Source organism: Pezoporus occidentalis, unplaced genomic scaffold, assembly GCF_034315485.1.
Source record: "Pezoporus occidentalis ecotype Australia unplaced genomic scaffold, CSIRO_AGI_Poc_V1 ctg54, whole genome shotgun sequence".
Taxonomy (NCBI): Eukaryota; Metazoa; Chordata; class Aves; order Psittaciformes; family Psittacidae; genus Pezoporus; species Pezoporus occidentalis.
In genome coordinates, this window is record NW_026915877.1 from 3123220 (window position 1) to 3699935 (window position 576716).

A 576716-nucleotide genomic window follows, 5' to 3' on the forward strand; every position below is an offset into this window, starting at 1 on the left:
ACCATTTCCTATTAAGCAGTACCTACACAGACAATGGGCTTCATATGTCTCTAACAAACCTCAAAGCAACTCTGAGTATTTTGTAATGATTTCTTGTGCTTCATTAGCAAAAGGTTTAAACTGAGCAAATTCCGAAGGACATGAATGCTGCATTTCTGTTAATTAGTTTCCAGAGGAAAATGTTGTCATTAACTATCTACAGTGATCCTCTCATTAACTATCTGATAAAGGTAACTCAAGTATCTCATAAAATAACGGATTAAATGGCAAGAGGGAGTGAAGTGTATCATGAGAATAGTTGAACCTGTAGCAAAATGAACACAATTATTTACCAAATGAAAGTGTAATGACTTTCTTGATTTTGATCTTAAAACTTTTAGGAAATTGACATCTTGAAGATGTTTACCTGGTCTAGTGGCAGGTGTCTGTTCCCATGGCAGGGGGCATTGAATGATCTTTAAGGTCCCTTCCAACCCACTTTTAGAAGACCAAATGTAGCTGGTTTGCAATCAGGTCAGAACCAGAAGACTTTTCAGCAGTGTGTGCAAGTACAAGCTAGGCCAGGTCAAAGAGAGACCATTCTCACCCTGGGGAAGGGGATGAAGAACAAGCAGACAGCCAAGAAGGAGCAGTGGGGACGGCTCAGTGTGATGTCTCCCTCCAAATAGCTATTGACCCATGGTGGGATCAGCAGCAAGCCCAGCAGAGGATGAGGCACACTGGCTGTTCTGCTGTTCCCCACCATCCTGCTGGCCTAAGCTGCTGCCTCTGCTTAGATCTTGTTTTCCAGAAAGGAGCAATGAATACTAACTGAAGGAGCTGAAAACAGAGCCTCTTGATTCAGGCACTCACTCTTTGGGGGTGTGTTTGGCAGGAGCAGTCACAGGGAAGTGTAAATACCAACGCCTGTTGCAGGCATGTGAGTGAGTGAGTGATGGTGTGAGTTTAACCTCTGGTGCTTGCGGGCATGCAGTGGTGAAGCCCTGCTGGGGTACTTGTTATAAAGCTGGGATCATAGAATATATAAATGATGCTCCCAAACCAGCCAGCTCTAGGAGGACAGGCATGGAAGCAGCATATCCCTCAGTTCACACCATCACACATGTAGTAACTCCATGTTACCATGACCTCTCAGTCATCCTGCTGTAGTAAAGAGTCAGCCAGGCCACTTGGCTGCTCTTCTCACTTGCTGAAAACTTACCACCAGTGGAAGAAACAATGCTTTTCATGCTCCCTTCCTTCAGCCTGGTGCTGTTCCCAATTAGAGGGAAAGCAGATTCTATCACTACATTTCAGTGATCAGTATGAATCCCCCCTAGTCCAGCTGTTGGGGCATTCAGGTGATCTGAATAGGCAATGCTCAGAGTCTTCCCAAAAAGTGATTAATAACGTGTGTTACGGAGCTGTACCTAATTATATGCCCTTTAACTACCAGGCCAACAGAGTTGTTCTTAAGGGGTTTTTAATGATCCTTAAGGAAAGAGATTTCTTCTTGACAATTTCCATGAATTAGGGGCCTCCTAAATCAAAGAGGTTTATTTCAACTTTGCTTTTCAAAAAAAGAAACCCAAACAAACCCAGGTGAAGCACGGCTCCTGATGCGAAGCTTGCACTCTCTTCTACTTGTTTCTGGAACCAAAGAATAAGGAAGACATCTTGAAGTTTACATTTCTCAGATAAAGGAAAGTTACAAAACAGGTTTCTTTTCAAACCTCTGACTTTACCACTACAGAAAGGCATCGAGGCCTGGTCTTTTCAGGTAAATAACATGAATTTAGAGTTTTCTTGTCTGTCATGCTCAGAAATAGCTGCTTTCAACTGAAGCTGCACAGCATCTTTTTTATTTGCAATTTGAATGAACTCTTACTTAAGCCCTGGAGACAATTGCATCTATTCAATTTTTCAGAGAATTTAGGAGCATGGGAGGGTTAAATATTTTCTACAGCATCTTCTAAGCAGCAGGTTATAAGCACAGTCTGATCTCCAAAGCAAACCTAGTGAAATTTATTCCTGCTCCCCACCACGTTAGCTGGGACTCTTGACATGGTTACCTCTCATATGCCTACGTCAGGACTTACTGGATTTGAAAAGCCCATAATAATTGAATCACCATTCCACAAAGGCTGGCGTCCTTGGAAATGTATTTCTCCCTTCAGTCCAACAGGCCTGCTTTTCCCAACTGCTCACAGCTCCAGCTCCCACTACCAGGAGGACCATTTGCTCCATCACTGAAGGAAAATCTTTTCTTGACCTGCACATTTGGCTTGCTAAGAAACCCACCGAGCAGCACAGTGAGCATTACTTACTCTTTATTTAGTTCTTTAATGCTAAAACAGAGAACCTAGTTTGGGGCTATAAAACTATGCTTAAAAACAAAACCCCTATCCCCAAAATAGTGGTGTAAGGGCTCTGCCTGTGGGAAAGCCTCAGCCAGTGCTGTTAAGCTGAGTATTCATAATCCTTAGCAGATTTTAAGCTCCATCAGACCATATTTGACTTTTTGCTCCCCATGTTCTGATTGGAATATCATCCCACAGTAGCAATCGTCTCCTGATTTCCCACCTCTGTTTGCTCAAAGTTCATTTTCATCCATTTATTCTTGTTCTGAACAGTTGTTCAGCTATTCACTCTTGGTATGTAATCGCTGGTACCTCTGCAATCGTATCCCTCCTCAGCTTTCACTCTGTTAGCGCCAGCAAACCACACCCTCCTCATCTCTTTCCATATGATAGTTTCTCCAATCACTTGGTTATTTTGTCAGCCGTTTGTTGCCAAATTAAGTAATCAGTTATACCGGCTATTTTAGAAGCAATCTCAGCAGTGCACTGTAGGATAACTGAGAGCTGGGCTTGTTCAGCCTGGAGAAGAGAAGGCTCCTGGGAGACCTTAGAGCAGGCCTCCAGTACCTAAAGGGGCCAACAGGAAAGCTGGAGAGGGCTGACTCTACCACATCACCGCCTCTTCTCGCTCTGTCATCCAGTGCTTTATGAGTAGGAGCTTATCTTCATCACTTCTGTAAAGCAGCAATTTCTCCTTGTGTTTTGTTGTTTTCCTAGTTGCTTGTTCTGATTAGTCTGACTCTGAAGAAAACTTGCTCCCTGGCAAGGAGGCTCCCAGCAAAAGCCTAAGGGTCAAGTCATCTCCTTGAAGCAGACACTTGCAGGGAAGAATCAGATGACCCAGTGTCGTCTTCCCTTCTTCCACTTCTCCTCTTCATTTGCTTGCTAATTAACAGGTACCCTTCATAATAGGAAGGTCCTAATCATCTTCAGTTACAGGGTTTTATAAATTATAGGACAAAAGTAATGGGGGCTGTAGGGATGCTGGGGAGGGACTCTTCATTAGGGACTGTAGTGACAGGACAAGGGGTAATGGGTTAAAACTTAAACAGGGGAAATTTAGATTGGATATAAGAAGTTCTTTACTGTAAGGGTGGTGAAGCACTGGAATGGGTTGCCCAAGGAAGTTGTGAATGCTCCATTCCCGGTGGTGTTCAAGGCCAGGTTGGACAGAGCCTTGGGTGACATGGTTTAGTGTGAGGTGTCCCTGCCCATGGCAGGGGGGTTGGAACTAGATGATCTTAAGGTCCTTTCCAACCCTAACTATTCTATGATTCTATGATTCTTTGTCCTAAGACAGTAGGACTTATAAATCCATAGGAGTTTTTTTGGTCAATAAAGACACAAAATTGCAAAATGATATTTTTTTTTTCATCTTCCGATGTATAAATGTTGCAATTCTGAATATACCATTAAAAATAATGCCTAAATCTTTATTTTAATTTCCAGAGGACTTTACATCTGGCAGCAACTTGCAATACATTGCAGAATATTCTGGAAAATATGCAAGTCTGTCAAGCCTTCATCTTCATTCTACTAGGATGTGATTTAGCAAAAATATTCTGTAACAGATTGAGTTATGTTTTCTTCTAGCACAGTAATTGGCTTCATGTTTCATAATGTGAACCACTACAAATGATGTGTCTCTCATGTATCCAGAGGTATCTCACATTTATATCCCAATAAGCTTACAATATTGAAGAAATATGTCGGGTGTCAGGCTTTGCGTGACAGCTGCAGCTCTTTCAATCATTATTATTAAAGAATATTTGCACAAGTTGCCATCTCTGTCATTTTGGAAATTTTCTTTTGCAGTTTTGCAGCACAGTTTGCCTCCCTTGATCTCTGCACACACCATGAAGACTCCACTGATAGAGCTCAGCAAATGTCACTTGTTTGACTGCATATTTCTCATCAGTTCAGCTGTAAATTAGAATAGGCAGAAGTTTCACAGAAAATTAAAGTCTTTGTTTTAAGAAAGTTAACTGTTGCTGTAGCTGTGCTCTCTTTTGCTTTTATTTCAAACAAATACACGTTCACTCTGTGTGTTGGAATCGATGAGTGAGAATATATATTGGGAAGTGGTGTGGGCTTGAAGTGGGATTTGCTTTGATATTTCTGTGCAAATCCATGTGATAGCTCACTGACTCATAGCTTAAAATAGGTAGTGATATCAGCCACAGAATTCTTCACAGATTTCAATTTTTTTATCTTTCTTGCTTAGCTAGCTGCTCTTCCAAAAAACCCAGGTCATTATTCAAATCTGTGCTCAGTTTAAAACTCCAGATAGCATCACTCTTACTCATTGATGAATCACACCGGAGCAAATTTTGGTCCTACTGAACAAACTGTGTGTTGCCTTAGTCATAACTTTGTTTGGAAAATCACATGCCAGGCTTAAATTAAGCATTTGCTTAAAGCAGATACTTTTTGAATATATTCTGGAAAGTTTGCATGTAGGATTTATACTGATTTATATACGTAAGATTTATATTGAAAACTTCTCAAAGCAAAACAAGAGAAGAAACTTTTCTGTCCAAAATACAGGCCTAGTCTTTACCCCTGAAATACACCAGTTCAGCTTGTATCGATTGGAAATGAGTTCCAACTGTTAAGCATAAGAATATTAACCTATTCCTTTAAAATACAACCAACTGCCAAAAAACATGAGTTGCGAGTAAAAATGACCTATTCTAGGCTGTCTTGCACTGAGCAAATTCAAAGTCTTCCCTTTACTGTTCTTTGCCAGATATATTAATCTGCACTGTAAATACATTGTTTAGCAGCATAGTGAGGCTAGGGGCTGCCTTGCTGAGCTGCAGCGCAAGAGCAAAGGCATCAAAGCGGTGGTAAGACTGCAAAGCCTGGGGCTACAGAAAGGAGAGAGCAATTCTTGGGCAAGTTCTTCCATACCCAACAAAAGTCAACTTCAGGAGCAAAACAGAGAGAGGTAATGTTGTGCGTTAAAATATGAGCAGATGTTGTCAGCAGCGTACCTAAACAGACTGCTGGATGAACCTGAAATTAAACTTGTTTTGTCAAGTCTGTTTCTAAATTAATGTTAAATATTGGCTTTTGCAAGTGTTTGGTAAATAGGAAAAACCCACCCTGGGGAGAGGAGCACCTCAGGGAGAGGAGCATTCTTAGTATCCCCATATCCTCTGGTCCGTTACTGTTGACAGCAAATTGATATTTCTTGATTTCTCCTTTATATTGCTTGACCCTATCCTCATGCCAATATCAGATTTGCACTGAATCTTTGAAATGATCATGAAATGTTTCTGTACATTAACAGGGCCATTCTGCCCAGCCCTGTGTGGATAACAGGAATTTACCTGAAATTGTAATCTAAAAAATCAACACAAAATAGGCGACATAAAGAAAACCATTTCCAAAAACACTTAGAACAGAGCACTTGTGAAATTTGACTAAAAAGAAGGGCAGGAACTGAGGTGGTGATTATAAATCAGATTATAAACCACATGGCAGATGGAAATGGGGTTTGGTTGGATCCATCCATATCTCCAGCTCCTACATGCCTTGTTCAGAAACATTAAAGCAGGAATGAACTTCGAAAGTGTATTTACTAACAGACTGAATGTTTGGTTAAAGGAGGAAAAAGAATCATAGAATTTAATATATTCGAAGCATATCCTGAATGATGATGTGACCATGGGTATAGGGCAAATGCAGAAATGAGACTGGCAGACTACAGCTCTGTAAACCACAGCATGATCCACTGGAAAAAAATATAATCAGATCTGCTGATGCTATAGCAGACAACAGCTCCACTCTCATTCTGAGCTGGAGAAAAGCAAAAGCTTTCATGGGGCTGGTTAAGCATGACCGAGCCTCTATCCACAGTGAAATGAAGACCTGAGGAGCTGTTCACCAGGAAATTAATAACCCCAGCAATGTGCCAAGGCCCCCAGTTATCGGTTGTGGTTGATTTGTCATATGGAGAATCTTTTCCCTTTCTAGTTGGTAACAGAGCAGAAAAAAAAAACCGTGTCATTGAAGGGATACCAGCAGGAAAGGAAAGCCATGTATATGGAATCATAACTTCACAATTGAGAATAATTTCATATATCCCAGGTGACACAAGGTCACTGTTTTCTTACTAATCTTCTGAGTTGGTCATCTAGATATGTGAAATTAGAGTGAAACTCATGAGTCTGAAACTCACCATCACATAAAAAATTACAGGTAAATAAGGCAACTTGTACAAATCTTACTGCAGGACTGGGAGAGCCCCATTCTTCCCCCCTGAAAACTGGGTGTTCATTGAACCCCTGAGTGCCAGGAGACTGGAGAGCTGAGCATGTGATGCTGCTGCTATGAGTGTTGCTTCAGCCTGGGTTCTTGCCACACATTAACCACAGATACTAGTGAAGCAAAGACAGAAAATATAAAGCTTAAAACAGGAGTAAAAAAATCCCTTAGTGGCTGTTTCTTTGAGGAGAAACTACGCTGCTTCAGCAGCGCTGGTGGTATAGTACTTTTATGCAACTAGTGTGTAACCAAAGGGTAAGACCGATGTCCTATTTTGGGTCAAACTCAGCTCTATTTTTATCACCCTTTAGAACAGCTACAGACCTGCAGGTACAGACAGCGTAGGTTTTCCTGATCAGTCACACAATCAGAAAGCAGCCCTCCCAGATGGGCAGATCAGAGTTCTACAACCAGCTACAACTCGGACTCCTGGAGGACTCCAGGAAAAGACAATCATCTTGAGCTGAACAAAGTACATGCATCTTGGATATGGATAGGCAAGAATATGTATTTCAATAACACTAAATTTTCTCAGCCACACCTGACAGTGGGCTGAGTGCCTGAAAGAAAGAGAATTAGCTAAAAATTAGAGGAAGCTTTAGAATCCTTCAAACCCAAAACAATAATTAATCTTCCTCTCTTCCTGCTTCAAATCTGTCATATCAAATGAAAAAAAAAGAAATTAAATATTACTTGCTTGTCTGGGTTTTTATGTATATTTTCCATTTCTCTTTCAATAGATATGCTGTTGTACGCATCTGTTCTAAAGTGATGCTTCCCATTAAAAATCTAATAAGGTCTAGGAAAGCCTTTTCTTAAAAGCAGATAATAAGAAAACTCTCTTTATGCTCATTTATCCATATTATCCATGTTTGGGGAGTAAAAACTAACATTTTACAGAAATATCATGAAGGTTGATAGCACATCTGTGTGAAAAGATTTTCTAATGTATTTTTCACTTTCCCAAAGAAATTCAGGAAACTCAGGGTCTAAATTATAATTTGGTGATTTGGTGATTCTTATTGATTTCATGTTACTAAATTTCTGCTTTGAGAACCTATGAAAAATACATTGCTAAGGTCCTGGGCCATCTTTTGCCGCTTTGAAATTAGGTGTGTCCGTGATAAAAGGAAGAACTGTAGAAACTGTTTGACACATCAGGAGCCTCAGTTCCCAGTCCCTGGAGATCAGCATGACTGAGAATTCAACTTTAGTCACTTCTGAAAATAATGTCATTTATTGGTACAGGAAGGCCACAGTTGTAAGATGGTTGGGTTTGATTTTTAAGAGATTGGGGGGCTGGACAAAGAGAGGAAGCTTCAGCCTTCAATGTAAAACTAATATGTATTTTGTCTTTAAAACAATATCTTTACTCCCATTTTTTTTCAAGTTTCATGGTTAGGATTTAATATAATATTTCCACTTATCAGCATAGAATACAGGCAAACTTTGAGAGCCCAGGCAGCTAATTTTCCTTCTCCATTGCAATGCATTTTAGGATCACAGACTAATTGAGGTTGGAAGTGACTTCTGGAGCTCATCAGGTCTGAGCCCTACTTAGAGCAGGGCCATGCTGGAAGTTAGGTTAAGTTGCTCTAGGCTTTGCTCAATAGTTTAAAGTATCTCCAGGGAAAAAGATGATCCAGTTTCTCTGGGATGTGTCAGTGTTCAATCAAATTTAACCAAACTCACAGTGAATTTCTTTTTCCTTATGCCTAATCAGTTTCCCTTGCTGCTTGTAACTGTTCCTTCATCCTTTCATGGTGGACCTCCAGGAAGAACCTGGTTCTGCTCAGCCGTTAGATCCCTCCTTAGCCTTCTCTCCCCATGCAGAGCAAATCCAGATTTTCCTGATATTCTTCCACCTTAGGTGCTCCATCTCCAGACCATCTTGGAAGCCTTCTGGACACAGGTCCTCTATGTCAAAATACTCCACATGGAGTATCACAGTGCAAAGGACAGGGGAGGAATCACTTTCATACTTAGTTTGCACTCAAATACATACACTCAGTCTTTTAAATTAACTCCAGCTTGTCATCACAAGCTCCACTTTGACCCACATGATGTCTGCATGATGATTTTGAACCAGAAATGATATTTTCCATGTCCTGTTTTTCTAAAAGAGGAGCTGTAGAGGAGCTGGCATAGCTATTGGTGGGCCCATGCAGAAGCACAGCACCTATTCCTAGCAGGGCACAAGGTGGCTGAGCACAGCTGAGGGATTATGCCTCAAATAACATTGCAGCTATTTGAGCTCCTGGAAGCTAGGCACTAGCTGCATGTCATCCCGCCCCACTGAACCAGTGTCACTGGGAACAGCTCTTTCATCTGGAGCTTAGTTGTGACCTAGAGTATCTTACTGTATTTCAATATTTAGCTTTGCGTCTAATAGGTAAAGGGGAGATATGTAGGCAGTTGGCGTCTAAGCCTTGCAGGTGATGAGTTAAGGCTGCTGGACTGACTGGAACATTTCTAGAAACACACTGCTCCTCCTTCCACATTAAAATGATTTTCCTGGGACATAGTGCACGGCTTGAAGAGTTGTGCATCTGACCTCTTCAACCATTCAATATTCTCTCTTATAAGGTTTATAAATACAAAGGTTCCTGCCATGGTTAATTTCTTCAGAGGAAGAGATCCACCAGAAAGGCCACCTTAGAGCAACAAGAGGTACTATGAGGTTCTCTGGTAAGGCACAATTTAGAACTAACACATCCCAGAACTGCTGGCTATTGAGATGATGGGGACAATGCAGCACAGATCAAATATGTTGACAGATGGGTTAATTTCAGTAATTACCACCACAACCTGAGAATAAATCTTCTCCCCGCACCGTGATGAACCTCAGTATCAAACTGTTGTTCCTGTTTCCTCCCCATATACAGCACTCCCTCTCTACTTCTTTTGTCAACAGCAATTTAGAATAACCACTTTGCTTAACTTTCCAAATGATTTTTTCCTGAGTTTGCCATGTCGTATTAGATTTTGCTGAAAGTGGGAAAATGTTGGTAATATTCTCAGAAACTTAGGAGGCTGCATATTGCAATATGCCTGAAGCTTTAAACAAAGAAATTGTTATTGGGCTAAATCCATGCATGGCAATAATATACTTTTTCCTGCTAGAACCACCATATAAAAGTTTACTGGCTCAATGTTGAATATAACAGCAAATCGATAACTGTTTTCTGTTGCTTTACCATTTGCTGTGGGTCAGTGGCAGATAATACTTTGTGTGTATTTGAACTTTTGAGTACAAGCTGTTCATTGAGTTCTCCGAGTAAGCAACATCTCAGAAGAATGGGTACATGAACTACAAAGAAATCAGTCTTTATATCTCCTGTGGCAGCTACTGTAACAGAATACTGACTGATAGTTAAGGAGAGAGGAGAAGGTATCTCTGGCGTCATTATAGTTTGCTTTTAAGGAAAACTTTTATCTGTCATTCTTTTTGATCAAAGAAAGAGTAGCCCGTGTTGCATTATAATTTCACTGAGAGGTAAAACCTTGGTAATTTACAAACGCATCTGAATAATCCACACAGTGGATTATTATGGATCATTTTCCTCTGAAGGGTAAACCTGTGACATCAGGGAAAGCTCACAAAAAAAAATTGTGTGTTTAAAATCAAGACAGAACTGTGCAAAGAAGCTCACAGAACCAGCGAATACTTGGTGGGGGAAATGGGAACGGATTAATGGGACTCCTTGAAAGTATAACTATTGCACTGGCATATTTTTCAGCTGAAGATTTACACTACAACTCTGATGAAATTTTCTGTTTATATAATGGCAGTGTTTTCCACTCCTTTACTTCTCCTTTGTTTTTAGAATGATTAATTAGTGACACTGTTCAGGTACTTGCAGAAACATTACCAACCCCAGTCATTCTTCTGTCTGACAAGATTTTTCTACACCTGGAGTACCCATAAGCACTTGGTGTCCCAATTTTTAATCACATAGGTATTATTCAGGATTTCAGGGCTGGAAATTCCCATCACACTTGCGAAATTCCCTGATCCTTCTATGAAGAAGCGTGGGATGTACGGCACAAATATTACTAAAGCCTTCAAAGCCTCAGTAGCAAGGAGTAAAGCTTGCCAGAAGTCTGTCTTGAATTGAGTCACTGTGCCTCACCGTGGGGTAACCTAGATAGAAAGTGAAATGGTTGCAATTGGTTTTGTAGCACAGTTTAACAATGCTACACAGGCTCTTCAGAAATTGTCCACGTGGTTTGTTTACCTCTTCCGTTCTCTTGTTTCAAGCTGTTCCAGCTGCTTTTGCTCCTCCATGCACTGGTGCTCTGGTAAATCCTGCCGCTTCCCCGATGACCTGTGCTTGCTGGAAGCTGCATGTTTGCAGCATGCCCTGCAATGTCTTCTGCCCAGGAGCCAGCCTGGATGACCCTGGGTGGCTATGTGGGCAAGTCTGAGCCTCCTTGGTTATCTGATTCACTGAGGAGGAGGCAGTCTTATTGCATGTCTATAGAGTGAAATTTTTATTGAAAGTATTTATGACAAAAGTATTTTTTTCTCAGGCTTTCCCATTCTTATTTGGCCTCACAGCTTCATTGTATTTCCACAATACTACCTTGAGTTACCCATAATTTGCATTTGCAAGCTTCAAAGGTTTACATGTGAAAGCTCAAACTGGAAGGCACAATTTTCCCTCATTTTCACCAGTGTCCTCTTACTCCATCTGCTCTATCCCATGCCCATAATTCAGTTCCCACTTTTAACTCTTTTCTATCTTTTTTCTTAGTGAAGTTCAAAGAAATGTTGTGAACAGGTACTGCTCTGTACACAAACCAGAGTCTGGGGTGCAGGGAGGAGGCTCTACACATCCAGCTTCAGGTTCAGCCTTAAGGGAATACATGTTAGACACAGCTGTGTGAAAATATCCTCTCAAGATCAATTTGAAGTGAAACAAAAGCTCTCAGAGGCATGAATGGCATTAATCATACAGTGAGAGTGCCTGTGAGTCTGTATATGAAAAAAACTTTCCTCGATTACTCAGCTTTCTCCCACCATTGACCTCACGCTTATGCCAAACTGGCCTTTTCTCAGCTCTGCATTGCACCCAAGCCATAGTGTCTCTGCACCATGCCCATGGTGCATAGAGTCCACGCCTTGCCATCACACAGCAACCCAGCCCAGCACTCAGTAACTGGTGCATGTAGGAGCCAGGGGCCACCTCCAGCTCCTCACCTGCATCCTCCCAGATCACACTGGTGAAATACATCATGTGGAGGTGACAGCAAGAAAGGGCTGATTGACCACACATGAACATCTACAACTGGTAGTTCACTTGCCTTTTCTAATAAAATGCTCCTCTCTTCTCCCTCTCTGCTCCCACCTCTCCCATCATTTGGGTCCAAATTCCTGAAGCGAGGCTTTCCAGGACCTGGCAATGGGTATGAGGTATTGAGGTCCACCTCAAATACAAGCACACTGCTCCTTCCAAATAGAGTTTAACTATGCATCAAAAGCACCAGAGTGAAGAAGCTGAATGTGCTAATAGGCAGACTTCTCCACTCTTTTCAGGGAGCAATGCTGAATCATTAGTCACTTAAGAATAAATTGCTCAGCAGAGCATAGCTTGCAACATTGTTCCTGAGGAAGCAATAGCTGGTATAAACATGTGGCTTTTCTAGAAGAAGATCTCCTAAAGTGTTTATCTAATTATCATGCCATGATTGTATATGCAGCATATTTCCATGAATGGTGATCAATAGGAATCTGGAAGAGAAAATACTCTCTCAGATTTGCTATGACTGGTGTCTGCATTATAAAGGTGTCCTTCTTTATATTATTTTCTTAAAAAAAAACCCAACAACTCTATGGCAAGGAAGTAAAGAAATCTGAAGCTTGAATACATTTTAAAATCTGTATGTTAATTGTATAGCTTACGACAGAAGACAAAGTTTTCTTTCATTATTAGGAACTTGTGCATTGAGAGTGTACTGCAAACAGTGTCACCGCTATTCATTGCCAACATAATGCTTTCATTTTCCTTTTGTCCTTTCTTGCAATCAAGCTAATATTTTTGCTTCTTCATGCACAGCAATGTTGAAAGACTTGTTTTTCTGTGATTGCTTTCAGTCTCATTTTCCAAAAAGACAGGGAAGTAGAGAACACACAACCATATTACTCTGGTACAAGTAATAATAAACTTCCCTCTGAAGAGCATCACAATCGAGTAAAAGTAGTCTTTCGTCACAGGGAAATGCCTCTAGACTACAATTGTCAACAGCAATCTGGGGCAGGGGAATTGCTGTGAGGAGCAAGACCTAGGTTATTTCTGGACAGCAGCTGTCACTGGGGAGAGTGGATGAGCAGGAAATAGTTCTCACAAAGCACTGTTTAAAGGGTGATGTGCTACCCTTTCATTGCCCAAGCCTGAATAGATAGCACAAGTGGCCTGCACTACCAGGGACTCTGATGAGATCCAGTTTAGTAGTAACCAATAGGGCAATGCCATGCAGAGGTCATCAGAGCAAGAGGAGGAGCAGCAGCCACAGGCATCTTACTGCTCTAGAGGTGGGGTAGCTACCTCTTCTACCACAGCTAGAGACAGAACCTAGAGAAGCAATGAGATTTTCTTTTTTAAGAGGATATGGAAAGACTTAAAAGAGTTTGAGAAGGGAAAAAAGACAGCTCGGATGCTGTGCGTGCTAAATGTCTGGCATACATTCAGATAAAGGAAAGCAAACTGTACTAGAGAAGGTAGAGTTCTGCTGGTATAAGGCCATTTACAGCAGAGACTTTCTGCCTGGACACCTTGAGAAGCCTCGGACTGTGCCCATGCCTGAATTCACGAAATCCAGAGGGTCACCCATCTGAACCTTGGTTCAGCCAGGCACCCTGACATCAGGCTCCCACTCAAGATATCCTGCCATGATGGAAAAAGCAGCGCACTTCATCAACAAAAGTATATTTCTGCAGGAAGACACTTTGCTGCCAGCTGTACCATGGTTCCTATTTTCACTGTACTAAGCCCTGAAATATGCCCTTCCCACACCAGCAAGGACTGCTATTCCAGATCACGCCAAAACCAATGGTATCAACCTCAGAACTAGGTGGGCAAGGAAAATGTTGCCATTATTAATGAGTAAGACAAATTGTTGTATCAGGGCCACTAATCCAGAAAACAGCAATTATCATTATTTCTTGCCTTTAGGTAAGCATGTGGCTTTTAGAATATTTATAAGAAGTTGTGCTCTGTTTATTTCCCAATTTCTTATTTTTACAGTTGCCTGCAAATTTATTTTTAGAAAGCAGACCCACTTCTACCCTTGTGCTGAAATTCAGCAGAATTATGAAGCAGAATTATGAAGAGGAAAAGGAGCATCTTTTACTGCTGGGGCAGAGTTTTTCACAGAGTTCACTTTAGGGAAACTCCTTCACTCTGGCTTCCAAACTCCAAATAAAAATTGTAACAGTTTTTAATGTTCCATGATTCTTACTTCATTGGTACTTCAAGTGGCAGGATGGGGTTCATTTTTTAACACAAGCTTGGGATCTCTCAGCTCCTCAAAACACACTGATTTAAAAAAAAAAAAAAATAAATCTTGTATTTGCCTCCTGAGGTGTGAAACTTTGGGATAAATTTGTATACATTTATAAACTTGGCTTTCAGGATTCTCTCCGCTAGATTTTTCTCAATGACAGTTGAGTAAATCTCTCTTTAAGGCCTACTGTTAATTTTTCAAAACTCAATCACATAAATACAATCCTAACTGTGTACCAACTTTAACAGTAGTTTTCTAGTTCTGGCGTAACCGTTCTTTTTCTCTTTACTGGTCACTGGGTTGTAAAGTCACCTTTTTCCCCGGTGGCAAAACAAACAAATGTGCAACATTTACATGAGTCATGCGTCAGCAGTGCAAGCTGCAGCACTCTTCAGAATGGCCATGAAGGGACTAGCCTGTGCCATGCTGAGCATCATCTGGTTTTGTTTAGTGCAAAGGGTGTTTTTTTTTTTTTTGTTGAGGGGGATGGAAAATAACAAAGGGTGTTTGTTTTTCTTAAGAGATATAATAAAAATCTATGCTGAGATTTGGTGGAGCTCGATGACCTTACAGGTCTTTTCCAACCTAGTTGATTCTATGATTCTACGATTTCCTCCTATACTGAAGGGGTTTGGTATTTACACTCTTTGGCATTACCCCCTTCTTCATCTGTTCATTTGCATATATTTGAAGAAATGGTGTAGAAGCAGCTGTAGCTCTGAAGCCCCTGGCCAGTCTGCCAAACCCACATGTGAGTAACCGAAGCAGCTGCCTTAACATGATCTCACCTCACACTTCAACTGCACCATCCACGAAATCACACCATGCAACGTTGATGATGCTGCATAGGATGTCCTGTCAAGCCTTGCTTGTCAAACACCAGAAGAGCCACCAGTTCTCTGCATGCTGACCATTTTCAACATGAAGTGATGTCAGATGGGCTCAAAATGCTTTGAGCATGGTGGTCAGTGGGTTTATCTCTTAAGACAAGGTGATTTCTTTAATCCATGTGTCATATATAAGCCATGAACATCCTTACTATTAAATGCCCTTTGGTGAAAAAGTGTTGCTGTTATAGAACACTGCTTTGTTTTGAAATGCATCATTTTTACTTCATATTCTATACTTCTCAAAACCCCAGATTTCTGTCTCTGAGCTGTGCTCATAAAGGTGGTTAACAGCTTTACTTCACTTCTACATATGCTCAGTTTAAATACTGTGAGATAAATATAGACATGAAGGCATGTCTGCATCAATGAGGAACAAATTTCAGCCTACAAAGGTACAACTTCATGTCTTTACAAGTGCCTGCAAATGACCTCTCTGAAAATGAAAGCTGTTGGCAACCTCGGTGATTGGTATCTGTTGGGCAAACTGGTTGTTCTAGGAAGTAGAAGGAAGTAGTGTGTCATATAAACGTGCAGGTTTATGGAATGAAATTCTAAAACAAATATGTCTGATTTCATAATTGCTTTGTTGTTAACTTACTTGTTGAATTGTATCATAAAAAAGCGCAGTGACAGTCAATAGTAGATTTATCTTTGGACTAAGAATCCAAGATTTTATACAAAAGGCAACAGCTGCACCAGGTTCCTTTAAAAGAGCTGATGACCCCTCCGGTGCTGTGCTAACCTTCAGACATAAAGCACATTTTCCTTTCATTTTAAAACCTGTTCCTTGACATGGATATTTTTGGTATAAAACTCTTAAATCAGGAGCTTCCTGCTGCTTCCCAGCTCAAGCATTTTTCATCATTTTACCTTCCTGCTATAATCTGGAGAAGGAACTATTTTCATAGCTGCCTTTTTATTTAGTTCTATACAGTGTCCACTGCTGTTGGGCTCAAGATTTTAACTCTATTTTCAACTTATTTTTCAACTATTTTCATTTAGCTTTAAATCTTGCAGGAAGCTATTTCATACTAGATTTCAGGTTTCAGCTGATAGGTTTTGGTGACCTTAAAGAGGAAAATGTGCAGGCTGCCAGTCCCCCAAACACTTCGAATAATTTGAAATAGAAATGGTTTGGAACAGCTGACACATTGAACTTTGAATATTACCAGCTAAGCATGCTTACTAGCTACTTTGATCAAGCTCTTTTTCCTGACAAAACTCCCTTTGAAATGAATAGGACAGAGGTTCCTTTCACTTCAATGGGAGTTCTCAGACATGGGGAGAAAGGACGACTTCATAACCTTTAAAAAGACTCCCCTAGTCCATTCATATATCTCCGGGAAAGCTCAGCACTTTTCCTTGTGCTGAAGTTGCTAAGCCAGCCTTCTGGCTACTTTTAGGCTCCCTTCTAGTGAAGCTTTGCTTAAACACAAGATCAAAACACTCTATAATGGGGCTGCTGCTACCGAGGCAGGAATCCTGAATGCACAAGGGCTCTATCAAGTGACATCGGAAGTATTTGTTAGCATAGATTTGCCAGCATCACTTTGCTAATCACATCTTCTAACCTCACACAGTGCTTCTCTGGCACGTTGCAGAAGACAAGTCTCCTACACATTCATGTCTTGATGAGAATTTTTGTGTATTTGCACTCATTAGCACTAAAATTCTAGTTATCTTTTAACATCACATAATTGATTATGGTTTCAAACACCCCACAAGTCTGAACAACACCATGACTTTTCAGAGGCCATTAACCACTTCTAGAATCTCTGCTCCTATACCATCCATGCTTTTAATTTTTTAGCACTTCTACTTATAACAACACCCAAAATAAAGAATTATTACATGCCCATGTCACAGTAATGTACACTGAGATTTCTTGATATAATCTTCTACAAGGGATGATTCTGCTTGGTGTAAGACTAATGCAGTGAGATGTATATTATTAGCGAAAAAATATAAAAACAGAAGAAACTTGCAAAAAGCCTACCAGAAATAATGACTGGTTTAGGCAGCTATTGTGAGAACAAGCATTCCTTGGTTTAAATGTCACTGTAGAGAAGCAGAACCAAAACCAAGGTTGGTAAAGCACCCAAGCCTATGGAACTCTTAAACTTTCACTGATAGATGTGTTCAAATGAAATTTGGGTATTTTTGGTCTATCCAGTATGCAAGTGTTCAATTCCATTATCTTCTATAGAAAATACAAAGACAAGTCAGAATTCAACCAATGAACAAGTAATTTCATCTGAGACATTGGTTGAGATTTGTGCATCAGAATTATTTTATCTATAGGTCAGGTACAGCTCACATTTTTTTTAGAGCTGAATGTCTTCAGAAAACCTGTAATATTTTACAAGATGAAGAGACCAGATTATGTACTCAAAAGATGTATGGTTCTGGCTTAAAGCTAAGCTAGTGTAAGTTGAAACTTTAGTTCTGTCCACATTCGGCTCTGTGCAACAGCTTTTTTGAGTACAGGGCATTGCTGAAAAAAAACTGCATTGCCTGTAGAAATAAAATAATGGGATGGGTTTAGGACTAAGAGCCACCTTGAGGGTAAATACGTTGCTTTTTTTGTTTTTTTAAAAGCAGTGAAAAAGACCAGCATATGCACACAAAGGGCAAAGGTTATTAGTATCTATTCAGTTCTGCTAACTGAAAAGCAAAAAACATCTTATGGCAGTGTGTAAAATGCCTCTTTCTTGCTAGAAGGGAAGCAGAGAGAGGAAAGTCTTTCTCGTTTTATAACAACTTGAGGAAGTATTTCAGGAGGAACTGCCTGTTCCAAGCAGCTAACCTAACCTTTTCACATGCATGATATCTGTAAAGCAGGGCTGTAACACCATCTGTGTAATGATGCTTAAATGGAAAATTCAAGAAACATGAGCTGAAAATGCATTTTATTTACTGGAAGCGCAACTCATGCCACTCATATGCTGTTTGTCAACAGCTGTAGGGGAGGCTCACACTTGGGTGCAATTTTAGATATCTGTGCTAAGATGTGAAGGTAGATGCTGGTAGAACTATAAATTCTAAGCTAGAAACTATATGACTTTTAAATATTTGCATGTTAACTCTAATCCAAATCAGGAATTGTTTATTTTTACAAATAAAAATATTCTAAGGGAATTGAGATAAGTGCAGTCTATTAGTTTTGTTCTCTGTTCCTTTTATTTTTTAAGCTTAATTTTTTCCTATGCTTCTTACTGAACATTAACCTGATGCTTTGATAGGAGTTGCTAATGTAATTCCAGATATCTTTTGCAAGCTGATTTGGGCCCATGGCTCATGAATGTGATGTTATGGCTGCTTTTATTTTTTCACCCTCCTGTGCCTTACTGCACTTGTTTCATCTTCCTTATCTCTCTGACACAATTCTTTGTTCTTCATTTTGTAAATCCTGTGTTATGAACTGTAGTTGTATTTACTGTATAAAACTATATAAATAACATGCAGCAGGTAACTAAAAATGGACAGCAATGGAGGGGCTGAACCTATTTGGTCAAGCTTTTGGGGTTGTTTTTGGGTCTTCCCCCCCCCCCCCCTTAAAAAAATATTAGATAGAATTGGCACTGTGTTTCAGATGGTAACATCGTCAAGTTTTGCCTGCCTAATGGTTCCAGTTTGTTTCAGAGACAGAAGTTTGCATTGACAACTCTAAAAGCTCTAAGGTGGAGATGAGAAAAAGCAGTTGGCCTCATCTCAGAGTGTCAAAATAATATGGAAGTGATGATGTAATTGAAGTACTAAAGGTCTTTGGTGAAGGGCTTCCCAGTCAATACATTGAAGAGTGGGAAACTGTGATTGTTAGACGATTACAGCTTTGTCCACACACAGAACCTGGGATGATACTTGCCAAATCTGGTGCGTCGAACGTTGCGTCCTCTGAAAGTGGGCTGAACTGATCAGGAGTGGGACACTTCCATAGCAGAGGAGCATCAACGTGCATAAATCACGCAGCTATCCCCGAGTAACTCCAGACCTGTGGCCAAGTCTGTAATACAAACTTCTGCGCATGAGAAGCACCTTATTTTAATGTACATGGAACTTAACCCCTCTTCGAGGCTCAGTCCGTGCGGAGAGCCACACAGGACATCACTCCTCGCGGGCGGGGGGACACAACTTGACAGGTATGAGTTTGTTCCTGAAGTGTTGGCTTGCATCAGTAACTGAGGTTTAATTCTCCTGATGGGTTTTTATCGCTAAAACTTTTTCAGTTCAAAATAGCTAACGATGCGGGCGCTGAAGAGAGGAGCCTGCGGCCGGAGAGCCGGCTCCAGCCCAGCAGAGGAGCCCGCCCTTCCCGCCTCGCCACGGGGTTACTCTCGGCGTCTGTCACCGGCTCCGGGACGGCCGGCAGCAACCAGCAGCGGCCGGCAGCGGCGGAGCCCACCGCTTGCAGCTACCGTCCACCCCGGCACCGCTTTCTCCAGCCAGAAGCTCCTCCCGCCTCACCCTCCCAGTGCTCCGCCAGCAGCGGGGAGCGACAGGGAGACGGCGGGTCCTCACGCAGGCCTTCCCTACCCCGGCCGGACCCGGCCCGCCTCAGACAACCGCGTCCACACCACCCTCCTCAGCCTCCCGCCCTCAGCTGCGCGCGCACCGCGACTGCTCCTCCACCTCCTCCCTCCAGGCCTCTCCCCCCTCTTCCCCCCCCCCCGAGCTCTCGCGTTGGCTGCCGGGATCGCTGGCCGCTTTGCTTAATGTCCGCCATGTTTGCCATGGCGCAGGGAGCGGATCGAGCGAGCCCGGCGCGGATCTAGGGCTGCGGGGCGTGCGCTGTGAGCTACGGGCGGCCCCGCGGAGAGCTGTTCCGGGGCGGCGGGACCCTCCATGGTGGTGCGGGCCGGGTGCGGGAGTGGCTGGGAGGCGGCGGCGAGGCCGCACTGAAGGCCCCCCCGCCCGCCCGGCCCCGGGGTGTTATTGTGAGGGGGAGACAATGAGCAAACTCTCCTTCCGAGCCCGGGCGCTAGACGCCGCCAAACCGCTGCCCATCTACCGCGGCAAGGACATGCCCGACCTCAACGACTGCGTCTCCATCAACCGGGCTGTGCCGCAGATGCCCACGGGGATGGAGAAAGAGGAGGAATCGGTAAGGGAGCGCGCAGGGGGGGCACCATTGTTTATCAGACACCCCCCTCCCCTCACGGGAAATAGGCCATTGGCATTCGCCAAGCGCACTACGCACGCTCCCCACCGCAGCGCTGCACGGTCCTGACGGGGCCCTGCGCAAAGAGCGCAGCGTAAACTGCTGTCCGACGCCGTAAGCGGGCCCTGCTCCGCCATCTTCTTTGCGTCCCGACTCGCGAGTGTTTTGATTAGTGGGGGGAGGCCTTTACGCTAGCGTAAGGAGGAGGAAGGCGCAAGATGCATCTCTGAATGAGCGAGCGAGTGCTGCGGCCGCAGTTGGCGTAGCGTGCCTTTGCTGCCGCCGCTTCCCTTATGCGTGGGGAGCGAAGCGGGAGTGGAGCAGAGCGGGGCGGACCGGCGGGAGGGCGCGGGCTTGCGGCTGCCGCTTGGCTCGAAGTGCTGGCTCGCTTGCCGTAGCGGCCTTGCGGCGGCTCTGGGAACGGAAAGCGGAGGAAGCGGGAACGGGACGGCTTGCCTCTCCCTGAGGCAGAGCGTTGCAGAGTGCCCCGCCGGTGCACTGCCGGCAAGCTGGGCGCTGAGAGGCTCTTGGGGACGCTGCAGCGACAAGCGGCTTTTTGCCTCTTCTGTACCTGCTGAAAGCAGAGGACGGTCGTGGACTGCACTTTGCACTTGTACACTGGCATGGCAGGGGGCTGGAGTGGACAGCGAGCAGCTGTGGCTTGTAGAGCTGCTGCAGGAGTAATTCTCGATAGTTGTAACGAGTGAGCGCCCTGCTCGTACTTTTTCAGAAGAGGTGCTTTGTGCTGCCCGGTGTACATACCGTGTCAAATGCATCATGTGGATGTGTTGCACTGTTAAGACTTTTAAGCGTTTAAATTTTTTCTAAATAAACTAGCAAGTGTTAAAAATAGATATGTGTTTTTTTTATTCTTTTAGTGTTGGGGTAAAAAGGGGGGAAAAACTGTTGTCCACTTAAAGATAAGTGTTTGGGGCTCTTGTTGAGGGGTACGAGAGCACTGCTTTGAAAATGCTTGCCCACCGTTCTTGTGTTTTTTTTTGAAGGTACTGCTTTGTATTACTGATCTTTAAGCATTGACTCTTACTCTCTTTAGAATTGTATAAGGCTTAGGTACAGGCTGGTGTCTAATGTGTCTGTACTTGTATGTAGAGCCGATAGTAAATGCACCCTCAAGAATTTCTTCAATGAATCCGTGTCTCCGCCTCAGCCAAGCCTCTAGGCATGTGGATTGGCTTTTCAGATGTTACAGCTGTCAAAAGAGGCTCCGTGCTTTCCTGATTGGTTTTTCTCACTTGACTGTGGATATTAAAGGCACCCCCTGTCTTACTGTTGTTGGGGTTTGTTAGTTTTTATTTTCTCCATTGTTTTACAGTGTGTAATACACTGTCCTTAAAGCTTCTAGTACTTCCCGAAAAGTAAATTTCTGTTAGAATCTGGGAGTGTATCTGAAAGAAACAAGTGTGGTATTAATGAAGCAGTCTTGGAAAGTAATTTGATTTTCAAAGTCTACCTTGCAGTCCTGTGCTTGCATTTAATGTTTATAAAATATGCTTTATTTTTCACAGTTTTGTGTTAATTTTATAAATCATGTTTTAAATAAACTTTTTAATGGAAAATTGCTGTAAGAGTTCAAGATGCCTGTGGACCGCTTAAATGAATGTGAAGATCAGGTTTATATTTCAATAAAAATGCTTTAGTGCTGTATGAAAATGTTGCTTTTCTGTAAGATTATGGTTTATTTTCTCTGTGCTGAGATTTGGCTATATTTGGTTCATTATGCACTAGTCTCAAACTGAAATGGTCATTGAAGTGGTTTATATGCGTAGTGCTAGATACATCAGCCGGACAAGGCTATAAACTTCCTGTTAATAGTACTGCCATGGAGTGACAGTTTCATTCATGGGATAGCCCTTTTCCCAGTGTGGCGCAAATAATTATTTAATGTAGATTTCTGTGGCGGTGTGTAAAGCCCTTCTAGGAAAAGCTGTGTGGAGAACAGTAGTTACATAGTTGAGAAATATTTAAACAGCTTTTATTCATAGTAGTTTCTGTGATCGATGTGTTGTATTTTGAAAGGTACTTTTGAGGGGAGAGAGAGATCCACGTACTGTTTTTTGACATCTCCATCACTTGAATGTGTCAAGGCCTCTTTTTATCAGAGGCTTTTGCCAGGGGTGAATCTTTGTGGAAGGTGTTTGAACCATCAGGGTAGCTCATGATTTACGTGTGCTGTACAGACACAAAGCTTGTGTTGCTCTGGCCCCAGTGTGCTGCCTGCCTTCCTGTATGCAACCTAGGTGAAATCAGGAAAGTCTTGTAAGTACACTGTACTACTGTATCATGAGGTCGGAAATCATCTTCCAGAGGGCTGACTTTCACTGAGAATTAAGTATTTACAGGTTTACAGGATGTAAAATGGCTAAAATTGACATAGCTGGTCTGTTCTTTACAAGCTAGTCTCGCTAGTACAGGCATGTGATTTACTTTGTTCATGTTTGGTGTTTTGTGTAAACAGAAATTCAGATTTTGGTCCGTTCAGTTTTAATGTGGGTTTTTGTGTGTGGGTGGTTTGTGGCTTTTTTTTTTTCCCTAACTAGTAGTATTGTTTGTAACTATAAAGGCTTAAAGCCTGTGAGGCCTTAATGATTATCACTCATTTCTACAACTATTATCAAAGTTATTTGGACCAAGTATTAAAGTGTCATACAGTCACTGCAGTCCCAAAATGGACAACCATACACACTGCTAGTCATCCCACTAAAAGTATACTACCCAGTTCATTTGTACGAGCATCTTTATTTGACTTTTCTTTTGGTTTGATCTTGATGAATATTCTGGAACAATTTCTGTTTAAGTATCTTGGAGATTTATATCCACTCGTAGCATTTTACAGTTCAGCAACTCATTTCTCTCACTCGAAGATTCCAGCTGTGAAAGAATTAGGCTTCTGGCCTGTAGCATGTTTATGTTAGCAAGTGTTTGTAATTTACTCTAAATTAAACCTGAGGAAGAAAACTCTGTGGGTTTGTTTTTTGTTTTTAAACTCATGTGAGAGAGTGGTTAATATTAAGCAAAAGCAGGAGGATGACCATGAGCTGCAAAAACTGAGCAGGGACATCTTGTATTATTGTGGTTTTTTTGTTTTTGTTTTTTGTTTTTTCCTGTGATGAGTAAGAGTTGTATTTCATAATATGAATGAATTCTTTTGGCTGGAAGGGGAAGAGTTGCAGAATAGATAAGCCCTGTTTTTGTTTCTTACCACACAACTGCATGTTTTTTTATTTGAATGCTTATTAATGGAGATGGGAGAAAAATCAGGCTTAATAATGAGGCAAACTGAGGCTGAAGGCTTTTGGAAGTAAATTGACTCAAGTTGTTAGTGAGCTAAAAGCACGTGATAATTGATTATACTGAGATTGCCTAGTCGAAGCTGTTTGAACATTCATTTCAAAATTCTTGTTTGTTCATTTACAGTTAAGTTTGACATCACATGGCAAGGGTAAGGTTATAGAGGAGAAAGTGCACAAATAGCAAGCTAAGAACATGGTTTAACCTTATTAAAATGCTGATGGAGTGTGAATGAAAAGTTACTTTCATTCTCAGTCCTTGAATAATGACCTCAGATGATCTTTCACTGATCGTTAAGTAGTGTTCAGTTTGAGCATTTTGACAGATGGGAAGTAGTTGACTTGAAGAAATTTACTTTTTTCTTGCTTTTTCTTCTGTTCATACTCCATCTCTTGGTTTCAGTTCCTGTTGTAATGCTGGAAACTTGAAGTGCTTGTCATCTGGCTTGAAGGCATCCTGGAGCTAGTGATGCTTCTGAAGCAGCATATTTGTTCTTTCAAAGCAGGAAGCTTTGCACAAGTCATAGTGTTTTGTTTGGATATTTTTGCTGATACAGTGTAACATAATATTTTTGATGATACAGTGAATTGGGGGAGTTCAGGCAGGAGGACTTTGAAATATGTACATAACACACATGAGATTAATTTAATGGCAACAATTTTTAAATAAAAGTTTGATATAACCTGGCCCTACATTCACCTTTCCTTGTACACATTCTTATGCATAGACATTTTTGTATGTGTGATTTCTGTTTATAACATCAAATAATAGTAACTTAATCTTTTTGGAGGGTCTTCATCCTGCATGTATGAGCTTAAACATGTTGGTGCTGGCTGGGGACTTCAGGGGTACTCTGCTTTTGTCCCTTCTGCCTAGTGTTCAAATGGCACACATTTTACAGAGCTTGCATTGTTTTGTTCATCTCATTAACCAATGGTATCACTTACTTTTATAAAGGGATTCATGGAGTTGTTCACATAGTAGAGCTGATGATCAGCATAAAGACATATAGTCTTGTTTGATACATACTCTGTATATTGGAATTGAGTTTTGTGCATCTGTGCCACCTGCTTGCTTTCTGCAACAAAGAGTTTGGAGTCTGCTTGAATCTCCCCTCTCTGCTCCAGAGACACTTTCACGTCATTATTGGGAAGCATGCATGTTTTAAAGCTGGTTTTGTACATGGAAATGTTAACAGATAGGAAAAAAATATATTCATGCTATGAAATGCATTTTTAATCCTAAATTAGTAATTATTTATACTAAATAGTAATTATTACCGCAAGATAGCTTAAAGCATTTAGTTTGAATTTTGTGATGATGATGGTATTTTAGAGACTAAGTTTTGTTCTCAGTTGTGCTGTTGACATCCATGACTTCTAGGTACATGCTTAAATAAAGGTAGTCAGTTATTACAGACTCGTACAGAAAGGGTGAGATTGGAAGGGATCCTGGAGGTCATCTTGGACAGCCCCTGCTCAGGCACGGCAGCCTGAGCCTGTTGCCCAGAACTGTGTCCAGATGGCTTTTGAGTATCAACAGGGTGGAAACTATCAAATATGTGAGCACTTAAGGTACTGATCACGAGTACCTACCTGCTACTGACTGGTGCACTCAGGTTTTAAAGCCATAAATATACATAAATGACTCCCCATGTGGTCAGAACCTAATCTAGCTTGAAATTTGTGTGTTCGATGTGCCTTCATAATCTGTGGTTGAAGCCTCTAAGTTGCTTTCAAATGAGGGACTGTGTAGAAGAAAGAAGCAGCAGGGCATCATTGTGTAAAATAGAAGGTCTGCAGAGAATAACTTTATTCAAACCATGCAGATACTAAAACAAAAATTCATCAAAAAAGACTTTATGGAAATCCAAGTAAGAAACTACAAAGATTGTATTTCCATGCAAAACTAAGTGAAATCAAGACAGGAGACTCTCCTTAGGAAAGAAATGTTGATTTGATTACAGTGGACTGGGTTATGTGTTGGGGAAAGATAACTCTCAGTAGAAGTTTATTTCTTGGTTTGAGTTCAGCATCTGTCTTTATTTACTTATTTTGGGTATGTTTGGAAACTGCTGTGTGTAGTCTTTATTTGTCAGATATTAAACCTCAGTTCTGTTTGAGACCTCTTACCCTGTCTTCAGGTCCTGTGTTTTTCTCCCTCCCTTGGAGAGCCATTGCTTCATGCAGTGACATTCCTCACAAGTGCATATCTGAAGTCCCATTCCCAGGCATTATTTCAGCTGTGATCCTCTCTCCTTCCTGTGCTTTCACTGGCTGTGTTTTTTGTTTGTTTGGTTGGTTTGTTTTGTTTTGTTTTTTGTTTTTTTGTGGCTACATGAAAGTTCCTTCCAGTCCACTGATGGTACTTTGTAATGTCCCTTTTGAGAATGATGTATCAGACTTAACACCAAATAGATTGGATTGTGTTAGCTTGATGCTCCAGTGGGGATGAAAATAAGCTGCAGATAAGTGAGGACCTCGTCTCAATGCTAGAGTAGTTGAGCATAGTTAACTGATGAGCTCTTAAACTGGGTAGCTGTTTGTATTTATGTGGCTGAAGTTAAGCAATACAATCTGTTTTATGTCTCAAACTCGGGATCAGTTTATAAGGGTTTAACACATTAACACCTGTCAGCTAACCTGTGGCAACTGCTTGTGAATATAAGCTTAGCCTGTGCAAACACAAAGTAATTTATTTTGAAGCATGCTTTTAAGGTACATCTGACCCACAGTAAGTGTGGCCTGCAGCTTGTAGGGGTGGTCTGCTCTTTGGAGTACTGAGGCCCATCTGAGTCACTAATGGGGGGTGAAAGCCCACCATGGAAAGGTGAGCATCCTGCTGTTTGATGAGAAATGGTAGGAGCATGTGGGGATAGAAGGTTTGGGAATGGGGAAGTATGAGCCTACTATGCTTTTGGTGTCATCCTGAGGTTAGATGGGTTCAGCCCTATCTTAACACCACAGTCTTAATTTAGATAAGGTTGCATTTTTCTGCGGCTAGTAGTCTGCCTGCCTGGGGTCAGTCAACATTGGTCTATGGAATCTGTCCTAACTTGTTTGGGTGCCAGAGTTCATAGCAAAGAACAATGATATCTGTGTGGACGATAATTGAGTGTCACACCTCTATTCATTATGCAGGAACTTTCCCTTACAGGTACCTTTCCTCAGGATAAGGTGCAATTCCATGACAAAAGCTTAGGAGAATGTTTTGAAATTTGCTTCTCTGGTCTGCCGCTTAGCTCTGGAACATCTCAGTTGTAGGTAGCATTTTCTCCTTTTTCTCCAATTTAAGAAAAACTCAGAAAGAAAGGCCCCAGGCAGCTTTAGTTGTATTTTGAATTACATTGTTCCAGATTTCATATTGTTCCTGCTTGGCAAAATTTAGCACTAGTCAGCTTTGTGCAGTTTCTGTGCTGATTGAGATCAGTTGAGATGTCCTGTTTGAATAATTTAGATCAACATACATTAAATTAGCTTATATTGATCAGGGTTTTAATTACTTTTTATAAGAAAGACCATTTTGATTGGTGGTAGACATTCAAAAGGTTTTGTAAATTATTTTGCCAACAAAGCTAATAAACTTTGCCTTATTTATACTTATTTGAAGTTATGCGCCTTAGCATATTTATCATTCAAGCTGTTCAGCTTTTAAAAAGATAAATAACACATTTAATATCTGCAAACATAAATCACAGTTAAACCTTAGGTGTCCCAAAAGCCACTGGTAGTGAAGATCAGTTGTAGAACTGAAATTTCTCTAACGAGAAGAACTGAATTATTGTGTATGAAAAGGAGTAAGGAGTAGAGAAGAGAATTCTATGCAACTGTAATGTCAATATAGACTCATAATTTTGCATTTAATGATGACTAGTTCTGGTTCAAAGGAATGGAACTATTTTGGAATATACTATTTGAAGGTTTTTATTTTAATCTGTGTTGTAAATTCCTATTAATATGTAATAATCACTGTATAGTGCGACTGAAAGTCTTGGCTTAAAATACTGTCCCTGTTCATAACAGAAGTGCTCTGAATATAGGGGAGCAGAAGTTTGCAGGACCTCCCCCCCCAAGTTCTTATTTTTCCTAATTTACTTTGAAATTTTAATTATGATTAGTTCATTTACGCCAATAAAATGCCTAATCCCTTAAAGTAAAAGGGGAGATTACCACACTGGATTCTTCTTGTTTGGTTGTTTGGCTTTTTCCTGAAAAAAAAAAAAACCAAAAAAAACAAAACAAAACCACCATAAAAAAAAAACACAAACAAAACCACCCCCCCCAAAACAAAAAACCCCAAAAGACAAAAAAACCAGCAAACCCCCCCAACAACAAAAACAAAACAGCAACAACAACAAAAAAAAAAGCCCACAGAAAAACAACCCAGTGCTTATTTCTTCAGAAATAAGAACAATGAACTGCCTGAGGTAAGAATTTTGGACTTTATTAGATACAAATATGCCTTTGGTTTGTTGTTACTTTAAATGCACACTTCATAGTGGAAGGAGCTGATGCCAGAGTTGTATCCCCTCAAGTAAGTTACTTAGCAAAGAAAAATGCCATTCCCTGTTGGTAAATACGTGAGATAAAACTGGTTTGCTTTTGCCTGAGAGACTTATTTCTCTGGTCTCTGAAGTTTCTTTGCTTCAGTAGAATTTTCCTGTGTAAGGTATTTTCTCATGTTTGTGTCCTCTTCACTTGCAACAGTTTAGAGCTTACCCAGCTTACCTTGCAAGGCTGATCTCCAGTTTGTTAAATGTCATTTTTTCACCAGTTTTCCTATTGCATCATGTCCCCTCTGACACACAAGTACTTCATGTATCAGCTCTTAGCCAATGTATTTATAAATGCTTCCTCCTCCCTTTTCCCTAGTTGTTTGCTGTTGCTTATGTTTTAATTTATAATTTGGTTTTCTTAGCTTTCTGCCATTTTTATGGCTGTAACTCATACTTTGTATGTGTTTGACCAGTTTGAGTTATGTAACAAAACCTATTTTGAAGCATCCTGGTAATGTCCGATTTCTGTGTTCTAAATTCAGATATAAACAAAATACTGGATGTCTTGTAGTGGTATCCAGTGACTACTAAGTAAGACAGAGACATGCTGTTATTACAGAAAGTTAAAAAGCAGTAATACCTGTTTCTTGAGTTAAAGGTATTTGGCTTAAAAGGGAGTTTTGTAGTTAGTTTTTCATAATTCCTATCAATTGCTGCATGTGTACTTGTGTGTTATTTTTTTTTTTTTTAACCTTTTTATAAGTTGTCCTAACTTTAGAACTGATCTCTGGTATCTCTCTTTCAACATGATGGATCTCCAGGTTTCAGTACTTTGATGAGGACACTTATTTTAAAAACCCTGTAAAATACAAATTCCCTTGTATTGGCTTATGTACCAAAATCCATAAGAACTTTGGATCTTAATCCTGGAAAGAAAATGTTACATGTAGTGCATTGAGAGAGGGATAAGTGCTGTAAGCAACTTGTTCTTGAATGTTAAAGGTACACCTGAAACTTTCCAGGAAATTGCACTGCTGACGAAGATGAAATTAAGGGGCTCATTTGATGCCCAAACTCTTGGTAATGTCACTGCAGCACTAAGGCAATAAGTTCTACTTTGACTGCAGAAACTTAACTTAAATGCACACCTTTCATTGAAATATCCATACATGTTCAACACCTCTTGATCTTTCACGGTTGTACCCAGCGTTTGGCCTTCTGACAGGTACCAGCAAAACAGGACCCCACCGAACTTGCGTGGTGTGAGTGAGGACTGATGTTTTGCAAGAACAGGTCTTCAGTATTAAAGAAACACAATTTTGTTGTCAGCAATCTTGGAGCAAGTAGCCTCAGGCCTTGTAACGGCATGAGGCCAGCGAGTAGCTTCAGGTGAGGTTTCTGTGCTCGGGCCAGAAGCAGTGTCTTACAAAGTTGTTGGATAATACAAGTCTCTAATTGTGGGAAGAAGTGAAGCAGCAGCTGCTGCTACACTGGGAGACAGCTCCTGTAGAGTTGGTTGGAGGATTTCCACAGTCTTCCCTCCTGGTCACTCTTCCTCCCTTCTGCAAGGAGCACAGTTTGGTGACTTGTGGTCACGCAAAGGTTTTGATGAATGGAGCCAGGAATCAAACTGAGTTCGGACTTTGTCTATAATATTTAATAAAGGGGAAAACTAGTTGTTGTGGAATCTCAGCATTTTAAGATACATTGTGGGGTTAACTACATGAAAAATAAGAGGGAATATTTATGTATGTAGGTGTTTACTTTTCCATCCCAGTTTGTCTGACCTGGGACAGTCAGGTTATGCTAATTGAAGCAGACTGTAAAAAAAAAAAAAAGGAACTTCTCAGATGAAATTTGTTGACAGTCATTTCTGTGTCAGACTGCATTTGTTACGTGGTGAATGATACCAGTGAATTACAAGGAGCTAGAGGAAGCTAGTGCTTTCTGTGATTCGTGAGAAGATGTTACAATATTTGTAACAGTTTTTTCTCTTAAGGTCATGGAAAGGTATCTTGAGGAAAACCAGGTCCTGCTTTCAGGAAATTTTGATTTCTCGAAGTACCCTATACAGCCTTTCTGAAAGGAATTTTTAATAAATCCAGTTAATTTGTTGTTGTAACAGTAATTCTTTTTAAAATAATTCATATTCATGAAGACTGAAAACTTGTATAATTAAATGTAGCTTTAAAATATAGTGCTGTGGTTTGTGTGTTTTTTAAGAAATCTAAGCAGTTACAGGTTTGCATCAATGATATTTACAGAAATCGTGAACAATCATTTCTAGTAGTGACAGATTGCCGATGTTCTTGATAACATTCAGTATGACTGGCCCATTCAGTAGGATAATACTTGGGATATCTCACAGTTGTTCCATGTCCATTGCTACACAGTGATGTTGTTACAATGACTGAAATTGCATTGTGTGGTTTTTTGGCATTGAACTTATTTTTGTTTGGCGAGTGCTTTGGTTGTGTGGGGGGGTTCTTTTTGGTTTAGTTTTTTTGTTTTGTTTGTGTTGGGTTTTGGTGTTTTTTTTCTTGGTTTGTGTTGGTTTTTGTTTTTTTGTTTGTTTGTTTGTTTCTTGTTTGTTTGGGGGTTCTTTTGTGCTGTGAGATTAACTTAAACCCCGCAGAAATGATTGTGACACGCTCTGGTCATCTCCCTTCCCCTATACCTCCATCAGTGTCTCATGGGCTGATTTCCACTCTTATTTCCTAACTTGCCTGTAGGTGTTTTGTAGTGCTTAAGTTGGCTTTAGTTCAGACTGCCAGAGAGGAAATGAAGGCTTTTTTTTTTTTTTTTTATTTTTATAAACTGGGTTTGTCTTCATTTAGGTACATGGCTCCAATGTAGACCTGTTCTGTATCTAGGTGCGAAGTGTCATCCAGGGATGGTGGCCTCAGGTGTGTGTTGCTAGTGGCCCTCCTGTTGTATTGTTTCAGCCTGTATCAGCATTCTTGAGGTGATATTTAGGTGACTTGGTTATGATCAGATGATTTGTGTATGAAGTATTCAGAGTAGCTTGTCTTTGGCTTTTAGATGGTTGTAGCCATCTGAAAGAAAACAGGTTAGGAATGTCATCTTGGAGAAACACACTATGGTCAAATGTGAAACTGAGAAGTGGTTCCATGAGCCCTTTCCACTTGTAAGGAGGGCCTTACACTATACTTTCCCCTGTCTCTGGTGGGTGTTCTTGAGCTTCCTTCCACTGAGTGTCAAACCCTGTGGGGAAACTGAGAGGAGTTTTTGTCCCATGGAGCAGGGGTACTGTAGAGCTTTGGGTGTGTTGGTTTGGACACTGTGCATCAATTTTTGTTGTTGGCCCCACTCCCTGCTTCACAAGTAGTATATCCTTTTAAGAGGACACTGTCTCAAGGGTGAAAATTGCTGTGGTATGCAGACAAGTTTCCTTGTCCAGCCTGCAGAAAGGACAGCAGGTCTGTAAACAGGTCTGCAGGTAGGCATCTTCTTTCTTCACAACCCCCCTCTCCCCGTTAAGTCCTTCAGCTACTTAGATCCACTTACAGTTATGGTAATTTCAAGGCAAGAAATCAGTCCTGCGTCAGGTAATTGGTCATAATTTTGTTTATACTAAGTTGACAAGTCCATAGATCTCTTTTTGAAAGAAAACAAACAAAAAAGCTTTGGTATTGAGTTACAAATGCCTCATCACCTTGGTCCTTCTTGATAGAAAATTCCAAACCCTTTCTGCACTGAGGAGGATAAATATTCATTGGCTGTGTTTTTTTCTGGCAGTTAAGTATTGAAAGGGGTAACCAAAGAAGAAGACCAAAGAGGGTGCTTGAGTCTGTGCTTTTTATCTTGGAAATCTTGTAAAAGAAAAAAAAAAAAGTCGCTGTGTGTGTGTGTGCAAAGAGAGAGAGTAGATAGGGCTGTGGCTTTAGAAGGGGGAGAGGCCTTTTATCAAAGTAGCTTTTGAACTTCTATCACCGAGTGTTGTTGACTGTTACTGGCTGAGGTTGAGGCTTTGCAAGATGAATCTGTGCATTTCAGAATAAAGTTCTCTATTTTTTGTTTCCGAAGCTCCATATGAAAGATAAAAATTTCAATTTGTATTTCCAAAATTAAATTTAATGTTAAGAAAGTAGCATCTCTAGATTTTTAAGTTTTCCTTATTTTCTTTGCTTTAATTCTGTTCCTGATTGCAGGTAGTTTGGAAGGCAGACTTCAGGTTGGTCTAGAAGTACCTTATTTTGAGGTAAAGCTGTTAATAAATTCACTTTTCTCTTATACATATAGTGGAGGGCTGTGCAGTTAAAGTTACCTTGATCACAAAGTTGATTTTAACAGATAAGCTGTGGTATATATGTTTTTCTCCCATAGCTGCTGGTAACATCTGTCAAGATACTTCTTTCGTTAAAGTCTACATTGTTGCCGGTAGCTAATGTAATTATGTGACCTGAAGCTCTGTTGTGAAAGGGCTGGCAAAGAGGAAATTTTTTTCTTAAAACAGCATCACAGTAAACTTCAGTATGTTTCACTACTCTCTGCTTCAGAGGGTAAATACACATATTAGCCAGTTGATAAAAATGGTGAAGTAACCTTTTTAGAGTTGTAGCATTGCATGATGGTACACTTTTTAAGGAATGAACAGATAGGTTTAGTCATAAAGGTTCATCTTCTAGGGTGTCTGTATTCAATATGGAAATGCTCATTATGGTTTCATAATTATGACAGATCAGCTTTTCAGTGTGAAGATGGTATTCATCTGTAGGCATCTCCAACCACGCTCATCCAAAATACTAGCACATTTATTTAAAGTGTGATAAACTCAGTTTCAGAGAGAGTACTGTGGGGGATGACACTGTAGGATCCAAGTGCTCTGTTTTGCAGCAGTGGAATGAAAAGGAGTGTATTGACGATTATAGGTGTGATGGATAGGTAAAAATTATGTTCAGTATTGCTCACTGTTTCTGTTAAAGCTGAACAAAAATAAGTCGACAGGTAATAAGCCCCTTAAGGTTATTACTGTTGTTTTTAGGTAAGGAAGAAACTCCCATATAGGAATATTAGAAAGACCATGAAAACTATGGTATTTCAGGGATGGAAGGAGATAGCAGTGAAGGTACCTTGCTCTGAATTGGATTTTGATCCTGATTTTGAATGTGTGCAACTAAGTCTGAGTATTTTCAGGTACCAGTCTGGTAAGATTTCCTGGTTTTCCCCGCTGAGGAAAGAGTAAAGCAAGGATTGCAGTGTCTCAGTATGGGTTCAGTGGTATGATCTGAAGTTTCATTCTGGAATAAAGCTGATACTCTCTCTGTCAGCCCTGTTGTGAATGGCTGTCAAGTCCTTTGCATTGGAGCTTTGCAGGTGGTGGGTGTGGTGTGAAGCTTGGGGTGCTGCAGTGTACTCCCCTGTACCATTCCATGTGGAACAAGGGGATTCATCCTGGCAGGACAGGCTGTCTGCACCAAGGAAAATATGGTGAATTAAGTAAAGCTCAGTGAACTGAGCAATTTGCTGTAAACTGTTGTCAGTATGGTTATTGTGCAGTGAAGGCACCTGAATGGCTTAAGTGCATCTAGAGAGATGAATCTTTCACTTTGAGAACAATTTTGTTTTAATATGTAAATATCCTAAAGCAGCAGTATTACATATACTAAGCATTTAGGTACTTCCGTTCTACTGTCAGTTGAAGAAATAGTCCAATCTAAGCTATATTTGTTTGGAATTTTTTAGTAGTAGAAAGGTTTGGATGTGATTTTTAAGGAATTAGTGGGTAATAACTCTTTGTCAGGTACTCCCTTTTATTCCCATGCAGTGTGTTCTGTTTGCTGTCATTATTGTTTCTTCTAACATTCAGTTATTTTGTATGAGATCTTTTGATCTCCCCTACTGCAGAGTGAAGTACAAGTTAAAATACCATGTATGGGTTTCAAAACCATTAGAAAAAGCAAAACATACACTAAAAGCTGTGTTGGTATACCAGTTACCTAATCAGTCCTTAAAAATGCTTTTTCAGGTTTAATCAAGCTTTTTGATTAGGCTAGCTTTCTTATAAAAGTCTTCAGAGTTTGTTTAAACAGAACTGTTTCCGGAGTGAAATTTTGTATTTTCCTTAACTTTATGTTTAGCAGAAAGATTCTCCCACTCCACACCCCATTTTAAAAATGACATAGCTTAGCTATCTCTTCTGAAGCTCTACTGTTTGAGTGACAGTACTATTAAGACTTTTCTGTTTGAAAGCTGTGTTGTGCTTGAAGGCTTTTTATAGTAAGGTGAGTAGTAACACCTATTGTCAGTTTTCCTTGGGAACTCTTTGTATGCTAACAGTGTTTAAAAAAAAAAACCTGAGAGCCAAAATTACTCGTCTGCACTGTTTAATGGGCTGTGGAGTCAAAAGATGTTCTGTATTTTGGGTGCTCTGTGACCTTCTTCACTGCTTTTCCTGAAGGTTAACCCTTATGAACCCATTCATTACTTAAGCCACTGCAGACTCCTCTGTAAGTTGCTCACCCCCATTTCAGAAGAGCATCTGGGTTTGTTTTATGTTGGGGGTGTGGTGGGGAACTATAAGTTGATCAGTTTCAGCTGACTGGCTTTGTAAGGAATGCATCCACGGCAAATTTGTCAGTGATCCCACATTAAGAGGAGTGGTTGGCTTGCCAGCAGCGTCTGTCTTGTGATGCCGAGAAACTTTAGGACTGGCCCAGGTGAAACTCTGAGTTAGTTGAGTTAGAACTGCACAGATGGTGTACCTGGGGCAGAATCATAATGCTGTGCATCGATAGGGGCCAGGAGCTGCCTGGATGAGGAGCAGCACTGATGGGAAGGATGGACCAAGTGTAGGCTGGGCTATGTTAAGGGGAATGTGGATAAGTTCTGATGCTTCTCCACTTGCCAGTGATGAAGCTGCTATTGGAATGCGCCTTCCTATTACTCTGTTTTCCCTAAATTTCTCAAAGATGCTGAGAAACTTGATTTGTCAGTGGGCTGCCAGAATGGCTAAAAGATTAGACTGTAGCTACTGAGAGGAGGGTGTGAGGGAACTGGTATTGTTACCTCTGGGGGGGGAAAAGTGGGTTAGTACGTCACTGAAAACAGGTTATGTGGAGGGGCTGTGGAAACAGAAGGGTTTCAAAGAAGTCATGGCTGACCTGTCTTGTGTTGGAGGTAAGAGTCTTCAGGTGGCAGTTGGACAGGTAACCTCTGCAAGTCCTTCCTACCAGCATTTCTGTGGTACTGTCGTGTTAACTGTTAGGAGAACTCTAGAGACATCAGTTGAAAGCAGTACAGTAAGGAAACAAATTTTCTGAAGTTGAATTGCATACTCAGCACTGTGAAGCTCTTCAAGACACATTTTAATGGTGGGGTGACAGATTTACTCAGTAGGTGGTAACTCAAGCAGGCTACACCAGGTATTTGTGTGCATGCTTCTCTTAATTCTGGTAGCATTCACCTGAGAGCCTGAAAGTTTGATTTTAATGTTGCTTTATCTGCCGTAGGAGAATCCCAAAGCTGCTCTTGCAATCAGTGTTTAGTTATATTCTAATTTTGCAGAAGTTGCATTATTTGCATTTGTGCAACATCTTAATATTTAGGAGAGTGTAATTTACTAAATATAATTTTCATATTTTTAAAAATTTGCATTCATTCACTGCCCTTTTTTAAATAATAATCTGTAGAGTTGAAGAGGAAGAAACCCTGTTTTTAAGAGAATTTACCGAGTTCGTAGCACAGAATTTCTGTGTGCAGGAGATTCTGTGTCTGCCAGATTGTATTGAAGTTGCAATATCCAAGTGGTGGCTGTTTCTTGTGGTGTTGATGTTTCTTTTTTTTGTGAGGCCTCATAGTCATAGAATCATAGAATCGTTAGAGTTGGAAAGGACCTTAAGATCATCTAGTTCCAACCCCCCTGCCGTGGGCAAGGACACCTTACGCTACTGGTATTAATCATGGAGGGGGATAACCCCCAGAACTGAAGAAGGAGATAGAGTAGCAAAGTCTTTTTTTTTTTTTTTTTTATGATCAGAACAAATAACCCTTTCCAGCAGTTCAGTGTGTGGGAATGACAGGAGGATAGCTGGAAGCCCCTGAAATAGGCAGGGGAAGGTTGTATAGATCTGTGACAGAGCTGAGCTTCAGTTTCAAATTGATGTTCTGCTGTGTTGTCCTCCGTACCCTCAAATACTGGAAGACAGAGGAAAGAACACTACAGTGGTGGAAAACAGTGAAAGGATAACGAAACTTTGAGGCATCTGGTTCACTAGACACTAGTAGTTAATCTGGGAGACTACAGTTTGCTTATTTCATATTCAGCTTACTTGGATGGAGAGCTCATGACTTAACTCTCCCAAGTCATCAGTGGCTGTAGTGATTTAAGATCTTGTCCTGGTGAAAACTGCCACTCTTCCTCTTTACTGGGCATATGCAAGGCACCACGTGAGAACTTAGACATTTTGAGTTAGCACGAGACATTTTTTAAATGGTTTACAAGAGCAAACTGCACTGGAGGGTCTGAAGAGTATGTATATGCTTTATAGCTGTCAGCATCTGGCTCAAGGTGGGAGGTGGCAAGGGGGTAGCATTCAAAATCACCCCATCCAGCAGTCTGCCGGACAGGCTTCTTTGGTTGCTGATCATATCGGGTGGTAGGCAGACTGCACTGGAAGGATGCACAGACAGTAGTGTGAATTGGAATACTGCAGTTGTACTTGGTGTCCTTCCAAAAGTTTAACATGAGTATTCATGAAGAATCTTTAAAAGTTACAGTTTAGTACTGATTTGCAGCAGTAGATGGGTTTCACTGGGTTAACTAAGAAAATTCTGTGTGAAGAAATCTTGTGAGCTAATACATTTATTGTGATCTTTATTTCACTTGAAATGATTCTGTAGAATTTGTGACTCCTGTCCTGAAAGAATAAAATGAAGTGTCCCGTTTAGGGAGTCTGTGCTTTTCAAGTGTTACTCTGTGAGGACTGCTTTTTCTGTTGCTCTTAACTAGCTGAACTTCTAAAGAAAGCAACCCAGTTAAAATTGCTGGGTAGACAAGGATGATTAAGTTAGCTATTCTTCCGATTTGAATCTGTTGCTTATAATACTTTAAAGGGCTTACTACCATCTGTTCAATTATCTTGCATAAATTTTCTCTATGACATGTTTTAATGGGCTTGGCTTATACCAGCCCTTGTTTTCTACTAAGGTGTGCTTTGAATGTTTGACTTTTTCCCAGTCTGGTAGAAGGTGTAGGCTGTTTTGTGAACAAAGGGTTCTGTTTATTGTCCTGCCTTATGTTCACTGGAGCTCTAAGATTCAGAGAGTTGCAGAATGGTGTGGGTTGGAAGAGACCTTGAAGACAGTCTACTCCCAACCCCGCTGTGCTGGGCAGGGACACCTTCCACTAGACCAGGTTGATCAAAGCCCCGTCCAGCCTGGCCTTGAACACTGCCAGGGATGGGGCAGCCACAGCTTCTCTGGGCAATCTGTGCCAGTGCCTCATAGCTCTCAGTGAAGAACTTCTTCCTAATATCTAATCTCAGTCTCCCCTCCGTTAGTTTAAAGACATTCCCCCCTTGTCCTGTCCAGGGGATCTAGAAAAAGCCCCTTGGACAGGAAAGCCCCTCTTCAGCTTTCTTGTTGGCCCCTTTTGGTGCTGAAAGGCTGCTCTTAAGGTTCAGTTAGGAGCCCTGTGGTGTACTAGATGTTTGAGACCATGTCTTGCCCTGTCACCAGCCTGAAATCAAGCATCCTGCTGTCTGCTAAATTAGCAGTAAAACCTCAACTGCTTTGTCTGTGTCTCCTCTAGAATATAAGGAAAACAGTAGGAGAAAAGGGTGATTGTCTTTTTATGTGCTTCTGTATACTGATACCTAAATAAACTCTTTAAATTTTCCTCTTGCAGGAACATCATTTGCAACGGGCTATCTCAGCACAACAAGTTTTCAGAGAAAAGAAAGAGAGCATGGTTATCCCAGTCCCTGAAGCGGAGAGCAATGTCAACTATTACAATCGTTTGTATAAAGGAGAGTTTAAGCAACCAAAGCAGTTCATTCATATTCAACGTAAGTAAACAAATACTGATTTTGTTGCCCCTTCCCTCCCTTCTCTTCTCCCCCCCCCCCCCCCTTTATTTGAGTAATCCTGAAAGAATCTTGAGGCCAAAGTTGGTACAATATTTAGATAGTGGAAAGACTCAAAAATTAAAGGGAGATTTAGACATGTGAATTCCAGTTTTTCTTCTTATGGAAGAATTTAAGATTGGAGGGAAATGTGAGGTTTTTCTCGCCACATTTGCTGATACTGTTTATCTGTGTGTAGTAGCTGGCAAGCCTTAATCCTGCCTTTTGGTCATCCAGTAGTATTGATCAAACCTTTTTTTTTTTTTTTTCTTTACTAATTCTGAGAAGGAGTAACTGAACTAGCCTAGCTACCTCCTAGTTGCTTCTGTTAGCCCAGGGCCAGGAAGAGGGGTTGTAATGCTTGCTGAGTGCATCTGAAATGCTTGTTAATTCGAAAGATCTATATAAATGGAGATTAAAAACGTTCAAGAATTTTGGTAGTGAAATCAGCCTTTGTTTTACTGATCTTAAGAGTTCTTAAAGGTCAGTTTCCACTGTGTGAACAGGGGAGTTCGAGCTGTTCCCTGTAGCATGGATATATTCTGGGCAGTGGGTAACAGTTATCTTTATCTGCCTTTTGCCAAAACTGTAGAATTCCCATTCTGTAAGGAACTCTGATCTTATTTTAATGATAAAGTGAAATATTCTTTGCATCAGTTTAGCTTCCTGTGTCTTAAGAGATCTAATTAATTAATCTAAAGTTGTAGGTAATTATAGTGGTCTCTGGATTAATTTTAACACTTTTCTTGGTTGGTGGTCTGTTAACAAGTGACACACATTTATAGTTCAGTCATTCCTTGGCATACAGATCATGGTTGTTCTTTGCAGCATGTTATTCTAGGGGTTTATTTTGTGACTTGGACTTCTCCCAGGAGTTACCTTCATAGCAAAACCTTAGATACATTGATCACAGTGAGTTGTCAGTCCTTACGATAAAACACAGATTCAGTTCTGGGTCTCTGCAGGTAAAACTTGTCATCAGCTCATGGCTATGGTTTTTAGTTGTGTTGAACACAACACAGGATTGACGGGGGTCTGCTAAAGCACTTTAGAGTGGAATGTGGTCCTCTTGCCAGGAAGAGTGTGTTGATAATCTGTTCCTCACACACTTTTTTCAGCTGCCTCAACAAGAGGCTGTTGATATGCATGTGTGTGTCTTCTGCTTATAGACAATTGAAATTGAAGTTAGGCAAAGATTCTTAAGCCCAAACCCAGCTGTATATTGAAGATCCTTGCATCATTCTCGCCAACATGGTGAAGTCTCTTTAGCATGTATTTACAAAATAAGAGGTTTTTGGAAATAATGTGCTGAAGACCCTCTGGCACAGTAGAGGCCATACTGGCAATGTGAGAAATGAGCTAAAAGAAATTGAAGTATTTCTCTCCTTAATAGAATAAACAAACATGCAAGCAAGGCAGGTTGAATTAACTGAAACGAAGCTGCTGAATGAGGAATGTGTTTTATTCTTTTTTTTTTTGTTGTTGGACACTGCCAGAGACATTGTTAATAAACATGTCTAAAAGTGTTAAATGTATTATGCCAAAATGTTCTTTGTCTTGTTGAGACTCACAGTCTTTCTGGACAGAATTACAGAAGGTATTTGAGCTGAAGATAAACATTAGATACTGCTTCAAGATAATTTTCCCACATATTCTAGTTGGAGTAGGTGTGATACAAGGCAGCTTTTATGCTACATAAACTGCTTGGAAGATCTGTTTTAATGCTGAAAGCGCAAAGAGCAACAATACTTGCTTTGGCCCCAGAAGTTATGTAAATTGATAGATGCCAAGAGGCCACATACTGTAATCTGTACTTTACTAGTGATTATTTCTGGCAAGTTATGTCTTGCTGTTCATCTGGTAGCCAAAAGTTTAAGTATTTTTAATTTTACCATTATAATTCTTTTATTTGGACCAGTGGTTCCGTGCTAAGAAAATGTAATTTCTTTGAGGTGTAGATTTCATGAATGAACATGGTTCCAGGTATTAGTTGACCCAGGTAGCACCTACTCTGGTGATTTTTGACATGACAAAACAAAAGCCTGGAATTATTTTAATTATTCCAGTATGTTTAATATTTTTCTAAGAATTGTAGTGTTAGTAACATGGAGATGCATTGTAAGTTATTAATGTGCAGCAAGGAGAATAATTTAGTACACTTGTACCTATGCTGGAATTATAGCTAAGTGGATATAAGCAAATTAGCATCCCTTACAGAAACACAATGGAGTAAAATATATATATGCACACAATAAAATATTTTACCTATGTGTGTATATAAAATTTAATGATACAAAACTAATGCTTTATCATAAGTAATGGAGTCAGATTGTTCAAGTATTGGTCAAAGAATCAAATAATCTTCATTAAGCTGTGTGGGATGAACTCTAGTTGCTCTTTAAATCCGAAAAAAAACCCACAATGAAACAACCACTAACCACCCCCCACCCAGAAAAAAAAACCCAGCCCCACGAGAGAAGTGTGCACATTTCACATAACTGAGTTGGCCATTTTTTATTCATTGTGTGTTCCATGGTTTCAGAGGATGCTGTGGCAGGGTCTATTTTGGCTGTGGGTTTGCAGCCTGGATATGTAAAGTGGGTATTTGCGTGGCACCTCCCCTGCTGAGGTATTTTGGTGCAGGTGGGGGTGGGTGTTGGAAGCTTTGTTCCAGTCAGGTGCTGCAGGCTTGCTGTGAAGGTGATTTCTGCTGCTTTCTTACTGCTTTGGATATTGTTGCTCTGATGTGGTTCTTCATTTGCTCTTGATCAGCGCAGATGTACCTGCCACCATTGCTGCCCACTCCTTTCTTACTGCCAGTGCCTTTCTAATGGCAGTTGTGCTCATGGGTGAACTAACACTGAGAAGTGATGTGTAAGAAAGCTTATTTTTCATGTTTTGGTTAGGTGAACCTCCATATTGATCAGTTTTCTGTCTTGGCTCATTGGACAATGGCTGGTTTTGGCGCGAGCAAAGTGGTAGGAACATGGCTTGCTGGGGAGGGAAGCTAGTGGAACTGCTTGTTTCAATGGTAGCTCACGCCTATGTCAGTGTAAAATGACTGTGGAACCACAGCCCTAATCTAGTTGGCAAAATAAAATTTGTTGATTTGGTTAAGTTTAATGGAATTTAATGCAACTTAACTTAAAAACAGTTAAGTTAGTATAAACTCAGCTCCTATTGGAGCTCAAGTAAACCAAAGCAAGTATCTGACAGGTACTGCTGTCAGGAGTGGTTAGAGTGGCAGAGGATGTAAATAAACTAGGATGTTGGTTGACTTGCTAATTGCTGTTGCAAAGCCAGTTCTGTTTATGTAAGGTCAGCTTCACTGGTAGGATCACTGGAGCCCTGTCCAGCTCTGTAAAAACAAGCAGTGTGGCGAAAAGCAACTGCTTTGGAGTAAGAAAACTAGATTCATTGGTCAACCAGAGGAATCTCTCAGAAATTACCAGAAGAAAGGGATATAGAAGATCCCAGACTGGTTGTGCTTAATACACAAACTAGTTGCAGATCATCTGAAATACAGTGCTTTCTGGGTCTGAGTTTCGTTCATCGCTAGTTCTTGCAGGTGTGAAGGAGCAGTTGCATCTGTTGCTATGGAAGGGGCAGAAATGGGTTAGTGATGGATGGCTACATCACACAGCACATAAATCACTTGTGTCTTGTGATGGCTTTTGAAACCAGCAAGCTGCCATAATAGTGGCCAACTCCAGGATGAAAAATGCTTTTTTTTCTGAAACTGGTACAGTTCACTCAGTGCTTGGGAAAACAAGAAAACTGGTTGGATTGTCACATGAAAGTCTGTTTCAAAGAGTAGTGATGGACAACATTCAGGGAAGGAGGATGCTTCATGCATGTCCCAGAGCTGTAGCGAGCCAGTTTGGGATTGACTAACTCCTTATGATTGCATGCAACATTTAAAGGAAAAGGGATAGTCTTGTATTTACTGAGGGTCATACACCTCTGCAGGCTGCTGAGGCTTTGTGGCCTTCCTGCCTGCACCAAAGCAAGAGGTGGAATGCAAGTATTGCTTCCATTGCTTTAGTGGCATTAACCTGTGGCCTGCATGTAAACCTCTGTTCTTTGAAAGCGGAACTGTGTTGCTAGGTACAGGTCATGACAAATAGCATGAGAACCACTGCCAGCAAAAGAAAAGCATTGCTGGAAGGTATGAGAGCAGGGTATGTGACAGAGTCTACTGCTGTTCTCACAGTGCCAGTGTCAAATAAGACTGGATTTAATTGTTGTAACTTGGTCCTGGCAAGTACATGTTGGATACCTTTAATCTTGTCATTTTGATTGTCAAAATAAAATCAGAGAATCATTTAGGTTGGAAAAGACCTTTAAGATCAAGTCCAATTGTTAATCCAGCTCTGCCAACTCCCACCAGTAAACACTGTCCTTAAGTGCCATATCTGCATGGCTTTTAAATCCCTCCAGGGATGGTTGAAAACACCACTTCCCTGGGCAACCTGCTCTACAAAAAATACTTTTGCAGGGTTGAAATTCAGGATGCAGTTTCTGGTTTTGTTTTTGGTGCTTTTTTTATGATTACAGTTTTGTCAATTTCCCAGTTTTTCAGCACTTCATTTGTTATTCCTGAAGTCTCAAAATGACTGCTAAGAAAGCTGATGTTTTATCAGCAAGTAATTTAAATTTGCAAGTAATAAACTGCATGAAGTTAGGTGGACATGACATGTTACTTAGCCAGTGGTTCACAGGGGCGGATGAACTGCTCCTGATGCTGACTGGGTACTCTGCAAAATGGCTGAACTGGCCAGCAGCAAGATGTGAGAGGGAGGGACACTCCAACTTCTAGCTGACCTGCACTGTAGGAGTGATGGAGATATCAACAGTGCAGTAATCTGCCTTCACTGTTTGGGGTGGAGATCTTGCTTTCTTATTAGTAATATTCATAATGGGTTTCTGAGGATCTTTGGTCTTTGCAGTTGCTTGTTGATGGAATGGTTGGGGTTTTCTGTTCTTGCTTAGTGTCTCCTGCTGGTCTCATCTCACTTGAGCCTGAATGATTTTGTTCTGAAAGGCGGTTCAGGAAGCTGCATGGTTGAAGAACTTTCAGTGACTCTTCTTCCCTCACTGTGGAAATGAAGGCAAGCACACTGGCACTGCTTACAGTTTGCAGGTGAACAGCATCACATCATCTGTCATAGGGATCCTGCTGCTCACTCATAACTGATTTAGAAAAATTGACTTGGAACATTTTGTTTGCAGGGGATTACTGAATTATCTACTGACAGGTTGACGTTTTTGTGGTGTAAGCAACACCTGTCTGAGGGTAAAAAAGCTGTGCTGGACTTTAATGGATTTCTGTGCATTCTAATGTCATCTGTGAGAACATGGTTGAGCACCTCGTTGTTCGAGTAGGGAGACCTGCTTTGTTCCCAAAATAACAGGAACATCTGGGTTAGAAAATTTTGGCCACCTATCTTGACCAGAGTTGTTTGAATGTGATTTCACAGTGTACATTAGGACTATAGTAGTGTTGTTGGCTCTGGGGCTGCTCTTGGGGTGTGAGAAGCTTTTGCAATTTGCATTAATGAAGTTAAGGACTGTGAGGGTTACAGCTCAGGTGGGAGAGTTCACCCCATTTCCATATACAGCTGATGGAATGCGATGCTGGTGCCAACACTGTGCTCCCAGGTGATTTGGCTGGGACCATGCAGGACAAGTTGGAGCAAAGCTTACAGGATGTGAATATTCTATGTAGCAGACTGGTTTCATAGAGGCCAGCACTGATACATACCAGTTGGTCTTGGCTGGTCACTCTATTCTGCATGTTGAACAGGACTGTATGGCAGCCACCCCAGGTGCTGCAAGAGTCTTTCCTCTCAGGTGTGTAGTCCTGGCTGGTGATGCTTTTAATGCAGCTTTACAGAACTATGAATTTTTTAAAAGTTCAATAGATGGCTGCTAAAGGGAGAACTGTGGGTCACGTGGCCAATGACCCAATAACGTGTGTTAAATAAAATGGCCATGCAACTGGTATTACTGAATTAGTATTATTAATAATTCCACTTAATACATATTTTCAGCCCATTATTAGTAATTTCTTCTTGAAATAACTTTTTATAGTATATTTACTCTTGTTTGTGTTAGGCCAGAGAAGGTTTCTGACCAGGTGGTGGTGTCGGTGTTAGTGATGTTAGTACAGTCAAGCAGTGTCTCCTTGGAGAGGTAGCATTTCGCAGCTGAAAATTTGAAGAAACTCCTTAGTAGCACTTCTCAGCTGTATTTGACCAAGTTACCACACACAGCCCAAATAGACTAAATGCTGGCAGTGGCTTGGCTAATTTATTGCATTGGAATACAGAAGAGTGGTCTTGGGCTAGCCTGAAATACAGCAAGAGTATGTTGCTCACTGCCTGTTTGTTAGTTAACTGGTCAAACCATGGGAAAGAAAATACTATAATTTGCTTTAAAGATACCTTTTAGATGTTTTCTTTTGCTCCTGTTTTTTCCTGGTCTTCCAAGTTTTTCTTTTGCACTCCTCTCAAAGCACCCTGGGAAGCACAGTAGCAGAGGTTTTCTTTAAGTTAGTGCTCAGATACAGCCATGAATTAAGAGAGTAAAGATGAGGTAGTGCTATTTGTCTAGTAAGAATATATTTCAACGAGACTTCACTGCTGTTAATACACTAGCTTGTCGATTGCATTGAGTATTGTTGTTGGTGTTTCACCCCTTCAAGGTTTTACTAGGTACAATTAGCATTTCATAGAATCATAGAATCACAGAATGGTTTGGGTTGAAAGGAACCTTAAAGACTATCCAGTCCCAACCCCCCACTGCCATGGGCAGGGTCACCTCCCATTAGACCAGGTTGCTCCAAGCCCCATCCATCCTGGCCTTGAACATTTCCAGGGATGGGGCAGCCACAGCTTCTCTGGGCAACCTGTGCCAGGGCCTCACCACCCTCACAGTGAAGAACTTCCTAATATCTGATCTAAATCTCTCCTCTGTTAAAGCCATTCGCCCTTGTCCTGTTACTAATTCTTGTATGCAACTTGCTCATACTTGTAAATTTAGTTTCTGCTATGTTATCTAAATAACTTCATTCTGCTTTTAGTAGGGTTATAAACTTCAGCTAGGGAAAGTATGGAATTGACTATTGAAGATGAGTAGCACAATGTGCAACAAAGACACTAGCTTTGCTGTGAACTCGGGAACTTACTATTTGGAGTCTATGGAGGAATATTCAGTGTCTACACCTAGAGTTAAGTTGGTTTTGGAGAGAAAGTAACAATTCCCGTCAGATCTAGCGTTTTTACAGTTTGTTGCACAGTTACATGAAGGGGAATAAAAGGGAAAAAAGTTTAGTCGTGTTATGAGACTCCACGCTTGTTGAACTGTCTAAAACCGGGCAGCTGAAATTATATTGGCACTGCTGTGTATGTGCTTTTTCTCCCAAGTCTGAGATTTGAATGAAAATTAATCTTAATTGTTAAGAGTCTTATCATGATATTCGGAAGGAGATGTGTTATAACAGTATTAGGAAGTGGTTTTGCTAGTTTTGCAAAGATGTATTCAAGTTTCTATGCCTCTAGTAATTTTTTCCCTGTCACCCCTTCAAGCCACTTAAAATGAAATGAAACCTCTTTGATTGCCCTCATTCAAAGTCAGAGACAAGCAGCTTTTAAGTACTGTCTTGCAGCTGTTACGCTGGGAAACATCATTATAAAGAAAGAAGTGGCATGGCATTAATGTGCCTTTCTGAAATCTTATCGATTGTTTTTGATTTCTGATTGTGAGATGCACGCTTCTGTATTTCCACAGTATGTCATTTACGAAGCATTTCAGTGTGGTTTGTGCATGTGTATTTTTGTTTCAGCTTTTAATCTGGACAATGAGCAGCCAGATTATGATATGGACTCGGAGGATGAAACCTTACTGAACAGACTAAATCGGAAGATGGAAATCAAGCCGCTGCAGTTTGAAATAATGGTTGACAGACTCGAAAAAGCCAGTTCTAGTCAGGTATTGTCCTGTGTTAAGAAATCACTGAGGTTTTCTGACTTTTGAATTTTCTGGTGGGGTGGTTCTGGGTAGGGTGTTTTGTTTGTTTTTCAGTTTGTTTTTATTTCCTGCTAACAGGATAAGTGGTTTGTGCAAGTGTGCAGTTTTACGGAAATCACATTGCTGTCTCCTATTGTCAGTATAAGCAATTTATTAAAAACAGGCAGGGAGGGAGCTTTTGGGAATGACTGAGGGGGAGCTGTTTTTAAATTTTAATTCCTGATCACAGTGTGTTAAAGAGGACAACTTCCAGCATCTCGTTTTACCTGTATTTGTATGGAAGAAGCTTGTGATCAGTAGGTGTATAGATTTGGCTAGAATCTGAATTCTTTGTTTCACTTGGTACTAGCGGACATTGACTTCATTTGATGTTTGAAGGTTATAAATATAGACGCATAGACAGTAAAGCAACGTCTTTATTAAGACCAGGCCCTTGTAGGAGAAACTGCACAGATGAAACTAAGCTATATTCCAGTTGAGACTCAGAGACTGGTTTCCTTGCTTTAGAAGCGAGTATGAGCTTTTTACCAGAAGGGTGCCAGTATTTTAAGTCAGTTCCTGAGGTGCTGCAGGACGTCAGTGTCTGGAGAAGGGTCTTAAAGCCAAAAACATAACTCAAAAATGACATCTGAAGGATCGGTTTCTGAAAGGCAAGTTTGAAATAGGCAGAGTTATTTCTCAGTGAGATGGATGTTTTGTGGGAGTGAAAAATCCATTGCAGGATCCATAGCTCTGCCTCATTTAGTTGAATGCTATTTGTTAAGAGGCCAAAATGTACTCTTTATGCTTTGGAGTGACTTCAACAACAATTAGGTCTTATGCTAATAAGGTGGGATGTGAAGAAAAAAATTGCACAGTACCTTGGATGATGATACTTACTGAACATGTGGTACCCAGATCTCTTTAGAGCTTTGATGTAGATACCCCTGTTTTGGCTTTCAGTTAGAGTGGTTCTGGTTATTGCTTTTCAAGATCAATTTGCATTATTCTTCTGCTGGCTTCATCTTTCATTCCTTTAGTAATGAAGTCAAATTTAAGAACTGAAAGATGTTTTCCTAAAATAAGAATATGGATGTCTCTCTGTAGGCAGGTGCCTCTGTCTCTTTCACCTGAATGTAAGTAACACTGAATCATTACCAAGGTGAAGAGAATTTTGAACCAGGAAGTACTTATTTAAGGAAGTCCATGATAGAAAATACATGAAGTATAGTAATTGATTCTTACAGGCTCCCACCCCCGCCCCGAGGGTGAAGTGTGTAAGGAGAAATCCCTCTTGGTAAATTAAATGTCTTTGGGACTTCCTGTGTAGTATTTTCAGACCAATGTAAGGGATTGCTGTATGTGTGTTCAAGATGATTGTCATGCTTTTGGGCTACAGAAAATTTTTCGTAAAGTATCTCTGTCCTGAGCTCTGCTAGGAATAGTAAGATAAAAAAAACTCTTGCAGGTTATTGGAGGCTAGGAGAGAAAGAAGTTTGGCTGTCTGGCAGCTTCCTTCCCCACATGGCCTTTATAGTGCTCTTGAATCCCACTTGGGGCTACTACAGAATTCATTTACAGCTGACATGACTTACATCCGTAATATAGTAGTATGCTGGTGGGAATGCTTTCCTTGCCAAGGGGAAGGTTCCAGACATTCCTCAGGCATTTTGATAACCAGATTTAAGCAAAGAATATAGTGACTGCATCTGTGTTACTGGTGGTACTTGCAAAAACACAAGCAAGCAGGGTCACTTTAACTTGTATTTAAGGCAGAGTCCATTTTGGGTGGTTTGTTGGTGTTTTTTTGTTTTGGGGTTGTTTTTTTTTCTTTTTTTTAAAGAAATAATGTAAAAAAGGAAACAAAGGACAAACAAGATTCAAATAATTTTTAAGTAATATTCACAGTGATTGATGTTTAAGTTGTATTTTAGCTAAACACAGTCGTACCAACTTGCATATACAGATTAGGGTATGCTGGTCAGTACGTGTGTTTGGCTAACCAGGCTAATACCCATTCTAGGTAGAATGGGTGCAAAATTGTTTTAATGCTGCATACATTCCTAATCACAGAGGGATTGGTGACTTTTTTTCCTCTTTCTTCTAAAACCAGTGTTTTTTTCTAATTGTGCTGTAGATTACAAGTGTGTTCTCCTGTTCTGGCTGGAACGAACACTTGCATAGTAGCAGTGGCTACACTTGGGATATTCTAATTTTTCTGAAATTTATTGTTTCTTTTTCTGTTTATCCTAGCATAGGGGCAAGATTTAACGTAGTTTGACATATTGCAAAATTGCAAACTTCAGTTGCTCAGTTTATACGTTTCAAATTACGGGAAGATAAACCAGAAGTTGACAGCACTAAGTCATGCTAGAGATACTGTCTATTATTCAGTAATTATTCAGTTTGATTTCCATATAGAAAGTGGAATGCAAAAAGGAAAATAAAGTTATAAAATTCCCTGTGTTTAACTACCTCCTACTGAAATGACTTTCCTAAGAAGTTATTGTCTTTGTTTCTGGGTTGTAATTAATAGGGATAAACCTTTTCTACCACAAAGTAAACATTTGGAGGGGGTGGGAGGGGGGAAATGAAGAAAATAGTTTACTTCAGAATATATTATATCTACAGTAAAACATCTTCTGGGGGAACCAACATTAAACTGCAAAGAATCCTGCATCTCTAATGGCTAATCAATAAGAAACTTCTTTTTAGGGAAAAAAATAGTCAAAGTGATTCCCAAATCATGATCAGCAGGCTGTAGTACGTTATTTATATCCTGTGCTTGTAATTATTTGATTTAATGAAAAATTGATGGAGTTCTAGGCTATGGTATGAAAGCTTCTGAGATGATGGTGGTTAAGAAAAGTCGGGAACTGTATGTTTAACCTAGGAAGACGAGCTGGTGCCTTAAGAACTTCAATTTACACACTTTTTCCTCCCTTTACTGTCTTATACTAGAAAAGGATTAAGTTTATTTATGAAGTGTGTAAGAGATGTGAGTGTAGAGTGACTTTCTCCCTGCACTGCTCCCCATCCCCATCTCAATTGCACCTTTTGAATTTTCTTTTAGCTTGTAACACTTCAGGAAGCTAAATTGCTGCTAAACGAGGATGACTACCTTATTAAGGCTGTATATGACTACTGGGTAAGAAAGCGTAAGAATTGCCGAGGGCCATCTCTCATCCCCCAAATCAAACAAGAGAAGAGGGATGGCTCCACCAACAATGACCCTTATGTTGCCTTCCGGAGGAGAACTGAGAAGATGCAGACAAGAAAGGTAACTCTTTAAGCTTTACTGTTTTAACTTTGTCACTTCAAATCCTGCCGTGATAGGAATCATTTTGATTTCTGTCCAGCGTCGTACAGGATCTGTCCTGTGGTATCCAGTTACAGATCTGATTATCTCTATTAATGGTTGCAATATTGGATGTCCTAGCTAAACTTCAAACCCCCTGGATGGTGCAATCAATGTGTTCATCAGTTCTTCAGAGACAGTTTATAGTCTTGCTTTTTGTAGAAAGCCGAAACTCAAAGGGCGTTTTTTAGGGACTGGCGCACACACTAGTTGTGGGACTTGCTAGGTTACTTACTCTTCCTTTTCTGTGGAAGAGGCGAAAGTGATCTTCCATTTGCCATGGAGAAAACAGTTCCATTCTTGTATTTGTAGGATGATTTGATTTGAACTAGGAAGTATGTAATTAGTCAGCATTTTACATCAACTTTGTACATGTATGTAAACAACCTGTGTGCAGAATCAAGGTGAAAGAAGTGTTCTAGGAACCAAGTCTTGTAATTCTTTGGCTGACAGAACTTCCACTGGGTTGATACAGAATCTGAGCAAAGCATGGGGGGGGGAATGGATGAAAACTTCTTTTTCAGCTTGCTCTTAGAAGTTGAGTTTTGTTTGCTTTTTCTGGCTTTGCTTACCAAGTAGGTCTTGCTTTAAGCAGAGCTGCTTCTGAGTGTACTTGTATGATGGTCTCACTTGCAGCAGCATTATGTAACTTTTTTTGCTATTTATGCTTCACAGGCTTTGCTTTTGACTTAATATTTGTTTAATCTTTCAATAGAATCGAAAGAATGATGAAGCATCTTATGAGAAGATGTTGAAATTAAGAAGAGAGTTTAGTAGAGCCATAACAATTCTGGAGATGATTAAGAGAAGAGAGAAAACAAAACGCGAGCTATTGCATTTAACATTAGAAGTTGTTGAGAAAAGGTAAAATGGAAAATTTTATCTGTAAGAAGTCATTTATAACTCCAAGGTTCTAATTTTCATCAAATAATGTTTGAAACACCTCTTGTAATTATGGATGCTAGTCTTCTGCACACATGCACGGCTGAAGGCTTACATTTTGCCATAAACTTCAGAAGTTAAACCAGAAGGGGTTTATGCAGACTGTTTGCCTGTTTTATGTCTTTCAAATATTTCCCAGTGGAAATGCAGTATATTTTTAATTGTATTTTTTGAGGTACCATTTGGGTGATTATGGAGGTGAAATCCTCAATGAAGTGAAGCTTAACAGACCTGAAAAAGAGATGAGCACAACTACATCCACTCTTCATAATGGAAATCACCACAAAGTTCAAGAATGTAAAGTTAAGGTAAGCTTTCTGTTGCTGCAAGTCTTCTGTTATCTGTTTCATCATTATTTTGGATGTACACAGCAGATGTTTGCACTGGAAAACTGAGTATTAGGCTGCCATACATGAAGGTAGGAGACCAGGACACTGCTATGCTTACTTCCAGTTTAACGTTTGCTGCCTTTCCCACCAGAGTTTTAAAAGGATTGGCTGGCACTGCTCTTTAATGCTTTAAACAGCAGCAGCATTATAGTAGTTAGTCTTCATTTTCTTTCTTGGTTCTGGCTCTTCGTTGTAAGATGATGTAAACATGCATGTGTTCAGTGGTCATCAGGACCTCCATGAGATTGCGAAGTGCAGTGAATTATTTTTCCTTCTGCCTTCAGAGGGAGTCTAGAGCTGAATTTTTCTGATAGCATTGTCTGTGAGTGCTGGCTGGCCCTCAGTGAAAAAAGTCATGAAAATACATGAAAATAATGAAAATGCAACTGTTGCATCTGAAAAAAGTTGCAGGCAACTAATGTTTTTTTAAAAAAAAACACTTCCTGGAATCTGTAGTAGTTTGTTATTACTGGGCTCTTTCTGCTTCTCAGTAATCCTGAGTAGGCGTTTTCATATCTGCCACCACTTGGCCTTCAGTGTTAGGTCAGCAGAAAGGTCAGCATAGAAAGGTGGAAGAGAGTGAGCAAATGTGGTTAATGTTTTTAAAATGACTACTAAAGAATAAGGTTTGGGATGGTTTTCTTGCAGTTAATGCAGGCAGTAATTGCAAAATTAACTGTTTCCAATCTTAGCATAATTTTAGTATTACAAATGGTTGTTCTGCTTCTCTTGTTTCTACTTCTTCATATCGTGTTTCCTTTAACTGTTCTTTAAGCTATAAGTTTCTTTTGTCCTCCTTAGGAGTTATCTTTGCTTTAAAACATAAATACTAGATGGTAAGGTACTTAAAACAAACAAACCCCTGAAACAAATCAAAACCAGAAGTCAAAGTTAGCCATTTTAATGTCACTATCACAGTTAAGCTTACTGAGCTGAGTACAGAACAGAAAAAGGGTAAGACCTGATGTTATACTGTTAATGTGACAGGAAAAAAAAATGCACCCTACTGTGAATGAAAACATATTTTTGAGGGAATAATCTGAAATGCCAGTTATAAAATGCTTGGATGTGAGGCTGGAGTGTTGAAGACCGTCAAAAGTTTGTATTTAGCAGCCACGACACCTAGTGGGCATGGAATTGAATACAAATCCCTCGCCTTGGTTCTCGTGCAGCAGTAGTGTTACACCTTGTGTTTCTCATCTGCGATGGTGAAGCTGAGCTCCATTACTGGAGTTTCACTCAGACAGTTGTTAAGTGGTAATATGGGGTAAAGTTGAACACTTTTTCAAAACTGCACTGGCTTTTACTTGTAATTGAGAATTTTGCATGAGAAGTAATCTTCCATTTAATTTAAAAGTTTAATAGTATTTACATTCAAGTGAATGGTTTAATATTGATGGAGTTGCTTACTAGAGAGCGTTTGTGTTAGCAAAATCTGACATAGCAAAACCAAATAACATCTCAAAAGATGTACAAACTATCTGAGAAATGTGGAACAGATTAGATTGTTTCTTCTGAATGTATCTGAGTGGTTCAGAAAATTGAAAGTGCTTGCCACAGAAAACTGAGATTTTTGTAAAATAATTGGAATAGGACTTCCAATTGCAATATCCTGAGTGTACTGCAAAGCAAGAAACCTCTTCGGCAGTCATATGGCTTGAAAGCTGTTAAGTTGTGTATTAATAAAAATAACTAAAGATGATCAGAGGTAAAGTTCTAGGTTTTTTAATGTTTTGAGTGAATTTTGCATTATGTGTCTGAAATAATGTTGCAGGTACTGTTTGTTGAGAGGGTTTGGAAGCTAAGCAGTCACATCTTAAAGTAATTAACACTGCCTCTTCTCATGCCTTAATTTTTTTAATTTTTTGTTTTCAACAAACAGCATCCTCATCACTCATCTCTAAAGGAGGAGGTGTCAGATGTTGTACGTCAAAAGAAGAAGTATCTAAAGAAACCTAAAATAGAGTGTGTAGTAACTCCACAACAGCCCTCTGCTGAGCCCTTGCCTGTTATCAACAAGAGTGACATTAAACAGTATGATTTTCACAGTTCAGATGAAGATGAGTTCCCACAGGTAATATAATACTCTTACATAATCTCAGTGTACAAAAGGTAGACAGTTCAGTTTGGCCAGTCTAGCCTGAAATAGAGAATAACTCTGTTGGACAGTGGAGTTTGTTTTCAAGCTATGCTTCAGAGAAGCTTGCATACCCTTACCTATATAAGGGTAGCAGTTTATATAATATGAACTTGTATAAGAAATAAAAAACCTAAACATAAACATGGCAATTGGAAGAATGTCTTTGCTTTCTGGCCTAGGTACCCTCACCAGTATCAGAAACGGAAGAAGAAAATGATCCTGATGGACCTTGTGCTTTCAGGAGAAGAGCAGGATGCCAGTATTATGCTGTAAGACTGCTGTGGGATTAGTGTGGTGGTTTGTGTTGGGTTGGGGGTGGGGGATGGTATTTTGTTTGTTGGTGGGAGTGTTTTGGTGGTGTGGTTTTGTGGTTTTTTTTTTGTTTGTTTTTAGTTTTGTCATGGGTTTTTTGTTTTTGTTGGTTTTTTTTTTTGTTTTTATTTTAGATTGGCACAGTGCTAATGTAATAGCTCTTCTGTTCCCACATTTACCACCAGAGCTTTGATTGTTAGGTGAATCCAAAGACAGTCTTTTTTAGTCTTCATGAAGATTATTCTTGCTGTACTGTTCCTCCATGATTATCTGAAGGGATATCAAAGGCCTTCAGCCAGTGTTAAGAAGGGAGAGATTTTTTTGTGCCCCTCAGCCTTCCTAGCATGTCCGTCCTTCCCAGCTTCTAGAGTTTGTTAGATTTAGGTACTAGTTGTCCCAGTACTTGGGCCAGCTGAAAGGTCATGCCAGGGCATTGAGTAGTCTGCTGTTGAAGCAAAAGGCTTTAATCCGTTTTTTTCATATACTTAAGTAAAAATTTTCTTTTGAAATTGTTGCAAAGGGTAGATATAGTGAAAAACATCAGGCTGCCATTGCAAGAATGTGCAGAGGACAGATTTTAGATGTCCTGTCATCATCTCAGGACAGAGTCACAGAATGGTCAAGGTTGGAAGTGACTGCTAGAGTTCTAGTCCAACCTTCCTGCTGAAGCAGGGGAGCCACTGACAGTGAAGGGGTTTGTTTTTTGTTTTTACCAAGCACGTGCTTACGGGTGGGGAGCTTTAGGCTGCAGAGGACCAAGAAAGGCGACAAAATGCTATAATGATTCTGGCTTTTCTTTGCTTGCATCCCATGGGAAGTATGAAATTACATGACAGACTGATCATGTATTGTGTAACCTTTAAAGCCAGAGAAGTCACTTAATCACTGGATGGGCTGTTTCAGAAGCCCAAATATCCCCCAGAATACCAAAATTATAGCATGGGCATCTTGCAGAAGTTGTCCTGAAGTTCTTTGTGCAGGTCAGATGTGTGCAACTGTTCCTGCTTCGCATTGTCCTGGTATGTTGTCTGTGGTATTCTAGAAGCGACTAAAACTTGATCCTTCCAAGAATATGTCATTATTTTTAACTACTCCTCTTCTTTTAGAGTTGTATTAGTGGGTTATTTAAGACAGTACTTGTCTGTTTGCCTCTCATTTTTTGTGTGGCCTCTTAACTTCCTTGTTCTTTCAGTTTGGTTGGATTTCTTTTTTTTTTTTCCTGTTGATTGCTAATCTCGTAACCGTTTCTGCCTAGCTCCAGAGCGTTACCTGAGGCTTGCTTAGAATATATCCATCCCCCCCCCTTTTTTTCTTAGTTAACTCCTGTGAGTTAACTCCTTTGCAAAAGAAGTTGAGACAACTGAAAACTTGTATTTTCATTCTTTTCTGTTATTTCTCAGTTGCTGTTTAGAAGGAGGCTAACAGCCTTAATGTTAGCCTATTAGGTTTGTGTTTTTTTTTTTTTTTAACTGAAGCCATCTGAATTTTGGTTAACTCTTAACATAAATTCATTGAATCTACAGCGCTACTGGTGCTGTAGGTTTAACCTGATCACAAAGATAGTTAAAGAATATTTATTAACTTGTCATAGAAGACGTTTCAGACAGTAGACAGCATTTCTGCCTGTAAAGATTACACAGTTTTGAGTTCACAGTAATAACAAAGGTATTAATGGAGTAATAAAAATGCCCTAAGGTAAGCTGATACAGAAAATACACTGTCAGGATCCAGTAACTGAATCATAGAATAGTTAGGGTTGGAAAGGACCTTAAGATCATCTAGTTCCAACCCCTCTGCCATGGGCAGGGACACCTCACACATAGGTATTGGAACCAGGGCCATTCAGATCAGTGTCTGTTCTCCTGGACAGTGTGTGTTTTATGGCTAAAACTAAACTGCAAAATCAGGAACCCCTTTTGAAGTTACCTACACTTAGGTTGCAAGTTGTCTGAGTTGGGAATTGTTGCTTTGCTTTGTATACGTGGTGATTCAGCAGGGCCTTTGATAAATGAACGGGTCTGTTTGGTATTTTCTATTACAGTAAGTACTAAAAGTTAGTCCTCTTATAGTGTGATACTTGCACTGGAGCTGTGCGTACAGTAATCAAGTAAGGAGGATTTTCTGCTTTGTGAGTTCACTTTTTTTTTTAATTGTCCAAGTTGTTTTATATCTAAGCATATTAATTGTTGGTTCTGTAGGCATTTTCTGTACTGTAGCCTGTGCATGATAATCACTCGGTAGTGAAAATGAAAATTTCCTTTTTTCTTTACAGCCTCGTTTGGACCAAACTAATTCTTCATATGAAAACTCAGAATTGGCAGAATTGGACAAACTGAGGTTCAGGCATTGCCTTACAACCCTTACAATTCCAAGAAGATGTATAGGATTTGCAAGGAGACGAATTGGCAGGGGTGGAAGGTACAGTTACAGTATTTGTACTCTACATGCCTCTTCAGAGGACAAAAGCATTAGAGAGAGATAAACTAACATCTTTTTTCATCCTCTTTAATCAGGGTTATAATGGACCGAATATCCACAGAACATGATCCTGTCTTGAGACAGATTGACCCGGAAATGCTGAACAGTTTTTCAAGCTCTTCCCAGACGTTAGACTTTTCTTCTAACTTTTCACGGACCAATGCTTCCAATAAACATTGTGAAAACAGACTGTCCCTTTCTGAAATACTAAGCAATATCAGATCATGTCGACTGCAGTGTTTTCAGCCAAGGCTACTAAATCTACAGGACAGTGATAACGAAGAATGTACCTCAAGGAAAACAGGGCAGACTGTGAACAATAAAAGAGTCTCTGCAGCATCTGTAGCTTTATTGAACACCAGCAAGAATGGCATATCAGGTAGGCAAGGATTTGAATTCTTCTGGAACTGAAAATACTGAATTCCAGTGTTTTCACTTGTGACTGGACTGATAGTATCTTCAGGAGTGATGTGTACCTAAACCAGAGACACAAGCTAATTATTTTGTATTTCTTAGGATATACAGAAGCTTTTCACAAACAGTTCTCAGTAGAATCTTGATAAAGTGCTAGACTTAAACGTGCATTACTCAAAGGAGGGATTCTGCTCATATTTAAGAATTGCTTAAGTGTATGTGATTGATTCTTAAAGACTTTAATTGGTCTAACCTTTTCAAGGAGAAAAGAATGCTCTTTCTAAATGAAAAAGAAAAGCAGTGTGTTTTTCTTGTCAGTTTTGCCTTTTGACTTTGCCAGACCATCTGCTGAACAGGCATGAAAAAGTCTGGAAATGGCTCTTTCTGTTGGTATCTGTCATAGTAAAAATTTTGAAACTGAAGCATCCAGTGATGCATCTTCTCTGTTGATTTTTCAGAAAATCATCAGCCACTGTTTAAGCGTGATAGGAGATTGCCTTTTTGCTTCAATGTTGTCTCTTAACTCTCATAGCTAGTGCAGCATCTCTTACTGTTCAGCTTTATGATCCTATAGCTCTGGATGAGCAAGACATATAACATAAATTGTCCAAACAGTTTTACATTCAAAAAAGAAGTGTCTTGTAGTATTTTCACAAGAATGTAAAATATATGCAGTACTTCTTATCTTTGTTAGCGATTTTGGGTATAGAAGCTCTAAACCTGGAATAAAAGCCACCAAAAGAAAAAAACTGCATTAAGCTTATATTAGCAGCTTTTGCATCACTTGCTTCATGTACTATAAATTGTGATTGCTTAAGTTTTAACATTGTCACTTCTTTGTCATCATAAAAGAATGTACAGTTCTTTAAAAGGCTGAACAATTGGACATATGCCAAGAAAGGTATTACCAAGGATAAGAAGCATTTGAGTATTTTCCTACTCTGTGTGTATACAGGACTAAGTATTGTAAAACAGGATAATTGGGTAATAGGCTGATTATGAATCCCATAATTACCTTTATACGGATGTGGAGCAGTTTGTCTCTTTTAAAGTCAGTTGCAGAATTGGGTATTTAATTTTCAATAACATACCTTTAGAACTCATGTGTTAAATTTCTTGAAGACAAAAGCAGATTTCTCTATGTTACGGTTTTAAAAGACTGAGCATTAGCTTATCAAGTAACAGCAGTGTAGTACTGACACAGTGGAGTAAATACTCAGTGCTTAATAGTTTTATAACTCTTCAGTATAGTCACTGTAAATTTATATTGTTCTCTCATGAAAAGATCTGCACAAGAGTATTTTTCCGCTGTAAGAAGCAAACAGGCATAATGTGCTGTGGTCATGTTTTGTATATTTTTTTTTTCTGTAAGGAACTTGAAGGTCTGGAGAGTTGCACGTGTAGCTGAAGGGGCAGTTTTGTGTGATGGGATTATTGATAAGCATCAAGAGATTTCTTGTTAAAGCAATTGCAGAAAATAGGAATGCTGTTTGTCACAGTTAAGGATGTGAAACGTGGACTGTAAGCTGTAAAGAACGATGGAGAATTTGCTGGTAGCTCTTTATATAACAAGAGCAAGTAAGATTTCCATTTGCATGAGTAAATTGTGATGACACCAAGGTAAGGAAAGGTCTTAAAAAGACACAGGTGAAGTCGATTAGATTTTTTTTTCTGTAAAATTTTTTGTAATTATCATGTCAGTTACTTATGGGATTATCCAGATGACAAACTTCTGAGACTTTGAATTCTGCTGCAGTGAGATTTTTGTGTTTCTCTGAGGGTGGAGTCTGCCTTAAAAAACTTGGAGAATATTTTGGGATGGAAGCTGGATATATCTGATTTTAATAGTATAATAGTGTGTGAAAAAAATAAATGAAAGAAAAAGGTTGGTTTTTTTTCTAAATACCCAAACCTGGCTTTAGTGTAAATGAAGACTGCAGCAGCAGCAAAGAATTCAGTAGCTGTAGGAAAGATGGCACACCATAAAAAGACAAAAATGAGAACAGCATTTAAAGAAAACAAAAATGAAAACAGCATTTAAGCAGTGTCTTCAGGGAAGGGGTGGCCTGTGTTTTGGCAGGGAACTGTGTATACATAAGAAAGTAAGCCCTTCGTGATTCAGGTTAATGCCATCAGCAGGAATTAAACCTGAATTGTTGGTGCTACATGTCAAATTAATGATAGATCTGACACGTCTACAGTGGACTAACACTCGTGCCCCAGGGTTTTGCGCTATTAGGGAAAGAGAAAGAATAGAGTAAAATGCATTTTAATGATGGAGGAACTATAGAGAAATATCTAAAAAAAAAAAATGCCTCAAAACAAGTGACAGATCTTAGACCCTTTGTGAAGGAATAGTAATTAGCTTCTGTTACATCATTCTAGAAATCATCTGAAGAATACATTCAGATGAGAACAGAGATAACTCAGTAGTTGAAGTATGTTACACAGGGAAATAAGTGGTTATGGAAGATCTTTTTCTTTACAAACTCAACAAAACAGATCCTGTAATTCTGCTAAAGGATGAGATACAGTAGACAGCAGAGTTCTTAACCAAATAACTGAGACAGCAAGAGACACTGCTGTTAGATTTTCTTGTTAGTAAATATTGAGTAAACGTTAAAAGGGCTGGTCCAAGGCTGGCTGTACATTAAATTGAGCCACAGGTACTATCACTGCATTTATTAATGTAATTCTGTTTGCAAGGTGATTGTTGAAATCAGTTGACTTTATAGCATAAAGCTGCTTCTAGAGGAAATAATGACAGTAGTGATGCTGATTGCTTTTGTTTTTTCTTTTAGTTCAGAGAAGTCTTGGAGTTGCTTGCTTTGTTTTTTGGTGCACTAGAATATTTAAACTTACCTCTGATTTATATTTTTTGCTTCTATTAAAAAGTAGCTATTTCTCTGGTATTTCCTCAAATGCTGGACATTGTACAGAGAGACTGATTTTAAAAATGTGTGACTAGTCTTGTCTTGAAAGTGCCTAATGAGTGCATGAATAAAGAACCACTGTTTCAAGCTAAATTATACTCTTGCTCATGTTATAAGAACTGCAAGTGGGAAGACTGAACTTGAGGAACATTTAAGAGACAAGGTCACTGAAACAGTTGAATCCCTCTGATCAGTTGTGTAAACTTTTTGTAATCTTACACACTCTATCTGGAAAAGTAAATTTATGTTTTTGCCAGAGATCCCTCCAGGTGAATTCTGTTTAATCTAAAATGAGATGAGCTGATACAACTGATCATCAGGAGAGACTGAGGAAGGAGGATACCAGGAATTTGTAGAAGGTACTATTTATGACAGCTGAGTAAGACTTAAGCTGCCTGCTGAATTCCTGTAGTGCAACTCAGCTGATTTTTGGGTCTGAAGTAAGAAGTAGTCTTTACACAAAATCTTCAGCAGTTTTCAGTCTAGTCAGGACATTGTATTTGGCTTTCAGTCCACTTCAGCTGCCAGTTCCAATGACTTGCTCAAATAGTTACCTGTTCAGTTACCATGTCCCTAGCTACAAAAGACAACTGCAGATGATGGCACTCTTAGTTGAAGAATTCTGCTTATGGAACAAGCTTTTGCCTTTTGGAGGCTATTTTTTCCAGAATTGTGTATCATGTAGAAGTAATTAATGAAATACCCCTTTTGGGGCAGCCTGAAGGATGATCTCTGATTAAAACCTTCAGATTCTAAGATAAGTGACATAATATTCCAAATCAAAGCTGTCAAGGAGAGGGGCCTGCAAGACTTGATTTCACATTGGTGTTCAGTTTTGATTTGTTTCTTTGGTTTTGTTTGGGTGTTTTCTGGGAGGTATTTTTTTTTTTTGGTGAGGGTTTTTTTTTGTGTATGTGTGTGGTGGGTTTTTTGTTGTTTTTTTTGTTGTTGTTGTTGGGTTTGGTTTTTTTTTTTTTATCCTGTTGTAGTATTTCAGTTAAGTCAGGCTAGATAAAACAGAAAATCCTGATACTGAGCAGTGGAAGCTAAAATTCTGGTGAATAGAACCTTTTGTAAGAAGTATAGAACACTTGAACTTAACTATGACCTTAAAGGCTACTGTGGGACATAGTAGAAGCTATCTGTTCCTTTTTCCTGTAGGGACCTGTCAGTTGTTTAATTTGGCAGAAGCAAATGATACTAAAAGTGCTGATGAACATCTGCTGTTTAACAAGGCTAACAGCTGAGTTCAGCCTGATCACTGAATAAATACCTGGTAATAGGCAGCGAACTGAGTGGAATTTAAACATGTACAAGCAGAGTAGGAGATAATTACATCACTAGGGTAGTCTTCCCTGTACCTTGTAATGGTGTTTCATGAGTTTGTGGTCTGTGTCAAATGGCGAAAGAAGGGACATTGAAAACACAGAGTTGATACATAGGCTAAATTGGATGATCCTCTGAAGTAGAGACAGCTTTTTATATTGTCTTTACAGTCCACAGAAGAATGCAGCTTTGAATCTAGATGAATACCCTGTACAATTCTATGATTCTATTGCAGATAAATAATAGTTACTGTAGTTACTTACGGCTAAATGCAGTTCAGGTATTTCTTTGTGCTGTATAAGCTTGTTCTAAAACATACTTCTTTTTATAAAACAAAAGACATATTCTGGAATTTACTATCTCAGAACTTAAAAATAGACATATATATGTAATGTTCCATAATGCTGTTCTTGGCTCTGTTGCCTTTAGTAACACAACATGTTTTGGGAGACTGTTTTGAGGGAACTTAGCAGTTTTATCTGACTGAATTTTGAGTTAATGCTTTGTCGCAATAGGTAAGAATCTTTAAGGACAACAAAGTAAAGCTAAATGTGAAATAAACTTGATTTTAGAATATGCTGGAAATGACAGTATCCCTAGAATCTAATAACAGTAACTGTGTAAGTCAAGCCAGCTGGGGTTAAACCATGACAAAGTCATATTTTTAAGTGCCCTCCTCATGTTGCTGAAACCTGTTTTAATAATGTAGAAGTAGAGAACAAGTTTTAGTACTAGTTTCTAAACAGTCATAATCTTAATTCTGGTATTTATTCAGTATGGAATCTCAGGACAGTCACAGGTGTTACAACTAGTAAATGAAAGAGAGAACCCTGAAAGATACTGTATTGCAAAATACACTTTGTATTTTAATGTTAGCTGAATATCTCTTGATAATATGATATTCCTGCAATATCCAGGTGTTTGAGATGAATGACAACTCGGTATTTGGAAAATATCATTCAGAATAAATGGGTGAAATGCAGTTAATGAGAACCTTTGAAAAGTGAGTTCTCTTCCTTTTAGGAGAACTTAGTTCTTAGGTTAGCATCAACTGCACAAAACTCAGGGTTTTATCATGAAACATTTGACAGTATTTACAGTTTATCAAGTGTTCAGTTCTTTGAGGAGAGAATATTGAGAATAGCTTTTCTGACTTAACCATTCCTTTCACTTGTTGCAAGTATGATGCTGCTGGGGTTGCATTAACCTGGTTCTCCTAAGTAAACAAGCTTATTAGGTCACTCCATATAAAAAAAAAAGGGCAGAGAAAATCCTGTTCAGGTAAAAATTAAGCATTTCCTTCAGGAGGAAAACATGTGAAATAGGAAGGTCAAACTGGATTTGCTAAACAAACAAGAGCTTTGATATTTCCAAACATTTACTGAAGGTTAGACCTGGAGGTTAGCTTTGTTATTGTATATTAGTTTATAGCCCTCTCAGGAGGGTTGGTATGGAAATGTATACAGACTATTTAAATGTATAAATTTGGTTGTGCCATTGAAGCAGGTGTTCCCCAATGCCAGGTGTATGGTTACTTTATAGAGCCCATTCTGATGTCGGAGAACAGGACAATAATAGGACTGTAGGAAGGGGAGTTGTACAGCAATAAATTCCCAGCTCAGCCCAGTGTACTTCTTCCTCAGCTAAGGTTTCTAGGACATGCTTGTTTTCTGAAAGCCAGGATAAAAATTTCTTTAAAATTTTGCCTAAAGCAAATGGAGAGAAAACCACCAAAGCCAGAAACTGCTTAAAAGCAATGAAAGCTATGAATTCTTTTGTTATAAATTGATTCAATGCTAAAAGAACACAACAAACAAATTAGCTTGACCTCTTCTTTATGTAAGAATATCTGAAGATCTTTGCAAGCATCTAACACAGTGTGTGTTATTGTCAAGCACTTGTTATCCAACATGGATGCAGTCTCGCATTTTAGATGTATTTGCTTTGTGCAGGCCTGTTTAACACTGATTTCGCTTTCTTTTCTGTAGTAACAGGGGGTATCACAGAGGAACAATTTCAGACACATCAACAGCAATTAGTTCAAATGCAGAGGCAACAACTTGCTCAGCTTCAGCAGAAACAGCAATCTCAGCATTCCTCACAACAGACACATCCAAAAGCACAGGTAATGCACCTTGAATAGTGTCACACGCTAATATCTTCTTTTTTGCTGTCTTTTTCATCTCTCCTACAAGCTAAATATACCATCTCAGTAAATTTTGGAATGAATGTTAGAAGGCTTTGAGTCAAGGTGCTTTTCCAGTTTGCCCAGAAGGCAGCTTATATTGTAGCTAGTGAAAATACCTTGCTTTCACTTTTTGATTTGGAATGAGATATTTTACATTTCACCATCAAAACCTGTTTTGTTGTTTTTTTTTAAGTTATATATCATGGCAGTGTTATTAAAAGTTGAGTAAGAGACTTCATATTTTAATGTGTTAGTGGTGTCCACAGAGTCAGTCAGTGTAGAAATAGTGCTATTTCTGCAGTTTCTACTATTTTCACTAATTTAGTCCTCCTTTGTGTAAGTGCTCCAAAGAGACTTTTTTACTAAAGCTACTTCATGAGGTAATGTATTCTGTTACAAACAGATGTTGAGTACTAAAAATTGGTAGCTTATGAGAGGAAAAATGGAGTTTTGCTTATTTAGTTGGATTCCTTCCCCTCCCCACTGCCAGTGTTACTACTTCTGTCTTCTAAAAGAATCACATTTTTTCCTCTGTAGTGCCTTGCAAGGGAAGAAGATCTCTTTTTCTGTCAAACTTAGTTTTCTATTAGTTTCTTACTAAGAAAATATAAAAGCTGTTGCTCTTGTCTGTTAATAGGAAAGCTTATTTTGAGCATACTGTATCTAATTGCCAGTCCTGTTTGTCCTTCCCCTCAGTGTTTTCTACTTTGATTAACTGGGGATTCTGTATTGGCAGTTGCTCATTACAGTTTTTGTAAGTATAAAGACACTATACCAGAACATTTAAACAAAAGGAATTAATTCTGGATTTTTAAGACACTTTGTCTGTGCAGAGTCATTTGCATAGTTAATAGAAATTCAGATTCAGATTGTTTCAGCCATTGCAGAGCATCTTCCCAGTACTTACCATTATTTTAGAGAAACTGGACTAATAGGAGATGTGGTGGCAGTTATGCTGTGATACAAGTTACTCTGTGAGAATGAATGTAACATAAATATTGAAAATTCTTTAGACTTGCAGTTGTATTTGCTGCCTAGAGACAGAAGAGAGAAGGAAACTTAAGACTTGGTAATTTTCGTAGAGGAGGCATGGCAAACACAGACTCCTAGAATGGTTTGGGTTGAAAGGGACCTTCAAGTTCATCTAATTCCAACCTCCCTGCCACGGGCAGGTACACCTTCCACTAGACCATGTTGCTCAAAGCCCTGTCCAACTCGGCCTTTAACATTTCCAGGGATGGGGCAGCCACAGCCTCCCTGGGCAGCCTGTGCTAGTACCTCACCACCCTCACAGGGAAGAACTTCTTCCATAAATCTAATCTAAATCTTCTCTCTCTTAATTTAAAGCCATCCCCGCCTTGTCCTGTCTCACTTGTAAAAAGTCCCTCTCCAGCTTTCTTGTCAACCCATTTAGGTTCTGGAAGCTCTGAGGTCTCCTCAGAGCCTTCTCTTCTCCAGGCTGAGCAACACATTACAAAAGTGATCTGTCATGCCAAGAGCTGCATTTGCCATTGACTGGCTGAATCAGGCTGGACTTACTCAGCATTCATTTGGACACTAATTTTCAACTTCTCATCAGACTTGTGATATGGAAATATTTAACGTTACCGTGAATTACAGAATCACAGACTGGTTTGCGTTGAAAGGAACCTTAAAGGTTCTAACACCCTGCCATGGGGTTACATTTAGAAGATGACACTAGATTACGTGTAGAAGATTTATTTATTTATTAGCTCCTAATTGTGCACTATAGCAATCCTAACAGAGTGTTTAATTTTTTTTTTGGATAATTATAATGAAATATTTTTTTAATTCCCACAGAGCTCCAGCACCTCTGACTGTATGTCAAAAACACTTGATTCAGCCAGTGCCCACTTTGCTGCATCTGCAGTGGTTAGTGCACCTGCTCCTGGTCGCAGTGAGGTAACGAAGGAACAAAACACCAGCCACAACAATATTAATGGTGTTGTCCAGCCTTCAGGTGATGATTTCTTAAAACTCATGGTCTATTGTGAGATAAGAATGTGTCAAGTGATCTTATTTCTGATTTCTAAAATACTATTTAATAAAATAATCAGCTATATTAATCGTGACACTTTTAAATGCTGTTGTGCAGTGGCATATAGGTTAGTGTGGCAATAAACCTACCAAATGCTCTTTTACATTGGAAGAGCATTGTTTCTGTCTTATTTTGTAGTTTATCTTTTAATAATCTGTTATTATCAAAAGTGTGACAGTATCTTAAAGAATGTATGAGTGTGTAATTAAAAAAATCAATTGCTTAAAACATTAAGTACTTTAAGAAGGAAATAGAAAAGTTGCTACTTTATTTGGTCATTATCTCGCTTGTGTATTCAGACAAAACATACTAATCAACTACTACTGTCAACTGTCTTAAAATTACTGTAAGTTTCAGGTTTCATTGCATTTAGGATTCCTCCCAAGTTCAGGCAGAAGTGTAGATGTTGGTGTTCACTGCCTCCCCCGCCTCTTTCTGAACCTCCATTACCAGAAGGCAGTAATGCTAGTCACGCTGCTGCCACAGCCATGTTGCTGAGACGCAAATGTTATTTGGCATTTGACTGCCATAAAAAATAAATGGCTTTTAGAGAAATTTGTTGTTTTAACAGCTAATGGTGTAATTAGCTTTACAGACCTTCTGTCAGGCTGGGTTAATGATAATATGAAATGAATAGAGGGTAAAAAACCCACAACTGAATAAAATCAATACACTGGAAGAGTTCCAGGAAAGAAAAAGACATCTGTGTATAATTCTGTAAGATCATATCTGAGAGGATAATACTTTGAGGGGTGTAAGAAGAGGTATGTAGTAATGTGCTGTGCAGATACATGGTACACAGCTTTATGATTGTTGAAAACCATTGCAAATATTTTACAAATGAAAGTAGACTTCTGTTACTGTTCTAAAGCTGTAAATGACGATGTAAAGTAGCTATTCCTATTTAGGGATAGGAAGACTTGCAAATGAGGAAATGTTAGCTGAAAGAAGATTCTTCTTTTTCAGGAATGAGAATCTAGGGAAAATGTATGTAGTTTCCCTATAATGAAAATCAGAACCGTGACTAGCTAGAATAGCAAGGTGCAATTTGAGAACCTCTGGTTTGAATATATGCTGTGAAACCTGAGGTTTCTCACAGCTCAGGAGTGCAAACGGGCACTACAGCATAATCTAAAGGAGTCTACTTTGCCTAGTCTTAGACCCCTACTTTTGCTGACTTGAGAGAGACTGGTCCCCCCCTGAACCTCTTCATATTGCCAGCAGGACAAGGTAGGAGGTGAGGGGGTCATTCAAAACATCAGAATTTGGCTTCACTGTCAGTCTCTGAGGTTGCCTGACTAAGGTATTCCCCATTCACCTTACTTTTATGGGGCATGCTGCCCCTTTATGATTCCTGGAAAGAGGTGTACAAAGTTGAGCAATATAAAGGTTCTTTGTAATACAGTGACTTCTTCACTTGCTGATGTTCTTGTGAAAAATAGTATTTCTAGTGTTAACTAGAAATATTTCTGAAGTTTTACATTTTCTGTATCTTCAAAAAACAGATTCTTGCACAATTCCAGTGGCATATATACTTAAAGCATATAATCCTTGAGGTTAATGTTTGGCTTAGAATCTGACAAATGGCATATTTGTAATTAACACTGTTTGTTTCATAACAGGAACTTCTAGAACGTTGTACTCCACCAACATGGCTTTATCATCCAGCCCAGGGATTTCAGCTGTACAGCTTGTAAGGACAGTTGGCCACACCACCACAAACCACTTAATTCCAGCATTGTGCACAAGCAGCCCTCAAACACTTCCCATGAACAATTCTTGCCTGACAAACGCAGTGCACCTCAACAATGTCAGTGTTGTTTCTCCAGTCAATGTGCATATCAATACAAGGACTTCAGCACCATCGCCAACAGCCTTAAAACTTGCCACAGTTGCTGCCAGTATAGACAGAGTGCCAAAGGTAACTCCTAGCAGTGCCATCAGCAGTATAGCACGGTAAGTGTTTGGCAGACTGGAGCAGTTGTAAGTTACATTTGTGCTGTGTAAATGTCTCCAAGGATGTCTCTGCAGTGCAGCACCAAGAGGAATTGTTTACACCTCTGAGAGATTCCTCAGTATAGCTTCAACCTCAAAAACATCCACCTGCTGGTATCGTCATTGTAGCTGTGACAAACCACAAGAGAATTTTGCAGATAAACACCCAAATAATTTGCACTGATTTTAGGTACCAGTAGTTTTGGTGAACTTCCACTGCATTTAAAATGGCTTCATTTTTAACAGTTTCCATTTGTCCCTTCGCATGCAGCACTTTCAGGTAGTGTCTGTTAAGCTCTATGTGTGTTCTCTTTGTAACTGTGTATCCATATTGTAAGGTGCAGCTGACATGCACCTACTTTATACATACATGTGGGTATATGGGTTACATAATTAAGTAAACAGTAAACCACGTATGTGCCAGCCTACGTCTTATGCATATAGATAGATATTTATTCTCATTGAACAGCAGCACTGTTATTTCAGAATGCTTAGAGGGTATTTCACAGGAGTGGCAGGAGCCTGCAGTTGGCTAAGTTTTTTCTGAAAACTACAATGTTGGGGCTTTGTTTTCAGTCTGTGCTGGATTGTACGATGGGTTTTTTCAAAACGTCACATTTGTTTATGAATAAGAAAAGAGAAAATCAGATATTAGCGAATGTGGTTTCCTGACTACTTCATAATGCGTCTGGAGAGGTTAAAAAGAGCTTTTTGAGATGCAAAATTGAAGGTATAATTTAGTTGCTGCATATATCAAGATAAAGGTATTTTTTAAACTAACAGTTGTGCCTTAAAGCATACTTGTATATCATTAATGTGTTTAATTTTTATTTCCCCCTAGTCAGAGGGGTATTTCGAGTCATGGCGGCAAATGTCATGAAAAATACCACCTTAGCCAAATAAGTTTTAAGCTCCTCTACAGAGAATGATAATAAATTGGAAAAACATTTAAGATTTCGTGCAGTTAGTACTAAAGCAGAATTTAGCAGAATTTAGTGTGTGGGGAGGAAATTTATGTCAGAACAATGCTTTGCTCACTGACAGAATAACTGGTATTGAGTCATCATGGTATATCTTGAGTTTGCTCCTTCAGGAAACTTTTTAGTACTCCTGTCTATAATTTAGGATGGTAATTCACAGTTAAATGCAATAATCTTGCAGAGGGTCTGCACTGTCAGTGGAGTAAAAGTTAATGTAGTTCTTACATGCCAGTATTTAGTTTTAAATTATCTGTTCCTAGAGTTTGTGTTAAGGCTTCTCCCTGATCCAGGTAACAGCTGTCTAAAAACAGATCGCACCTGTCAAATTATTAAAACTTGCTTAAGGAAACCCTTGTGTTCTATATGTAACTATTAAATATTTCTTTTATTGCAGAGAGAACCATGAACCAGAACGACTGGGTCTAAATGGCATTGCAGAGACAACAGTAGCCATGGAAGTGACATAACCTCAAACCAGGGTCACAGCCTGGGCTCACGGTGTAGTCATTTATATTCCAACTGAATGCAAAACACAGTGCTCTGTGGATCACAGAGAATTAAATGGACCTAAATGGACTATCAGTATATCGTGTATTAAGTCGATATATAATGTAAATTTTGTAAAATTGGGAAAATCACTACCTTGTAAAATAGTTTATTTGTATCATCAATATTATTTCTGTTACTTGAATAGTAGATATTCATCATCATGCTTTTGCACTTGAATTTGCAACTGAATGGATTAAAAAATAATTCTTTAATGGGATCATGAGCATGAAATGGGATCCTGCATCACTTGTTTTAACTATTTATTTTGCCATGTTTACATTTTGTATCTTGTACAAATAAATCCAACTTTGTGTCTAAAAAAAAGTTAAAGATTCATAGCTAGGAAACAAAATTCTTGTAATTTTTTTCTAAAGAAAATGTAAAGTTTTCACTTGGTTCATTTTGTTTCACAATTTGACTAGATGGACTTTTTGGTAAATACTCTAGTGGCATTTCACTGTCAAATATGAAGTTCAAGGCAAAATAGTATTTTCTATTACTGTGCAGGGGAAAGGGATGGATCGATACATGCAAATTTAACGTAGTAACTCACTTTTCCATATATTTTGAATGTATATTTCTATTTATAATACCAGTTTATAAAAAATAATTACACAGGAAAAAAAACTGACTAGGAAAATTATGCATCTAGCACATGTAAAATTGTGCAGATACAAGAAAATTTTCAACTGATTACATTTTATCTGAAGACTGCATATTTTAACCGGCTTTAAAACTGTAACACACCACATAAAGGATATTTTACCAGGTATGTATTGCATTATATATCATTGCAATAATTAATTATTGGATGTCTAGATATCGAGCCATCCCAGGTGGTGGGGGGGAGGGAGGGTTGTGGCAAGATTGTCTTTTCAATTTTGGAGAGTTTTCCTGTGGCTACAAGGCAAGTAACGGGTTGGAAAAAGTCTGACTTGTAAGCGTTGGACACCTTCGTAGTGTAGTGTTTTAGTGACTTTTTTTATACGGTTCTTGTAAATTAGATACGTGTAGTGGTGTTTCAGAATGTTTGTTTATGCACTAGTTCAGACAACTTTCCCTGTTACTTGTTCTTGATAAGTGAAAACTGCAGGGAAATAAAAATACATATCAAAACATGGGCATGTTGCATATGTGTTTATTTCACAATGTGCAAGCAACTGCAGTGAATTTTGGAGGCTGTTCATGGCCTTCTGATGATTTTGATCAAAGCTTGTGCACATTTCTTCCCCAAAGTTGCAGTTTATATGATTGTTACCTGTGCTTACAGTATACAACAGGCGAGGAATGGTCCAGTAGTTGGGAAGTGAGACCTGTGAAAAATCAGGATCAGACAGTTTCTTGTTCTGCCACAGAAACTTCTGGTATTATTTTGGGCAGATCATTTGAATTTTCTGTTGTTTGGGTCTCCACCTGTAATTTGGATAATGTTTCTGCATTTCTTAAAATCAAAGAATCACTGAGGTTAGAAGAAACATCATGACATTGTCTAGCCAAGCACCCTAAAGAAGGTCAACGAATGATTTGCACATCTGTCATGCAGGCAGTGTATTTTTCCTCCTGGCTTTTTATATAATGAGTTATATTTAATCTGAGCTGTCCTTAAACACGTTTTGTCTTACGTTCTGTAAGTTAAAAGTTCTGACAGTTAAAAACTTATAGAATTTTAAATACTGGGAGCTTGTCAGAAACTTGGATGTCTAAAATTAACTACTTTTTGCTTATCTGATGCTTTCTAGTCAGTATGATGTCTGCAAGGAGAGCTAATGATAGATTATATTTGTAAAGAACAGTCAAAGGAACCTGTGACGTACCAGTCCGACTCCCCTAGAAATCATTTTGTACAGGTGCATGACCTTCTCATATATGTCCAAGGCTTTCTTGGTTCATTTCTGGAATGACTATGACCTACGTAGTACGAAGTATTAACCTTTTTTGAGCGCAGAATTGTTGCAAAACAGTCTGAAAAAGAAGCTACTTTCCTTGATATATAAAAATAACTTTGCTCTCTAACATAGCCCAAAAACCCTTTTGAGATTTACTGAAAACAGGAAGTCATTTCTTCTGCAGAGTGGAAGTTGTGCACTTAGCATATGACAGCTGCTGAGCTCTGTACTACAGACTCCTCTCCCTACAAATGCAGATCACTTTCAGGATAAATTGGACTGAAAATGTCTCTAAGACTGCACTGTATCTGTGACTTGCTATAGACTAATCCTCACATAATTACTTAAAAAGTCTTTAACTGGAGCTTTTAACTTGCAGTGGATTCTGGAAAAATGTGAGATGGCGAAAGGATTTTGTAAATTCCCAAAGCTGTAATGGTAAGTGTGACATACATTGAGCGAGTTAAATTTAAAGGATTAGTATTGATGTAACTTTCTGTGAAGTAGAACTATAATGGTCATCCTAAGAATTGCTAGCAATTAATTGTGTGCCTCAGGTGCAAGAAAAGGAGACTGATGAAGATTTCTATGGACTTCTATTCATTTTATAAAAAGAGAAAATTGAGTATTGTTAGAAAGTCTGGTACTTTCTCCTGACACTGGTATACAGCAGGGAGCACCAATGACTTGAGTTATTCTTGTGTGCTGTTTTAAAAGTGTGTTGAGAATACAATGTTCTTTTTTAATTCCCCCATTTGAACATCATGCATATCTGCAACATGATTTCAGTACTGATTTCTGTTTATTACATATTAGGCAATGTTGTTCGGGTAAGATTTTGAATGTAGTTTACCTACAGCGATTTATATTGGACTTCAAGTGTAACATGCAGAGTTTTCCCTTAATGTCAGATGCTAGAAAAATTTAATAAGGTTTATCTAATTTATTTAATCTGTAGATTGACTGAAGTTTTGGGGTGTGCTTAATTGTAGGCATTTTGTTTCTAATTCTGCTGTAGGGCTTTTCCTCACTTTTCCAGACATCTAACATCATATTCTGTTTACAGAGATGTCCCTTCCTTTAATCCTCTACACTAGACTGCATGTACAGGTTTTCCCCTCCTACCAACAAGCTGACAGTGACTGCAGCCCTTTTGTGGTTTTCCTGATTTTTGAAACTCCTTTTCCTCCTGTGAAAGTTCATTTTCCTGTACTATCTCTGGCTCCTTTGTAGAGAATAACAGACATGTTTCCTATTTCCTTATTACAGTAATTGTGGTTTTTGAAGCAGAATTCTCAGTGCAGCTTTCCAGGAGGTGAATGATTTATCCTGAAGTGGACCTAGTATCATGCTCACGGCTCAGCCTTACTCTCCACTTCTAATACCATTCAGGATGAACTGCTCAGACCTTCAGCATAGGAATTTCTACCAGGACACACTGTCTGCAAACAGGAAAGCTCTGAAGGCAGCAGCAAACTAAACACTTTAAAGACAGGATTGTCATCTCAACAGATTTTCAGATTTCAGAGAAACGGCTTTCAAATCTCACTTCTCTATTTCTTCTACTTTTAGGTTGTGCGATACTCAGGATAGAGAATAGCCTTCATAAATAAAAGCATGTCTTGAGTAAACTGTTACTGGGGAAAGAAGAAAAAAGGACAGACATCTCTCTAAGGGGGAGATGAAATGTTTCCTGCATAGCAGCAGATCCAGGCAATATGAAGTGGGGTAGCTGTCAAGATCCAACCGTTTACATTTGAATGAAGGCATGTGAAAGAGTATTTTTTTTTTTTCCTGATCTAACCAGCTAATCATCTGGGAAACATTAGTTAGAGGCAATTGCTCTCTGAGGCAGCGCAACCCTGGGTTTGTTTAATCTTCCAGGAATTCCATCCAGACCATTCAGCATGGGGGGGTGGTGGGATGCTGGCCTGTGGAGCCCTGCTCAGGAGCCACTTGTACCTGGGAAGCTTCCTAAGGCAGAAGGAGATTTCTCAGGGAAAGAGCAACCAATTTGAGGGTAAGGGCAGTGTTGAAGCAAGGGGGATGGCAGGGATTGGGGTGGGGTCGGGAATGATACAGGGAGCAGATCCATAGTAAGAGCGTTTGTTGTACTTCCCAGCACATTTTAACCCCAACTGTGTTATCTGGAGTTTTTCATTCTGGGAGCCTGCTGCTTGTTTTTAACAGAGGTAATGTTTTGGGTGTCCTGCTGCATCACTCCAGCCTATGTAGAAATAAAGCAGCCCTCTAGGTATTTGCAGAGTGCCTAAATGCGTTTAATGGCAGCATTTCTCTTGTAGGCCAGTGATAATGTGTGAGAATAGCATTATGTATGAAATGGGAGTATATTTGGGTAACTTTTTTTACAAAATTTTACTTAAATGGCCAGAAAGGGAATGTAAAGATGTACTTCTGAGAGAATGCAGTACACGTCAATTCTATTTGGTAAGGAAGTCCACTGGCTAAGAATGAGTTTGAAGCAAGCTGCAATTGTTACCCATACATTATCCTGTCTTTTTAAGCACCTAGCTTGCCAAGTAATTGTGTCTTGTCCTCCTGCCAGGGAATAGAGCTCTCTTAAAGGAGTGACTTCAGGGCGTTTCCAGATTACTTTTGTTAACTGTGGGAGGTAGCTGCATCTTCAGTGACTGTATAAGGGAAACTTAGGAGTAGCCATGTCCTACTTGCAGACACCCAACAGCAATGCCTGACCAAGGTGATGTGGAGTTCTTGCATGTCCCAAAACTGGTTTGATTGTATGCTATCCTTCTGCAGTTACTGTCAGTACTCAAAATGACATTCCCTGAAGTGAGAATGTTTGCATCTGAAGCACCTTTCTGTTCTACAGGAGGAAAAGGGGAGTTTCAAGTTAAGCAAGTCATGGACAGCACAGAGCAGTTGTTTCCAAGTCACGCAGTATATCTCGAAATGAAATCTGTATGCTTTGAACTTTTTTTTAATGGTGTAATCTCAAAAAATTAATGAAGAGCACCCATGCAAGTCACATTTGGTAGAAATTTAACTCTGTGGAATCAGTCTGTAGTGCCACCCAGTAACTACAGTTTAAAGAACAAAAATAAATTACTGTAGTTGGCATAGGACAAAATTCTGAAAACTAAAAGGGAACAACAGTGAGGCAACTGAACCATTTCCTGAATGTGGGCTATGTTCACTCCTCAGTGGCTTTGTCCATTCCTTTCTCTGAATATTGGCATCATCTTCCCATTCTTGGTCTGTACATAGTAGTGTTGAAAGTGGTGGTCCCTGTATCAACTGTGAAAATGCCGTACTGCAACCCAGCACTCCTCCAAAGGCTCTGGGTGGGTGCATGTGCTTGCAAGCATGAAGAAACATGATGGCCCAAAATCTCTGCAGAAAATCTGGGAGATGCCTTGCACCCTATGGGTGTTCCAGGATAGCCTTTCCCCTGTACCCCAATTACACTGCTTTTTTTTTTTTTTTAATCATAACTCCCCTCAAGTTACGATTGTTTCTGTGATTAAGAATGGGAAAATCTCTTTAGTCCAGTCTGGCTTCAGTCCATTACACACTGATTTAAGCCTAATACAAATGTAATTACACAGGGAGGATAATGTAGAAAGATCAATTAGAGATCAAGGGGCAAATTAAGGAGGGAGGCAATTAATTAAGGCTATACTACAGCAGATATGTAAGAAAATTTGGAAAGAACAGATGCATCCGCCTAAATTTTTTTTTTTTTTTTTTTTTTGTCTGACAGGAGTACATAAGCACTCTGTAAAGTTCTGACAGGTGAAATGAAAACACTCTGACCACAGCACCATGCATATCCTATACTGGCAAGATCTTACCTATTCAGGAATGTCTGTAAAAATGAACTAGTACTGTGCCTATCAGCTGCTGAACTCTCCTGAAGATAGCAGAGAGAAGTTAGTGGGGCAGAAGGTGATCAACTGACCAAGGCCAGGCACAACTGGTAGTTACACTTTCAGAACCCCAGTAGTGGTCCAGATTGAGTTTGGATGGAGATGCAAAGCCCTTCTTCCAGAAGCTGTGGGGAGCCCCATATGCTCTGATGTCACCCCTGGGGACAGCTGGTGGCAGCTAGCTGTAGATTGATGTCAGCCTGGTGCTCACTTTCCCACCATTGCTGGCAATGCTTCGCTGACTCTTCCTGAGTTAATGGTATTTCACGGAACGCTGCCCTGGGGAAAAACTGATGCTTAAAATAACATCATCTTCATCTTCCTGGTGATGATCAGACTAGAGTAGTCATCGTGGTTTTAAATCAACAGCAGTGTAAGTGACACCAGAAGATGGCATCATCTGCCTGTGATGCTGTTTTAACTGCGGTGGCGGATTTGACAGTAGACATGTTCTCCCTCACAATGCACTTTGGTGTGGAGGCTTTGTGTTTTGGGGTTATGTATTTTTTCGTGGGTTTGGGCTTTTTAGTTCTGTCGTTTGGGATTTTTATGATTGCTCTATAACTTCCTATAATAAAAGATGACATATTTTTTCCCAAGTAAGAACACTTTTGTTTGGGTTATTTATTGAGTAACCCAGGTGAAAGGATTGTGACTTGGAAAAATGGTTTGAGTATTGAAGAATCAACTAAAACATTTTGCTGTTTTATACGAAGTGGTAACAATCTATTCGGTTTTGGCAAATCCATTTTTATAGGTGGGTTAACACAGTATATATGACTATGTATAATGTGAATAATTTACATGAAGATAGATATTTTTGTGTGTACTTGACATACTTTATGTATGTACTTCAAGCATATATTGAAGTCTTTCGCAAATCAGAAACAATGGCTGCTTATAAACTCCACTAGTGTAGCCCAAATGTTGTCTGATGGAATATCTTCTGACTGGCAGTACTTGATTTCCAAACCTGACCTTTCTGTGGAAGCATGACAGAGGAATCCCTGTGGTGCCCCCACCACCAAAGAAATCATTCCCTGTCTGATCAAAGGAAATTAATTACCATGGATATTTAAAATTGCTTTTTATCATGTTGATTCCAACCCTTTTGGTATCTCCTGGAAGAAATCCTTTATGTCCCTTTTACCTGCAGACGTGTATCAGCACTGATGACACAAGTATATCAGATTTCATCTCGAAGGCCATTGCTGAGACACCAGGATTAATGGAACCTATGTTAAAGCCACTCTCCCCTGCTGATAAATTATGACCCTGGCAGGTGCATTCTGTTTAATGCACAGAGCTGTTAAAGACAGCAGAAATTCAGCCCTTCTTGTTCTTTTTTTCTCCTGAACCTCGTTCCCAAAGCCAAAACTCACTCCTTGAACCAAGCAGCAATAAAAGGAAGCAATGTTCTTTTGGCTCTGGGGACTGGAAATTGCTTTTTCACTTCCCAAATGCCCAGGCACCCAGTTCTTGATTTCTGTGGGGCCACCTTTCTGTTGGCATCCTCATTCCACTGTTGTTCATAACATGCTCTATCACACAGCCCCCTTTGTTTTTTTTCCTGCAGCCTGAACAGCTTGGCTATATTGGCAGCTCATCTACAGGGAAATGGAAACTCATCATTCTCTTATGACTGCCCCCCTTCACCCTAGTCTTCGAGGAAAGGATTTGTTATTCGTTTTGGAGACCTCCGACACCTGGGGCTGTTCAGTGAACTGTCCCAGCTGACACTGGCTCAGCTTAACAATTTCTTCAGGAAACATCAGAACTTGCTGTCAAATCATATCTAATGTGCCAGGGTGATGTAAGTCATGCACTTAGCTGGAGAACCTGCTGGAAAAGTGGGAAAATGAGATGACATCAAGATTTGCTTTGTTTTACTTTTGGGAAAACTCTCTTGCATTCTGGTGCACTGTAGCTCACTAAACCCAAGAGAACTACAGCTATAGTGGCGTTTCTTGTAAGTACATGATCTGAGAAAAGCATAGTTTCAGAAATGAAGGAAATTAATAATGCTTAAGATCACAGCGGCAAAGTATGACTGCTTTTCTATACCTTGATAGTTCATGTTTTATAGGAAGTAGTATTCCAACACGCTGTAAATCATATCTTCCATCATGCATTCTGAACAGCCTGGAAGAAGCTTGCAAGCTCAAGAAGGTTTTGATCCCTCCTGAATCTGGCTGAAAACTAATGTTCCTAATAGGCTACTTAACCCAGTAATCTGGTAATAAGTAGTAAAAATAGCAGCTTTGTGACAATATGGTATTGTCTACAGTACAGACAATGTATTACTGTTTGTGACAACTGCTAAGAAAAGACATCTCTGCAGTGCATTCTTACTGATTGCCAATTATACCTACTCTAATAGGAGAAAAGAGTTTGCCTATCTTGCTCCAAAAGGAGCTCTTGGTAATGGAGAAAAATCAGCACCAATTAATTGAAATGGTTGTCTTTTATGACTAAGCCCCTGCTTGTCCTGACTACCTAATCGGATATTCAGGGTAAAAGCTTGAAACATAAGAGAAATAAAAGGGCTAGATAATTGGTAATCCCTGGGAATAAATCACATGACATAATAATGTTTTATCACATGCTGCACATTGCTAACTCTCCCTGATGAAATTGCTTTTAAGAAGGGCATGAAGAGCCTTTGTAGCCTGCTCTTCTTGCATCCATTGCAGGTACTGAGGACAAGTGCTCAACTGCTGTAGCTAGAAGAAAGGGAAATCTCTGTAGAAACATTAAAGAACTGGCCACTGTAATCTTAATTGCATGACCGAGGCTCATTTAATGAAACTGGTACTCCAGAGGAAATGGGTTTCTGGAGTTGCTGAAGTCCAGGGAATGCCTGCAGCTTTCCAGAAAACATCAACAGTTACTGGGTTCATCTTTAAGTGGTGTAGATTCTTGCAGGGAGAAAGTGATGGAGGAGGGGGAGAAGACATTAGACTATCTCAACTTTAATGTAGTGAAATTCATTAGCCTTGGCAGAGGAGGGTGAGTTGCAGGTATTTTTAGCAGGTAGGGAAGAAACGATGTCAGAGAGTGGAGGAGGAGGAGAGCACCCCAATGTGTGGGAACTGGATGCAGACACTGTTTTTTCCAGATGCTGATTCATTGCCTGCATCGTGACAAATTGCTTGTAAATTTAATGAGGGCAAAGCGCCACCCAGCTATTGCTTCTGCTTTTCCTCACAGAAAATAAGGGTAATATAATGACAGCCCGGGACTAGATATTCTTTAACCTAGTTATAAATCGGGCCGGTGTCTCCACCCAGACAGCAGCAGCAGCTGGAGGCCTAACCCAAAGCAGAGGACTTACCCTTAAAACTGGAGCAAATACAGACAACTGGAAAGGAGATAGATGCCTGTGCCCTGCTGTGCGTTTTTGTTTGTGACACCCCCAGAGTCGAGCATGAGCGTAGTCCCTGCCTCAGATTAGAGAGCCATAACCTGCAGCTGATTACTGCAAGCTACCACGGACGAAGGGCTAACCTGGCTCCTGCGGTCGGGGCTCTGTGCGCTCCTCGCTCGCTCGCTCCCTCCCTCCTTAGCGGCTGCGCGGTGGGGCGCCGCTGAGGGGAGCAGTTAGGGACCGTTAGAGTCCTTGGCGGCCGCCACCTGCAGCGCGGACTACGCCTCCCGTCAGGCCTCGCGGGCGCTGCGGTGCGGCTGCGGAGCAGCCCGGGGGGCGCTGAGGCGGGCGCTGAGGCGGGCGAGCGCTCCTCGCAGCCCGGCTCCGCGCAGCCGCGCCCGGGCAGGGGGGCGAGCCGGGGACCGCGGCCGCTGCCGGCGCTGAGCGGCTGCTCGACCCGCCCAGTCCCGCCCCTCCCGCCCCGCCTGCTCGGCGGCAGCAGGGCGTCTGCGGCACCTGCCCGGCGGAGCGTTCGCTCCCTGCGGCCGGCGCCCGCCCCGCCGAGATGGCGGATCCCGCCGAGTGCAGCATCAAGGTGATGTGCCGGTTCCGGCCCCTCAACGAGGCGGAGATCCTCCGGGGGGACAAATTCATCCCCAAATTCAAGGGCGACGAGACGGTTGTTATCGGGGTGAGTCTGCCGCATCCTTCCCCAGCCTGCGCGGTGCCGAGCATCCACCCTCCTCCCCGTAGCCCCGGAGTGAGCATCCTTCCTGAAGGTCCCGCCGCCCGCAGGAGCCCCGCTCACCCACCGCCCCCCTCCCTCTGCCGGTGGGCCCCGCGCCCATTGTTCCCGCGGCAGCGGAGCGAGGAAGGGGTGGCGGTGCTCCCCGGGGTTCTGCCCCCCTGTTCCCTCCCCGACACCGCGGTCGGGGGGTTTGGGCTCCCCCGGGGTGGCCGGTCGGGCTCCGGGAGGGGTGGGGGTGCGCGGGGGCCGCCGCTGCCGGCGCTGATGTCATGCCGGTGACTGGGCATGCTCGCCGAGCTCCGCGGGGGCGGCCGCCCGCGCCTCCGCCGCGCCCCTGCGGCAGCCGCTTGGGGAAAGTTTCACGGGGCTGCGGCGGGATCCCCTGCGCCAGGGCCGAGCAGCACCCTCCGACCCGCGGACAAAGCCGGTCCCGGAGCGCCGGGCACCTCCGTAGGGCCGGGGATGCGCCGTGCTGGCCTCGAGCGGGCGGGATGCGCCGGTGCTGGCTGGTCTCTGCAGAACAGCGGGGTTACGGTGTATCTTTAGGCGCGGTGACCCGCGCGAGTTGAAGTTTTTCCTTTTCGTTTACAAACAAACATTAAACATCAGTTCGGTGCCCTCTTGCAGCAGCCGCCCCACGCCGCCTTTTCCCCAGCGCTTTACACGGGTAGGCTGCTCGCAACAGCCAAGGCTTTAAAATGAACAAAGCGTGCGAGTGCCAGGGCCTTACGCGGCTCGGGATGCAGCTTCTCTGCCGAGCGGTTAACATGGCGCAGGGAAAGCGCCTTCACTTGTCCTTCCTGCAGCTGAAGCCTTCCAAAGCGGGTGTCTCTTTATGGGTTCAGGAATTAGCCGGTGCTGGATTTGGTGGGTCTACATAGGCAGTACCGTATTCTCGAACTTGAGCTATATTTTCTGTCTAACCAGCCCCTCTCTTTAGTCCTTTATTTTATATATTGGTCTACTGGGGTTAAACCAATACTATGATCCATACTGTAGTATGATAAAGAGATCCTACAATTAACTGTTATTCCAAAGAATGAGCAAAATGCTTGTATGATTTGTTAAGGTTTGTATTAAAACACTGGCTTGATTAGAAACTTTTTTCTTGGAAGTTGCAAAACAGTTGCAGAGAAATTGGTCAGTTCTGGACATGAACTTGTTTTTCTTAATTTGTTTTTATTAAATGTTTTTTCCTCTGGCCATATTAGTTTTCTTTATTGGAAGGTTAAAGTCATAGCACCTACCACAGTTTGCTAACAGCAGAATAATCAAATTGGTTGTCAGTCTCGGTCAGCAGTGCAGGGCTGTCTTTGGTCAACAAATATTTGGAACTAAATCCTAACTGTAGCACAGTCATATGGATGTTTAAGAAACAAATGTCAGCAGTTCCCCTTCCTCCCTTAAATAAATAAACACTCAGATACATTAAAAGTAGGTTAAAATAAATTTACTGTAAATCCCTTAACAACATAATCTTTTAAGGAGAAGTAGAATTTAGAACCATTTCCTGCCTAAGTGAGTGTGCAAGTAGGTAATGTGTCTTTGTCTATAAAGTATCTGTTGTCTGGGAAAACAGTAACTATAATGCTTTGAAAAAGGTATTTTTTGTCTTGCAGTCAGAAGAGAATTCCTGTAGTAAAAGTAAAAAGGAAATGTAACAGCAACTGTCAATTTCTACCATGGAAGTTTAAAAACATAGTTAGAAACAAGAAAAAAGCATGTAGTTATTTATATAAAAATATAGAAATATTTCTATGTGTATTCAGTAGCATAATTTTTAGGGGTTGTAATCTTGAAAATCTATTCAAAAGCTTGGAGTATGCCTTTCTTTTCCCTTCACAGGGCAAAATATAGATCTTTTTTGGGTACACATTTTAGTAATCTTAATGAGCGCAATAAATCCTCAGATACAGCTGCTTTCTTTCAAAGACAAGCCATGCAGCTGGGGTTCCGTGGGGATATTTGTGGTTTTGTAAGTGTAAATGAGCATGAAAATCTTACCATATTTTTCAAGCTTTGGCATAACTTGACCTACAGTGGATGCCACTGCAGTATGTCAGTAGAAAGTGGTACTGGTTGTTATTGTTTACTATTTTAGGGTGGCTGCTCAGCTCCAACAAATAACAATCCAACATCCAATAAATAGTGCTTGGCAGGGGTAAGGAATTCCAATTCTGGTGGAAGAATGTAGAGTAGACTTCCTTCTAGAAAAGCAGGAATTTAATCTTCAAAAGCTCTTGAAAACATTATCTGAAGCAAAAAGCACCTAACACCTTTTTTGTTGTTTTCCTATAACATTTGAAAAACACTGCAATGCAGTTTTTATTTTTGTTCTATAATATATTGGAATGAAAGGGGTTCTGTTAAAATTTAAGAAACCCCCCTCCCAGGGGAATTTTGTCATCCCATAAGAAAAAATAAGATAAATCATTTAAAGAAAATGTCTAGTTTTCTCTGACTAGTAAGTCTGAATAAATTTGTTTTTCTTTCCCAGCAAAAGTGCTTTCTTTCTGAATCATTTCCATTATACTTTCCTAGGGCCTTGAGCAGATTTTTCCACAAAAATTAAATAACATGACTTGATGATATTTCTTGAAAACAAACAGCAATGAAGGAAGTTCGACAACTTAGGCTTGAGTTTCCCAGAAATCTTTCACGCCCTGTATAAAGCTATATTTCTGTGATGCCTGTGTTGTGTGGTTTGGAGCTTTTCGTCAGGGAAGTCCTAGGGCAATGTCCGAGCTCTGTTCAAACCAGTTGACATTTGACCCAGTGTCTTATGTTCTGGCTTCTTCCATCCATCTTCATGAGCTTTGCACATGCAACACAGTGAAGTACGGAAGATTAAAATGTCTTACCTTAAGTTTTCCTTTCTTTGAAACAGAGAAAAACCACTGTATTTTGAATCTACTTTAAGATTTAGAATATAAAACCTTTTAGATGGATCTCATCTGCAGGAAGAGGCAGCACTGGTAAATCCACTGCTTTCTTTTGTGGTTAGCTGCCAGACAGTCTCAACAGACTGCAGCTTCATTTTATGTTTCTCCTCTGCAACCTCAAGGTGACTCCCTGATTGATTGTGTTCTCTGACATACCTAAAAAATAAAAATGTATTTTTCTAGCTGGCTTGGTTCTTATGGTCTTGTAGGAGAGAATGGAGCTGCTTGCTGTAGTGAGCAACTGAGGCAGTCTTCTGGCATGTGGCTTTGTCGTGTTTATTCCTGTTCCTCTGAGTGCTTTTATTCCTGAGCATCTGCAAAGGAAGGATGCAGAGAGGCTCAGCACCTGGTGGGATGCTCCCCATGAGCATACTTTTCTGGTTTATGTTTGTGGGAGAGAGGGCTTCCAGACCTTTCCCCCATCCCTGTTGTAAAATATTTAGGAGTTTAATTGTGAAGGAGATAGCATTTTCACTTCCTTTTCCTGTTATGTTTAGAGTGACCAATTCTCTTTTAGTGCTGATCTGAAACTGATTTTTAAGTTAAATATCTCCTGTTTAGAAAGGAGAACTTCAAAAGCAAATCTTTCTAGCCAGCTTGTAAACCTCATGTTAATATTGCCAGAAAGGGGATAAAAGACTCTTCACTCTGGTTGTCAGCCGCTTTTTGGGCTGCAGGATGAGGGCGCGTGTAAAGCCCAGCTTAGCAGGAGCTGCTGAGTGCTGCAATTCTCTGCTGTGTGCTCTGTGTCAGGCAGGCAGTGCAAAGTATTCCTCAGCCCCACGCTGCTTGTGCTGGGGGTCTTTAGCGAACCCCTCTACCAGCTCTCCTGGCAAACTACACCCAAGGAAACCAGAGGAGAGCCATAGAGTAAGTGGGAGGGTCTCTGCAGGGTTCTGCTTGTCTCTCATGGGGGGGGGAAATTTTGTTGTTTCATCTGTGAAACATTCCACATACCAATCTATTGTGCCTAAAACCAGACAAAATCATCACCTGATACTCTGCTACTCAGCAGTGGTCACTGCTGTTTTGCAGTGTCATATTCCATGAAATAAAACAAAATATGATGGATGGTTCTTTTGCAGTGAGTGGAGCGGAATCTGATCAGAGTTGTGTTGGTTTCTTGTTTGGTGGTTTGTTTTTTTTGTTGTTTTTTTTTTTTTGGAACGTCATATGGAGAGTTTCTCACTTATTTCTATCCCTACAATATTTGGATACCTGTAACCTTTTATTTCACATATGCCAATGAAGTCAGCAGTTTGTACTAATGAAAATAAGGCATGTTCTTAAGTCCGTCCTGTACAGAGATCTCTCTATGCTGTTAAGCAGTTGTCACTCTGTGGTTAAGACAGACCTAAACCCCTCTTCCAGGATAGTAGATAAATGACTAATTTAAAAAAACCCCAACAGCCTACCCTGTGCTGCGTGGCTTTTTTCATGGGTTGGTACACTGTGCTTCTAACAAAAGCCCAGCATCCATCACTACCTCAAAATGCACAACATTTCTGGTTATGAAAGATTTGTTCACGACCTATTTATGAACACCTTTTATAAAAAGCTCATACTGGTTTGACATAGAATGTGAAATGAGATGGGACTTCTGTCTTGGTGTAAAACATGTCTGTGGATATGTAGCATGACATTTTCCTAGCAGAACACTTAATGTGGAATGCTAATGCTTGCTTTGTCTCCTAGCATCTTTGGTTTGTTTTCCAGCTCTGCTCAACATTCTTTTCCAGTGAGGCCTGAACAAGTTTTCTGTGAAAGATTTTATGAAGGACTGTTATGAGATACAGGTAGCTGGCATAGTTAAGCATGACATTTCTATGGAATCGGTGGTATCTGAAGACAACAAGCGCTGGCAAATATCTCTGTGGGGGCTGTTTCTATCAAAAGTGTCACTAATTCTCCTATATCCTAAGCTTTCTCCATACCCTGGCATAAGCCATGAATGTGTCTAACCTGCTGCGTTTTCCTGTTTTGTGGATGAGATGAACCACTCTCTGCTGTGCTCATTCCCTTGTGGCTTTGGGCTATGTTGCTTTCAGGTCAGACTATGACCAGAGAAGCAGCAGCAGACTGGCAGATCTGGCATGCGCCTTTTTTTTAGGTGATTTCTCTTAGTAGCTTAAGCCAGGAGGTGTCTTGAGAAGAAGTGGGAGCCTGTAGATCATAGCACGTTGCTGTTCATTTGGGAAAGAAAAAATAAAAGATGATTCCACTGGGTGTAGATGGCTTTTCTGTGCCTTGCAGAATAAAACTATTTCATTTAGTGAAGAACTGATGTGGTAGCCAGTCAGGGAGCTGCTCATATGCTTGATATTTAAGGAGAGTAGGTGTTTTCCTACAGCATACTGCTTTGCTTCATGCTTATTTTCAGGAGCTTGTGTAGAAGGTTAAAATCATGGGACCAGCCCAGTAATTTTTTGGTTCTGTTTTTACAGTGTGATTGCTAAAGAATGAAGCTGCTTTGGTTTTAATTATCAAGAAGTACAATACATTTTTTTCCTGACACCGATACTCCAGTACATCACTGAAGCAAATGTAAGTCAGTGGAAAAGATCTGTCTTCACAAGAGCTTGCAAAATAGTCTCTGAGCTTCTCCAAACCTCAAAGATTCTCCTTCTTCACCACCAGCCTTTGCATCTGTCTAGTCCCATAACCCAGCCTGGGTTGGTTTGGGATGGGGAGGTAGCTTTCCTAAGGAAACACTTGGGTTTGCATGGGGATTTGACTCATGCAAAGCTTTTAAACACGGAATATCCACACACGCATGGTGTGCTGGTGTTCAGAGAGTAGTGAGTGGCCTGCGTGAGCAGCGCCCTCATGTCTGCCAAAGCCCTGCAGTGGGTGATGCTTTGGGGCTTCCCTGAAGCTGCAGCACAGGTATCAGGATGAGCAGCAGCCGACTTGGGTCCCAAGACTGTTGGCACCAAACCAGTTTTCTAAGATGCTTCTGAGACAGGGATCCTTCCCTTTCAGTTAAGGTTCAAAGCAAAATCCTTGGCTTCTTAAATGCTGCTTGGCACGTTCTTGCTAGATTTAAGCAGAGATAGTAACATCTCTGGGGACAGTGTGGTTTGGGGGTCTTCTGTTTGTTTCTTCTCAGAATCCTCTGCTGTTTCCCTTCTGGAACGTATATTCTTTCAAGCTTGTCTGTAAGTGCTGAATTTGAAGAAAATTATTCAACACTGATCAATGCATGCTTCTTGGATGAAGTTGTGCTTGCACATGCTTTTCGGCACCTGTTTATTGTTGATAGTGTTAGACGATTTACTCAAAATGCAAAATGTATTATGTTTTTCACCATTGCAATTTGCCTTTTGTGTTTTCTCAGTGTTGAAGGCTTTTTTTATCTTTCTAATCCCATTTGGATATATTTCTCTAAAAATATCTTCGTCCTGCATACCTATTACTTCAAAACCATGGATTCCTACTTAAAGCTTCAAAACTTGAGAGATAGATGCTATATTTCAACATGGTAGACTGTTAAACCACTGGAAAATGTAGTCTTCTGCCACCATCAATGCTGCTTTTTTTCCTCTCATAGCTCCTGCAGGGTGTCTTTGGTATAGACCAGAAGGCTTAGACTGTTTGGTGTCCGTACTAGCTTACCTTGCTTCAGCTTGTTGCAGCCTTTGTTTCCTTCCCCTGATATGCAGTAGTTAGTCACTGGTGTTTGGATTTGTTTTTGCAAATGGCTGTTCAGTCTGGTACAGTCACATCAGTTTTTAGGGATGTCTGGGAGTACTTTTTTTTCCTGCATCATTAGAGAGGATTTCTCCTGAAGCTTCCTTCCCTAAATGAAGGCTTAACGTGTAGTGAGGAAGCTGTTAGGGAGTGATGTGTACTTAAATCTCCACATATTGTTTCAGTGTTTCAAACTGTTCCAGAAGAATAAAAGCTGTTACAGAAGGTAAAATAAAGGATGAGATGCCACTTATAAGTCTTTAATATTAACATGCTTTTCTCTGTAGTAGTTTTTTGAGGAGTGGGGTGCAGAGGGGATGCTTCTGTAAAAACAGGTACTTACTAGGAGAGATTACTTGTTTCTTCTTGGCATATTTAACCAGACTGCTCATGCTCTTGTATTATCTTTCATGTCCTGCCTGTTATCATTAAAATTACTTGCCTTAGGATTTGTTTTCTTCCAAATTTAATTGTTCTGAAATGTCTTATCTGTCTCAGGCACTAACATACATTTCTAACTCTATAAGCAGCATATCAAAGCAAGGTGCAAACCTGCATATCTCACAACCTTCTTAAAGGTGGGCTTTTCCTTCCACTGAGGACAATATTAAATATCTTGTGTCATCAGTATTTGTCAGCTCTTCTGTTTGAAGATTTCAGCGTGCATAACCTGAGCTGTGTTGTAATACCATATGTGTAGGGGAAAAGGGGAGTTGTGGACATGTGCTGAAAAGGGAGGAGTGGCATAGAAGAAACAAAAGGGGTGATCTGTTCTCTGCTTGTTGGTTATAAACACACATAATCCAGTTTCCACCTGTTAGCTTCTATGGCTTGGGACAGGCTGGTTGCTGATATCCCTTGTTAAATTCTGGTTGGTTTAGTTGAACACAGAAGTATATTTGGAATTTGGCATGAATGTTTTAATGAAAATATCTCTTCTACACAAAGGGATTTATTTGTGGTTTGCTGTGTTGTTTTTGTTTGTATTTTTTTTTCTTAACATAGACAACATCCAAAACACAGAATATTTTGTGTCTGTTTTTATTGGATTCCTTTGAGCTTGACATGTTTTGTCTTACTGTAGCCCAACAAGACCAAAGACAGTTACCCTTTGACTACCTTCAAACTCTTTATCCTTCCACTCTTTTGTTTGCTTTTGTGTTGCTGCAGCCTTTTAAAACTCAGAGATTGTGCCAAGGTAAGACTCATTCTGAGAAGTTACTTATCAAGATACTCAGATGACTTAAAAAAACCTGTATCTGTGTGGGAATGAGTCTTGGTTCAGAGTCTGCTCTCAGTTCTCTGTATTGTTGAGAACCAGGATGCTGCAGGGTGCGGCAGCAGAGCTCTGCTTTGGCAGCAGGCAGAAAAATGAAGGGACATTGAATTCAAGTCATTTGAGACAATAGGCTGGGTGTGCAGTAAGGGGTGAGCTGTGCTTCAGCTGACACTGCAGGTGTAGAACCAGAAAAGTGATTTAAAGTTGCTCAGTAGTTGCTTGACACTTCTGACTTGATTGCAGTGTTGCCAGTGTTTGTTTTTCCTGCTCCGTTGGAAATGTACATGTTGGATAATGGTACTTGTCTGTTTGATGGCTTTGTGAACTAGAAAAATAGCTTTATTCAGTTTCGTTGGATTTTGGTGTGTGAAAACTAACAAACCCAACACAACTGCAAAAAAACCCCAAACCCTTTACCTCAAAATATCCAAAATAGAATCCCTCAGAATCTTAAAGATGTGGAGTCACAGGCATGGTATTTCTGATGGATTCCTGGTTTTATTCTCTTACTGGAAAAAAGCTGAGCTATGTCTATATATATATATATATATATATATATATATATGTGGCCTGTTTGATTCTTGAGTTTTTATGGGATGTCCTGGAAGTGCATGTGATTGTTATCAGATTTACATAATAATATCTATAATTGGTCCCATGACAGCTTCAGAAAATGTGTATTTTCAAATTACGTGGTAGTCTAATTGAAATCAAGAATGTTGGATTTTTTCCTCATGAGAAATGAGTATTCAGTGATAAGAACTTAAATATTTAATAGTAGTCCTCTTAGATATCTTTGCTAAAAGAGATGCATTTTTTCATTACTTCATTCTCTGCTAAAAAAAATCGTACCATGATATCTACTTATAATGATGGATAGGACATGCTCTTGATTAGTGTAGGAGACTCTTATGGGTCAAGGAGCACTAGGATTCTGGAAAAACTGTTTGTTTTGAAGCTGTTGTTAAACATGTTGTGTGAGGGGGATGAGACACTGAAACTCACATTTTCTTATGTGTCAAATGTACCAAATGCTTGCAGTAACTTTCACTGTACCCGTGTACCAAATTTACTTAGGTGTTGTTGCTGTGACACTGTCTTCTCTGTTTAACTGTCCTTGTGGCAGCCTGTGAGGTAAAGAGCACCTTTTATTTTGAGGGTGGGAATGTTGACTTTTAAAGTCACATTGGGAACCTAGAGGGAAGTTGAGTCTCTGATACCCAAGTGTCATTCTGACTGCTAAATTATTCTCCCATTTAGCAGAGGATGTGCAGGAGACTGTTATCTGAATTGGGGTAACTGGGTTAGTGAATATTTTTAGCAAAGCTGTTAAGAGAAGTCAGATTTTCCTGCAGTTCTAATCTCTTTCCTTGACTGTATAGTTCTCCTGAACTGTTTGAATCTCTGTATTTAGGCCAACAGTGAGATGTGCATAATGCAGCAACTTTTCACAGAGCTTTGAGATTTTTATATTGTTCATTTAGTAGTAATCTGTTCCAAAAATCTATTAAGGACAGTAATCTGGCCTTTTTTTTTTTTTAATCCATTGCTCTGTAGTACAACAGCTGAGCAGCTGTACTTGCAGACTCTAGAGCCCGGTGAGGGAAGCACAGAATGCAGTTGGAGGATGTATATATTTATGTATGTATCTGTATGTACTTTGGACCAGCTCATATCACGCAGTGATGTTCCATCAAGAAGTGCTTGTGGTTACTTCAGCTGGAGCAGGCACAGCAAGTGTGTGCACCTTGCCTTGCTGATGTCTTGATCAATGTTGTGTGCCTTTTAAAAATGCAACTACTTCTGTGACCCTGGGAAGCCATGCTACTCCTCGGTTTTACTGCTGATGCTCTTAGTAGCTGTTTCAGTTACACTGCAGACGCAGTTGCCTGCACCCATGCAGCTCTGTCTTCTCCAGCTGCAGCAGTTAATTCCTCTTTAGCAGCCCAACACTGATTTTTGTCACTGTATAAATCATACAAATGCCACTACCGAAGAATTGCTACCCCCATGTCATATTCATCCTCTTCTACTCAGTGGGAGATGCTGCTATCATTTGATAAACACATTGTCTTGATTATTTTTCACTTTATGGTATCTTTTACAGTTCAGCTTCAGAGCAGAGTAGTTAAAAAATGCAAACAAATCTCAAAGCAAAGTTAATTTTGCTATACAGAAGCACATGTTTCTTTATACTTAAGAAAAACATTTGCTTGTATTGGTAATAGAAGAATTTGTCTGTCTATTGCTTGCTTCATGTGCAGACCAGATTTTCTGAGTATTATAAAATAACCTTAGCCATAAACTTCAAACAAAACTGTTGCCAGTATAAACAATTTATTTTAATTGTACCATATGTGATCATTAAGCTGTGAAGCGCTGTGTAAGAGTTGCCTTCCCTCTTCCTGTGTGGGAGGAAGGTAGGACTCTGCTGCTAAGAGCTGAAGGAAAATGGAAGCACCTATGGTGGTTTCATACCTGGTGTGTTGTGTGAGCCAGTGGCATAGCTGGGAAAAAGAATGAGAAACACTGTATTTCAGTGTCTGGCTTGAGAAACACCTGGCTCACCTGCAGAACTGCTCCCCTTGGGGGAAAAAAATATGCTGACATGAGTCAGTGCTGTCTCCATCATCTAATCACGATCTTTGAAGGGCTGCTTATCTGAGATGGCTACAAATGACTGTAAGGGCAGGGAGTGCAGAACTGGCTGCCTCTGTTGGATCAGTGAGAACCACTGCCTTCAGCAGCCCTCCAGGCTGTTTGTCCTTTGGAGCTGCTGCAGGGGGAAGCCAGCGCCGGCGCTGCCTGCAGTGCTTTTACAAGGCTGGCTATGTGCAGAGCTAGCAGAGATGCTTATAGATGCAGTTGTTTTCTAGAAGACCCCTGAACTGTTGTCCTGTTTTTAAAATATTTTTTTTTAAATTCACTTTGTCAGAAATGGTCAATAGTATATCACTGCTATGTTCTGTGATACATACATATGATACTTCAGCAAAGGCAGTACTATATGAATGTCTAATTTTAACTGAGCTGAGTACATTGCTCTTCTGGCTTGATGCAACTCTCAATCTGTTGAGATAGTTTAACCTTAACAGAGCTTGCATTTGGGTTGTTTTGAGTGCAGACTTTGTGCTGGAATTGAACAAACCTGGATTTTACTTGCAAGTGACCTTAGGCTCATCAGCCTCTTGGTCCTCTGTTTATACAATGGAAGTACTCTGTTTTTGTCTCACCTATTACTGGGTTTGGTGGTTTAAATTTCAGGTTTTTTTTAATTTTACATTAAATTTTACATTACCATTTACATTTAATTTTACATTAATTTTATATTACCATGTACTATGGTAGCTACCAGTACATACTTCATTTCATCTTGAGAAAGTCGTTTGGGACTCTCTAAAATGCAGCAAGCCTGAAAGCTGAAGCAGCTACAGTCTTGCTGGTAGATGTGGGAATTCAGAGCAGTTATTCTGTCCTGGAGAAGAGGTACCTTCTGTCTTTAGCATTTGGGAAGCATTGCTGCGTATCTCTCCCACTTTTCTAAAGAGCCATTGGTAACTGTATTTCTTCTGCATGCAATGGCTGAAATATGTGAATGCAGTTGTAGCAGGCATGCAAGGACAAACCCTGGAGCTCTGCTGCTGCTTTGGCTTGTGAGCAGCAGCAGCAGGAGCTCCTGCTGGAAGTCATGTAGGGGTAGCAGTGGCAGTGCTGTCCTGCTGGTACAGCTCTGATCCTATGCTGTTTGTTTTTTTTTCCATAATGGAAGTGGAGCACTGCTAATAAAGATGCCTTGTTGCCCTGGAAGCATGCAGTAGGCAGCGTTCAGCCTCTAGGTAAACTGCTGCGAAGGGATAGAGGGCAGCTCCTCTTTGTTGCCAGCATGCTCTTGGTGTGTCTGGGAGAAGTTACCCCTCCTCTTGAGGGGATATGGGGCAGAAGGACCAGGTGGAGAGGAGACTGTTCATGTACCAGTTATCCCCAGTGCTGAGCTGGTTTGTGTAACAAGAACTGCTTACTTTTTAATTTTGGTTGTTATAATTATTGAAACCTGCCATTTGGGAGTTGCATGGGCTTCAGAGACTTTGGGATCTAAGAGTTGTAAATTTGATAAATATCAAATACGGGGAAGACAAGAGACCTCTGTGGCTTCAGGACTATGGGGTCAGGATTTTGGCTTTGTTTTTTGTTTGGGGTTTTTTTTGGAAATAGTGGCAATTGATGAGGGCGGCTGGAGGTTGAAGTCTGTCAGCAGAATGGCTTGTGACTTACGAGGAAGAACAACGGCTTATGCTGATGGAAATAAAAGGTCTTAATAGTTATTTGCTCCCTCCTTGTCCTCGTTATTTTCTGCTAGTTGTCACTCCTGTATCTTGTGGGTCTTGGTTGTTTCTTCTAGAGAGAAATAGGAATGGGTCATGATTTACAGACAAGACAGGTACTGTGTTTTTATTACTGCCATTTTATAGGTCATGGTCCTTTCTTTGTCTTCCTTGTTACAGTGGGTCAAGAAACAGCACAAGGGCTTTGACACACGTGTAGAAGCATTTAGCAGGATTACTTTTTGTGCCTTCTAAACCTGTAAGGAGTGTGGCAGGCCAGACTGTACCCTGCTTTGAAGATTTGGGAAATGCAGGGGGGATATATCAGGATTTCTGTATCTGATAATAGAATTACTTCAGATAATTCCAGTCAGTGTTTTGGGTTTCTGGGTAATTTAGCAGAAAGTGGGGCTGGTCTGCTGATCTCATTGCTGTGCTGGAAGAAGAGATGTGCTGTATATGTAAGCTGTAATGCATTTCTAGCTATAGGGCGGACACAGGAAGGCGTTATGAGCCAGAAAATCTTTTTTGCGCTTACAGAAACAAAAATTAACAAAGAGGGTCCAAGCAGTGCGTTACAAAAAGAAATTCTGCAGCCCTCTGTTCTTAGAAAGTTCACAGGAGGGTAGTTGGATGTGTATTCCTGTGTGTGTTTTAACCAACTCAGTAATACCACCTTTACACGTATTATTTGTATAAATTGTTGCCTGTATTCTGTGTAGTAACGCAGTCAGAACCACTTTGCCAGCTCTGGGAAAGTACGGCTTGTCATCACGAATTTCTCAGTATGGGTTAAGTTGGAATAGGCATTCTTCCTACCAAATGCAAAGCCATTTGGAGCCTCTTCCTCTTGAATTTTGAATGAATTTTAAACAAGTCTGAATTTCTTGAAAATTGATTTAACTTAATCCTTCACTGATAAATTATCTTAAGTGCAAAAAAGGAACTAATTCTTGTTTGAAAGGTGATGCAATATTGTATTTTTTTTTTTCCTCTCTACTTGTCTGATAACCTAATGTGAATTTTATGAACTAGAGGTACAGATAAGAATGCCCGTACTGGAAGAGGATTGTTGAGTACTACCAAATCAAGCACTGCAGTATCATGACCCTACTCCCACAGATGTATGGGTTTTACAAATAGCATCGGGGTCTCTGTTTAATGGTTTCCAAGTTAAGCTTTCCTAGCCCCCACTACATCAGAGACAGAATCCTTACCTTTTTAATGTTATTAAAAACTATTATTTTTTGTATAGTTACCTGGTTCCAAATGCTTTAGCTTGAAGAAAAAATGGACGACTGATGCAAAATTGTGAGGTTTGGACATACCATGTAAAACTGAAAGTTCTGCTTCCTCCCCCTTCAGGTATTGAGATATGTAAGGAAATCAGTGCAACAAGCTGAGAAGCAGAAGCCTGTTGGTTGCAAGGTTATGGATGAGACTGAGCAGGTTCCTCTTTATACTGAGGCTACGGATGGCAGGAACTGGTGTTCTTGCGGACTAGAGCTGAGTATTCAAGCACCCAGGCTTGGGCTTGCCCAGTGCTGTGTGGCTTTGGTCCTTGCAGATGGGAGTTGCCTCCTCTCTCCTCCCCCCCTACCTCTCTGAAACTGGGTGAAATAGCAGGGAGAGAAGAACCTGGGCAAACTGAGATAAGAATCAGAAGAAAAGATAAAAGAACTCAATGGAAGTGTTACAAGAGTGAAAGGAGGTCAGTGATACAGTGGGACTCAAACGCTCTGTGAAATGTTATAGTTCCTGTGGAAAATTACTCTCGCTCTATGTTCTTATTAAATAGGCCTTTAGTTGTGCATTTTATGTCTGAAGCACTGGCCTCACAGTAATGGGGCTGCCCCAGGTGCCGCAGAATCTGTAGTATCAGAACAAAGAGAAATGGCGGATGTGCAGAAGCTCATCAAAATGGCCGCACGCGTGCATGGGGCCTCTATTATGTGAATGCTGTTCTCCATCCATGTTTGAAGAGGTTTGTTGCCAGGAGCAACTTGTCTGCATTACTCAGTGACAGGGTAATTGCTCTGCCTGCCTCGACATCTGAGCTCCCGTGAAGGCTCTTCCATGCTCAAATTGTAGCTGTTACTATAGTCATTGAGATGCACAGATGAATATTTCCAATATACTACGTGAGTCTAGGCTACGAGCTGTCAAGCTACAAAATAGAATATAATGCTGGGACAGCTGTGCATCAAATACCTGTGTAGATAAAACCAGGTACAGCACTGCAATGTTTGCTGCCCTTTCAGTTCTTGAGTATCACTTTCCAATGGAAAAGGTAGAGGGAAGTACAGAAGTAGTGGTGCTGTCATTCTTCCTTAATTCTCTGATGGGTTTTTAGTGCATACAGTTTTAATTACATTGCATGAAAGGAGGCTGGTGCAGTGGTAATCTTTGTTATATTGTAGGCTTTTCAAATCCTGCTACACCTGCAGGTCAGTAAACATTCAAGCTCCCAGCACTACTGGCACTTATATCTCAGTTTGTAAAGGAGGAAGCAGGTCTAAGCTGTTCTTGCTAGTCTCCTAGTGAATCAGGAAGACACTCAACCAGCAAGGTATCAATGGGTGAGTGTTATTTCCTGATCCCTGGGAGTACAGTTACTCCATTAGATTATGGATGCTGGTATCATCCCCTCACCTGTCTTGGACATTACTAGGCTGGGCTTTTGAACTCTTGGAATCTATCAGTTCTTGAGAGGAGAAGAAAATAATCTACATGTACCAGTGTTGCTTTTGGTCCTTCAGTTAGCTATAATGGCATAAGATCGGTTCAGGTCTGTTCGGTGGAGCATGTCTCTGGTGGAGAGCCACATTCCCATGCCACCATGCAGCAGGCATTTTGGTTCTTCTTAGGTCAGTGTAAAGAGATTCAGTTTGGGGAGCAGAGATTTACACAGAATTGCTGCATACACTGGCTGTTGGGGTCTGAGCTCGCTGCTGTGGTGATTGCCAGGACAGTTTTGAGATCCTCCAGGAACTCCTCCTTTAGGATTAAGTCGTACAATAAATTAGCGGCTGTGGATGAATAATCCCTGGGAGGCTGAATATAGCCCAGCTGCAAATGTGACAGTCTATGCTTGTGAAATGCTTTCTCTTCAGAACAAATACCATAGAATGTGGGCGGTGAGGTGCAAGCATCTCACTTGTTTGTTGGTTTGTGGTTTTTTTGCTAATATATATCTGGGCTGATGAGATACTCCATGGCCAGTGGTGTGGTTTGTTTTCTGATCCCCTTCAACCCTTGGTTTTGCAGAGCATGCTGAAAAGAAAGCTGCTCTATGGACCAGTAATGCCCTCTCATTTCATTTTGACCTCTCCTGACCCGAGGTGGATTTGAATCTACAACTGACAGTGCTCAGTATCCCATTACTAATCTCCTGAGCCACCCAGTTGCCCCATAAATCTGTAAGTGATATGTTTAACAAAGTGAAGATTTACACAACACTGCCACAGCAGAATTAAGATGTCTTGAACTGGGGGCTAGTTTATGTTGCACTTCTCTTCTGTAGGTGGAACTGAAGGCTGGCATCTTACCTGGGACTAAAACTTCATCTTAGAACATCTTCCTTCACCAAAACTGCTTTGTTTCTTGTTTTGAAATATCTGCACAGGCTTTTTTTGTTTTTTGTTAGCTCACTAGAAATACTGCCGATAAGCAGAGATGGTGCCTCATGCATAACTGATTCCCACAGCTCCCCACCCATGAGGAGACATTGTCTGACTCCTCTTCTGTTATTGCTTGAGGATAGGTTTTACTGCATTATTTTCCTGGCTGTGAATTTTTTATTAAAAGATCATAGTGTTCTTTATGAAAAAAGCAGTAGTTTAAAACCAAGTTTGAAGTACTGCATTTTTACAAAATAGACAAGTAATACGTTGTTCTCTTTTTGTTCTTAACTGCTACTAAAATCACAAGACCTCTAGTTACAGGAGTCTCAGGCTTCTGTAATTATGAAATCCTTCTTTCAGATATTTCAAATATTCAGAGAATATTTTCCCATCCTTTCTAAACTGTTAGCCTGAATGGTTTTATATACAAAAGAAATGATGAAATTCTCTTATCCTGTTGATAGAAGGGAGTAGGGTAGGTCAGCTGAAATGCTGGAACATGGTAAAACCGGAGAAATTTTGGATAATTTTGAGTCTGGCTTACCTTCAGAGCTCTTTTTCTTCTAGAGAGGTGGGAGCTATCAAAAGCAGCTTATACAAGGACCCTGTGCATTGGTTGTGGCTTAGAATATTATGTAGTAAATATTCTCACAAGATTACTGTTTACTGAAGAACCTCTCTTGTCTGGAGGATCTTTATCTGAAAAGCAAGTGACAGCATTTTAAAGTTTAATTTAATTAAGCTTGTCTGTGCTTTGCTGAAGTAAAATGAGTAGATTATGAAGGTAGCTTTGAATAGGCCTGAAAAGTTCTATTAAATTAGAGTATATTAAATTAAACCAGTACTTATTTCTTACATGTAATACAGTGGAACAAGCTACCTGAAAGCAAGAGGGGGTGGTGCTGGGAATGATGTTTTCCTGTTTCTCTTAGGACTGTTAGGGTAGCCTATGTCTGATTCTTCTCTCTGATGGTTTCATACCTTTGATAAATTGAAGAGGTCTGCAGAACTTAAAATCACTTATCTACTAAAAACTTAGTTTTGTGAGAAAACATGGAAGAAGCAATTTTGCAAAAGAAAAACAAATGTGAAAAAAAAATCTTAATTTCTTAAAGTGGAGTGAAGGACCCAGGAAAGGGTCTTAGGCTAGTGCTATACAGAGTACCAAACGACATTAGTTTTTTCCATGATCATTAACATAGCTTAATCTTTTCAGATTAAATTTAACTGCAGGAGGATAACACTGCTCTCCAAATTCCCAGGTTTGTGCTGTTGCATAAGCAGTTAAGTAATCGAGACCCAAATCTACAAGCTGCCACATGGCGTGCAGGGCGCTGGTGGGCTGGAAGGATGTGTGGAAGGAGTACCAAAGGATGCGCAGACTAAGCGCTGCCACTTACGCAGCATTCACATGCAGTGCTTGGTACCGCCAAGTGTTCAGTCACTGACCAGGCATTGCCCCTGCCGAGGCTGCCTGCACCCATCTGCCTGCAGAGCAGTGAGGATGATGGGTTGGAGGAGGCTATGTCCTGGGGCCTTTCTACCTCCCTGTCCTGTTACTGAGCCATGCGACACAGGGGAGTCCTGGAAGAGGAAAAGTGAGTTTGTTTCCCTCAAGTAAGAAGAGGTCCTGTTTTCCATGGTGCTGGTGGGTGCTCCCAGCTGGGCTGCAGCCTCTAGCAGTGATTTGAGCACCTGAGCCTGATGTGCACCAGGATGCTGCTTCTCCAGCTTTTTGTCCCATCCTTCTTCCTGATTCGAGGAGTCTGTCAGCCTGCAGTAAGCTGAATGGCTGAGCTGGGGGTTGGGAGACAGTCTGCACTGCTTTTTATTTTTGTGACTAGCTTTATATGGATAACATCCCATCTGACAGGCTGAGAAGTGCCAGTGAGGGGTTGGAGCTTTTGCTTGGTCCGTGAGACATTGGGTCCATCTCATTCTCCAGACAGTGATTAGCTTGCACTAATGCAAGTAAATAACAATGGACAGGTGTGACTCTGAGTATTGCTTTGTCAGAAGTATAAAAATATGTCGCTAATGAGTATTATTTAATAGTTGGCTTTGTATTGGGAGATCTTTATACTTAAAATTCATATAAAGTTCCTTAAAGAGTATATTTGCCAGGTCATGCATCTAGGTGAAAAAGCTTTAAAATTATTTCTAAGGTTTGGTTTCCTAAATTGCAGATCTGTGCCAAAATAAAACAGTGCTTTCTGAACAGGATTTGTTGCAAGGAATTAAAGGTTCCTTCTCTGGGGAGTGAAAGCTAAAAGTGGATCACTGGCCATGAGCCAGATTCCATCGGCTCCACAAAAATATTCATAAGGTGGATCAATAATTAAGCCCACTATGCAAAAGTAATGTTGTGTTCTACTCAAATTGCTCTGCAGTGCCTGTTCATACATGACTGCATTTTTTAATTTATTCTCCAACTGAGTTTTAGGGGTATTACCAAGATTTAAGAATTTCTTTTGGACAACTTGTTTTGACTGCTTATTCTGAATAAATTTCCTGATTTTTTTTAATCCTGAATTCTCATCTATTAGGTGACATGCTACTGCCCCAATGTTTTTGAAGGACAAACTAGCTTAGAAAATTGATAGGATGGCAGTAGCATTTACTTGAACAGCATGAGTGAATAAAGGGAAAATGTCATAATTAAATTTAACTGTTTTGCTAGCATGCAGTTATTTTCTCCGTCTTGAATCGTGTTTTCAATTCTCACTAGATATAGATGGTTTCAGGAGAATGGGATAGATCTTGTTTATTTCTTGTGCTTTACCAGCAAAATAATAACCTTGTTGTTGCAGAATCTCTGTAACTTGGGGGGAAAAGAAGTTGTTCTAACAAGGTCTGTCTAATTCCAGGGGGAATTTTCAGGGCCAGCTATTTATACCACTTGCAAATAGAGCAAGTTTGATGCAGCATTCAGTAAATTTGGCCTCTAAATTTTCAAAGGAACCAAAGACTTTAATTTTTACTCCTATAGGCTAGAGGGAAGAAATGTATTTTATGCCACCTTCTAAGGAAGGAACTCAGTGCTGCGTGAGGTATATGCCTTGACTGAAAAATTGAATTGCTGCTGGTAACAGTTTGCTTTCTGCTCTATGAAAAAATCTGTCTTTCAGGCCTGCAATTATGTATCTTTTACTTATAAAACGTTTTCCTACAAGAGCACTTATGGTAGTGAAAACTAGCTGGGAAATAATTTCACGTTAATTAAGCTCCTGTGTATCACACAATTCAATTGCCTATATACTAGCAGTGGCATCTTGTATGATATGTTAAACCCACTTGTGAATCATTCATTCCAACTGCATCAATAAAACTCCTTGACTTGAATAGAGACCTAGAATAATAATGACAGAGTTTCGGCAGAGTCATGGTTTACCGAACAGTTCATCTCATAAACTGAGCCATGTGATTTGGCACTGTGATTTTCATCAGGAAGACCAAAAGTCTTCCTGAGCTATTGGCTGATGATTGCATGACTGATGCACCCCTTTTACAGAGCAAAGGGGATGCCTTTATTTGACCAGGTTGTGGAGAAAAAAACATTCCTGCCTTCTGAGGGGACAGAGGACTAAGATTAATGAGGGGGAACGTGAGTACACGATCTATCTGCCCGTTTCAGCTGAGTGCCCTAACTGTTGGCTGCTAGGAAGTGCTGAATCCATCAGCCTGTCAGAGGCTGAGCCTCTTTCCAGATCTCATCACACATAGGTCAGCTGGCAGCACGGACACTTGGATCTTGTGGGGAATGACTGGGCAAGCAGCCTGCTTACATGGATGGTGCTTTTGACTCTTCATCCCATGTTTGTTGCCTGCCAGATGACCTGCATTCCTCCCTTTCCTTGCCTTTGTCCTCCTCTAATCATCCCCCAACTCCCGTGCAATCCTGAAATGTTCTTTCTGTGTGAATCCCATTATATATACTGTACACCTAAGCACTCTGACAGGGATCCTGAGAGTCATCTTGACAGCTTTCACACCTGCACCATGGGGCAGATGCTCTCCAGGGAAAGCCTTGGCAGGAGCCCTGTCAGGGTGCCTCTTCCTAGAGTCTGCCATATGGGTCCCCTGTCTGCCTCTGCGCTTCTGTGCTCCTTGAGACATGTAGAGGTGAGCTTTGGATGGACTGATGGATGTTTTTCTCTCTTTTAAAAACTAAAGTGTGACCTCTCCTTGAGTTTCTTTCGAAACGATGTCCCCCTCAAGAATTTACTCGCATAATATTTTCCAGGCAAGTATGAATGAACTTTGCTTCCACCATCAGCAGAGCTTGTGTGTTGGGTGTCAGAACCGCACTAGGCATATTCACGACCACCAGTTATGAACTTGCACACAGCTGTCTGCTCAAGCAGAGCAAACTTGCATCTGCCCTGTGAGAAATCTGGATGATATCTCTGATTCTAGGGCTATAATTCATTTTCTGATAAATTTCAAGGCTGTATTTCAAGACTATAATTCCTTATCAGACTCTTGTCTCCTTACAGACCCCCTAAAACAAAGAAACTCATCATTCTGTATGCTCTCTTCTTCCTTTCTACTTTAGCAGTTACATATCTACATGCTAGCTGTTGGAAATTCTGTTTTAAGCTATCTTATCTTGCCCCTGGGTTTTATAAGGCACTTTGGGAATGGACCTTGGACTGTGGATTCTGCCTCAGAGTTCAGCTGCCTGAAAGTCAGGTGTCATCTTGCTTAGCATCATAACATGCAGATGTACTGTTGGAGTCAACCTTGAATGTCTGCCTGAAGATCACAGGGAATTAATCATGAAATTGCATTAAGGCTCCTAATTCTTAGCATGCAGCTTTAAGCACTGAGCACTTCTCATTTCCAGTCTGTGGGGAATTTAGGAGACTTAAGGTTTATTTTTTTATATTTTTAAACAGGAAATGTATTTGGTTATCTTTAATTGAGCCTACATTAGCTTCTAGTGATAGTACTGCTCTTTGGTATTGCTTGTAAAATGACAGTTTTGGTAGCACGTGCATGGTTAAGATTCTTTTTGTGCTTCTCAGATCCTCAGTGGTTTTGTTTTGTTGGTTTTTTTTTTAAATGCCAAACCTGTAAACTCAGTAAGAAACTAAACACTAAGCTGGTAAAATAATAATTGGCAATACATATGAATAGCATTCTTTGTGCTATCAAAGGGCCAGAACAGAATCTATCTTGCTGTCAATACAACTTCAGCAGCAATTGTGTGGGTGGATTGGAGCACTTATCTTAGCCGTTATGCAGCATTGGCATAAGTTAATGGAACAGATTGTCAGGGGGACTGTAGGAAGTAATCACATAGGAAGGAAGATGTGATTTATGTATGAGAGAGAATGCACTTCATGTAATGAGAAAGTTGGAAAATAATATATGGAGGAGGTATACAGATAAACAGCATCAACTCAGAAAAAAACACTTAATTTTTATCTGCTTATTGCTTTCTTGAGTAAGGTCTAATAAGGCTGAAATCTTTCTGATTTTGGTTTTTAATTCAAGCTGAGTTACATCTAAAAAAAAACCCCAACCAGTTGTTATTTCTGAAGATGACAATAGGGGTAAAAGTACTGCTTGGGATAATAATAAAAATAAGGTGATGTTCATGCTTGTTCACCCTCTCTGTTTTGAAGCAAGCCCTTTGGATCTGCCAGCATGTTGCATTTGGAGGATGGGTGTGGCTTTTGTTACCTTTGAGGAAAGTCTGGCAAAAATATAAGAGCTTACAACAATGACACTCTACAGAAGAAATCCAAACCTGTAGTTTGCTGCAGAGAAAAATCTTCTGCCTTAACAGTATCTTGGCAACTGAATTGCCACAGCTTTCCTTCGTGCTGGACACCTTAGAATCATAGAATAGTTAGGGTTGGAAAGGACCTTAAGATCATCCAGCCCCACCCTCCCTGCCATGGGCAGGGACACCTCATGCTAGACAATGTCGTTGAAGGCTCTGTCCATTCTGGCCTTGAACACTGCCAAGGATGGAGCATTTACAACTTCTTTGGGCAACCCATTCCAGTGCCTCACCACCTTTACAGTAAAGAACTTCTTCTTTATGTCCAATCTAAACTTCCCCTCTTTAAATTTTAACCCGTTACCCCTTGTCCTATCACTAAAGTCCCTTGATGGAGAGTTGCTCTCCTTAGCATCCCTATAGGCCCCCTTCAGGTGCTGGAAGGTTGCTCTGAGGTCTCCATGCAGCCTTCTCTTCTCCAGGCTGAACAGCCCTAACTTTCTCAGCCTGTCTTCATACAGGAGGTGCTCCAGCCCCCCAGTCATCCTCTGGACTTGTTCCAACAGTTCCATGTCCTTTTGATGTTGAGGACACCAGAACTGCACACAATACTCCAAGTGAGGTCTCACAAGAGCAGAGTAGAGGGGCAGGATCACCTCCTTTTGGTCATGCTCCTTTTGATGCAGCCCAGGATACGGTTGCCTTTCTGGGCTGCAAGCGCACACTGAAGCTGGCTCATGTTCATTTTCTCATCGACCAACACCCCCAAGTCCTTCTCCGCAGGGCTGCTCTGAATCTCTTCTCTGCCCAACCTGTAGCTGTGCCTGGGATTGCTCCAACCCAGGTGTAGGACCTTGCACTTGTAATGGTTAAACTTCATGAGGTTGGCATCAGCCCACCTCACAAGCATGTCAAGGTCTCTCTGGATGGCATTCCTTCCCTCCAGCGTATCAGCTGGACCACACAGCTTGGTGTCATCAGCAAACTTGCTGAGGGTGCACTCAATCCCACTGTCCATGTCACCAACAAACATGTTGAACAGAATTAGTCCCGACACCACTCGTTACTGGTCTTCAGCTGGACATTGAGCCATTAACCACAACTCTTCGTTTGCAGCCATCCAGCCGGTTCTTTCTCCACCAAGTGGTCCATCCATCAAATTGATGTCCCTCCAATTTAGAGATAAGGATGTCATGTGGGACAGTATCAAACACTTTGCACAAGCCCAGGTAGATGACATCAGCTGCTCTACGCCTGTCCATCAGTTCTGTAGCCCCATCATAGAAGGCCACCAAATTGGTGAGGCAGGATTTCCCCTTAGTGAAGCCATGCTGGCTGTCACCAAGCACCTTGTTGATTTTCATGTGCCTTAGCATGCCTTCCTGGAGAACCTGCTCCAAGATTTTGCCAGGCACAGAAGTGAGACTGACTGGTCTGTAGTTCCCTGGATCATCCATTTTCCCCTTCTTGAAAATGGGGGTTATATTTCCCTTTTTCCAGTTGTTTGGAACTTCCCCCAACTGCCATGATTTCTCAAATATAATGGACAGTGGCTTAGCAACTTCATTCGCCAGCTCCTTCAGGACCTGTGGATGCATTTCATCAGTTCTCATGGACTTGTGCACATTTAGGTTCTTAAGATGATCTCAGACCTGATCCTCTCCTACAGTCCCTGCATTTGCCTTTGAAGACTTGAGCAGCGTAGCTAGAGAACTTGCTTGCTAAGACTGAGGCAAAAGGTAACTGAGAACCTCAAAGACTCTTCTTCCTGTCTGAGGTGTTGTGGTCTTCTCTAGCCCCTGTAAGCTGAGGGCGAGCTCTTGTGGGACACATGCAGGTTGGGTCTGTGGGTTGCCCAGCTGGTAAATCAAAGGGGTGAGGAGCAACTCAGTGGGAGAGGTGGTGAAGGTTACAGCTTGCCACCAGGACCCTGGAGATGGTGGTGAGAACTCTAAGGAGATCTGGTGGGACAGAAGAGTCAGAAAGCTGAGCAAGGTGAATAGGGTGACATGGGTGATGCCTAACATTTTTCCAACATCAGAGACCCAAGCAGGTGAACAGAGAGAGAAGGAAGAGGATGACGAGTCTAAGGAGCAGGGAATGCAGCTGGTGGGGAGAAGGGGGTAAAACAGGATTGAGAGGATTTAGGGCAGAGGAGAAACAGTGGTAGAGCAAAAGAAGTATGCATTAGCAAACTGAGGGTAGAAGAGGGTCTGTGCCCACTCATACTCTCCTTTGCAGAAAAGATCATGAGCCTTGAGTTGTCTTTTGTCTAAGATCAATGCCGAGATGAAGTACCAAAAATCTCTCCCAAAACCCCTAAGTGCTTCTTGGGTAATGGAGTGCTGTCATTTCATGCAGTTGATGACAGGTGCTTTGTGATCCTTCGCATTTATTTATTTTCTTTGGATATCAGTGATGAGTGTTCCAGTCTTTTAGCTTCCCAGAACAAAAATCTGGAGGAGATTGGACCTACGTAGCAAATGTGTGAATTGCTGTTTAACATTTGTAGCTTTTCAGTCTGACAGATAAATAACAGTTGCAGCCAGTGCTTATTTCAGCTGTGTGAAGCACAATTATAATGGGATTTTTTTTTTTGTGGCTTTCTGAGGTGATAGTTGTTGAGAGCTCAGTAGAGCCGGATTGATTGCACCAAGGCAATGTTTGCTCAAGTGCCGTTTGCCACTATAGGATGGTGTACTGGCATCTCTGCCACTCTCTCACACTGCTTAGCCAGTAAGTCTCAACTCGGGCATGAAGGAAATAAATGGGGTAAGTGGATGGCAAAGGTTGAGTGTCTGTATGTTTTGGTCTCTTGCATTAGGGCTTGTCTGGTGCTTCAAATAAGCAAAATGAGTGTAAGAGGTAAAAGGTCCATGTGAGAAATTGCTCCAGAATAGTTATAGTAACTGTCCATGGAAAGCTGTGGAGAGAGAGTTTGGGGTAGGTGCCATCTGGGTGCTCCCAGCAGTCCAACCATTCTCCTGGGGGCTGAAGCTGCTGCAGGTGAAAACTGGGGCCTGAGCTGCATTGGTCATATCTGTCCGAGTCACCACTTTGAGCTTGTGTCTTACCAAGCAAGGTGCTTGGGTGATCCAGTGGCACCTCATGCCAGCATAGGACCATGGCTTATTTACTGAATGATTTATAAATTGCTTTCATATCCTTGAGATTGGAAATTCTGGGACGAAACAAGAGCACACATTGCAGGCAAACACCTTTCTGTCTCGTTTCCCTGTGGCTGTTAAGTATCCAAGTTTAAGGAGCAGGCAAGTGTAAGCTTATGATCTGCTTGAAGTAAAATCACAAAATGTGACAAAAATGGTTAATTGAGCACAGCATTTGAACAGCTGACAGCAAATGACAGGAATGGTACATCGGCGCACAAGAACAAGACTCCTACTTTGAGTATCCATCCACCTTGCAGTTAGCTTTGAAGCCTTTGTCATGTTCTCAGAGCAGGTGTCACATCTTAGAAAGGATATATTACAGGCTTTGATGGAAAATAAGAAACATGTTACACTTCCTCTTAGTTAACTTTAAATAAAGGAATTGTATTTTAAATGTACATATTTTGCTTGGGTTTGAGTTGTAAGGAGCTGAACTGCTGTCTTAAGAGTTGATTTGCCTTTTGAGTGTCATGCAAGCCTATTTTTAGGGTTGGTAATATGTGTTTCTCTTGTAACCTATTATACTTGCTACAGAGGAATCAAAATTTTATGGAAGTGTATGGGTGGGTTGTGCTACAACATATAGACATATGATAAGTGTCAGTTGTGGTGCCCCCTGGGAATTAAGGCAGCTCAGTGTCTGCGGTGAGATGGTGGCAGTTCACAGTCTGGAAATGGCTCCAGTCCCATTCAAAACATCAGTTTTGAGCTCTTTTCACATGGTATCTTGCTGTTTGTTGGTGTTAAGGATAAAAACTGTGACCATTTCTGAATAAAATACAAGCTTAGGGTAAAGCAGCAGTGACTGGGATGCCTGTTTTGGGTCTCACCTATGCTATTACCAATGCACATTTGCATGTTGAGCATAGGAATCAAACCAGTCTATTTCTGCTGAAGGAACACATAGTGTGCTGGAACTGTGCTTGGGATGTGCTGGACCACCCCAGCCTCAGCAGAAGGGAACCGTCAGGACTTGCAAACTTCTGATTCTCTCAGATCTGATTGCCGTTTCTCACACCACAGCTTTCACTAGCTTGCTCCAATGAACAGCAGATCTTTTGCAAATATTTACATGGCTATTCTCCCTTAACTCCTAGGAGAGGGAGAAAATGGCTTTCAGTTACTGATAGTTCAGCTTATTGCTTCCTGCAGCTGTAGCCACTGACCCAAATGTGAACACACAGAAAACATATGCTGCATTTTATTTGTCAACTGTAGAAAAGATGGGTTTGGAGAGCATGAGATGTCACTTCTGTTTAGCCAACAAAATATTGTCTCCATTGCACTGAATGGCGTCCTTTGTAGTAAGTGCTGCATTTCAGGATGCCTGTCATATTTTATCTATAAACTGTTTTACATGTTCTTTATCTTACAGTGTTTCTGTCTTGTTTGCAGCAAGGGAAACCATATGTCTTTGATAGAGTGTTACCTCCTAATACAACCCAGGAGCAAGTTTATAATGCCTGTGCCAAGCAGATTGTTAAAGGTAGGTGTTGTCTTTGTTTATTCCTGCTTGTGGGGAGGGAAAAAGATAAGATGTCTCCCTGTGTCCCCTCAAGCTATTTAAAGACTGGATAATAGATGTTTAGATGTCTCTATGGGAGTTTAATAACTAGTAATTCCAAGTGTTTCCGTTTTTAAGGACGTGTCTGTGTAAAAAAGAAAAAAAAAGCCACAAAACAAACAAAAGAAAAAGGGCTTAAGGAATTGCAGTAGTTGTTCCTGATTTTCTCCTTCTGTGTGACTGTTATTCCACCCTAATACTTGCTTTTTGTGATACATGATAAGCAACAGAAAGCATGTTCTTAATGCAGTGTGAGACTATGGGATGAGTGTGGAATAGCTGTGTCTTTGAATGGTAGACGGACCATTAAAGGAGAACTTAAAAGGCCCTGGTTTTGTAGCTGCTTTGCAGGCAGGTAGCTTGCATTTAAAAATGAAATTAGAACAGAAGTGAGTACTGGATGGCACCCTATTTGTTTAAAATAAAACCTTTATAAACTGTTGAAACTTGAAGATTTTAACTTGAGAATCAAGCATTTTGGGTGCATTTTAATTGTGTTTCATACTTCCCCCACCTGCCATACTTCTCCCACATCCCAAATCACCCTCAGACCTCCCACTTGGTTCTGATGCTGGATCGTCCATCCATGATGGTATTACAGCTGCTACAGAATCTCAGGGGTTACGAGTAGCACCTGGTTTAATAAACCAGTTATTCCCTGGTTTTGTGTGGTGTCCCTGCACCCTCCAAAATTTGGTCCTCAGCTTTTCTTTTTAAATCGAAGTATGTAGGCAATGCAAATGGTGTCAGAGCTGGTCAGAGTTGTGCTTGTATAGCAGCACAAGGCTGCACATTTAACACTGGAACTTATGTGTTATAAGAGATTCGGGGTTGCTCAGAGGTGCAGGAGCTACTGATGCAGTGTTGAAGGACTTGCTAGTGTTTCAGGCATGGAGTTGGATCTGCTGTGAGTGAGCTTGTGTTGGCCAGTGGGGAGAAGTCCCTGGGGTGAGCAATGCTACTGCGAATCCTGGGTTCTGTTCTGGAGGAATATTGGTTGACTTGCTCAGACAGCCTGGAGCAAACCAACATGCATGTAGTCTAGATGACTGGGGGGAGGACCAGAAGCTAAATTATTTCATGTTGGAGAGAGGAAGTGAGTCATAAGACTTCAGTTGCCTCCTCTCAGAGGGGAGCCTAATTATGGCAATTCTGACTTCAGACGGGTAAGGCTTTAATAAAATCTGGAGGGATTGGAGATGTAGAGCTTAGAAGTCATTAGTTTGGGTTGCTGACACACCACTCAACTTTTGGAAGTTTGGGGAACTGTTTCAGTACTATGTTGTGTGTGTGAACAGAAGCAGCGCACTGCTGTTTCGAGACTTGTGGAGTCTATTTATATCCCCTGTGGCAGCTGGTTTCCTCTGAAAATGGGGAGAGAAATAAAATCCTGTTTGAGAGGAAATTGGAAGACCTAGATGAATGACTAAGCCTTCTTCATTAGCCGGTTAGAAAGGCAAATACATTCCAAAGTCCTACTTAAAAATAGAGTTAAAACATACTTTTGCATGTCTGTTAACTTGGACCTTCTAGATGACTTGAAAGGCAAGTTTGTTGAGGGGGAGGGTGTAGAAGAAAGGTAAGGAGAAAGAGAAATGCGGGGGGGGGGAGGAAGAGAAGCAGAGAAAGTGAGGACAGTGATGGGGCAAGAAAGAGTGCAAAACAGGGAGGCGAGGAGGGAGAGCACACTGTTACTGGAATGATGTTCTGGAGCTCTAGGCTTACATTTCCTTAGGTTTAATTTCCAGTTTAAAGCCTAATAAATTGAAGACTGTGAAATGGATAGGACTTTTTCTGATAGACTGGAACAATGTAATTTACTACATGGAAATATGAGTTAAGTGCATTACACTGTTCAAGTCTTTGAGACTTTTTTAGATAGCTTTTCAAGGTTACCATTTGTTACCAGATTTCATTATACTTCCATGAAATGGCTGATGGTTTCATTGTGATTAACGTTATCACAGAAAATGCCAGCTGGCCTAGCAGTCTCTAGAACAATGGTTATAACTATATTTACAATGAGAATTACCTAAATGAGTTTTTTCATCACTAAAGAAGAAATGGGATTAGGTTTAAGTAAACAACTCAATGACTAAGTCGAAGTGTTTCATGTTCCGTACGTGAGAAACGGGAATGTTTTTTAGAGGAGGAGAAGCAATATGTGTGTTACAGCAATTTGAATCAGAGTGGGTGCTGGGATGGTGTTCATTCAAGGTACCCCTAAGGGCAGAAGTACTGGTAGTGGAAGTGTGTGGGAAATCATCACTGGTGCATTTGACCACAGCTTGGGAACTTATGTTTACATTTCTTTTAACCAAACTAAGAAATATCGCTAAATCTGAAAGGGAACAATAGTGTGTGATTGCCACCATTTTTGCTGTGTTTCCAATTGCTCTCTATTGCCAGAAAACAGCTTTATCTTCTTAATCTACACAGATGGATGTCTGCATCAGGATTTTGCATTCTTCGTACATTTACAGTGAGTGAGAATATGTAATGGCCCAAGCTGTGAGCATGTTAGTGTGTGTGTGAACATCTGCACATTAGTGTTCTCCATGAGGAGGAGAAAATTGCTTTAATGATATTTTAGGTGGTGAGCTTGCTTTCACTGCGTAGCTTATCGACTTTCTATTCTGGTTACAAATACAGGCCTCAAATGCTGAGTTGCAGAACCTGGAAAGCTTAGAGATGGAAAAGATAAGTATAGAGCTAAAAATTTGGCTTTAGAAATGAGGCTGAAAGGGCTTCCATAGAGCCATTTGTCTTCTTGCCATTAAGACTCCTGAACTGGTCAATGGTCCATCTTCAAGGTCTCCAGCCCACAGCTCCCCTTGGCCATTTTTTGCAGAGCTCTGCTGAGTGCTCCCATGCTGCTGGAAGGACTTTCTAGGTCCCTAACATGAGTAAGTCTGTGTTGTACCCTTACACAATAGCTGCCGTTCTAGGCTATTGCTACCTGTTCTGTCCATACTCAGCATGAAAAAGGCCATCTGGCCGCAGCTGAATGGCTGAGTTGAGTAGCTGTTTTATATGGGAAGGGTAAATCAAACTGATAATCATTATAGAAAGAATTAGATGAGGAATTAAGAAAAGCACTTTGACTCTTTTTCGTTTGTTAAGTTATGTAAAAATCCCAGCTGATCTTTATTCAGTCACTTTGTTCACCTGTTGTTTCCCCTCCTGTTCCCGCACTCTTTAAGTTTTGCGCAGGCTGTTTCTATCTGGGACTGTCTTCTCTCTTTCTTCAACTGACAGATGGTATATTAACTATCTTAATGTGGAAAGCCTTCCAACAAAAATAACTTCTTCTACTACTGAGACCATTGGCGTTTTTTAATTGCAGCTGATGCAAAAGGCCAAAAGGCTATTTTTTTTTTTTTTTGTGAAACAAAGTATTTTTTGCTATTTGGGAAGGTAAATTGCTTACCTATGCTTCCTCAAGCAGAATGTATCTTAATATACATTGATGCAAATTCTGAGCAATTTTCTTACATAACAGTTGATTAATTAGGTTCTTTTCCCCCTAGGCTGTGTACCAGTATAGAGCTGATGCTGTACCTTGAATTCACCTGGGCATAATAAGCCTTTTTTTTTTTTTTTTTTTTTTTTTACTTCAAACTTCTTTTTTTTTTTATTTTTTTAATTTTCTAAGTTAACCGGATTTGTCAAAAAGAGGACATAGTAGAAGCAAACTCTTAGATTCTGTTCAAATGTCCTGGGAATTTAAACGCATTTGGATGCCAAGTGGTATTTTAGAAACAAGCAAGAGTTGCATACGTTGGCTCAAGGATTTCTGAGCCCCACCACCCCCCCACCTCTTCTGCCCCGGGATGATTATTTTTTTTGATGCCTAAACACCTTTGAAACTAGTTCTTTGCTTCTTCCAGACACTGTAGCTCATTTAGCTGATTTCCATCTGAAGAAGAAAATGAACCTTCCTTATTTTCTAACTTACAGCAAGATTTTAGTTTAGAATAAAAAAATTCAAACACAAATACTTTCCTTCCTTCTGGCTGACAGAGATGGAGGCTTCCATACACAATAGATATGGCGTACTTACAACTGGATGTAGCCTCAAAAGTTAAATATGACTGTTTCCCTGTTGTGCTTATACATGTGTGTGTTTAAAAGGAAAAGTTAAGTAAATTTTATATTTAAATATTATTTTTATATTTATATTTAAGCTTTATATTTAAAAAGTTTCAAATACAGTTTCATTAAATAATGCCTTGCCTATAGGCTATTTGGAAGTTTAGTATTAATCTGATTAATTTTTTTAAAGGAAATAAAATTTTTGTATTTATACAAAAGATACAACTTTTCTCTCCTGTGAGCTGTGGCCACTGTTTTTACACTGCAAATCCTTGGTTGCATCTCTGCCTCTACCTCCTTGGTCCAGTGCTTCATATTTCTGCTGGTTTGCCTGATTTAGACCCATCAGTGCAAGCTGAGTGGAACTCCTAGCAGAATTCGTTTTAAGGTTTTAATGTTCACCAGTCTTCAGGAATTTGCTAAGCAGCTATTTTTGCCTCATTAATACTTTAATTTCTCCCAAAGCCAATGCTTAAAATATATTGAGGATTTATTGGGGAAAAAAGTCACTCAAATTGCACCTGTAAAAGTTCAAGTGAATGGGCTTTGAACGTAGTGCAGAGGGGGAGTGAGGCTTGCCACCTGCTTTCTCCTGAGTTCAAGCTACCTTTATTGTAGCACTTCCACTCAAATTCATTCTGTGGTGAACTGAAAATGAATGAGATGTTCCCTTCAGGAAAGAGCTGGTGAGGGAATGTTTTGAAAGAACCAGTAACATGGTCCTATTTAGAAGGTGAAGTAATGGGTTGAAGGCATGAACTCAAGATAGCACTGCATCTGTGCCTGGACATCTGTTTTTTTATCTATGCAATTGTTATTTATAATTACTTACTTTAAGCATTGTTTCTCTAAAGCAAGAATAAGCAGAGTATCTATTTTTGTAAACAGATGAGGATGCTAAATTTATACAAAATGTTAATACCAGAATGACAGTAATTAGAATCTCTTTGTCATTTTCCTAGATTTCAAGATTCGAAAAATTTACCCAGCAATACTTTGTGGAGGTCTATACAGCCTCTGGCTTGTCTGTTCTCTTCAGCTCTCCAAAACAGTTCTGACACAAGTTAAATAGCTACACTGTGTGTTTAATTAGAATATATATTTTTAAGATGTCTTCATTCCCATTTCATCCTTACTCAGTATTGCTGTATAGGAAGTGTTGGGTCTGTGTAGCAGTTGTCTTTGAAAAACATCTCCTTCCTTCTCTTTTTATCAATTTCTTTTCTTTGAAATAACCGTTCTATGTTTTTTCTCTGATTTTTTTTCATGTTTGTTTCTTCTTCATTCTTTTTATATTTTTCTAATGTATCATATTTAAGTATTCTTTCTCTCTGGACCAGCTACACACAGACATATGGAAATACAAATAAGGAGTTTATATGTGTTTGTGTTTATGTAAATGCAACATATATGGCATATGTAATATTATATAATATAGTCATGTGTATATATTTCCTATAAATACACACACGCAAACTTCTTTTTTTCTCCTGCTAGCCTGTATTAGTACAGATATAGAGGGGTGAGCAACAGAATAAATATTTCAGAAGGAAGGTGGGCATCCCTAAGCGAGCATCCTGGCCAGCATCATTCTTGCTGCATTTGGGAACCAGGTGGATCATTCACAAGAGTCTGGTGTGAGCTGTGTGGGGTTTTTAGATTGGAGGTTTCCTTCATTTTTTTTATGAGCAACTATCGTAAATATTACTCTATTTTTTATTCTTACATGAAAGCTGCATCAGTAGGTGCCCTTACTTAAGACTTCAAATTCACTTGCCTGGAGCAAGTCCCACCCAGTAATCCGTTCAGCTGCAATGAATGGACATGGGACTGTGCCTAAGAACCAGCTGGTTTACAGCCCACATGGATTTCTAAAAGCTATTGTAGACATTAACCACTGCAAATTTAAAAGTGGATTTTTTTATATATATTAATGCAATATAAATTTATTCATTCTCCCTTGAGAGAAGTATATTTCAATAAAGCCAGTTCTGCTTATATGACTTTCTTCTTGCTTTCCTCTTACGCTTTACAGACAAGCTTGAAAATCAATGGGGCCATGAACTGTTGAGGGTGATATAGTAGTAACAATGCACAGTATGAGTTTAATTTTCTGTGTGGTGCATTTGAAATGCAGGCAGTTTTCTGTTTCCCATGTTACACAGGTATATCAGAAAATGTCTAGTGTCCAGAGCTTTGTTTTTTCCCCTCAGGGAAATGGGATGTCAATAATTCTGCAATTCTTTAATTTAGATTTTATTATGAATTTTTTTTTCTTAAAGGTTGTGTCATATTTTTCTTTTTGTTTATTGCACAAACTATTTTCTAATTGAGCATCAACATTGTGGAAGACTTGAAATTATGATAATCAAGCTTTAAGATGGCAATATGAGTTTTAATTGTTTTTCTTCTTGCAGATGTTCTTGAAGGGTACAATGGCACAATCTTTGCTTATGGGCAGACATCATCAGGAAAAACACATACTATGGAGGTACAGTGGCAAAATTAATTCAGTTTGGTAGAAGCAGTAGAGTTATATGTACCAATTACTTGAACAAGCCAGCTATCTGGTGCACTCAGCTGTAAGTAAAAAGAGATCTGGGTATGTTTAGATTCTGTTGCTTTTTAAGCTGTAGTATTTCTTTCAACATGGAGGGTTTATTTTCAGGAGACGTCTACAGATATCTAGCCAGACTAAGAAGTGGTGAGTGAAAAATATCAAGTATTTTCTCCGTATTTGTTTTAACAGTTTAGCGATGTGTGTATTTTACAGGATTTGAGTGAGATTTGTTAATCCACAAATGAAAACAGTGATAAGGGTCTGTAGAGTTCCCTTGCATGCAGGATTACGAAAATTCCTGCCTTGGTTATAGGTTTTCTCATTTGCACTCCCCTTCTGGGAATATCACTCTCACATGCTACAGCACGGATGAATTTGAGAATTGTTGCTTTGGAGGAGAAAAATGCCAAATTGTACCAAATTCCAGTGGCTGAAGTCCCAAGTCTGTTCATATTTCTGCTATATGAGGTGTGTCAGTTTCTGCTGCGTTTATTTATTACTTTTTTTTAACTGTTCAATTAGAAGACATTTACATATTTTAGGCCTTTGCTAGAAAAGGAGGATCATTCAAGCATTTAATCCTCACATAGGATTGTTCTATCACAATGCTGTACAAGCTTGGAGCATTTCAGTTCAACTGTGAACATTAAATGGGAGGTCTTAAAACAAAGTTTTGCTAAATAAAAGGAAAAAGTTAGTTTTCATTCATTTAACAGCATCAGATGGTTTTGCTACATGATTAACACAGGTGACCTACCTAACCTGAAGGCTGAGTAAAGCAATATTCCTATGAGCCAAAAAGCCCTGGTGAATTTGCTGTTCAGTTGCCACAGTTGCTCCTTTCCTGGAGGATGCAATAACTGGTATCTCACATCTAATTAAGTCTGTCCTTGTGAGGAAGGGGGAAATCACTAGCTCAGACCTCACAGATGGCACAATGGCTGAGTAATCCACCAGCTCTGAATGTAATTAAATCAAAATGTCTGCAGGGCTTGAGCTGGTGCTTCCACATGGCATGGGGAAAGATCTCTTAAAGCCAATTTATATTCAGAATTACAAGCTGTGATAAAGAAAATGACTGTAGAAAAATGGCTGGTTTACTTCTTTAATAAAGAAAAAGCTGTCATTTTAAAGTGGAACCAAACCTATATTCAGTTTTAATCCCCCTTTTAACCTAACATCCTCTTGTAAAGTTGCTAAAGTATGTTGTGGAAGGAAAAAATAGTCTGAAGTTGAAGAAATAGTAAATCCTCTTGATAAAGCTGTTATGGAGGATTTTTGGTGAACTACTTCATAGTATATTAATCTTAAACAGGACATGGTAGTGTAATATAGCCACGATAAGCTCTCTGACAGAGATAGGTTCTTCTCCTGTGCTAGAAAAAGCATTTATCAACCTGTATAGCAAGATAGATACCTTCTTAAAAATTGCATATTTTTGCTCATAAAATTATATTGATGGGCTTTGACATTATAGTAATTTTCAATACTGAATCCTTATAGATTGTAGTTATTGTGTCAACATCCCGAAATAAAACTGCACTGTCTCAAACGATGCATTTCAGTAGCTACTGCCTGCTATGTTTAAATGTAGAAAGTAAAGTTATTATTTAAATGAGAGGCTTTAATGAGCAGAGAACTCTCCATCTGGGTGCTTTGGGTTAGTTTACAAACTGCAGTATCAGCGTAGCAGCAACAGCACATGTCTAAAACTTGTTCTGAGGTTACAGCTAACTCCATGAGAGTGGCTTTTGGTGTTTTGATGGGTTTTTTTGATGAGTTTTTGGTTGTTGTTGTTGTGGGTGGTTTTTTGGTTTTGTTTTTGGTGTTTTTTTTTTGTTCGGGTGTTTTTTTTTAATTTTATTATTATTTAATTTTTTTATTCCAGCTCTCCTGTGAATATCCTACTTTTACCCTTTTACCTTTCTCTTCCCTTCCAGTTTATGGTCTCCATAAATTATAGTAAGACCTGCTTCAATCGTCTTTTAGTAAAAATCCATTTATAATAAAGTAAAAAATGAGTATTTTTCAATGCATGACAGACTGTCGGTGTTTCAGCCTTTTAAAGATCTTAACTCTTCTTGAAGTGTTGAATGTGATCTTGTTTCACTGTAGTTTCTGCTGACTTAAATAGCGAGAAGCCTGGAGCCCAAGAAGCTGTAGATGCAGTGATTGAGTTATACTTAATCATGTTTTACAGATTGATTTCGCTTCTGAGCTGGAGAAAGCTACGTAAAAGAAATCATAATTGTTACAGGGCTTGTTGGGGTTGGAAGAATGTTTAATCAGATGCTTTTGTCAGTTGTCTCTTCCCCACACTTAGTAAGGGATATGTTTACCTGGTGCAGTGATCCCAAAGCTGATGCACCTCTGTGCAGACAGAAGTTTCTGCAGCAAATCTTTGAATTCAAATCATCCCTTGGCTGAGATAATGATGCAGCTTGGTCAAAGCAACTCCAGAAAAGGGGATGCTGCCTAGCTCTAGCGTTTTTGGCTCTATAGCTGCCTTTGCCGCTTTAGGAATCATGCATTTTGCAGTACTTCATAGTGTAGACGTACCTTTGGTTGGATTTATGTGCGCTGAAGAAGTATCAACTAATCTCTGTTTTTTCCTAGTTTAGGAAAAACTCCTTTTTCCCTCTTTGGGAAAACCCTCTCCATGCAGTAATACAGGATAGTCAGTTGGTTTCAGTGAGCTTTTCAAGGACTTCTTCAGGGAGAAGAAATGGATAGTGTGAAAACTGTATCGCAGTCTCTGTTCAATAACTGCACTGTGTGACAGAACCAAGTAGTGAGCTGGCAAGGTAAAACAATGTTGGGATGTGTGCTTGTGCAAAGTTTTCCCCTCCATCAGGGATTTAGTTTATTCATTCACCCTTTTTTTTCATTCTTGTGAAATAAAATGATGTATCATATGACAAGGACTTTTTTAGTTTTTGAGAAGCATAATAAGATGTTGAATATGGTATAGCACTTAATGCTTTTGCTGCAGAAGGCAGTATTATTAGCATAATATAGATGAAATATGCATGGTTTAGATAAGCTGAGTGCTGGTTTTTAGGGAAGGCAGTCAGCAGCGATGTAACTGATTTATCTATATTCCCATGCCTCCCCCCCCCCGATATTTAGGTATTTTCAGGGCAGAAACCTAGTAACTACTTTAAATGCAGGCTTTGAGACAGAGAGAGAGATTTTGTCAGTTGTGTGAAATTTTCTTTATCCTAGGCTGATGCTTAGAAGTTGTCATTTCACCAGCTTTAGCAAAAAGGAAGCCATGTGTAGGAAGATTATATTTGAGTATACTAATGAAGGTTGAGAAACTTGCAAAACATCAATCTGAGCCACTAGTCATTCACAGACATGCTTAATACTGAAAAACATATGTACACTTGTATGATTTTCTTGCTATTTTGCTAAAAAAAAAAAAATCTGGTGTTTAATAATTTTTAGCAAATACAGATTAAATCTGACTTCCCATGATTTGGAATTGTATGGTTACCCACTATATTTAAAAGAAAATAAAATTCCTTACCACTGTATGGAGTGACATGCTTTGTGCTGATATGGGCAGTATTATTTGGACAAAGATATATTCAAAAGGTGTATTACAGTTTCTAGATGCTGTGTTCTGATGGATTCTTACAACTACTGAGTTGTTATTGCATATTTCAGCAGTTTCATAAAACATTTGGAATTAACAGTGAAGTGTATCCTGTAGTCAGAAAAGGTTTTTATTTCAAGTCTATTTTTCTATTCAGTTTTCAAGTGGTGTTAGTTTTCCTGCATGTGTCTGTCAAAAAGAGAAATGCAAAAAGGAGCCACACACCAGGGAAATTGTTAGTTTTAGTTAATATTCAGTTCTTGAAAGAAAGGGGGAAGGTAGTTGTACAAATTAACATGGAGAACAGTAGCATTCGTAAGGCACAGCTCCCTGGCAATAGGCCCAGCAAGCTCAAATCGGAATATATTACTCTAAGCCTCAAATCCCTGCAACCCAGATTTCCCTTTAGTATTCTAGCATAGTAGTGAAAGAGAAACAAAATGTTTTAAAACTTCTTGTTTCTGACATGTTTCCAAATAGCTGATTTAACTGGGAGAACTGGGCTGTTATTTGTACATTTGTGTTTATTCATCTGTCTTTGGTTGGAGAGTGGCAGTGTAAATAGCAGCAGGACAGGACGCTTAGCAAATGGCAGGAGCTGACAAAACGAATAGGTGCTTCGTTGGGTGAAGAGTGCTAAGACTTTGAGTTCTTCTGCCACCTTTTCTGTGCACTTACAGCAAGTGAATCCTCTGCACAAGAGCAGGAGGTATGTTCATAGGGACCTGCTGGAGGAAAGTGTGTTTGGACAAGGCTTTCTCCTCTCTTGTGCCTGAGTAAGACATGGTTTTCCAAGACATGGTTTGATTTTGTGTCTGCAGGGAAAGCTGCACGACCCTCAGCTCATGGGAATTATTCCAAGAATTGCACATGACATCTTTGATCACATCTACTCCATGGATGAAAACCTGGAGTTTCATATAAAGGTAAATGCAGAATGACGTGTTATGTAATGGGTTGGACAGAAGAGAGTGGAGCTGGATGGGAAATCTGCATTTATACTGTAACATTGTGCTTCAGAATTTTTCCTTTCTTCCTTTTATAACTCAAAAAAGCATTATGTTACTAAGGATATTTACTAGAAGTAACCTAGTACAGTTACTAGCCTTTGATGGAAGTTTTTCTTGAGTGTGTTTTCAGCTCAAGTTCGCTAGTCTGTTGACTGTCTTGTCTCTCACCACAGTTGATAGGCTAATCAACATGGTAAGAAAACACCTCAGCTTCCTCAAAGACTGTACTTAAGCCCCATTACTTATGACCATAAATACCACTGATCTCCATGACATTTGTGAGAATACTGACATGCTGTCCTGTATAGTGTGTGGGTTTGGAATGGAGGAAAGATGGCTTTGGGCAATTTGCAGAAAGATGTTTAGAAGTAATTTTTTTTCTCAGAAGCCTGTGTATGAATTCGTTAAGATGGTGGTCTTAGTCTCAATTTGGACAGCTACTGTGTTTTTCCATGTCCCTATCTTGATCCCAGCCATATGATCTCTCAAATTTCTTGAGTGACCTTTAATTCCCACTGTTCATCCAGTCTCCTGGAGAGCTTTCAGCCATGGCAGGAGGCATTGGTCCATCTGGCAGAGTTGGGGTCAGGTACATCTTGTTTCCTGGCAGACATCAGTAAAATTACCCAGTGAAAAATGAGTACTCCTCTGTCATCCCACCCCCAAAATGCATACACTATACCTAAATGGCTTCAGTACAGTTAAGTGGCTGAGCACAGGTAGAGTGTGAAAACGCTGTCCCTTCTCCTGCTGTGACCAGGTGATGCTCTCTGAGAATGAAGCTCTTCTCCTCTGTCTCTCTTGTGCTGAACAAGTTAGAGAGGAGTGGATTTTTAGTGCTGCTTGCATTAAAGACTTGAAGCACTTCTGGGGGGATATATGTGTGTGTATGTATTTTTATAATCAGAGAACCTCTGATAGCCACTGATCTTCCAGAAGGACTAGGTCATTTTGTATTGAGAACATTCTTAGCAGTGCCTGTTTGTGGGCATGCTCATGAAGTACACACAGAAGAATGTATGAATTACAAATAAACCATCTGAATATTTTAATAGATCTTAGATTTTAAAATATTGAGCTCCTTAAGAAGAGACACCTCTGAATTTTTATAGAAATGTCTTCCATAGGAATGACACTGATTTCTCTTTGTAATCTGTAAAGTTGTCCTGTGGGTGTTGCTATTCTACATGATAGCACTTGGATACCAACAGATGGGGACCCCCTTGTACAAGATGTAGTAAATTCCTGTCCTGGCAGATGATTATCATTTTATAAATCATGTTCTACCAGCAGTGAATTGTTTCAGTGGTTTTCTTACCATAGTTGACATTTATGAATATCTTAACAGAAAGGCTGCCTAAATAACAGTGAATGAGTGAGTGATTATACAAGGAGCTGTCATTGAGAGAAATGCATGTTCTGTCAGTGGGAGCAAGAATTTAACTAAACTGTCATACTCTTTTAATAACTGAGCCAGTGTTGAAAATTAACATCATTTTTTTCTTCATTTCCCTGCTTTAGTAGAGGCACATTTAAAACAGGGAGGTGTGTTGGTCCTCAGCAGTGTGTTAATAGGATAATATAAAGCATGTGAATTAAGTCTGGGAGACCAGGACTGTTAAAATGAGCTGATCCAGAGGATGGCTTTAAATGGGACACAGGTGAAGTAAAATGCATAAAAGCAAAATATATCTCTATTTAATAGCAGTAGTCACATAGGAAGATCAATTCATTGGTATAAAACCCCACATGATTTATTTTTCACATGAGAGAAAAAGATAATTTACTAAATAGCTAGAATTTACTGATACCTAGAGTTTAGCTATCTAGTATTCTAGCTAAATAATCCCTGGGTAAAGCTTATTTAGGGTCTGGCTAGGTACCATGCCCCTAACACATTTGTGTTTGCTACTGGGTTGAATACCCTTTTGTTAAGAAAGTCATTCATTCATTCATTCTCTCTCTCTTTTTTTTTTTTTTTAGGACAATTGTCTGTTTCTCTGTTACAGAAAATCTCATTTTCAGTTTCTTGTTTGGGACTTTATTCAAGACAGAACTTTTATTTATGCTTCATTTTAAATTGAATTTGCTATATATTGCTTATATTGCTTAGGCTTATATAACTTGTATGTTAAACCACCGAAGGCGCTGCCTCCTTTTGTGCTGCTGAATATCAGTATACCTCCTACAGTTGTCAAACTTGACCCTTCTCGTGGTGCAGCTATCCTGGTATGACAGTAGCCAAATTGATTTGATTCTGTTCAACACTTTTGTCAATTTTGCTGTGTTAAAAACAAAAAAGAAGATAAGATTTGTCTGAAGTTGTTTTTTTCCTATACATTCCTGATGAATCACTGGTAAAAGGGAGAAAGATCAGTGGCTTTTAAATCATGCAAAATACACAGATGTTCACATGGAAGATGCGATTCAAACTATGTGGGAAGTGGGCTTTATTTTTAGTTTGGTGCTTTTTATTTTGGCAGATAAGGAAATATAGGTACAAAGATGTATAAATCTAATGTTTCTTAATTAGGTTTCGTACTTTGAGATATATTTGGACAAAATAAGGGACCTACTTGATGGTAAGTGTTGCATTTCTTGTGTGATTAAGTGTTTTTGGGCTTGGTGTAGTGCTTTGAATCAGGGCTTAAGGAGAAACAGCTATTTTCTTTGACAGTAGCTGTATGGGTTTGTAAAAAAGAATTTAGCAGTTAAAGTCATCTGATCTCTAACTCTTGTGCGCCTACCTCTGCAGTGCTGCATAGCTTGGTTATAAAAGGGTGCAGAGAATTTTACAGACTTTAAGGCAGGTCTGAGCCTCACTGACAATATATGTTCTCAAAGTCAAGCTGTAATAATGTATATAGTGTTCCATTGTTTTTTGTTGTGTTTTGATTGTTTCCTCCTCCCCACCCCCGTTAACTCTGGATACATTCAGTTCAACGTATTCCTTGCTTTGCTTCTGTTAGGTAGAATTTATTGGGAGTGATCTGTATTTTTTACAATTTGTGTCTCTGTGTATGTGCACTGTATGTTAGTGAAAGTGTGAATTGCATGTGTGAATCAGTCCGAAGACAGAAATATGTGCTAATTGTAACACAAAACCAAGAACAAGTATTTGAGCTGTTTTGAATTCCTGCGAGTTCTTCTGTCTCTTTTGAAATTCTTACTGCTTTGGCAAAATCCAAGTTGGTCTGTGTTCATTTTACTGATCCACGCAATAAAGAAAAGTTTTTGAGGAGTAAAGTTAGCTTTAAAGAAACAGGTACAAGGGGAACAGAACAAGAAACAAGTTTAATGTAAGAGAAATATTGGTAGTTCATAAGGAGTGGGAAGCAACTGCAGTTCTCACAAAATTGATATGTTCACAATATTTGTCTGTCAGTTCTATAGTTGACACATTATTACCTGTGGAGTATTCTTAATGATTGCCATCTTTTTTTTCTAGTGTCAAAGACAAACCTCGCTGTACATGAAGATAAAAACAGAGTCCCATATGTTAAGGTACAGGGAAAATTTGATGTTCAGTTTTTCATTATTTCTCGCATACTCATTTATTTACACATTTCCATTTGTATCCCAGTGTGTTTGCTGAAATGATTCAACTTGTTTGGAGTCGTGAATGTTCAAATAGTATCGGTCCCTGGATTTAAATAGTTTCTGGAAATATTAACAGGCTTGAATCATGTTTGCTTTATTTTCCTAACTTTAAACGTTTACATTTTGATAGTATGGTGTTAAATTTTAAGGATTCATATTCCCATTTCATGGCAGATATGAAAGAGAACATTTTGAAGGATTTTGTTCTTGAATTTTTTTGCGTATGTGCTATAATCTCACAATATTTTAGAACGGATTTGTTGGGTTAGGAATTTGTTTTATAACTTCCTGGGCCCTCACTTAAATATAATGTAATGAGCATATATGAGACTTAATAATACACATAAAATATTGTTCTGTTTATTCTCATCCTCAGGAGGGGAAAAAAAAAAAAGATAAAATAATTCCTGCAGTAATATTGCATTAAGGCAGAGAGCAAGGACTGTGCATCTTGTCTTGTAGTTTGAGAGAGAGAAACTAATTTGGGTATGTAATCTAACCCAAATTAGTAGTGGGAATATATGCTGTATCAAGTCTTTAATCTGGTGAAAGAAAATTTTCTCCCAATTTACCCTGAAAGTCATACAAAGGCATCTTTTGTCCACTGCCTTGCTAATGATCATGTTGGATGTTGATGGTTCTTCTAGTTATTTTGTTCATCGGTGCTAAATATCCTTCCTGATGGCATTTGGAGTGCTAGTGCTATTCCTAAAGCTCTCTGGTTTCAACTTGCATTTTTCTAGGGTTGTACAGAAAGATTTGTATCGAGTCCTGAAGAAGTTTTGGATGTCATTGATGAAGGGAAAGCTAACCGTCATGTAGCCGTTACAAGTAAGTATTCTGTGAAGGCTTTTCTGGCTTACAGTGTGGGTGATTGTAGCTTCCTAGTGATGTATTGATTCTTCACATTCACAAAGTATGTGAAAGATGTAATGATGCACAAATTATAACGCTTTAAAATGAATAGTGTGTACGTTTTTTCACTGCTTCACTGCATACAGAAACAGTTACTGACTTTCAGCTTTGAGAACTCCTGAATTTAATACATGGCATTATATAGTATTTTTATATAAAGTGTCAAATATATATTGTTACACAGTATAGATATCTTGAAATTATGTCTAACTGAAATTACATAGATACTCTCTTCTTTGTGCTACAAGTCTAGAACTCAAAATAATTCACTGCTCAAACAGCAGGCAAAGACTGCAGAGCAGTTGTCAGACTCTGCCTATCTCTTGCAAGTTATCTCGGTGAAGCAATGACTTGGACTGAGTTCCCATGATGGCAAAGCAAGCAAATCTTCCTGAATTAGAAAACGTAATTGCTTCAGCCTGTGCCAGATTTGTTGACATTGTGTTGCATGCACCCTACTAGCATTATGGTAATAAAAAGGATGGGTATCTTTGGCCTGTTCCCAGTTTATTCTGTAAGATGTCTTTGATCCAAGCAGTCACATTGGCAGGACCACAGCTTGTAACTCTGATCTTTGGGGTGGCGTATTCGTATATTTTTTTACTACATAAATTGATTTTTTTATGGCACACAGAGTAACTTCTTTCTCTTCCATGTCTCTACCTTCTCATTTTGTTAAATACTATATTGCCTTAGCTATCCCATGCCTTTCTCATCATAGTAATAGAAATGAATTATCTTTTTTTTTTTGAAGTAATGTTTCCTTCCATTGTTTCTGCTATTCTCTTTAAGAAAAAATATCCAAATACAGCTTTTGCTGTGGTACCACCTGTTGCATTCAGTGCACACAGAAAAGTTCTGATAGAAGCTGACACAGAATGAATTTTACCTAGACTGAAATCCAAGGAGCAAATTTGGAAGCATTATTGAAAAACCTGAGTTTGGAAGTGGAGAAGAAAAAGGGAGTTCGAAGAACTACAAACATTGCTACAAATGCGAATGGGTGAAAGGTGGTAGTGGGGTTTCTGGTAACAGAAAATAGAGAAAATGGATGAGAAATGGTTTACTGATTCTTAGTGCTTTCTTTTTGCTACTTTATGAAACTTCAAGCATAACATGGTTGCAATCAAACTTACAACAAGCTGAAGCTGACACTAACTGCTTGTGTTTTACCTGTGGCCTGGGTGAAGGATTTTTAACTACTTAAGTAATAAATATCACTCTGAAAAAAATAACTTTTGCTAAATGTTGTGAGATCTCACACAATTGGACTGAGATGTGCCCAGCAATTATTTTTACTTCTCTTTAAATTCTCTTGCTCAGCTCAAAATTATTCGTCTGTCCAGGATGCTGGGCATAACATACTCATTGTAGTTCTATGTCTAAATAGTGTCTGTTATATCACATAATTTTTTTGTGTAAGCTGTCTATGAAGAAGCATAAAAGGACAGAACCTATATTTCTTACTGTATCTGTGAAATGTTTTTTTATTATTCACAGAATCCTAGAATGGTTTAGGTTGGAAGGGACCTCAAAGCTCACCCAGTTCCAACCCCCTGCCGTGGGCAGGGACACCTTCTACTAGACCAGGTTGCTCCAAGCCCTATCCAGCCTGGCCTTAAACACTACTTATGCTATGAATTTTTACTATTTCTGGTCAAATATTATTGCTTCAAGGGAACAAAAAAATCTTCAAAAAAGAAAGGAGAAAAAAAAACAAACAAAACCAAACCAGCTTTTTTCCCAAGATTGTCATTTAGCATGAAGCTGGTTCATCTGGTCATGTTGGGAGAAAGCAGGAGGTCATTCTGTAGTCAGTGAGTGAGCTTTATTTGCAGCTCTTGGCATGGACACTTCTGTCACTACAGCGGTCTGGGTTCTCCAGTGAGTGGTCTTGTACTTTTGAATTTGCTAGCCATAGGCAAGCTCTGATGAAATAGAATTTCTTTGTCATTTAAACAAAACCTTTCAAATATGATTGCAGATATGAATGAACACAGCTCTAGGAGCCACAGTATCTTCCTTATTAATATTAAACAAGAGAATGTGGAAACTGAGAAAAAACTCAGTGGAAAGCTCTACCTGGTAGACTTGGCTGGAAGTGAGAAGGTAATCTTCCCTTTTACCTTAACTGCTGAATGATCCTAGTGGGATCACTAAACTGGTAATGTGAATGTGTGTCAGTGCCAACTAAGCTAGGTTTTACAGAAGCCTTACCTGAGGTTATCATTAGTATGTCAATCTTTTTGTTTCTTCCATGTGGGGTGGAGAAAAGGAGCAGATCAGAACTATTGGTATGACATGCAAAACCCAAAAGCTGTAATATATCTGTGTTTATAATGAAGTGGCTTGAACCAGAGTATTTTTATATAGTTTACACTTAGTTATGGGTATTTGTAGAAAGTAGTGTAATGCTTATGGAACTTCTCAAATGAGACAGCTATTTTAATTTGCTTATATTCAGACATGTCCTGTTTCTAGGTTTTCTGTAATTGTTTCTCATATTGGATCAGTGAAGTAACAGCAGTTAATGCAGTTACACAGCTGAAGTCTATTTGAAGCTCACTGAATGACTCTTTTGATACAGAAAATACAGAAAAATACTAACCAGAAAAGAACTTGTATCTGTTTGCCAAAAGAGTAATGGTCTAGAACAGTACTGCAGTGCAAAAAATGTCATTGTTTCCAGGTTCTCATTCTGACATCTTCTGGAGTGTTAAAAATGGTTTCATTGTAAATGAAATAAATCATAAACCTCACCATTTTGCAGCACTATGGATTTCTTTATTCAAGCTGTATTACAGAATAGTTTGGGTTGGAAGGGACCTTCAAAGGTCATTCAGTCCACCCCCCTGCAATAAGCATTGACATTTTCAACTAGATCAGGTTGCCCAGAACCACATCCAGCCTGGCCTTGAGTGTCTCCAGGGATGGTGCATCCACCACTTCTCTGGGCAACCTGTGCCAGCATTTTACCACCCTCACTGTAAAAAACCCTGAGTCAACCCATGTCAAAATAATTACTCATGGTGAAGCAATGTCTTTCATTGTGGTGGCAGATTTCTATTTCTTTCCAAAAATGAGAAGTAAAATAAAAGTATTTGTTTGATAGACCACACAACTTTTAGGTTTGATCACTGCACACACTATTTGATAACCTGTTGGTACAATGTGGAAGCCATCCATCAGAGTAATTAATCATGTTAATTTCTATTATTGCATATACTACTAAATGTAAAATTAATAACTTTGTGGTGGTTAGAAAGTGTGGTGTTTCGAAAATGAGTGGGTAGTCAGGCTTTACTCTTCTCCGAAAACTATGCTTTTGTGGTTCTTTTTTTTTTTTTGGACATTGTACAGAAAACCTGAAATGAGGTTTCCTTGGTAGATTGTCTTCTTAAAAAATGCAGTTATGTTTCTTTTAATGTCAAGTGGCATTTTTAGAGGAAAGTACAGATTCTGTAGTTTTAATACAGAGAAAAATATATGGCTTTATTATATGTTTTCGTGCACTTCCCCACCCTACCCACCCCCCCAGAAAAAGAGAGACAGGAAAGATGATAAAAATGTGTTGCTGTCTAAAAGAGTGCTGGTCTTAGGCCACCGAACTTCTCAACTGGGCCACCTTGGGATCCAGTTTGTGGACCAGTAAACCTTGCCTTCAGGATGAGCAAGATCATGCTTTTTCTACCCTCATATTCTCGGTCCATGCAAGCAAAATACAAAGCCAAGATGCTTACTGTGCCAGTAAGTGTGTGCTGAGAATATTCCTGTGCCGTTCAGACTTGGAAGTAGTCCCCAGGTGTCCTCAGGTGAGCACAGCCTTACCAGCTTTTCCCTTCACAAAGTAAGGATCAACTTGCTCTTACGCTGGAATAAAAGGGAAGTATTACTACAGGCTTCTACTAACAGAAAAGTGCATAAAAAATTCTCCTTCTTCACGCTGAGGTTAAGCTTGCTTTGTTTTAATTCCAAGGGTATCTTTAACTGTTACACTTTATGCACTGAAGCCGTACTTGTACAGATGCTCACTGATAGCTGAGCCTGACTATTGCGTGTTCTCTTTGGTAGGTCAGCAAAACTGGAGCAGAGGGTGCTGTTCTTGATGAAGCTAAAAATATCAATAAGTCTTTGTCTGCTTTAGGCAATGTGATATCTGCCTTGGCAGAAGGAACTGTAAGTAATCCTGTTTTGTGTTGTTGAAGAATGGCTTTTTATTTATCTGTTTCTTTGCCATGCGCATAAAAAAATAAGCTAACATTTCAATTGAGGAAGAAGAAAATATTAGCTTTCCAAGTACAAACCAGTGACACTTTTGCTATTCTGCTAAAGATAAGAAACTCATTTTCTTGAATTTCACTTGAGTGGTTATCCGATCTTAGCACAGTCAAAACAATTACTCTTCAGGATTGTATACTTCAAGTCCATTAAACCTGTCATTGTTGACTCATGTTCTCTCTCATTACGATATCATTATTTTAAAACATTGTTCTTGTCTCTTACTTATATTTGATTAGAAAACCCATGTTCCATACCGAGACAGCAAAATGACCCGAATACTTCAGGATTCCCTTGGTGGCAACTGCAGAACTACTATTGTTATATGCTGTTCTCCTTCTGTGTTCAATGAAGCAGAAACAAAGTCAACCCTGATGTTTGGGCAGCGGTGAGTCCTACTAGGCATTAGGCCGCATGACACTTGTGTGGGCTCTTCCACATGTTCCAAGCCAGCCAAGGGGAGTGAAATGAGTAGGCAGTTTAAAATAGGGAGGTTATGTTTCTGGAGCTGTTACAAAGTAGTACTGTAGAATTTGAGAAAACTGTCTCTTCATTCCCTGTGGTACAAGATAAATATTAATGTTGGCCTGCAGCTGCACTACTTCTAAGCTCTGGTAATCTTTCTTGCAGAAAATACAAAGTGTTATCATAGTTCTTTGAGATTTTATGGGGAAGATAATGGTATTAGGCAGTTTTCTGTTGGCTAACTCAGTGGAAAATGTTCAGGTTTGCTTTATCTGATACTGCTCTTGATGCTTTTAAGAGGTGTATTCTCCTTGAATGGCATTTCAGGGATTATTGTTATGACTGTAAAAAAACATCTTTTACTGGTAAGAAAAATGAAGACTGGGCTCTGTGTGATGTTCACAACTTTGATACATGTCCATGATAGTTCATGGACATTTTTGTATTAGAAGGATCTTAACAGTTTAGGACAAGGCCTCAGATAAAAGCAAGGACAGAGTAAGTATGGAAAGAAAGAAAATTTCTCTTCCGTATGTGTTTGCAATAGCCATATGAAATAAATATATTCCATTTGGAAAAGTTTGCAAAAATACTGATATTTATTTATATTTTATAATAGTATATATTTTAAATTTTAATGTATTGATTGTATATAATATATACATTATATAATAGATAATTTTAATATTTTTTTTTATTTTGCAAAATATTTGGAAAGTTTGCAAAAATAAATCAGGCTCATTACACAGTTACTGCTTTTGTTGTAATTGAGGAGAACTCTGATACCTTGGAAAATTACTCATTTCAGTTTATAATAGCAGAAAAAAATTCTAGCAAATTATGATTGTTTGAAATAGCATTTATTTAACAGTTTGTACAATGCAGTGAATTACTCTGAAAATGGGTTGTTTTTCCACCAGGCATAATTTTTTGCATTGAACCCCACACTGTTAAGAAGCATTTTATATTGGAAAGTAAGATCACAAATAAAGAATTTATCTGACAATCTTCTATTAATTCATTGCCCTACTTTTATCCTTTAATGTGAGCTTTCCTTAGATTTTCATGAGGGAAGATGATCTCTTTATCATGTTCATGCAAGAGTACATAGAAATGGCAGGACAATAGCTGCCTTTGGCTGCAATGCCTCTTAATGGCAAGTTGTGGATTAGTATGGGTTAGGGCTGGAGAACAGTTCTGCAACATGCTCTCCATCTGGCATTGCCAGAGCCAGTGTATTAACTGGTCCTTGTCATCTGCTGCTGGGATTTGTGAAAGGTGTGCTGCAAGCAAGGTAACTGCAAAAAGCTTGAAATTCTGTGATCTCTGCTTCCTCTACAGTGTTTCCTTTGTTTACTGCAGAACTGTAAGCTATTCACTTAAAAAGCAGCATGCAGGAAAAACTCCCCAAAGGGAAGTTTGCAGGTCACTGCAGTAAGGTTTTATGAAAAAGGAATTTAAAAGGAGGAAGTGGTCATTAACATAATCAGGTTAAAGGTTGCTATGCAGTTTTAATTCAGCATTCTATGCTGAACATGAATTTAAGTTATTAAAGATGTAAGCTTTTACTGAAATCTCATATGTGTCACAGAAATTTTGAGAAAATGCAAATATTAAGATGCAGGAATTAAACAAAGAGTGATAACAATTCTGAAGTATGAGTTGCACTGTTTTTGTTGATCGTAGAAGTTCAAATGTCTTAATAGTCTAAACCTCATTTTAAACCTCCCCATGTACAATTTTCTAACTGCAGGTGATGTCAGGTAAATGTGAATCTTGCACCTCTGTAGACCTAAAGAGCAGTCACAAAGGTCCTGCTGATTCATTCTGGATAGGGATCCAGGGCAGTAATGCAGCAACAGGAACAATTAATTTTAAGTAGATGAGTAGGTACTGTGTTAGTTCTCAGTCTTCTTGCTGTTATGCTGAACTATCTGTAGGGTCTAGTTTGAAGTAAAAAGTAATGTAAGCAGTAAAATAGAATAGTTCACATTAAGATGATTAAAAGGTAATGTAGCTTTTTAAAAAATATTTTATTTTAAAATCTAAATTAGAAGTGTTTTGTTTTGCTCTGTAGTGCTCCAGGATCTCTGGAAGTTGTATGCTTGAGTACTTGAAGCAGTATGTGGAGGGGAAGTCCAGTTTCCATGTTATTTCAGCTTACATTTCTCTCAGTTTCTTTTCTCTTTTCAGTAATAAGTAAAACTTATCTTCCTGTTTGGGGCAAAATAATTTTCAGACTGATTCTGCACACCTGGCTAGCAGAGATTGGAGTGATGTGACATGACTAACACTTTTCTACGGAGAGAAACATTTTTGAGATGTTCCTTACTGACTACAATGTCAGCTGAAGAACTAGGAAAACAACTAAATACTTTGAGACAGTGCTTGGTTGGGGTTTATTGTGGGGTTTTTCTTTGTTTAAAAGCTATAGAATTGGGCTAAAACAGGAGTTCTTTGTGGACAGCATTTAATTGTAGGAAAGGAAACACAAGTAGGAGGACAGGTGATGCACTAGACTGCAGAGCAATGCACATACTATACATACACAGGGTTATTTGTCATGTTTTGGATAGGAATATTGCTGTCTATGGGAAGTGGTTCTTTTACATGCTCTTTGGTTGTGGTGTTTCATTTTTCTGATGTGACAGTATTAAGGACCTGAATAACATTAAAGGGAAGGTACATGAGTCACGGGTGATTACTGGGTCTTCCATTTTCCCTAGCAAAAAAAGAATTATGTCACCATTAAAATAAGTGTCAGGAGTAAAATTCATCTTCACAGGCCCACTTGTACTAATCAACATGTGCATGTACTCCTCTGTTACAAGTGAGTCAGTTTCTTTTCTTTCTGCTCCATCTTTTCTTGTGGTTTTATATTATTTTTAATTGTAGTTGCTAGTAAGTACTTTATCCAACAAAGGATAATGTAGTTGATAAACTTTATGGTGTGGCATTTTCCCCCCTACCCCCAGTTAAATGAGTGGAAACTTGAGCCATGCTTTTGGCAGGGACAGTATGTAAAAGCTAACTGTTATCTTTAAAGTAGAGAGTTATTTTAAAATATTTCTAAGGTTATAAAACTCCTGCTTGCTGCATAGTGCAAATCAGTGGAGTGCAGTATGGGGCACAAATACAGGAGTGTTTTCTTGCTGACAAAACAAACTTTCAGGACTTTTAGTGATTGGCCACATTTAAAGGATGCTTTACAATCAGTAAATGGAGCTGTGAACAGCATAATTAAGTGCACATGCTTGCCCCAGAGGAGAGTTAGCCAGTGCATCCATAGCCCATTCCCAGGTGTAGTTTCTTACACTGGTGTTTCAGCCTATGCTTTACAAACTAGTGGGAGGTTTGTCTGTTACTCCTTTACTTAGCCTGTATTTTATTCAATAACGTGGGAGTCATTTGGAGGGACTCAGAGCAGTGAAGGGCAAAGATACAAAGTTTTCTTAATCCATACCAATTTGTTTGGTTTTTCTTTTTAAATGTAGATTTCCTAGAGTAGGTTCTGCACTTTTTTTTTTTCTTCCTGCTTGCTTTGCATTTCTGATATTATCGTTTAGTTTCAGTTGAAGCTAAGCAGTAATAAAGTAGTGGTGGTCATGGTTAGAACGGTTTAAATTTTGTGTTATTTTTGCCTAGAGAGGCAGTAACTCGTGAACCAGTCTGCAGTGGCACATGCACAAGTTTAGGCTTCCTCCCCAGTGATAACTTTCCTCAGCCCAGTAACTGAGTTACCTGGTGGTGACAGCAGTTCTCCTCCTTCCACCCCCGAAAATGTGTTTTAAAGCACTGCTTAGCTTTCAAGAATTATGAGTTTCTGTATCTCTGCTTTACTGTGTTGACATCCCTCATGTTGTGGTGCTGAAAATGTGGCTGAGTTTTGTTGGTGGAGTTCAAGGGGTGGTTGTTAAGAGATGGGATGAGACTGTGGATGGACATTGATACAGCATACTGTACTGTGGGTCTCACTTCAGAAGAAGCTGCAAGGTGGTAGCTTACCTAGCAGAACAGTAATGACAGGATTTGGTTTTGTCCTTGATCCAAGAACTGTTTCCAGAGTGTCCCTTTTTGGAGGAAAAAGTCTAAGCCACTCTAAGTCAGTGGCTGCTGGATTTTGATACAGAGAAATTTCTGTCGAGGCTTCCAGGAGTAATGGTACTGAGGGTTTGGGAAAAAATGGAATTGTGGCACTGCAGTTCAGGAAACTGAAAACGTTTAGTAGTTTCCCTTTGTGTTTCAGAAAAATTTCTGAATCCTTACTGTTCTATTAAGTTAAATGTTGCAGAGCAACTGACAACTTGTTTTGTTGTACAGAGCTAAGACGATCAAGAACACAGTCTCTGTGAATCTGGAGCTGACTGCAGAGGAGTGGAAGAAAAAGTATGAGAAGGAAAAAGACAAAAACAAGAGTTTAAAGAATGTTATTCAGCATCTAGAGCTGGAGCTGAACAGGTGGAGAAATGGTAGGTACCAGAATATGGGAATGGGTATATATATTTGCATTTTTAAGTTACATACGTTAAAATCTTGCCCTAAGTCACAAGTGTCATACTAAGTTCACCATTCAGAGTTGTTGCTCACACTTCATAGTAACTGAAAGGTGTAGAAGCAAATACCAAATAAACAAGGAGAAGCCATTTAGAGAAGGTATCATTTTAAATGCCAAAACTAGCATGATATCAGATGTACAGAATCCAGGAAGACATCAATAATTTTTAATGATGTTAGTAATATTAATAAAGAAAAGGTAAAATGCCATTATGTTTAGTTTTCTTTTAAAGAAACTCTGTTCCTTAGGTATGAGAATCAGTTCTGCTATGCTTTTAAGGTAGCTAGATCTTGGTTTTTTTTTATAATTGAGTTTAACATTAGAATAATTAGTACAACAATTAGGAGAGTGATCTGGTTAGAAGAATCACATTTGCCTTTTCCTGTGGCTTTTAAGTGAAATTTATGTTGCGAACAGCCAATTCTCTTTTTAGAAACATAGACTGTTCAGGGTGGGTTGTGAGATGAAGTATATAGTGTGATAGAGGAAGAAGATTTTTCTGCATGTATAAAAAATTGAATAATTTTTATTTAATCTGAAATTCTGACAAATAATTTTAGCAAACCATTCTTACTTTTATTTATTATTCCACACATTACAAAATAGAAAAAAGAAAGTCTAAACCAACAGCAACCGGCCCGCGCAAAAACTACCCTGCATCCCCCTTGTACCCTGCAAGCTCAATAAACCCTCAGCAGTGAAATACTGCTGCTTTGGAGTCATTTTTATTTTTTTAATTTCTTGTCATCCAGGCTCTTGTGTGTTGATGTGTCAATAGCATGTAACTCTTGCAAAAGTGAAGTATCTAAAGCAAGAACAGATCTATGATTTAATTATTAGTTACAATTTGTTTTGTACAGTCAAGTCTGGTTTTGAACATCCTGAGTGAAATCACTGAGAAAACCTGACCTTTATGGGTGCAAAAATTGCTTCCTCCTTCAGCAAACTGTGGTGTTTACTTGCCTTTCAGATGAGATTGTTACCTAATGATTACACTCTGTGTCTTTCTCTGGAGACTTCAGCACTGGGAATATTTCCCTTATCAGCATAGTGCAATTGCTATGGAGACGGTCAGTCTGCTCTTGGTGTTGAGGAGTGCTGGGGATTTGTAACCCACTCATGTTCTGTGTGTTTCATTCTGTGTTTGCTAAATGTGATGACTTTAATTTTCTTCCTGTTCTAGAAACAGGGTGGTTTGGTCTTTGGTTTTTTGGTTTTGTTGTGTTATTTTTATTTTTTATTTTTTTTTAGAAAGCCCTGTACAGATCCTTTCTATATGCTATCTAAATGAGACTTACAACACGCTGTTTCTATTGTTTTGTTTAAATATACACACTTCCTCATCCCCTCTGTCTGTCCTGCTTTTCTCACTGGCATTACCCAGCCAATGCATTCAATGCATTCAAAATACTATTGATTTCCTGCCTGACCTTCTGCAGTAGTGTCATTTGGAAAGCTACTCTGTCAAAGGAGGCTCTTTACAAATGAAAGTGTCACAGGAATTGCATCTTGAGTATGAATTGCAGGACAGATGTATAAATATTCTACTGGTATAGTTTAGTCTATAAATATAGAAAATAATATGCAAAAAAAAAAATTGTAGCAGAAAACATGTTCTCACAGGAGCAGGATTTCAGAGCCTCATATCCAAATGCACAATTTGGTCTGTGTTTTACACATAGGAGGTTATTCTTATCCAAAGAATAAAAATCTAAACGTTACTTTTCGGAGGCTACTGATGGATTCTCTGCAGCCCGAGGAGTGATGCCATGTATGCAAGGTCCCATGATCTGACTAAGCCCACCTTTCCTAGTCTGCTCCAGTGAAATGCAACAATAAAAAATCAGTTTACATTTTTCTCATTAATAATAAGATATATGATCAAGCCACTAGCAGTAGGGCAAAATTGTTTAAGTTCTTCTATAGAGGTTTTGGTGTTTGATTTCAAATTACTCTTTTTCATGCTTTATGCTTGAAAAAAATACCTTTTTCGGTAGTTGGTTGTGCTCTTTCATGCCCTGTTTTGTTTTAGTTTGGGGCTTGAATGAGTCTGCTTTTCTGGTTTTTGATATATTTGTCCTGTGTACTTGTTTCCCTGCCAGGAAGATAAATAGTGCCTACTCTGTTTTGGCAAGAGGAATGGTTAGTAAAGATTTATGGGACTAAAATACTGTAGCCCTCAATAGAAAAGGAAAAAAACCTGTTTGTACAGAAGGGTTGGATGTAACCTTCCCACACCTCGAGCAATGCATGCAGCATTCAGTGGCTTGCAGAGTCTCTTACCGGACTCTAATGACAGTAGATTCAATTTCTGACATGAGTGCCCAGCCTGTCCTTCTTCACTGAACTGAAGCAGGCTCATAATTGCAATGCGCCAATGTTACCAAAGAAAATATTCCTCAAAGAAAATGAATTTGAAAGAAAATGTGTAGAGAGAACATCCTGTCCGGTATGCAGAGGCAACATCTGGAAATTGGTGTATGCACTTTAATTTTAGATTTGACAAGGCAATAGGTGGGTATCATTTTAAATGCATCTCTCTTCCTTGTTGTCCTGGTGCTCTAGCAGTTCATGATGGGGGAGGGATAGTTGATAAGGCAGTTGGAAATCTGGAGAGGAAGAGGCATTTAATTGCCAGTAAACTTTAGGCTGAGAGTCAGAATTTTTTCCTCCTTATTTACACTTCTGTTTATAGGTGAGATTAGCCTCATGGATTGAGGGCTTGAGTGAAAGGGGAGCCAGGAGTTCGGTGTTAGGCAGCCATTCAAAAGTGTCGCTGCATTTTGCATAATGTATTTCTGTCTGCGGAGATCGTCTTTCTAAGGAGTATGGACTTCTTTCCACAGCTACTTTTGCCTATGATTGGTATGCATGGCAGTTGCCCTGCCTCACACAGCGGGATACAATCCTTCTTGGCTTTGCTGAGTCCCTCTCAGCAACTGTGCAGGACCATCCTAGGATGTCCACAGTTTTGGGCAACCCTCTCTTTTGAATTGTAATGACCATGGATTGTGTGCCCTCAGGAGAAGCTGTGCCTGAAGATGAACAGATCAGTGCAAAGGACCAGAAAAACCTGGAGCCGTGTGATAACACCCCCATTATTGACAACATCACACCAGTTGTTGCTAGCATCTCAACAGAGGAGAAGCAGAAATACGATGATGAGATTGCCAGTCTCTACAGACAGCTGGATGATAAGGTGTGAATATTTGGTTTGACTCCATTCACTGTGTGTAAATGGAAGACTTGCCCAAACTGGGTGGGTGTATCTCTGTATTTCTTGAACACCACAACGTGGAAAGTGTCCCAGAGCTCAGAACACTGTCATTGCATAAAACTGGATTTTGTTCTCTCATGTCAGCTATCTGCCTATGTTCACTCTGCAGATAGATTTGGGATATTCTTCATAAAATCGAGCCAAGTTTGCTTTTAATTTTTAAGGGCTCAGTACAGGCTTTTCAGTGCTCCTTTTCCTCAGCAATTTTTGTGAAATCCCTCAGCAAACTGTAGTGTCACCTTGAAGGCACAGGAGAAAGAAAAAAGGGCAGACTGTCTCTTACGTGTTTATTATGTGTTACAATTTTAATGAAAATATGTAACTATCCCTTGTGTGTCTTTTGTTCTTATTGTTCTAGCTGTGAACAATGCCTGGAGTGCAAGTGGCTTATTTATTTATTTATTTATTCAGCTTGAAATACATCATTGGCACTTAAAGCTATCGGCAGTATGCTTACTGAGTGTTTGCCATTAATAGCTTTCTCCTGTGTGACAATAAGGGGGAGAAAGGCATACTAAAACCATTACCCATCATGGATACAAACAGTGTAAAAGGCTATCTAGCAAAAATTTTCAGTGTAGCTTTAACCATATGAACTCAAAACTTGATTTTAACTTTCAGTTGTAATTAGCAAGAAGATATCAGAAAGAAAAGCCCACTGTTTCCTTATATGTTAATATTAAAGTTTAGCTGTTTCTGAATACCAAGGCAGTGAGTGAACAGTTGTGTTTAAGCCTTAACTCTGACATGCATGAGGTTTCTCTGCACAGTCCAGTGGCCCACAGCAGTATGTTGATGTCATTCTAAATACCAGTTAAACTCTTCAAGAAGTGACAGCTTTTCTGTGGTGGTGAATACATTGCTGGTAGCTGTCTCTAGCTTTTATGTATTGATTAAAAAAGAAGTCAGTCATTCTTTCACTTTACCTTATCAAAAGTAGCAAAGCCCACTGAATTGTTCTTGAGGGAACTGGTAGCAGCTTTGAATTTTACCCTGGAAAACATGGGAAGCATAATTTGGTGCATTAGTGCAGTACTATAGGAAATGAGGTATTTGATCCCCCAAACAAAACCAAAATACTGCTATTTATAACTTGCTATAGTGCAGACCAGTCTTATATTGAATCTGGGTCTATTTTAATATTAGCAAGTGACTCAATATATTCTACTTAATAGCTGTATTTGGTCTTTTTTTGCATAAAATGCTGCTGTGATTTTTTTAGGAGGGTGCCTCTCCCAGCTGCCTGAGCCACTTCAGTTGGAGTATTTGCTATCAGAATAGATCTGTTAGAATGCTTGTCAGTGAAACACAAAATAAAAATTGACTGTGATAAGATAAAAAGCAACCATTTATCTTTGGTAAGTTCCTTTAGAGAAGGATATCCATTACAAGAACAGAGATGGACTTGGTCAGAGGCTGTGCTTGGTGTGCCTCCTCTGGTGTTTTGGAGGAAGGACTTGTACGGAAGAGTCCATCATCATTTCTTGTCTGTATTTAAGATCAGTTCCTACCCATGAGGATGCTGTCTTAAGGAAGTTGAAATGCCAGTAGAATTGGATGCCTGGCTATGTATTACCTGTCAGTATTTCCCTCAAGGGGTTGGTGGGAGTAGGAAAATGCATATTCTGCAGTTGAGTGCTCCAAGTTCTGTGTGGTGTTTTGAGTGTTAATGCAGTACATGAATGCATTTCAGAGCTAGCTGTAAGTTGCAGTCTGTCCCCAATGATCTCTCTTTAGCTAAAATATGGGGATAGGGTAAGTGGGAGAGAGACTGTATATGTATTTGTACGTCTATATGTATTTACATCTATAAAATATCATGTATGTTGTCAAAGTTATAAGGTCCAACTCTGATCACTTCAGTATCTTGTTTATCATGAGGGACACTTCTGCTTAGGTATGTAGTAGAGACAACTGCATGCATGCATTGCTTTTACTTTGTATCTCTGTGTATGTATATTTTTCTCCTCTCATACCACCGGAACGTGCAGAAGGTTTGCTATGGTATTATTGCTCCTTCTTTTCTAGAAAGGAGAAATAGAAGTGACCAAACAAGAACTGTGAAAAGAAACTAAAAATCTCCAACCCTCTTTCATTGCAGGATGATGAAATCAACCAGCAGAGCCAGTTGGCTGAAAAGCTAAAGCAACAAATGTTGGATCAAGAGGAGGTAAAAACCTTTAAAAACCACCACCAAACAAAAAGGCCCTTACATTTTTCTTATGAGACCGTTGCACTATTCTGACCAAGAAATATAATCCTGGTGTGAGAGTTCACCCATCAGTAGTGTTCCAAAACTTTGGTCTCTCTTTGCACAAAACATTGCCTTGATTCTTTAGGAGAGTGCCTATCGTAGCTCCTTGAGCCACTTCAGCTGGAGTACAGCATTATGCTGGCTGCTTTTTTGGGGTGTGAAACCTCTCTTGTAATTGAAGAGAATTATTCTGTCCGTGTATCAATCCTTATCAAAACCCTCAAGAAAGTTTCCAGGTTTAGCTCCTTAAGAGGGAGAGAACAACATATAAAAATGTCTGTTACTCATCAGTCATGACTTACCTGCCACCTTTGAGGACTTGTCCTCACTGCAGGAGTTTTAGTCCATGATTAAATTCTTCATTCACTTGCCATAACTTTCTTTTGATTGTGCTACCCATATCATGGCTATACACATGTAACAGAATTTTATGCATTCTCAGCAGCGTTATTTTCTGACATGTTATTTACACCGTCTCACTTCTACCATCTTTTTACATCAATGTTCTTCTCATCTAAAGCTTATTTTCCCCTCACAGTTTTTCTTGTGTCTTTTTTTTTTTTTGTCTTAATTTTTGGGTGATGTGCGTTCCTTTATTTGTGTTAGATATTTGGAAGCGTGCTGTACACCGGTTTATTCCTCACGTTCTGTGTTCCATACTCAGTATTACATCTGGAAGATGACTAATGTTTTTGGAGGCCTCTAATCCTTGCTTTATAGACCATTTTCCCCCCTTTTTTGCATATATTCTAATCTAGCTTTGCTGACTTACTGAAGTCTCTGCAGCTGATGTTGCACAGCTTGTACAGAAGGTTCATCCAAGAAGCATGTCCGTCTCTTACCTTTGACAGCTAATGTGACATTTTTGTTTTTTTTTTTCTTTAAAGGAATTCAATTAATTTTTCAAGGTTTGTCTTCCACGAGTAAGCACTGTGGGAGCGATGTACCTGTTCTCTCTTAGAGCCGTGATTAGCTCCATTATACAGTAGCTGCAGAGCAGCTGCCTCACTCTGCTTCCCCCTAATTAACTAGAGTACTTTTCATGCTTGATTAAGCCAGCAGGTTAATTATAAATCTAGAGGACTACTGCAGATGGCATTGTGTTGATTCTTGTGTCTTTAGTACCTTTTCATTGGCTGCTTCTTAGGGTGTGTGCTTTGGGGGGGATTCTGAATCTTCCACCCTTACATCTTGCATGCTGTGAACAGATCAACAAAGTGCTGCAGCCATCTCCCTCCCTTTCCTTAGAACTGATTGGTATAATGTGTTATTAATAGCCTTTTAAAATCTTGGTATATTTTTCCACATTATATCAACAAGAATCTTCTGGGGAGCTGTGTTTATGCTCTAGGTGATACATAACACTTGCCTTTACTTGAAGTCGCAGTAATATTCACACAGTAAATTTCTTAAGTAAATGTAAATAATAGTTCCATCTGTGTTTAGTAGAAAGATTATTTTAAGCTATTTTGTTGTTTAAATATTTACATGCCATCTGGCTTTGGCAATTCAGTGGGTTTTTCCATAATGTGAGTGCACTTCTGAGGCTGCAGCATTACCAGTGAGATAAATTTCCCTTACATCTGAATCCTCTCTTCACCACTTTGGGCACATGCCAGTGTCTGAAGCTGCCTGGTTGGTTTCCTATTTTCCATTAGCACTCTGAGCCAAAAAAAAAAAAAAGCGATGTCTTCTCTGACATTCCCTTTTAGGTGGTCTGTTTTAGAGAGACACTTCTGTTTTGATTGGGTTCTCACACTCAATTTCTTCACGATCTGGGAGGCAGTGAGCAGTGGTGGGACAGGTCAGGAGGAGTCCACCCAGCACAATTTAGTGCAGGTTGTGTTCTACTGTCCAAGAAAGCTGCAATACAGTAATGTTATACTAATATGTACAGAGGAAGGCTTGGAAATAAGCGAGTTCTGTGAATGAATGTCCAAACTTTGCTGTTAGGATGAGCATGAATGCCTTCTTGTTTCTCATGCACCAGTTTTATATTATTTTTCTACACTTTACGTTTTTAAGCAATGTTAAGTGCCAATTTTGTTACTAATCTTGAAAGTACAGTATCAGCAGTAAATGTTGGGTAGCACCTTTTATTTATTTTCACATCATTCTGCAGTACATGGCTGCAGTTGAGTCTGGCTTTGTGCTAATAACCTGAGAGCTTAATTTTCAAGATTTTAACATCTGAATGAAGATAGAGTGGTGCAAGAGCAAGGGGGAGGACCATGCAACTGATTCCTTACAATCAGCACTGTTACTGAAACTTCAGCATCTCTTTCCATAGGATGCAAATAGTAAATTTAATACATTTTACAAATTGGAAATACTAGCATAGGTAATATTGTGCCTCAGCAAATACGAGCAGTTTATCTGTCTTCAGCATCAGGCTTCAGATGATAACTAAGAAAAAACATCATAGGTTTGCTTATCAAAATATTTCTGTAATGCCACAAGATCTTTGAGGCTGCCTCAGAGAGCCCTTTACTTGGTTCAGTTCAAAGTTACGAGTCTCTGTTTAAACATTTTACTTTGGTACTTTTTAGTCCTAGCTGCAGCATTGGATTGAGGGCAAAAAAAATTATTTGGAGCTGTGATTCTGTTTAAAACAAGTTTCTCTACCTCAGTCTCTTGTCCAAATAGCATTTGATTAAGATTTTTCTTTTTATTGAAGTTCAGAGCCTTTTTTGCTTCCTTCAAATACATTTATGCCAAAACCGATGCTATTTCTGGTAGAGTGGCAGGATTTCTTCTCCTGTGCTTTTTCTTTCTTGCACACATGCTTGTGTGCTCACACTTTGTCTGGTTTTGCCCTTTTCAGTGTTGTCTTTTGAATGAGTTTCTGTGTGACTTAATGCTTCTGTGATATCTGGTTTCCAGCTTTTGGCCTCCACTAGGAGAGATTATGAGAAGATTCAAGAGGAGCTGACCCGTCTTCAGATAGAGAATGAAGCAGCAAAAGATGAAGTAAAAGAGGTCCTTCAAGCCCTGGAAGAATTAGCTGTCAATTATGACCAGAAATCCCAAGAAGTGGAGGATAAAACAAGGGCCAATGAGCAACTGGCTGATGAGCTGGCACAGAAGAGTGTAAGAGCAAGCAGTTTATAGCGCTGGTTCCCTTCTCACCCCCTAACTCTGCACCTCCCCTAAAGATTTCCATAGGGGTTCCCAGAAAATTGCTAGCCTTTGCTGTTTCAGGAATCTTTCAGATACCGCTGCCAAGCATGTTGTTATGTAGTTTAAAAATTGGAAGTATCAGGGAAGCTGTTAAAAGATCCATTATTTGCAGAGGCTGACCTCTTTCTTACTTAAAAAATAAAATTAAGGTAATTCAGAAGATACTTTATGGGAGCTGATGGCAGATTCAGATTGTGTCTCTCTTGCAACCTCTCTATTTTGCACACCATAGAGGTAACTGAACTGAATGTGAGAACTGGCCATTCTGTGTTTAGGGTATTTAAAAACTGTATTATGCCAAGAAAGATGTGAAAATCTGCTTTATGCAAATTGCAGCATTTTGTGTTTTTCTGGACTCTGTGCTGCAGAGCAGGGATTTTATATTGAGTCAGGGGATCTCGGGGAGTGAATCAGGAAAAAAGTCAGCTTTTTTCAGCTGATTTATACTGAACTTAAGGAAAAAATCTGAGAAAAATCAAGGTTTGCTTACTAGCTTAATACATCCATGTTCCTTAATTCATTATGCATGCTGAGTAGCAGGTCTGTTTTCATGGAAAGCTTCATTACCCACTTCAGTAAAACAGATTACTATGAAATCCATTTGAAAAAAATCAAATTTTATATCCTTCTATACCTGTTTCTCTGTGATTAACCTTCTTTGACATGTATTATGCAAGTAAGATTCTTACCGGATTTACTACATTTAATAGATCTAAAGTAGCCTTGTTAGCAAGTGAGTTGCAAAAGTGGATTATGGCAAGGTAGAATTGTACGTGACAGTACATGGAGCTAGTAGGCACATTCAGGAAAGTACAAGACATCATGCTGTTACCTGGTTATCACACAAAAACTGATGCCCAGTGTGCTGGGGTGAATCTAATTTTTTCTCTTAAACTGTTTCAGAGTGCCCTGACAGCGACCCAGAGGGAATTGGGACAGTTGCAGGAGCTCAGTAACCATCAGAAGAAAAGAGCTACAGAAATCTTGAACTTGCTGCTTAAGGACCTGGGAGAGATTGGAGGTATCATTGGTACTAACGATGTTAAAACAGTAAGTTGGCCATCTTTATTGCTTGCCCCACCCACCTCCTGCAATATGAAAATACTTGATGTGGAATACATGTGATACATGTTATTCTCCCAGGACATTGCTGTTAAATCATGGCTAGAACCAGAGTAAAATACTGAAGAGGTCTTTGTCTGGGTCAGAGATGGTCAGTCAGTGTCTGTGCACACAGTTGGCACTCTTATTCCCAGCTTCATGGTTGGGGTCAGACTAATGCAGCCTATCCGTGTGTTTATGCATTTATTAATGGAGGGATCTGAGTTCCCCACAAGACTACACACATAGCCTTATTCCTTCGTTAGCTGGCATGACCCAGTATTCCCAGAATCTGAAGAATCTTTGTTGGTGAGATTTGGCTTTTTGGCTGGCTATCTTTGTTTGAAGCTTGTCCTAAAACTGTTGTGTAGCTGAAGGTGAACAGTTCCCAAAGCCAGAGGTCTGTACTGACAGTTGTTCAGGGCACCTGAATCAAAACAGCAGCGCAGAAATTATGGTTTCTGCATTCTGGTGTTTACAACCTTTCAGCACTTTATCAAAGAGCCCACACTTCCGTGTGTGTTTCTGAGCAGAAGATGCTTTAAAATTACTGATTTCCAGCACTGGTAAATTTGTGCTAGATACCCCATAAATAATTGCATGACAGTAAGACCAGCTTAACTTTTGTATATTGACTAATGACCTTTACAGAGGAAAAGCTGCAGAGGATCCTTTTCCTCTGAAGTAAGGAGGTAAGAACAGGATTGAAGGTGGCTGAAGTGACAGAAACCTTGGCATCTGAACATGCCAGGAGATGGAGCAAATTTTGTCCAGTTTCACTTTGAAATTTGCTTTCTCTCTGGCTCCTGGGTTTACAGATACAGTAGAGGAGGTGGCTACTCTGTCACACTGCTCCTGTTGCATATGAGCAAAATGCTGAGTCTCACAGAAGATACTTGTGTGGTCATTGCTAAATGGCACATCCCTGATGGAAATATTCATAGCCAGGAAAATGTTCTGGGTGATGTTAATGCCATCTTATCTCTCCATTTAAAACCATCTGAAAAAGAGCAATTGCTAAAACTGGATTAAGAAATTAATTTTCACCATGTATGTAAATTCTTTGCAATGTACTTCCTTCCCCTGCTTTTAGTTCACAGTTTTTGAGCAATGAACTTTCCCGAATATTCAAACCTAAAATAGAGTATGTGTGGCTGGAGTGTTTTGAGTTGACTCTGGGAGTTGTTGATATCCTGCTAAAGCCCCCTTAAATCAACAGATGCCCCAGCCTGCACTTGCTGCAGAGGACATTATCCCTTTCATCTGATGAGGTTATGCAGACACCAGGACCAGGAGACCAGACTTCGCTAGATGCTACAGCAACCTCTGGTGGCCATTGTAGTAGGAACTGTAAGAGTAGCGATCTTTGAAACTGGAGGCAGCGGCTGTTTGATACAAATTTTTATAGTAACTAAGATGTCAGCACTTTATAGGACAGCTGTCAGTGTAAATAAGGCCAGATTGAGAAGCTTTTAGAAGAATAATTTCAAATTGTTGGCAATTAGCATGTTCTCAAAGTGTGTCTAATTTCAGACCAGACTGAGAGTTTTGGAAGCAATTGCATTTTTTAGGCTCTTGGGAGAAGATAGAGCACGTGTTACCTTCCCCTTGGCAGTGCTTGGAAAAAGGCAAAAAGCAAATGAAGTTGCCAGCCATATGTTTGCTCAAGAAGAACCTTCACAGCTTGTCAGTGGGTTACATGAATTAAGTAGTTGAAGAAAAATTGTTAAGAGAAAGACATACAAATAAAAGGCACCATATTAAAACCAGGGAAGGAAATGATGTATAAATAGAGTGATACTCATATTTAGAGATGAGAGCGATTACTTTTCTCTTGCCAGGTGAGATTTCCAGACCCATGTCTGTCTTACAGCTCCTTACTGAAGAAGCACAGTCCTTCAAGAGGAAAGTTCTTTAAGGAGTACTTTGAAAATGTTTGTCATCTTTTAGCAGTTCGAAAAAAGAAAAATTTCCTGTGCTGGTGACATGAGAAGGTTTCTCCAAAATAAGCTCTTGCCATGATGGTGAGCTTGATTGCTTCAGATGTTGAACCACTAAATGATGAAGCATGCTGTGAGCATGAGCCTTAATTTCTCACTTTTGAGGCTTATCGATGCCAATTGTAAGAAACAGTGATTTAACTTGTTTAAAGGTGACCTGAAGGTCCATGGGTACTCCTTGAGGGCTGCTGTGCTTTCACAGAAGCTACCTAGCTGTAGACAAGAGTTTCACAGCAGGAAGACTGCTTTGGGCTGACTTACCTCTAAGAATCAGACGTTCAAGACTGCAATCTTCTCTGTGTTTAGTTAGCAGATGTGAATGGCGTGATTGAGGAGGAGTTCACCATGGCACGGCTTTACATCAGCAAGATGAAGTCTGAGGTGAAATCTCTGGTGAACCGCAGCAAGCAGTTGGAGAGTGCCCAGATAGACTCCAACAGGAAGATGAATGCCAGCGAGAGGGAGCTTGCAGCTTGCCAGCTGCTCATTTCACAAGTATGTTTGCTCCTTCCTTATCCCTTTGCAGCAAAGTTTGATGACTTTCTCAGCCTTCTTCCTCAAGAAATATGTGCCAAGAGTAAGAAATGAGACTTCAAGGAGCAGAGTGGTATTTCTCTTGTCTGTTTTGTTGGGCTTTTCTGTCTTCTCCTGTTCCACCCCCACAATGTTTTTCAGTACATTCTGTGGCAAGATCATGTTCTGCTGTAGATCTCAAAATGTGTTCTATGGCATAATACTGAAAATCCATCTTGAGTGATTTCCTCAGCATGAATTTGTATCTTATACCTTCACTAAAAAACAGCCTGAGAAAGGAAGCAGTGATTGTTTGGTCCACTTTCAAATCATTTGGAGAGCCCTCTGTATCTGTCTGTTAGCATGCTACCAAAATAACTAGGTAGCAATACATTCACATGGTAGGAGAGCTTTACAGGGGATCGCAGTTACAGTGCATGCTTTCTGCAGCCTCCTGCATGCAAAGGGGCTAGCTGTTTTGACATGCTCAGTTGCTTTGAAGTGGACGTGTGAAGGGGAGAACACAGTACAGTTTATTGTATTTCATTTACTACCAGTTAGTCTGAATAAACCTGGAGCAAGGATAGCTTCTGGTCCTGCAGCAGAATGTCTTTATTAAGTTCTACCTAATAAAACTGTAGCTGGAAGCATGCTTCTTAGTATAAAGGGAGGCTAGAGCCCTGAGGGTGTTGGCTGTCCAAAAATGTTAAGTAAAAAATATACTTTTCATCCTGTCTTAAAGTAGACTCTGGGCTGGCGTGGCCACTGAAAGAAGTCATCCTGCCAAAATGTGCTGCGCACTTTCCTTGGGAACTTGCATTGGTAACACAGATTAAGGCTTGACTTGCAAATCAGCTGTTTACATGCTTCTGTTGGCAGGAAAGGAGCAGGAACACAGAGCTGGGAATAAAGGTCTCAGCAGCAGGCAGTGGGACAGCCTCTTTCAGCCCTGGTGCTGGCTTAAACTGACCTGGCGAAGGAATGAATGGAAGGCAGCCCAGGTGCCTCTGTAGGGTTTGTGTTTGTGTCCTTACACTATAGTCACTTGAATCATAGAGAACTTCAGAGCTTGTCACAGGCATGACCTAACTGTTGTCCTCAGTACCTATTTACAGACAGGAGACTGGAGGTTTAGGATTTGAGAGATGATTATTCAAGTACTGCATGTTCACATGATGAGGAAACCAGGCAGAAATACTCTTAGGCCTGTGATCATCTTGTCTTGGCATTTTGGAGGTTCTGCATCTAAGTGCATATTGAGGCCTGTCTGTTTAAAACTGAGAAGAAGCCAGGTGGTGTTATGCTCAGAATCTTTTTAATGGGCAAATGCACATTATCTATAAAGCCACAAAGGAAAGAAAAGGTGTAAAAGAAAGGAAAAGAAATGAAATAAAAGCTGTGAGACAGCTTGGGAAGAGCTTAGAGAGATCAAACTTGGCAAGCCTCAGTCCTGAGGCCTTGCAAACTCAGTCCAAAGCTGGTGGCTTGTTACTGCCAATGGCAATGCCATATCACAGGATTACACAGATATGGTGTTCAGCGGATCCATAAAATGGTGCATCACCACTGTGTGCCATACCAACAGCCTCTATTCTGGGGACAGAACATTTGGAGCCAAGCTGGGAGTTGGACAGATTTCTTTTCAAATTTAGGAATCTATTAGAGGATCTCCTGCCCAAAGCATGCAAATCAGGAATGCACCTTTCCCTTCCTAGAGACCTTGATGCCAGGAGGCTCTGAATGAACTATTTTAGTTCCTGCTAGGGATAGCTCCTCTCTAAGTCAGATCTTCACAGTAGCACCAAACCAGAGGTCTCAACTCCTCTCTGCCAAAGTGAATGACATCTGCTTAAGTGGCCTTATTAATAGGATGTAATAATTCACTTGAATTTAGCCCCAAATTAGAAAATTTTATTTTAATTTTTTGAGTTTTCACTATGTTCTCCACTGTTTGCTATTTAAACATGAGGCCTTCTAGTTCAGAAGGATGTTAGGAAGAAACAAATCGTCATGATGGCTGGGGCAGGTCAGTCTGAGCTTCTGCAGGTCGAAGCATCCAGAGGCCACTTCAAAAGCCTGGTGTTTAGCTCGTTTTAGTGAACTACTGCTGTGTGTTTGACACCTAGTCATGAGCTTCCCATGATGTTTGCCCTGATGTTTTGGAATTACTACCTGTGCTATTTGGTATATGTCTTGGGCTACTGAATATGACCTTTAAAAACACAGTCTCTTTTGGTTCTGTTAGCTCTTTCTCAGATCTTTTGCTGTGTTTTCTCCTAGTCATCAGCTCTGCATATGGAGAGCTTTCTCTTTTTCCTCTCTGACATAGGACAGTACCTTAATTCCTTGGTAACAAACTGTGGTATTTGCATCTCATTGCTATTCCCTTTGTCTTTAAAGCATGAAGCAAAGATCAAGTCCCTTACAGACTACATGCAAAATATGGAGCAGAAGAGAAGGCAACTGGAAGAGTCACAGGACTCTCTCAATGAAGAGCTTGCCAAGTTGCGTGCTCAAGGTACAACATTTGGTCTTGTGGTTATCATTTCTTTTATATCTTAGAAAATTCAGTATTGTCTAAGGTATCATATGTGCAGTAGTTCTACGACATTTTATTGTCTATTTAGTATTTTGTGATGAAGACAAAATTGTGATTCAGAATATCTAACATATTGCACTTCCTTGTAGTAAATTACACTTCAGATAAAACCAGAATTATCCCTTTCGGCCTAGCCCATTCACAAAATACAGAAAACTTAATTTCTCAAAAGAATCAAAAACTCAATAACAAGAGCTTCACCTCTAATGGTGTGAGAAATTTAAAAACAAAACCAAAAAACCCAAAACATAACTAAATACTTTAGTCAGACAACACCAATCATTCTTGCTAAGTCTCTGTTCTCTAAAATTCTTGGTTATACATCTGATTTCAGTTGACCCTCTGGCAAATGGCCTTCCCTGTTCAAAAGCAAGCTGCTTCACTTAGGGCCAAGTAAAAGATCTGTCTTTCCTAGCTCCTGTGTAGGATCCAGCTGACTTCTTTTTAAGAACTGTTTTTTCCCTTCTGATTTAATGTGGAAAATGTGTATAAAAAGCAGTTCTTGTGGCATTGCTAAGGTCCTGGTTTATGTAAAATTACAATGTGACCTTGTAGCCTTAACGTTATTCTGGATTTCTGCAGGAGGGATCTTCTCTGACTCCAGGAGCAGCAGGTGGTGATAAGACTTTCTTTTTAACATCTCCTACATTTTTAGAATAGATTTTTTATTCCATGTCCTGATCTTCCTACTGCACTCATAAGAAATGACCTGGTTCTAGAGGCACCATTTCCCAGCAGAAAGTGAAAAGGGCAAGGGAGATTGCAATAAGTATGCTTATAAGGAAGCAAGAGTAGGTTGGAAAGGTTTTGGGTGGATTGAAAAAAATGTGTCTTGTTAGTAAAGGAGAAGGGGATTTGGGCAATATGGTCACAGCTTGGGTACCGCAAACCATGACTGTGACCCTCTAAAGCTGTCTGTCCTCATTCCCCTGCCAAAAGAGGAACTCTTTACTTTGTGGTTTTTTTTTTTAATGGCTCAACGTAGCATGTCCTGGAACTGTGCAGTTAATTCTTAACTGTTTTTGACTTTAAACAGAAAAGATGCATGAAGTCAGTTTCAAGGATAAGGAGAAAGAGCATCTGACCCGTCTTCAGGATGCAGAGGAGATGAAGGTAGTATGGCATGCTACAATTTTAGAGGGCATTTCTCAGTGAGATCCTTCATTAAGCTGGTAATTAGGGTGTAATTTTGTCTTCCTGTGCCCTTTGCGTGCTTTTAGAAAACGCTTCCAGCTTCTGTCAGAACTGACAGTCTCAGTTAGAAAACTTGACCTTACTTAACTGAGCGATCTTCACAATGTCAAATCAGAACTTGCTAGTGTTGAGGTTGTTGACCACATGATGGAAAAAAGTAAGTCGTAGTCTGAACATCCTGGGAGGTGAGTGCATCAGTTTTTAAGCTGAGCCAGTTCCAAAGGGTAGAGAGGTTCAGTGTACTGTGTTTGCTGAATTGGAGATGCTTGGACTCCTTAGATCACACGAACAAAGAACCAAATTATAATACCCAGTATATTGTATATATAGTTGAGAACAGTTCTGTTATATAGGATTGGAAAATTATATTGATTCACCTCCATGTTACTCTAATTTTTTGCCAGTGGAAGTCTGCTGAAAGTCAATTTGATAAGTGGCAAATCAGGATACTGGGCTTGATATAATTCATGTACTAAAAAAAAAGAGGCCACTTTCCTAAAAAAATTGGCAAGAATTCTAACTATCTCCTAGAAATAATAATGAAATATAAACCTGTTTTCTGGTATTTTCTTCTTCCTTTGGAATGCAATGAAATGTTAATCAGTAATGTGTGAGTTGTGTTTCTAATGGAGTTCCAAACTGAAAGAAAAATACAGTTTTGCAAGGATAGTGATAGAAGTTTGTCAGCTGCCTGTAGAACTTTCACCTCAATTATAAGAAGTTAAAGTTAGTAAGAGTTGCACAGTTATTCCTTACAGTTGGAGAAAAAAATGCAAATCTTTTATTAGCAATCTAAAGAGATGCATTGAATTTTTCTTACTACTTGAGATATATTTAGTCATAGAATTTGAATAACAGGGCTGTGGATAAACAATTATCAGAGTGAGAAGGGAATGAGTTTTACTTCTATCACAGGTATAGCTGTACATATATTTACTTGCTGAATAAACTCATAAAATAGAGGAGTGGTAAAAACTGTCATTCTTGGCACTTGACATAAGACCCTGGCCCGCACAAGAAAATGAGTAGAAATTGGTGGGCATCTGTTGCTAAAAACTGTTTGAATTAAATGTTTGGATGAGGAGATGTACAGTTTTAAGATGTATCAGGCAGATTCCTGAATTAATCTCATTTGATAAGCCTCACTCAAATCCAGAAAGATAGGTTGATTCAGCTGACATGGAAGGTTAGCTGTGATACTTGATTTCTGTTTTATGTATGTCTCTGGGTTTTGTACTCTGCAGAAGGCACTGGAGCAGCAGATGGAGAGTCACAGGGAAGCCCACCAGAAGCAGCTGTCCAGGCTGAGGGATGAAATTGAGGAGAAGCAGAAAATAATAGATGAAATCAGAGAGTATGTTCACTTGCTCTATTGCTTTTTCTTTTGCTGTCCTGTTCTGTGATACTGTAGGGATGTTTTGGGGTTGTTTTTTTTATTAGTTTTAACTGATGTCTGTATATTTCAGTGTCTTACAGAAAGAAGTGTTTTCATTCATTCAACCAACAACTCTCTGATTATTTTGCATTATTTTAATAACAGTAGTGCCTGGTTTTTTATTATGGAGCTTTAACAAGTCCATAAAATTGTGGAGAGAAAAACAGAATAATGTAGGTAAGAGAAGCTTTGAAGAGAACAGGCTTTAAAATATAAAGGTTTTGAGGGGATCTTATAAGAAAAAGTCCTGCCACAGGCTTTGAGAGTCTGAGTGACCCAAATATATATCATTTTCACACTCTAAATATTTCTTCCTCACACAGCAATGTAACTCTGTTATTCAGATACTCCAGCATTTGAAAAATTGTGTTCTTTGCTCCTGTACTTTTTTTTTTTTTTGTCAGTGTTCATAAAATCTAGGCAATCTTAATGCGTAGTGTTCCTTTCATCATATTTATTATGTGGCCAAAGACTAATAATAAGGAAATGAGAAACATGAGGAAGCAGGACAGAAAAATGGCAAGAACAGTTTACATCCTTTATGATAAAGGAAGCAAGCCACTGAATCTAATTCTCCAATATTTTTAAATATTGTTCTTCAGATTCTTTATGCCTAATTTCTTTCGTTTTTTTTTCCTTCCTCTGTCTAAACCCATTTTTTAAATGTAGATTTACCATGCTTGTTTATGAGGTTCAGGACTGAGCTGTACTGACCTTTTCTTTTGTGTTCTAGTATGAATCAGAAGCTTCAATTGGAACAAGAGAAACTGAGTGCTGATTATGATAAATTAAAAACTGAGGACCAGGAAAGGGAAATGAAACTGGAAAAGCTCATGTAAGTCAACAGTTTTCTCATCTGGTGTCCTTGTCAATATATCTCTTAATGTGTCTACGGGAGATGTGCTGGAAAGAGGCATTTGTGTTGAAATATTCACACTGAAATGATCATTTCAGTAACAAAGCCAAGATGCAGTGCTAATAAATGGTTACCAACTACTCCACATTTTTTTCTCATAGGCTTTTCAGTAGTGGGCTCAATACTTGCCAAAAAAACTTTTTTAGAAATCTTATTTTATGAAATATCTTATCAGTCCCTCATTCCTTAATGCACAGAAAAAACAGGCAAGAAAGAAGTTGCAAAATGAGTTTTTGGAATTTTTTTTTTTTTTAGTAATAAATAGATGCTAGAGTAAAAACCGTTTCTGGAAATGAGAGAGAAAAATTTCATGCGTGGACACAAAAAATGGAGATGGTGGCTCAGCCATTCTGTGTGAGAAAGCTGCATATTTGGGACAGTCAGAAGCATAATTACAGATGCAAATGGATGTACAGTTTGCTTTCATCTGCAGATGTTCTACTCAAACTGAGTGTTGATTGATTCTTTTCTGTTTATACAACTTCAACATTTTTTATTTGTATTCAATGTTGTGATCTTTCTAGACTGCTTAATGATAAAAGGGAACAAGCAAGAGAAGATCTTAAGGGGCTGGAGGAAACAGTGGTATGTCTTAATTACACTTTATTGAGCTTTTTGCCCCCTAAGTCTTCATCACTGGTGTGTTAAGGGAGGTGATTCTGTCCCTCTACTGTGATCTGGTGAGACCCCACCTGGAGCCTTCAGTACAGGAAAGATACAGGCATGTTGGAAAGGGTCCAGAGGAGGGCCACAAAAATGATCAGAGGGATGGAGCACCTGACCTATGAGGGAAGGCTGAGAGAGTTGGGGATGTTCATTTATTTAAATTTATTTAAATTCCAGTCTGTGAGTGGATAAGCATAAAATGGGAAAATTAAGGTTGCTCTTAGCAACTTTGAAAAGACAGTTCCATTCAGTATGGCTTTGGTGCAATATGGGGTTGGGGTGCGTGAACTGCCTATCCACATAATTTCCTTCCCTGCACATGGATTAAGTGCTTCCCTCCTGCTGGGAGTAGGGGTAGGGTTTACACTTCGTGTGTCATACCCCCAAACTGGAGTAAGGTGATTATGTTGCTGAGCCTGAGAAGTTGGTGCATATAAAAAAAGAAACTTGGAAAGCCTGGGTTTTTGCCATAAACTTAAAAAGCACTTAAACATCTTAAGTGCACTTAAACATCCTAAGTGCCTGTGAGTAAGCATTCAGAGCAGGCTAATGCATTTGCTAGATAATGAATCCAGAGCTCTTTTACCTGCTGTTGACTCAAATCTGAGGAGAATTTTTACACCAGACTATCTACTAGCTACTATAACTACATCTTAAAAAGGTTTATGCCTTTTATTTTGGTTACTGTTATTTTGGTTCCAGGCAAGAGAACTTCAGACTCTTCACAACCTTCGCAAACTGTTCGTCCAAGATCTTACCACGCGCGTTAAAAAAGTAAGACTATATATACTCTTTTAAACCCAAGTCTTACCTTTTTTGTAGTATTCTTGTGATGTGCTGGAAGCTTTTAGTGCATGTTGTTACAAAAAAGGACACTGTCTTTTTCAATAATAGTGAGTAATAAGATAAAAATTGTTGTGATGTTTATTAGCTTTTATTTGGTCCTAACTTGTTAAGGAGAAGTCCTGGTCGTTAAGCGAAATGAACCAAGCCAATTCAGCTCAGTTACAAAGTTCTCAAAGCTGATATTAATGGGTACCAGAAATCATTCAATGTAACTTGTACTAACACTACCCTGAATGCTGTGGCTCTTTCCTTCTGTACGCTTGTGATTAGTCAGGCTCTTCCTGGCAAAATTATTATTTAGCAGAAATTAATGTATTTTTAACTTTTGGGGAAGTGTGAAGCTGCATAAATAGACAAAGGCTTCACAAGCTTTTCAGTCCTTTAGAGTAGCTTTGGGGAAGAGTTTTTATACTTTTTTTTAAGGTTGAAAACCCTTATTACATAAAAACGTCTTCCCAGAGAGACAAAAGAAAGAGGGAAAATGGGGTTTCTCCACTAAAATCTATGATTTTCCTATTCAGGATCCCCCAGTAATTGTTCAGTAAGAAGAGTGTATTTTTTGTGTAGTGGGGAATGTGGCTCTTAAATATTAAATGAGCAGGTAAAATAAATTCTCTTTAATTTGGGGCGTTGGAGGGCTTTTCTGCCTTTGGGAACTTAAAGTCACAGAAGACTTGAGCTTCCTCTTGGTTTCTTCCTGTGCAGAGTGTTGAACTCGATAGCGATGATGGGGGTGGAAGTGCTGCGCAGAAGCAGAAAATTTCCTTTCTTGAGAACAACCTGGAACAGCTTACAAAGGTTCACAAACAGGTAGGGGCTCTGCATCATTCCTTCTCTCTCTCCTTCCCTCCCACCATCCTTCCGTCCCCCCCAAAATACACTTTTTTTTCTGTTTAAAGGGGTAGTTTTTGAAGGTACATGTGCTGGTTGAGGAAATGTCACCTACAGTTCTCAACTAAAATTCTTGGAATTAGAAGTTGGTGTGAGAGTGTTCTTCCCACTGCTTGTACTTCTTATGAACGTGTTAAATAAACATTTTTTTTTTTCTGTGAAAATAGGCTCTAGCAGTTTTGGCAGGATTAATTGTCACCACGTTGGTGTAATGCATAAACAACAGAATAACGTGCTTGTTATTACCTTGTGTGCTGGTTTCTAGATGAATTGTGTATCCACAGTTTTGACTTCTGGTCTAAAGCTGCTTAGAGGCACTCTTGGAGGTGACTTCAGGGAAGTCAACCAGCAAAGTATGAGAGCAAAGAAACAGAGGTTTTCTGTGCATCTTAACGGCTAGTGCCACCCCAGAATGCTGAGGTTGGTGGTCTATTTCTGGGCAAGTCTATTTCTGTCTCCTCCCTCTTTCACATGTTGTTCCCGTTTCCTTTGAATACAGCTGTTTGGAGAGATGAGGGCAATGGAGAGCCCTTTAACCTACATACCCGCCATGCAAATGTGGGTTGGAGGGAATGTGTAGTAGGCAAGTGTTTTGGGTATACACCAAAGAAAGAGCCTTCCCTCTGCTTACCAGCAGTCTGCATATATTAATAGTGTGTATATGTGTGTGTACATATATATGTATATCTCGGTAGCACCTTGTTAGATACAACTGGATTATTTCATCCAATAAGTATGCTTCCACCTTCCTCTTAGGTGTTAGTATTTTTGAACTGTCTCCCAATGTTTGGGTGCAGAGCACCAAATAGTAAAGATTATTTTGATTTCCTCTTTTAATAGTGACAAAACATTCTCCAGAGCAGTTTTCTCAAACTGTTATTAGTGACACACAGTGCTCTCCATGATTTGCTTTATTTATTTCTGGGGAAGTGCTAAAAAAGCAAGCAGTGCAGGACCATGACAAGTGTCCGCTAAGGTTCAGTATTTTGAAATTCCCAGGGAACAGATGGTTTAAAGACCTAGTTTCTAAATATGGAAACTGGGACATCTTAGGAGTGTTTTTCCTTTTACTGTTCTGCCTTTTTTGCACTCAGTTCACACATCTGCTGGGTTTTCAGATACGGGTTTTTATAGTTCTCAGCAGTGTATATTTACTCAAAACTAACTAGGAGTCTTCATCTTGTAATAAATGTAGAGGGAAAAGTGACATTGGACTTGACCTGAATGTGATATCATCTTGCTGTTATTTCATATTATAACCATTCTGTAGAACAAGGGTTCAACACTTGCAGAAAAAACACATTGTGACAATTTATTATTTATTTTTTTTAGCTTAGCTTGTGTTGTCCTTCTGGCACTGAGCCCAGACTAGCAGGTGTAAAACATTTTGATTTGTCAAACAATGTGTGAGTGTTAGTACATGCTGTTGCTTTACCATATTATTAGTGTGGTAGTTAAACCACGTTTTTCCCTTCACTCCAGACAAGTGAGAATCACTCCTTTGGAGCAGTTTTCTGTTGACTTCTGGTAGTGGTATAATCTGTTCAGTAGAAAATGTATTAGATTTTCTAACTGCATTGGGGGCTTATTTATAAAAAGGAAATAAATACCAGTTCTCGCTTGGCTGTTGTTGCATGTAAAGTGAGATCTTACTCTGATAATTGATAGACATTGCTGAGGTTCGTATTTAATTGAGGAAGTCCATTAATTCAAAGTTGCATATAATCACATTTATAGCTCCAGGCCTTAAAGTCATTTCTTAGCAATGTCTGAGGCATCAAACTTCCCGATTTTCTCATATACTTGAACAGGGAACAAGTAGGTAAGAATGCCATAGCCACTGGAGACAATTTTTCATGATACCCAGTGTTGTCTGTAAGACCTATGTAAGAGTTACTGGTTTGAAATAATGAGGCGGTCAAGTATTTGTGAAATGCTGGACACTTCCACGTTCTGAAGAAATACAGACTTTCTGCTGCAGTTGCTCTTAAAGTCTAGGAAAGCAGCTGTGGTAGTAGAGTGCTCTGCAGTAGCAGAGTTTATCCTGGAGCCCTCACCCTCTGAGATCAGATCTGTGAAATTCTGTTGAATGGAGTAAACTCATTTATTCTTTTATCTTTCTGGAAAATTTAATATCGTACCTCAGCTGGACAAGTGAACTGCATGGTTAAAGATAAATCTTGCTTTGACATAAGCTCGTCACAGTTGTTTCTGGAAGAAACCTGTTTTATTTGCAGGGTACAAGGTGTGAAGAGGAATCTGTGTTTTCTGTCTCTCCTTGTAAGGCAGCCTTTCTCATAGGATAGTTTTGAAACTTCTCTTCTTGCAGTTGGTACGTGATAATGCAGATCTTCGTTGTGAGCTTCCTAAGCTGGAAAAACGACTTAGAGCTACGGCAGAGAGAGTTAAGGCCCTGGAGAGTGCACTGAAGGAGGCCAAGGAGAATGCCATGCGAGACCGCAAGCGGTACCAGCAGGAGGTAGATCGCATTAAGGAAGCTGTGAGAGCCAAAAACATGGCACGGAGAGCACACTCTGCTCAAATTGGTAAGGACATCGAGCTAAAGAGTTAGTGGTTGCTCACATACTTCATGGTTGGTCTGTTTGCTCATGTTGAAATAGAAAGAGCTTTGAAAGCAGCAGTCCAGGGCACACCACAGTCTGCTTCTCCTCTGTTGCACAGGAATCTTCAAAGACTTCACTTTTTAATAGAATCTGCCCCACCTAAGGTTTAAAGCGCCTCTGCTATTTAACTCAGTAAATAAATGGCATAATGGGTCTTATGTGCCCTTCTAGTGACCTGAAAACTTGTCTCTTTAAATTAGTCTCTTACTTTCTTCTTCCTCCCCCACATACTCTCCTTCTGCTTTCATTCTTTCCTTGCCTTTTGGGACCTTGTCCCTTCCTCTCTTTTCCCTGGTTACTCCTCCTTGTGATTTAATTTAGTTCTTGAAGAGTCAAATAACTTCCTATCTAATTCAGATACTCGATACATCTTTGTATCTTTGTGGTACAATCTGAATTCATGCATACAATTAAATGGTACTTAAAATTGGCAGTTTTTTAAGTGATATCTTAGAATTGCTGAAGTAGAAGGATAATGGTTTGGATAGTTTAAGACTACTGTCTTAAAACCTGAAATAGAATTAGGCAGCACACAGTATTTCCTGCTGTATGCTGGAAACCTACTGACAGCTTTTTCTCAACGTCTTCTGGAACAATATAAATAGTCAAATTGAACATAGAAGGTACCTCACTGACCACCAAGTGGGTCCTCACTTCCCTCTGCTGTACAGACAGTTCGTAATCTTTGCAGAGACAAGGGCATGCATGGGAAGGCTAAATGGCCCTGTCACAAGCAGAAAATGGTTGTATTTCTTATTGGCCAAGGTAAGGGAATGCTGTGTTCCACAGAGTTAAATTACAGACTACTCTGCCAAGCACAGCTCCTTGTTTGGACACAATGGGGATTGTACTAGAGGAGAGGTAGAAAACTTTGTATTACAGCTAAATGTCTTGTTTGGTTTCCTACTTTTTACTCTGCAGCCAAGCCCATCCGCCCTGGTCATTACCCGGCATCTTCTCCAACGGCTGTCCATGCCATCCGCGGGGGAGGAATGTCAAACCCCACCTACTATCACAACACCAAATAGACAAGAAGTAAGACCGCAGTAACTTACTCATCTGTTCTTTCCCTGATCACCAAGTTTTCTTATATTTCAGTCTTGCTTTTAGAAGACCCACAATATTTTTTTCTAGTTGTAGTAGGAGTTGTTTGCTGATAGTTTAACTGTGAAAATTAGTAATCTTAGTAAGGAGTGCCTTGTTAGAATATTTTGCATGCTGCTGATGAGAGTTTTTATTTTAATGATTTATCACTTAAAATGTTTCTTAGAAAATGCTCTGGTAATGTGTACTGAAATTCACACATAGAGGCATGAAACTCATGTAGTAAAAATAGAGTTCCAGAGGTTCCTTTTGCCAGTATAATTTTCTGCTTTCTGCAACATGAATACGTTTCCATGTTGGGATATTTCAGCCTGGGACAGGGGTAGAGCTGCCATGAGTGGCAGCCTCACAGAGCTCTCCAAATTTAAGTGTCACAATTTGGCAGACTTAACTTTTGTTTCTTTTGCTTTGCACTCTTATTCAGCTCTCTTCAGAAAAAAAGAAAAAAATATTTTACTTTAATTGCAAGGGCTTGAAGGTTTCTCCTAAGCAAATATCTCATCCTGGAAAGATAAGCAGCATATTCCTGTGAGACTGCTTCATGTACCCTCCACATTCCATTTACTTCTTTAAATGCTGCTTACTTGTGAGGTGTTTTACATCTCTGTTATTTTAGATGGTAACTTTATGTTGCAGACCTACTGAAAGTTGGATGGTAATGAGTGGCTGTGAAAAGCAGCCAGTGGACTCCTAAATTGTCCCAAGTTTGGGGTCTTTTTCCTCCTTGAGTATTAATTCTGTTTTATGACTCTCTTCAGATAGTATGTGGTTTCCTTTAGGCACTTAGCATTCCTGAGTGTTTTTTTCCTTTTTGTTTTGGTTTTTTTTTTTTTTGAGAAAGTTTCATGTCATGCATGCATGCAAACCATCCATCACATCACACTCAAGCTGTTATTGTGTTGTGCAGATTGTTTCTGTTCATTGTGTTTTCCATGAGCCCTGTAGCTGCAAGCAACATATTTTTACTGTGGGTGAATTAGGGCAAATCTTTGCTGAGTGTGTTTGTGCATTAGTTCATTCTGAGCTGAAATTGGCTTTTCCGTCTCACAAATGACATAGCCTTTGCCTGTCTACTTCACTGCATTCCCACCTCTGTGAAAGAGCAAAGGGAAAAGAGTGTTTTACAGAGGCATGTAAAATATTTCCAAACATGTAGCAGCTGCTCCGTGGGGAAAAAAACTGCTACCTGCCTAAACTGGGTGGGCCATACACCATCTACTGTGAAATTAAATGTCAGACTCAAACAGGCCCCACATTAGGTATAGGTATATGTCAAGTGAACAAGTGTAGATTAATAAGAGGTATTTTAACAAATAAAGACACTTAAAACTAGATGAATGTATAAAAAGATAGGACTTTGGAAGTCAATAATAAGTAATCAGAAGGCATAGAATGTTTCTCAAATGTTTTAGATGCTGAGGTTTAGATTTGAGGGCAGTCAAGGATGAGCAGATTCAGGCCATGCTTGGAACATGTTGCAGAGAAGTTCATGGGCAATCGGAGTAGCAGAAAAATAAGATGGAAGGTCTTGGAAGAAACTGAGTAAACTTACACATTTCTGATTTCTGAAAAAGATTAGAAAAGAGAATCTGAAAATTAAACGGAATCCCTGCAGGTTGAAATGAAGCCATTTAAAAAGTGTGTATGTGTGGGTTTTCAAATTAATTGACAGTAGTGCTTCCCTATGGCTTTCATAGGTCTAGTTTCCTTATTGCTCAAGATTCGGTCTAATGCCCGGCTTTATTAGCTATTACATATTATATGCAAGGCAATAATTTTAAATGTTATAGGAGTTGGACTCGATGACCCTTACAGGTCCTTCCAAGTCAAGATATTCTGTGATTCTATTCTGTGATCACTACTCCTGAGAACCATGTTTTAGACTTCATAATTGGTTTTCCAACTCTGTCAAGTTCTAGATTTTTTATTTTTTTTACCTAGAAAGATCTCTTGAAGATGTAATAAACTAAGGCTGGGCAGTGAGGGTAGTCCTCATCAGTTTTGGTCCTTCAGTTAAGAAGATTATTGGCAAATTGCAAATATTTGGCTGCCAAATGTTTTGGGGAATATCAGAGTACTCTGAAATCTGAGCTCATTGGATGAAAGCCCAGGGGACTGAGTGTTAGTAATGGCACTACTTGTGCAGAGAAAATTTTACATAGATTATTTCCATAATGTCGCTGAGCCATTTCTATGCTCTGTAGAACTACATTGTGCTTTTGAATGGTGCAGTCTTACACAGCTAGAATTAGGTCACAACTTACTTTTATATTCCTTTAACAACAGTGAAATAAAGGTGGAGTTTCTATTGAAATATTTGCTGTCAAGTAACTTCTCTGTTTCTGGAATGAGAACTTTATGCCAGGATGAGATAAAATTTATCTTACATTCATTCAATATTCACATAACACAGATAATAGACACTGCTGTTAGACTGATCAGTGATTATGATTTATTAACTCATATCTGGTAAAATTTCTTCTGCAGAGCTGGCCAGAGCTGTGAGACTAATCAGGACAAAGTTCAGACTTCACCCAGTTTGGGCCACATTGCCCAGCTGCAGTGTGCATGATATAAGGAGATGATTTCTACCCCAGAAAACATAGTATTTGGTGAATAACAGCAGCAGATAGCATAGAAATGTGGGTGTTAATAAATTGTAGCTCTGAATTGCAAATTGCTGGTAGCTGGCTTAAAGAGGAGACTTAAGCCAAAGAGCATCTGCAGATCTTTACAAGATAATTCCTTACCCTGTCTACATTGCAGAGGTTATTGAAAATGTGCATGTATGTTATATCAAATTATACAGTGTCTTTTTATGATATTAGTATAATAGATATAAAATATTTTAATATATTTCTGTAAACATACACTTTTATATATATGTGTGTGTACACAAGGAAAGCACCTCTCAGTTGGGAGACATATAGAACAATATTTTGCATTTGTATTTTTTCATTCCTTCATTTTATCATAAGTTTTCAAATTCAACTGCAGTTACTTTCTTTACTTGTTTTATAAGAGAAGCACACATCTGCTTTTCAGCACAGCCAAGTGGCAACCAGTGGAGGGAAAAACTCCATTAAAAGAACAGAGAGATAAGAGCAAAAAAAAAGTTAGACCTTTAGATAGTGTTTATGCAGGACATAACACTGTGCTACAGGAGACAATTCACGTTTCTGTGAAGGGTAGGTATAGGTGAGTTGCCGTGTTGCGTATCTGCTTTCTAGTCTCAAAATCCACTAATCATCATTACCTTTCTTTCTTTCAACAGGTGAATTCCACTTAGCATGTTAAGGACTGTCATTAAGTCACTAGTTTCTTTTTCTCCCCTCTTCAATCAAATCCATGTCCTGTTCATCCTGCGCTTCCTACAACCATCTGCACTGCACTGGTCGCAGGTATTTTGAGCTTCATAGGATCCACACGTGTACAGAAGTGTCCAGCTCAACTCTTCTACAGATACTTGTACAATGTATTTAACATAACCATCTAAGTAATGATAGGAAGTCTGCCACTCAGAATCTCTCACTGACTGCGTTTGACCCCTTGGCGCTTGTTAGGTTGGGGCTTCTACACTCAGATAGATGCTTTTTCAAAGTCTTCTGTTGCATCAGTAAATCCTGACTTTTGGCATCAAAGAATTAACTATTCAAAGACAAAGTGCCATCAAAGGCAGGTGATTGTGCTGTCATGACTGATTTACTGTATAATATACATATTATTTTATATTTTTAGGGGATGAAAATGTGCTGCTATATGATTTAATTTTACCGCTTACATTTTCAGAAGTAAATTTCCCCAAAGAACCATTTGTAATATCCTGATAAAATCCTTGGACTGTATAAAATAACCTTTATTGCAGTACCTGGTAAAGATCAAATGGGATGCAGAGAAATCTGTTAGTATAGATCTAGGTTTTGAAGTTTGGTAGTTACATGAGTATATCTGTGTGACCTATCTTGTAATTAAGATCAGATCTGCTTGTAGTTCTCCCTACAGTGGTGGGGTTTCCTGGAGTGTAATGGCTAGCCATGTGTTTGTAAGCATTGTTCTCTATGAAATTTTGAAGGCTTTCAGAATGCTGTGGAAATCTTGTCTTGGAAAAGTAGACAAGCATCCCTCCACCCCCCTTTCCCCTTCCCACATGCCTTCAGCAAGCCCTGATCTGTTCACACCAGAATTCAGATACTGATGAGTGAATGGTCCCCCACCAGAACAGATGCTACCTTAAAGAAACAAAAAAATATAAATGTCCCACAAACCCCAGATCCTACCTTAAAAAAATTAGAGAGAGATTCCAAAAGGAGGCAAGAGTTTTATGCTTGAACTGTCCTTTGCAAACAAAATTTTGGAATATTTTTGTTAGGAAGTGAAGAGCAGACTTCAGGAGGAAAAGAATGTCCTTCTAAGTTACCATATGCAAGTCACCCTACTAATGGTACTCTCATTCTCCCAAAGATGAGGATGAGACTGCTTGCCTTTTGTGGACCTCTTTCATGCCAGTAAAGATTCTCCATCTTCTCAGCAAGGGGGCACTGGAATCGTTCTGGGAAGGTTCCACTGGCAGGCAGAAGCTCCTTCTCCTCCTCCCTGCCTACCACTTCTGTGCCACAAACACCTGTCCTGGTTCATATGTGGGTAGTATGCACCATTACGTCCTAACAAAGTGTGGAGTCTAGGAAGGTCATGGCTGAGCATAGCCCTCTAGTCTTTATTTGCAGAGGTTTGCTCTTACTTATTTTTTTTTAAATTTCTGAATGTGTTTGTTAGTAGACATAGAACTTAGTTAATGTAGAGCCTTTTGAAAGATTGTGAATTGACTTGAGGTATTTTTTTTCTACTGAAATTATTTAGGTTGTTGCAAAGTAAGTTAGACTTAATTTAACATTTTTTTTAATGTTGCACTATTTTGAGGAGCGTTTTGCTAAAAATATTTAATGAAGTTGCAAACTTGCATGTATTTAATTTATTTTGTATTTTCCAAAGTTTTATATTTTCTTTCTTTACGTGCATGTGCACTGCCAGAAAATGAACTGTGAACTTGCCGTATGCAATCTTCAATAAAATCACTAATTCAGAACTACTCTGTACTATCTTATCAGCTATTCAGCGCTGAAATTTCTACTATGAACTAACAATCCTCTTGTTTCGCTTCTAAAACGGTTGTCTGGAAGAAGATACCAAACTGAATTGCTGTCAAAGATTTTGTACTGTAGTAAGACTTTTGTTCTATCTTGAATTCAAAGTTTGATACGGAAGTATATTGTAGATGCAGCATTAGCTTAAAAAAAAATGCATTAAACTCTCTGCCACCATCACTGTTAGTTATGCACGGCAGTTTAGACAGCTTTCTTCAGCTTGAGTAATAAGTTAGCTTTGACATCTCTTAATTGTGCTAGTGCTGATCAGCCAGTCAGTTCATCTAGCTAAAATGATGTAAGTTTCTCCAAGTTAACTTTTACATCAAGACTGTAGGAGGACTTTCTATAACTGAAATGCTGAGAGGATGCCTTAGGCTAAAGTTCTCAAAACGACATACGGAAGATACTTACTTGATTGGAAATGATTAGTTGTCAATTGAACTTCCTCTGCTTATGTATAGATTCTTGGTTTGTAAGCCTATTTTAATTAGGCAACTTAAGTTTGTATTGCGTATTGTATATTCAACTTTTGTACCATTTTTAAGTCTTACACATTTTATATAGAGAAATGAAAACCACATCTCTGCAGAGAACAAAACCTGTGTCTTGCTATTTCCACTACTTGATGCTCTCTGACTTTCTTTGCTATTTGAATGTTGTGTTAAATTTTCTAAGGTTAATTTTAAAGTTGTGTTTGTATAGTGCAAATCAAGTTTCACATCTAATATGTCATGCATGGGATACATTTTGGTGGAAATACCGTACACAAATGGAAAACATAACTCAGATGGAACTAAAGTGCATATTGTTCTTTTTGCTAGTAATTAAATGTGTTTCCTGCTCACTTGAGCTTCTCTTAATGATATGTTCAAATATCTTGTGTTTATGTTCAAATATCTTGTGTTTGTCCTTGAGTTCACATTTCATTAACTTGCTTTCTCTAAAACAAGGAACGTTTTAAACCTGGAAAGATCTTGGCTGATGCATTTTTAAATTTGGACTTAGCAAGGGTGAGAGCGGATTATCCTGAGTATATTGCAAATTAAAAAATAAGTCACAGTAAAACTATACAATAGTTTCTGCTTACAGAACCTTAAGAATAACTTTTATATTTCATATTATAAAGCCTAATGGACAAATATACACATTTGCCTGAAATATTTATAAGTAAGGCTTAGAAATAAAATATTGTAAGCTGAACATTGTGTTATTTGAATAAATGGTGATGGAGGTCCAAAAGGAAAGAAAAGGCCTGATCAGATTTCCATTACTGGAGGAGAAAGACCTTGTGTAAACAAGAATGAAGTTCATGTCAATTGGAAATGGAAGGGGAAAAAAAAAACACAAATTGGCAGGATAATCTTAATCTACCCTTGCGTTGATTTCCATCTTCACTGTGCCTGTTTGAACTGTAAAGTGCACTGGACAACACCCGCTGTGCAGGATGGGACACTGATCCACCCATTCCTCTCTGGCTCTCACAATATTGTCCATTGAAACACTTTTTGTTGTGGGAGAACCACGGGGGTTGAGGCATTCTGTAAATTATACCTGTCTAGTTTGTAAAGTGTGTAATGTGTACTGCAGATGTGTATTCTCTGGGCTCTATGTATCTTTACAGTAGTGTTCAATTTAGGAAAAAAATAAATTGTGGACACGTTTTGCTGGTAACAAGGGGAAATTTTTTGCCATTGCATCAAACGATGCTGAAATATATTAAACTCTTGATAGCAAACCCAAACCCTCTTCCCCCATCCCATGGAGATAAGTCTTTTATCTTCATTCTAAAATTCTATCTCAGATGGATGGATACACTGGCAGACTGCATGATGTATCATTCGAAAACTGCTACAGTGGATAATAAAGCTGAACTAAACTTTGCAGTGTGCGTGTTGTGTGACACGTTACGTACAGCATCTCTGGTACGTACGGGCACTCTGCGTGTGTTTGTGACATGTAGGAGTGACCCGTTCACTGGAACTGTGCTTGAGGGTGTGCTGGAGCCCATATCCAAGACCACTTTCTGGATTTTAGCTTTTCCTCTAAGTCTGTAGCAAGTAATTAGAAGACTTGGATGACTCACTGGGAAATGAACAAAGGATTATTTTTATTTTTTTTTTTTATAAATCCATTTTCACTGCTACCTCTCCATAGAAATATGCCTTCTTCCTACTCTTCTTCAGCCTGGAGGATGACGGGGAGATTCTTCCACTTACCGTCTGCATGCATTTCTATTTTATAGGGATGTTACACTCACTTTATATACAGGGTAAGGGAGTAAAAGTTCCTGTGTCCTTGCTGCCTCCACCAGGTCATACGCAGGAACTTTATGAACAACTTATTTTCAGTAATTATTATGCTGAGTGTTTCTCAATTCTGTTGTTAACTCTTCTACTCAGGAATGCAAATTTCTGGCACTCCAGAATTTCTGTAGAAATGAATTGGTTTTTGCTGCTGAGTAGATTTCTGATGAGGATTATGTGGGTTTGCACTGTTACTTAAGGTGTACTCACGCTGCTTTCAGCTGGGGCCTGCTTGGCACCCAGAAGCACAGGAAGCCCCTTGCAGCCAGGCTCCGTCAGTGCTCTTGCTGGAGATGGGTGGCCAATGGTCAGTGGGGCAAGTGCAGGTCTCCAGAACCTAGGTAAAACGTCACTGAGCAGCTAAGAATTTAGATGCACTAACTTACATAGATACACTAGTATAATCATGCTGATAAATATAGTATGTTTACTAGGACAGGCCACTGTCAGAGCAGGCTTAGAAGTTAAGTCTTAAAATTTGGAGTCTACTCCAAATCAGAATGAACTTTTGATTGCTCTACTTTTGGTGCAGAGAAGGCACTTCTTAATGCTCTCTGAGCAGCTACTGTCTGCAGGATGAAGAACTTTGGCTCTAGCAGGAAGAGGCTTTCAAATTTGGATGGTTTATATTAGGGAGAGCAGGGAGTGCCGAATATTCCCTGCTAGTCCTGCAGAGGAGGGCAAACGCTGCATGGTGCTGTACTACAGACCTTCTTCCATGCATCAAAAAGATGCACTCTTTAAGATCTCTTAGATAAAGCTTGTGCCTGGAGGACAAACTCAATTGTAGAGTGGACTGTTTGCAAGCATAACCCTACAATTTCATTTTCAGAATATAGGATTGCAGGAGTTAATTAACTCATTATCAAAGCAACACAAATTATTGTATCCGTTTCCAAGATTCAGCTTACACAAGAGTACAGTGGAAAACAACGGAGAGGGGTTCTCATCCACAGAAAAAATACTTGGTGCAAATCATAGAATACTAGAATGGTTCAGGTTGGAAGGGACCTTAAGGGCCATCTGGTTCCAGCCCCCTGCCACAGGCAGGGACACCTTTCACTACACTGGGTCACTCAAAGCCCCGTCCAACCTGGCCTTGAACACTTCCAGGGATGGGGCAGCCACAAAATGCGCAAATCTATCGCTACTGATGAAAATACTTCTTAGCTAAAACTTAAATACTTAAAATTTATCTTTTGGCAGAGCTGAACTCAATGGTGACTATTTATCCTAAAATGAGGACCTTCAATAGTTTTGGCTTAACATAGCGGTCATGCTTCAGCTTATGCTTTCTGTGCTTCTGATACCCAACTCAAACTGGTGTCAGGCCAGGGGCAGAGGCATTCATTCCTGTGGGTGCCTGAAGGCCAAGGAGGTATCCGCCAAGTCCCAGCAGGTAAGGGAGGTTTCAGGAGCTGCTGTCTGTCAGGTCTATCCCCTTGGATAATGCTGGCAGCGCACCTCCCTCCTGCAGGTTCCAGGATCGTCCAAGCCCCTTGACAAGCTTTGCATTCGCTTGAAAACACCACTTTGTAGGTGACAATCTCAGTGCAGTCGCCTAATACCTGAAGCACTCTGAACGTGGCTCACAGCGGGGAACGCGCAGACCGAGTACCTGAGCTGACTGTACGCCTCGCTTGAAACCTGCCTTAAAGCCGAGCGCCCATCGGCTTCGCTACCTGCTTTGCCATATGGCTTACAGGCGGAGGGGTCGCTGAGGCCCGGCCTTGCCCCGCGCCCGGACCCTCCGCCCCTTCAGCCTTCGGGGCCCGGAGCCTCTTCAGCGGCAGGCGAGACCGCCGCTTCGCCCTCTGTCGCCGGGCGCGGCCGCTGGCCCTGGGGCATCGCCGTAGTTCTGCGGGCAGCCAACCCGCCCGGCAGGGCTGCGCGGCGCCGCCGGGGGGCGGGCATGGGGGTGTCCGAGCCTCTCGCTCCCCGCCCTGGCCCCACCTCCGCCGGGCAGCCAGCACCGCCCGTCTCCTGCGGAGCCAGGGGCGCCGCTGCCGGTGTCCCACACCGGCTGCCGTGTCACGACGAGCCCGGGGTCCCCCGGCTCTGAGGGTGAGTTACCCCGGCCCGGGCAGAGGGAGTCCCTGCTAGGCGAGGAGGGGAAGGGGCCCAGGGCCCAGGGGGCTGAGAGGCGGGAAGGGTGGGCGGGCCGGCCCCTTGCCGCGGGTCGGCTCCTTGCCGCGGGTCCACTCGGCCCGGTGTCTTCCTCGCCGGGTGGGCGCCGATCCCGGCCGTTAGCCGGGGGCAGGAGACTCGGTGTAAGCCTCCTGGTTCTGGGCGGCAGATGCAGTGAAACTTGCGGGGAAGAGCGAGGCTGTGAGAAGCGGAGGGTGCTCAGCGTCAAGTGCCTCAGATCCAAAATATAGAGTGTGTTTTACAGGTATGTCGTAAAATTGCAGTTATTACAACATTGTTCTTCGTGATTATATAGCTGGAAAAAGAAACAGCTCCCCCTGATTCACAGTATGTCAGCAAACTTTTTGCTCTTTAAAAAGTGCATTAGGCTTCTCTGTAGAAAATAACAAAATACTAAAATACGTTATGAAGCAAATACAAGTAAGTAAATGATACAAGTAAGTAAAATGCATGTGAAAATGCATCAGCAGGTGCTGGTCCCATGCTGGCAGGTTGTAGGAGTGCATCCCTTTGCCTGGCGTTCCTCCTGAGAACGACCGTGGGTTTCTTGTGTGTTTCCTGTATGCGACTATATATTCATACGTTGAGCTAGGCTGTGAGGTTCCCGGAACAGTGTTTGGCAGTGTTTATGTGGTACTGAGGGCTTGGTTCTTGTGAGGCCTATGGGTGCTCTGGTAATACAGTTAATGAAAACAGTCCCAGGGTTGATGAGTGTATAGGGTTCGTGCAGATAGAACTGGTTTGCAAGACTCAGCTGGTTGATTCCTAAGGGCAATCTCAGGAAAATAGGTTCTTATGATTTCCCGTCTGTCAGAGGGTAATGCGGGTAGAGCCTGGAACCGCAGATGCAGAGATCAGAGCAATTGCAGGGAGCCATGTACTGCACCTCTTTCATAAATACAGTACTGGTAATCCCAGATGCTCAGATAATGAGTCAAGTTTCCCTCCCTCAATAAACATGTTTTTGTTTAAAATAATAAAATATTTAATGCTGAGATTTCTGTTTCTCAGTTTGGTTTTGGATAGTTAAGTCTAAAGTTTTTAGGCTTCCTCTATGAATTTCCCTATTGCAGCACCCCATTCTGCCTTTCCTTGGATGAGTTTTTAAGAAAAGGACAAAAACGTAAAGGTTTACAGTGGCAAAGAGTCAAGTCCTCCCTTGCATTTGAGGACATATACACCAGCTTGGAGAAAGAGAATTCAAAGCTGAAAGGGTACGTCCTCATTCTGGTGCAGCTGCCTTGCCTTGGCAGTGCCAGTTGGACCCCACCAAGTATGGCCAGGCCATGTACCAGCAGTACAGTCCTGCAGGTGAATTCCAGAGGTAATTGCGGATGGAAGTTTTATAGCAGGGATGAAAGGAGTTGTCCTGTTCGTTACAGCGGGCACGTCTTGGTGATTCATCAATCTCTGCATGGTAATACTTTTGCTCTTCTAGTCAATCCACAATTAACTTCGCTACCATTGTTGCTGATGAGAGCTTTGCCCTCTGCTCATCATGCATTACTTGCTTTAAGTCAATTAGCATTTCCCAGTTTGGTAATTGCAGCATTCTGTTCACAGCCAGCCACATCCTCTCAGTGACATGCCTTCCAGAGCAGGCAATCTTAGGACTTTTTGCCTTAGCCTGGTTTTGTTAGAGCTGTATCTCCAATGCTTGACATTCAGGATTCTGGTTATGTGATGTTAACTGTCAGGAGTCAGTAAATCCTGTAATCAGCTTATATGGGATGGATCCCATGTGTTGATCCTCGAAACACTTCTGATGAGTTCCATCCTCTAGCTGGCACCAGGTGCTGGATGCTTTATCTGGCAGAAAGAAGAGGAGGAGTATAGCCAAAGAGAGAGTAGATATGGTTTCTTTGGCAGGGAGGCGTGCAGTTGGCAAGTACTAGGTGCTGCAGGGGCAAGAATCTGTGTTACAACGATGGGCACCTTTTCCTGCACCCTTGGGAGCTCTGAGGAAGAGACACCTGTACCTTGCTAACTTATATGCTGATTCATGCCACACAGTTTACCACAATCTTTTCTTGCTTTATTTTCTATTTGACCAAACTTGGGAGATAAAGATGTCATCATCCAGCTTTACTCAGCACTTGTCAGGCCACACCTTGAATACTTGTTGAGTTTTGGTCTCCGCTATACACAAAAGATGTGGACAGGCTGGAGAGGGTCCAGAGAAGGGCCACAAAGTTGATCCGAGGGCTGGGAAGCTGTGTGAGGAAAGGCTGAGAGATCTGGACTTGTTCAGCCTGGAGGAAAAAAGGCTCAGGGGAGACCTTATCACCATGTTCCAGGATTTAAAGGGTGGCTACAAAGAAGATGGAGACTCCCTTTTCACAAGGAGTCACATGGAAAAGATACAGGGTAATGGGTACAAGTTACTCCTGCAGAGATTCTGACTGGCCACAACAGGGAAGTTTTTCACCGTGAGAACAATCAGCCATTAGAATAATCTCCTCAGGGAGGTGATGGATTCTCCAGCACTGGACGCATAAGATTCGGCTGGACATGGTACTAGGCCATCTACACGTCATGCTTGGCCTAGAAAGGTTGGGCCATAGGGAATGTTTCCTTTTACCCTGTTGATGCAAGCTGTGTCAGTTTTGTTGGAGAGCCCCATCTGAAACTGGGAGTTGCAAACTTGGGTTTCAGACCAGAAGTCACTCGAACTGTTGGGCGAGCTACAGCGAGTCCCACCCCTCCCTGCCAGACACCTTCAGTGCAGACAGCAGGTACGGCACGCGGCAGCAGAAGTGAGGGAAGGAGAATTGAGTATTAAGGGAGGGTGCTTAATGCCTCTCCAGGAGAACAAGGTAGTTGAAGGGTGAGGAATTTTCCAGAGCTGTTATTTCTCAGTCCAAATGGGCCCTACACTGCACCCAAAAAACCAAACAAGAGAAACCCAAAACACCTCTCCTCTACCTTACTGTCTTTCTAGAGGGGTCATTTAGAACAAAAGTTCTCCATCTGGAAACAGATTCTGGTGCATGAATTCTGATACAGATTCTCCTTTTTTTTTTTTTTTTTTCCCCCCCAAGTCTAAATTCCTCAATATTTTCTTCCCTTTCTTCATGTCTAGGGTTCTGGATATTGTGAACTCAGAGGAAAGGAATGCTTCGGTTATTCACGTGCGTGACTCAAAGGACTTCTGGATGAGGTGCATATCTAACAGTTCAGAAGTGGTGGAAAGGTATATACAATAGTGCCACACCAATAAACTTCAGAAGGAATTTCAGATTACAGACTTCCTTAAGGATTGAGTTATACTGTATGATGCATGTGTTGCTGGCAGTTATTTTTCCATTAATTGCTGTGAGAATCTTTTAGTCTAAGTAAGAGGCTTCATCTTCTAGCCTTTGCATGTGCTTTCAGCAGGCATTTGATTACTGGGCTGGTTATTCTGAGTGCCAAATGCTGAAAGGAAGGTTCAGTATAACTGTTTGCATTTGTTGTTTTTCTTGCTCAGAACCTAGTGCCCGTGAGAAGCCAGAACACAAGGCACAAGCTACAGTCAGTTTCTGTGGTTCTGCTCTATCTATGCCAACAAAGCTAGATTGGGGTTTCTTGCCTGAAGCTTGAGGCTTTTTGATGTACCCAGTTTGAACTACAGGCTTTGGCGAGGTACCAAATGAGGGTAAAATGGCATTCATGTGGTCTAGATTTAGCTTTGATATTTAAACAAATCTGAACTGTTGTGTGAAACCTGCTTGAAATAAAATTACAATATCACTTTACAGATCTAGAAATGGGACGGTAAAGGGTTAGAACATGAGACTTAGTGAAAAGATCTAGGCTCTAGCTATATTCTGACTTGCTGAATGGTTCTAGACAAGTCCGTCTTTTTTCTACCTATTTCTTGTCTTGTTACTGGTAATAATGATGACTTTTCTTTTTCCAGGGGTTGCTGTGAAAATTGATCAGTTTGTAAAGAATTCTCGGTGCAAACAGCACTGCAGTGATAGCATTATTAAGGGTGTGGGTTTCACTCCAAGGAATTAAAGTACATTGAGCTTTCCCATGTTCCAGTCTAACCATGTACTGCAGTACATATGGGACGTGGAATTCTCTCCTATTAAGGATGGCAGTAGGTCAGGTGGGGTGGTGGGAATGTCTGGGATGAAGGTGTCTACTTGGAAGTTTCTGTAAAGCCTATAGCATGACTAGAAAAAGTTATTTTCAGGGTCAGGTCATCCAGCTTTAAATTGCTAGAGCATTTAAAAAATCCTGTGAACTCTATTTCCTTTTCTGTTTCTTCTCACAGTCCATAAAATGGTTTAATAACAAATCCCATCTCTCAAGAGTGTGGCGGGAAACAGCTGTCTGCCTGTTTGAAATGTTGAGATTAAAAAACCCCACATTGTACTGTTTGTTAATCAGTGAGTTATGTAAGTCACTCAGGTGTGGACTGGGACCTCACTAACAGTCACAAAAGTTATTCTGAGGTTTATACATGTGTCATGCAGACGGCTGGTTGAAACCCATCCTGACCTCAGTGCTCCTGATGAGAATTGTGGACTTTTAGGTCTAATGGCAAGGCTGTGCTTTGTAAATGTTTCCTACACCCTTGCAATCTAAATATGCCAGTTTGTCCAAGACCTGTTTAAACTGACATAGCTTGTTTGAACCGCACTGACTTGCAGATCAATCAAATCGTCACCTCTGTGGTGACCATCTGAGCTGGGGAAGGAGGAGATTGCTGCTCCTGCTGGGAAGGCTGAATGGGGCTTGGGGGTGTTTTCACTGACAGCTCTCAAGCCAGGGGAAGGTCCACTGTGTCCTGCAGAATGTATCTGGCTAGCTTCATGGAAAGAAGTCGTCATCCTTCGTTTTTTAAAATAGGAGTACATGCTGATAAGCAAAATGAGCAGAGTGGCTTGCAGTAAGTATTAAAAAAGTCATGTGTACAAATAGATTGAACTTCCTACTCAAAATTTTGAAACACAATTGGTGTCACACTCCTAATTTGTTTTGCTCATAAATTAGTGTCTGTGAAAAACATTTTCTTTCTTATGTTAAAGTGGCCTTGTGTCTCTATAAAGAAATGTGTCTACCTTCCCCGTAGCCTAAGAAGGCTACACAAGTATTTCCAAATGATAGAGAAGCTAAGACTGAATCCTTAGGTCTGTCTTGGTTTATGTAGATTAAAAACTAATACCACTTATAGGAGCAATACTTGGTTTGTATCTATGTATTTGCACTAGATTTAAATGCAGGATATTGTAATTTCTGACTGTTATTTAAATGGAAATGTGGCAAACAAAAAAAATCCCTCCATAAAATACTATCTTTAGCAGTTTCTAGGCCCTTGGTATAATAATCATCCCTCCCAAAATTGCTCCATAAAATCTTGTGGCATACTTGTAGATTATCGCTTATTTATATCTTAAATACAATGTCATGTTCAAGGTCTGGACTGCAGAACGCATTTCGGAGTTTGAAAGAACAGGTTGCCATACTAGACTGGCTCATAATCTTGGATCTGCAAAGTTGCCTCTGGCAGTGATGAATAACTTATGCTTCAGGGAAGACTTATATCCTCTATTATGCACCTACCCAATTGGGCAATGTCAAAAACAGAAAGATGTGCGTAAGATTATCTTTCTGACCCCTGCAGATCATGCCCTGAAGTGTGGTGATTACCCTTCTGAGAGTCTAAACACGCATAAGTGCAGATGGTAGCAGTTACAGTCATCTAATCCTTTTTTTGAAAAATGCTGCCCCAGCTTTGTCTTGATGTGAATAAACCTGTTGTGGCAAATTGCACTAATTCAGAGCTCAACTTAATACACAGAAATGGAGCTAAAAGCTTATGAAGTAGAGAGAAATACAGGCATACGTACCTTATATGGCTAACGTTGTAAGCATTAGGCGTATCCTCTCAGTGCTTAAACCCTTTGTTACAGGTACTGTTAGACTTAAACTTCATTTCAGGCCAAATATGAAGAGTTTTGGTGCCTACGTAAGGAAAACATGTTAGATGTGAGCTCAAAGAGCTGATATTCCTTCTTTCAACTGGTAACTAAGAAAATCCATTTTGGGTGTAGTTTCTCATGGCCATGTTTCCTTTAGCTCATGGCTTTGCGGCTGCAGAACATCAGGTGGGTGTTCAGGTCCTGACACTGTTCTCTGTCTGGGGTTCTCATTTTTCCTTGAAGTCCAGTCTCCATCTGTTGTGCCTGGGTCAAGTAATGTAACATTTTCCTTAGACCCTTCATTACAGTTGTTTCTGTAGTTCCCAGCTCTCTGTAGTTGCAGAACTGTAGGATAATCTTCTGGTGTTTCATCCAGGAGTGGTGGGACAGAGAACACTGTCAGTTGCTTGATCTCAGCTATCCAGGGTAATGTGAATATATAAAATATATATATATAAATATATAAAGGGGGAGTGTCACGAGGATGGAGCCAGGCTCTACTCAGTGGCAAACAATGATAGGACAAGGGGTAATGGGTACAAACTGGAACACAAGAGGTTCCACTTAAACTTGAGAAGAAACTTCTTCTCAGTGAGGGTGACAGAACACTGGAACAGGCTGCCCAGGGAGGTTGTGGAGTCTCCTTCCCTGGAGACATTCAAAACCCGCCTGGACACATTCCTGTGTAACATTATCTAGGTGTTCCTGCTCCGGCAGGGGGATTGGACTAGATGATCTTTTGAGGTCCCTTCCAATCTCTAGCATACTGTGGTACTGTGATACTGTGATGTGGCTGCAACAAAATTTGAGTCTGCTCAAATGGCAAGTCCCGTATCCTTACTTTAAGCCTACAGGTCAAACATTTAAATAGAACCCGAGATTACTGTGGTTCTTCCTTCTTTTGGGGGTGTTCAAGAACAGTCTGGTTTTCGGACACTAGTACACTGGGATTATAGAATAAATGGTGAATTTTCAGCTATAGCTGAAGACATGACTCTTAGTCTCTGTTTAGTACATGTCTGTTTAACATTCCACTTGTAGGCACAGGTTCAAGGTGATGGTATCTGATATGCCTTACAAAGTTTGTAGAATCAAATTAAAGGATGTTTATATAAACATACTATTTTCAAGTTATAAAGAAAGCAACAGCAGAGATTACAGAAGTCAGTAAAGCAGTTTGTCCAAACAAGCTAGACGTGAGAGATACTGGCACAGCAGCTGTTCCTCTGGGATATCAGTTATTAAAACACCATGTGGTTGTAAGGGCTGGGGAATCTCCCTGCGCACAGTTTATTCTGGGTGCTAATTTCAGTTTTGGGCTGCATTCTGTTCCTCTTAATGGTTTTCTTTTTAAGAATACTACAACATTGCCTGATATCCATGAGATAAGGGAAAGATTACTGCAGTTTCAGGAAAGCCTTCCTGTGGTGGTGGTTATTGGTGGTTTGTTTTTTTGAACAGTCCTTTTTCCATTGGGATCTTCTATCCAAGAAGCTGGACACTCTGCCCACTTCATGCCCACCATCTCCCACGTCATCTAAGCCTATCATCTCACTGAAAACTTGCTTCTGTTGTCATTTCTAACAGGTGATAACACGTGCTTAGGCCAGTAGAGCACCTCACTGAGGCTACAGTAATGAGTACTAGTCACTGAGCAGCTACATTCTGATAATTATCATTTTGTTTAATGTCTGGCTGCTGGATTTTACTTGTTCTGGGGTGTTTGGTTTTTGTGTGTTTTTTGGTGTTTTTTTTTTTTTTAGATTTTTTGCTTTTTAATAAGGAATTTTATTTGATCAGATGCCATGAAATCAATGCTCTGTGCCTCAATAATTATGTTCCAGATCAAATTATATTTATTTACCAAAATATTGCTTTAAATATGTGTGAATTATTATCAAAACATAAATTAAACTAAGTATAATTATATTCATTGAGGTATATGCTATAGTTTTACAGGAGTTATTGTTACATAGTAGAACAGGATTTGAAAATTCTCAGTTGTTACAACAAAGCTGAAAAGGATAATGAATTGTTAGGCTTAAAAACAGTATCACTGTTAAGTTCAGAAGGACTTGCTTACCTCCTTCTTTGTAAGATTTCAGAATTGGCTGTTTGGCTTCATTGGTATTAGAGGAAGAAGGTAGAAATATGTCACTGGCTCCTACCCTTGGAGGATGGTTGACCAAAGCGAATGAGGAGCTGTAAATTGTGTCAATACAGTAAAAAAACCCCAAACACGCCTGTTCAGTGGATGTGCTGTTTACATTGTTTCACTAGTTCTTCCCTTTCAGCCTACTCACATCCAGTAATGTTACAGTTTCTGCACTTTCTGGGTACCCAACCTTTTGCTTAGTGCTACTAAATTACTGCTACTACTACTAAACTTTTTGTTTAGTACCTTTAGTTTAAATACCTGAGTAGTCTGACCTGCCTCTGCTACCAACAGCCCTGTGCCAGCGACGTTTGTGGGAGAGAGGGTGTGTATGCATACCTAAAGCTGTTTTGTGGTTCCCACCTGCCCTTGGTCTGTTGATTCAGTACAGTTCTTTTGCAAGCTGGTTTGTTGAAATGATCCAGATTCAAAGCAATCCTATTCAGAACCAAAACTTCCCACCTTTCCTTTCCCTCCCTGACATAAATCTCATATTTGGAGAGATTACCAGATGTATGAGATTATGGCTAAAAAGAATTTACACTGGCAGAAATTTATGTCTAACGTGGAAAAACTTAAAATAGGGGGTTTTACCTATTAATGAGGTACAGAAGAGCTGCAGATTTACAGCTAATGTGCACAGACTCGAAAATATCTCCTCTGTGAAGAAACAAAATTAAGTTAATAATTACAGTATAATTAGACAAGAAGAAAGATTTGTCAAGTGAGGTAGAATTTCTACTTCACTAGTTACAGGAAATGAGATATTTGGTGTGCAGAACAGATTCATACCTTTTCTGCCAGAATTATGTGTAGGACTGAGAGTATCATTCGAACTGTACACTGTAATACAGGTACTGGAAGATACTCAAGAATGAGAAGTTTTTGTTTGAACCAGCCTGCTAATTTAACTAGCATCTGCATGGCTTTTTTCCCTTTTAGAGACAGATATTAAGGCTATCACTGTCTACCTCAAGTGCCTCCAGGCACCATGAACTCTGTGCTAAATCAAACTGGAATTCAGGGCATCTGGTCTTCAGGCTCAAAACATTTATCTTTTTTCCTCACTTGAAACTGAAAATAACCAGCTTTTTGAAAGAATTGGATAGTAGGATTTTGGGCTAATAAACACTTCCTAAGACTACTATACTATCTTAATCTCTGGATATGTAGTGTATATACTCAAGACTGCGTCATCTTTATGAGGACTTGTCATTGAAGTGTATCTAATGTGAAGCATAATGAAGTGGAATACTTCTCAGAAACAGAACATCTGTTTATACATAGATATTTAATTTGTGTCATCCCAGCTATCTTCCTTGTGTCCAAGTTAACGAGTTATGATCATGTTATTATGGAATCAGAATGGTTTGGTTTGGAAAGGACATTAAAGATCACCTTGTTCCAACCCCCCTGCCACTGGCTGGGACACCTTCCACTAGACCAGGTTGCCCCATCCAGTCTGGCCTTGAACACTGCCGGGGATGGGACAGCCACAGCTTCTGTGGGCAACCTGTGCCAGTGCCTCACCCTCACAGGGAATAATTTCTTCCTAATATCTGGTATAAATCTCCCCTCTGTCAGTTTAAAGCCATTCCCCTTTGTTCTATCCCTCCATGTCCTTGTGAAAAAAAAACCTCTCCAGCTTTCTTGTTGGCCCCTTAAGGTACTGGAAGCTGCTCTAAGGTTTCCCTGGAGCCTTCTCTTCTCCAGATTGAACAAGCCCAGCCTGTCTCCACAGCAGAGGTGCTTCAGGCCTTGGAGCATCTCCATGGCACCCTCTGGACTCACTCTGGACTCACTCAACAGGTCCATGTCCTTCTTACGCTGAGGGCCCCAGAGCTGGACACAGCACTGCAGGAAAGGTCTCACAAAAGCGGAGCAGAGGAGAAAAATTCCCTCCCTTGACTAAAATGGTCCTTTTTGTTCTGTCATGGTTTGGGCAGTAGCATTTCACCATGATGTATTCCTTAGTGATACTTGTCAACTGTAATCATTACAAAAAGTAGCAGGGCCACTTTCAGTTGATTTTAAGGGTTGTTCCAGTCTAAACACTGGAAAATGTCATTGGACACATGAATTTATTTATGAACAGTCTTTGTATTCTGCTGTCATGCTAGAGTAAGTACAATTAGAGATAGATCCTGGAATTTTGAAGGCTGAGTGAATGCATTGTGTGCAGTCCTGATAGTCACAGAGATGCACATAGGACGATTTTAGGCAGTACAGAAAGAGAAGGAAATATTTAATTCCTTTACTTTGGGCAGCCTTGCATTATTGCTGGGGACAGCTCAGATTTAAGCATTTATAAATGATTGAGTGAAAATGGTTTTAGGCTTGACTTCAAGGTCTGGTGGTCTTGGGAAGGATGCACTCAGAGTCTGGTTTGGTTGCTTATCAGTGAAATAGTCATATGGTTATTATAAACTATGAAACTGGGCAGTTGGTGCCTGTAGTTCAAACTGATGCACAACTGTGAGATCATGGTGGTTCCTCTGGCTGGTGGCCAGAGCAGAGTACAAAGACTTGTTCAAAGTAAGAATCAGGATATTGCTGGCCTTCTCTGGATGTGTACTCAAGAAAATAAGTAGTGCTGACAGAGTTGTTGTACTGGCGTAGTATTTCCAGATTGTTTTTTTTTTCTGATTTTATTGTGTTAATATTCTACCTGGGTATGTTTATTTGTGGAATTCTGTGTACGCTTGAAGACTTTTGATGTTTTAAAACATAGATCAGTTAATTTTCTATCCGTTTCTGGTGTTTGGGGGTTTTGAACAATATTCCCATCTTCTTTAATATTGTCAAGAATGTGGCATTGCTTCTGTGACAATGAGAAAGTCTAATTTGTCTTACTCTTCTTGCTGAGGACTTAATTTATTCTCTGTGGATGTAAACCATATTTTTTCCTCTGGTTATACCCAGAGGTGGAAGGTAAACATTTATTATTTACTTCTGTATGTGGCTTTGTGTGTTCCGAGTGTAGTTTGACTACCGTAGTGAAGTAATTATGTGGTTAATTCTTTTAAGAAGAATGTGTAATTGAAAAAGAAATCTTTGCTTGCATACTTAGTTGCCAAAATAAAGGGAATTGAAATCTGCTCTGAACTGTCAGAATGTACTTTTAACTAGTTAAATCCATGTTTACAACCTTGCCTGTGGTTAACCGCCACTAGATAAGATCATGGACTGTCTTATTGTGAGTGCTAACATGTAACAGACTGATAATACAGTTCACATTTAAATTCCTTTCCTTTATGTTTTATTTTTTTTAATTGTCTTTGGCTTTCAGAGTAGCTTTATGTGCTGTGAGGAATGTTATCAGTTTAGTAAGTGGCTGTTTCTCAGAATAATCCACTGCAGCTGGAAAGGTAATGATTTGCCTTCTGCAGTACTTGACTACAATGTTTTCCTGCAGTGCTTCCATAGAAGAGACTTCAGTGGTTAAGACTGCTCTGGTAATGTGCTGAATTGCATGTCTGGACATGCACAATATATGAAATTTGAAACTTGGAAGTATGTACACTTTTAAGTCAATAAAACTAAAAGCAGTCACAGTGCATCTCTTTAACTGTTGTTCCTGCTTCTTAGTTATCACAGAAAAGCAAAGAGAATTTATTTCAAGTACTAGCTTAATCTGGGCCTTGTCCCAGCTACTCATATGAATCTCCTTCAATTTTCACTAAAGTTTATCAGGTAAAGTGATCTTTGAGATAGAGCATTTGGGGAATGTGTAGGGCCATCATATGTTAGTAGTACTAGTTATTTTACCAGAGTAATCACAGTGTGTACATGTATGTGTGTGTGTTCGTATATAAAAAAAAAATGTATAAAACTTACACATACATATAATATGAAATCTGTTAAGAAATGCATGAACAGCATTCAGTCAAATCAGCTAGGCAGGTGAGTAGGTTGTCCTCTACCTGACTGTAGCCTGCTGCAGAATTGTTCTGCAGAACATATCTGAAAAACAATAATCTTTGCAGCTAAGTTTCTAGGTAATCTTTTGTGGAGTATATTTCTTAAGTATTTCCATTTGAAACTGTCTGTTTAAATGAAGTATTTTGTTATGAACACCATGAGCATTTGATTGTTCCCCAAAACAGAGGTAGTGATAGGAATTTTGTGGTTTGTGGCAAGTATCTTTCATTTTCATCTGTCTACTTGATTATAGCTTTTTTTATCTCTTCTTGTACTTTGCCATGCCAGAAACTTTGGTTGGGATTGCGTGTAAGCTTTACAATTCTTTGGTCAGTCCCAGCACTACTGCTCCTTCGGCTGAAGTGAACGATATATGTTACATGGAGTGCCTTACAGTTCTGTAACTTCTGTTAGCAGTATTATTGATGAGTAATTTGAATGTCAACACTGTGGTTGGAGTAGGATGTGGGCATTGGGGAAAGACAAGCTTTCTGCACTGGAGGGAGTATTTTGCATGTGATGATTATGGAACAGCTCACAGTCCAACTGTTTCTACTCCATCTGGAAATAAAGTACTGTGTGATGGGCATAACAGTATGATTGTCTTTATTTTTAAAGATGTCCGCTGAATTTTGCCCGTTGGAAATCAGAGGTTTACACCTGCAGAGAACTTACATGCTTATAGCTTCCGCTTTGCTAGACGGAGGATGTTCAACTTTTCTGGCACTTAGACACAGCCTGGTTTAAGCTTTATTTATTAATATGAGATAAAGCAGTCCAATCTGTATTTCAGATTACTTTAAAAATGGCTGTTGGTGAGATTTGATTTTCTAGAATGCCTTTTCCTTGGTGGCTTCTGTCTCTGTGTCTTATTCATGTTACCTTTTGTTTGTCTCCATAATGGACTTTGTGCCAAAGTGCACGTGCTGCAGAAAGTCTTTGTGACACTCTGTGGGATTTGGCATTCTGCTATGAAGATTACCGATGGGTGATGCCTGGATAATTCCCAGTGCATGCTGTTCCCACGGGCAACCTGGAAATGGGTGTGGTTGACTTGAGTAGTAGCAACAAAGGTATGAAGCTAAGATTGCCTTCTGGAATGGCAGCGCATCAAAGGGCTAGGAAAATCTATAAAATGAGCAATAAAGTCACTTTGAAAGTTTCAGGTTTACTCATTTTACTACTGCAGGAAGATGCTTGTAACGCATTGGTTTATATTGTGAATATAGTACATATTCTTTGAGAAAGTAGATAAGGGGAAATCCTGCCAGAACTCTACTAATAACTGTGCTCCAATGAATGGGTTATTTTTTTTCTGGGAGAGTCTTAAACCCTGCTTATTCAGTTATCTTTAGCTGAATTCTTTCTGTATAAAGAATGAAGTAGTTAATCAACTTCTAAGTCTGCTTGGAAGGGGCTTAATTGTTAATAACTATCACCAACACTCAGAAGTGTCTGAACTAATTTGGTGAAATGCATTTTCCCTGCAGCAAGTGCTGTGTGTTTTCAATAGACTGTTATAACAGCTGTATCGATTACAGCTTTGCCATGTGGCTAAATCCATTAAAACCCTGATAAGGTTTTCAAAAATAGCCCTTAAAATGATATTGAAATTAAGGAAATGCTGTGTTGGAACCCTAACTTAAGTGTTCAGTTCTCTTACTAACATAAGAGAATTCACGGTAGCTGTCAAGGGCCTGTGTTCTTCCTGTGGGAAGATGCCTGGAGGTATGCAAAAGAGGGAGGCTAGGGAAATACAGGTTTTTAAACCGTGACTCTCTTGGAAGTAGGGAGCTTTATTCTGGTTTACTGCAGGTGTTTATCTTCACTAAAAAATCAGATGTTTTATGTGCCAAAGTCATTGGGTAAAGAGTTGATAACTGAAACAAAGATTGGAATGGGTAAAGAGTTGATAACTGAAACAAAGACTGGAATGCAGATCTTCCTCCTCCCAGGTGATCATCTGCTCTGTGTGTATGTAGTCTTTCTGTCTGCAGGATGGACCTTTGATGTTCTTGCAAGGTGTATCAGTTTCAACAAGAGAGATCAAGAGCTTCCTGCTATAAATGAGCAGATTGACTGTTGATAGGATACTTTCTTGGAGAAAGGGTGGTCTGAATCCTAGCACGAATTAATCCAGATCTCCCACATCTGAGGCAAGCATGCCACTTAACTTCTGTTAAATGGAGCTACGGAGTGAGGCAAAACAGCTCTACCTCCAACTACTTCCTCTGCTCACTCCTGACAAGTGAAGGAATCTGGTGTGAGTGCCATCTGTATCAAACCCCTCAGATAAAACCCTCAAGAAGGGCTTGTGAATACAAGTGTAAGACTAAGCTGCAAGATAGGGTGGTAAGCTGCTCAGGCCTGCCAAAATAGGGTGTGCCTGAAAACAAAATTTCGTGTGATTAGGGAATGGAAAACTTTGAGGTGCCTGGGGAATCCTGGTAGCATCTGAGGGGGTGAATGTGAAGATTGCAGTTTCTCATTCATGTCTAACTGATTTTTAACTTTTTTTTTAACATAAATTCTTTATGTGGTTTAAAACTGAGGTGCTTGAAAAAACTGCTCTTTAAGCTCTGCCAAAAAAACCCCAAATCACATCAGTCTGTCTCATCCGAATCAGCTCAGCTGTCTAAAGTACAACTGCAGAAATAATTTCTGATGGTGGATTTATGTGTATGAATGCCATGTAGTTCATGGCTAGTATCAGTTCTAACACAGGAACGGTTTGACTAGAGTTTGGTTTAGTTTTTCTTCCAGTCTCTGTTGGTGAAGACTTAAAGGATTAGCAGGTTGTACTTGGAAGCGTTTTCACATCCTGAGTATCAATGAATCACCCAAATCTCTCTCTCTGCCCAATGACCTGTCAGTACAGTGACCAGTGGTTTACAAACCTAGAATTTTATCTTCTATTTTAATGGGAAAGCCTGAGGCTGTGAATATGTATCACACAATACAATGCTCAATAGTGTACCAGACACAGTGAAAATTCACTGTGCCTGTAGCTATATTAGTATATTAAATAACAGGGTTATTAATCTTTCCTCACCTCAGAAACTTGTAGTCCATGTGTTAATGTGTTTTTGTACGAACTTTAATTGCTCAGACTTGTAACAACTCAAAACTTAAGATCCTGTTTCCCACTGCAACTTGAGTCTTGAGAAATCAGTTTTATTTAAAAGCAGAAAAATATTGTGTTGGTTATGTTACATTTTCAGTGGCATATGGAGGTTCATGTGTGGTTGCTCGGAAGGTTAGTTTTTAAGGACAGGTATTAGGTAGCAGAAAACAGATACAGAAAGAAAGCAGAAAACAGTTGCAGTTAGGAATCTCCAAAGCCTGCTGTTCCCCACATCTGTGTCTCTCATGTGATAATGGTGTTAATCATATAATGAATGTCAAAGTCTCCCTATTGAAATGGACAGTTTATTTGGGTTCTGTGTTCTTTCTCCATAGTGGTAGATGTGTCCTTGGAGTTTCCTTCCTTTCTTTGATAATAATGATAATAAAATGAGCATTATTCTATGAGAAGAAATTACTGTTTTCTGTAAAACCAGTGGAGTGTTTTGACATCACCCCATGCAGTAATACTAGTGAGCTGATGAAGACATGCACCAGTGCTGGTCCCAGCAGCAGCAAAGCAGCCACAGCCCAGCTGCCTCTTCTAGAGACAGCTTGCCAGGCACTCTATGGCAGCACGCTTCCAGCCCATGCAACCTTCCCTTGAACTCATTTGAAAGAGTTTTAGAACTTAGAATACATGTGAGGGTGGTGAGGCCCTGGCACAGGGTGCCCAGAGAAGCTGTGGCTGCCCCATTCCTGGCAGTGTTCAAAGCCAGGTTGGATGGGGCTTTTAGCAACCTGGTCTAGGGGAAGGTGTCCCTGCCTGTGGCAGTGGGGTTTGGAGCCAGAGAATCTTTAAGGTATCTTCTAACCCAGACCGTTCTAGGATTTTATGATATCTCTGCTATAGCTCTACTAGATCTGGAATCACACTGTGGACTAATCTAGCTTATTTTTTTATTGCTCTGATCGAGCCAAGCATCTAATTGTATGCATAAATTTGTTGAAGTCAATGACAAAGCCTGTGGCAGAGGGCTTTGCTGGTCTGGGATCTGAGTAATGTTGTCTAAAGAATATCCATGGAAAATTACACTTTAGATGTTTCGATTGATCAGCATTTGTTTCTATAACATACACCAGCACCAGCCCTGAAGGTAAGATATTTTATAGGTGAGCTGAGATGAAGACTCAGATTAGGGTGGTGGTTTTCCAAAAGTAAATAGCAGCCAGGAGTGATGTGGGAAGAGAATTGCAGAGTTATGGCTTCCTGCACTTATCTTGAAGCATGTCAGCACCATATTCACTGTCTTAAAGAAATTACCACAATAAAACACCTTAATATTTATCTTAATGTAACAAAGAAATGTGTTTCTTAAAATAAAATCTGATTAGACCTGTGGAAGAAATAATAGGTTCTACATTAGCTTCAAATGAAGATAAAGTGTACCTTTTATTACATGGTTTTGGCTTTCATACTGTATAAGCTCAAAGTAGCAATGCTTATTTTCAAGAGTTAAAAAAAAAAATAAGTTTAGAAATTTTTTAAAAGGTTTTGACATTCAATCTGTCATTATTGTCTTCTCAAGAATGCATGCAGTATTTGGGGGAAAAAAAAGGCAAAAGGAGAGAGTTTTGTTGAATGACATTGATCTTCTTTGGAGTTCTTGTTTGATTTTCTGATCATTAAGCTCCTCACATGGAAAGAGAGTTGAAAAGGCTGAGAACTATGACTTTAGATGTAGCTTTTAGGCACGTCACCAGGTCTAGTAGTAATACAGTACAAATTGGACTTGACTTTTTTAACAGGAAGGATCAGTGTTTGAAAGTCATGCTTTTCTTTTGTGCTTCTATTCACTTTAATATGCAACACCCAGTATGGCTTCAGAAGATTTATTGAACAGATTTTTTACAAGGTTTAATCGTAATCTTTGCAAATTAGTGTTAGTTCTTCTAGCCTTTACTAACAACATTTTTGTGGCTCAGTGCATAGTGTTAAAAATGGCACAGGACAGGAATACATTAAAAAAAAAAAGAATAGAAATTTGTACTTGAAAAATAAACTGGTGGATATAAGCCCAAGTTTTCATATTGAGTGACAAAACCAAAAGACCTTAGTACTGCAGGGGTAGAGAGGAGGTGATAGAAGAAACAGTGTAGGAGATGTAGTTAATATAGAATCATCATCAAAAAATCATCATAAAATGGTTTGGGTTGGAACAGACCTTAAAGCTCAGCCAGTTCCAGCCCCCTGTGACAGGCAGGGACACCTTCCACTACACCAGGTTGCTCAAAGCCCCGTCCAAGCTGGCCTTGAACACTGCCAGGGATGGGGCAGCCACAGCTTCTCTGGGCAACCTGTGCCAGTGTCTCACCACCCTCACAGGGAAGAGCTTCTTCCTAGTATCTAACCCCAATATACCCTGTGTCAGTTTAAATCCATTCCCCCTTGTCCTGTCCCTGCAAGCACTTGTCAAAAGCCCCTCTCTAGCTTTCTTGTCACTCCCTTCAGGCACTGGAAGCTGCCCTAAGGTCTCCCTGGAGCCTTCTCTTCTCCAGGCTGAACAAGCCCAGCTCTCTCAGCGTGTCTCCACAGCAGAGGTGCTCCAGCTGTGTGATATACTTTGTATAAGTGTAAGGGCACAGCTGTGCAGTTCAAATAACTAAAATTTAAATGCTGTTTGTAATGCAGACCTAAGAAATCCATTACCAGAAACACCACTGGATAATATGGCGGGGGGGGGGGGGGGGGGGGGGAGGGCTCTTCATTTACTTTTATCTGCTAGTATGTCAGAAACAGTGCAAGGCTAAATGGCATCAGGATAGGAGAGCAGCTGATGTAGGCTAGGACACTGGCACCGCCCAGTGCTTCTTTGTGGTGGTTTTTGGAAGTTTCTGTGCCGTATTTGGCAGGGTTTGTTGCCTCTCAGCCACATGGCCTGTTAACAGGGTATAGTTATTCATTTATATGGTGCCTATGGTATTGAAAATATTTTGCAATAAAAGAACAAACTGTCTAGTGGGAGGGATTTTAGGGTTTTTTCTTTATTTGATGTTATGCTGAGCTTACTTAGAAATATTTAGAATACTTGGCTCTTACACAGCTATCCTTTTCTTTCTTCTCTTCCCCCTCTTTTTAGTACTGTTTTCTGGTACATATTTATACCCATCCCAGAAGAAACCTCAGTGCCTTTTTGTGTAAGCTTTAATACCTTGTTTTCTGCAGTTGAATGTCTGATAGTATTCTGCCTACTACTGAACTGCTGCACTGATGAAAGCTGCTAGTTGTTACCAAGTTCCCTGTGACCTTCACAGGCCTCTTACAAGGCTATATTGGAAGTATCTTGCATGGTTGTTGGGTTACTATTCATGAATCCTCTCAGTATTCCATGTTTTAATTTGTATTATGGGCATAGAAGTGAATTGGGACAATTAAAGTATTTTAAATATCTGCCTGCTTGTCTTTTTGTGGGGAAAAAAAAACAAAACAAAACCCAAATAACCAAAGCAACAACCTTTTTGTTTGGAAAAGCTAGCAAAACTTTCCCAGAAATTAAATTCTGTTTTTATTTTGTTGTAACACAGTGTCTAGAGCCAGACAACATGTTTGTAGTGAAACTCATTTTAGAGCAAACTAGGGACCAGGAGGTTTCACTGGAGCTTGCCAAGGGTGAATGGGCCGCAGCAAGTGTCTGAATGGAGACTGTGAAATTAGAAGAGGCATCTGAGATTGAGCTGAAGCCTCCTTTGTAAACTAACATACACTGACTGCAAGACTTCAGAATGTGTTTGAAATAGAATTGTAGCCTCTTCTGACAGAAGCTAACAGAAGCTAAGCAACCTGTGGCAGTCCCTCACCACCCTCACAAGTGAAGAGCTTCTTCCTGGTATCTAATCTCCCCTGTGTCAGTTTAAAGCCATTCCCCCTTATCCTATCCCTACTTGTCCTTGTAAAAAGTCCCTCTCCAGCTTTCTTGTTCCTCCTTCAGGTACTGGAAGCTGCTCTAAGGTCTCCCTGGAGCCTTCTCTTCTCCAGGCTGAACCAGCCCAGCTCTCTCAGCCTGCCTCCATAGGAGGGGTGCTCCAGCCCTGGGAGCATCTTCATGGCCTCCTCTGGACTTGCTCCAACAGGTCCACGTCTTTCTTATATTGGGTCTCCAGAGCTGGACACACCACTGCAGGTGGGGTCTCATGGAGCAGAGTAGAAGTGGGAATCGTACCCCTCGACCTGCTGATCAGGCTGTTGGTGATGCAGCCTGTTTCTGTACACCCAGTACAAACAAGACACTGACAAAGTGCAGCAAGTCCAGCAAGTCCAGCAGAGGTGTCCAGGATGACCAGGGGGTTGGAGCACAGGAGAGGCTGAGACCCCTGGGTTTGTTCAGCCAGGAGCAGAGCAGGCTGCAGGGGGTGTTACAGCATCTATTCCCTAAGCTGGAATCACTAAATTATTAATGCTTGCATTGACAGTGAAACTCTGGAGAAAAACTCAGTGATCTGGGAAACATATCCAAGTGACTGACAGAACAAGGAAAGAGGAGGTTATGCTAGCTGGGTCTGGCAGGCTGTACAGCAGGTTGTCCAAGGGTGTGATCACAAAGTGGGGCAGGGGAGAGTCTTTGTGCTAGGAATCTGTCTGTGCAGTTGAGCAGCTGATACACCCTATAGTTTCTCCTAAGTGCATGGTATGTATGTAGATTGTTCTCTCTTCTGGGAAATTACATGTAACTTGCGCTTTCCCTGATCAGTGGTGCAGAGCACTTCGCATCCATAGTCACTCTCCTGTGCTGCAAATAACATTTTTAAATTTGTGGAGTGCATATTTTCTTTAATGAATTATGAATGCAAGGAAAGCAAAATGAGGAATTCATTCACTGTTTCCCGTCAGCAGGCAGGTGTTCAGCCATCTCCAGGAAAGCAGGGCTCCATCACACCTAACAGTAACTTGGGAAGACAAACACGATCACTCCAAAAATCTCCCCCCATCTTTCCTTTTCGTTCCCCCAACTTTATATGCTGAGCATGACATCATAAGGTATGAGATATCCGTTGGATTAGTTGAGTCAGCTGTCTCAGCTGTGTCCTCTCACAGCTTCTTGTGCACCCCCAGCCTTGCCAGTGGGTGGTGTGAGGAGCAGAAAAGGCCTTGGCTCTGTGCAGTACCTAAAACACCCCTGAGTTATCAAGGCTATTTTGATCACAAATCCATAGCACCCTATGAGCTACTATGAAAAAAAATCAACTGTCCCAGGCAACACCCGTGCAGTGCATCTAGTGATGTTTTCTGTTAATCTCAATGTATTTTACATAGTTTGTGCTTTCATTATTTAAGAAAACAAGCATATGTTTATTCCTTCTGTGAGGTAACTGCATGCAGTGCTACTTTGGGCAGAAGGCTTTTTTGGTCTTTTCCTCCTCCCATTGTCTACTTCAAAATATGGTTCCAGATTGCAAAAACAAAGCAATCTTTCCCTAGGGATTAGTTATTCTGCAAAGACTTCAGATTCTGTAATGTGTAGTTTTAACTCTCTTGAAGTGTCAGGAAGAGATGTAAACGTGTGCTTGTCTTCTTTTCTTTGTATTCATTTTACAATTCATAGAGAAATGGAGAAGTTGGTTATTTTAATGTGTAGACTATTTCTCCAAGCCTAAGGAATTGTTTGCCTTAAATGAGCATAAGATACCGTGTTTTACTTCACATAAAGCAAGTAATGTGGTCTCTTTTGTTGCACAAAAGTGTTCTTGAATTCTCATTGTATTCTCCTTTTCTAAATTCTCCTGTTTCTAAATTAAGAAGAAAAAAAAAAAGCACTTGTTTAAATAATAACTAATTAAAAAGTGTGCTTGAAATAAAATGGGATTTGTGTTACTGGAAAAGAGGGTCCTTATGCTTGACATGTTGTAAGTGCAAAGTGTGTGACCTACAGGTGTTGAATATGCAGCAATTCTGTTTGGCTTTAGTCCATTAAATTAGCCACCCTGCTTTCTTTAGCTTGCTGGGAAAATTACAAATGCATTGGTTTGTGGCTCCTTAGCAGTTTGGAGATCAGCAGGACAATGATTCTTAGTGGACTTCCAGACAGAGTCCCATTGTTCATCATCAAACTCTGCCAAGAACTTATCAGATGCTGTGTAATGAGGCCCTCCTTTTAGAGATGCTCCAGAAAAGAGAAACTGCTAACAAGTATTGATTTTCATTTCATGATAGTCATTTTAAATGAGAAAAGCTTATTCTATTTTACCTTTTTTGATGGTTTCATTTAGTATGTTGGAGGACACTTGTTAAATGGGATTTTTCATGGCATTTTAAGCATGGTATGTGCCAGGTATTGATTTGTATTGCATTTCTCTGGTGTGGTGTTGTTTAGGGATTGTTGCTTTCTCTACATCAATGTGCCAGCTCTATAGATATGAACTTGGTAAGGAAAGTGATTTTATTAAAACAAGCCCAAGGAAACATCCCCAAATACAACCAAAATGGTACGTGACAATGTGCCCTCTGTTCCCATCTGTGGTAACTGACAAGGCAAATTAAAGGCTTATTGCTGTCAAAAGAGGCTCTACAGTTTCCCTGCTCCCTGATTCCCTGGTCCTTTTCTGCCAGCCTGTCTGCAGAACGGGGAGGGGATTCAGGTGCTTCTGCAACTGCTTGTGCGACTGTGTAAATCATCAGAGCAATCCCTGCGATGAGGTGGGAACGCTTTTTGCTGCAAGCAATTACTCTAAGAGCAGCAGATGGTGGCCCAGAAATCCTTGGGGCTTTTGCTGACTCCATGGCCTGTTTCAGCTCTCTCCTACTTGAAGTCCTCAGTCCTGGTGGCAGCCTGACAAGGGCATGGCGCTGGCACTGCTGCTAAAAGAACAGCGCTGGTGTGGCATGGTTTAGGTTTGGTGCTTGCGGAGCAGGAGCAGGGAGGTCATTGGGGTTATAGCCAGCCAGGCCAGGGAATAAAAAAAAACCCAGTTGAGAACAGGCTGCTGAAGGCTGGGAAAGGCCTCCATCTTTTTTCAACACAAACACTGCTTTAAAAAATGCTCCTCAGGCTGTGGTGTGAGTGTTTGGTTGCAATACTCTTTCAGATGTCAATTTCTAGCATTTCTGCCTGACTGCCTAGGGTGTTCTGATTTTAGAAATTAGATATTTCATCAACTTTAAAATATTATTCTCACTGACACTATTGCCAAGTGATATCTAGTGGAAATAAGACTGCAAGTGAATTAGACATCTCTTCTTTCCTTTCCTCTTGGTGTGATAGGCCATACTGGATATATTCAGTGTGTGTTTTAAGTGTAACATTTCTGTTTTCTCAATTATGAAATGCAGCAGAAGAGGCTATCAAGTTCCCATTTTTTAACAGTTATTAATAACTGTCCTAGAAGAAGCATCATGTTAGAAGTCCTAGAAGATGCTGTATTTTGCTGCAAAACTTTACAAGTGTTTTTATTCAAAGATTCTAAGAGGGGCTTACAGATGATACAATGCAACCAAGCAAACTTTCTTTCCATTTAGAAAAATATTTGACCTACTACTTCCTTTCAGTGGAAGAGTGATGAATGATCACAGAGCAAAGAAAATTGATATGTAAGGATAAAAAGTTTCATTGGCCACATCACCTGATTTCAATCCCTCTTAATAAAACAGTACTGCATGGGAAGCAGCAAGGCAAGATTCATGTACTGAGAGCCAGGCTCCAATGAATAATTTAAGTTCAAATATACTTGCTGCATATTTCAGTGGTGACTACTTATTTGATCACTATATGCTTTACTGAATCCTGTTATAGCTTTTTAGTATTGTTCTGTCCCCCGCTGTCACTTGGATTAGCTGTTTGGATGGCATGATGCTCTCGCAACAGATCTGTACCAACTAAAAACTCCCTCTTCATATCCACCTGCAGACTATGTATTTGATCTAACAGCTGCGTACCTACAATGAGCCAAAGAGCAGCTGTGGTGCTAAGTGGACCAGAAGTGAGAAGACTGATTTTTGCATTTGGATAATCAAATATAAGCGATTCTGGTACAGTTCAGCCATATGTAAATGCATCTCTTTTTTCAGTACAGGCTGTCTTGTGTTTTGTTCTTACTTATTTTCTCCAGCTGTGCTTTCACAGCCACTCGCTGGCTTTGGTTCCCTCACCTTTTGTTTCCTCCTTAGTCTTACAAGTTGTTGATGAGTTATATCATCTCCCATATATCAAGGGAGATTCATCTTCATTTAATTTAAAATTGTGCCCAAGAATATTTCTATTGTTTCATCCCCTTTTTTGGACTCCAAATTTATGGAAAATTGCTGACATCCTCAAAAAGGAATCTGAACTGTAATTCTGTGCCCAGATGCTAATCTGGTCCATGAGAAAGAGTTTCAGTTTTGTTGTTTGCTTGCTTGTTTCCCACCTCACATCTTTTGCAATATAATAGGCTCATAACATGCTTGGGCATTTAAAGTTCTTTAAGCTAATTGTGAAAATGCTGTTCATAATTTTATCTGTTTCAAAGTTATCATTCTACTTTAAATCATCTTTTGATGGTGACTTACAGCCTTTTCTCCTCTATTGTAGGAATACTTCTTCCACACTTTTTTGTTGAGCAACATGGAAAAAATTAAGATTAAAATATTATTTGTAATGTAAAAATAGAAAAGGAGTGATCAGAATGACTTAATCTTACCTTCTGTATCAGCATTTAGGTAGATGTATCTCATTCTATAGAATTTCTTTTTCTGAGGTTAAATTCTGTCCCTACAGAGGTCAATGGGAAGTTTTGATATTACCTTCAATGAACAGGATTATTTTACAGCCCTTTAACGCTCTGGGTATTTTTGTTGTTCTTATCATAGAGAAAAAATTAGATTTTAAAATATTTTTTTCACTCCAGCTTCTCTTTTCCAAAATATTCTGGGCTTTATTTCTTGAACATTTTCTGCTCAACTTTCATTTTAGTTCCCAAGTAGAAACAAAACAATATGCCATTAAAAAGTTTATTTTTATAAGCATCAAATAAAATATTTTGGTAAGGTATTATAAAAAATAAAATAATAAAAAAATAATGCTCCTTTTGAAATCCAGCCTCTGGATTTGTAAAGAAAACTTTCTTGGTTTTTGAGAGCTCCATTTGTTTTGACCGAAGCACATTTTCTTGTGCTCCTGGAATGCATTATTTTGGGCTAAGCAGCTTTCCAGAGGATGTCACAGCCAGAGCAATGCATCCCTGAGGCTGCACAGTGGCTGGGCTGGGGCAGTGAGTGCAGGCATCCCCCTGTGCCAGTGCTGAGCGCCCTTCAGAGACAATGTCCTGATGGGGAAAAACACTCACCCCTTTTCCCTCAGATGGGTACAAACTGTATTGCTGAAAGCTTTGTGCTTAGGAGCACAAAGAGAGCAAAGTGCAGCATCTTGGCTATGCTAATTAGTATACATAATCTTCAGTTTAATAAGGTGATTTAATTATTAACTTTTTTTTCTGTGTGTAATTTATGTGTAAATTCTCCTTTTTTTTTTTTTTTTTTCCAAATGGTGCAAGAGTACCCGGGGTGACGTATTAGTAACAAGCATTGGAGCGTGAGTTTGCAAGTGCCTCTTCTGTCAAATTATGACCACTTCAAAATAGCTTCTGGTGCAAGAAGAAATATTTTGACTGATATTTCCCCTTACAGAGAGAGAGAGAAGCATACTCATAGCATGTGCCTACTGACTCTGTCCATCTTATCTTTAATGCATGCATCTGCGGAGAGCCAAGACAAAGTTCATCAGTTGCTTTGAGCAGTCATTACACTTCTCTGTGAGCACTTGATTTCTTTTTTGAATGACCTTCATGGACAAGTCCCATTTAATTTTATTTAAAAAAATTATTTAAATTTAATTTTATTTTAAAATATTTTATTTAAAAATAAAATGGTTGCTGTAGATATCATGTCTCTATATAAATAGTGAGAAGACTGTTCCCTGGGCTCAGTAGCTGACTAAACAAAATAGGACCAGAGTGGACTATTTAGGTGCTGGCAGATATCAGTGCAGCAGAACAAAGGAAGCAAACACCAATGGAGATTCTAATATAGTATTCAAGTTATTTAGACTAAATAACAAGTCTCCTAGTCATTTAGACCTAAGTCTAAACCAAGCCATTTCAGTGTGATTAATGGTGTAGAAACTTACTCTGCCAAAATGCTTGCTCTTTGTGCCGAGTGTGGGCTGAGGTAGGTGCAGGGACCATGACAAGGAGGGCATGGGGCTCCTCTCGTTGCTGTGTGTTGTTCAATCAGCTACTTAACCCATGACTGATTGTTTATTTATTCACTTCTTACACTAGGGCTTCTCTACATGATCCCTTCTGATGAAAATGGAAGGCAGCTGATAGCCCAGCACTCATATGGGTTTAGCTGTGCAGCCATCAAATCTTTGGAACACTTTTATTTGGGTGTATTTTATTGTGTGTGAACACTAGAATGCATGATCAGCTACTTCCCAATTTTCAGTTCTTCATGCACTGCAGCTTCTGAGTGTAAACTGTGCCTTTGTCTTCTGACTAACCCCTCAAGAAATACATTAAGGCAGCACGGCAGTAGGTTAAACATTAAAATACTTGCCTTGCATGGTTCAGCGACATGATGGTGTTTGGTTGGCAGGTTGTGAATGCCAGTCTCCCTTAATTGCCTAGTCCTTGCAGTGGACTGTTCCTTTTTCTTCCTGAGTTACCTTCTTCTGGGTTGCCACTTTTCCTCTCAGGTTTTTATGTCTTTACCAAATCTTTGAATTACTGAATTGTCATTAAACTGGCAGTCTAGTTTTTCCACTGTGTCCTTCACTGGCTTCTGCTTTTTTTTTTTTGTTTGGCTAAACAGCCTATATACTTTCTTGCATATGCACTAATGATAATAACCGTGCACAGCAACAACTAATGACAATAACCATCCTCAACAATGTCTACAGTATAATCAGGTCAAAATCACAAGCCTGTGCATCACAAAACTGTTTGACTAGGAGTAGTCACATAGCCTTCCATAAATCTGCAGCCATAACCCCGTGGGCTGTTGTAGAGTGCAATTTGCATTCATCTGTGTCTAGTATTTATATCACCTAGGTGTCTAAATACAGGCATACCTGCTGGGTGTTTATTGATCTATTACCAAAGCACGTGAGGAATGCAAACCAGCGACCCAGGAACCGGCTCAGAGCGGTGGTGAAAGACCATAGTTTATTTTAAGACAAACTGCTTGGGGGGTGAGGTTCATAGGTAGCTTTCTGACAGCATAAAACAGTAACCACGTTGTCTGTTCCTGCTCATTCCTGTGCTGTGTTTGCATAGGCATTTATACAGCTGCAAAGTGAATGAAGCCAGGAAGAGGAACGTGGCTGAAAAGCAATCTTTTGTGGGTTTATTTTAACCTGGAGCAATTCCTTGGTTTCACAGCGTGGCCACACATGCCTGCTGGGGGACAAGTCAGAGGTGGGAATGAGCAGTTGGGCACTGGCAGGTGGCTGCTGCTTAAGCTCATTTAAGAAGTAATACCTCTGAGTGCCTGACCTGTGGTCTCAGGAGGTGGTATTGCCATGCTGCTGGCTGCAGTCAGCTCCCAAAGCATAGCTGCCTTTCCCCACTTGCCTCCTCAGCCTCCCAGCTGCCGGCCTGGCCATGGAACACGTCTGACCCAAGAACGAGGCACTTCAGGGTGCTTGATGGCTATATTAGTACTTAGATTCTGCAAAGTGTGGGTCATGCTAAATAGTTCTTAATCCAGACATTTTTTAGGCAAAAATTCTTTATGCTAATCTTTAGGAATCTGTGTGCAATTTGGTTCTTACATTTCCTGTAAGAAAGATACGTTTTTTTTCCCCTGAATTGTGCAAATGGCGTTAAGAACATGGTGTAAGGGCAGAGAACAAAATTTTGATTTTTTTTCTCCCTATTTTCTGCTGAGTTTATATTTTGTTTTGTTAGATTATGCAAACCAAGAACCATTTGGTGTTTATTAAAATGAAATAAAAAACAAAACCCAGAAAAGTGTGGATACGTTTGTAGGCTGATTATTTAGAAGTAGGTGATATGGAAGAGATTTTTATACTGGAGACAGGACAAAAAAGCCCTTGTCAGCAACATAATGGGAGAAAATGTCGCAGTTGTATAAAAGACACAGCACAAAGTGTTAGTTTTTTAGCAGCTGTGACAGTTACCATGATAGCTAAAGCCTTGAAACTTCTGTTCAGTGTTTTTACAAGCAAAACACCATGCTTAAAGTAGAGACTCTGCCAAGAGTCATACTTTTGTAAGTGAAGGGATTAGGAAACTTAAGCATTTGGATGCTGATTTTCATATTGTCTGTCAGGCTTGAATAAGCCAAGACTGATGAGGTATAGCCATTTTTATGCCCAAGATTAAGTTTAGGTTGACATTTAGAATGGAAGGTATGTAGGATATGTTTCTAAAAAGAAATTTTTAAGAAACCCTCACAACATTTGGTATTCAACAGCAGCTGTTGGGCAGAAATTTCTAGCTGTTGAAACTGGTGTGTTGTTGGGAGGAATTAGATTTATATTGTCTCAATAAAGTGAGAATACTATTTCTGTCTGGTATACCATTTTGATAATGAATTTTAAAACAAGAAAAATAGCCTTAAAATATGTCATATCTGTATTCTGTCAACTCAGAACACAAGCCCAGCACAGGCAAGGGCAGTATCTGTGTTTCCACCATGCAATGCCATCATTTCTGGTCTAGGACCCAATAATTACTGCTCTTCACAGTGACCTGCAGTGGCTTTGTAAATGGAGCACAGGCAGTACAGGCTGCTCTGGTAGAATCATAGAATAGTTAGGGTTGGAAAGGACCTTAAGATCACCTAGTTCCAACCCCCCTGCCATGGGCAGGGACACCTCTCACTAAACCATATCACCCAAGGCTCTGTCCAACCTGGCCTTGAGCACTGCCAGGGATGGAGCATTCACAACTTCCCTGGACAACCCATTCCAGTGCCTCACCACCCTCACAGTAAATAACTTTCTCCTTATATCCAATCTAAACTTCCCCTGTTTCAGTTTTAACCCATTACCCCTTGTCCTATCACTACAGTCCTAATGAAGAGTCCCTCCCCAGCATCCCTATAGGCCCCCTTCAGATACTGGAAGGCTGCTATGAGGTCTCCATGCAGCCTTCTCTTCTCCAGGCTGAACAGCCCCAACTTTCTCAGCCTGTCTTCATACAGGAGGTGCTCCAGTCCCCTGATCATCCTCGTGGCCCTTCTCTGGACTTGTTCCAACAGTTCCATGTCCTTTTTATGTTGAGGGTACCAGAACTGCACACAATACTCCAGGTGAGGTCTCACAAGAGCAGAGTAGAAGGGCAGGACCACCTCCTTCAACCTGCTGGTCATGCTCCTTTTGATGTAGCCCTGGTGGTGATGAGCTCTGTAGCATTTAGTGGGAACACTGCTGTAAGGACTACCCATGCTGCAGCCGGTTTTGTCCCACTAGCCCCAGCACCAAGTGGGCTCCTTGGCTTTTGTACCCTGAAACTAGGGAGGGGAGCAACGGGGCCAGGGTTATGGTACCAGGATCATGAAGCAATTCAGATGGTGCCTAATGTACCTGGTCCATTCTTAAACTTTTAGTGGGGCTTTCACAAAAAAGATTATGTGAAAATTAATGCAATTTTTCTGTTTGCACATGTTAATGCTCTGCAAATAATAAGCTTTTTGGAAACCTTGAGAGCGTCTACAGCCTTTGTAGGTGGCATGGAGTTGTTTAAGACATTTTTGCTATCCCTTATCACCTAAATAGATGTGTTGGATGATGTTGGTAGCATGCCTCTATAGTGACAAGTGTTGAAAGGGAGATGAAGAAGCAGAGTAAATAGTTCCAGGGCTTGTGATCTTTGTCTTATCCAATTTGTGAATTTTGGAGAACTCCAGTTGTCGCACTTCATGTTTGTAATTCAGTAGTGCCCAAATGCTTACTAAAAGGTTACTATGTCTTCGCTCATGTAACACTTGCTCTCAATTCAAGAAAAAATGTCTAATACAGCATTTTTTGGGTTCATGTACAGTTACATCACAGTTAGTTTTAGGCTTTGTACTCTGTTAGTAAAATTTAGAATACTTGTTGATTTTGAAGTTGCAGTTGAGATTTCAAGGACTAGTTTCATCTGTTTTTTAGCCAATACATCTTTATATAGCACCTTGAGCAATTTCCTTGATTGGTACAGAGTGCTAAGGTGATCTTTGCTTGCTATTTGTTAAATGTTCGGTTTATCAGTATTTTCTTTCTCTGCTGATATGTCAGTGGTTACATTTGAATATGAGGGATGCATTTTAAAGTAGTTGACATAGAGAATTATAAGATTAGATTTCCTTGCTTATTACACACAGATAGACCAAGGGAATAAGTAACAGAAAAGGTCTGTATTTGAAGGGAAATCTAAGAGAGCTTTCTATTTAGCAAGTGGAGTCAGCTCTCAAAGTATTCATGACACTGTTCCAGTTGGAAGGTATTTCTCAGGATGCCATGATTTATACTTTCCAGAGTACCATCTCATGTCTTCTTTCTCTTCCACCCCTGACTGCTGCTCCTTCCTCTTACTTATTCATCACAGGAGTGGCTAAAAACAGTTGAACCTGAGGGAGAGCAGGAAGAATAGGGAGAAGAGATGAATGACACAAAAAAGCACAGGCAGCTTGATGTCAGGGTCAAGTAAGAAGGGGAAGAAAGCTTTTGGACATTGGGAGAATATAGCCATGAAATGCTTTATGGGTCATTCACCAAGATTGCCAGCTGTGGAACCCATATGCTGGTACAGCTTGTGACCCGCCAACTTGGAGCAAAATAACAAAGGATTCTACCAGTTTTTTGAAGGAGCACTTACTGAGGAATATTACCTTGTCCTCTTCATGTGTATTACCACTTAAGAGCCACTCACAAGAGACTCTTTCCAAGTGTTTCCTGTTCAAAGCAGTTTTCTGAGCCCTGGAGGTATTCATGATACAAAGCAGGAGAACTTCCACGTGGATGGGATTCTTAAACTGTATTTATAATTAAGTTAGGATTATTTTTTTCACTCCACCCTTCTTTTCCCCACCCTACATTTTCAAGCCTTTGAAGAAAAGCCCGCCGTCTGGCATGTCTGTCATAGTTCTCCTGTTTCTGGAGTGCTTCCAGTGTCAGGGATTTCTGGCAGTTTACAGAATTTTATCGAATAGGAGCCATGAGATGATCACACCAGCAGAGCTGTTGCATCCCTGCATTACAAGAATAGAGCAGAGAGGCAAACTCGCATAGTTTCCAACCTGGAAGATGGAACCAAAAATATGTGTGAATGTGGATGTATTGTTTGAATGTGACAGTAAGCACTTTCGCTTTCTCCTGGTCCTGTACTAATGCTCTCCATCTGTTACAGCTGAGGAAACCTGGCGGAGCTAGTGGAGACTGATCCTAGCTTTGGACCAGCTCTGTACCAGTGCTAATTTCTGACTAGCTGTACATCCCAGCCTTAAATGGATCGAAGTGCATATTAGTTATCAACATGAGTCCCTGTGATCATCAACTGCATGCTTTTGCTTCTATTCTTCCAATCTTCTCTTGATACTTATTTTTCTTGTAGTTAAACTGTGAACAGAATAATCCTGTTTCCTTTGATGCAATGTGTACCAGCACTGGTGAACGAAATCCTGGCTGTTTCTGTTCTTCAAGGAATAGAAGTAGTTACACTAAATTGAATATTAAATTTTGAAATAAAGTCTGGTATTTGTTGAAGGTTTGACTGGGGGTTTCAACAAACTTGCTTCCTTTGAGATTATTTAGTTAAAAATTGAATTTATATTTAAAGAATACAGCACTTATGGCTGTCACCAAATACCTCCCAGTCTGTCACTGATTGGTGTAAGATTAAAAATGTTTAATGTATGCTGTTATTCTTTAAATCTTAAATCTTATTATGAATAACTTTTGAAACCAATGATAATTTCTCATGATCTTTTGTCTTTGCAATCAATTCTGGAGAGTATTGTACAACACTTAATTTTTATGTCTCTAGTTATTGATTACTGAGATTGCTTTGAGTATACTGCTCTTGGTTCAGCTTAACTGGTCCTTTACATGCCTTATCTCTTGTCCTTGACTGGCTGAGTCTCTTACATACAAAGTATTTTTTTTCCTCCAAATAGGTGGTAATGTGGCTTCATTCTTAAGGGCTTTAGCTATAAAAACCTCGTGCATGAGCTGGGTGAGTTAACTTTTGACCCTCTTTTGGCTAACAGTAGCAACCATCAGCAGATGGAGAACTTTATCTTTCCATGGCACTTCATAGTGTTTACACAGAGTCAGATAAGAGCTGGAGGAATTCTGCTCCCTATTACAGCATCACTTCACCATGCTCAATGCAAAATTGTTTTGTAGGGAAAAAAAGTACTTAGGTTGCTGCATAAGTCAAAGTATGCATTACACTTTTTCTCCCAGATTCACACTTTACCCTTCATGGAAAACTAGAATCTTTTATATTCTCTTCTTAGCTAATGAGTTTCTTTTTTACCTAAAAATACTTCCACCGTACTTTTTACAGTGGTAGTTTGTTGTTGTGATGCAGTTGTCTGACTGTATTTTAAGTTCTTTGGAATAGACTAGTGAATATTTAAACTGGATTTTTCTTTTAAGGACTGTGTTCTAGATCTTATAGATGAGCTAAAGACCCCAAATAGGCTACATCCTATAGGTTTTATCTCCACCATTGACAGGGAGAACAGAAGGATGGATGTGGAGTTGGTGCTCCTCAATTATTGCTGTGGTTTTGTGTTTTAATTTTGTGAATTGCTGTTTTTCTTCTGCATAAGACATGGTAAAAGCATGTGATTTGCATGGTGAATGGGCAGTGTGAATGCATTGCCACTTCCTTGTACCTGTCATGAGCACAGCAGCAATGAGATGTCCTTGATAGGAGAAGTCAGAGATCTGCTGGTGGTAGAAACTCTCTTAGTTCTGTCCCCAGGCCTGTGGGTTGAGACATGGATGTGTGCAGTGGTTAGGTCTGTTGCAAGTGTTTTCCTGACTAGGTCCTTGAAATCATCTGGATTTCCTACCTGCAATCGACTCTTCAAGGTCATAATAAATAGTTCAAATTAAAGGTCAGACACAGACACACATTCTTTGCGGTGGAATTACAGGATGAAGTGAGTGGTGAACTTAAAGCTACAAAACATCAAAGAGATAATTCACGCTGGTGTGGCAAGTGTGGGAAGTGACATATAGATAATAATTGCAAATTAGCATAGTGCTCTTAGGCATTTGAGTTGAAGCCTCTTCTTGCACCCTTCTGTTTATCAGCAGGTCTGACCAGATCGGCAGTCCTCCCTGCAACTGGGAGGATTTGAGGATCATTTAAACATTTTACAAAAGATTTTGTTGTTATTGTGTTTAACTCCCAATTTTGTTTTGCATTCAAAACATCATCATACTTTATATTCTGGGTATGTTGGTGGAAGGGGCGGTACAATCATGATGCTGGAGAAATTTGGTTAACACCAAAGCTTAATGCAACTTCTTTCTGGCTTGTGGGTATTTAGTCACAGAGGAAATAGGTCTCTCCTTTTCTGCTCTGTATTATTCTGCAGCAAACTAGGGAAGCACTTGAACTCTGGTGGATAACTGAAGGCACGGACATGCTGGTAATGTTAAGGTGCTGCTCTGTCACCTTAAAAACACATGGGGAACCAGACCCTCAGAACATAGTTAAAAAGATTTAACTTTAGCACACTTACTAGATGAACATGATGAGTTTTCTGGTCAACAAGCAATGATGGTTTAGAGACATTTCCTTTTGTTCTAAGCTGTGTTCCCTTCTCCTGATGTATCCACACCTTGGTAGATATTGTAGTGTTTCTCAGGTTAATGTATAAAGATACTTCTTGAAAACAATGAGGAGGTTTTGCTGATGCAGCATCTCTTTATACTGATCATACAATTGATAAAAGCATCAGCTGAGAACTGTTCAGGAATGTTGTCTCTTTTTTCTTTTCCCTGATGCTGGTTTTCAATCACTGAAGCCTATTCATGGCAGATAAGCGAGAGCACAGAACTGCATCAAGTAAGTTCTCTTATTTCAAAAGACTGTTGAACTTCTTTATTTTCCTGTAATAAAGTTTATTGCTTCCTATATATTTGCCTGGTATTGTGGAAGGCATAGCTTTCCGCTTGCTGGGTAATTTAGTTCTGTAGAATTCTCCAGCTTATACCTAAAGCTCAAAGATCTGCTGATCCTTTCTGTCCGTATTTTTATTTAATTGTCTTAGTAAGGTTTATTGGTGCAGTCCATTCTGCATTTCTTTTTCCTGCTTTCCCTCCCCCTGTCACCACACAGTGAAGGCTTCTTGCTAACCTTTAGTTTTCAGTGCAGCAATAATTAAGAGTGTGAAAGGATGTTCTTTTTGAACCTTCCCATGTTTGGGGGATTTAATACTATAGCTCAGACATAAAATATTGCTCCAGGCTGACACTTGGAATTGAAGATCTGAGTTTGAAAATGTTTTAGTTATGTTCTTATTTTGTTTGTACACAGCTGTAAATCCTTCAAGTAGATAACTAGTTTTCTGTTTGTGTCAACTTCTGCATAATCCATGCGTCATGTTAAAGGTATCAGAATGACAGGAATAAGCTACAAGTTACCATCTGAAACTTTTTATTTGTCTGTTGATGTTCTCAGAACACATTTTGAGGAATTGTTTGATGCGCATGTAGAACTTACTTTTAATTGACAATTTGTGAAAGTCATTTAACCTCTAAAAAAGTGTATTCCTAACCTATGGATAATTGGTGTATTGCATGATCTACTTTGTGAAAATTAATATAGTTAATGAAAGGAAATTTAGTATACCATTAGCAGTAATGAAAATTTAATTTTTCCTTCAGTTTAGGTATGAAGTCTGTTTAGGTTAGAGTACAGGGCTTATGAACGTGTATGTGTGTGTATCTCTCCCCTTCCCTTGTAATATGTACCCCCACTTTCCTTAGTGGCTGCCTTTCCCTTGATTTCAAAATATATACTATAAACCAAAAAAAAACCCCATAAATGCAGATCTTCATATGAAGAAAATGGTTTACATTTTTCAGCTTAGAAGGGGATACGACTGTATCAGGGATGTGAGAGATAACAAATTGTGGCAAGTGTGGAGAAAGGAAGCCTAGAATGATCGCTTTTGGTTTGTCATAGGAGGCAAGGATGAGATGCCATAAAATGAAACACTCAGTTGGGTCTAAACAAAAAGAAGGAAGTACTTTTTAAAAGGTGTGCATTTGTACTTTGCAGTTTATTGCCATGGGATGTTGTTACCAACTCTAGATGGATTCGGCAACTGACAGCAATAACCCACGGACAGTTCAATTAACCAAGCCATGGACAGGCAATTAAGCACCAAGATATGTACATTATCTCTGCCTCTGGAAGTCTCTGAATTGCAGATTGTCAGGAAGGGTGTGGAGGGTGAATATATACAGGAGGAATTATCACTGTAAAATGAGATGTTTGTGTATTCTTCCCTAAAACAACTCATTGCTTGGCTGTTTTGGATAGAAGAGAGCTTCAGAGCTGTTGTGCAACACAGTTCAGAGCCATCTCCCAAACAAGCAAAGCTTTCTTTTTTACAGGGAAGAAGCCTAACAGAAAAAAACTTTGAAAAATGTATTCTCTAATGGGAGAAAATCGAGTGAAAAATCTCCTGCTCTCATCCATTAAGTGAGAGTATTGAAAGACATTTGGAAATACTTAAATATTGTCAGTCCAAAGAAACAATCAACTTAAATCAACTTAAACCCTACAAATCCTCCAGAATGAAATGACCTAACAGCTGTGTTTCCTTACACTTCTTTTAGCCCTTTTCATACGTTTGCAAGTGCTGAGGGAAAACTGTGGAGCCTGGTGAAAGAATGTAAACCTGAAGAGACTAGTAATAATAGTAAATACAGGTATGCAATAGTTTTTGTTATGAAAGACTGTGGTAGTTTCTTACTAGTGTTTATTTTGTTACCAGTGTTTGGGGTTTTCTCCATTTTTAAAGGTTTGTTTTGTTTGACTTACTTTTGTTTTTTGTTTTTTGTTTTTTTTTTAACCTTGTGTCTTTCTTTCCAGTTTATCCTGGTGCTAATTTGGTAATGACCTATCTGCCTAAAATACACCCAAGGTTATATAAAGGATTTCTGCAAGGCTCTGAGGAGCCTTACGAAAAAGCACATGGTGCCTTTGATTGTGAAGACATAGAATGTGAACCCCTGTACACAAAAGGAATAAGATTTCTTCTTCCCCCCAGTGAATTGCTTTCTGTTTAGAGGGGAATAGTAGTAAGGCAAGTTTTCATCTGTGTTCATTTATATGGATAGCTTACTCAAATGGCATCTGATAGTTCTTGGAACTGGCCTATAGCACATGAAAAGCACAATAAAGAGAAACGGCTACAATGAACTATGTATTCACCCTTTATGTTGAGTTGTGCACCTGTTTTGAAATGCAGCATGCAGATACTGCATGGTTTGCTCATAGTATTTTATATGTGTTCTAGCTGGTAAACTGTATCAATAGTCACAGTCAGTTTGCTGCAAATGGATGGAGTGTTAGATGTCTGCACCTCTTAGAAAGCTAGAGTTACCAGGCTATGTGAAAATGCATGAAAGGATCTGAAATTGGGGTACGGGAAGAAAAAAATTAAAAGGGCAGATGAATCATTTGGCTCTTGAGTTTAAATTTAGTCCTCTCATACCAGTTCATAAATCTTGGAGGAAATTGTGCTGCAAAACAACTGATGATATTTCATATGCAGAAATTGGCATTCACTTCTAAAATACAGTGCTTACTTTTATGTTTTTAGTCAGCATTGCCTTACCTTCCAGGGATTTATTGCTTTTAGTAAAGTAGGATTTATTTTTTCACTTGTAGTGCTTTTCAGTTTAGTGTTACTCTTGATTTTGAACAGGAAATGAAGGAAATGGAAAATTTGCCAACTTTAATTTGTCAAATTAAACCCTGCACATTGCAGGCAATATGTATAGTAAACAAATCTCCCCCACCCAGAGGCATTCCTATTGTTACTTGTTACTGCGCTGCCAGTTTATTTAAGAATGTGGCATTGTCTTGTGAGCAGATAAGGGCAGAGGTGGAGTGTGCATTTTGTCTCTTTCTATTGCTTTTCTAATTGAATGAAAACTACTTTTTAGGTCAGATTATAAATTACTTCCTGTGTTTTGTTATATTATTCTATTGACTTGACTGAAAAGAGTAAGTCATGAGGCTTTATCAAGCGTTAGGCTTTGAAAAACAGAAGCCAGTCTCTGCTCTGCAGGAATACTCAGAAGCTGAAGATTATTTCTTCTCAGAGAGCACCTAAGAGATAGGAAGGTAGGAAAGACTATTTGAAGTGTGAATAGTCTTACTATGCTTGGAAAATATCGCAAAGAGCTAGGATGGTACTGAGTATAAACAGTTCTGTCACTTTAATTATAAAACAGTTATGTAGCTTCCTCTAGCAAGTGAGAAAATTGCACTGCCTTAATACCATCACACTAAAGAGATAAGGGGGAAAAAAAGTAAAAGAAAACAGCTGAGAAATGGGAAATGTGTGTCAGGGGAAGGGAACGTTTGTTCTAGACAAAACCAAGATGCTTAGTTGCTTTCTTTAGGACAAAGACCACAAAACACACCCAGAATCACGGTATCTTTTACAGTGTGCAGACATACCCCTGTCCCTTTGGTGGTAGTAAAAAGGTATCAGGATGGGATTTTTTTCAAGAAATAGACATTTACCCTTTTCCTTCCAATATATACTACTAAGTTGAGGAGGGGATGGACCATTTGTTAAGATTTGTAAGGTAGCCAGTGCTATTATTGAATTTCTGCAGGAACTGCCAGGGAGATAAGTGGGGGCTAAAGCTGCAAGAAGTGAAAGGACTGTCTGGATGCTGTTGCAACACAAATGGCTGATACTGGAAATGGTTGTCTCCCTGTTTTCTTGACAGTTTAGATTCAAGCTTTTTTTTGTTTGCTTATTTAAAAAAAAAACCACGTTAGTGAAAGATATTATAAAAAAAAGTGCTATGAAATGCTATGAAATGTCGTGTATCTGTCCTGGACAATGAGGAAAAGACCAGAAATTATGGATGTTTGTTTTTTTCTGTATCCTGGGAATGTTACGTTAATAATAATATTTAAGGTTCAGCCTCTAGCAAATCAAGCAAGTAACTGCAGGATGATGGAAGTGTTATTTTCTTTCAGCTTCTATACATAGTGATGTGATTCCAGTCCTAGAGCACAGATGTTTATTGTGAAGGTCAATGAGAAAAACTGTACAAACCAAATTATTTTCAAATAACTTTTAATTAAATATTGTATTCAGTTATTAATGCTTAGTACTGTGTCTATAGACATGGAAGCTATGTGCCTCTGTCCCAGAAATTTGAGCCTTAGAGGAAGAAAAACAATGCAGCGTTTGAGTTTTGTAGTTGAAGATATGGCGTATATGTCAACACAGCTTTTGTGAACGTGTGAAAGGGAGTTTTTTATGTTTGTATTGTCCCTCCTCTTGAAATGAGGGCAAATCACTTTTCTCTCACAATGCAACAGAAGGCTGACTGAAGCTGTTCAAATAACAAATTGTGCCAAATATTGCTTGTGTGTAGGAGTTGTCAGCTAGTAAAAACTGAAATTAGCTTTTTGCTGTTTTCAGCTGTCTGGATTAGAGTGTTGATTGGAAGTAAATGCCATCTTGCACTAGGTCAGACTGGCTGGGTCCTCAATTTATTAAGCATAGTTCATTTAAAGCATTTCAAAACAAACAACTCTTAAGCCTTTTTATGTTTGTAACTTCATAAAGAATTGAAACAGACTTTGTTAGTACTTTTAGAAAAAGAAAGCCTTTTTCTCCTTACTTCCTTTCATCTCTTGCTTTTGCAGAGTTCATGTACCTCTAGACTTATCTTCCAAGTAAATTTTTCCTTTTACACTGCTGTAAAATATGCGTGTAGATATATTCTGTCATGTATATTAAGTTTCTCCCAAAAGACATAATCCAAATCACTCATATCAGTGCTAGTTTCTCAGCCTTTGGTGGCAAATAATAGGAGCGAACAGCTCAGCTAGAAGGGGTTGTAGAAACGAGAGTACTGCAGACAGAAACTTGGCTGGGAGATAGGATTTTCACCATTTATTCTCCATTACTGGTTGTATGAGGTAGAAAAGTCTTCCTCTGTAATTTAGGAAGCCACATGTGAAGTATCCACTGCTTCAGAGTGGAGGAGTCTGAAGTTTCAAAGAGAAAACTGTGGGGAAATGAACAATTTGGGTTCATCTCCTGGGAACTACATCTGCAAGACTATTTCCTCTAAATGTTATAGCGGCTCATGTAGGGCAAGGCAGAATAATAGGAATTTCTCAAATACTTCCTCAGTTTTCAGTGACTGAAAGTATGTGCCTCAGAAATGTGGAAGAGTAGTAATGTGAACGAGCCAGAATTTTGTGCACAAAACATTTTTCAGAAGTTTAATAAGTGACACTATGATAAATTTTCTGCTCAAAATTAGTTCTGTTGCAGTGCTAGTGATGTTACTTGTGATGTATGACACCGAGTGCAGCGCGGCTCTGTAGGCAAAGTGATTTCAAGGAAGGTACTTTTCATGTCAGTTGGAGTGTGACTCCTGCAGTAGATTCTGTGTTGACTTTACAGTCAGAATTTCACTCTTTCCCTGCCTCCAGCACATGTGCAATGCAAATCAGTTCTTTTAATAAACATAAACAACGTGTAGGCTATGCAAATACAACCTGTAAAAGATTTTTGCCTTTAAAGTTACATTTTCAATAAGAAGGTTAATTCAGGTATGTGTATTTCTTAGAAATAGGACTTTCTGCCTCTTGAGATGAGTTCAGGTGCTTCTCAACAAAAGATTCTTCCCAAGGAATTCAGTATGAAGACAGGTTGTTAGTTCTTCGCAACTGATTTTTCTAACCTAAATTCATTCAATGGCACAAGTTTACTGTTGCAGTTCTCTGGAAATAGTGTAGCAGAACTGGGAACTGCTGGTGGTTCTCCAAAAACATTTGCAGTCATTCCTGGTGCATTTAGAGCTATTATATTGCTTATGATTTCAAGGATTGCATAGTAACAGAAGTTTGATAGGAGGCAAAAAGAGTATCGGACATGTACCCGTGCTATAAAATTTTACACGTTAAACCCTGCCAGTACAAACCAGTAATTGACTCTGTGTGGGGTTTTTTTTCAATTGCAATTCAGGTTAAGTTTTTGCTGTTGTTGTAAACTGACATAAACTGATGGTGACCGTTTTCTGTAAGGTATCCATGAAGCCTCTTCTTCAGGCTGAACAAGCCCAGCTATCTCAGCCTGTGTTCATAGGAGAGGTGTTCCAGCCCTCTGAGCATCTTCGTGGCCTACTCTGGTCTCAGTCCAGCAGGTCCATGTCCTTCTTATGGTGGGGACCCCAGAGTTGGATGTGGGACTGGGGCAGGGGGAGAGTTTCACCAGAGTGGAGCAGAGGAGAATCTCTACCCTCTACCTGCTGGTCACACTGCTGGTGATGCAGTCCAGGACACATTTGGCTTTCTGGGCTGCAAGTGCACACTGCCAGGTCACGATGAGCTTCCCATCAACCAACACCACCAAGTCTTTTTCCTCAGAGCTGCTCTCAATCCATTCTGTGCCTGTATTTGTGCTTGGGGTTGCCATGACTCAGGTGTAGGACTTTGCACTTGGTCTTGTTAAACTGCATGAGGTTCGCACAGGCTATCTCTCACGTCTGTCCAGGTCCCTTTGGATGGCATTCCTTCCCTCCAGCTTGTTGTTGAGTCCCTCTAGTGTTGTGTTATTGTATAAAACTGGGGGTTTAGTAAAATGACCTGCTATAGGAAGTCAAAGGACATTTTGCCATGAGAGCTTGGACCCTGACACTCACTACAGTAAAACTAGACAAAGTGACCTTACCCTTTCTTCTTATTCTTTCAGTGCAAATATGTGTATTTGCACACACAATACCAAACCTTTTATGACTTGGCAAAATGTTGCAACTAAGGCTCAAGGAAGGAGCAGCAGAACAGGTTTATTTTGAAACCATTATTCTTTCTGAAGTGAAGGCTGATGTCAGTGAATTCACTCCAGAAATCAATGTTGGGTAAAACAGCACACTTTTCAGGTTTATGAATTCAACTGGTGCATAACTTAAATCTTAGTTTTGAAGTACAAGTAAATGTGAAGCTTTTAGAAAATGTTCTTTGTGATGCAGAAGCTGTCAAACCTTCTAATTTTTCTGATCCCATAGGGCCATTCTAGGTTTGAACAGGTTTTGGTGTATTGAAGATTTGAAGTAGGTCTCCAAGCAAACATTCTTTTCGCCTAGCAAGCCTTTTCCATGTATATCTTTGCTTTGACATATTAATTTTAATGGGAATATAATATTTATTTCACAAATGGAAATCATGTAGGTTTTCATTCTTTTGTCTAGAATGTCCTATATTTTATTGTCTAGAGTGTTATATGTAACTTTATAGCATATTTAACTATGTATGTTGGGCATATTTTGTGTTAGAAATAGGATTTCACTTGGAAATGCAGGCATGAAAACCATGGCATATTTCTGAGGCTGAATTTTACTGGCTTAAAGACCTTCATTTTTCATTTAATAATATTTAGTGGATGGTATATATATTTATATACACAGTGTGTATATATATATATATACACACACATATACGCACTGTGTGTGTATATATATATATATACACACACAGAGATGTCTCTTGATTTCATTGGAGCAACGTTGTTGTCCTGCCTCTCTCATGTTCTAAAATAGGTCTTGAAGAACGTCATTCTTGTGCAACAGGCAGTAGTGTTACCTTATAGTCTTGCTGAGTATGGGTATCTTTAGCTTGGCAGGAAAAAAGAAGTCTTTTGAATATTGACTGTGGTCTGAAGCTAAACTTGTAGAAGGATGCTCAAAATCAGGATTTTGTCTTTATTCTCAGCTGATTCAGTGTTCACTGGGGCCTTTGGCTCCTGTAAACTGTGGTCCCAATAACTTGTGTACGGAGAGCTAGATCTGCTGAAGTTCTATCCCACCATTTATAGTAAGGTCTACCTAGTTAATAATGGTCTGATCCACTGGGGTATTTAACAGAATACTCTGTAAAATTAATGTCAGTAAATTGATTTTTACATAGGTGCTCTGACGAGCTCAAGGAAAGAAGAAATGTTGCTTATTCCTGTAATCTCTTTTCTCTAGAGTAATACTGAATTCCTATTTCCAGTCTTGCAGATGAATGGGGGAGAGAGATTTAGAACACTTGCATATGTGATATATAGAAGCTGTTGAAAGCTGAAGAGAAAAATCTGGTTTGACAAAGTGCAGTTCTTGGAGGGAATTATATTCTTGCAGAAGGGAATAAGAAATTTATCTCTCATTAGTGTATTCTTAGATAGAGAATCCAAAGATGTTCAGGGATTCTGAATTTTAAAATAAAGACTACTTTTGCTGAGCAGTTTTGGCTATAAAAGGAATGAGATGTAATACTGTTTTCATTCCATGGATCTTTTTTGTATGAGCTTAAAAACAAATGCATATTTCATCCTTGCAAATACTTCAGTGGTACTGCTCAGATTTATCACAATAATCATACCTTATTTTCTTTTTGAAATAATTGCAGTTGTATGCATTGTGTAGTCAGACACCTCCGTGTCTCACTATCGGTTTGCATCACAACTTCCCATGCCAGCATTATACCCCAAGCCAGATGGTGTTGTCATTACGAGATCTGTATGTTTTATAAGATCATAGATAAAGAGCTCAATAATTTCTTGTAATTAAGACCAAATTTAATTCCAGGCATGGTTAAGTGTGCTGTGGGTGAAAATAAAGAAATGTGTTGTATTTAAAAATAATGTTGATAACTTGAATTTTATTCTGCTGTTTTACTACTCGTAGATGTCTGTCAACGTAATGTAAAATCTGGTTTCCTATGTTGTATACTAATGCTACCATGCTGCAAGGCAAAAAATCAAAAAATCATTTCAGGTCTGTAGGTAAGGAAAGGGAGAACTTGTATAGCTTGTAGTTTGGATTTGTGGATCAGTAATACTATTATTTTGAGATTTTTAATCCTTCAAAAGTTTTTCTCTCCCCATCTCCCCTTTTTTTACTTTAAACATGCTCTGCCTATTTCCCAAGGAAAATGAAGGTTTTCTTTTATTTGTTCCATCCACTTACTCACTCGCTGAGTTTTGAAGTGGAGTAAGTGGTGGCTTATAGATCAAGTTAAATGGTCTCCAGAGAAAAACATAAGAATGGCAGTATTTGTCTAAGAAATGGGGAAACCAAGGAGCTATTTTTGTCCTTTTAGATAAGTTTTGGACTTCCTGATTTGTTGTAGGGAACACCTGATAATGTCAGGTATTGGTTTTAACTTTTTCAGCCCTTAACATACATACTTTTCCACCTATGTATTTCTAACTCTTATGTCCTGAAGTGGTATTTAACAAGCTTAACGTAAGCATTTGCAATTATCTAATAGCACCTGAAAATTACTTACTAAATGACAGGAGGAAGTTTCATTTGCATTCCATATCTCATGTTAAATCTGCTAATCCTCCAGAGAGTCTGCCAGGAAAAACAATGTAGACAGACTTGAATTTTATTAAAATCAGAAATCAAGCATACAGCTTCCTCCTATTCTGTTACACACTGCAAGATAAATCTTAAAACCTCCTGGAATATATTAATTCTTTCAGCCATTGTATACCTCATTGTTTTCTTGATACGTGCTTCAGATACAAGTTCGTTACAGCCCTTCCCTCTTGGGTCTTCTTCCCTCAGCCCAGGAAAGCTATGTCTCCATGTTTGCTCTTGTTTATATAAGTTAATCTTCTGTGTTGTGACAGTTTTTTCATTCATTAATGAGAGTTCCTAATTGGTCATAATGAAATGTTCATTCATACTACTAGATAATATTATATGAAAGTACGACAGAGATAAGAGACTATGAAGAAAATAAGCACTTTAAAGATTTTTGGATATGAGCAGCATTTTTTTTGCCAATATTTTCCTATTTATTTAAGAATGACTGCTGGTGCAGCTGTGTAACTAAGACCGTGTCGCACAGCATCCATTATTTATTGGCCTGGTTAGCAAACAAGGACACCTTTGACTACATCAAATCATGAGATCAATTTACTGTGCTTTACAACAGCTAAAGACTAGCTTTTTTGTATTTATATTCCCTAAAATTTTCCATTTGGCATGAGCTTCTCTGGGGAAACCAGCACAGGAAAGCAATAGGACCTTAGGGGAGGGGAGCAGGAGAAAGCTTGAATTTGTAGAAAGCTGGCACAAGTGTAATTGTGGCTTTTATTTGCTACCCAGGTGCATCAGATCAAGTTACGGGCCAGTCTCTTCATAAAGGCAAAATTTCGTCAAACTGCAGAAAACGTGAAGGAGATTAATTTTGCAACTATTATGCTTTGAAAAGATACAATGCTTTATCTTCCCACAAAGTAAAAAAAGAAAAAAAAGAAAAATTATACTGAGCTGCCCCAAATACGTTACAGTATTTGCTACTTGATTAAAACTGGCTTGCCAATTTGAAAGTTACTTGCTTGAGGCATAGTTTATGCCCTTGCAAAGGACATAAATAGAGCTGTTTTGCAGGGGACCCATGGAGAAAGATGTTGGCATTAAAGACAAAAAACAGGTTCTTGTCACACCTTTACCAGCAACACTCAAGCAGCCTGTGTGCATTAAGGGCCTGATACTACCCCACTGAAGCTAGCACAAACTGGATCCCTGATTGCCCACAGATGTAAGAGCAAGTTGACTGTGATCAGGAACTTAAAATTGGCACCTACTTGTGCTGGAGATACTGGAGTTATGTGTTACTGGACTTCCTGTCCAGAGGAGGCCACAAAGATGCTCTGAGGGCTGGAGCACCTCTGCTACGATTACAGGCTGAGAGAGCTGGGCTTGTTCAGCCTGGAGAAGAGAAGGCTCCAGGAGACTTTAGAGCAGCTTCCAGTGCCTTAATTGGCTGGCAAGAAAGCTGAAGAGGGACTTTTTACAAGGGTCTGTAAGGATAGGATGAGGGGGAATGGCCTTAAGCTGACAGAAGGGAGATTTAGATTAGATATTAGGAAGTTCTTCCCTGTGAGGTGTTGGCACAGGCTGCCCAGAGAAGCTGTGACTGCCTCATCCCTGGCAGTGTTCAAGGCCAGGTTGGACGGAGCTTTGAGCAACCTGGTCTAGTGGAAGGTGTCCTTGCCTGTGACAGAAGTGTTGGAAATGGATGGTTGTTAAGGCCCCTTCCAACCCACACTATTCCATGATTCTACTGTATTCTTAACTTCACGCTTTGGCATCAGTTTCTATAATTTATTTATTTTTTTAATAAAATTAAATTTGTAGCACTTCTGATTTTCAGCTGGTGAAGACTTCATGGTGTCTTTGTGTTTGAACTCCAGTAACGGATGACAGGAGATACTTATGGGAAAGAATAGCAAAGTACAAATAGAGTTACAGTGATACTGATGACAACAGGAGAGACCTATCTTCTACATCAGAAAGAGGGGGCATTACTGAAGAGTTGGCCAACTCAATTATGCATAATTGCATTTCATATGCTGTGCTTTGGGGTGGTTTTGTTTTTAAATCACCAAGAAAGAATTCTCCTCTGTGTGGGAAACAAAGAACCCTTAAGTTAGACTTTGTGCTTCTTTAGTTGTTGCCTTTTTATCGGATTGGCTGTTTTCATGGAAAGTATAATTTTATAAAAGTTACGTTAATGTATTTTGCTTCCGGTACTTAGAAAATTTTGTTACTACATTGACTTTAAATCTTCAACTCATTCAGAATAATAGGTGTGGTATTAATGTAGGGGTTTGGTACACTATGTTTTTTATTCTCTTGGTTGTATCATGTAAGCCTGATCCAAAATACCATAAAGCAGAAGAGCAGGATCGAATAACAAGGGGAATTATTGTCTATGAAGAAAAACAGAAATTTGACAGCTGGGATAGAAATTCTGTCACCTCTTGACACTGGAATAAAAGGTCATTTTGTAAGAAAAAGTTTGATTTGAAGACTATTAAATACTGATGGCAAAGGACGGAGTTTTGAAGCACTGATTTGAACTGTATGGAACGAAAGGAGACTTGAGGAAGAGCTGTTGTCTGTAAATATAAACTGGTAGAGCTAAGAATGCTAGAGAAAGGAGAAATTAGGTTGGAAGGTATTTGGATTATTCGTGAAGTTACTGTAGTGACAGGACAAGGGGTAACGGGTTAAAACTTAAAGAGGGGAAGTTTAGATTGGATATAAGGAGGAAATTCTTTCCTGTTAGGGTGGTGAGGCACTGGAATGGGTTGTCCAGGGAGGTTGTGAATGCTTCATCCCTGGCATTGTTCAAGGCCAGGTTGGATGAAACTTTGAGTGAGATGGTTTAGTGTGAGGTGTTGTCCCTGCCCATGGCAGGGAGGTTGGAACTAGATGATCTTAAGGTCCTTTCCAACCCTAACTATTCTATGATTCTAAGTGTAGTAGCAGCACTGTCTCCTCTTTTCCCTTTCTCCTATCCTGTGTAGTGCGACATTTGAATGATCTGTTTTGGAAGACATTAAGGGTCATGAAATAGACTTTGCAGGCAACAGCTAAATGGCAGAATATGATGTGGGTTGATTTGTTAGCAGAAAAGCATCGAGTCATAATATAGAATCATAGAATAGTGATACACAGGTTTGTCTCCCGACAAATTAAAAAAAAACAACAACCACTAAAAGTAAGTGTACATTTGAAATGTGTACCTCGAGTGTGTGCTAGTGAGGCAAGTCAAGAGGGTTATAAACAGCCTGTCTTTGATGCTGCAGGATATCACTGTGCAAATAGTGTGTGCTTAATTGGAGAGAGCTGTAACTTTGTTTTAGATTTATTTGGGATTTTGCAGCGGTATTAGGGATTTGGCCAACATTTTTGTGTTTCTGTTTCAGTGAGGAATGAACTGTGGAGGACCTGTTTATAATTTGCTAATAACCTCTAACCTTTAGGTTACCTTGCTGCTGATGAGTGCTTCTATTTTGGTCAAAGCATGTGTTGAAAGTTTGAATATCTCTAGAGTGTGAAATATTTATTCACCTGTTATTGTGTAGTCCCGCCCAGGTCATTGCCTGAGTAATGTTTTTCCCTTGCAAGAGAAATAAACTCATCCTTATGGAAGGACAGAGTAGTCTCATTGCTTCACTTTTTATCTGTCATTTGTCTTTCAAAACTTCGGGGTATCACAGGAAGGAGGGAATCTATTTCCGCAGTAGGATAGCACTCTGTAAGATAGAGCCACATTTTGTAGTTCAGGCGCTTCTTCGTATATTTTGTTATGAAAACCACCACACTTCCAGGTTTCTTTCTTAATTCTTAATTTAAATAAGGACATACAGTGTTTCAGCTAACTAGTTCCTTCAGGACAGAATTATGACTATCAGTTGCTGTTTGTTTCCCACACATTCTTCTTAATCCTTCCTTAGATCCTGGGCTACAATCAGAAGAAATCTTAACCGTTCACAGAAAATAGTCTTGGAGGTGCACTGAAACGAGAGGTATGCCACGGCTTTCTCAATATCTACTGAAATATATTCATATTTGCAAAACAAAACTTAAGCTAAGCCCCCAGTGTATAAAGTTGAACTTTCTATTGATTGGTTTGTTGTCAAAGCCATCTTTCAAATAATTCCCATCTGTGTAAATTGCAAAGCCCAAACCAACCAAACAAGCAAACAAAAAAAAAAAGAAACCAAGGAAAAGAAGTCAAATCCTTTGACTTCTCTGCCATGGTATGAGTACCATTTTCAGTTCAGTGCTTAGATTCATTTGGAGCTTCCTGCACAGGTGTAGTGTGCATCTACACAGGCCTTTGCAGGGGTATGCAGAGCAATTTCTGAATGAATGCATTTGGCAGCTCAAAGTAACATCTCTGGTTTGGCAGGAGCCTCCACTCAAGCTGGTTTCTCCTGCTGGGAATTTGCATGGGCGGGGTGCCATTTAAGCTGATTCTGTCTCTTAATACCTGAACTAGGTCTCCAGTATCATTGCTATTTGTCATACATACCTCTCTGTGTATATGTGTGTACATCTAAATATCAAACTGACCAAAATGTTCATCAGTTAGTTCTTCCTCTCCACAAAGCCCTTATCAAAGTACCTAGGAGGACCCAAACAAATGTGCCCATAACCTCTATCACATCCTCTGAACGTGCTGCTTTGCAATTCTCCAAGGCTTGTGTACCATCATCAGGTGTCTTCCTTAGCATCTCCGTAGTATGCGCTTTAAGAAGAAATAATTTGAATTCACACTTGCAATTTTTAATGATGTGCCACTGGAAAGCACACTTACAATTCAGATGATGTAGCTTATCTGAAGACAATAGACATACACTGATCCATGTCAGATAAGGAATTTGACTTGAGTTCTAGGCTGTTGGTGTTAAAAATGGCATTTGTCTGTGTTTTGCTTTCTTTAATGGTATTGTAATCCTGTCTGTTTCAAGTACGATATAAAGGAGTTCAGTTTTCATGTTGATTTTTAGGAATGCTTATAAGAATTCTGTGAGATTGACATTCCTTGGAAGGGTAAATGGGTTAAAGAAATATTGTCAGCTTTTTTGTTTGTGGAAGTTTAAAGACTCTGTACAGGATCCTGGCCAGCAGAAGGCAGTAACTGCTCAGCTTTGCGCTGATCATCATTACATGTTCACTTGCATTAGCCGTCTTCACAGTACAGACCTACGGACCGAATTTTCAATGTTTTAGGAACACTTAATAGGAAATTTCTTGTTATACACACTCAGTTCTTTATGATTCCCTCTAAATAATGTGTTCCCTTTCTTTCTTAGGCCCAAGGGTTTTACTTTTCATGTACAATGATACTCAGCATGTTGTTATTCTATCCCATGCTGGCCGGAGCCTTTCTTCCGTTCTTCATCCTTTCAGGAAATAGGGTTTCAGCTGAGAACATCAACTTTTACAATGTGAGACCTCCACTAGACCGTAAGTAGAGAGTTAACACTTTTTTTGTGTATGCAATTGTAGCTTAACATTTTAGTTAATTACCATATTCTTTCAATCCTTTGTTTTTTAGGTGTTTGTCTTCTTCAAATATAAAGGATAAAAAGTTTAAAATAAAACTGCTTTTCAACCCACAGCAGTTTAGTTTATTTCTAAGATTTTAGAAGTAGACTGAAAGAAAACAAAGACTTGCATGCGTTGCTCAATTAAAGAGTTCATGAGGGCTTTCACATTTTAAGTGCTTTTATTCTATTTTTCTGTCTCTGAAATGTCTTCCTACAGAGCAAATTATGCAGTGGGTTTCTCAGAAATAATACAGAACAGATGTTTTTGTCTTTTATCTTGTTGAGGTTTTTTTGTAAGGGAAAGAAAAGGTGTGCTGTAAGCAATTAATTCAAACTGAAGGCAATTAAAAACCTCGTGAGACCTGTGAAGCCAGTTGTCACTAATAGCATCATTTTTTTTTGCCTCTTATCTAGCATCAGAATCATTCTATCCCTTCACTTAAGGAGAGAAAATTTTAATTATACATATCATTAAAATAGTCAGGACAGCTAGATATAATATGTATATATGTGCATCTAGGGAACTGTACATCTTAAGATCATTTATATATATGTATAATGTAAATAAAGTTTTAAAATAGTCCTCTTCAGAGCTGGAGTTTAAGATCTGAAGCCGATTTTGAAGATGTAGGTTTTTTCATCAAATGAATCTGTCGACAGTGTTTGCTATGTGTATTAAAATACGTGTGGATTTAGTATCATGGGCATACATCTAAGGTGTTCTCTTTCTCCTGTTTTTCCACCACTACTTAAATGGTATTTTGGATTGTGACAGAATGAAAACAGGAGAAGGTGTTTTAAAGTTCAGACAGGCATAGCAAAACCAGTTAAAAATGTAAAATCTTTCTACAAAACTTGTTGCATAGGTGTCCAACAGTGATGTATCATTGAAAATATGTATGTAATACGTTTTTTGTAAGCAGTGTGTGTACAAGCTCAATATTATTTTGAATTTTTTTTATTAATACATGCAAACTTACTATATTTTAATACTTTTAAAGCCACTCCATTTCCAAACAGTTTTAAGTGCTTTACTTGTGATAATGCAGTGGACAATTACGACTGTAACAGATGGGCTGAAGATAGATGGTGTCCTGAAAGTAAGTGCATCTGTACTAAGGGGATTCTTTGTGATAGTTGTATTTCCTTCTCCTTGACTCAGCCATCTTGTAGAAGTTGAACTGAACAGGATTAACATGCCAACACAGTGGTGTCCTCAGTTATATTGTTAGTAATACTGAATCATGCGTTTCTGCTGAGGTGAATGTTTTGACCATTTCAGAGTGCAAAGCTACAGTGAAAAATAATTTATATCTACATTTATGTAATAAACATTCAATATAATATATAACAATAGTATATATATAGTATAGTAGGTATATTAACAATATATCAACTACATGTGTGTGGATATATACATAGCTATGTGCTTCCTAGGACTTAAAGATGTTGTTTAAAAAGACTCTAGAATTGCCTTTGCAAGCTTATCCCCTTCTTTTTGGATATCATCCCAACATGAAATATTCTCCCTATGCTGTAGGCTTGCTTGTAAGGCAGCAAGACCTGAATGACTGGGCATCATACTTGTATGAGAGAATAATAGATACGTAGAAAAGAGTGGAAATATGCTTCCTCATTTTTCTTTGCAGTCATATTCACAGTAACAGTGGGAAAGTGGAAGAAACAAGCTAGAGGAATGAGGAAACGCATCCAAAACAAAGCAAGCAAGAATGGTCTGCAAGAAAGAGTAGAGAATGGAAGATAAATGTGTAGATTTTAGTACTAAAAAGTAGTTTAAGAGATAGCAGCCTTTCTGGAGGTTTGAAGGATTAGTTAAGTTAAAGATTTCATCATTAATTAATTTCTTCCTAAATGGTATTATAATTAAGTTGCATGATGGCTTTATATAGCCAAAATAAGTATTTTTATGAGAATATTTTTCTAATTAGTGTGAAGTTTTTAAACCCTGTAAAAGAATGCATACTTTGCTAACTAAACATTTCAAATTTTATTTTGTAGGTACTCAATACTGTTTGACAGTTCATCTCTTCACAGACCATGGGAAGAGTACATCAGTCACCAAAAAGTGTGCCACTGGAGAGGAATGCCATTTCGTAGGCTGCCACCGTCACAGGAAAAGTGGCCACACAGTAAGCACTGCTCTATGTGCCAGAGCAGCACATTGGTTTTGAGGTTTGCATTTCAGTACTTGTTTTTCCTGATGAGCTGAAGGATGTGCCAAGATACACTCTCCAGTATTTAACAATAGACATCAAATTTCTGCAACAGAAGCATGACTATCCCAGTCTTCCTCCTTTCCCGTTTGTGTTGCTGTATGACAGGATGTAATCACAACTTCTAAAGAAACATCTGAGCTTTCTGGGGCAGTGTTAGTGTGTACCAAATGCATGGGCCTTGCTTTCTGAGTAAGGTGCCCAGGTAGGCTATGCAACCTGCGCCGATACTTGTGGTGCTGCAGCTGTGTCACTGTCAGCACCTGAGCAAACCAGACTGGGAGTAAGGTACTGCATAACACAGTTCTCTGCATAACACAGCTTGGACAACACTGCCCAGCACACAAAGTGAGACTGTACTTGTCCATGAGGGCCATACTCTTAAGCAAGATACAAGTTGAGTTTTTGTTACATGACAAAAACCTTGAACTGCTGACTTCTCTCATGCTGTGGATCCTAGGTAAAAGCTTATTCTTAATAATCAGACATACCCTACCAAAGTGTTATTCTTGACTTACTGCAGTAAGTCAAGTCCTGTTGGAGGAAGTCCAGAGGAGGCCTTGAGGGTGCTCAGAGGGCTGGAGCACCTCTGCTATGGATACAGGCTGAGAGAGCTGGGCTTGTTCAGCCTGGAGAAGAGAAGGCTCCAGGAGACTTTAGAGCAGCTTCCAGTGCCTTAATGGGCTGACAAGAAAGCTGAAGAGGGACTTTTTACAAGCGTCTGTAGGGATAGGATGAGGGGGAATGGCCTTAAGCTGACAGAAGGGATATTTAGATTAGATATTAGGAAGTTCTTCCCTGTGAGGGCGGTGAGGCCCTGGCACAGGTTGCCCAGAGAAGCTGTGGCTGCCCCATCCCTGGCAGTGTTCAAGGCCAGGTTGGACGGAGCTTTGAGCAACCTGGGCTAGTGGAATGTGTCCCTGCCCTTGGTAGGGGCTTTGGAACTAGATGATCCTTAAAGGTCCCTTCCAAACCAAACCAAACCATGATTATCCACTAATTCCTTAGTAGTTGTGAAAGTTAGTTATGTTATTTTTAACATGAAAGATTTCAGACAACAAAACCGAACTTGTCAGTACAGTTAACATGGCTGTATTCATCACATCGTAGTTCTGAAGCCTGGTGAGAGCACTAGCTTGTGAGTTACTCTAGGAAGGCTGGGCTGCATGATTTGGAAGAAGAGTTGTAGCATATATGCTCCAACTGCTGCCTTTGGTCAGGCTGCCAGGCAGAAACAATGAGTCTGTTTAGGTGTAACCTTTGCAACCTGTTGATAGAACATATATCTTTAAAAGCTACTGCTGAATTAGCCTATGTCAAATGATCTCCTTTTTCTCCACAGGAATGTATTTCTTGCTGTGAAGGAATGATTTGCAATGTAGAAATACCAACAAACCACACAAATGCAGTATTTGCTGTATTGCATGCCCGAAGAACATCAGATGGCAGCAAGTGGACAGTCAACATTGCAGTACTTGTGTCAGTCATGGTGGCCATGCTGTTGTGATGCAACACCCTCCTGTTAGATCTGCTTGAGAGGGTCTGCCTGTCTGTGTGCTGTCAGAAACTGTAAGAAGATTGGTTTAGTATGTGCAAGGAGAAATCACTGATACTTCTTAATTATGGAAAATGTAAGGGGACAGTGGAAAGGAAAGGGTACATGATGAAGTCCTTGGATATTTTAGTGAAGATACTTCATATAGCCTGCAGTATTCCAAAAAAAGCTAAACACAGCCACCCACTGATTGGGATGAACTCACGTTATTATAATTCACTATTTTATGATAAAAATGCACATATGCTTGGCATGTTTCTTGAACAGAGAAAAGTATCTGTAGACAATCACAAGATAAAAAAGAACTGTCAGTGGATGATGTACCAACAAGTATCTCAATGGCAACTCTTTTTAAACTGGTTTTCATTGTGCATAAATAACAAGGAGTTTCTTGTCTTGATCAACAGATGTATTTAAGCTTATCTTCAGTTATGGTTTTCATAGAGAACATGTATGGTTTTCATAGAGAACATATATGATAAATTTATTTTTCTGTTTTGACCAGAGCTGTTGTTTCTACTGGAAATAATACAAAATAATTCTTTTTATCTTTCCTTCCTGTAAAATGTCTCACACTCAGATTTTAAACCAGTGTGAAATTGTGTAGAATTTCTGTCTAAAAACAACGAATTGTTTGAGCACCTAAATCAGAATTCCTTCCCCATGCTAAAGGGATCATTTTCTTTCAGTAGTGTCTCACCTCAGCTGAATCTTTGTCATATTGTTCAAAGTGGTGGTAATACCATGACTCTGAAATTGGAGGTACAGTCAAGCAGCTGTGTTATCATAAAAATTGTAAGTGAGCACTTGGTATAAACAAAGAGAGAAGCCTACCATGTTCTGTCTTAATTTGCAGAAGTTTCTCCCAGAAATATTGCCGTCTTTGATGTGTCTTCGACTTGTAAGCCTGTGCTATTGGACATCCCGGGCTTCCGGACATCATTGTTGCATAGCTTTGGCACCCTCATTTGAAACGTTTGGGTCGAGATTCTATTTTTCAGTACAGCTAAGGATTTGACCTGCCTAGCACTTTGCTGTTTTCTTTTTCTAAACTATTTTATTAATTTATTAATATACTGATTTGATTATGAATAAAATAGGTTGTTCTGATCTTTCCCTGTTTTAAATTTCTCATTTCTTAAATGAGATGGTTCAAATTATGATTAACTGTTGAAATAATTTTCAGGAAGGACAGATTATTGAAACTTACTCTCAAAAAGAGAGTCAAAACTGTTCTCTGAAAAATTCAAGTAACTATAAATTGGATTTTTTTTTTTACATAAATGTTGGCTTGATTATTTGCAGGTTTATGTCACTAAATTTATTTAGACATTTAGCAGTTGAAAAAGAGATTCTGGACCATTTTTGGTTTTGTTTATATTCTAAAAATGCCTACACAATATTTTTGGAGTATCTGAATATGTCTAAAAACCCATGATTCATTGACAGGCAATGGTGTAGCTACAAAAACTGGGTGGGAACACTTTTTCCTTGCTAATACAAAATAGTTCTTGCTGTCTAAAGCCAGGTTTTCCAAGCTGTGGGTTCTCGCGACTGTTGCTGTGCCATCCCACAGGTAGACATGATGAAGATGTTCCGAGGAAATTTTAACTTTGTTCAGTGATCACCCCTAGGTAATGTACCTGTAATACTAGTCGTGGTGTCAGACACAGTGACAAGCACATTAAATATTTTTCATCATTAAACATCATGTTTTTGCTGTATGATGCTTGAATTTCTTTGCTTGTGGGAAATTCATTACAGGTTTGCTCTCTGCTCAAAGTTGTCTTCACGTTTCAGGTCATGGTATTTTTCCTGGGTTTGCCTCTAAGCACTAGATGATCCCATAATTCAGTTTCTGGGAATAATTATTGCAGTCTTAACAAGGCCTTAAAGTATCCTATAGTATTCTGTGACTTTACTGTAAGTAATTTACAGTAATCTAAGTGCTGACAGCTGTTTACACTGCAAATGCCACTCCAGAACTTTTGAGAGTGCCGGGGAAACTCTGGAAGCTGCCCAGAGAGAGGGCTCAGGGGCAAACAAAATGGGCTGCAAGTTCTCTACAACTGCCAAGAGACCTTTGGGAGGGGATGTCTCCAGGTGTTTGTTTTTCTTGGTTAAACTGAATTATTTTTTTCCCCATTTGCAAGTCTGAAAAGTTAATAAATTTGCTCATAATTTAAATACTTAATGCATTTGGTAAATAATTGCTTGGAATTAAAAAATAAAAATAAAAATGAAGAATTCCACCGACATGACAAAATAGCATGCTTGATTTTAACTGTCATCTTTTTAAAACTAACAATGAAGACAGCAACCTGTCTGAAATATATGAAAGCATTTGGTGATGCCAAAAGTTTATTTTTTAGCATAATAGAATTCCAGTAGTGGAGGATATTAAGGATGAGTTCTAGTCATCTTGTACATCAATATATTTGTTATTGCAAAGATTAGGAATATTGTTTCTAGAGAAAATGAATATGCAAAAGCTGTTAATGCAATATTAATGCTGCACAAATAGGCACTTGGCTGAAGAAATATAGAATTTAAGAGTGAGTATTAATTTTATCCTTTGCTGTGTTTTATGTATGTAAAAAACTGTATGCTTCTGCTCCCATTCAATTTTAGCCCAATGTTAAATGCTAACACTGTAGAAAAGCCGTATGTGCTGATTGTTAGAGAAAATAACCAGAGCACATATTTTTGGCGTGACTAATGATTGACTGCATAGACAATCTTAACATTAATTTATGGTAGAACTTTTATATTTTATTAAATAGATTCAAGTATCAGCTGTATTTTCTCTTTGGATATTTGTCTGAAATACTCATGGAAGAACTTGAAAGAGTTTTGAAAAAGTCATTTTCAGGTGTTCCATAATGTATGTATTTCATGCATCTCAATTTTGGTTCACAGATGTCATCACTTAAATCTATATGACTTGTTAGTGCCTAAATTAGCCCCACAGCTTTGGAAAGGACATATCTGTAAATGCACATCCATAACTTCATATGTAGACATGTGTTTGCTCATATTTCTATGTACATCCAGCTTCCAATAGTAACATGTTAAATACTGTATTGTCTGTCAGTAATGGCGCAAGGTGTTTATCTCTGGAGATAACAGGCACTGGGTAAAATCAGTGGGTGCCAAACTCATGTGCTTTCATGGGCAAAGTGGTCCCCTTCTGTTACCCTTAGAAACTGAAAAGAATTTATGAGTAATGGCAAGTAAATCAATTTGTGCAGTTGAGGGAAGTGTCATTTTATGATATATGTGAAATGATTATTTTTGTTTTACCTTGCACTGGACAGTCTGTAGAAGATTTATTTTTAAAAGCTTAAATAATTCTTCACTCTTCAGTGTTGGTTTGTGTGATGCTTTCTCATTGCTGCGTTACTGTTGTAAAACTTCTCCAGGAATGTCACTTTTAATTAAAAATATTAAAATGTTTCTGTTGGAAAACGTTTGTGATGAAAAAGGTAAAAATCCTTTTGCGGCTTAAGACCGCTTGCTTGTTGAACGTGTTGAGCAGAAGTTGCACTGAGGGCAGATTCTGTGGATTTTTTCACTTAAGATTTATGCTAGAAATTCATGGAGAGGCAGTCTAGGAGGGATACAGAGGGTACAGCAAGGTAGGAGGGATGCACAGCCAGCCAAAGACATGGGAATCAGCAAGCCTGGACAGGAGAGAGCACTTGAGCCCTGGGGTGAAGGGGGGGGGGGATGGGACAGATGGTTATTTTGACTTTCCTGGTTGATGTAATTGTTTCCAGGGACCTCTGATTTTCCATTGAGTGGAGATTTGCTTTTCCCCCAGGCAGCGTAAGTCAGAACCCTTTCAGTGATGTGAAAGAGCTCTGCCACTTCAGAAAATGGAAATAGTGAGAAACCATTCATCTCAGCTTGAGCCAGCTGAGAGAGGAGCACCTTCCCATCAGTTTGTCACAGATACATGAAGCTGAACAAGCGTGGTGCATATCAGCAGATGCACATTCAATTCTGGTTTCTCGATGAGAGTCACCCTTTTCTCCTGGCTTTACACTGTGAGGTGTGGCAGTGTAAACTGTGTAGCGCTATTGAAGAAAAGATCACTGGTACAAATAATCTATATATGTATGTCTGCATATCTTGGGGAGACTGCTTCTTAAATAAACTCTTGCTACAGGTAAGGAAAGGCTGGCAGAATTAATTCAGTATAGTTTATAATTTCATCTGCTTTGATTTTTACTAGCAGTGACTTCAGGAATCTTTAGGAAGGATTATTATCATGCTGGAGCAGTTTATCCTGATAATCATGGTACCCAGAGGCATTGAAAAGGCATGAAGAATACTAGAGTTAATTCGCATGTCTGAAAATGTGATTACTGTAATCATTACTGAAATAATTTTAGGTATAGCTTTGTAGTATTTAAGTGGAAATAAGCTTTTACTATCACATTTAATCAGAAAAATTTCAGAGAGATACGTGTTTCTGCACTGACCACTTATCAGAAAAAGTGAAGTCCAGGTGCAGGTTAAAATTCCAGATTAAGAGAAGGAACAGTACACAGTCAACTCATTTAAACAGGTCAAAATGCTGATGTCGGATTTTTGCAGCAAATGCCATCAAAAGAAGATTAAGATATTAAAAACAAAAAAAACCTAACCCTGGCTATTTCAAAGCACAAAGCCATTTCTGTAGGAAAATACTTGTTTGTTAACCATCTCTAGACTCTGAATGTCTCCCTAGAAGACACACATGGTTTTACAGTGCTTGCTATGTGCAGGTGCTTCAAATTAGATAAACAAGGCCAGCAGCTATCTCTTAAAAGGAGCAGGACAACGCTTGGCCCTGGTAATACTGGTCCTGGGTTTTAGCTCATGTATCTGGGCAGGATAACCTGGAGCAAGAGCAGTTTCTTGAGTGCTTGAGCCTCTTTCTGGTCCTTGTATTTCAGCTAAGAAGGAAAATTTTCAGCTTTGGAGCTCAGAGGAAAAGGTAGGAATATTGTTGCTTACTGTAGGTTCAGGATTTGCAGTTATACAGATCAGTGTGACCTTGATGGGGAAACTGTCAGATTCTCAGCTGGGGCAAATTTAACCTCCTGTAGGAATAAGGCAGGCACCAGGTGACTAATTAGTCTGTCTTGTCTCTCTGCAATAAGCATGTCTGGTGTTTTGTATTAACTTTTAGTGTTATCTGTTCTAATCTTGTCTTCAAGAAATCAAGAAGATGCAATAAAAACAGCTGTAAGCTTGGAGGAGAGGGTTGGGGTATACTGAGTGTATTTAGTATTCATAATTCATTATTTTAGATTGTTTAGATTTTGTGGTGGTTTGGTGAGGTCATTTTTAACATCGTCATCAGTATTGTACTAAGCTGCTCTTAAAGGAGGGAAAACTAGATATTTGATATTTGAATAGATTTATGCAAAAAGAAAAGTAATATTGTTATTTAGGGGTTTAAAGGTCACATTGCACAGTTCGTTTGTGTTAATTTGTCACAGTCTTAGCATTTATTGTTGTTTTTTTTTTAGTCTGCCCTTTTATCTGTGCCTCTGTAACCAGGGTTATGTGGTGGTGTTCTGGAATGGGAATGTTGTGGCAAAATTAACTGTATTAAGTAGAAAATACATATGTGACTGCAGGTGGAATAAACAATATTAAATAAGGTGAAATATAGGTGAATGGCAAGTTCACATGCAATTATTTTCACTGAATTTTTACAAGATCTAGCTCATGTCATTTGAGAAAATAGATGTTTAGGTCTTGCAAGTTAGCATTTCATCATGGCTTCTGTTTGTTGCTGATTCTGTTGTATATTCCCTCTACTCCAAAAAAAAGAAAAAAATCTGTGTAGGCTACGTAGCACAGATTTGTTACTAACATCACTTCCTGACTGGTGTCTGGTTTTGGCTACTGTTTGAAGAATTTGTTAATAGAGTCCGCACAATGCACCTGCATTTGAGTCTGAATTTGTACCAAAAAGCAAGCTGCATCTGATTTTCTTTTCTATCCATCTGTCTATTTGGTTAATGTTCAAGTGTGTGTTAATGTGCCATTCATCACAGAGAGGCCCTTGGGGTTTCTTACTGAATTTTGTCTCTTGAGGATGCAGGAACATATTATCCTAATTTTATAGTGAGAGATTTGGACAAAGATTTGCTTAAGATTTGTGTTAGGAAGCATTTTGAATACAGGCACTTTGAGGTGAGAGGAGTGAACTAAATGCTGACTTGGAAGAATTTTGTAGCTAACTTTTCACCTGTCTCTTATTCTGAAGATAGATATTAGAAGTGATAACCTGTCTCCTGAGCTACAGCTAGGGTCCTAAGCAGCAGACTGACTTTCTGCTTTTATTCCAGTTTTGAATTAAAATGTGGTTGCCAGATATTGTTCTGGTATTTTGCAAACACTTAGCTTTTCTTTATGCCTAGTTAACATTGATGCATATAAAGTCATATGTGCACATTTAAATGCTTGTTATGCACTATAGCTTTTGTATTTTCTTGAGGGGCAAAATAGATATTTCTGTGTGTATAAGTGAGACTTCTAATTCCATCCCCCGTCTTGTGGAATGCAGATGGGAAATCCATCATAAAATATTTTTGAATTTACCTTTTTTTTGATGGACTAGTATTACTATCTCAATATGCAGTTCATTCTTCTCTTTTTTAAACCGGGGGGGGGGAAGGAAATACTGCCAAAGAACCATATGATACATAAATGGTTTCATGAGTTATGTTTGGAAAAGCATTTATTTTCATGACCTGGGGAAGTCTTAAAGACACTGAATGAGTGCCTTGGTCTGTTGAAGTTGATGGGAATTTTACCATGATAGGACTGGGAATTTAACCAGTCGCCATTGCTCACAGGTAGCTGCTGCTGTGCAATTAGGTAATTTATATTATTGCTTTGATTAAATAAGAGAAATCTATATATTGGCCTGTGGTAAACTGTGCTGGAGCATAGGCATGGGGATGTGATCATTAGGAAGAACTTCTTAAAAGACCAAATGACTTTAAATAAGATTGGCTGCAGTCGATATATGCTCATTTAATTGGTTCTTGCAGCTGGAAAGATTTGTTTGGAGGTTGGGCCTGTGAATTGATAGCAGAAGTGACAAAACAAAGCCTTTTTTAAAAAGTAAGACTAAATTGTCATCACTGCTGAAACGCTGTGTGGATCTGACTAGATAGAGTTTTAAGAAATAACAAGAATCAAACATATGGCTTACTCTAATGCTAATAAGGTTAATGGTGCAGGAAGCCTTCAGAAGTTTAAAAACTGTCTTAACTTCAGGAAAGAAAATGAAGTAATCTGAAGGCAGAAATTTCTAGAAAATGTGATCAAAATTGCATTATCCTTTGAGGCTATTTTGAAGCTCTTCCTCAACATCTCCAGCTTGTAGCTGTCATCTCTTGCACTGTGGTTTTTGCCGGCTGTGTCATTGCCAGGTCCTTGTTGTCACTTACATCCTTTAAGTTTGGACCCTGTCGTTTCAATGACGCCGAGGAGGTCTTTCTCCAAAGTGTATACTCTGGGTGTGTTCTGGAATCTTTGGAAGATAAACTTTCAGTTTAATGAGCTTTTTAATTTGTGGAGCACATGAGGATGTGTGCTTATCAGCTCTTGTGTTTCACAGACTTGTCAGCCCTCTCCTCCCACGCTCCTTTTGGGATGTCATTTGTATGCTGTACAAAGTGCTCCCTCCTGTCCTTCGACTTTCCGAATGAAGTACGCAGAGGAAAGCATATTAAGAAAAAAAACCAACCAAACAAACAAAAACCCAACCACAACAACAAAAAACACCAAACCAGCAGCATTCTGGGTTTTTCTTTTTTGTTGTGGTGGTTGGTTGGTCTTGAGCTACTTTATGGTGATAGCAGCTGTGAAAATCAGTGGGTGCCTCTGGCTGCCTAAGCCGGTTAGGGAGATAGAATATAAAAATCTAAACAGGGCAGATGACAGTCATGAAAGAGACAAAATATCCATTGAAGGGGATAGGCTCTGCAGATATTTTGAGCCTGCAGATGTTTTCATTAGGGTTCAATCTGCAGCTGGGGGTCATCACACAGATTTTATTGGAAAGTCAGGAGCTCTTGGTCTTGAGAAAGACCAAATACAATCCTGTTTGGAAGACTATGATGAGATTTGTGATAAAAAGTCATGTTGTAAAAGTAAAGTAGCCAAACAAAAAGCAGTTAAAAATGCTGCATCTGGGGGCTTGAGGTTTGGGGTTTTTTTTTTGGTTGTTGTTTTTTGCTAGGCTTATACCATAAGGATATACATGCCATTGTTACACCTGGACTGGAATTTAAACCACTGCTGTACACATCACCTTATAACTAATGAGCTCAGAGGTGTTTTGTCAGGGAACATGCAGTGTGCTCAGCATTCTATTAGACCTCAGTGACACAAACCAGTCCAATGTAGTCATTGCTTACAGCATGCTCTTTGTCAGGGCTCATCTACATTTAAAAATTAATGCTGATATAGGGAGGCTGTCAGGCTACAGTAGCTCTACCCAAATAATCTTGTGGTAATCTTGTTTACTGTCATCTTTTTACTAGATAGAGGTAAATTATACAAGAATAATGCAATGTGTCCCCACCTGATATTAATCAGCAATGACTAATGATGAAATCCTGTGGAGGCAAGTTTGTAGCCTCACTGGAAATGATTCCCAGTTATTCCCTGATGAAAGTGTTCTCCATTGCTGCATTTCTTAAAGTACCTTTTTTTTTCTTACTCTTTTTTAGGCATAAGAACAATTTTCTAGAGATCATGAAGATCAGGTGAATATGGTTACTCTCTACTCTTGCTTTTATTGTCTGCCAACAGGCACTTTTAAATACTTCTCCTGGAGTAGTAACACATCCTGAAGGCCACATGCATGGGGAAGCATGTACTTTTCAGACATGTAGGACTCCATTCAGATATATAGTCTTGGGTGACATGGTTTAGCGTGTGCCCGTGGCAGGGGGGTTGAAACTAGATGATCTTACAGCCTTTTCCAACCCAAACCATTCTATGATTCCGTATGACCTCTCATAGCATCTTTGCTGTTTTCAAACTCCTTTACCACCTGAGTCACATAAAATGGATTTTCAGTGTAAGGCTTTGTGGCACCTATTGAATGGTGAGGTGATTCAAGCACAAAGATGCAAAGATGTGCAGATGTTTAAAATTCAGGAATTAAAGTCATGGTATTATTTGCTCTGTAAAGGGTAAATAGTTTAAAAGTGCTTGCCTCCAGTGTTAAATATCTGATGTATTTCTTCTGTTACTGAATTCACTTTACACTTCATTTATTCAGCACTGAAAGAAAAAAACCCAAACCACCCCACCCTGGAATAAAGCCTGTTCACTTGCTTTGCCTGTTATATCTTCTGATGAAGGAAGATCATAATAAGATTTTGCTTTGCTAAACTCAGCAAAGGAGATAACACAGAAGTATTCTTGCAACTGTGCGTTTTTTTCCTTTCATGCATGCCAATAACCTTACAGTGGACAGGAGATGTGCCTTTCACAGAGCCTGGGAAGGTGGTGTTCACCAAGCAGTTCTAGAGTTCAGTCCTGAATGCTTGACAGTAGAAAATTCATTGCTATAATTGATTAAGAACTGTGCTGAGTGCAAATGCTTTCATTCAGATTGAGAGGGCAGTTGTCACACATAGTTAGCTACCTCATATTGGCAGTAAATCAAATGTTTTAGAAATGCCCCATGGAGAACATCAACATGAATTTTCCCTGCAGAACCCCTAAACTGGGACATCATTCCTCTAGTCTGGAAAGCAGCCCATGGAATTCGTCAGTAAAAAGGAATTCCTGGAATTAATATTTATCTCTTTGTTCTTGTGTCAGAACAGAAGTGTTTTTTTTGGCGGTTGGTTTTTGGTGTGTTTTTTTTTTGGGGGGGGGGGGGTGTTGCTGGCTCTGTGTTGGTTTTTTTTTCTTTTGGGTGGGTGTGAGGAGTTTGGAGCAAGAAATGCAGATATGCAAAGTTTTCTAATATATTCCTAAATAAGATACTGAAGAAGGAAAGTTATGCTCTCTCCTCCCATAATTAATACTTTACATAAGGAAAGCCAGCTCTAGAACTGCAATCCCCTTGTACTTTAGAAGTTGTCAAGTAAGGGTTTAGGGACAGCTTAATTGGTGCCTTGGGACTTTTACTGCCTGAATTGCTGGGTGAATGAGTATGCAAATACATAACACCCAGCCATTTGTGGATCATGTTTGGTTCAAGAGGGCAGTTGCCTTTCCTAGATGCTGTGTGCTATTGGCACTTATTCAAGTTTGTTAACAAAATAAAAATCCTTCTCATGGAAAATGTATTTTACTAATGAGCTTTTCTATTGTGTCATTGTTCATGATTGCTCACCAGCTCATCATCTCTTGCTCCCCAGGAGGAAGTTTTCTGCTACTTTACACTAGAGTATATAGAAAGAATAAATTGAAGTGTGGTTATGGAAAGCCTCATCAGGATATCAGGAGTTGATAATTACTTACTTTTTAAAGCCAAAGTATCCTTCTCTACTCTTTGTACTTCAGCTCCTCACAGGATATTTTTAACTAAATTGTTTAGAGCTAGAAGTAACAAGTGTCCAAATGAAAAGCTGGTTTGTTTTTAGAGAAATATTATTTTATTATAATCCCGTGCCTAAACTAATTTGTGGAGGCAACTTTCAGAGAGCTTACTTGAACCTAATGTTTGTTTTCCTTCAGCTGATCATTAGATAGTTTTCTTCTGTCTCTTCTGAAACTGTAAATAAGTGAATTCATGCCATAAAACCCCAATAAATTATGCTTGAATATAATGCCTCTCCCCTTGGTTTTTAATGCATTGATACCTCTGGTCCTTAAAGCCTTGTAGAATAACCCATTAGACTTTTTTATCTTGCCAGGCACTTAGCGAACAGCATAGCAGGCTTGGTAAGCGTTCTGTCTGTTCTACTGTAAAATGAGAGAGCATTGAACATTCTTATTGATATGATTCTCTATTTGAAAATGAGTTTCAAGTCTAAGTAGCCTGCTGGAATCCATTAGCGCAGACAGTTTTAATAGAAATAAATCAAAACATGTATCTATCTTATTTCACTTTTGATGTACAGATATTTTGGTTAGGCTATCTTCTTGTATCACTGAAACTTTTTTCTTTTTTACTATAATATCCTATACCAGACTCATATATGTTATAGCATCCAAGAATGGTTTGAGTTGGAAGAGACATTAAAGATCATCAAGCTTCAGGGACACCTTCCACTAGACTGAGTTGATCAAAGCCCTGTCCAGCGTGGCCTTGAACACTGCCAGGGATGGGGCAGCCACAGCTTCTCTGGGCAGCCTGTGCCAGGGCCTCACCACCCTCACAGGGAAGAACTTCTTCCCAAAACCTAATCTAAATCTTCCCTCTGTCAGTTTAAAGCCATTCCCCCTTGTCCTAACCCTATGTGCCCATGTGAAAAATACATATACATATGCTTTTCTCTTTTATGTGATGTTGTAATGGCTGGATCCTGCCTAAATGGAATTATCTGGCGTTTATGAATTTAAGGTGATTTTAATATTACTTTAACCTGTATTTGAAGAGTTAGCATAATTAAAAGTAATAAGATTCACCAGATTAAAAGAATCTGGTGAATACCTGATCATAGAACTTTCCAGGGGGTTCAGCATATGAAATTTTATATGGAAATTTGTCTTGCTGCAGACAGTACAAGACTCTTGGTTTCAGTTGGTGGTTTGGTAATTTTTTTTGCTTTTGCTAACAATTGTGTGTTTAATTGGCTTGGTCAGCATGCATGTAGCCACTTGGGGAATTGCAGTGTCAAAACCATGTTTGTGGTTGATACCTGTGTGGAGCTGGAATTGCTGTTAGAGTTGTCTCCTAAATATATATATATATATATATAATGAGAATACCTTGTTTTGTGTGTTGCTGCAAGTGGATTTCATCTCCACATGAGAGAAATCTTCAGCTCTCTGCAAATTCCTTCTATTCACTCAGAAAATGCCTTGACTATTCTAAGTTTAAAAGTTTCTTTTTTAAAAGTAATACACATCTAATATAGCTTCTGCCCTACCTGTCAGAAATCAGCAGTGCTAGGGGGTTTAGTTGAGTGATATTTGATTCATAATTTACTCCTTTCTCTTTGTGAATTATTTCCAGAACTAGTTGGTTTTTTTTCTATTACTGCAGCTATAAATAAGTATTCCATTTACATACGTAAGTCATGTCAAAAAATTCCCAGACTTAGTCTTGACATGCAGTCACTCTCCTTTTCTTCGCATATACTGATAATAATTACTAATGGCTGAAGGTTCTAAAACTCATTTGTGCGCTGCTGACTCTCAGGATTTTCAGCAGCTGAAATTTTGTGCCCCTTTAAATTAAATTTTGGAAGTTAAATCTGAATGAGCGTGAAGTCAGTTGAGGGCTGGCTGAGACTTTGTGCTCTTGTCTGCTGTGTGCCTGGCATGATTTAAAAGTATGCCCATGTAGTCATGCACACCTTGAAGTGCTTGGCAACTCTACAGCACTGGTTAAGATTTACCTTTTCTCAGTTGAACTATCCTTTATACCCCTAATTTTAAGGACTCCAAAACACGAAGGGATTTTAAAATATTACTGGTATAGCTTGCATATAAGTGAGACCATCAGGTTCCTGTGCCTGTGTCTGTCAACAGCTATTTGAACTTACAAAAGCTCCTGGGATTGCCACTTGGTAAAGTTCCTTCTAAACTCTATGAATGTTCCTGAAAAGTTCTGAGTTTGTATGAAATGTTGTGATCAATGACCTTTGTCATCTCATTTAATGGGCTGCTTCTTTTTTCTTTTAATTCAAATGTTCCCTGTTCTTATAATCAGCTTTCTATTTCACCATTCTATTGAACTTCTTTTGAGGCCAGATAGGAAATCTAACAAACCTCCAGAAAAATGTTGGATCAACATTTTAGAATCCAAGGTTGGTCTCAGCCTATGGCTGTATACGAAAACAAATGGGAGGTCTGTAGACTCTCTAAAGGATCCACTGAAAGGTGACTTTTGTAATGGGGAGGAAGGAAGCGAAGATTAGTTTTGGTAGGCTCAAATTATGCCGAGAGGTGGCCTCTCTTTCAGGAAACTTTAAGGGATGTATGGATTGGAAGAGGTTAAAGAATGCACCTCCCTCTTCACTTAACGCCTTTTCTCAGCCAGTTTGTGGGACAGGAACTAATGTTTTCAAGGTGATGTTCTTTGGATTATGCATAAAAATGGAGGTGTTCTCCCTCTGTTGTCATGGACACAATTTTCACAAGCTGCCTTTCTGCAGTCTCCTTGCTCTTAGTATTTGTTAATGTGTATTTCATAACATCATGTCCTAAAGGCTGTGTAAAGCAGGAATGTTTCTGTTGTACCCATCTCAGTATCTCAGAGTGTAGTCATGGCGATCCTCTTAACACCCCACACATGCATAGACTTAGATAAGATTTTAGGGTGGTTCTGGATCCTCAGGAAATGGACACTATAGAGGTAATACTGTGCAGCCTTGCTTACTGAGGTAGCATGCCTTTATGCATGCCTTTACACAAGTCCCTTTTTAAACTTTAGATAAAATCCTTTAGCTCTTCTTTGGCCGTTTCATTTTCTGAAAGAGATGCTTATCTCTTTATTTTTTTCTCTCTCTTTACTGAAGGAGTCTCTCCTCTCCCTAAGAAGTCTCTGCTCTCCCTTTATTTTTCTCATGGCCTCATCCTAAGGAGGTCCCATTTAATTCCCCCAGAGTGGAAATCTCTTGTTTCCATTTTTCCTCCTTTGCATTGTCTTGTAAGCATAACATGCCTTTTTCATTCTATCATAAAATTGTACTCTGTATGTATAGGCTATTATCTTTTAAAGTAATTAGTAGCCTTAGAAAATTGCTAGGTGGCTGTGGGCAAAGGAAAACTACTGAGAATACTGTTTGGGGGGGGGTGGGGTGGGGTGTATTTTTGACTATAAAAATCAAAAGCAAATTAAAGACAACACAAGAACTTACAGTGCTAGCCATTTTATAGTAGATGCTTCCAAAAGGCTTAATATAAGTTTATTAAACTTAGAATAAGCTATCTGTAAAATATTTCACACTTTCTTGTGTTGGTTGGAAATACAGGGAGATTATGTGGCTCTATAGGAAATGAGCTATTGATTTTTAAAACACAAAGTCAGTGTTAAACCTTTTCCCCCATCCTTCTCTATATTTGTTGATACAAAAAGGGTAAAGGTTGCTGTGGGGAGTGAAATAGGATGGTGTAAGTAGGGGATTGTGGTTTTTGGCAAGGTTGGTACTCCATGGTGCATCATAGAGTGTCAGGTATCATCCTAAGCCTAATCATCTCCTGGATCCTCAGAGAGAGCCAGCAAGATCTTTCACTGGGGAGCATTGTTTCACTGCCTTCCTCACTGAAAAATGATCTAAAGTAGGTATGGAGAAGTCCTGCTGAAGTGCACAGGTAAGGAGAGAGCAGGAAAGAGAAGTAGTGAGGAAGCATGGTGAGACTGCAGCTGCTGAGCTATTCCTGCACAGCGTGCCGCAGGGCTAGGAAGGGGCAGCCACACTCTTGAAAAGCCAATTACAGAGAAATCTGAGGAGTTAACTTGGGAAGGAAAGGCAAAAAACAGTAGTAGCATGAGCAAACTTGACTTATGGAAATCTTCTGTATAGAGAAGGATGAAAGCACAATCTTGGTTACTGAAATTGCAGTAGCTCAGCACTTCATCGTATAACTGCAGGGTATCAGTTTGATTTGAAACCTAAAACCATTTTGGCTAGGGCAGAGGGATAGTATTAAGATAGTTTGTAGATCCCAGTTGCAACAGTGGTTGCACTGACAATGCACATCTGATTCAGATTTGAACAGAGAGTGCAGTTAACGATGCTTCTTGAGACACCTTCATTCAAGAAAGGAAGTTATCAAAAGGAAAATCAGACCATATGCAAGGACATTGGTGCTGCGTGTGTAACAGAACTTTTATCCATCTATCATCACCCCATTCAAAGCAGTCATTATGCCTGTGCTTTGCTGCGACTGCTGTGGAATTTGCTATCCTAAGGCAAGTAATTTCAGAGCTTCCTTAACTGACCTCCAGCCCTTGCTGCCATTAAGTCCTGTAAATCTCTCTGGTATGAATCCAGCCCAGGTAGATGATTTTGGAGATAGTAACAGAGGCTGGATTGCAGTGGGGTTTGGGTTTTTTTCTGTTATTCTATTTTTGAAAAAAAGCTGAGGGAGTGTCCTTCTCCAAAGACGGTAGCGATGTGGATGAGAGAATAATAGGGTGGAATAAGCAGCTGGAAGGATTCAGAAGCTAATATACGAAATTATTTTTTTCAGGCCTTGTAATTGAAATGAAAATATTCTGATATGTTTAGCTTAGCTAAATTAGTCACAGATCACACCCAGATAACAAAGGTACAAAGTGTTTGTGGTCCTATTAAGGTCAAGTGCTCTTGTACTGGTTTTGATAAGGATGCAAAAGGCTCATGACTAGGCATGGTACTGGGATGTGAGCAACACCTGCGTGTGCTCCTTATGTGATTTTCTGTTCCATTTGTGTAATGTAGGGATAAAAGCATCTGCATCACTCTACCTGCATTTGGGGAGCAAAACCTGTTTGACCTTAATGATAGTGAAGAACATGCTCCCTTTATGTTTCAGTCTTCACTGAAGGTATTTAGCTTCTGCTTTCAATATTCATTTAGTAATTATTATATGGTAATTTTAAACTTTACAGAGTAAATTGTAAAATTGGTGCTCGCACCAAAGGCCCTGTGCGTGCTGAAAGTACTTATCTAACATTTCCCCATGTAACATCTTCTGTTTCTTCCTTCTTACTTTGTTGCAAACTGCCTTAGGTGTTTTTGAGACACATTATTAGTCTTGCCTTAGAGAAGAAGCTTCCATTAAAAGCTAGGCTGCTGTTGACTGACATGGAGCCCAAATACCTTACAGAGTATCGCTTGTTCGTCTGACCTGCCTGCACTGTCTTGTTGCCCTGTTCCAGGCTAGCTGTGTGCTTCTCCTCCCCATGTGTGTGATGGCCTGGGCAGCCAGTGACTGTGGTATCAAGCTGTGGTACCCCTTTAGCAACCCATGCTTATCTGAGATACAGGGGTCCAGAACTGGTGTAGAGAGACAGAGTCATTGCTCTTCACTTCTAAACCTCATTTGCATATATTGATTGATTAGTTCTAATTTTTATAATATTTGTTTTCTTTGTGATGAACCTTGAGGGAACCTGCAGCCTCTGTCTGCTTAAACTTTAAATGAAACCTACAGAAGTCTTTGTAGGATGTCATCTGCAGGCACTATTTCCATGACATCTGTCATGGGCCATCTATGATAGCAAGGACCAAGGGACAGGTGAACTTCATTTGTGGGGTTTTTTTCCTGTGCAAAAGTTGGAGGTAAACATCTATCAAGGAGAGAAGAATTTATGTGGGGTCCTTAGGCTAGAAATACTCAAGTTTCCCTGATAGTTGCAAAGTGAAACAAAAGGATCCGTCTGAGGAAAGCAAAACTTCAGAAAATAAACTGTAGATAGGTGCTGTGCAGGAAAATCCCTTTGGTTTTAAAAGAAAAAGAAAAATACATTTTTGTTTTTTTTTCTCATGACTTTAATTTTTAACGAGAAAGTACCCCTATACAACACATCTATGTGTGGTATCATTAAAATAGCAATAATCTTTGTATTGCATTTATTTTTCCATACTGCAAGTCATAGTGTCATTTTTTTGTGCCACTGACTTTTATGAGACATTATGAGTTGGTTATTGGTCAGTTTAGCCAGATTACACAATATATGTGCACCAGAGCTAATTGCATATAGCCTTGTCTTGCACAGATACCCTCCAGAACTGTGTGTACTTCAGCAGCTGCTTAAACCGCTATACTCCCTAGAATTAACTAGTAATCAGACTTCTGGCCATGGCTAATAAAATAACACTGAAAAGGTTTGCCTATCATAAAGATCTGACGGAAAAAAAAACAACACGAAACCAAGTGTTTTGAATATTTGGGTAACTCCTAGGGTTTTTTCACGATTGCACTGTGTAATTCTGTCTTTGCTCTTCTGTAAAGTACACAATTCCTGTGTCAGAGGTGTTATGGGGGTGTATCAGAAGGCACCTAGGCTGCCAAAGCTTTAGCATTTAATAGTGTAAACAGCCTTGGCCTGAATTTTTGACCATCAAAAGCAGTGTTGAGGGAATCCATTTCAGGGTGTTCAATAAGCTGGACGTCATCCCAGCCAACTTTGTGCCACCATGCAGGCAAGGCTACTCATGGCATTAAGAATCTAACTTCTGGGACAACAAAGTCCTTTCCAATCAAGAGATGGGAGGTAGTGGCTGAAGTTCTCTCACTGTCAGTGAAAGACAGGCTTCTTAGGAGCAGATTTCCAAGTAGGTACATAGCAGTGTTTTTAAAGCCACCTATATTCCAAAGGAATTTTACAATACCGTTAAAAGCCCTGGCTAACATGTCAAAGCCAAATTTTCAGACTGGTCAATAGGCTGTAAGTCAGTATAGATGCTTGAAAATATTATCCATGGCGAATAAAGATCATAATCATTTATATTGCTAATAAATCCTTGTAGTTTTATTGCTAAAGCTGCCAGAAATGCATTAAGAATGGATTTTTGTGAGTTTTAATGATATGACTAATCCTGGCTGAATTCAAATAGGAGAACTAGCATGAACATGTATTTCTCAGTGCAAATAAAGACTGAGTAATTTGTCTCCCATGAAAAGCAGCTTTGCTAGTTTTGTACTCCTCCCTCTGATGAGCTGGTTGTCACCAGCCATAATGCAGTAACATGAGTTTTGCCTGAAGATCCAGTGAAGTATGATACTAAGAATTTCTGTGGACTGTTTTTTTTCTGCCTTTTTTTCTTTTCTGGATATTATAACTGAAGGTCAAATAATGCTGCATGACTGATACAGAGGCCTTGAGATTATCCTGACAGTTAGATAAGGTGGATGCAGGTGACTGTGCACTGTACTGTGGGTCTGTGCCTTGTAAAGTAACTAAATGTGAAATGCAGTCTCCTCTGAAGCTCTTAAGTGCACAGCAATTACATAAAATTTGCTCAACTCTTTCTGGTATCTGTTGAAATCTAAGCGAGGAAAAATGTGGCATTAGACATTAAGATTGATAGAATCCTTGATAGGCCATAGCAGCTCAATAGCTCTGTGTTTGCTTGAAGGATTTCTTCAGTATTCCCATTGTTAGTTTAAACTTGATAAATGCAAGGAGATAGTGCAAATGGAAGGCTGGGCTATTTTGTTTAAGTGGAGGTAAGATAGTATTTTACTTGTTTGCTAGCTAGTCAAAATTGTATTTTTTTTTATTCTGAATATAAGCTGAAGTGTTGCAACATTCATTTTCTGGTGTTTGCTCGGTGTGCTGTTATGCCTTTTAAAAAACCAAACGTGATACTTGCCAGGGAGGGGCAATCCAAAGGCTACTTCTTTCCAAAAGCAGTGTAACCCTAGTGTTGGGCACTGATACGTGTGCAACAATGGTGTTATTCATGCTGGTCTTCAGAGATTGAAAATGAGTGATTAGATAGGCTGTCCTTCTCGGTCTGAGAAAATCGGGACTGTGCTCTTTTCCACATTTATACAGGAAAAGGTATCGGGAGGGGGGTGTGGGTGGGAATTAGCATTTTTCAGTTCCCAGAGAGAGAAGCAAGGTCTGCTGCTGGATGTTAAAAGATTTCCTAAGTGCTGGCAATACTGAAAACCATTTGCAGAAACTGCATCTAATGTATCTAGTAATATGCTGGACCAAAATACTGATTCTGCTGATCTGATCTAAGCTGCATATTGGTGTTAATGCTTTGTGCTTCTAAAGGGCTCCCTTTGTTCCCTTACCCCCAACACCTCCCCCCCACCCCCCGTTTTGACATCTTATTCTCTAAAGTGGCAAAGCAAAACCTGACAGTTTTGGTCTGGGTGAAGTCTGAATGCTAAGGCATCATCTCTGACATTCCTCACACTGTGGGTTTGACCCCTGAACACATGAAATAGACCCATCTCTGTTTCCTCAAATCCAACAAATGATGGTAACATCATCGAACTAAGATATCGTTCCTCAAACAAAGTAATTCATCGCTTAGTACACAGAGTGAGATGGCTAAAGTTTGCTTACACAGCATTAAAGTAGGTTTTGCAAAAGCATTTCAGAGCTGATTCTTTATGAAAATTCTCATTAAAAATTATATTTAGATTTGCAGTTTCTCCTTGTATCTGTCTTTCCAGGAATAAAATCATAGATTCATAGAATGGTTTGGGTTAGAAGGGACCTTAAAGCTCTTCCAGTTGCAATCCCCTATCACAGGCAGGGACACCTTCCACTACAGCAGGTTGCTCAAAGCCCCGTCCAACCTGGCCTTGAACACTGCCAGGGATGGGGCAGCCACAGCTTCTCTGGGCAACCTGTGCCAGGGCCTCAGCACCTTCACAGGGAAGAACTTCTTCCTCATCTCCCCTCTGTCAGTTTAAAGCTGTTCTCCGCTGTTCTACCCCCGTCTGCCCATGCCAAAAGCTCCTCTCCAGCTTCCTTTTTGGCCCTTTTAGGTACTGGAAGCTGCTCTAAGGTCTCCCTGGAGTCTTCTCTTCTCCAGGCTGAACAATCCCATCTTTCTCAGCCTATGTCTATAAGAGAGGTGCTCCAGCCCTCTGGTCGCTTTTGTTGACTCCTCTGGACTCGCTGCACCTCCAATACGGCGTGGCTTTGAGACATTTCAAATGGTGTTCGGCATGTTCTGCATGTTCTGCTTGGTTTGATCCTGCCTGATGTTTGTTCATGTTGTCTTCAGACTCTGCATACTTTTCCTGTGCTCTTCACATAGTAGATACCTGCCCAGGCCCATGTGTACACACCTGAGGGATTTAGCTTTGCTGTCTTTGATTTTGCTCCCATTCACATGTAACTAATCTGTTAATGCTACAACTTTATGAATATGAAAGAGGAAGAATTCCCTTACTGATCTTCTCATACTGAGAATATGGCTTTTGTAAGCATTGCCCTTTAAAATACTCAGCCAGGTTTGAATGACTGCCTGTTTTACAGTCAGGATAATGTAGGACCTATCTGTGACAGGCTGTGTAAAGTTTGGGAACAAAAAGCAGGCGTTTGTTTCCTGTCTGTCGTGCCTTTTTCTCGCTGTATTTAAAAATAGGCTTTTGTTTTAAGAAAACTGCTGTGGATTACTGTATTTACGGCCACTTAAAATCCATAAAGGGCTCTGGGCTTTAGCCCAGGTAGACCTGGCTTCTACAGCTGACAATATAACCTGAGTGAGAGAAGTTTGCTGATTTAGAAAAGCAAAAGAAGGATGCAATTGCATTCAAGAATGTCGGAAAACCTCTTTCTAGAGGCGCAGAAGAGCGAAGGGACTGAGCTGATGTGTGTACATTAGGCATGTGGGAGTCACACATTGCCAGTGATAAAACAAGCACTGCAGAAAAAGAAAGAAGAGAAACACAGGCTTGGGTTTTCAGGAGAGTACTGACTGAAGAACATTATGAGCCCCTGTCTTCAAATTACACGCTGAAGATTTTGGATAAATCGGATCCAATGTCTTCATAGGAGCAAGCTGAGTTTTGGAAAAGAACATCTTAAGAGAAAAATCTGTGCTCAGAGGAACAAAGTTTGGCAGACTGGAAGCAAATAGTCTAAAGTCAACAGAAACATCGTCAAGATGCTGCTGGAGAGCATAGGAGTGTCACAGGGCTCCCCAAATCAGAGCCAGCACAGCTGAAAAATGCAGCTTTTATATGAGCTGGGCATGGAGGACAAAAGGTCTGGTGATCTGGAGGGGTAAAACGCCATCATTGAAAGGAACAGAGATCCTAAATTAAAGCTCTGGCTTAGGTACAGGGTTGAACACTGACGTCTGTCCTACTGAAGCTGAGAAAACATAGTGAACCGTTGTTTTTTTTTCACTACATAGAAAAAAAAAATTAAGTGAAATCTATACATGCAGCCCATTGGAGAGGACACTATTCTGAATCATCAAAACGCCTTGGCTATTTTGCACTTGCACAGACTGCCAAATATTGTGTAGTTCAAAATGGTAGAGGATGATTTGCAAGAGGGACAACCTGCCTGCAGGAGAGGTCAGAACTGGGGATTTTCTATATCTGAACAAAAGCTCCTCTGCAGCTGTCTGAAGGGCAACAGCAAGAGGGATGTTATTAGGGATAACTGAAGGTGTCTTTCAGATGTTTGAAATGCATAATCCTAAACTACCTTTGCAGGAATGTCCATTGTCCATGGAAAGGCCAGCTGGCTATGCTTTGTTCTTGAAGTCTGGGAAAATGTCCATTAACTTGTAGTCCAGGAGAATGGCATTAATTGTGAAATCTTGAAAGTGGACATTAATAAGTTTTGCCATTAATATAATATCACCCTTGTCATTAATCATGCTGCATTAGCAGAATATGCTCCTGACTAGAAGGAATTTTGTTTCACTCATCCTACCCCCACTGTTAAAGACTGTTATTGCTCTTCAGATTAACAAGATAAAGTATTCATTAATGAATTGGAAAACCAAGTTAGAACTCTCAAACACTATTTGCAGTGTCCCACCCTTTTGGAAAGGGGCTAGGACAGCTGGTTGTCATAAAGTTTAGCACTGTCGAAGCAGCAAGAGATGTTCCCCGAGGTGTGCAGAGATGTGCTGTTTGCAGAGGATGTTCCAGTTGCGGTCTGGTGCCCACATAGCAGAAAGTCTAGAGAACTCTATGGCCATGAATGAGGCATCCTCATCCTTGTTCAGATGCAGCCTTGTTTAATGTGCTTGGCTTTCCCAATGCTGAACCAAGGCTGATGCTGTTTATCAGAGTATTAATTATTCTTGAACAGGGAGTTTTGTGGCAGTAATTTTTTTGTGTGAAATGAAGGGATATTGGTGATGAAAATGGTCTGGACATGGTCAGTTGTCATTGTGCTACTTTAAGAACAGAATCATTGAAGTGATAGCTAATGAGCTTGAAAAATATGGAAAGAAAAAAATAAATTCTAAACAAATCCAACAAAAAACTGTCTCCCTAAATAAAAATATTCCATCTTTGGTACTCATAACCAAGATTTGAAGAAAAAAAACCCTGAATTTTCAAGACTTGAAGAAGCGCACAAACACATTTAATATTCTAAAAAATATCCACGTGTGCCAATGAATCTAAAAGTAGTTGGACAGCAGCACTTGGCAGCCTGATTGCAAACGTTTTGCACACCCATGGGGAGGGGGCTGGATTTCAGTTGTGGTTTCCTGAGTTTTGCAGCCTGGGGAGCGCTCACGTGTTGCCCAGTTACTATCGTTGTGGCGTTTGTGGTAGATCTCATCTTACATTCTTTTCTGCTCGCTGTGGATCCCTGTCTCTCCCAGGTGAGGGCATTTATCTTTACACTGATGCAGTTTTACAGCTCCTCTGATTTCTGTGGAGAAGCAGACTGCTTGGCTCCATGGCTGTTAGCATACGTTGGTTACTGAGGAATAAACAGATGGGAGAAGTTGTGTTTGTTTTTCAGGTTCATTATAGATCCTTTAAAATACTGCCTGTTCACCCACTAGATATGAAGACACCTAGGTACAGTCCTAATCCCATGACCTAATTTTAATATTGCCTAGACAATGCTATTATTAATTGAGTACAAAAAAAGCTAAATTATTTGGCAATTGACGGGTGGCATCTGGTAGTATTTTTGGATGGTTTTACATGCATGCCAAAAGCCAGAGTGTGTCAGCATTTTGAAGTAGCTGACACTGGGTCCTTAATCCTGTGTGAAAATCACTAAATGCAAGTGTTTGATTAGCATCTGAGTTCTGCAGTGAGTATTCAGAAATGTTTTCAAGAGGGAGTAGGTTGAACTCGACCATTTTCAATTCTACTCAGAAAATAATGTCTGAGTGTTCCCTTCCAGTTTAGTTCAGTCTTAGCTCCAGAAGTGAAAGTAGCTTGCAGAAAACAGTCGTAGCTGTCTGCAACAGCCATGGCTCTTGGCAGGTATGTGCAGTATTGAACTCATTATTGAAAATAAGGCATGCATATGGGATGTTGTTCTTGGGTCCCTGGGATCTGAGTGGAGAAATGGGGACGACTGAGTGGTCTGGGTTATAACTGTGCTCGTGAGGTTCATTGTCCCCTGGGAACACTTTCTACTGGTGTGTGAGTAGTTTGGAGACAGAAGGGAGAGGAAGGGCACAGAGTGAGTCCTGTGGGTTGAGACCACTTGGGCAAAGAGCTGCACTTCTGAAAGAACAAGTTGCACAAGAACAAAGGGGACCTACTGGAATCATGCATAGGCAAAGGCAAGCGCAAGAAATAACTTCAGTAACCTGCTTGAACATCACAGCATACAATGAATTACAGTGCTAGCAGTCTGGTGCAGACTACTGTAATAACACCAAGAATGGTGATGGCTGCAGGAGTGGAGCCAGCACTTCCATGAAGCCACCGAACAAACAGTGAAGCATTATTTATACATTTGTTTGGCATCTATTTTTAATTAATATCTAAAGTTGTATGTGTTTGTAAGTAGGCACTTAACACAAAGGTCTTAGAGCTGATCAGTTAATCAGTAGCTGTAGCAGTGGCTTCCCACTGCACACCAAACTCTTCTTTTGGTTATCTTTCTGATTTTCATCTGACAGGTTTTTCTGTGCCCACTTAGAAAATGGCTTCTCTTCAAAGGATTTTTCTTAATCACATGAAAATACCATGAGAAGAAAATATTTGTTACTAGTGATGAAGCAATTATCCCAAATATGTCAACTCATTGCAGTCTCCCATTTAGGACGGAGGTAGATGGCTCTGTGAAGCAGCTTACTGAGCAAACCAGCTGTGGCCAGTGGGAACAGTCTTGCAGATAACCCACACAATTACAGCTGTTGCTCAGGATCACCTAGTAAATAATCTGAAGTAATGATTGAGATCCTGGGGGCAAAAAAAGGGAGAAAACCCCAAACAGAAGGGAGGATAAATTTGTACCAATGTGCACAGTATTGTAAATAACCAGAAACACTGTACTCAGCCCAAAAAGATGCTGGTAGAGTGGAAGAAAAATACAGCTGGGGTTTTATAGCTGTTGACAGTCTCTGTTCTCAGTGACTTGTAGGCTGATTCACTCCAGCTCACTGCAAGAATGAAATAACTGGATCAAATCTGGACTGGCCATCTTTGCATTCAACATTTATCTCATCCTCTCTCTCATAAAGAATCTTTTTAGCCAGCTTGGGAGCAGCTTGAAAGAAAATTAGGGAAACAAAGATGCAATCTTGGAGTGACATATCGTAATGAGACCTCTCAGTCTCTCAAACTTTCTCATTAACTTGCACCAAACACAGGCTTCAAAAATTACAAAAGGATTTTCTCTCATAGCCCATAAATAGTCTGTGCTTAGAGTATACCACGTTGTCTCAGTCTTCTTGGCTTATTCCCAAAGCAGCTTCTTTTGGCATGCTACGGTTGATGGGAATGATATTGTAGGAAGAACAAAGTACAGTTTTTCCAAAGGAAATAATAAATCTGCCGTGGGCTTTCAAAGCAAGCTAGCATAATCAGAAAGTGATATATTTTATGTTTTTTAAGAATGTAGGAAGAACACAGATGTTACTTTGGACCATTAACATCTTCACTATAAAGACATGCAAAATATTTCCTGTGGCTTTTCCCTTTTCTTTTGTTTGTCACCTTTTTTTATTAAAATAAAAGCTTTTTTTTTCATCCTGTATATTAAACTTGGCAACATCACAGCTCTGCCAATGCCAGTATGGTAGGGTGAGCAATTACAGCTGAGTATTTTTAAAACTTTTGTTAAATCTGCTTGTCATTCCACCATTTCATATTTTATCTCCTTAACATATAAGCTCAAAAAAGACATGTAGCTGGAAAGCAACTCCATCTATAAAACAAGGGCAGCAGGCAATACAGTTAGGCTGCTGGCATTAGATATCCAGTAAGTTTGACCTGAAAGTGAGAGGCAAACCCCAAGACGATGTTCATAATTAAAAAAATATTAAACTATTGATGGAGTTAACTGGGGGGGTGGGGGTGGGGGGTGGGGAACAGAGACATTTGAGTTTTTGTTTGGGTGGGTTTTTTTGTTTGGTTGGTTTAGTTGTTTTGTTTTGTTTTGTTTTTTGTTAAGGTTTGGTTTTTGTTGTTTGGTTGGTTTTTCTATAGTGTAATGAAGACTGAAGTTGGTGGGAGACTTGCACTACTTCAGCTTCAGTGGGCTTTAGATCAGGTGCTTAATAACATTAGGTGCCCAGTTTTTATCTGAACAAGGGCTCCTTGTTTTGGGGTACTGTGAACTCAGGTGGTCCTAATGAAGGCTGGAACTGTCTCTGAACGAAAAGGTCACATGTGTGATGCTGGATGGTTCAGAGATCTCTTCCATTCCCAGAACCTTGCAGAATGCTTTAGGGTTAAAAATTGCACAAGTCTCTTTCAGAGTCCAAGAGAAAGAGTTGAAGCAAATGTGTGTACACGTCCTCAGAGCTTTCTGACCAGGGATCAGCAGAATAATTACTGTGATACTTTAGTAACACAGACTGATGTTTGGTCAAAGGAAAATATTACAGTTCAATTTATGTGGATGGTATTTTGCGGTTATGGCATTGCTTTCTTTGCTCAGCTCGTTTATGCAGTCTGACACAATTTCCATGGGAAGGAGGTGCAACTGCATTTGCATGTGACTTTTGCTCTTTCTTCACTGTCATGTTTGCAGCACTCTGTTGTGCCTTTTGCTGCTTATCTCTGCACCTGCTTAAAGACTTCTTCCCTGAGGGAAGAATACAAAATTTGTCAGTTGAGCCCTCTTTGGTATTTACTTTTAAATTTAATTTCTTTATTTTTTTTTCTGTGCTGGCAAACTGAGAGCTGAAACCCAGGTATTTCCCTTGGACTTAATTAAGGATCCACCCATTATAAATATCCAGCTAAGACTATCAGAAATTATTGGGAATCTTCTTCAGATGATCTTTTCTCCTGTGAAACCAGAAGGATCATCTCCAGCAATGCTCAGAAGTTTTGCATCTGAATGTTTCAGTGCTTTTGCAAGCAGAGAGATGCTCCTCATGTAACTTCTGCCCAAAGAGACTGCACTTGGTAGCAGTAGTTTTGCTTTCTGCTCTAGAAGGAATGGTGAAAAAACAACCAACCAAAGCGATATAGTTTGGTAATTTTGTGAAAATGCAGGGTTATTTATCACACAACCTAGATACTTCCTAGTGTGTGGTGTACAAACACAAACTTGTATGAACAGGATCTGCAATGAGATACCCTAGCCCATCCGCTCTTTTTTTAAGTTCAAGGAAGAAACAGAAACACATGGGTAGGAGGGATAAAGAGTGCTGTTTTAACAATGATTTAAGTACGTATTAATTCCCAAAACAGAGTTGTGGGGTTTCTATTTACCAAACCCCACAATAAATGAAAACATCAAGCAGTAAAAAGACTTTAGAGCACTGTCAGAGATGAGGGATGCACAAGCATGCAGCACATGGAGAGAAGCAGATGTGTTGTTCATCTTCTGTAAATGTATAATTCCTTGCAAAAGAAATGACCTTACTGTTCAGCCACTTAAAATAGTTTTATTGTTTATATCACCCTAAACTGTAGGAAATCTTACCTGCTTGCTTCCTCTTTTTTTAATGTATCCATGAAAATTGTTTAGAATCTGAGCAGTGCTATTTCTGTATTCACTCACACTGGATTTTCTAAGATACTTATCAAGCAAATGCAATGAAGTTGATTTTCTTGCCCAATCCCATCAAATACTGCATTTTGCTTTCTATCTTCTCCCTGTTGCAGATAGCATTTATCTTTACCGAGCAGGTTACTGAGGGAATTAACATTTATTTGTGCCATGCGGGGGAGGAGTGACACTGCTATATCCCACTACTGACCTCGGGAGTAATGGGAGGCTTAATTAATTACATTTTGTGCTGTGCTTTGACAGACCCAAATCAAAGGCATGGCAGGCATAGCAACTATTATTGTGTTGATGGTAAATGAATTTTAATGTTGTAATACTGCAATGCAAGGAATAAGAGGAAAAATGGCAAGAAGTTCTCTTCTGGGATGGTCAGAAAAACTACTAGGAAGTCTCTGCAAATATGGCTGAGTACAGGCATGTGTGTTTGCATTTTTACACAGGTCTGAGAGAAGAGTTAATGGACTACAGAGCTATCAGGTTCATTTCCAATTTTCCACCAGACTGTAATGAAATGCCACAATGCCTCAAACCAAACCTCTCATTAGTCTCCCTATTAGTTTTCACTCTAGTAAATAAAATAATGGTGCTACTAAGAGTTAATAATAGGCAATCAGGATCTCTTTCATGCCTGTCACTTTTCTCCCTGCTCTTAGGAAAAAAAAAAAACATGTGTGTGAGGAAAAAAATAAAATTAACCCCTTTCTAATTCTACTGACTCTCTTTCCCTGCACCCCCCTTTTATTTTAATCTTTTATTTCATGGTTCTGTGCTTTTTTATGGCTGCCACTGATCCAGAAGTACACTTTCTATGAAGCATCCTTGTTTGTCAGAAAGGCTCCTGATGAAGTTTCTGCAGTTGATACCCACCTCTGGAATTCTCTTCCTGGCACTGAGATGTCTGCTGCCAAAACCTGGCAGCAAAGGAAAAACACACTGTAAGCAATTTGATGAAATATTGTTCTTGATGCGTGCAATGGGCATGCTGAAACAGTAGTTTATAAATTGTGAAGCACATTGTTAAAACATGCCACACACGTTTAACGCTTCTGATAGGAAATAGAGTTACGTAGCTGCATGAGGGTATTTTGGAGGTTGGTGCATGGCCAGAGCTTCTATCTTGTTCCTTACTGACTTGGCCACTTTTTTTATGGCCTAAAACCTTAGAAATTGATTTGGGGCATGTCCACGCTTCTGCTGTGGTACAGAACCCTGCATCGGCTAAGTAATCTATTTCTTGTCAGTCAAACCATAGCAGGTCCTAGAGGATATAGGGATTTCCCTTGTCACCTAACCTTGAATTGTCTTAAATCTTCCATTCCCCTTCCCCACGTGTTTATTTCTCCATGTTCTGTTACACCCTTGCCCTTGAAGCATTCCTACTTTTTCTCTCCAACTTTTCTATAGCTGCCTATCTTTCTGTAAACCCTACCTTATCCTTTCTAATAATTTATTCTTTATTTGAGGTATAAAGGCTTTTTCTTATACTAGATAGGTGTTATATATTGTTCTATTAAGCTGTGCTTTCTCAAAGGAATGTCCAAAGGGAATTGTATTTGAGAGTTACTAGTGTAAGTTAAGGGATACTGAACCAGTATGAAATCCTATTCTTTTTGAGGTTGCTTTGGTGATGAGGGTGTAAGACTGGATACAGTTAAAAGAAATAATTGATCAGAGTTTTTGCTCTTTTCAAGTGATCCAGGCAGTCTAAATTTAAATGAAGGATTTAAGAATGCTCTGCATGTCCTGTTCTTCATAAAGTGTTGTGACTTAATACCGTGTTCCCAGTTTTACCACTGGAAAGTAATTTCCAAATGCTGGAGACCAGTAACTCCATAAGTATTTACCTTAATTCTCTTTGTAGAATTGGAAAATTCAGTACTGCTGCTATTGCAGAAAGGCACCCATTTAGACTGCTCATTCAGTCTTCTGTCTATGAGTATCTGTTGAATATTATTAAATGTTGTTAATTATACCACTAATTCCATATGAAACAAAGGACTGTTGGGGCATGCAGGAACCTAACATTTGCATTATGATTATAAAACACCGATAGCTTGGAATACATCACCAAGGTATTGTCCTTGAATCTACCACCAAATAAGACCATTTGGTAGAATCTTGTCAGTAACTGAACTTGAAGCTTTAAAGCTCAATACATTCAATCGTGTTCCTTTGATGTGACGCTTAATATCCTTTCACTGATTTTGAACTTCTTCCTGCTGAGACTCATGGTTTGGAGTTGTGTTTTCTGGGGTCAGCACACAAACACCACAGTTCCCTGAGGTCTGTGGGAAGCAGAAGATAGGTGGAGATTTGGACAGCTTTGTATCAAGACTCTCTCCTATATCTCTGAAGATGTGAAGATTCTGTTCCCACCAACAAGCAAAATAATCATTATAGCATATCCAGACTTGAGATATGTGGAAGCACCATCATGTTTCACCATCTCCTTGTAGTCTTTTTGCCCCAGATAGTGAACAGCCAGAAGAAGAGGGGCTGGTAGGCCTGCTCAGAGGTGTTAAGTGTGTGAGCTTCTCTGCTATGCCCTGGCTTTCGTACAGCCTGAACATGGATGCCCAGCCCTCATTCCACCAAGCCTTAAGGTTAATGATTTACACTTCCTCTTCCAAAACCTTGGCCTCAATCAGGTTATAGAAAACAGGCAGTGTGCCTTCTGGGAGCTGTCTGCTACTGCAGTAACTGAGCTGTTCTTTCAAAACCACCAAATGCTTGGTGCTCTTGGCAAAGATATAAAGGTGACTAAAACTGGCAGAAAGCTTTTTAAAAAGGGCATAGCAAAATTTAATTTAGACAGACATGTTATCTCTGATGCTGGTAGTGGAGAACTATAAATAGTAATGATGAGGTACACTTCCTAGGAGAGGTACTCTTCTGAGATACAGAAGCAAAGAAGTTCAGCCTTGTGCCTCAACTAGATTAGGTCATGATGGACACAGAGAATGAAATTATAGTAGCCCCAGTTTAGTTATTTTCCTACTGTTTATGGAGAATCAGAGGAATCCAATCTAACAGTGTTAAGAGCCACAGATGCACACTGCTGTTTGTGCAAGCTATCTGCAGCTAAAGAAATGGCTTTCGTGTTCCCCAGCTATGAAGTGATCATTCATAAACCATTGCAAACAAGTGGATGAATAAAATGCATTGAATGTAGGCACAGAAACCAAGGGCTGCACTGAAGATACTGAAGATAGTAATGTGTTTTCATTCCTGACCAATTAGGAAGTGTCTGAAGATATGTGAAAATTTAAATCTATTTTTACACAAGTGCACAAAAGCAGAGACATAACACTAAAGCTCCTCAAAAGCCCCCAGCCATTTCTGAAGGACCAGATGTCACTCATTCATTCACCATAAGAACAAAACTAGGATTTGCTATCAACAGAACTAGTGTTGCCAGCTGGTTTTGTCCACAATTGTTAATTCTTTCATGTAATCTTTTAAAGAATTAATAATAGCTATTAATAGCTGGCCTTTGATGCTTCAGGGTTCCCTAATTTAACTTGGTGTGAGATACCATAGCACTTACTTGTGGTTAACTACTGCTCATGAGCCTGCCTTAAATATCACGTCAGTGCTCAGACTCTCAAAGGGGTGCAGATGATGCTTGTCTGTAGTGAGCAATCCTCCTTAGGAGAAGAAATAAATGTCTTTCACAGTAAATTACCTAGCTTTTTATGGTTAACATAAATTATTTCTTTAATACTCAAGTCTGTATGGGACTCTTAAAATGCTTTATGATTTATTTAATAACTTATTATTTATCTTACAAGTTATTTTAATGACGGTTTTATGTACGACGTTTCCAGGCTGTTTGAAATAACTATGCTTGCACATACAATCAGGTAGACATACCTTCTAACAGATACTAATGGAGTGAGTTGGCATAAATTGATTCATATAAAAGCCTTTTCAATTAGACTTTTCGACCTCATAATCTCCCTACAGAAACACAAGGCTTTTGTAACCTTCACGAGACTTACAGCCCTTATAATCCTGATACTGTTGATAGATTTCTTGCCTGTCCTTTTAAACTTTTCATCTTCAAGATGCAGCCTCATAACCTTGCTGCTTGTTTTGTCTCCCCTTCAGTAAGCTCCTTATCTGTATTGTTACAATGGATGGGATGATTCACAACCACTGACAGCTTCAACCAGATGACTCTGTTCCTAGTAATGGTATTTGTAGGAATAAATATGAAAATAATTAAATTCTGTGTATCTGGCTATCCTTTTTTTCTTCTGAGGCTCGATCTTTGAGCTGAGTTATGAACACTGTGCCAGTGTCCCAGAATCACTGTCCACCCTCTGTTAGCAGTGCTCACTGTTCCACTCTTCTAACCTTGTTTTCTCATTAGCTCGCCTGAAAAGGAGATTTCTTTTTTTACCCACTTATTTTTGGGGTTAAGGCTGGCTATCATCTCAATCCATAGAGGACCATTGAATGCTTGGTCTGCTGCACCCAGTTTTACAGCCACCACCTGATACAATCTGTGAACCAAGGAGTAAAAGTCATCAGATGCCTTTCCATGGCCCAAGCAATGCCCTGTATCCAATAGGGGCTGCCATAGCTGCCTTCTTGCATGAGCTTTCTGGCTCCTGTCATCGTCATCCAAGCACTGCCAGCTCAGGACCAGTTTCTGCTTCCACACCCAGCCTTGACTAAGGTCTTATGCCCAGAGCTGGCATATGCCTTTCAAATCACCTGCCTAAGCAGTTCATCAGCCAGAAATAAGCAGCCGCTCTGGTTCTGCAGCATGGCAAGGAAGAAGATCTTGTCCTGCTCACACAAAAGTTTGTTCCTCAGTTCCCTAAAGGCTTTCCTGGACCTCTTTATTACCTGTTCTTTCCCAATCACTTCTTCAAGTCCTCTTTCAGCCTTTATCTGACCTGTGGGATACAGTGGTCTGCCTAAGGAGGTCTGCCCTTGATCCTGGGTCTCAGTGATCCATTACGTAGTATTTTTCATGCAGAACCCTAAGGAATCTTTAAAATTAATGTTTATACTATAGTAATCCTAAGAGGAAAACAGACCTCAGCAAGATGCTGTGTAGGTAAGTTATAAGCAGATAGTTCATAGAATCACAGAATGGTTTGAGTTGGAAGGGACTGTAAAGACAACCTAGTTCCAGCCCCGCTACCACAGGCAGGGACAACTTCCACCAGACCAGGTTGCTCAGAGCCCTGTCCAACCTGGCCTTGAACACTGCCAGGGATGGGGCAGCCACAGCTTCTCTGGGCAACCTGTGCCCATGCCTCATCACTCTCACAGTGAGGAACTTCTTCCTAATATCTAATCTAAATCTGCTCTCTGTCAATTTAAAGCCATTTCCCGTTGTCCCATCTCTACAGGCCTTTGTAAAAACCCCCCTCCAGCTTTCTTGTTGGCCCCTTTAGCCACTGGAAGCTGCTCTAACTTCTTCCCAGAGCCTTCTTGTCTGCAGGCTGAACAAGCCCAGCTCCCTCAGCCTGTCTCCGTAGGAGAGATACTCCAGTATTTTCATGGCTTCCTCTGGACTTGCTCCAACAGTTCCATGTCCTTCTTATGTTGGGGGCCCATGCAATTGGATGCAGTACTGCAGGTGGAGCTTCTCCAGAGCAGAGTGGGAGAATCAGTTCAGTTCAAGGACTGGGCTTGACTTTGCAGCCTTTCCAGTGAGTGTGCAATGGTTATAGCAACAGAGTAACTCTTAAAAAAATAAATTAGACATAGGAGGGCACATGTAGCAGTGCTCAAAACCCAGTGGACAAAAACATCTTTGGCTGTGCTGGAGATCTGTTTGAATGAGCTTATGTTTTGTAGATGATATTCCCATAAACTTTGCAAAAGGAAAAAGGAAACAGGAGCAGAATGGAACAGGAAAGACCGGTGGTGTCATGCCGGGCTCCTGCTGGAGCCCCTGCCCTGATTTGTGTATGGGAGTGCAGGATGGGAGCGTGAGACAGGTTGTGTAGCTTCTGCCATCAGCAAGAGCATTCCTGGCTTGATTAGCAGCTTTCAGCTGGCAGCCAGTGCTGATTTAATACTAATGCTTTTTTTATTAATGGTTGTTTGGTCTGTTTTGAATGTTTTCTGCATGGCTAATTAATGTACCAAAATGAATTAAAACGTGTTGCTAAACTTTACAGTAGTATACAAACAAATGGCTGGAAGTCTCAGCTCCTCTTCAATGTTTTATCTAAACTTTGTGTTCTCAGAGACAGATCTAAAATCCACTTAACTGAGCTAAAATGTGATGTCATTCTTCTCTAAATACACATAGGTATTTATGTTCAGCCTGTTGAGAAACAGACTTGAATATAGTGAGATATATGTAATTACTTTCTTTTAATGATAACAGAACCCACTTAAAATTGGCAGGGGATCAAAACCTGCAGCTACATATATGGGATTTTGCTTGAGTAAAGCACTCTGTAACATTATGCTGGGGAAAACCAGCATGATTCATCACTGGGAAGACACTCCCAGCTGGAGCAGATAGTTAGAAATCTCTCGCTATTGACCCTTGTGAAGAGCGGTGTCAGCCCCTCCGAGCGGAAAAGCTGCCGGGAAGAAGGTAACCCTGCAGCCAGGGTGTTTGTATTTCATATTTGAACAGTGCTGGTGAGGCGCTCGGTTTGCTTTTCACTGTGGAGGGCAGAGCTGTGCCACGCTACAATTCCTCTCCCCTTTTGGCTGCTAATTTGCCGTGTTTCTGAATTTACGCTTTATTGTCCATAGATAATTTTCTCTCTGAAACAAAGACGATTTGTGTAAGAGAGTAGAATAACAGCATACGTGTTTGATATGTGTCTGTCTATGCTTGAAATAATCCAGCATCTAATTTTTAATGAAGCGTGAAAGAAAGCTAGAGCTCAGCACAATCCGTGCCCAGCGAAGATCCTAATCTTCCCTTTCCAACAGCGGAGAGCTGCAGCGGGCACATCTGTTCCATGACCGAGCAGCGTGGCAGCCGCTGGCCCCGGGAGGGAAGTGCACTGAGCCGGCAGCCTGAGGTCCCTCTGCTGGGCGATGGGAACCGGGCAGCGGTAGAAGGCAGCGACCGGCCGGGGAGAGCAGGCGGGGGGACGGGCCTGGGGTCCCCCAGCTGCTGGCTCTGCTGAGGGTGTGATGGAAACCCCCTGAACGACAAGCCGGGAAAGACTTACTGCAAAGGTACATCTCTCTCTATATATATTCTACCAAAACTCTTCTAACTTTTCTATTACTGAAAAAAAAAAGTGAGTTTCTTGTCTAAAAGTCACATGCCCTTAAGAAAACACACTGTGTGTTTTGAAAGGGAAACCTGAACATTTCCCGTTCATTTAGCTATCTGTTGCATTATTTCAGTACTGAGTATGGCTTAGTCACTTCGATAAAAGAGCAAAACTGGACCCTGTCTTTGCTGGGGGAGACTTGGGGGGAATCTGGTGAGACCCTCCTGCTCACCCATTTTGGGGTGAGAGCACCACCACATCTTCCCCCCCCCAACACTGCCCTACAGCAAGCTCATTTATCAGGGAGGGTTCGCTTGGGTGCAGAGCCGCAGGAGCGGTTTGTCCGGGTGCTTTTTGCAAGGTGGGGTGATGAAGCGGGCAAGACACGGTTATCTGTCTGCTCCTGCCCTGCTCCCCAGTGGGGATGTTTGGATTTGGCAGAGAATGTGGGTGTGATTAATTTTTTTTATTCATTTTTTTGAGAGACTACTTATGAATACATAGTTCTTTACATATTGTTTTCCAAGCAGAAACAAATGGAATTGTTATCTGTGTTGTGAGTCTGCGAAAGAGAACCACATCGCTGGTGCAAGAGTTTCCCACTCTTCCTTGTTACTTAAAAAAAAATCACTGTGTAAATAATTAATTACTTACTCAATTGTGTTTTCAATTGCAGCTAGTGCAAGAGCTCTTTTCTGCTAAAGTACCCTTTCTTTGGAGGGAATATTAACAGTTTCTTGGTTAAAATTACATTTCATAGCTCATGTGATTGAAAACACTACATCACTTGCCGCTACAAGAGCAAGCAGTATAATTCTTTCGTATTTCCACTTGATTTCTTTTATATTTACTTGGTAATGGATATTGACAGGTATGAGAACCTGCCCAAATTGTGGGACTACCTGCAGCAGTATCTCTTGTGTGTAATACTAGATGTTGTTAGGTGTGTATTTGTTGACTTTTTAGCATCGGAAGCCCAGGCTGCACGGAGGGGCTGTGAATTGTCTTTTTTGCCTGTATGAGATTCACTGTAAGTCCATGCCAGAGCACAGGGCTGATCGTTACTGTGGATTGTGAACTACTTATGGGTAGAACTGACACAGCATACATATTCCCTCTCTCAAAAAATCCCAAACCAACCAAAACCCAAAAAACCCTGAACAAACCCAAACCAACAAAAAAACAACCCAAACCCCAATGTGTTGCTTTGGAGAGCTTGTTCTGTGGAAATTAGTAGTAAATAACAAAGATCTCAGTGTGAACTGGGTGGAGATCCCCAGCGTGACTGTTAACATACCTTTAAAGTGACCTTTGTTGATTTTATTTTTTTTTATTGCTGTGGAAACCCTATTTTGCACAGAGATAGGACTATCTCGATGCACCAGAGCTTGGGGCTGCTGCTGAACAGTGGTGCCAGGAGCTCAGACTGGCTCCTGCATCCTGCTCCAGCCTTGTGCCTGCAGAGCCCCAAAGGATTTCAGACCTGCACATTTGGTTTTCTGGCATGGAAATGTAATGGTGCCATCCGCTCTGTAACAAGTGCTTAAAGAAAGGTAACTGAAATAAAGGCATAGATATTTCCCCTTTAGTAAGCAATGAGCTTGTGGGCTCCATGCATTGGTAGAGAGCAGGTGTCAGGAAGAGGTTTCTTCACTAGATCTGTGTTTGCTTTACTGTGAAACAAGGTAAAAATAAATCATTGCTGAGGTGCTTATGGCTGAGTGATCACTGTGATAATAATGGTGATTTAGCTTATTAGGACTACTCAGATAAAATGATTCCCAACACTTAACTGATAAGTTATGCAAACATGGAGGACAGGTTTTTAATTGGGCTGGTCCTTGCGTCTAACCCCGGAGGTGCCAGCACGGAGGGAATCTGACCCTTGGGGTTTCCACTGGATTTTTTTAGGCCAGTCCTCACATAAAAACATTTGAAAATTCATCCTGGTGGTTTTAGAGTAGAAGATTGTTTGCTGTAAATCCAAAACTTTATTTATGTGTAATCGATCTGCTTGCTTAATTATCTGACATTTGTGTGACTGATCTTGAGTTTGATTTCCTCATCTGGTAAGGTATAAGTTGCAATGCTGTTTGGAAACAGAATAAATTAAATTGTTTGTTTGTTTTGCTCATGTGTAGGATTGGGGTTTTCCAAAAAAAACCCAAATCTGAATCCTTTGATTTGTTCAGGCTTCCCACTACCATTAGAAATTGGATTGATCAGCAAGTATAGGGGATTAATGAGTGCTAAAATAATTGCTCTACATCCTTCAAAATGTTATTTAGTCATGTATGAAGCTGACTGCAGTAAGCTGTAGCCCTCACCCCTTCCTTTTTCTTGCTTACACATAGCACCTAATGTCTATCAAGTTGATCCGATGGATAGGTAGAACAACTCATAAGGGTCAAGTGATACAACAGCCAAGCTTGGGTGATGGTGAACTCTCCAGTAGCGATCGAAGTATGTATTGGTGCAGCTGATGGTTTGATTTGATAAAGCTCAGTAAGATGTATTTAGTTAAAATGAACTCATCTGCCTTGAAAACAAACTCTCATTTCAATTCTAGGGTGGCTGATATGGTCCCTGGGTAAAACATGGCATATCTTGATTGCTGATAGGTATCTTCCTTTTGTAAGAAGATATTTACTAAGTAAGAATAGCACAGGCATTAAGGTAGAATTGTCAGTACTTCTTTGGTGCACTATAGAGTTTGGTTTTGGTGAGGAAGCACATGAGCACAAATGTATCCCATGTTGGTCTTTTGGGGTTTTTTGGTTTTGTTTTGTTTTGTTTCTAGTGTTTTTTTTTTGTTTGTTTGTTCTTGTTTTGGTTTTAATTAATTTGGATTTTATGAATTTTTTGGGAGGACAGGTTAGTTCAGAGGAGGAAACTGCTTGTTGGAAAGCCTTCTTTCTCTTATAAAGTGAATAACTGTTCATAGTTTTCCTGGTTGCCATGTATTAAAATAGCTGTAGTAGACCTTAGAGGCCCATTTTTGTCCTGTGAGTTCTTTGTTGTGTGGTGTAACCTACTCAGAGAGGAGTGTATTTCTTATCCCTAAGTCACCATATGTTCGCAGCAATAATCATTGTTTTCCATAAGTATCTGTATTAGTTCTGTTGTGCGTACACTGTACTTTATAGTTTCTGATGTAGTTTTTATAAAGAGCTGTGGTGGAAATTGTGAGGGTTTTACAGTAGGGATGTATGTACATTGGCAGGACTGCTTCATCACAGGATGTATACCACTGTTAGCTGCTTAAATAATTTTTACATTCGTATACCGAATAAAATCTCAGTTTATCATTTGGCATTTGTTAAAAAACAGAAAAGTTCTCTATAAATGGTGCTGTCATTTGAGTGTTATGAAGCTCTGTGCCTACGTGATCCCCAGTTCAGAACCTTCTTCAGTGCTGCAGAGTGCGATTCAGTCTGAATCCACAATATTGCTATTTATTTGGCTCACAGCAGTGTCAAGGCAGGCGTTAAGACTGGGTCTCAGACGCGATGCTGCAGATGCACACAGCAGGAGCAGCCCCTCATGCCAGGACTTTACTTTGCTTTAATACTCAGAAAATTCTCCATGGAAACCTTGAAGTCGGCTATTAGAGTGTACTTCGGATGAGGACATAGAATATCCTGCGTGCTCGTCCGTTGGCATGTATTTCTGAGTAAGCTGTTGTGGAGGCTTGCCTGGCTTTATAGAAACAGCTAAATATGCTATATAAACTGCTAAACCTGGTGGGCAGGGATGGGAGGAATAGAGTTAATTATAATTTAAAGTTTTATTGTGTCCCTTTTCCTTTTCTGTGTTCATATAGTATATAAAATTCCTCTTGCATTCTATTTAAATTCTGGGGCTTTCATCTGACCTTTCATTCTCTTCCTATACAACTGCCTTTCCTGTAATAGAATAACATAAATGACTGTCATCAAATGCTGCCTGCAATTACTTTGTATCAGTCAACCTACTGCTTTTGTGTGTATCTGCTTTCATCTCATTAGCTGTTGTACAGACGAATTATGACTTGTAGGCAGTTGACTGACTAGCTGTTGGATGATTCCTTTGAGAACTGAAGGTATTTGGCCAGCAAAATGTTGATGTAGATATTTCAACATTAGGCAGGTTACAAAATGTTTGGGGTTTGCACTGACAAGGGAGTTTCCATACTAAGGCATACGCTGTGCAAATATGTAAACGGATTAACAGAGCAGATTATTTGGATTCAGAAATTGGTTTATAGTGCAGTGAATTAAATAATTCTGGAAAGTGGAAGTCATGCAAACGGGGTATTTTCATGGTGATTTGTATTCAGAAATGCTGAAGGCCCATAACCCTGCCTAATTTTGAGCTTATTTGATACAGCTGTTAAGTGCCCCAAGGCAATTAAAAAAATTCCTTAAAAAAAAAAGCAACCTTCTTTCAATGAGGAGTTTTATAAACTGCTGGTGTGTTAGTGGGGGGTTAAATTATTGTTTATTTGTATATTTATTTTAACCCTCCAACTCAGTAGTTGGAAATCACTAACTCCAGTCCCCATTCCCTTGCACTGTTATCATTCCTTTATTCATGCAGAGATTTTCTGATGCAGTCACTTCGCAATGTGAGCCCATGCTATTTTCCAGCATTTGTGCTGAATCACAGTCTTGGTGACTGCAACTTGTGCTTTTATGCCATGATATTCACATTACTGTTATGGAAAAGATTTTTATTTTTTTATTTTTATTTTTTTAAATTATAATAAAGTATGAGTAAATAATGTGTGTGTACAGCTGTGCTTTGGAAGAGAAAGTAAAGCTATATCATAAAGATACATATTTATGTATATATGATCAAGACAAAATATTCTTCACTTAAACCACTGGATTTCTGTTTGCTAGCTCCAAGATCTCATGTGCATATTTTCATTTGTTTGTTATTTCGTATTGATGTGGGTAACTTTTTAAATAAATGAAGTAGATTGAGTTAGGTTACTATTTCAGATGTTATTTTTGAATAATTGAATAAAACCCAGTTTGGGCAATTGTGTGAATAGGCGTTTTCCCAAAATAGCACTGATGTGAGTGGAAACAATAGCTTGTGTCTCCAGAATAGTGGAAGTCCTTGATAGAATTTTAGCATCTTAAGATATCACTCTGAACATCTGTTGCTAAAGTCATACAGTCTCATGGGCTTCCACTGACCAAAGTAGCAGCAGTTTAATTCCAGCATTCCAAAGAAATGTGAACCTTTTCAACTGGCGAATTCTGGTGAGTGCATGTACTTTATTTGAATGCTATAAGCACAAACAATATCTGCCCAGGTGGTAGCTGATATGTTGTGATTTAACTGTTTCTCACGCACATTGGAAGGGATGAAACATGCAATGCTTGTGTTTGTCCTGAAAAGGTTTCCCTAAATTACAACAATGCTCACTTAGTTTGCGTTGATTGGCAGGATAATCAGTTTGATAGTTCTGATGTGCATGGGCAGTTGATTTAGATTTGATTCATATATACTGTATAAATACCCATCTCGTATTTGCTTGAGTGTTGCCGTGTAAGGTTTGTGGCACTTCTGTAGGTCTAAATACATGAAATACAATAGACTGTCTGAATTTTCGTAAAGTAGGCAAACCTTCAGATAAAGATGGCTTTGACACGAGAATTAGTGGGTTTTCATGACCAATTTGCTAATACTATTATTGTGGTATTTTGTATGCTTAAATATTTAATGGAGTTTAAGTTGTTTTTACGTATTTTTACTACAGCTATTGAGCTGTGGATTTTTTTTGATGCTAGTGATTAAAGGCATTCCCAAAACTTTTCTGGCCTTAAATATTTAGCCAAGGGAGCTTGTTTTCCTGGGATTTTTGTGTTAATATATCAATAGTCTAAAGCTAAAGCAGTACAGGGCTGGATTTTGCAGAAATCCCTATTAGTTTTAGAGCACAGTTTCCAGACAAACATTTGAGGCTAAACTGCTGAGGAAGCAGATGCCAGTCTGTAGATACTAAGAGTTAATATCTCTTGAGATGTGTTCACTCTCTTAAGGAGCTTCCAGCCCCCAGCAAGGCTTTTCATCAGCAAGAAGAGAGGAGCTGGTGAAGTTGGTGGCACTGGTCACGGTGTTGAGTGGCACTGGAGGAGTGGGTGAGTGTAGGGTAGGGACAGATCTTTTGGAGCCAACTGTAAATACTGAACTTGAGCCCTGCATCATTGGGATAACGGCTGTGACTTTGGGTAGGTTTACATGGCTTCCAAACAAGTTAATTTGGTGGGTAGTAATAGTGGTGTTTCAGAGCATCCAAGAGAGTCAACAACAAAGAGTGGCTTGGGGGAAGTGAAAACGTTAATGATTCCCCCCAACACAAGAGAAGACTGAGTGTACTTGTCCTCCTTGTTTTACCTTGTGTCTCTGCTGAATGATGAGTGTGTGTGCATGCATACATGTGTGTGTACATGTATTGTATATATGTATGTGTATACATATAATTTGTTGGTTTCCATATACAAGTATGTATTTGTTGGTATTCAAGATTTTAAAGTTGTTTTATCAGTGTCAGGAAAGCAGCTAAGTGTGAAAGTTTCATTGCTATTAAGTTGTTTTCAACAAGAGTTTAGCTTGTGTAAACCGTACACTATTATAACATAAGGTACAGAGGGGGTTGTGGTTGAAAATGTTTTAATAATTCATAATATAGTTTTCTTTTTCCCACATAAAAGAAGTTTTAAACAGCTTCTACCTCAGTATACCTTTGTTCTAGATCTGATATTCAAGTGGTAAAAAGGGAAAAAACTTTCTCATTGTATTTTGTTCTCATGAGTGTTTTTTTGTGGTACTGCTTTATTGAGCAAATTTCAGTTGAGGCAGCCAAGAGCGCTGTTAAACAAAGAAGTATCTGCTTAACAAAGGTAGACCTTTATATACACTAAAATATTTTATCTGGAAATAACATCTGGTGTTATTTCGTTTGGTGTTCAGACAACAATCTTTGTTGCTTGGTTTTGAAAGCTCTGGCTTTCTGGAACTGATGAAATAGAAATCTTTGAGTATGACCCAGTTTGACAGCAAACTAGCTGGTGGTGTGCCTTGCTCTGAGCAGACCATGAGCCTCATGTCTGATGAAGCCCTCTTTCTTACAGCTTTCTCTCTTATGCTGGTTTGTGGTTTGCAGTTCTTTTTTTTTTTTTTTTTGCCATGATTGGGGCACCTAAAATTTTTCTTTCATTCTCTGTTGGGTTTGGATATTGTTTGTTTTGGGGGGAGTGGTAGTTTTTTCTTGGTTTGGATTTGTTTTTCTTTTGTCTAATGAGGTACTAACACATGCTGCAGTATTTCCTTAACTAAGGCACTTGAAAGGATGTTTCAGTATGTGTGTTCACTAATTTCCCAGCCTCTACCTTCATGTCCAGCCTGCCCAAATGCCACCAATGGCACAGGGTATTGCTTTGGTTGGTGAAGGGAGCAGAAAGGTACACAATTGCCCATGCTCTGGTACGATAGCAAAATCCTCCTTTCCCTAGGAAATCATGTTGAAGGTAGGATCAGAAGAAGGAAGGCTGAATCAGGTTGCTTTTTCACTCATCTCCAGCGTAAGGGTACAGAAATGCTGGGGTCACCATTGGGTGACCCACTTCATTGACTGGTGGTGGGATTCATGGTGCGAAACCCTCACATATGGATCTGGATGTTGTTTAGCTCACCATGAGAGTCTGATATGATTAAAACTTTTTAGCACTTCCAATAATACAAATATATTTATTTCTGAGCTTGATCTTAAATGCTTTTTAGTTGATGTGATTCAAACTAATCCACTAAGAGCCTGATCATCTGCCAGCCGCTAGAGTTGGGCCAAAGCTCTGTAAATTAATGAGCTCAGGGTGATTAGTACAGGTTTTGGTGCATTGGACAGCGCACCAAATTGGTGCCACACAAGGTATGTCTGTCACTTTATTTCCTTTAAAATTCTTATGCTTTGAGGATGTTTTCCCGGCTTGACAGTCAAAATAAACATGAAGGGCTCTGTCTGATACCAGCGAATGAAAATTATATTATGGATCCAAAAAAGTAGGATCAAAGTTTTAACCACTGCTAGTTACAGAGACACTTACTGCTGAGATAATCCTAATCCAATCTTGGTCGAAGACCATTGTGTATTTAGCAGGTTTGTATCTGGATATCCATTCACAGGACATGTTATGGGAAGAGGTTAAGTCTTGCAGCAACAGTTCTGCATTGCTTTTGTAATTGGAAGAAATATTGCGTACTGATACATCTATTGTATGAAGCTGTGGAGGCTACAGAGAGCTTCTGTGGACATCAGGTTCATCTTGCTGATTAACTGTTGACTGGCAGTAGGTCAAGGAGAGGAAATGAGCCATTGCAAATTTTAGTGACGGCTTAAGCACACACGTTATCTATAGATTTTTTTAAAAACATGGTAACTTCTGGTAAAATGTAGCTCGCTTTGTAGGCAGAAAAGACTCTTGCATTTCATGAGCTTTCAGACAGCTTCAGATAATGGAAGAAGGATGTGTGATGGATATCCAGACTCACTCTGGCATTTGACAGAGGGTCCAATGACAGTTTAAGGGATTTGGCAGTGGAAGCTCACATTTCTGAGGCCAGTCCCATACTTGCCTGCTGGCTTATATCGAGCGTCTTCAGCAGTAGAGAGCACTTCCAAGCCATTTTGGCTGAGTTTTGTCCAGTTTGATCTAGAATACTTGATAACTGTGTTGATGCCAGTCTTTGTCTTCATTCTGTTTTTATTCTCTGATTAGTATTCATACTATAAAATCGCTTTTCCAAAATCTTTACAATCCTCTTCTTTCCACAGATGTCTGAAAATGGTTTACATTTGTTGGATATCATGAGCTTTCTTGAGGGAGGATTATTTTCAAGGTGATTTGCCTTGAAATGATTGCATGTGCTGTAAGCAGCTGTCAAGAGCATGTGGCCAGGCTGGACCACCAGTTAGCAGTCTTAGCTAGATCTGTCTAAGCACCATTCACTTGTTGGATTTTTTTGCATTATTCTCAAGCATTTCAAGTAAGATTTTAATATCTGCTTGTTATTTTCAATTCCAAAATACCTGCAAATCTGTGTCAGTTAACTTGTTAGTTCTGTTGAAGTTGGTTCATTATTTAAAAGTCAGGCTGTAGCTGTGGTCTCCAGTGGGGCACCAAGTCTCCTTGTACCTCTGGGAAGTTTCAGTATCTTTATTTTGTCAGTCTTTATGCCCCATCTCCTGGGGTTTGGGTCCATCTGGTTGGACTCCTTGAACATGGGACACATTTGTGGTCCATGCATGACTGCATACAGCAGCTGTCTTGTGCTGCTGGGTGGCTGGAAGAGCAGTTAGGTTCTGTTGAAGTACTAGTAAAGTCACATTCCATGGACAGACCTTGCAAGACACGAGAACTGACTGTATAATACAGCATTCTGTGTCATCTGGAATTTTTGGTCCTTTGACACTTATAATTAAGCACTGAGATTGCTTAAATATCTTTGACTGTTGTTCACTGTTGTTGCTGAGCCCAGCTTAGGCTGTGTGAGCTAAACTTATTGATCCCCATCATTCATGGGTGACATCCTCCACGGCTGGGGCATGGGCACATTTTTGGTGCATTTGTGTAGGTAAAATGCTGATAAAGCTAAGCAGCCATTGGCCTTAGTGTGAGTTGTAACATCTACTTTACAAATTCTCTCCAATTCTGACCTGTAATCATACTTTTGACTTAATTGTGGTTAAAACTGCCAGGTGTCTACAGCTATCAGGATTGGTTGGCAGTAGTGCTAAATTAAGTTCTAAATGATTCCTCATAATTCAAAATACATAGTAACGCCTCCGTCTCCAGTTGGGGTTTGAGGTTGCATCTTCTACCCCATGCTCTATACTCCACGTCTGGGAAATGAGCAGCAGGGCAGGAATGTCCTGGGGTGGGCAGATCCAAGCTGGTGGTTTGCTGCCTGCAGCTGTTTGTAAGTCTCTCTCTGACTTAAATATAGCCATATTATGTAAAATCCCACACTGTATTTTTGTTCTGTGTGTGTAGAAGCTGATATTGTGATAAGATGGTAGCTGTGCCTGGAGTTGGACATATATATCTCTATTAGCCCTGAGGGTAGTGTTGGAAAAGTGCTCTTTTGTTTCCAGTTTAGCACAGGAAGCTCATTTTGGCTTCATTTAATATCACTGCTCAAACTGGCGGGGAATCAGAAATGTAGTTACATGACATCATATGTCTGGCACAGCAGCATGGCTTGGAGCTTCATAGAAACCAGCCCCCCTGATAATAAATCAAAAATTGAAACGTTTCTGCAGTCTGTCATAGCAAGAGAAGGTTGCATGGCGCATTTTTTACTACTTCTCCTCTGCTTCCAGAAGAGACACAGTTTTCTGAACTGTTAGAGTGATCTTGATACTGGTGTATATAAACAAGCACAGGGGGCGAAGTTATGGGCTTTGTGTTCTGGGGATGGGTGCCTGTCCTGTCCCCCTCTGCTGCTGTTGGCACTCAAAATCCACCTGCTCTCCCAGTGCAATGCCTCCACTTTAGCCTGGGTATGCTGATATATGGCAGAATTGTACTTATGAGGATTACACATTATTCCGGTTACACTAAAAGATATTAAATATATGCTGGCAGAGTTTTTCTTGTGTAAAGTTGATTTTATTTTTATTTTTGTTATTTATATTTTATTTGTATAGCTGAAAGAATATACAGCAAGACTTAAACCACTGTTTGGTGAATAATTTTCATGTCTACAGTGTGCAAAGTTTTAGGATTTATAGTGAATGAGTCTGGAAGAAACAAATCACTTGTGGAGTGATGAGACCTTTTCTGCTTTCCTGTTAATCACATAACAGAGAAGGCATGGGTGTGCACAGAGAGTAAATATAAGACAAACTCTATAACCTTCTGTCCACTATTTTTTTTCTTTATTTCTCTAACATTTTTATCTTGACCCATGTTTTATTCTTTTTTTTTTTTTTTTTGGGTGGGCGGGAGGGGGAGGGGGGGGGGTGTGTTTTTTTTGATTTTGGGGGGGTGTTGGTTTGGGTTTTTTTTCTTTTTTTTCATGTCTTCTGGAGTGTGCATAGAGCAATAGGTGTCAGGAGGAGTCGGGTCTGGTGCCCATTTTCCTTGTAAACAAAGCTGTAGCAGAAAGAGCAGACACCTGATCAGACGTGGAAACCTGTTTTCTAATTAATTCCTGATGCTTCTCACGCTGCTGTATAACTTTATAAGGAGTTCAGAGAGATACTGTTCCGCTGGTTTGGGAGGCTTGGTTACTGCACACCTTATCCTGCCACATCTCAGCAGGCCTAGATTTCTTCGGTTACCTGTCCCTTCTCTGCAGAAAGGTATATTTTATAAAGCGCTTGTTGTATTGTGAGGGGGTTTTATGCTGCAGATGAGGGACCTGGCTGATTGTGGGTCAGAGTGGGATGATTTCCTGGTGCCTAACTCCATGGCATGAGGCGCTAGCGCAGCACTGCTTTGGGTGAGTTTTGGTATGAGCAAACTATTTTTATTATGCATTTGTAATTGTGATGCTCAGATTATCAGTGTCTGCAATTATGGGCTTACGTATAAAGGTACTGTTGGTGTAGGAGGGGCAGGTCTGGGTGGGTGCTGCAGCTCTTTGCAGGAGCTTGGCTGTGCTGGCATTGGTCTTCACTCAGCCTTTGCAGGAGGATGCTCATCTTGTCATGACCGCTTATTGGAAATAAAGAAACATGTGAGACTGCTCTATTTACATCTTGAGATAAGCAGTATTTTATATACATATATTTTTTTATGACAATTTAGGGAGAATAGTGACTGGAAATGGGATCTACCAGTCAAGGAGTCATGGGTAATAAACTCCATTGAACAGGAAAAAAAGAAGGAAACAAATAGGAAACAGGAGCAGGGTTGGGTTGACTCTTCAAAAATTATATGAAAATATTGAAGATACTAAAGGGAAACATTCTCTGGTCATGGATCTCTTGTCTCTTTGGAGGTAGCAGATGTTGGGATGAATGCGCAGGCAATGGTGAACCTCGCTGGCTTGGCACTGCTTCTTCTAGTTTCTGTGGTCCATGCCCAGGATTATAGTAGATAATTACTGCAAACAGCAATGCTGTGTGTTTGTTTCTGAGTATCACCAGGGTTGATTTCACTTATAAGTTGGGTGGGAATGGCCAGCGTCTGGAGCCTGCAGAAAAGTTCCCAGTGCTGTAATTTCATTGCAGCGCTGCAGAAACTGGGGGGACATAATGGATTTATAGCGCTGTTTTGCTCCATGATATAGTCTCACTTTCTATAGTTCTTTTTAAAAGTCTTTCTTGCATTGGTGGTTTGAAATGTTGACAGCTAGTGCATGTCTTACTTAAAAATAGGCCAGAAATGTCATCAGTTATTTTAGAACCCAAAGTGGATTTAAGCACATAGATGGTTTTATAGCCAGTGACTTGTGACATAACTAGACGTTTTGGAAGTTGAATAAGTCTTTCAGTTGCAAAATATGTATCTTTTGGTGACTTTTCTGTTTATGATCACAGATGTTGCCCAAAAGGTCATCATTCCCAATAAGAACCTTGGCCTGATTAACTTTTCATGAGGTCTCAATTACATTTAAAAGAGAAATTAACTAAACTAATGCCATAAAAAGCAATTTGGAATTCCTCTCATCAGGCATGTTCTCAGGTATCCTTCAGGACCTGAAGGTCTGATTTTTTTAATTTTCAACCCATTAGCTATAATTAGCCTTTCTGTCAACTTTAGAGAGTGAACTTCTATCTTACTTTAGTCTAGGCTAATTTAATTGTTTTACCAGGCTGTTAATAATCTGTAAAATCTTTCAAATAAGCAGTTCTTACTAGTGCCTGACTTACTGTCTGGGCTTTTTTATGTTTGTTTGGTTTTTCTTTCTTTCTTTCCAAATAATAGTGTGTTGTGCTGCCAGCTATGTATCTTGCACAACAGTACTGTCTCTGCTGACCCATGGGAAATGGTTTGTTATTGCAAAGGAGCCTTCAGCCTTTTGGAGGTGGCTTCTAAATGCTTAAGGAGGTCTTTGCTAGTAAAGAAGTATAATGAAATATACTAGTGCTTAAGTTGGAAAGCAAAACTCTACAAAGTTTCAATCCATTTTTTTTAAATAAAATGGTGTTATTTTTGTCTTGAATATTCCTCTGTTGTGGAAAAAATATGGCAGTGTCATGGCTAAGATTGTGAAGTGTCTTTGCTAGAAGCCTGTTTTCTCCCAGGGCGGGAGTAAGAGGTGTCCTCTCAGGGTCATTGTTTACAGTGATATATGCTTACTGTCAGCATTGGAAGTAATTGTCAGAAAACATCAATTTTAGAGAAATTAGTAGATGAAGAGCAGTGTATTTTCAAGTCAGATCAATATTTCACTGATCAGACACATATTTCTTGACAAGTTTTGGGGGTAGGACTGAGGGTGAAGAGCAGGTCTAATGAAAACCAGTAAATCATGGTCTTCCAGCAGTGAAAATGTCAGTGGTGACATAATGAAAGGTATGTATCGTGGCCTGTGGAACGCCAGATGATTCATGTGTGAAAATTAAGCAACTGGTTAAATAGGGGAGCACACATTGTGAAGACTATGTCTCCTTTTAGTATGTTCTGTAGGTGAGCATTTAAGTCTGATGAGTTGGAGCATGATTTTGAGGTATTCTTCAGCTATGTTGGAGATAACATCTCTTACCTGGCAGACATTTGAATTACTGATGATACTCCATAAACACTCTGTACCTTGGGAAAGTGGACTTTCTAATGCCAAGATGATGAGGCATTTGGATCCAGCAACAGGCATAGCAGATGACGAGATAAACGAAGGAGGAGAGGAGTTTGAAGTGAAGCTTGATCTCTGGGAGGTGAGGGTTTTAGTGGAGCAGATTGAAGATGGAGCAGGAGAAGGTCTGCCTTAGCTCTTAGTTACTGATATCAGTTATGCTATTTAATATCATATAATATTTGCCATCTGGTGAACTAATGATATTAAAGCATCTTAACTGAATGAAATGGACAGTGACAGAGATTACAGCGCATGGAAAGGTGGTCAATAGAAGGTGTTAGGGCAAATGCATGAGACATCAGGGTGTGGGACTGGCTACAGCTGAAGGCAAAGGAGAGATGAGGATGTCAAAACCCCACAGGGGCTGCCTGATCACCCTGATGGGTGCCTGCCCCAGCTAGGCTTATCTGAGGGACAAGACTGAAGGAGTGACAAATCCGACATTGCAGAGATGTTCTAGGGTGGAGGGAGAAATTACTTTTTGAAGTTTAAAGCTTGGGTAATACAGAGTAGGGGTTATGTTTTAATTTGTGTACTGGAGATAGGTTGAATTGCTGGGCAATACATGACCCAATGTGACCAGCTGCAAAATGATTTATGGAGGGGCATGCCTTAGTTTACCCCCCATGAGGGAAGTCAAGTGAACCCATACCTGTTTGTCCTGGTGTGTCTGTGTGTGAGCAGGACTACAGAGGCAGGAGACCAGACCTATTGGCTTCTGCAGTTTCCTCGTTTTCTTGTGGGTTGAAGTGTGAGGAGATGTGGTAATATTGTTCAGTGACTGTGGTTTTCTCTCTGCTCTGGACAACCTAATCTCTCCACACTTCAGCTCCTGTTCTTTTTCTCTGCTGATCTCAGGCAATGACCAGCCCTTGTCCTGGCTCCTAGGCTCTTCCTTTAGTGCTTCTCCCTCCTAGTTTTTGTTTGCTCTGCTTTTATTACCAGAACCAGAGTTTACCTGTTATGATGGGCACTGGGTAGTGGTCCTCTGACTGTCAGGATCCAGCCCACTGAATCTTCCTATAAGGTCCCCAGTGACTTCCTGCCCCACTTTCCTCTTAGCTCTTTTTTAAGTGGCTTTATTCATGTACACATCATTTCTGCCATGAAACCAAACAAATGTGTGAATATAATATTGTTATTTTGGGAAAATACCAGCTAGCCAGGCACTGTAATTTCAGGGAGATTCACTTTTTCTATCTTTGTGCACAGTTGTTGTTTGAAACTTACCATGAATCAACACAGTAAATAATCGGTGAGCTCCAGGTAATTATTTCTGGTGGGGCAACTGGGAAAAAAATAACCACGTGTCCTGGGTTCAGCAGTAGCAGTCATTTTTCTCCTTCTTGGTAGCTGGTGCAGTGCAGTGTTTTGACTTTCAGCTTGGGAACAGAGCTGATAACAAGAATGTTTTGGTTTGGCCAAGGACTTTGTGAGCCTCATGCTCTGCCAGGGAGGAGGGGAAGCCAGGAGGAAGCAGAGAGAGGACACCTGACCCAAACTGACCAAAGAGGTATTCCATACCACAGCACGGCATGCCCAGGATGTAACTGGGAGTTACCCGGAAGGGCTGGGAGACTGTGGGGTTGGAGGAGGTATGGGTCGGTGCTTGGTCGGGCTGGGGGGGGTGAGTTATCAGTTGGCTGGTGCTGAGGTGTTGTATTCTCTTCCCTTGTTATTTCCTTTATCATTGTTATTATTGGTGGTCGCAGTAGTGATTTGTGTTATACCTTAGTTACTAAACTGTTCTTATCTCAACCCGTGGGAGTTGCATTCTTTTTGATTCTCCTCTCCGTCCCTCTGGGAGTAGGGGGAGGGAAAGACGGGGGGAAGTGAGTGAACGAATTACCTGACTGGGTTTAAACCATGACACCATGAAACAAACAAACAATCAAAAAACCAAACCCCAAAACAACAAAACCCACCATAAAATCCTGTTCTGACATTACTTACCGATGAATAGATCTAGTTTTGTGAGAAATCCAAGAGGATGAGAGCCAGTGACTCTAGCGCAAGTGTTTACTTCTGTGCAGTATTTTGATTTACTGTTATTTAAAAAGAACAAATATAAATACACGTATGAGCTTTATGACATGTTAGCAGACAATCAATGATTCAGAATGTCCTCCTGGTTGACTGTGTCTTGTAACAGCAGTATTTTTGATGAGAATATTGTGTTATGCTCATACCCTTGCTTATGTAATTTGAACACAGTAAAATGGAGGAATGAGTGACAGTGATTAGCTACAAGTGAAATGTAGGCAGGGCCAAAGCTTGTATGAAGCTGAATGAAAAATGAAATGCTCAAGGAAACTGGTACAAGGGGGAAAGAATATATCTCTGCTTTAGTCCTGGTGTTTTCTGTCTACATTTAATTCACTTTATAAGCAGTTCCCTCCAAACTGAACTCTGAACAGCAAAGTGGTTCAGATCACTTTAGCTTCAGAAGGATGAATTCAAGCTAGCATTAATTCAGCTATTCAGTGAATAGTGTATGACAAGCTGCAGCAGACTGTGCAGCTTTGGCAGTTTCAGTTTGAGTCAGGTTGCAGGGCGACTGCTTTGTCCATCTATAAATTGTAATGACATTAACAAGAGTGGGTGACTATTGCAGAGAAGCTTTCTGTAGAAGCAAAGGGTAGGCCATGTATGTGTGGTTAAGTACCAGCAAACCTGCTGAGGTCTCCATATCAGACTTCCACTGGGACCCAAGGGTGCAGTGTTGGAAGCTTGAAACAGTCACGGTAGTGGTGGCTAAAATGGGAATGGTATTTTATAGCTTCCTATCATGATGGAGAAGATAATTGTCTTTTAATTGGTGCTCCCCCCGCCCCCCCCCCCCCCCCAAGTTATAAAAATAAAGCAATTAAATAGCTTTTTCTGGGAGGACAAGTGCCAAATAATTAACTAGCCGTTGAATACAAATAATACTTGCAAGTCTTATGAGGCACAGGGGGTGGGGTTTGTTTGTTTGGGGTTATGGTGGGTTGGAGATTTTTTGGTGTTTTTTATTTATTTATTTATTTATTAAAGCTGTTGAAAATTAAATGAGTTAATGATGGTAGTGCTTGCTTTCTCCATTAGTTAACCCGACAGCTGGAAGAACACTAATTTGTCAGTTCTAATTTGAGTTTCTTTTATGTGACTTTAATGATTTATAGCTTTTCTAATGTTTATACCAAATAAAATATGCACTAAATTCAGATGTATGTCAGTGGAGTAACTTTGAGTAAAGCTTTATGAGCAAAGTATTTCAATTCCAGTACCACACGGTAGAAAACATGAAATCAGATTAATTTTACTCTTTTAATGTGACTAATTATGGACATTTTTGCAAAGAAAGATTTCCTACAAAGTTTGTTATAGTCCTTGTGGAGTGAAGGCTGGCAGTGCATGTAATGAAACAGTGCAAGAGAAGAGTCTTATTTTGATTCACAGAACCAGTTTTGGATGTCACCTGTGACTGCTAGATGTGGATGTACACAAACATGAGCTACTTTTTTCTATCAAGAGAAAATGAGAATGAGATACATACTTTAAAGGATCACTAAGCAAGGCTCAGGTCATTGTTCATTAAACTTTGTGTAGGTGCCAAAAGCGTATAGCTGGGAATGGTCAGCCCATTCCCAATTATTTCCCTGAGGGTTAGCTGCCAACATTTGTGTGGCATCTTCTGCAGCCTCGTTTGAGATGTCCTCTTTGGAAATGAGCAAAAGCAAACCTGTTATTCTCATATGTGTCCTCTCCCTTTGTGGCTTGTCTGTATTTTTGATGCCTTGTGTCAATGGGAATTCATATGTGGGTTGGGAAACAAAAAATAGCATGAACTCTGAGTGAACTGCCAGGGGATCAGAGCCATTCTGCAGCCTCCTCTGTGCGTGCCTGGGGCTGAAACAATACCACCTGGTGTTCACTAACTACCACATAAATATGCTAAAGTGTTTTGGGGGAAAACATGGACATGGCATGACAGTGTGAATAGGCAAAGCAAAGGAGTTCATTAATATCTTGTCTGTTGTGAGGAATAGTAATATCCCAATATAGTTTGCATTGACTTTGGTGACAAAACTCTTCTCAGTGGGGAGAAAGCCCAAGTTCTGAATTAATTCATAATAATAAAATCTCATTCAATACACAATATCTTGTATTCGGGGCTGATTGCTGAACTTCTAAAGAGCCCTCTTTGGGTTGATGCTGAGCAGTCTGTGACTCTGTGCCTAATCTAGCATGTCAAATGTGTGGGGTGATGTCCGAGAAGAACTGTCACAAATCACTCTGGAGAGCTGAGGGGGAAGGCATCAGGAGAGTGAGGACACAATGGTGCAGATTGATGTATGGTTTTATTAAAGCACAGTTTGTTGCATGACAGACAAGCAATTTGGCTCACTCTTTAAAGTCTTCATTGGTGTTTAATACAAAAAGTTTCTTGTTGTCAATATTTCTGGTATAAACGTTCTGAACACAGCCTTGCAGGAAAGTGGAGGGGGAAAAAAATAAGTATTTTCTCTTGAAGATGTCCCTTTTCACCAATTAGACTTTGAGATGTCACTAAGCTGTTTTGTTTTTCTTTTTTTTTTTTTTGTTCTGACCAAGCATGCTTGGTTAATTGGGTAGAACTCATTTTTGTAATCAGAAGGGTTTGGTGCTTTGGCGCTCTGCTTTGGTCTCTCCCCAATTATTCTGCGTAACAGTCTTCTTTCACAGCCAGAGATGTAATCCTGCCCATTTGAAAATGATGGTTTTATTTGGAGATCTATTTTCCCCCAAAATCCTACCAACCCCTCCAGCAATTTTTCACAACTTGAAATGTTTGTTCCTGTAGCACAAATAAACTGTTCTGTGAGTTTGCCCAGGACTGACTTTAGGCTAAGCGGTTGCTCCTTTGATCCTTTAAAAATACTGAGTTTGTGCTGATGATCCTCCTGGTCTCTAGATTTTTTTGAAGTGGTCCTAATTTTCTAGACTTAACAAAAATATAAACCTTAAAAACTGAGTGGGATCATCTCATTGTTTTAAAACTGCAACGTGTATGAGTGGGCAGGGAGGTTGGAACTGGGTGACCTTTAAGATCCCTTCCAACCCAAACCATTAGATGATTCTATGATCTGCTAGCCTGGTACGTGGACTAGAAAACTACTTTCTTAAAAAGCTTCATGTCTTGGTTGCAGATCAGATCATATGCCAGCTATCTCTGTGAGCATGGGATACGTTCTCCTATTTTGTTTGATTTCACTTGTTTTTAGCAACTCTTATTCTTTGGCTATGCGGTAAGATGCTGCATTTTTTTCCCCTTTTTCCTAGCAGATTTGTTGCGCAGTTGTTGCAACAACATTTGTTGTCAGTGCTTTCCCATGTTTTAACTGGAATGCTCTTGCTTTTTGGGTTAAATGTAAGTAGGAAAGATGGTTCAGGAGGATCCAAATAGCTGTTGCCATACCAAGCATCACTGAAATTTAACTTAATAAGTAGCTGAGTATAAGCTTGAGACCTCGTTTTACTTTTCCCTGGGAGAGCATGACCACCCTGCCCATGGCCAGTGCTGTTTCATGGTGTGGGCACCAACCCTGGCCTGGCAGACACAGGCTCCCTGCTCTGAAACACCCTTCCCCAGATGTCCTGGGGCTGCCTGAATGGAGCCTTGCTCTCCTTTTTCTACAAAACATTAAAGAGGAGCAGAAAGGAGATGTATGTAACGTGTAGTCCACAGAAATAGTATCCCTGCCTTGGAGAGAAGAGCCTTTTCAGTTGTGCCAGTGAACTTCAAGGTTTATTTAGCAAATTATTTAACCTCCCATCCTTCCCCTTTGCAGAGGTGCCTGGCCACTGGAATTCAATGACTGAGGTTTTGGCCTCTTATTAGCAGGAAAATCATAGGATTTCTGTGCTCACGCATGGTTTCCTTATCCTGCATCTGCATGGAGCCGGTCTGTCTGTGCATTGAGGTCAGCCCTTGTGCTGTGGGACACGGGAGGGGTTGAGCACTGGCTTCCAAAATTCCCAAACTTAGCCAGATCCTGATCTTACACATCCTGTTGAGTTCAAGGCTTGCTGCCTGCTGCTTCTGTTGCATGCCATGCAAATACCTGTGAGACAGGTCTTGAAATGATTTCTTAGATCATCCATGCCCATTTTGCAGCTAATTCAGAAGTTTTCGTAGTCAGTCTTACATTTTCTGTACAATTAAAAAAACACCAACAAACCAGTGGTGTCACTGCACCACTGTGTGTTATGTATGGTGAAGTGAAATCAGAATGAATTATGTCCAACTTTTAACTTCTCGCCTTCTTAGTTGGACAATTAATTTGCATACATCATTGTATTTTCTTATATGAACATTGTGACCTTCCTGATTTTTAAGGTTTTTTTTCTGTCCTTCACACCAAGTACTTAGTATCTGAAATACTCAAGTGAAACATCTCTGTTTCATCTCTCCTCTGCATTTATCTGCAGCCAAACTATCCTCTGGGGATGAATGAATAGAAGTGACATTTTACTACGACTCATTAGAAGATGAGGGGTTTGTACATGACCTAAGAAAAGTTAAGCTTTTGCCAGTTGGACTGAAAATATAAGTTGTACAAGTTGAAAATAGAAGCAGTGTGCTATTTTTAAAATCATCTTGAAACCACATCTTGTTAAAGATTAAATTGCATCTGAAGGAAGACGGCATGAGAGGTAACATATTGTACCCCCCTTCACTTCCCCAGGATGTGGGCTTTTAGCTCAATGGACTACAGGCTTTGTAATTAGCAGCAAGGCGATTAGATTGTCCATGTTTCTGGGAGTAATTTGTGCACTAATTGTTTGATTATTTAATTGCTATTGCTTACTGCAACTGAGGAGAGGTAGTGAACCCTTTTGCAAGAGCTCCTAGAGGTTCCTCAGAAGTTGCGTGTACTTCACTACACCTCCTATTATCAGAAGGGTAATATACATTTAAACATTTCAGGGCCAAAGTGCAAATAAAAATCTCTAAATAGCAAGCAGAAAGAAGAATTCTGTAAACGGCAAGTGGCAGTTAATGTGATTAGCTACATATTCTGTAGCTGCAGTAGTGCAAATTCCAACCTATAGCTTTAAGGATGAAGGGCAGAAGGGAAATCTAAAGAACAGTAGATTTTTATATTGTTTGGGAACGTGAAGTGCATAAGGGGGGGATTACTGTTGGGTAGACTTTATATCCAGGAACAGATCTTCCAGCACTGTCACAATGGTTGTAGTTCCTTTGACTGCATTTATCACTGGTGAATAATCATAACACAATTGAATGATAGACCAGGTGACCTTGCACAGTGGAATTCACAAAAGCAAATTACTCATGCTGTGGTTTCTGCAGTTTCTCACAGATATTGCTGCTTTGATATGCTGTGCTTTATACTTTAGGGCTGATATGTCTACTGCCTGCTAAGAGGGAGTTTTTATTTGCTTTTGCTATTTTATTTATCTGAAGGAAGTGTTGCTTTAGGGTGTACTGAGGTGGAGGCTTTTCCAAGTGAAAAGATAAGAGAAAATGTCTTCAAGATGAGAAGAGGTAGTAACCTATAAAACTTAAAGATATGGCCCAGGCAGTGAGGAGGAGATGCAGGAGGAAGGTGGAGGTGAGAGAGCAGCAGAAGCATCAACCTCCTGTGAGACTAGGCAACCTCTGTCTGCATTGGATGTCCAGAGAGAGCAAGGCAAGGTTTCATCTCCCATGGGAGTGAGCACTGACCACCACAGCATGTGCTGTCCTTGCACAAGGAGGAGAACCACAGAAATGCCCACAAACTAGGAATTCCTTCATTAATTTTTTCCTCCTGAAATGTTGCAACATTTGCTGCAGCCCTGCACCTAGTAGCAGCCCAGCTCATGGCCTTCAGTACTGATCAGCTAGCAAATATCTATTAAACTTGCGAGAGGGACAAGAAGGAGAAATACATCCTCACAGATAACTCCTTTCCAACAATGCATCTCTCCCAGAACTGAAGATCTGATGGTAGGTGATGCCTCTGCTCAAGGGCTCCCTGGTCCTTCCTTGGAGGATGGGGACCTTCCCATTGTCCCCAGCACTGGTGACAGTGAAGATGAGATGCTGCTGCCCTAATAAGACCTGACAAATGGGCAATTGGGCTGTGGCTTAGGGAATTTAACGGTTAATTTCCATAGCGCTGTGTCAGGGCAAAGGGCAGGAAGAAGTAATTCTGCTGCAGAGCAGCAATGGGGATGCCTTTCCGTCTGAAAGGTGCTGGTGAAGCTGGAAAGATTGAGTTAACTAGGATTTCTGTGTCGGCGCCCAAGACCTTTTATAAACAGACTGCATGATCTAAATACCATGCGACTACTTCCCCTAACTGCAATCCGGTATCAAATTCAGAGTGGGCCATGCCATTTTATATTTGGTTGGTGCACGCGCTCTGCTATGCGAGAGAGGCCACTATGCCTGTAAAGGAGAGAAGTTAGTTCAGAAACAAAAACTGTGTGCCTGTACACTGGAGAACAAGTCTGCTCCGTGAGCAGAGGTTTAGCCCTGTAGTAGCTGATATGTCAGCAATAACTGTTCGAAAAAATATTTTTGCACAGAATCTGGCAGTTTTGGCTGAAAACCTTGAACTAAAAGGGGCTTGTGAGTAAAAGGAAAAGCCTTCATGCCCTTGATGAAGCTTCTTTTAGGGCTTATAGGCTTCGTGAAGAGAAGCCATCTTTGCAGAAAAATAACATTTTGGATGATTTATAGGAAAAAAGGGAACTGAAAACAATTTTTTGCCAAATGCCTGCAGGTTTTAAGATTGTGTATCCAAATATATATGTATCTCCTTCCTTTAAAAACAAAAAAGCAATTACATTTGTTTTTTATGTGTGGGTCTAAAACCAGAATGAGTGTGCTGAACAGTAATTACTGAATATGTTTTATTCAAAATAGTTTTTGATGTTCCACTGTCTGTGAAGTATCAGTATTACTTTGAATATCAACAATAAAATATTTTCTCAATTGGATATGGTATATTTGTATATGTGTTTTGCCCATTGTGAAAGACAGAACTATGTGTAACCATGTGTAAATACTCAGTATATTTGTGAAATACTGAGTATTCAGGATTCTGGCAGTAGGTACTTCTATGTACGTGGAAGTGTCTATTTTTATGTTACCTATGTATGTATGAAATGATCAGGTAGAACATACTTGCTCTAAAGAGCAATGACTATAAGGGTGGTAGGTGTTTTGTTCAATAAGTACTTTCTACTTCAGTAACCAAAGGGGTTTTTAATTTTGCCTATAACTAAACCTGTTTTGAACATACAGAAGTGGGAAAGTGAATTCTATGTATTCATTTGAGGTTCTTGCAACTTGTAAGAAGTGGTGGTGGAAATTAAGCTGCTTGTAATTAGGAGAAGCACAATGTGAGTATTTTTAGCATGCAGCTGGAGGATTCCTGCCACCCTTTTAGACAGGACTAACAGCCACTTGTCTTCTGAATCTGACAACTAGGCAAGTACTAACAGCTACACAGAGACTATTTGGAGATGGGCTGAATAAGCAAGTGATCCCATAAAAGGGAAGGTGAACAACAGAAGAAAAACTGGTGTCCTCAACTGGAAGACTGTACTGTGAATAGAAAAGCCTTTTATGATGAGCAAGCCCAACAAATTCACTTCTTATTATATTTTGGAGGAATTCTTAATTCATTATCTTAATCTTGCTGTGTTTTAACTTAAAATACTGCTATTTGTCATTTCTGTTGATAACGTGTTAATCATAGGTTTCTGCTGAGAGTTAGCGTTGAGCTGTGAAGAGCCTCTTTCTTTGGGATGGGGGTCCTAATTTCTTTGTACTGTAATGCAGGATTGCTGCAATTTCACTACAAACTGCTGCTTCCTTGAAATGAAAAATTGGGCTTGCATAATTTGCCTTGTTTTTGTTTGGGATAAAAAGACCCCACAACCCAAACCCCTCTCACCTCCAATCTTTCATTATCTTCACAGTATGAATATTAAGCAATTTCCACATCCAGTTGCATTGAACAGCTCTAGTCAAGCAGCGAGTAGAGAGGCTGATGTGTGTGTGGTAACGGATGGCTCTTCTTTTGCATAGGAGAGGCTCAACTCAGGAGTCCAAACACATCTTGTTTCCTTGTGCTCAGCATTGCTTATTACATACAGATATATGCCCTGAAAGCAAATTCTGCCAGAGTGGAGCATGTCTACCTGGCGACGTTGTTTGTGCAGCTGATGGGTCCTGTTTTCAGAACTGGACAATCAGGACAAAGTTGCCATTTAGCCAGCTCACCTCCAGGTGTATTTAGCCATGAGGAACTCAAAACTGTGAATAGTTCCATGCACGTATCTGGCTCCCTTGCCGAGGTGGGCTCCAGCTGGCTTTACTGGGGACTCTTTCCCTGGATCACACAGGGACACACTGGCCTCATTTCTTTAATCTTCTATGTGGCTGGGAGAGGTTTGTTTTATTTCCTTTTTGCTTCTAATCAGGAGTTCATTTAACCCTGGCTGATACACATCCATAGAGTAAACCCAATGGAAATTGCCATTTCCCCCTTCATAAGGTTAAAAAAACAAAGTTTAATGCACCATGTTGTGTTATCTGTTTCCCTCACTATTTTTATGATTTCACGGTGTTTTAATAAAAGAGCTGTTTTCAGATAAGAGCCAAGGATGACGACAGCCCCACTGGTGGCCATTTGAGATGCTAGTCCTGTGTGGGTCTCCACCAGGAGACGAATATTTGAAGACAGAGGTGGGAAGTTACACCCCTGCCCCTGGGACATCTTTCCTGAAAAAAAAATCAACAAAACAACCAACCAAACAAAAAACAAATCATTCAATAATAGCTCTCACACTTCCAAAGGTGCTGAGGAAATACCTGGTTATTGCAGAGCTCTTGATCAGTCTGGGTGGGAAAAAAATTCAACCCCCTATGTTCTGGATGAACGCCAGCAGCCAGGGGACGCCAGCGGCTCCTGCCTGGCTTGGGAGCTGCGTCCTCTCAGGGCTTTCTTTTCTCACTCAGTTTTTGAGGCCCTTTTGCATCATTTTTAAGTAATCCTAATAATACTGGCTGTGTATCTAACAATGCACTGGTGTTGTCTGCTCCTGGATGGCTCCCCACTGCCTGGGTGCAGGGACTGGGATGCCCCTGAAAGCTGCTGGTTTTGGGAAGCTTCACAAGTGCTACTGCACAGGTATTTCTTTCTCCTTAAACTGGTTCCCTTCGTTCGATGGCATAGGAAAAATAAACCACATCGTTTGACAACAGTGTCACCGAAGGAATAAGACCCTTTGGAGCATAGATGAGGAAAACGCAATAGTCACTTTGTTATAAACACCAGCCAGCTGAAAGTAGAAAAAACCTGCAGCAGCTGGAGCTCCTTGCCTTTCCTGAGATACTTGTAAAGTAATGTGGTCTTCTGGCTTGCACAAAAGGTGCATTTTTGAAGGATGTGAGCCTGTGTTAGAGTGTGGGTTTGGGATACCCATCGCTGCTCCCTTGGACATCCCAATGGGTCTTCAGCAGTGCTGTTTCCTTTCTTCCTGGTCTAACTCTGCAATTTTCTAGTATTCTCTAAAAGAAGCGGTTAAATCCTGTCACAGCGCAGTCTCTGATGACTTTATCAGTGCCCTACTGAGGTTTTTGGAAACCAGTCCCTGACCAGTTAAATTGTAAATGGTGACAAGCCATTCTGCCATTCACCTCTGCTCCTGTTTGCAGCTCTCTGGCCAGGGGAGGGTGTCCCCAAGTCCCTTTCCTAGGCAGTGACAGGGATGCCACTAAAGCTGAGCCAAAGTAACCCCACTGCTACCTGCCCCTGCAGGAGGGCAGCTGGAGCTTCATGGGAGCACCATGGTTTTCGTGAGGTTGGGTTGCTGGGGGCTAAGGTGGTGACCACCTTGTGGGTTTGCTCTGCTCACCCCTCTTCTCTACTATTGCCAGGTGTGTTTCTCCGGCCACCGCATGAGTACGTCCTCCCCCTGCGATGGCCACGCAGCCCACTCTGGCATGGGTGCTGCTGCTCAGCCTGCTGGCCAGCTGCCTGCCAGCCGTGCAGCCCAGGGACTTCACCGTGAAGGACATTGTCTACCTCCACCCTTCCAGTAAGCCACCTTTGCGCAGGCTGCAAAGCCACAGGCAGCCGCGGCATGGGGGTAAGGATGGGGGCAAATCTGGTTTAAGGCAGCAGAAACACCAGGGTTGAGCTGGGAGCTGAGCAAAGATTAAAAAAACCAACCCAGTACTCATAAAACCAAGTAGATGTACAACCAGACCATTGCTTCCCAAGGGCTCACAGGTCAGCAAGGATTACAGGCAGCTGCTGAGCATGTCAGGAGTTTCTTGTTTACTATTTTCTGTTCCTCAATAATCTCTCTGGCCATGAGACCAAGCTCCATGCCACATGGTTTGCCCAAGCACATCAATAGCGGTGACCAAGGGGCAAAATTTGACTATTAACAATTATGGCACTAACTGCTTTTGACTTTATTTCAGTAAGTCCCTGAAGCAATGCTACAGCAAAGTGATGCATCTTTAGGTCTTGTCTTTTTACCAGTCTGTTCACTTTATTGGATACAAAGTTATTTAATTCTACAAAAAGAAAGCACTTGCTGAACTGTATCTGACATCTGCCTCCAGAAAAAGCTCATCACCTTTCTGGATTTGGCTGAAAATTTATATTCTGTACAAGATGAAATTCCTGTTTTATGCTGTAACTGTGACTTACTAGAGGTCCAGGGTGACATGGGTGAACTTAGTTGGTGTGTTGTCCCACCCCAAGCTGTTGCTTGAGGCAGCACCAGCCCGGCCAGGGATGCTCCCAGGTTGGTCCCTACCCAGAGAAGCCTGGGGACATGAGCAGTGAATGCCTCTTGCTTCAGCTCTCACACCTGAATGGGGTCTGGCCCAGAACTGCTGGGCAAGGGGAGGAGGTGAAGAGGAGGGAGAGGGGAGATGTGGTCCACAGGGCTGTGGATGTTCAGCTTACTTCATCCCATGCAGACAAATGTGACCTGTTCACAATTCAGCTTCTGAGAAGGTGGCAGCATCTTGAAGATGTATTGAATGTGCTACAGAAACCCTGCCAGGAGATCACTTAAGAAGTTGCAGTCTTTGTTTGGTGAGATAATAGGATAGAGTCTGCTGTTGAAAACTGGAGGTTCAGCTGTTCCTTTGGGGACATCAGCCTGCCTTCAAAAGGGATAGCTCATTTTTCCAGCGGGACAGTTTCCAGAAGTATTTTAATCCATCTGATATTTTGTTATCAGGACTGATAAAGTAGCTGTATTGGATGTGAGCTCTCATACCAAGAGGATAAGTACTCCTTGCTCACATTAACTCCCTTTGAAGTCTGCAGTAGGCGCTTCTGCTAGGTAAACAGGCCTGAACTGAGTCCTTATTGTGCCTGTATGTGCCTTTCCTTCATTGCTATTAGTGATAGGATTTTTATAAATCAGGACCAACCTGATGAAGTTGAAAGGTATACTTGTAGAAAGATATGTCTAAAGAGAACAAATGCTGCTATGTGCCTCTGAAAAGCATAGTAGAACCAGATTAATTGGCTCACTTTAACTGCATATTGTCTGTTCCTTTCAGCCACACCATATCCTCGTGGATTTAAGTGTTTCACCTGCGAAAAGGCAGCGGATAATTATGAATGCAACCGATGGGCCCCGGATGTCTATTGTCCAAGAGGTAACCAGCTGCACGCTTGTGTTGAATTTAAACCCACTTTACAACAACCTCTCACTGTCCTCACTACAGGACAGCACTGAGCCTCCATTATTCCTTGAGAATACTTGGATGCTGGTGATTGCTGTTCCTGCTTGTAAGCCATCTCAACAAGAAAGATGTGTAAGCGATATGGGTAATCCTTTAAGCTTTTCTGTCTCTTTGTGATGGATGAAGTTTAGGACTTTCATCTATTCCCCGTACCCCTCTAGCTCAGCTGGAAATTAAATCAGGCTTACTTTTATTGAAGGGTTGTATTTCTCTTACTGTTGTGAGTGTGGGACCTGTTCTTGCATTGTTTGCTTCCCCACCCTAGGGCATAAGCCCATGCTTCAGGGCAGCTGAAGCTGCCTCTTTTTGCCTGGCATTGAGGTATTTTCAGTATCTTGGGCTCATAACTCTGGACTCAGAAGCTGGGACCAGCTCAGGAAGGGCTTTGGAATACAGGCACACAAGTAGCAGATCCAGGTAGCAGGGAGATCCATGAATCTACACCTCCCTTACCACTTCTCTTTTTAAGATACTCATCAGGCATTAAGATTGCCCACAGCTGCTGCTGAAGCCCATTTAGTTGGGTTGGACATGGTGTGTGTCCTCACCAGGGTGGGTGCATGGAGGATGCAGCTGAATTCGCATGGGCGGTGGGATGCTGCCAGGGCTTGTTTTTCCTCTAGTGCTTCCCCTGGGCTTGGCAGCCCTGTTCAGCACCTATCCAGGACGTCTGTGGTCTGTTGTGAGACATTACAAGTGCTCTCAGAAAATATTTGTTTTGGAGGGGGACAGACAGTGACCTGTGCAGTGGGGACAGACCAGCTGTGTTTGCAGCCTTTGTCAGAGCACCTTATCTGTCTGAGAATTTATTTGCTTTGAGCTGAAATCAGCGCAACATCAATAACAATAAAAGATCAGCCTAGCTGGCATCAGATGAGACCAACAGTCACGGATGCTCCCTGTTTTGACAGTAGTGGATGGTATTTGAACTGTAGCCTGTAGATCACTGTGCAAGAGAGGCCCAACTCTGAGGTCTACCTTAATATAGCCAGCAGAAATGACCTGACCAGAAAAAGTTCTAATCTGGCAAGTTAGGGGCTGTTTAGGGGAGGGGAAAGCCATGCTTCAGTGTGTCTGAAACTCATCAGCTGCATTCATCCAGACCAGAACTGCTAGTTATGGTGATCAGCCCTCCTGCCTGCTGGTACAAACATCCACTGTATGTCCATGAAGCAGGGTGGGGTTTTATCCATGAAGAGGGGCTAGCTGGAAATCTGAGTCTATCTTTAACCTTCAGCACAGAAGCTTTCTTAATTCCTTAAACTGGAGGGATCTGGTAATGTTTTACCCAGCACAACACCTTAGTAACCAGGCTGCCTGACAGTGCGCGCTTTGGAGCTGGAGAATGGCTCTGCCTGTGGCATGGACCCACAGCCCCTCACTGCTGGCTTTTGGGTCAGACCAGGGGCCCCCGGTGAAGTTGGCGTTACTGTGTGTCAGAGGAGCAGGGACTTGGGGAAAGGGGATGGGCACTATGGCTTAAAGGCTGTGTCCTTATTCTGTTGCAGTGGAAGAGAAGACAGGAGCAAAACTGATACTGTCATTGCTCCCCACCCTGCAGCAATCGGCTGTTGCTTTGGGATGCCTCATCACCAACAGCTTTTGTTAATGTTGCTTAGCTTTACATCCAATACACTTCTACATCAGAAAGCTTTTATTAAGGCAGCTTTTTAATTTTGTTACTTTAATTTTCAAATGTAATTTTGAGTTTGTGTAAGGAAACCGCAGAAATGTAAGCTTAGGTTTGAGGCGTGACTGAGGTCATCTGCTCTGGTAATCACCTTGTCTCTGGGAGTCAGAGGTATACACTATGCTTTGGTGGGAGAAAATGAGAACACTATGTCCAGCTGCTATTATTTTTGAAAAAGACAGAATGCTGTTAAAACCAAAATACTTTCATCAGCTATAATGTAGGACTTATAGGGAACTGCATTTTATTTATAATAAAACTTGTTATAATGGAGACTGAATACGTGAATCCTGCGTTAGAGATTAGAAAAAGAATTTCCTAGAAAGGAGACTTCCTTCTATGCATGAACCTTGGTTTCTGTTATTTATTAGCTTCAGCTCAAGCAGAAACTGTATTAAGTGATCAAATTTGCATGGAAATACTGCACTTGGAATACTCCCAGTACTCTGGTTTTGGATGGACTATGAGCGGGCTGACAACTTGTGAACGGGATGGTGGCCGCAACTGCTGAGGTGATGTTTCAGTGTTGTTAGAGGCTTTGGTTTGGGAAGCAGGCTCTCAAAAGTCAATGTATGACTCTGGGCCCTTTGAAATACCAGATTTGGTGTTTCCCTACACAGTTTAAAGCAGAGAGGTCCAATTTTTCCTATTGGAGACATGTACCAACCTTCACGAGTCTCAACACGTGGGGCTGTTTTCTTAAATTTAGCCTGGATGTTGGGCTGCACCATGACTTCTGGTTTCAGTAGCTGGATTCTTTCTTTGTGTTCCCTCTTCAGGGTACAGGAAGGTGCTCATCAGGTGGATCCCCTGGAGAACATGTGTTTTAGCTATTGGATGATGCTGCTGTTGGTCAGCATTGCTTAGGTTGAGACTGAGGTGGTCTGTTGTTAGTAGACATTTGGAGAAACCTCGCTCGCTGTCTTTGCAAGACAGTTCACCCCGAGGAAAGAAAAATGCAAAAGCAGAAGTGACAGTGTCACATGGGTGGTCAGTATAAATCAACAGCCCTAAACCCCCACCCCCCACCCCCAAATTATTCCATAGAGCAAAGATCTCATTTTCAAATGCTTTTGTAATGGAATGTGTTACTGGACAGGTAAATATTATACCACAGTCAGCTTGGCTCTCAAATGCCTTTAAAGATGCTCTAGCACTGCAAAGTTTATGAAACAAAAATCCATGCTTGTTTGGTACGATACCACTGAGACCCATCCTTACAGTGTGGCTTTACTGCTGCCTAGCTTGGGCACCACTTACTTAGAAGCATCAACTTTCATGTTGCAACGCTTTATTTTAAATGCTGTAAACATCTCTTATTTCTGGTAAAATTATTATGGTGTTGGGCCTGTGCTCTTCACAGGCTCAGCTTGGAGTTCCTCCTCCATCACACTGGCAGGCAGCCTCCCTATCCACAGGGCACTTGTTATGGGTTAGATGTGATGATGTTCCCCAACTCTGCTTTCCTCTGGGCTCTCCCAGAGCTCTCTGGCCCCATCCTTTTCATAGTGCCTGTCCTGAGAAGAGAGGCAGGCCAGAATACAGTGAAAAAGTTACTATTAATTTGAGTGGATTTTTTTTTTTGCTTATTGCGGACTTATTCTGTAGCTGCAGCCCTGCAGCCATCAATGATGGCTGTGCAAGGAGAAGCATGTGGGGAAAATACATTTCTCAAAGATGATTGCACAATATTTTCTGAAAACACGCTTGGAAGAAAGAATGAAACAGCCTTAAAAGAGTTATGGGGTGCTAGAAGCTTTATTTGTTCCATCTGGGACCTGTCAAGAGTGGGCTCCACTTCACGGGCAGAGCCATTGCAGGAGAAATAAAGCTCCTGTGATTCATGTATGGCTTTGCTGGGGAGTGGCACTTCCAGACACATCCTGGGAGAAGCTCAAAGCTTCTGCCTGAGCAGAGAGTGCTGCTTCCCTTAGGGTGAGACCGTGAGCTTCACCCCTTGGGGTGGGAGAGCCTGGAAAACGCATTACAAGCTGTGTGTTGCAGCCCTGGCTGGTTTGACGGAAGACAGCACGCCGAGAATATCCAGCCTCTGTTGATAAGCTAAGTCTGTTTGCTGTGGATATTGCACTTGAGTTAAGAGCAGGTCAAAGATATGACAGATGTCTGAGGGGTTTTATTGCCTAATGAATAACATGTTCAGTTGGCCATCTTGCTCTGCTGCTGCCGAATGCCTAAAACATGTGAAGTATGCAGGGCTTTGCCCATTGGAGACAAGGGCTGAACAGGAATGTTCACTTTAAATTAAATACACCTCTTTCCCTCTCTTCCACTTCCCACCCCTCCCCCCATGAAAGCAACAATTTTATTAATAATAAGGTCGATTAATAAGAAGTAGGTTATAATTTAGAGAAGAAATATATAATAGCATGTTTCCTGTGTTGGAAATCTGGTGTTTTCATCTTGGAGTGCTAGGAAGCGAAACAGCACCTTCAACTTTCCTCTTATGACTAAAGCAGGAAATAAACCTAAATTCCTTTATGCCTGAGGATAACCACAGCATTTGTCAAATATTCTGCTTTGAATTTTCTGTGTGTTTTACAAGCGTGGGTAGAAAAGTAGCTTAAAAAGGGAGAATGGCCTCCCTTGGGGATGAGGGAGCCCACAGGAGAAACGTGGAAGATGTGATGGGAGTACTAGGGGGACAGTCCATTTCATGCTGTTTTTTCCAAAGACTGGGAAAGTGAGAAATACATAAATTCTTTCAACTCTTCTGATGGTATTTTATAGATGGTAAAACTGAAGGACAGAGAGGTTCAAGGATCTCCTCCAGAGTCTGCAGGAGCTGTGGGAGAGTTGGGATCAGAGCATGAGCAGCAAGAACATCTTGCATGGGCTGTTAGGATATAGGGAAACGTGTCTCCAATGTGTAATGCTTTAGGTAGTTCTACAGAATGAATGGTTGTGCATGAAGCTAGGAAGAAATAAGCCTATATAAATGAAAGTTAGCTTCAGCTATAGAGAGGTGTGAATGTTTGGGGTTTCCTCTTAAGACAATTCCTATAAAACTGACAGTACACAAGATTTGGGGTGTTTATATGATCTTCCCACTGTGACTTGATTATCCAACATGCACACATTTCTTTATCCGTAACACAGAGGCCCACATTAGAACTGGGAACAAATCTCCGTGTTCCATAGTGGTTTGAAGGCTCACATTTGCACTAGAGCTTGGGGTGTGTGTGTGTTTATGTATTTTAATAAATATAGCAAAATGATCTTTTTTTTTAAACCCAAGATCTGAAAAAAAATCTAAGATTTTTTTCCTGTATCTTCCTATTTGTAGACTGTCACAAATCTTAATTTTGATGGATAAACACATTTTTCTGTCTTTCTAGGTACAAGATACTGCTTTAGCCAACACATGATGAAAGTTACTGGGGAGAGTGTATCTGTCACCAAACGCTGTGTACCATTAGAGGACTGTCTGTATACAGGATGCACATATGTAAGGCATGAAGGATACAAGGTATAGGATAAAACTTTCCCTCTTTTAAATATGAAAATTTGGTAGAATCCTTCTGGCCTCCACCAGAAGTCTGACTGGTTCAGTGGGTAAATCAGCATTGTCAAATATTTCTATTCTTAATGAGCTCCAGCTCATTTCCATTTGTTAGACAAACAAAGGAATAACCTCTCTCAGAACAAAAGAATAAGCTCTTTAAATAACTCTCCTGCCAGTAGTTCAGAGAAGCAAACCACTCCCTTCTGCTGAGGAGGGCTTTGCCTGCAGAGCTGCATCATGTTTTGGCCCCTCTGCTCTGCTACTGATTCCCACAGACAATCTTGTGGGCTTCTTACTGAAATGGGTTGGGGAAAGCCCCGAAACCTTCAGAGCAGATGTTTTATATCTGAATCAAACAGTTATTTATTAAAGATTCTTCAGCAGGTCACTAGCTAACTGCTCTGAATTTCTCCAACAGGTTAAAATAAGAGAGCTTTTTCAGCTCTGAGGTGCACTGCAGCCTCATCACCATGCACCCCCTTACACGAATAAATACTGGTTATATTTTTTAGTTACGGCCTGTGAGCTCTATGTCTTTACTGTGAGGGTGGTGAGGCACTGGCACAGGCTGTCCAGAGAAGCTGTGCCTGCCCCATCCCTGGCAGTGTTCAAGGCCAGGTTGGAGGGGGCTTGGAGCAACCTGGTCTAGTGGAAGGTGCTCCTACCCATGGCAAGGAGGTTGTAACTAGATGGTCTTTAAGGTCCATTTCAACCCAAATCATTCTGTGGTTCCATGATTCTACCAAATAATGTTTGGTTTTTGTCAGTTTAGCTTATTTGATGTAGAAAAGAAAAGAAAATAATCTCTTTGGAATGTGTCCTCCTTGTACCAGCCAATGTACTGTTCTTGTACAAATGAAATTGTTCTCAAAGCAGATGGATTAAGTAGATGGAGGAAAGAAGCGGAGATGGGAGTGGAATCAGACTGGCCAATGTGCTTCTTTGCAAATATTGTATTATTTCCCTATGTCTTTATTCAGGGTATTGGTATTTTTCATATAACTAAGTTATAACTGGGTTTCTTTCAGATCTGCACCTCCTGCTGCGAAGGAAGCATCTGCAACTTGCCCCTACCAAGGAACACAACAGATGCTGTATTTACAACCCTCTCCCCCCTCAACAAAACACAGAGACTTTCACATCCTGCCCTGCTGACAGCAGCGTGTCTTTGGCTGGGGTTTATCTCACAGCACTGGGTTGTGCTGCCGGGTCCAGGCAGCTGAGCTGCGTGAGAGCATCTGTGTGAACATTCATCCTCTCCCTACAGAGCCTGTGGCTTGGAGTTGTCTTTGGAACTGCTTTTCCTCCTGATTTCTTGCTAACCATGAACTAGCCAGCCTGGAATCTAGATGTATTTGAAGGGTGTAAACCCCACCCCCACTTCTCCACTGTTTTCTGAAGAAACTCATGCAAGATGTTCCCAGAATCCATGGCTGAGATGGATGCATACCCTTTTCTTAATGTCTATCTTTAAACGTACTATATTGCCGATAGTATCAATACTTACTCACTTGAAACTTTATTATAATTTGTCAGAGCACTAACTCTGGTGTCTCATTAACCTCTTCTGAGAACATACAGTAAATAATACACAGTCAGTATATGTCTTTGCAGTATCCCTGTATCTCTTGTTCTTCTCTGAGCAGGCAGGAATTTGTAGCAAGGCAGCAGCAGCCATCAAAGGAGCAGCAGCAGCTTGGATCAGGCCAGCATCATTCGAAGATGCTTCCTCTGAGGTTGTCCACCAGAAGCCTGAAGAGCCACCCCTACAACAGCACACACGGGGATGTGCAGAAAATCACTGTTGCTTATAAACTGAACTGGAAAAACTCTAAAACCTCTGTTTCTGAGGCATGGTTAGAGGGAAGGAGGGTGTGTGGCCCCTGACCCTCAACTGCAAGGAGGTAAGGTTATGGGGAGCAGGTGGGTGGCCCAGTTGAGATGCTGGTGCCTACCAAGCCAAAGAGTTCTCAGCGTTCTGGGGCTTTACATATTTTGGCATTACTAGATACAGCTGTATTTTGGTGACCTGTGTTGCTTGTTTTGCTCAGAAATCATCTATGCAATATTTATTTTTGTATGTTGAGTAGGATTTAAAGTGTTTAAAAGATTCTTAATACCTATATTGCCAGGTAAAATGGTTGTTTTGCAAGTAAACAAGCCTGTAATATATAAATTATCATATATATATATATAAAAGTTCTTAATTTTTAAAAGTCAACTTTGTTCGCAAGGTCTATAATAAAAGCAGGGTGTCACGGACTTGCTTTAAAATTAAGCTAAATTCTTTTGTAATTTTTTTTCCCCTTTTTTAACTATAGTCATAAATTGTCCTTTTAGGAGATAGCTCTTTGCTACTTGTGCTCCAAGGCACCTTGTGCTTACCAAGTTACAGTACGGTTATGCTCTGAAGTGCTTTTTTTTGTGAGCTATACAGTGAAAGGCAGGTGAAGGAAGGCAATGCTGGAATGCAAATGCTTTGTGAAGGGCTCCTAGAGAGTACAGGCAAGCCCTCATCTACCGGCGTGTGCATTGTGTACCAGTAACAGTGAGAAATCCACAGAGCTGAGCATGCAAGGTGCTGTCCTGAGCTTTGTGGCCTATAGACTGAACCTTGATTCTACTTCCAGGGAGTTTTACTGGAGGCAAAGGAGGAGGAGGAGCAGGACCAAGAGCAGCATTCCCTCCCAGTTTAGTTTCAGGTGATTTCCCTGGGGAAGGAAAGCAGGCTGGAAGCCTTGGTGTGTTTTGCTGGGCAATGTCTTTTAAAGATGTATGTATATATCATCATGAAAACTGACTTCGAACAGTTTCTTTCCTTTTGTTTAACTTTATATATAAACCTAGCCTCTTTGAGGAAAGGATGGCTGACTTCGCTCACAGACAAACCAACCTTGTGTTTTGCTGTCCTTTCTGTGAATTGCTCACAGATCGCTAGTACTGAGGATTGTTGCAATCTGTTATTTTAAGCAAGTTAGACCTATTTGGGGAGACCCCCAGGAAAATCAACCCTGTCTCCCTCTTCTGCAAGCTCACTCGGGCAGAGCTGTATGCCGTACTTACAGGCTGGGGGAGAATGAGCTGGAGGGGCTTATGACTTCTCTGACAGCAATTTAAATATTTTTTATTATTATCCTGCAAAATGGATGAGTTTAAGCCTGAAAGGACCTCATTTAGGGATTCAGCTGCTCTCCTGAGGTGCGGTTTAAACAGGTGTTCTGCATTGACTGAGCATTTTTGGCAGCACTCTCCTGCTGGAGCTGGGCTGGATCCAGAATACGTACTTTGAGAAGACAGGTTGGAAAGCCAGCATGATGAGAAAGCATGGGAAATCTGGGATTACCCATGAACAACATCTTGCTTACCTTTTCAACCAAGGTAGGCTCAAGGCTCGGGCCATGTTGCACAGGGGCAGCAGCAGCACCTTGTGGGAAGCTCCCCACCATCCTCAGGACTCACACTAGTGATGGCAGCTCAGCTGGACATTTTAAGGTTTTACATTTTTACTTTGGGCCTTGCACATGCTTTTAGGAGCGAGTCCCCCAGTGAGATACCTAACCAGCAGCAAGAGGCAGATGTTACCCCCTGACCTCAGTTGGCTGCCTTGGTCAATAGCTTAGTCAGGTTTCTGGCTGTGCTGTACGTTGTCTCCCCCTATTTCCCATATGTTTTGCAGTCTCACTGTTATCCAACCAGCCTAACCAGTGGCATGGTAACTCTGAACTAGATATGTACAACCATGCAGGATGAGCTGCAGCAATAGCCAGGTTTCTTCATAAAATACTGAGACTTTTAGGACCATTACCACCCCATTAAAGGTGTGGTGCCTGCAGTAAGGGCTCCAGTGCTAGGTGGCTCCCCACATGCACTAATAGACAGGATCTTCATGCTGTGTTTAGGTGTACTTCAGACAGACCAGACACCTTTTCTGGGTACCTTTCAGTGCTCTCTACCCACAAACAATGGGTTACCACTGATCAAATGTAGTTATCAGTGTCGTAGGGGAGTTAAACCAAGGTAGTTACTTCTATTCCCTTTGTAGTCAGTGAATGATTGGACTGATTCACTGTATGCTAAGATGGTGGTTAAATTGTTTCAGGCACATGATGGATGTGCCTAGGAAAACTAGTTTGGTTATAAATACCGCATCCCACCTAGGTTATCCAGCTGCCAGCCACACAGTTACACCAAGACCAGTGCTTTGCAAATACCTGAGCAGGAGCCACTCCTAAGCATATCACTGGCTTTGCTCTGACCATTACATTGCTGCAGCCAGAGAAAATCCTTGCTCTTGTGATGAGCTGGTCCCTCTCCAACCATGGTCATGCCACAGTTGTGCCCTTCAAAAGGGACCTGAGCCCTGTCCAACTGAGCTGCTATCTCCTGCTGTGGTACAAGGATTATGGACATTGAGCTTAAAAGAGCAAATTAAGGTGACTGAGAGCAAGCGAGGAACCCAGTGAGAACCACCCCTGCACCAGCAGGTTGGTGTGCCCCATCTGCCCGCAGAGCTGTTGGGGGCTTTTTAAAGCACATAAATGCTGAGCTGCACTGTATTTATTTTTAGGCTCTATATATGTGATATTGCTTTTAAATGTCTAACTTTTTAACTCTTGTAAATGCTGTATATTTGTATAAATAAATTTTTTTAATATTCAGATAACATGCGAGGTGTCTGATAACAATGGACAATCACCATCACTAGCCCTGCCCTTCGGTGTGGTGCTACCTCCTGCGCTGGGATGCTGCTGTCTGCTCCCCTGCCCCCTTTTCCTTTCTGCCATGCCCTGCAAGCAAAACAAAAAAAGCTAAGCTAATGTATTTAAAGCATTTCATTTCAGCTCCCCCTGTAGCTAATGATGAGCTCCCATGGTTACTTGTTACAAACTGTTTTACGCTGGGCATTTAATAAAGTAAGTCGGAGGCGACTCCTGTTTAGTTTGTGACCACTGGATCTTCCTTTCTCTTGCCTGCTTTGGGAAAGCTTTACATTTTCCATAATGAGACCCAGTGTGTTCTGGGGTTTTTCATGCAGTTATTTCTGATTTTCACTCCTGACGCCAACGACTTGGATGTAAACAACTTCATGTAGCTAAAAGAAAGGTTTCAAAGTTACCTGTGGATCAGGTGAAGCAGGAGGCAGCTCACAGTACTTCCGCACAGCTCCAATTCCCAAGTCTTCAAGTTGAATAAAGGCAATTTATAGTAGCTCAGTACATTGGCTTACAGCTCCTGAACTTCCCCTTAGTCCTAAACCAAGTTTCCCTCTGGCTGTTTGTTTGGCATTTGGTGCACCTTTGGTTTACAAACATGCTTTGAAATAAGAGGCTCTGTTATCCCATTTCAACAGGTGCCTCTGGAAACACCAGTTGCTGCTCAGGCTTGGGACATGATGAACCTGGGTACGCAGCCTTGCAGCACTTACCTTGTTGCTGAATCAGTGATTTTTTTCAGCATTACAGCACAGTGAGCTGAAGGCAGATGTTAGTTAATGAACACTTTGAATTCAATTGTTTTGCAGAAAGTAAAGCACCGCTAGTAAAACAATTAATCTTCACTGCATAACTCTTTTCCTCCCCTTAACCACCACTAGACACAGCTTTCAGCTACCCAGTTCATGCAAAACACACCTAGCACCAAGGCAGACAAAGCAATACTGAACCTCCTGATTGTAGTAGCAAGAACCTCTTCTCCACTGCCAAGCAAAATCCGGCACAGTCCCACAAAAACCAGCGTGAACAACCTGGCCAGGCAAACGTTTTGAGAGCATTTTTACCCTCTTAAAGCAGCTCAAGTAACCAGCAAAGGCTATGCGCCCTAGTGTCTCACTAATGCCTGGAAGTTCCTGTATATTCCTGTTCAAGGCTGAGGAGAGGACTTTGCAACATAACTTGCTCTTTCCACCAAGAACCTGCCAACAAGTTGAACTCTTGATTCTCGTGTATGGTATCACCATACCCACATGCAGGTAGTGGGAAAGTAAATGGAAAATGTGCTTAAAATATGTATTTTATGGAATCAATAACGTCAAGCATAAATTAAGTCTCATGACCTAAAGATGCAAACCTTGGAAATGGTGATGCCCAAAGCCTCATCAATTCAGACTTTAAAAACCAAGATGGGACCCAGCCCTCTGAATCAAAGCCCTTGTACGCCCCACAGCATTACACTCCCTGCTGTGCATCAAAACAGGCTTCCAGTTTTTGCTGCATCTTGCCAATACATGTTTTACAATGCCAGCCCATTAGCTCATTTGATTGGTTCTTGTATCAATTTCTCTTTGCTCATTCCTGGGTGGGATTCCCCTTGATATTAATCCCAGCGTCCTCTCAGCTTTCTCCTTAGCCAACCATCAGCCACCCATTGCCCAGGCTGCGCTAATAATTCCTTTAGCACTGACATTATTTATTTGAAAGCATCTTGAATATATCTATTTCAACCTACCTATATGTATTTATGGGCTTTAAGGTTTCTGATCCCCTTTTTAAGATTTCACCAGGTCTTAGACATGTAACATTTACACACTTCATCACAGAGCTCAACCTACAAGTCTTAGGCTATAAAAATTAGCAGGATATCTATCTTCAACATGATGGACCCTATCCACAATAAAAGGAAACAAACCCAGCATAGGGCTGATGATACCAGAAAAACAAAAAGTGATACCAAGCTGTCAAAAAACCACCCCTCTAAGAGGTTTTCTTCACGCTGAGAAGCAATCTGAGCAAGCCAGCTTCACTGATGTTTATAAACATTTTACTACTCACCAATATAAAAGTTAAATAGTCTTCAGCTGTGCTACAGATGTTCCTATCAAGAAGACAGGCTAAACCTCAGCTTGACAGTCCATGTGTGTCAGAAATGGCTAACCCCAACCTCCTACCCAAAAGGTCAGGTAGACACAGCAGTAAGGGGCTGCCAGCCAGGTTCCTTCTGTTGCTGGGGGCTGGAAGAATATTTTAAGTAGGTAACTATTTCAAAGGGGTAACTTACAGGTTTTCCTTGTAAAAATATAAATAATCCTATTGCTGTGAGGTTGTGTGCCATGCAGGGCAGTATCTGGACAGCTAAATAAAAGAGCTGCACCTAATGCCCACAGCAGATGTCACAGGGCTGATGTTACTCACCCCATAGTTGACCACCTGGAATGGGTATTTCTTACTGCTCACACTCATCTAATTCCTTATCAACCTAAGCACAGGTAGGGTGCAACATGTGTGCTCACACAGCTTCTTCATAACAAAAATGGTGGGTCTGGTCACCCAAAAACATCCCACTTAACCCAAATGCTGAGTTTTCTCCAAGTGAAAATACATTCCAACAAGTTCATTTCCCATTGTTTCCTATCAGTACTCACCTAGTCTCTACGGGATAGCAACATGTCTCAGACACAAACCCCTCCCCAAGTCCAGCTCTCAGACTACATTTGTTTTCTTAAAGCTTTTCCAATCTGCCAGACACTGCAGTTTTAGCAGCAGAGATTACTTACTCAGTGAAGCGTAACACCCGGTTGCATGAAATTTCAGTCTCATAATCCTGTCAGGTTTTCCCTGTCAGACTCCACACCGATGAGACCTTTGTTTGTGCAGCAGCCTGAGCCTCACCAAAAAGAAAACAAAGCAAGAACTGCCATTGCCTAGGTGAAGGGCTACTGTTTTAAAGGCACCACAGCAGCCAAGGGAACAGAAAAGCCACAGTCAGTTTGCAACTAAGTCTCGTGTTTAACGCAGACGGTGGGTTTGGGTGCCAGGCTCAAAGCTCTACCACCTGCCTTTGGCCTTTTTCCAGGTGAGACCACATTTTCTTTCCTTAATGGATGATGGTTTAAAAGAAAACAAAACAAAACAGCCATTTCTTATCCTTTCTGTGGGCCTTAGTGTGTAGCAGAAAACCTCATTCATTACACTAGAATTTTGGGAAGAATAGATGCTTTTCCAATTAAATTTTCATTGAGATACTTTCAGCAGGTTTTCAGGACCATTTTTTTTTTCAGCAGGAACAGGGATGGAAGGGGTTCATTTTACTGACACTTTGCTCATTGACATTTCAGTGTCTTTTCAAATTCCCAGATTTCCTAGTTTGCTGCACGAAGATCAGGGCTTGGGCCCAACAGCCTTCTCAGGCTCCTTCCAACACTAAATCACTGAGTCTGCCACAATTTTCCAGCAATCAGATCCAGCAGAAAACCTGACCAGTGAGTAAAAGCTGTCAGAGAAGGGATTATTCTAAAACTGTGGCATACCAGTGAACTTGATCTATTAGCTTTGTTTGTTAAAATCTTCCTTTATAAAGGATTTCTACATTCAAAGATAGATTTTTCAGCTTCTGACTGTGGAAGCATGTAAAACCTCAACTTCTGAAATAGCACACTAGTATCCATGCATATATATTCATATACAGCATATACCATACATCCATATGTACACAACTCTTCAAAAAACAAGGACAGGGTATGTGTATGGAGAAGACGATGTTAGGCACAGACCGCTGCTGAACATGCAGTCTGCAGTGAAAGGCTACAGTCTACACAGCTCAGGATCCCTGCACTTCAGTGTTTAATAGTTTTCCAACTAGAACAACTCACTGCCTAGGTAGAGATTATTGAGTATTTGGTTAAAAAAAATGGAAAAAAAAAAAAGAAAAAAGAAAAGCAAGCAGGCAAAAGCCTCACGAGATGTGCTGTACTCACATCTGTAACAGATTAGCTGGAAGGACAGTGGCCTTGGACGGCTGCAAAGATCAAACCCCATGCACTGATGGTCAAGCCCCATGTTTGTTCTGTCTCTGTGTCTCTGTAGAATATTTGGGTCAGTAAATAGTACATTTCCCCTTGGTAAGGGTCAAGATGCTGGAAGAGTCAGGCCTGGATAAGCAGTACTCCACTGAGCAGTTTTAAGAAGGACATGGTCCTGTTTTGTGTTGACTGGGGGGATCAGATGAGCAGGAAGGGGCAGGAACAGGGGATCTGTCACCTGAACTCTGCAGGCACAACCAGGAGGATATCAGCTTGTAGGGAAATCCCCCAAGCTGAAACTCATGTGCTGCTCTGGGCAACTTTCATAAAAAACAGGATGGAGCTAGAAGACCTGGGTTTCCTTTGATTCCTACTCCAATTCCTGCCTACAAAAATTACTAACGTTACTGTCTATGCTTTTGTCTTAAATTCAGAACTTTCCTGATCTCTCCCTCCTTTCTCTTAGACTCCAAAGTACTAAACCAGCAACAATTCTGCCCTCTCCCCTCACACCCTAATTTCGTTTTCCACCCCTCCCCACTCCTGCACCTCTGGGTCTTCTCATCTTACAGTTCATCACCAACCTCTGTTTTCCAGTATTCTTGAAACTTATGTACTTCTGGATTTAAAACACACAACACTCTTCCTTAGAGGGCACAAAGGCCTCTGGACAAAATAAAAAGAGAAACATACCTAATTCCCACAAATAAACAATGAAATCCTGGAAAATAAACACATTTACCTAGAGCTCATCAGCTCCACTCTAGCACTGGAGTTCTACTCAAATTACCAAATTACTTGGTTCAAGATTTTTCAGCTTCAGGTTTTCTTGAGCTAAGACACTACTGTGGAGGCTAAGTCTGGAGCTAAGACACAACTGGAGGCCCCGGGGCTGGCAGCTCCCTGAGCAGCAGCCATGTGGTCTCTGCAGCAAAGTCAGCCCTTAGGAGTCCCCAGCTGGTACAAACCCCTAGTATTTTATTATTGTTTTAGAAACACTCGAGTTCACTCAGTATTTTGCAGCTTCTTCTCCTGTCGCCACAACAGCCTCTCAGCAAAGACTGTAACACTTGGGTACCCTTCCTCAAACTGCTGCTCAGAGGGAGAGAAGATTTGCAGCTGCCTGCAAACCAAAAAGGAATTCAGGGAACTAGACTGGACTACCCTCCTGAGCCCAGTCCTCCCCTCTCCTCAGTACAAGCCCAGATAAAGCTCCCCCAAAACCTGTAGGAGACTGATAGGGTCTCTGCTACCTTCTGACCCAAGTACTCATATAGCAATTTATTCTCACAGTATTCAGACCTGAAAGGCCACAAGCATCTCACAAACGCAACTCACCCACATTGAGGAAATTAAATATCAATCGAATCCTCCTGGAAGAGGCAGAATTAGTTCAGCAGCACAGCAAAAGAGGCCTCACAGCAGAGCTGCGCTCCAGGAAGAAGATGGGCTGGGCTGGGGGGAACCAGCCGCAGCTCAGTGAGCCCGAATTACCCACCTGCTGAAAACCTGCCTTCTCTGGTATCTGGTGGGTGAGGGAATGGGGTTGGTTTGGTGTCTTGCAGCAAATCCAGCTTTGCTGAGCTGCTCCTAGAATTTGCTAGGTAAAGTTTTTGTCTTTGAGTGTAATGTTTAGGATGCAATCATAGCAGACAACTTGGTCTCAATCATATGGTTCAGATACATTAGCCTCAAACAGGTTAGAGGGTCAGACCCTGTCTATGGACAGGGCACAGAAACCCTTTACACGGCAAAAATTAACTTTGCCTCTCTAAGGCAGACCTAAGTGGTATGTATCATAAACACTGCATGCATCCCCTGGCAATGATCTGCTCCTGACAAAGACTGTCAGATGCTGTTATTCCCCTGGAAACAAAGAGAATTATAATAGAGCAGGACCCTATGAAAAGCCAACACATAACTTATTCTTGCAGCTGACACGAGCTGTTATTGTTGTCATCAAGCAGCTGCTGCGAGCCTCGGGGGTGTGTGTGCTTATGGGCATGCAGCTCCTGGACAACTTTCACATTCAGGAAAAAGCTCCTCCATGCAAGTGCCAGCCTGCACGAAAACTTAAGAGCACAAAAGGCTCCAGCTGACCTGCTTGGAACAGCAAGCAGAAAGCATGGCAATATCGACCTTCCTTGAAGCATTAAAGTTCCAGGAGCTATACCTTTATTTGGTGGAAATGAGAGCAGGTCTGCTGGATTCAATGAAAGGATTTGAAACAGCTGGCCAACTGCCTCAAAAAGTTAAAACCAAAATAAGCCCAGGTCATAGCAGCAGCAGCAGCAATTAGTGCTCAGGTGCAGTTGAGGTCTTGATGGCTGATAGAAGCTCTTTGGGCAAGGGTTTTAATAGCAGGGTCAAAACTTCAATGCTTCACCACTCTAACTGCTGCTGCTGTAAATGAAAATGTATCATTTCAACTAGTTAGCCCTGCTGACATTATGCTTGAAGAGGAAAAGTAATCACAATAAACTGCAGGAATTTTACTATCTGTAGTTTCCTCTGCTGGAAATTATGACTAACCTTAGTGTTTACTCCTGACATAGCAATTACATAGAAGATACTTTTTCGGACCAACCATCACATTACCTTTCATAGCATACCTAGTGCCTTCCCATCCAATGCTTTTTCAGGCTAAAAAACCCCAACAACCCAAAACACAGAATTGTATCCAGTTAGAACAATGACATACAGCATTGACTGTACTGACACTAAAAGGCAGAACAATACAGCCAGCCTGTTAGTTTATGCTTATGAGGATTTCCCCCCTCCTCCCTGCAAGAACACATACAAGCCCATCCCAGAGCAGCAGAACTAACGCATTCTGCCTTGTCTTCCTTAGGAAACAATTTATCACTACGTTATTTTGCATTACAGTCCTAGTGTTAGCCTGAGTTCCTAACTAACCAAACCCCTGTGATAACAGGAAGATACCTTGATTTCAACAGTGATTAGCGAACTCAAGAATACTGGCAGAATATGCATTCCGGATCTACTCAGCAAGACTTTGTCAGGAGCCTATGGAGGCACAAGCTATGAAAATGTAACTTTTCAAGCTCTGGGTTATCTTTGTGGATTTCCTAGAGTGTCCTAACGAACCAGCATTAAATTCTGCTGTTTAAAAGGGAAGCTTAAACACAAATGTTTTCATAACTGTTGTGTTTACGTGCACAGGGACAGCTCAAGCAAAAAAATAAATACTGACACATATATGGTAAAACCAGCTATTCAGAGAGAACATTGGTAACTGTGTATGGAGTTTAGCTTTGAGCAATTAAAAAAAAAAATCCCAGAAATATCTGAAATTTTTTTTCTGAAACCACCCTATTTTGCTAGAAGAATCAGTACGTACAAATACCTGTACATGAGATGTTTCACTCTGGATTGAGGCATTTCCGCCCTCACCAGTTAATTCACATTAACATGGTTCATTTTCCTTCTTTCAGCCAGCCTTTCACACTCTGCTGCCATGCTAACAAGGCATCTATCATACATTTGCTATCAAATGCAAAGGTGGTTATTGGTGTCCATCAAGTATTATCTCAATAGCAAGGGAAGGAATTAATTTAATACACCTGGTCACGTAGGCAGCTTTTAAGTGGTAACACTTTGTCTTAGTAAGTCACCTCATTTCTAAAGTAATTCTTTCAGAAATAAATATGCTATGCATCTGCAACCCAACACAACAACTGCTTCCATATGGGGCTTTGAGCAACCAGGTAGAGTGGAAGGTGTCCCTGGCAATGGCAGGAGAATTGGAATTACATGATCTTTAAGGTCCCTTCCAAGACAAGCCATTCCAGGATTCCACACTTCTAGATCATGCATCCATGAAAATCAATTCCACCCTTGTTTTGAACCAGCAGCTTTCACATCTTCACTCTGGCAGGCAGACTGCAGGAAGAGCTGCTCTGTTGCTAAGTGTGCAGCAGAGGGGAAAAAAAAAAAAAAAAGAGCAGAGCAATTGCACTCTCTTAGATCATACAAATCACTCGGATTATAAAAACTTTATCGCTGCTCCAATACTTATTTCAAATTATTATTTGAGTAAGAGCATGAACACATGCACAATACCCCGAGTTCTTCCAAATTCATGTGGTTTTCCACCACAGCTTTAGACTTCTGCAATTAGTTTTGCCTGACCAGGCAGAAGCTTTTAGAGTAAGACAAGATCACAGACCAAGTTTTATGTATGTTACCATGACAAAGCAGCTTACATCCTGTAGCCTCACCTTTCTGGATCAGCTACCTGGAGCTGTCTAAAGTTACCACCGTGCTTTCCTGCAGGTTTATGAACCAGAGTACCTCTTGTTGAATGATACTTCAATTAGCAAGAAAGGGCAACGAGCCTGCAGCCAAGATGGTAGTCAAAGAAAAGGGGCCCTCTCCCCCAAGAAATACCTTTGACCCTCCAGATTATTTTGAGAGCTTTCTTCCAGCCAGATGGCTTTCACTGGAAGGAGAACAGTTCTTCACTGTTTATGCTCTTCTAAATGCTCATTTTTCCTATTCTCTATAAACGTATGCACAGTTAAGTTTGAATGACAATTTTGAGGATACCGAGTAAACAGGCTTTAAAAGGACTGACACATGAGGCAAGCCATACAATTACTTCACTATTACATTTCAGCTCTACATCACTAACTATATTTTTACTCCCTCCGTGTGACATTTTAGTGTTAATTTGTAACTCAGTGAACCAGAGAAAAACTAGTTTGTTAGCCCCCAAATTAAGCATAGTTAAATATAAAGCAAAGTTCTAAAACCTGCACCATTACATAAGAATGTCATGAATAAATCAGTGAATTCACTGAACTGAATCAAAGTAGTTGAGCAAAAGATTTGGAATAAGCTCCCCCATACATAATCCTCAATATGGTAAAATACTGTACTTCTGTCCTGTCTAATAACACTAGATAACTACCTAACAGGCATCTAGTGTTATTTAGGTAACAGAACAACTCTTACAATTAGCCCTCGCAGTAGCACAGCTTAAACATGAACAGCTATGACACTGAAAACAAACCTTTTTGGTAGCTGCTACTTCAACATTTGTACCACAGTCTGCGCAAAAACTACCAGAGTCTAAACTCGAGTAGTCTGCAGGTGGAAAAATCCCCACCGCTGCATTAAAGACTTCAAGATAATTAAGTATTTCCCTGTACCAATTCAACCAACAAAGCCATGTCTTCCCATTCCACTGAGCTCAGACATGCAGTGAGAGCTTTTACCTTTCACAGGACAGTAAAACACTTCCTTCCAGATGGGAACTGGGCCTTTCTCTGTCTTGTTCTGTCTATTTATCCCTATTAAAATTTTAAGCATGGTTTCAAATTTATTTTGTAGCTTAAAATTAAATTCCTGTCACCACTGCTGCCCTTTGCAGTGATGCCACCAGCTATTTAGCAGACTAAAGTGGTGTAGAACATCTGTAACATTTCTATGCTTCACCTGTAACATTACTTTAGACTTTTGACTACCACAAATAACTTCAAGTCTTGCAACATTTTAAGTATATTCTCCATATATACTAATATGCTTGCAATTGTAACTACACAGATAGCACTGCTCTTGTGACATTCTACATCACTAAATATGGTTTTATGAAATATATTGAAAAAAAAATCTGGTATATTTGGTAATGAATTAACATCCAGAAATCAAGAATGCCTCTCTGAATTAAGAAAAACAGCATCTCTCACAGAGCAGTAATCTTTCGATAGAGAGGCAAATATGACCTTACATACAATTGTTTTTCTCATGTTGGTTTCTTTACCCTACAAAGGAATTAATCCTTTAACACTGAAAGTTTATTATGAGAAGTACAGTTACACTGTACGCAAGAATTTTTACAGCTGCAAGTTTATTAATACACAGTATAGCTCTTCTGATGTGAGGCAAATAGAACTGGAACAGTTCTAGCCTCTTTTGAGAATAAATATGTACCAGAACATTTAGAAAAATACCAGGAAATCACACCTCCCCTCACATTCTGTCATGGCACATCAGTATTAGTGAAGTCAAGCCAAAACTCCCACTACTTTGAGATTTTTGCCTCGCATTGAAGTCACTGAAAAGCTACTGTAAAAGCCCAAGACAAAACTTTAAAGAACATGAACAAGAAGCCAGCATCCCAAACTTAAATTGAATAGCTACCTGATAGCTCCCACCCTTTCTAAAACATAGGAAGGTAAGCACAGCAAAGTCATCTGAAGGAATGATAGCAGCAAGTCTTCTAGAGAGTTAAAATGTGAAACATTTCACAGGATTTATTTCTCTAATTTTATCTGAAGTTGTCCCCAAGTGTGCTCTATTGACCAAAGACACCAACCCTCTTCTTATCAAATGAGCTAATTTAAGTGTATTTTGCAAACAGAAAAGACACATTGCAGCTTCTCAAGATTTTTTTTTAATACTCTTGATGAGAATGAGGAAAGAAAAATAATAAAAGACTCTGAAGTAATACATTTTTCTTGACAGTAGAGTGGCAGTCAAGACCTTGGGCTCTGGAAATACAGCACAAATTCCAGAACACAGTGATAAGCATATCCTGCCTCAAGAGCCATACACTTCAACCTTGGAACGTGTGCAGGCTAGAGCCAGCAGTGATGACAATAATGGTAGGTGAGCAGGATCACTTCTGAGTTCCTGTCTTAGTGTGTGACTTTAGAGTAGACAGCACTCACTTCCCCAGTGGAGAGTCTTCCCCACTTCTGCCTCAGGGATCCAGCAAAGTTACAGGCTTGCAGCAGTCATTAAAAAAGACACAGGCACTTGGTAAAGGATAAGGTTCTAAACCCATTAAAAGCCAATAAAAAGACTTTGGTGATAACTGTCTTAGACCCTGAGCAAGGAACAGAAGTATTATACAAACCTAGAACAAGTTTTCAATCTGTGTTAGTCAACACTGGGAAAAAACACAATGAATAAAATGTCCAGCTATCTCACAGGAAGCTAAACCTCTCAAATCATCATCTTGTGCCTCCATTATCCAGACAAAAGTTGCACTATATTTTGATGGCATCAGGACTCAAGGATTCCCATTGTTACATGAACTGGCATGGCATACCTACTACTGAGGTGTATTAACAAAAGGCCTTGCTAACTGACTGCAAGGAGATTAAAATCTAGTTTGTTAGTCTCTGAAGTGAGGCAGCTGACAGTTATGTTATTTCATGTGCTTTGAATTTTCTTCACTATTCTTCCTCCAGTAACTTCAACTGACCTCATTGCTTTTATGATACCTGAAGAGACTGACTAGTTTACTGGAATCTTCCTGCTGAAATATTTTTATAATTGATCATAATTGCAATAATTGATCATAATTGCTCTTTGCATTTCAAAATTCCACAGACACAAGTCTAAATTGCATCCAAATACAGGAAAACAATGAGGACATCCAACCATTGCCCTATTATCTTTTTTCCTTTCCTCATGATGTATTTAATGACCTAAGAAAGTTACAAAAGCACCTTTAAATTACATTTACAAATATAAACTAATTAAATATATTTAGCTAACACTGAGAAAGTAAAATTCCAAGGAACACAAGGACAAAAAAAAACACCCAAAGAAACAACAAAAAAAAAAAACAACCAAAAAAACCAAAACATTAAGAGATGACTGACTCTAGAGTAATTTATGACTTTTTTACTGAGTTGCTGGATGTAGCATTTGAGTGAACACTTCCCTGCTGAAGTACAACTTGTAGTTAGAGACTGAAAGCTTACCTCATTATTCTCATTTTGGAACAGCAAATGAGGGATTAGTCCAGCATAACTTCTGTAGTTTCCATTAAGTTTTATATTCCAGCAAAATAATTTTATTACTTTCTCCACTTTTCTTTTTTGGCACTTGCTCATTTCAGAAAGTGACAAAATTCCTAGAAACTTCAGTGGCATCAGGATTTTTAATATTAAGAGCACAGATGTCTCAGACACTGAAGGACAAAACAGTTAAGATAATATTAAAAATTATCTTGCAGATCACTATGTACATGTATGTTTAAACTCATTCAAGGTGAAAGAAACTCACAGCTTAAAATTTATGTAGCATAAAGGTATCTGTTTGAATGCTGTCAATTAATATTCTAAGTCACATGTGGTGAACACATACTCAAAGACTAAAATAAATAACAGCTACTTTATTATTTGTGGCATTTACTGACAATGCTTAGAGAGAATCATCAAGGAAGAGAATGCAAAGATCATGAACTTGTGAAACTTTGAAGACTAGTAGTTTCCACTTAGTTTTCTCATGATCGGACTGTCAGGTTCGGCATTCGTAAAAATACTTCCTACAACCACATGAGTACCCCAGATGTTATGACGAATAACTTTGCAGCAGCCAAGATCATCAATGGAAAATCCCAAGTGGCGGTAGCGTTCATCTGTTTCAAACAGAGTGTTGTTCGTGTAGGATCCAAAATACTAGGTGAAAAAAAAAAAGATTTTTTCACATGAACATTTCCAAGGACATTTAAAATGCCAGAAGTATCCGTTTTTAAAACAATCCCTAAGCCCAGAAGTACCAGTAACATTTGTTGGAGCAAATTTTACGTAGTTTTATTTATGAAATTGAACAGAAAAATAAGCTGAGCACTTCTGGTTATAATGGTACCCCATAATTACAGATACTCCTTTGCCACTGACAGAGCACTGAAGGCATACCATTGTGTTTCAATGGCTCATCAACCATACATAAAAAAAACAAAAACAAACCCTCAAGTGCTTTGGAAAGGTTCTGCTACTGCTACAGGCACCAAGGACAGAATCCTGTGAAAAAGCAAAACTGAGGCATGTACCTCTTTAATGAGCCCCTAGTAAAGAAAGGTGCTTTGAAGACCAAAAATGCATATTAATTGGGAACAGGTATTTCAGTTACCTCAGGAGGAAGTTTCTGACCAAAAGCCTACTTCTGATGAACAGATTATCAGTAAGGGTGTTACTACAGAACCCATTTTCATCAATCCATAACTATTCCTTAAATGAATGGAATTTCTGGGAAGCTTTTAATCACTATAAACACCTTCAACTGCCTGTTAACCTTATAAACATCCCATTAGGCATATTTGTCTCTGTTGACACAATAAATCAACTGCCTTTTATACTGGTTTTAAATAAAAACCCTCTAACCTAAGCTTGGCATGATTATGTTCAACTGGTATGGTTTTACCAGTTCTCAGGCAAAATTGCATATATACTCATGCTTTGACAGGAGCTTTTTCAATTTATTTTTTTTTTTAAGTTTTAAGACTATGTTCCACAGATGTCTTTGTACAAAACTGTCGTCTCCTCCAGAGAACTGATGTGATCCAGTAATAAATGCCAATGCTGTTTTAGGAACATACTATTCATTTTTTCTAGGTAACAAAGGTATCATTAACTAGTGCAAAGAGACTTCTTAAAACTCTCCATCTACACAGATCTACCTAGTTACCTTGGGAGGGCAAAACCAGCTTACTGTGCAGTGACCAAGAGCTTTTGAACATAAAACTATAGTTATCTAAATTTCAACTTAATTGCTGAACAACATTCTCCAAAGTGCCAACTGCAATGACAGTAGACACAGCATGGGAACTAATGCAGGTTTACTACCCCGTTTTGATACATGAAAGGACGTATCCTAACAGCTTTTGAGTCATGTGAAAAAGTTGGATTTAACCCATACAGAATACAAATAACACTGCTAGTTAGGACACAGTGGTGTCCATTGCATATTTGACACAGCACATAACTTACTGCCAGTCCTGAGGATGGATCAATGAAGTCGGCCCAATAGCCTTCTGAACAAATTGCATAGCAAATTTCCTTGGCACCATTAATGAACTTAAAGAAAATAAAAGGGAAAGAAGGATATGAAATGAGATTTTTGTTACATATATCTCTGTACATATAACATTCTGAAAACGATCAGGCACAGATTTCTTTTGGCCTGTACTAATAAATAAGAAATTTAGCATACTTTTCATAAAAATATTACTAATATTAAGAGGATTAGAATTATGTTAGACTACTCCAATCATACAGGATTTAGGAGTGTTCCTCATGCCAGTCAGTAATGGATTAACAGCTTGTACAAGGAATAATGCAATTGCTTTCATTACTCATGCAGACTGCAGTCATACCTGTTATCCTCTTTAAGAAGTCAACCATTACATCAGGCATTTGTGTTATTTCCACAAGTTTATTGAGCTCACCTAAACTCCACAAATTTGACACTGAATGTAGCATTAAATATATTTTTATAAATATATGAAAAACAGTTTTGCCCCATGGTCTTATTTCAGCCAGCAGGACAACATTATGTAGTTCTTCCTGCACTACAAATGGTTTTAAAGAACGCTTTAGTTTTGCCTCATGATATCAAACGGTTCCATAGGCATTTGACTTTTTACACCAATTCTCTTGAATTATTGCCAGTAATTCTTGGTGGTCAGGATGATGATTTCAAACTCTCCTACTGTTTGATTGTCAAAGTTGTAGACCATATTTCAATTACACTGGAGGACACCTGCTGATGTATTAATGAAAAAAAAAAAGTATTTTTAATAAAAACTGTATTTTGAAATGAAAATACTATTGTCAATTAAGCGAGATTTTAAGAAGTTCCCTATTCTGCAACACATCATCAAAAAGCTCCCTTCTTTGAAGGGACAGCTTAAAGAATCTATCATTTAGGTAACTTAAACCTTTGGTGTTACACTGCACTTAGTTATCTGCTTGCCAGATAGGGAAGAAAATTCAACCAGGTAGATTTAAAGCTGTGCTCCTGTACTGTCACCAAAACATATGGCACAAAATAATTACACAACCTACAGACTACACAGCACATTTTTTTCCACAGATAAATCAGCAACAAGAGACCTCAGTTATGTGCTTTTAATCACCCAGACTAGCAGTTTACAACCATGTTACAAGGGGCAGCAGGGGCCCATAAAAAACTTCTGAAGAAGCCTGCACAGCTGACAAAAAAAAAAAACAACAAACCAAAAACCCCAAACATTGAGATTTGTGATGGTTCTAAAACCATCCATGCACTCAGAAAAAGAAGACCAAGTGCAAAAATTTAACAGCTGAAAAGACTGAGCCAGAACAAAGCACACACAGAATTCATGTAATTGCCTCAAAATGTGAGAAATTTCCTAATATCACAAAAAAGTATTTGACTTCAGAATAAATTTAATACTTTATTCACTTTCAGTTATAAAAATAAGATTGTTCTCACAGTTAGTGCCCTCAGCAGCTCCCAAATTTCAAATTTATAGAAATATTATAGTTACTCAGCTTCAGTTCCTTAATGGACCAAAAAAGGAAAGTTTATCCTTTACAGTAAGCTGTTCTATAGTTTGAGGTTTGATGGCTCTGATGATTAACTGTGTTTCAAGTGTAATTAAGTCACAAATATAAACAAGCCATCTGAAGACAGCATTTTGGGCATTATACTTCTGGTACAGTACATCTTTTGATCTAATGCTGTAACAATCCCTCAGCAATCACTTAGGACAAGATTAACAAACACTGGAGATTCACTTCTGTAAACATTTACATTTGGCTGTACATAACCCTCATTACTTTAGCACAAGCCTCTCACATTAAATTAGTATTTTTAAAGTTACTCCTACCCAACTATGAAGCAAACAAATAGACCCATTTTCTTCTGAATTTGCTGTTAGTAACCTTTAGGCTGGGAGGTTACATCCAACATCGTAACACCCCTACAATGACTGTATTAGATTTGACAGGGAGGTGCACATGGAAGAAAGATGCCAATTAACATGTAATTAGACCAGATTACAATGCCAAAGACCAACAGACCATAAATAATTCAAAGAGAAGAACACACTAAAATGAAGGGAATTTTAATTTGTGTGTATTCTTTATGTTGATCCTTCAGCCTGCTTCTTCCTTTTTTGTAGTAGCCCTTAACACTGCTCCATACAAGCTACATTTGCAATTTACAGGATTGAAAAGGACATTACCACACTATTTTCAAACACAAATATAACCATCACAGATCTAAGTCTCACAGGATGATTTTTACTAGTTTTAGAAAAATTATAACAATGTAGAGGAACATTGCATTTTGAGGTGCCAAGACAAGAACGTCAGTGGTGGTGAACAGTGACACCTGCTGTACACACAAAAATAATCAAGAACATGAAATTAAGTGACTTTCAATGAGACATCTAGTGGCAACAGAGCAAAAAGACAAAGTTCATGAGGATGGTTAGGATGAAATAAATGTAACTGATACCCAGGCTAAAAATATTAACTGTATTCATTATCAGAATGGGGGGGTAAGGGGGGAACCACAAAACAAACCCCAAAACAGAACAACCGCTTTTTGCAAGTAAGCATGCACTTATCCACAGATCCTGTACTGGAATCTCAATTACATCACGCAAAAACGAAGGCAACAGTGAAATCCTGCAAAATGCATAGTATTAAAGCAGAATGAAGGTGAGAAAATAGTTGCTGCCCTTTAACTGCAACAGGACAATGATCATGTATCTTTATTAATTTACAGTAGCATTTTACCTTTTAGCATACTTTTGACTCACCCCAGTATAAAGAATTTAATAGTCCTATGAGACTATTTGGTTTAGTGTGAGGTGTCCCTGCCCATGGCAAGGGGGTTGGAACTAGATGATCTTAAGGTCCTTTCCAACCCTAACTATTCTATGATTCTATTCTATTTCATGTAGTTAAAAAGCTACAAAGCTGGAAAAAAAGTAATTGCCATTCTATCAGTAAGAGAACATAAAATAAGTGCAAAAACCCTCTAAGTAGGAAAACAGATACTACTACCAGAGCTAGAAACAGACCAAAATACACATATAGTTCACAAAAGATTAATCTGCCAACAAAATGAAGCTGATGCTAATGTCAGCTACTCACATTTTCTAACAGCATTTCTCTTTCATCCTCCACTTCTTGACTCCATACAGTCATATCATTTTTAGTCTTCTGGGTTACAGTTAATACTGTTAACTGGTTGGTATTCACTTCTGGAAACATTGACTCAAAATCTAAAAAAAATATAAAACTGGCACATTATGGCTTGTTCTTACATTTTACTTAAGATTTTTCAGTTTGACACAAATTATCAATCCTACTTTAGAAACCTTCTTTCATTGAAATACATGTGTGTTTTTCATATCAGATCCAGCAAACAGCATGCTGATTTGAAATGCTGATGTTGCTTTTGTGGAAACTAATGCACCTTGGTAAGGTCCTGTTAAAAGGAACTTGGGGAGCAGAGTTTGCTAGTTCAAGACCTCTTGCTGAACTGCAAGATGATAAAAGCTCCAGAAACAAGTGTCTGCCTTTGCAAAGATATAAAACCAAGTATAATAATATTTTAGTATTTGGAATTCCACACACGCTGAGAACTGGCTAAGCCATATTATATAATGCACTGATTTTTACATTAAATCTTTCAATAGTAGTGTCTCAGATCTAATTCCTATGACATGACAGCAGACTCAGTATCAGTAGTATACTATGGGCATGAGTTGTGACAGTTAGCCACCTGGGGCAGAAAAGGTCCAAACCCATCATATGATTTTCTGTACATCATCTTTTGTATTACAAACAAGAATGCACATGAAGTGCCAAAGTCATGATAAGGGTTCATGGAGCCTTGTTTTTAGAGTGGGGAAAAAAAAAGCACTTTCCCAAATTAAAAAGTCCAAAGGTTCGTTCTTATTTAGTCTCTGAAAAGTCTGCTCTCTTCAGCATGTAGACCAAGATTTTAAGCAGATTTCAGTCTCTTCTCAGTTTATCACTTTTTTAAATCATAAGGTTTAACTCCAATTTAATTTCAATAATTTCTTTCTTGAGCACATTAAAGAAAGATACAAATCCAATGCTTTCAAAAGTTTCATAATTTCAATTTGCTATTTTACTAAAAAGCAGTGCCAGTCACTGGTTTTGGATAGTAAATCAGCTCCAGAACCTGACACAAAAGAAGCCCCTGAAAGTTACTCCCTGCCCCAACTGATCTTGAATTTAAGTGGCACTGAATTTTATATGAAATACTAAGTATTGTCAATAGCGAAGTTTCAGTTTTCCTTTTATAGCATGCATTTACCTTTTGAAAGTATTAACTCTGGATTACTCTTTTCTACTACACATTTTGTGGCATCAATTACAACAGTGTTTACTTACATATTTTTGCATTTTAAAAAGTTATAATTTCTTAGGTGTCAATGGAAGTGAAAATATACCTTTTCGTAACAGTTCAGGACAAGCTTGTACTGCACATTCTACCTTTGCACTTTCAAAGTAAGTTTCAGCATTATTTATTTGCTGTTTCTGTGGAACATCAGCACCCTGAAAAAAATGAAAACTGTAACTTTCTCATTAATATGCAACAGAAATAACTTTATACACTAGGCTATGACTTTGTGATACAGTGATACACTCAAGCAGTTTCACAGAAAGGTGATTTACAATGAGAATTTTTCAACTATTGGAAGTGGAACTTATATATATAGGTATTATTTGTTAAACTTGTACAGAAATTATAAGTTTTATATCTTATTGTAATCGTTTTATCTCAAACCCTTAAAGAATACAGAAATTTTTGAAACATACGATTCTGAAACAATGGCCTTAAGTATTCAACACCAACTGATAGCTTTTAGATAGAGACACATTACCTGAGCAAGAACACAACTTTAAAGTTATATAACAGTTCTAGAGCTCTGAACTATCAGTACTTTCAGCTTTAGCTGTTTTAACTTGAAAACCAGTTTTCTAACAATAGTCATTTCCAATTTTTATTTTTTATAGTTTTTAGTTCTACAGTTTAAAAAAAAAACAACAAAAAAACAAAAAAACCACAAACACCAAACAAAAAAACCCCAAATCCAAACATCATCAAAAAAAACCACCCCAAATTCTTGTGGAATACATATGGAGTACCAGTAGTTAGATATCTAACATGTAAGCTTAAGACACCCTTAAGAAGGTAGTAACAACAGCTGCCTCCTTTGGGATTGATGTAAAATGCCTTAATACAGTTTTTTCTAGCTCAAACTATGCCATAATTTACAATCAATTTCAGCAAATTTCTCTAAGACTGGTATTAAAATGTTGGGTAGTACATGAAATCCTACATAACACGTGTTTGTAACTGAAAATTCTCCCTAGAGAAAACTATTACACTGAAAACACACTGTGGATAGCATTTTTGTATCAGAAGTTAATGACTGAGAACAGGAGAAAAGAACAAAAAACCAACAAAAACACATAAACCCAACAAAACCAAATCCCAAACCATTAGAAAAATAAACACAGTAACAGACAAACAACAGACAATTAGCTGCAGTTTCAATACATGTTTCCACAAATACCTTGCACTATGATTGCAAAGTCACTGGGATAGATCAGTTGGTACATTAAACCCAACAAGTCATGCTGTTATGCTTGTAAACATCTTTTCTTCCTAGCTATAGGATGCTCCTCATACTAAGAACATTACTCTTTCTCAGTTCACTGTGATTTCTTCTGTACTACTCCCATTCTGTCTGGCTAAACACCACTTACATAGTCCATTCGCCTACCAGGCATGCTACATCAAGAGACTATGGCTATTTTTCAAAGATCAGTTCCACTTTCTGATATTGACAGGTTGGTAAGCCCATTTACTCTGCTCAGATAAAACTAACACATGAATCTCAAGTACACAGAGGCCAGAGAAGCTTGACATTTCTATGGCTGTTTCAAGGACTAGTGCATGAGCTTCAGTAGCACTGAGCTTTTTTGCAGCTTGCTGCAGCAACCTATGGTTCCAGTATTCAGCTGATGCCATCATTCAAATTGGGGTCCTCTCCTAAGAGGAGCAGCTTGACATTTTTGTTAGCTAAATGCTGTTCAGCGATTCCTAAACACCACTGGTATGGATCAGAACTGACTCATGGTGACTGCTTTATGAATACCAGTTGCAAAACCTGCCTCTGGTCTTTCCTATTCTGGACAGCAACACATGCACTGGGCATTTTATCATGCAAGTAATCTCACTAGCAAGAGGACCACGCATTCAGTGCACGTGGTTTGCACTAAATGAACCAGACCAGAAATTTTCTTTATGGAAAGTATGATCCACAAGACCTGAAAACAGAGTCTGGTGAGCTCACCGCATGCCTCTAGTTTCCAAATACTTTTGCTACAATGCCACATTTACAAAAATCACTACACAGCATTTCTACACTGGAGATTTGCTAGTTGACTGGGAAAGTCAGAGCATGTCGCAAACTCGGAGAGCCTGGAAAGCCAAGTCAGCAGCTAATAGTCACTAAAAGTTTCTTGAAATGCTGCAATCACACTAGCAATTATCAAGCTGCTTGCTGTTCATAATGCATTTGACTCACTGCAAGCTCTGCCATCACTTACATGCAGTCTCATTGTGAGACCCAAGGCTGAGGTACATTCATCTGTTTCTCCTGTTATGATTCCAATGGTTGTCAGAACTAAATGGGCAGATCTAAACACTGTCAAAACTATGTAAGTCCAGATCCATTAAATGAGATACTGAAAAAACTACCAATTCTATTTGGTAAAAGGTGGTGTGACTTGGTAAACAGCAAGTTTTGAAAGTTTTCTTTTCCTATATCCATGTGATTAAGTCACTACCAAAATGATATTTCACTAAGCACTGCCTAGACATACAGCCAAGAACCCCACACCTTGAAATATTTTTCTCCTGAAAGGAGGTTCAGCTTTGTTCTATGTAACCTTTTGCTCATCCAAGTCAAGTTCACCTTTCAAGACCATCTAGAAAACCAACTGTACCTTTTTTTCAGGATGAAGAGACATTAGCTACATTTTCTTTTAAAGAAGAAATATCAGCTTCACATAGAAGCAGCCTGTTCTTACCTGAAATTCATTTATGTATTGTGCCATTACAAATTCATGCCTTTCACTTGCTGAAGGCTCTGCTAGTATATCAGGCAGACTTTTTGAAACTTGGCTTTTCTTCTGAGAAGCAGTGCCATTTAGGTGACAGTCAAAACCAATATTACCAGGCAACTGGAATCTCTGGTCCTGAGGACCAAATGGACCCATTACTTCATCTGGCCACACAGTTCTTGGACCTGCAAAAGTCAACGCCTTCCTTTAGTCATCACATCTGAAAAAAAAAGGAGAAAAATCCTTTCCCACACAAACATATGTATTTGATCACAATCATATATAACCAAAGTAATCACAACACACAAGCCCTGACATAAAAAGCACACTTCAGAATTCCCAAATTTATATGGGGTGCAAAGTTCCAATAGCACACGAATTCAAAGAAAATGAATTTGCTTTTTCTTACATAAATCAGGAGGTGTAGCAGCAACATGAGGCTCATCTGAGCCAGAGGAACCTGCTGTAGAAAAAGCCTTGGGATTTACAACTCTTTTGACTAAGGAATAAAACCCTGGCAGGTAGGTGACCAATCTTGCTCTGCTACAGAGCACCTGAGAAGACAAAAACAAAATAAGTATTACATACTGCTAGCAAAAAAATGTTAGTTTAAGTACAGCTTTGTGGGTCACAAGAGAAATCCTCACTCAATAATTAAATTACAGTTTTCATTATGATTAACTGCGTTTCTGTAAAATCATGGTTTCAAGGTATTTTATGATTACTTTTATATTTTACTAGCAATAGTATTTTAAGTAAAGTAAAAGCCTTGAAAACACTTATTGAAAAGCCTCCTCACGTGAGGGAAAAAAAAACTCAAAAGTTTAAACAGCACCACTGAACCCCCCCCAACCTAAACTGGGTTATGGATGGGGAATGTTTCCATGATTAGTTCCATGCATGTAATTGTTTCTATGTCATAATTCAATCACAGGATTAATTAGCAGAAACACTTAGAAATATTGTTAATTAAGCAAATGCTGATACCAGAGACATTTGCCTTGAAAGACAGCACAAACATTAACCAGCCTATATTCCTACTTCTTAGAAGACGGGAGGGAGACACAAATAGTATCGCTCCAGATACTCCTTGTGGCTTTCCTCACCAGAAAAGGACACATCCCAACAGCTCTGAATGATACAGGGAGATATGCATATCAAAACAGATAAGTATGGTCATTTCAGCTTCTTTCTTTTGCTCATAAGTCCATAAACATTTAACATGAACAAAACTTGCTAGTGCAGGCAATATTATTTAGATTTGCAAACTCCTTGCATTCAGGTATTTATAAACAAGCATTACTGCAAACAGATCAGTATTGTGGGGAAAATGCTGATAAGCTAAAAAGCCTTGATGAATCCTGTGATCTTCAAATACACCAGAAAACCCACTTCCTACCACAGAGCCGTACTGTCAATATAACTTTCAGTTGCTGAAGATGATTCTCTCAGAAGCTTTCAGCCCCATAGCAAGCTGAAAATGATGCAATGCTATCTTCCTGAGCATGCAAACACCTTGACAAGAGGGTTCCAAAGAGCTAGTAGCTCCTTGCCATGAGGTCTGAGGCCCAATGACAGCACCTTCAGTAGTAACATAAGCAATTGTTACGGTTGGTTTTGTTTGTTTATTTTTTTGTTTTGTTTGTTTTGGTTTTGTGTTGGGATTTGTTTTGTGTGTGTGTGTGTTTTGTGGGGGTTTTGGGGGCCGTTTTGGTTTTTTTTTTAAGAAAAAATATCCATGTGGTGCAATTAAACTGAAAAGCCTGATTGATTTGCTATACTTTAAAAACCGATTGACAACTTTCATGATGCATTTACACAAGTGCAACCAAAAAATAACCAATCATACACTTAAAACGGAGTTAGAAGTGCAGTATTAAAAATAATTAAGCTCTAGCACAAAACTATTAATACTCTCGACTACAGCAGCACAAAAGTATGCACCACTGGAAAATGCAAACCCCACCCACCATAGCATGTGTGCTTTCACAAAGCTATTTTTCAGGTAAGGGAAAAAAATTAGTTCAAGAAACTGACACAAAGAGTATTTCCTTAAGTGCTGTATTCCTGATTCTGTAAGATTTTATCCATGAGTTTACCACTAAACATGTACGCAACAAGGTCACTCAAAAGACATAAATGTACAAATAGCACCATTTACTCAAGATAAGCTCTACTCAAAGTCTTCAGACATGAACTAGTAAGCATCAGATTCTTACATACCACCTCTGTATAAACATATAATATCTAATAAGTTCTACCAGTATCATAGAGGCTCCAACACACAGAGGCACATTTGATTTTCTAACTTAAATAATTACAGTTAAGGCCTTAAATTGCTTAGTTCTAAAAAACCACTGGTTTAAACGATTCCTTCAACAACAACAAGCTGATTCCACTTAAATATTTTTTCCTCTAATTTTTGCATAGATTATATTACGTATAAACCAGATGTAAACAATTACAGCTGACATGCAATTATAAGAAAAGAGCATTTTTTCGTATAATCACGATCACTCAACATGGAGATGCTAATGTTAATTACAGATCTGTTGACTGACTCACCTATGTAAATATTTACATACCTAGCATTACACAAGTGAAAAAATACAGCTGAAATCAATAAATTATTCATGCCTCCGTAGCAATAACGGGCGTTTTATTCCTCAGTCTGAAAGCAGCCTCGCGAATCGCAGTATTTAATCTTAACTCGTAATATTAAAAAAAAGAACAAAACCACATCGTACTTAAAGCCTCAATTCGCTTACTTCCATGATTTCCACAGAAACTGGCTTCCAAAACGTAGATGAAGAATGACACTACTACTGCTTTCTAATAAAATCTACCTTGGTTTAACTCATACTTTTATTAATAACACTTTCTCCATTCCCCCACCCCCGAAGAAAGATGACTGAAAGACAGCTTTAAAGGGAGAGTAAAACGCAAGCGTCCCGCGCCGTCTCCCCTCGCACCGGGACGAGGCGCAGGGAGGGGTTAGCAGCCAGCCCCGTGCCGGCAGGCGGCCGAGGGCCGCAACGGCGCCAAGTCCCGGGGGGGGAGGGAGCGCGTTACATACGTTGGCCATTGCAGACGATGGGATACCTCTCGCCGACAGGCCCGGCTGCCCTAGAAGAGAAACGAACGCACTGGCTTCCTGATCGTCTCTCGCAATCCGACGGCGACGGTCACCCCTCACGGCCGCCCTCCCGGTTCCCCGACAAGGCACCTCGGTGATGCCCACCCGCTGCAGACCCAGCCACCCGCAACGGCTATGGGAGGGGAAAACGGGAGGGAGAAGCAGCGCGAAACCACGCACGGGATACGGGTGGAAAGCACCGGAGGCAACGAAGCCACCGCACCTCTCACCTCTTCCTGTAAAATGGCGTCTGCCGCCGTCATCCGACGCACCCCTGCGACGGCGTCCACCCTGCCCGTCGCCAGGCCGAGCGAGCCGATGAACCGACACCTCGATTACTGCGCTGAGAAAGCACACAGAGACAGGCGGGGCATGTCGTTCGGCGGCCGATTGCTTGGGGCCGGAGATGAGCAGCAGCGGCAGCGGCTTGTGGTTGCGAGGAGCGCCGGGGTCTGTTGGTCAGTGTGTGGCGGCGGCGGCGGCGACAGTGGCTGCTCCTAGGAGCGGGCGCGCCCGGGGCCTGTGCTTCTCCGTTTTGGCAGGGCGGAGGGCGCTTCAGAGTCGTGGTGTCAGCACCAGCTCGCCGGTGCAGTACCCGGTGGGTGCACCAGGAGTCAGTCATGTCATACAAGCCCGGCTGTCGTTAAACACATACAGACACGCACGCACTCACCCCGCCTCTGCTTTCTGGGGCTGAGGGAGACAATGAAGCCGAAAATGAATAAAAAGGGGGTGTTACTGAGGAAAGCGTACGGGGGAGCTTTTCAGCCGCCGAAGGGCCGCCAGGCCAGGGGACTTCCTGGGAAGTCGGTGAGAGCGGGGTACATAGGTGCCACTTCTGCGAACAAAACTGGCCCTTCTAGAGTGACACATGGCTTCTTCAGAAAACTGTTTTACAAAATAACAAACCCATCTTCAATGAACCAAATGCTGGTGTCGTCGTGTCGTGTCGTCCGTCCCCCCCCCCCCCATTTTGTTGTGGAAGTGCTTCGTTTCCCCATCTTTTCTCCTTGTGCCTATTTATTGGGGTTTGTGGTGAGGTTTGCTGCAAAGCCAGCTTTTATTTAAAATAAACTTTTCCATTGTGAGCTAGATCGAGGTAATTCCACGGGCAGAGCTCTTAATAATCTGTTAATTTATGTACTTGCTGCTGCATGAAGTTAATTAACTGCAGAAGATATTAAAGCAAATGCATGTCGTAGAATCAGAATGGTTTGGGTTGGAAGGGACCTCAGAAATCACTTAGTTCTACGCATTGAAAGCATTCTCCTTTGTGCGGTGACAGCAGCTTGGGTCACTGTTCTACTCCGCTCTACTCACCGTCTGCCGTGATGTGCTCCAAGCTGTGATTGTGGACAAGTCTTTGTTGCTCCAAGAAAAATGTACAATACAAAGCTAGCTTATGTCTGGTATTGAGCCCTAGTGACTACATGGGATTCTGCTGAATAGATGGATTGATACCCACAGAACGTATGTTGAATATATACCCTAAGTCAGTGTGGCTCAGTTTAAGTACCAATTCTAAAGTCACATCCCTGCATACGTGCACATGCTCCCTCTTCATTTTCAGAATTGTACTGGTTTTCCAGTACATAGCCTGGGTTCAAATTGCTGTCCTTTTATTTTTTAATGTCATGTGGAACATAAAACATTTGTCCCCCTCAGGCCTGAAGTGTATTTGTATGAAGGATCACCTTAGTTCCTTCTTTTTCACCTTTGTATTTCCTTTTTCCTCATCCACTTCGCACACTTTGGCCATCATGGCATATCTACCAAATCCATGACTTCTCATATGCTATGTCTTTCTAGCTTTTCTAACAAAGCTATCTTTATCAAGTCTCTAATTCTGAGTGTGGGATAGCCTTCCACAGGCACTGTGCTGAGCAACCTTATCATCTTTGTCTTCAAGATCAGTCTTTTTTGTTTGCTTAGCACTGGTGATCACCCTCCATATCTTGCGTTCTCATAAATCTTGGCAGCAGTGAAAAGGGGAAGGGAGAAAGCTTTGTGGCTGTCGTAAGGTTCAGCACTGTTCTCAGGTAGCTTTTTTGTTGGTTTTTCCATATTGTGATTTAATTTAGATCATGAGTTCTTTGAGGCAAAACCCTCCCTACTTGTGTATGTGGAAAGTGCTGTGCATACTAATGCAACTATTTAAATGCTGAATTAAAAATGTCAGGGGAGAGGTGCCTAAATCCATATATTCTTTAAAGCTAATATAAAAGAGCTGTATTGCGGTTTGCTTCTGCAGTAGAGGGTAAATGTATAAAAGCTACATTAGAATACTAGGATTAAGACTTCTTTTTTTTGTTTGTTTGTTTGTTTTTTTTTTTTGGGGGGGGTCCATTTCTTTGCTGTCTGTTCAAAGCAGCAGTGCTGGTTAAGGAAAGGGAACTTTAATCTGTTGCCATCAAAATAAAATATGGGTTTTCAGATCCCTCAGTAAATGTGCACATGGCCTTTAATTTACTTTCATTATAAACCAGATATTTCTGGACTTTCTTTTTTTTTTTTTTTTTTTTTTTTCCTTTCTGCTGGGTTATTAGCATAAAGCAGTTCTGATGGTTTCAATACATAATGGCTAAAAATCAGAGCAAGAAATTGGTTTTCTTGTTCATAATAATATTCAGCCCTACAATGTTCTTACTGCATTTAATAGAATTTTTTGCTTTATTTTATTAGGATCAAGAGGAAATTCTTCAATTCTAAACAATATGATATATTAGATAACTATAATGTTGCAAATCTTATTTTCGGATTTTTCTGGGAGAATATTTGCCCACTATTGCATGCTGCTCAACTATTTTATTAATTCAATGTTAGCATACTTAATTCTCATTTGCTTTTAAATGAAATATTCATGTTGAATCTCAGAACCTCAGCAAAAAAAAAGGCTGGAGAAATTAAACTTTAACTCTTTCCAGAATGTAATTTATTTCCTCTACTAGGAAAGCACTCTGGATTGCATTCAGTCTCTACTGACTTGTCCTTAGGCAATCCCAATTTATCTTCTCTCCAGGGTTAGCACTTCAAGATACTCAAATCAATCAATGAGTTATCATCCCCTGAAGTTTGTGGTCTGAATTCATAAAGATTAATTTCAATAAAGTCTTTACCTCTATTCAAAGGAGAGCGTAAAATCAAACGATCCAATTACAGATTTATCAAATATTAATAATGAAAATCTTCCAGATCTTTCTGATGCCAACGTTATTCTCCCCTGGTGTCAGGAAAGTAATTAGCAGCTGGCTTTGATTAAATTCTTTCCTCAGAGATTACTTTTCTCAGTTTGGGGGAGAATGATATCTAATTCCTCATTTTAAAGCCTTTTCTGAAAAATACATGTAGGTTCAGTTAACTGGACCCTTTTTCTTTCCATGAAGATGGAAGTAACTCAGTTCCTGTCCAGAAGCCTGCAACAATTTTAACGGTGGAACCTGAAGTGCATGACCAGCTTTTCCTGTTGTGTTACTGAAATGCTCTTTTCCTTGTCAGTTGTTTTTTTGGTGGCAGTGGCGTCCCCTGGGCAGTTTGAACAAGGTGCAGCATTGGGAAGAGTCTCAATGCTGCAGCAACACTAGAGCAAGAGGGATGCCATAAGGAACTTTCTCAGTCATCACCACCACTGCCTGAAAAATAATAGAATCATAGAATCATAGACTAGTTAGGGTTGGAAAGGACCTTAAGATCATCTAGTTCCAACCCCCCTGCCGTGGGCAGGGACACCTTACGCTAAATCATATCACCCAAGGCCTCGTCCAACCTGGCCTTGAACACTGCCAGGGATGGAGCATTCACAACCTCTCTGGGCAACCTATTCCAGTGCCTCACCACCCTAACAGGATCCTTCTTATATCCAACCTAAACTTCCCCTGTTTAAGTTTTAACCCGTTACCCCTTGTCCTGTCACTACAGTCTCTAATGAAGAGTCCCTCCCCAGCATCCCTATAGCCCCCCATTCAGATACTGGAAGGCTGCTATGAGGTCTCCACGCAGCCTTCTCTTCTCCAGGCTGAACAGCCCCAACTTCCTCAGCCTGTCTTCATACAGGAGGTGCTCCAGTCCCCTGATCATCCTCGTGGCCCTCCTCTGGACTTGTTCCAACAGTTCCATGTTCTTTTTATGTTGAGGACCCCAGAACTGCACACAATACTCCAGGTGAGGTTTCACAAGAGCAGAGTAGAGGGGCAGGATCACCTCCTTCGACCTGCTGGTGACGCTCCTTTTGATGCAGCCCAGGATATGGTTGGCTTTCTGGGCTGCAAGCGCACACTGCCAGCCCATGTTCATTTTCTCATCAACCAACACCCCCAAGTCCTTCTCTGTAGGGCTGCTTTGAATCTCTTCTCTGCCCAACCTGTAGGTGTGCCTGGGATTGCTCCGACCCAGGTGTAGGACCTTGCACTTGGCATGGTTATCTCCGAGCTCTTGTTGTGTTTTCCTTCACAATTCCCAGACTTTCTGGATTCCTTAGTCTGCAGGTAGAGGAGCCAGAGGTGCCTCTGAGAAGCTTGTTTGGTACCTAAGACATGCAAAACATGAATTTTCATCCGTTCCCCACTCTGCTCTTCCAGGGTCCCAGTGAAGCTGTGGAAACTCCATTCTTGGAGGTCTTCAGAAGTGAGTGGGATGAGGAAGTTGACTGGAGAGCTCCAGAGATCCAGTGTGGAATGTGGCTTTTTCTGTGATCAGGTGCTTCTGTGTTCGTGAAAATCAGAGGGCTCTTCTCACACAAACATCAAATGTTCCTGGACAGTTCCATGTTTGTCAGCCTGTCACTGGTACAGATAGACGAGGTGTCTTCAGTATCTGCTCAGCCCTGTGGCACCGCTGTTGTAAACTGTTTCCTTGGATTGTGAGTGATGGACCCAGATTGCTGTCGTGTTCAGTACAGGAAGTTTGCCTTCCTTTCTGCAGAGAAGCATGTACTGTTCCTGAAGCACGTACACTGCTATATAAAGCCCAGCCTTGAGGGGGTTCTCCTGTCCTCTTCACTTGTTGCAGAAACAAGACCTTAATCAGACCCTCTTCATCTTCATATTTTATTAATTAGCTGAAACATAATTTTTTTCTTTAAGCTTGCCTAAATAGAGGCTTTTGGATTTTTTCCATAAGCATTAGAGTTGCAGCTTTTGCCTGTTTTCCCAAAGTTAGGGTTTCATCCTTAATGTGGGGTTTTCCTGCTTATATGGCCTGATTCACCCTGCAGTTAATCAGGTGTGATTCAGCTGAAGGCAGTGGAATTGTATCTGTTTAAGAAAGAGGTGATTTTTCATTTCTGAATACTGCATAAATTTGTTAAGTGGTCATAAAAATAATGAGATATTCTTAATTCTTATTGTATTTATATGAGAAACTTTAAAATGTATTTTAAAGTATCTCCATTTCTGTGCAATGATGGATAGTGCTGGTGCTTGCAATCTACCTAATGCATCCATTAAACTTCATTAGGACTTTGTTAAACCGAGGTTAAAATCGTTGACATTGATTTTTGATCTCTAAAACCTGCTTGCAGCAAATCAGTAACTGAGCATACCAAAAGCCAGCTGACTATCCTAGCATGCCGGTCACATTCCCTGTGATTCAGAAGGGCATTGTGAGCAATGGTAAAGGGAGGGAGAAGATGGTCCTGTGACATTTAGGAACACCATGGGTCTGACCTGCAGAGCTTAGCCCTGGGCTCATGCTCTTTGAGTCGACAGTCTTCACCCATCACATTGCCTGCCTGGGTCACTGCCCGCGGCCGGGGAACTTCTAGTCTCTAAGCAATGTCAGGCTCTTTGTTTATTCATTTCATTCGCTGTATTTATTTTCTCTTGCATATACAACTGTGGCTCCCCCTTCACTTGACCTGCTAAACCTCATGTTTGAAAGGAGGAATGTCTGTTCCTAAGTGCCAGTGAAATGGTGATGAAGTAGAAGAGAGGAAAGGTTTTAACGTACTCCTAGTCTAGAAAAGTAAACATCCTCTGGCTATAGGAAGAGTAAACTTCCCCTGGAAATGTATGTATTTATATGAACAATCTCTTTCTTCTGGCATTTCCAGATACTAGGCTGGGAGATTTGTTTGCTACCACTGGGAAAAGAGGCTTTTTAGTAAGCAGTGCAAATGCACAAGGTAAGTCTTAGAATGGTTTGTTTTCATTTTAGAAAGACATCCCCCTGGATCTGTTTCTGTGAACCTGAAAGGAATTTCCTCCTTTATCTCAGGGTGTTGCTCAGTGTCTCATTCAGCTCCTCTGCCCATTTGAATGTACATCTGAATGAATGGACAGAGGAAGTGAGCATTTCCTTGATAACTGTCTGGGTCTAACTCTGCCAGGGCTTAGGGAGCTTTACTGGAAATCCTGTACCAGCATAACTTCCCTTGTATCTGTAAACTACCAGTTTACATTTTTTCAAAAGAGAGATATTCATCAACTATGCTAAACTGGAATGTATCATTTCCAAATGTGTGGTGACCTCCTTCGAATAGGAGCCCTCATGTGTGATTAGCCAATTGGATCTGAGGCTGTAAGACACACATTAATTCATCTAAATTCTTATTGTAGCTTTTAATGTTGGTTGAAGAGGGAGATATTGAACTTTAAAAGCTTTATAGTTTGCTTGATAGGGATTAAAAAGCAGTATTTTTCCTGTGGTGGAAACATGAGCTTCTGCCTTCAGCCATCCCCACTCACATGGGGGGGATTCCTGTCTTATTTCTCCCCACGTATAACTTCACCAGCACTTCTGGGATATTGCCACATCCAACTTGGCCAGGCTGCATGGAAAGTGGAACAGGGGGTGTTTGTAGGTTGGGTGTTTTGGGATGTATTTACATTTACAACTAGGAGGTATTGCTCTCATTCTGAATCTGTCTCTTTGTGAGAACATATAGGGAATTTAGGTATCAAATGTTTTGTGGTGAGACTGTCACCAAGGCTGGAGGCCAGAAATAGCCTGAACTAGCCTTGGTGTGACCTGAATTTGTTCTATATTGAGCCCAAAATTGAAAAGGGACTGTTTTGCATCAGGACTACACCAGAGTGTTGCTGTTCTGCTTGACCGAGGTCCCAGGTCTTGGATGAAGACATCTGCAAGAAGGACAAGGAGGAAATGGAGCTCTCCCACTTGATCTCCTGGTGGGAAAGGCATCAGGCTCAGCAAGCTGGAAGCACTCGGAGTCCCAGCTCTTGGCCACGGTAGTTGTCAGCCATGTATCTGCTCTGAAACAGTCTTCCAGGTGCTTGACTCAGGGTCTGGGTGCCAGATATGCGAGGTGGCAGGTAAGGAGACAGGTTCCCATCAGAACTGTATCAAAATCCCTTTTTATAGGGTGTTTCTATTTTGGTAAATCTTTATTTTTCCATCTAGAAAGTGTTCTCTCAGAAAATCTGAGAAGTCAAAATTCATGCTTAAACAGGGTGCCATGCTTAATGGGCTACTTACTCCACTAGATTCCCCATTTATTGCTTCTTAAATACATGTGGTCATACTTTTTAAACCCCATGGTTATGAAGTATGTCTTGCAAAAAGGTTTATGGCATCGTGTGTTGCCTGTGAGTTATGAGGCTCTGTTCCTGTCTGGCAGTGAATGAAAGAGCCCAGCATCTGGCACTGTGTAAAATCAGATATTGCAAAACTTCCCACTTTGAGGAGAGGGCCTGGATGATGGATATTGTGATAAAGTATCTCTTTTTGACATACAGCTCAGGACAGTTGGAGGCCCTTTCTATAAAAATTTACAGAGCTTATCCAAACCTCCTGGCTGGAAGCTTGAGGAAATCAGTCACTGTGAAGCATATCACTGCCATGCAATAGCAGGGATGCTGCCCTTAAAATCCTGCCCCCTTTTGTCTGGTGTGTTAGGAGCAAATCCATGACTTGGCTCTGCAGAGAGGGAGGTGAGTAGTGCCCAGAATTTCAAGGATCAGTCCAGAAAACCTTGTGAAGTTTCATCAGGACTTTTGTTACCCACATTCAGAGCCCATTAAAGTCAGTAGAAGACCTCCCAGTGCCTTTGGTGAAAATTGGAATAAAAAATAGACATTAAGATACATTGCATATTAGCAATTCCCCAAATATTTCTTTTCATGAGTCACTGGGCGAGACAGAATCCACATGCATAGTCTCACTGTCCAGGCTCGCCAGCATCGATCTTGTACTTCAGGGTAAAATAATTACTGTAGAGCAGCCTTGGGTAGAGACAATGAAATGAACTACTAATAATTGAAATTACTGCATTTTGCCTTGAAATATATCTAGAGTTAACCTATTAACTTAGAGAGCATCTTTATTGTTGACAGCAAAATGCTGCTGACAAATCGGGTTAGGTGCTGTTATGTATTTCTGTCATCAAACTCTTGTTCCTAATTTGCTATTTTGCTGATGCTTTTTTTTGCTTTTTTTTTTTTTTTTGTGCTTAATTCCATAGCACAACACTTATTTATGCTTTAGAAAAAATAGGAAATAGTGTAATTTCCAGAACACATTCCTGCTAGGTTTCATATTCTCTTTTACCAGTTCAGGAATAGCAAACAACCTACTAACTTGTCACTGTCAGATTCCTTTGCTTGTGTGGAAATTACTAAAACAAATGAGTGAAAACTACATTTTGCATGTGTCAACCTCCTCCTTTGTAAAGGTAACCTAAAATAAAGGCTCTTCACTTTCTTACATGAACTTCAGAAGAAAACATCAGACATCCGCTTCAAAAGTTATGATATGAGCAGATGAGACATGTAAGATGATCAAAGGGAGACTGATGTTAGCTGAAATGCCCTGCTCATATGTTGAAATGCTAGTGGTTCACGTGCTGTGTTTCGAATTTAAACCTGCAAAGAGCAGTTGAAATTGTGTTTAGTACAGATTGTTTTGCATTTTTATTTGTCAGTATCTTTAAAGCTACTGTTAAAAAAAGGAAGAAAACCAGTGGTGTAAATAATCAGCTGAGCCTGTTTTCCCCTTGGATAAATACTGATCAGAAGAAATGGGTGAAGTGGGGACAAACTGCAATGCTACTTTGGAAGGGATCATTTCTGTTCTGAATTAGTGATTCTCTGCTGAGTCTTTAATTGCATCTCCAATTACTTCCCAGATGGGCTAACACCACTGTTGATGCACAGCTTTGACACAGCTTTGACAGCCACAGCTTTGGCTGAAGTATTGGTTGGCTGGAGTTGAATTAGTATTTGTTGCAGACCTATAGATTAACTATGTGAGACCCAGAGACGGGGAATGTGCGTACAATCTTCTTGAACATAAAGTTTTATTTAAGCTCCATAGTGCAGACCCAATGTTTTATGCTATCTCTAGCTTCCATTTGACATCTAGTATAAATCAGTGACTGGGGTGTCTAACAAAAAGCACCATCAAGCATATCTCTGTGTACTTGAATATTTAAACTTGCATGTTTATTCATTTCCCTGCAATGGTTCCAAATTGCTCATCACCAACTATGGTGATAAACCATATCAGCTATGAGCTCATTAAGGGCTTCTCCATAGACAGACAAAGAAATCCCATGAGGTCATGGTAAGATCATCATTTCATCATGCTGAAACTCAGCTGCAGTTTCCCCCGGGAGCAAACCTGGCTCAGCTGCTCGCAGCCTGTTCTGATCAACCTATGTAGCAATGTATAGCTCAAGAGAAAGGAGCAGGGAGGCTTGTGCTCCCATGTGCCAGCCTTCACCCACCCTTTCTGCCTTAAATAAAACAAGTTTTAAAGTGAATCAGTTTGAGAGAAGAATGCTTTGGGGCAAATTATTTAGTTGGGTAAACCAGTTTGGTGTTGAAATCCAGCTGACGGGCTGAATCTCTTTTAAGGCTTTATACTTTTCTGTAGTGTTCACTTTCACCAGGGGAAGCTTTTTGGCAAGCTGCCTTCTGCTGGCGAGTCTTGCTGCTCAGTCCCTGTTTACACCAGTGGCTGCACCTATTTCACACATCTGTGCTGTTCCTCTGAGAGCTTTTTGTGAGTGAAGTGACTTGTAGAGAAAATTAAATTTCTGGTAAGTGTGAGCACAAGGGGATGACATTACGGAACCGATAAAGCAAATGTATTTTGAAAGGTCACTGAGGCAGGGTGGCTGTAGTGTATGCACATCTCTTTTGCAGGACATTATTGCCTGACAGTCTTATTTCAAGCTTGCCTTTCCCTCCAGTCTTCCCGATGATGTAGGGAAAATGTCTGTAGCTCAACCAGGGCAGGACTGTCAGTGAGAGGGCAGAGGAAATGAAAGCACTGCTCCCTGGAGTGCCTTGTGAATATTTACCGTGGCAGAGCTAAGCATTTCTATCGAACTGCCCAGCCCTTAAGGGCCTGGAGCTGATTTTACTGCTGATTTACTTTAGAAAGTACATGCCATGAAGCATCCCAAAGCACAAATGAAATGTTTTGGTGCACAGCAGTGACAGGGGGCCATGGCAGGCATCTTAGCAAAGACCCCACATGTTTGTGACAGCTGTTGACCCTAATGAGCCCCGCCAACAGCTCCAGGAGTGGGGATGGCAGAGCAGAGCTGGTTATAGACTGATCATCCCCCAAAAGACCCCAGGGTGCAGGTAGAATGAACAAAACTGATTCACATCAGCTGAGGACCTGATCAGCCAACAGTGAGCTCCTGGGGAGATGACCCAGCTCTGCAGTCTGCCAGCTGTGCCCCTCTCTTATCCCTTATAGCTAGCCCAGGTAAGCCCATAAGCTCTCCTGCTCGGCTGTGCATGGATGTTGAGTAGTTTAAATACTTGCCAGTATTTAAATAAATACTTGCCAGTATTTAAACTGAGCACATCAGCCCTTAGCAGTAATAAAAGTCAGTGATGTGTGTTTGTGCACTGACTACAGATAGCCTGGGTAGAAGAAAAGTGGGTTAGACTCAGGCTATTGCCTTTGTCCACATTACTGACCTTTTGCCTTGCATATTGCATGGCCTGCAGGTGGAGGAAGGAGGATGAAAGGTTAAGAAGCCTCTCCTGAAAGAGTTAGGGTGGCTAAATATTTAAAATGTTTCCTTTCCTGAGCAATTCCAATCCATATTAAAGTTAAAACCCTTCTGAGAGGTAATAAAAGAGCGGAGGAGATCATTAGAAAGATTTGGAAGAAGAGACTTAAGAGATTACTCTTGATGCGTTTGGTTTTATACTTTGTTCCTATTTTAGCCTGTCAATCTCTTCTAGTGTTTCTCACTGATTTTTATTGTGTTTTTATGGAACAGAGACAGCATTTCAAACTACCAGGGAAAAGCTTGTTGTCGTTTAGTGGAGAGGGGTGAACATTTCTTTGCACATTTTTCGGTGTTCCTGTTCTATATCAAATTTGGAAAGTAACAAGAAGTAGCATCCAGTTTTCATTAATGCTTCAGGGTTTTCTTGGCTCATATGTTTTCATTTCCAAGTGTTCACATGAGAGGCAATGGAGAAGATGAAATTCCTCTTTCCTAGCCATCGATGGAGTATACATCTTGTCATAACCAGGGGGATCCCTGGACCTTGGTGTCAGATAGCAGGCTGGTAACCTTCTCTGTCTCTTTGCTCTAGCTCTAAAACCAGCAGCCATGGGAAGTATGGTGACGGTTTATTAGGACAAAGGGTCACAGTACGATTGCTTCCCTTATGTGAGTGTTCCTCTTGACACAGCCTGGCTTGTGGCCCATATTAATTTGCAAAAAAAAAAAAAAAAAAAAAAAAGATATTCACATTCTTGGCGTTGTGTGTTCCATCTGGATACTGCAAACCTGCTAACCCTGTCCAAATAACTCCCGCGTTTGCTGTGCTCAGCAAGTGATTTTTATGTATCTTGTCAGTTAAATACATATTTCACCTCCTAAGGCAAGAGCTCGGCATCAGGGTGTCTCATGCCTGTCACTGCTTCCTCACAGCTGGAGGAGTACCCTTGGGAGATGGTCCTGTGAAGCATCTGTTCCCTGATTAAATCACAGCAATGTGTTTGTCAGTTTAGGTGCGAGTGAGTCTCCAAACTCCAGGACTGGTGCTCACTGCTGTGCTGGCGGGTGTGTGGACTGGGTAATGTTAAAAGTTTTCTCTCCCTCTTAATCTCCCTGTTCCTATGGAAACAGATACTGAACAGGAATTGTTCTTTCCTACCTTTTTCTCATCATGGTTTCTTTGGTGGGAAGATGAAAGCCAGAGCACACAGGAGTAGGTTTTTCAGTGAGAGCAGGACTGAGAAATACAGACTCAAAAAGTTTCAGTTTGTATTTGGGAAATTATTTCTGAATTTTAAGCAAAAAGTGACTTATTTGACTGTGGCTTCAGTCAGAGTGTTGCCACCAGCTGGAAAGGAAGGAGTCCTCAGCGTGGAGACTCTGGTTTCTCAGACGACTTCTAACCAAACTGACCTGCAGCACTTCTGGTTTGGATATCAGGTGGAATAGAAACATAGATAGGCTCTGAGCTCTGTACCTTTACAGAAATGAAACAGTCACTCAGGTCAAAGAGAATTTTGATGAAAACCATTTGGGGACACAGGAGCTGGACAGTGCTTATTGTGAAGACAAAAGCCAGCTGCTTTCTGCTATCTGAGACATTTTTGGGTCTCATCTTCACGACCATATGAACAAGAAGTACAAGCTAAGCAGGTGTGTTTTGAGGTTAAAGCTGGAAAGAGAAATGCCTCTATAAGTTGCCAGTGAAGCAGCTTCCTGGCAATAAGAATTTTAGGATTTCTTTTTCCCTTTGGTGATACGATTGTAATCAAACGGGCAAGTTGGATTACAACTTGTAAAACGTTGCATGTCTTTTTGGCTGGAGAAAAGCTAGAGCTTCTGTCCATGCAGTAGAGGCTTCACGATGTGGTGCAATCAATCAAGAACTTGGTGCTTTTGAGACATTTTTCATACTCATGATGTCTGTCACTCAGTACTGCAGCAGGCTGACAGGTTCAACCATGGTCCAAATGTTCTTATCTTTATTGCAAGGTGTTTTCAGTGAGTCTCTCACAGGCTGGTTTGTTAATTAATCGCTTTTTAGAAGATTATACATTCCTGTGGCGTTCTGTGGCAAAAAACACATCTCAGGCAGACCATCTGGTCCTGATAATCTGCGGTGGGAGGGAAAGCCCTTCCATTACCCTCTTAGCCATAGCTTTCAGCTTCAGCCAGCTTGTCTTGGGTGTCTACTCCTTCAGCAGCTTGCTGCCACTGGTCCCATTCTCTCAAAAGGGAGACATCACTAGAAAATCTGTTTATACAGAAAAGAAAGAGTTAATCTTTCTTTCTTTTCTTTTTATATATATATATTTTTTTTTTTAGGCTTGCCTTCCTGTAAGTTTTGGTATTTAAAATCAATGAAGAAAATGAGAAAAAAATTGTGGCTCAGATTACTCCTTCTCAGTTGTTTTTCTTGCAAATTGTTTCTTGTAGAGATCTGGCCTTTTGTTTCCTTGTTTTGCCTTTTTTCTTTTTTTCTTTTTTTAAATGTGTTGACATCTCTCATCATGCTCTATATAACTCTTTCTTGAGAATTATATGATGGGTGGATGGCCTTCACTCCGGGTCCTGCTCTTCAGGGCATCCTTTTTTTGCAAGCCCTTCTCCCCCTCTTTCTTCCCTCCTCCAACGTGTGGGCATCTGACTCAGAGAGCTGGAGACTCATTGGGGAGTTTTCTCATGTAGATTACCATTAATTAACTTGTGACTCAACACGTTCTTCTTAGAAAAGAGATAATACTTGCGACTCAACACATTCTTCTTAGAAAAGAGATAATATACAGTTTTACTTTTGCTTTGCCTGTTTCTGTGTGCCACGTGAATGCATGATATAATTCACAGTATCACAGTATCACAGTATGCTGGAGATTGGAAGGGACCTCAAAAGATCATCTAGTCCAATCCCCCTGCCAGAGCAGGAACAGCTAGATAACGTTACACAGGAATGTGTCCAGGCGGGCTTTGAATGTCTCCAGGGAAGGAGACTCCACAACCTCCCTGGGCAGCCTGTTCCAGTGTTCCGTCACCCTCACTGAGAAGAAGTTCCTTCTCAAGTTTAAGTGGAACCTCTTGTGTTCCAGTTTGCACCCATTACCCCTTGTCCTATCATTGTTTGCCACTGAGTAGAGCCTGGCTCCATCCTCGTGACACTCCCCCTTTATATATTTATATACACTTATAAGGTCACCCCTCAGTCTCCTCTTCTCTAAACTATAAAGACCCAGCTCCCTCAGTCTTTCCTCATAAGGGAGATGCTCCACTCCCTTAATCATCTTGGTTGCCCTGCACTGGACTCTCTCCAGCAGCTCCCTGTCCTTCTTGAACTGAGGGGCCCAGAACTGGACACAATATTCCAGATGGGGTCTCACCATTCCTTTGAAGCTGGTAACATTTGTAAGTTAGGTGAGGTTGTACATGCCCCATTCCTTGAAAAATTCAAAGTCAAGTTGACCAGGGCTCTGAGCAACCTGATCTAGTTGAAGATGTCCCTGCCTATTGCAGGTCAATGGACAAGATGACCTTTCCAATCCAAACCAGTCTGAGATTCTGTTTGTAGTGGTAACGTTAGTACTGGTGTGCTAGATGCAGGCTCAGAAGGGAAAGGTCTTCTGTAAGCAATGAGTTTCTTGCACAAGTGCAGCCACACTGGACGAAGCACTGCTGCAGATAGTGACCTGCAGTTGTTGGCCATGCTGCTTTTCTCCTTCAGCACAAAATACTGAGCTGTTTGCTATGTGCCAGCACAGTTGGGCATCTTCCATCAGCAATGGGTCCAAAGTCCTGCATCTCCCATGAACAGAGGGGCCACCCTCTCTGGCCATTAGATCTACAAGTGAAGAAGCGTTAACTGCTGGTAGCAGTTCATAAGTTCTGCTGAGGTTCAGTAAAAGACAGGTTTCTGGATGCCACCTCCCTCAGAGCAGTGCAGGGCAATGGGGACCGTTGCTGAAGGAGACATTGCAAATAGCTTTCTAAGCATGCTTGTAGGCATACATGCTGGTGTTTGTCAGAGAGGGCCTCCTTTTAAATGCCCATAAAACCCCTATGTTTCTCTTTCTTCCAGTTTGCAATTTAGGACTGTTTTGAAAATTAAAGCAGTTAGGAGAAGGAAAAGCTGTTAAACTGAAGCAATTCAGTTGAGCATCAAACTGCAAGCCCAGGGCCAACATGCTGACAAGGAAAATCACTAAAGCCACTCACAAGCTATTCAAAACACTCCCACACCCAAATAAGTACAGTAACTACAAACCTAATCTTTTAACTTTAGCTCACAGTATTTGGGTTATTAGAGTTATTAAAATCCAGTTGTTGGAGGGCTTGTGGACTCTGTTAAGGTATCTGCGGTTCATTGAGCCTCATGCAGGAATTTTGCCTGAGGGGATTTTCTCGTTAATGCATATGTTGACTGGCAAATTGCTTTCTGTCTGCAGAGCTGGCTGGGCGAGTAGCTGGGATGCTTCCATATGGAGGTACTGTTGCTGCTGATGAAGGTGAAGAGGACAAAGTGGGAAAAACTCACAAGTAATTCAAAACCCATGTGTGATTTAGCCCCTTGGTGCTCTAACCCAGCTATAAATATTAAACATGGGTTTGGGACGGGGTTTCAGTTTGGCCCATTGGCTCCTCTTCCTGGCATGCAGAAACCTCATCCATCTCCAATCCAGAGGGGTGGGCTGCTGGCTTGGCAGCTGTGGCTTGGAGGAGCAGGATGCCTCTCTCCTCTCCTTACCCATTTTTTTTTTTCTCCTTCCATTAATCATACTAATAGAAGACTGGGGGGGGGGGGGAATGAAGAAAAGAAAGTTTAAAAATCTCTGTCTGTAGCAATGGGTCAAAATTGGAGCCATTTCTTTCTGCTCTACTGGTGGGGATACGGAGTCCCAGGGATTAGGAAAACTCTGGATTACAGGGTCTGGGGAATGAGGGATCCCCTACTGTTGCATGTCGGTGGGGGTGCAACCTGCCAAGGGTGCTGTGGGGTCACAGTCTGTGGGATTTATTCCTTCTGAGGTCTCTAAGACATCTTTGCAAGGGGTGCATCTGAGTTACTAGTTGCAATGCAGTGCAGAACTGTATTTCCACTGAGTGCCAAAGTCTGTGCAGATTTTTTTTTCCCGTTTGTTGTAAATACAGGCATGCTTGCATTAAAGAGGATTCAATTAGAAGGAAAAAGCTTAGAAAGCCAGACTTCTAAGACTTCTTTGCAGTCATAAGGGCTGGAAGGAAGGGAAGAGGGCCGTGGTGCAAGCCCTTTGGAAAGGCTGACCTGGACCTAATGCCTGATTCATGCGGCACTGAATAAATCTCTCCCTCTAACAAATGCATACAAGGTCAGAAACTAATCTGTCTAATTTAAGTTGTACCAGGCTAAATTTTGAATTCCAGCTATAGTAACTTCTGATAATGTTGCCTGCTAATCTGCAGAGCACCATGTATAAGATACATTAGATATTATGACCAAGTCTCCTGTTAATCTTTCACTTCACGAGAAGATTATTCTATTGAGCTTAAATCTTTTGCCACAAAAATGTATTTAACGTTGTTCTTTGAGTGAAGGAGCCTTCTAGGCCTACCAGCACCTTGTATTCTTGGCTCCAGAAGTGGGAGATAATTTTTCATGTAACAGTTTTACAAAGTGAGAACGCAAAAGTAAATACTCCTTCACACCTTCCTCCCGAGGAGACATATTGCTGCGGGTGCTTTTGGTCAAACACCACATCTAATAAAGAATATTGCATTTTGTCAAAGCATCTTTTCCCAGTCTCTTGCATTTTAATTATTTGCATTGTTTGGTCAGAAGATTTGGAGTCTTCACTGAAAACACATACCTTTCCAGAAAATATTTTTGTAAAACCTGAAGTTATTTAATTTTCTTGGAAAACCTGTCTGGGGGGTGAGGGGGGGACTAGGTAAGGAACTGGAACAGCTTTCCTGGCTAAGCCTAGGAAAAGCTAGACAAGTCCATGTTACTTATTCACTTGTATAAATGTGTTTAGTTCCACAAATGCAAAGGTGCTGGCACTGCAGGTGTGTTACTGGGTGATAAGTGCTGTTCATATACTTAGTAATGCAGTGTGGAAATAAATGACCACATTTCAGATTATTTTAAACTCCTGATGAATTCCGTATGAAAAGGAAACAGCCAGTACAAATAGATTAAGCATAGAAACTATATTTAATGTATGAAATGCTCTGAAGGCTTCTAGTGCTAAAAAGCACTGCAGGAAAATGCAAAATCCCACGTGTTTGAACTGAATTGTTACAACTTTTGGGATTTTGCAGACAGAAAGGCTAACAATCATTGCACAGTGACGGCCTCCTTTTCTTTCCCATCCTTGCAAGGCTGCTGTGATAGATGCATGTCACTCCCAGACAGAGAGCATCTCTAATGATAATGAAAGCACCCCATAAAGCAGTGGGTATTGGCAGAGCATAATGATTAAGATGATTTTACTCCATAATGAGATGTTGTGGAGTGCAGCTCCATTCAAAACCCTTTAAATAATGTTAACATTGAATATAATAGCCTTACAGGGAAATAAAATCCCTCTCCAGGTCTGTTTCTGTCTCTAAAAGGGAACCAATTTTCTTTGCCTGATAGCTTTCCCCAGCACTTAACACAGATGGGGGAAGTCGGTTATTGTTAGGGTCGCCCATGAATTTCCTTCTGAAGGTCAAACCTTAAAAAAAAAAAAAAAAAGGAAAGGAAAGAAAAGAGAAAGAGGTCTTGTGACCCCTATCCTGATGGGAAATGTGGATGCCTGGAACATCCCCTCTCTTGTAGATCCCATGGGAAGAGTTCACCACAACTGCTTTGGTGGGGAGAGGGAACGCAGAGCAGGGATGACAGCAAGGCTTATGGTAGGGTAAGGTTACAGGTCTTAATTAGATGTATGAGGAATCTGTGTCTTGCTTAAAATACCAATAAGGAACCCAATCATAGCCTGACCAGAGTAATGTGGGCTCTGGGGCTGTGTGGGTAACTCTGTTAGATGTGGCATCCTTGCCTTACAGAGACTGAGTCAGCTGGTGCATCCAGCACATTGCTTCTATTGCTTTTGAGACAAAGCAATGTAAAGAACAAAACTTACAATTACATATTCCTGTCTTGCAAACCTCCTGGGATGTCTGCTCTGTGGCTGCTCAGGAAGATCCCCAGCAAAATCAGAGAGCCCTTTTAACAGTGCAGTTAATTTCCCTTCTCATGGAGGGGTTGAGAGAGAAAGGGTGCCTGATTCCCTTTGGTTTGTCAAAACCACAAGCTGACATTTTTGCGGTGAAACCATGACTGTTTGGGCCAGCTTCAGCTGTCAGTTACAATAGCATAATGCCCATGAAGTCAAGATCGGTACCCTTTAATGAGCTTCCCATGGTTAACAGAAGGCAGAATTTGGCCCACGATGTATCTTCTGTGAAATGCAGAGCCTGAGGAACGTGTACGTTGGGTAATGAAATGCCTGGGGTCGTCAGAGTGTGGGTGCAGGTACTGGAGGGGGAGCATTTAACAGAAAAATACAACTCGGAAGTAATTTTCCTCATAAAATCCCAACTGCAGTGTGTCACCATAATGCATCGTAATGACTGGGAGGGGGTGTAATTTTAGAAAGTGGTTTTAAAATGCTGTTCTGGAATACATCTGGATTCTCTTAGGAACAAGCAAAATCTCATCAGGGACCACTTCAAAGACTATTTCCTCATGGTTAAATTATCTTGCGTGAGCTGCTGTTGCATGTACATTGTTACATTATGTATGATTTTTGACTGCTCCTAATATGGACAAACTGCACAATATTCCATCAGTGATTTTCAATTTGTTCTGAGCCTTAAGTCCTGCAGACAGCCTGCCTTGCTGGCGTGGCTTTGCAGGTGTACCCCAGGGAAAATTTCACAGCCCTCCGGCCTGGTGTCCTGCCTAAGGCTTTGGAAATGGGGATTAACTGAGGGTTTTAGTAAGCCTGCCAATATTATATTTACAGTAGTGTTTAAGTTGCTTTCTGATTTCATGTTTTTTATACAAACTAATTTAGATGCTGCTGTTGTGTACCATGGCTGCATTGCGCAGGCCTGATGGCCAGTCTCCACATCAGCTCTCCAGGATGTAGGTACAACATGCCACTGTCACGCTAGGTAATATCTGCTCAGGTTTTCTTTCCTCATTTTCCCTTTTTAGCCTGCAGGCAGGTAGGTGTCCTCTGTGAGGAAAGTGATGCTTGGGCAAAGCCAGTGCACTGGCAGGGAAGAGAAAATGATGTAGTTTACTTCCCAGTGAGGTACACCTGAATGATACAGATGTCTTTTTATGCCAGTACCATGATTGCACAACAGTGCATCAAATTAAACCCATGTAACTGCAAAAAGCCTATGATCTGCACATATTTCTCAGTGTACTCTTGTGGAGCAATGCTTTTGTCAGTTGGCAGATGAAGGGAGTGCAATTGCTGCCCCATATTTCTTGCTGTGGCGTGGTCCGGAAATTGCTGCATGCTATATAGTAGGATTTGGAAAGAAAATATAAATGTGAGGTCTTAGAGTAGCTGTTCGGTTCAAATACAGCAGGGTAACTCATTCTGTTGTGAATGCCATTAGCTTCCTCTTTAAATCAAATCCAAGGCCTTTTATCTCACGTGGGCCAAACTTTTTCAAGTTGATAAAATGCATCAGTGCTCTCCTAATATTGATATTCCATGGAAGTGATTGCATATTCACCTGCTAAAGGGATGGAAGATAGAATATAAAATAGGCTTTCTGAAGATGTAACCTATGTTATGAAAAAGCTTTAAAATCTTGATTTTACATCATCTTCTGTCTTCTTGGCATATAATTGGCACCATGGTATCACCCTTTTTACTCCCTCGTGTTCTTTGTTTAGGGGAATGGATTGGACAGCGTCACCCTCGCTTGTCACATTGTAGCTGGCCACACGTGTACCTTGTGCCTGGCACAACTGCTGCTCCACAGAATCATTTTTGGGTACCCTGGGGTTATCTCTGGAGGTGCCAGGCTGCCCACCATCCTTGCAGACTCTGCTGCAGGCGGGGACACCCATAAGGATGCTATGCCCCAGCCCTGCAGAGCTGCCAGACATCCTTGCAGCTGTGGGCCAATGGTAGCATGATCCATATGCAACCCCTGCCGGGGAAAACTTCCCTCCTTCCTATTTAGCTATGAAATACCAAAGCCCTCCTTTCTTCACAAGATCCACAGCTGAGCTGTGCCAGGCATTTGATTCTCTTGGCTCACTGGCGTTCAGAGGTGCCTCTTTGCAAAACCATAGCTGAAGCCTTTGTGCAATCCCTGAGTGGATTGGTTTGAGCAGGTACCTCTCGTATCTGCCTGGGACTAAGAACATAATTGTGGAAATACAGAACAGAACAGAAAAGGAGAGGGAGAGGAGAGAAGAGGAGAGGAAAGTACATACAGGAGAGCCAACTGCTGTAGTCTGCTGTCTCCCACCGTCAGGACAGGGAGGGTTGCTGGCCCCCTGCACGTGTGTATGCAAGCACTCTGGTGAAGCAGAGCTCTCTGATACAGTGTGTAAAGGTGGAGGTTAGAAGTAGCAGCCTGGAATGGGGAGTAACCACGCTGATTAATCGAAGCAACGAAAGTCAAACTGATCTTCCACTGGCTTGAAAGGGTTCCAGCTGTACCTGGAAGGATTCCTGAAAGTGGTTCTGAGATACAAAGAAAAATAATTTGTAAAAGGAGCATGATCACCCCCCTTTCTGAGCATCTGCCTCCCCGCAATCCCCTCAACACCCCTGCACAGACAGCTTAATGGAAATGTAGGAATGGCTGCTCTTTGCTTTGAATCGCTCCTATTGGTCAAGATTTCGGAGACCTTCAAGTTTGGGTCCATGTCCCAAGAATGGGACAGTCTCAATTTTCCTGCCCAGAATGACTATCATTTAAATTTATCTTGTTGCAGTTCCTCCCAAGAGGAGAATATAGGTCAAGAGTCACATCCTTTCCCCCCAAAAAATAATTAATTACAAAGATACAGTCACTTTTTATCAGTTAATAATTCTGTGTGCAATCTGAGTCACTTTTGTGTGAATCAAATATAATAATCCTCATAACACAAGGTAATTAATTGAATCATAAAGTAGTGGCAATTACCTTCCTTCTCCTTGGGAAAGCCTTATCAGGGGTTTGGGAGGGCTGACCCGCAGGAAGCTTCTGATTCTGGGGGTGTGCATTTGTGTGTGCAGCAGGGTTCAGAAGATTGAGTGGGGGTACAGGGTGAAGGGTAAATGGGATGGGATCTGAAAACAGGGATGGAAAATTCACATGGAAAATTAGAACACGGACTGGTAGAAGAAATTTGGGATTCTTTTGCCAGGTCTTCTCTTCCCCGTGCACCACGTGGCCAGTGTGGAGGGGGCTGTGGTGAAGGGATGTGATTAATGATGGTGACCACTGAGAAATGCATTTACCAGCAACCAAAATGGGCTGAGTCAGGGACTAAAGGCCTGGTTAAATATCTAATGGAGGAGAAAGGTGGTGTTGGAGAAATCTCTGGTGGTGTTAGGTCCCTGGAAGAGCTTTTCTCTTAGGTGCTGGAGGTCTCTTAGAGGCTGCAGGTCTACTGCCAGCCTCAGGGTCTGGTGCTTTCAACTAGGCAACAGCCCCATGCCCTGAGAGGGTATCAATACTGCTGCATTTATGTCACTGCTCCTGGTCCCAAACACCAACCTGCCTGTGCAGAGAACCTGCCTCGTCAGCTGATACTGTGTCCCTGCTTCTCAGTGGGATGGTCCTGCAGGGGCTGAATGGGCTACATAATGAAAGAGGAAAAGAGAAAAATACCCATTACTTCATTTTACAGAACGTAAATAAGATACTTTCATGGCTCATCAACACACAGGACCTTTTTGTTCAACATACTTTAACATATACAGTGTATGTATCCATTAAATTCAGTTCTAGCGCTATTTTAGCAATCCTATAAACCCTGAGTAGATTGCAGGGTTTTTTTAATTGACTCCAGTATAGCTTGAGGTACACATTAAATATCCTGACATCACTTCTGATATAATGCCATGTGCAATTTTCTCAAAGCTATTTGACTTCCAAATCAGCACTTCTGGCTATGTTATGTTTTTTCTGCCATTGGTGGTTTTGTTGAGAGTTTATACCTCTCCAAATTTTTGTTCTACCATTAAAATTCATGGCTTGTGGATGTTTAAAGAAATAAGATTTCCAGGTAACTCAAGTTTGCCCATACTGAAAGCAAAGTAAAGCTGAAGAGATAATGGATTTTATATAAAAATAAAAATGGTAGTCAAATGAAGAGGAAGTAGATTCAAGTGAAATATTTTTTTTCTTATCTAGATGAAATCTGAAGGGGTATTTTGGGGTTAATCTTGCTGTTTAACCTCTTTTTAAGTGAATCAATTTTGGCATTTTGAAATGAAGCATCAGGAGGAAACATTCTGCTATTTCTGAATTTGCTAAATTCAGCCAGAATTCATACATGTTTTCATTCCTCCCAAAACACTATTCTGCTATTTTTAAATTAACCTCTGAATTTATGCTCCACAGAAGGAAACAACTGGGAAGAACACACTTTCGATTGATTTTTGCTGAGACCTGGGAGGTGAAGCTCTGGGGCGGTGCTAGTAGATGCTGGTGGGTCCCTAGAAGTATAGGAGACAGCACCTTGAAGGTCTCAGACAGGTTTTGCACACTTTCTCCCCCTGCCCCATATGGCTACAACCTCTCTTTTTGTCTGAGTTCCTTTTAGAAAAACAAACAAAAGATGAACACAGGAACATAAAGTCTGTCTTGAAATGGTGGTGGGGCCATCCACTGAAATAATCTGATAAAATTCATGCAATTTCATAAGGTATGTCACGTATTATTTCCAACCTGGATATTTGATAATTCTGCTGAGAAAAAAACAAAGTAGGAATGAAATTTTTCACAGCTCTTTTTGCTCAGTGAGAAGTGAAGAAGATGTAATGTTTATCATCCATTTCAAATCAATATAAATCTGGAAAGTCTTTGACACATTTATATTTTTTATGAAAGGGTACGAGAGGATGGAGAATACTAGAAAAAACAATATTACAGAACACAGACACCTTTGTGATCTGATGGGATCTGACTGATGTACCATCAGCTGAGAAACCTAGCAAAACACAACCCACAGACAATGAATTGAGACCCAAGATGAAGCCAATTCCCTGGTGGGTTCCCTTTTATTAAAACAAATGACATTCATGTTTTATGAAGTGCACGGGAAATCTACTGTATAACTGAGTAAGATGAGTAAGAGAAAGATGATTTTTATTCTCTGGCTTGATAATACTTTAGGTATCTGAGATTTGTAGCTGAACTGGGGTGAGGACACGTTGCAATGTCCTCAAAGTGGTGGGACCACATGGTAAGGCATCACTTGGGCCAAGGGGCCATGGTAAAAAAATAAAATGTGGGGGTTTTAAAGCCAGTTGGAACTATGGTGGCACCATGTTACTGAAAACAACTTTTACTCTGTTGTTTTGTTGTAAAAAAGGGTGTCTTGATACAGTTTTACAGTTTGCCTACTTAGAGATGTTTTGTAATTTAGTGTCCTGTGCTAAAATCAGCCAACATTCTGACAAGGGTTGGGAGGAATTTTTGACTAAATGTTGGTGAAATTTGACAAGACTTTGACAAAGAACCAAAGAAAATCAGCAGTTTGGGCTGAGCTTTTCTCTGAGTTTTGGATTTGCATTCAGAGCAAGGACATACATAGACAAGGACATTTTGCCGAGAGGCTAATCACTGCTCATTTGGACCACTGCAAATGAAAAACGAGAACTGCTGACCATGAACCACCTTCTTTGAAACGATGGAGAGGAGGGAGCAGATACTGCTGTGCTTGATGGAGAAAGGCAGTGAAGAGGAGATGTAGGCAGGTTCTTGAATGCTCCTCCCTGTCACACAAACTGTTTATTATTAGGGTAATGGAAAGGGCTTTAAACTAATGCAGAGTTTGATAGAGCTGCCCCATGCCTGATTTACACTTGCAATTTTATTTCAGGTGATTCTGGTTCTTACAGAGTTAGTTTGGTGTTTTAAACAATGGAGAGTTTAGGTGATTGCAGTGCATACTGGGGATTTTCAGCATTCCTCACTTGCATTGTGATATGGATCATTTAAATAAAGCAGTGATAGGAAACTCGGTTCTTACTGTGAAGACACTGAAGGGAAGGAATATGTGTGGATTGCATTTAGAGTTCCTCTGATTTACATGAAGCTTATTACTTGAAAAAATGGAGTACAAAGAGACCAAAAGAAAATGAAGGTATGATTTCCTCTACTGCCACATGTAAGTTTGTTCTATGTAATTTTGAAAAGCACAAGACTGCTTAAAAATATCTTGCATTGCCCATCTTTGTTTTCTGTCAGAAGCATCTATGGCTTGTTATACTCTATACTCTTGGCTTTCCTGCAATCTTCTGCCTGTTTAGCACTGAAATAATGTAATCCAATTTTCTTTGTTGCCATAAAGGCCTTAATTATGGCTCCATGGGATATTGTAATCAGAATCCATTGGATTTTCTCATATGTCAAAGTGACGTCTGCTTCAAATTCATCAGTGTCCTTGTATTGTTATAAGCACTCGGATAGTCTGGAGGTCATGCCTCGCTTCATGTGTCATTGCCAAAGATGAATTTATTCAGTATCAGTTCTCCTACAGCAACATAAACTATCAGCTTGGTTTGAATTTTTGCCTTTTATCTTTAGGTTATATCCACAGAAATGTGATAATCTCTCATCTGTGCCAGTGCTGATAACGTCTTTTCTGCTTTGATTTTTCTGTTGATGTGTGCAGGAAGCGTTTTCATTTTGCTTGGCCGTATGCCATGAGTTGGGAGGTGGGTGCGCAGGGGCCAGCATGGACACTGCAAAGGTCCACCCTGGTCACTTACAGCTTTGCTCAATTAACTCAGGGGCTTGGAGTCTAAAACAAAAAAATGCAAAAATATTGTCAGAAAGCACCATTATCTTTCATTTGCCAGAGTACGTATTTATCACAAACACATTTTTATTGCAAATACGGTGTTGGCTTGCCACCAGCCCATGTATTTTCAAGTCACCTTCCCTGGAGCAGAGGTGATGGTGATGCAGCCAGGCTGTGCAGGGCTTCCAGGATGTACCTGAAGCCTTTTCCTATGGGGCACAGGCATTTCTGAGAGCTGGAGGGTTTTCAGCCCCAGCATGGGCACAGAGAAGTGGATTCAATACTGAGCATGTGCCTTGTGGGTGAGGCAGCAGGTGTCAGAACAGAAATGATGCACCTGAACAGGAGAACTCTCCCTGGGACTGTGAATTTGTTAAGATTTCCAGCAGTGTGTGTCAAGCCTGGCTGAAGATAAGAGGCATTAACACACTGGGGGCTGCAGCACCTCACTCTACCTGAACCTTGCTAGTCAGGCTCCTCCTGGGTACAGGCTGGCAAGCTCTGGGCTAGTTTCTTTCCTAGGAAAGCAAATTAAATCACTTTGGTTACTTGATCATTCAAAGTGTCCTGCTCAATGTTACTTACATGGACAAAGAACCTATCCATATTTCTCCCATCTGACCTCCAGTTTGCCCTTGCTGGGTAAGGGTGGGAGCTATTGTCTTTTTAAATACTGCTGTAGGATTTTCCAATAGGTTTTCCAATGCTATTTAATCTCCCATTTTAAAATAAAAGCCCAAGATAGATTATAGCTATTTCCCAGGTTTAATCACTAAACATACTGTGTATTATTTTATTTTCCCAGAAATACCATTTGAGTGATGCGTGGCTGACCCAAGGGAGCCCCTTTAGGAATGTACTCCCCAGAGTGAATCCAGCTGGGTGTGAAATGAACCCTTTTGTCTGGCGGAGCTGCGGGAGGGGGTCGGTACGGGCGGATCGATATAGCCGTGCATCTGAAACAGCCCAGCAAGGGACCTCACAACAACAGGAAGTAACATTTAAAAGCTCCGTGCTGAATGCAGCCAGTTACCAATAATAATAACTCTAGCAGGAGCTAAAATTACTCCTCTTGCTCCCTTTCTAAGCAGTTTAGCTGAAGCCCAGAGGCGGCAGGGTGCCCCTGGATGCGGTTAGTCTTTTCCTAACCGGAGTGCTACAGCAAAATCACAGCTCCATGCACATTCATCCAACCTTTCGGATGTTTGTAAACAAGTTTCTCTCCCTCTAGCAGCCTTGTTCTTCTTATTCTAAATGGTATTACTTCATCCTGCAAAAGAGCCCATCTTGGTTCTTAGCAGTATATTGTGTTCATCTCTTTTTGTACCATATTTCAAATTAATTATTCCAAATTTCTTAAAAGTCCTAATGACTAATTCTTTGCTATAAATTCTTGCAGTACATATGATGTTTGGCTTATTGAAGCTTCCAGTATTTGCAAATATTTATCACTGAATGCAACAAAGGCAAAGGCAGCTGGTGTTTCCAGCAGGGAAAATACTAATTGTTGCCTGCATATATGCGAAGTGAATATTTCTGCAGGTGTTCTGGGAAAGGCGGCAGGTTGTGCAGATGAAAAGGCCAGTGTGCGTGGGAGGGACAGCATCAGGCTGGGACCGCTGATCAGCAGAAGTATCTTCTCTCCATTTTGAAGCCAATCCATACAGCAGCTCAGGTAGAGCTCCCATAAGAGTTTCCACTGGGGAAAAAAAAAATAAAAAAAAAAATTGGTGTTTGCTATGTTTGGTTTTCCTTGTACATTTATTTTCCCATTTCATTGCCTTGCAGGTGTAGGAAGCCACTTGGCAGTGAAGCAAAGTAATTTGCCTTGGCTATGAACCGTGTTTTTTGCATCTTCTCAAGTGGAGCTGCTTGCAATTTGTTGGTAAAATACTTCCTATTTAGAGAAAATATAAACTCAGATCTGTCACAGTTATTTGCACAGTGTTCTGTAACTTGCCAAGATACTCTGGGGGCTGGGAAAAAGCCTGTAAAGTTCACTTCAGCATTTCCCAAGTCCATCATTCTGATATTTGGTTTCAAGGCATCATTTAGTTTGCCTATTTTAATCCTAAAATGCCAACAAGAAGCTGTGATGGAACTATTCATGGGACAAAAATTTAACATTGATAATGAAGGAGTGAATGAACTTGAGATGATTTTCTCCCCACAGTTCTTCAGACTAGCAGGCAAGTGAGAGCCCATTCCTTCCCAAAGCTCCTTCTGGGACAATGTCAAGGAACATAAATCACAGCTCCAGCCCCTCATGAGGTGTTACCCCCAGCAGACTTTAGGGTGGGTATAATTTAAGCCTTCACAGACTGTGATTCTTACTAGTTAAAGTGCATTCACCCTGCCTTTCTCTCTCCTTATTACTCGTTGGACATGCTGCTTATGCTTAGAACATCTCTGTTGGTTCAGCTCCCCAGAAGTGCTTGCCAGCTGGAGAGGGGTTCTGGTTTCTGTGTGCCATAGCTGTAACTTTGGGATGTTTCCATCTTAAAAACATGAAGGAGTATTTTATTTTCTAAGTGGCTTTTGAGTTGGAAATTGTCAGATGAGTGCTTTGCATATAAGTAAGAACTTAGCATTTGATTTATTTTATTTGGAAAAAGTTCCCTTCAAAACACCCCATATTTTCTTGGCTTTGTTTCTCCCACAAGATCCTAGGCTTGTTTACTCATACCCTTTTTGCTATAGTGTCATGACCCTGCCCTTTTCTTCCTTCTTCCACATACTGTGTTTTGCCATTAAATCTTAAGATTATTAAATATAGTAATTTCTACTTGGTGTATTTCCCCTCAGCTTCCAGAGGTCTCCTCAGGGAGATAGGGATCTATCTGAGGATAGCACGTCTCTTAAGTAACACTTATAATAATACTTAAAGAGCACCATACACGGTAATTGCTGCCATTAGTGCACTAATGCATCATTCGCTCATACTCAGGCTGTGCCATCCCTGAGACAGTCTCAGGCCACCAGACCCTTCCCAATGCACCCACTGCTGGCTTGGGTTTTTTTTTTCATTTGCAAATCATCTTTTTGTTGCTCTAAAAAAAGCATGGAGTGGGCATGGAACAAGACAGCATATGAAAGATTAATGGTGCTATTGATCATGCTGGTGTGCTGTAACAACTCGGTGTGCAAAGCTGCTGTAGACATCTGAGGACTACCAGCATTCCCGTACATAAAAGCTGAAGCAGGTGTATGCATTTGTCTGTGTGACACCGCTTCTCATGTTTTTTACCCCCTTATATTTTTGCTTATATTCTGCTTATGTAAAATGAAGCACTGCAGAAGGAACCAGAGAATAATGAGGGTCAGGTGGCATATTTCTTATTTATGAAGAACCCCCTTGTAGCCTTCAAAATAATTTCCAATGCCTTTGGGTAATGAAAGCCAAGGATAAAAACCCTAAGATCAAATAAATAACGTAGAACTAACGAAGCTCTATCTACATGCTAGAAAATGTCAGGAAAAAAGGGCTGGGCATGCAAATGCCTCTTCATCTTGCTCCCCAGGGAAAAGTTCAGAGAGACTGAAGGTCATCTTAGACATGGTGGATGGGTATAATGTGATGCTGGAAGAAAAAATCCCAACAGGAATCTTTCTTTTGTTTGCAGGATTCTGTCTCCAAAGCAGCCTTACCTCTGAAATGAGCTGGGGCATAAATGCAATTCTGGGCTGTAAACTGGAAGGTGTCCATATCCGTTGATGGTGAACTGGTGGGATAGGTGCCCCCCCTCGATCTGCTGGTTAGAAACTAGTCTTGTATCAATAAATGCGAGGGAAGGAAGAAATCATTCTTGATTATAGATGTCCCAAAAGAGAACTTGAGACATCTTTGTGTACAGCTCCAATTAATTATATTATTAGCCCAAATTAATTGTATTATTTAATGGTACACTGGAGGATGCACTTGAAAATATAAGGAGCAATTCTGCACTGACAGAAGGGATGAATTAGATGACCTAATTCTCTAAAGTATGAGATTTTAGATTGCTGTATCAGCTCCATGTCCTTGGGTTGGTATTTCACACTGCACCATATCATACTCTGAGTTGTGCAGCCATAGCATTGTGTTTGGCTGCCAACAGGTACATTTTTCTGACACTCTGGAAATGTAGCTACATGCTTCCTATATAGGTTTTTGGTTTTTTTTAATATATCTGGGAAGATACCTTGAGATCTTTGATGAGCATCTTGAGCAACAAATGTATAAGCCTTTTAGTCCTTTCCTTTACAAATAGCTTGAAATACTCAAAGCAACATTGATGGAAAACAAATAAGCAAGACAAGCATCTCACAAACGCAAATAAATACCTTATTTAATACATACAAAATACACGAGTGAAAAGACTAAAACATAACACAGGTCTGGAGGAAGCCTCTTTTTTATATCGCAACTATCCTGACAAGTAGTACATCCATACAAATGTAGGGATGCAAACTCCTAGTCTCTGTTCTAGAGCTATAAACTTTGAATTTTGCTACAAACTGGTATATATTTCAACTTCAGTGCTGAAGTCAGCCAGGGGTACAGTGAAGTATAAAAAAAGATGGGGGACATGGCCCCAGCTCCTGAGGGACAATACTGAATGACTAGTTAGACTGTGAGTATTGCCACACATCTGCTGGAGCACTGCTTCTGCACAAAGATAATGTGTCAATTTTTTTTTGTTGAAAACACATAAACCTCCACATATTAGAGAGAAATACAAATTGTGGAGGCATCAAAACCTATTGAAAAATATTATATTGCTCATGACCATTATTTAAGCCTGGGGGATCTGATAAGCTTCATGAGAAACAGCTTTTCTCCCTCTAACACATACAAGAAAATTGGAAGAATGGGGAACTCCATCATTTTGAACTGTGAGATGGGTGAAACTCTTTTCTGGTTTTAATGTGGTTTTGTTAGCTTTTTTGATTTTTGCTTTTTTAATGGTATTTTGTTTTCCTTTCCATTTTTTTTTTAATTTTCTACATCCTCTTCCTTATAAGCTTCTATATGTCCTTATAGAATCATAGAATCATTTAGCTTGAAAAAGACCTTTAAGATCATTGAGTCCAACCGTTAACCAGCACTGACAAATCTGCCACTAAAATGTGTCCCTAAGTACCACATTTACATTTTATATACCTTTAAATATTTCCAGGGGTGGCGACTCCACCATTTCCCTGGGCAGCCTGTTCCAATGCCTGACAACCCTTCTGGTGAATAAATTTTTCTAATATCCCATCTAAACCTCCTCTGGTGCAACTTGAGGAAGTTTCCTCTTGTCCTATCACTTGTTACTTGAGAGAAGAGACCGATCCCTCCCTTGTTACAACTTCCTATCAGGCAGGAGGTGCGATTGTGAAGGTCATCTGACTTGGCTCTCAATGCAGTCAGATTTCACCACCTTCATAGAAAAAGACCCAGCAAAATGTGATGTTGCATCCCCCACCCTCTTTCAAACCAAAACCCAAAACCCAAACTCAAACCACTCTCAGCCAAAACTTGTATTAAATTTTCCACTGCCAAAGCAGGAACTTCCAAGAAGCACAGCTGTATTTTGATATCAGTCAGTCCTTGCTTGCCCCTGTACGTGGCTTGATCTGAAGGACTTACTGCAGTGCTTCCTTGCGCCCAGCATACTTTCTAACATCATGTTTGGTGGCTGGGGTGGAGGCTGCATGGCTGTGTGTGTGTTTATCACCACTGGGGACAACCAACCAGCGAGGTTTGGGTGTCAGAAGAGTTGAGTGTGTCCCTCCTGTTAGCTCAGGGGCAAGGGCGGGAGCCCCAGCGATAACCTGGGGGCAGACCCTCCGGGAAGACATCCTGTCTCAGCATGGATTTGTTACCAACATTAAGCTACCTCTTGGCTGCTCTCCAAAATGTAAACAGACTTCAAGGCTGGGACTTGGGAAGTAATTTAAAATGTGTTAGCTCTAATGTTGGGAATTTGGGGCTCCTGAAGCCCAGGGCCTAAAAGGAACATTGTTTGCTGTCTCATTAGTCCTTTTGCTGAACTCCAGCAACAGCCTGCCTGGATTTTCCCACCAGTATCTCATTATCTAATGCGCCTGAGAAGGAAAACCTGTTGCAAGCATTAAGTATTTTCTGATCAGTTATATGCTTAATTGTGGCCCTGTAGGATCATATTTATGGCCTACAGAGCTGTTATGAGTATTTCTTATATTACAGCTTTAAACTCTGAGGACACTGGCAGCTGCAGAGGTGAGCTGCCTGGGGACGCGTAAGCAGGGTTTTTTTGGACAAAGCTTTCCTTTCCATGCTGCCGGCAGATGAATTCTCCTAGTGCAAAGACACTCAGTCAACATGGATTGTGTTTCTTTGCTGCACAGGAGAAAAAAGCAGCCTTGAGAACTGCCTCTGCAGGGGGCGCTAGGTAGGGTTTTGATATACCTGCCGCACAAGCCGCCCCAGGGCTGCCTGGGATGTGACCATGTGCTTTTGCTGCTGGCTCTGCCTATATTTCTGATTTTCGTACCAGTATTTTTGAGGCTCTGTGCTCCGGGGACACCTTCCTCCTCCTGACCATGGAGAAACATCTGGGCAGCAGTTTCATCCACTTGTGTTCTACTCTTATTCTTTTCTTTGAACTATTACTCCCCCTGCAAAATAAGCTGAAATTAAAGCTGCACTAACGCTGATGGATAAAACGAAGATGTGGGCCACTAATTTACTGAAGGGCTTAGAAAGACTGATGACAAGGGCCAAGTTGACTGTTCAAATGTGCATAGCCTGACCCATCGAATCCTGATTTGCAGTGTGCCTGCAGGTGGTGTTCTCCCCACCACTGGTATCAGGCTGGCACTGAAAGGACCACATCCCCTCCACCAAACACAACCACCACTAGGAGTCCTGGAGGAAAGTTGCGGGCCACCTGCAGGTGTGCAGTAACAGGAGCTGGGTGTATCTGGGAGGGATGCTCCTTCATCATGAAACAGAACTCTTTTGTCTGGGGTGGTTTTGGAAAGATCCCCCTCCAGCAGCAGAAACCCCATGTTAGGAACTACAGAGGTAACAGGTCAGGGGTGTGAAGCATCACATACGTGAAGGAGGCATCCCTCACATGTTGTTCACCCTCCTGCTTCGGGAAACTTGTGAGGATAGAGGTTGTAGAGTGGAGGATGCAGGGTGGAAAATGGAGGATGAAGGATGGAAGGTGAAGGATGGAGAGTGGATTCAGGGATGGTTTTGCCAGGAAAAGGCTGCAGTTTTCTGAAGCTATCTTAAGGTGGCAGGGTTGCAGTCTGCTGGAGGCTGAGCCCTGGGGCTGATTGGTTTGCAACCCAAAGGGAAGAAAGGTATTTCAGAAAAATTATCATTTGTTTTGCAAAGCAGGCTGAGCTTTACAGGAAAGAAAAAGATCTGAAAGCAAATTAGCCATACTAATTAGAAATGTGCCAGCATTGAAATATTCAGGTCATTAGAAATGTGTAGCTCCCTTTGAATTGCTCTACACCAGTGAATGAGCAGATGGTGAGTGATCTTCTGCAGCCGGCATCCCACCCTGCCTGTGCAAACCAGGGCTGGATGCATGCCCCATCCTGGGCTGGGTGCCACAGTGAATCCTGTGCCACCCCAAGGCTTTCCCAGCACTTGTGGGACGTGACTGCACCTTCTCTTCCTTGGCAGTAGCCATTAAGCCAAACATGCTGCAAAATCGATGACACTAAGGGCTAGAGGAAATGACTGAAAAGCTGAGTCAAACTGCACGGTTTCAATGCAACACTGAAAAATTATCTTGAAATGGCAGCTGATCTATGCAATGTGTGTTGGGGTTGCTGATACCTGTAAGGGCACTTGCAACCCCTTCCACATACACCTCCTCTTCCAGCAGCAGGGATATATGAATCTAGGAACATTTTGTTTCCTGAAGAAAAACATAAGAAGTCAGCATTAGTTGCACTGTTGTTATCACTGGTTACATGCTATTTTAAATAATAGTAAATTCTATCCAATGTAGCTGAAGTCATTTCATTTCATTATCTAGCTCTAAGACTTCCTTTTGTGTGTTTGCAGCATTTAGAATAAAAATTAATATAGTGGAAATAATCCTTAGTGCTTTGGTGGAGCTTTTGATGTATGTACTTTGGAGGTGATCAGCCTCCAGTGGAGGGCAAAGTCACGCCAATATATGGAGAAGATGGTTCAAGGCCATCTGCTCCTCTCTAGTTTATGCAGCTCATAAAAGAGGGAGTTGTCTGGACACACCTGACCTGCCCTTTGGAGTCAGAAGGTAAATCAGAACTGAGGCTACTCAGAGAAAGCTGTACACCATAAAGAGTAAAAATTAGGAATAGGTCTATTTCAGGTATGATTCCTTCCACCCTCTGGGAAGTAGCATGCATGTGTCCATCATACATATTGCTGGTATAGCAACACTAAATCAGGAAAGCAGGATCTCTTCATTGCACCTGGATAAGCCCCACAGCAGGCTGGCAAGCCTGCAAGCACCAGGGAGATATGCAGCTTTCAAAAGGGAATGCTAAATGGGAATACCTTCCACCAGCTGCCTTCAGTGGAAGATGCCACTGTTGGTGGTACAACCACCATGAAAGACGTCTGGTAAGCTATCAAACATGGGACTGTTGAGCTGCTGACAGTGCAAAGAGTTCCATGGCTTTCAGAAGGTGAGCTCCCGGAGGTGGAGGGCTGTGCTTCAGTCCTCTCTGGGGACTGGAGGCTTTGCTGTTTAACTCAGTTCAGAGCACTCAGACAGCTGTGTTTCAGGAGGAAAGCAAGTATGGCTATGTAGGCTGCGGCACAGTGGGAATTTCTCAGTGTGTAACAACTAGAAAATAAATAAATTAAATAATTTAGAGCTGTGTCTTATCTGTTGTGACTATTTGCAGTGTTCAATAAGCCATGAAATTTTTCATTTCTCAGCAGGGCTGCAATGGGTGACTGCAGCATGATGCATTGCAGGCTCCCTGCCTGTCTGCCTGCATGTGTTCAAGAATAGAATCATAGAATAGTTAGGGTTAGAAAGGACCTTAAGATCATCTAGTTCCAACCCCCCTGCCATGGGCAGGGACACCTCACATTAAACCATGTCACCCAATGCTCTGTCCAACCTGGACTTGAATACCACCAGGGATGGAGCATTCACAACTTCCCTGGACAACCCATTCCAGTGCCTCACCACCCTTACAGTAAAGAACTTCCTTATATCCAACCTAAACTTCCCCTGTTTAAGTTTTAACCCATTACCTCTTGTCCTATCACTACAGTCCCTAATGAAGAGTCCATCCCCAGCATCCCTATAGCCCCCCATTCAGATACTGGAAGGCTGCTATGAGGTCTCCACGCAGCCTTCTCTTCTCCAGGCTGAACAGCCCCAACTTTCTCAGCCTATCTTCATACAGGAGGTGCTCCAGTCCCCTGATCATCCTCATGGCCCTCCTCTGGACTTGTTCCAACAGTTCCATGTCCTTTTTATGTTGAGGACCCCAGAACTGCACACAATACTCCAAGTGAGGTCTCACAAGAGCAGAGTAGAGGGGCAGGATCACCTCCTTCGACCTGCTGGTGACACTCCTTTTGATGCAGCCCAGGATACGGTTGGCTTTCTGGGCTGTGAGTGCACACTGAAGCCGGCTCATGTTCATTTTCTCATCGAACAACACCCCCAAGTCCTTCTCCGCAGGGCTGCTCTGAATCTCTTCTTTGCCCAACCTGTAGCTGTGTCTGGGATTGCTCCAACCCAGGTGTAGGACCTTGCACTTGGCATGGTTAAAGTTCATAAGGTTGGCATTAGCCCATCTCACAAGCATGACAAGGTCCCTCTGGATGGCATTCCTTCCCTCCAGCGTATCAACCGAACCACACAGCTTGGTGTCATCGGCAAACTTGCTGAGGGCGCACTCAATCCCACTGTCCATGTCACCAACAAAGATGTTGAACAAGACCGGTCCCAACACCAATCCCTGAGGGACACCACTCGTTACTGGTCTCCAGCTGGACACTGAGCCACTGACCACAACTGTTTGCATGCGGCCATCCAGACAGTTCTTTATCAACTGAGTGGTCCATCTATCAAACTGATGTCTCTCCTTAGAGACAAGGATGTCATGCAGGACAGTGTCGAACGCTTTACACAAGTCCAGGTAGAGGACATCAACTGCTCTACCCCTGTCCATCAGTTCCATAGTACCATCATAGAAGGCCACCAAATTGGTGAGGCAGGATTTTCCCTTAGTGAAGCCATGCTGGCTGTCACCAAACACCTTGTTTTTCATGTGCCTTAGCATGCCTTCCAGGAGAATCTGCTCCAAGATTTTGCCAGGCACAGAGGTGAGACTGTAATTCCCTGGGTCATCCATTTTCCCCTTCTTAAAAATGGGGGTTATATTTCCCTTTTTCCAGTCATTGGGAACTTCACCCGACTGCCATGATTTTTCAAATATAATGGACAGTGGCTTAGCAACTTCATTTGCCAGCTCCTTCAGGATCTGTGGATGGATTTCATCAGGTCCCATGGACTTGTGCACGTTCAGGTTCTTAAGATGGTCTCAAACCAGATCCTCTCCTACAGTGGGCCTAAGGTCTTCATTCTCACAGTCCCTGCATCTGCCTTTCAAGACTTGGGTGGTGTGGTCAGAGCATTTGCCAGTGAAGACTGAGGCAAAGAAGCCATTAAGAACCTCTGCCTTCTCCAAATCCAGGGTAGCCAGTTCTCCCAATAGCTTCTGGAGGGGACCTACGTTGTCTCTAGTCTGTCTTTTATTTGCAATGTAATTATAGAATCCCTTCCTCCTGTCACCTTTCACATCTCTAGCCAAGTTTAATCCTAACTGGGCCTTAGCTTTCCTAACCTGGATCCTAGCTTCCCTGTATACAACATCAATACAACATCCCTGTATTCTTCCCAGGCCGCCTGTCCTTGCCTCCACCTTTTATAAGCCTCTTTTTTCCCCTCAAAGTTTTCTCATCAGCTCCTTATACATCCAAGGAGGTCCCCTGGCCCTCCTACTGCACTTCCTTCTAGTTGGGATGCAACACCCCTGAGCTTGCAGCAGGTGATCCTTGAATATCAACCAAGAGTCTTGGGCGCCCCTGCCCTCTAGGGCTGTTTCCCATGGAACCTTACTGAGCAGGTTCCTCAAGAGGCCAAGGTCTGCTCTTTTGAAGTCCAGGGCAGTGAGCTTGCTGCACACTCTTCTCACTGTCCTGAGGATCTCGAATTCGACCATCTCATGATCGCTATAACGAAAGCTGCCCTGGAGCATCACATTTCCACCCAGCCCTTCCCTGTTGGTGAGCACAAGGTCAAGCATGGCACCTCTCTTTGTTGGCTCCTCTATTACTTGCAGAAAGAAATTGTCTTCCACACAGTCAAGGAACCTCCTGGATTGCTTGTGCCAGGCCGTACCGTCCCTCCAACAGATATCAGGGTGGTTGAAGTCCCCTATGAGAACAAGGGCCTGCGAGCATGAGGCTGTTCCTATCTGTCTAGAGTGCTACATCCAGAGTCCTCTTGATCAGGCAGTCTGTAACAGATCCCCACAGTAATGTCCCCCATAGCTGTTCTCCCTTTAACCCTGACCCACAAACTCTGTTGACTGCTCACCTGTCCCCAGACAGAGTTCCATACTCTCCAGCCTATTCCTAACATAAATAGCAATTTCCCCTCCCCGTCTGCCAGGCCTGTCTTTTCTAAAGAGCCTGTAGCCTTCCATTCCAACACTCCAGTCATAGGAGCCATCTCACCATGTTTCTGTGATGCCTATTATACCATATCCCCATAGACATGCACACATCTCTAATTCCTCTTGTTTGTTCCCCATGCTACGGGCATTTGTATAGAGGCATCTGAGCTGAGCTCCAAATGAAGCTGGCTCATTGGCTGGAGTGGCTGGGATACCCTCACATTGCTCCGAGCATTTATTATAGGTTCTGGCAACTGACTGGGTGTGTTGGAATGGAATGATGCGCCTCTCCCCCAACACATCTAGTTTAAAGCCTCCTTGACCAGTCTGGCAAGCCTCCTACCAAAACCACTCTTCCCCTACACCAGCTCCACCAGCCCCCAGTAGACCTGGCCTCCTAAACCGGGTCCCATGTTCTAAATACCCAAACCCCTGACTATGGCACCACTGCTCTAACCATTTATTAACCTGGCCAATCCTCCTAGCCTTTCTGGGGTCCTCCCCTGCATCCTGGAGAATTGACGAAAAGACTATCTGAGCTCCAGAGCCCCTAACCACCTCTCCCAGGGCTCTGTAGTCCTTCTTTATATTCTCCAGGCTACTGCTATCTGTATCACTAGTACCCACATGTACCACTAGAAGTGGGTAATAGTCCGTGGGACTTACTAGAGCAGGCAGCCTCTCTGTCACATCCCTGATCCGTGTCCCCAGTAGGCAGCACACCTCCCTTGAGACTGGGTCAGGCCGGCAGATGAGTGCTTCTGTCCCTTTCAGTGTAGAGTCCCCTACTACTACGACCTGCCGCTTTTTCCAAGCAGCACCAGTAGAGATCTTCTTTACCAAGGCACCAGACGGCTGTTTCTGGCTCGAGTGCACTTCCTCATTAGCCCACCTGCAGGACAGCGAAGCGGTTCTGCGTGGGGACAGGGGATTTAGGGGGAAGCCCCCTACTTTTAATTGTCCTCTTCCTCCTTTTTTTGTTGGTTGCTTTTGTTACTAGTTCCCAGCTTCCTGGGTTAGTAGCCTCCTTCTTTCCTCCATGAGGTACAGTGGACGCTTGAGGCCCCTGCACGGTTTGGGCCTGGAGCAAGCATTCCTGCTTCCTCTCAGCTTCCCTGACATCTCGCAGCCTATTGACAGCATCCCGCAGCTCAGCCCCTGCTGCAGGAGGACCTCCACCAGGGAGCACCGAGTGCAGCCCTGCCCATTGCGCACCCTCCCCTCACCAGACCAGTGCAGGCACTCTCCTCTCTACACTCCCAGCTCTGCACTGCAGCCTCCCCTCTCGTCCCCTCTGTCTGGGTGCCTACGCTGGCCACCGCCGGGGCAGCCAGAGCAGAGCTCCCGGAGCAGGCCCTGCTCATAGGACGAGCGCTCACCGTCCCGCCCGCCTGCCCGCACAAACTGTCCTCCTCGCCGCGCTCCCCGGGGCAGGTTTTACCCACTCGGGGCTGGTGCCGCTGCCCCTGGCTCCGCCCCGTGTGAGTCAGCTGCTCGCTCTCGTCAGCTGAGCTGCCGGCTCTGGGCAGGTCCTGTCGAGGACTTGAGGCTCCCTCGGTGGCTCTTGTCGCTCTGAGGTGAGGCTCCTGGACGCTGATCTCCCCCCCCCCCCCGCTCCGGTGTTGAAGGCGTCCTCTCTCGAGCTACTCACCTCTGCCATGTGTTAAACGCCCTTAGTTCACACTGTCAATACCTTTATGAGCAATGAGAAATGCAGGGAAACATGAGCCTGACTTCAAGGGGTGCAGAAGATAATGCAAGTTTGGCTCTCTGTTGGTGTTTAACCCATCTTATGACAGCTATTTGCTGATCCAGCAAACTGCAGAGCTTTGACTGCTCCAGGCAGGTCCATCCTTTGATCAGGTGCTGGAACAGACTTCCCAGGGAGGTGGTGGAATCACCATCCCTGGAAGTTTTCAAAACCCATGTAGATGATGCCCTCAGTGACATGGTTTAGTGGTGGACTTGGCAGTCCTGGAGTAAAGGTTGGACTTGATGATCTTAAAGGTCTTTTCCAATGTAGTTGATTCTGTGATTCCTGAAACAATGAGCATCTGCTCACTCAGAGTGTAAGAAGGAAGATAGTCAGTGGCAGCCCTTCAAGCCCCCTCTCCTGCTCCCCACTGAGGGCACAAATTCCCTGATAAAATGACAGCGGAGGTGGTTGTTCATGCATTTAATTACATTTACTTGGCCTTGGCAGGTAGCTGCTGCAGAAGCACTGAAAGGACAATTTAATCTAAGAGCTATTCATGTTTTCAGGTTTAGTTCCCTCTCTATTCATACAAAGAGCCCTTAGCAAAGACAAGTATCCTAAATTTTCTCTCTCATGTTTCTGGACTGCATCTGATCTCCCACAAACATAGATATCCTCTCCTGCTCCTAATTTCATTAGCAATGCCCTCTTGAGAGCCCATCCAAATATCTCACGTAGCCTCAGCTGAGGTGCAAACATCCAAATGACTCGAGCAGAAGGGGCCGTGTGCTCCAGCTCTGATCACAGCCTTTCCTCGTCATTATGCTCTTCCACTGGCTTGGAGCAATCAAGCGTAGCACTATCAAGGACATTGACGGATTAGCCTCATCAGTCCCCTGCTGTGACCGCCAACTTTCCATATATTAATCAGAAAAAATAGCTCCCTGATTGCCATTTAAATTGCACAAAAGATATATTTGTCTTGTGGTAGTTTATGGCATTTCAACGTGATGCAGAATCGCAATGTCTTAAAGAAGTTTTGTTGCTGTGTTTCCCAAGAGGTTGGAAAGCAGAAAGCTCATCAAAAGAAACGTTTTGCTTTGTTCTGTTTGTGTCATGCTGAATATGCATCAGGATAAACAATGCAACACCTCTCTGAGGCTATCATGATGGCAAGTAGATTTTACTGGGTAATATTAAACATATACACTATTTACTGTGAATTGGCTTCTGACTTGGGCTCTTGTGTTGGTTTTGTCTGGGATAAGGTTCATTTTCTTCATAGTAGCTGGTATGGGCTATATTTTGGATTTGTGCTGGAAGTACCGCTGATAACACACTGATATTTCAGTTATTTCTGAGCAGCTCTTACAGAGTCAAGGCCTTTTCTTCTCCTCACACCACCAGCAAGGAAGCTGGGGGACCACAAGGGGTTGAGAGGGGACACAGCTGGCACAACTGACCCTAGGGATATTCCATACCATATGGTGTCACGCTCACCCTGTAAAACTGGGGGAAGAAGAAGGAAGTGGGATGTTTCAAGTGATGACATTTGTCTTTCAAGTCACCATATTGCGTGATGTAGCCCATATCTCCTGGAGATTGCTGAGCACCTGCCTGACCATGGGAAGGGATGAACAGGTGCAGGGAGGTGCAGGGAGGAACAAGCAGGTCGTGTTGCTGACCCTGTTGCTGGTGTCCCAGACTGCTGACCAATATGGTCGCCTCCAGAAAGAGAGCTTGCAGTAAGAAGACTGCAGCAACTCAGACAGAGACCCCGTCCCAAACCGTGGCTGTTCAGGTCTCTGGATGCAGGGAGTGCCGGAGCCTGCTGCTGCCGGGGGAGGGAGGACAGCATTCCACCTGCGTGAGGTGTGAGCAGGTAGAAGATCTGCTTAGCCTGGTGGCAAAACTTAAGGAGGAGGTTGAGACCCTGAGGACCATCAGGGAGTGTGAAAGGGAGATCGACTGGTGGAGTAACTCCCTGGCATGCCAGTTGGAACGGTTCCAGGGAGATACCCCCCAAAAGGGGAAGGACCCCCTGCCTTCTCACACAGAGGGGGATGGCCCGAGACACCCCCTGCCCTGTAGCTGTTGTGCAGAGGTAGGGGACCAAAAAGACGACGAGGGTTGGAAGCGAGTTCCAGTTCGGCGTCATGGGAAACCCTCCCCCCTTCCTGCCCTGCTTCCCCAGGTGTCCCTCTGTAATAGGTTCGAGGCCCTGGATCTTGAAGGAGAGGTAGGTGAGAATGTGGGGCAAGGCCAGCCTGCAAGGCCAGCCCACAAGGCCACGTAGGAAAAGGTGGTCGACTTTGCACCTCAAGACTGCCTCTGATAAGAAAGAAAGAAGGGTCATTGTAGTAGGGGATTCCCTTCTGAGAGGAACAGAGGGCTCGATATGCAGAGTTGACCCTCATCATAGGGAAGTGTGTAGTCTGCCTGGAGCCTGGATCAGGGATATCACCAGGGCGCTCCCCAACCTGGTGCACCCGACAGACTACTACCCGCTGCTGATCTTCCAGACAGGTGAGGGGGAAGCTGCTTCCCACAATCTGAGGGGGAGGAAGAAAGACTACAGGGCCTTGGGGTGGATGGTGAAAGAGTCTGGGGCTCAAGTGATCTTCTCCTCACTCCTTCCATCTTCCACTGATGATGTGGGAAGGAATGGGAAGATTCAGTTCATAAACAATTGGCTTCGAGACTGGTGCTACAGGCAGGGCTTTGGATTCTTTGATAACAGCTGGTTTTATAGGGCACCAGTCTGGACAATGACAAGTGGGAAAGGTTTGTCTCACAGAGGCAAAAGGATGCTGGGGCACGAATTAGCAGGGCTCATTTGGAGAGCTTTAAACTAGATTCGAAGGGGGATGGGGTTGTAGCTGGGCTTGCCCCAGTGGGGCAGCACTCCAGTATTGATGAAGACTGGGAGGCCTCCTATAATCCTAGGGTGAAATCGGTGTGCTCAGCTCTCTCCCTGGAATGTCTGTACACCAATGCGCGCAGCATGGGAAATAAGCAGGAGGAGTTGGAAACCTGTGTTAAGTCAGGAGACTACGATCTGGTGGCAATTACAGAGACGTGGTGGGACAGCTCACATGACTGGAGTATAGTCATGGAGGGCTATGTCCTTTTCAGGAAAGACAGGCCAGCCAGGAGGGGTGGTGGGGTTGCTCTTTATGTACGGGAGCAACTACAGTGCACCGAGTTCTGTCCAGGGACAGATGACGAGCGAGTTGAGAGTCTGTGGGTGAGAATTAAGGGGCAGGCTGGCAGGGGCGATACTGTTGTGGGTGTCTGTTACAGACCCCCAGATCAGGGTGAGGAAGTTGACGAGGCCTTCTACAGGCAGCTGAGAGCGGCCTCACAGTCACAGGCCGTGGTCGTCGTGGGGGATTTTAACTTCCCTGATGTTTGCTGGAAGGACCACTCAGCAACCCAGCCGCAGTCCAGGAGGTTCCTCCAGTGTATGGATGATAACTTCCTCCTGCAAATGGTGGATGAGCCGATCAGGAGAGGAGCGCTGTTGGATCTCATCCTCACTAACAAGGAGGGTCTGGTCGAAGCAGTAAGGGTTGAGGGCTGCCTTGGCTGCAGCAACCACGAGAAGGTGGAATTCAGGATCTTGTGTGGTAGGACCAGTAGGATAGCAAGTAGAATTGCAACCCTGGACTTTAGCAGGGCAAACTTTGGCCTTTTCAAGCAATTGCTAGGGGAAATCCCATGGGCAAGGCTGCTTGAAGGTAAAGGGGCCCAAGATAGTTGGTTGGCATTCAAGGATTGCTTTTTTCCGAGCTCAAGATCAGAGCATCCCGACACGTAGGAAGTCAAGGAAGAGGGCCAAGAGACCTGCGTGGCTAAATAGGGAATTGCTGGGTATGCTCAAGTGGAAGAGGAGAGTTTACAGGTCATGGAAGGAGGGGCTGGCTACTTGGGAGGAATATAAGGCTGCTGCTAGAGGATGTAGGAAGGCAGCTAGGAGGACTAAGGCCTCCTTAGAATTAAACCTGGTGAGAAGGGTCAAGGACAGCAAAAAGAGCTTTTTCAAATACATGGCAGATAAAACTAACACCAGAGGCAATGTAGGCCCACTGATGAACGGGATGGGTGCCCTGGTGACAGAAGATACAGAGATGGCAGAGTTACTGAATGCCTTCTTTGTCTCTGTCTACTCTGCTGCAGGCAGTCCTGAAGAGCCCTGTACCCCTGAGACCTTAGACGAAGTCAGGTCGACGGAACGGTTTGCCTTAGTCGATGAGGAATGGGTTAGAGACCAGTTGAGCAATCTGGACATCCATAAATCCATGGGTCCAGATGGGATGCACCCGCGGGTGCTGAGGGAACTGGCGGAAGTCATTGCTAGACCACTCTCCATCATCTTTACCAAGTCTTGGGAAACGGGAGAGGTGCCTGAGGACTGGAGGAAAGCAAATGTCACTCCAGTCTTCAAAAAGGGCAAGAAGGAGGACCCGGGTAACTATAGACCGGTCAGCCTCACCTCCGTCCCTGGGAAAGTGATGGAACACCTTATCCTTGGTGCCATCTTAAGGTATATCAAGGATAAGAGGGTTATGAGGGGCAGTCCACATGGCTTCACCAAGGGGAAATCATGCTTGACCAATCTCATAGCCTTTTATGAGGAAATAACATGGTGGATGTGTCGGAGTCGCGGGAGACAAGCCTCATGCTATCATGGTCAGCAAGTCTCGTTTATTTAGCAAAATACAGCTATTTTTATAGTCTCAGTGTTAGATACAATTTCTGCTAGGGTACAATAAAATCATTGGTTAGTTTGTGCTAACACAGGGGTTTCTAAAACAATCGCGACCGCTTCTTGTTTCAACATGTTTCAACTTGCTCAAGCATTACCGTTGTGCTATCTCAGCAAGCATACATTCTGTCCTTGAGCAACCATTGACCACACAGTTGCTGCTGTGTTCTTCGGCCTAGATCTTGACTAGTTGCACAGTTTCATGGCCTTTGTCCTGCAGCCATTCTGCTGTCAGGCTCTCAACACTTCCCCCGTTTTCTTTAGTAGCAAGCATAGCCATTTTATGATTAAAAGCATTCGATATCATTTTTTGCAAATACTGCATGATACACGGTAAAAGCAAAATTGCGAGCAAAATTATAGCCAGCATCAAAGCAAGTTTTTCTATCAAAGTGATTAACCAAGGAGATAATCCAAAGGACGCTAACCAGTTTGTGAAAGGATCACTTGTTTCCTGTAATTTTCGCATATTGTCTTTTAAGTGTGCTAATTGTTTGTGAATGGAGTTAGAGTGGTCTGAAAGATTCATGCAGCACATACCTTCAAATTCATCACACCCATGACCTTGTGCTAAGAGGAGAAAATTGATTGCTGCTCTGTTTTGCAAAGTTGCATGTCTTATAGAGTCAACATCAGTGAGCAGCGCAGAGAGAGCGGATGCTGTAGCATTAGTTTTCTTAGCAAGCCAACATCCTAACTTATTCAATGTTGCCAAAGCTTGAGCGCTAGCTACTCCGGGAGCTAAAAATGAAGCAGCTATTTTTTCACTTGGTTCCAAAAATTTACTTTGTCATCGCAGCTCGGTTGAAAAGCATGCGTTGACCTTCGAGAACACAATCCTCGTTTATTTATTATCATAGTGTTATTAGGGATAAACATGCCTAAGGTCCCTACTGCACACGGGCCATCCTTTATATGGGATAGCACCCTTTCCCAGGCCCGATCTTGTGGCAACTGAGGCATGGACTCTGTTTCTGGCTACAAATGAAATCCCTTATTGAGTGAGCTTACAGGTTTTTATAGTATTCTGCTTAGCAGTTAGTAGCGGTTAGTTCTTTTGGTACTTTTCCATCACAAAACAATTTTATTAATCGCACACTCTTTCAGCTAATCACATTACTGTCCACACACCTTTGTTTGAATAATTATTTCTAAACATAGTTCTCTGCTATCACTACTCATTACAATCTCACTTCCACTTCCCCTTGACTACACATTCTTTATCCTGTCTTAAGCATCCTCCTGTTTCCAAATGTACAGTCCTCAGAAATTATCTTGATGCTCTTTCTTCGGTTCCACCCAGTGTTCTTTCTCCACTTCTTTCTAACTTGTCCCGTTCACTTCTCCCAAGGTTTGTGGCTGATAAGAGTCCAGATGCCTGGGCTCTCATCCAGGTCTACTGGTGCAGCTTCTTGTGCAGCATTCCCCTCATCTCTCCCTTCTTTATAAACTAACGAAACATTGTTAATAGACTTAGCAAACAAACGATTTACACAAGCAATTAAACAAGGAAGTTTGATTAAAATACATAGAGATTTTTACATAGGTTAATGCGATTTTAATAATATTTTTCAAGCATGCACTGACGCCCTATTCTGACAGCAAACTTTCTAGCCAATTCCAGCTACTCTCCACTCACAACTTCTTAACTCCGTCCTTTAGGTTTTGAACTGCATCATGGACAGACTCAGAATGATCAGATAGGTTCACGTAACACATTCTATCAAAGTCTTTACATCCATGTCCTTGAGATAATTGCAAAAATCTATGGCAGCTCTGTTTTGAAGGGTAGCGTGTTTGACTGAATCGTGCTCTGTTAAGAGACCATTGCTGTGGGTGAAAGACCTCCGGGGCAGAGGCTGGGTTTCTTACCGCCTCTCACCGGGAGGAGTGGACCCCGCACCGCCGCGCACCCCGCGCCTGCCGGAGCACAGAAAGGCGAGGGGCGGGCGAGTATCAGAGCCCTCTGCCCGCGGGCAGGCCATGGGGGGAGCCCGCCGGAGCCTGCTGCTGCCGCCGCCGGGCGAGTGAGTGAGGTCGCGGCATCAGGGAGGTGGAGGCGGCGCGCCCGTGCTCCGCAGCTCCTTATCCCACCGCTGCCACCGGGTGCAGCTCCTCGGTCGGCGGGGAGCCCCCGCCGCAGCCTCCGTTCGGCTCCCGCGGGAGCGCCGTTTTCCTCCCCGCCGTCCAGCCCCCGGTTCGCCTCGTGACGGACGGGATGTGGAGCATTCAGGTTGTGGGGCAGGCTCACAGCACCTTGATTTTCCGCTTGTTTTTTAATGTTTTTCCACATATCATGCGGGTCAGGGGGGTAGAGGTGGGGTTCTCTGTCAGGGTCGATTATTCCGGGATCAAAAGGGTTATCTTTGCCTGGCTCATTTGCTGTTGCAGCCCGCCGGCAGATATCTTCCCGCAGATCGATACTCGCGGGCGGGTTAGGGGCAGAAGGATCATAGTTACGATTCTGATCTTGTGCCAAACGGGCACTTTCAGCTGCACGTTTCTCTGCCTGTACCATCAGGAGTTCGTTATGTATCAAACGCCACAATTTGGATAACTTCTTAGCAATTTTATCATCATCTAATGTAAGATCCCATAATTTATCGCCGTAGCGACGCCATTCCGATAACTGGTGAACAGAGTGGGGGTCACTAAAAATACCGAGAGACTGGGCATGAGAAAGAAGGGCAGGGAGGTCCTTATCAAAATCTAAGCCTTTTAGCCCCCGACGACGGAGGAAGGCAGTAAAAAGATCATACGCCGCTTGCCTGTGCATATTTACCGGATCCGTTGCACCCTCCAGGCGTCGGCAGCGCGTAGCAGCAGAGCCAGCCGATGCTGCACTCCGGGCCAAAGCAGAGATCACGCAGTTCACCGATGTGCCACTGCTGTCCTGCAGAAGCCGTCTCTATGTCGAGACCTGCACCCTCCGCAACTCTTGAAAGGGACGGTCCCTTCCTTGGTCCCTGTTCGGGCGCCAAATGTCGGAGTCGCGGGAGACAAGCCTCATGCTATCATGGTCAGCAAGTCTCGTTTATTTAGCAAAATACAGCTATTTTTATAGTCTCAGTGTTAGATACAATTTCTGCTAGGGTACAATAAAATCATTGGTTAGTTTGTGCTAACACAGGGGTTTCTAAAACAATCGCGACCGCTTCTTGTTTCAACATGTTTCAACTTGCTCAAGCATTACCGTTGTGCTATCTCAGCAAGCATACATTCTGTCCTTGAGCAACCATTGACCACACAGTTGCTGCTGTGTTCTTCGGCCTAGATCTTGACTAGTTGCACAGTTTCATGGCCTTTGTCCTGCAGCCATTCTGCTGTCAGGCTCTCAACAGTGGATGGATGATGGCAGAGCGGTGGATGTGGTCTACCTTGACTTCAGCAAAGCATTTGACAGTCTACCACAGCATCCTCACAGCTAAATTGAGGAAGTGTGGTCTGGATGATCAGGTAGTGAGGTGGACTGCGAACTGGCAGAAGGAGAGAAGTCAGAGAGTTGTAGTCTATGGGGCGGAGTCTAGTTGGAGGCCTGTAACTAGTGGAGTGCCTCAAGGGTCAGTACTGGGACCAGTATTATTTAATATATTCATCAACGATTTAGACGAGGGAATTGGGTGTACTATCAGCATGTTTGCTGATGACACTAAGCTGGGAGGAGTGGCTGACACGCCAGAAGGCTGTGCTGCCATCCAGCGAGACCTGGACAGGCTGGAGAGTTGGGCAGAGAATAACTTGATGAAATATAACAAGGGAAAGTGTAGAGTCCTGCATGTGGGCAGGAACAACCCCAGGTTCCAGTATAGGTTGGGGAACAACCTGTTAGAGAGCAGTGTAGGGGAGAGGGACCTGGGGGTCCTAGTGGACGACAGGATGACCATGAGCCAACACTGTGCCCTTGTGGCCAAGAAGGCCAATGGCATCCTGGGGTGTATTAGAAAGGGGGTGGTTGGTAGATCGAGAGAGGTCCTCCTTCCCCTCTACTCTGCCCTGGTGAGACCCCATCTGGAATATTGTGTCCAGTTCTGGGCCCCTCAGTTCAAGAAGGACAGGGACCTGCTGGAGAGAGTCCAGCGCAGGGCAACTAAGATGATTAAGGGAGTGGAGCATCTCCCTTATGAGGAAAGACTGAGGGAGCTGGCTCCCTATAGTTTGGAGAAGAGGAGACTGAGGGGTGACCTTATTAGTGTATATAAATATATAAAGGGGGAGTGTCACGAGGATGGAGCCAGGCTCTACTCAGTGGCAAACAATGATAGGACAAGGGGTAATGGGTACAAACTGGAACACAAGAGGTTCCACTTAAACTTGAGAAGAAACTTCTTCTCAGTGAGGGTGACGGAACACTGGAACAGGCTGCCCAGGGAGGTTGTGGAGTCTCCTTCCCTGGAGACATTCAAAACCCGCCTGGACACATTCCTGTGTAACCTTATTTAGGTGTTCCTGCTCCGGCAGGGGGATTGGACTAGATGATCTTTTGAGGTCCCTTCCAATCTCTAGCATACTGTGAATGAATTCCTTGTTTTGCTTTGCTTGTGTGTGCAGATTTGTCCTGGGTTCAGCAGTAGCAGTCATTTTTCTCCTCCTTGGTAGCTGGTGCAGTGCAGTGTTTTGACTTTCAGCTCGGGAACAGAGCTGATAACAAGGATGTTTTGGTTTGGCCAAGGACTTTGTGAGCCTCATGCTCTGACAGGGAGGAGGGGAAGCCGGGAGGAAGCAGAGACAGGACACCTGACCCAAGCTAGCCAAAGAGGTATTCCATACCACAGCACGTCATGCCCAGGATGTAACTGGGAGTTATCTGGAAGGGCTGGGAGTCTGCAGGGTTGGAGGAGGTATCGGTCAGAGCTTGGTCGGGCTGGGGGGGGCGAGTTATCGGTTGGCTGGTGGTGAGGTGATGTATTCTCTTCCCTTGTTATTTCCTTTATCATTGTTATTATTGGCGGTAACAGTAGTGATCTGTGTTATACCTTAGTTACTAAACTGTTCTGATCTCAGCCCGTGGGAGTTGCATTCTTTTCGATTCTCCTCTCCGTCCCTCTGGGAGGGGGAGGGAAAGGAGGAGGGGAGTGAGTGAATGAGTTACCTGACCGGGTTTAAACCACGACAAGATTTTACATTACTTATTAAACTGTCTTTACCTCAGTGCATGACTTTTCTCACTTTTAGTCTTTCAGTTCTCTACCCCATTCCATTAGGGGGAGTGAATAAGTGGCTGTATGGGGCTCAGTTGCCAGCTGGGGTTAAACCGCAACAGCTCTTCAGGTCCTCCTGCTTTTGGATGTGGGCTCTGAGCTGGCAAAAAAATGTAGTCTTCCTTCTATAACTGAGATGATTGGGGTGTAGAGTTGCAATAGTATTTGGTTTTCCTCCTTCTGCCCCTAGGGCCGAGACTAGTCACATCATATTAATTTCTGGGCACTTTATGAGTTCATGGTACCCTCGTACCATAGCAACAGCTGCTGTTATACATCACAGACTCACAACAGGATTTTGATCCAAATCTGAGGTTCAGAATCTGATGATTAAATTTGACTTTTGTTCATCACACACCAGGGATTTAGATTTCCTTAACAACCTTAAGAATTACTGGAAGGTAAGACACTAAATATGGAATTAATTATGCAAGGTAAGCTTGATGCAACAGAAGCGGTTCTGAAGCATCCCTTAAGGAAGGATGCACATGAGAACATAAAACTTCTGCAAAGTGCAAGGGTGAACCCATGCAGTGTGCATGTGCTCCAGCACGTCCTTGTTAAGTGCTGGGTAAGCATGTAGCAAAACATCTGCAAGGTTTTGTAAACCACCTTGGAGCAGCAGCAGCTGCCAAACATCTTCCAACACAACTCCTGTATCCCCATGCACTGTGAGGGTGTGATGCACAGGGGATTTGTTTTTGCAAGGATGTTTTCACTGCCTTGTAGAATTATTTAAAGACTGTAAATCGACAAAAAGATCTGTTATTCACTGCCCATTGGTGTCTGTGTAGCACTTTCTTGTAAACCAGGTTTATGTGCTCCCCTCAGGCAGTGATAGGTGAGAAATCACAGGCAATATACTTTAATGTGCCAGTATAAATTATTCATTTGAAGAATGACTGCACCTAGAAGATGACAATGTGCTTGTCCTGTGTTAATTACTGTGGCAGGTGATGCCTCTGCCACAGGAGCTGCTCAGTGTTGTGAATGCCACATTGGCTCCATCTGCACCATCTTTTCCAGCTATTTATCCTGGGAGCTTATTTGCACAAGCAGAAGAGCTGCCCCCTGCCAAATTTTCCATGTATAAAGTAAAATAATTTCATAGGTGTCTAAAAGCTGCTGGAAGTAGCTGATGGGTTCTTCCAGGATGCCCTAAGAGACAAGCATGTACCAGGCATGTGGGATGCCCTACATTGTCTGGGTTGTTTCACTCCAGAGGTATACCTTGTGCCTACATTTTCACTTTGTACAGAGCCAAGTGTCTGGGCAACACTCTGATTTCAGTCCTTCAGGAATTTATTTTCTTCCCTTTCTCACTAATATTTGCTTTTTTCATTAGTTGCTTATATGCTCTCATTTATGCACTGACCTTGAGGACTCTCATCATTTCCAGGACATTACTTTGCAACCTTATTGCAGATGATCTTTCAAAGATCCTGTCATAATGTAAAAATTATGCATTAGGCCTTGATATTATATAGAAACTGTTTTTTTTTCTTTCCAGAGAGAAACCAGCTTTCAACAGGCTGTGGAGTGATATTGGAGGAAAAATCTGTTTCCATCAAACTTTATTTTGCATTAAATTCTACAGTAAGCTATCACTAATTTTTTTCTTGAGAAAACTAATGTCTCCTCTTCCATCTGGAGATCATGCCTGTGAAGGATTAGGGAATTTCCTACACTTGTCCAAGATTTTCCAGGTGTGTCATGGACCAGGATGTCCACATTCCCCAACATGGGCTTTCTGGTACCTGCACATGTGGCTGTGGCCAAGAAATCCCAGCCACATATACTGTCCTCTTTGTCCAGAATTTTCTACCGATAATAACCACTAACAATAACCCATGACAAAGTCATGGCTTCAGAAAAGCCAGAAAGTCTGTTAAAACTTTTCTGACTGCATTGATTGCATTAGTAAATGCTTTCCCTGTGGCTGCCAGAAAAAAAACAAAGATAAGAAACAGATTGAAGCTTTGTACCTTAGAATGCAGCAGAGTACCTGGAGCAGAAAGCTAAGATATTATGGATTCTTTTTTGCCATTTGCTGGGTGAGATCCAGGGACCCATACCATGCTGCCCGTTACCTGGATGCTTCCCATGTGATTGATGTGCTTTCTGCATGCAGAGAGGATTTGCCATCTTTGCTGGTGGGGCTCCCACAAGGCAGCTCAGATTGCTGGTGGGGCAGTGGCAGGTGATGTGCAATGCCGGGGAATGCATGAAGTTATGTTATGTGGACAGGCTGCAGTTCCAGCACACTGGAAGTGGCTGTAGTTTATGTGGTCCCGTGCAGACCCTGTGGCAGCAGCCACGCTCATGGAAAACCTATGGTGGGTGAAGTCTTTGCTCTGTTTGCTGAGAAAACTGCAGTAAATAGAGTAAAAAGTATATTCCTGAAATCCGTGCGTGGTACAAAGAAAGAAAGAAAAGAGGAAAAATAAAAATTAATGGAGAAATTTCTCTGGTATGATCTCCAGTGTGGTTTTGGGGAATGCTACCATCACAATTCATGAACATTGCTGCAGCCCCATGTCAGTTAAGGAGCAGTTAGCCAACTGCGTGACCCATATGCACTTTGGGCACAGCTTTACACAAAGCTGTAAGGACAGGTACCCCTGTGTTTGCTTTGGCCACGTCCAAAGCAGGGAGTTTTTGACTGACACCGATGTTATTCCTGATCCACACCCCAGCCCAGGGGTGGTGGGCAGGGCTCACTAACACCCAACAGCAGCCACAGGCTTTGCCCTCATCAGGTTAATACTTCTTTGGGTGTGGGTTCATCAAGAATATCAGTGTTTTTCCAAAGTTGCCCATGCAGATGTGTTCCATGCTGAGGAGCCTGGCTTGCTTTTCATGTTTGCTACAAGTGTTTTTTAGGGGCATTAAATAAATGGGGATTGTTTGTTTCAGTTTTTTGAGATTAAAATTCTTCCCAGTGCACACGAGTTTTTAATAGACTGAGTAGAAAGAAACCAGCAATGAAGAGTGACTCTAGAAGTGTAGGAAATATAGTGCCTAATGGGTTTGTATGAATACCAATATTTTGTCTTAGGAAAATATACAGACATTATGAAAAGCTCAGGATCACCACAGAGTATAACCCTGCCCATGTGTTTGAAAATGTGTTTTTATTTTATGAGGAGAATGTCCTGTCTTATATCGATGAAATTTTCACAAGCTATAGAATTGACTATTTCTATTTTAAAGAAGAAAATGTGTTGCAGAATAAGTAGATCTCATAGTTGTTAGCATGGGTATATGTATGCTAAGAGAAACTCAAGATAAACCTGGTTCTTCCTTTCCCACTGCATGTTGCATTAGACCTCCAGTGTGCCCATTCTTGCAAAAAGCTGACCAGACCTGTCCTGATCTACCTCCCATTGTATCCTTCCCTAAAGTCTTTCAGCAGAAGACCAGAAGGACTTAGAGCAACTCAGTCCTTGTAAAGTCTGAGAGGGGGAGCATCACCATCCCCTGGTGCTGTGCTGCTGATGGGTTTGCACACCATACTGTCGTGGTTTAAACCCTAGCCAGACAGCTTGTTCACTCACTCCCAGTGAGTGGTGCTGGGCTGAGAGCAATATCCCCTTCCCCGCTCCCAGAGGAACAGGGAGGATGATCGAAAGAGTGCAACTCCTATGGGTCGAGACAAGAACAGTCCAGCAACCAATGTACAACAGAAATCACCACCGCTACCACCAACAACAACAATGATAAGAGAAAATAACAAGGGAAGAGAGTACGATACCACTGGCCAAGAAACGAGTCCCACCCAGAAGCCCGTGTCCTTCCGGGTAACTCCCAGTTACATCCTGGGCATGACGTGCTGTGGTATGGAATACCTCTTTGGTCAGTTTGGGTCAGGTGTCCTGTCTCTGCTTCCTCCCGGCTTCCCCTCCTCCCTGTCAGAGCATGAGGCTCACAAAGTCCTTGGCCAAACCAAAACATCCTTGTTATCAGCTCTGTTCCCGAGCTGAAAGTCAAAACACTGCACTGCACCAGCTACCAAGGAGGAGAAAAATGACTGCTACTGCTGAACCCAGGACACATACCCCTTCCCTGCCCTTGCTCTGGCCTTTTATCACCTTTCAGCTTCCTCTCCTAAAACATTCTTGTCTCCACTCTTCTCCTGGTCCCTTCCTGTATTTACTTCTCTTTGCATTTATTTTTATGGACCCACGTTCCACTCACTCATCCTTTTGCTGATGGGGAAAGTCACAGGATGTTATTTATCCACCCAACAATTGTCTGTATAACCTAAATTCAGAAGGTGACATAATTTGCCTCAAGTGTCTTGGTAAAGATTTCAGCTGCACCAACAGACATGTTGTTATTTCAGTCCATATTGTGTCATTCTTCTTCTTACATGTGTACTTCTACATGCATGACTATAATGGCATTGAGATAGATAGAGAGAGGCAGAAACATGGGTATGTAGGTATTAGTCACAAGCACAGCACTGAAGCAATTAACTCCAAGGTCAAGAATACATTTGTATACACCAGAACTGCAACAAGATGTTTTAAGTAGCTATGAAAAAATAAATATGATTAAAATCAATTGTTGTCTGTCTCTGTTTTGTTTGTTCATGAGCCAGTCCTTTAATCTGATTCCAGTTTTTAACAACAGAAAACTAAGGATGATTTTCATAAAGACATTTTTGTCTTACTATGTATCATTTTCAGCTGTTGGTCTTTCCCTGTGTAGGTAAAAGAGACATTGAAGAGGCATTTACCTCTCTGGGTAAAAGAGGAAAGAACTGGGTCCACCATCAGCACTGTGGAAGATGATGATGGTGCCAGAAAACTCATCCCAGTAACCAGCATGGGCAGTGCATGTGATGATCATAGAACCATAGAATGAGAGAATGGTTTGGGTTGGAAGGGACCTTAAAGACCATCTAATTCCAACCCCTTAATGTCAGAGAGGAGTCACAGGGACATCCTCATTCCTCCTGGGGCTGCAGAAAGGATGCACCCCTGGACTCATTTACCTGGGCTTCTGGGGAGTACAAAATCCTGCATGATTTCCTGTGATGCTTCTGGCCCTGGATGCCAGCTGGGGCTGCATGAAGGCTGCACAAAACAATTTTCTCTCTGGTAGCACCTTCCCGCAGCAGCTGCTCATTAGCAGCACTGAAAAGCTATAGCATCTTCCCTGCCCTTGCAAACTGTTATGCAAATAGCTGTTGCTGACAGCATAAATACATTCATTTTGGTGTTGCACTAATTGATTTTAGCTCATTAGGAGTGATTTTGCCCTAATTTGATAAGGAAGTGTGAAACTATTTTTCCCAACAGCAGGTTTGTAATTTGTTGAGGTATTAAGAAAGTGTTAATTAGACACAGTTCTTCTGTCATGTTGATGGTTCGGGGAGTAGTCACCTTACAGAGCGATAGGCTCTGAGACAGCCGTGCCTGTTGCTCGATGCAGTTTGTCAAATTAAGTTAATTATGTTAACGCAAGTGGCATGTGGCACATATGGATGTGTGTGTGCTAAAGGCAGCAGTGTGCCCTTTTGTCTCCGTTTTATGTGAATTTCTAGAGCAGGAAGCACAGATGCTGGTGGTACCTATTATGGTGAGGTGACTTTTGAGTGGTCTTTGAGTGCAGTCTTCCTTAGACGTTGTTCCATGTCCTGCTGTGTACACAGACACTGAAATCTCACTACAGAAATGACCAATCAGTAAAACCAGTGTAACGTTTTATTCTTCAAGTTATATGCTGAAGGAAGACTTTCCAGTGCATTTATTTCCCAGGGGCACTGGGGCCTTAGGGTCTAAGGTCCTGCTGTAGAGGTGGGATTGTATTTGATGCATGAGTTGTTTGAACGTACATATATAGCAAACCCCTTGGGAGCAAAAAGATGTTTAAAATATGTCCTTATTTTGCCACTGAAATGGCAAACCAGCAGCTTAGTGTCTCTGGGGTGAATTGTCCCAAGTGTTTCTAAGGACCTTCTGAATCCAGAGATGTCTGAAGGCTGGAATGATTGTTTTACTGTAAATCTGAATGGTTCAAAACCAGATTTCATTGTGTTTGAAATAAAGCCAAATATCTGCAGATTTACATGAGCAATGACAGTTTTTAAAATAAAAGTTGCACAAGCATTGTTTTCTTACTTCCCAAAGATTTTTTTTTCTTGCAGAAAATGTCATTGACTATTTCTTTTTTTCTTTTCATTAAAAGCTATTACCATACGTAGGAAAAAAAAAGAACAGTGAAAAATTTTGCATAGTTTGAGCCCTTGCAAAAGGCCTATTGCTCATGGGGAGCGTGAAGCAGAGGCCTTTTCATACAAGCCATAAGAAGAAGCCAGGGCTGTGGTCTGGTGACACTCTGCTGGTACAAACAGGCACACATGGAGGCATTTTAACCTCTCCTGAATCAGAATTAAATACATACCATGAGTATACGGTTGCACTGTTTTCAAGAAATGACACAAATTAATGATGAGGCTGGGAATGTAGATTGCTCACAGATGGCAGCTGGAGACAGGAGCACTGGTGGAACATGGACTAATCAGGGGAAGAAAATAAAGGGAAAAAATGCAATAACTTCATAAAGTTCACTAAAGGGTGATTGATGCACTAGAGGAGTCAGGGGTTTTGGCTCTGCTTTCCACTGGCTCCCTGGAGGTTGCTCTCATTGTAGTAGTTAATACCATGAGGCTGCTTCTGTCCAATTGCTCAGGACTGCTGTGTTGCCATGGGGGTGTTGTTGGAAAATTTGTGTGAGCCCCACTGTGAAAAAGGCTGGTTCCAGACCAGAAAAGATGAATTGGAAAAAAAAAAATGGTGAGATATAAGCCCTGACACCTCTGTGAGCATTAGCCACTGTGTTGTCTTACCATGCTAACCTGATGCTGACTTAGCCCTTGGCCAGCCAATGGTCAGTAACAGTGGTGGGCAGTATACATATTTATCTATGTTACATTCTTTTAAAAAATTAAATTTCTACTATAGGTGTTTCCCATGTCCTTTTCTTCCTTTGTCAGCTGTGTTTTCTTAAGTTTTGCTGAACTTACTCTAGATTTATGTACAACAAAAAATGGAGGGATTCATTGCTCCTGGCAAGGTACCTTGTCCCAGTCCCTAGACTGATCCATGCTGGACTGTAAATGCAGGTTGCAGTAACATGTTCGAGCTAACTAAGTGTGACAGCTTGTGCAGTGACCCCAGTCATCTCTCTTAACAAGTTTATTTGTTCATATTTTTTAACAGTTTTTGTTATAGCAAATGTGAAGGGACTGAAGCCACAGACTACAGATGGGTTGAGATTCAGATCTTAGTTTTGTGCAGGAGTGCCTGGACTGGGTTTTTGCTTTTGATCACTTACAAGTGTGGGCTCCAACAGAAGAAAAATTGGAGTTTCACTGATTTTCTTCAAGGAGGCTGAATTGGGCACAGGTCATGACCTTGCACAGCATGCCAGTGTGTGCAGAGAGGTGCAAATAATGCCCTAACAAGTGCACAGAGACCGAGTATTCAAACAAACTCTATTTCAACTGACTTCCAGCAAAGCAGATCGCTCATATTACTAGCATAGAATCCATTATTTTTGTTCTTACTGCTGTCTTTTTTTTAATCTCCTCTGGTTTTGAGGTTATATTTGGCTGGCAGTGAAGTGCCAGGTATATTTTTATGACTACTTCTTTTAGCTTGACAAAATGCATCCGTTGTCAAAATGAATGTGATTGGTCACATTATCATATTTCCACATTGGAGTGAGTAGCATTAGAGTAAATTATGTATTTTTCCCAGCATTTCTAGATCTAAACTTTCCAGTATGCTTTGTAAGCCACTGTATTCTCTTGTGAGAGCAATTATTTCTACTAGGTGAGAAGCACTGAGCAAGGGCCCTGGGAAGTGATGCAGTAGAGGGCTCCTGGGAAAGGCAGAGATATTGCTCTGTCTGGGGCTGAGCCTCTGTTGTCCAGGTTAAAAATCTGTTTTTCACAATCCACCCTGTAAATATCAACAATAGTAACAAACGTGCAACAACCAGCAACTGCTTTCTTCAGTCCTGTCTTCTACCAGACTCCAAGATAGAGTCATAGAATCATAGAATAGTTAGGGTTGGTTTAAATAAAAAGCATTTGCAGCAATAGCTAATAATGTCTCCATCTTCAGTAGGAGCATACTGATCAGGTAAGAGCTAAGCCTCCATAAAACACAAGCCAGCAGCAGTGCAGACTCAGCTTGTACTAGCAAACCCTGCATCAGTCTTTGTTGCACAACAACATTGAAGGGATAAATTTAGCTTTTTTGGTAAAACACTATAGCATAGTTAAAATATTTGAAAGTAAATATTTTGGAAAGTATTTTCCAAGTGTATATGCTCAACAAAGAACATTGCTAGGAATCCAAAAAGACTGTTGCTTTCTGGGCTGAATTCATCTTTCAGTTGCTGTAGCAGTGGCAGGATAGCTTTGGCACTGGAAGTCTCCAGGACATTTCTGGGGAACACCCACCCTTTCTGGTGTTTAACCTTCCCAGCCTATAGCAGACTTTGACCCACCACTGGCAGTTATTCAAGCCAAAGGTGACTGATCCTTATCTTACTCATCTCAAACCCAGACAAAATAGAATTGATCCCTTAGAAATAGAAAATGCTGCATCAGAAAGAGAGAATTGCAAGTTTATCATCCTGCCAAGGCTGTGAAATTCCTGAATATGCCAGGTTTTCACTAACTGAAAACCTAAGCTCCTTTTTTCTGGGATGGAAATTTCTGGTAATTCTGCAGCAGTGATCCAAAGGCATAAAAAGCCCGCAGTTGTCCTTGCTCCACTTTCCTCTCTGAATATTTGTTCCGGGCAAGGCCAGAGAATATTGTATCAACATATTGATCTTGCTAAATCTTATTAAGAGGTGCAGCAGGTTCAGGCATGTCTCAGAAATACGTTTTCACCCTTCCCCTTGGTGGTTATTTTTTTGTTCCGTTTTCTCTATTAAGTTAAATCTAAAAATCAACACTATGCAAATACCTTGCATGTATACACACATATTTTTCTCAGTGATGTTTGAATGGAAACAAAGCGAAAGCCTGGGTTAAACGTAGTTATCCAAGATAATTCCATCTGGGCAAGAGGCTGCTGTGGTCTTTTCCCCTGAAGGTAAATTTAGCTGCTGCGAGAGTGACATCCTCTTTTCTCTACAGAGGTTGTAGTCATTATACAGGATGCAATTTGGTGTACAGAGCTCTGCCCCAGGGAGGGGATGCCCTAAATCCCAGTGAGTTCTCTCCTGAGACATGTAGGACATAAATGCATCTTAGTGCACTGTCATAATAACGAATTTCCTTACTGGGCTTGAGAACTTTGTTTTATCTCAAAATATCTCCCAGGGTGTGAGTATGGATCAAATATACTTTGCTTTTTGTCTGATGCCAAAGGTGTTCAAAATTTGCACTGTGCTTTGAGATCAGCTCCCACAAAGCACCATCTGAGGGCAATAATGTCTGTTCTCTTGCATGGAATCATAGAATCATAGAATCACAGAATCATAGAATAGTTAGGGTTGGAAAGGACCTTAAGATCATCTAGTTCCAACCTCCCTGCCATGGGCAGGGACACCTCACACTAAACCATCACCCAAGGCCTCGTCCAACCTGGTCTTGAGCACTGCCAGCGATGGAGCATTCACAACCTCCCTGGGCAACCCATTCCAGTGCCTCACCACCCTAACAGGAAAGAATTTCCTCCTTATATCCAATCTAACTTCCCCTGTCTAAGTTTTAACCCGTTACCCCTTGTCCTATCACTACAGTCCCTAATGAAGAGTCCTTCCCCAGCATCCCTATAGGCCCCTTCAGATACTGGAAGGCTGCTATGAGGTCTCCATGCAGCCTTCTCTTCTCCAGGCTGAGCAGCCCCAACTTTCTCAGCCTATATGATAAACCGTAAGGGGAATGTCTTCATCAGCTCAGGTGTGCAGATACTAGTAATTACAGATGTAACCTTCTGGGGAGATTTTTCCTCATTCCACTTTGTAATGCAGATGGAAGGACACACAGCAGATATTAGCAATGACCACGTGGGCATAGGCTGAACCTCTCATTGAACCTCTCATTACCTGATGTACCTGCAAGACTTCCAGTGCCTCTTAGGCAGCTTGGAGTGGAACCACTCTTCTATCCCAGCACTGGGATACTCTCTCTTTTTCAGTTTTCTGTCTTACAATGGGTTTACTAATGCCTTTAATATACTTCTTTCATCAAAATCCAAGCATCATGTTTGGCCCCTTTCTAAACAGTTTACTGAAGTGACTGTTCCAGCTAAGAAACCCACTAACCTGACTTTAATGTCATCATTAAGGGACTTGATGGTACTCGATGGTTGCCCTGATTCACTCTCGCTGCACCCTAACTCATTACAGTCAAGCAGGGAAAGCATAGTCTGCAGCCACAGTCTGACTCTGCAGCTACAGTTGCCAATCCATTAAATTACCCCCATTGGCTGAGGGAGCCCATTTTAGGTCTTGTTCCAGCTAAGATATCCTAGACCAAAGCTGGACTTGAGATGGCAGTCATCCCTGTTTTTTGCTTAATTAGGTCGCTGTCTAACTTGGTATTCACAGCTCATCACACACTGTAAATAAGATAGTGAATAAATCAGAAATGATTACTGTACTCACAAAACACAAAATAAATCTACACTGAATTTTACCCTCAGATAAACGCAGCGATCTCCTTATGACTTTGGGGAGAAATCTGTGGCTTCGGGTAGAGTAAGAGCCTAAAAACTCATTATCTATGTTCTGTTCTCTTAAATCTGCCACACCTCAAGGACATAGGGAATTCATGGTCATCAGTAAATACACATCACTAATTTGGTCACATAGATATTGGAAAGTGGTCATCTCCCTCCACCATTTGAGCTACCAAAAAAAAAAACTCAGAAAAGGCAAGCATTAAAAAAATTATCATCAAGCTCTCTGAGCATTGACCCCCATCCATCCCCAGCTTGCCCATCTACACACTTTCCTTAGGAAGGAGCTCAGTGTGAAAAACTATGGATTAAAATGTGATAAGATCACCAGATGACCTATTACAAATGACAAGGTTAATACTTTCCTAATCAATCACCATATATTTCACAACACGACAGTTCAGATAGCTGCGGAAAGGATTTGTGCATTCATCATCGAGAAGGCAAAGGCTATTCCCCCACCTCTGCAGGCCATCTGGGTCTAATACAGAGCAAGGGGCCCCATTGCCTTCCTGCTCACCATCCCTGCATCCTTTCACTAAGCAAACTGATGTGTGGGTTTTTAAAAAGCACTAGAAGTTCTTGATTTTTCTTCTGGAGCCTGTTGAAGATTGTATCTTTGACAAGCTATGAAGTAGCTGTGCTTGGACAGGACTATGTAAGTACTTGGCTGATGGTTGTGTGCCTATGGACATTAGATGTTCAGCTCACCAGAGCAGAAACTCAAGGATGTAGTCCCACGACCATGTCTGAAGTTACCAGACTTTGTCACAAGGCATCAAAGAGATGGATTTGGGTCCCACCTCCAAGGATTTCTCAAGGAGGGTTGTAAACCACGCTTCCTGCTGGGGCCAATCAGTCTGTGATGCTGAAGGATTGCTCTAGCTCCAAGACCTTCTCATGCCAAGAGTTGCTGCTACTGTTCATTACTACTTTTATTATGGTTAACATTTTCTCCCATCTAACTCTCAGAAATACAAGCAAAACATCTAAACAGCCATCTCTTCTTACATCTAGTCTGTGATAGAAGATAGATTCACAGAGGCAGTTGTTTTCATTGCTCGTCAATTAACCACTGTAGGGAAGATTTAGGGAGAGCTTTCCCTACAGAGCTCACAGGTGTTGTCTGCTCAGAGGCAGCTCCTGAGTAGACTCTGCACGCTTGCCACATCACAGTGAACCCAGTGGCTTGTTCAATTTCTGCATTGCCAAGGTCTGTGGTAGGAAGATGGTGTGGGAACAAGGAGGATGTTGGTGGAAGGCTGGAAGGACTGCAAAGATGCCCTGAAGAAGCTTGCACAGTGTGGCAACCCTGAGGAAGTCCCTACCTCCTGGAGCAGTGTCTGGCAATGGTGGGAAATAAACTGGTATGAGCTTCCAAGCCTGTGTACCACAGACAAGACTTGCAAACCCAGCTGGAATAAGTGGTGCAGTTGGAGAACGTAATGGGATCAGACACGTAGTTACTTCGGTGCATGTCTGCCAGTCAAGCAAGAGGGAAAACAGCAAGAGAATAGGCACAGGATGCCTGATTGATGCTGAGAATTGGCAGAGTTTGGCCCCAACAGAGGCAGAGAATCATTTGTAGTCAGAGTTGTAGTGGTGAAAGACAGAGGATTATAGTGAAGAGTTAATTGCTGTTGTCTGTATTATGCATGTGGCTGTTGATTTTTACATACTTTGGTCTTTTGTCAGTGTGAACATGGCAACTGGGACAAGAGGCTGTGTATCATCTAGCAGCAGAGACAGCAGCTTCCCTCCCAAAGTGCCTAGACGTGTACAACGGGACACATCAATAGCAAATGTATCCTGTATTTATTCATCACTCACACGGGAAAATGTATGTTGGTGTCAGTGCACAGGATTAGGTTCATCACTGTTTTTCCATATTTAATCCTTATTGTGAGTCAAACATTGTCCAAACTCTGGAGGTCTACAAAGTCTTTTTTCTGACATTGTGGGGAGCTTCGCAAAAGGTTAAAGTTTTGGAAAATCACGCTGCAAGCAGACAACAGCTTGGACGTAGTTGTTATTGCTGTAAAAGCATTGTATTAGTTATGAGTTATGAGATATAACTAGTCAGAATCTGCCTTTTTTTGCTCTTACTAGGTACAGCAGCTCCTCTGAATGAATAAATCAATTGTAAATGAAATTATAACCACAGGAGTGGTTTTTCTGGTCAGGGACCTTGAATATCGAAAAAGATAGCTTGATGATTTAGGTAAAACAGGTAAGTAGAAAACTGGAAGATAATCTTGATCTGGTTCATGCTGAGAGATTTTGGAATGAAGACAAGCCAATGACCATAGTGATGCTCTGCTCAGGCTGCATGACAGATGTGCAGCTCATGTTTCAGGTACATGAACCCAGAACTCAAACTGTTTATTGTCCTGCTCCTTCTGCCAAGACTTTGCATTAAATGAATGAAGAGCAAGAAATGACTTAGCTGTGAATGGCAGATGAGATCAGAGCTGCTGTTCTCACCTCAGTGAGTGCTAACAGAAGCCAAAGGAGCAAAGGGTGGGAGAGAAGTGATGAAGATGTTTATACACAAATTAGTGTTGGAGTCTGGTGTGTGTCTAATAGCTGATGTATCTGGTTTTATATAAAAATACAGTATTTCTTATGTGATAATGATTTCTGGCTTTGTAGGAGTGCAGGGTCCCACAGACATCCCCAAAACAGGGAAGTGAAGGAAGATGGGACCCTAAGGTGGAGACCAAGAGAGCAGTAGGCATTGAAATGAAAAAAAACATGAGGTTTTATTGAAAGAAGAGCTGGACTTTTGATCATTATCTAGTTTTCCTATTACAAAGTGATGTGATTTAAATGAAAATGTAACATTAGAGGCTTCTGGGGACTACCACATAGCCTCATTTCTCCTACTGATAGCACCAATGCTCTAATTAAGGTGATGTGTGCACACACTTAAATAGACATGCCTCGGAGGCAGATATAACAGCATATACTTAGGCTCAAAGTAAAAGTTATTTAATGCATGCTGATTTTTGTAACACAATGCCCTTTAATATCTAATTTTCTGTGCAGAAGCACCCATTGCTGATAAATATTTGATTGCACTGAGGAGATACCCAGTAATTTATTTTTTGAATTGTGTGGGTGCATCGTCCAGATGGTTAAAAATGTAACCTCTTGCAGGAATTTATGAGACCAATAAAGCAGTGGTGGAACAGAGCTAAGAAGAGCATCGCTATGTCCTCAGCTGTTAGCGCAGACTCTGCAAGTGGCAGTAAGGAGCCACTTTGCCTCCAGTTGTGCACCCTACAGCCGAGACACAGAGGGTCCCCATCCACCTCCCTCCTGTGTGCTCTTCCCAGCTGTGCATGTGGGCAAACATAAATCCTGATAACTGCTGGTGGTTAATCAGAAAAATATCTCTGGACAGAGAGTGTAAACAGCTCGGCGAGTGTATATGTTCATAGACCACAGGAATGAAAGCCATGCAGACTGACTGTGCCAAGAACCTCTTGTTAGATGCATTAAAACCAAAACAAAATTCCATGTGCTTGGAAGGGGACTGGAATCAGGAGCAACGTACAAGTGTCCATCTCCCACCGTCTCACAGGATTAAACTGAGGGGCACACAGAGTAGGGACTGCAGGAATGTGGACTGCACACCCAGTGAAAGGGTGGTTTACTTGCGTGCATATTTACATTAAAACAGTGATGGTAATAAAGCTCTGCATTCTCTTTACCCTTTTTAATTTCTCAGTATGCAGCTTTCTTACCACAAGAAACTGGAAATCATTTGGCAGTGTGGAATAACTTTGTATGCAAGACATTGTTTCAAAGCTAGATCTCTCAAAAAAATTTCATTAAAAAAAAAAATTAAAAAAAAAAAATCCTGAAATCTTCCTTTTAACTACTTCCTCCAAGCCCTCACCCTGCCAAATTTCTTGACTGTTTTGATTTTGGTTCTATTACGACTTGCAGACGTCAAGATCAAAAAGAAATCCGGGTGCTAGTGGCTTTGTGTGGGTTTAACATCCCATTTCTTTTAACTCAGCTCAGAAGTGAATGAAAGAGGAGACCCTAGTGTTATTCCCAAGGGAGGGCATTCAGAGAAGCAAGAGCACAGTGAAATAAAAGTCAAAACCTTTGGAGCATTTGAAATGGTGATGAAGGGAAGAAGGGATCCATGCCTAGGGAGATGTGGGGAGTGAGGGAGGAAGGTGGATGGTGTGACAAGACAACAGAGGAGGCATGAAAGGAAAACCAGGCAGGGATGAGAAAGGGAACAAGGCAATTAAAGGCAGATGCTGTCTCTTTGGGCCCTATTCACTGTTCCTGCCTACATAAACCAGTAAGCATATGTGCTGGCCTCAGAGGGAGCCTTCATCCCTCCTGCACCAGCAGCTCCCCTTGCTCTTTGTAGAGATTGCTCTATGTTCCCCCAAAGGGCAGGGGTCAAGGTCCTCCTCAAATGCAGAGGCACTGTGCAATTCTGGATGGAACATGTCCAGCTGAGGATAACTCCTCTGCTGCACACAAAATGTGAGCCGCAAACCATTCTCCATGCCAGCCTGAGTGTCTCCTTTTCCATCAGCATTTTTCCAGTGATTCCTGGTAAAATCCAGTGACTGCTTGTTGGTGGGAACAAAACCTACTCAGGCTGAGATGACCCAGCAGCACTGGTGAGGCAACATGTGTGTGTACAATTGTGCCCAAATTTGGGACACTATGGGCCCAGTGTGATTATTGTACAACTCTCGCTGTTATCTTTTGGGCTGCAGAGAAGACCCGTGCATAACCTTGCTCAAGACCTGGAGTGTTTCCAGCAGAGCTGAAATGACTTTCCCCATCCTGGGAGAGATGGAGAGATGCTGGGCAGTGGCAGAGTGACAGTGTCCTGGGAAATCCCATTTAGAGATACAGCATGGCCACCAACATCCCTCCAACCAGTTTTGCGCTGTTGGCTTAGGGGAGCTACCATGTACTTAGGAGAGTTTTGCATATAGGGTTAGAACCCATAACCCAGGGAAGTCAGATTCAGGCTTCCAGACAACTGTTTGCAATCCAGACCTAAATATGAGGACCAGAAAGTCACCTGGGACATGTGCTACTTTGCTCCTCAGTGGTTCCTGCAGAGCAACAGCAGACTGAGAAGCAGTAATGGGCTGCTGAGGCTGGTGGGACCCATTGAAGGGAAAAATGAGAACACAATGGGACAAAGGAAATGCAAACAGTGTAGCAAATGGCAAAAATTATCTGTTTTTCTCCTTTGTTTTAAAAATTAAGCTTGCGTCTTGAGTGAGGCTGTGTGGAGGAGTTATCTGTGCCCCTTGAAGCAGAGTTGTCTGGCAGGCTGCTAGTGGGGCTACAGGCATGAGAACACACCCGTTTTTCTCAGCTGAAAATGAGGGAAAACAGGCAAAAGCTTGAAAATAAAACCAAATAGACACATAAAAGACTTGCCTGTCATGGGGTTGCATCATAAGGTTGCTAAACTTCTGCACAATGCATTGGGTATTAAGGTTATGGTACATCTTATTTCAGGATAGTGTCTTTACCGGGGTGTAAAGCAACGCAGGGTAAGAAGAAATGGGGAATTTCCTTTCCATTAAGAAGGAACAGGCATTGACAGCAAATGCTATTTCCTGCATTTCTGAGTGCTAGCAGAGAAGTCACTCACCCCAAGGACAGCCTGTTTGTGGCCAGTTGTACAGCTGTCTTTATGGTCAAGCAGGGGAATTAGCAGACAGAACATGTCAAATAAAGCAGCTTTGGAAAGCTTCTGGAAGACATTTATGCTTGTTCTCATAAAATGTGCAATATTTTAATCTGTTTGTAATGTTTATGCAGTTTTATATTCATTTTCCATTCTTCAGCAGGCAGGCACAGCTCCCACTTCACATGGGGCTGGGACTCTTTGATATTAAAGCACATCGAAGCATTAGAGCCCAAGGCAGTTCTTTATCTACACGGTATAGTAAAAAACACCTTTGTTTTCCACCTAGGGAAAATAAACCAGTGTGTATGGTGAGTTTGATAGAACAGAGGTTGCAGAAGCATCTGCCATACACCTGGCAGGCTGGTGCCAATTTGAGGGGCTGCTGGTCCTCATATGGCAGGAATAAGTGTTTCTGAGCATTAAAAATGCTGCTGTAGCTGTGCTGGGAAGCCCAGTCCATTTTCACTCTGCTCCCCCTGCAAAGCTCAGTTGCTAAAAATAGTTTGTCTTGTTTAAAGAATAGTGTGTAAAAAGCCCTGAAATTCCCTTGCCATTTAATGATGTGGAGATAAAGGACTGAAAATTATGACTAGACAATATGAATGGTCTGTCTAAGTAATTTAATACAGTGAACAAACCCCCATTTTTCCAGATATCCCCACTGCGTGCTAACATTTCCATCAAGGATGACACAACTCTCTCCTTGGCAGGGCAAAAGTAGACAGATACGCACAAATCTCCTCATGCAGATGTCCTTCGCTGTGCTGACAGCAGAATTAAGATCCATCACAATGGATGAACTGTTCTGATATCCATTTGATTTATACTCCAGCTGGAGTGCAGTAAAAATGAAAATAAGACTCGTAGGAGTTTCTCTTGATAAATACCAACGTTATCATTGCAGCCCCACTGAGGTCACTTATTTTCTCCTAGTGACTGGCAAGAGCCAAGGGGATATGATGTGGGCCAAGATATTTATGAGACTATGTAACAGTGTCTTCATTAAGATAAAAAGGAAACTTTGGGAAAGATAAAAACCCCGGAACTATATTATCTTTTTAGTAAGAAACTACTGAAGCTACAGTAGTCCTAAGATAGAGCTGGAGGGGAAGGAGGAGGAATTGCTGGCACAGACTCCGGCGTTTCCCTTGGCAAACCAGTGACTCCAAAATATCATGAGCAACATTTGTGAATAACAGAAGTTTGCAAATACAATGTTATGGTTTCCAGGGAAACCCAACCTTGGCCTTCAGTCCCATATTTCAGCAGATTTCATTATCCTCTCTGGATTTAGTATAATGAATTGGCTGTTGATGAATTCTGCTGCCTACATGACACCTTGTTTACAGAGTTTTCCATTGCAGGCCAGTAGAGATAGGATGCTGATCCCAGCAGAGATTTGCTGTGAGTACCAGAGGCACGGGTGCTCATTCAGAGCAGCCTGGGTCCAGACTGCAACATATCAGGGGCCCTCCTGCGTGAGTTGAGTTTTTTCTTTATTGAAGGCTGGCTGTCTAATTTCTGCATAAATAAGAGGTATTTATGGCTTTCTCATACCTTTCCAGCACTAAAGCTCTTACTCATCCAGTCATGTGGAAGTTTTTTATATTATTCCATCCATATCTCATATGGGTTCTTCCAGCTGATTGCTTTAATAATTATCCCAATAAGGAAAAAAAAAAAGAGAGTATTTTTCCAGAAAAGCTATTTTTGAGTGGAAGATCATGAGCAGGTCTGGAAATAGCAAGTCCCAATGTGGGTCTCCCTGCAGCGCCCCTGCAGTGAACCCAGGTCTCACCGTGGCATAGACCTGCCAAAAGCCCAACAATGACCTCTGCAACTCTCTGCTGGGTTCCAACTTCAATTGATTTGGTCTTTTGAATGCCTCAACTACATCTTGGCCTTCTCTGTTATGTTTTGCCCCTAAAGTGAATATATTCAACTTATGACAGCGGTGACTGAGTCCACCCTGCTACTTCCAAACGAGCAATTCAAGAACCTCCAGCTGCCTACGATAGTCTTGCTAACCTTTATTCCAACAATGTGGGGGGTGATCGCCATCCTTCTTTTTGCTGACTTTCCAGCTCAAAACTTTCTGTGTTTTATACAATGGATAGAATATACTCTAGGCTGTTATTTTGTATTAATATAATATTCTGTCCATTCTGGAGCAATGAGTATATTTTAGTAAAGCTTCAGCCTTCCTGAGAGATCATTTATTCTTTAAAGAAATGCATTTATTTGCTTACTTTGTTTATTTTTGGAAAAAGAAAAGCAGGAAGGAAAACATGAAGATTAAAGTTTCAATATGCAATGATCAGTTACAATGACTCAGGCTTTTGGTAGGTGAAGTCATCTGTTGTTCATTAAAGCTAACTCAAAAAATTAAAATAGAAGAAACCTTCTTGAAGCGAGTCTAAAGAATTACTTATATTTCTTCTAGTGGGAAAGCCTCATGGAGACATCCGAAATAGCTAAAACTACGCCTTCTAAAATGGCAGGATTTGATACTGGATGTCACAGGCTGCGTCACTGGCACCCCAAGATAGGCTCTGATGTTAGAAATAGCTCTTGTAAGAAGAAAGTCTGCCAAAACCTACTCCTTTTGAGTTGAACACTTCAGTATGATGCACATTTATGTGCTAAAAGTTTTACAAGTTGACTTGCTACCTATGTCCCCTAACGCGGGCACCATGCAGATGGGCCACCTTGCTCTCCTCATGCCCATGGATCTCATTCTGCCCCTCACAGGCTCACTGTGTGTGTTTCTTCGCTCATCCCATGGAGTTCACTGGAGCAAATGGTGGTGTGAGATGTTCTGTAAGGAGACCATGGACCAGCAAGGCACCCACATCTTATTAACTTCACTATGTCTTAAAGTCTTGTTTAAGTGCCTAAGGGTGGAGGCAATGACAGAAGTTTCTGTGTCCAGCTTTAGGATGTGAAACCCATAGGAATTTCTTGCCTCCCTTCCCCTTGAATTATACCTGTAGGTTAAGTGAAAGATGTTGGAGGGAATTTGCATTTCTGGGATGATTCATAGGATGGGAAAAAAATAACTATTGCAGCTGAAACCAGGACAATCCCAAAGAACATACTTGAGATTTGCTTTTTTCACATGTTGGTATGCAAGCAATGGTCTTAGATCAGCAGGGAACTACTGACTGTAGCAAGGGCAGGGGACAATGAGAGAGGATGAAGATAGCCCCTGTCGCTGTCACTGAAATCCCTGTATGCACGTACCTGTGCCTGGGAAAGGATGCTCTTTTCAATCGTGGCCACCTATACTGAACTTTTCCCTCCTTTTGCAAACACTCTTAGGAAATTATTTTTACTACAGGATTTTGCAGCGTGGGCCCAGGATTGAAAAGTGACTCATCATTTTGAGTGCCAAGGGCAAGAAATTGAATGCTCCACACATTCAGAAAACAAATCCCCTTTAAGGTGTCTTCCAAAGTGGCTCACAAAAGGAAAGTGTTTGCAATTATGTAATTTTACAAAAATGTCGGCTTCTGTGCTTAGTTGCTGAACTTCTTTCATCTTTTCTTGGTAAGTATTGGTAGTGGCTTTTGGAAATTCAAGCAAATTTACCATTTCACCTCATAAATGAACTGACAATGAAACAATATGCTTGAAAATGTCGGTTATATTTTCTTGGTTAATTATGTGGCTTGTGCCAGCTGGAGTAGCCTGTAAAATCCAAACCAACCAAAGAGCTCGGATCAAATCTGGTCTTCGTTTTTGGATGTGTATGGATGGTGTCTCTGTGCAATTAAGGTAATCCTAGAAGACACAGTTCACTCTTCAGGCTGGTTCTTTTACGTTTCCATATGTATTTCATTTTGTAAGCAACACATTTCCAGTCTTCCTGATTTTGTACTCTTTTCATCCAAAACCAGCAAAATACATATTCACTAAAAGGATTCTTATGTGGTGGCTTCATTCTGTCATAACATTGTAGGGACAAAGTTCAGAACAACTCTTACCTGATCTTAATTTACTGCAAATATGATTAAAATCTTATCTGAGGTCTTTTTTCCCTGTGCTTCGCTGCTCTGTGATTTCATCAAGCACATAAAAGAGGGTTTCTGTACTTTTTCCAGCAGTTTAGTGGTACAAATGCTCTTGTGGAGGAATTTGCTTTCTGAAAAGGACTCTTCTGAAAGCTTTCCATTAGTTCATTGTGATTTTCCCATCTTAAAAGCAAACCAGAAAACGGATGAGTAATAAAAAGACAAGAGATGCTCAGTTCAGCACATCTGAAACAGCTGCCCTGTAAAATTGGGGTGAATTACAGACAATTTCTCCCTCCTGGAGCACCTTGTCTTATCAGATGGTGTCCTGGGTTCAGCAGGAAGGCAATGGGAAGGCAATGGCTCTATCTGGATTTTTAGCTGTTCCATGCTTCACAGTTAAGCCCTTTTGCCTTACATTTTAATCTGTCATGACAGCAGTCAAGCTTATTCTTTATTTGTGCATCTTCACCTTCATTAGAAAAGCAAGCTTGGCACTGAAAGGAAGGTTTATAAACAGATTGCAGTAGGAATTATTCGCTCTAAACCACACTATAAACGTCATGTAAACAACAGGTAAAATAATAAACAACACTGAGAACCATTTAAAGAAGTCTTCTGTGGCTTGCAACTGCTCTTCTTGGGAATTTCAAGTCTCTTTAAATGAAACTTAACAGCAAGAAGCCTTTTATTTTGTTAATGTTTATAGTAGCTTGGTCTTTTGCCCTTGTGGAGGATTCATTCTCCATAGAGCCATGGAGATGTGGCTTTCACATCCCTGGCATGGCGTTTCCCTCATACGCAATATAATATTCTTTCTTTTATGGCAATCTCAGGTAACTGCTTCCTGTTTCATAATCACTCTTGTCTTTCATATGGTCAAGCAAGCTGGTCAGCACTAAGCCTGGGCAACTGGATAGTCTGGATGAGGCTCAATTTTGGGATAGCACTTTCTAATACATTACATTTCAACACAGGGATATATTTTACACCCTGAGAAGCTGGTGCAATGGTCCTTGCACTGGATAAAGTGCTCTAATAATAATGAAAGTGTTTTGCACATTTGTTGTATAACGTCTCCTAACTGATCATTCCTGAGAGATCTGGAAAAATTCATCCAATCTCATACAGGTCCCTTGAGGCACATGAGCAGTAGTGTTGCCATCCCAGAAATATAGACACTTAGAAAGGCTGATGATAAACTCTTTAATTGAGCCATCGGTGGGGTAATTGCAGCAGCAGCCCTGGCTGGTGGGAAAAGGGGAAGGAAGGGTCTGCTTCCCTCCTCCATGGGGAAAGGAGAGAGTGAGCATCCATAAGGAAAATGCAACTGCTTTTGTATGTTTCTAGGCTGTCAAAAGGGAAATGCGTTCACTCCATTGGTTTTGCTTCCTTCCACCCATTAAGATTAGGGAAACCACATTTCATTGCTTCCAGCTAGTACCACTTTGGATTGCAGATGTTATAAGCTAAACTGGTGGGAGCTGCATTGAATTAGTGATAAAGTCTGTAATGGCTTTTGTGCAGGGGCAATTGTGTTTTAGTTCTTCCACAGAGAAGCCTATTTTTCCTTGCTGTAAAGGAGCAATAACTGATCTAGGCAGGGAAGAGCTGATGCTGGATCTCTGGTCTTCCATCAGCAAGCTGGCAGCCCTCAGAAGAGCCACAGTGTTTCCCATTGGCAGAAGGAGGTTTGGAAGGACAAACCCAAGAAGCTGGAGACAGCCCCAAGCTCTATGTGCCGATATAGATCCCAGCATGCCAAACTGGGATGAGGCAGAAAACTGCTCAGACTACAATGAAATTGATATTGATTTCAAGGAAAGGGATTAATTAACTGTGTATGGAATGAGCCAGATAAATCAAGCATGACAGGCAATGTCCAAGTCGAACTAATACTTCAAAGACTACTTTCAAATTATTGCAGCAAGACAGGGTTGCAGCCTGGGGTTCCCACATAGCTCTCCAGGCTGTCACCTATACTGCTTTTTATTTTGGGGCTCTCATCTATAGGGCTATGTAATGATGCACCAAATCACAGCCTTGATAGAGTGATAGTCTGTCTGACCATTTGAGGATCCAGTGGGTTCAGAAGCCCTCAGAGCTGAGGCTTGGCTGGGATGCCCAGGGATGCTGGCCCATTCCCATTATATGTGTGCATGCCCTACTCAGCTCCAGGAGCTGAAGGCACATAATGATCCTCCATTAATTAACCCTTAGGATACGCCTATGAGCTAAGTGCTGTTAGTATCCCTCTGTTTCCCACCTTTGGGGAGCTGGATGATGTGCTGCCAGCGCACCCGCTTGATTTTCCTGTTGTGGAGGAGGAGATCTCATCAGAAAGATAGGAGGTAAGAAGTAGCCTCCTGTAGGAGGCTGTTCTGGGGGTGTATTCAGAATGCTTCCACACTAAACGAAAAATTGGAAAAAAGCATGTCTTATATCAAGGATCCCAGTGAATGAGCTGTGACTCATGAGTCCTGAACAAGAAACTCACTACCATCTGTCTATATTTTACCAGCCCCCCTGACTTAGCTCAGCTGCGCAGTAACAAGCTGCTACCAGTGCAGTAGTGGCAGCAGCAGAGGGGGTGGCATCACTTGCAACTCTCCTAACAGAACACCCCTGCTGGACCTTTCCCCTTGCCTGCACTGTACAGAGGGCTTAGGAGGGCTTGGGCAGGTGGTGTTGCCCCTGGAAGTCCTTGACACACGGGGATACTGCAGAATCCCTGGGGGATGATCTGTGTCCTCTCTTGTCACCCATCCTTTTTCTATTGAAACAACAGGCTGAGGTGGACTTTTGCTTCCAGATAACCACAAAAATAAACAGGGAAAATACATCATGCATGTACAGAAAAAGTCTGATTTAATGAAACATAACTGCAGTCTTCTGGGCTAATATAACATTTGCATTTTTCTAACTTTAGTAATTTGCCAGACTTTGGCTCTGTCTTCAATGAGAGAATAATTACTTGTTTTCATAAAGAGGAGTGTTGATGTAAAAATGCTAGCTCCGCTTTGTGAATTCAAGGGGAAATGCTTTACTTCATATCAATCAAGCTCTTTTAAGCAATGCAAGTTCATTTCACGCTCTTCTCCTTGATTTCAGTACCCTGTGTTCAGCAGTAAAAGCAAAGCACAGAAATAAAACAAAGCCTGTTTTGCAAAAATAGCTTTTGCAGAAGCACATAGAAGAAATGGAAGGTTTAAAGCTAACGCCTTGCTTTGTCCAGCCTTGTTTGGCAGGAATAGGCAGGAGGGTGATGAGATGGGGAACTATCTTTGTGCAGCTAATCCAGGTGTCCAGCTGAAATGCTACTTCCAGGTGTCCCATGAGCTCTGTGGCACCTCCAGAAGAAAAAGGTCAGGCAAGGGTTTGGCCATCACCTGGAAATACTCCACTCCCTGGGGAGTTTGGAGTACCCAGTCCCGTAATTTGGCATCACCTGAGAATGGTTGAAGCTGACTTGAATTTCAAATTGAGACATTGGTGAAACCGTGGATGGGTCCCAGAAGAGGCTGGAGAGAATCTTCCAACCCACATGACTGCTGAAGCACAGGTGAGGACCAAGGGACAGCATTCATGCTAATCATTTCGCTGCCTTCAGCCTTGGACCAAGGAATGCTCACTGTGTCCACCAGGGTTTCAGGAGTTGCTTTTGGCTGTAAAAGATCTTTGAGTTTATTTACTACTGTAAAGCCTCATTCTGAAGAGTTGAAAGTCCTCAGGAAGAACTATAAAAATAATGCACTTCAAAAATGTACTTTACAGTATCTGGCTAATAAAATTGATCTGTCTGGCTTAGCAAAGAATAAAGTCAGAGATGAGCTGCGAGGGGCTCAGGATGGCAATATGTGGAAGAGATTTCTGAAAGCTGTCTAATCCAGTGGAAAATGGCATGAGATCCTGAAATTGGAATGGCAAATTTGGACTAGGGATAAGGGGCAACATTTTAACAGAAAAGAAAATACATATAGAAATAACCTATGAGATGATGCAGAGGGAACTTGCTGTTCTCTGGCTGAAAGTCCATGGTCATCCCAATAACTGCTACTCTTTGCTAATGTTGCATTTTGGAGAGCCAAGTTAAGCATCTCAATTTTTTGGATAAAAAACATCTGGTTTTCCTTATCCACCTTACATGCTGGAATATAGGATGCACTTTCTCTTTTCTTATCCTTATTTATCTTGGTGCAATTCTAATTGTTCCTGTAAACCCTGGTCCCAGAGAGTATGCTGCTAAACCAAAAGGGCTCTTTCCGCTTCTAAAACTGATGACTGCAGTGCTTCACTGTGTTTTAAGATTTCTTTCTCAGCTAGTGTTTTGTAAACTCGCCATTCTTTAAATCGGTTTCAGTTTTGATATTCCTGTTTATTGCTCATGAAAGCAAAGAAAAGAGACTGCTCCTTTTCCTTGTTTCCTTTCCCAAGATACAAAATGAGCAGCCTTCTTACCGGCTTTTGTAAATGATCACCAGCTGACATCTCTTATCAATGCGCTTCCAGGAGTGACATAGCGTAAAAAATAAGAAAGGACCATGAGAAGAGCATCCCATTCAGCACGTCTCTGCGGCAGCCAGCCATGGAGCACTCAGCACCCACGCATCACTGCCTTAGAGTTAGCTCTGCTTGTGGGGAAAGAACGAAACAAAACAAAGAAAAATGAGGAAACTCGCAGCATTCAATCTGCTGTTCATTTTAGCAGTTATGGAACAATAGTTGTGTATATTCCCAATGGTCAGAGGGGTGATGGTTGTACTAGATATGGGCCAGAGAATACAATTGCAGAGCAATTTCTCTCTGTCCTTAATGGAATTGTATCGTACTTGTAGGCAGTAGAGTGTCCTAATCTCTTCCTAGCGGGTCTCACCATGGGGTCATTTCAGATACCCTCTCAGCTTTGCCTGGTATAGCAAATTCCTTACGGGCCAGATGCTGCAACCTTTATACACTCTAAGTGGTGCCCACCCTCGGGCTCCCATCCAAAAGGAGGGGAAAGGGCACTGCAGAAGAGTGAAGAGGAATGCTGTGGGGGGGTCCCTCAGAGCTGTGCCTTCTCAGCTGCTCATTTTAATGAGGATTTATTTGTAAGCTGAACAAACCAAAGAATTTCTCCTCTTCCATAAGTGAAGAAAAAAATAACAACTGAATAACACACCAGCTAAAGAACGCTTCTTCCTAACCTGTGTTCTCCTTCATGGATATTTTTCTTCAGTATTTTTTGCTAATTATGTCGTAAAAGACTAAGCACTCCTTCCCAAAGTCTTTCTGCAGCCTTTCCCAAAGATGTTCTTAAAAGAAAAAAACAATTTTTAATTTTTTTTAAGCCTATGCCTGGAATAAATTCTGCCGAGAGAGTCAAACAGCAAGAGACCCTCACCTTTTCATTGTTGCTGTGTGTTATTACTACAAATTCGCATTGAAAATAGTAAGATTCGGTAAGAATTGTTTTTAACTCTCCACCAGCACATGGAGAATGTGATACATCACAGTTGTTTGCAGGCATTTAGCACCATTAGATGCTTTTTTTTTTTATGGGGAGCAAAGTCCTTGCTCCCAATTTGGGCTAGCTATTGCTGCAGAAGAAGAAGTGAGGGCAGTAGGCCACCACAGCAAAATCTCCAGTTCTGAGGAAAAAAAAAATAGTTCTGCCTTCCTGTTTTCTCCTGGTTCCTTAAATATTCACCCTTGATTGCAACCTGGGTGTCAATGCCCTTCCTCATGCAGGGCACTGGGTCCCTGCCTCCTGTAGTTCTCAGGAACCTTCTCTCCTTTCCCTTTGTAAACCATATGGGAGATGTTCTGGCTCTCCAGGGATGATCCCTCTCCTTCCTTTCCATTTACTTACTCATCTAGCAGCAGTCAGGGGTATCAGTTCCATCACAGTTACAATATGGAAGTAAATGACAGAGGTATTCAAGGGATTTCAAGAGCTGAGCTGCTGTGCACTCAAGAATCTCTAACATCCACCTCATTAGGTTAATTGAGTGATTATGGTTTCTGCAAACCCTGAAAGAAAGATAGAATCTGAAAATCATGGAAAAACACTGACTTAATGGCTGTCTTTGTGTTATTTACATGACCTTAGGGATTGACAGTGGAGTCAAGGAGGGAGAGAAAAACCTGAGTGACTGTAAAACCAGACAGCTCATGGAAAAGCCAAGAACTTGGTAGAAGACCTATCCTTATCTTTTGCCATACAATGAGAGGTTAACTACCTTTATCTTAAGTTCAGGGTAACATTTAGGGAAAACTCATTTTATTCTGCCATTTCATCCAATTTTTTTAGCTAAATCTTGAAATGTAGCTATACTTCTATCTGATGTTCCCCTCTGTATTATATAAGAGATCTGAAATCAGAGTTGGATTTGGTTTGTAGAGATTTGGAAAGGTTCAGGAAGTTTGTGGTTTCAAAATGGATGCCGTTTAAGCTATGCAAACCCAACTGGAAAGAAAGGACATGTTTTGTGAAGTATGACGTAGAGTGGCTTGGCAAGAGCTGTGATGCATTTACCTTAAAAGGTAATGATGGAGCACTGGGATGACAGCCTAAAGAAAAAGCAAAAATGGAGCTGACCTGTGCTTTAAGAGCATTTATGTCCCTTTTTATGTCCCTGGGTATCTATTTTGCTGGTGAAACTCCTCTTGTCTAAGCTTCCCAAGGCTCACAGAGGCATCCACTGTTGCATATCTGCCTGAGCTCCTGGAATGACACCTTGTGTGTTGTTCCACCATTGCCATTAGATCCTCCCATAAACGTGAACATTTTTTATGTCTGTCACGGGCCTCCTTTCACATAGATTGCCTTCAGGCTGAACTTTTGTGTAATATATTTTGACACCCCATATGGTTCCCACAGCTCTCTCAGGCACAAACTGAAATTGTGCTCGTGTTGTTGGCAACTGCCGATATCTGGAAGCAGTCTGTCTTTTTTTCTTCCACAGCGATATTCACATTTGGGAAGATTAATGTGATGATCAGGCACTGGCAAATAGATAGAGTAGATGACCTAGTAGGTCTTTTCCATCTCTAATTCCTGCGTTTTATTAAGAGGAATTCTTTGTTGCTGTGGCACTAATTTGTCTGAGCTGTCACCACAGAGGGAAGGCAGAAAAGGTGGCACTAACAGTGTCATCTAAATCCATCTTTTTTTTTGGCACCTGTGCCCCTGTGAATCAAGTGTACCATCTGGTGAGGAGGCAGATTGCCATGCCAGCAGATGGGCAGGAGTATATCTAGCTATGAGACCATGTATGATTATCAAATGTGTTGTTGGGCGAGGATTTCCAGCAGGAATATCAAAACAACTTTTCGTAATGAGCTTCTGGTTCCCCGGGTAAAGAGACAGGCCATTTAGCTCCCCAAGAACTGGCCAATACTCAGCCCCTGGCATTGGGGCAGGCAAGAGGGAGGAAAGCCAGTGATGCTTCCCTGCTGTGCCGCTGGGTACCGGCCCCTTGCTGAGTGGCAGCCGGATGCTGGCAGCCAGCACTATCCATGGCACCACAATATGATCCCTCCTGGATGGAGATCAGAGTACCAAAGGATCCTGCTTCTCCTCTCAGAGCTGCAACCCATGTCCGGATGTTTTAATGCAGAAAACTGTACATTTGGTGGAAAGGTTCTTTGAGGGTAGGGATTTGTGATTAAAAAAAATAACAATATAACTGCTATGCACAGTCTTCCTTTCACACCAACAGAAGCATTTGCCTTCAGGTTTTTTCCCTGTAGCTGTGACATAAACATAGACAAGGTGTTTGGTGCTACAGAATATTTTTAGCAGGGCATCTATTATTGCAAAGTTTTAACTTTCCCGTGAGATGTGGAAAGCTGTTTTTCTCTTGACATCTAGTTTTCAGTCACCTGACAAAGCCAAATAATGTCCACCCAGGGACAATATGATGGCAGGGATTGTAACCATTCAACTTCTCTGGATGAGGCACACTGGGCATCCTAAAGGATGGGGCACTAGGGTTTATTTTCTCTTTCTCACACCAGTCCCCTTTGATTTAACCAAATATTGTGCTAGGGCAAATGCACATACATGCAGATGGTCCTCACTGCCCACCAAATCTGGAGTTGTTGGCTTTCCGGTGTGACAAGGAAGATGGTAAGGACGGTGCTGGTGCTGCAGCAACCTGCACTTATCCAATGGGCTTTGTTAGCATGGCCTCTCTTCCACCCAAAAGTGGCTGAATTTAGTCTGGGTCGAAGCTGATGCTTGATGTGGCACAGCTCTGCCCATGTCATGCCAAGCATGGGCTAATGAGCCTGGGAAGTGCTCACTTGGTGTGGAGCCATTCCTGGTCTGCAGAGCATGGTGCAATTCAGCTGAAACTGGATGAACTACCCAGGAATCACATCCAAACAGAAATTCACTGAATGGCATTTTTAATATGCAGCTGTGGTTCTTGATGCAGGAGATACTGATTAAATAGGAAAATTGACAGTCTCTTCCTCCCTACTGACCTGTACCTCCTGTTATACAGACCTGGGGGTTGGACATTGCCAAGCTCTACAGGTGAAACCTCATCTGATTTCAATAGACACAGGATTTCATGTTGGGCTTTTAAGCAAAAATCATGGTGTACTTTTAGTTAGACAGTTTAAAGGCAGATGGGGTTATATGATCTCTATGTGAGCCCACAGAGGCAAATGGGGAGGATCAGCATCTCCAGCCATGTGCTTTGTTTTGTTTTGCAACAGCTGAGCAGAGTTTGATAATGAAGGAATGACAGTTCTTGCCTCACTGTAGTCAAAGGGATCTATGTAGAACAATATCCTGGGATGTGAAGCTTTTTTAATCCTCTCCAGATTGCTTTTGAGGTGGTTTCAGTGACCTTTATCACTTCTTCCAATACACCTTCTGAATGCCCCAACACCATTCCCTCCCCAGAGTGAGCCAGTGAGGCAACCTGAGCACCCCTTTTCTTAGTGGGCTGTGTTGAGTACCCGTGGGAGCTGAATGATCGCTATGGTCACAGCTAGTGCCACATCCAGGGACACTCTTCAGGAAAACCTTCCCAAAAGACCTCCATGCTGGCTGGCTTGGAGGCTGTGGTGAACTGAGCCTTGCCATAAGACTGAAGCAGCATCAGAGGAGCTATAAGACCATGGAGATTCATGAAAAAACATGTTATTTAGGGGTGTCTTCTGCCTGGTTCTCTCTCTGTCTGCTTTTTCAGCAAAAAACATCAGCTCAGGACACCTCTTTGCTCCTTCTTCTCAGCCCAGACTCTTCAGGGCCTGCTGGAGGAGTGTGATAAGTACCATGTTTAGGAGCAGACCTTTCTTTCACACAAACTGCACTGGAATAAATGTCATAATTAGCCCTTTGTAAAAACCCTTTGTTACTGCTGATATAGTACAACCCGTGCTCTCTCAGCGCAGACATCCTGTGGTCTTTGGGGTCCCACACCCCAAAAAGATGTGTGATCACCTTCCAGGATAATATCTATTATGGCGGTTTTCAGGCTAGAAACAAAAAGATTATGTGATTTCCTTCCAAAATATGATAAAATATGACTAGAAAGTGGTTTGTTGTGACATTAAAAAGTGATATGAGCTGGTACTATGTGATACGGAAAATGGAGATGCTCCCAAGTCCAAGAGTTCTGGGTGCACAGCTGGTCATGGTGTTCCCATGCATACCAGCCTGCAGGAGCTGGACCAAGCTGTTGCTGGAGGAAATCCCAAGCCCCTGGCAAGGGACACTGTTGCCACCAACCTAACAGGCAAAGGCAGAAGCAGATCTGAAGCCAATGCTATACCACAAAATTTTGTTGACCTGACAATATCAAATCCAATAACTGGGCTGGAAACAGTTGAATTCTTCCCTGTTTTTCCAAGGACTATGTATATTCTAGGCTTGCACAGCTAATTTTTTTCCACTCCACGCCCTGCATATCCTGGAGCTATGAGCAGAAGGTGGCGCTCAAATGGATGGTGGGCTTCAACCATGGTGTTTCCTACAGAGCATGGATTGATGTGTTTCTCCAAGCAGAAGATTTCTGTGGTCAGAGAAGGCAGAGCCAGTCCTTGAGGACTCAGTATATGATCAGATGTGAATTAAATGAGCTAAAATAGAAAAAGAAATGGAAAATAAAAAGGAGAAAAGTAGAAAATAAGAAAATAAATGAATAGGAAGGAAGGGAGAAAGGAAGAAAGAGAGAAAGGAAGAGAGAAAGAAAGAAAGAGCGAAAGAGAGAAAGCAAGAAAGAAAGGACGAGAGAAAGAGAGAGAGGAGGAAAAGAAGAAAGGAAGAAAGAAAGAAAGGAAGAGAGAAAGAGAGAAAGAGAGGAAGAAAGGAAGAAAGGAAGAAAGAAAGGAAGGAAGAGAAAGAAAGAAAGGAGGAAAGGAAGAAAGCGAAAGAGAGAAAGGAAGAAAGAGAGAAAGAAAGAAAGAGCGAAAGAGAGAAAGGAAGAAAGAAAGGAAGGAAGAAAGAGAGAAAGGAAGAGAGAAAGAAAGAAAGAGCAAAAGAGAGAAAGGAAGAAAGAAAGGAAGGGAGAAAGAGAAAGAGAGAAAGAGAGGAAGAAAGAGAGAAAGAAAGAAAGGAAGGAAGGAAGGAAGGGGAGAAAGAAAGAAAGGAAGAAAAGACTGTGTTAAATGGTTTTCATTAGCACCACAAAGCTGTCCAGGCAGGAATGATTTATAATTTGTATGGATTTTGCAGTAGAAATGCAAAAAGTCTAATTATACAGAAATGGTGAGGACCAAAAGAAGAGCAATTTCCAGAAACAAATCTGCCATGCAGCATATTAATGTGCTAAAGGCATCTTTTCCAGACTAGAAGTCAGATCAATTTATATTTATCCCTCAGACCAATGGAAAGTGTGGTCCTATCTGTGGGATTAGAGTAGAAAAAAATACTTTTTGTTAATAAATAATCCACTTTGGAAAAGCAAATAAGGAAAAAAAGCAGCATAAAGGCCTGAAAAGGTTTTTGGGTGAAACAAAGAGGTAAACAGCATGAGTGGGTCTTCAAAACTAATGCTCCTCCATACTGTTTGATTTTAATTTCAGATCTCAATCAGAGGTTAGTCAAAGGTAATTGAAAAATAGCTGAAATGTGGAATTAAATGGCAGCTGCCCATGCATCTACAGACTTCAGTCAACCAGCCCCTCAGTGTGGATGTGTTTTTTTACCACAAGCTGGGCAGATTTGTTCCTGCCCTATTAAGAATAATTCTCCCAGAACACCAGAGCCCTTTGCTACAAGCAGAGAGACTAATTATAATGAAAGACCCCTTAAACATCACTACCCTCAGTGTATTTGGAATTAGGGACTGTTCTTAACCAGGGAAGTAGCTGCTTGTAAATAGGAGGGTGAAGATGTTGAGCAGCCATTGCTTTCCGAGCCCATGCACAGCTCTTCAAACATCAACTTGTGGTGTTTTGCACTTTTGTTCAGTGCCTGTGCTTATGTGTGATATAATACACTGACACATGATTTTAGACATAACAGCAAACAGCCTGAATTAAAGAGAGCCAGATAAACCCATATGAAGTCATTTATTAATATAGGTTCTTCCCCTGGAAACTCTGCATGGGTTTTTAAGCTCTGCATGGGTTTTTTCTCTGCCAAATTCACTTTGTGATGTTGAAAACTAATTTATTTTTTTTCCTTATCAAGATAGTTATTTTCCACTTGGCAAACACTGAGTTTTATTAGTTATTCCTAATGGAGTCTGAAATGATTATGGCTTTTTTCCCCTCCTGTTTATTTCTCTCATATGTTCATCATGACCCAAATCAGCTCATTCTTGGATCTGGATGACTTTGGGAAATATTACCATGGGGCTGACTGTCTGAGACTGGGGACCAGAATGTTAGAAGGGTTGCTATTTTACCTTTTGTTGTGCTGAAGCAATACTGGAAACTAATATGTGTTTCTGGGTATAAATGAAGACATTTACGTCCAAAGAAGGCATTCAGTGTGTTAAAATAGCCTCCGCGCATGGTATATCTGCACACTGCGTGCATAGCTCTGATAGTGCTGCGACAGATCGGCTTACTTGAGAAGAAAAGATAGAGCTGAAAGAGAAGTCAAAAAAGTCATAAAAATAGGTTGGGAGAAGAGAAAGTTTTGTCCTGTGTAGTGTAACTGCCCTTTGTTTTTTTCCAGCATGTTGAGATACAGAAGCTCAGGAGAATGGCTGAATCAGGGAAGGAAGAGGCAAATCCGCTGAGATGTGGGTACTTGCAGAATCCCCTGTCCGGCTGCCAAAGCCCCAGGCCACCCAGAGCCCTCCCTTCTGGTCACCCTACATCTCTTGAGAATGAAACAGCATGGGCTAACAGGCAGGTGTTTGCTAAGATACGATCAAAGTGCTCCTTGGCATCCTTCAGATGCATACTTGGATGAGTGGACCGTTGCTGATGCAGGTCCCACCAGTGCATATGGTGCACATGCTCATTTGTCCTGAGAAAATACTCCACCTGCTGTCTCCTTAAACCTCTAGCTCCATCCATTATCACTATAAAACCTCAGTGTCAGATTTTCGGCCATTTCACTGTTCCGTGCCCTAGCTTCTATTGTGGTGTGCTGCATTTCCTGGACCAGTCAGTCTCCCGGAGCAGCCTTGGGTCCTCTCTGCATTTCCATGGACTGACTTTCAGCACATTTTTTCCCACAGTAAGGGACCTGATTGATGCAGATGTGACTGTGCAAACACATGCTGAGAGATCTTGGCATTCCCAGTCAGGCAGATCCCCACCTCTAGCCCTGTGATCTGAACAGGAGAACCAGCCCAACATGTGGCTGGACAACCACTAGAGGCGCATCCGATGGCAAAGAGAAAAAAATGCTGATAATGGATTTTCTGAGAGCAGGATTTGAGCTTTACACCCAGGTCCCTTTCCTCTATAGATAAATCATCATGTGCCTTTATCCATATTATACTTTGTGATGGACTTTGTGCTAGGCACACAGCTCCATAAGCATACCCTCCCCAAACAGCCCTTGAGCTGGCCTAGGCAAATGGATGAATGCCTAAAATGATGTCCCTGTCCCAGTTTCCCTGCCCCCCTGGAGCACTTTGTGGGTGGTTCAGGCCAGCCTCAGGAAGGATGTGCCCGGAGCTATCTTGTGGCCAAGAAGGCTAGAGCCAGCTGTTTTCCATCCTGGGGCATCTCTGGAATGGAGGATGGAGTCTGGTGCATCCTGGAGTAAACCTGGGTGCAAACATAAGCAGCTGAACTGAGTCCCATGCAACAGCCCATGAAATGAATGCAAAATTGCTGCAGGCTCTGCAAGGCAATTTGCAAGCCCAGGATGGTCCAAGAGCAGAAGTAAAATTCCCAGGACTGCTTCATAGATCTTTTTTATTTTTTTCATTACTGTGATTTATCTTGCCCCTTTGCAAGGTGAGCATTCCCCATGTTCATGAAGGTTATTTATTCAAGTGGTGCTTACTATGTTCCTCTAGGTAATTTTTCAGATTTCACAGATGCCCACATCTGATTAAATCTCAGTTCTTGTCAAAGCTCTTCCAAATTTACATGCCATGATGCCTGGGGAGGGAATGAGGGCACAAATCCAAGGTCTGTGACTGCTTGTGAGCACACCGAGAGTCTTTCCCTACTAATGGCTATAGCTCAGCTGTTATGAGGGGCATCTGGTGAGGACATTTTGTCCCACCCATGGAGAAAGCTCTGTGTTTGCATGGATCCCTGCAGTGCTGCTGGGGAGAAGGGGTCCTGCTGCAATGCCTGGCTCCCCTCACCTGTGTGGCAGGGGATGCTCTGAAGTGCTCTGCTGGGACTTCCCAGTGTAAAGCTAGTTTTTCTGGGTGGGGAAAAACTAATCCATGATGAGCATGCAGCTCCTTTTAGTCCTTTAAGGAATGAGTCACAGCGTTACGGAGCACATTGAGGCTGGCTCCTTCCCCTACGTAGAGCCCTGTTGGCTGCCTCACTCCTCACCACCCAACAGCTGTGGAGGGCCCTTGCCTGTAAAGCAAAGACCCCAAAAACTGGAGTCAAGTGTCATGAATTTTCTTTGATGCAAACGCTCCCCTCAGTAACTGGATTCATGCAATTTTAGCCTAGGGTTTGGTTTTTTTTTCCTTTTTCTCCCTAGAAAATCTTTACTACTTTAAATTTTTCACTGCTTGTAAAGTGTCCATTATAGCACTCCAGGCAGGAGAAGATTAATGTCAGGTCCCATTTATGCACCACTTTGGATCAGAATAGCTTGGGCAGCCCTTTGTAACTCTCTGTTCTTCTGGAGGGGGGGGGGGGGGATTAAAAGTTTAGTATTGAAAAAAAAATACCTTATTGTCACTGCCTGAGTTACGGCTTTTAGAGAAGTTCCCTTTGCCATAATAACTGATTTATTTTGGTTGGCTGGCTACGAAGCAGCTGAAGTGGGTGATCCCTGCCAGACTCATTAAATGATTCCTAATGTTGATGGAGGACCTTATATTGTGGTTATAAAAGCAGAAGTTTCGGTATTTGCTGGAAGAGCCTCTTTCCCGAGGGCAAGCATGGAGGCCGGGAGGAAGCTCTCCAGCGGTACCCATGTGTAAGCAATAAGCAGAGGAATGCTCTCAGAAACTACAGCTTGAAGGATTTACTTTGGCATTGGTTTTGGTTGCCTGGGAAGGGAGGGAAGCTCTCAGGGAGGTGCAGGGGTTCTGGGCCTTGGACTTTGGCTCTCTTTCTGTGCTGGGAGAAAAGAAAAAAGAAAGCCTTTTTGTGGTGCTGTACCAAGGCACACTGGCTCCTTCCCACCACATTGGATGCTGCTGGATAAATCGTGATTGGAGCCATGAAAGTATCAAGGTCCTTATTTCCCTCTGAGCCAAGTTCTTGTGACTATGAAATGAAAATGTGATCATGCAGTGGGATATCACTTCTGCACACAAAGGGTTCTGGGCAAACCCCAATGCCTCCCTATGGTTCCTGACTCCATCTCTGCTTGGTACCAACTTCTTGGGAGCATCACAGCTGGAGAACTGAACACAGTACCTCCTGTTTTTCCATCAGACTTGTCATGCTTTGCTCACACTCAATGCTTTCAGCAGCCACACAGATTTTGGTGGGAAGCTCAAGCTTGGTGTCGCTTTGATGCTGCAAAAATGATCCCAGGCAGCATCCACACTTAACTGTCTCAAAGCAAGTCAAGGAAGAAAGAGTGAACCAAACCCAAAGTATGGTCTGAAAATTATTATGGCAGCCTGACCAGTCTCAGCTGGTGGTGATGTGGATGAGTTTCCATTTTCTCATCTCATTCAGGATTGCTGCTCAGGAGTGGGAGCGGGCAGGAACTGCCTGCAGCATGGCAACACGGGCAACAGAAGAAGCCCATGGTCTCTATGGGAAGCAGTGGCAGTAAAAAGAGGTCTCAGAGAGGAAATCTGATTTGATTAAACCCTTGGTTAAAATAACAAGGAGGCAACTCTCCACTGCTGGTATTCGGAAATGTTTTTTTCTCTCTCCTTCTTGATCCTGGGTTTCTGTCTCTCTGAAGTTAATAACATTTCTTGTCCCCTTTTTCTATTTAAAGAAAGTCTTTTCTTTCCTGAGAGGGGCTGTGGCATCTGAATGGTAACCAGAGGATTGGAGCTGTAGTACCCCATGGTTTTTGAGGTAGGTTTGCATGGGGGTGGCAGGATGCTTTGTCATCTCTCTCTGCGGTTGTCTAGTGCTCCCATATGATGGAAACTTTAACTTACTCCTGCAGGGGCAGGTGCCGGGAGCTTTTGCAAATAGCAGGAGCATGAGGAAGAGCAATTAGTCCCCAGCTGACTAAAGATCCTCAGTACAATAAAGTGCCCAGACAGAGAAAGGGGGAAAAAAACCAAATCCATTTTGAAGACTTTTTTTAGAGTCAGTGCCTCGAATACCACACTGCTGTGTAAACGTTGGTGTCTCCTTTGAGCCACTTCTGGGGATAAAAGTAGAAGGGCAGCTTGAAGAAATGGCAGAAATGAGAGGTTCTGGCTAGGGAGGTGGAGGGATGGAGGGGGTTTATTGACATGGCTGGCATGCACAGGTTGGGCAGGGTATTTACCTTACAGTGCTGTGCACATCCCTGGCTCCAGGGGCCCAGGGCAAAGGGGACACCTGACATACCTTTCTCCCTCAAAAAGCACTTTAAAAGAAGATTTGTCAGCTGTAGCTTGACAATGTTAGAAATGCACATGTGAAGCTGACAGATGTAACCAACTTCATACCATGTGTTTGTTTGCAAACTTTTGATGGGGTATCCTGATGGTATGAAAAGCTCAACGATAACATATTTGTGGACACTGAAGGAGTTCCCATTCATGTTTTAGCTCAATATTTCACCTTTTTATTTTAATTTATTAGAGGGCATTTTGAAATCCACAGCCTTTCTTTACCCAAATTTTTACATTTTCTTTTTTTTTTCCCATCTCTTTCCAACCCTCACTTCCCTTTCCATTTCACAAAATCTAGAGAAAATACTTATTTTCACAAAACACATTTCTCTGGGGGAAAAAAAGAAAAAAAAAAAGATTAAATTTTGAAAATGCTCTTCTTTTTCACGGCAAAAATCATGACCACCTGAGTGTACAAGGGGATCCTAAAGTGAAGGCTCAAGAGCATCTCATTCCAGAAAGAGAAGCAACAGGGCATGACAATGGGGCTTTATCACTAGCACTTGGCAAAGGCCCCTCTGAGCACCACCAAAATCTCAAGGGTAAGGGCAGAGCATTGTACTGGGGATTCAATCCTCCTGCCCACGAGACCTCTTGCTGTCCCCTCAGGTTGCAGCTGGAAGGGACTGTCAGCAGCCTAACCACTTTTCACTTCTCAATGATTTGAAAGTGGTGATTTCCCATGTTTGCAAGCAGCAAGACTTGATGGCACAACTAGGGGCCAGGCATTTGTTTATGGGACAAGGGGAGCTGGCAGCTCTTGTCCTGGAGCACATCCCCTGCCTCTGCTGCCAAACCCTCCCCAGGTTTGTCTGTCAGGAGCATAACCAAACCAGATCAGCAAAATGTGAACATCCTGAAAACAACAGGATTTTTGGTGGTATTTACCCTTTTTTTGTGTTGAGGTTGTGCTGCGGAGGAGCCAATTAATTTGTGCAAAAAAAGAGAGAAAAAGATCGGCACAATTCCTGCCTAAGAAATTCCACTCAGAAAGTGACAAAAATGATCTGAACTCAGTTATCAAATGTCGTCACACAAAAAGTGCAAGCCTACTCACCCTTTATGGATTTTATTTTACAGCTGTGAAAAAGTGTTTTGTTTATCCAGTGGCAGTGAGAAAATTACCTTTTCTATTCTTGCCTATGTTGCCCTTCTAAAATGCCATGGGTGCTGCATGCAGGGGCTGCACAGCCACTGTTCTGCAGCATGGGGCTGAACTGGGACATACCCAATTGGTGGGAAAAAGAAAAACAAAAATAAAAACAAAAGAAAAAGAAAAAGAAGAAAAAGAAAAAGAAAAAAGAAAAAAGAAAGAAAAAAAGAAAAAAGAAAAAAATAAAAAGAAAAATTAAAAAAAATAAAAAGAAAAAGAAACCCAGAAAAAGAAACCCAGAAAAAAAGATAAAGGAAGGAAAAGGGAAAAGGGAACAGGGAAATGGGAGAGAGAAAGGAAGAAAGGTAGAAAGGATAAAAGGAAAAAAGGAAAAGGAGAAAAGGAGGAAGAAGAAGGAGAAGGAGGAGAAGAAGAAGGAAAAAGGGGAAGGACCCTCTCAGGGGTGCTGGGAGTAGTGAGGGGAGCTCTTTCTGTCTCTCCAGCACAACTCCCAGTCTGCTCCCCATGGAGCCCCATAAAGGGCTGGGGTCTTATTAAACCCCTTCGCTCTCTGGATGCATACACCCTGGGGAATGGCAATAGAGGATGAGGAGGGTTTCAGCAGTCCCAGGGGCTCCCACAGCTGTTGCCTGTGGACATGGAGCTTCCTGGGCACCTGCCTTTGATTTTCTCTTCAGAGGATTGCTTCTTTCCTCTTGAAAGGGTTGTTATTTTGTAAAGAGGGAGCTGAAAGTGAAGTTTAAACATGTACTTACATACAGAGCTACTCCTTAATGAGCAGAGATCTGAAAAATGAGCTGTAGTCTGGTCATAAAATGTCTCTGTTGGATTTTCTTTTTTTTTTTCCCCTTTTTTAATTGCAAATCTCTCCAGTCCTGAGCCTTCAAATAATTCTGTATCTTCTTCCATCTTCTTACACATTTAAATTGAATTGCTTTTAGGGGTATTAGGAGGTGGAAACATGCAACTGGGGCTTCAGCATCATGTTGTGCTGTGCCGCTGGGGATGATGTGCGCGTGCAGGGTGAGAGGAAAGCTGTGGCTCCTGGCATCCCCCACCTATGAACAATTCTGGAAATATCAAACAGAAAAAAAGAAAAGAGAAAACTCAAGGGAAAAAAGAATATTTATAAATGCACCAACAGCCCACTTCCCAATCTACAGAGAATTTCTGGATTACGTCCTTCCTGCAGTTCTGCTAGGAGAATTTCTTATGGTTAAAGCCTGTGTTTGAATTCCATGTAATAACATTTTAGAATAGGCTCCTATTGAAAAATGGGGGGGTGGGAGGGTGGGGGAGAGAAAGAAATCGTCTACACAAATTGCTCTCCTGAGCTATTTTCCAAATTGCCTTACCAGTGCTGTTTCAGATGTGATTTCTTTGCCTGACATTAGGTACACTTACTGCTGACTTGAAAGCCAGGAGAAGAATTGCAGATGTTAACAGTCATCTCTGAAAATATATCTCAGATTATCCCAAATTACTCCGTCGGAAGAGAAATCTGAGGACATTACCTTTAATATTGGAGCCATAGGAACAGCAGAGAGGCCCATTTCCATTTGCTACCCCCAAATGAAAATATGTGAAAAATATATACTGAGCCCACCTATATTAAAATCATTTCACCTCCCCATTCTTGTGCATGTGTCTCCCACTCATAAGTGTTTATCTTGTATTTATTAATTCATGGGAACTTGCTGCTGGGGAAATTTGCTGCCCAGACTGGGAACCTGCTCCTAGTTCACATCCAGTCTGAGATGTGGGCTGGGAGGAGGACATTGCCAATGTGGAAAAGGTGCAATAGCACCATTTGCATCCTCGAGGGCACAGCAGAGCCAGGCAAGAGTGTCCAGCTGCCGGGACGGTAGAGGGCTGAGCCTCTTCTTACCATGGGAAGACCTGCTCTCCCCTCCACATCTCTGTCTTGGCATCAGGCACTTCCCTGCAGTCCTTCCCCTGGTCACCAAGGGGGGTTGGATCAGCTGCTGCACCACATTTAAATACTCAGCTCAGGATAATACCATGTTCGATTCATGGCGTCTGACAAACATCTACCAAATTCCGTTTCTTTCCTCATTTGTGTCTCAATTTTTATTCTAATTACAGCTTACTGGCTTTTTTTTGGTCAATAATCAAGGGCCAACCACCACTATTCATCCTTGGCTGTCTCCCCTGCCATGCATCACAGCAATGAGCCACCCCACCAAAGACAATGGGAGCATGTGAAGGACCAGAGAAAGCCCTGTGCCATCCTCTCATTGGCTGTGTTTTCAAAGGAAAAATGCTTCGTACTCTTTTCCCCGGGCAGAAGTGTGGCAAATGGCCCCAGGAGTGGTGCTGAGGCCCTGGCAGCTGGAGGATGCCAGGACAATGCACTTGGGAAACAGGAGGAACCTCCCAGCCATGGTGCTACCAGCCCCGTCATCTCCTGCTGCTTCGGAGGTACAGCAAGCATTAAATTCAGCCTTCAAAAATATAGCTTTAAAATATCAAAAGATCCATGTGAATGATCCCAGCTCCCAGAGGTATTTTTATTGTGTAATAGAGTAAGAGCTGTAGTATTTATCACTAGCCAGGCTCTCAACAAATGCCAACATTTAGACTCCTCTGAGAGTAATGCACAACTTATAGGTAACTTCTGTGCACCCTAATAAAATTTAACTGTTTTCAAGGTGTCCTGTTACTTACTTCTTAAGCCAAGATGCCCACAGCTACCAGACTCCCACCTTGTGCAAATCTTGGCACTGAGCAAAAGTACTGACTCAGCATTTTACGGCAAATCATACACTTGAAACGGCCCTAAGGTAACATTTCTCATCAATTTTTCTCAGTCCTCTGGCAGCCTTGGGGCTTTGCATGTGCCACAGCATTTTCTGGGGGACCAAGAGCACAAGGTGAACATTAATGAAGCTTGATGTTACTGTGCCCATCATGCTATGACTCAGTGGCAAATTGAACCGTCTTATCTTTAACCTACTGGAAAAAATGTAGGCAAGGCATTTAGACTAGAAGAATCTGGAGGAATGTAATGTTTCAAATTGAAATAGTAATAATCCAGAGGGCAGGGAAAAAATGCTATGTGTATTAAATGTGTAATAGCTCATTATAGAAGCATTGTAGAGTCATTATTTTAAATAACTGTAGTTCATTCCAGTGGCTGGGATGGAAAGTAGTATGTATTTTGTGTAAAATGAATTTGCATTATTATTTATTCATGAGTTTTAAAAGGATCATTATTTTTGATGGACAGCTCCTGTCAAAAGATTTATATATGGAAGCTCGTGTTTTTCCATAATAATGATTAATCAATAAACATTTGAAAAAGGTGCTTAATATTCAGTGTTACCAGGATACACATTTACCTCTAATTAGAAACAGGTTTTTGTTTGGGAAACCAGATCACTTTCAAATTCCTTCTAATTGCACACAAACCAAGGTGGCAGGTAGCAAACTGCAAAGCGCCTTCTCACCCGCTGCCTGCCACAGCAGTACCCCAGGGAACTGCTGAATGCTTTATGCCCTCTCAAACATGGGAGTGGATAGGGGATGCTGCACACCCAGAAGCATCCAGCTGTATGTCTGTCCACGTACACCACAGCTCCTGGTGTGATGCTGAGCTGCCAGAGGAGAAGCATCACATCTGGATGGCAAAACTGGTGCCAATCGTTATTTTTGATGGTGACCCTACTGAGGGTGGGAAACAAGCAATTTAAATGCTTTGCATAGGTGAAATGCAGATCCTACTGCAGGAAAAGATACAGCAGAGCCCATGCCTGCTGCTCCTTCATATTTCATCCTGCTACCATGAAGTAAATGCTGCCAAGAAGGAAAATGCATTGCTTTCCTCGTAACTCTCCCATATTTTCTGCCCATGCTGCCTTGAAAAACCTGGGTTTGCAGTGCAGGTATTGTCTCTTGTTACATGATGGCTGGAAACAAGGATGTTGAGGGACTTGCCACCATGTCCTGTCCCAGCCCCATCATTTACACCCTGTCCGGTGTTGGTGCTGCTGAATCCAGGGTGCACATGTGCTACAAGCCTAAAAAGTGGGCACTAAACCCCTCTTTTACTGCCTCTGAGCTGAGTCTTGTAGGAGCATCAGTACATACAGTATATCTGCTTCCGTTTGATTTCCCTTGACTTATATTTAATGAATTTTCAAGACAAGACATCTCCTAAAGAATGTGGGGTCAGACTGCATGGTCCACCAAGTGTGTCATTTGCAAAGTGTGGTGCAGGCTGAATGCATCCCACCTCACAGCTTGGAGCCAGGTGATAACAGGACAGCGCAGAAGTGACAGTACATCCTTCACAACTGGAAATGAAGGTTTTTATAATGTTGTTTTCCCAGCCTGAAAACTGTTTGGGGTGCAGTGCAGCTTATGCTTATCAGTCCATTAGCTGACCCATGGATTAGTTCATGTAGCTGATTTTCTTTTTCCCCAAATCACAAAGTGAACAAAGAATTCTGGTTTTGCTTTGGCCCTTTTCCATGTGCCAAATCACTTACCTGTGCATAGATGGCATGCAAATGCTTGTGAGCAATAACAGCAATGGCAATAAGCATTGTAATATTAAAGAGCCAGTTAGTGATTGATGTCAGCCTTGATGAGGAGTGTGGCCATTACAGGCCATCATCCTGCCTGCTAATGGAGAAGAGTGGCACCACAGAGCCAATGACCAGAAGAAATGTGTCGATGTCGCCTGGCTTTTCATATGCATCCAGGTGCTTTTGCTCCTGGGGATGTGTTAATCCACAGGGCTGGGAGCAGATGAAGTGGGTGAGGACTCCTTCAGCCATGCAAACCTGGACCTGAAATAGCTAGAGCATCCCCAGCTGGGCAGGGCAAGGGAGCACCAGCCCGATTTCTCCTGGGCATCTGTGAATTATTCAGCAGGGCATCACTGCTCTTGCTCTTCCTGGTCTCCCCAGTGCATTACAGTGCCTGGCAGCATCTCCACTCACCATTTACTTGGGGAATTACCAGGCGAGCCCTTCCGTCAAACCAACCCACCCCAAAACCTCATTTTTTTCCCCATAAACAAGCCTCAGATCATACATTTTATGTAATTTTCCCATTACCATGAATAGGACCAGCTCGAGCAGATGTATTTGGGGTGCTCCTTGCCTGTGTGCCACAGCTTTACAGCTGGGTGTTGCTGCTGAAAGGACAAAGTGGGGACTCTGAGCCAGGCAGGCAGCCCCTGTTCCCCTCTCTACTCCCAGCACCCCAAAGCCTATGGTGGGGAAACTGAGGTCAAGCACCTTCCCATACAGATATCCCACAGCAAATTTCCCTTCAAAACCGAAAAATATTTGCTGCGGTAACTCTTCTTGTGTGCCCCCACTATGTATAGGAGGGAGGTGTGAGAGGGAAGGTGCTAAATGTTTTTAGAATAATTTTAATACATTTATGACTTGAATAGGTGCCCTCACTAGTAATCGTTTGTATCTTATGTGGTGTCTTGAGCCTTTTCAATGTACCAGGGTGAAATCTGGAGGTATTGTGCTGGCAAGAAAAACAGCCAGAAGTTACACAATTGCTATCTAATTGAAATGGATACTAAACCCTAATCATGAAAGCCTTCTTCTGAGAAATACGTAAAAAATCCAAAATTCATTTCAAAATTAGCTGACTTGAATATTTTGTACCTTAACAACTATACAGCAAGAGAGATGGCTCAAAGGCAGAAAGAGAATTGACCTGAAATTCTCATTAAAATCACAATAAAATGAGGCTTTAAGGAAGATGTTCTTTTCTCTTCTCTAGGTATGATATGAGAGAGTGGAAACTCCAAACCATTTCACATCCTTCCCTTGCTCCACTTCAAATCTCTTCCTGCCAGTGCTTGAAAGAGGCGTTGGGGCACTGTTAACCCTGAGGGTACCCAGCTCTAAACTCAGGAATGGTGTTTTTCTGAAGCATGGCCGTTTTCAGCACTGGGGATAAAATTCTTAGCAGGTGTGAAGGGGCTACTTCCATCCCTGATTTTGGGGTCTGCAGAGGCCATAGAGGGGTGCAAGATTTCAGTGCTGTCCTTCTTTGCCCCTAGTACTTACACAGCACAGGTCATCATCCCTGCGCTGCCACTGGCATAACCCTGAGCATGCTCAGGTGAGCCAGGAAGGATTTCACCAGCAATACCAAGTGTCATCCCAGTCTGTGGCTGTTAAAAGCTGGCTCTGGGCACATAATATAATACATTGAGATTAAAGGAAGCACATTTGTCCTGCTGGTAATATCAACATTATATGAATGAGTGAGTTCTGATATCAGCTAATTAGGAGCAGGTTTATTGCAGCATCTGTCACCTGGAGTTAAGCAATTTATCCTGGGAGGCTCCTTATGGGGAGGGGGCTGTGAAAAGCTGGCAGTGGGGAAGGTGCAGGATGTGGGATAATGTCTGTGCCTCAGCACTGCCAGAGGAAATCCGCACTGGAAAAGTGGGAAGGGCATGCTGGAAAACATACAAGCAAATAGATGCGTTGTAGTAGCCTAATTGCCTAGCTTGCCAATAATTTTGGAGAGAGAGCCATGGCAACAGTGGGATCATATGCATGGAGCCAGTGGGCTTACTTCTTCCCTTGGATGAGGCAGTGCCTGTCCTTTCCCTTAGAAAAGCATCTTGGTTTAAACCAGCTACAAGGTAGCATCCTTCAGCAGCACTGGTACCTCCCACAACACTGGTACCCATTGCCTCCCATTCTGCCAGCCAAGGCTCACAACTGTGCTCAAGAGCACTGTCATCCCCACTGCTGGCCAGAGAAGCATGGGCAGGAAAAAGATGCCCCTTCCCTGGAACCCCAGTGTTTGAATTCCCCACCATAAGCTTCCAGAAGACATGGGAAAAAAAGTCCCATGCAGGACATTATTTGCAGAGAGCACTCATAATGATGTGTCAGGGAAGTTCTCTGTGATTTCTATCTGTTCTGCTCAGCTTCCCATTCCTACCAGAGAAAAAAGTAGTCCTCTTCATTTACAACGTCTCATATTCAAAGCTTTTTACCCTCATTGCAAGAAGCAGCATAAAAACCAAATATGCAAGATTTTGCCCTAACCCACATCCCAGATCCTGGTTTGTAGGATAATCCAGCACTGCGTTTGAGTCCAAATTACTAAAATTCACTGCTGCATTTTAAGTAAGTCATAAATTTTGGTGATCATAGTAAAAAGCCTGGAGTAACCCAGCACTGAGGTTTCCAGACAGTTGGGGTGGAACAAAGAGGGATTTAATCTCCTGGCAAAGGAGAAGGGTTCATGAGGAGTCCCTAAACCTGCCCAAGGAAGGTGCTGGTCCTAATTTTAGGCTTGCAGGTGCTCTGAATTGCAGATGCTCATTTCCCTGTGATGTGCAGCTCCATCATCCCTCCCACCCAGTGCTGCTGGGTATCAGGAATCCCTGTCCCTGTTTTCTGCAATGACCCCCACTTTGGGGCTGGCACCTGACACATTCCTTTCTTCCACTTCTTTGCCTGCCCTCCTCTGTATTTTGTTCTCAGCACTTACAAGCAGGACTAATGTTTTGTTTTAATATGGTTTCCTGACAGTTCTTATGTTTCTGCTTCCTATTGCTGGCTGCAGGAGTGGGATTTGATAGCTGGAGCATGACTGGTGTAGCGTGGATTTCATCTGCTCTACAAATACCTGGTGGTTTGCTCCTGTCCCCACACTCCTGCAGGACATTTCACCATCATGAGTGTGGGGAAATTACCTCTATGTGCATGGTACTTTTTTAGCATCATTATCCCTTGCATAAGGCTGTTTTTTTCATGGTATACAAGAAGATACCAAGCGTTTGTAGGTAACTTGTTAAAACAAATAAACTTGAAAAGATGCCACAAAGTTTTACACCTTTTATCCAACCCTTAATCTTTAAAATTAAGCAAAGCTTTAGATTCAAATACTGATTTTGGTGCTGGATAATGGAAGGGCCAGGGTAGAGTTGTGAAAACCAGCTGTGCATTTCCTTTCCTCTGCTCTAGGACAGCACATTGTCATCAGTTTCTTTTATTTGCACACCTGGAACCAGGCAAAGCACACAGCTGGGAACAGTTGCTGGCCATTCCTGATGCTTTGCATTCCTCTGGAGAGATCAGAAAACTACCATCACTAAGAAGTAATTAAGCAGGATAATTAATAAAGACGTAGTATAGATGAAATGAGAGTTGTGGTACCACCAACACTGAGAACATGAAAGATTTTGGAATTTTTTGTGTTTTCAACAGTTTATCCATTTGTAGAAAGTTGTGGTGGTTACAACTGGGAGCACAGGTTCCCCAGGGCTGAGGCATCTTCCCACGTTGGCTTTCCTGGGGCTCAGAATCATCTCATTAAAATCAAGCAGCTTGAGCTGCTCCTCAGAGAAATTCAATAGCAAAGCCAAGGCTGAAAAAAAAACATGCATTATAAAAATATGTGTGCAAATACCCTCCTGAATGCAGCCTCCTATGGAAATGTGTTCAAGTGCTGAGGGAGGCTGGGGGAGCTGGGCAGTGCATTCACCTTTTCATACTTATGTGTGCTTCCATCTTGTTATACAAGGCACAAGACTTATGGAGATGTTTCTTAGTCATTAAATAGAGTGAAATCACTACAATAACTGAGGTTTTACCCATGCTCGACCTCACCAGAGTGTCTGGGCTGTTGGCAGGTTGGTTTTTCAGCTAAGCAAATACCAGATAAAAGAAGGAAAAACCACATTTCATCTCTCTTAGCCTCAGGCCAGAGAGTCTTTGTGACCCATCTCCATATTAAAATCCAGTTAAGTGTGTCCTGAGACTCAGCTGACATCATTAATAGAGTGCATATGTTGTTATTTCATCTTCAGTTATGTGAGTGTTGGGGGTAAGCATGGCCCAGTAATAACACAGCCCCCACCCACAGGTGACTCTTATCCTGGAAGATGCTGAACAGGTTTGCAGAAGTGTCTGGGAGTAGGGGTGTGTTTTTTGCAAGCATTAAGCACCCAGTTGGCCCTCTGCTGAAAGTGTTCCCCAGCTCTAAGGCACTGCAAGTGCCAGCAATGCTGTACTGCAGGTTATGAGAATTATCTCCCCTACCATGGTATGCTCTGCCTTCAGAAATTATGTGCTGGTACAAGGATGTCTCAGGGAGAAACAGTTTGGGGGACCTAATCTCCATTTCAAAATGCTGATTTTAGGGCAGGTTTAAATGATGTTTTTCAAGCAGAATTACCAGCCTGTGCTCTCTGATATGATTATCATCTTCTCTCTTATTTGCCTGCAACTGTTTCTAGCAGTGCTCCATGCCAGTACAGGCACAGACCTGAGTTCACAAGACATTATGACCCATCTTCTCCTACCATCATTGCTCTTGGGACCTACTTTTGGGGTCTTCATTCCCAGTAAGGAAAGGAAGGCCAGCAAACTTTTATTATCATGAAATACACATATTTAAGCATCCAGTTATCAGCACAGTGTGGGTCCTGCACAGTTCATCTCAGCTTGGAATGCCACACATGGAATGACAGACTTTTCTGCCAGACAGAGTAGCTCCAGCATCTTTAAACCATACATTTGGTGTGTGCAATAAATCTGGTAAATACTACTAAAATCAGTGCTGGCAAAGGCCAAATTAAGGGCTTATGCTGTAGAGTTTCTGAGAGTAACACTGGGAATGGCCCCTCTGTGAGTGATTTGAAAGCAAAGCAAGGGCTGCATAAACGTAAATACCAGAAGATGCCAAACCCAGGTGTGTTCACCCAACTGAGATCCTGTAAATCCTAATTTATACAGGAAAGCTCTCCTCAGGGCAGAGCCATGGTAAGCAACAGAAATGTCTGCAAAAGTAAACCCCTGCGCAGCCAGCTAGAATTTAATTCATTTGGAAAACAACCCCACAATAAAACAACACAATAGCTGAACAAAAAAAAGGACAAAAAGTTAAGTTAAAATATAGCTCTATAAACCAGTACCTATAAAACAGAAATGTTGGGAAAGGAGTTTTTAAATGGGTTGGGAAAGGTACTTTTATGTTATAGCATTTATTTTGCTGAGCCCTGTGACCAGATCCCAGGTTGCCTTAAATAACAGTGACTGGCAGTGAGAAGCAGCATCCTTATCCTCCTGCCTTGTGAGGGTTAGCCGAAACCTCCATTGAGAAGGCAGCGTAGAAGCACCTTGGCAGCTTTTTATGGCTCTGAAGGCTGCCATGGGGTTTTGTAACTTATTTTGTAGGACTTAGAGAAGCAGAGGCTCCCATCAGCAAGCAGATCACACGTGTCTTCAGTCTGTGCTGTGCCTGCACTACTTCGTCTCTGCTTTCATCTGTGCTGCAATTGAGGCTGAGCAGCAATAGGGGACATTAGTAGATTTCGAATGAAGCACCAAATCATTAGGGACGTAAAGTGGGATTAAGCAACACAGCTAATTAATTGTAACAGCTGACTTGAGCACCGAATTTGGAAGACTGCGTTAGACTAATTCCCCTGCGCTCATATCCTGGGGGCATGCTCTCCCGAATACAGAAGGATACAAAAGCCCATCTGCAGGTACATACCTTAAATAACCCAGCCACAGACAAGGCAGGAAGAAAGAGAGGCAGGGACCACCAAGGAACATCAGCAGTGGTGTCCCTGGCCAGATAGTGGGAACCATTGACCCTGATATAGGTGATGGAGGTGGAAGTGGCCATGGTGACATGAAGGTAGCGGTGACATGAAGGACATCATGATTTGCTCAAGTGGTTATATTGGGATAAACATCCTGTTTCAGGCCACTTATATGCAAATATGACTGTGTACCTAACTTGTTGGATGTTCCTGAGCACAAGTGTGAGCAAAGGTGATAAAGCCGTGATTGAAGGTGTACGATTCATCTTCTGGAGCCACAGAAAGGGGTTGTGAAATGTGTGGAAACATGTGGAGGAGTTTGCTGACCCTAAGTCAGAGCTCCCCAGCAAAAGGGCTTTGCAGCTTCTCCTGAATGTGACTTTGTACCATGTCATGATTCCCACACTTCCAGGGCTTTGGCATTTTGGCTGTTTTTCATTAAAAACCTAGCCCATTTCAGAAACAAACATTTTATGATGAGTGGATACAGCCTGAAAGAAAATGTGGCTTTTAAGTAGCTCGTGTTTTCAGTAATGTTTTTATTCAAACCATCCCTGACATTCTACTCCTGTGTTTTTCTGCACTAAACATCAATTTTCATACAATGCTGGGGAGATGTTCAGTGTAGCTTTACCCTACCCATGAAACTTCCCTCTAAGCTTTGCATCACGAGGATGGGCTGAGAACATGGCTTTATCACTTGTCCCTGCCTCAAGACCATGCCAAGGAGGGCTGGGGACAGTGGGCCAATGCTTTTTTCTAAAAATAAATGTATCCTAATAGGAAGTTATTACTCAAAATCACTCAAGAAAATGGACTTTGGTCATAAGGCAACAAAAAGATGCTTGGATGTAATTAAATGTAACTGCAGTGAATCAGGGTAAATAATAATTTGCACAGCTAATTCATTTTTAGAGGTGACACAGCACTAATGAATGAATAGAAAGTGTCTTCTTTCTGTGGGAAGGGCAGAAAGAGGCTTTTTGGAAAAGTATTTTAAAGGTAAAAGCAACACGGGATGGAAAAAAAGTACAAAAAAAAAAAAGGATTTGAGCAAAACCAGCACAAAGAGGTCTACACAAACAGGCTATTCATGAGTGGTTTTAATGGGATTTATTCAATTTCTGTCAAATGTATCACTTTTATGAAGAAATACACAGTGCTGCTCACCTTTCATTAGCTGGAAAAGAGCTCCAAGTTCAAACCTGGTATCACCTTAAAACCAAATAAACCTCTATCTACCAACACATTTCACATTGTTTTGATACACCACCACCTCCTCCCAAAACCAAAACCAATTGGGATGGGGCTCCAGCCTTCCATTAGCTGGATCCAGCTGGAGTGAGCATGGCATTACATGAAGCTTCAACAGTCAGCCAGGAGGCTGCTCTTCCTTGCCAAATTCAAAAACTTCCCTGTGTTCCTGTTAACTGTTTTCATCATGCAAAATTTCACCAAAGAAAGCATCGAGCTTATAGAATCATAGTATCATTTGGGTTGGAGAACACCCTTAGAATCACTAAGTCCAACTGTTAACCCAGCACTGCCAAGTTCATCACTAAACCATATCCCTCAGTGCCATATCTACACGTCTTCTAAGTACCTCCAGGTATTCAGGTATTCAGTGACTCCACCACTTCCCCGAGCAGCTTGTTCCAGTGCTTGACAACCCTTTTGGTGAGGACATTTTTCCTAAGATCCCATCTAAACCTCCCCTGGCATAACTTAAGGCCATTTCCTGTTGTCCTATTGCTCATTACTTGGGAGAAGAGACCAACCTCCACCTCAGTACAACTTCCTTTTCATATAGTTGTAGAGAGTGATAAGGTCTCCCCTCAGTGTCCTTTTCTCCAGCCGAAATAACCTGTTTCCCCAGCTGCTCCTCACGAGATTTGTGCTCCAGAGCCTTCACATGTGGTCCAAAGAAGGACCATCAAGGAACATCTCCTGGACAGCAGGGTCACAGGTACACTGCAGAGACCCAAAAGGTGCATTAAAATGTTGTGCTTTGCTTTTGGAGCTCTGTGTGGGAATAAAGTGGTTTGAAGGACGTGCCTAGTGCCAGGGTGAGGGGATGGGCTTGGGATTAACTGGTATAAATCTGTTGTGTGCACCTGCAAGCAAGTCTGCTTCAGTGAGACTTTTTTTTTTTGCAGTGAAGTTAAGCTGAGCCAGTGCATTAAATCCTGTTTTGAGACCAGATCCAGGCAGGGAGAGCCAAGCAGCCTCAGGTCACCTGCTGGGGACTGCACTCATCTCAGGAAGGCTGAGGAGCACCACTGTGAAATCCCAGGGTTTGATACTGCGGGGACATAGGCTGGAGTGCAGCACAGCCAACATTTGCATCACCCTCCCTTTTACAGACCAGGTCTCCCCTGAATTTGTGGCCCAATGCAAAACCCTGAGGAGGAGTGGTGGGACTTCCACTCGTGCTCCTCAACAACTTATCACCAACATTAATAGTCCATTCTTAATTAACCTCTGCCATCTGCTTTTTCATGTGTAAAATCAATGCTACGGTGGTGTGGAGATGGTGCAGGAATAGACAGAGCAATCAGTGCAGGAATTACAGCTGGAGGGCCAGTGACCCTGCAGAGAGCCTCCCAGGGCTGCCGGCTGCCCGTCAGATGTGTTATAGCACTAAGATTTGCGTGCCATAAATAAATAAATGAATAAATATTCTCACTAGCCTATGCTCAGGGAAATAAACAAACAGGTGTCTTCTCCCAGCTGAGAATGAACAGTATTGGCTGTATGTTAATAATTTACCTCTAGCTCTTGCCAGCTCCTGTAGGTATTTATTGCTGCCCAGCTCATTCCCACTGGTACCAGCAGAGCCTGGCCAGGTGAGCCTGTTACAGGCACCAGCTTCATCTGTACTAGCCTGAGAACAATTCCCCTAAAAGACAATTACATGTTCTTCCACGTGCAGGGGCTCCAGGATGTTTGCTGTTAGCAAGTTATTTTAACCCTTCTTGTAGTGAATGCTGTCATTTCCTTTCCTGCTGAGTTTTCCAGCCTTTGGCCCATAGATTATTGTTTACCAAAATCACCCAGGTGTGCTGAGAGCCCCCAGAGCAGCACTGGAGCAGCTGCCAGGGCTGAAACTCTGAAGCAATGCTTGGCCTGGCAGCATGGACTGCACCGGGATTACAATCATATCCAATTTCTCATTCTGAGGATAAAAAGCAGAAGACATCTCTATTTTGCTCAGTGCACTCCCAACCCTTGTGTGTAACCCCATCCTCCTGCCCACCTGGATGCATGTGCTGGTTGCAGCAGGGCTGTGCTCGGCAGCATAACAAGCTCATTAGGAAACATCTCATTAATTGCAGCAGGCTCTGGATCAGACTTTGTTTGACATCAGCAAACATGGCCCACATGGAGATGCCGGGTGCAGAGCATGCCCAGGCTGGGAGCTCCCCCACCACAGCCCTACCTGTGGGAGGGGGAATGAAAGCCAGATCTGCCCTGATACTCCATTCAACCATGTGACATTTTTTTCCTTTAAAAAAAAAAAAGAGAAGATCTCAGATAAGAACACCAATGTTTTCCTTCCCCCAGCTCCAAGCAAAGAACTGTTTTATAAATCATTTCAGACAAACAGAGACAATCAAATCTTTGTTTTCAATTCATGCTGGAGATACTGTGCAGGCGCTGATAGCCTTGGATTGCTTCACTCCTCACCAATAAATCTGCCATTTGCAATACAGGGTCTGCCAAGAAAATCCCCCTAGGCTTGGTCTGGCTTCAGCAGAGGATATGTGAGCAGGACTGTATAAATATTGCAGTTTAGGCCAGTTCCCTCTCTTGCAGCTTTTGCAAACCCAGGAAGTTTCCTCTTGGCAGTATGCACATCAGATACGAGTGATGGTTCGTGTTTGCTCATGCAACCTGATTTTTAGATTATTTTTTTGCTTGAAATTCATTGTGTTTTTAGACACTGGTGGGAGAAGGAGAGCAAACAGGGCAGTGCCACAACCCTTCTGCTGGCCCTGGCCCTTCCCAGCCACTCTGCAGCTTTGTGACTGGGAGATGATGGGGAGGCTGCATTATCTCTGCTACAGGGTGTACCTGGGGATGGGGAACAGTGACCTTGAAAGACTCCAGCAATATGCTGATGCTCCAGGAGGAGGGCGGAAGAGCCTTTTTCTGCTCTGAGTAAAGTATTTCTAGCAAAATCAGAGTCCTGCAAATGCTGGTGCTGAGTCAAAACCTATGAACTGTGCCGTGCGAGCCAGGTTGGCAGGCTTTTTTTGTTGAAACGTTAGAAATTAAGGATATTCTAGAACATTTCATTTTTATTTTTTTTATCCACTCTTGTGCATAGAGGCTGGACCATGCAAAGCAACATCGGTGCTGGGCAGGGCAGCCTCTGGACTGCACCACTCCTGCCTTGGCCCCTGAAGCCAAGCAGGATCACCACTTATGTGGCATTAGAAAAGACATTTTTGTCTGCTTAGAACAGTTTATAGATTTTGCATGAACATACAACAGTGTGATTTGGGTTTTTTGGGGAAAACTGTTTTTCCCTCTGGTAGCAGGATTTGTCTCAGTGTAGGTAATACGGTGATCTGGGGTAAATCAAGAACACTTAAATATAAACCTATATGTATGCTTTCATACATATTATATAAATGTATACTATATATATTATATAGTACATATGGTCAACACACATATGTTTATGTACATAGGCCAGTGGAAATCAAGGTATGTCTGTGCCACACATACAAGCAGCAGTAAGTTATTCTTATCGTTGACTGGCATTTTTCTTTTAAAGGATGCAGGATTGGTGGTGCTCAGTTCCCATCACTGTGCTCTCCCATCAGGACTCCAGTTTCAGTCTGTTTATGGATTGTTGGCACTTAGGATTGAAGGATCAGTACTTGCAGAGTTTGTAGTCTAGTAACTCATTTTATGGTTCAGGTAAAAGCCTATTTTCTAGGTTTCAGGAGTGATTCTGGGGCAAATCCTACTGTGTGACCAAGAGACAGCTAATTGCAAGCCTTGACAATGCCAGCAATGGTCAGCTTGTCCCTCTGACAAAAAGTGCATTAAATGCAGCAATCTATAAGAACTGGTACCATGGAGCAGCAGCTCAAATAAATTAAGGCAATAATGCAGATAGTAAAGAATATCATTTGCAGCCCCTGGGCTTTTTGGGGTAATTATTTGTAGCACAGTACTGTATTCAAAGGGCAAAGCTGTGCTTGTCAAGAGCTTTCTGCGTGGGTATTTGAGGGCTTGTGGTACCCTGGACACAGGGATCCCAAAAGTCATCTGGGCACGTTGGTGGTCCATATCTGGGCCTGGAGCACAGTCATGATCCAGCTTTGGCTGCAGGAGCAGAGCATTCTCCTTTACATTCATGGAGAAGTCAGCAGGAAACCTGGACTCAGCGGCTTCCTGGACAATGTGAGTGAGCTTATGTGACGGGAGCACTGCCTGCTCCCACAGCCGTCTCACTGGCAGGTTTTGTTTTTTTCGTGGGAACTAACCAAGAGTTTTTTTCCCTTTGGATTAGGGAAATGAGCCATTCTTGCTGCAGCCACCTGGGGAAAACCTCCCCAAGCAGACACCTGCCCTGGGAAACTGCCCCACAGCAGAACTGAGGCTCCCCAGGACCCTCCTCCTTTCAAGGGGGCTCCCAGGGCTTCTCGCCGCTCTGATTTTGTGCAGCAATCAGGGCCATGAAGCACAAGGCTTTGCTGAGAAGCCCTGGAGGAATGTAAACCCAGGCGGATCACGGAGAAGGAGCAAATAAAGTTAACTGGAACGTTTTCCTCCGTGGGTCAACCCCCATCACACCCCATATATGGAGGCAAAGCTCACAGGATGAAGTGCAGAGTAGTGCAATAAATTCTGCGTCCATCACGGCTCTGCTTCCCTCTCCACCTCCACCCTCCAGTCCTGATTTATGCCATGGGGGAAGAGAAGCAAGTGTGCACCTTCATGCCCAACTTCTCGGGAAGGGGGAGATCTGTGGCAAAGGCACCCCCAGGAAAAAATAGTTGGGGTGCAAAATAGAGATGTCCTCTGCAGATGGGATGGAGGTGGAAATGCACAGAACCAGACCTGGGAAAATCACAGTCCATCCCCAGTTCCTCTGCAGAACATGCTCACACATCCCCACCAATGTGTAATTCATCTTTCACCTGCTCTACTGCAGATGATGGGGTGGACCTGAAGAGCACTCTTAGGAGACACACTGGTCTTGAAACAAATCTGATTGCTGTTGTAATGCAGCAGAAATTAATTTTTACTGAACAAGATCCTCTTTTGCCTTTTCTTGCAGATTATGTCTCTGGCCCTCTCTGAAATCTCTGCCCCAAAACACCCCTGAGGTCAAAGTGTCCTCTGGTCCTTGTGTGATGTTTTGCGGTCAGCACAGGTGTGAATCAGAGCGCTTGGACCCACTCATATAAAGAGGGTTCCTCAACACATATAGGGGGTGCAGCAGCTCCCAGGTTTACAAAACAGCAGCATCCCAACCTGCATGTGTGCACCTCCTCAGAAAGTCAGGGACTAAAGTCAGCAGGCTCCAAAAAATGCCTAAAACAGGTAGGAAAGAAAGGAGTGTAGGTCTCTCTTCTCTCACAGGCTCTTAACTTTCTCTGTATTTTGACATCTTTCTCTCCATTGATTGTCCTAGGCTGGTAAACTCTTCTAGGATTGAGAGGGTAACATATTCATTTATCATTAATTAGAGCCTAAAGTTTCTTGTGTCCCAGGGAATACAGAGAGCTGCTGTGCATTGCCCTTCAGTGCTCTGTATTGAAGGATCTTAAAAATTTAGAAAAAAGTGCTCAAGCCCCAGTTTCTGATTTTTATTAAAAGTATCTCATATGAAAATAAAAGAAAAGGTGGAAAGCAATATTAGAAAGAGAAGTTCTTCCTCCTGGGTTGCTAGAAGGAGCAGAGAAGTCGGGCTGCAGTCCGAAGGAGCACCCAGTGAGGCTGGACAAGCCTCGAGATGGAAACCGAAGTGTTGCTGCAGTGTGTGCTGTTAAAGAAAGGCGTGGGATTAGGGAAATGTATAATGCGCCATTATGTGCAATTTCCTTTTTAAATTTCCTTTCTTAATAATTATTCCTATTATGTAGGTGGACAGTCTCTTAATATAGATAAAGACCTTTGCAGCTGCTCCTTCATCGGTCTTGTGTTTAATATGCACTTTATAATTAGCCTGGAAGGGAAGACCCATGCTTACAGTCAGCCCCTGTTCTCTCAGATCATTTTTAATCTGAGATGGGCTCAGCTGGGAAGAGCTGATAAGAGCTTCTGTACATGACAAACAGGGCTTTAATCTCTTCTTTCCATTTGTAGTGCACTCATTACACAAATTTGTCTCTGAATGACCCCAGCACATTAAAAATTACCCATCCTGGATGCTGTATCCTTTCTTTTAAACTTTCTTAAAACCCTCAGTTTGACCCTGGGACTTACAGAATGGGGGGAGGCATTCACAAGGGGCTGAACAGCAAAAGTCACCAATTACCTCCTATAACCTGGTAAACCCCTTGCTTTGACTTTATTTGCCAGCTGTCAAACCTTGAGAAAAGCTTTTGCTGGGCAAGGACCATTATGATCCCTATCACATTTAGGAGGTATGCACAGAGGGGTTCCTCCTGCAGAGGGCTGGTAACAAGAATAATGAAGTCCAATGGTTGGAGCTGGAAGCTGGGCATGCTCCAGCTGCCAGTGATACACATCTTCAGTCATGAGGATACTTCTGACCCTGGGTCAATTCTCTAGCAATTTTGGCCAAGCCAGACTGAATTTTGCTGTAGAAGAGATGTCAAAAGCTCAAACTGACATTGTAAACATGATGCCAGATTTACCAGGCAGAGCTTTTCACTTGCCACCTGGAACAGGTCATGTGGGAGGACCACATATTTCATCCTTCCCATCTCTTGATAATTACATTAGCAAACCAGTTTCATGTTAGTCTGGGTGAGATAAAGCTGTTTCTGATCAACAAAGTCTACATCTACATTCCCCCCCCCCCCAAAAAAAAAAGAAAACAAACGTTTTTGGCATTTCTGCAAATCTTTGTCCCATGGATGGCTTTGGGGGTGCTCTTGCATTATTTCACTCAGGTCCTCTTTGGTGGGGAGGAGGGCTCACAGACGCCCCCAAAGGATTTCAAATTGCAGTAGAGTTAAGTGGGGTCCTGACGGGGGTCAAGTGTAAGGCCATCCCAAGAAGATGACATCGTGGGACCTCCCATGATGCCAGTGGCTTCATGCCCAGCCATGGCGACACCAACCACACCACCCCAGACGTCTCCTGTGACTACAGCCTGGACAAAAAGACAATAAAAGACAACACTTAATCAGTCCTTAATTAATTATAATAGGATAAGGAGTCTGAAAGGATATGGAAACATATCTGAACTTTCTAACAGCATTAGAAAAATTGCTGTTTGCTCCTGGTGAGTTAGAAATGTGAGTGTGAGTGTAAGACAAAATTTTACTAAATATACAATTTTTCCCTTTAATAAACCATCCAAGCTGTATTAAGATGAATGAGAAAGGGTCTTTACAACATCCCCAGTTACAGCAAGCTCACTCAGGGCTCCAGTGGATGTAGGTAACTGCCTTTGTATTAAAGTGGTGTGATAACTAAATAAATTGATAATTTTTAATTGTCAAATTAAAATTTTTAGATGTGGTCTTGATGTTAATTTGCTGAGAGATACAAATAATTATTTGCACTTTTGAAATATTTAATCTGAACATTAAATATGCTCAGTTCATCAGCCTTAAGCACCTCGGAGACCGGTAGGAGCTAAAGATAGCGCAAATCTGGCACCAGGAAAGACATTTCCTCTTCACTTCCAACAAGGTCTAACTTTGACCCGTCATCTCCATATTGGGAAATATCAGTGTGAACACTGCCATTTGCTCTTCTGAAGGAAAGCCATCATTTGTCTCTGGCTAAATCACAAAACTGATTTTTTTTTTGGTAGGAAACTACTCCTGGAGTACAGCACAAAGTTCAACTGTAATAATAATTTCTCGGTGTGCCACCAAAAACCATCCCAAGCAATGCCACAATTCCCTGTTTTTCCATTACACCAATTCCCACTTTGCTTTTATTAGTGTAAAGAGGTTTACATCAAGTTGCACTAAATGCTACCATATTTATTAAAAATTCAAAGAAGGCTTTAAATTAGACTTGAAGCGGTAGAATGGAGTATTGGCATGGGGGTGGGAAGGTGCACTGCGCATGAGAAGGCAAACATCATCACTGGCATTCTGCCTTGAAGGGCAGGAGATGGCTCTGCGAAAGCCCTCTTCCAATGGTGAAACACTGCTGGGAAGGGTGATGAGGTATAGGAACCCTACCAAATGTCCACCTGCAACCCTCAGCCTAGTTCCCACCAAATGCAACTGCCCAGGTATTTCTGGAAGAATTAGGGCAGAAAGTGTGTGCAGCATACTCCTCATTTTGCTGGTTCCTCTCCTTATTGACTCCAAATGACAGTTCTTACATGTCCTCAGACTCCAGTTTCGAACAACTGCAACAGCATGAGGTTTCAGATAAAAGCTGAGTTAAAATGGCTGTGTTGACATCTCCTGCAGGAAAAAATACATGTTAGGCTGGAGCTGATATTTTTCCAAGAGAAATTTTTGCTTTTCATGAAAACTTATGTTTTGGAAGAACCCTCTGCATGCAGATCTTGACCTGTTCACCGCTCAGTGGAGATAAAGCCTTCACAAGGGTATCCACCTCTGTTTGATTTTAATTTATCAGGTGTAAGGGTGTCTGATGCTCCTGAAACAGTAGTAAATAGAGATGTATGTGTCATCATTCATGAGTTTACAAAAGGGCACAGGCTTTTCATTACATAGTGAGTGGCTCTTCTTTGCTTTGTTGTAGTCAGCTGAGCTTTCCAAATCCCCAAATTAATGTGATCTTATGAAGACTTGCTCAGCAGCACAAAGACTTCTATTCAGATAGTGTCAAGGAAACAATCCAAGAAAATGTTCCTTTCAAATGTCTTCTCTGCGAGTACATTCAGACAGTTTCTTGAACTCACAACCAGCTACAACACTGATTTAATTCCGTATTTGTTTAGAAAGATTTATCTATTCATGCAAGATGGATAAAGAGAAAGGCTACTGGGGTACCTTGAGTGGCACCATGCAGCATGAGGTTACCAGCACCTCAGTATAACCTGTTTCAGTTTTAAATTTTATTCTTAAAACCTTTTTTCTTGACTGTTTTCAGTCATAATTGATTTTTAAAGAGAATATGACGACAGTTCTTACTTGCATTTAAAGATTTTGTCCTTGAGAAGAAATGTAGGAATCACATGAATTGAAAGGAGAATAAAAATAAAGCTCTTCACTCAGGCTTTCATGGCCTGGGTAGCATCAACATCTACATATCAATTCCTTCTGCTCTGCTAGCTGAAGAATATTTTTGCATTCTTCAGACTACCATACCCCTGCCTGAAAACAAGACGTCTCTGGAGATCTGTTTTCTTGAGCTTGAGGTCATGTGTAAACCAGAGGCTCCACTGAAAAATAATCCTACACTTTGGGAAGTCTTTTGAATAAATGATTCAATCTGTTTTCTGACCAAGTAGTTTGAAGGCTCCAATTTGCAGTGATTTAACACACTTGAGAGGAGAAGTTCAATAAAAAGCTCATTCAAGGTGGAAATCACAGCAGTAGTTATGCATGCATATTTCAAACATCACAGTGCAATAAATCGATATAGAAAAGTAACACAGAAAACAAACACATCTATTTGAAGGCAAAAATAGAAAAAAAATGTTTTACAGAAATAATACAACTCCAGTTAACAAAAGCAGTGTTAGCTTACCACTGCCTTTATTACCTTATGTACTATTCTTGGATGCACAAACGAAGAGCTACCGCAGTTTTGCTCAGCAGCATCATAAATACTACCCCAAATTCACTTAAAGTTAATAAACAGGTAGAACCAATCTGACAAAAATAATTCCAGACTTCCAGCAGGGATAATGTGCCCTGATAACACCGTGAGCAGCCCCTGCAATTCTCCACAGCACCTGGTGGACAGAAATTTCTGCAGAAGAAAACTGACAGAATCACAGAATCTCAAGGGTTGGAAGGGACCTCAAAAGCTCATCTAGTCCAACTCCCCTGCAAGAGCAGGGTAACCTAGAGTACATCACACAGGAACTGGTCCAGGCGGGCCTTGAATATCTCCAACGTGGGAGACTCCACAACCCCCCTGGGCAACCTGTTCCTCTGTTCCTGTGCTCTGTCACTCTCACAGTAAAGAAATTTTTCCTGATGTTCACATGGAACCTCCTATGCTCCAGTTTACACCCATTGCCCCTTGTCCTATCACTGGATATCACTGAAAATAACCTAGCTCCATCATCCTGACACTCACCCTTTACACATTTGTAAACATTGATGTGGTCACCCCTCAGTCTCCTCTTCTCCAAGCTAAAGAGTCCCAGCTCCCTCAGCCTCTCCTCATAAGAGAGATGTTCCATTCCCTTAATCATCTTTGTAGCTCTGCGCTGGACTCTTTCAAGCAATTCCCTGTCCTTGAACTGTGGGGCCCAGAACTGGACACAATAATTCAGATGCGGCCTCACCAAGGCAGAGTAGAGGGGGAGGAGAACCTCTCTTGACCTACTAACCACACCCTTTCTAATGCACCCTAGGATGCCATTGGCCTTCTTGGCCACAAGGGCACATTGCTGGCTCATGGTCATCCTCCTATCCACCAGGACCCCCAGGTCCCTTTCCCCTTCACTACTGTAACTGACGGTGGTTTCCCATGTGGTGTTCCCAATTGTGCTTTGTGGGGCCAGGCTTTGTGTTTGGGGCAAGAGCCCTGGGTTTTTTGCATCATGTCCCTGCACTGAATTTCAATAAGGGTCCCAGCTGGCAATGGTTAAGCCAGAGGTTAAGTTTGGAAAAGTTGCTGCCAAAAAGATAGTAATTTATCCAAGCATGCATAGCAAAGGTTCATACATTTCTAATCAGTACGTGGCAGGAGCTACCACACCACAGGAATTTATACCCAGCTGCTACAGGGTATGGCTCTCATTGCTTTTATAGTGGTGGTGCATTGCTGGTGTGTGTCTTATCATCTCCCCACCCAGTGCTCTGTAGAGCATAACTTGTGCAGCTGAGCTCAGCATAGAAAAACATCTGCTGGAGTTTGCAGAGTAAAGCTCATATATGTACATGTGTACATGGAGGGAAGACTTTCAGCATCCCGTTTTTGTTATCTTAAAAAAAAATTTGCTTGGGAAAAAAAAACTGGGGAGTTGGACCTCCCCATATGAAGCAAGGCAGAGGCAGTGGGGCTCAGGAGCCCTTTTCCAAGGATGGCTTTGTGTGCATCATCTTTTGCTGTTCATGTGTGTCACCTCTTGCACTTCTTCCAGCTCTCCAGGCTTGACAAAGGCTATGTTTTCAGCTGTGCTCAGCTAAGCACTGCTGCAGCACCTGCAATACGCTTGGCATCCCATTTCATCCCCTAAAATTCAAATTAAATGTCATGCTCTCCAGCTTAATTGTTGTCAGATCTGACTTGTGATTCTTTTAAACACTATTTGTCATCAAAGTATGTGCAATTTGGTCAGAATACTGATACTACTTTAGTAATAGTTAATTTTCAATGACCATTATAAACCTTTTAATTGTGAATTAAATTTCTGAAGCCAGTTTCTGGTATCTACAGTTGTCTATGGTCAGAGGTGAGTTACACTGGAAAAATTTAGCAGAAACTGGTCACTGTCAGGTTATTTCGGGGGAAGAATCTACCCAAATGCTTAGTTTTACTCAAACTTCATTTGTTTTTAAAATCTCACTGACAAAGAACAAGAGGGCTTCAAGGAATATGTTCCAGTGTTACAGTAATTCAGCTAATCCATCTTGCACCTTGAGCTGGCATGCCAGTGTCTTCACACAGGTTTATGCAGGCACAAAATACAGTATACAGCTTGCATAAATAAATTTTAAATAACCTTAGATAAGAGTCACAGTTATTTGACAGCACTTACTAGGCATTCAAACTTCTTTTCTCCGTGTTCCTAGTAAGATAGCTGTAAAAAATCCTGCCTCTCTACGTCTGAGTCACCACTGACTCACAGATAAAACTATCCACGCTTGTTTTGGATAAGCCAAGAGTACAAACACAGTCTGTGGCATGCTGCGATACCTCAGAGCATCTGTCTGCCCAAACAGAAATTAAACTTCTTAGCATGAAACACGCTGGCTCCCGCCAATCCATTTAATGAGCTGTACAAGGCTGCCAGAATATCATCCCCACTTTGCATCTACTTATCCTCTCACCCAATGCACTCCAAGACGAATTCATTACAGCAGCGTGTTTGGATTTAATATCCACCAGTTTCTGGACTGAAAGATGTTTTCTCCTCTTTTTCAAGTCTGCAAAGCTTTCCACTTCATTGTCCTTGCCACAGAAACACCCAAGAGATGTTGTTCCCCTTTGACGAGTGCCCTTGGGATTTCTCCCTGCCTTTAATGCACATTGTCTGAAGGACCCAGAAGAGGAGAAAACAATCAGGCTAGCTTTGTGGGGAATAATAGCAGGATGAAAGGGTTCTTTAGGGAACAGAAAAGCAGAGGCAGACTCTAGTCCCCTCCACCCCAGGTGATGTTCATAGGGATGCTCACAGGCTTGGCTACCTATGCCAGGAGGAGTGAGCTGGCACATGCAGCCAGCCTGGGACTTTCACCCATGCATGGGATCCCCCAAGCCCAGCCCAGATTTCCTGGCAGGACTATTTTTGATGGAAAATTTTGTCCCTGGGAGGTGTGTGTGTGCCACCACCCTGTTTACATCTTGGTCTTTCACAAAGCAAATGAACCTTCATGGTCTCATCCCTGAGGAGCTCCAGATGCTGCAAGGCTGGATCCAGCCCCTGAATCAGAACTGCACTTTTCCGGGCTGAGCTTTCCACCAGTGCACCCTGTGCAACATCTCTACAGTCCAGGATAGTTTCTTTTTTATGCATTTTTTATTTTGCACAATATGTTATTAACTCTGTGAGTTGTTCTGTGTCTTGCTGAAAGCGAAGTCTCCCTTTGCAGTGAACACATCCAGCAGTTCTCAGTTTGAGCATCGCTCCATGCTTTTTACTTGGTGGGGCAGAAGATCTCATGCAGTGCTGCCCAGATTGTACACTGGCAAAGGCCAGAAAAGCCTTGAATTCTCTGGTTTTAAATGTGAATTATGGAGGGAAAAGGTAATTTGGTAAAGAAAATGTCCCTCTGAGTTTTCCTGTAGCAGAATTGCTTCCTTTTAGGTAATGCCAAAATCTCCTGGCATCTCCAGCCAGCGTTGCTCTTATTACTGGATTAAGCAAATCTTTTGTTGTGCAGCTGCCTGTTGGAGGATCTTCTAGTTTAGGTGTTACTTGTGCACATTAATAGTTGTAAAATTTGCCATCATTACCAGAGGGGATTGGAGCTGGAAAGGAGAGGAGAGAAAGAAAGACGTCTTGATAATCTCCATTAGCCAACTGTGCGATCTTGAACACTGAGAATTTGTTATAAGGATTGCTTGAAGGCTGCAAGTGTGAACAGCAGCACCTAAGCAGTGGGAGCACAATTATATGAGTGGTAACTCCATCATGCAAGTTCCTGGCAGAAAGGTGGAAATGAAGCAGGTAGAATAGCTGCCTGAGAAATTGGCTTTTCCTTTATTTAATCTCATTTACCAGCATTTGTATGTTTAGGGTTAAGAATTGCTGTTCCCCATAGAACCCACCCAAAGGTTTGAATAACCTTGTCTCCAACACCCCAGAAGACTCCCTGCAGGTTTAAGGGTGGGTTTGCTCCCATGGTCCCAGCAGGACACATCCCAGGATGTCCTTCAGGCAGCTGCAGACACAGCAAAACGGAAATGGGATGATTCAGCTTGGGGTGATTTTTCTGTGCAAACGGCCAAAGTTCACAGTGAGTCACACGCAGCAACTCAGAGCCCATGCAGGAGCAGTTTTGGCCTCTGCACTTGGACAATGAGACTGGGAAACTGTAAATCTCTTGAGCTTTTGCCCACCAGAGCATCAGTGTTCACAGCCAGAGTGGATTCTTCTCATAACAATGATGAAATCTCAGCTTTTATTGGCTTTTTATGCAATACTGTCACATGCTTTCTTGGAAGAAGAGCATTTAAAAAGAGGAGAAAAAGGAGTGTTTCCCTCCAAAGAGTGAAACTCAAGACCTAATGGGTCACCTGGTAGTCTCTTACCCTGAGAAAGTGCAGCATTTCTCCCTGTAACATTTCAACGAGTGTTTCATCTAGTGTAGTTTTCGAAGTCTCAAGTGGAGAGGATTTACTCGAGGTCTGGCATTGCTCACTTGCCTCTCCGCTTAATGTTGAAGCATCCCTGCCAGCACACTTTAATCTCCATCTCCGTGAGGGATTATTATATTTAAGCCGAAGTGAAATAAAGAATGAAGACAAATAATCTACACTGAAAGGAAAATAACAGCTCACCCCTCTCTGCTCGCTTCAAGTGATACGGATTTCAGTGGGATTTAGAGGTGGTGCAATTCACAGGATGGTTTGTGCCTCCCTGGGATCCCACTGCCTGGGGGGGACTGTATTTTGTGTTATATGGTCCCTGTGGCTGGGATTTGCCTTGGTGTCCTGATTTAACCTCAGCTGTCAACTAAGTACCATGCAGCTTCTTGCTCACTACCCCATGCTTCCCATCCCAGCCGAAATCAGAACAACTGGGGACAAAAGAGAGGACATCCCCAGCACCAGCTGCAGGGTAGGTGAGTCAGCTTCATTGGCTGTTGTCATCCATGGAAAAAAGAAATTCCAAAGGAAGATTATTATAAGTATCTGTTTAATTAATTATTTTTTTTTTCAGTTTGATTGTTTGATGTGATGATGTTTGCCTATCAGAGAGCAGGAAATGGATGCCTGGCACTGTCATGCACTGGCTCCTCCCTGCTGTGTGGCCATTTGTCAGGCTGAAACCAGAGCAGCCTTCAGGAAAAACACCTAGCACGTCCCACCAAATCGATAAACCTCTGTGCCATTCAAAGTGAACACTATCTGCTTGTTTGTTTGCTTTAAAATTAAATTGAAATACCATAGGCAATTATTCCCAACCATTTTCTTTAGAACGGCTTTGCAAACATCTTGCCTGGTGGGTAAATGCCATTTAGGTCATGTGATTTAGGGCAAACCCCTCATCTTTGACTCTGCCCTTGCTAGAAGATTTCTGTTTCATTAGCACAGTATTAATGAGGCTGGATTTTAAAGCAGGTGTTAAGTGTAATCAGAGCAGCTTTATTAGGCTACAAATTGTCTGGAGCTGACAAAGGCAGTTGGATCGGTCCATGCTCAGTTAACATTTGCCTGCATGCATGACTTGGTTGATTAAACAGCAATTGATAATGACCTTCATCCCGGGGAGCCTCTAAAGGTGATGTGGCATGGACTCCGCTGTGCAGAATGTAAATCTTTAGAGGATCATCACCATTTTAATTTAGCAACCCATACAATCATTTTTAAATTACACAATATCATGCTACAGCAAGGAGCTAATTTACTGGCACGAAACTGGTATTTTTAGTGCAGACTGAGAGAGGGATGTCAGCATAGTTGTATGTAACAGAAACAAATATTGAGGATTCAAGGGTACCAATATTTTAAACAATATCTGGTGATTCGAGTACCATATGTGTATATAAAAAGGAAAGTGAGGATTTTATGGGAGCCACCCTTCCTCGGTCCTGACCCCAGCTACACTGATGTCAAGGAAAATGTTTCCCTTGGCCATAGCAGAACCAGACTTGGGACCGGTGTTTTGGGAGGCAGTGGGTGCTGTGGATCCCAAATGCAGCAGTTTCCTGTCTTCCCACTGAAGCCAAGGGAGTCGTGGTCTTTCCTAAACAGAACAAGTAAGACACCACAAAGATACTCGTCCTGTGCATTTCTGATGCCCGTATGACAAAGGTGCCTTGTGTAAGTAATGGCAAATTAAGACTCCAACAGCCAAGATGCAGTGCTTTAGCTAAAAATGCCACATTAATGATTCTCCTTTTCAGAAGATATTGGTGACTTGTTAGATAACTGTGCATTGAAATAATAACATAGACAGTTACAAGGAAAGGCTGCAGAAATGTCTTGTGTAGGTTAATCTAGAAGGGAAATTTGTGCAGAAGAGAAGATACTGATAATGAGTCAGTATGCATGACCCAGGATACACAGTGATAACTGGATTTGTCTAGTCCACATGAAAACATGAGCATAAAACTTCAGATACCTACTTTCCCCTTTGCAATTGTGAGAAAAAAGTACTTTGCGAAAAGAAACTACCAAGAGTGTGGATACAGTGCAGAAGTAGATGCTAATGATGTTCAGGTGAAAACAGAAGGATTTTACAGTTTTATAAGTGGTCAGGTCTTGAACAGAAACATTTAGACTTGCAATAACCCCAAAATAAAGTAAGCAGATGTGGCTCGTACTGTTGAGGGTTACAGGGTGGCACTGGTGCCGGCAGCAAGGCTCACCAGGGGTAATACCCTGTGCTCTGAGCTCCTCTTCTTGAGATTGTCTCTGATCCCCATTGTCATGCTGTGGCCTATCCAGGCTCGGTTCACCCAGTGCAGGGGCTGCTGTCGGGTGGCTGTTCGGAAAAGGATTTAAGGAATCCCCTGAACGCCCTTCTGGCAGCACTTCCCCAGTGCTCTCCAAAGTTTATGTTTTATTACTTCCTTCCAGAGCTATTTATTTTGCTGCAAGTGTGCAACTTTTCGCATGTTGCCATGCCTGATGGGGCAGATTTATGCTCCCTGTCATCAGCAGCCCCACATGGGCATCCTCCCCAATGCCAGCTCATTCTGAGAGCAGCAATCTACCAATCCCACTCCAGTGGGTCTGGAAAAGTCAGAGCAACCCCCAAAACTGCCCTTCGGATAAAGAAACTTGGGACTTGTTTGTAGCACTTCATAAAGCCCAACCCCTCCTTCCCTGGGTACATGGAGGGGGCGCAGATGAGGGGGCTATGCAGTACCCCACACCTCCAGGTCACTAGCTGTGTATGCTTCCAACCTCCAAATACAATTTTATTTCATGTCTTTTGATGGTTTACAGCAGGTCGTGAGTTTGCTGCACAGAGGGGTCAAGATGGCCACAAAGCATCAACTCCTCCTGTTTCTAACTGCTAGGCTACATCTAAAAATACAGATAAAATTCCTATCAACCACTGATGCACTCACTGGTGTGATGAACTCTGGAAACCTGGGGGCTGGATGAGGTGGGGGATTCTCCCCCAGTCTCCTTATCTAGAGCTTCCTCACCATCAACCCACCATCAACCCCTGCCCAGAGTCTGCCTCCCCAGAGGGCATCCTCTCCTGAAGGATGGTGTAAAAAACTGATTGTGCTCCAACTAAACTAAAATACATGTTGCACATTTCTGACCTGGATGGGAATATTGGGGTGAGATCCCGGGAGGTGTGCATTTTCCCTCCTTGTGTCAGTGCTCTTCAGGATTGCAGGCAGGGTGGAATCTCCAGGAAAAGGTCTGTTTCCAAATAAATGCTTTTCAAAATCCCAATGGTATTTCCTGAAACACTCGTACATATAAACATTTGTGCTGGCCCTGTGCAGAGCATGTCAGCGCAGATATGGCAGGCATTGGAGGATACCCGGGGAGCCAAGCCAGTCCTAAGACCCCCTTGCTCTGTCTATGACGCCCCTTTATCTGCCCAGAAACAACCCCATTTTGGGACACACAGACTTCACCTTTGTACTCACTGATGTGGTTTAGCTTCAGAGCACCCCTCTCTTTGTGACCTAAGTGTTTGCCCCCAGGGCTGATGCTGATGGGCTGTGGGAGCTGCAGACAAAACGTAGAATACCCTCCAGCAGCCCCGGCACATCACTTAGGTGCATGTTTTTAAAACAGCTCCTCAGATTGGGCTGGGTGATCTGCGACAGGCAAACTGCCAGCAGCACTTCCCAAGAGCAAATCTGGCAGCTCCTCCTGCCCGTGAATGGGTACAAATCCCCGCAGGCCATGCTGCCGAGCTCTTGTTTCACTGCAGCCCTGACAGCGTGCTCACAAGTAATGCTTTTTTCAGTGAACCATCTTTTTCTTTCCCTTTTTCACCCCTCCCAAGCCAGCTGCTGCCCTTTCATCAGTAGCTGCGACTCCCACATGATGAATGAAGGTGATGGATGTGCCCTGGCTGCAGTCCCCATCACTGTCATCCCTGGTTGGAGAAGGGTGACAACACACCGTTAATTCACTGGGAAGCCCCATCCCCATGCTGGCCTGGCCTTGTCAGGGGGCAAAGCAGGAGGAATGGTACACAGGACAGGGACATTCTCCACAAGGCTAGTAAAGCTGGCTGTTTACTGAAGTTCCAGCAGGAAGGAAATGCAAAGACATGGCAAAGCATCTGCTGGCCCTCTTACCCAGGGCCAGCAGAGACCTTTTCATGTGTTCACCTCCAAATCCAGGCTCTTGGCTTGCTTCTAGGCTGCAAAGCCAGGCCAAGCTCTTACTCCGCTTCATGCTCATACCCCCTGCTTTGCCAAAGCCCACTGCAAAGCCAGTCTCTAACAGACAAATGTCTATCTCATCTAATCTTGGCACGCAAGATTACCTCAGAATAAAGGGCTATAATGAAAGAGGAGAAGACCTGAGTTTGCCTCCTGGAGGTTTTGACTGTGTCTGGCTGAAAGGCTGCTGGACAGCGCTGGGCAGCGTTCTGGTTTTATTGCCAGGTTAGCACAAGGAGGTTGACTATCCTGACTTCCTGCAGCAGCAATGTGGGAGGGATGCTCCTGTGCAGCCTTAGTGCTGTGCTGCATGGGAGCAGGCAGGGAAAAGCATCCTCCAGCATCACTTACACAAAGAGTTAGGAGCAAATTAAGTCAATTAAGCCATGGCTTTTCTCCTTACCCCATCATCTGTTCACATCCCTGAAGGTTTAGAAATGACTATAGGAAGCTGGTGGAAGGACAGAGCCATCTTCTCAACTGATTTGTAACAGGACTGTGGCTGCCAAAGAAATGTTTAAAGAAATGCATTTATGTAGGGTGTGGTTTTCCGAAATACATGCAGTCACTGCTGAACACAGGTACAACTGCACACAGCAAACCGCAGGGCCAAGGTGGCAAAGGTAACCAGGCTGCCTCAGAAATGTTTTAAATGGAAGTAAGTAAACATGGGGATGAATATGATCTACTCTTCCTTTACAACTCTGCTGAGATTCACATACAGCTCTGTGAAGTACAGCCCACCATTAAATAGAGCCCAGTGTGATGCTCTATGGAGAGTCCTGCTCAGAGAGGCTCTTTCTAAACTCTGCTCAAGAAAACAAGCAGAAAAAATTGGCTTCAGAACTCATGCAAAGGAAAATCATGGGCTGCCAAATGGAGCACCATAAATCAGTTTTTAATTTCAGCTGTATTATTTGTTCATTAGTTCATTTTTTTAGTTCATTGACTGAACCCAATGGTATGCCACTCCTCACTTTCCCATACATATAAATAGATACCACTGTTAAGAAGACTGCACTCCCCAGCTTAGCAGAGCTTGCTCCTGGCTAATGTGGACATCACCTCTTGCAGTACTGAGGAAAATGGCTTTTCTCTGCTACAGTGCTAAGGTAAATAAGGATTAATTCATTCTGCAGCTTCTAGAGCCAGATGCATCATGGCCATGTACCAGTCCTTCCCATGGCTGACATCTGTCCATTAAAATTGCTGCAGAGATTCAGATCTGCAAATGTAATTATGCATCTCAGTTCTAATTTAGAACTCTCATTTAACAACTGACTTAGCAGCATCCAAACAGTTTAAGTCACATGTTTAATGTATGAAGATACACAACTCAAAAATAAACTTAAACCCCTTAGAGACTCCCTGGCAACTTCTTGCTGCTGAATCAGAAAATCCGTCACAGCAAGTATGGAGTGAGGGGACTCTGTCCCAGAAGCTAAGCCTGACTTAGAGCTGCTTTTCCCAGAAAAGACACTGGCCCCTGGAGAGCCTGAGGGCTGTGTGGTGTTCTGACCACTGCATGTCTGCTTTAGTAGATCTTGTCAGTGAAAGCCTGGAGATCAATTTATCTGAAGATGTTAGGACATGGGGGATTATAAAATCAGTGAGATGTGTTTCTACCATCAAGCAGAAATCCCAATGGTGCTCAGGTTTATTCCAAGTCATGAGAAGAAATGATCTAATCCTGTTTGATGGCAAATGCTGGCCTTTGATCTGTGTGATCAAGTTCACGTTGGGAGTAGCTGGCTGCACTTTTGGCTCTGAAAGAGAATATAGTATTTCACACCTCTGAAGTCAGAGACACCTTTATAAATCCTCCTTATCTTCTGCATTCAAGGAAAAAACTGAATTGCTCAGTGTTATTACCTGAGGCTCATCAAGGCAGCATCAGCACCCAATTCTCCCTAAAAGACTAAGTAAGTTGATGGTGGGCTCACTCATTGTGGCTGGGGTATGGGAGGCCGGGGGGTCCTGCAGGCACCAGTGATGGAGGGGACATGGTGCAGCTGGCAGCTATGAGCTTTGGATTTTCAGCTGGTGCTTGCGGGTGTTTGTGTGACTCCTTGCTAGTCCGCAGGCAACATGCAAACTTCGCTCACCCTGTTTTTTGTCACAGGCTGGATCTAACCCAGCTTTGTGCCTCTGTTCACCTGATGGGGAATGCTCCCTTGAATAAAGACTGCAGGACCAGAACTGAAGGGACAGAAAACTCTCTAACCCACTGCTGCTGCTCTATTACAACACATTTTCCTATTTTAATGCATTTTCCTGCTTCAGCACATTTTCCTACGACAATACATTCTCCTATTTCAATATGTTTCTTTTCATCTGTCTCAGTACCTATGCTTTTCTCTACCGATGTTCAGAGAGACTTCCTCCCAAGACCCTGCTGCCCTGTGCAGCCATGACAAGAAGCACCAGCCAGCCACCATCCTGCATTTGCTTATATTCATCCCTGCACGGGGACCGCCCACCCACAGCCTCTCCCCGCATCTGCTTGCATTGGAGCCACCCGTCCCGACGGCTGGTGTTTAATCTTTTGGAGGATGACTCATGGGGAAATGCCAGCCTCATCTGCCGAGAATTTTAAACAGAGGCTTTTTTAAAAAGGAATTGAAGAAAGAAACCATCTGTCTATGGGGAAACGTGCTGTTTTCTTCTCTTTCTGCTGGAGAAGGGACAGAGGGAGGGAGGCAAAGCCGTGCCAGGCCCTGGGTCTTACCCACCAAATGCACTTCACCAAGTTTTGCCACCAAAGCTGCTCCAGCTCTGGCTGACTGCATGCTGATGGCATGGGTTGTCATGACAATATCCCCTTAATAGAAAAATCCCAGGGAATTTAATGGGGATTAAACCACTATGAGTCCATACAAGTGAGCCAAGATGTGCCATGGGACTGACTGGCACCTGCGCACAGGTTTCTCTCACCATAGCCCTCCATCACAAGGAGGATGTTTGTGCTTGGCTGGGGCGGGTTTGTGTGCCTCCCCCCATCGTGGGGCAACATTCATGCCATCAGAGATCTGTTTGCCTCTGGGTTAGGGTGAGGATTTGCTGTCCCTTTTGCAGGAGTGGTGAAGCCACATACCCCAATGGTCAGCTTTTAGGTCTAAAGCCAGGCGTTGCTTTTCCTTTTGCTCCTATAGTAGAAATTTAAAATAGAGTTGCTGGGAAATTGCAAATGATTAATTGGAGAACTGCCATTGCACAGAATCAGCTTTTATCTTACTGCTTGAAATTAGGGACTGAGGAAAAGGGCCATCTCAGCAGCTCCGAGAAACAGATTTTGGAGAGCAGGGGAGCTGGGTATGATTTAATACGGTACTCACACAAACTATCCCATATCTTAAAGCATCACATGGCTCCAGCTCTGCACCCACCCCTGCTAGAAGGGATCTGCCCAACCTGAAGTCAGTTTACTTGCCTCACAGGCATGGATTACTTTAATCTGATGCTACAAAGCCACAGAGAATATACCTAGGGCTGTAAATAAGTAACAAACAGAAAAGAAACAATGAGGACCTCTGCAAAATGCTTGGAAAGGAAAAAATCCCTCCTTCGCCCAGTGCTGCCAGGGTGCAGCAGCAGGTGGGCTGGCAGCACAGATCCAGCCCTGGGGGTGCAATGAGGAGCTTGAGAAAAGACATGGTTTAGTGTGAGGTGTCCCTGCCCATGGCAGGGTGGCTGGAACTAGATGATCTTAAGGTTCTTTCCAACCCTAACCATTCTGTGGTCTACTGCAACGGCTGTTTAAACTCCCAGCACACTTGCTGGATGGACTGAAGGGCTGAAATGAATCCAAGGGCTCCCTCATGACTTATATACATACAGTGCTGGCATCAGCGATATTGTCAAGTTAACAAACAGCCAGAGTTCTCGGTAATGGCAAATACTATCATCTGCTTTTCATCAGTCTGGCCATTTCAGAAAGCCATGCTTCCTTCTTGCCCCAAGACCCTGATACCCTGAGCACACCCTGGCGCAGGACCTCACATTGTTTTGTTGGATGGATCGCACCAACTATGTTTAAAAATGAAACTGAAAAAGCTGTTTTCCCACAAACAGCATCAAAATCTGTTTAGGATGTGTTTGAGCATCTCGTTTTAGTGTATGCCCATACATTTTGCCTAGTTTGGCTTGTGAAAATAGCACTCAGATCACTTCTTGCAAGCTTTTAACAAAAGCCCTTCATTTTTGTTTTAACAAAAGCCTCCATGGGAGGCAGCTCCCATGGACGTGCTATCAAAGATTGTTTTTTTTCTTCCACCTGCAAAGTTAAAATTAAGAAAATTTTAAAAAATTGATGAGAAGCCATGCTGGTGATGGGCTGCTGAGGCCAGCTGGACCTGCTGTTCACTAGCTTTTGTGGGGCTGAGAGAGCTTTTTGGGGGCAAAGCTCAAGAGGGTTGTTCCTGATGATGCCCAACTCAAGTAGCCCTTCTGGGAACAGCACACTCGCTGTGGCCGTTGCAGGGCTGGCACAAGGAGGCATGGCAGATGCAGCAAGCACTCCCGCTTTCTGTGTGCAAGGGATTAATTTCCAGGACACATCACTTTCTGTTGGATGTATATGTACAGATCTGTCCCTGCTCCCTGTGTCCTTCATCCATGAGCCTGCCATAGGAAGTGTGCGGGCAGCCAAAGCTGCTCCAGCAGTCACACTGACAACTTTCAGTGTGTTCATCACTGCTACATGAAAACCAGGAATTATTTATAGCATTAACTTAATCTTTCAAAAATTCCAAATTTGAAAAAGCAGCAATCTGTCTTCAGATACTTCACAGAGGGGAAGAACAGGCCACATTTGTGGTGCAGTAATTGTCCTGGCTTTGGTGAGAAGGGATACACTGGCAACCTCCTTTGCAAAATGTTCTGTAGAACATGATTTGGAAGAAACCTTTAAGGAGATGCCTGTGGGCCAGTGGGAAGAAGCAGGTCTCCTGGGCAGGGGCAAAATGTTTTGGGGAAAAAATATACCTTCTGCAAGCAGGAAGGCCAGGGGTGATGGAGAAGCAGGAAGGGCTCTATGCCCTGCTTCACTGTCGTCTTCTGTCCCCATGCTGGAGGTGCCTGCCTGGAAGAAGAAGAGCTGTCTCTGAGGCAACCAACCCCATGGTGAATACAACCACCTGTTGGCAGAATTTCTGCGATTTGAGCTGCTACAGCTCATAGGAAAAAGGACTGGAACAATATCCTGAGTGGGGGCTTCACTTTTCTTTTTACTTCTTTAATTTTTTTTCCTCTCTTTTTTCTCCCCAGAAAAACAGGGGAAAATTTGCCTAATTTCTTCCAGAAACTTGTGGCCTCAGTCACTGCCAGCTTCTGCCTTTGCCCTGCAGTAATTCAGCCAATAGCTCCAGGACTGCTCTCCACTTCAGCCTGTGGGAGCAAAATGAAATGGAGAGGATGCTTAAAACCATAAAAAGCATCCAAAGCATCATGCAGCTTTTCCCATCTGTGCCAGAGCAGCAAGGGATGGCCTTTTCTCTTGCTGCTTCTGAAATTTTAGGAGAATTAGCTTACTCCCTGCCTTTGAGAGTCTCTGCTCAAATGCTCACCGGAGCTGCTGTGGGCCTGTTAGGATAATCAGGAGACGGACAGGCACTCCTCTGCGCTCCCGGGTGGTCTGCCTGGAAACTCCCCAGCCCTCCATGGCTTTCCCATCCCACTAACTGGAGGAAAAGTCAAGTAGCTCTGAGGAATAGCCCCAGCATTTTGACAGATGTGAGTTATAGCCCCGTTAAGCCCCTGTGTCCTTCGCTATACCATACAGCCTTCTTGCTGGGAGACTTCATCAGTGAAATAAGCCATCAAAACAGGACCTCCTCGGATTTATGCTCTTCTCCTTTTGCAGTGCACCAGGGTATGGGGGATTTTTTTCCTTGCACATGCCTGATGGGTTTCAGGGGTGTGAATCCCAGGATGGTTGAGTTCCCAGGGTGCTGCACCAACTTTCTGGGATGCTACAGCACCTTCCTGGAATTAAGCTTATAAGAATTTGCTTTGGTCTTAATCTCAATTCAAAGCCTGTCTGGGTTATTTAACAGGTGGGACAAATGATGCATTACACCAGCCATGTATTTAAAGCGCTGGTATTGCAGGGTTGAAAGTCCATCCTGCAGAGGAGAGGCCACTGAACACCCCAAGGACCAACATGCAGTGACAACGGGCAGTGAAATGCAAAGCCTGCAAACACTCAGCAAGTATCCTTTTACACCAACAAGCTGTTTTACCACACAGGTTTTGCAGCATCTCACTCTTAAACATCACCATTTCTTACTCAGTCTTCCTTCTGACAGGTGCAGGGAAAAGTGATGTCAGAGGAGGAGCTGGACTCACCAGGGGACCAGGAGGATGCTCAGCTCAGGAAATTATAGATCTGGAGTAGAGACAACGCTGCAAGGAGTTGTCTTGGTTTTTTTAATTTATATTCCTGGCACCTACAGAGAAAAGAACATCCAGATACCTGCTCACCAGTGAAACGAGTGGAAATGATTTTAAGGATGTGGATTTGGTCCAGGTCCCACCAGGGCAACCATGTCCCTACATGCACGATAGGCAGCACATCAAGGAGGCTGTGGTGCTAAGTGGAGCCTTGGTAACCTGGGGATCTCACAGCAAATGGGGAGGAAAACCCAACTGCAACTTGATCCCTGAGTGTGACTCCTACTCGGTCCCCTCCTCACCTCTTCTGTCTGCTGAAGTGGCTTTTCTCATGTATTATATGCAAATGGGAGATAAATTGTATATTGTATGTATATATATACGCACATAGATCTATCACATATAATATCCAATTTTAAGAATATATATAAATAGGAATTAAACATAGATGTGTGTTTCATAAAAATGTAAAATTGCAACTAAAATTGGGGAGATACTAGTGTCTTAAAACAGTAAATGGCTGCTGCCAAGCCTGTTGCTACGCTCCTCCCTGAGCTGCCTGAGTGAGCTGTGGGTAAGCTCTACTTTACTGACTCCTTCATCAAGACTGTAAAAATCTTGTCCTTCCCAGTATTTGCTCACTTTGCATTCACTTGTCATCCAAAATGAAATATTAAATATTATTCATCTAAAAACTCTGCCTTGTGTAGTCGGGGTGCAATGAGAAGTGCTGGGTCTCTGCAGTTTCCTCCTGTACTGCGTGATGGCTCACCTGCTAAGCAAGCTCTGCTTTCCTCCCAGAAAACCTTTTCCCGTCTTTCTCCAGCCCTGGCAAAGCACACCTCACCTGGTGAGATGCTTATCTCATTGCACAACTCCCATTTTCCATCCTTTCCTCTTGGGCAGGTATACCCATCACCCATGCCTGAGGACATCAGTTTAAGCCATTTGGATTTGGCCCTCAGTCACCCACAGCTGTTGATAAGATTATTGCAAATCACTGCAAAGGTGATGCTGCAAGGACTGCACAACACAGGGCAGAGTAGCTGAAAACAGCTGGGGATGCTGCTGCTGTACTGCAAAGAGAGGGAGCAGGATGGACGCCACACCATGGGCCACTGCACCCAGGTTATGATAGGTAAAACCAGACTTATGATTAAAATTAGTATATCCTGCAAATGCATACCCTGCAAATTTATTCTGAGATTTTTCTATTCCTTCTCTGTCATTAAATATCCTTGGAGGGGAAAAAAAAGGGACTTTTAATATCCCCAAGTGCTGGAAATGTGAACATCTTGAAAACGCCTTGAATAGACTGGAAACGATCCAGTCACAGAGCACAAAATCTCACACTCAAATTTACAGCGAGGGTTTCAAAAAGTGAAGGCTTGGAGCCGTAGTCATGGTGAATGATTTGCTAAACCAAAATATATGGGGGGGGGGGGGGGAGAAGATGGGAAAGGGGATTAAGGGTAGGCCTTGATGGGAATAGTGGAAAGGAGTGGATGGGAGGCTGCTGTGGAAATCTGGCTGTGGCACAGGGGAGGATTGAAATATTGCACGTGGGTGACCTGAGTTGCAGAAATAGGAAAAAGTCAGTGGTGTAGAGATATGTTATATGTGGGGATAAGTAGCGGAGCCCTGTGATGACACACACTGTATCCTTGGGAAGCAGCACAGGAGAGGGCAGCTGTGAAGCACAGCAGGCACACTGCCCAAAATAGCCAGAAATTTCCATGGCAAAGTGGACCTGACACAATCAAGAAGAGGAAGAATAATCAGAGTTTGCCACTGGCTGAAAACTGTGAATTAGGGCCTGGGGAGATTTTGAAGATGGAAGAGAAAAAAGCATCCTGAGGGCACTGGCTGAGCATCGTCCCCAGGCTGGCATGGATAAGACGCTGCCGACAGTGAGCCCCGCCTGAAAAGTGAAGGTTTGGCACCGCAGGGAGTTGCTGGTATTTTCCCTAATGTGCCATATGCAGAGAAATCGAAAAGGGGAGGGATAATGACCTTTAACACTAAAATTACCAAAAAAACCCAACCAAAAACCAAAAAAAACCCAACCCAAACCATTACCATGGTCATTGTAGCATGAAACACAAAACCTTCCTCTCAGAGCCACACAAAGCCATGTGGAGCACACCAGAGTAATTAATAAAATGAAAGCCCCGTTTCTTGCAGATGGAGATGTGGGGAATAAAGGAGCTACACTGCGCTGAGCTGTCATGCATCGCATGTTACATCTGTTATGGAAATCAGTGGTAGTAGGGCCTTTTGTTCAGGCTAAAGCCCTCCCAACAGGGATTTGGCTGAAGTAGATTTTCTTGTTATTAAACATGATTTCTAGCTAGTTGAGAGCAGATGCTCCTGCAGCATTTGGAACTAATAACCAACCTTCAAGTGTGCAGCATCCCTGAAAAGTCTGGGATCGCCTGCAAGAGTGATTCCAGCTCGAAGCTAATGCGTTGCTCTGGGTCCCTGCTTTGCACATGAATGCTGCTGACACCAGATGAGCCTTCTGGCCTCCCCGCTGCCATCGCCCCGCCACCCCCTCCCAGCCTTTTCATTGACTGAGCTGCCAGGGAACTGAGTGAGATGCACACACACACATATCTCAATGCCCTCCCACATCCCCCCAGCCTCACAAAGCCCTCCTCAGTTTGGAAAGGCACCGAACTCCATGTACTTCCCCCCTCATCATCCCCTAATCTTAACAAAATCCCGCTAATGTCACCTCCAATGCATGTTCACTCAAGACTCCTTGGCTATGTCCTATGTTGAGCAGGAAAGGACAAGTGCACCCCACCCCGGGGCCACCTGCATTGGCCAGAGTCATTGCAATTACTGCCGGAAGTGCAGAAGGAACAGACAAAGGGGGAAGACGGCAAAAAGCTTCTGACACATTGTTTGAGTGGCACACCATCGACATAGCACCTTGGGTAGTAAAGTGCGGTGTTTCAAGGGGGTATTGTCCTTGTCAGCACCAGAGACAAGGGTCCTGGGGAGATGGGATGTGCAACAGCTCAGCAGTTTGAGGTGATACAGAGAGAAGGCTTCAGCTTGGATACATTACTCAAAATTTAGCTGTAGAACCATGTCTGTGTGTTTGCACAAGGTGATACTCTGGAGCTTATTTGGGGGGTGTGGGAGGGTTTAAATCTACAGAAGTGGTAGCAGAGAATGGGTATTTCAAAAGGAGAAGGGTTTCTCACAGCTGAGATACCCCATGAAATGCTGCCTGTCCATCTTGTTGGCTGCCCCTGCTCAGAAGTACACACAGCTCCCTGCTGCGAATCATGGCAAATAAGCAGAATGAAGAGCAGCAAACCACTTCCAAAGCAGAGAAGTATCAATAAAAATATGATGCTGTGCTGGTAAGGAGAGGGCAAGACTGCAGTGCTGCCATACAAAGGTCAATGCTGTGCATCCCCACGCGTGCTGAGCTTCCATCCAGCCTTAGTCACGGGAGCTGGGAGCATAGAAAGGAAGATACTTCCCTAAACACTAGACATGCGATAGAATAAGTGACTCACTGTCTGGTTTCAGTAAAGTCTTGAATCTAATTTGCAGTTATTACAGTCAGAGTAAGGTTAATGGCTCTGCTCTCAGTAACTTGAAGCTAGCAGAACAATCTCCAACTAAAAGTCTTTCCCCAACTTTGGGAGGTCCATTTTTGGGAGTAGAAAATGTCCTGCAGCCCTGTAAATTGCTTTTGTTCTCCTCTGCCCATGTTGGAAAAGTTGTGCAGCATGGTGCAATCAGCACATTCCAAAGGAGGGGAACATATTCCCATCACTCCTGATCAGGCCATGGAGGTGCAGGGTGATCCCTGCCCCTGCAGCTGGAGCACTCACAGGAAAAAAGCTGAGTTTCAGTGTGTAGCTCCTTTTCTGTTACATCCCCAGATACATTTACTCTAGCAAAGTCCTTGTCCCTTGCCCAATCCCTCTGTGGTTGCCACTGGCTTGTCCTCAAAACAAGTATCACAAGGACCCATTGTAACTCTTCTAGCAGCAGCCGAAGGTGCCCCAGGGCATCACACCCAATGTTCATGGCTTTTCTTACAGTGCAAAGGTAGCCCTTGGTGCTGGTGGGTGATTTGGCATCCTTCTGCTCTGTTACAGGCCCGCCAGGACCACCAATGGCATTTGCTGGCCTGGTCCCCAGCCATGAGTCTATGCCTTAGAGCCATTCATAGTGCTTATTAATTCTCCTCCTTCAAATTGCTTAAGCCAAGGTTTCTTGTGCTGGGAAGGAAGCTTTTTTTTAGGGCTTTCCCACAAAGAAAAGCCAGGTGACCTAGCAGGAGCCATAGCACAGCCAATACACAGCCCCACCAGCCAGACCCCTTCCTCTGCTGCTCATGGGTTACCAGGGATTGTAAACTGACTCCTCACGTGTATATCTGTCACAGTTTAAACTGAAACCAGGACACTATTAATATTAAATAATATGAGCATTATTTCATTGTATTGCATATACTCTGAAAGCCCACTTTTATTTCAATAGTACACGGCATTGTGGGTTACTGACAACTCCCTACTCCAATAGTTTACATTTTCCCTGCTAAAGTGAGTAAAATGGCTACTTTCATCCCAAAGCAGCATCTGGGGTGGGCTGGAGACCCAGCACCAGTCCCCTAGGGGGACTGTTCCCACCCACTTATGAGCACTGCAGGAAACAGGACCCCAGGAATGTGGTTTAACCAGGTGATGACTCCACTCACTGGGCAAGGACCCACGGGATTCCCACGGGAGGCTGAATGCCCGCTGAGGGGGGCCCTTGCTCAGCCCCTCCTTGCTCCCAAATTGTGCTGATGTCACCTCCCCATTCAGCATGGGTGGCCTGCATTGAGCAAGGGGGGTGTCTATCCCCCTTCACAGCCTTTCAGTATTTGAGATACAAGCAATCTCTTGCCAACTTCAACAAGAGAAAAAGATTTACAAGCTTTAGGAGGACTGTGCAGAATTTGTGCCATGGTGCGTACGTAACAGTAAAGAGCTGGAGCTGCCAGATTAGTGCTTCTGCGAAGTGTGTAAATCAGTGGGCTAAAAAAACCATTTCCCAATTGACAGCTGTAGGAAAGCTTCCTTTTTCACAAATCCTTTTTGAAATTGGAAAAGATCTATTTTATTTTCCTCAGATTGCTTCTCATCCCTAATGCTCCAAACTAATATAGGGAAGATAAAAAAAGAAAAAGACACGTTTGGCAGAACATCCCTTCTACCATTGCAGGGCTCTTGTGATGGGAACCTGGTCCTCAGCATCCCCTTGCTGGGACTCAGCACAGCCCAACAAGGTTGTTTTGGTCATCTATCAGCCTCCTGGGAAGCTGAAGGAGCTAAACAGGCTGCAGGAAAATAGAACAGTTGATCCTGTTTAAACATATGAACTGGAAAGGGCCACTGTTGCAGGCCTGTGGACTCCACTGCAACTCCAGCATCTCAGTGGCTTTTGCAGAAAGGCTGGCAGTTAGAACGAGATCTGAATGAGATGGGAAGTCCCTGGGAAAAAAGATAAATCTTCTGTTGTAAGAAAGGAGTTTGGTAGGAAGAAACCCAATGATCTGAGAATTACTAATTACTTGCTCTTCAGCAAATAATCCCTCCCTCAGGAGAGCCAGCACTTCTATGTAAGGATTAGGCAGAGAAATGCCATACTAACATCAAACTATTCATTAGCCAAGCTCGTCCCATTTCTCTCTGCAGATCAGCTACAAGAAGCAGTCCAAGAGAGAAGGAACAAGCTCAGCCTCTTCCTCAGGCTCTCCTCCCTGCCTGCAAACAGCCCTGGAGGCAGGCAGGTCCTGCCTTGGGGAAGACAGTGGCACCAGACTAACCCGTCTGCCAAAGACCTAGCACCACCAAGCCCCACACAAACAAAATTAAGTAACTGTACCTGCTAGAGGCATAAGCAGCTACCAGTCTAGGTGGAAACACACATATCCATCAAATAGCATAACTCAGACCTAGCGCAAGGTGCTGTACACAGGCTAAGGCAATCTCAAGCACAAATACAGGCTGGCAGAGAATGGATTGAGACAAGCCCTGAAGAGGACCTGGGGGTGTTGGTCAATGAGAAGCTCAACATAAGCTGGCAGTGTGCACTCCCAGCCTAGAAAGCCATGTCCTGAGCTGCATCACCAGCAGCACGACCAACAGGTCAAAGGGGGGGATTCTCCCCCTCAACTCCACTCTCAAATGACCACTTGGAACACTGTGTTCAGCACTGGGGCACAAAGCTAAGACAGACCTGTTTGTGCAAGTCCAGAGGCCAAAGAGACAATCAGAGGGGTGGAGCATCTCTCCAATGGATAGGCTGAGAGACCCAGGGTTGTTCAGCCTGGAGAAAAGGCTCCAGGGAGACCTTAGAGCAGCTTCCAGTAGCTAAAGGGGCCAACAAGAAAGCTGGAGAGGGACTTTTAAGAAGGGCAGGTAGGGTAGGAGGAAGGGAAAAGGCTTTAAACTGACAGATTTAGTAATTTTAGCAATCTAAGATTTAAATTAGACTTTAGGAAGAAGTTCTTCATTGTGAGGGTGGTGAGGCACTGGCACAGGTTGCCCAGAGAAGCTGTGGCTGCCCCATCCGGGCCAGGTTGGACAGGGCTTTGAGCAACCTGGTCTAGTGCAAGGTGTCCCTGCCTGTGGCACGGGTTTGGAACTGAATGAGATTTAAGGTCCCTTCCAACCCAAACGATTTATGACTTTAAAAGTGAGGAACATGGGATAAGTTTGCTTTTGTCACCCACCTCTTCCTCACTGTGCTGGCATCCTGTTGGCTCCTGCCCCTTGCTTGGAAGGATGACGCACTCGTGGAGGTGCTGAATTGCACATACTCAGCATGGTGAGAGCTTGCCATCCTGCTGAGGTCTATTTCTGTACTAGAAACCAGCCCACCATGTCTAGAAACACCGCTCTGTGGGGGATCCCCGGGATCTTCTGCAAGTGATGAGTTGCAGTAAAACACCTCAATTACCATAAGCTATTGCACAACTCAGTTGTGCAATGAAAGAATAGAAAAATACTGCAAAAGTGCTTTTTGGAAGTGGACAAGCCAGCTTTTTAGACATAAGGATGACTAACCAAACGTATCCTGCCACAGCAGCATCATCAGAGGACTTCTTACACCACAGCAACATGTTGCCAGAGACCACCTCCTGCTCCAAGAGGAGCTGCTGCAGGGCTGATGCTTCAAGGATGTGGGAGGACAAGCGTCCCCAGGAACTCACAAGCTGCTGGAAAGGCGCTGTAACAAGGAGAGGCACCACAAACCCAGCTCAGCACCCTCCCTCCAGCATGGGCTCCCTTTTCACAAACTGAGGCATTCACTCACATGATTACAGCTTCTACAAATCCTGGGAAATAAACATGATTTGTCACCAGAAATGGAAAACCATGAGCTCAGCAAACAATGGTCACAAGCATTAGCAAGATACCAACTGCTGGGACTTCTGTCTGACTTCAGAGATGTGAACATGTGTACTTCAGTAGACTCAAAGTGAGACATGAAAAGTCAAGGCAAGAGACCTGTAGGCTCAGTGCAATTGTGTCCAAAATACACAAGTATTAATGAACTAACACACAAAGGCCATTTCCACTACAAGTCAATCTTTTTTTTTAATTCAAAGAAAAAAAAAATGGTATTTTAATAAATACTGCAGAAACATTAACCAAACATACAAAGTGACTTCAACAATTAAAAATAAAGTAATGAAGGTCCTGCTTTAACAGTTATAACTTATTTTTCCACAATATTTAAATACAGAAAGCACTTACCAGCTATTTTGTAATACTGCCCTAAGCGCACTGTCGCATCAGTCAAAAGCTTATTGTGGTGGTAAAAATGTCTTTTTCTGGGAAATAATCAGAATGGGTTTTGTGTTTTTTCTTCTTTTATCAGATGAAACAAAGTGCTGGGAACATACAGAACTGAATTTTAGTTATGGTAACCCTTTACCTTTGCGCAAGTTAACATGAACACAGCTTTAACACTTCAAAAATGAAGCACTACCCTTGGGAACAAAATGCCTGTCCTCAACAAGAGATAACCACACCGGTTAGAGCTTACAGTATCCTTCTTTTGAGAGAAGCTATGAAGTTAAGTCAGTCAGTAAGCAGTTGCAAACAATTTTAAAGGCCCATTTATAATGTAACAATAGTATTCAGTAAGCAAAAAGGAATTTGACTTAACCGGTTCACTGATGTTTCATGATTGTTGTCTGGATACATATCTATTAATTTTAAAGACTAAGGGCAATATCCAGTTTCCACTGGGGACCCCTTAAGGTGTCACAGTTCTTCAGACCCTATTTCCTCACCATGAGCAAATGCAGTCTGCAGCGAGAGATGGCTGCCCCAAAAATAAGAGCATCACAAAAGATAACCTGGCTCTGGTGGCTCATTTGCAGATTCTTGGGGATTTTTGCAAAGATAATTGCAGTGAACCACATCAAAGAACAGCACTTCTGTAACATGTGCAGAGGGCTAGATCCCGGGACCCACCCAGCTCCCCAACTCCCACCAGAAGAAGAGTCTCAGGGCTTCCCCAGGTGGGCAGTAAGGCTTAACAAGTTACCATGGTTGTAAAACTAACATCATTTGTCATCATAGCCCTTAGCACCTTTCATTTGAACCTACAGCAACATACCCACACAGTACACCGGAACTGGAGACCATTTCCACTCTAAATTACAATCACAAGGAGGAATGTCAAGTCAGAGTCCCGCAACACATAGTTTGCCCCCACATCCAATTTGATCCATTTTAATTTCCACAGTGCGAAGACATCTATAATACTGGGAAATCTCAAACGGTTGTCTTCGTTACCAACATGCTCAAGTGCAGATTGCGCTGCTGTCTTGGGAAGGCAAAACTCCAGACTTCTCACATACAGTGTTTTCCTCTAGGTGATGCAAAGGCCTTGGTATACTCTCCATTTTAACAATCAGCTACTAAAAAATTAGATCATATCCTTTGGAAAACCAACTATAAGGTCACAGGGATAGTTCCTTAATAAGGAGGGCATATTGAAAATGTCTTCTTTAAAAAAATTATTTTAATTAAATCAAAGTGGTAGCATCCAGGAGAAGAGCATTAATAAAAGAAACAAGCACTGACAGTGACATCTCTCCTCTGCAGTGTTCTTTTCCCATTCGCCCTCTTTTCTCAGCACATTCAAACATTTTCTCTTTTGGGTTTTGTTTTGGTTTTTTTTTGGCATTTTCTTCAATGTATCATTTCCTGATGCCACCTCGTTTAGAGCCATTTCTTCTCGCTGCTTAGTTCCTAAGTACAGTCTCAAACAAGAGGTGAAATCTCCATTAAAGCAGTGGCATAAGCCCTCATTAAATACCATGTGGCTGTATACTTCATTGAGCCTCCACCCCTCCCAGATGCTCACTTCCTCCTTCACCAGAAAATCTAGGTCCTTCACATCACTGTGCAACTCTTTGCTTTGTCCTTTCGCAAGTCCGTTGCCACTGTGGAAAGTTCCGGCCTGCCAGGCATGTGTGAAATTCGCTTTGTTGCCCTCTGCGATTTGTTTCGTTTAACATTTTTATTTGTTTTATTCACACACGCCAAGGTGGCAACATGAAAAATGTCTCTGACGCTGTTTTCTGACTGTAAGGCTGAGCATTCAATATATGTAGCTGCTCCAATCTGTTTGGCCATATTTGCACCCTAAGGGAAAAAAGAACACGCAATCAATACCAAGTTTCCACAGAGAGCCAAAGCAAACCATACAACTACTTTTCAGTGCTGCTTTCCATACACAGTGTTTTGTGAAATACAAAGCTAAAGCTCCAGCACTACAGCCAGCAGCTGATTTTGCAAAATAAACAGAGCTTTGGTTCCAAGATGCATTAAGTAAGTATCCAAGCATTATCTCCAATGTTGATAAATACAAGCTGGAAGAGAAAAGATAAGCTCAGTGACCTGCAAACAACTGCAGAAAGCCAGAAGAGTAGGAGGAGGACCTATTTAACAATTTCACCCTTACACCTTAACTTCCATCCGTGAATCACATGCTCACTGGGAAAGGTCTGAACCTGGAACCTTCCAGATTTAAACCTGCTGTTTCCAAAGACAAAATGTATTCTGACTGCCTTAAGGGCTAGCCAGCATGCCCCTGACCTGGAGTGGAGCCCATGTTACATCTCCATGAAGGAGTCAAAGTTCACAGGGAAATGTGCTGTGAGTTTCTGAGTCAGGGATAGTTATATCAACTTGTAGCTAGAGAACAGGGGAAAAGGAACATAGTTACATGAAGCTGCCTTTTTTTTTTTATTTTAAATGAATTGAAAGTCAAAGCAAGGCTACTTGTTCCAGCAGCACAGGGAAAAGAACACATGACTCCAAGCAAATGACAATACCATGGTATCCTGTTGTGGATTTTGCTACTGGAAGACAATACAGCATTGTGTGGAAAAACTGAGTTATTTCAATGGAATTTTACTTCCAAGGAATGAATCTTTTCATTAAGTTATGAAATCCAACCACATCCTTGATGTGCCACTCCTCACACACTCATAGGCCTAAGATAGAGGCACAAGTCAGTCCAACCCAACCTCTTTGCTCTAATCTATTTGGACTCACGTCTTCAGTATGCACTATTTGCATGGCAGTGATGCAGCCATCTTATCAATTTTAGGTTGGAGTGGCTGATAAAGGACTATTAGTCTGTAGGATGAGCACTCCCCACGGTTAAACATCTCAACTCCTACTAACCGAGCCTAGCCTGTACCGTAGAGCCTCAGAAATGTTTGCTCGGGTGTAGCTGATGGGAAACTGGCTAGCATACTGGAGGCAGTGCGTCACCATCAACTGGCTTTATCCTCACAATGCTTCCTTATGAAGTTAAGAGGAATGGGGAAAGCCCCATTAAGCTCTTTGATCCCATGACAACTTAGCAAGGCAAGGGATTTAAAAAGAAGCTGTGTATCTTGACCTCAGAGAACCTTCCCTAAAAGTAGTACAGGAGAGCAGTGGGTTGCTTCATGACACCAGGGATTCGGCAACCACAAGAGACACCTCCAATGCTCCGTTTAAGCTGTTGCTTACATAGAAAACAGATGAAACTATGGGAGTTTACTGAAGTACAGGCTTCCCTGTAACACCTACAACTTTCCTTTTGGCTGCCAAGTAACAGCTTTTGGTTTAGCCCTTTGTCTTCAGCTGACTCTTGTTTCTAAGGGGTACAGGCTAAGCTGTGACACCAGAAAAGATGCCTCTTGGGGTGAAGATTCACAAATCCACTTGTCAGCAGATTTTTGATCACTGTCTGTGGAAGAGCATGAGTCTTGGCGATTTTACTGAAATGTTTCAAAAACCGTAATATATGAAGTTGTGTATGTAATAAGTGGCAGAGTATCTCCTTATAGCTCCAGGGCTGAACATTAATATATACACATGCAACAGTGGTAGTTTGTAACTGGGATGACATCTCCTGCAACAAGCAGGATTTGAGGACACTTCTGAATTGGTTTACACTCAGGTAAAAAAACCCAGCATTTAGTTCCATTTGAAATTGTTTGCGACAGAGAGATGTTTACTGAGTGAAGTGTAGAAAAATGCCATAAGCAGCATAAGCCATCACAGTGGAACACCAAATGTTATATTTTAATCAAGATACTCAAGTTTATGGTATCTTTGTGTTTTCCAATTTAAACACGCTGCAGGATACTGCATTATTAGTAATTGCATATTAGGAGCTGTTGGTTTGGAAAACCTGAGGTTGTGGATAAAGCACCAAGAATTAGGCAATAGCATAAGATATACACACTAGCTAAAGTTACTTCTGGAAGTACCATTCTCGCTCTTACAGCCTGTAGGGTGTATCTGAAAGCATCACTGTGATTCAGCTGCAATGCATGATACATATGTGTGAGTAAGAAGGGGAAGTTTACCTTAGAGTCAAGTTTTTCCCTGTTCTCTAACTCCTCTCTCCCATGGCCTGATTCCTTTCCCTTTCACCTCAGTCTCTCTGATGCCTGTCTCCAAACTTCTGATTTCTCCAACAGCAGCAGAGAACAGCTGCCAAGAATTAAGATGCTTTCTGGATTTGCTGTCACCTTCAGAGGGAGCTGCAAGGTGCCTTCACAGGTGTTTTAAAGCAACAAGATTTTAAAAAGGACAGATTATATGCAATACTTGTCTGGCACAATGCTAAAGTCCAATGAATGACATTCAAATCTAAAGTCTAAATACAGTGATTTCACTAATTCGTCAGTATATAAACACCTCTCAGTTATTGTTTTGGCCCAGAAAAGCAATAAGCTTATTTTCAATTAACTTAAAAGTTAATTGAGCTTAACTTAAAAAGCTCTTTGCAACTAACAAGGCTATCACCTTATGAGGCTTGAAGCATGCATTGTGGAGCAGCATGATTTTCTGCTGCATCCAATTCATGGAATAGACTTTACCTTTGCTCATAACAGCTTTCAAATTCACCTCCATCTCCCAGCAGAGTGCACATTTGCCTTCAAGGATGTGCTCATATAAACAACATGAAGAAGTTGTTCATAAAGATAGCTACAATAATAGAAAAGAGTTTTATTTTCCACCCTGAAGTACAAAGGACATGGCACATACCTGATCGTAGGACACAGGTGTCTGCCTGTGGTTGGAAAGTTCCACTAGTGTGCTTACATCTGTGCGCAGATCCGACTTGCAACCAACCAAAAGCATTTTGGTGTTTGGACAAAACTCCTGTATTTCACCTTTCCACTGTAAAAGTTTAGGTTGTTATTACAGTCAAGTAGTTGAATGTTTAAATCCAAAGCAGCAATGGATACAAGATGAAGTTTAATAAATCTTGACATTTTATTTGGAAATACTCTTATATAATAGTTGCATCTACCTTCAAGCTAATTTCTTATGGCATTAGTTCCAGCAGAATCTGGTCAAGGATGAAATCTTACAATCTCATACATTCATTAATTCTACTGATGTACGAATCAAGATGGAATGAATTGAGATTGTTTGCCTACATAAGTAAAGGTTTGGATATCTGTCACTTCTCAAGCAGTAAACACCCAGCCATTGCCATGAACAGACAGGAACCAATGAAACCTGGTGCCACCACATTCAATGGCTCCTCAAGACAGAACTAGAGGCACGCCTTGCATGCAAAATAAATGTTGCTATATATTAGCCCCTGGCTAAATCTGCATGCCTAAAACTAACACAAATCTGCCAAGGGTTCAGTTTCTGTGATACTTTCCTCAGGTTTCTTTCCCTCTACACTGTTATTCTGAGAACACAAGAAAGCCAAAAGTTTCCCAGCATAATTTGAAGAGTTCATACAATCCCTGAAACTTAAAAATATCATTTGAGTTTAAAAGCACATTAAGAAAAATCTCTTACAGAATTAAGCAACAGTATAGTAACCAACATTATCAGGGACAGAAAAGAAAAAGACAGTTATAGATGCTTGCTGGCACAGTTAGTAGCTGGAGAAAAATCTGTATTTTCTGTAGCCTATTCAGAGGATTGTATGCCACTTGATTCCCAGTAACACAAGAATCACTGTCCCCAGCTACAAAAAGAAAAAGGAACTTCAGGTCATTAAACCTTAATGATAACACTGCAAAGTTGAGTCATACCCAGTGACCAAGGAGAGGACCACAACCACTTTGCAAACAGAGCATGATTATCAAGCTTCGATGTTTTAACTCACGGAAAGTCTGGCACTGAATCTCAGCTCACAGAGCTAGTGAAAAAAATCTGAACTCTGGCACACGGTTCCATTTCTATGCCACTGTTAGGTCTCCTGGTGGCTTCCAGAAGCATTTGTCACTGCCTCCTTCTAACTTCAGGCTGAGAAATGATGTAAAGCCATGGCAGATGTCCAAACACTTGGCAGGCCCATCTTAGCCATCTTTGCAACATGGAAAAGTTTCTCAATCTTGTCTGTTATATGAACATAATGTAAGAGACAATTTCTTGCTGCACCCAGCCTTGTACCTCACACCACCCTAAACAATTCACTAGTGTCTAAAGGCTGAGGAATGAGAATTTACTTCACCCCCGAGTGTCCATTAGGGAGGGAGGTTTTGTTTTCAATTAACATTCATACCTTTCAAACAAGTTATCTCATTCTACCAGTGCACAGCACAGTCCTGTCATCTCTGCATTAAAAGAAACAAACAAGTTTCCGATGTACAAAACAGCACCACTCTTCAGAGATTTAAGGACAAGCTATTCATACAGTTCTGTACTCAAATGTTTCTCAAACACTTGCCTTTTTTAGAACACTGTCAAGAGTTTCTGGCCGACTGATGTCAAAGCAAATCAGGACAGCATCAGAATCTGGATAGGAGAGCGGGCGGACATTGTCATAATAAGGAGACCCTGCAGGGAAGCAAACAGTATTTTTATTAGTTTAGATTTTTTACTTTCTGCAGTCATTCAAGCTTATTCAGAAAGTTTAGAAAAGTTTAGTGAAGCTCTGTAATAGCATCTAGCTACCATCTTTTCTTCAATAGCACTGTATTCCCAAAACACTCATTGCAGTTGCTCATTTCCCCACTTCCCTTTTGTTTCTCGCCTATAAAAGCACGGCTTTCCCAAATAATTAAGAGTGATGGTACCCCAGTGATCCATCTCCAACCAAAACCTTGCGATGCCCGTAATAACAAGAAAAGGGAAACTGGGTCAGCCCAAGTTTAAGTCCCAGCATTAACCTGTGGGGATGTGACTTTGAGAACAAACCCTTAACCTCCAAAAGGCTTCTTCAAAGCATATTAGTCACAATTGCACTTTCACAGAAAAAAATTAGGCAGTTTTGAAACAAATTAGCTTTGAGTCTTCTAAGCTTCATTTAAAACAAATAGCTCCAAGTGCAAAAAGCATCTTTATTTGTCACAGGTATAAGTAATTTTTAGAAGAAACTCTTGCTTCAAATTAAAGCATCTGTTGCAATACTTCAGAAGGAAAGAATCCCAGTCCTGTACAGGCACGCACATTAACTGTCACAAAAAGCCTCACCAATCTGTAAACCAACATATACCGGCAATAAATGTTTATGTTTAGCCCATAAACCAGATTTTTATCAATGAGATCAAAGCTAATCTAGTAATCTGATGGAACATAAATAGGTTCAATACTGACTTCGTGCATGCTTTACTTACAAAGTTCTTTTCTTCCAGAACTGTCATGTTGTGTGGAGTTGTAGCTACATCTCCAGAGTCAGAAATCTCCCTTTATCATCTGATGACTCTGGTTATCAGATTGGGGGCGGAAATGTTCCTTTTTCTAGGAAGTGCCAGTCACTAAGCCACATCTGGTTTGGTCCTAACTCTGTTGACGCTTCACTTACTGAGAAGAATGAATTTCTGATTTAGAAGGGTACTTAAACAGTTAAGTGGTCCAACAGGTTAAGGGCTTAGGCTTTCAGATGCATGCCTGCAACTTAAAATTAATTTTTTTAGTCATACATTCCTATTTCTGTATTTTCTCATGAACCTAAAATACAGCATCAAACAAATGTAACAAGGATACAGCTTTCAAGAGTTTTGGGGTTATCAGCTAATTATACCACCAATTTTCCAACTATCTAGAACTAATTGGCTGCAAGATCTCAGAGGCTGAGCAGACTATTAACTGGATTAGAGAAATTCCTCAAGTTTTTAACTGACAGACAGCTCATGCTGTTGCACAAAGCAGAGCGGGGAATGGTGTGAACGTATCGCAGATGACTTTGGTTGGACAGCTTACACTGGAAGAAAGGAGTCAAGAATCCTAGGAATGTTGTTTTTGAAATGAAGAGTAACACATGGGGAATGAAGCATTACCAAACTAGGTAGCAGAAGGTAATTTGTTGGACAAGACTTTTATTCAAATGCTCATCTTCATAAGTGATGTCAATCTAACAAAGAGGCAACTGTCAAAAACTGCTCTTCAAAAAACAAGTTAGCTGTCTTCAGCAGTAAATGACATGCTAGAAAGAAGTCTAAGCATGCTGACTGAGCTGACCACTACTTAGCTATTCATATGAGCTCAGCTTTGCTTGCAGTGATTATCAATATGCATTTTCCACTACCAATTATTTCCCAGCTATCTCCAGCACTACTATTACAGTGCCTCCATCCTGCAGCCCCAGGGCCAAGTTATTTATCCCAGAGCCCAGGGGCAAGTTATTTGCCCTGGCCAGGGAAACTGCAGAGTAGCATGCCGTTAACTAGACACCTGCACTGCTCCACAGCCTGTGACTGGCCACAGCACAGACTGCTGCCCAGCCACCAGCCTGCGTGCTGGTAAGAGCCACTGCCTGGCTAGCACATCTCCCTGCCAAGCTCCAGCAAGTAAGGGCAGGATTGAAGATTAATGCTTGGCCACATGGTTGCTGGCTAGAAAGGAGTCTCAAAAAAGCCTCACCCAGAAACTAATTCCTTAGACACATACCTATCTTCTCACGCACCAGTCTTCAGGGATACAACACACCATATATGTCCATCAGCACATATTTATGTATACATACAGTCACCACCTCCAGCCCAGAGACTCCTTTCTACTGTGTCAGCTGTAGCTGTATTTGTTTTGAGGGTTTTTCTTTTTAGGTTTTCCTTCTGAACCTCTCATATTAAAGATGCCGAGCTAGAGTAAGTGAACTTTTACTGGCAGTCCATCTACTCAGATGCAGGCTAGGAGGAATATTTGACACCACCTTTTCTTCAGGGTAGTGTGTGGCAGAACAAATGGGAACCATTTAAACTACTCGGGCTGCAGTATCAACAAAGAAAGTTTCCTGGTCTCATTCAGCAGCAATAACTGAACCTTTATTACTGCACAAATAAAGAGGTGCTACAGCCCTCACTGTGCAAGCCCATTCAATCTGGCATTTCATCGTTTCACCCAGAGAAACCCTCAGAAGCCAGGAATCCCAGGAATGAGGCTCAAGTCTGAACAGACAACTTGAGCACAGCCCAGAATGGCTGTTCGCTCTTTTTCAAGTTAGTCTGCAGATTTGAAGCCATGCCAAACCTATAAAACAAAAGGAGAATGTAGAGCTACAGCCGTGGTATTTGGGGGGGGGGGGGGGGGGGGAGGTGGGAGGAAGGAGGGGGGAAATCCTTGTCCTTGATAAAATAAGAGATTTTTTTGTCAAGGACAAGGATGATTTTTCAACTTTATTAAGGAATTGCTGACAACACTGTAGGTCATCTTACTCTGTGATACAAAAATAATCCAGCTGCAATACCCCTTTTTTAATCTGTTTGGCACCTTAAAGCCAAAAGAATTTAAACATTAAGAATGATCTACTTTTGAAATCTTATTTTTCATTTGAAGTACAACATATGTTCAACTTTTAAACTGAAATAAAGCCCTCTCCAGTAATATAGTTGGGTTTGGTCTACAAAACACACCAAGCTCAGGCTCAAATGTTATCTTGATAAATACTAGAATTAAGCTGTTAAAAGTTAAAGCATACTTAATTTTTTGATTGCTTAGTACTATTCTTAAGACACTAGATCACAGAGAAGCCCTATTTGTTTGCAAGATCCAAAGCCACCACCAGTTCCAAGCAGGAACGTTCAGCCACACATCTTACACCTATGGAGATGAACCTGGGCAGCTCCTGCTCACCACACTGCTCAGCCTCTGCTTGCTGGCAGGCCCTAAGGGAAGCGGTGCTCAGTAACAGGCAAGACTACTATTTACACACCACCAAGCAGCCATCAGGCATTCGTCTTTGTAGCCTTTTGGACTCCAGTCAACTGAAAGAACAACAGATGAACAGCAGCATTCTCACTCCCAAACCCTTGGGCTCACTAATTATCAGCTACATAGAAAACACATCAAATACTGCAGTGGCTGCTCTAAGTAGCTGATTCACTGCTGATGGCTTTCCTCCTTCAAAATCCACCTTGGCTGTTTTGGAGAAAATGCAGATGATTTTGTATACTGGGCATCACAGAACATGTCACCTCAAAGGACAGGAATATCACAATATTCACGGCCTTTTGAGTGTTTACATTTCTGCACCTCAAACCGAAAACAGGGCTTCAGTAGATGACTTGGGATTCCCAGTTACCTATTCTATTTCCTTTCTAAATGGAAAAACCCCAACTACTAAAGACTAGCTACTGCTACTATGCCATGAAAGTGAAAAAAAACCAAACAAAACTATCAAAAGGCTGAGTCCAGCAAACTTTGGAAGTGGAAGGCAAAGACAAAAATTTGACATTTCTTTTATAACCCTTATTGCTAGAGAATTTGAGGAAATAGTAAGTTTCTGTATGTTTCATCATAATTTCAGTATGATTTCAGCCCAAAACCTTATGATTAATATTATGTTTCTATATGGACACTGAATAGATTGTACAATTCCAAATCACAGTAAAGCTAACTTGACTTAATGCTCTAAGGCCCTTCTGGATTTAATTATATGCTAATCCCCAGCAATGTATAAGTATTTATGCCCCTGTTGAGAATTATTTTATTGGTGTATCCAGTACAGTTTCCATAGTTCAACCAATAAACCCCTCTAAAATGTTTTAAGGAGACACAGGTATGTATACCTAATTAATGGTATGTGATTTCTACGCCGCAGCTGGTGGTGTACTGGCAAGAATACAAATATCAAAGCAGTCACTTTAAATGGAGGAAGCCAAAAGCTCAGTAAATACACATTACACGATGCCTATGGTAGACAAAGATGTCTAATACAGGAATGCTCTTCACAGTACCCATGAGAGTACAAGATGAAGCTTTAACCTGAAGAAACTTCTACTACTTTACCTAGCAAAATATGCATACAGCTTCCAAACAGCTCAAAACTGCCATACTATGTTACCACAGAGTGGAGTAATTTATGGTGTAGTTAGACTGCAACCAGACATTCCTGCTTTGAAAGAAGGGTTGGTAGTCAAAAAACCAATTGAAATTCAAGTTCACAAGTGCTTTCCTTAATGCTGTGGCTAATTTAAATCCTTACAATGACTTGCAGAACTAGACAGTACCAGAAAAATATTTGAATAATTAATCTTCCCATTCCACTCTTACAAGAGTGTTTTGTTCTATATTTCTAGGGCCATATCCAAGATAGGACATTTTAAAGCTAGCTGTAAATTTACTGGGAAGTTTTTGTTGTATCAACTATGTGACTCTCTCCATTTTGTATTTAAGAATTCTCTAATAAAACCCACATTATTATAGACAGGATTGTAAATTAAAACTCATGACTGCAAGTTCTGTTCTCACCCTAACACAAGACTATTTTAAACAATGCCATCGGCTTTTCCCATTTTCTCTGTAAACAAAAAAACACTCCAAGTGGCAGTACTTTCCTTCCAAATGATTCAGTCCAAAGAACGACATTAACTTAAGTTAGGGACTAATCTGCAAGGCAGCCCATTGCATTCTCCCACTTACAAATAGAGTGTTAAAGATGCATACTAAATACTGATCAAGTCATCTTGAAATAGCTGCAGTATATTGCAATCAAACTCAGCTGAACAGCATCCTTACCTCCTCCCCCAGGAGATACTGAAGTACCTCAAATGACTTCAGCTGTTACCTCACCCCTGTTGCAATGGATGTTGCCTTCCATTAGGATTTAGCAGTTAATTAGTCATATTTTTAAGTTAACTAGATCTAGTCCTGCTTTAAAAATGGTATCAAGACATTTATTCTAATTCAGCAGAGGACTATGACAAAGACTCCAAAAAAAATAAATTGCCAAGAATTTAAGCTAATGCCAAAACATTATCTTATCTTCTAACGTCTTTTATCTGGTGATGAGATTTTGCATTGGGTTGATGGGTTTGGGTAGTGTTTGCTCCTGCTGTCAGTGAGAAGGGCTGTTCACAGAGAGGTAATTCTTCATCTGCAGACGAACTAGAAGATCTACAGTAGTACTTTGTAAGACCAAGCACTGGATCTTTCAATCATTTCCTTTTCAGTTTTGGATTGCAGACAAATCAGCCACTTGATCTCAAGCTTCTGACTCAAGTCGAATTTTCTAATAGTTCCAGGACAGGCCTGAGAAGATGACATGCACATGCAAAGGCTGGCAGGTGTTCCCTCTACTGCTTTTGTCTTTTGAAGTGCTACAGAATATTCCATTACATGGGTGTCTCCAGCCTGACATACAGATTCCCAACCTTCCCATGACAAACAACTTAACTTACAATCCTGTTGTATTTTAATAGCTAAGATAAAATTTTCCAAAATAACTTCACTATTAATTTTTAATAAACCCTTACTCCACAGTTTGTTACAGCCAGTTTAGTAATCAGGATGAAAGCTCAAACCAGACACACACTAGAAGTCTGCAAGTCTTACTTGGCATGAGATGAAGAAAAAAAATCAGTTCAGAGCTACGCTGATACTGGTTGTAGGCGCAAAGACTGCCTTTTCCCAGTAATCGTGTTGCAAGAATTTGGAATCATTTCCTGAACAGCAAGAGGAAAAAGCCAACTCTCTGCCTTAACTCCTTTTTTTTTAAAAGGGGGATTAACATTTTAGTTTCTGGTAAAAGGACTGCTGTCACATTTAGAAGGAACTGCTATGTCCAAATTCAACATTAACAAGCTATCTACACAACTTCCCCAAAGAAGAAAGGGCTTGTAACTCTGTCAAGCGCCTCCAGCTTTTTTTTCCAGTGAATTCTGAAGAACAATCCTGATCCACAACTGTGTTAACGGTTCAGTGTCCTTTACACTGACCACCTCCCCCGGAGTGCAGAGGAACTGCAGACTTGCTGGCTGTCCACACTCCTCTCCAGCACTGAGGTGGCAAGCTCAGGGACGCATCCTCACTGCACTGGCAGTAAACTTAGTCCAAGTATCAATGACAGCAGGATCTAGAGTTGTTCCTGGCCTACCATGACATCTAAGGCAGCCAAGCACCAAGAACCTCAACCTTTGAGGCAGATGAGCCAGTGTTTTTGACATGGCCACTGAAGGTACAACTGGAAGAATGACGACGATGACCTTAACCACTGCTCTTGATATGTAAAAAAGGACGGTTCCCCCCGCATCGTCAGAGGGCCAGAGATGCCTACCTCCCTATTCTTTCCGGGCTTTAAAGACTCTCTAAATCACGGCGGGGGGAACAGGACTGTATCTTGTAGGAATCCAAACGGGCATTAAGGAGCCACAAGGAACTCCGATGCAAACTGATGTAATTTACCATTAGCATATATAACCACCTCTTCACTCTTCTACTAGGTAAAGTGGGGCAACTCAGCAGCAGAGGAACAAAGGTATCCCCTTGGAGCTCCTTGGATAAGCTCCTTCCAGTCAGGCAGGTGGGAACACATACCCCTGCCCTGCCTGCCTTCCCCTGCAATGCTGACAAATCACTTAATGGAGGGCTGTCCACACCCTTTTCCCTCCCCAAGTATATGGCTAAAGTATACCTCAGATTTTAAAACAAACAAACAACAAGACAGCCGAGCAGCAGCCTCCCGTCTCGCACAGCGGCCGCTCGCCTCTGGAGACAGCCAACCCCGCCACGGCGCGGCGGTGAGGGGCTGCGGGGCCACAAGGACGGTCTCCTCCTCTCCCCAGCTCCCCCGACCGACAGGGGCTGCCGCTCCTCACCGATTTACCACGCGCACACACACCGACTTCGCCCCCGGGGGAGCACTTACCCGAGGTGTCCCAGAGGCTGAGCTCGATCCGTTGCGTGTCGATCTCAAAGCTGGCCGTATAGTTCTCGAAGACGGTGGGGACGTAGCTCTGCCGGGAGACACCGCACAGTCAGCCCGCGCCCACCGCCCCTGGCCCGAACCCCGGCCCCATCCACAGCCCGCCTCGGCCCTGGTCCCGATCCACCCCGGGCCCACCTCGGGAAAGCAGTCCTTGGCGAAAACGTGTAGCAACGCGGTTTTGCCGCACTGGCTGTCCCCGACCACCACGATCTTGCACTTTACGTTCTGGTTGGGATCCATCACCGCTTTGCTCGATAACTTCTGGCTCGCTCTTCTTTCCTTCATTGATCTCGGCTTAAGTCCCTCGGCCGGCCACAACAAAACAAACAAAACAAACAAAAAAAAAAAAAAAAAAAAACCACACAAACCCTGTTCCCCCCAAAAGGATAAAAATAATCTTAAAAACAATTAAAAAAACCCAACAACAAACACCCCGGCAGAGGTGGCAAGGCAAGCCGCCACCCGCCGGTCCCGCGCTGACTGCTTTGTCCCCCGCCACCCGCCCTTAGTTATAGCCTCGCATCCGCCAATCACAGCCCTCTGCTGGTGCGAGCTCCGCCCCCGCGCAGCTGGCTGCCGGCAGACCGCCGGAGCATTGTCCCCCCTAGGGGTGGCGCCGTAGACCCGAGCGGGAGTGGGGAGCCAGGTGGGGTAAGGGGGGGTTGTGGTGCCTTGCGGGGGGCCTCTCAGCCTGATAAGCCCCGCTGCTCTCCTGACTCCACCGCGGCCGGCCCCTCCTCAGGAGGCTGGGATGGGCCCGTGCTGGCGGGAGGCTGGTGTCATCCTCTCAGAAGCCTGTGGGACAATGCGTGGAGTAGAGTGGTCTTTGTGGTGGCTTTCTGGTCATTTAATACAGGCCGTCTATAAACCTCGGTGCTACGAAAGGGAACCGGCGGCGCTTTGTGGCCCCCAGAGGGGCGGCGAGGCACGAGGGGCCGCCAGCACCGTCCCCCCCGCCCTTCCCCCCCCCCCTCCGGGGCCCCCAGGGCCCCCACAGGTCCAGCTGGGGAGAGCCGCTCTCCTTCGTCCCTGGCTGCACCGCACGAGGGTTTTGTTGGAAACATGGTCACCGGGAGGGTGTGGGGATCTCGGGGAAACATCCCCACTATTAATGTGCATGGTTTTTAGCTTCCTGGTCGCAAACCCAAGCTAAACTGGGTAGTGGCTTGTGCTCACCCGAGGCCTGAATGCTGCTCTGGCTAAAACAGCACTTCTGTAGCAGCGCGGGGTATATCTTTTCTGAAGCGACAGCCCTGAACAAGGGACGGTTTGTGAGAGGTTGGTAGCACACTTCTCCAGCAAGTGCTGCTCTCCTCTCCCGTATGTCTCTGCGCGGCCACCAGATGGGCACCCTCGGGAAGGGGCTGCCAACCGACGGGAGGGCTGGGGCAGAGCTGCCTCGCCTCCTCGCTCAGCCCTCCTCACCTGCCAGCTTTGCTGGAGCAGCCGAAGACAGGGACGGCCTTCGAGCAGGGGGGTCTTGGCCTTACCCCTAAAGTGGGTTATCCAGGTCACAGACCAGCTCTGTGTCAGTTCTGGGCTGAAACATAAGCAATTAATAAAGTTTACAACATCCTGAAACGGAAAGCATTACCATCTTGTGCATGTTTGACCACAGGGAGAAACTCCAGTGACGCAGACAAGAGAATCCCAAGCATGACATTTCAAAATTCATAGCTAACATTCTTGATTTTGTTCTGATGTGTCACATCTTTAGCTGGTCGAATTACTCAGCTTTAATGAATTTTCCAAAGAATTTAAGCCTTGGTTTCTGCTAGTAAATAATGATAAAACACTAAAATTTGCTGTGTGTGCATTATTTGTAAAGCTGTACTGAAAAGGTGGAGCAAGCAACTTTCTATGATCTTCTGTTTTTTGTTGTTGTTTTTTTTTTTTTAATGAAGATCTACTTTGAGCTGCTTTGCAGTCTCCATGCCTGCTGTCCACAAACAAGGCTTGAGCTCTTTGGAATGGGAGAACAGTGAAGAAGCTTAGTGCTCGCAGCAATTTGGGTTTTTCTCTTTTGTTCAACTGTGTGTATCTGAACAGGAGGTAAATCAGGTAAAAAACAGTTGTGTAAATGCTCTTGTGTATTCTCCAGAGTGTAGAAAATGCTGTTTCTTCATTCCCCTCCACCCTGAAACACATGGCAGCCTCATGGACAGATGCAGGTGGGATAGAGCTCTGGAGCATCAGCTCTGGCTCTGTATTTGTTGCGAGTCCCACATACCAACTGAGGTATGGTATACTATAAGGAGAGAAGACAGGGTTGAAAGAGCTCTTTGTTACTCCTGAATGGGAACCAGGTATGAGCATCTGCTCTCTATCACTTCCTCGGTCACCTCTGTACAGATGGAGACAAGATGCACCAAAGTTGTTGCTGATGCTTCCCTTTCCTTGGCAGTGGCTTGGCTTGGCCAGGACCAAGGGTGCTCGGAAGGGGAATTAGTGCTCCTGGGCACTGTGCACTGGGCTGGGGGAGACAGCTGCTTCGCACATCTCACATGGAAAATTTGCCTGCATCTGGCTATGTCAGGAATGTGGGAACTTCAATGCGCACGAAACACTCATTATGACCGCAGAGCTTCAGTCAGCAGACTTCACAGTAACATCGTGTTTACATGCTTTGTTTGCTCTCATGGTCCAGAGGCTGCCAGTCACCCAACTAAACCCCCGGGCTTTCAGGGTGTCCACAGTGCTTTGGGCACTTGTGACAATCAAGAAGCTAAAAGTCACCCCTGCCTGCTCTGAAACTGCCTGCTTGTTGTCATTCCTTCGGGAAGCTGTTCCAGATACGTTAATCCCCATAAAACTATTATTCATGTCATACTCTTAAGTTTAATGCATTTTCCCATATCTTGATAACTAGGGGGATAATGCAGTGGGGGTTAACATTTCCATTGGTATTTTTTGCACGCAGTCCGGATTTTGATTTATAAGGCATCTTTTCTCACTTTGCTTATTTCAAATTCCCCATTTTTCTTCAGATCTGATTTCTTTCTAGACTTTCACAGTTTCTCTGCTTTCCGTCCAAGAAAGCATTATGTGTATATTAATAACATATATACAATTTAGTATTATCTGTGGTAATGACTACTGATCTAGTATAAGATTTTATGGGAATATCAAAATACGTTTCTCTCCTTTCACAAGTAATCTGCCTGAACACTTTCTATGACTATAATAAAACAGCTGAGAACAAGTGCTTTTAGTATCAGAATGACTGCTTGATGATTTAAATCTAAAATTGCCACCAGAATATCTCTCCCTGCTATGCCAACTACCAAAGCATGGGTGGAAAGTATTAAACAATATACATAAAACATGAACCTCACACATCCCATCCTCTCCTCCTTTCTGCCTGTGTATGTGAAGCTAAATGGGACGTACATTAAAAGAACATTATTAAGGTTTAAGGTCAAACACTTGTGTATTAGGAAATGCGTATTTCCTGTGTGTCGGAAATGTGACTCCCTTGTGAGTATGCAGTGATAGTCATTAATTTCATGATCACGTATTATTTTTTCCCAAGAACCTATTCAGCCCATGGAAAGATATTGTCACCTTAACGAGCAGCTATTCAGAAACATCTGTACTTCTCACAGGCCAGCGTGTAATCCCTGCCTCATTTAGGGATGCTATTCAAAACCTTCTTCTGAACGCATACCCATTTGTTATCTCTTCCATGGGACTTATCAATGTCAGATTTGAGTTCTTAACAGATGAAAGGAAATTATTTTTTGCTGCCGCCTTATGAGATGACATGGTCTGAGGAGGCCTGTTCAACAGATGAGAAGCAGTAAGGTCACAAGTACCTGCTAATGCTGGTTGGGCCTTGGTTCATTCCCAATACATAATGTGATACAGCACCACAGATGTTTAAAACAGAGCTCCCACTACTTTTGTGTGTAGCTGTGAAGGTTTAGGACTTAAAATCAGAAAGCACTGCTCTGCATTGTCTACGTAGGGAATTAAAATTTCTCACTTCAGAAAAAACAGGGTTCAAGCAGCACAACAGCCATGTGTGGCTCAGACCACTGCCAAGGGACCAGAGCTTTGGCTGTCAAAAAGAAACCCAAATATTCTTCTGTCACAGTGATGGTTTAAAATTGATGGCAGTAGGGTAAGAATGAGCATGTTCTGTTTCATGATGTTGGTATAATAACATGCAGGAACAATGCCAATTGTGAAAAGAAATGATAATTACCTGTGAACTGAAAACAAAATGAAGCCTGACATCTTATAATTTGTATTTTGGCATTTAGAAATCTGGCCATCACTACACTACCGAGAAGGAATTACATAAATTTGTGAAATTAGTTGAAGACATCGGTGATTCTCCCTCACCTGACAGACGGTACAGTGCTAAGACTTGGGCGGGAGCTCAGCTCTTCCAAGTTTCAGGAGCTGGGAGTGATGCTTTAACAAAGTTATAAGCACTCTAAAATTATTTTAAACCTCCTTAATAACTAAGGTTGGATATTAAGACAGAAGATAAGGTATTTTAAAATACTGACTGTAGTGCAATTATTCATATGTGGGCAGGCATCCTGTATCTCATGCAAGCCTGGTGCATTTTTCCAGTGTCTGCAGCTCTGTTCTATACGTCTGCTTCTGGGCTCCATCCATGGGGTCTTTTTTTAAGGCATTTATTCACATAGCACCAGTGGAATGGTGGGTGCGTTGCTCTTGACCATTTACTGAGAGGTATTACAGTGGTTAAATGACTTCTCCGGGAACCCTGCTGTGGAGTTTACAGCAGTGCTGGTGAAATGAGGACCTGTGGGAGGTGATCACCCTTTTCCTGTGTCTTCCCAACACACCACACACCACCCAGCTAAGGGGGCTCAGTAGAAGCCATGAAAATGATGTGGATTATTCACACAAATGTCTTAATTCTGTCTCTGGAGAAGCTTGATGTTTTGAGAACAGGAAAAAGTCTCTATTAGGATCCAGGTGTACAGAGCTGCTTCTTGCAAAGGGAAGGGATTAGGGTTCAGATACACTCCTGCTGTGGCCTATGGCCTCTTGACATTCTTATCCCACCAGCTGGGGAAGTGCCTCAAGTCAAAACTTCCCTGAAGCAGAATTTATTCGTCTTGAGTAAATACATCTAAACCAGGAAAACTCCCAGATCAACACAGTAAAAGTATCTCATGCAAATCCAACATTAGCTGCTTTGCTGTTACATTATGTATGATTTGTTAGTGCTTGCAATAAGAACAAATTGCACGTCAGGGGTGTTCTGCCATCCGTGAAACCACGTGCAGCTCAAGGACGTTTCCTGCTGCAGGATGGTATAGGGAGCAGCCTTCAGGAACAAGAACACATGTGAGAAGCCAAATCTCAGCATTCACAGCCAACAGCTTTAACTTTGGTATTTTGTCTATGTGCCTAATGCTGTAGTGCATTCCTCATGAATACAAAATCAGCACAAACATCATATGAAGTACTTCTATCCATGGCATCAAAGAGTAGGAGTCCTTAATCTGGATGACAATATAGGGTTTAATTTCAACAAAAAGGAAGGTTGTTTTGAGATTTATGTTTTTCAAATCCCCATCTGAATTTGAAGAAATATCCAGAGTTGCATTAAACTGACCTGGATCTGAACTCTGATCTGAAGATCCATAGAAATTTGTGGAGAAAACCCTATTGAATTGATTGTGCTTTAGCTTAGAGCAAAACAATTTCTAGGTTTTTTTTGAGAATATCCTGTAGACAGAAAGATTTAATTTTCAGTACCTGGAGGTACCATTAATTATGGAAATTCGTTATAGAGAATCAGGAGTGCCAGTAGCTGGGGAGACAGTAAAACTATTTGGTATGAAATTCTAGCCTTAAACTGTATAAAAAAATTCTGATGGAGTGGTTTTCCATCAGAAATATTGATATGCTGTAGGCAACATGTTTTGCAAATCTGCTTTGGTTTCTGTATTGGTATTAACAACTTTCTGTTATGAAGCTCTCTGCTAAGGGCACACCATTCTGATTTAACCTTTTTTTAATGATATATTCAATTCCAAGCTTTGCTTATATTTTCTGGAAGTACATACAAAATGTGTAAACTTGAACATTTTGACTTTAGTCAAAAGACTGTTTTCATTTCACAAGGAATTCTGAAAACCTTTATTTAATCCCAAATTGGGGGTGGAAAAAGCAACTGAAATTGTGTAATCCCCAGTTCTCACCCAGCTCTGGGCTATCCCAGTGGGTGCTGGGGGCCAAAGGCGGACGCTGGGAGCAGCTTCCACGGCAGAGTGAAGTGGGTTAGGTCAGTACTGCATATTGTTAACCATTCCTGTGAACGCTGCACTTCACAGGGCTTCCCTGAAGGCAGAACGGCCTTAAATTATTGCTGAAGAGCAGAAAGAACTCAGCAAATAATAAGCAGGGTGGCTTTTTTTTGGCTGCAGTACCACCAAGGCAGTTTAATTGTCCTGAGGAAGTTAAAACTGTTTCTTCTCTGCTCAAACGGCTGCCGACTGGAGCTGTGCTCCCCACCCCTTCATACCATACCAAGCCTCAAATATTCAGCGAACCTAAGCTTTTCTAGTTGCAGACATACTTGTAATTCTTGCCCATGTGAATGAGTAACAGCAGCGTCCGGGGCAGCAGCACAGACCTTTGGAAACATAGCAGGCATTTTTTTTGGTGCCATTTGAAACTTTTAACACGCTTCAGTGTTGATTTTTATTGTTATTTTCTGTCCCATAGGCATTGCCTTTCCCACCATAAAGTCACAGGGCTGAGTTCTGAACTGAATTTCACCACTTATTAGGCTTGTGAAGCTGGTAGCTTTAGCCTCATGGGTGACTACTACCAGGCTGTGATTAATCTGGCTCTGATCTTCAGAAAAACCTCAGGAATTTCAGGGGGGAATGCAGCACGGTTCAGCAGGCTGGCCACGAGCACCCATGTGGGTAAACCATGCTCGCCCCGAGCAGTGATGACTGGCGAGTGGTGGGGTTTGCATGTAAAGAGCCCAGCACTTCTGAAAAGCAAATAGCAGAGAGGAGAAATCCTCTGCTCATTTTGAAGTTGCATGTGGGGATTTGGGAGATGCAAGGGCATTCATGGGAATTAGGCATCTAAATCTCTCTCCCGAAATAAGAATAGCAAATGTTCAATCTTATTAAACTTCCCTCGAGCCAATCTCTGGAAAAGCAAAAAGCTGATAGTGCAATTCCTTGTTCCCAAATTTCTAATTAGCTAAAATTTTCAAGGCAGCTCCTGCATGGCTGTGGCTGTCAGCACTGAGGGGATTACTGCTTCAGAAGGAGCTGCTGTTCAGGGCTGTTTGAGTGAGGCTGTGGGCCAGAGCTGCAATGCAAAAATGAGATTTAAGTCAAGCCCCTGGGTTAAACAGGACATTTCTGGGTCACAATGACCCTGGCCTGAATTTTCACCCATGCTACCTGCAGCTGGGAAGATGAAATGCAGAGTTTTGCTCCATTTCTTTGCTTGCTTTGAGGTGCTGTAGTAGTACGTGGAGAGATGCAACATGCCTAGCCCTGATGCCTGGACTCCCTCTGTGACAGTTCAGGGACCTGCAGCTCAGAAAACACCAGCACTGCTCAGTAGTTTCATCCCGTGGAGAGAGGGAGGAAGGAAAGGTAGGAGGGAGGGATGGATGGATGGATGGATGGATGGATGGATGGATGGATGGATGGATGGATGGGTGGGTGGGTGGGTGGGTGGGTGTGTGTGTGTGTGGATGGATGGATGGATGGATGGATGGATGGATGGATGGATGGATGGATGGATGGATGGATGGATGGTGGTGGGCAGCAGGCTGGGGGCCTCACATCTGCCACTGCCACCCTGCCCCACACGAAGAGCCTGTCCCACCTTGGCAGCACCTAAACCAGATTAGGCTGAAAAAGTGTAAATGTGGGTGGCACACCTTTGCCTCCTTTCAGAGGAAGGCAAATGCATGGCTAATCAGGCAAGTGTTGGTTGCAGCAGGTTTCATACACTTTCCACCCTGAGATTTCCATAGACAGGTAAAGTTAGTCCCTCTAATGAAATGACTCAGAAAAGACTAACTGGTCTTCTAACACATTTTGCATTTGTTTTTGTAGTTAGGTATTTTCAAAGTTTTAAATATCTTCTTCCTACACTGCTGTTTACTAAATAGAACAAGTTGTATAGGAAGGTTACAGAAAGCAAGAGCTTCTGGAGCGACTTCACTTTATTTGCAGTTTGGTGTGATATTGTGTATTGTAAAAGAAGGGTTGGAGGGAACCTGCAGGATATCACTGCTCCATCCCTTGACCTCCAAACCCCACAAAGTATGTGGTCTCCATGCTTGTAAGATGAGGAGTCTGAGGCTTTTTGAGTTCCCAGCAACTGTCACTGTGTTTGTCTGCATTGCTCTGGGCTCTGTGCAGTGGAGCAGAGGCAGCAGCAGGGAGGCCCTGGGAGAATGGGGCTCTCTGTAGGGTTTGGGCATTGCTGCAAGATTCTCTTTTGCCCCTCCAGCCCCAGGAACAGACTGGCAGCAGCAACAGGACTGAGCATAAATCGCTCCAAAACTCTCACTGCCTATATTGTATGCATTAAAAATTAATTACTTAGCTTAGTTATTTCATATTGAAGGCAAGACTGAGCAATAAGAAACAAATCCTGTCCTCAGATAAAACTATTACATCAGCCTGAGTGGAGCTGTCTGGGAGCCTCTGGGAGCCTAGAGCTGTGCTTTCTCTTTTGCATAAGCCTGTGCTCAGCACATCCAGGTGAGTGGCTGCATACACTGGGCTGGGTATTAACGCACAGGTTGGATTTCAGCTGGAGCATGTATTTACAAAGTCAAAGGAAAACCTCATTTTTTCACCATAAAAGGTAAGGAGCAAAATTCCAGAGCTGAATTTACATGTCCTGCTGCTCCCCAACATGGGAAAAGAATGCTGTATCCTCCCACATATCTGCTTCCCATTCCAGGTCTTCTTCCCTCCCTCTCTTCCTCCCTCCCTCCCTCTGACTTGTCCATGCAAGTCAAACCTTTTCTGCCATGAGCCAACAATTAATTATAAGTATATAATAACCTCTTATAAAGAAAGATACATTCAGAAGCCAGGTCTGGTTCCCTCGATGCTTACATAGTTTTCCTCCTGCTCCATTTTCCAAATAAATTGGAGCAGTCCATAGTTTTCACAGGTCTAGGAGGACACCTGGCACAGAAATCTCTTCTGACCTAATGCCTAATAAATAATGATGTAGAGAGAGGATCATCCAGCAGCCAAGCTTGTTTGTGCCACAGTGTGGGGGTTTGAGGGGATATTCCTTGTGGGAATGGGATGCCTGTGTGGGGTCAGCAGCTTTGACTGGGGCCAGAGCCACAGCACTGCTCTGCAATTTCACCCCTTTGAAAATCAGCAGGGGATGGACAGTAAATCTTCTCAAAAAAAGAAGAGAATTTGGGATTGAGCTTTGGAATTATGTTACAGGCATAATGAGAAGAGTGGTCTTGCAATAGTTTTCTTCTACTGAAATAAGCGTGACAGGAGGGGATGTGCTGACAGCAATTAAAACCTGATTTTAGACAATAAGATAAATCCTAAAGTTTCTGAAATCTTCTGGTCCAAGTACAAAGAGATTTACTCTGTTCCTGGTTCTCCTGCCAGTTTTCTAGTGGGACCTGGGGCAAGCCAGTTCACGTCTTCGTGCTTCTTTCCTTATCTGAGCCTTGTAGTAACTCTCAGGCTCAGAAGGGCACTGGGAAGATGAACTCACTGCCACTGCCTCCAAAAGAGCTCTGATGCCCACTGGGAGCCTGGTGTTTGGCTGGCAAACATGGTGGGTGCCTCCACTCCCTCACTGCCCCGTGGGTGCTGCTGGCAGGAGCCCATGCTTCCCAGAGCTGCTTCCCTCAGCCCTGCTGCCCTCCCCATGCCTGGCAGATACAACCCAACCGTGTTAGTCTGAAATGTCAAAAGCACCCCAAGGAACAATGCTTCAACCCCACAAAGCTTAAAAGCAACGATCAGTCAGTTTTCAGCCCAAGGGATCTGGCCCTGATGAGGAACCAGAGACAGATGAACAAAAGCAGGTGGCTTTTTGCCCTTTGATGGAGGCTGTGGGAGGCAGTTTGTGTTGTTAGAGGGAAGGTGAGGCTTTGTCAAACAACACTGGGTTTAATCATCAGTTAATAACAAGAGAAGAATACTCACAAGCTCTTTAGCTGAACGGTACATACAAGCATGCAATGCCACACCAGATGCAACAGGAGTGATGGCTACCCCAGAGATCCTGATGCACCAAGGAGCCCATCCAGGCAGTGGTTTGCTATTTGTCCACAATACCAGGAGATGCTAAACCCAAGCGAGCTGACTGCAGCACCAGGGAGCAGATCTTTTTAGCAGGAAGCACCCAGGGAGCGAAGCCTGGGCCAGAGGATCATGGTGCAAACCCACGGTGCTCCAGGAAAACCGGGTGAACGCTCAGCTGCTTGTACAGAAAGTATGACAGCTGGGAAAGGGCAAAATTCACACCCGCCAGAGGGCTGAGCTAATGTGCCAGTGAGCACAGCCGGTCAGAGGCTTGGGTGAGGAGGGAGATGGCATTCACTGCGCTGGCATCCTTTCCCCAGTGCTGGTTTAACCACACCTGGAGCTTGCGGTTGTACCCAGACAAGCCAGCTCACATCCTTGGCGATTCGAAAGCCACAGTGAATCAAACCTGGAGAATTCCCTGCTTCCTCGATGGAGGATTTACTAGTTGTGTTAATTCTGGGGACATCAATGCCTGGCCACCATGGAGAGTGGGGGACTGCATCTTATGGGGGTGCCAGGTCCCTTGCTGACACCATGGATATCCTCCTGGGGTCACAGTGCCACCAGCACAGCTGGGCCCGGAGCTCCGTCTGTCCAAGGGCAGCACCACGTTACTTCTTCCTGTGCCAGAGCTTCTGAGCAACACAGCACTAGCTTCTGATGGAGTCTCTTGGCATCAAATAACAGCGTAATTACAGGAAAATCAGAGGGGATTTTCCTGGTGTTAAATCCTACCTGTGCCCAGGCCTAGTTCCGATCAGATGTGAGGGGGCTGCACAGGGTGATAACGCCCATGAGGAGAAGGCAGGGCTGCCCTCGTGCTGTAATTGCGTATACTCATGCTGATCAGGGCTGTAGGTGGTGAAATCAGCTTTGATTATTGTGAAACTCTGTTCAAAGTGTTTGCAAAGGGGCAGGGTTGCTTCATTGCTGGGGTTAGAGGCAAGTGCCCTCTCTGCCCCAGAAGTATGGGGCCTGCCAGGTTGATGGGAACCCTCACATACTGCCCGTACCTTCCCAGGACAGAGCATGCATCCCCTGTGCCATCTCCAGGAGCCACGGATGGAGCCAGGTTTATTTGTCATCCTCTCTGGATCCTTTTATAAGAGAAGCTTATTGGTTTTAATGATGCTCCTGCAAGGACAAAAACGGAGGAGAATGTCCTGGGGACCAGTGTGCGTTAGAAACCCTTTAACCTAAAGGGGCTCATGTTTCCCGACTCCTTAATCTTACTCAGCCTTTCAAAATGGTCTTGAATTTACAGGAGGGGATGATAGGGGTTTATAGGGAAGTTGAGACAAAGGTGAGCAACTCCCAAGGTCTCAAACTCTAGTGTATATAAGACAACTGAAGCATTTCATGAGGAAGACAGAAATCTCTGGAGTACCAGGCTGGGGAATGACCCATCCACCCATTCTGCTTGTGGGTCATACAAGCCCAAGGGCTCAGGGGCAAGCCACAGATGGCAGGGGTTTGATTTTGCTAGGAAAGCCCAAGCTTTCATTCAACACTGAAGTGCTGTGACAAGTGCTGGGAAAGGGACATTCCCCCAGTGTCAGTGGGACACCAGCCCTCGCATATGAAGCAGCGCTTCTATTTATTTAAGAGACTCTCCCCCAAGTGCAACATAAGCAAGGAAAGTGGCCTGGGCTAAGAGCCAGGGTGCTAGCAGAAGGATCCCTATCACTCCTCTTCCTTCCTCTATGGCAGGTGGGAATCCCCCTCCCAGCCCTCAAGCCCTTCGGCTGCCAGGGAGTCAGTGACATCAGCACATTCCCAGCAGCGCTCCCGTGGGCACCGTGTTAGCTTTGCCCTGAGTCATCTTTCAGCAAACAAGATAGATAAGAAAAAAAATGGCAGCGATCCAACCAGCACAGATGCTGGTTTATTTTAAACTACAGAAATGATTTATGTGCTAGAGGAAGGATACTGGCATCTCCTCCTCCCAAAAGTCCTTTTTTTAAAAAGTCCCTTGTTTCTCCCTCTTTCTCACCATTTTCCTGTGGCAGTCTCCTATCATGTCAAGTACCTTCACTGTTGGTACCCTAAACCGAGAAAGGGCCAAAACAAATATTTTGGTGAGAACTGAACAGACCCAAAGCTCCAGAGGGAGAAGAGGTTTTTGTTTATCAGGAAACAAACATCATCTTCACAAGCAAAATGCTATTTTCCCTCTTGAAACCGCCTTACGTAAATGAGGCCATTTGCAACACTAATTTGATGAACTCCAGCGGGTTAGTGATATCACCATATTTAATTAAAGTATTTGCTAGTCTAGCTGAGCCCCTCCTCCCTAGCAAGGGCCTGTACTTCGGAAGTGCTGCCGACCTCTAGCACCAGTGCCTGGCCTCTGGCCAGAAGTGTGGAACAGAGTAGTTTTATGAGCTTCATGACCCTGTCCTCTTCTTTTGGTATCCACAGCTGATCTTTGACAGGCACTGGGCTGTTGAAGCTGATATTGTTTAGCCCCAGAGAAGTGAGGCAGCTACAATCACAGCCAACATGCAGGGACACAGCCCCAAATCCCTATTTCAGCCCTGTCATTTGCCAGGTCAGTGTTTGTGCCAGCCCAAGTCCAGTGGGGACAGTGTTTTCTTGGGCACATGATGCTGTTGAGCTCGCGTTGGGAAACCAGAGGTGAAAGTTTTGTGTTCAGCACTCACGGTGATGACGGGTCATGGCAGGACACAGCCATGCACCTCCAATTTCTGCTCAGCTCTTCCCAAAATTTACTGACATCAAAAAGGAGCCTGAGAACTTTGAAAACCAGATCAAGTGACAAAAGCCCTGACAAGCCCAGAGCAGCAATTACAGCTGTAGTTCTGATTTCTCTCTAGCCTTAAAATGAGCCAAATACAGGGGTTACATTACTTTTCCCAGTAAGCATTTCCTGCAGAAAGATCCTGAGCATGATGTAGCTGCAAAGCATGAGTCACTGGTTGAGTTACCTGGCATGACGTGTGTGTTCTCCGTCTCCATGTTTACACTGCAAACCTCATGTCTGAGCTGGCTGTCAGATATCTAAGTGCCTTGTTGATAACTTTATGCTAAATTATACCTTCCAGCCCTTGGGATCATGCGTCGTGCCACCTCAGCCATGCTTCTGAACTGGCCAGGGAAGCTGTGGTGGGAATGCTGACTGATAGAAAGTTGGAAGACACTAGCAAATGTTCCTCTGTCAAACCTGGGAATGATGGCTCTGGCTTTCTTGTATGTCCTGAAAACCCTAGGTTTGCTGTAAAGGCTTACCCTGGCCTCTCCGTGGGTTTATGGGAAGGAATATTGCACCATTCCCAGCTTTTACAAACAGAGGATACTCTGGCTCATGGTTATTAGTTTTCCAGTCCAATCCTTGCATCCCTGCTTGCAGATCAAAGTATTTGCCAAGTAGTTATTTCTTTGCTTGGAAAATACACATGATCTCTTTTCTCATTTGAGTTCTCTATGTTAATTAAAGTAGGAAAACAATAATAATCTACTACAAATCAGTGTGGCATCCATCCAGGTCCCCTGTCTTGTGTCATGCTAGCTGCTGCAATGCTAATCCCATGCCAGTGGTATGCCTGCCAGGAAATCTTGGGGGGTGAGTAGCCTTCATGGGTATCCCAGACACAGGGATCTTTCCTCAGGGACATTCTGCAGGAGCAGTGCTTTAATTCTCTTTGCTAGGTTTTCTCTTCCTGCCATTAAGCTAATAACCATGTTGTTATGTTAAGTGCATCTTCATTTTTGTAGGCACAATACACAAGATATTTAACTTGGTGGAATGTAATAGCTTTAGTCAGGGATGAGCCCTCGTCTGTCTGATGACCACATGAGATCAGGACAGGTGACATGGAAAAGGGATGAATTGTTCAAGTGCATGCAAGCATTTTCAGAAAAAAAAAACCAACATTTTTGAACAGGCACAACCCAAACGACTTCGTAGCTGCTGATGTGTCTTTGATAATTTAGATTTGTGCACACACCCTCATTATAAATGTGCCTTCATTTGGCTCATTAGTCCCAGGCACAGAGCACCAGGGGGTGTCACCCATCTGTGGTGGCATCCCAGCTGCTAGCCATGAGGCTTCATGAATCCCAACTTGTTGGTCTCACGTGCCCTCCAAGGATTTTCCCTTCCAGCACCTTCAAGTGCATGTGGAAGAAGATTTTCCCTTGTTACAGCCCAAGTCTGCATTATACATTTGTGCATTTAAAACATATACAATCTTGTAATTAAATTCCAGACTATTTTAAGTGCCTCTTGTAGTGATTTGAAGGTCTCGTAATTCAGTACAGCATATGTTGCTTTTATAGTAAGCTCATTTTCTGACAGCTGCCTGCGTGGGTTTCCCATACTATCTTCATCCTCCCATCAATGAGCTGCACGGCAGGCACTGAAGGAAAGCAGGGAGCAGCAGGCGCAGGTATCATTCACAGACTGGAGCAAAATGTGTTCCCATCTCAGTCCAGGCACAAAATCCTGACTTTTTACCAGTGGCAATGCGAAGGTGAGACTCAGAAAGATGAGAAGGCTACACAGCTCTGCATCGAGTGGTTTAATCAGAAAATGGATGGGGGCTCACATGAACTGTGCCATCTCAGAGGCTAGCATAGACTCCTTTGCCATGGTTACATGAGCCAGGAGGGAAGATGAAAGGTGGTGGGTACTCAAGTGCTATTTCTTCTCTTTAAAGCCCAGATGGTTAATGAACCCAGTTTCCAAAGCTATGGCAGGAATGCTAGCAGGCAGGAAGTGCTCGCGACTATGAGTACCTGACCAGAGCTGCTACACACAGCTCAGCTTCTTCCTTTTTTATACCTGGGAAGAATCTTATTTTTGCTTACCAGATGGTAAACATTGGCACATCTTCCTGTTTGTTAGTCTGCAAAGCTAACAGCTTCATCTTGGCCCCTCCTCAGGGTCTATGCATAGAAGGGAGCCCTCTCAGGAGCACCTGTGAAGGCAGGGATACTCCTACAGGACAGGGGGCGGTGCCCTTGGAGTGCATTGCTCATGCCTGTCATTGCTGGTGGTGACCTCCAGAGCACAGAAGCAAGGGGCAGATATGTGGCTCCTTACCATGATCCCCAGTCCATCTGTCATCAAGAGATGGTGGTGTGTGGGGGTGTTTGGCAGTTTGGAATAATCCTACTGAATAATATAATTAATAATAAATAGCAAAAATAAATGACCTATCTGGGAACAAGGCTGATTGCGTGGCTTTTTGGGTACTAATGGGCAATGACCCTCTGCATCCAACTGTCCTCCCACAGCCCAGGGAGCAGCCTTTCCCACACGGATGCAGAGAAACTGCCTAATGCTAATGCACACTTTAAATTATTGTGAAAGTGCCTGGAGCCGTGGGTGAGTGCTTTAAATAGAACTCAAAATAGCACATAAAAATAAGCGGCACTCGCTGGTGTTATCCCAAATTGCTGCAAAAGCTACACCATCACATGAGATTTTGGAAGCTGCCTGGAGTCAGCCAGAGCATTCATCACACTCCCAGTTAAGTACTCCTCAGAATTCAGGGGTTTAATGAACATGAAGACCGAAGGCTGTGCTGCTCTCACCTCATAGTTGGGAAAAAATCCTGTTCCTCTCTTTCTCCTTAGCTGCAGCTGGCTCAGCACTGTGGTATTCCGGGCTGTCAGTCACGGTGCCTCATTTCAGGCAATGTAATGTCATGGGCAGCGTAGCCCCGAGCTGCAGCTGACTGTTTCGCAATGCATTCGGTGTGAAATTTTCCCATCGTTTGTCAGGAAACTCTTCCTAGCCACTTTTTTTTGGAACAGACCATTAATGCTAAGCGGAAATCTGCAGGCTCCGGGCCAGGTTTCGTAACGCTTCCAGAAGTAACGCGGGGACAGTAGTATTGCATTTAAAAACAAAATGTCAGACAAAAATGATAACCTTTGCACTCCCCAGTTGTATAAATATTGCTTTTCTTTTGTTCTGCATGCAACACTGGTATGGACAGACCACGTGGACGTAGCTAGCCCCCAGATAACTTCTTTAACTAAGTATCTACCACATGGGATTGCTGCCTATGCTGCTCTGGAGGTCTGGGGAAGTCTCTGGAAACACGAAATGCTGGACACGGTTTAGCCCTCCCCATGCCAGCCCTATGTACTCCTCCAGCTCCAGCCTCCCATGCATCTAGTGTTTCCCCGGAAGAGGCTAAGAAGAGGGAAAGAGGAAAAAAAGGCAACAATTTTAGCACATTTGGGGAAATAACATGGGAAATCCTTTTCACTTTCAGAGATAGATCCCATTTGTGCTGTGGTGTAAATCCACAGGAAAGAGTGTGGGAGGAGGAAGACCAGGGCCTCTCAGGAGCAGCAGGACTTGTCTCCCATGCCCAAGGCACCAAAATCTGTGAGGAAAAGTTCCCATCATGCATGGTATGAGGATAACACAGTATGTCAGTAACTCACTTTTTCTGCCCTTGTCAGGAGCCACTCCTGCATGCTGATACTTAAAAAGACATGTCTTGTTACCCTGAAGATTTCTTGGTGGGGGTGTGTGTGTATGAGGAAGAGAAGAGCTGCAGGGAGTGCTGTGGATACATTTAGTCATGCATGTGTTTGTCAGCAGACACGTGTCCCAGAGGAATTTTCGGTTTGTACCCGCTTCAGCACATCACCTAGGGACTGCATCAGCCCTTGTCTGGGTGAGATGCAGAGGAGGAAGATATAAATGTTACCAGCCCAAGTAATACATTTATAAGCAGAATTAGCCAAGCAAGAAAATATCCTAGTCTGGTGTGAAAATCCTTGACAGCAGAGCTCAGGCTGGATGGAAAGAACAGAGTAGGTGGCTCAGCATCGGCTGGAGCTGGGCTGTGGGAGAGTGACAGTCCCTCCTGGCTCCCACAGGCTGGTCCTGCCACCATGCCGTGCCTGCACGGAGCAGTGGCAAAGCTGGCTTCCAGGACAAGCCTTTGCAAGGACAAAGCAGCTGTCAGGCATAGTATGCATATATATGTATGTGTGTGCATACAACCTCTATCAACATGAGTATTCTCTTCATCCACCTCATGAAATACCCTGCTATCATCTTTTCTCTTTTTGTTTTGCTGCCCTGTTATTTAGGAGTGTAATATCAGAGGAGCCTGTGCTCAGCACTGGCTGGCGTTTCTGTTTGTGTATGCCTGCCCTCCTGCCTGCACTGTGGTGACCCAGCTCCTGTCTCCCCAAAGCCAGCACAGCTCCTTTGTACCCAGCAGTCCCTGGTACCCAGCACGCAGCATCACTGCCCTTGGCAGGAGAGGTATACTGCTTCCTGACTAATACATATACATTTTGGTGGGTTAGAAACTGCTTTGGCTGGTTTATTTCCTATATGTGTGCCTTTCTGAGGAAGCATCAGTTGACTTTTGTTGGTCTTTGTGCTGAAGCTTTGTTTAAACTTCATCTGATTGTGAGCAAAACATGTCTTTGAGTGCTCTGCCCGGAGTCCCTTCTTTAAATAACAAGGTGCTGAAACAAGAGATGGAGGGGAAAAAAGCATTTCCACTTCTCTGCTGTTCCCTTTCACTGCAGCCCATTGTTTATTTTGTATCCACCACCAAATTATTCATGCATTAGGTATCTTCACTACATCAGCTTTATGATGAACTCATAAAAGATAAGTATTGTGCACTCCAGAGGGACTTTTACAGTGTGGTTTCATGGTACTTAGCAAGTACTTCATCTGGCCAAAGCTGCGTCTTTTTTCGCAGAGCAGAGCTCTCTGGGAAGGGATGTCCAGAGATGGGGACCAGCAGAGCCTGTGCAAGGGGTGGCATTGCCCGTTGTTGGGTCCTCATCCTGCAGCATTGCCGTAAGAATAGCCCCTGCCCTGCGGCAGCTGGGTCAATAAACCAACAGATTTGCCTTTTTTTTTTTCTTAATGTACTTAACACCTCTTTTTCATAGGTGTCTTTAATAGCCTCGAAGTTTAATGAGGAGCCATTAAAGCATAATTGGAGGACATTCAGAGGTCATCTCTGGACTGGCTGGGCAGCCAGCGCTGAAAGAGCTGTGAGATGCCCCTGGGCAGGACAGGGTGAGGAAAAACACCTGGGGAAAAATATGGACAGAAAATGAGAATTGGTGACTTCAGGCAGGGTGTATTCATTAAATGTAACAGAGAAAATGCTGACAAAGCTGGTTTTGCATTGGAAACTAAGTTAAATGGGATCTAAGTATTTTACAAAAGTACATATACATGTCGTTTGAATGAAAAATACTCCAAGGATTGCCAGGGTGGGGAAAGGTAAGACAGAGAAGGTTAGGCACTCCTGGGGAGCTGAAGCTCCCTTGGGATGGCAAGGGAGGGTTGGAGGTGGGAGGCAGGGTTTCGAAGCGCTCTGTGCAAGTGAGGATAGGGGATGTTGGTTTTACTCGAGCATTACGGAGTAGAGCCAGCCTCCTTGCCAAGGCAGCGGAAAACCTGCACTTGACTCCTCCTATTGCCAGTAAAGGCTTCTGTCAATGACAAGTGTGCAAAAGCATTCCAACAGTGCTCTTCAAACCACCTCAGAATGTTTTTTCTGAGTCATGGAACAAAACTGGACAGACAGCCATAAATGCCTCTGAGCTGGGAAGCTGCCCTTGTACTGGGCACACTGCTGAGCAAACCTGCTTCCTTTGCTGTCCCAGCAAATTCCTACTTGGAAACATAAAGATGCTGCTCCTAAATTAAATTGAGAGGCATTCTCCTGCTCACCTGATGGCAAATGCAATGCAGCCTTTTATTATGATTGTGTTTTTGGTTTAGTAATTTCTGTATCTGCTTTGCCTCCCCACAGCAGGCCACCCACTGTGTCCCTGTGGATGCAGCCAAACACACCTTTTGTCATCTATCCTGTGTGTCTTCAGAAACCACGCCTGTGGGACACAGTCTGCTGTTTCTGGGCAGAGTCTGCTGAAGCCTCTGATGTGTTGCTTGTGCCAGGCGCATGTACCCAATGCACCTGGATGTGTGTTACAGTTATGGAAAACCATTTCTCCTCCTGCCTCCACAGCATTATCCTCCCAGGGCAGCCACCATGCAGGTCACAGAAAGGAAGGACTAAGGGTGCTTTTGGGGATTGCTCAAAAACCTGGCTGGCTTTTCCCTGGGTCACCCTCCCAAATGCAGCAGCAGCAGCAAAGCCCCTGGGTTTGCAGTCCCACGAGCTCCACATCACTCCCAGGACAAGGTCCAGGGTTCGCCAGAGCTGCCGGTGCAGGTGTGATGCTTAGGGCCATGCATGGTCCTGCCTAGGCTCCCTGTGCCATTCTGTTTGGCTTGTCCAGAACTGGACCAAATTCATACTGAATTCATGCAAACATCACCAAGATGTGAAGTTCAGGAAGGGAGACTGCAACAAGGTGGCCCTGATGAAAGCAAGCGCCAGCATTGTTCACTGCAGTGGTGCTTTTTAGTTAGGTATGAAAAATCCAGCTTCCTTCTGATTTTTGTACATCTCTGTTTCTGTGAACCTGAATTCTACTTTTTAAAATAACTGTTACACATGTAAAGTGTCCTAAAATATACTCCTAACCTACTTCCATCTAGTTCTGTACTGAAGATGATAAGCTGCAGCTCAAGGAGCTGAGTCCGTGTAGCAGGACATCGCTGGAGGCTGGTCTGCTGCTCAAGCAACCTGCTGAGAAGCAGCAGGGCTGCAGAAGGTGAAGCAATGATGTTTTTTTTTTTTTCCTAAGGATCAAAGCAGTAATTGGAGCTTGCAATGAAATTCAGTATTTAGGTTTGATTTTGGGACACACATTCAGGCATTCAGGGACTTGTCCAAACCACAGAAGTATGCATACTCTGCCTGTTAATCCCCTGGAAATGGCTTGCCATGGTATTTCTGGGCTTTCTGCCTCCCATCCAGCAGCAATCACCCAGCAGTATCCCATTACTGGGATGGCTGCCTATCCCAGCTCTGGAAAGGGTGCCAAGAAAATACAAACTGAAGGAAAAAATTTAGTCTTTCATAATCTTCAAAGCAAGGCCCTAAGTGTTGGATAACATGCTGAATGTTTCTCTGGAAATACAGGGGGACTCTTGTGGGCTTTTTTGCTTCCTCCATCAGTTCTAATGCTTGAAGTCTCCAAATGCAAGCTGAAGAGGTCATCTCAGGACCTGACTTTTAGAGCATTTAGAGTCACACAGCTGGTGGGAGGCAAATGTCCTCCTAAAAGCCATGTGGCTCCTCAGAATGGAGATGTGATACACCTCAAGTACAGGTGCAGCGGGATGTGGTGTGGGGAGGCAAATGTAGAGGAGTTAAATGGTCCTGTGCAAGGTTTCAGTGCCTGGTATGGGGCCTAGGACATCTGACTGGTGTCACCTCCTTGGACATCTCTCAAGGCTACAGGAAGATGGTGCCGCTTGTGGTCAATTTGCTATGTCTTGGGTAGAACCTCGGTGGTCCTTCCCCATGCCCCAGGCAGTAAAACCACCCTGGGGTTTGGTTATGAAGTGGAGCTGTGGGCATTAAATTGGAACGAGTAGTCTCATTTTTAGTTCCCACATTTGAAACCAAATTTCCAATGGTGAAAACAGTCATTTCTGAGTATTTTATGGCCCTGCTGAAGAGGTTCATGAAGCATTTTCAGCCAAGCTGCAGGGAAGAAATGCAGTATTGTGAAGAGGAACAAAGAAGTTCAGTCTCCAAGGATTGATGAGCATATCCAGAACACAAGGGGTTTATCCAGGTCACCTTATTCATGCATACCTAGTAAGGAAATTAATGGAGCTCCTGGAGTTATTAGCTCTAATTCATGACCTACTAATGGCAATGAAGCTCTAAGAAAGCAGAAGACTTATTATGCTGAAGGGCAAAGATGCGTGGTTCTTTGTGGTTTATCTTAGTGATTTGGACTCGCATTCATGAGAGAGGAATTATAGGGTTTGATCCCTGCCCAAAGGGCTGCTCTGCATTTTATTGGGGAGTAGCATATGTAATACCAACACTTAAAAAAAATGGTGATTGGGTAATTAAAGGCTCACTAATCTAACTTTATTTAAAAAAATGGATGAAGGAAGGAACTGTTACTGTTACAGAGGTAAATGGAAAACGATATAAAAGTGGCACAAAGGTGAAACAAAGGTTAATTGAGCCTGACTTTGCTAGGATAATGGATTTCTTAGATAAAGGAAATGTAGGAGATTGCATCTATCTGGACTTCAGTAAAAGCTGGTTGCAGTGGCACAGGAAGGAGGTGGAACAAGGAGGAGATGTCAAATGGAGGTAAGAAATGGGCAGCAGCAGGTGACAGCACGAGGAGTGGAGCCATTTCCTACAAGATCCACATGGAACCCAACCTTGTTTGGTATTTTCATTAATGACCATAACAAGAAAAAAAAATATGGTGGGGGTCTTCCTGATGAAGTCTTCTGATGGCACAAATTTAAAGGGAAGAATCAATAATCAGGGGGCCTTGAGGACTGAAATAATGGAAAGGAGAGGAAAATCAACAGTATAAAATGCACTCAGGACTTCACAACGGAAACTTGAGCTGTATGGTGAGAGTACATCAGTTCAAAATGATTAAGGAGAAGGGTTCTGCCTGGTCACAGAGGATAAAGACTTCCTAGATGTACAAGTATCTCACTAGCCCTCACCTAATATGTTGTACACAACTCTGATCAGGCATGTTCAAGAAAAAACAAGCTCTTCTGGTGCAGGATTGACTACACGAACCTGGTGTATTTAATCTACAAAAATCTCAGCAAAGTAAAACGTGAGAAAATCTGACTGCTGTCTGTGAAGATGTTTATGGGCCAGATACTAAGCAGAGGCAAGAAGTTTTCTAAGTCATGAACAAGTGGGAAAACACAATGAGAACTGAAAGAATCCTTCAAGACCTGAACTAAAACCATCACAGGAGTGTGAAACTGTGAAACCAGACCAAGGCACTGTTTTGGTGGCCAGTTGTGAAAACTAAGAAGCCAGTTCTGCTCAAGACAGTGGAGGACTACACTCTTAGGTGGAGAAAGAGACTATTTGATGTGGTGCCTGCAGTAGCAGAGGGCTCATGATAAACCTGAGGATTCTTCAAGTCAGACCAGAAAAACCTGAGATCCCGCCACCCACCTTTGTAGTTGATCTGATCACTGTGTGTGATAACTAGGACACAGAAGGAGGAGGAGTGCACAGAAGGACTTAATGTTGTTGAGGATCTCTTTATTCCCACGGTCAGTTGGGTGCAGATGAGATCACCACTGAGAAATTTGAATAATTGACTTTCTGAGCCTCCTGTAGTGGGGCACAGCCTTCCTCCTCCTCCCGCAGCAGCAGCAGCCTAAGAGCTGAGGTTTAAGTGTTGTGGGTCTCAATAACTGCATGATTTTTGAGACTGGGAAAAAAAATGGAAGAGTTTCCCATGTTTTTTCCACAGCAGCAAATCAGATCAGAGGAACAGGATTTGGAAGTATTTATTACTTTGGGCAATCAAAGATTTCATCACAACCTGAGGGCAGTCTTCAGTACAGATGAAATATTAAGAGCCCAGGCCCAGGAGTGGGGAAGGGGTAAAAGGGAGGTATGAGGCTCAGTGCCTGAGGGAGATGCTGGGAGTTGCTGATGATTACATTAAAAAAACTGTAAACCAAACCTATCTCCTACCTCCACTCACTGGTTATTTGAAATCAGCTTAATTGCTGTGAGTTAGTAAGGCTGAGTCCTGATGCTTTGTCCCATTCAATGTTTGTCTTTTCCCATTCAATATGAAAGTAGACCAAATCTATTTGCCAATAAAAAGCCAATGGCTGATTGTTGGCAGTGCTTGAGGACACATACAGCTACATTAGGATAGTGCGGGAAAGGCAGAAATGTGTCCAGTTTAACTGCATAGCTCCCTCCCCCATGAAAAGCAGTGCAGTGTGCATCACTGAGCCAAGAGATCAGAGTGAGCTGTGGTCCAGAGCCTCATTTTCCCTTTTCAGCAAGGAACAGAAACTCCTTATCTCTCCAAAAAGAAAATTACACACTTAAGGGTGGACTGTACTTTGATTTTGTTAGAAGTTAAAAATCAATGGAATTCATTTTAAAGCTCCAGTGGAATAAGTGGTTTTCAATATCTAAAACTAACATGAATGTACACAAAGTCTGGACTCCCAGGCTGGCTATGCACAGCACATCTATTCCCATGTCTCCCCTGAAGGACCACAAAGATGACACACACAAATCATGATGTATTTCCTGGGTCTCTGGATTATCTTTATTTTCCTGGTACTAGAAACAACGTGGATGTCTGTGGTCTCCTGCAGCCTCTAGCAACTTTTGCTGGAGATGTCCAGTGCCTGCAGAGCAATGGAAATCACAGAATGATTTGGGTTGGAAGGGACCTTAAAAGTCATCCAGTTCCAACTCCCTTGCCATGGGCAGGGACATCTTCTACTAATCCAGGTTGCTCAAAGCTCCATCCAACCTGGCCTTGAACACTGCCAGGGATGGGGCAGCCACAGCTTCTCTGGGCAACCTGTGCCAGTGTCAGATGAAATTCTGGGATGCTGCTTTGCTTCCCCTGGGCAGATGCTGCTGAGCTCCCTGAGCACCATGTCCCAAGTACCCTTTGCAAAAAAAAAAAGTTGTTTAGTACCTTGGCACACTCCCAAAACCACTTTGCTGGGTGACAGACAACCGCAGCAGCAAAGCAGTGTTTTCCCTCAGGCACACTGTACATCAAAGTGCTCAGTGGCCTGGGGGTGTGTTTCACCACAACCGCCTTTTTCTCCCCATGTGGGCTGGAGTGGAAAAATGAACAGCAGTCACCATATTAAAATGCAAAGTCAAACAAAATTCTCCACTCCTTTTAGCTTCATTAGGAGGGTCTTCCATTTGGCAAATTAAGATGAACCAATCAAAATCACATTTGCAAAACAGACATTAACAAATCAGTAACTGTAAAAACAGCCATTAAAATAGCTTTTAATGTTTCGAAATTGACTGCAGTGAATGCAGATCATATGGTGCTCAATTGAGTTTAGGAATGAGCTATTATTTCTGCATATTTATATACCAGCAGCTGAATTGCATCTTTCAATTTTTAAAAATGTGGCATTCAAGCCACAATAATCCCAGCTCTGACAACCTTTTGATTCAGCCCAAAACAATGGTGGGCAAAGCATCAGGAGGAGGGATCTCAGCCATAACTTGAAATAGCTGTGGTGATAGAAGAGCTCGGGAAGCAGCAGGCAGCAGAGAACAGTTCGTCAGCAGATACAAAGATGGCAGATGCCAACACTCATGGCTCAGCTTGCCTCCCCCTCACACATCCTTTGGAGATGGGCAGGCCCAGCAGTTGGGTTATGGTCAGTGTGTTAAAGGGATGACACAGTGAGACAGTGCTGCTTGCTGCTGGCCAGGGATCCACCTTGGCTGGGGGACAAAAGGCTCCCAGGCCAAACTCTCAAATCTAAGCACCCAAGCAGGCTGGGGAGATGCAGCAGCAAGAGCTGCCATCTGCACCCACCTATGCTCCAGAGGATGCTCCTGTTCCAGCCATGCCCCTAAATCATCCTAAAGGCTGTGGGAGCGTGGGGTGAGAGGATGGGTGGGGTGGGATTTGGTGATGAGTTTGCTAAAGGAGCAAAACAAATCTTCGAAGACACATCAGCTGCTACAGCCCTGAAGCAAGAGCTGCTCCCCTTGAGAAAACAGGAATGGAGAGGAGGTGAAGCGCGGTGCCAGCAAAGGGAAAAGAGCTCATTTGTGCAGTGGGGATGTACCAGGGCTCTGCAGCCACCATATGGTACAAGCACATCTTAGATCAAACAGCCTCTCAGCACAGACACACACATACCGAAGGAGTGGATTCCTGCATATATTTTAAGACTAAAATAAATGCCTTTAAGTAAAAGCACACCTGGATGTTGTGTTCTTCCATAGCAGAAACATACTGACTATTCCCCAAAGTGTTATTCTGCTTCCTCTTACACTCTGACCTAGAATAATAACCATATCAATGATTTTATATTAAGATACATATGCTGTCATGCTTGATTAGCAGTGTTTACAGAGCATCCTTTAATTTGGAATAAGTAGATAATCCAAATACATGAATCCTAACAGACCTCCATGAGGAAAGGACTACCACAAAAGCAAAGAAATGGCCAAATTAGGCAGCATGACACGATCTGGCAGAAGCCCAGGGCAAATTTGGAGTGTCTGGGACACAGACCACGAGTCTGTGGTCTTGGTGAGCAGCTTGCCCACAGTTGAAAGAGCTTGTCCACACAGCTGCACAGCTCTCAGTGGCCTCCTTTATGATAAACTCTTCCATTTTTTATTGTAAAGAATATATATTTAACAATTCAATGAAATTCTTAACCATAACTCTTCATAAATATTCTGCATCTGTAAGTAGCTGCACCAAGCGCAGCACAGTACAATTATAAAATCCTGCATTTCCCTCCATTACAGAAGCCCTTTCTGTGGAGGATTGCCTTTATATTTAAAATACAGACAACCACAGCTGTGTTTGGCCGAGGTGTGGTATGCTCTTGACTCCCCCTGCTCAATACCACTGCCCTCAGTGAGAGAGAAGCCGCAGGCTGGAGGAGGTTCAGCCCTTGGCAGGATGTAGTGGCAGGATCTGTTATTTCTACTAATTTATTTCCAATCAGCTCTGCACAAGATGGATTTCTGCCTGCAGAAGGGCTGGGAACACAACCCAAAGCTTCTATCTGGCCTTGGGATATCACATTGCAGCAGATTTTTCTAGTTAGAGGGAAAAAGCCGACTCAGTAGCTCTGTGCCGGATGGCTGGGAAAGGAGAATTCCATCTCCAAAGGCTTCCTATCAAAACTTGGGGTTTTTAAACTCTCCAGCCCCAAAAGGGAAATATAATATTTTGATTAAACATTTGTGTCATCCAAATGAAAGACTTGAGGCACTTTTCTTTATATCTCATTCCCCAGATGATTATTTTCCTTAGTGAAAAACACCCCAAATTTCATCAAATTGCATTAAAAATCTAGGGAAATGTTATCAATATTAATTTGTTGAGAAACCACGATAAGAAAAAGAGATGATAAATGTGACCATATGCGTTTTCCTCTCTCCTGTTTGCTGGATCAGGCCTCCAAGCAGAAGTCCCATTACTGAAGGAACTTCTTCAAAGACAAACAACACTTTTTGCTCACGCATGGCGAAGTGTGCTATTCCACCACCATGTGTGTCTTTCCATATGTTAGCTAACACCCCTCCATAGTTACCATAAGTTATCCCAGATGGAGGGAAAGCTGAAATTCCCCAGGACCAGCACGGCACCATTTGGGCACTGCACATGCCTGCACTGGCAGCGGTGCAGCGGTGCAGTTTTGCACCAGCTTAAACTTTGCCTTCTGCTCACAAAGTGCAATATTTAAATAATAAACCAGCAGAAAATGTTCCCATAATGAAGAATTTCATATGGCAGTTCCCTGGCCGGTGGCAAAGCTGGGGGATAGCTAAATATGAAAGGCTCCTGGGAGCCATGGAGAAGAAAAGCTGTTTTGGTTTGCTAGAAAGGTAACAAGAAGCATGTTTCTTTATATTATTTATGAGTGGCAAGGTTGAACTTTAGAACAATATGTAGTGTCAGACACTAAATGAAAACCCCAGATATGACCTACAGGGTGTGAAAGGGACATTATCAATTTCCTTAGCACAGGTTGTATGGCCCTCTTAGAAACTGCCATGAATATTTTCTGGAAGTCACATTTAAAAACAGCATCTTGGATTCAGCTGGGGTTCAAGATCTTTGCTTTCATTGCTGAGGGAGAAAAAAAAGTACATTTTGGATTTCTGGGGTCAGACAGCACCAGTGCAGGGTTTGTACTGGGAGATGAGGAGCAGAGGTGGTGGGTCACTGTCTGCTGGCTGGGGATGCTGCAGGACTGCTTGGTACCTCCAGACATCCCCTGAAACTGAGACAAAACCCTGTTCTCAGCAGCATTTCTAGGAATGTAAATGAAAACAGAGCTTGCAAGGGAAGCCTTTCATTCAGGTCAGCAGAGCGTCCCTGACCACTACAGACTGGATCTCAATAGACTCTCTTTTCCCATCAACTCACCATCAAGTCATCAAGGGTGTGTATTTCTGTCCTGGGCTTTAGCCCCTAAACTTGGGTTTAGTCCTGTACTTGGAGCAGTGCTAATTAACCTGGGGATTCATTTGCCTCTGGTCAGATCAATTCTTACAGCCGTCCCATTTTGGAAGCAGCGAAGAGGTGTCCTTGCTAATACCATCTCTAACCGGCAGAGGAAGGATGCATCAAGGAGACAAGGGCTGAGTCTGGAACATTTGGCCAAAGTCAGGAGGAATTTTAAGAGTCCTGCCCCCCAACACCTCCTGTTTCTTCAGAAGTGTCTGAATCTTTGCTGAAAAAAATCTATTTACCTACCACCACCATGGAGCTACCCCATAGCTGGATACCATCCTCTATATTAAACCAAAGCAGGATATTAGTATTAATGCCCACATTCGTATGTGCCATTGGAACAATCAACAATCCCAACCGTACTATCACCAAGTGATCTTTTGCAATTAGGAGGAGTATGGCCAGGACAGCCTATTCCTGCCCCTGGGCATACATTGCCTGTTAGAGGGGCTCAGGTATTACACTTCACATTCTTGCAGAGCATCTCCCAGCTGACTGTGGAGTTCTCGAGATTATTTTTTGCCCCCTTCTGATTCATGAATAATGTAGTGATGGGCAGAGTGTCTGACAAGAGATGACAAATGAGTGTCCTCAAACGCAGCACGAACAGACAGGATCCCATCAGCTCTCCACCCACATGCTCCACTCCCAATCACCCCTTCAACAGCTTTGGGCTGTTTGTCTGCAAAGGACAGGAAAATATAAACTTGGAGAAGCATCCTTGAATATAAAAATCAGCATTATCTCTCTTTCAGGAGCTTTTGCCAAGAAGCAATCACATCAAAATGATTTTTCATTTCCCATTTACCCCAGCCCACGGTTCAGATTTCTCTCTATAAAACCAACAAAGCATTTACTGAAGTTTGGGACATTTCTCCCCTTTTTATGGTGTAATAAAATAAAATGTGTCTGGTCTTCATCTGGTATTAACCAACACAGCACCACTCCATGACCAACTGCTGATTGACACTAGGGGAGAACCTGGCCCGACACACTCCCCTGTTGCATTGCCTTTCCTGCTACTGCCTACATGGCATTATCCAAAGGAGACTGTAACAAGCGTGACCTGCTGGTGCCAGGACACCAGGTCCCTTTGCACCTTGCACTCTTTTTTCTAAACCACACTGGTGGGTTAGAGAGAGGACTTTGGAGCTGTCGCTGTGCTATTTTGTTCGCTTTCCTGAATTTTAAGCTGCTTGTCCAGCTTATAGGTCCAAGATGTGTTGCACCGACCTCAGCAGTGCTTATCAACATGAGGGAGGGCCTGGAGTATCCCAGCAGCAGCATGCAGCCTTACTGCAAAGAGGGATGCTGGTGTGAAACCTCCCCCAAGAGCACCAGAAACCATCAAAGAAATCCTGCAGCAAGGCTGTTTTTCCAGAAGGACCATCCCACACACATTCATGGCTGTGTGGAGCTCATGCAGCTGTTGGCACACAACTACGCCTCATCTCAGATGCTTTTTTCCTGTCTGCTCATTGCCACATAAATAGTGACACATACCAGGAACGTGTCAGCAGATACTACCTAGAAATACAGTCTCTTACATTTTCCAAGTACAGGAAAGTGCATTTGCATTTTCCAAAGGGGAACTTATTTTTTTTTGTTAAATGCATCTGATCACATCATTGTATCTGCTCTCTTAAAACAACTAAACCTCGGTAGGTTTTTATATGAGCGAAACAGGTTTTAGTCAATGCATAAAGATACCTTTTCCGTTCATTCAGTGCATTGCTGAAGTGAGTAAGGATGGCTTGTGTGGTGCCTTGCAATAGACTCCCTTGTTGCCCTGCTCTGAAACTGTATGGCTCTTCTGCAATGGTCATGGGTACAACACAGGGCCATAGGTTCTGGGTGGGTAATGTGGCAGAGGGAACTGTACTTAACCAGAAGGAACCTCCCAAAACCCTGTTGCCTCCTGAAAGCTTGTGCCCATCCTGTTACTCAGCTCCACATCTCATGTGCAAAAGCAGAATTAACAGAGTTGTAAGAAGGGGAAAAATATACCTGTTAGCTGTCTTCAAAGAGGAGCTGCTGCAGCACATGATGAGCAGCAGATCCAAAGGTGTCACCTAGCAGGGGCACTGTGGCAGGCAGATGTGCTTTTGTGACACTGCTGTAAGATTTTGTTGCTCCAAATTACACAGCACTACTTACCTGCATTTAGCAATGCCTGCAGTTACTCTGGTGAGGCCTCTGCCAGATTTCACTCATGGGTTTGGGGAGGGGGAGAACATCTGATGGGACTCGCTGTCTGACATGTCTCAGTGCTTCGACTGTGGTTCACACCATCTGCATCCACTAATGCAGTAATGGAATGACTTCATTTTCCCTGTGACATTTCAGAGGAGATTAGTTTTGCACTGTGTAACTCAAAATCAGACCAATACTTTTTACCTCTATCCTAAGACGGCCTTAATTCTGCAAACCAGTGACAAATCAGCCAGCCCATACAGATTTCCTCTTATTTTGACCTGAATAAACTCACTGCAGGTGTTGACTGCTCCCTGCAGTTTGGTTACTGGCATGGTTCAGCCCTGACCTGTGTGACAGATCTCATATCCCAAGGGATGGAATTCCAAGATGTCATGCTTTCTTCCAAGGATGGTCAATTTTCCAGCCTCCCAACCAATAACTACCCATAACAAAGCAAGAAGGGGTGCACCAGTGGTGTCTCCATGGGTGGTGGCTGTTCCCTGGACCCTGATGGCAGCAGCAGGGGCAGCAGCTGTAAGGAGAAAGGAGCCACTCAAAATCCTCTTGATTTCCTCAACCAGAAATATCCCTTTGCAAGCTGAGGAGATGCATGCTGAAACTTAGCTGAGGATGGCTAAAATGTATTTCCAAAGCTGGAGGGTCCTGACCCCTTTCTCCAAGTAAAGGGCATTGCAGCATGCAGTTGCTTTATTGAATTTTTCAGATGAGCAGGTCAATAGGGTGAGCTAAGTGGAAGATCATCAGTCTGCTTTTAGATGCAACGTGAAGCGAGCAACAAAGCTTTGAAGGGAAAGACAGAGCAGCCCACTAAACAGCAGAGGATGACCCTATTGCACATCTCAAGGGAAAAGTGGAATGGTGGGCACTTTCAAACCCCACTGCTGAGTTCCCTGTGAGTAAATCCAGCTGGAGGTGAGCTGGTGAGCACCAGCTCCTCCATCAGTGATGGGCAAGTGACTCACTCCAGGGACGAGAGCTGTAGAGGAATGCAGGAATGGCTTAGGAGGAGATATCCTACAGCCAGTTGCAAAATTGCCACTGCTCTTTAGTCCACAGAGGTGAATTAACTGACAATATCTAAGATACCGTAGTGCCAGACCAAGGGCATCCCAGGGACAGGCAATTTTAAATAGAAAAGACAACTTAAAAATCCTTAGGGCCATCACTAGACATGGTGAAATAAATGTTCATATATTCTTTCCTTCACTGTTACATGTGTTACTGATCTAGCACAACAGTAGATGTGTCTTTCAGGCACATTAGGCCAAAATACCTGATTTTCACTTGCATTAAGATTGTATCTTGCCACCTGACTCGAAGTGGCCCATTTAAATTCACTGAAAGGGTATTTTGCCCACCTACAGATTTGCAAAATGGCCATTTGTGAAATGAGAATCAAACCTGCGCTCAAAAGAATTTACAGACCCTATTGTGCACCATTAAAAAAATTGGTTGTAGACTTCAGCAGGTGAAAACTGGCTATTTCTCTGATAAGAAAGATGATTCCCAAATATCCAAGAAGACGTCACTTGAGACAGACAGCTGCAGGCTGGGTACCATCAGGGCTGGTGTTGGTAAATTCCTGGCTGTACCAGCCACCTGGCTGAAAGTGTCCTTGCCTTCACTGAAGCCACTGTGTTCTAAGAAGAAATTTGCCACAGCCCCACAGCAATGTCCGTGGTCTTAGCCAGTAAGTTCTACCTTGAGCCCTATCCATTGTGGTAGATGTCACAGATATACTGGGGGAAAATATCCAGCCTTTGATTAGATGTTTGTTTTCCTGCTCTCTGGCTCATGTAATCCAGGGCAAACTGCACTAAATAAGATTTTGAGATGCAGGCTATTAGATTATAGGATATTATATTAAATTATCATTGAGATATTAATGCATTATTGACATAGGAGCCGAAAGGTGTAATGAAGGCATCAAACAAATGTAGACTGGCCAGAGAGGGGCCTGACAGTGCCTGAAGCTAGGCAACCACACTAAAACCATTACAATGTGGAGCAGTCAGCGCTGGGTTCAGATTGATCTTGTTAACTGTGCATCAGTTTCAAGATCTGACGGGAACAGCCCACAGTGCTTCAGACTAGGCACAGTTTTCATCATCCACCCTGGCAGCTACCTGGCAAGCAGATGGATTCAAATAACTGTGTGCTATAGCTACATTTCCATTAGAAAGCTAATTGATGAACAGCAAATTGCCAGAATAATTACTGTTATAAACAACAGTGGCAAATACTTAGCAGGAGCAGGGATACCCTCAGAGGCATTTGAGTGGCCACAGCCTCTTGTCCCACTGTGTGGGTGTGTGTATGTCAAACACCATGGAAATCAATACCAATCACCTGTTTTAATGATGCAGGACAGGTTATGTTATTTTGAATAGCAGATCCCTTACACTGTACTGGTGATGCTGATTTTTTTTTCCTTTAAGAGGATTGCTCCCATTGTGTCCTTTGACTGCACTTGTGGTTCCTGGGATGCAGCTCCCACTGGTACCTGCTAAAGCTACACTGGGAAGAGCAGCCCTGGTAGTTCATTGCTGCTTCATCTGCAGTGACAGCCAGCTCTTTAAACTGATGTATTGAAGCTCTAAAACAAGCCATAAACCCCTGAGCATCCACAGTGATGGCCTCAGCGCAGTCACTGCTCACTGCACTTTGGGCAGGCATGTGTGGAGAAGTGGCTCCGCTTCACTCGTGGATGCTTTCCGTTCAGGGAGAATATTTTGGCAAAACCAAGCCGGCTATACAGATGTTTCAGAGCAGATTTAAGAAAGTAGCCTGTATCTCCTGGCCACCTCCCATTTAATGGAGCAAGGCAGTGACAGGCAGTCTCTGGCTGGCCTCTCCCAGCTTTTTCCCACACCAGTGGAACACGTGGGGGAAAATCCTCCTCCCAGGGTCTTGTCAGAAGCCCAAGAAGAAATATCCTTGGGATGCCATCACAATCACAACCAATGGCTCCAGCTCTTGACGAGAAATGGATTTTACAATATTAGACTTCAAACTTCACAAGCAAGAAATAACCCCTCCCATCCATGCTGTTGCACAGATTTTGGAGAGCATGGTGAGGAGCCAAGTCAAAATATTGGGAGTTTTGCATTATGTGACCTACTCACGCTGACAGACTTGTGAGATGGATGTGATAAACAGTGCGTCTGTCTGTGCAGATTAATGAGACTAATAGCAATGCATTCCCAAGGAATCAAGGCACTAGGCACCAGGGACAGAGGTGCTCATCTTCAAGGGTTTCTTATAAGCCCATGCAGATGGTGAAAGGTCCTGTGGTGTGGAATGCCTGTGATGGGACAGGAAGCAAGCCTTAGACTTTATGACTTTTCAGATTATAGTGGCCTGAGCTGCTTGGCAGTTTGGGGGACAGATGGTAGCACACAAGTGGCAGTGCTGCAGTGATGGGCAGAAAGCTCCAATGTACCGAACTGGCCGGTTGAGGAGCAGGTGAGCTGGGAGCAGTGCAGTTGTGATGATCACCAGTAGCTCTGGGCCTGCACACACAGCCAGTGTGGGGAGTATGAATGGGGTACAGAGTATGCACTGTCTCCAGCCCTGGAGGAGAGCAAGACTCAACTAGATAAAGAGCAACCTGTTCTAGTGGAAGGTGTCCCTGCTCGTTGCAGGGGGGTTTGAACTAGATGATCTTTAAGCTCCCTTCCAACCTTCCAACCATCCTATGATGACAAACTAATGTGGTTCAGCTGCATACCTGACCCTGCTTGATGCAGAAGGTTCCCTCCAACCTGAATTAACCTAAGGGACTCCTGAGTCTTGCTGAACTCCTCATGCACCTCTTCCCATCAGGTTGCCCATAAACTCTACACCACCCTTCTGAAATGTCCGACATCAGTATTTCTCCACTTCCACTTGATATCAAAATGCCTTCAGAGCTCTCCTTCTCCCTTCCTCCCTCCACAGGCTCTCATGATGTGGGTCAGCTTTTGTGCAGCTGGAGGGAACTGAGGGCAGCCTCAGAACCGCCTGCCTTCCCCCACCCTCTTCCTCTCAAGGTCCTTGCTCACCTTGGGTCACTCTTGGCTGAGGTCCTTCATACAAACTCCCCTCCCTTTTTTGGGAGGGGAGGGCACTGTTGGGAGGAGCAAAGCATAGCATTGTTCTTTCTGAAGTTTTAAATCAAGGAGTCTCTTTGTGGTACAGAGACTATTCTTTTTTTTATTAATTCTTCAAATTCTTACTGGCCAAAGCCCATGAAGCAGACAATAATGTTAGCACTTCTACCTTTTTCCCCTAAAATTTTCCAGTTACTTTAGATAACTAAATATCGTTTCTTCTGCACTTGTTTGTAGAGAAAAGTACATACTGAGAACTACTATATTGTAAAGTAATAGGAAACAAGAAAGACTCAAGGAAAACCCTCTCTGATGATCTTTTCTGGAGATACTACCATGTAAGAAACCACATATGGAGCTGGGTTTACTCATCAGCTATTTGAGAAGACAGCAGTTCTTGCTCTTTGGCAGGGAAAAGCCTTGTGTGTTCTCCCTTGTTGATGGCCAAGCCAAGCCAAGCCATGCACTCCATGCACACCCATGCTGCTGTCCCATTAAATGTGTATCCTGAAGCTCTAGGCTGGTTATCACAGCAGGTTGATTATTAAGATCTAATGATGCTCAAAATGCTCCCTCCGTGGAGCAAGCACTGACACTCTGGAGCACAGGCAGGTACATCTGGCAGCACCTGCCCTTTGGAAATACATTTCTCAAATAGCTCATTGCATCAATCATTTCTTTGTAGCACAGCGTTGACATCTTTCCTTTCCCAAATCCCTCCCAGTGGGTAAAACATGTACTGGGTTACAGACTAATGGCAATTAAAATGTCTCTCTTATAATTTATAATGCTTCTGTAATGGAAATAGCAGAAGTCGCTGGGGCACTGGAACCCCCTGGTACACAGCAGTGAGCTCTGCTAGTGACATCAGGGGAAACAGGCAGAACAGATGAAGCTGTCCTGTGCTTGGCTAACTCTGAAGAAAAAGAAAATTGTAATAAACTTCAAGGTTAGCCCAGAAAAATATGTCTGGGGAAGCAAAGGAGGAAAACTTTTGCTTTTTCCCTTTCCTTTCCAAAATGGGCAGGATATTCATCTAGACTTGGAGGGAATCTGCTCAGATACAAGTGAAGGATGGTGCCAGCAAGGAGGAAATAATCACCTGGTGATTGCTAATCACAGAGATCTGAGCTGACACTGACTTTCACTGACTGAGACAAAGGCAGAGGATTGTGAAAACATTGGTTTACTCATCAAAAAACTTTTTTATCCAAAAAACAATTGAGGGATAGGAAGAGACACAAGGGTATCTGTGAACACAGCAGTTGCAGCGCAGAGACTGTGATTTCAGGAGGGAAGATTTCTGTGCTGTGATGGAGATACAGCTCATCCTTTTATTTAATCTCTCATGCTTAAACCACTGCCTGCGCTGCTGAGACCTGCAAAGCTTGTGGCAATGGGCTCTGGACATGGGACTCTTCCTTGGTGTCCCTCAAAGGGATGTGTGATTGCCACTTTTTTACCATTCAGCTTCAAGATTTTGCTGATTTTCCATGGTTTAATGGAGATATCACTGGCATGATGCAGACTGGCCCATGTGCTCACAGTTCTCCAAGCACTTATAGATGTGCTCTGGTTTAGCCACAGAGAGGAGCAACGGTGTGGGAAAAACACCCCTTGCAGAGGAGACATGGGCAAATGTGGGGCTCAGTGTGCTCCGATACTCTAAAAAACAGAGGCAAATTCAAGTCATGGATTGCTCCTGCTTTCTGACCTGGAGTTGCTCTTTGCTCACTCAAGATGAAAGAAAAACCTTTCAAAACTCAATGCATTTTTCTGATAGTACCAAAAGTGACCCCAATTGAATTATCCATTTGCTGGGACAGACTCCAAAAGCTTCCTGCAGTTACACTGGAGTGAGCAATTACCCCATTACCAATAAGCTGTGTTCCCTAGTGGGTAGGCTCCAGTTTCCCCACATCTGTGTCTGGGATGAGAGCACAAGCTCCTGCATCCAGAGGGCAGCCAGCATCCCTGAGCCTCAGCTCCAAAACTATGGGAAGGGATTCTTCTGAGCTGTGACTATTCATCACCTCACAAGGATAGGTGGCTTTAAGTTAATTTGCTTGTACTTTAGCAAATCACAGAGAAGAAAAAATAGCAGAGGAAAATCAGAAAAAATGAGGGTAATGTGATCAGGTCTTATGTCTAATTATATTAGCACTGAGTGTCAGCACAGCAACTTGTTCAGCTGTGACATTTTTTGGCACAAATATAGAGGAAGAGTCAACGCTGCCCTTGGCTGCAGTTTTAAATATTTGCCTATTAGAAATGGGAACAAGAACTGTGTAAAAGCCAGCTTTTTTGTGACAAAACACGCTCCGCCCAGAGAGTTATTCTCTTTGTTGTGGATTATATAAGCTTCAGGTCCTGGGGAGATGGATACTGGCAATTAAAGCTTTTGCCACGGGGTATCCTGCCCAGGTCCCAAGGGTTGTGGTGGGGTGACCACAGGGCCTTGTGAGCATCCCTGCCCTGGTTATGGCTTTGGGTCAGAAGGGGGGAAAAAAGGCCATAAATGCATATAATTGCTGAGGACAGAGCCAAGGCTCGCTCAGGAACGTGTTGGGTGACAGCCACGGTGATGCAAGGGGGTGATCTTAGGTGCTCCTCCCCCCACTCTGGGGCCATTTCTGACAGCAGGCAGGAAGGATGGATTTCAAGATCCCAATTCAGTGATCTGCAGCTGGCAGCAAGCCTGATAACCTGCCACGCTAACATTTATATTCTCATGTCTAAGTCCGCACTTAATTACCAGCTCAAGTGCCAGAAGTGTCTGTCAATTTGTCTTTCAAATATCTCTCCTTTTTCTTCTTTCCCCCCCCCATGGGTACCTTGAAGAACAGATCCCAGCTGCCAGCGTTTCTGCAGCTTGACAGGGAAGATAAAGGTCTGCTAGTAGTGGCCGATGGAAAATGTAAGTCAGCACAGAGGCATCGTCTCTGTTCATGTTAGTAGGAATCAGGCTGGGAGGGAGAACTTTGCCTCTGTTGGACCTCTCCTCCAACTCCAGCTTCTATAAGGGATAGGTGTTTACTTCTTTCTCCTATATCTGTGATAGTAAAACAAAATTAATACATCCCCCTATTAATTTTCCTGTATTATCACAGAGCTGGGTATGCTTGTGCAGCAGGGAGAAGAACCCTGAGTTTCCCCCTATATATCATCTATATATAAGGGTACGTGTGGTGTGTGTTGTTTCCTAGTATTGATCAGAAACAGTCTGATAAGGACATAGGCCTTTTAAAGCAGACTACTTCGCCTTATTTCCCAAGTGGCTGGCCTGCTGAAGTCAATAGGAATGCTTTCATTGATTTAGATGGGATTTTGATCAAGCCCAATAGTGCTTCCCAGATTTACAGTCCTTGTTCTGAACAGCAGGTTTAATAAAAAAACAACCCAAACATCTCTGACCAGAAGGAAATGCCGGTGCCAAGAGGCGTCTCCAACAGCACCACCAGACCCATCGCCTGCTCCCAATGGCACATGAAACGTCCCTCCCACCAGTGCTTGTAGGAAAGGCACCAGTGACTAGCCCTCTCCTGTTCCCTGTGATACATGACCTTAGAAAGTGCTGAAAGTAGTTGGATTTAGGTTAATCAGAAACTTTGTTTTGCAATTTTTTGAATTGAAAAATACCTTTTTTATTTCAAGCCTGAAGATTAAAAATCTCCAAGTGCATTCTCTGGGAAATGATTGTATGATGATTGGCTTCTAATATCATATGGTGACATAAAATAATAGACAAAGTATCAAATCCCACTCCTCAAATTATATGTCACATTTTTTCTCAAATCAGTGTTTTCTGAGAAGATCAGCTAGGGGAGTTCCCCCTGCAGAGCAGGAACTCATATAAATTTCTTTGACACAAAGGTGTTTAAATCGGCATTGTTTTAGATTTGATCTAGAAGTCTGCAATATTTAGTGCTTCGAGAGGCAGAGCTCTGAATGCTGCCCATACCCACCCATGAAGGTGATACACGGAAACATACTTGTGCATTTGTATTGCTTTTTCCCTCAGCTGCATGTTTATATTCCAGTGCTTAAAGCATTGTAAAATTCAGAGTAATATGTAGAGATGTAAGTACAAGGAATATACCATGGCATGGAGAGACAGACAGTCCTATAGGCTGCTCTCCTGGGCTGACAGGAACAAGGAGTGGGCAAAAGGAGAGAGAAGGCAGAAATAAAATGAAATAAAGAAGGGACAGGGAGCAAAATACAGAGTGCCCAAGTGATAAGAATGACTGTCAGGGGAAGCATAGATGTTGTAGTAAATGTTGTCTAACTTCTGAAGCTGGATTGTCAGTCAGTTTGTGCTGAGTCAGTCTCCTAGGCAGCTCTAACGGAAGAGGTGTCCTTTTCCCAGAGAACAAGATACCTCTGTGGTAAGCAAATTTGGTAAGCATCTTCTCATATAATGAAGTTTGTAATCCTGATTATGTAAAGCACATTGTGAAAAAACACTAAATTGTTTCTGACAGAGATACTTAATGTGGTAAGAAGTCGAGTTCAGGGAATTAGCATTAGCTTTGGGATGAAACTTTAAGTGTTGGTGCTGTGCTAAAACTTAAATTTCCTATAGTAATAAAAAACACATCAACTGATTTCTCAGTGATGATGGACTTAATACTAATCACAAACTGCAGGCAGTGGGAAATAGAGCCCTAAAATCACTCTTGACTTAGCTATAGGATTTCAGCTTCTGAGTCACTTAGGCACACTTGAAAATGTTATCACTGAGAATATTTCACCTTTTGAAAACCTAAAGGATGCTGATAGCACCAAGTCCTGTGGGTGGCTACAGAGAGCTGGCAAGGGTTTAGGTAAAAAGTGGAGATGCTTATTTTTCTTAAAGCTAGCCTAATGCATTTGATAATATATAGCTTGATGGTACTGCTGGGAGGCAATGGGAGTAGTTACAGCCTGCATTAATTTCAGTTGCTCTTTAATTATCCACTACACAATCTAAATTACATATTCCTTTCTCTTCTCAGCTTCTGTTACATCCTAGATTGAGTGCTGAACATGACAACTGATTTAATTAATTTGGCTCACAGTATTTTTATAAGGGTGGCTCTTTAGCTTTTTGAGCTGTTAATGATGAAGACTCTTGCACTATGTCAGGAAGGAGTGTTGAGGTTCTCCTGTCGGTGTGGATGCTGGTCGCAGCATGCTGAACAACTTGAGGGTTAATATCCCATTCCCACCATGCTGTGTGATATTAATCAGCAGGTTTCTGTCAGATTCTGAGTTATTTAGGCTTTGCCTTACATGGAAAAATAGCATTAAACTGCTTGGAAAACAATTGGAGTCATCAAGGACTGTGCGGTCTGTGGTTGGCTCCAGCTAAGGCTGGTGAGATTCCAATGTTGGGACACCCTTGGTAGACATTGTGTTCATGGAAATGCACCAAACCCACATAAACTAAAAGGAATGAGCCCTTGGCAAATGGTAGGCGCCAGTTCAGTATCTGTGTGGCATTTTAGGTGGTGGAGGGAGGTGGGAAGCTGGTGAAGCGGCACTTTGCTGGGGAAAGACATGACCATGTTCTGGCTGTTTGGGCAGCCTCAGTAACAGATTATGCGCCACTCACCAGCATGGCCCAAAAATAGATGGCTTCTGTGCTTCAGGAGTGTCCCATGAAAGAGGTAAAACAGTTAACATGCACACTATCGCTGTCTGCTTGAGCATATAGTCCCCTTCATAAATATACATAAGTAAATAAAGGTCGTGGGAGATAGCAAAGCAGGGAAATGCATTGATACAAATGAGATGTGAAACATGCTCTTGGCAGATCTTGGTGGTACCAGTATGGAAACATGTCATTGCCTCACACTCTTATCTCTTCTGAAAGCTGTGGCTGGCTTGGGTCAATGAAAACAGTTTTCAGCCAGGAATGCTTCATATGCAGTGGTCACAGACATAAACCCCAGTTACAACTTCATTTTGGCCACAAAGCCCACTTCAGGTTTTCCCAACAGCATCTGTCCCCACAGTGGGAGTGGAGAAAGAGTCAGTAAGACAGACCTTTGCCATTTGCTTGGTCCCTCCCGTAGTCAAGTTTTCCAGCTGTGCATTTTGAGCAGCTTGAGCCTTGTAGGCTATTATTTGAAGAAAATAACCAAATGAGATGCTGTACTCAGTGAGCAAAGAGTGATCTGACTTCTGCATGCCAGTCCTGGCTAGGGCTCAGTATTATATTACACCCAAGATCATCAGTGTGAAGCTGAATGCTCCTGGGAGAGCAAAGCATCGAGCAGCCTCTATTGCTTGGGGGTTAAACCCAGGTGATGCAAAGACCTTGGCAAGGCATCAGATGTGGTATCAGACCCTGAATTCTCAGACAAATGGATTTTTAATCTATATGAGAAGATTTTTAAACTGCTTCCCAGGACTGAGCTGCTTCTCCATCCCCCAGGTGAATTGCAGGGATATGTTAGGGTTTTAAAAACAACTTTCATAAGCCAAAGCCAGCAGGACTGACTTAGCTTCAGGCCTTTCTAGAGCATCACACAGAGCTTACTGAATTCAGAGCATTGTGGTTATGAATTTGCTCTAAAAATCTCACACAAGCCTGACCCAAAAGCCATTTCCGTGCTCCACAGAGGTCACCAGAGTATTTTTCAGTAAGGAGCTGGTGTGCTGTATTTTTTGGTGCTGTCTTTCGTCTCGCCTCTGCTCTGCATGCCGCTATTTCCTTATTTTTTTCCACTTGTTCTTGAACTATTGTTGGGTGTGTTTGCTTTCAGCTCTACTTCTAATCATCTGTATTGCTAATGACTGACTCATGTGTGCTAATTAACATCCCATAACATCAATGTATATTTTTGCATACATCCATAAACTCATACACGCTGTTTAACACGTTCTGTGCAAGGATATCCCCAGAAAGCAGATGCAGGTCATGTGGTATAGGCAAACATGAGATGCGAGCCTGAGTGTGTGAGGGAAGAGGTTGGAGATGATTTATACCTCCCTCAATTGCTAAATGACCTTGCTGATAGCAACCATTAGTTCTACAGGGTTAAATTGCAGGAGACAATACGTTCAATGCTGATATGACAGGATGTACTTCATATGTTGTGCTAAACACATGTTAAAAAAACAGCTACAAGAAACCAAGACAATGTTTTGATTAATAAATATAGTGGATGCCTGGTGACTGAGAGTAAAAAGCTGCCATGGCAGAAAGCAGTTATTGGATACCTAGGAAAACTGCAATTTCTAATCCATCGTGGTATTAATTTCCATAAACATTTCGTGGATGCAAGCTTGCACACCCTCAGGGATGAATCAAAGCCACTCTGCCCTGGGTTTATCTTGGCTGCACAAATGTTTCTGAGCAAGTTAGGGTTTGAATTTCTAACAGGAAAGCTGTGGCAATGGTACGGAGGTATTTATGGGGGGAGGTGGTGCTGGCTTAACACACTGCAGTTGACCCTGTCCCTCCCACCGGTCCTCTGCAAATCTCACACTGTCAGGTTTTTAAGGTCAGTTGAGAAACAAAAGCCAGGAGAGGAAGCAAGCAATGTTTTGAAGATGCTGGGGTTTTGTTGTGAAAACATCTAAAATTTGACCTTTAGTTTCTTCATGACTCATCCCTTCTGGGGTTGGATTGGGCTAATACTATTCCTGGACCTTCTGAAGATAAGTGGGATATCTGGAGCTACCCAGGTGCTGTCACCTGCTGCAGATGGCACCTCAACCCACTCCCCAGTTCCCTTGGCTTGTCATTTGTCACTCCCAATATCCAAGTTTCTCTACGTGATCTGATAACCAAAGCTCTTCCTGCAGCTCCTGATATTTAAAGCATTTTTTTCCTATATGTTTGCCTTGCTAGCTCTCCCATCTAAATTTCATGCATAATAGTATCTTTTCTCTGCTTCCCCCATGTGTTATCACATGCCTTTTTCTCAGTAATTTTTTTAATTTAACACTGATTCCTATTTACATATGTGTTTTGAATAGATGTGAAGTGAAACTTATGTCCAAAACAAAAATATTCTATAGAATGCAATACGCAGATGCTTTGTAGTGTACATCCTAGTGTGGAGAGTTGCCCAGGAAGAAGCTTTAGAAAAATAGGCAGAATAAGCATCCTCAAAGAACCAGCTGCTGCTCATATCCCTGACTTATTTTGGCAGTGCTGGCTAGATGAGCTGATAGTCAGCAACTGAGAAAGTAAGCTACTCGTGTCTATTTAATACAAAAAATAAATGAAATATTTTAAAACCCACAAACCACCAAACAAAAACCCCACCAGATGATGAACACTGCGATAAAATAACATTTCCAAAGTCTGTCTGAAAAGTGGCATGGGAGGAAAACGTTGTACAGAGAACATGTCCCTCTGGGTGTTGCAATCCGGTCCCCACCCAGGGCTGAGGGGAAATGGGCGCCCAGCCAGCCCCCATGGGCTGCGCTCCCTGCCTGGCTGGGGCTGGCCCTGCTTCTCTTTCAGTGTATAAAAGGAGTTAAATTGGTTTTGACCTTAAATCACTCTTCTTTTCTTCTTTTTCCCCCTACTTTTTTTTTCCTAGGAAATCATTATGATCGTACAACTGGCAGGTCAGAGAAACATCCCCCAGCTGGAGGCTGGCTTGACAGAATTATGAATTACAGATGTTGCCTGTGTGAGCCGCTGGGTTTCTGAGCAGGGTAAGGAGTCCCTGGGGTAGGCTCCGGAGCTGTGCCTGCTGCTTCGGCAAGCCTATGGGGAGAACTTTTTTATTCTCCACTCTAAATGAACTTTTAACCATTTGGGGTTTACCCTGTGTGTTAAAGATGAGTAACATAAGACAGGCAAGGACGAAGCAGAAGAGCCAGATACTCAAGTAGGGCTTTGCTGCTTCTTCCGTCTTCTTAGTGGGCACATGGGGAGTCTTACAAATACATGGCTTTAAGGCTTGGATGTCTCCATTAGTTTTAGCACCTCAGATCTTGCTGTTAATGGAAGGTGTTAGCCATCATGGACTAAAGAAAGCAGCAAGCTGAAAATAATTTAATTTTTAGTTTTTATAGTTAAAAGCATTCAGCTATAAGGATAAAAAGAGCAGTGTTAAATATTGACTTTTGATCAAATTTTACTGATGCCAAGTTGAAAGCACAGTGATAATTATTCTTTAAATCAGCTCTACTAGTCCCAAGCTGTTGGAGCCTTTGAGCTAAGCTTAGCTAAACTAAGCTCCATGTGTTTTTCTGATCCTAATTTACAACCTGGAGAGCAGAGGCACTGTCATCTCTATGGCCATATTTCTATGGTCCATAATTCAGTGTGGATGATTAAACATTGTTGCCACCTATATGCCACTCAGGTTTTAGAAGGAAATGCTATATTTGGGTTGCTTGGGGATTTTTTTAATTATTAGTTATTTTCATACACAAATGTTTCTTATTATTCTGTACATATTATCCCCAGAAGTCAACTTTGACTTTTGAGACAAGTTTGCTGTTGAGAAAGGACCTAAGTCCCTCCATGGATGTACTCTGCTGGATGTATTCACTTCTTATGCCTTTCAGTGACTCTCCTTAATTCTTACTGTGGCTCCTGATACCTAGTTTACCTGATGTCACTTTTAAAACATGAACATTCATTAATAACTTTTGGCAGATCATTAGCACTCTTAACAGTTGGTGCAAAAGCAAGGACTTTGTAAGAGTTAGTAGTGATAGGACAAGGGTCCTTAAACTGTCAGAGGGGGCATTTAGATGTTAGGAAGAAGTTCTTCCCTATGAGGGTGATGAGGCCCTGGCACAGGTTGCCCAGAGAAGCTGTGGCTGCCCCATCCCTGGAAACGTTCAAGGCCAGATTAGACAGGGCTTTGAGCAACCTGGTCTTAATGGAAGGTGTCCTTGCCCATGGCACGATGGCTGGAACTAGATGGTCTTTAAGGTCCCTTCCAATCCAAAGCATTCTAGGTTTCTATGATACATGACATACACAGGAATTTGGGCTTGCTCAGCCTCAAGAGGGGAAGATTGATAGGGGAATCAAGAGCCTCCTACTGTACCTGGTGATGTGACATGGTGGAGTTGGGTTACCTGTACTTGTTCAGCCTGGCAGGAGCACAGGGCTGGTGGGGATGACCCTAGATATTGCTTTCAGCTGTCTTCAACACTTTCCATGCATTGTCATCAGTGGGGTGCATGGGTAAGCCCCACTGCTCCCAGTGACCTCAGGGTCAGTGGGGATATTGGGACCGTCCTCATGTCTCATGTGCTTCTTGGAAGTCTGATGGGGACACAAGACACATCTTCTTGCCTTGAAGCCTCAGCTTTGGCAGAACCAGGTACAGGTACATGACATGCAGATTGACAAATGGGCAGTGAGTATCCCAGGCAACTTCCTTCAGCAGGGCTGGACAGCGTAGCTGCAGTGCTGAAGGCGGCCTTTGTTTCTCTCCAGCCTTCTTCCCAGCTCATGCTACTTCACCTATTGCCAAACAGCCAACAGAAGACCCAAAGTTTACATTTTTCAAGAGAACACTAAAAGCAACTATTTCCTGTGCTCTTATTACCCAGACACCCGGCTCAGTGAGCCAGGCAGCTTTACCGGTTGGAGCAGGCTGCCCATTCCTGCCTGCACCGTGGGGAGCCCCAGCCTGCAAGGGCTGGGGACCAGGGATAATGAGGTCTTCACACTTTAACGAAGCTGGGGGGAAGGTGTTAGATCCCTCTTATGCAGCTGGGATGAGGGTGTGAGGGAACATTAAAGGCTCTTAATGGAAAACAATAACAAACAGAAAAGGCAAAAAAAACCCACCTCGGTTCAAAAGAAAAAAAAAGAGAAATACAAGAGAAAAAGGAGAAGAAAAAAAAGGGGGGTGGGTGTGCAGGCGCACCATCTGATGCTGAACACAAAAGCTCTCACTGCCTCCTGCATACTCTGGACACGTGAAAGACTGCTGTGTCTCTTGGGTGTGTAAGGAGGAGGGGAGCAAAGGACACAGAGAGCATTGTCTTCAGGAGATGATGCTGATAACCATTCCCAAGCAAGCCCCCTTTCACCGGTGTTATTATAAGCTGTTCACCTCGAGGGAGGTGTTTTGGTTTGCAACCTGGTTTGCAAACAGAGCCTCTTGCAGTCAGAGAGCTCAAAGGCATTTAAATGAATAACAAGGAAAACTTGTCAGGACCCTGCAATGGCCCTTTGGTTTTGTTTTCCTTGGTTGGGATTTTTTTTCAGAGATCTGTTTGAAAGCTGTTTTGGAAAAGACGTGTGAGAAAAGCTGCTGCCAGAGGGCAATGCTGAGAGCAGCCTCTGGCCGAGGTGGCTTCTGAGTTCAAGCAGTGCCCCACCAGATGCTGGGGGGAACAAGCTGCTGCTGCCTGTCCTGCCAGCACCTTCCCCAAATGACAGGGACCACAAGCATGGGGTGGCTTGTGACCTGTGGAATGTGCTTCCTAGAGGCTGTGGGAGTTGCTGCAGAGGTAACTGCTCATCCCCAAACTAAAAAACAGAGGAATGAGATGCCCTGTGCCCTCGTTTGATTCAAAATGCTCTGAAATATGCTTCTGCAATGCAGCAATTGCTTTTCACTTAGGGAGTGAAGAAAACCCATCCTGAGCAGAACACCTGCTGTACTTCTCTCTGGAAGTTGGTTTGTTTCTCACAAAACTCCCGGAGAAGCAAAAATGAGCAAAAATCATCATGAGGTTTGAAGCATGCTACAGTTAGAGGCTGCTTTGGGGAGGGAGAATGTGGGTTCCTCCTGCTGAATGAAGTCTTTGGACTTTGCTTTACCCAAACTGTTATTTTCCCAGAACTTTGCTGTTACTCAGAGCAAGGCATCAATTATAAATCCAAGTGTCCCTCCAAACATCCTGGACCTGAGGTGGTACTCATACAGCACTGGGTAAGTCAAAATAAGAGCAGAAGGATATATGCAATGTGCACAGCAGCCCTTTCCTCTGTAGCTGATCTCCCTCTTTGCTAGTCTACTCTGTCTTTACTCCATTTTGCTATGTCTGCATGGACCCAAACTCCTGACTTTGGGCTGAGCTCGCTGCAGCTCAGGGCAGCCCATGAGTGGGGCAGCAGAGCTTGGGGTCAGGGAAGGAAAGGCACAGCAGCACCGTGGAATGCAGCTTAGAGGAAACAAAAACACTTACCAAGAAATATTATAACAGTGGATGACCCAGACCCAGTCTAGGGATGGCGTTTTTTCCTTTCTGTTTAACTTCTCTCCAGATGTCCCAGAGACCCCTGGCAGCAGCTAGAAACCAAAAAGGTTTTGAGGCTGAGAAAGCACATGAGCCCCAGACAGTTTGATTGCTCAAACATTTCTCAAAGATTAGTTTGTCAAAGCAAGCACCAGGGAGAATAAATCACCTGGATTTGAGCTTCACTTCATCCAGACTCAAAAGCAGTACAGAGATGGCAATTAGCTAAAGCTGTAATATCACATGCAAGAGCATCCCACGTAGATGAAGAACATTTCTTCTGTGTGGTTAAAATACAGACATGCACTTGTCTCGTCCAGAAAATTTCTGGCTGCAAGGCATCATAGGGATGAGCCAGTTGTTCCTCTGGTTTCAAAAGGCCATTAAACAACTATTTTCACCCCCCAAAAAGCAGCTTAGAGAAGCCATCCATTTTGTCAGTGCTGTTTGCAGAACCCCGGGTTTAAAGTTAAGAGAAAAAATGTATTTATTTCACTGATCTTGGTTATATCTTGCAGTGCATGTTTTCTCATCTCATTTAATTTTAAATTCTGTAGCTTTGAGTAGGAGGAAGGCCCCTAGATTGCTTCAGAAGAGCTGCTTCTTGTGCCCAGAGTCTGCTGTGGGGCTTGGGTCCCCATGTCTTCCTGCAGACCATGTTCCAGAGGACCAGTGCAGGGCTGACAGCATCCTGGCAGAGGGCTTCCTTGCTCCATCCCGTGCAAGATGAGCATTGAATGCTCCTTGCAAGCTGTTACTTACAAGAAGAGCTGTCACAAACTATTTTGGACTAGCACTGGTAGGAATGTATCTTCTGGCTGGGGAGGAGAGCCAAGGGTTAAACTTTCCTCACCTGTGGTTCATTTTTGCAAGCATTTTCCAACCCCTCTGTTTAATGCATTTCAGTCTCATTAAAACAGCATAAGTATAGCACAGCTCTTCCTTTGCTCCATCAGACTCAACCTGTGAGGTTTTTTTAAATGGCCATATATAACAGTGATTTGTTTTGCCTTTTGGTTTTACGTACTGCTGCTCTTTGCTACTGTCTGTGTCTGAGCCCTGCAAACGGCTTGCGGCACGAACACAGAGTATGGTCCAGGACACTGATGCTGCATATTTGTAGGTTCATTTTCTGCCCACAACCTTACCAGACGTGAAAGCTTTCATAATTTTTCTATTTTTTCTAATTTTCCCATGTAGAGAGGATTGATACAGATAAGTGTGTCTATACTGATCAGGGGTAGAGCAACCTGGGGTTTTGTGTAGATGCCTTTTAAAAGACCTTTACACATCTTCCATGCACACATTTATTTAAAACTGTTTCAATGCAAATATTTGTTGGAATCTTTGAAGGAAAGATTTGTGAACCCAGGTGCACAGGTAAGATAAAAAGTCTGGAGCAGAAATCACTTTTTACAAAGAACTTCTAATTATTTTGGTTTTGAGGTGAAAGAAGGTATTTGGTTTGTCTGAAATCTGGGTCTTTGAGGATCTGGTGGTGAGTATGTTTACAGTGTTCAAGATGACCTGTATGAGAATTTATTGCTGTTTTACTAGTCTGGTCAATAGTCACCAGCAGCTCCTTTCATTCTACAGCAATGCCTGCCACAGCCAGATGTGCTGCAGAAAGAAAGGGGAAGAGGAAGGGAAAAGGGAAGGGGAAAGGGAAAAGGCTCTTCTTTCCGCAGCCAGAGGTTTGATGCCATGTCCCATGGGACATCCAGGGAGCCCCTCCCTCCCTCCAACCCACAACCAGCTCCTGTGCTGCCCCACGTCCTTGTGCATTTGCCAGTGTTTGCTCCCTATGATGTGATGAACCTTTCTAATGTTAGCACTAACCCAGCAATTTCTAGTGTTTGCCTGCAGCATTATTTTGGTGGCTGCCTTGGGGCTGGGGCGGAGAAGCACACTAACCTGATTACAGGGGTGATAAAATACTGATTGAAGTGAGGAAGATAGAAAATAGAATGTTGGGCAGTACAAAACCTTAATACTTCCTGGGGTGGGATGTTAGCTGTGTTGCCAGCGTGGTAGTAGCCTCATAGGAAGCAGGACCTGCCAATGGCTCCTGTGTCAGAAGAATGTAAGGATGAAAGGGAAGGACAGCATTTAGGGAGGGAAAATATTAATTAAACAAACACTACTTGAGCAGCAAGATACAGTAGGTAAGAAATATCATCTACTCTTAGGACTCTCCAGTCACAAAGTGAGTAACTATCCCCCGTCTTAAAACACGGGGCAGCCTGGAATCCTTGGGAAACATAGTATCACCTCACAGGCCCTGCATCCTAGCGCAGAGATGCAGTTATATGTATGTGAGCTTAGCCAAAAAATCCTTTTGATGTTTAGATGCACTGATGCTGCAAAGATCAGGGTGTTCACGTGTGCTTAGGAAGAAACGTGACAGAAGCAACTTAGAGGCAATGTCTGTCATTTTTAATACAGTGTTTAGGCACCAGAGGTGACCTGAATAGAAAAAGCGAAGTTCTGTATACGGGACAGATTTATTTTCAAGGACAGGCTGGGATTCACAGCACTCGCCCCTGGGAGAAGCTCCATTTAATTCAGCAGGACTCCTTCTGGACCTTAGTCACATGTTGTTCCCACGTTGGTTCTGCAGAGATCTTTTCATCGGGTATGAAAAGAGAGCAAAGAGCTCTATATTTATGAAGGGTTGTACTGACATGTAAGAAATTAGTAGTTTCAGACCAGCTGCTGCCAAGACCTACATTTCTACAGGGAGGACATGCGCAGTTGAGGAGAGGCAGAAACGTGTGCTCTGGCTGGGTCAATTTTAACATCCTTATGAGACCCGTCCTCAAATCACCTCTGGAATCCAACTGCAGCATCTCCTCAGGGAAAGAGCAGCAAAGTCTGATCATCGCCACCCACCACTGTGGCCTCAGTGGTGGCTGGAGAGGGAAGCACCAACTGTAACACAGACTCTTGCTTAAAATGTCTGCAAGAGGCCCAAAGAGCCAAAGACATATACATGCAGACACACATATACAGGTATATGCATATGTGTATACATATATATAATCATAGAATCATTTAGGTTGGAAAAGACCTTTAAGGGCACCAAGTCCAACTGTTAAACCAGCGCTGCCAAGTCTGCCACTAAACCATGTCCCTAAGTGCCACATTTACATGTCTTTTAAGTACCTCCAGGGATGGTGACTCCACCACTTCCCCGAGGCAGCCGGTACCGATGCTTGGCAATCCTTTCAGTGAAGACATTTTTCATAAATCCAGTCTAAATCTTCCCTGGCACAACTTCAGGCCATTTCCTGTTGTCCTATTGCTCATTACTCGGGAGAAGATACCAACACCCACCTCAAGACTTGTGCTCCAGACCCTTTACCAGCTTTGCTGGCCTTCCCTGGACCCACTCCAGCACCTCAATATCTTTATTTCAGTGAGGGATCCAAAACTGAACACAGTATTCAAGGTGTGGCCTCACCAGTGCCAAGTACAGGGGGCAGATCGCTGCCCTAGTGCTGCTGGCCATGTTATTTCTGATACAAGCCAGAATGCCATTGGCCTTCTTGGCCACCTGACCATATTGCTGGCTCATATTCAGCCGCTGTTGACCAGAATCTCCAGGTCCTTTTTTCCTGGGCAGCTTTCCAGCCACTCTTCTCCAAACCTGTGTTGTTGCGGAGGGTTGTTGTGACCCAGATGCAGGACCTTGCACTGAGCCTTGTTGAACCTCATGCAATAGGCCTCAGCACATTGACACAGCCTGTCCAGATCCCTCTGAAGAGCCTCCCTACCCTCAGGCAGATTGCCAGTCCTGACCAGCTTGGTGTCAGCTGCAGACTTACTGAGACTGCACTTGATCTCCTTGTCCAGATCCTTGATAAAGATATTAAACAGAACCAGCCCCAGCACAGAACATTGGGGAACACCATATGGGTGTTTCTATATGGGAAAATCTTGTCTGTGAAGCACTTGTCTGTAATGAGGTGGTTCATCCCTTCTGGGAACTAAATCCAAATTATTTTATTTGCTTAGTCTTATCTTTTATGCTTAGTGCTTGGCAAATCACAAAAGACTAGTCTCGTGGCATTAGCAGGCAAATAACAAAAGATGCTTTAATAATGATACAGCCACGTGTAAGGCAAGGAGCAATGGAGACGCAGTGCGGGGAATTGCTATTATTCCCATACAGACAATTCTGAGTGGCCCTATGTTGGAAAATAGCTGGAGATATCTAAATGTGAGGAATACATAACGGGGATTTTCTCTGCCTGGCAGTACCTCTCCCAGATAACTCATCATTGCTGTATATAAGCTATGATTCACACTGGAGGAAATGATGAATTTCAGACCACACCGCGCATTTCCCTCAGCCCTTTTTATATCGTTTGGTCAAACGATTATTTCATATTCTTTGTTTCAGCTGTGATGAGAAAATAATAGGTGATTGAATCATTTCCCCTTATCTTCAAGTTATCACATTAAATGCCTACCCAACTGTCTGAGAAATGACTTACTGCATCCAGTTATTGTATTAAAGGAGGTACGGTAGGCTATGGGTGGCTATTTCAGTACATACAGTTTTTTCACTATAATTCTCCTTTTCAAACATCTTACAAGTACTCCAGACCAGGGAGATTCCCAGCCTCCCACTGACCTTGCTAACAGCCCAGCGAGAGCAAGAGGATTTCTGTTTGCAGAGGCTCCTATAATACTCGATTTGAAGAATTATGCAACTGCCTCACTTTGCAGAAGATGTCAAAAACTGATGGAGAAAAGGAGAATAATGTAAAAGGTGGGAATAGCTCACTCATGTTATGTGGGTATTCAAAGGTGCTTCATAGTCATCAGAAGGCCACTTCCTGACCCTTGTCTTCAACTCCAGGGAGGAGGGAAACATCGCATGTTTCATCAAGGGAAAGCTCTTACTTTCCTCTTCTCCCTTTCCAGTGTATTTCTTAATCCCTGGCTCATTTTCTTTGCAAAAAGTCACTTAATCATCTTAATACATGACATTGACCAGCAAACCCTGCCAAGACCCTACAATGGGCATCATTTATGACTGTAGTTAGGGAGACCATAAGAAAAATAAGAGACCAACATATCCCTCTGGAGCAGGCCACTTGTTCTCTTCTTCGTTAGCGTGTCTTAAAATCTATTTTTGGGGGGGATTGCCATACCCTTTTTTCTTTTCCTCCTTTCTCCAGGGAGCTTATTTGCTCCAGGGCTCCTCCCAGCTAATTTGTCCCATGTGTATGCCACCCCATGTGCCAAACCTTCCTGCCAGCGTGCCTCGTAGGCACTTCCTAAGCTTTGCAATTATATCTCTCAACTTTTTCAATCCTTCACATGCACTTCTGCTAATAACTCATCTGTACAGCTGCTTTCCTCCTCCCTTTAAGCTTTCCCACGGCGATCCCACCAGCGCTGCTGCTCCCATCTCCACTCTGCTGAAAAGCCCATTATCATTTCTGCCTTCCTCACTGCAGCTGGGCATTAAACTAATAGCTTAAATTATTTTTCCACAGTAACAGCCTAATCCTTTCTCTTATCAGTATAGCAGATTAATTTTCCCAAGCATGGTTAGTACCTTGTCTTCTCCCTAATTATACAGAGACAAATTTTGCTCCCAAATGAATGCAGCTTCAGAATTACTGTCCAGCAAAGCCCCAAAGCAAACTCATGACTTGAAGAGCATCTTCCTACTATCCCGCCTGGTTAAGCCAAGGCAGACGCAGAGTATATTGTGTGTCAACTATAAATACACTTCAGTCTCTCCAGCTGTGATTTACTGAATGCTTCCCCATCATTTGTCAGTAGCAAGGGGCTCTACTAATTGGAACAAATTGGTGTAAATGCCTTCCTTCAACCAAGGGCCAGCCTGCTTGGCCATGAATGTTTCTGAGGCAGGACAAGTAGAAATAACTTCCCAAATAATTACAGCGGAGTGTGAGAGCTGTCATATTTCTGCCTGACAGTTCACAGTTGGATTGGGAGCTTGCAGCGTCTTCACAGCTTAATTACAAGCAAAAGATGTTGTTTGTTACAGCAGTGCAAAGCACAGTTGTCCTTACATTTCTTTCTCTAATTTATCTTAATAGCTCCTATTTTCATTAGCAGGTAAATGGTTCATTATGTTCCTTCAGCCCCAGAGGATGGGACCAGCAGCTGTGGTAAATTCTGTGCCAAACCAGCCCCAGGACCTCAAAGCACATTACAAAAGCAAACCCACCACTTGTATTTCACTGGGTTAATATCCCACCGTATAAAAGCATAAACACTGAAATATTACTCCATGGGTCCTTAAGGAACTTACTTTAAAGCATCATTCACCTGAAAGACCAGACCAGTCCCTCCGGACTTGTTCTATTTTACTGAACCTATAATAGGAATTTCATTTAATTTTTAAACGCCTGCCTTCATGTGAGACCAGAAACTATTCTGAGATCTCTGGTAAATATTTACCATCATCCTCCTGTGTAAAGACTAAGCATCTTAAAAGCTCTGCAGGCCAAATTCACTCTTAGTTTATTCCTGAGTACACAGAGCTGTCCCGGCGCAGGCAGCTGCCACATTACAAGAGCCAGGCGCCGATGCTGGCTGCCTCAGAAAATCCTCAGCTTACATCTGCGCTCCCCACAGGATCTGTTTCAGATCAGAGGAATGATTTCATGTCATGGAAGAGTTCACCTTCTGGGAGGAGGTCTTGGTTTCTCTGGGTGATAAGTGACCAGTTGGTGTGGTGAGCTAGCCAAGTGCATCATACAACGTGCACAGGAACATACCCCACCAATTAAGATCCCAATTAGCACTGTCCTTATTTTTAATGAGTACTCAAGAAACAATAAATCCGTTTTTTTCCACTTTAAAATGACCCTATGGATCGTGTACATCTTGCAACTGCAATCAGAAAAGCCTGTGCCAATGCAGAGAAATGAATACACTAATCTCGTAAAGATTTTGAAATACTAACTTAAGCTGCTGAGAGTGGATTATGCTCTCAGAAACTAATCACCATTTTTCTTTAACTAACTATTAAGGTAGGAGCAATATATCTAGGTGGTGGGGAGGAGGAGGGGGAAGAGGGGGAATCGATGTTTCATTACTAAAAGGCTTTACTGCCATGAGAATATTTTTTGGCTTCTGACACCTTGTTAAGTTTATTTAACAACAGCACAATTCATTTACCTGCACAGTGTCCAGAGAAATTCTTAAAGTTAAGTAGAGAGAGAAAAAAAACAAAATTAGGCTTTTAACATCAACCTCCCAACAGAAAAAGGCACACCACGGAAATGTGAAATATGGAATAACATAGGGGGTTACATCATTTCATATGAAATCTGCATGTAAGTTCCACAGTGTATAAGTATGCCATTAACCACCCATTCATAATGGGCGCAGAAAGTACACTGTGCCCCAGTATGACTTCTTCACACTTTTTTTCAGGAAAACAATTCTTCAATAGTTTAGCTTGTGCAGGTGACAAATGTCTGCTTTCTCCAGTATGAAAAACAGTTACTGTGACATGCTCACCCTGAACATTTCTTGTTCTGCGGAAAATAAAAACAAAGGGAGAAGAAAATCTAATTACTTAAACTTTAATCTTCTGGTAGAAATGGTACCAGTCTTTGGAAGTATGCCATTTCATGGCAATATACATATCTACAAATGCTGATCCACCTAATGCACAGGCATCCCACCTGAAACTGGTTCCTCCATTGGACACTTGTTTCCCAATGGAAACCTCTGAGTAGCAGCGCTATTGAAGCCGCAGATCACTCTTAGCTCTTACTACAAAATAATTGAATTTAAAGCCTCTGGGTTTGAAGGCATTTGTGCTGCTACCCATATGTTGGGGGACTCTTTAGCATTTATATCCTTCCTTGTCTGCTCTCTGCTGCTGCCAGGAAACACGAAAGGACAGATCTGTTTCCATCTCCAAAACGGGCAGGAATTTCTTAGCTTGATGGTTTTCCAAGAACCAATTATGAAACATCCCTAAATTTTGCACTGCTGACCAATGCTTGAAGTAAACAAAAGGCTTTGCTGTAACTGCTCATAGTGTTTTTTTTTCATAGGGATGCCCATTCCCAGCATAGGGTGCAGAGTTGGGGCCATCTTCTGCGCTGCTGGTCTGCCACTGCAGCCCATCACCAGCCAGCTCCCTCCTGACCTCATGGGGTTCCTGCTACCCATCTCTGGCCTTGCAGGGCAGCCCCTGCCCATCCCAGCTCTGCAGGGTACCCTCTGCCCATCCCTGCAATAATTCCTCGGCACGAAATGCAGGCAAGTTTTGTGTGGACATTGTATAGCCTATGTCCATGCCGAAATTTCAAATGGAGAAAACCCTCTCAAAATCAAAAAAAACATGACTTCTATTTGCACCAAATGTCAGCAGCTGCCCCTCCACCTCCACACCTATGATTATAAACAGCTCAAACAACCCACCAAATTTCTATTTATTATTTACACTTATCACAGGGAAATGGGGTTAGGGTTAATGCTGAATAGAATGTTCCAAATGAAATGTGTTATATGCTGAAAGGAGAAGTGGCAGATGCGACTTGGTCTTGGGTTGTTCTGGGCCCCACAGTGAGCCCCAGTGCCAGCGCAGCAGTGGAGTGCAGGACAAGAGCCATTAGGCTGCAATTTCTGTGCAAGTAATAAAAGAGTTTTATAGGTAAGGGTCTGTACAGTGCAAAGCCAAATTATCGCTGGGCAGCTTTGAAGCCTGATAAGGTTATTTCTAAAAACAAACCATTAACATATGCACAATTAGGCTGGCTGTATTGTTATGCCACAAGCAAAATGCAATCAGTTCTTGAAATACATAATAGCCTTTTAGTTCAAGAAAGCTAATGAGGAAAAACGTGTTAGCATTGCAGAACTGTTTTTTTTTAATCACATCTAAAAATAACATTTATATAACCACCTACCCCGACATTTCACATCTGTAAGTGGCCAGAACCGCCTCGCTCAGCTGTATTAAAATATGCAAACACAATGGGACTGTAGCAGATTTTGTTTCCTGAAAAGAATTGCATAACTCAACCTTTAGAGGCAACGGGCAAGCCAAAGTGGTTTTCTGCTCTGGTTAAAATATATTGTACACAATGCATCCCTTGGCAGTTCGGTTATAGCTTTTGCCTATTATAATTAAATATGTTACTCCTGTATGTCCAATGTCACACATGCAGCACTTGGCAAGGCAATTGTGACTAACCTCTGGCAAACTGAGAAACCACTTAAAGGCAGCAAAATGAGTTGATTGTTGTCTGCACACACAGCGAGTGTCTAAGGAAGAATACATTTTTCTTTCCTTTTCTTTTGAAACCCTCTCCCTCATGGACTCTGCGCTTCTCTCATAAATGTTTATTTCCTAATGAGAAACACTTTTTATCTAACCACAGTGCAATACAACGCAAATACCACAGGCAATAGCCAACAAGTTTAAAATTAAGACAATATTATTTATTCCAAAGATAACCCTGGTGTTGGGGTGCAGAGATGCTTCATTAGCTGTGAAACACACCTCACCCTGTTTGTAGGTAGATGATCTCATGGTTTCATCACAGCAGATAAGCTCTATTTTCCATGGCTTTGTGCTGTTACAGGATTTGAGGTGTCCTTTTGCTTCTGCTTTCTGGGCCTTTGGCACCAATATCTGAATTCTCTTCGCTGTCTGCATGCAGAGTGCTTCCAGGAAAAAAAAACAAAACAAAACACCCATGGGGATCTGTGAGGAAGACTTCAGAGCAGACTGAAAACAAAGGCCATGTTCCAGTGTCCAGACATTGTACCCCGGTAGGGCAATGTAGCTGCATTTTGGACAGGGGTGTAATTCTGGTCCTATCTTTGGACCTTCTGCTCCAGCTGAGAAAGTGCAGGATGTTCTGCTCCAAGAATATCTACAGATGTTCTTCTCTGAGAAGAGATGCTTCTCTGAGAACATCTACATACAGGAAACCTGAATAGCAAATTCAGTGGTGTTTAAAAACACCCAGAAATCCAGTTCCCATTTCAGTTTTCCTGTATGTGGATGTTCTCAGAGAAGCAGCTGAGCTGGGTTTGCTCAATTATATTGAGTTCAGACAGAGAGGATTAGACCCAAGTCCAGGCATAAGGGGCAGTGCATGGCAGGTGGGCTTTCAAACTTGCACTGCTTGAAGGCCCTCTTGGTGCAATGCTGCTGCCTCTGAGGAGTGTTTCTCAGCTCTCTGCAGCCAGCCTCTGCCGACTTTCTACAAATCATTTGTTACCAAGATTGATATTACAGTTATGTAAACATGCATTATTTATCTGTTATGACCTTTTGAACAGGATGAGTGCTCCTGGCTTTCCATTATTCTATGTCTAAATTAATCATGGACCATAAAATCAGTCACCATTTAGGCCATATATAAATAAAAAAAAGATGTAAAAATAGCCCTCATGATACAGAGATTTCATGCTGTGTTCCCTGGATAGTAGCTATCCAGGCACCATGCTGCTTCCTCCAGAGCTGTGAAATATTTATTGCCTTTTTAAAAGGAAAAAAAATAATCTTAAAATTATCTGTCTCCTCAGAAGTAAGTTGCTCCTTGATCTAGTCATCTACTCCCCTGCACTGGAGAGCGTGGATCCAGGTCCCCATGCGGCATCTTCTGCTGACTTCACTTGCCAGGACCCTCTGACTGTTGGTTTGCATCATGCAGCAGGCTGGGGATGGTGATCTCTTGCTGGATACACCTAGGAGACTCTGACACCCAGTATCTCTTCTGGAGATGTTTGCACAGGAATAATACCAGTGCTCCCACTGGGAGTGCAAAGAGACAACAGGAAACTGCAATTTGGGAAGCTCCAGGAAGGCTTTGGCACCCTCATCCATGAAGTGAAGGGGGTGGCAGCTCCCTTCTACTTTTCAACATGAATCATAACCTCTTCAGACACAAACGGTCCATGCTATCCACTTGATCATCCCTGTGAGACAGACGATGGTACCCTGCACTCGCCGCTGCTTCCTCCTCTTTGATGTACATCGTAGAATCATCATAGAACCATAGAATACCAGGTTGGAAGGGACCCCAAGGATCATGGCTGGAGCCCTGGTCCAACCTTTCTAAGCAAAGCATGACCTAGACTTGATGTCTCAACACCCTTTCCAGATGAGTCTTTAAAGTGTCCAACGCTGGGGTGTTTACTGCTTCCCTGGGGAGATTATTCCAATGGCTGATTGTTTGCCAAAAAATTTTCTTCTTGTGTCCATTCGGAATCCCCCCAGGAGTAATTTGAGTGCGCCCTCAGCAAGTTTGCCGATGACACCAAGCTGTGTGGTTTGGTTGATACCCTGGAGGGAAGGAATGCCATCCAGAGGGACCTTGACATGCTTGTGAGTTGGGCTGATGCCAACCTTATGAAGTTTAATCATGCCAAGTGCAAGGTCCTACACCTGGGTCGGAGCAATCCCAGGCACAGCTACAGGTTGGGCAAAGAAGAGATTCAGAGCAGCCCTGTGGAGAAAGACTTGGGGGTGCTGGGCAATGAGAAAATGAACATGAGCCGGCTTCAGTGTGTGCTTATAGCCCAGAAAGCCAACCGTATCCTGGGCTGCATCAAAAGGAGCGTGACCTGCAGGTCGAAGGAGGTGATCCTGCCCCTTTACTCTGCTCTTGTGAGACCTCACTTGGAGTATTGTGTGCAGTTCTGGTGTCCTCAACATAAAAAGGACATGGAACTGTTGGAACAAGTCCAGAAGAGGGCCATGAGGATGATCAGGGGACTGGAGCACCTCCCATATGAAGACAGGCTGAGGAAGTAGGGGCTGTTCAGCCTGGAGAAGAGAAGGCTGCGTGGAGACCTCATAGCAGCCTTCCAGTATCTGAAGGGGGCCTATAGGGATGCTGGGGATGGACTCTTCATTAGGGACTGTAGTGATAGGACAAGGGGTAAGAGGTTCAAACTTAAAGAGGGGAAGTTTAGATTGGATATAAGGAAGAAGTTCTTTACTGTAAGGGTGGTGAGGCACTGGAATGGGTTGTCCAGGGAATCTGTGAATGCTCCATCTCTGGCAGTGTTCAAGGCCAGGTTGGACAGAGCCTTGGGTGACATGGTTTAGTGTGAGGTGTCCCTGCCCATGGCAGGGGGGTTGGAACTAGATGATCTTAAGGTCCTTTCCATTCTGTGATTTCCCCTCATCTTTTCCGTGTGACTGCTTGTGAAAAAGGAGTCTCCATCTTCTTTGTAGCCACCCTTTAATTACTGGAACATGGTGATAAGGTCTCCCCTCCCCTGAGCCTTCTTTTCTCAAGGCTGAACAAACCCAGCTCTCTCAGCCTTTCCTCATATGGCAGGTTCCCAGTCCTTTGAGCATCAGCAGAATTGGTTGTTTCTGCTTCAGCTGTTTACGATGCTGGAGTTTAGTGTTGGAAGTGTGTCAACCCCCTGCCCTCATCACAAGAGCAGCACCTGCCGGGCCTGGGTTTCTTGCACTTTTGCTGTTAACAAAAACCAGGGAGCTGGTTCTGTGCTGGACACAGTTTCAGGCACTTCTATTCAGTTCATCCCAGGGCATCCCCAGGGCATTTTAAAGTATGCCAGCCTTCACACACCTGCGTGCCTGCTGGAGGCAGCCCCAAGCTCCAATCAGACCAGCATTCAGTGCATCATCAATAACCCCATGACCTACTCTGAGACAGCATCACGATTTGAGAGACTTGCTGCATCTTGCTAACTTACAGGACGAAGGAAGGTAGGATTAAGAAAATGAGATATTTGTAAAAATTCTTCTTTTTACCCTTCTTTTTCAAAGCTGTTAGGATGCATCCCGTCAGTTAACGGTGTGTAGTCTGCAGAATTAATAAAGATACTGCTCAGAAGCCCTATTTAACAATGCCATGGAAAAAATTATCTGCACATAGAAAGCTGCTGTTAGGGGTGGAGTTTTTTCTGAGGTGGCCAAAAACCACTACCAAACCCTCAGTAAGATACTGATGATGCTCCTCAAACTTCAGCAACAGCTGTATACAACTTGATTCAAGTCTGGGCCAGAGCAGAAGCCAAAGCCACCCACCACCTCCATGACACCAGCATGGAGCCTCCTCGCTCTCTTCTAAATGAAGGAGCAGCCGCCCTTGCAGAAATATCTTGATGATATCCTGCAATATCCCAGCTCTTTTGACTGCAGCTAATAATAACTGGCCTTGTAGCAACTCCTTTCCTTGCCATCCACACGCTGCTTCTCCTTGAACAAGCGATGTGGCTGAAAGAAGGAACTTCTCAAAGCTTTAAATAACCTTCTGGATTCCCCCCCCCGGACTTGCGCTCTCCAGCTGGGAGCAGCTTTCCTGTTTGATTGTTTGTTTGTTCTTCTTTCCTTGCCATGACTGCAGAGAGGAAGGAATCTAGCTTCTACCTCCCTGAAGAACTTGGAGGCAAAAGGCCTGGACTAGGAGTGCGGTTACTCAGCACCACAGGCTTTGCTTGAGAATTAAAGGTCAGGGCAATTTTACTGGTGGCTTTTTATTCCAGGCTTCCACACGGTCACGTGTGGTGATGATGCTGAAAGGCACATTTCAAAAGAAGTATGCAGTCCCAAATGTGGCCATGAGTAAGCAAGGGCATGAAAAGCAGTATTAACCCTCTCTTTTCTCCTGATTTTATTTTCCTTTTAGATGGAATGGACTGATCAAAACTTGGGCTGACATTTAACCTGCTTGGCCTGGGGTTTTGTCATGGGTGACGGCTGCTTCTCCAATTAGCAGCCGGACAGATCTGTGCCCAGGAGGGCACCGTTGGCAGGGGTGGGGCGGGAGGATGCTCTGATCAAAAGCTAGGATTTACTAACGCAAGGCATTTCGGAGGGGCTGGTGGCTTTGAAGTGTTTCAAATATTGACCACCTTTGGGCAAAAGGCTGTGAGCAGCAATCAGACACGACCACCTCATGTTGCAGATCAAAGAGGAATGTCCAAAAGTATCGGGTTGCCACAGCCACGCTGCCTGCTGCATGCCTGCCTGCTGCCTGCTCCCCACTGCGGCTGCATGGGGATTTTAATGGCCAGAAGCTCCTTTAGAAACTCAGGCTTTCTGGGAACAGGAATACATAGGAAAGAATCCAAATAAATTTATTTCCAGGAAAATATTCAAACACTGAAAGAGTTAAATCCTTCTGTAAAATGTCTTCTGTTCCGTTAGCTGACTGTTCACGAATACCCTCATCATCCTGCAGCTCTCTGGGCTGCACATGTCTTGGCTACGACAGGTAAAAGTCTAGAAATTATGTTCTTGCTGTGACAAGAACAGTGTGACAAGGAATCACAGTGCTCAGCACTGTGCTGATGGACTAAAAAGCCTTCGGATCCAAATTTATTCAAAAAGACAGGTGGAGGATGGTGATATTGGAACCTCTGCATCATCAAACTCTTCCTCAGAAGCTGTGCTTTTGGGGTTTTAACAAAAAATACCCTTGGACCACCTCTCTCCTGGTGGTGACGACTCCTCCTTCATCCAAGTCAGTGTCTGGGGGATTCAGTGTGTTCCTCAGATGTTTCTGAAAAGCAGCTCGGTCATTAGCTTGGCACAGGTTGGAAATGTGGATGCTGAAGCCTCCAGCTGGAAAGATGTTTTGATAAATAATCAGATAACAATTAGCCCAGGGGTGGGACTGCCTGCCATCCCAGTGTCCTGGGGCATCACCTGCTTGAGGTCAGTCCCATTTCATGTCCCCCACAACCCTCACTGCTCACCGCCCCTGCCCAAAGTCAGCAGAGGTTTTTCTTTCCACCCCCTGCTGAAATCATACTGCAGGTGAAATTCCTGGCTTTACTGTGTTGGCAACAAGGTGTTGCGGGCAAGGGTGGCAAGCAGCACTCCCAGTTCTCAGGCTCCGGCAGCCCCCTTGCAGGCAGCCACTTCCTCTCCTGCCTCCACAATGCTGTGCTTCCAGTGCTGATGGATGATCTAGTCTGAAAAAGCCTCACTGTGAGCTCCACCAGATGCAAGATTAATTTATTGCACCTGTCCAAACATAATGTATTTCTGTTTTATCTGCATTACTGCCTGTCCCACAGTGTGATGGAAAGGTTTGGCTATGCCCAAGCTCAGATGACCTTGGCACAGCCTGTCAGGTCTGTCCTCCCCAGGGGTGAGGGACACATGGACACCAAGAATCACTCTGTTAGTCCAAAGATAAGACACAACAGAAAATCCAGCTCTTTGGACCAAAAGAGTGATGTAGGGGCATGCAGGGAAAAGGATCTGACCTTCTGTTTCTGCTGAATAGTGAGCACCAGCAGAACAGCTCACGAGTTATTAATAACAAAATAATTTGTCATGGAGTATGCTAATGCAACTGATTATTTATACACTGCAGTGCTTGAAGGGATGCATCCTTCAACCTAGGAGCAGCACAACTTTCTTTCCAGGAGCGGACAAGAGGGTAGGAGGGACATGCATCCACCAGAAAGTACTGTTTTGCCTTCCTTCCCAGTTCAAGGGCCAAAGCTGAGACCTCAAATTCCTAGCGAGTTCAGTGGGATTTTTGCCTGTTTAAAGCTTCAGCTTCAGCTTCAGTCCAGGAATTCCTGCCTCTGCTTCAATCCAGACAGGCTTTGCGCAGGAGCTTGTAAGCAATCTGTTACCCTTCATGGAGGCTTTGGTTTTTGGAAAGAATTCAAGTTTATTCCATTAGAAAGGGGCTTAGTCTTCCCTTTTCATAGCTGTGGGAAAGAAAAACTACTCAGCTCCCCTGAGCCAGGACGGCAGGCTCTGATCTCCCTTGATTTTAACCTTCTCTCTGGAAAACTTACGGAAGGACTTTGAAAGTGCTTGCTCCATCTACCAAGGGCCGAATGATCTTTGGAAAGTGAAACAGGATCACAATTAGGTGAGCACCTTCCTTTTGCCAGGTCAAGAAATTACAAATTTCAGCTGGAATTTCAAAGGTGCAATTAGAAGAAGACGAACTTCTGACCCCATAATTACAAATAACAGCTCTGCGGAAGTATAAATGTGCTCCTCTGAGCCAGACAACCAGGTGGGTCGTATTCTGCCCAAAATGGCACTAGCAAAATGAATAGCAAAACAATTACGAGGGCTAGCATCTACCAAATGTAGCCTGGAACAGCTTACTCTGGAGGAATTAAAAAGACAAAAAGGAAGATTTTCCTTTGGAGAGATGGGGACCATCTGTCGTGGTTTAAACCCAGTCAGGTAATTCGTTCGCTCACTTCCCCCCTTTCTTGCCCTCCCCCTGCTCCCAGAGGGACAGAGAGGAGAATCGAAAAGAATGCAACTCCCATGGGTTGAGATAAGAACAGTTTAAGGTATAACACAAATCACTACTGCTACCACCAATGATAATAATGATAAAGGAAATAACAAGGGAAGAGAATACAACACCTCAGCACCAGCTGACCGATAACTCGCCCCCCAAGCCCGACCAAGCTCTGACCCATACCTCCTCCAACCCTGCAGTCTCCCAGCCCTTCCGGCTAACTCCCAGTTACATCCTGGGCATGCCGTGCTGTGGTATGGAATACCTCTTTAGCTAGCTTGGGTCAGGTGTCCTGTCTCTGCCTCCTCCTGGCTTCCCCTCCTCCCTGGCAGAGCATGAGGCTCACAAAGTCCTTGGCCAAACCAAAATATCCTTGTTATCAGCTCTGTTCCCAGGCCGAAAGTCAAAACACTGCACTGCACCAGCTACCAAGAAGGGGAAAAATGACTGCTACTGCTGAACCCAGGACACCATCATAAGGAGAAGTGAAAACCACCTGCAAAGAGAAGGGGAATAAAAGCTTCTTGATATCTGGGGGGCTGAGGATATCCAGGGATTTGGCTCCTCTCCAACACAAAAATCCCCCCTTTATACCCTGAACCTATTTTAACATGTATCTATTGCAAATGCTGCTTCAGCCCAGGATGCAGTGATAACTCCAAACATGAGTTTGGAAGCCTGAATAATTTTACATATATTAGAAAGGCTCAAATGCAGCTTTGCAAATTGCACAGAAGCAGATTGTTCTCAGAATTTTTAAGCAAAGCCTTCTGAGCTTTCAAGAGGGGAATGAGAGGAGATCCACAGCATTCCACTTGCTAGAAAATGACAGCAAACATGATGTCTCAAAGATATCTACTCATTGGTTTTGGTGCTTTATTGGTGCTGGGGACAGGACTGGTTCCGGTGGATGAGCTTGGGTGATGCTGTGCAGGTACCCACAAGGGACCCTCATCTCTGAAGGCATGGAGAGATCCTATCTCATGTCCCTGCTGACTGCTCGTGCAGCATATTGACTGTAAGGAAAACTAGAACCTGAAAGGAAGAAATTGTCTCAAACCAAAAAGTGAAGGACCTGCCTTTGCCATCATGATGGATCAAATCTCTTCTTGCACGAAGCTTATATTTCATTTGGCATTCAGGTCTTTAACTAAAGAAAATACAGCACTACAGAAAAACATGACATTCAGAGGCATTTCTTTTCTTTAGTTTGTTTATCAGCAAGATTAAGATTCCTGGCTGCAGAATAAAGGAATGTCTCCATTTATTTGTTTCAGGGCATGTGGAGTGCATTTGTTTCCTAGGATGCAAATTCATTGTTCATGCTCTGAATAAAAATCCCAGTGCCAAGAGACTGCCGGCAGATTCAGATCTCTTGGCATCATTTTTGCCATAACTTCATACACGAGCATGGATTTAATTTTTCATAATATTCTGCCATTATGTTTTGTCTCTAAAAAGCTTTCATAATTTCTTTCTTAAACTTTGTGTCAGCTACTTTCTTTCTTTGTAAGGAAATCAGCTGTGAGGCTGCTGGGCCGGCTTTTGGGATGTAGGTCACATCGCCATCCCTTGTGTGATGCACGCTGCCTGCCTGCCTGCCTGACCCCCTGCCAAAGCCCAGGCAGCTGTTTGGTGGATGGTGCACACCAGAGGTCATGGGTCCCTCACTGCCAAAGCCTGAGGCAAAAAAGGGAAAGATGCACATTTTGGATCTGGCGACAGGAGCACGCCAGCTCCTACGCCCAAAGCAGGCAAAATTTGGTGTTAAAATGCAACTGGTTGCAGTTTCTAATGTTATTTATTTATCTAGCTATCTATTTATATTTTCATTTCTATGTATGCGCACATACGCATGTCTCAAAGCTCAGCTACAGCTGTGCAGTGGCTCAGAATTGCACATGTACCAGGAAAGCTGTCGTGTCCAGGTGACACAGCTGGGCCATTTTCATTTCCTCTCTATAAGCACCATGGTCATGAACCCTCCTCCAAAGGCTCGACAGCAGCCAAGCTCCCCATTCGTCCCCTGGGTGGTCAGGACCTGCTCCCCCAACCTGGTCCAGGGGCTGCCACCTTGCATTAGCTGCATCTGGGTAAGGCATGTTGTGACATGACTGTGCCTGACATGATATGTCACTTTGGGAGATAATGAGTTGGAAATTTGTGCTAATAATTGTTTTGACTGCTCCCCAGGAATGGGGGGTGGGGGGTGGGGGGGTGTTTCCAGCAGAATGTCTTGCAATCAAAATGCTTTTATTAGGGGTTTATTTTTTATTTTTTTGGATAAAAGAAATATCAGTCGTGCCAGCTGGAGTCTGTGAGTCAGTACCTGGTATCCCTGCATCTCCTTGGGCTGGCCCTGTATGCCTTGCAGTGCTCTGAGGAGACTTCTTCCCAGATCCCAGCTCCTCCCCTAAAAAAAAAGGTGCTTCAGCCACCATAACCTTCCCCACAATCAGGACGCTGATGCCATTGCTGCTAAGCAAAGGACTTGTATCATAAGCACCTGTGGATGGTCTTAGGGTTGCATCCTATCTTAAGGTATAAGGATGCTTCATGGAGCAAACCCCTGGAGACCTAGTACTTGCACAGGGCAGGGGGTATATGGGGAATTATCGACACCAAATCACAGCATTCCTTTTTGCATCACAAGTTGTTTAAATCTTTAATTGACACCAAGCACGTCTGCTTTCTCTCTACTTGCTGTGGGAGCCCTGGAGATTTTTCTAATGAGCAAAGCAAGGAACCACTGGTGGATTTTTCAAGTTCTCATAGCTTTACAAATTACATTTGCTGTAGGCAGCCGTTCATAATAATCAACTTGAAACCACTGCTAGCGCAAAAAAAATCTTTGCGTTGTCAGCAATACACCTCTTAAATACCGTACTGCCATCCGTCACAGCTCACTGTAACTTGTAATTTGATTAAACACACTCCAAAACACGGGGTTGGAAGTGCACTTGTCCACAGTAAGTGGATTTGTGTTCCCCTCTATTAGAAGGCTATGTGATGTGACTTAACGATGGAAAACACTCATTATGGCAGTCACTTGTCAAACACACTGTATCGGGGGAGTCTATTTCTGCCCAGCACCAGTGTAAAAATGCAGTTTCTCTCCATTTGGCTCACACAGACTCCCACCAGCCAAGCTGCTTCTCTTCCCAAAGTGGCACAGCTCCTTCTCACAAAGGAACACAGTTAGTTCAGCAGCCTTAGTCCCACATAGATTTGGGGGTAGGTGTTTAGAGGTGAGTAGTGCAAGGCAGAACAACCTCTCTCCAGGACTGGGCTGGAAGGAAGATGCTCACAGAAGCTGGGGAAAAAGGAAAAACCGTTTTTCAGCATCACCAACTTGGGAAATACAGGAGGTACCTATATTGTTCCAAAATACATTGAGCAAGAAAATGCCAATTTTGTACTCAAAATAGCTGAATGCATTTTCTGTAGTTCCCTTGACAGGGTTGTGCATGTGGGACTAAGAATCCATGCCTTCCTCCAGCTGTTCTGATCCTGGGGGATCTAGAGGATGACCTCACATGGACAGACCCCATCCCCAAAACACAGCAGATCTGGTTACATCCCAGTTTGGCCAGGCTCTCACAGCAAGGCAGGAAATCTTTCCCCAGGTCTAGAAAGACACTATCACAGAAACTATGAACATAGATAGAAACTATGAAACTAGAAACATAGTATCATAAAATCATAGAATCATAGATTCATAGAATCCTAGAATGGTTTGGGTTGGAAAGGACCATAAAGCTCATCCAGTTCCAACCCCACTGCCATGGGCACAGACACTTTCCACTAGACCAGGTTGCTCAAAGCCCTGTCCAACCTGACCTTGAACACTGTCAGGGATGGGGCAGCCACAGCTTCTCTGGGCAGCCTGTGCCAGGGCCTCACAACTCTCAGGTCCCTTCAGTAGCAGCCAAAACATCAATATTAAGTCACTCATTCATTCCCTACTATGTACTACAGTTTTACTCCTTCCACAGGGGCTGGGCAGCTTCACCCTTGGAGGCAGCACTGGGCTCACCTTCGCTATCCCATTGACAGCATCTGGTTTTGAAAGATGTGAAATTCACCCATGCAAATTGAAGCTACCAGTGTGGCTCAGGGTACAGATATGTCTAACATGTGTGAAGGGAACTTACAGCAGCACCTCCAGGTAAAGGCCATCAAGGATGCAGGAACAGTCCCGTAAATGACAAATATGAAGCATCAAAAGAAGTGCTCCCATCTTCCCAGCACAGCTTGTTTGCTGGGCCTTGCAGCTCCAGAGAATGATGCACTCCCATCCTCAGCTCCCCTGCGTCTCCACTGAGGGCTTTTACAGGCATTAGACTCATAAATGTTAAATAAAACACTAATGAAAGCAATAAAATAACACACAGAGGACAAGCAGCATCTTTTCAGCAGAAGAATGAAGCAATGATGGCATTGTAAGAGGCTTACTTATCCCTTCTGGGTGCTGCATGTCTCTTAGTGGGAGCTCATAGACCCTCTCTGCATCCAGCCCACCCAGCCTTCCCACCAACAACATCCACATCCAGCTTTGGGTTCAGGAGGGAAAAAAAGAAAAACAAAAAAGAGCACAATTACTTGGAAAAGGTTGCAGCAAAGGCAAGCCAGCAAGATAAACAGCTTGGTTTTCTTCTTCAGACAGAGCCTAGGAGGAATTTCTGACCACACACACCTTGGCAAAGCTGCATCACCTTCTGAATATCCAGAGGTTGCCAGTATCAGGGTGGCACTGCATCCTCCCTCTTCGGGGGACCACACTGCAGATATGCATTGTCAGGTTTTCCTGGGAATATCAATCCTTCCTTCCCAAAAAACCTCAGGGAAAAATCAGTTTACTACAGTGAAATATATTATTTTTGCAGCAGTGAAGCCCATCTCAGTTTGACTTCTGAATTTACTTTTGTATAGACTTTTATATTGTTAAGTAGAACACATACGTCTTAATTAAACTATAGCTCTTGCAGCAACATTTTATCAGGGAAACCCAAACAATTTGCTCTGACATCATTTAACTATTTTTCTTTCTTTCACTATTCCTTGTCAAAATATTCATCCAAACTGGCACGTTCTCACCAAGTATTTAGATTTTTGCAGACATTTTTACAACCTATTTGCATTTCTGTGGAAAACTCTTCCATCTGTTTATTTCCCTTTTGCAACCGGCTGGGATGACTCGCAGCAGAGAGATCAGCAAAGCCCGATGGCGCCGGAAAAGAGCCCAGCCGACGGCAGTGTGGCTTTCTTAGGCTCAGTCCTTGTGCTTTCACCTCGAAGTTATTTTCTTATCTGCTCAGAGATCCCGCCTGTGAAAATAAATCCTCCAGGATGTCCCTTCTCTTCAGGCTTCAGCAACTAAAACTTGGCAAATTCTTCGCACAGCTCAAGACAAAACCCTCGCTGACAAAGGCGCTTTTCAAAACCTGAGCTACAGAAGCAGCCCAATGTAAACAGCACATTTTTCAGGATCATAGTGAATATTTTCGTATCATATGGGTTATTTTGACAAGCAGAGACACCGGTTTCCCTCTTAAATGAAATAAAGAAATAAAATAAAAATAATAAAAATAAAAATAGGTCTTTGGTACCCCAGTCCCCACTTGTGACTTGTTCAGGTTTCTTGGGGAAGGTAAACTTCTTGAGGCTATTTCTGCCTTTTTCTGTATATTTATGTAGTGCCAAGCAGGGAGTAATTCAGTCCCCATGGTGTGGCGGGTGCTACTTTAATGCATAAACACTACAGTGATGTAGATACGCTCCACTGTGTTATTTGCAATGTAAGAGCTGTGGCAGGGGACATATCCCCCAGAAGAGTTTATCTCCCCAGGCCTGCCATGTTTATTATGTCTTCCAAAGGTATGAACTTTTACATCTGTTGCACTTTAAAATGCCTTTTTAGAGGCAGCATGTGATAAATTTCTTCTCTGGGCAGTTCCTTGTCCAAATGAAATATTTGTTGGAATTGTTGCACACTGCCAGTGATTCACAGCCCAGGTCTTGGGTTTCGCTTGGAAGGGTTGCTTGTCCTCAGATCAGGGAAAATCTACAACAATTAATGCTAGTAACATTTTAAAAGACACATTATTTAGTTTAAGAGGTAGATTACAACCAGTGTGCTGAATGAAACACTCTGCAATTAAATCTGATGCAAAGATTTACGTTTAGGTTAGGACTAAGGAAGAAGTTCTTCCCTGTGAGGGTGGTGAGACCCTGGCACACGTTGCCCAGAGAAGCTGTGGCTGCCCCATCCCTGGCAGTGTTCACGGCCAGGTTGGACAGGGCTTTGAGCAACCTGGTCTTAACAGAAGGTGTCCCTGCCTGGGGCAGTGAGGTTGTATCTGGATGATCTTTATGGTCCCTCCCAACCCAAACAATCCTGTGGCTCTAGGATTCTACGAAAGCTCCAGCACCCACTCAGTTCCCTCCCGTGCCTTTTGTGTTGGTTTTGGTAGCAGCAGCGCCAGTCTGGACACGGTCTGGCACTGACTTTGCGCCTGCAAGTGCCTTAACACCCCTGCTTCAAACTCCTCCCCCTGCCTCAAGTGCCCCCTGCTCCCGGGAAGGAAATCAGATTGCTTGGACAGAGGCAGAGAAAGATAAGAAATTAAGTGATGTAAAGCCTGATATATGTACACAGAAGATGCTGAGAGTGAGGCTGAGGAAGGGCTTCCCCTGGTCCCCACAGCTGCCAGGATCAGGCTTTGGTGCAGTGGGACTGGTTCCCCAGGGAGTGCAAACTTCCTCAGCACTGCCATGTGCCTGCAGGGCAATTGCAAGTTAATAGTTTTTTTCCTGAAACCACTTTATACTTCAAATTTTTTTTTCCTCTGGCATTGTTCCTTTTTTCCCCAAGGAAATATCCTGGCCCTTATTGCTTGTACATACCCAAAAAGGTCAGCACGGACAATGTTATCACTGCAGTTCTCAGCCCTAACTAACCACAGATGAAAGGAACAACACATCTCTGTGATTACTTTAACGTCGATATCTGCATTTAAATTACATGTGAGGCAAATAGAAGTACTGAAAAACCATTTGCAAGAGCAAACCCAGAAAAAAAGTACATAAAAACATAGATAGGTGCATCTCTCTTCTCCGGGCTTCACAGAACAACTCGGACAAAGACCAGAATCATGCTGGAGACCAACCATTGCATGGTCCATACCTGCTGTTGGCCAGGATATGGTTATTTACAAACCTGTTTTCTTCATCTGGGAGTTTTCAGCTACTCTACTGCAGTAAAAAGCTACTGTTTACACATTAAAAGATTAAATAAATCCAGCAGCACCATAGTTTGTTCACAGTTATCTTTTCACAGCAAGCATTTCTATATCCACGAGTTCATCCTTTCCATTTGCTCATCCCTCCAGCCTGGCCGCATCTGCTGAAAAGGAGGTGTTGGCTTACTACAATTCAGTTTTTGGGCATTCGACCTCGTATAACCCCTGTTTTTCACCTTTGTCTCACAGAGAGGCTGGCATGCCTGGCTGCTTCCCCCCAGGGACATCTCAATGTCCCATTCATGGCCTTCAGTCCTCACCAGCTTGCAACCCACCCCAGGCTGGTTTCAAACACAGGATTTTTACTTCAGTAGCCACTTCCCGGCTGTGAAAAAGCACTGGGCACCCCAGTAAAGGAGGTTGTACAAAAAAGGTAGGCAGGGATGGCCCCTGCAGCATCCTCAGGGCTTGGCAGGGCTTGGGAGCTCCTGGGGAGGACTGTGGGCAGTGCCAGGCACACACAGCCCCAGTGCCATCCTGAGCTGTGTTCACACACCTCTCCCCCCACACCACGGAGGGGACAGCTCAGTGGCTTGTATTCCTTCTGCATGGGATGTCCCATGCCTGAGAAGGCTCTACTGGAAGCAGTGGGAAATGGCTCAGCCACAAACAGCCCTTAGCACTGTTTGCACCCACAGCATCCTTTAACACGGCTTAATACAAATGGATGCTGAAAGGGTGCTTAAAGACGACACCCTTTTACATGAAGAAAATCACCTTTGCAATGTATTTCATGTCTGGGCTTTGGCTGGAGCTGGACAATGAGATTTGGTATTACCCATTGCTGTGGTCCATGCCCACACACTGAACCTGCCAGGCAGGGGCTCACCCCACATACGATGCAGGACACACTCCGATCTCAATCTGGAGCTACAGGTGGTATTTGGCAGAAAGACTTAGGCTTACAAGCAGAGATCAAAGATATGTAAAAGCCTTCATTTTCCTGGATACAACACCCATAGTTGAGCTGTACGGCTGCAATGCATTGACAGCCATAATCGCTGCTCTTGGTTTGGCTCCCTTGCATAGCCAGGTATTCTCCTACATGATGAAATAACCTGAAAGAACCTTGAGTACTTTTTCATTTCCAGTTTTATCCATTTGCATGATGACAGTCATCAGATAATAAAGACTGTGTCCCAAACTCTGCTCTCAGAAAAGGCACCGCAGCTCCCTCTGAGAGTAATTCAAACCACAGGTTTGTCTTCATGCACGCCAAGGCAAGTAAGAGTCATTTGGAAAAGATAATCAAAAATCACCGTATAAAATCATGGGTGTAATTTGTAGGAATGAATCCGTTTTGGCTTACCCATAATTTCACATGATCAGGTGAAAGTAGACATACATCCTATTTATGGCTTCTAGAAAATTTCTACTTGCCCAATTCATGTTAAACATATGGATTTCATTTTCTCTCACACCTGGCCATATATATTTCTTATGAAAGGTTCATGACTCTCCGGGTTATGTGACCTGTTCCCAAGATGATTAGAGTTAAATGTGTTTCCTGCTCTCCCAAATTCCATATAAACCGACTTAACCAATCCATAGATCCCCAGTGTAATATCCTGAGCCTACAAATACACACACACAATAAGTCAGGGAGGAGGGAAAATCCTATCACTGCTTTCCATTAACTAGCAGCTGCAAGGAGAAGGCAATGAGAAAAAGAAAACCCCTGGTAATTCAGGGAACAATACAGACAGATATTTTAATTTTGTCTCACTTAGCTGCACTCCATGAAAGCAATGAAATATATTTACACATTTCTGTGCATTGCACAGGTAGTGCTCAGTTCATCCTCATGCTTGGAGCAAGCTCTGCTGTGCCAACCAGTCAGACACCTTCAGATCCATGCCAATGTCACTGCCCATCAACTCTTGGGCTATGACAGTGAAAGGTCACGCTCAAGCCCTGAAACTGGCTTTCGAGCCCTGGCAGGGACACTTCTCTGGACTCAGAGCTGATGTGATTGCACTATGAGGAAGAGGGAGATGTTTTTAGAGCCTCAGGAAATGCTGACAATGCTCTCAAGCATGCTTAAATGCATTGGGATGTCTGGGCATAATTTAATTGCATACATAATAACATATGCAATGAGATGATAATAGAAGAAATAATTATCCAGATAGATAGACAGACAGACAGATATACAGCTATTGTGACAATTCCAGTGGCATAAAGGGCCCAAGCAGGGCTGGTGACCACAGTCACTGGAATTCCTGGTCCAGGGATGCAGTGGTCTGTGCAGACAAGGCTTCATCGTAGCCATCTCTGCCCTGGGGTGAGCCCACAGCTTTGACTTCTGCCTTGCTCTGAGCAGAAACCTGGTGGGGGTTGACAAAACCTTTTTGCTCAGCCAGGTTTCACTATGTATGTTTGAAATGGTTTATTCATCCACACATGCAGTGTTTGAGAGTGACTTTGGGCATTCAGAAATCAAATAAAAACTCTTTTTGAGATTGCTTCAGCGTGGGACATCATCCTGCACACAGCCCCATGCAGAGGGCGTCTGTCAAGGAACGTCAGGGTGAACCCTTGGGGCAGAAATCCCCCAGTCTAGGTTATTATCACAGTGGTACCACAGGCTCGGGAAGCACTGCTTGATGCTATGGATAACTGTACCACCCATGCTGTGTGCATCCTGCAGTTCAGAGTCAAGACAGTTTATGCAGCAGCAAACATCAGCATCCAAGTCGCCCTGACCTTTCCAGGCATTGGGAAGCAAAGCAAGATCCTCTTACAAGCAGCGGTTGACATTTATGGCTGAGGTCTATACACCCCATAAATACAGCGCTCTGCATTTTTTTGATGGCCACTATCCCCAGCCTACCATACACCAATCTCCTGAGAGCACACTGCCCCTCGTCTGCTGATGCCAAGTCAGTACAGGACAAAAGTTAACCTTAATAAAGAAAATGTGGCCTTATGGAGGGATCAAAGAACAGGGATCAGCTCTGCACTGTAAAACACACCCTTCTTTTCCTTTGAGAGATTTTTTCCTTAGAGGAACTGAAACGAGAGCTGGAAGTTGTGCAACAACTCAGTGCTGATGTAGTGGTAAAAAAAATACCAAGTGAATCGCTTCCAAAAGAGTTTAGTTGGATGTCATTATTTCCTGTCGGTAGACAGAAGGAGAGTGGGAAAAACTCCTGTTTTGGGAGCCAAGCGCTGTAGAGGAGAGCGATTAGCAGATGGCATGGAAATTAGCTCATTATTATTAATTTGCCAGGACTTTACCAGTTCATGAATTGCCCTTTGAAAGTTGAAAAGCAGCGTGTGCATATGTACAAAAGAGGGCTTCTTTTGGCAAATCATCTAATTAATAGCTGTGCCACCCACTGCATGAATGGAAGCAATCCCCACCTGCCTCAGCACAGCCCTGTGTCCAGATTTGGGGGTGAGCCGGTGCTGGCTCCAGCTGGGATAATGCAGCCCCTATTGCAGGATGTTGCTCAAGAGAAAACCTCCATGACTTGTGCTTATTAGTGTGCTAATGTTTTGTGTGAAGAAGTTAATGCTGCAAAAGGCCTTTTTTTCTTTTTTTTTTTTTGGGGGGGGGGTTGTCTGAGAAGGCAGTTGAATCAATTGTTTAACAGCATTGCATATATATATCTAATGAAAAATTCATTTGAGGCAAACCATACTTCAGTACACTAAAGCTTCTCCTCCACCCTTTTAAGAATTAGATGTAGTTTTGCCTAGACCATGCTTCCCAACAGGATATCCGCATCCTTTTATTTCTTTCCAGAACTTCACTGCCCAATGGAACCAAGAGGAGAATTTGGGCCGGTAAAGTAGTTCAAAGTCCAAAACTTTAATTTATAGTGAATTCACTACCTTGAGTTGGAGATGCAATTTGACTTTTCTCACAGCTCCTCTGTATAAAAGCTGCTGCAAATCACAGATATATTTATTATTATTATTATTATTATTATTATTATTATTATTATTATTATTATAAGGAGAAGATTAAAAAGAAATAATAATGCTTCATGAAGTAATTGATAACACAAATTACATTGAAATGTTGGTTGGTTTCTGCATGGGACATGGTCATGTAAAAACTATGCCCCTGCAGCTCTACAAATGGAGGCAGAGAGGCCACAGTGTTCGGTACATTTTTCCACCCTTACCAGGAGCCTTAAGCAGAAAGACACCACCATCTGAAAATTAACAACCCCTCCCGGCCATGCATACCACGTACACGGGCCTGATTGCTGCCAATTAAAGCTGTCTGCAGAGGAGATCCCACATATGGCTGCTTTCCAGAGGGAGGAAAGCAATAGTTGTAATCAGCAAGAGTGGCAGCGCTGCGAGCCACTGGGAGGGCTGTGACACAGTCCCTGGCGTTGTCACGTTAAAACGGCAGCCTCATAGCTAGAGACAGGGCTAATTGCCTGAGCGCATTGCCGCGTGTCAAAACTCCTAATTGATTTCCTCCTCATTAACGCTGCGATGCTCCTCCAGGGCTGTATTTCAGCACACGCGTGCGCGCTGAGCTCCAGCTCTGCCTGGGGTAAAACACTCGGAAGTATCTGCATGTAAACCCAGCGAAATGAGTCATGGAAAGCTAATTAGGAATCTCGTGTAAATACACTGTCGAAGCACAGCACACGTTGGAGCTCAACTTATCTGTTACACTGGATGTAGCAGCAGGTGTATTTAATGCTGCTCTGTGCAATGGTATGCCTCCATCTGGGGGTAGATGACACTCCACAGAGTTACGATATGCCCATTTTTGCTGCTGAAGCATCTTGGATGCGGACCAGCATCACTCCTCCACACTCGCCAGGGAGCGGAGACATTTTTGGTCCAGGTCACAGCAGGCGGCATGCTCGCTTCCATACCCAGCAAAGAATGCGCAGGAAAAGTCTCCAGCTTTAAGGATTTATACATACAGATGAACTGGCATCCTCTGTTTAGCACAGCCGTTTGGTACCTTCTGGTTATCCAGTGTGGAATTTGATTCGGAAATGTGCGTGGAGTCCTTAGGAAAAACTTCTTTGAAGTATCACTGTAGTGTGATGGGGATGAGGGGCCGAATGGTTACATGTCATTCTCCAGACAGAAATCCTCAGAGAAGCTACAATGCACTTTGTAATTACAGTTAATTAACACTTTGGCAAATTGGTCTTTATTTAAGACCAGCTGCTGAGGAAAAAATGTCTATAAGCCCATAAAATATTAATTAGCACAAGTGTCTTGTCTGCTACCACCAGTTTCTGCTCAGATGGGTGTTTGGCAAAAGGCAGGTTTGTGTCCTTGGATAAAAAGTTAAAGAGCAAGCCTGCAATAAATAAATGCCAGATTTCAACCCTTCTTTACAGATCCCCCTCGTGCACATGTCACAGGTACAGGGAAAAAGTCTTGCACCCTGCAAACATAAGCCAGCACTCTGGAAAAGCAGTATAATAAACTTGTAAGTACTAGAGATACTGGTAGAAGACAGACAGAGATATTCCTACCAATAAAGATATTGGTAGAAATAAAAGGAAAGGTTTAATGCACATACATTAACCTGTGCTGTGAGAGAGCGCAATGCTCAAATGACGTTAACTCTGGTCCCATTCCAGGGGACTGTTTTCCTTCTAGGTTTCCCACAAGGTGTGACTTACATGGGACCTTGGATGTTGAGGCAGAAGGGTAAATATAGACTATGAGGCAGCTTTTTTGTTAAGGTGCCCTGTCTATGCATTGTGTGAAGGCTGGAGGATGCCTAGGTTAGGTCCTTTTCTCCATCTATAAATTCAGGTTGTTCACAAATTTGTAGAATAATGCAATGCAGCAATTGTGGAGATTTCTGCAGCAAAGCCCCTCTTTCCCTGCAGCAACCCCCTTGCCCTGCAAGTTTCCCCATGCATTTCTCTCTGTTGTGTTGTCTATGTAAACTTACCCAAGAACTTCACTACAAATATTATTTAAAACAAAGATTTTTGCCCAAACTCTCTGCTTTCATGATTATGATTGTGGGATTTTGTGCTGAGCCTGCATGAGGGCTGGTTCCTGTGTGGCTCCGCTCTGCTCTGACTGAATGAGGTCATGGGCTTCTCCAGGCTATAATGATCTTAAAATTATGTGACAGAAACAAATAGGAAATATTTAAAGTAAAGGCTCTGAAAGTACTTTTATTCAACATAGACATAGGATTGCTTGGAGTTTATATCTGCTCGCTAAAAATCCCTTTAAGAAGCTTGGCTAAGGATAAGAAAACCTGCCAAAGCAGTTTTTTCTCTTTTGTGTGGAGTCTGTCTCTGGTGCATGCTTGCTGCTGTTGCCCTCAGAAAATTTTGTTTAGAGGAAGGTACAAAACCAGCCTTGCAGAAGAAAAAAAGCTGCAGAAACAAATAGCTGCAGGGAAGACAAAATGAAACGTGAAGAAATCCACAATTTCAATGGAAATTTTCAAACCAGCTTTACTTGAGTTCCCTTGAAAATACGTCAATTCCTTAACTGCATGGAGGCCATCAACCATTCCAGATGGATTCAGTAAACAGTTTCAGTGATGAAAAAAATTCTTTGCAAAAGGAAAAACATTTAATTGCAGGATGCCTTGAAGGATGGAGGTTGCTTGTGTTGTAGTCATATTTGGTTTTCAGCGTAAATTCAGAAATGGCTTTAGAGGTTTAAAACCATGCTAAGCTGAACAAACCATTCCAGAACAGCACCACACCACCAACATGGTTTTTTTTTCTTACCTTTTTCCTTGCCTGACAGTTTCACAAACACTGAGCCATTATCTTTCATTCTGCCTCAAACAAATTAGCATGAAATATGAAATGTAATATACAAGATGGGCAGCTGTTTGCAGTGATGTTAACCCACAGGTCTGCCATATCCCAGCATTGCTATGCTGGGATTCTGCTTTCCAATATGAGATGCACAACCAAGACCTTTGTGTCCCATGTTCCTAATTTACCATCCCATTAAAAATTCGCCTTCTGCAGAATATTTCATTTCAGCGGCCCAAGGTGTTGCTCAGCAGAAGTCAGGGCTGAAGATACTCCAGGGAAGTGGGGACCTCCCAAACACCTATGTAGAGCTGGATGCACCCATGGGTCAATGCACTCCGCTGAGGATGATAATTTATCACCGTGAAAAAGAAAATGAAGCGCAAGGAGTTTAAGGCATGCACTGATATATTTGGGAATGTGTTTGAAAATGGTAAATGGGAGAATGTGGTGTCTCACAGAGCAGGAAACCTCTCATGGTCAGCAGTGGCTGAACCAGAGGAGACACCAGCTGCAATGTGCTTTGAACACCTCTGGAAGCCCAAACACCCTAAAGAGCTGCTTGGTCCCAGGAGGAAGAGCTGACGTGATCTGAAGAGACGGCTGTAGTAACGTGTGCTCTTCCAGGGAGGTTCATGCCAGGTGAAACAAAAGAGGAGATGCTGCCACATTCCCCAAGAAGGTGTTGGTCTTGGCGGGAATGGCACTTGCGTTTCTACAAGCCACAGCAGAATGTCAGAATGGCTCCCACACAAATTAATGTGATGGGAAAAGTGCATTACAGGTCCATGACTGCTACCCACGAACACAGAGAGAACACTGGGTAAACTGAATGGCAGCTGGAAAGACCAATATCTGCATTTTCAGGGGGTGAAATTCAAACCTGAGCTACAGCAGTACCCCATTGAGACAGAAATGGCATGTATCCCATTCCTATTTGTATAGCCAGGGGGTTAGCTCTATAATCTCAAGGAAGAAAAGACTCCCAAAGATTCAAAGAGGCTTTGGACCAGGCTTTGAATGCCTTTTCATTTACTCTATTCATATATCAAATAGAGCTCTCTGGTCAGAATAATTGCATTTTACCTGCTGAAAACATGGTCTGAACACATAACAGTACTTTATTTCTCCTGATGGCTCATAAAGCATAAACATTAGGTTTTCTAAAAATAAAAAATAAGCCTCATTTTTCTCTTTAAATATAATTTACAATAGGAAACATTAAATCATAAATCATAGGCACAAATTCAGATAGAACTGAAACACTATACTCAGCAGCAGGCAAATTACACCCAGACCACTCCATCACCAAGTGCTCCTTCCAAGGGCATTATTGGAAATATGTTCCTCATAAAGTTAGTTAATAAAAAATAAAAGCAAAGCAAAGCAAAGCAAAGCAAAGAAAGACTCCCAGAACCATGAGGAAGGAGACCCCCAGCACCCCCAGGCAAAGTCCCTGCAATGTAGGTAGGGCTGGATTCAGGTCTCCCCATCTTGCCGGGACTCTGCCTTGGGCTGATGTTCCATATGCACAAGCTCAGGTAGCAGAGGCCCACTTCACTGGCTGCCAGTGTGGCTGCTTGCCTCTTTTCTCTCCCCGGCTTCGTTTGAAAGCTGATGGCACCATTAGTGTTCATGAACACTGATTTAACAATTTCCTATTGCTTGCTTTTCAAGTGTTGCAATCCCATGGGTAGGTGTCTGTACCACTTTTCACTTTCACCTCATGGATGAGGTCTCAGACCTGCTCAAGGGTGTGGGTGGCTCTGCAATCCTCAGAGGAATCCATCGCAGCTGCACCCATCCACCAAACGCATTTCCTTGTAGCTCAGTGCAAAACCAGTGACAAATGACCTGGGATTTTCCTTCTAGTTCAGTGGTTTGTGAGAGAATCATCAAAACACGGTTTTGAGAAGAAAGAGGAAAGCATCAGTGTTTAGCACATCTAAAATAACTATTGGCACTTACGAGACATGCAGTCTAGTATCCCGTGCAACTTGGTGCTGCATGGAAAAGGCAGTGGCTCTGCAGTGGCAGCCTCCAGCTCCCTTTGGGTTCAGAAAAGGAGATTTAACGATTTAACAGCTTTACTATGCACTTGATTCCTCTCAAATGTGATATTTCCAGGTAGGTCCTCATCTCCCAGCAAGTATTTAATAGCTGGTCTTTATCAGGCAAAGGAATCACTGAAATCTGGCTTGCGCTCCAACCGTTCAGCTCCTTTCTGCTGTAAACCTACTGTTTTCAGATACAGAATAATTATATGCATGAGAGGTTTTTTTCCCTTTAAATCTTGCAGTGTGACTAATCCAGCAAAGAAGGATGCCTCTCCGAGGATGTGTCAGCTGCAGAAATGAAAACCAGATGTGGTTCAAAGAGGGTGAAGAGGAGCACTGAAATACTTCCTGCTTGTTCAACACCCAGCTGCACCCTGCCACCCAACCACATCACCCAAAGCTGAGGGTGGGTGAAAGTTGACAGGTCTGGGGAATATCTTTGCAGCCCAAAGACTGGTATGTGCCTCATAGCTGGCAGTGTGAGATACCCAAGGTTTTGCCAAACAAGGCATATAAATTGCATTGCATATTCCCCATTTCCTTTTCTTTGCATTTTCCGCAGTATTTAGGGTCCCCAGGACAGGGGTTCCCCTTTCCAGTGCAGGCTGCAGTTCTGCACTAGGGAAGGAAGATATTTCTGGGTATTCCTAATTTTTGTATGTTCGTGTTGCTAGGATATAGGGCGTTGCTGGCGCTTGGTGCAGGAAGCTGGGCATCCCTTGCCCAGCCTGGCACAGGAAAAAGGCTGCTGCAAAACACAGCCCTGGCACAGCCTCACTCCTATGAATGACACAAAAATAAAGCTTGATTAAAGCCAGGAAAACTGCAAGAACAGAAAGGAGGAATGTCCCCAATAACAATGTTTTCCTTCTGGCTGGCAGGAGACACGTGCTACATTTAATTTGGGGCTGTAAAACAATGCTTGCCATGACTGGTGGGGAGGGGAGATTTACAGCACGAGTGCTCTTCCTACCACACTTACAGCAAATAACAACCACAGCACTAATATTTTTTTTAATGCTTTTCTCAGATACACCTACACAGAGGCATGAATAATGTACCTGTGCAATGCACGCAGAGCATGCTCGCAGATACTGTGTATTGCTCAGAGACCAAACACTATAGATTGCTTATACACCAGCCACGGTTGGCTTTGAACCCCACCTAGATGAATAAATAAGAGTTTTTCTGAGGCTTGACCACCCAGAGCTCATCTGGGCTTGGAAACATCAGCCCATCACTGTCCCTTTGCCAACTATGAAAAGCCCAAGGCGTTTGACACGAGTGTGGAGGTTAAGGGTTTTTCTTCCCAAAATAAAGGTGATATGAGGTTGTTAAGTGGAAAGAGTGTATGTTTATGCCTGTGCTGCACTGGCATCATGGAGAGTTAGGTCAGGTGAAGTCTGCTGGAAGAGAAATGGCGTGCAATGCTGCTTGGAGGGTGGCTGCAGTGTGCAGGTGCTGCTCTCCTCCACTTTTGAATTGCAGAAGAAACACATGACCCTGAGTACAGCCACCCGCCAAGATGGGTGCATAGCTCACGAGATACCAGCCAAATCCGATGGCAGTTTATATGAGTGCTTGACAGCATCATAACCAGGAAGGCTTTAAATGGAGATTTCATCAAAGGCAGAGCTACAAGATCAAGCAGCCACAGCTGATAGGGCAGCAGGTGTGCGCAGTGTGATGAACTTGGTCTGTTTGCCACAGGGAAACACAATTCACTGAGTTTGAGAAAGAAGCAGACAAGGAAAGGGGAGAAGAAAGAAGATGGGGGGAGAGATGAACAAATAAATGAGTGACCTTTGCTCAGGGGATGCTCCAAGCAGGTGACCAAAGCTACTGCAGAGGTGTTCATTGGCACTAGAAGACCCTGGATCTGCTTCACCGTAATGTGGCTAGTTTGGTTTTAGTCACTGCACATGCAGAGGTCCAAAGCTTGTTAATAACCTTGTCTGGACCACATGCACAGCCATCTCCATCCCCTAGAGGGTCATGAGATGTTGGTCCCTACCTCTGGAGACTGTAGGCAGCCAGTGGGCAGTCCATGGGCACATTTATTAGACCGGAGAAAAAACCTGCTCATCCAGCTTTTATTGTGATGATTGATGATAATGGGGGCAAAACTGTCACCCAAAAATAAAAACAGCTCCTGAGGCAGACTCCAGGAAGGCTGTGCACATCTTTAGGATCAGCCAAAATCACATTATAACATTAAACATTGCATTAGACAAGAGATAAATTAGATCAGACTAAACAAAAAGGATCTTAGGAGAGTTTCTCCTCCAGGTCTTCCAGCACGGCTTCTTTCCTGTTTGATGGGTGTTGTAGGCCCCAGTCCTTTACACTTGCACATGTAGCTGGACTTTGAATATCCACTGCAAGAATATGGCACAGAGATGAAAAAGCTCCCAGTAGTTCTTATGCAAAGACTGAAGCCTTTCACAAACCTTTGCTTCAGTGCCCAGTGGGAACTTTTGCAGAAGCCTGGGGGGAATTACATCACAGTGGTGATGATTACATCATTACCACCCCTGCAACAGCAGCTGTCCTGTGTGCTTGCAGCTAGCAGTTTCAAATCCTTCCTCTCAAACATTGATGACTTTATCTCTCCCTCACTTAGCAAAATTACCAGTAACGGGCACTGGGATTATTTATTGTGCAGCTGCTAAAATTGGCTCACAAGCTCAATAATGAGCAAAAGGGCTGAATCATTTGCTGTTGCACTGGACAGAAGAGGTGGCACTACAGGAATAAGCTGTATTTGTACTGTTTTGTCTCACCAAAGACACACACCAATCTGTATTTGGCTAGGTGCCTGGGGTTGCCGTCTTTGCTGTCACCACCATCTGTCCAGACTTGATTAATCCCATTTTCCCAACACTGCTGGGCTGAGGCTCATGCAGACTCTGCAACAAGGGACGAGGATGCAGGGCCTGAGGTGGCTTTTCCTCTCCCATCCCAATCCATTTGCCCAGCTCCCTGCCACATGATGCTCCAAAAGCAGCAGAAGAAGGTGTGAAAAACAACATTACAGAAAGCTGTGGTGGCATCTAACCCCTGTTCACCTCCTCTCCATCAGTTCACTCCCTAATTTAACACATTTCCATTGCTTGTTTATGTTTTAGCTTATTTTAAAAATACCAAGGATATCTTCAGATGGAGGAGCGTGGGACATGATCTGGTGTTTCCTGCAACATGAGGAAGCTTCCTGACCATCAAACTGCTCGTTTGCAGGAGCCTCCTCTGCCCCAGGAACAGTGCTTCTTTCTTCCTGGTGCTCTCTTCCCCCAAATAACCCACTGGGCCTCCTCCAAAGAGCATACAAGACTTTCACAGCCTGCAAAAGCTCTTTGCAGCTGCAGACAAGAGCAAGCATTGCTGCTAGCTGGCAGAAAACAGAACCAGAAAGAGCTGATGCTGTTTGCCAGGCTGGTGAGCACAGGCCCACCTCCTGCCCAGGCTGGACTTGTCTCTCCATCAGCTTGTCCACACCATTTGTCATTTGGATGAAATAAATGTAGTAATGACAAATGCTCGGGCTTTTCCAGTAGCTAACTTACAGCCAGCCTGGGGTTCTCCCTGCAACCATTGTGTGACATGGGGCTTTAGCATGTTGGGAGCAGGCGTTGCCCTGGGCATAAGAGGCATTTATTTTCTCTTCACCTGTCCCTTCAGTGCCTTCGTCCTCATGCTCTTGTTGCTCTCCATCAGCCCCTCCATCTCCACCCTCTTCTCCAATCCTTTCTCCTATCCTCTGAGCCTGCCAAAACACTGCACCTTACCACATGCAGAGAAGACCTGCTGCTGGTGGGTGAGTGGGAATTTGGTCTTGCTGTTGCCTTAAAAACATCTCTGTAGCATCACTTTCCCCCGCTCCTTGGTTGCTACAAAAAAAATCACAGTCTCAAAATCCTTATGAGCCAATACTTCTAGCCATGTTTTGCTCAAGGCCACAGAGACATCACGTCTCAAGAGTCTCAGATACTTTGATTTAAACTTTAACCATTGTGTGTGAATGAGAGACCTCAAAATGCTGCAGTTTTCACTGATGCCCCTAATCGCCAAGGGCTGTGAGGACTTACTGATGCAGACCAGACATATTTATTTTGATAAATGCAATTCCAGACCACAGCAGTGGCAGCTAGATGAAGACAAGGAGGAATTCCCCCAGGGATAACAGTAATGCACACGTGTGTGCCACGTGGATGCTGCCCCTTCTGTGGCAGGATGCAGCCCAGGCTGCCGCAGAGGACAGGCTGGTGGGGTAGGTGGTCTGGACTTTGTATGAGCCTTGCACAAACTTTTTAATCCTCATGTCTTTGTGGTGAGTACCAGACGTCTCTCCACAGTAATTGCATGCATTTCCGGAATTTATCTCTGTTGGATTGACTTTGGCATCTAGTCCTATAAAAATTGCCTACTCGGTGAATGGATGTCATATGTCTTGAGGCGCTGGAGGGGTTAATGTAATGTGTAACCAATGTAAGGTATATTTAATGATCTCTGAAATTGCTTCTGTGAAGCATCCATATAACTGCTACAACTCAATTTACTACAGATCCTGCAAATAACAAATGTAATTACTTTGGAATCAACATAATACTAGGTCAGACAGGCTTATATTCCCCCAGTTTGCTGAAAACTTAATATAAATCTGAATCAAGCATCTATCTCTAGTCATATGCGCTGGCTGTGCTCTCAGAAACAATAGGGTTAGACTTCTCTGAAACAATGCTTAAAAGCCACAATGCTGTAATATTCATTTCTGCCTTATTATGAGCCTGTCTCTAAGCCAGGAAATTGCACATTTGCATCATTAGGTTGAAGGCTTAAACTCTTGATGCTGGTTTTGCTGTGTTAGTCATGTTTAGCAACACAGTCAAAGGCTATTCTCAGTCACTGATGTCCCTCACTGCGCCTCCTGAAGGATAACCAGGTGGTGAAGATAAAAAATACTGTATGACAGGAATGCTGTTGCCCACAGCATCTCAATTAGCTCCAGTGCTCTATGCAAAGGCTCTTTCATGTTGTTTTGACTCCTGTTTAATTCAAGCAAGGTTTGGGTCATCAGTGGTCATCATTGCCACAGAGTTGGCTAGGGAAGCCTGGACTATAGAGGCAGCTCTCCTTCCGATTTCTCTTGGCAAACCAAGGTTTGAATACCCCATCTCAGAGGCTGGCAGTGAAGGTCTGTTTAACTGGGGACAGTCATCTCCTGCATGTTGGTGGTGATGGCAGCAGATAGACCCCAGAGGGAGAAGGTCTTGTTAACACTGGAAAGATGGATCTGTCTGGTGGCTAGAGATAAAATTGTTAGATAATGTATGTACCTTTAATCTTCATGAGGAGATTCACCTTGCCATAAGGTAAAACAGTTCTGACAATCAGGTGCTTCTATGCGCTTGGCTGGCTCTTACGTCACACATTGCCCTCCTTTTGAAGGTTGCTGTCATGTGTTCAGCAGCAGCAGTCATTTTTCTTCTTCTTAGTAGCTGCTGCAGTGCTGTGGTTTTGACTTTCTGCCTGGGAACAGCACTGTTAACACCGATGTTTTTAGTTACTGCTCAAATATTTACTCTGACCAATGACTTTCTGAGTCTCATGCTCTGCCAGGGAGGAGGGGAAGCCAGGAGGAAGCAGAGACAGGACACCTGACCCAAACTGACCAAAGAGGTATTCCATACCACAGCACGTCATGGCCAGGATGTAGAACTGGGGGCAGTTACCCAGAAGGGCTAGCTCACTGATGGGTCAGGCTGTGTATCAGTTGGCGGGTGGTATTGTATTCTCTTCCCTTGTTATTTCCTTTATCATTATTATTAGTGGTGGTAGCAGCAGTGGTTTGTGTTATACCCTAGTTACTGGACTGTTGTTATCTCAGCCCGTGGGAGTTACATTCTTTTGATTCTCCTCCCTATCCCTCAGGGAGTGGGGGAAGGAAAATGCGGGGGAGTGAGAGAGCGACTGCGTGATTTACGGCTGAGCTTAAACCATGACAGTTGTGCAGGAAAAACTCACTTTTATACACCCAAGAAGAGAGCTGCTGAGCTGCTTCATATACCTGGGTTGCCTCTGAAACATAAGGTTTTATGATGAGCCTCACATGCACAGCAGTAGGTGATGAGCTGTCCTGCTCCACTGGTGCTAACGGTGCTAAATATGGTCCTTCTGCCTGAAGAGATGCTTTCACCCTACATGTGACACCACAGTTCCACAGTGGCCAGCGAGTACATCCCTGCTGCCAGCATCACCCCCATCTTCCTCCATAAACAGCAACTCCCTAAAGACACTCCTCTCCCAGGCTAATGTGCACAAGTGACATCTCATTTTCAGCTAGAAACAACGGCTTTGTGCCTAAATTATAAACCTTCCAAAATAAAGGCACAGAGTCAAAACCACACATGCAGCCGCACAGAGACAAGTGAGTTAACGCAGACAAAGGCACAGGGATGCGCTTGTGTTGCAGTGCTAATAAATAAGGCTCTCCACAGTCTCTCAAGTGGAGAAACATGCTGGTTGGTTCAATAAAACAGGCTGTAACAAGAGGTTCATACAGAATATATTGGATTTATTCATTGAGAATTGCATATCCCTTCATGTGGTGACATTTTTTTCTGCACCAGGTCCTTCCCCACTAGCAGTTGCTTATCACTTGGTGCATTTGTATAGCAGGTGGGGGCTCAGGCTTTCAGATCATGCTCACAGCCGTATTGATTTCGTGCACATCACTGGCATACAGATGTGTGTGCCTTTTCTGCCTCCAGCAATGTAGCTCCAAAATCCCCAAGACAGATAGTCTTTAAATACATTGAAAAAACAAATGGCAAAATAGCCATTCTTGACAGTAAACACACAGCTGAATGCAGCTGGCAGCCTTTCCCACCCTGGCCACCACCTTCAGGGGCCTCTTTCACTCAAGAGCTACACTTCCTACAGTAGGCCAAAATGCAGGTTTAAATTGCTCAGAATATTATTTAGACTAAAAGTGGGTAAATATATAATTTTAGGACACGTGCTATAACCTGGAATGGAATACAGACCATGTGGAGATCATTCGGTTGCACAGACGGTCCACATGCAGGTGTGAACAGCCCTCACACAAAGGCTGAGACACATATGTATAGCTATGGCTATGTGGATACATAATGTGTACATATATATATATGGCTGGGCCAGGTCAGGAGCCTCCTGTGCCCATCCCACAGCCCTAGCTCTCCTGTCTCCTCTCTTTCATGCAGCACAGCTAGTCCTAATAATGACTCAAATTAGTCTAACTTTAGTGAGTTCTCATTATAAACGTGTAAAGTTATTTGTTTTCTTTTCTTCTATAACTGACAAGAAAATACTTTGCAAATACTGCAATCATACAGCCCAAAATTTCATTTTGTAACATATCTTTCTGAATTCTATCATTCTTACTTACCCAAAATAATTTGAGCAGAATACTAAACCCATCCGCAATGAGTGCCTCACTGTCTGTATCAAAGGCATGGGTTTAGGTATAATCCACTTCAACCAAAGGTGCTTTTCACAGTAATCCAGTAACTATGCGTCAAAGTAGTTATCGGTGAAATTTGGCTTTGCTTGGTTTCTCCTCCTCTTTATCATCAGATTACGTTTAGTGAAACCTAAAAGATTTCAGATGACCAAAATCTCATAAAGAAAAAGGAGATTGGGTCAGGAGCGCAAAAGGACAGTATTTGTGTGTCATGCGAGGATTTGGAAAAGGAGATGTATCACTGGATTGTTCTGCATAAATAGAAGGATGCAGTGGCATCATAATGTAAAATGCATTAAGCTGTCAAAATGAAGATCCTGTCTTCAATCATGCCAAGTCCCCCAGGCCTCCATGTTAAATATTACATCAAGATATTTCCTGTCTGGAATTAAAAAAAAAAATAAGGGGAAAAGGTACCTTTGCCTGAGAGCACAGGGCTCTCCCCGACATGAGCGTCACCTCCTGGGGTGACCTGGACTCCACTTAGCAAAAGATTTCTATCCTTTCTCTCACATAAACACAGTTGGTCAGTGAGAAGTCTTCCCAGGAAAACCTGCCATTCTGCTCAGGGCAGGTTTTGGCTTTAAGGAGGCCCCCCATGCCTTCAGGTAGCCCCTGCTTTGCATCTAACTTGCCACCCAACCCTCTCACCCTAAGTAAGCCCATTACTGAACCACCTTCTCCTCTTTTCCTTCAAGCCTGCCTACCCGAGTATGCTCAGAGAACTTAATCTGAATTAATTTCTCAAGTGGATTAGTTAAACCTCATTAAGTCCCTGTGTGGACAGCCTTTTTCAGAATTAAGATGGCCTTAATTTAATTTACTCAGGAGCTTAATTTACTTCTGTCAGCTCCTTGCGCACCTTGCAGGGACAGCCCCAAGCAGCACTGGTGAGAAAGGCACCTCTGAGATGTAAGTATGAACAGGATGCATGAGGACAGCCACCCCCAGCTTTAGCACCCCACTCATCCCAGTGGAACCGCAGCTGTCCCACCCTAGAAAGGGGGCAAGGCATGACAGAAAGCATTGGAGCACCAAGTACTTATTAGGCTTGAAAGGTTTCTGCCAATGGCTTTGCCTTCCTTTAGCCTGCAGCCCCTGTCTGAGCTCAGGTGTTGAGAGGAAGAACCTCGAAACCCATTTTCTACTAGGCTGTTAGCAAGCAGCATTAGTAACTGAACCACCTCTTTTTAAAAACTTTACAGTTTCTTCTATAAAAAATGCCAATAAATACCCCCGAAGAAGCAATTTCAAATTCTGGATTGCAGTCTTTCTTCTTCTGCTTTGATGACTGCCTGTGAACTCACATTACATTGCTTCCAGCCCAGCTGGTTTGGTAAAAGAGCCTTAAATCTCAGCTTCTGTGGTTCCAGCATGCATACAAACCTGTACAGCAGTGTATGACCATGCTGGCGCTTCTCTCTAACTCATGCGTGCACAGATGCAACAATGGTTGCCATGAATAACATACATACTGAGACTGCCAAAACCCCAGCAGTGATCACCAGTTTCAGAATGCAGGAGAGAAGTCTCTGCAAGCTGTGAGCAGAAGGAGATTTCATGCCAAGGACTTAGATAAATTTGGCTCCTAGAATAAACCTGGCTTCTATGTTTGGGAGGATCCCGTCATCCTCAACATCTCATGACAGTAGCAGCTCTGAAGTCTGTTTCCCTGGGACAGGCACCCTCTGAAGCAAAAAGCTCAGTTTTGGGGTTGTTGCGTTGCTGGCCATGGTTAAATGTGATCCAAACCTTGCGTGGGCAGAGCTGGCAGCCAGCAGAACCACATGCATCGGATCTGGACGTCTGTTTGGGAAGAGATCATGATCCTTCTCAACTGACAGCCATCTCCAGAGAGATGGCAACCTGCAACAAGAAGAAAAAGGGCAAAAGGGCCCAAGTGTTAAAGAAATCCTATTGCTTCTAGAAAGCAATAAAACTGTTGCACCACTCTCCTGGAGGCTGTAATTTAACTTAGCAACAAAAGCTGGAAGAAAGACAGATGCTTCTCACAAATCTAGACCATCAAGAATCCCTTCTCTCCTGATACAATATTTGTATGAAGTTTTAAAGCCCCTGATTAAGGTATCCAGAAGCTATGACACCACCAGAGATGTGTTTAGTGCACTAAACAGTTCATACAGAAATACCGTGGAAAAGCAGTCACAGGGAAATGCCCAAGCAGCTGGGATTAGTGGCAGCGTTTTGAGCAGCTTTACCTCGTTGTCACTGGGTTCATTTTTAATGAAAGCTGGAGCTGTGAAGATTAAAGAATAATGTCACAGAAGGGGCTGATAAAATTGAAAAGATCCATCAGATTAATTACCAGGCTTAAAGGAGCTTGTCCATTTATTAGAAACAAAAACCTTGGGCCACTTACTATTGAAATTATGATATCTTCCCTTCTCCTGTTTTTCCGCTTGATCTTGTAAAACCAATTCATAAGGATGTTATAAAGTCAAAAAGAAGTTTGCACAGAGCCCTCTCCAGCTGCCCACTGGGATGCTCACCAGATGCTTGCCAGCCTGTGTTTTCAGAGCCCGGCAAGCTTGTTAGCATCATCATTCGTCTTCACCCTTTGTAGAGCTCTCTTTGCCTTTTATTGAAGTCTTGCAAGCCAGTCCTGGCTGCTTTCCAGCCCTCACAGAGACTTGCCTGTGCATGTCCTATTTGAAATGCTGCATCAATATTTATCATAAATTTTGAGAATAAGGAATGTTTTAATCTTAAAACACCTACCTTGGTGGCGCGAGATTAAATAAATGCATAAATAAAAGATCTAGGCAATGAACCTTTTAATCCCATGGTGCCATGATTCAGTAAAGGTGAAGAAAGGGAGGCAGTACTGGGACTCCAGACCCTTAACCAGTGATTCTGAATTAAAATTATCTGTCAGCTCACCTGAAGCTTTTGAACTCACACATTACAATTTCTTTTTCAAACATAATAATGTTCAAACTTCAATGGCTAAACTTTATCATCTCATCACCTAAGCTTCCCAACAAACCAAAGGAGTTTAACTCTCAGTGTTTCCAGGGCATTTTCCACTCTCTGGCTGACTCCTGTGCTCCGGTAGGCTCCCTGCACCAGGTCCCTGGAAAAAAGGCACATCTTACAGCAGCCTCTGGGTTGCCCTAAGTTATCCCTGATCCAGAGAAGGCTCTGAAAGCTCTGGGCTCTTGCAGCAAGGGAAGTCAAAGCTCCCTCCCACCCAGCTGCCTAAACCCAGCACAGAGGAACTGAGACTTGGTGAGAGAGGTGGCACTGGCAATGCACACAAAGGTGGAAACAAGCTGCAAAGAACACCAACTCCCCCAAAATACAGTTTTAATAGCAATTCAGATATAATTTCTGCAGTGGTATTTATTCACACTCATCAGAATGGTGGCATTAACTAGGGATGTTATATAAATAGCCATGTCAATGATAACATTCATGGGCCACCTGATGTTGCTCTGCAACTCCAGACAGTTATAAATCATGGAAGCAATCAATGACCCTCAAGCTCTTACCTCAGCCTGCGGCCACGGAGTATTATAGATATCCATACGAGCTCTTTGCTGTATGGGGTATTTCTATCTTTAGTACTTAACACTGGCAGAAATGATTTGCTGTGTATTACTCCTGGGACACAGAGGAGCAGGAGAGCAGAGGGCTCTGCCTTGCACCATTCCCCAGCCCAGCCCAAGCACTTCTCCTTGGTAGGAAGGAATTCACCATCAGCATTTGAGGTTCATATTGCTCAAGGAATTAAAAGAGACTCTGGATTTCCTGCGGCTCTCCTGGCTGAGCACAAAGCCATTGCAGTGATACCGTGCTTGCCAGTGCTCAAACCCAGTCAGCTCCAGCTTTTCATTGGAACCCTCCCAAGCAATTCATAGCTTCATCCTTATTACTTACTCTGGGCTTTGCAGAGCCCAGAGTCTGAAAATGAATTTGACCAGGCAGTGTCCCAGGAGCCTGAGCTTCATGAGGGAGAAGATTCATAAAGCCATCAATAAGAGATGGTGGCTTCTTTGCAGGAGAAACAATTCACCTGCCTCAACATTGCTTTTGTTCAGCATCACCCCTGAATTTTAACTCCCACTGATATTGAACCAACCCAGTCTGGATGCTGCCAGCAGGGACACCATCCCTGTCCCCATACCTGACATATGCGAGGCAGCCTGTGGCAGCCTCGGGACAGTGTGCCAAGTTAAGACTTCACTGGTTCTCATTTCCTCCCATCTCTGGCCCTTTTACAATGCAGTAATTGTTTCAGAAGTATTGATAAAATGACATCTTACAGTTTAAAAACTTGAGCTAATATAACCACATGAGTACGTTTTCTTCAATTTCCTGTAAAACTACCATTCCTCTCTCTGCAGCAGATACCCAGGGAACTGTGTCTATGCCGCTCACTTCCTAATGAGCTCATCATCCAGAGCAGTGCTTAGAATCAATTACTACCATATATGCAAGAGATGCTCTGAAACTGTACCCTTTTCTCCACTACCTGTCCTTCAAGATAATTATTTCTCCTTGTAGATCATGGGTCAGGGAAAATAACATTATTTTATTGGGAAGAAAGTGTTTCCCCTTTCAGACAGCATAAATGTGATTTAAAACATCAGTAAGTTTTCAGCATGCTTTCCCTATGCAAGATTTCAGCGAGGACCAGTTACAAGGTTTGTAATTGCTTTGGGCTTCATGCCTCACTGAAACAATCTGCAAAATGCAGGGCACTGATGAGCCTGGATAGGTGCTTTTACCTGCAGCTCCCAGACCCTGACTGAACTCACCAGCTGCAAATTCAGCTTCTCTACATTCGCTGCTTCCTAGTATCCTTCAGACCTGGAGTCTGGAGCCCCTCCAATGTGCAGAGGTGCAGAGGAGAGGTACCAAGCCCCTATACCCCAATTATTTCCCTAAAGCTGAGTGAGGCTAGGGCTACCCACTGCAATAAATAGTATAGATGCTTCCTGGGACTGTTCATGCTTACAGCAATGCAAGTAGTAATCATATTTTTAAGCTTCCACTAAGCAAAGCTTCCATGTAATTTACTAAATTTATACCAAACACAATAGTGTGTGTGCAAGGGAGGATCTAAGTCTGGAAGTGACTGGTTTAATATAATTGGCCTTTTAGATTAAATGGCTCTTGTAATAACCTTTTTTCTAAGAAGCAGAAAAAGTCATAATTACAGAGCAGTTGCACTGACAGATACTGTTCCAAATTTTGAAAATTAACTCTTTCCTGTGTTACCAGTGGAGCAATCCTTGCCTGGCTGCAGTGCCAGGATCAGGCCACCAATACTGAAAAAAGAAAAGGCACTATGAAGAGCAAAACAGTTGAGGTTACTCAGGGCTCCTTTCCACTGTGGGGTCCTCAGAGAAGGACAGAGGCCGGGCAACAGCATGATGTCCCTGATGCCATGTCCTTGATGGCATCTCAGAAAACCCAGCCATTCACAAATGGGGCTTACGGGGTTTACTGGTCTTGGGCATCATTTGGTAGATCTCTTATTGCTAATTCAAATTCATCCAAGGGAATGAGTGAGAAAATATAGCACAAGTTTAAAGACAGTGTTTTCACAAATACTTGTTAAATCACTAAGAAGGTACTCATCTTCTGGGTGTATAGGAAACATTTCATAGCTCCAGGGTAGGGATGTATCACCTAGCAAAGCCAAGCTCATAATTAACTGTAACACAAACAAAATCAAGAAGCTTAATGCTCCAGTGCAGTGGTTCAAGGGATTTCCCCTTGAATACTGAGGTGCTACCCAGTGACCCCTGAGACTCGCAATCCTAATTTAAGGGACAAATTTCAGGGGAAGGCAAAGGACAAAACCCCTCACTAGCCTACAGCTCATTTTTAGTAAGTTAGGGTTTTTCCCCACTTTGCCTTGAAATCAATACTTTTTTTCTGTTGGATTAAGTAGAATATCAACATGGTTGTGTAAGCATTTATTTTTAATATCCTGCTTATTGCAATACATATATAATACACTACAGTAATCACCATGCTTTAAAGGTGAAACCAGCTCAGCAAAGCTCTGAGGAGGTCTGGGGCTCCCAGCAGAGCTGGGACAGGGCAGACCCGTGCACTGCCACGCTATGTCCTACAGCAGATGACTGTGGCGGAAAGATGTGCAGCACACAGCAAGGAATATAAGGGGCTACTGCAAAGGAAATGGTGCAGAGTGGTATTCCTCACTGCTCTCCCACTGTGGCTTTTATTGTAAAACAAATATCACAAGATCTCAGATCTGAACAGAGACAGAAACATTTGCTAGCGCTTTAAGAAAAGATCAGGATGAAAAGCTGGCACTGCAGAGAGGTTCTGTGTTTCATTATCCTCTTGTGGCAGTGGGTGTCACACCAGTCAGGCAGCCAGCGCAGCCAGCTGTGAATTTGCACCTCAGGGAGCCCCAGGCAGCACCAGCAAAAAAGCACCCATCTCCTGCCAAAATGTCCTCAGACCAGGTTGTTTGCAAGGACCAACAGACACATGGCGGCATGTTTCTGCTGTGACCCCTGTTTCACCACCCAAATAAATGTCCCAAAGGCACATCCTTCGCCCTTGGTCTTTTGTCTGTCTTTGAGATATCTGGGATGACTTTCCTGAATACCAGTCACTGATACTGTGCCAGATGCTCTCACTCCATCATGGTTTTAGAGCTGTTTTTTCACCATGGCCTAAAACCTTTTCTGGCTGATTAGAAGGAGAATTTTAACATGAGTTGACTGGCTAACATCGGTGAACCGCATCCCTCAAATATTTAACACTGAGCTTGTCCGCATCAGACAGGCAGCGCTCACAATTCTGTTCACCACCACACAGAAATGAATCAGAATGTTAATATTTAAAATTTATCCATAACAATATCATTTTTTTCTACTTAGCAGTATGATGAAGGCATTTGAGATAACCATTTCCTCTACACTCCATTTAATTTTTGTACATCAGATTCAGCATCAAAAAAAAATGGAACCAGTAAATCAGACAATTAATCACTTCAGCCTAGGAAAGGTCCAGTAAATCACCCAGGTTTTATATCTTTATTTTTTTGAACTTATGCCCAAGAGCCTAGTGATTGGCTCCATGTGCTATTAATTTGAAAATAGGCAGTTCACATATTTGTGTAATGACCTCAGCAGCAATCTCAGCCGTGCAGACCCAGGTGTGCTGTGTAAAGAGCAAAAGCCATGACTGCACCGCTCAGACACACAAGGAGATGATGTGTCAAAACAAATGTCAAGATTTGGGATTCATTTTGCCTGGCCCCTGCAATGCCTAGGTTTGATTTATCAGCAGCCTGCTGCAGTGCATGCTTGCATGATTTGTAGGAGACTAAACCAAGGACAGTGCTTCCACAGGATTATATTATATTTCTACTAATTAAACTGAGAAAACACCTTGTCACACATCCACAGCACCAGCATTGCTTGTATCTATCTCTGGTTTTCTGTGTACAGCACACATAGGAGCTGGTAGCCTGCTGGGTGCCTTAGGGTGACATTTTAGGGGCAGGAGCTAGCCTGATGTTAAAGCAGGACAAGCCAAAGCCCTCAGTAATGTAACCATTGACTCCAGATGAGCCCTGTTTTGCCCTTTTCTCCCCTCCTGCTTAACGACCCACACAGAGAAAATCTAATGAGAGAGGGAACTGAGAAAAGCAATATCCAGGGAATTGGCTTCAGCCTCATCCTTGCACTGACCTCTGAAGGCCCTGGAATAATAAACCGTTCATTTCCAGCACTCACTGCTCCTCAGCCCTGCACACCATTGATTGCAGCTTGCTGCCAGCACTGCACAGACCAGGAGAGGGTAGAAACCTGTATCCTTAGTCTGGAGCATCAGCTAACACAAGCCAGAAGATGTTCATTCGAGCCTGCATGGCCTCTTTACCTTCCCAGGCTGTTGCTAGCTGCCGGGAATGGCTGCGAGCCCAGGGGTTCCAGGCCACTGTGTAAAATCCACATGGCTTTGGCTTCATTTGAAATCCCCAAGTAGCATCTGAAATACTAAAAACAATTAATGGGTAGTGCCTTGCCCTCCTCCTAGCCCCTTTGTTTGTGCATCCTAATTCTCCAACACCACTAAATGTGCTTCTGTATTTGGGCTTCTGTATTTAAAAAGCCTCTCCTGTATTAAAGCACCCTTTTCACTCCAATTTGTCCTTGGATAAAAAATTCAGTGCATCATTAAAGAAGGGCTTTGGACCCTGTGTTTTAAACATAATCTCTGCTCCTCTCCTGGGAGGATGGTGGGGTTGGGTGAGTGCTGCAGGATTTGCTGGGGCTTTGCTGTTTGCCTTCTGGTCTGTGGCACCACAGAGCAGATCTCCAGACACCCTCAAACTGGCCATGGCTTTGGGAGAAGTCAGGCAGACTCCTGCCTGAAATCACGTCTGGCAGCAGAGCTAAAATCAGAAATGCCAGCAGCACCATGTGGTTGGGTCACTGGTGCCATTTGCAGCACGGCTGGGTGGTCAGGGCTGACTCTACCAAAATCACCATCACCGCTGCACCATGGTGCCTGGCAAAGATTAAACCTCCTGGTGGCACAAATGACCTCAAAACAAAATGTAGAGAGACTGAAGGCCTCATTAGTCATAGGCAGACAGATGCCAGGACCTCAAATGAGGTAGGTAGTCCACAGAAAGCAGACTTGTCCAAGCATTTGGAGGGTTTCCAATCCCCATCACCCAATCAACCTGTGTCCCCTGCATCCCTTCATCACCGATTGCTCTGACAACCAAGAGTGTGGTCTCCAGCCAAGAAGTATAAGGCTGAATCCTGGGTTCATACTGGGCTGAAGGAGGGGAAGCCTGCAGCACTGTTGGGTACTGGCAGCAGCACACCCAGCACCCTTTGCAAAGATTTTTTGAGCCCTCTTTCAAAGTACACCCCAGCCCATAGGTTCAGGGACCAGCTAGCACAACAGCCACAGGTCTCAGAAGATAATTAAAATGTATTTTCTGCTATAGATTTTCATCATTTCCCCAGCATGAATTTGGTGCAAAACAAGGGAGATGAGATATACAGAAGTGAGGATAAAGGAGATATAAGTTGTCTGGGTTTATTTTAAAAATGCTATTTTTCATATCATTCCACAGTGTCCTCATGCAATTGCAAAGAGGTTTTCAAAGGTGTGCCTTGGGAGATCTTCTAAAGAGAAAAGAACAAATTATTTATCACATATATGTACATTGCATATTGCCATGCCAACTGGGTCAGGCTTGGGCCAGGAGATAAAGGCTCCAATCTTTTGACCCGCAAACAAGACAGCACCATCACAAGGCACAAACCCAATTTGATCTTGCACATCTACAAAACAAGGCCTCTCGTCCCTTTTTTCCCCTGAGCTGAGCATCTCGATATGGGATGAATGATAAATTGGGGCTGAAACTCAGGAGGAATGATCTGACAAATAGTCCATGTGTTCAGCAGAGAGACCGTAACTGCTGAATAGCACCAAAGCAAACCAACAAAATAAAATAAGGCTCCTGCTCCTGCAGCTGCATGTGGCAGCTTCCTTTTGGCAGCAGGAAGTAGGTTACCCAGGGATTGCACCCAATTATGCACAGGGATGGGAATGGATGGGGTTTGAAAAGGAATGCCTAAAAATGAAGCAACAGTCGCAGCTTTCCAGATAAGGTAATTGAAAGCAATGTGCTGAGAAGCAGGGTGGTGTGTCTCAAAGGGCACATCTCGAGGATGGTGGTGGCAGGGCAGGAAGAGGGCACTAACAGGCAGGGCTGCCCACAGCAACGCGGCTGGTCAGCCCAGCTGTAGTTCTCTTCTGGCTGAAAAAAACCTTTTGCTAGCTGAATTTCAAGCTGCACTAAGGGGCAGTGAGGGAAATGGTTTGCTTTGCAGTGACAGGCAGGAAAGCACCGCTCCCAAAGCCTGACAGGGAGCAGGAGCAATTAAGTCAGACAGCCCAAGAAACTATGTGATGAGCAATAGACTGCGAAATACATTCTTCTCACCCCAGCCCAAGGGTGAAGCACTGTTTTATAGCCATGGCAGCAACCAACAAAGCGAGGCATTGGGTGTTGTCCTGATTCCCTGTGCAGTGGTGCACACTGGATCAAGGTTTTTTGGCTATAAAGGCATGTGCTGATACCAGGACCCCATACCTGGGTGCTGTACACCTTCTTTTCTGGGTAGGACACCTGGAGGGGTGACCCAGCATCCTGGAAGCAGTCCCGGCATGCCCCAGCCCTCATGGAGGAGTCCCCACTATATCTCCCCAGGGCACACCGAGGCTCAGGCAGCAGGATAAGAAACAGCAATGTGAAAACCTGCATGGAAAGAACCCAGCAATTACAGCACATGGTGAAGACCTTCAGCACGCTGTGCTTTCCCCTTCATCTGCTTGATGTCATCTTTGACAACATGCTCTTGATCACCTGCTCATGCTGAGTTTCCCAGACATAGCTCAGGAATGTGAAACGGCATGTAAAATCCAGCCTGCATTTTGAAGTCTCTTGCAAAGCTCCGGGGATGTAATATAGGAAAAGGTGCATCCAAAGCTGTAAAAAGGGAACAGGCACTTGTGCTAGGGAACTAACAGTTATTACAGAGCATGAGCCGGAGCTGAAAAAGCCAAGACAACAGTAATTTTGCTCTGCCTATGCATTCCTGTCCATGGCAGAGGTAATTGCTATTAAAAAAAATTGCATTTACTTGATAGGCTTTCGCAGCAGGAGGAGCTGGAGGGCAGTTTGTTAGGAGAGGGGCTGAGCGTTGGGCCTGGCATGCCCAGGGCTGGCATGGCACAAAGGTCCACCCGTGGTCCAGGTGGGCACCTACTGTCCCCAGAACTGCTGGATGAATATTGCTGCAATATAGGACAAAAGCAGGATTTGGAGGGTTATTTAGATAGAGATTTATTGTGTTGTGCTGTAGTGGTGAGAGCCTGTCACTTTTCCCAGGAGCTGAAGGCTCTGGCATGGGGACAGCTCTGCCACCCTAGTTACACCCTGACCTAGACCTGGGTGATGCATAGGGTCCAGGCTGGCTCCCAAAGCTGGGTTTGTTTTACCCAGAGAGCCTGCAGAGTCCTAGCCAGACTCTGGGAGATGTCATTTGCGCACCTGCAGGAGCTGCTGCATCTCTGAAAGATTAAATATGTGGAGAGCAGCTCAGAACAGAGAGCAGATCAGTTTGGAGATGTAAATTATTTATATACTTAGCAGCCATCACTGGGAAGCACAAAAGGGCCTGGCCATTGCACATAGGAAACCTCCCCTAAAAGCATTTACCCTCTCAGCACAAAGGCTGTACTCTGCTGGGAATATTGCTGTTATTGCTACGCTGATGTTATAAACGCCATGTTACAGCCCTACTGAAGAAGCAGGTCCTGATCTACAGGGTAGTTCTGGTTTCTGCAGCCAGCCATCATCACCGTTGCCTGCAAATGGCTGGGTTAAGCAGGGCTGGATCAGGGACCTTCCCACGCACTTATCCGACCCCTCTCAGGGCTCACTTGGTGGCTGCTCCAGTCCTGAGAAGTTTCTTCTCCAGGTTCAAAGCCAGGTCTCCAGGACACGTCTACTGCTGAAAGGATGAGTTTATGGGACTTGACAGAATTGGCTTTTACCCCTGCAAAGGAAGGAAGTTACTTTAAGCTTAAAAAACCAGAGCCATCTGGCAGTGCACAGCTGTGGAAATATTATTATGTCTAATTATTTATAGAGGTACCTGCGCAGGGACAAGTTCAGTTCTTCAGTGGTCTGTAGCTGAATCAGAAAAAAAAAAAAAGCTCATTTGATATAAAAGCCCTTCAGTTCTTTGCAAAAATACACATGTTGAAAGCTTGGAGTAGGGGAAGGAGCATCGTTTTATTTGCTATTTGCAACCTCAAAGCAGCAACAAGTTTGTTTTCTGCTGGTGGTCTCTGTATGGGGCATGGGTTTATAATATGACCTCTGGCATCTGAAAGACATTAAGGTGTACAGTCACAACAGCCCCAGTCATTAGCAGAGACAAAACAAAGCTAAGCACAGCCACAGATAATTAACCAACTCTTGTTTCTCCTTAAATCAATAGCAAGAACATTACAAGAACAAACTTCCTTGAATGTCCCTGGGGACACAGCTTTGCCAGCCAGCTGCCCCCAAGAGCTGATTTCCAATGGAAATTACACTCTCAGGTACTGGGCTTTAAGATCAGATTTTTCTTATTTACTTCTTGGAGTTATTTTAATCCATGGGGAAGACCTCAAATGGAGCTGGTTGTGTATTGGAGCTGCTGGCTCCAAAATTTTGGGATAGGGAGGGATGGCCAAGCACTGTGAGGTCTGATCAGGGCTTCCCCATGCTGAGTGCAAGTACTGTGCACAGGAGCGAGAGGAAACCTCCAGGTCTTTGATGGAGAGACGGTAGGCAATTTCTGCAGAAATCCTGCTGGAACATAGAAGTGTCTTCTTTGGGGAAAACATTGGTGAGGGAGTTTTCTGCTAGCACTGAACATCGTGTCCAAAAAAGTTAAAACAATAACTTCAACCTGAAGTAGCTCAGCACGTAGCAGGAAGTGTTGGTGTTCCTCCTGTCTGATAACAGAGCTATCCCACTCTCTGCACCTTACAGCTGCAAAACTCCTTATGGATCCTGGTTTGGGATGCCAGCCCTGCCTGCAGCAGATGGCTTCCCCCGCACTCCTATCCCCTCGACCACGGCATCCATCCCTGGAGCTCACTGGCACAGGGCATCACACACAGGTTCAAAGGAAGTAAAAAAGGCAAGGAGGGCAGATGAAGTGGTACCCCACAGCCCAGCCACACCAAGATGGCAATGAGGGGCTGAACCAGAGCCCCCACTCCACTGTGCGGCTGCTCTGCCCTGGGGAAACTTGTACCATGAGGCCAAATTTCTCCATCACCCAGAGACACACAACCAGGCAGGAGGAGAGACCTCAGGGAGGGGCCATACATTTAGTAAAAGCTTGATAAATGCTCCCACTACCTTGATTATCCCAGGAGCAGTGATTTAGTGCCTACAAGGGAACTGTCCATTTCTGGGTTTTGGCAAGAAGTACTTTTGCATCCCAAATTACCCATTATAAATTAATAAAGGAGACGGAAGTTAAATGCTAATCATCCCTGCTATGTATCTTTTCTTCCTGAGAAGAAAACAATACCAGTAGGTTTGGTGAGTTGACTCTGGCTGGGCACTCAGTGCCCACCAAAGCCACTCTATCACTTCCCTCCTCAGCTGAGCACAGGAGACAAAACATAACAAAAGGCTCCTGGGTCAAGATAAGGACAGATCACTCACCAATTGCCTTCATGGGCAAAACAGACTTGATGTGGTGAAATTAATTTATTATCAATCAAAGCAGAGTAGGACAGTAAGAAATAAAACTAAATCTTAAAAACAACTTTCCCTCCATGCTTCCCTTCTTCTCGGGCTTCACTCCCAAATTCCCAACCTCCTCGCCACCAGCAGTGCAGGGGGACAGGGAATGAGGCTTGTGGTCAGTTCATCACAGTTCAGCAGCAGTCTCTGCTGCTCCTTTCTCCTCAGGGGAAAACTCTTCACGTTCTTCCCTGCTGTAGCGTGGAGTCCCCCATGTAAGAGACACTCCTGTACTAACTTCTCCAGCGTGGGAGAAGACCTTCCCACTGGCTGCAGTTCTTCACAAGTTGCTCCCGTGTGGGCCCCTTCCACAGGGTGCAGTTCTTCAGGAACAGCTGCTCCATTGTGGGTCCCTCAGGGGGTAACAAGTCCTGCCAGCAAATCTGATCCAGCATGGGCTCCTCTCTCCATGGGGCCACAGGTCCTGCCAGGAGCCTCCTCTAGCACAGGCTTCTTATGGGATCATGCCTCATTTGGGCATTCCCCTACTCCAGTGTGGGGTCCTCCATGGGCTGCAAGTATATATCTGCTCCACCACGGACCTCCATGGGCTGCAGGTGCACAGCCTGCCTCACCATGGGCTGCCCCATGGGCTGCAGGGAAATCTCTGCCCCAGTGCCTGGAGCACTTCCTGCCTTCCTTCTCCACTGACCTTCGTGTCTGCAGAGCTGTTTCTCTCATGTTCTCACTCCTTCCTCTTGCTGCCATTGCAGTTTATTTCCTCTTTCTTAACTGTATTATTCCAGAGGCACCACCAACATCGCTGATGGGTCTGGCACTAGCCAGTGGCAGGTCCATCTTGGAACCAGCTGGCATTGGCTCCACTGGACATGGGGGAAGCTTCTAGCAGCTTTTCACCATTCCTTCCCCTCTACCAAAATCTTGCCATGCAAACCCAATACAGTAGGAATGTTAATGTAGGAATGTACAGTATATGTACGCAGTAGCAAACTTTCAAAGGGTTCCCCTACCAGTACCACCTAAACTGCATTTTCTTGCAAAGCCCAAGATTTCAGAATGGGGTTAGTGTGGGCCTGAGGACCGGACTGAGAGTCTGGGGGTTCAGCAGCCCCAGGGAAGAAAGACATGCTATTGCAATACTTGTCTGTGCTCCCCATCTCTGGATCTGAGCCCAGGGGGCAGGGACGGTGGCACTGGTGGCACACACAGCACAGAGACTGTTTGCTGGAGAGTTTTATGGGTAACCCTCCATTTAAAACTAGCATTTGCAGATTATGGGAGTGCAGAGATGATGAATTCATCAGCTGAAGCAATGTAGGAAGAAATATCCCCATGTTTTATCGGAAAATGTCTAAGAAATGAAAACAGCCACTTTTACCCCTTTTCTTCTCTCATTTTGTACAAAGAAGTCTTACAGACTTACAGCCAAGAATATTTTTTAAGAATGAATGTTGTCTCATTTTTTAAATTGGAAATTCAAGTCTTGTCAGCCCTGGGAGACTGTGAAGGAAAGCTATATTATTATATCACAGGAGACTGAACGCTGGGAAGAGAAGAGGGTTTAGTCAAATGGTTTAAAAGGCAGTTTTAGGTACTGACAATCTCTTGCAAACAGTGGGCAAATCCGACGTCTCATAAAAATCCAGCACAACAGTTTCTTGGGCTAATGAATTGCAACCAGCAGCATGGATGTATTAGACCCCAACCAGTCTTTTGGCAACTGGTTAAAAGTTGAAATCAAAACAGGAAAGACACCTCTGTTCCCTTTCAACACCCAAGTTCATTTTATCCTGTGCACTGGGGCATGGAAGAGAGCTCAGTCACAAAATAGCCTTTTTATCATTAATTGTGACCCAGTGCTGCTACTTGATGTAGTTTTCTCGTGATTCTTGTGGACCATGACCCATGGCCTTTGCTCCTTTAATACATTCAGTACCCAGAAAAGTTCTGCAGTCCCTAATTTCATGCCTGCACTACCTCTTCTGCTTCAGCATTGCCTTGCCGCAAAGGTATGAGTACAGCAGATGGAGGTTTCTGCTCTGACACTGCGTCCTACCTGTCACCAGTCCAACAGTTTAAAGGCATTAAATTACTCCATCTGCTCTTGCAGCTTGCACCAAGCCTGGGCTTTATAGACTAACAGGGATTATTTTTTTAATAAATGAATGAAAAGTTGCTTTGTAAATTCGAGGCCAGAGCTGACTCATAATCTCTGCTGACAAATTTCTGTCAATATTTACTGACATATCCAGAGATCTGCAATGTTTAAAGTATCAGTTTTTATGAGAAAGCTGGTTTCAGGAAGTGTCTGGAAAAGTGTAACGCACTTTCTCACATTCTCTCATTCATTTCAGCTTTATCTAGCTAACATAAATGTGGAACATATATGCTAGTAAAAAGGAGAAGTGAGAGGTGCTTGAGTTTCAGCTATGAAAAACCTTTCTATGTCTGTAAACACAGAAGTAGGGCAATTTTTAAGGAGTGATTCCAGTGAACCCTTCCTCCTGCGAAATGCTTCTTTTCTTGATGGTGTGAAACAGGAACCCTCCTTCTTTTTTTGCAGGTCTCATTGGCACTTCACCTTTCCACTTTGTAACCCACATTCACTTTGCAAGCCTATAAAAACATAATTTTCAGTGAGATTTCCACCTGTCCTCTGCAGTTTGCAAGCATCTGCGTGCATATAGGATGCAAATGTGTGAGATTTCCCTGGATTTATCACCGTCAAATACACCAGAATTTAGCATACATTAACAGCATGGGCTTTAAATCAAAGGAGCATTTCTTAATACATTATTTATAATGAATTAATTATTAATAGAGATAGCTTTTTTCTCCCCTAATAAATTATTATAAGCTCTGCTATAACATGCTGTACCAATATGTACTATATAAATAATGTTACATGTTTCAGTTTATGAGGACTTTTAAGCAGCTCACTAAGACCTTATCTATCACAGATTTTGAAGTGTTGCATTCACTTCAAGCTCAAGCAATCAAACCTCCTTACTGCAGGTACTTGGTGACAGGTACTTCAGTAAATCACTTGATAAATACCTGTGCCGTTTACACTGGAATGTGAATAAATGTATTTTTTATATTACTGAAAATAGGAAACCTTTCTCTTCACGCTTTTTCTGCTTTCTCTTCTTCAACGACAAATTTTCTCGTTTATTTGCGGTTCTGGGTTTATCTTATGTTTTAATTTTTCTCTCTATTTTTAGATCCAGCAACACAGGCCTGACTTTACTCTCTTTTCCCCTAATGCAACCTTGTGGCTGCTCCTCGTGGTGGCTTCATTGTGGCTTTGATTTTGGGGTCCTCCCCAGAGCCCTGCAGTAACTGGGGGACTCCTTGTGAGGAGAAGAAATACCTATAGAGCCATAATGCAGGAGGATAAATAAATACCCAATCTTCCATGGAGCGACATGAGGTCTGGGATCTCTTCTCCCTTTACTTCTTTGCTTCCCATTAATTTTCCTTTTCCAAGGTGTTTCTGCTCTGTTTAAAAGGAGGCAGGCATGCTTATTTTACTGCTAATGATGTGTTACACAAGTCCTGCAAAACAGTGCATGCTCTCCAGAATTTCTTTCAGCCACCAGGAAAATCCCAGTGCAGTGACAGTGCTGGCCAGCATGCGCTCGTGCCATCTGCATCGGATCTCTTGGAAAAGAAGACTTTCAATGTCAGCTTTTCAGCCACCTCTCCATTTTCTCCCTTGACCCCTCTGCCCAGTGCACCTGGTTATTTCCCAGCCAAACTGGCTTGTGAATTAGCTCCAGGTTTCACCTTTTCTTTCTGTTTTGCATTTAGGATGTTGAGTCCCTGGAGAATGCCATAGAATCATAGAACAGAATGATAGAATGTCCTCTTTTCTGCTGAGTACTTCAGATAACCAAATTATAATGATAGACAAATACACACAAAACATGCAATGATTCCCAGGTGGGGTCTGCCACCATCTCTAGTTCAGCACACAAGGGCAGAAATTGTTGAGGTTTTTTTTTCCCTGCCATCTATTACTTTAAATGGCTTAACCCACTAAAGCTCATGTCTTCAGATGGAGATTTTAGGACTGATGACAGATGAAAATACACCATCCCATATTTAATTATTTTCCACTTATGTTCCCCTTGGCCAGCAGATGCTGTAAAATGTATGTCTTTATTTGAGGGAGAGGCTCTTGTAAAATCTAGCACTAGCATCTGCTATTCCCAAAAAACTCAGTATTGGTTAGCACCAGGATAGGGGAACAGGATGTCTAATAACCAGCACCTAAAATCCAAGGTGTCTACAACTGAATACAACCGGGTTAAACCTGCTCTGCTTCTGCAGAAGGAGTGGGGTTTGCTGCATCCCTCCCACAGCCACCCAAGCAGCCCTGTGACACCCCAAATGCCAGAGGAAAACCCACGTGGAAACTCCCCAAGCAGGTCTGCAGGCTGCAAAATTTACCCCCTCAAACTTTCCAATTAATTTACCTGCATAAACATGAAGGCCCGGCCTGATCTCTATTTGGCCTAAATCCACATAGTCCCAGCATGCTCCAGAACCGCACCAAAGGCTCCAAAATCCCCCGTGTTTCTCCATGTCAGTGGCAATTACCGCTGGGATACAAGAATGGCAATCAATATTCAACTTGTATCATCATATCAAAGCAAATTTGAGAGACTTTGTTTTCATTTTAATGCCTCTCTTTCCTTACTTTTTATCACTTCTGGTTTTAATAGCACCATCTGCATTTTAAATTACAAGAGAATTCCCTGCTTTCAGCTTTCCTCCTGCATGAACCAAAGGAACTCAATGCGCCGTTGCAATCCGTGGTGTGCATTATATACCTATTTCCCTATGGCCCCTTGAGAGACCTGCAGTTACGGGGTCTCTATGACAACATGTACAAGCCTGGCTCTGGCTGATGTTGCGTTTCCTCCTTGCACACCACAGCATATCACATCAGAGAGGAGTGTTTCCCCTTGACTAATTTAGAAATCAATCTCTCCCTGATGTAAATGTGCATGACCTGGAAGGTGTGACTTGTACAAGCGTGGTGGGCCTTGGGGCAAAGCCTCGTCTTTTCCTGGTAATAACAACCCCAGGACTGGAGAGCTGCACAGGGCTGTGCACACTGCAGGGGCTGACTCTGTGGTGGCATGGGTGACAGGGATGGTTTTAGCAGGTGGATGTGGCACGGCTGTCACCAGGCAAGCTGCACATGGGGTTGGATGCACACTGTGGTGATTAATCAACCTTCTGATGGCCCTACCCAGATGATGGGTGGTTTTTCTTTTTGGTCTTATTTTTAACCAAACTGAGTGCCGTTAAGAGAGCTCCAAGCCTTTCTCCCCTTGCTTGTTTCCCCAGACCACCAACACCCCTGGGACACTGCCATTCCCCTGTCATTCTGCACAGGCAATGATTTGAAGGCCCATCACCATGCCAAGGGACACCAGACCAGTGCTGCACCAGTAGCAGCAGCCTTTTGGTCTTTGGACAAAGCAGCATTCATCAATTTAATCCATACAGATTTTGCAACACGGTCCTACTTTTCCTTGATGTACAACCACTGTGACTTTTCATGCTGGCTACGGCACCCCCAATGCACAGCAGGTTGTTCCTTGCTCATACATGCTGCACTGGCTTTCAGCTTTTATATTTCACGGGGGGGGGGGGGGGGGGGCACAATACAGGATTCAGAGTCAATTAAATGGGAAATTTCCCAGGAACTTTGGTGGACAACTCCAGGTTATTCCCACAAGGTAACACCCCCCAAGGAACAGCATCCATCCCATGCCACAGCTCAGGGGTTCAACCAAGGGCGCCCCTGCTCAACTGCAGCCCCCTGCATCTCTCACTGTGTGGTCCAAGGGTCTCTGATCGGGATATTCACAGGCACACGTGCAAACCATGCGTTTGCTGAAGCCACTGCTCCCGTCCAGACATATAGCAAAATTTGCCAGGCTGACACAAAAAGCATCTCACAGTAAGAAACATTCTACTTCTTTGTTTTCAATGGGAATTACTCTGAACTGATCGTTCCATAGCCAGGACCCCCTGGCTACAGTAGGTGGAAAGCAATGTCCACCAGCCATGATGGAAATTGTTAAATTGGAGTAGTTTCAGAGGAGAGCCACGGGGATGGTGGAGGAGCTTGTCTGATAATGAAAGACACTGGGAACTCAATTTGCTTTCCTTAACGAAAAGAAGGTTAAGAGAGGATCCACTTGCAGCCTCTAATTACTTCTGGAATTTAAATGTGATAATAGAGGGCTCCCTGGTCAGGCAGATGAAAGTACACACAACCCAGTGCCTACAAGATTAAAATTAAGGTTTGAATTAAAAGCACATTTTTAGCGGTGTAGGTTATTAACCACTGAAACAACCGTTGAGAAATCTTCTGATTTGAAGGGGTATTTTTTTCATTCTAAACCTAAAGCTTTAGTTCAAATAGAAAAGTCCCCAGGCATGTTTTACACAGGAGTTCAGACTAGATAATCATTATGGCTTTTTCTAACCTTATAAAATATTAATATGCTGTCACCCTTCTGCCCTCCTTCTACGCTTTACTCATCCACCAATATTTTTTTTCAGTAAACACACAAAATTTCTTGACTGTGGTGTTACCTAGGAATAATTATTAACAATAATGAGTTGAGGACTTGTGTCCATATAACACCCTGGCTGCAGCTGAGAGTAACCATCCACTGCTGCTGCATATTGCCCAGCCCGTCAGCAAATCCCCGCTGACACTGGAGTTATTTTCCACCTGGGTATTGAAAGGAGATGCTATCATCAGCATGCCAGTTTGGTAAGACGGCAAGGGGTTGGTGGCCATGGGTGCACCTTATACTGCCAGGGACGTGCTTGGCCAGAGCCATGAGTGAGAGTCAAACAACCTCCCAGGAGGCTTGATGACTTGACGGCTTGTCAGGCTTCCAGAGAAGGAAGGGACAGAGAAAATCATGTTTATAGCCTTTCCAGCACTATCCTGAAATGCCTACACCCAAAACAGGAAATCCGCATGGAACTCTGACATTTGCAAGTTTAAATTCGTGCTTGGGATCAACTCATGACCCATTCCAGATCGATGCCAGAATTTCACATTAGAACCTGCAAAATCACTGGGATTTATATCATGGTTTCACACCCCTACCTGTACAGTGCTGAAGCAACCCAAGCAGACATGTACTTTCCTTATCCTGTCCTGATGCAGATTGTTTGGTGTGATCAAGGTGTGATTACAGCCCTGCAGGGCAGACTGACCATGCCCCTGTGCACCTGCTAGCAGCCAGAAACTAAAGACATTTTTGCTCCCGTCCTCATGCAAAAAACATGAACATGATGACCAGGGTTTCCATCTTTAGATTTTCCTAATATACACCCAAAATATGACCTGGCTGCACAGGCAAACTCCGCCAGGGGTTTTAACCTTATGTGGGGCTTTTTGTCTTGTTTTCTTGTAGTTATTTTGTTGTACTGCTCAAAAGTGGTAAAACATGGATAACATGTCAGTGTGATATTTCTTGCTGCAAATTCTCGAGGCTGTTGTGGTAGATATGACACCACTGACATGTGCACCAGAAAACATTACCAAAGCTTGCCCTTCAAAGGAGCAAAAAAATATCAATAAAAAAAAAACATAACGTGACAGGAAACTAGAGAGGTAAAATAAATTTCAGTTATGGATGTTGTATGTTTCCTGCCTCTGAGTGGGAAAAGCATATGGCCTCTGAAATTTGCCCCTTTGTGCTGCTTAATTCAGCAGTTTGAAACACAAACCTCCTTCCTCTGAGCTGGCTGTGCTGGAAAGATGGCACTTTTTATCTGCTTTTATCTGCAAAGGCATGATCCATTAAGCTGAAGCAAGATGATTGAAATTTATAATACAGAGGCAATTCTACCCAGAAAACACCACTGGAGCATCTTATTTGTGGGTGCATCATCCCAGTGAGGCCAGTGCCTTCCTGAGAGAGATGGGAGAGCCCAGCCAGCCTCTGAGCTGCATGTTCCTTGCAACCCCAACTCAATGATGCTGGGCAGGACACTCCCCAGGTGGGTTACACAGAGGTGCCAGGGATCACACACCCATTGCAGGAATGCATTAAAGCAAGCATGCAATCCTAACTGATTGATTTCAAATGGCTATTTCCAATGTAATAAACTGCAGCTTTCTCATGATACACAAACAATGAGCCAGCCCATTTTCTCAGTGGTTTTCAATGCTCTGCCCTGTGTTCTAAGCTATATAGGATCATAGAATCATAGAATGGTTTGGGTTGGAAAGGGCCTTAAAGATCATCCAGTTCTAACCCTCCTGTCACAGGCAGGGACACCTTCTACTAGACCAGGTTGCTCAAAGCCCCATCCAAACTGACCTTGAACACTGCCAGGGATGGGATCGCCACAGCTCTTCTGTGCAACCTGCACCAGGGCCTCACTATCCTCACAGTGAAGAATATATATATGTAAATATACATATTTTGTATATATAAAGAATATATATCAGCAAAGAATATATGGCTGTTCCTGATAGCTTACACTGACATGCTTTTAGCAGGTCATGTTAAGCCCATTGGGTGGATAATAAAACAACAGCACATTTGTGGAAGATACTTGGACATCCAGTGATATATAGATATACACACACAGATATATAGGGATACAGGTATATACACTCTGAAGCATGGAACATATCCATTTTCAGCTGCTTTACCAATGTATATGATACTCTAGTTAGTCACATAAGTGCCAGCTGAAGACTTCATCTTCATAACATCAGAAGGCATGATAGTCCTCAGGTTACTAGAGTTTACTCTAAAAACACTCCTTTTTCTGCCTATTTTAATTACTTTGCATCCCAGTTCACCTAATTTTTTTTGATTTTAGCACATGAAAGGAAAAAAAAACCCTGAGATTTTCCTTATTTGTTTTATCCCTTCCTGATATCTAAAATATCATGCTTTATCAAACATGAAATAAAACTAGCCCTATCTAGTTCAAATGCATGTCATAAACCAATTCTTTTAACAAGGTGACAGAAAAAATACCCCAAATCATGTTTCTCACTTTGTCTTCCCCTTCCCCAAATGTCTGGGGACAGAGACATTACAGCAATCTCTGAAAATCGAATCGACATCTTCTATGTTATTCATTGTATTTTTTTACACACACACTTTATTTTGCCTCTTGTCCTTACCTTCTAGCTTATTCCCTCAAGGTCAGCATAGGCAGTATATGTAGAGAAACAATTTTCAGGCTGAATAAATTCTTTTTAAAGTAAAACCCATGTATGAGAGCTTAACTCAGAGCAACTTCTGTTGCTCTCTCAACCTTACCTTGCCTCCTGCTGATAAGCATTTTATTAATGGCCTTGCCTTTGCCCACATTGCTTGGTGAGGCTGTGCCACCACCATGCAAGGTGCTACCATGATGGAAGATGCCACCACCATGCAAGGTGCTACCATGATGGAAGGTGCCACCACCATGCAAGGTGCTACCATGATGGACAGTGTTACCACGACTCAAGGTGCTTGGTGAGCAGCGATATGGTACTGCACTGGGAAAGCAGTGCCTGGGGATCACCCTGTCAAGCGGAGGAATAGACCATCACCACTGGTCACAGTAACATCTAGTGCTGCCTTCAGGCCTTCACCCCACCGGGATGCTTGTATTATTTTCTGCGCAGGAACTCTGACGTGGGGCAGGCAATAAGCTTGGCTCTGTTATAAAAACTCCTCTCTCATACACCTGCAGTCCTGGCTCTGAATCATGCCGTTTCTCAGCAGAACACTGTTCCCATATGGCTATTTTAAAAATATGTTGAACATAAATCAACTGCAATTTCAAGAACTCGGGTTGTGTCTTATGTTTTTCACACAATGGAGCAGGTGGGATGGAATGGCAGGGATGCTCCGAGGCTGTACTCCCCAACAGTACATGCCATTTACCAGAGGCATAGGGATTTTTCACTAGTGAAGGATGTGGCTGAGGAACTCTTCTGCCTTTCAAAAAATTGTATTAAAATGACACCTCTGTGCACAGACTCACTCCCCTCTCCAATAAAACACTGCTACTCCTTTTCATGTCCAGAAGCCCTCAGAGGCAATACAGCTATGTGAATCCAAAAGCAGACCTGGCTCCTCTTCCCATAGCCAAGTGATGGGAAATTTTATTTTTCTATTCTGCTGATGCATAGAATCATCACTCCCTTTTCAGTATATCAGATGGCTTTGACACAGGCTGTGCAGCATTTGCACCAGTGGCATTTACCTGTATTACTAAAAGCAGTAGAAATAACAGCCCTGTAGCTAGGACCGATCTTACCCAAAGCTACTCTACCCATGAAGCAGGTCCAGGCTCCTGGAGCCAGCCAGGGAGGATGAAAGAGGCTGAAAAGCTTATTAAACATCAGATGGTCTAGCTAAAGAAGTGCTGTGAACAGCAATCCATCCTGACAAACAGATTGCTGCACTATATGCAGGTTTTGGTATCCGTAATTCACATTTTTACTTTCTAGAGTTCTACTTTATTCATTTTCTAGACATTTCTTTTCCCTTTATGTATATTTAATTACAATATTAATCAAAGAACTCAAAAGAAGTTCCCATGCAAATGAAGATAGGAATTTGCAATTTGGGAAAATTTTGAAACCTATTCATTCTATTTTTATTAAAATATTTTAATGTATTTTTAATGCCTTTGCCCTGACAAAAGCATTTTCATTCAAGCAAATAATATATTGAGCAAATATTATTCTCCTACATTTATTTCTTTGTCAAATAATTGATTTTTAAGGGAAAAAAAAAAACAGACCTTCCATATTATAGATAACATTACAGAAATTGCAAAGGGCAGATTTGTGCAGTTAACAGGCTTTCTACACAAAGGCCCCATCACTGTTATAAGCCTCATTTCTATGAAGCGTATTTCTGCTGCCACTTCATTTCTTCAATGCTCTTTTCAGAGGATTTACCACAAGTCCATGTAAACCACACTCTTTTAACTGGAGTGGCATTACCTGCAATGAGGCCAGAACTCTGGTGGTGCTTGGTGCCTTGCGTCTGCACAAGAAAAATCTTCCCCTTGCCTCTCCCAGCACATTAATAGCTTCAGCCCAGTGAATGCGTCAGCAGGACACGTTATAAATGTTTTACTGGACACAGTGTAAGTACTAGCCAAGGACCAATGCTGCTGTGTACTGATGAGAACACTTGAGAGCTCAAGAAAATGTTCTGCATTTCTGAGAGAGGGCCATGCAGGTTAAGCACGATGTACTTGCAGAGCAGCTATTAACCTTTTTAGAAGTAATAGTGAAGGTCGGGGACCAGCTATTTTTAACCTTAACAAAGACTGCAGGCAGGTATAGAAACATTGCTAAATCATGTTTAAAAAGCCCTCTCCCTATACATGCACAGGTGCCAGTATCTCACCATTTCCAGCTAATTACTGCCTGCTCCAAAGAAAAATCTCAATTATTCAAAAAAAGCAAAGCACAGCTGCCCCCATAACATATTCCTGAATGGCCATATGCAGGGTCAGAGGTTGTCAAACATGGAAAAATAAATCTTTAAAAAGAACAAGAGCAACCTGTGTGTGGACAGCTGCTTACTACTGAGTCTAGTCAGAGTCTAGGCTCAATCACAAGACTAAATGGTGAAAGCCATCTATGCACAAATTCCATGTCATTTTGGGGAAGTGCTGCACACTGAGGAATAAAGCAACCAGCACATCCCCAGCCAAGCTCTGCAAATGGGTATTCATCTCAGGAAAGGAACCTGCACTGAACAAGCCCTGTTCTCAGACGATGTCACTTCAATGATGGGAAAAATAACAAATGAGTTGTTAGGAAGTGGTTGGGACAAATCTGGGAATGATGGCAAGGAGCTTCTGGTGGTCTTGGTGCACCCACAGGCAGGGCCAGGAAAGGGTGAGGCAAATTCATGAAGAGTAACTTGTCCAAGGGCTCGTCTAGGTACAGCTCACAGTGAAAGGCTTGCTGCTAGAAGCTGCGACAGACTGCAAAGGGAAGGAACATTTATTTTTTGCCCCAACCAGCAGGAACCTGAGCGAGTGTCCTTGGTGTGTTCCAGTATCTCTCCTCCGATCCTGCCTCTCTATGCAGTTTCACAGCTGAGTTAGCTAAAAATACTCCTTTGTCTTGTACTTTCTAACTTCCTGTGCAGTTTCTCTTTAGACAAAAGTGGAGATTGCTGCCAAAATCAGATACTCCAGGAACTCTATTACTTACAAAATCAACTGTTACCACGTGACAGCTGCAAACATCTGGAATCCATCTCTCCCTGGTATGCTCTCATTCCATGTGGGACTAGAGCATGCTCAAATATCAGCCTCAAGCAGAGATTATGCAGCTTTCTCAAAACTGAAACAACTCCTGCAGAAAGTGTTTTGCAGATAATTAAAATTTCAGGAAAAAAATGGAAAAAATTGACATTGTTGAAACAAACAGGGTACAGAAAGATTTTTAAATGCTGTCATGATTTTTCTTTTAACCTAAGGAAAGCATTTTCCTCCCTTTTCCCACAAAGTCAGATGTGAAGTGTTTCTCATCTGTGCATTTGAAGCAAAATGCTGTTCTCCCAGCACACCATGAGTTAAGACACACTTAGAGCTGCTCCCCTGGGCCATGCACAAGCTGAGCAGGAAACCCTCTCAGCAGGATATCTTGTGTCTCATGTCCAGAGCACACCTGGGTCCCATCGAGGTGTATGGCCCCCACTCTCTCCTGGCAGGAGAGGTCCTTGGGGCAGGACAGGCATCAGTGTGTGCCTGAGCTGGGGGGCAAGGGGCTCATGCATCATCCTCATAGTTACTCAAATCCTATGCCACAAAGGGATGCTTATTCCCCCTGAAGTGTGGGTTTTGGGCTGATGGTGATCTTGGCTGGCAGTAACATGGGGTGCTGAAGCACAGTGCAGAAAGCTGGTGCAGGTGGGATAGGAAATATTTCTGCAGAGGTGCACAGGCTCTTCTGGTCTGCAGTGCTGTCCCACTCAGGCAGTGCTAACAATTTATGGGTGGATATACTGATATTCAGTATAGGGTATCAGAAATACCAACATGTAACCCATACATTCGTGTCAGATTAATACATTATTTTCATTCAGTATTATGGAAAAAAGTTCCTGCTTCACTACCACCCACACACAGAGCATTACCTGGATGGATTAGTCCTAAAAAATCCCTGCACAATCTTACTGTGCAAGACATGGGGGTGGGACCCATCCAGGGGGATTGGCAAGGATCCTCTGCTTTGATGAAAAGGGTGTAAAACAACACTTTTACCTGCTGGGAGCAAACCTTCATGCACAGTACTCAGATTACACTGGTGGGCAGTGCAATCCCTGTCGTTTCTGTTGTGCTGATCCCAGTTCCTAAAATTTCCATTCCTGGGATTAGTCCTCTGTGGTCAGAAGAAGCAGAATTACACAACTATTGTTGTTCAATCTCTCTCTCCAACTAGTGTAATTATAATTACTTTATATAGACAATCAACTCTATCAGATTCAACTGCAACACTTCTCTATTCCCTGTGGTCACCAAGAGCATCTCCAGGTCACAGCTGAAAGCACTCACCCCTCTGCAGAGGGCTCAAGAGCCAAACAGGACTTAGGACCAAGGTCTTCCCTTTCCCTAACTTTGCGGTTTTACTTCATGCTCAGGCACATCTCCGGCAGCCCTCCCAGCTGACTGTGCACAGCTGAATCACTATGCATGAAATATTCACAAAGTCAGAGGAGGAAAGCACAGAACAGCCAAGCAACCTCATGAGAGGCATGGGAAGAGAGAGGAGGAAGACACCTGCATTGCCGGCTGTATCCCAGTTAATATTTAAACATGTTCTACAGAGCTGGGACCCTCTTAGAAGACTGCGTTGGAAAAACTCAGCAGTGTTTTAATTCGGAGCCTCCCAAGCTCCCTGAGCAAGTTTCACGTAAACAGCGGCTTGTACCCAGCTCTGCTCCCCTCCCCTGGCACAGCAATGAATTCCTCCACTTCAGTTTATTCTCATACTAATTAGTCTATGGTAAATTAAGAGAAGGATCAATGCACAGCCCCAGCCTCAGATGTCTGCAGCTGCTTAAGATGGAAGGAGAAGCAGCTCAGAAGGATAGCTCTCAGGAGGCCGTACGTACAAGGTTTGCAAGGCTTGAGCACAGGAAGTGTTTACAAGCTCCATGCAGCACAAGAGAAATTCCAAAACCAAAAGGTTTTAGACACATGCAAATTGCACAGAAAACCGCATAAGAACTATGGCTTTCTTTTTTCCCCCAAGTCTTCCACCTGTAGAAGATCAGTAGACAGCTGTCTACTGATATGATAGCTGCTTGATCTGCTGGCAATGCAAACTTTTCTGCATTCAAGCCCTTTAAGAGGGCCTACATCTCTGAGGCTTTTTTCCTTCTTCCATGTGCTCTGCTCCCCAAGCAATTCTTGCACCATGGCTATGGACACATCACCCCATCCAAGACACTCTGTGGCATTTCCCTGGGAGAGGTCACTGCTCTGACCTACTGCTTGCTATGGCACCTCCTAATAAAAAAATCCAGCAACACTAAAAAAAAATCCCAAACCATTTGCACAATATACAGAAACCCTGTGCCTGCACCACTTCATTTGCCAATCCCCAAATCTTCAACCCCAAACACAGCAAAAATGGTGCCCATGCAAACAGCGCTCCCAGATATTCAGGACAAGAGTTCCTATTTCTATAGCAAAAAAGCTTTCTTATTTTATAGCAGTTTGTTTAATCTTTCTTCTTATCATATCGTTAGCTTGTTGCCAGAGCAGAACCACTCTTCTCATTGTATCACGTTCCCAGGAAGCAACAATCTTGGAGCAAGCCATGCTCTCAGCACTCCAAAGCTTCAGTTTTGCTCTGGTTTATATCCCCAGAAGCTATTTAATAGTTTGTAAATTCCTTCCCATCAAGTTTACCCTTTCAGTAATTCACAGCTCGGTGGGAACAAGGGCATTCAAAGCACCAGAGCTGAACTCATCACCAAGCGGAGCAGCAGATGGGAGCACACACCGACCTTACCTGCGTGGCATGTGCACAAGCAGCAGGTGCCACCAGCTGAACGGACAGCATCACTGCTTCTTCTTGGGAACAGGAAACTAGGACCTAATCCACATTCAAGGGATATAATCGCAGAAGGGATTGGGAAGAATTTTGGTAAACCCTGGGTTGGACTCCCCAGCATCGACCCATGTTATAACCTCCCCCCCATACACGCTATGCAGCAGGGCAGGTAATTATCTACCTTTCTAAAGCTATCTCTGTTTCACACAAATCACAGATTACGTGCCAAAATCGTGCTGTAGGGAGGTTGCCTGGTTGCTCAGCAACTGCATTTGTACTGAGCAAAGCTTGGGTTGGGGGCAGCTGCTTGCAAGCCCCTGACAGAAAGAGAACAAGGTGAAGATTTGGAGAAAGCTGTTTAAATTGAAGAGTAAGCACTGCTTATTGAGAGTAGGTAAACTCCAGTTTATTTTATTTAATCAAAATCAGCAGTGAAGCATTGCATGGCAAGGAAAATGCATTGAAGTTTACCAGCAGCAAAGCTCTGGGTAGAAAAGTGTCATTTCTGTTTCTGTGTTCTTTCTTGCTCCAATCAGCTGTGAAAAGGAAGGGAATAAATAGCATGGGACGTACACAGACTGCTGTGATAGCACAAGTGGTTGTTGTGCTAGTGCTTGGCCCATGCCAGCCAGGGAAGTGTGAAAAGTGGCACAGTCCGTGCTTCCCCCCTAAGAGCTGGGGACACCACAAGCCAATATTCTGCTTCATCCTACAAGTGGCACGTTCAAGGGAAACTGGTGTTTCAGATTTGGGGAGTCAGCCTGACTTTGCATGTTAAATAGATAAAAAATCCTTTGAGTGCAGGAGGATCTTGCCGGAATTTGTTGGTTTGCTTTCACTTTGCAAGCCCTGCTGCTGGTGGCCCCTGTAACCCACCTGCTCACCAAGTTTACCCCTCCAGATTACTGCTCTCGAGTGGCAATTAGGTTGATCCTGGCATCACTTCACAGTTTACAGAATGTTCCCCTTAATGATTACACATTTACAACTCATCACTCCAGATTCCTTTTTAAAGTATTCGATGATCTTTGAGCCCCTTCTGCAGGTGCCTGATCTCAGTCCAACCGCCTGCACCCATCAGATCACAGCTAAATTCCTGTCTTTCTCACCTATTCTTAGCTTTCCAACTCAACCTTGGTCATTTTACGGTTCCCATTTCTTGCTTTTCAGTAGAATTTGCTTGCAGTGACTGCTGCTATTAGTTATGCAGTGATAGATATGCAAAAACATGAAGGAAGTTCTCCTGTTACTGTGGGATTTTTACTCTAAAAATGCACTTTTTGAAGTCATAATATTTCAAAGCACATTTATAATATGTTTGCAATATGGGTAAAAAGATTACTTTAGTCTCTTGGAAAATGTAATTTTCTAGTAATTGGTGTTCTCCTACAGTACCTCATATACATGCACTAATCCTTCTCCTCCAGCCTTTCACATATTTTTATCCTATGTTATACTAAAGTGGGCTGATGAACTTCCCCAGTACCTCTTGCAAAATCAGATTTCCACAAGGGCAGAGAGTTTCTAATTATCTATTCAATGCTCTGAGACAAAGGGATCAAGTGCACTGTCAGTAAGTTTGCAGGTGGCACCAAGTTGGGCAGGACTGTTGGTCTGCTGGAGGGTAGGAAAGCTCTGCAGAGGGATCTGGGCAGGCTGATCCAATGAGCCAAAGCCAATGGTATGAGGTTCAATGAGGCTCAGTGCTGGGTCCTGCACTTGAGTTACAACCCCATACAATGCTCCAGGTTTGGGGAAGAGTGGCTGGAAAGCTGCTCGGTGGAAAAGGACCTGGGGGTGTTGGTTGGCAACTGACTATGAGCTGGCAGTGTGCCCAGGTGGCCAGGAAGACCAAGGGTTTCCTGGCTTGTATCAGAAATAGCATGGCCAGCCAGACTAGGGCAGTGATTGTCCCCCTGTACTCAGCAGGTGTGGTTTAGATTGGGTATTAGGAAAAAGTCTTCACTGAAAGGGTTGTCAAGCACTGGAACAAGCTGCCAGGGAAGTTATGGAGTCACAACTCCTGTAGGTATTGACCTGTAGATGTGTCACTGAGGGATATGGTTTAGTGCTGGACTTGGAAGTGATGGGTTAACAGTTGGACCTAATGATCTTAAAGAACTTTTCTAACCTAACCGATTCTGTGATTCGGCTCTATGCCCATACCACCATTTTCAGCTTTTCTATGACTTGCAAAACTGCAAGCTCCCCACTCCTCCACTGCAGCAGATTTTCTGAAAACAAGCTAATATTTTCCTAAAAGGCTTCACATTCAGGATAACAGTGGTTTTGGTGGTATCACATGCATATTCCTGAAAGTGAATTGATTTGCATTGTAATTGCTATACATCTAGTATCTGCAAGGGCAGAAAATCACAGATTCACAGGAGAGTATACCAGAGTAACATTCTGTGACATGATGAGACTTTGCTTGTACTTTGTGTAGACACTTGTGACCAATGCATCTCTGCCCTCTCTGCACCAAGAAAGTGCTTTTCCTACTTGGATAAATAGATGAAGTTTTGGTGGTGTTTGTGTGACTCTATCCAAACTTCAGTCCTGCCAGGGACACTTTCCTCCAGTCCTACACCCTTCAAGTCTGTGGCAGGAAATGGCAAGTATCTGCTGAATATTTAATTGGTTTATCAAAACCTTTTGGGCACTGGATTAGTAACTGATTCAGCATAAGTCAAATTAACTCAATGTAGTCATGTTTCATGGAATGATAAAATACAAACATGCTAAAAATCTATTAGCCTACTTGTATCTTCCTGCTGTCTGTGAAGGATATATACAGGGTATATTTTTCTCCACTGCACATTTAATATGCATTTTCCAGTACAATGGCTAATTATTATTCTTTGCATGCTATTTCTTATGTAAATGAGCAGTGTAATTTCTCTTACATAAACAAATCTCAGACTGTCTGCATTGAAATGCCCATGTTTTTCCCAATAGTAAAAACTTTAACATTAAGAGGAGTTTATTCTCCTCTCCACATGGAGCTGGCATATAGCACCCTCACCTCCATGGCACATCACAACAAGTACAGCAACATGCTAACCGGCTCTGTCAAATAACTTGAGGACAAAAGAAAAAAAAAAAAAAAAGGAAAAAAGACAACCCACTATTATCATGATGGCAAATTGTATCAGAAAATATTCCAAAACTCACTGGTGCATCTTTGCCCACAGATGAGCTGCCCATCCACCTCAATACTTTAATTTCATACACCACCAGGTTCTAAGTGAACAAATACAAGGATGCTCTTGAGCTGAAACATCCAAGTGTATTTTCCTCTACTCACTTCATCCCAGCATCACTATAATACACTGCTGGGCTAAGAGCCAGGACTGAAAGAATTTTCCTTTTGTTTAAAGGCCAGGTTGGACAGGGCTTTGAGCAACCTGGCCTAGTGGAAGGTGTCCCTGCCCATGGCAGGGGGTTGGAACTGGATGAGCTTTAAGGTCCCTTCCAACCCAAACCAGTCTGTGATTTTATGACTAAAGGAAATTTTAACTCGCCTGTGCTTCTCACTGCTTGCTGCCCCTCTTGGCGTGCTGGGAAGGCAGCAGAGGTGGGAATGAGGTGGGAATCCTACCCTTAAACATCATCCAGCTATTGCTCCAAAGCAAAGTCTTCAAAAGCAATTATCTTCTGCTTTGAAATCCAACAATCTCAGTTCAAAGGTCAGTGCCCAGTAAATGAGATTTCTGCTCAATTGTCTAATCACCATTAATCTTGTTAGAGTGACCCTCAGCTCCATCTGTTCTTCAGCATCTCTTACTTACACTTTTGCCATTCCTTCTATCTTAATCCTTTTAATTTCTTGGGAATTCTTCAAGCACATTTGTTATCTTTTCCTTTTGCTATATTTGGAATTCTCAACACTTTTTTGAAAAAACAAAGCCACATAGCAAATGTTTCCAGTTTCTTAATCTCTCTAACAAAATTGTATTGAAAAAACTTCGTTTTTTTTTCCAAGTTGGCTTCCCATATGTCCTAAATCTCTGATAAATTTGCAAGAGTTATCTTTTCCTGTATTCTCTGAATAACTCATTCTTTAAACTGTAACCCAGCAGGGCTTAGACACAGGAACTTTTCCACCCTCTTAGAATCATAGACTCATAGAACAGTTAGGGTGGGAAAGGACCCTAAGATCATCCAGTTCCAACCCCCCTGCCATGGGCAGGGACACCTCACACTAAACCATATCACCCAAGGCTCTGTCCAACCTGGACTTGAACACAGCCAGAGATGGAGCATTCACAACTTCCCTGGGCAACCCATTCCAGTGCCTCACCACCCTCACAGTTAAGAACTTCTTCCTTATAGCCAATCTAAACTTCCCCTGTTTAAGTTTTAACTCATTATCCCCTGTTCTATCACTACAGTCCCTAATGAAGAGTCCCTCCCCAGCATCCCTATAGGCCCCCTTCAGATACTGGAAGGCTGCTATGAGGTCTCCACGCAGCCTTCTCTTCTCCAGGCTGAACAGCCCCAGCCTTCTCAGCCTGTCTTCATACAGGAGGTGCTCCAGTCCCCTGATCATCCTCGTGGTCCTCCTCTGGACTTGTTCCAACAGTTCCATGTCCTTTTTATGTTGAGGACACCAGAACTGCACACAATACTCTTAAGACTTTTCCTCTCCACTATGTTTCTCTCACATGTTTTTTTCTCATGTTCTGGTTATTGGTTTTGCTCTTTTTTGGTTTTGGTTTGTTTATTAGGTTTTTTTTTAACCTCTCCTGATTTTATGCTGCTTAAAGGTATTTGTGAACTTCTTAACAAAAAATAAGAAACTCTTCTCAAATTAAAAAAAAAGGGGGAGCATTATTAATGTTGTGCATATTCTTTGTGTTTCATCAGGGTTGATTCAATCATTTACTGGGATTTTCCCAACTGCAGGAGAGAGATGCTTAAAAGGTAAAAAAAAAGAAACCTTTAGAGCAGCGTGTAGAACAAAACTGGAAGTTTTGAATCCTCATATATGTCATTTTTATGTCAAATCGTAAAAATCCCAGGCATTATCCATCTGACAGTATACCTTCCTATGTTTCTATATTTAGTGTAATATATATAGCTTAATAGCTAGCTTGCATTTGCCATCAATAGGTCACGTGGCAGGCTTATGCATGGGACAATGCTGTTTCTACACCATCAACTTCTGTTCTGTTCTTCATTTCTTTAAAAAAAGAAAAAGAAACAAACCAATCATAACACAGATTTTAAATAATTTCTTTTAATGTCTACCTGCAAGTGTTCAAATTAAAGATATCTGGGATTTCCTACTGGCAGATTTAGGGTTATTCTGTAGGAAAGAGGTGGGAGAAGCAATCATAGTTACCCTGAAACAATGTATAAAATATTAACAACTAGCAATATCCTTCTATCACAAAGACACTAGTACCCAGTTCCTTATTATTACATTCAGTTCAAACAATTTCTGGTGAGATCAAAATTGAAATCCCTGTATTGCCTTTTTCCCCCACCTTTCACAGGATTGGAAGCCTCAATCCCTGATTGTAAGCCTCTTCCCTTGAGGTCAGACCTTTCTGAGTGGCTCTTCCACTACCTGCTCCATCACTTACTGGAGAGACTTCATTAGATATAAGGAGTAATAAGCATGAGCCTAGAAACATTTTCTTTCCCATCCTCTCCTTTCCCTTTTTATTTTCCTTCTTGAATACTTATTTTTCTCAAAATTTCAAAGATATGTTGTATGTATCTTTCCAGTCTTCTTACAGAATGATTTTCTTGAAGGAAAAAAATTATTAGTGAAGCCTCAAATGAGCACTCCTGAGACACATTGATCTGATGTCCAGGCAAAGAGCACAGGTACACTTTCTGCACTATTAGTTTATAACCCAAGCTGTTTCCATACAATGCAATGACTAGATGTACCATCCAGACGGGCAGGCTTGGGCAGTGGGTGGCTCAGTAGTGTACTGGGAAGATGAGGAGTGGGTTTTGCTGTTTAAAGCCTTTGTCTTGCAAAGAACTGAGCAGGAGCTGTTGGAGTAGAGTACTCAGGAGGGCTTAGAGATGAGAGGCCTGGTCACTTCTCAGCAGGGAAGAGGCATGACCTGTATGTTAACAGAAACCGGAAGAGTGCCAAGCCCCTGTCTTTTGATTTTGCGCAAGGAGAATACCAACCACAACTAGATAAAAGCCCTGGGGAGATGCTGAGGCTTCTGCATACATTTGCCCTGACCTGCACCCATGTCAGGGTTTATGCCTACAGGCCAGGAGACTGCTCTGCTCTGTTCATCTTCCATTCTCTTTCCCTTTTCCCAATCCTTATTAAAGGGAGAAGAAAAGCTGCTCACATTCACATTATCAAAATAGCACTGCATCCTTCAGATATACTGCACTGTACTACACAGATGTGCTGGCTGGCTCATTGTTTTCATTAGGAAGAGCACATTGTTAATACCCCCAGAGCTTCCCAGAGCTGACAGGGACAGAATTTCACCCATAATGCTTCTTGCATTGAGTTCAAGCTGTTCAGCAGTAATATATAATATTTTACAATACTAACTATTATTAACTAGAAAGTGGAAGAAAGCCTTAATTAGCATTTCAGATTTCAGGAAAAAGCAGTAAAGGCCATTCAGCCTTGAGTTTTGGGTCTCTATATACACAAATACTGATGGCACAAACTTGATATGCCAGGCATGGTATGCTATGGATAGCAGATGTGATGGGCTGCAACTGTCGCACCCTTTATGAACCAAAGCACAATTACAGAGGGGTCTTTGGGCAATCAGCTGTAGGCAAGAGGTTGCCCTTCCAAGGCAGTGTAAGATGGTTTCTTTCAAAAGAATCTTACATTTTCCCCCCTTTCCTTCAGGGAGGAACAGCAAGGCCTCAAGCCCTCACCCTTCCCACAAGTCCCATCCTGTCCTCTCCCCAGCAACCAATAAAGCCCACAAGTGTTTCTCTGTCCTGGAACACACCCACAGCTAAACCTCACCCACCTTATCTTCATGATGAGAAAGTCATAGATTTTAGTCACAAGGTTATAAAAATGAAATAATCTTAGTTCAGCAGGTCTTGGTTGGCTCTTTGGATATAAACCATAGCTGAAGTGGAGCAGGTTACGGTCTTGGTTTCTGCAGCTTGTTACTATGTCAAGAACTGGAAGCCAACAGCAATGAAGAGCAGAAGAGACAGCAAAACAGAAGGTAAAGAAAGACAGCTAGCTATTGCACAGCTGAGATACCTGTATAAAACAATCACCAGGAGATCCATGCTTGCCTAGCAAGGAATGGTTGCCCCACAGGAAGGCATGTGCCCAGTTCGTTCTTGTTGTGATGGTTGGAGGGAAGAGCTTGCCCTTAGCAGAAAGGCTTCCACACAGTTTTCCTGTCTCCTGCAAATACTTTCTGTCTCCTGCAAATGTCTCTTGAAAATACCAGATTTAACAAAACCTTATCAAATGTACCTCTGCTTTTCTTGCAAAGTCCCTTTCAGCAAGAAAACTAAAG

The 576716-nt window shown here is 42.1% G+C and overlaps 7 protein-coding genes and 1 long non-coding RNA gene across 16 annotated transcripts in view; 4 read left to right on the top strand and 4 right to left on the bottom strand.

Annotated features, from left to right (window-relative positions):
* The first annotated feature begins 19721 nt into the window (after positions 1-19721).
* EPC2 (enhancer of polycomb homolog 2) lies at positions 19722-69245 on the top strand. Of its 2 annotated transcripts, XM_062637743.1 has the most exons (14): positions 19722-20108; positions 37838-37997; positions 45901-46046; positions 49138-49344; positions 50138-50286; positions 50540-50672; positions 52636-52827; positions 53073-53162; positions 55478-55623; positions 55719-56062; positions 62345-62481; positions 64366-64525; positions 66226-66559; positions 67973-69245. In XM_062637743.1, the coding sequence occupies exons 1-14, from the start codon at positions 19956-19958 to the stop codon at positions 68043-68045; spliced, it is 2424 nt and encodes an 807-aa protein (XP_062493727.1). In that variant the 5' UTR covers positions 19722-19955; the 3' UTR covers positions 68046-69245. The 2 variants fall into 2 exon arrangements, with proteins under 2 accessions (XP_062493727.1, XP_062493728.1); XM_062637744.1 differs by lacking the exon at positions 37838-37997.
* LOC134173603 (uncharacterized) lies at positions 26949-50567 on the bottom strand. Its single transcript, XR_009968314.1, has 3 exons — positions 50420-50567; positions 44501-44575; positions 26949-27231 (listed from the first exon to the last, which is right to left on the bottom strand). It is a non-coding gene; the product is annotated as an uncharacterized LOC134173603 (long non-coding RNA).
* Positions 69246-77748: 8503 nt separating the features above from the next.
* Positions 77749-161060, top strand: KIF5C (kinesin family member 5C). The gene is made up of 26 exons (XM_062637745.1): positions 77749-77979; positions 104189-104279; positions 110870-110943; positions 115435-115539; positions 118157-118205; positions 119072-119127; positions 119967-120054; positions 122123-122247; positions 124210-124314; positions 124656-124804; positions 129202-129350; positions 132460-132635; positions 134815-134883; positions 137851-138057; positions 139051-139197; positions 141555-141743; positions 144162-144279; positions 145397-145473; positions 146799-146908; positions 147723-147824; positions 148430-148490; positions 149274-149345; positions 150123-150227; positions 152638-152854; positions 153854-153967; positions 157311-161060. The coding sequence occupies exons 1-25, from the start codon at positions 77854-77856 to the stop codon at positions 153958-153960; spliced, it is 2874 nt and encodes a 957-aa protein (XP_062493729.1). The 5' UTR covers positions 77749-77853; the 3' UTR covers positions 153961-153967; positions 157311-161060.
* A 5530-nt stretch (positions 161061-166590) lies between these two features.
* Positions 166591-219051, top strand: LYPD6B (LY6/PLAUR domain containing 6B). The gene is made up of 6 exons (XM_062637782.1): positions 166591-166824; positions 210205-210276; positions 211570-211723; positions 212808-212906; positions 213826-213956; positions 215383-219051. The coding sequence occupies exons 3-6, from the start codon at positions 211597-211599 to the stop codon at positions 215545-215547; spliced, it is 522 nt and encodes a 173-aa protein (XP_062493766.1). The 5' UTR covers positions 166591-166824; positions 210205-210276; positions 211570-211596; the 3' UTR covers positions 215548-219051.
* Positions 219052-220057: 1006 nt separating this feature from the next.
* Positions 220058-286987, top strand: LYPD6 (LY6/PLAUR domain containing 6). 5 transcript variants are annotated; one of them, XM_062637776.1, is made up of 6 exons: positions 248818-248912; positions 249260-249511; positions 275273-275484; positions 276926-277024; positions 282158-282288; positions 283353-286987. In XM_062637776.1, the coding sequence occupies exons 3-6, from the start codon at positions 275316-275318 to the stop codon at positions 283545-283547; spliced, it is 594 nt and encodes a 197-aa protein (XP_062493760.1). In that variant the 5' UTR covers positions 248818-248912; positions 249260-249511; positions 275273-275315; the 3' UTR covers positions 283548-286987. The 5 variants fall into 5 exon arrangements, with proteins under 5 accessions (XP_062493762.1, XP_062493760.1, XP_062493759.1 ...); XM_062637778.1 differs by lacking the exons at positions 248818-248912; positions 249260-249511 and adding an exon at positions 220058-220579; XM_062637775.1 differs by lacking the exon at positions 248818-248912 and having other exon boundaries at positions 248941-249511.
* A 12208-nt stretch (positions 286988-299195) lies between these two features.
* On the bottom strand, positions 299196-311568 carry MMADHC (metabolism of cobalamin associated D). 4 transcript variants are annotated; one of them, XM_062637772.1, is made up of 8 exons: positions 311350-311568; positions 311060-311109; positions 308393-308537; positions 307951-308168; positions 305298-305403; positions 303967-304097; positions 300808-300894; positions 299196-299496 (listed from the first exon to the last, which is right to left on the bottom strand). In XM_062637772.1, the coding sequence occupies exons 2-8, from the start codon at positions 311066-311068 to the stop codon at positions 299299-299301; spliced, it is 894 nt and encodes a 297-aa protein (XP_062493756.1). In that variant the 5' UTR covers positions 311069-311109; positions 311350-311568; the 3' UTR covers positions 299196-299298. The 4 variants fall into 4 exon arrangements, with proteins under 4 accessions (XP_062493756.1, XP_062493755.1, XP_062493757.1 ...); XM_062637771.1 differs by having other exon boundaries at positions 311343-311526; XM_062637774.1 differs by lacking the exons at positions 299196-299496; positions 300808-300894 and adding an exon at positions 300971-301265 and having other exon boundaries at positions 311343-311532.
* A 21176-nt stretch (positions 311569-332744) lies between these two features.
* RBM43 (RNA binding motif protein 43) overlaps positions 332745-576716 on the bottom strand; it is a 265140-nt gene continuing 21168 nt past the window's right edge. Inside the window, exon 5 of the mRNA XM_062637769.1 lies at positions 332745-332761. The gene's annotated coding sequence lies outside the window, so the exon portion shown is untranslated. The remainder of the gene's footprint in view (positions 332762-576716) is intronic.
* RND3 (Rho family GTPase 3) lies at positions 441077-455499 on the bottom strand. Its single transcript, XM_062637747.1, has 5 exons — positions 455272-455499; positions 455077-455164; positions 447721-447830; positions 446070-446204; positions 441077-443159 (listed from the first exon to the last, which is right to left on the bottom strand). The coding sequence occupies exons 1-5, from the start codon at positions 455419-455421 to the stop codon at positions 442908-442910; spliced, it is 735 nt and encodes a 244-aa protein (XP_062493731.1). The 5' UTR covers positions 455422-455499; the 3' UTR covers positions 441077-442907.

Coding starts and splice junctions, on each gene's coding strand:
- EPC2 (XM_062637743.1), top strand. CDS start 19,956: ATGAGCAAACTCTCCTTCCGAGCCCGGGCGCTAGACGCCGCCAAACCG. Junction 46,047..49,137: donor AAAAAGCCAGTTCTAGTCAG/GTATTGTCCTGT, acceptor ATTTTCTTTTAG/CTTGTAACACTTCAGGAAGC. Junction 62,482..64,365: donor AGACACATCCAAAAGCACAG/GTAATGCACCTT, acceptor TAATTCCCACAG/AGCTCCAGCACCTCTGACTG.
- KIF5C (XM_062637745.1), top strand. CDS start 77,854: ATGGCGGATCCCGCCGAGTGCAGCATCAAGGTGATGTGCCGGTTCCGG. Junction 119,128..119,966: donor ACAGAGTCCCATATGTTAAG/GTACAGGGAAAA, acceptor GCATTTTTCTAG/GGTTGTACAGAAAGATTTGT. Junction 145,474..146,798: donor AGGATGCAGAGGAGATGAAG/GTAGTATGGCAT, acceptor TGTACTCTGCAG/AAGGCACTGGAGCAGCAGAT.
- LYPD6B (XM_062637782.1), top strand. CDS start 211,597: ATGATACTCAGCATGTTGTTATTCTATCCCATGCTGGCCGGAGCCTTT. Junction 212,907..213,825: donor AGATAGATGGTGTCCTGAAA/GTAAGTGCATCT, acceptor TTTATTTTGTAG/GTACTCAATACTGTTTGACA. Junction 213,957..215,382: donor ACAGGAAAAGTGGCCACACA/GTAAGCACTGCT, acceptor TTTTCTCCACAG/GAATGTATTTCTTGCTGTGA.
- LYPD6 (XM_062637778.1), top strand. CDS start 275,316: ATGGCCACGCAGCCCACTCTGGCATGGGTGCTGCTGCTCAGCCTGCTG. Junction 275,485..276,925: donor CAGGCAGCCGCGGCATGGGG/GTAAGGATGGGG, acceptor TGTTCCTTTCAG/CCACACCATATCCTCGTGGA. Junction 282,289..283,352: donor TAAGGCATGAAGGATACAAG/GTATAGGATAAA, acceptor GGTTTCTTTCAG/ATCTGCACCTCCTGCTGCGA.
- MMADHC (XM_062637771.1), bottom strand. CDS start 311,382: ATGACGGCGGCAGACGCCATTTTACAGGAAGAGGTGAGAG. Junction 308,538..311,059: donor CATCGTCTGCAATGGCCAAC/GTATGTAACGCG, acceptor TTGTCTTCTCAG/GTGCTCTGTAGCAGAGCAAG. Junction 299,497..300,807: donor ATCCATCCTCAGGACTGGCA/GTAAGTTATGTG, acceptor TTTTTCACCTAG/TATTTTGGATCCTACACGAA.
- RND3 (XM_062637747.1), bottom strand. CDS start 455,421: ATGAAGGAAAGAAGAGCGAGCCAGAAGTTATCGAGCAAAGCGGTGATG. Junction 455,165..455,271: donor CCAAGGACTGCTTTCCCGAG/GTGGGCCCGGGG, acceptor GTCTCCCGGCAG/AGCTACGTCCCCACCGTCTT. Junction 447,831..455,076: donor CAGCCTCTGGGACACCTCGG/GTAAGTGCTCCC, acceptor GCTTCCCTGCAG/GGTCTCCTTATTATGACAAT.